The sequence below is a fragment of the Arctopsyche grandis genome, chromosome 8 (assembly GCF_051622035.1).
Source record: "Arctopsyche grandis isolate Sample6627 chromosome 8, ASM5162203v2, whole genome shotgun sequence".
In the NCBI taxonomy this organism is placed as follows: Eukaryota; Metazoa; Arthropoda; class Insecta; order Trichoptera; family Hydropsychidae; genus Arctopsyche; species Arctopsyche grandis.
The window spans coordinates 31,313,311-31,890,026 of record NC_135362.1 but is presented as its reverse complement, the minus strand read 5'-3'; the positions used below and the strand labels follow the sequence as shown (position 1 = coordinate 31,890,026).

Below are 576,716 nucleotides of genomic sequence, written 5' to 3'. Positions count from 1 at the left end.
ACTACAGATAATACTCGGAATTTTTTTTTTCAATCGAGGTAAACCTCTCAGTGGTTAGCATTTACGCCACCACCAAGCTATGCTGCTGGCTTATTTGAATAAAATAATATTTATTTGACATTTCATACTAAGCTATGTATCTGTTTTAAACGTAATAGCGAATTTGATCTGTTATTGCTTATCAATCAAGCCCGAATAAAACTTGAATTTGGTTTGTATTTTGTATAATTTATGTTTATATACACATTTAATAATGCATGCAATCATGTAGTTTTTATGTTTAGGTATAGTTAAAAACATTATTAATTCATCCACAGGTCAGTATGGTGAATGCTAACATTTAATAGAATCTAATAAATTAATGAAGTTTAATTAATTTGTATATATTATACTAATATCTGAAGAATGGCTTTGAAATTAATGTTATACCATTTTCAGTATTGGATGTATTCTAAGACTGGTGAAATAAGACGTGACGAAACTTGTCTTGATTATTCCGGTCAAGATGTGATTTTGTATCCTTGTCACGGATCTCAGGGTAATCAACTTTGGAATTATGATCCTGATGTAAGTCAACGTTCTACTGTTACGGGTGCAATTTGTTTCATTGTCCGTCGTGAAAAACTAATATCGGGGTTGTGACGTTTCAGACGAAGCTTCTCAAGCACGGAAGCAGCGAAAAGTGTCTAGCAATCAACAGTGGCAAAGACAAACTAGCGATGGAAGAGTGCGACGTGTCGGAAAAACGACAATATTGGCAGCTCGAAAATTACGACGCTTCAAAGTTGTAGTATCAAAGATACGACGGTAGAGTTCACTCTAGCGGAGATATCCTGGAGTATTTTTTGTGGTGAACATTTAATGTTAATTTGACATATCCGAGAACTTTATATACGAAAATTGCGAACTGAATACAATTCAGTCGGTTTGAGTACTTTTTATTAAATAATAATGGACTTTTATTCAATTGAATGAGTGTTATGAAAGTTTGAAAAAAAATTCCTATACGCCGTATGGACGCGGTTATATTTAATTTTACATGTAAAAGAATGTTCTTCGTATATCAAGTTATATTATGTAATATATATATGATTGTTTTTTGGAGTATTTTAGAATAATGACTGAATTTTTTGTGAAACATCTGTTATGTCAAATATTTTATATATTGCCAAACTGATTTTGAAACTGTAGGAAAAAAAAAAAAAACTATTACTAAAACTTTGTACATAATAGTGAACGAAAACAACTTAGTTTTTCTAGAATATTTATATAAACTTAACTATATATGGTAGTGCTTCTACGCCTTGAGAGGTTGTCATAAAAATAAATCTTAAATTAGCATTGAAATCTGAAAATTCAACCGTGAACAATTTGTTTCATTTGAAACTGTATTAATTTTTATTTGAAGTTTCTATTTACTGTCCAGTATACATATCTTTAAGATATTTTTTTATATACATACATTGCATAAAATGTGACAATCTGTCTTTTTACATTGAATTTTCTGTTCTCATCATACATATTATATCTACATATAATTCCACATATCGAAAATATTTTAATTAAAATACAAATTGATCCGATTAATTATTTGTATGACTTAAAGAAAATATTTATTCCACCACATATCGACGTTTTAATGAAGATTATAACTGTATATTTTTCGTATAAATTCTCTACTTACATATTATGTATCTATAATTTATATATTCTTCAGGATTTTAATGAAAAATTTATTATTGACAAATTTTATTGTCTTTAAACGTATTAATTATACTCTTCATATCCACTACATGAAACATATTTCCATATATTATAATATATATTGATAATACTGACATAAATGTACATTGTGTAACATATATATATTATATAAAGAGCATTCCTTGTGATGTATTTTTAAGATATCTAAATGTTGTTAGTATTATTAAAAAAAAAAATGATTACTAGTTTAAATTAGATAAATGTGTAGTTATATTGAAAATTTGACAATAATTATTGTTTTGTTAAATTAAATTTAACATGAGAATACTCATGCCAAATTTCGATTTTACTTTCTTTTTTGATTTCTTAAAAATGTTCCTATTATTATCATACTGACATTGGAAATAAACTTTTTTTTTTGTTATTTAAATTAAATCAATAACGTTTGTAATAAATTTTTACTTATTGGTTTGCTTCACTTGTTCGAAAAGATTTGTTGCATTTATTGAATGTATATTTGTGCATTTCCACTGAGGCGACCCAATGACACATTATGTGTTATGTCATCACATTAGAAATGCACTTAATGTAAAATAATATTTGTTTTGTTGAATAGATGTCTACGAAAATTGCATCTAGTCTCTTTTTTTTTTGAATTTATTCGAAATATTCACAAACCCTACATATGTACGAGTGTGTGTGTGTGTGTGTATTTTGAATAATTATTATAACCACTCAACAGTTTAGCCACTACGGCTAATGCTCAAAATTGTACATTCCTTAAATAGTTAGCATAATTATGATAAAAATATTTTTAGATTAAATATATATATATAATTATGATTTGTGCAATACAGCTCCAACTTAGCCAAAACTAATTCATAATACTATTTAATTTAATTTGATTTCGGAAGTCTTGCGTGTTGTATAAATTGTCATTGTTATGTCTATTTTATCTATTTCTTCTAAATGATTCGATGCAACAATTCAAATGACCTTTGTAATAATCAGCGTGTAGGTTGGATTGCGTTTGGATTAAATCCTAAACCTTTCAGCAACGAGAGCAGTAACCGAAAAATTCGCTATATTTGTGAATAGGTCATAGTCGTTTTTCTATGTATGTAATAGTATTCATAAAATTTTAATCATGGCCAGTTACTTAAAAACTCAAAAGAAAAACATTATTTAACATGTATTATTACTCCTATTTTTTTTTTGCGTTTTTGATACATATTTTTAATTCATATGTATGTAATAAATATATTATTTTTATCAACTATAATTTGCCTAATAATTTACTTTATTATTTTCAATACTCATTTGAGGTGCAATTCCATTTAAATGTATTTTTTATCATTCTTGAATTTCATTCCATGATATTGGAATATACATGTATAATATTAATGTGAATTAATTAACACAGAAGAGATGCTGATACACAGAAGAGATGAGACAGACTTGCTAATAATACTTCTTCTTTGATACAAAATTTAATGTTTTTTGATCGTACATTCCGGTCGGTTCTCCGGAGCGCTAGTCATAATGAAATTATTATAGAATTCAAATTGATTACACGTGTAAATTGGTGAAAATAATCATATCTATTCATGATAACTGTCAGTACATACATATATAGAATACGTATCTCTGAATTGTGTCAGTATAATTTGTAGACGTAAGTTTTGAATATGTGCCTTATTATTGAGTATAGTTTTAATTTTTCCTGTACATACAAAAGTGTATCATATCATTATAATAATTATCATTATCGATTATTGTGGAAATAAAGTATTATGTTGAAAATAAAAATGTCCAAATTCATTTTACCAAAGTTTTATTTGTGCTACGTTGTTCAGAAAAAAAAGCTAAGAAAATACCAATATCCTAACTGTACCTCTAGTTCCTGCTCGAAACTATGCATTTTAAAATAATGTATTTTATTCTTATAGGAACGATCAAATTACATGATATAAAAAATGTGAATGGAAAATAATTCCGAAGAGGAAGACATGGCCTTTTTTTTTGGCTTCTTATTTCATCAAAAGTTTTTAATCACAAGCATATTCATGTCAATAAGAAATACATACAAAAATATATATTAAAACATATTTTGTGGACAAAGATGAAAGATGACATTTCACTAGAGTTGCAGAGTCTTGAGTTGTTGATAAAAATTGAACGACTCTGACTCGGCTTAAGCATTCAAATACATTTTTTCTAGATCTTTGATCAAATTTCCCATTGTGTTTGTTCTCGAGAACAAACACTAATGAAAACGTTTTATTTATGGTCCGTACGCACCAAACCAACGACGATTTTGGGCCAACTTTTAAAACCAGTAGCGTACAAAATATTGAAATAAAAATTAAATAAAAAAGTTGAAATTAAATATCAAAATTAAGCTAACGAGCGAGATTGAGCTAAAATTAGATCATCGTTGATGTTTTGAATTTTAACAATGTTTTGAATTACGACGATACGCATTACAACCAGAGAAATATTATAATTACGAGCGAAAAAAACCTTGTTATTGTTTCTTATAAGTCGTCACGATACACTACTGTGTTTCGCCGTCGAATGAAATATTTAACAAAAAAAATGTCGGTGATTTGTCAAAGGGTTTTTTTTTTTCTTTCGTCGAAATAAAATTAATAATCACACATTATCCGATAAATTTTACCTCTGAGATGGATTTAATTATTTGATTTATTTTGATGAGAGAAACAATTGAAGACATTATCCGATAAAATTTACCTCTGAAATGATTTAATTAATTGATTTATTTCGACGAGAGAAACAATTGAAGACAAAAAAATTTCCTTTGATTAAACGGACAACGTCTCGGGTTGAAGACATCGCTCGGTCACCCATACTAACACATGATATATTCTCAGTAACTGCGCACTACGGGGAAGTAAAAATAATAATTCTTTGATTTTTTTTCGATCTTAGTGCGTATCTTCGTAAGTCAAAACATCTTCGACAAACAAAAGTCGAGGATTATAGGTATATTAGCTACAGAAGGCGCGTACACAGTACTCACACAAATGCATTTTTCATATACAGGCTGTTGAAAGAAACATGCTAATATTTATATATTTTATTTCAACCGATCGTGTAATTTTTTAAAGATCTATGATATAATTTGGATGGCATATTTATTTAATATTTGAATACGTGCCACGAATAAAATGATAAATAGCATTTTTTTTAATTATAAGTAAAACAAACGTACGTACGTACGAATGAGATGTGGGCATAGGTTCTGACATGACATTATGGTACGACGCATTATCAATAACAATTACAAATTGGGGTTGTAAATTTGGAACAAGCTTTTCTTTAATCCATTTTTGGTAATTAATCACGTTCATATTATTATGATAATCTCCGGTTTTAATTTTAGATGGATATATAAGTAACGCATTTGGAATAAATCCTTTTTCAGAACAGGCGTGATTAGCATATTACCCTTATATCGGTACTCTGCAACCTTTGCTAGTTTCATCAGACCATGATTTTGGCATCGTATGTGAGCTATTTATATAGGATTCATCCGTGTAAACTATAGGGCGGTATTGCAATCTATACTCTTCTAATTTGGAAAGATATATGGATCTCTTCAGTCGAATTACACTTTTTTCAATAAGTATTTGTTTATTATTTTTCATCTTTCTCCATTTGAAACCTAGCCTACAAACGATAACTCTTAACTAAGAAATTGCACCTTTAAATTTTAAACTATCTTTCAAAACTTCTAATAACTTTTGTAGGGTCGGAAATGTATTATGAACTAGATGAAAATCGTAGATAGTTCGCCTGATGACCTCTTGATCAAAACTATCCACTGTAGTTATTTTTGATAACCTTACACGATTTTTGCCCGGTGTCCTTAAAACAACTCGCACAGTCGATGAAGATGTGGATGCTGCTGGATCTGATGAAGATATAGGTTGTTTGACTCTGAAGATATAGGCTGAAGATATAGGTTGTTTCGTTGATGGCTCCGATATTGAAGGTTGCGATGTTGGCGGTGGCGGTTAGCCACCACAAATTGATTTCGTACTTCACAAACAATTCGCTTAACACATCTTTTGGAAACACCAGTCGCTTCCGCAGTTGAAGCATATAAATTTTTTGAACTAAGAAGAGGTTAGTAGCAATATGGCAAAGTATAAAAACGATCGGATAAGAGCATAGACGAATAATACATATGTAGATCCGCCCTCACGGTTTATACTGGTCTCCCTTTTGGCGCATGCAAAATACATGGCGTATGCACACTTTTCTCTCAGTAGGTTAGTACCTTCTAAGTAGGAAAGGTCGATTTCGTCACTAACTGAGGGGTGCTGAGGGTTTATCCAGCGACCGTAGGGAAAAAAAACCTTTTTTTTCCCCAACTTGCCACCGCTGGTTAAACCTTCCGCACCGCTCAGTTAGTGGCGACAAGATCTCCAACGAAGTATCTAGTAATGCCATATCTAGACTAAATTAAGATCTGATAGGAGCATGTGAAAGTGTAAGGGTCGGGACAGCGCGTACGCAGTCCCGGCTATCAAAAATTACGCGTCCGAGTTGCCCGCATTAGGGGCAATCGCAAGGGTCAGCTCTACCGAAGTGCAATGGAAGAGCCTCGCCCTGGGGGAACCGCCTTATTGATCACGGTGTCTCCTACGCCAGGTAAGTATGCTTAGAAACCCCTACGACCCCTCTTTATACCAATGTACTATGTCACTGCTTGGGGTGACTGCAAACACCTATCGCCATCTATACAACGCCACTCAAAGCTCTACACATTATATTTCAATTCAACTATTCATAGGGTTGTCAGATTTCATGCAAGTCAAACCGGGACACCCCTCCCTCAAAAAAAAAATCAGATCAAACAATTTTTAATTTATATTAAGTAATTAAATTATATTAATTACTTAACCCTTTGGCTGCTACGAGGTTTTTCAATGTCCAAGCGAAAAATGCTAACATTTGTAATTATTTTGAATAAAAATAAATATAATATTTTTTTTTACATACTTACTTCGCCGAACACTCGTAATTTTTATAATACTTTATATACATTTTTAAGAAGCAGTCGTGGACTCGTGCTCTCTCTTTCTGTCTTGCTTTTACATGCGTGCGTGCGAAAGAGATACCTACATATATACACTAAATAAGTTTTGACGATTGTTTTCCGAGGCTTTATTCTTTTCAATAATCTATTTTTAGATATCGATGTATCCTTACAACATGCGATATATTCGAAACAGGTAGCGGTCTCTCTCTCTTTCTTTCTTGGTTTTAATTGTGTACGTATGAGCGAGACACACAAGGATGCGAAGTTTCTAATAATCAAATAATTTTTCAACATGTATCATAAACATTTTGTATGCATTTCAGTTGCATTTGATTGATTGCATGAATTCGTGACGTCTCGTGACCTATATAATTGAAAGCGGATTTCTATTGTTTTTTGCCATTTATTTTAACTCTGCAAAATGATATTGGACAGTGAAAGTGATGAAAGCGAAATAATAGCTCCTCGCCGAGGAACTCGACAAATCAGCAGCTCTACTGATTCTGAAAATGAATTTATCGATAATAATCAATTCCCAAGCAATAACTCCTTATATGACATTGACAACGAACCCGAAATTTACTTTGATGATGAACCCGAAATTGAAGAGCTTTTATTTAAAAAATTGATAAATATTTATAAAGCTTGATTGAAAAATGAATATAAATACGTATATAAAAAAAATGTTTCGTGCCACTGATGCGCTGGTGGCTCAAAGAAAGTATTGAAATACGACAATTAATGACGTCAACAACGATCGTCGTAGCAATCTTCGCCGATTTCAAAACAACGATTTATCGTTGTTGTAGCAGTCAAAGGGTTAAATAGGAACAAAATCAGTCATAAAAATCTAAATTAAAAAAATACAATGTTAAGTCCACATGAACACATTAATACGAATAAAATCTATATTCAGCTATTTTATTAATAGGAACAAAAGCAGTCATAAAAATTGAAATTTAAAAACAATTAACAATATAATATAAACCAACGAATAGGAACAAAATCAACCATAAACATCTAAATTAAAAAAATACAAATAATATACACATAAACATAAATGATTCATCACTAGAGGTAGGACCGGAAGCGTGCCATTTATTGTTCAATTGTTGTAAATCCTTTGTAAAAAAGGTTCGGCAAACCTTTAACAATGCATTTACAACATTTGAACAATATACAGCCCCCTCAGAGTCCGGGCTTTATTCATCACATAGAAGTAGAATGCATAGAATCGCTCTCAACCTCCAAAAATGTTGCTACAAAAACTCTGCGCGGCAGAGTGTGTTCATTGTTTGCTAAACTTCGTCTCTCTCTTCGATGTCTCGCTTTTAGACGATACTTTTGTTAACAATGACCATTCTATGCATTCTACTTCTATGCTGATTAATCATTCTAAGTGTGAGAAAAGTATCGATTCAAGATAAATTGATTGATGGCTAATAAGCATTTTTTGTCTCCCTTCTACACACAGTTCTGCAGACTGACTGGTGTGTGTACCAGACTATCTGGTCCAGACATCGACTTTCTGTTTATAGTTTACTAGTTGTTTTACCCGGCTTCGCTCAGTATTTGTAATATAGACAGCTTAAACATGGCGAATCTAATAGTAAATATTCATTTGTTTTTTAATTAATTTTTTTTTAATTGAATCATCATAGAAACTTTACCAACAGTTCTCATCCAAAAATACTTACATGCAAAGTCTCTTTCGAAATTATACATTTATTAGATGTAACATATTTTTTAATTCCGAGTTAAAAACTTATGTAGAAATATAAAAAGTAGTAAACCGGGACATTTGAGCGTCCCGAGAGGTTTGTTCGGGACACCGGGACACGAGATTTAAAACTGGTGACAATCCCGATTAATCGGGACGCCTGACAACCCTACCTATGCATTTGTTTGTATGTATAATATATAAACTCAGTAGGCAGTGAAATTGTTATTGTCAGTGGAATTAAAATTTCACTAGTGAAATTATAGATTCCCTAACTAGGGTAGTGAGTGTGGATTTAACAATACAATTAAACATTTTGCTTATGTAGAGTAAATATGAAGGTGAACCAAAATTTTAAATAATGAAACATTTTGTCCTATTAAAATACAAAATTTATATTAATTTATAATTGACAGTCATCAAATAGAATCAGAGACCCAAACCGGAACCAAACCGAAAACCGGAATAACCGTTATTTTTGCCGGAATGAAAACCGAAACTGAACCGATATATATTTTTTTACCGAACTGGAACGAAAAAAATAACGGTTCGGGTCCCTAATAAAAATACAAAAAAAAAATTATAACCATATTATAAAACAAAAGAACCAATTAAATATTTGTACACTTAAAAAATATAAAATAAGCAATAAGACTAAAAACCTCTAATAAATAAATTATACTCTAATAAATATATTATGCCTCTAATAAATAAATAACCAAAATTAAAATAAAAAATCCATTGTTTTAATTGGGTCAGTATTAATATATCAAATGCCGGCATTTGATAAATTACTTTCACAACAGAAAAATTATAAAGCAACCTAAAATTAATGAAATTATGATTCTTTGCGTGGTTAACAATAATCAACAATTACGAAAGATCAATTATATTATGTATAGTTAAAAAATAAACAGTATACTCATTTAGAAACATAAATATCAATATCAATTTGTAAATTTAATATTATATTTAAAAATAACTTACTTTTAACGAGAAATGAAGATTTGATGATCACAAAAATGAATGATATGTGTATATTCATGTACATACATACATATGTCTATTTAACAGTCCGTCAACCTAATTATAAAAGTTCACGTATCTTATACATATATTAGCATTCTCATGACAATAATCATAAAATGTGCACACAAATCAAGGAAATCACCAAAACTACCGAAATTGACTCCTCGAAAGTCGAAAACGAAATAAATGGCTGTGAAAAGAAATTTCGGTAATAACTTATTATTTTATTAACTAACTATTACTAATACATAGTTAGTTTCGACTTCAAATGAAACATTTGTGTTCATTTCTTTTTTTCACATTCAAATTTCTCGACGCTAAAAATAAAAATGCATCAAGGAACGGATTAATATATCTCGCATTATCGGATCCTGAATAACTGCATTATCAGATCCTGGGTAATACAGTCTTTGTACCTGTTTTTTTTACACTTTGGTCTCTCCCGAACTTCTATTCACGTTGCCGTACCAAATGGTCATTTTTCGTTTGACAAAAGATACCGATAATTTAATAATCGTAAGTGAAACCATAAAAGAGGTATGCGAATTCGGAAATCCTGTTTTGGGAGCGGTAATTACCTTTGAATTTGGAAGATGCTGAATTAGGTTTATGCTGTAATGTTGTGTTGTGTTGATTCTATATACTTGATCATTAGGATGATTATTTGACATTGAAGATGCTTTAATTGATTATATTTGAGTAATATTTAATGGAGGCACAATTTAGAAATATTATGGTTTTCTAAACAATTATCTAACAATGTCTCCAAAACAATAAGATTATCTTCTTCATCGCTCTAGATTAAATTTAAAAAATATATACAAATATTCTAACTAAAGTACTAAATATAAGCATATTCAATTGTACGCTGATTCGAATATAAACTACAATAAAGAAGTACAAATCAACTCAAGATCTAACATCTAGATATACAATACAATTAAAACATTAGGACATACCTTGAAGACGTAATGGAAGTTATTTATTTGCAAAGTAGCACGAAATCACTAGCCGTGTTGACCAGTCGATAGATCGACACAAAATGGTCGAAAAAGGTTTAGGGATTATTTTTATGACTTAACATCTGGCGAGTAGATGGTTTACAATTGAATGACCATGCATTTAGGTAAAAAAAACCTCTGTCACACAAAGTTATATGCAAAAAAATGTATGAATCACTATGCAAAATTATTTTTTTAATGCACCGCTAAATCTTTTATCGCTATCGTTATAAGTGTAGAGTGTAGATTGGTATCTCCAGTGCAGCATCTTCATTTTAGATAATTCTACAATATCTATTCAATGTTGGACATACCACTGGTGGGTAAGACCGATGCAGATTCTAGGTTAGATGACAATTACATAGCTCAGATTGCGTAGAATCCGGACTTTTCAAAAGCTTCTATTATTATTAAGGTGTGAGATCGGCAACCATTGACTGATTATTATTGTCCGATCGTGAGCAAAATCAGAGGTTTGTACGTGTATGATTTAATTTAAAGGGGGATCACACGTGGTTCTAGGCCAGTGGTTCTCAGGCGAAATTTTACCGGGCCGCACAGGCGATAATTGTGGTCCCATGGAAATGTCTGGTGGCCGCACCAAATGTAATCAAATAAATTAAAGTTACAAAAAAAAGTGTATCTATTTATTTAATAATAATGCAAATAGAAATTGCTCAACGCTCCTTTCTTCCAATGCAAGCCGCATTGCTGCTTCTAAGTTTGCGTCTGTCAGCTGGTTTCTAAATTTGTTTTTAATAAAGTGCATCACACTGAATGATCTTTCGCAATATACGGTAGTGGGAAAAATAGACAATATTAATAAAGCAATTGTTGCCAAATATTTATATTGGTTTGTTTCATTGTCAACGTAGGTTTCCGACCAAAATTTTTGAACCGAAATATTATTAAAATGGTTATTAAGTACTTGATCATGACTAATTTCTAATAATGCATATTTTACGTTAGCCCAGTTAATTAATCTCAATACTGAAAATGATTTTAATCTATTTAGTAGTACTATGAAATTTTCATTTGTCATCATAATAAAAGGGGAAGATACAAAAGAAACAGTTTTTAAAAAATTCAATTCTTCGAACCTTTTATCAAGTTCCAGATTCAGAGATTTAAGACACTCTATTATTTTAAATTTTAATTTTAATTTTGAACTTGTGTCTGTCATCTTATCTATCAAATCACTAACAGAAGATAAAATTGAAAAATTGTCATTTTCAACTTATGTCACAAGGCTTTTCTCTATATTTTTTTGTTTGTCAATGATGAGCATGGTTTCTATTATTGTTAAGTTACGTTTTTGTAGTTTTTAAAATCTATTTAATTTTTTTTAAATATTAGTATTATTTACTATTAAGTCGCTGGTGGCCGCAGTAAAATCCACTAGTGGCCGCACTTGAGAACCACTGTTCTAGGCCCTAGAATCTAGGGGGATCTTTATTATAGTGCAGCTGCTGGGACACCTGCAGTCATACTGCAGGGATTTTTGGAAATAAAGGAACATTTGGTGATTTAGATTGATTTGGTTGTTTCACTATCAAGAAGTAATTTTGGTTATTTTATTTTTAAAATCTATTTTTACGTAGTTAATTTAATAGTGAATACGGGATTAAATTGTCGGTGTACCGATTCACCGGTAAATCTTCAAAATGTCGCCATCGCTAATACGATATATTGCAACGTAATAGTAACTCATTGTAATAAGTAGAGGCCTACCTCTACTTATTACAATAAATTATTAAATTAAATTATTAAATTATTAAATTATTATTAAATTTTTTAACCGGAAGCGTGCTTTTTCAAGGAAACAGTGCGTTTTGGGTCTATTTTCCAGGAAACAGGGCAAACTACAAAGCTAGAGAGCATAAAAAAAGGTTCATCGTAAAAATGAACAAAGCACGGCGAACGATGAACAATGAACAGCGCAAAGTTGGTCCGCTCTTTAGTAATAAGTTGTAGCAAGTAGAGAGGCTTCTGTCAGGTTCTGACTAGCACATACCCACATCGCGTCCGTTTATAAATATTACTAGTGTTGTGCCCGTTGATTTCAATGGGTGGTTTCGGAAAGGAATTGATACACGAATTAAAATAAAGTTATATGGTATACACATGTATGTATATAAATATAATGTAAGATAATTTATAGGCGCATTACACGCTCGTCAATTCAACCCGTTCACCCGTTTGAAATGATGAATGAAGTGTGCGTGTGTGTGTTTGTATGTGTGTATGCTCTCACACAGCGCATCTGACGCTGACGCCACCCGTTCCAACTCACTCAATATCAGGAGCACATGTCAGGCGCTCCACACCCCCTCCACTTCCCGCGTCTTCTCAACATAATCGGTCGTCACGCCACATCCCTATGCATAACGTACACTTCTGGTATTCTAAAATTTGTTTTTTTGAAATCTCCATACTTGTCCACGCGACCGCCAGATACATACATACCAGTGGCGTGCGGTGAAATTTTCTCTCTCTTTTTTCTCACTGATACATACCTACATATATACATCGTGTCCCTTTTTATATATATTATTATTCAACTTACAAAAATTACAATTTCACTAATCAGTAATAGAAAATTGTCATAGTGACAATATATGTAGTGGTGTTACCCCAATTTTGGAACAACGGGTTTCCAATGTTTTTATTCAATAAAATTATTTTGAAAATATATACTATGTACATATATGCATTTTTTTCGTCCAAGGCACTATTACATGAGAGTTAATTAAATTGTCAAGATTTGTATAATTTCTGACAAGAATTATATGAATATTTAGATTAAATAACGGGTTTCCGGAAACTTTTGATTTTTAACAACGGGTTTCCGGAAACCCATGCAAACCATTAGGGTGACACCACTGAATATATGTACATACATAGCTGTACCTTGTGAATTTTTAATCGGTAATTGGATTATTAGTCACATCACGATCGCCCAAAAGACAATTTTTGCCATGTAAATCGCGAATACGGAATTCTTGTTAGTATGATAGTTATCATTAGTATGATGGACTTTTCGGCTGCCAGATGTTCTGTTATAGAGATTTTAGTGACTTTTGGGCGAGCGCTTGGCGACCAATAATCACCGAAAATTTTAATCGAATACGAATTCCCTGAAATATCAGTGTAATTATTATAACATATTTTTTGATTTTTAAATGCTTTTTATTATTACAAAATTATGTTCACAATACATCTTATATATATTTTAATAGCTACTGATCTACTGATCATTTTCTATTTTACGATATAATTTAATTTGGTTAGTAATCATAGTATTATATTATTCTAATGTTAATGTATGTACATCATAATAGGAAAAAGAGCTCAAAAACCTATTTACAATCCTTATAAATGTTCATAATACATCTAATACATAATATTAATTAAAGACTCTCTAAAGTCGATGACCTAAAGCAGATTGTGTTTAGGTAATCTGTGTTTATACCTGAAGGGTATAGACATTTTGTTGTAATCACCGAGACTCACTTCACAAGTGTGTTAGTATGGTTATTATTGATTCTGTCATAGAATCTACTGTTTAGTTTGTTAGTAATGTCACGGAATATTATATATAGCATGCAGTTTTTTCAAGTTAGTATATATGGGTGTATTATAAATTATTTTTAGGGATTTATTTTGTATTACTTGGAGCTTGGAAAGATTAGTATTCGAGGCGTTATTCCATACAGGTGAAGCATAGGTTAATAATGGTAATATGAGCGCGCGATATAATTTTATTTTATTTAGCGTTGATAAAGAACTATGGCGATTAAATATTGGATATATTGAGGATATACCCCGCATCGCCTTGCATTTCGCTGCCTCAATGTGAGGTGCCCATCTCATTCTTTTATCAAACGTTACTCCTAAATATTTTATTACTGACTGCCATTTCAGACATTCTCCAGAGGGGATTTTCAGATCTAAACTTGGCTTATGCTTTCTAACACTAAAGAATATGGCGTCTGTTTTGGTTTGATTAATTTGAATTTTCCACTTAGTGTTCAGTCATCGTTTTAATTGCAAATTCAAGATTTTTAAGAATAGTGTCTGGTTTTTTGCTACTTGTGAAGCAAGCGGTATCATCTGCATATAGGGCTATGTGACAGTTTTTTGGAATAGGTATGTCATTTATATAATTATAACATATGCATAGTATATGTATGTATGTATGTATTTCTCGGAAAATGTCAACAGGTCATGCCTGTAGTGGCGGCCGCTAGAGTGTGCCACTGTCGCTATTTCACAATTTCGCCCGCTTATTGATGGGCATCCCTACGCTTGCGCACAACACGCCCACACTTCTCGACTGCATCTACAACAGACCACGAGACCACCTAGAACAACATCAGAGCCATCGACGGACCAAAGACCAAGCACCGGAAGTGGGCGAGGGGGGAGAGAGAGCCGGCATCCGGAACGGGAGCGACGGCCGCGAAGACTCCGCCCCGCGGAAAACGCGGAAAATTCGGCACGTTGCCGTTGTTTATCGTCCGTTTTGCGTGGGCCGTTTGTTTTGACCGCATTCCTGGAAGGAGACCACCCGTCTCGTCGTCCAGACGAACGAGGAGGGACATGTTGTCGGATCGACGTCGACGCTAGGTGAGGTCACCGTCGTCGTGGTCGTCCTCGTGGCGAAGATCAGCTGCTAACACGCATCTTAACCAGCAACAGGTATGCCGTTTCAACTCGTCTGTGTATATATATTATATACATGTAAACGTACGTGTACGTTGTGCCTGTACGTGTACGTATTTGGATCGTTAATAGCCCCGTCAGGATGCAACGTCTGAAAATGTGTGTACATATGTGTGTTGTTTGTTCGCGCGATATCGATCCATTTGTTCGGTTTTACACATGAATGACCCACTTTTACGTACGCGATGCTTCTCACCCACACACCCTCCCCATTCAACCGTGCTTAAATGAATTGCAGTGTGGTGGACTGGCATTCAAGAAATTTCACCCCAATCCAGTGCAGTGCAGGGTTTCTCAAACTATGTATGTTCCGCAGAACACTGGTGTTGCTATGGTTTTTTAGGCTGCAACACATTTGGGGTGTCACCCCAATTTTGGAAAGACCGATTTCTAATTTTTTTTACAAAAAATTCATTTTGAAAATATATATATATATATCATCATCATCATCATTTACAGCCATTCGCCATCCACTGCTGGATGAAGGCCTCTCCAACACGCTTCCACTCGTCTCTGTTTTGCGCAACACTCATCCATCTCATTCCGCACATTTTCCTAATTTCGTTCACCCATCTTCCTTGCGGTCTTCCTTTTACTCTTTTGCCTTCTCTCGGGTACCATTCAAGCACTTCTTTTGTCCACCTTTCGTCCATCCTCCTAGCTACGTGACCCGCCCATTGCCATTTCAATCTCTTCACTCTATCCACTATGTCCACTACCCTTGTCATATTTCTCACCCACGTGTTCCGCTTCCTGTCTTTCCTCGTTATGCCAAGCATACAGCGTTCCATACTTCTTTGAGTGCATTGGATTTTATTTTGCATCTTGGCGTTCAGTGTCCAAGTTTCACATCCATACGTCATCACTGGCAAAACGCATTGATCAAAGATCCTTTTCTTCAGGCAGAGTGGCATTTTTGATTTAAAAACAGCATTCATCCGTCCAAATGCACTCCACCCCAATTTCATACGTCTCTTTATCTCTTCATTTTTACTACCAGACATGTCAATTATTTGACCTAAATATAAATAATTATTTACTACTTCTACTGGTTTATCATCTAAGGGGATGCTATCAGGCATGCAATAACTATTGAACATTAGTTTAGTCTTATCTACGTTAATTTTTAATCCTACTTTTCTACTTTCCCTGTCCAGCTGTGTTAGTCTGATAAGTAGGTCAGCTGAATCACGAGCTACTAAAACTATATCGTCTGCGAACCGAAGGTGACTCAAAAAGCGACCATTGATGCTTACTCCGGCTGTATCCCAATCCAATTTCCTGAAAACTCCCTCAAGCACCGCATTGAATAACTTGGGCGAGATTGTATCTCCTTGTCTTACTCCTTTTCCTATGCTAAATCTATCTGTACCTGAAAAAATTTTAACTGAAGCTGTGGCATTCTTATATATTGTAGCTAACAGTCCCACATAGGGTTCCGGCACTCCCTGTGTTTTTAGAGCGTTAAGTACTGCATTATGACTAACTGTATCGAAGGCTTTCTCATAATCGACGAAACCTAGGCACAGTGGCCGTTGATATTCGTTGGCGCGCTCGATTAGTTCGCCAACTACTTGGAGGTGGTCCATTGTGCTGAAATTTGCCCTAAACCCTGCCTGCTCTATAGGTTGGTTCTCGTCGAGGATATTCTTCAGCCTTTCTGTAATAACCTTCGTGAAGAGCTTGTAGACCGCTGAAAGTAGACTAATGGGTCGGTAGTTCTTGATATCGCTTTTGTCGCCTTTTTTGTGTATTAAAATGATAGTTGCGTTATTCCATCCTTCTGGTATAGCTTGGTTCTGGATGCATTTGCTGAAAAGCCTAGCTAAGATATTAATTAGGGGGGGGCCGCCACATTTTAGTAAGTCGATGGGAATATTATCTTCCCCTGGGGTTTTACCATTCTTTGCAGTTTTTAGCGCGGCCTCTACTTCGCTAGGCAATACTGCAGGAACCCTTTGGCCGTGTGTCGATTCCAGAGTGGGGAATTGGCCGTTGTCGTTCTCGTATAGTTTTGCATAGAACGTGTAAACTCTGTCTATGATTTCTTCTCTATTCCTAATTATTACTCCGCTCTCTGATCTGATTGCGATCATTTGGTTTTTGCCTAAGAAAAGATCCTGTTTGCACTTTTTCAGGCTACGGTTATTCTTAATGGTATTTTCTATTAGCTTGCTGTTAAAATCCCTGACATCCCTGACTATTCTCTTCTTAATTTCCTTATTTACTAGATTGTATTCTTGCTTATTATTATCCCTATCTAAATTCCTTTTATGCTTAATTAGGTTTTTTGTTTCCGCTGAAATTTTGCTTAATTTAATCTGTTTCCTGAAACCACCTAATTTCTTACCTGTTGAGGTTAGAACCGAACTAATTACAGTGTTCAATTCCTCGATGTCTGCTTCTGGGTTTAATTTCCCGTATCGATTTCCAAGTTCGAGTTCGAATTCCTTTTTCCTAGACCTTAGTTGAGCGAAATCTGGAGAGTTACTGCATCCTTTTATTAATTTCCTACGTTCGCAATTTATATTAATGGCCATCTTGGCACGGACTAATCTGTGATCGCTGCCTATATCTACTTTACTTAAAACACTAACGTCTTTAACGGAGTGCAGGGCATTTGTTAGGATGAAATCGATCTCGTTTCTGTCTCCTTTAGGACTCTCCCAAGTCCACTTATTGTTGGTGTTTTTCCTGAAAAATGAATTAGTGATGAAGAGCCTGTTGTGTTCTGCGAATTCTATGAGGCGATCGCCTCTGTCGTTTCTTTGGCCGGTACCAAAATTGCCTACTGCTCTTTCTGTGTTTGCCTTTTGTCCTATTTTTGCGTTAAAGTCGCCCATGATTATTTTAAAGTGGTGGCGGCTATTATCGTATGCGCCCTGTAGTTTTTCGTAGAAGTCTTCTATTTCCTCGTCTGGGTGGCTAGATGTGGGGGCGTACACTTGGAAGATTTGACAAGTGTACCTGCTCGAGATTCTTAATACTACATAGCAAATACGTTCCGATATGTCGTTTATTTCTATAATATTTCTTTCTATTCTCTTATTGATAAGAAACCCTACTCCTCCTATTCTACCATTTGGTAGCCCTCTCCAGTAGAGACAGTTACCACTTTTTAGGATTATTTGGTTTTCCTGTTTTCGTCTTACTTCGCTAAGTCCTACTAAATCCCATTTGATACTTTCTAGTTCATTCTCTAATGCAAGCACACTTCCTTCACTCGATAACGTTCTTACATTGTACGTGGCTAAATACAGGTTTCTATTAGCTAAGCTATCATCCATCGTCACTCTTACCTTGTTGGAGGTTTGGATATTATTTTTCTCGCATTTATCCAAGATGTGTTGAGAAAAAGGCGGTACTTGAGAGAGATTTCCATTCAAGGAGTGAGTTCTTACCGCCATAAACTCTTCTCTGTGGTCAGCTTTGACATATAGTCATCCTAGGTATCACTTGGATCACTTATGAGTTATTACATGCCATTTAACAGGGTTACTTTGTAAGTGAAAGTAGTTAGTTATGATAATAATAGATTAGCAATTGTTATACTACTTTTTTACAGATCTTTATCGTGAGACGCCTCTTTGGAGACAACGGATTTATATATGTGAGTGCGGTTTGCAATTTAATATTTTAATAATAACTTTAGTAAAGTATATAAAATTACACGAATTACTTTAATATAATTTAAATATGAAAAAGAACTGATAGACAGTTGGGAAACACCGTTTCTGTTTGCTATTATTCTATTAAGTAAAGTTCGTTAAAGATTTTTGGCTGGAAGCAATTATGTGGAAGATTTATTGCTTCTGTGGGACCGACTTGGCTGGCGAAGGACCCTTTTTTTGTATTCAGGTAGGGAGATGTATCTCGTTTGACACCGATTTGACACAAAAATTAGCACAAAATTTTTCGAAATAACTGATATAAAACCGCTTTTTACGACCGATTTGCTGTTTATTTTTACACTTAAATTATACTAGGATGCAATTAGTAAAATAAGTGATTAGATGGTTAAGTTAAATTTCGTGCAATAGCCGGGTTTAAGCGAGTAATAGCGGGAGGAACGCAGAAGCACGTCCTCCTCACATGACACGAAAGACCGAACTGTCATATATATATATATATATATATATATATATATATATATGTATACCCACATCGCGTCCGTTTATATATATATATATATATATATATATATATATATATATATTACTAGTGTTGTGCCCGTTGATTTCAATGGGTGGTTTCGGAAAGGAATTGATACACGAATTAAAATAAAGTTATATGTTGTATGTATGTATATAAATATAATTGGGCATGATTGGGTATAATTCCCTTGAACTTCGGAGAAACTTCTCGTTAATTCGTATCGTTCTCCAGCTATTGCGTGGTAATACGTCATGCCCGTTGTTGCTGGAACAGTTGGGACTTTATGTCCCTTATAATTATGTGCGTGGTAGACATCATCATTTGATGGTTGTACCTGCTGCTCGCACAGTTCTTTTTCGAATGGCTCCAATTCCAAGAGCTATTCGAGTTCTCAATGAAATCGTTGCTGCTGTCCCTGAATGTGATATTTTCCACCTTGGGGAGCGTAGATTATCGGATATTATTTTAACATATTTATCTGGTAACCTGCGCTCATCATTACTTTCTTAATTTGAATGTGATGAATGAGTGGAATCTTAATCTACTCTCTTCCATTTGGGCCTCGCTGTGATTTTATTTTTATGTATATTTTGTTTTATTTTATTTTACTTTTTCTTTCTCCTTTGTATATTTTTATATACTACTAGCTGTATTACCCGGCTTCGCTCAGTGTTTATAATATAAACCGCTTAAACATGACTAAGCTAATTTAATTAAAAAAAAAAAAAAATTAAAAAATTAAAAAAAAAAATTAAAAAAAAAATTAAAAAAAAATCAAAAAAAAAATCTAAAAAAAAATAAAAAAAAAATCTTTTTTTTTTTTTTGCCTTCTAGGGCTTCGCCCTCGGCACCCCCCTGAGCCTTTGCCTTCTAGGGCTTCGCCCCTCCACGCCCCATGAGCAATTGCCGTTTAGGGCTTCGCCCCCATGATCAGTTGCCTTTTAGGGCTTCGCCCCTCCGCGCCCCCATGATTAAAAGCCGTCTAGGGCTTCGCCCCCCTTAGTTAATGCCTTTTAGGGCTTCGCCCCCCGCGCCCCCAAGATTAATTGCCGTTTAGGGCTTCGCCCCCCTTAGTTAATGCCTTTTAGGGCTTCGCCCCTCCGCGCCCCCATGATTAAATGCCGTCTAAGGCTTCGCCCCCATGATCAGTTGCCTTTTAGGGCTTCGCCCCTCCGCGCCCCCATGATTAATTGCCGTCTAGGGCTTCGCCCCCCTTAGTTAATGCCTATTAGGGCTTGCGCCCCATGAGGCTGGGCCCCCCGGGCCCCCTTCGGGGCCCCACGGGGCTGCGCCCCTTGTGGCGCCCCCTTTTGAGCCCCATGGGGCTGCGCCCCATGAGGCTGGGCCCCCCGGGCCCCCATTCGGGGCCCCACGGGGCTGCGCCCCTTGTGGCGCCCCATGAGGCTGGGCCCCCCCGGGGCCCCACGGGGCTGCGCCCCTCGTGGCGCCCCCTTTTGAGCCCCATGGGGCTGCGCCCCATGAGGCTGGGCCCCCCGGGCCCCCTTCGGGGCCCCACGGGGCTGCGCCCCTTGTGGCGCCCCTGGCGGGGCCCCATGAAGCTACTCGCCTTGCGCCCCCGCGGGGGTGAATCCATTGAAACGAAAAAAACAAATCGGCAACCATGGATCGAAAAAAAAAAAATCGAATCACGTGTTCGATGACGTCACCGATCTACGGACGACGACGACGACGAAAACGACGACCAAGGATACATACAAAGTCTCTTTCCAAATTATAGATTAGATTTTAATTTTGTTCAGTGTAAACAAAGAATGGGATTTATGGATTTTATTTTTAATTTTTACACTTTTGTTATTTTTTTTTCTCTCTGAATGATGTATTATTTTCCTTTTGTTACTTTTTTTTTATTATTTTATTTTACCATGTTTTCTGCTTTTGCTTTTTTCCTTTATTTACAGTTTACTTGTTTTTATATCATGTTTTTATATCTTTTTCAAATATAGGCCATTGTGGTGTATTAGGTTCTTCCTGTAATGCCACAATGGTCCAAAACTATTAAATAAATAAATAAATGAATAATGTAACATAATTTATAGGCGCATTACACGCTCGTCAATTCAACCCGTTCACCCGTATCAGGAGCACATGTCAGGCACTCCACACCCCCTCCACTTCCCCGCGTCTTCTCGACACGATCGGTCGTCACGCCACATCCCTATGCATAACGTACACTTCTGATATTCTAAATTTTGTTTTTTTGAAATCTCCATACTTATCCACGCGACCGCCACATACATACATACCAGTGGCATGCGGTGAAATTCTCTCTCTCTCTCTTTTTGTCCTACGGCCTTACTTAATGAACACGGGCAGGATACAAGAGGAACAGCCTGTTCCTCTTGTATCCTGCTCGCGCAAATTCAGTAAGGCTGTACGACAAAAAGAGAGAGAATTTTACCGCACGCCACTGATACATACCCACATATATACATCGTGTCCCTTTTTATATATACGTATATTATTATTCAACTTACAAAATACAGGATACAATACAATACCCTTTTTATATATATGTATGTATGTATGTATATTATTATTCAACTTACAAAAATTACAATTTCACTAATCAGTAATAGAAAATTGTCATAGTGACAATATATGTATGCAGTGGTGTTACCCCAATTTTGGAACAACGGTTTTCCAATTTTTTTTTCAATAAAATTATTTTGAAAATATATATGTACTATGTACATATACATACATATACATTTTTTTTCGTCCAAGGCACTATTATATGAAAATTCATTACATTTTCAAGGTTTGTATTATTTCTGACAGAAATTTTTAAATTAAATAACGGGTTTCGGGAAACTTTTGATTTTTAATAACAGGTTTCCGGAAACCTATGGAAACCGTTAGTATGACATCACTGCTTCTACCTCAAATTGAAAAGCGAGTGATGGTCAATCAACACTGATGTTTATGAAGTCAAGAATCTAAGCACATACAGGCGGAGAGTTTGAATTGAAATTGGATACGGAAATAAAAATTGTGGATAACGTATTACAATATAAGAGATAAAATTCAATTTTGGATTTCATCAGTTGAATCTAATAATTTTGATTGTTTTCCTGCCTTATATGAATGACTTAAATTTTAAAGTAATAAGTTTTCGTGCCTTATATGAATGACTGAGCGAGTTTGTTAGAAGAATACCCCAATATGGCAAAACAAGCAATTTTTTTGTCTTACTTCCGTTTTCTACATCCTATTTATGCGAAGCAGAATTTTCTTATTATGCTGCAACGATCAAAGTGCAGGAACATACTCGACGCTACCCCACATACAAGAATTGAACTCACCTTTATTGTGCCTGATATCAAGAATTTTTGCGATTCAAAGACTAAAAATCATCAAAGTCGTTAAGAGCTTTGTTTACTATATTTAAAAATATTTATGAAATAGATAATAAGTGTTTTAATAATATATTTTATTGTATATCTACCCAACTTTACAAATGAGCTAAGTATTACGTTAAAATTTCCGGAATTGTAAAGTGTTCCATTGCATAAAAAGTTTGGGAAACACTGCTATAGTGGAATGGGTGTATGTGTGTATATATGTATGTAATTTTGAATAAATACGCTACTATTATATCTACCCGCAAGTATTATGTATTCATATGAGTTCAAATGTATTGGTTTTTGCATATTTGAAGAAATTTCGGACGAAATGCTAAAAAATATCGTATTGTCCATGCCGGCACGTGATGAGACCTTCATAAAAGCAAAAGCAGGGTCTACTAAATATTGGATTATTATTTATTATTTTCTTATGTCAATTGCCTTTGTATTTTAATTCATAGAAAAATATATACTATAATATTATTTTAGTTTGACATTTGAAATAAATAAAAAAAACCCTATTGTTATTTTACAATTCTTATCTCGTCTTAATTTAAGAATATAAATAATCTTTTTTAATCGCGATTTCAATGCACGGTACTGTACATACATACATACGTATAATCAGGGCCGGCTCAAAGGTGCAGCAGACTAGAGACGTGTCTAGGGCGCCATAGACAAGTTCTCTTGCAAATCTGAAGTTATTCAGCATCTTGAGGTTTCTATAATAAAATTCTTCAAAAATTTATCCATATATGTCACTGTGGATAATGTTTGTATGAATTCGTACTATATAAAAATGCTTGTATTAATTTTATTATTGTATTGCATCTGTATTAGTACACTCGTTGCTTTGGAGCGATCTGTAAAGGCGAGTGTCTGTAAAGGCGAGTGCACAAATAAATCATATTTTAACGATATTTGAAATATAAAATTAATTCGATATCTCGAACCGCGGATCGAACCCGGGCCGATCTGTCGCTCGACTGCGCTTTAGACCAGTAGACTATTACGGTTGATAAAGGAAGCGTTCTAAATAGCACATAATTTAATTGCGATCTACATATATAAGGTTGATGACCGGAGTTTGTTCATACATAATTGTGGGTATTAGGTTTTGTAAATTAAGCATATATATAGCTCATAAATATTTTTGCTTACGTCACGCGATGTGAAAATACGTACTTTTCATATTATCCGATTCCCGATTCCGATTTCGACTTTGATTTTGACTTCGGGTTTTATAATTTTACTATTATTTTTTGTTGCATAATTTAATTGGTATAACCGATTCCCGATTTCCGTTTCAATTCCGATTCTGATTAATTATTACTATTCATATTGTAACTTTATTTTGAATCATGTATCAATCTGAAAGCACCCGTTGAAATTTCAACGGGCTTAACATTAGTATAAATATAAATATAAATAGCTTTGCAATTAGGCAGTTTTCAATATTATATACATATATATATATATATATATATATATATATATATATATATATATATATATATATATATATATATATATATATATATATATATATATATACATATATGTAGAATCAGTAAATTGGAAGGGATTGGAGGCCTTTGAAAGTTTTATGCTGTAGATTTGTTTTGGAAGGACTTTGGGCTACGTTCAGAATCACTTAAGTAACGCTGGGCTAGATGTTTCTTTTTTTCATTATTTTAGAAAGTATGGAGTCAATTTTCGTGCTGGAGTATTGTTGTCAATTTCATGAAACCATTTCTATGGAATCAGATAGATTGGTAAACACTGGTAGGAAACGATCGACCTGTTTTCAAACTCTGGCCGGCAGCACTAGGTCAGGGATTGAACCCGTGACCAGTATTACACGCTAACCACTGATCTATGCTGTTATATATAAAGATGAATTTGTGCTTATTTATCAGTTTGTACATCAATTGTTTTCATTAAATTTAGATACACAAAATTTTAAATACAATCTTATGATGTTCTCCAAAAGGCTACACAATATTGTAAGAGTATGTAGTTTTTTTTTCTATTCAAAATGACTTCAAAATTCTTTGAAAAACAGAACTTTGGAGTCTGTAAAAATATTAAAAGTCACCATCATATGTATATGAAAACTAATCAATTTCCTGTATCACATTATTTTATTATAAATTAACTGGCTTTTTTTAATTTATTTAATTTTAGTTTATATCAAATTGTAATTTTCATCCAAACTTCTTGCGACAAGCTAATAGGTATATAACAAGTTTTCGTATATCCAAAATGTTATTAAGCAGTTTATCAGACACTTGAGCTTTATTGTAGTCAATTGAAAATATTTTATTTACTAGTCTAGTTTTTTCCTTCAATGATTTCATAATTGCAACAGACATAATTTTATCTGATGAGTGACTTATACCTTCAGTATTTATATAATACCTCTCATAATGTAACAAAACAGGTATTTTAACGTCGTGATTCCAAGACTAAATTTAACCTGAATAAATTTGCAAATCCACACGAAAAATTAGAATTACATATATTATACATATATGCATATGCCTTTCCATTTCAAAGTGTTAGTATATTACAATCGCTTCGTACAAATATTTATTTTGAACCATGTGAAATAAATATACTTCAGTAAAATAACGTAAAATATTTCCGTATGTATAGTTTGTTTGCAGAGAAAACAAAATCTGAACTTAATTAAGATAATAAATGTAAAGGGCTGGATAAGGTCCATGCATATGTACACAGCCGGGGAAAAGTTATGTAATTTAATAGTCAAACACTTCCTACACCGAGTTTGAAAACACGCGTTCAATATTTCCATTGCAAATAGTGAGGCTCGAGGGAAAAGTCTTATTTACATTCATAACGGCAAGAATTCAGAAAATGGCTTTTTGTTAATAGTTGTTTATTTCCAACATTAAAACTTTTATGAAAATTCTATTCTAGGGTGTATTTTTAATCTGAATTTTAAAATGAATGTGACCTAGAATTCGCTGTTAATGTCCACGGAGGGGTATTGTTGGCAAACAAACGAGAGATAAACGATCACCAACAATGAGGGTATTTTCTTCGGAAAAGTCTTCTCTCTTTTGTCAGCTTGCCTTTGAACGCCGAAGCGTTTATATTTTTCACGATGAAAAGAATGCATTTCGAGAAATACATATATATTTGTATTATATATACAATAAAAAAAGACCTTGGTACGTAGAACAAAGGGACGTTTCTCGAGCAGAACATTGATAACAGTACTTCTCGATATCATTTCATCTTCTGTTTATTTATGTAATTTAGCAAGAAAAGAACGTACATGTTCCAACATAGCGTTTCATATAAAAAATCGTTATATAATATAACGGATTGAATAAACATAAGTGTATTTAGCATAAGAAATTTAAGATTGAATATTGTTGTATTGTTATTTAATTTTGATTTTTAAATGCTCTTTTTATTATTACGAAATTATGTTCACAATACATCTTATATCTATTTTAATAGCTACTGATCTACTGATCATTTTCTATTTTACAATTTAATTTAATTTGGTTAGTAATCATAGTATTATATTATTCTAATGTTAATGTACAGCATAATAGGAAAAAGAGCTCAAAAACCTATTTACAATTCTTATAAATCCTCATAGTACATCTAATACATAATACTAATTAAAGACTCTCTAAAATCGATGACCTAAAGCAGATTGTGTTAAGGTAATTGTTATTAAATCCCATTTTATAAAAATAATGTACAATTAAACTTATGTACATAAAACGTACTTACTTGAGCTTTTTGCCGTTGTAGAAATAGCTCTCACCAATTCGCCGGAAAACGATACGAAAGCCCTTAAAGCAGTATCATAAAAGCACTTCACAAATATGTTTTAGATTTAAGGCATCGAATTGTCTTTTTGAGAAATTCTAAATTGCGTACAAATACCTGTTCAATTTTGGAATATAAATATATGAATATTTTATTCACTGTGAGGGTTTCACTTGAAACAGCTATTTATATGATTCTTGAAATCAATTGAGAGATTTCAACAGACTCTTAACAAAACGTAAGAATTCAACCGCAATTAAGTCTAAGTGGTGCTGTGATAAATGTTGTCAGATTGCTGTCAGAGGCTTTATGTATAATATATAACAATTTAGCATAAAATACGCAAATATTTTAAGTACCCGAAGACTTACACATGGATATTCTATCATTTTAAATAGAGAAACCCAATCTGCGACACTCGTTTGCCGCTTTTCAACAAAGCTTTCTCTAGTTAAGGCTTCGAAATGCGCTTTTCCGTCATATCACGTTTCACTACAAACATCTCTGTATCGTCCATGAAGCATGGGGAGGGGAAAGCTTCCTTCAGTTGGAGCTTTTCCAGCTGAAAAGCGTTTCGTCGGTCAGTCGAAGCGAATCCGTCGAATCGTATGGACGCCCTAAAAGCGCCCAAGATTCAAATATAATTTTTATCCAATCAAATATAAGGACACATCAAGATGGACATTTCCATTACGAGGCACTTCAGTTTGGATGATGTAAGATTTAATTTTTTTCCATTCAATTAATTACATTTTATATTATGCACAGCATACTTGACTCCATATTTCATAAAATAATTACATATCAGTATGTTAATAGTGAATTAAATCTTTATAATGTGTCCATACAAATATATATTATAAGTAATTGAACTAGTCGAATGAAACAATGCTTAATAACGGTTTAATGAAAAATGTCTGTTTTATTTTTAAATTTTCGAGAATAAATATTAATTTTTGATAATTACATTTTTTCAAAAATTAATAACGCCGGGTGTTTTTTTTAAACGATTTTAATTAAATTCCTGAAATGCCCTCGAGTGTAAATAAATTAACAGGGCTGGTTTAAATATGCGTGCACTAAAACGGTATTCGGAAATTCCTGTTTTCGACCCTTCAATATTTTATGTCGGTGGTATTTTAACGTGGCGGAAACTCGTCAAGCTTTATATGCTTTCTTAAATTTTAAATGTAAATAATTTGGCACTTTTATGTACTTCAAATTCAAACGAGACGACCCCCCGTACATATTATGTGCATATTTATTTTAAATAGTTGTAATAACTTTTTTATTCCAGACGATAGGGATATATGATTGTGTTACGATAGGGTTTCGAAATATTTTTATGTTGTTGAAATACGGCATAAGGAAAAATATGTTAAAGCAATCTACTCAAACCCTATTTACGAGATTGACCCCGGACGTTGTGCAACATTCTCCGAATTTCCCAGAATCACTGTCAAAAACATCGCACAATATTTAATTTCCTTTGAGTTTCCCTTATTTCGTCACTTCCGTCACTTTGAACGAGTCAAAACAATATGCAAAATAACGATCGACACATTTCTCCAAAGAACTTTTTTTTATTATTCTGGAATGTCAATGAATATTTATTGGAGTCAGTCATCGGAATTTTTTACATAACCAAATTTTATATTTTTTAGCCACAGCGTAACTCATTATAAGAGCTATATTTTACCGTTTAAGTCTCGGCCAAATACACAGATGGACACTGACTAGAATTCCTACTAGAATTTTCCTATTTATCTAGCTCAGGGTTTCCCAAACTTTTTCTACAATGGAACACTTCGCAAATGCGGAAATTTTAAGGGAACACTTAGCTTTACTGTTAGGTTCGGTAATTCCTACTAGTAAAAATTAAAAAAAAATGTTATTAAAACAAATTATTTATTTAGCTATTTTTATTAATTATTTATTAATATAAAACTATAATATAATATAATCATAAAAATATGAAAAATTAAAGCACTTAATGACTTTGATGATTTTGAGTCATTGAATTGCATATCTTTTTGATATTATGCACAATATTGTGTGGCGTCGAGCCGACATATTCCTGCACTTTGACTTCGTTGCAGAATTGTATTTTATTTATCAAAGATGCATTTTTTTCTATTGTATTAAAATTATAATACTTTTTTTCCTTATAATGATAATTAAACTTCATTGCACTTGGTAAAAATATCTGCCAGATATGCAAGTTTTAGCAACCATGAAGGATTTGCTAAAATTTTGTCGTGATTTATGTATTTTGTGCCTTCAAGAAGATTTATAACTAGAGTGCGGACCCAAAGCGCGCCGCTCATTGTTCAATTGTTGTAAATGATTTATAAAAAAGGTTCGGCAAACCTTTAAGAGGGCTGTACACCCGAAACCTTAATTTTGTTACCGTTCCTTTCTTCGATATATATATATTGAGTGTATGTATATATTGAGTGAATGCGACAATATATATCAATATATATATTGAGTGAATGCGACAGTTGCGCTTCGACCAGATAAAACGTGTTTTAAATTGACAAAATCGAGGTTTCGTATTCTACTATTTTCTCCTCCAAAACTGGACCAATTTTTTAAAAAAAAATCATCGTCGGTATGAAAAAGATATTTTCTGTGCATCTATTGGCGTATTTTTTTTTAAATCGACCGTTAAATAAACACGCTAGACTCTTTTCGTGGGTGTAAAAAAGAGGCGATTTTATAGATGTTTGGCGGCTCCTAGCTCCTATAAAAAATAATTAATCAAAAAAATAAAACGATAGATGCACCCCAATGGTGGATATCCATAGCATATTAAAAAATAATTTCTCTAGTGCCATAATTGAGGTAGGGAGAAGTATAGTAAGTTTGTATGAACGAGGCGCTGCTGTCCAGCCCTCTTAACAATGCATTTACAATATTTGAACAATGAACGGCGCGCTCTGGGTCCGGGCTTTACTTATAACTAAGTTCATAAAGTCTTAATAGTGCTTTTCCTCTGGATAACCATCTCACTTCGGTATGTAATAAAAGTGCTTTGTGTCCACTACCCATTTCATTGTACAAAATGTTAAATAATCTGGATTGAAGTGGTCTTGATTTTACAGTTTATCACTTTGCGGCTTCATCCATAACATTTTTAAAATGGAATTTTTTAGTTACCAATGCTTGCCTATGCAAAATACAATGTCAGCCGGTCAGGGAAAAACAATATACCCCATCTCCTTTAGGCGCGCGGTGTGAGAAAAGACCTAGTCATAGATACTTGACGTCATAAACATAAGTTGATGTTGATCATCACTCGCCTTTCAATATAAAGTAGAAGATCTTTAAATGTAGTGTATAAAACTTTTCCAAATTGTCGCGGAACAGCTTTTCAGGTTCAGCGGAACACTGGTGTTCCGCAGAACATAGTTTGGGAAACCCTGATCTAGTTTAATGTTGTGAAGGATCCAATAAATCCTTTTCGCAAATTCGAGCTAATATCATTTCGAATTTGTTGAATATTAAAAATCCTACCTACATTAAGTATTTCTCGCGAATTTTCTGTGTATAAACATTTTGTTGATTCTCCATAGATGTCTCTATTGTATACAACTGTGTACTATTATGTATGTTTGAAAAAATTTTAGTACTCGTATAAAAAAATAATCTAACCACATGTGTCGCCATGGGTCTAATCCTGTCATGGCACATATTATGTAATAAAAATAAGAACTCTTAATAATGTACCACTCTAATCTAACTCACTGTAGTAATGCAAGTTAAATATACGCACTAAAAGTTTTGGCATCCTTAAGAGGGCTGGATACCCGAAACCTTAATTTTGTTGCCGTTCCTTTCTTCGATATATATATTGAGTGAATGTATGTATATATTGAGTGAATGCGACAATATATATATTGAGTGAATGCGACAGTTGCGCTTCGACCAGATAATACGTATTTTAAATCGACAAAATCGAGGTTTCGTATTCTCCAGTTTTCTCCTCTGAAACTGGACCAATTTAAAAGAAAATTTCATCATGGGTATGAGAAAGATATTTTCTATGTTTGTGTGTTCGTATTTTTTTAAAAATTAACTGTTAAATAAGCATGATGGACTCTTTTCGTGGGTGTAAAAAAGAGGCGATTTTATGTAAAGAGTGGGTGTAAAAAAGAGGCTCCTAGCTCCTATAAAAAAAAAATAGAAACATCCACCCATAGCATATTAAAAAATAATTTCTCTAGTGCCATAATTGAGGAAGGGAGAAGTGTAATACGTTTGTATGGACAAGACGCTAGTGTCCAGCCCTCTTAAGAGATGAAGCTGGACTTTCTTGCATCTTGTATTTTTTGATTCATATAAATATGCTACCTAAATAATATTTTTCTATCAAAGTTTTTCAATAGATTGGCTCTATTGTATTTTATATATTAATTTATTGCAATGTTTGAAATTATTGGAATAACATTCATTTCTATCGTAGACACCGATAATAGCAATGTATGTATGTAATAAAATAAAACTCTGTAGCATTGTAGAAAATGTCACATTAAAGAAATTCTAAAATCGTATCAGGTTCTTACTTGACCGTTAATTAATTTAACGACGTAAAATTCACTGTAATTGTTATGTAAATAATATACATTCATACATATGTAGGTCTACGTTTCCCGGTCACATATTAAAAGGAGAAAATATTGAGTTTCATTTAATAGATAAAGGCTAACGATGTTGTGCAAAGGACCTCAAAGCTTTGTAATAATATACATACATATAATATTATCCTCAGCGTATGTACTTAATTGAAATACACAGGAACATCTACTAACCTCTAAATTTATAAATAAATATTTTGAAACGTACTATTTAGAATGCATACTATTTTATGTAATACTAGTTGAAAATTCGGAATGCCACAATAACGCATGCAATTCTCGTTCTCGTTTCAACTGATGGTTGGACCTCAACTAACGTCTATTCAAAGCTGTGTCGTCATAAACCAACTGGTAACGTGGCTACCAACGAACACATTTCCTTGACTACACAATGGCGCTTCAAACTTTCGCGTCGGTAAAATCATAATTACGAATATTATTATTAAGAGCTTTTTTCCCGTTTTTTTTCCACAGTAAGCTTCCCGGACGTACATACAATACATCCTGATAATTCCATCGTCATCGGTTGATTGGTTTTTGGAACCTATACGAGACACACAGACATTCAATTTTATATATATACATATGTATAGATAAAAATACATGTACTGCATAAAGGTGTATGTATACTGTTGCTCAAATTGAGCCGGGAACTTTCGGTTAATATTGCTATAATTCCAGATTTTTTCATATAGCCAAATTTGAAGCACTCTTGAAAGTACTCTGCTCGCAGGAATGAAGTAGAGTTTGAAGTAGAATATTCAATTTAACGGCCAAAACCCATCGAAATGCACTGAAAGCCCGCTAGAAATTTCATAATAATGCTCTACGTGAAAGCTTTCGCTCGGATGGTTATATAGAAGACTTTATAGGTATGGAGCAAGCCGCTTAATTGCCTCGAATATGGAGTCTCTCGCTCTCTCTCTATCTCTCTTTGAGAGAGGGTAGGGTAGTGTTTCCCTTTAAAAATCGCTTTTCAAGTTTCACGACGAGGCACCGAATCCCATCGTTCGGACTCTCTTCCCTTTTTACGTCCGGCAATAAATGCTCTCTGCCTCTAGATGAGAAAAAGGAGCGTTTTTCTCGCCTCGTGCTCTTTTAGTGTCCAATTTTCTAAATAATGGAACGCCGTCTAGTGTGTGCGTGTGTGTGTGGTCATTTTGTTTTCGAGAGATTGTAAAAATTTTATTGCACGCACAAGAGCGTGAACGAAACTAATTGCATTCTTTCACAATTTTACGGCGAAAGTTCCTCAATATATTGGGCAGTTTCGGTCAGAGTGGAAACTTCATAAATATTTGGTTTGCTTTAGTGAAATACAAGTTCCAAGCCGACTCTTCTACGCTTTCAATACCTTATTGTATAATAATTATAGAATAGACTAGTGGTGAGCATCAGTGGTGTAGTGCTAAATAAAAAAGAAACGATACTTAAAAAATATGAATCCTAATATTGGCAGTTCAAATTTATTTTATTTTACATATATACCAGGAAGGCTTTACAGGTAAACCCCAATGCGCCTTCCTGGCCAATTACAAATTACAATTCAGCATTTTTATATAAATCACTGAATTACGAAACACTGTAAAACTCGTAAATCAATACATCTAACAATTTGTACACAAACTTATTTATTGTACATTAATTAACAACAAATTATTGGTGACATATCGTATAGTTTTTAGCCAATTTTTTTCCGGGAACCGTTTCAACAATGAAATCAGAGAAAATTGGCAAACTCTGATAGGAAACGATCAACCTGAAGTCACAAATCCAGGTCTAACCAACAGCATACATTTTTCATTCGAGGCCCGGGCCCAGGGATCGAACCCGGCGCCTCTCGACGCTAAGCAGAAGCTTAACGACCGAGCTATGCTGCTGGCTATATATATAAAATATTTTATATATAAAATATTTACAAAAAAAAATCAAATGCTAATTAACAAATATTCTTGTTGAAATTGTGATGTTTTTTTATATTTCATAAAACATCCAAACTGCATCCTCTTCAACATCTTTGGTTTTGCAAACCCGTGTTTGTGTGTCAACACCAACATTTGTTTTTAGCAATGCTAAAGTCATATATGTATGTACATGTCAATTTAGAGATGACTATCTATTTAAGCTAAGTTCCCTTATTGTATCTATCCTCAAATGCGTATGGTATGGTTTCTTTCGAAGCCAGGGGGGCGACCTGGCTCAAAACGAAGTACCAGGGTGGTTACCTAGCCCGATCAGGCCCGACTACACCACTGGTTAGCATATATAGCCAGCAGTGTGGCTTAATGGTAGCGTGTATGTTTAGCACCAAGTGATCAGTGGGATCGATCCGCTATACTGCTGGTTAGATTTGGGGGTTTTTGTGTCTTCAAATCGATCGTTTCTTATCAATTGGTAATTGATTATTTAACTAGCAAGCTGCTCTGTGAGTCACTGGCTTAGATTTAATTTTTTTGTTTTTTTAATTTGCAAAAATAGGATTTTAATGAAAAACACTCTTGAGACACATTTCAAATATTCATACATATAGCTTATTCGGTTAATTTTCCATTATATTTTTTTCTTATAACGACACGTTTTCAATTTAATTTACTTTTTCGACTTATTACATCCGTATATTGTCCAAATTAAAATTATCATAATATTGCGTTTACCGTAGAATTATGTTTTATGACAATTCGTCGCAATTAAAATTTGCGCTTGAATAAATTCTCATACGTTTTTTTGCGGTTTGGATTTTATTAAAACAATATTACTCGTATAATGTCAAATGGCCCAGTGGCTTTCAACTATTTTACACCCGCAGATCGGTGAAAATAAAAGATTGAAAATTTCTAAGACTTTTGAATATACATACATACATACATACATACATACATTAAGTACTGTAGCACCCCAAACAAACCAGTTTTTGAATGGAGAAACTATGTATATATGTACATACTATAGGTAGGTTTTCCAATTAACCGGAAAATAGTGGGAACCGGGCTCCAACATGTTCTATGAAAGTGGCCGGTTAACCGGTTTTAGGGCGGTAATTGGGTACAAGCCAGGTTTATACCAGGTTTATACCATATATATGTAAGCCAGGTTTATTTATATAAATACCAGTTTTGGTACAAGCCAGCAGTATGGCTTGATGGTTGGGCTTTTGCCTAGCACTGAGAGGCGCCGGGTTCGATTCCGTTTGAGTATATCTGTAATGCTGCTGGTCAGACTTGGATATTTGTGACTCCAAGATCACAAATTGGCCAAAAATGATCCGATAAAGTTGGCAAACTCTGATAAGAAACGATCGACATGGACTCACAAACATTCAAATCTAACCAGCAGTATATTAAAGATTAGCCCGGGATCGAACCCTGTAATAATCTCTTGGTGCTAAATATAAACGCAATCACTGAGCTATATTGCTGGCATATGTATGTACATAATAAAAAAGGAAATAATAAAATGATCAGTAATTTATTAAATAAGTGATCAGTTAAAAAACATAAATGATCAGTAAATATTCATTTTTCGATCAGTAATTAATTAAATAAGTGATCAGATAAATAACATAAATGATAAGTTAAACCAAATAAATTATAATTTTTGACAGTTAGATGATAGCGCGTCGCCTATCTTAGATCTTAGCAGCCAACAAGGGTCAGGTTAGGTTAGGTTAAGTTAAAGTGAAAGAAAGCCAGTTGAAACAAAGACACGCACGCGGGTGGAGAGTACACTGCCGAAAACGATCCGATATGGCAACATTGGCTCTAGACTTCATCTGTCAGAATGCGTAAAACTGATCGTTTCATTTAATAATTGATCATTTATTTTAAAATCTTATCATTTCGTTTTATATACTGATCATTTTAGCTCATTAATTACTGCTCATATTTTTTAAATACTTAGCAACTGATCAATACAAACTGATCATTTATTATATTCAATGATCAATCCATTATTTTTACCTACCAAATGTTTTTTTTACTGATCAAAATGTAATTTTTTTACTGATCGGTTAAATAGAGGCCAATCATAAATAACCGGTGTTAGAAACCCTACTATATATATATATATATATATATATATATATATATATATATATATATATATATATATATATATATATATATATATATATATATATATATATATATATATATATATATATATATATATATATATATATATATATATATATATTCATAAGGATGATGATAGATGGATTTACATAGTTCAGTAGTAAACTTTGTTGACTGGAGATTGAATACCACTGCATACGTCACAGATTTGTCGCGTTACATTTCGTCCTGAATAAGACCGGGTATTACTTAGAATGTTTTGGTATGAGGTCACACATCCTGCGGTTACTCACTCACTCATTATATGTATGTAAGTGTATAATCCAAGTAATTACTTGCATTTGATTGCAGTCGTCAATGCCAGAAGCGCTGGCGTGCAGTATGGCGGATGCGGAGCCCGATTTGAGCACCTTCGAGAACAAGTCGGGCCTGGCCGAGGACATGAAGTTCTTGGCCAGCATGCCGGAGCTCTGTGACGTCACATTCCTCGTCGGAGACACCAGGGAACCCGTCTGTGCGGTCAAAGCTGTCTTGGCCGCCAGAAGCAGGTCAGTTTCAGTACTAATTTTTAATGGGCGCGCGCAGGAAGGATGAAGACTCGAAAAATGAACTCGTACCAAAGCATTAAGATTCTATAAGCTTCTATAAGGCTCTTCCTATAAATCTCACGCATACACGCGTACTTGTCCCGTAAACCGTCTACCCCCACTCCTGATCTTAATACTTTGGCAGAAGTTCATTTTTCGAGTCTTCGACAACTCCGAGTTTTTGATGGCTTTTTATTTAAGTCGGATTTAATTTCATTTAAAAAATTTATGATGTATTGGTAAATAAATTAACCAGTAGCATGGCTCGGTGGTTGCGTCGATTCTAAGCACTGAGAGGTCGCCGGATTCGATCCAGTGAGTTAACCGCGATTGAAAAAAAAACATTCTGAGTATAATCTTTAATGCTGCTGGTCAGACTTGGATATTTGTGACTCTAAGTCAATCTTTTCCTATCCGAGTTTGCCAATTTATCTGATTTCATTGTTGAAGCGGTTTCTCCATCAAATTGACCAAAAACTATACTACCAACTATGTCACCACCATTTGAATATGATTTCAAAAATATATATTTGTATATATATTAGCCAGTAGCATGGCTCGGTGGTTTCGTTGATTCCAAGCACCGAGAGGTCATCGGGTTCGATCCCGTGAGCTGATCGCGATTGAAAAGAATTTATTCCGAGTATAATCTTTAATGGTGCTGGTCAGACTTGGATATTTGTGACTCTAAGTCAATCTTTTCCTATCCGAGTTTGCCAATATATCTGATTTCATTGTTGAAGCGGTTTCTCCATCAATTTGACCAAAAACTATCCTACTCACTATGTCACCACTATTTGAATATGATTTCAAAAATATATATTTGTATATATATTAGCCAGTAGCATGGCTCGGTGGTTGCGTCGATTCTAAGCACTTAGAGGTCACCGGGTTCGATCCCGTGAGCTGACCGCGATTGGAAAAAAAACATTCTGAGTATAATCTTTAATGGTGCTGGTCAGACTTGGATATTTGTGACTCTAAGTCAATCTTTTCTTATCCGAGTTTGCCAATTTATCTGATTTCATTGTTGAAGCGGTTTCTCCATCAAATTGACCAAAAACTATCCTACCCACTATGTCACTAGTATTTGAATATGATTTCAAAAATATATATTTGTATATATATTAGCCAGTAGCATGGCTCGGTGGTTTCGTTGATTCTAAGCACCGAAAGGACACCGGGTTCGATCCCGTGAGCTGATCGCGACTGAAAAGAATTTATTCCGAGTATAATCTTTAATGCTGCTGGTCAGACTCGAATATTTGTGAATCCAGGTCGATTGTTTCCTATCAGAGTTTGCCAATTTATCTGATTTCATTGTTGAAGCGGTTCCTCCATCAAATTGGCCAAAATTATCCTACCCAGTATGTCACCATTATTTGAATATGATTTCAAATTTTTTTTATCTATTACATAGATGTCTCGTTAATTTTCTTACATATAGTATTTATATTATGCTTATATGTCTGGTCACAGTAACGCGTTAGAGTATTCTCTAATGAAACTGTGGTTAATATTGAAATATATCGATGGCTTGGTACACAGATATTGTATGTCCATTTTTGAATTTGTATCGAATTTTAAGTTTGAAGATGCTGTAATAATTGAGATATGTATTTGCAAAATTGCTTAAACTTTTATATGGATGCTTGCTTGGGGTTGTTTGTTTAGTACTTGCAAAGTATTCTAAACAATTCCATCATTTAGGGTGGAGCAACAAAATCAAATGAGTTTTCAAATATAATAAAACTAAGAAAATCTTTGTATATTTTATAAATCAATAACTGGATTGCGGTTTATTTTATTTTATTCGCGTATCAAATATTGTCGATATCGTTTTCCCGTTCTAATTTAATAAATCTTAGGTAGAATTCATTTCAATTTTTCATGTTTGCACAATTTTTCCATAGAATGCGTGGATTATGATTTAAAAAAATCTTTTTTAATCATAATCCTATTTTAAATCATAAAAAAATTTGGATATAAAATATAATTAAACACTTTGGTGGAGATTATAAGCTTTGATATCCAACCATATATAAATACATATATGTAAGATAATATAGTGAGCTCTCGATTTTCCGGACTAAGGGTCACAAATATTTGAAAAGGGCAGATAATCCGAAATATTAATTTTTATTTCGTTTCAATACACGATTGGAATTTTTTTCTTCACGATAGAATGAATGTAGTTAATTGTGATATAAATTTATATAAAGTGATATAAATTGTAATAGTCTTTACTCATTATAAAGTACATACATGCTATCGGATTCAAACAATGCAGCATTTTTATTACAAGTCGTTGAATTACGAGACACTGAAAACTCGCAAATTAACGAGACATCTATGAATTGTACATACATTTTATTGTACTATAATCAAAATCAAATAGTGGTGACATAGTAGGTAGGAATTTTAATTGGGAACCGTTTCAACAATGAAATCAGAGAAATTGGTAAACTCTGATAGGAAACGATCGACCTGGACTCACAAATATCCAAGTCTGACCAGCAGCACTACAGATATACTCAAAAAAATAAGCGTAGCGACCGAGCTATACTACTGGCCATATTTCCCTAGATGAAACATTGGTAGAAAACAGTATACATATATAAAGGCTTTTTGTTGATCTGTTATTATATTCGTACGTTTTGTTGGCAATGTTTTAACCATGACGTACATATTTCGAATTAATTATTTTCAATCGAGGTCAGCTCATGGGATTGAACCCAGCGCCTCTCGGTGATAGGCAGAAGCTTAACGACCGAGCTATGCTGCGGGCTAAATAAGAAATAATGTATAATAAATAGTTATATAAGAAATAATTTATAATAAATAGTTATATAAGAAATAATTTAAAAATATATGGAAATTATTTTACGTCCTTACAACTTTACAACTCATTGCACGAATGCGACAGCATGTCTGGTTCTCGTCTCATAAGCAGTTTCCGGCGCATTGATGTGCCGGCTCGAAATAAATGGGTTCCTTTTGTCAATTTCCACTGTTAACCTTTTTTTTTTGCTCTCCACAGAGGAAAAAATAGGCTAACAATAGAAATTGACAATAGGAACCCGTTTCAACGCACTTCCGCGCCCATCTCTGCTCATAAGTAGAGGTAGGACCGAAAGCGAGCTTTTTTCCAGGAAACAGGGCGTTTTGAGTCTATTTTCCAGGAAACAGGGCAAACTACAAAGCTAGAGAGCATAAAAAAAGGTTCATCATATAAATAAACAAAACACTGCGCAAAGTTGGACCGCTCTTTACTCACAAGTAGGGGCCGGAAACGTGCCGCCTATTGTTCAATTGTTGTAAATGCTTTGTAAAAAAGGTTCGGCAAACCTTTAACAATGCATTCACAATATTTGAACAATAAACAGCCCCTTCAGATTCCGGGCTCTACTCATAAGTAGTCACCGGACCCAGAAGGTGCCGCGTATTGTTCAAAGGTTGTAAATGCATTGTTTAAGGTTTGCCGAACCTTTTTTACAAAGGATTTACAACAATGGAACAATAAACAGCCCCTTCAGATTCCGGGCTCTACTCATAAGTAGTCACCGGCCCCAGAAGGTGCCGCGTATTGTTCAAAGGTTGTAAATGCATTGTTTAAGGTTTGCCGAACCTTTTTTACAAAGGATTTACAACAATGGAACAATAAACAGCCCCTTCAGATTCCGGGCTCTACTCATAAGTAGTCACCGGACCTAGAAGGTGCCGCCTATTGTTCAAAGGTTGTAAATGCATTTTTAAAGGTTTGCCGAACCTTTTTTACAAAGGATTTACAACAATGGAACAATAAACAGCCCCTTCAGATTCCGGGCTCTACTCATAAGTAGTCACCGGACCCAGAAGGTGCCGCGTATTGTTCAAAGGTTGTAAATGAATTGTTAAAGGTTTGCCGAACCTTTTTTACAAAGGATTTACAACAATGGAACAATGGATATCACTGTGACTATCCTACCTCTACTCATACATAAGTCTCACGCTTTAATGTATATGGATTATCGAAAGTATACTATACACACAATGTTAAGAAACAATTTAAATATATTCTCATAAAAACGATCCACCGTCCGTATAAAGTACAAATGTATATACATATGTGCATACATATAAAAGCAAGTAAAATCTTGTCCTATTGACTGATTTATCGTCTGTCGAATTGTGTCTGTGCGTGAGTGTAATCCGCATATCAAAATGATCATCAATCCACTTCTAGAAAAAATTACAATTTATTACTTCAGTAAGCTCATATAAACACACACACACAAGATGGATGGCCACTGTAATTTGTTGTTATTATTATAATTATCCTGTTCATAATTATCGCACCTGTTCCGGCAGCGCCGCTCACTGCCAAATGATGTCATTATGTCCGGTTTTATTTAAAGGCAGACAAACGCAATGTACGTTGTTTTAATTAAACATCACGAACGTTTGATTGACGTTTCAACGGCCAACTAGGAAATTCGCTGACCCGTGAGCGAATAATTTCCGCCGGCGATTCTGATTTTGACGTCGGTCACTGTCAGTCGCCGAAAGGGTTAAATAAAACCAAAAAACTCTTAAATATGAATATACGTACGTATGTATGTGCATATGTTCGTTGATCTGCGTCAATATTTATTAAGAACTTGTCTCATCGAAGTGCGTGAACTAGTAGAGTAAACTTTGCGATAGGATTCCAGAGACTACGACAAATAGTGAAAATGCCAAGGCAAATGTTACACTACGCTCTACGACCTCTACGCCTTCGAAGGAGTGCTACGAATGTCAGAGTGTATGAATATGTGTGCATATTGTAAACGGAGTGAATTATTAATTGAAATTGTGTCATTTTAAATGAGTTTGCAGTCGGGTAACGAGGGTTGTTGATTTTCATGTTGAAACTATGCAGTGTACAAGTACAAATATCAAGAACAAAGAGATTCAAATTAATGTATTTATTTATTTGGATATTTATTTAGTCTTTGATTTATACCAGGAAGGCGGTTCTAGGACACTTACCCCCTGGACATTAACCCCCCAAGTCAAGGATAAAAATATTTTATAAAAATTGACAGTATCTTTAATAAAAAGTCAGTATCAATGCTAATTTATTTCAGCCAGAAAAATACAGATATTAATAATACATACATATATCAGATTGTTTATAAATAAACAATAATCAATAATAAAAAATTTTAATAATCAACAATAATAATTTAAAATATACAAAAATCCAAAATCAATTGTATTTTAATTTCTTTTTCTTTGTCATTTCTCGATTTTACAAATTCCATCATGTATAGTCTAAAAATATTTAAAATATAATAATAATAATATATGTATGTATACTTTTATTAAAATTTACTTTCAATACCACAGAACGCAAACGCTAACAGGTGACTAAAAGTATTTAAAATTGATATTTATTCTATTTACTACAATAAATTGAAATTAAATATTGTATATAAATTGAAATTCAATATGTTCTACCACACTCAATTTATTCTTATTTATTACTTTACTTTATTGTTAACTAGCTGTATTACCCGGCGTCGCTCGGTATTTGTAATATAAACCGCTTAAACATGACTCATCTAATAGTAAACATTTTATTAATTTTTTTTGAATACTCATATGTTTTTTTTATTAAATTGACTGTCACAAACAAACAAACATATATATAGGGTTTCCATAATTGTCAAGCATTGATACGGGACATTTAAGTGCTACATAAATAAAACATGGAAAAGTAGGTAGGTAATAGTTTATTTTAAAAATTAGTCTTTTTTAGCCCAATCGTATTTTAACAATGATTTAACTTTTTTAATTAAATCGTTTTCCTCTTTTGCATGATGATAAAGTTGGGCGCAAGTCATTTAAAATTATACTGGCACACCAAAATTGCCTCAACTGTCTCAACTGCCAGCTTATTTCTTTCATCCGACCATTGTGTTGACATCAGAGAAAATATTCTCTCCACATTAGCATTGTGGGCTGGAATGGCAAATATATACATTTCTCTTCCATATTCAATTTCAGCGTTGTCTTCCAATTTTCGTTGGTATTATTTTTATTTAAATAATCTTTTAAATATACGAACTGGTTGAAAAGAAGCTCATTGTTTCCAACATCGATGTTCCTTACTTGCAAATATTCAACGGTTCGTTATATTTCCCCCCATTCAGGAACTTGCTGGAGAGTCATCCAATCGAAAGCATTACATTTTTTGAATGATTGGGACCACTTATCAATGTATTCCACAGCAGTGTTAAAGATATCGACAGTCTGTTTTTCGAAAGTTTCCACTTTGGCACTGTTTCCAGAATCAAGCTTTAAGAGATTCAAGATTTTTTTTGTCGTCATTCCAATAAAATTGGATTTTTTTCTCTCGATCATATGTCGTTTTGTCTCTTCTAATAAAGACTTTACTTCCAGGACTGTGATGTTTGATTTTTCTATTTTTTTAATTTGAGATTCAAATGTATTGAGCTGTGAATGCAAGAAGCAAAAATAAGCTTCACTCATTGGATCATCAAAAAAATCTTTAAGGGCTTTTGGTGGTACAGATCCTTGCCGCGCCGATTCTTTCACGCAGAGTTTAGGGAGAAAACGGAACAAATACGGGACAAATTGTAATACGGGACTGAGTAGTGAAATACGGGACATGTCCCGTATATACGGGACGTATGGCAACCCTACATATATAGTAAGTTCCTTATAAAAATATATATGTACACGAAATTATATGTATACCAGAATCCGGCGCCTGTGCCCCCGGGGACTTCGAATCATTTGAATCGAAAAAAATCGAATTATTTGTTCGATGACGTCACGGATTTACGACCCAACGAACGAAGGTTACATACAAAGTCTCTTTCCAAATTATATATTAGATTGTTAATTATTTATTACTATTTTTAAACAATTTTTATCCATGGCGGGGGTTATTTTCTCAGGGGGTTAATGTCCAGGGGGTTTTAAGCCGGGGGCATGTGCCAAAAATCTGTAAAAAAAAAAGCGCAATTTTTGAACGCTCGTACCCTAAAACGAGAAGAAACCAACAAAAATTATTGTCATTTTCGAATTTATTGGGCCAAATTTAGTTAAAATTAATTAGTCTTCGCTCAAGTTAGTTAAAACTTGATTATTTTTTGCTCAGTGTGATCATAAGAATGACTCCTTAAATTCTCATTAAAGTTTACGATTTCAAGAGATTGTGATCGTTTTTGAAGAAGTAGTCTCGTGAATCATCGTATGAGTAATCGATTGGTAATCAAAAGGCAATTAGTATTTTAAAATAGACGTTTTCAATAAATATACATATGTATGTATATACATATGTATATACAGGTACTATCGGTTCAATAAATATATGTATTACATGTAGTTCCTTTAACTCTATGCACTTTTAAGTCTATTGAATAAAAGTAAACGAAAAATGCAAGATCCTCTTACTCGGCGTCATTTTGTGTATATTTTCGCATTCTTGAATTATTTTTATGCCTATAAATAAATTAATTCGATTTTTTTTTTAAATATTTGATTATAATTGTATACGTGTTTTTTCATTCAATAATGGGTATAATAAATATTTTTTCAATGTTTATAATTGAACGATCAGCTCGTATTAAACGTATATGAAAAATATAATCGTATTTTCTTCAGTACTCATTTGTTTAGCAGATTTTCATATAAACACTTTTTTAATTAAAAAAACAAATGTTTTTATTGATATTTACATTCCTCAATTTTTTTTAATATCATGCAAAAGGCCTTTCGGCACTTAAATATGTACATCACATGGATATTAATTTAAATTTTCACAACTACTTCTGTCATTTTACTTTTGGAATGATAAGAAAATTCAAATCGTAATTTCCTCCTGCTACCCAACAGCTACGAACATCTTTCCAGACTTTTGTTCCCCGTTTTGTGTTTTGATGTGAATTCATAAATACATGTCCGGTAAAATGGGCCCCAATACCCCCCTGGGGATCGTTCAAACTTGGACCAAAAAGGCTTCAGGAATCCTTCAATAGCCGTTAGAGGCATTGAAAGTTCGACAATGAGACCCAAGAGGTTTGATGCTGAAACTTTTGCTTTCAAAGAAGGCGGAAATAAAACGAGAGGTCGAATCACATTTAATTGTAATGACATCGTACAATTGAATGAGTAGACCAAGTCTCGATATCTTGAACACATTATGTATTCATAAAATTAAATTAAGTACCTGATTATTTTGCATTTGCGGTCTTCGTGAGTAATTCTTATCGCACTATTCTCACGCGTACATTACTCATAAAATTCTGGTATTCGGAATAACTTTTCCTTGAGTCATTTTTATTATTGTATTGTTTAATTGAAAACTTGGTTCAGTTTTGCGGATGTTCCTCCTATACAAGTTGGCGATACAACTTTGGAGAGTGTCGAAGTTAACGAGAAAAATGGAAAAGTATGAAAGTACAACAAAAGTCTTCGCCAAATGAAAACGGAAATTGATAACTTGAGATCAGGTTTTCTTCGATATAAAAATATATATAAATGATGCTCATTTTATGTAATTATTTCGACTGAAAGGCAGCAAACAGCTGAATGAAAAACAAAAAGCTTCAAGTATTGAGAGCTCTGCCGACTCGAGTTTTCAATTACATTTCAAGTTTTTAAGTATTCAAAAACACGCATTCACAATTAGTGAACAGGCGAAACTGTAATCCTCTGTAGAAATTACGATTTATATTGTTTTGCAACAAAATTACCGCGATGACGAACAATTTTTCAAATTAACGGTGAATAATATACTACATTGTTTGAAACATTCTCGATTCTATTTGTGTATGGTATTAATTAATTTTGCAATGAATACCCCCGTAGATATCGTCGTATTATATTTTCGCAATATTATTTCAAAAATCATTTTGTCGCAGATGTGAAATAATTTGATTTCCATACAAAATGGTAACGCGGCTTCTCCTCTGTCAAATTTTATAATACAAAAATATATGCGAGAGAAACAGTTTCCGCCCGATGTCATATTCACCCTCTTATATTTATTTCACTTCAATCAGAAGATTTTTCTTGCGTAACTTAGGATTACTTCAGTGTACCCGTTATATAGGTACATAATACATTGTATACATATATATAGTATATACAGATAAGGGTGTTCCAAACGGCCGAGACAAATGCGAAGGAAAAACCCTTATCGTATATGTGTATGTGTATGTGTTTGCGTAGATATAAAATAAAATACATATTTTACGAGTAGGGTGTCCGAAGAGTGTTGCGTATTGAATAAATGAATCCTGGGAACGTTTTAAGGGATTCCATCCTAATGTATGTAGAATTAAATATGTATGGAACAAATTTATCGCTCTCACATAATTTATTTATATAATTTTAGCTATTACTTAACTCTAAAATTTTATATATAAATCTATATGCACTGTCATTCACAGAGGTGTCTCCTCGCATCTCTCAAGAATACATCCACAGTCTTAAAAGACACACCCCTGTGAAAAACACCACCAGCTGTCTTATTTTTCCTTATTCTACCTACAACTAATTTGTTCTTATTTATATTATAATAACTATGGATATCTCTATTTATTATTGTATAATCCTTAACATACTTAGGTAATAACTTATGATCTAACTTATAAACAAAAGACAATTTTATAAGATTTAAACTATGTCTAATACTCATCCATCCCAATTCATCTAACATACATCTAACATAACATTCAAAATACCTCTCATAGCTATATTTTGTAATTTTTGTATTTTTCCTAAATCTTGGCCATTAAACATTTTAAGCACAGTGGCACAATAAACCACGTGTGGCAAGAAAATCGTATTATAGACTAAAATTTTACTTTTTCTAATATTTCTTAACCTACCAAAGAAACCAATTTTTCTAGCCATTTGGCTAATGTGCATGTATTAAATTCAGCATGTACCTTAAAATACAGTCTCGAATGTATGTGGATTCCTAGATATTTTATATTATCAACTATTTCAATAATTGTATCATCGATTGTAACTTCATTTAATACATTTTTACTATTCAATTGATGGTAAAGATCAATTTACTTGTATCGTTAATATTATTATCAAAATCATTCTAATGAATTCAGTAACGGTATGAACTATCTACATTCTGCGTACAATAAATTGACGCCTGATTTATGCAATTTTCATAACAGAAATGTATAATAAATAATATATACGCAGGCGCTATTCAGTAGTTTATGAATGGTCTTTTTACTTTATTTGTTGTACATTGGGGGTTGAATATAATAATAATATTTCATTTTGTACTTAATTTAAAAACAATTTTGATGGAAATGCCATGAAATTGTCTCCTTTAATATTGTACGTCGCCGTTTTCGTCACATTTCCACTCGTTTGCAACGGAGATTGCGGTCAATGAGATTATTAAACTGGCTGAGGATTCGTCCCCGCCTTTGCATAAGTGGATTAGACCGCAACCGTATCTAGGAAAAATCCGCTTTTCCATTTTTTCATTTTACGTTCGATATTTTTCCATTCGAAAAGCACAATCTGCCGTCCGTACCCGACCAAGAAATTGCGTATCGCACGACGACGGAACGAATTTGTAAAATTCATTTCGTTATCCTTATGAAATGACAGGATACATAATGGAATATTTTGTAAAATTCATATAACATAACTAGAATGAAAAAAATCAATTCGAACTACAAAATTGCGATAACTATTTCATTATCATTCGATTGTGTAATTAAATTGTATTGTAATTAATACAATTTATTTACGCAATCGGTTGATAAATCGTCTTGTCAATATAGATTTCAATATAGACTTGGTATTTCCCTACATCAATTCAGGTCTAACATCAAGAGAATCTTGACCGATTGATTCATTTCTTCTCCTATTCTATTTTATAACCTTTTTCCAATATTTCCAATATTTTTATACTTTAGTTTAGTCATGTAATGTGCTATTTAATCATATTATAGCTTTCATTCTTTACCTTTTTCATTTGTTTTATATTTGTAAATTTCAATTTCTTCTTATATTCTATTTTATAACCTTTTTCCAATATTTTAATACTATAGTTTAATTATGCAATGTTCTACATATTTTTTCATGTTATAGCCTTTATTCTTTTCTTTTTTCATTTCTTTTCCTTATATTTATCTTTTTAATTTTTTTTTATAATTTTTGTAAAAATCTGTAATTGGACTCGGATGTTACATATATTATATATTTATTATTTGTTTTTTATACATATCTATGTACATCCCGTTGTCTGTTGATTTTTCTATAAATAAAAAAAAAATAAAAAAAAAATAGATTTCTATCAAAATGATTAAATTGTTCATCTAGTTTAATATATTAAATATGCATTGTTTATTTTGGAAATAATTATCTGTTTTATTTAATAACGCTTATGTTATTTCCATGTTTGTTATCTAGAATTATTATTCGTTTCAAAATAGCTATGAGTAATTTTGAACGTTTGAAAATTGTACCTATATACATATATATCAACAAGACAGGTCGACTGTTCCCAATTTAATTGAACTCGAAACACAATTTCGCCATTAGCTGACAAAATTATTCATACTGTAATTAGAAACGACATAGAAAATTCGATGTAAATACATCTGCGATATTCCGTATAATTTTTCAGTACAAAATTAACCTCAAACCAATATACACGTCCATACCTATTTTGCTTTTCAATGTCAATTACAAATCAACGATCTGGAAAATAATCTTAATTCGATAGATGAGATGCTGTAATATATCGCACACTCACTATTCGCATCACTTGTGTTATATAATATAAGATCTAAATCACCGTAGGAAATGTCCGCTTTTGTACTGAAGTACCCTCTATTATATTCCACGAACAAGAGCCATACTACATATGTGTAAATATATTGTACAATATTAATTAATGTACATAATGTACGTTCTTATTTGAAACCTTGTGTACTCACTCAGCTCTTTGACTTTGTACTCTCATATGTGATTTTTTTTTATTAATAATATAAAAAGGTCTTTTGTGTTAATGTTGAAAGTTCGTGCTGGAGCATAGAGAGCGTCCACACTCATTTCAAAGATAAAATTGCTTTTATTTCTGGTAATCTCATCCTTTTTTCGTGCTATGAGGGATTCTACGATGACATCAAACGGTCAAATGGGGGTGTAATGCCCCTGCAAAATACCTGTCTCCGAGCCACGCCAGCTCCCCAGGCATCGATCGAATTTTTGCACGGACGACCGTTTACATTGAACGTATATAATATATGTACTTATATATATGACTAATGGTGTTTTGTAGCGCGTGTGAAATGCCAAAAGTCGCGTGTTGCCCGCCGCGGATTTTTATATCCGGCATGCCGTTAATTCCTTTATCTCCGGGCCACACGCCCGGTAATTTTCCGGCTGAGGCGATATCGTTAATTAGCTTTCCCATTTATGTATGTCCCTCTCTCCGTCTCATTTTCTCTTTCTAGGTGCGACATTGCAAATTCGACCTAACTTAATTTTCTTTCCGAGTCCTCGTTTTCATAATTACACACCACGTCTCGTCCCCTTTTCCCCTCGTCCCTCCGTCCGGTTTTAATTTCGTGCTCGAATTCAACTTTTTTAATAATCGTAAGAATTAAGCGAATTTCCATCTTGTCTTTCGATGAAAAGTTCATTTTTTTTCTCTCTCTGTAGGTGCGAATCCATTGAAAACTTTCTCAAGTCATTTTTAACGCGACTCATACATATTGATGTATATTTTATATAGGGCTGGTTTTATCAAAAATTAATTAACACCTGTAAAAGCTTTCGAGCTTCCGCTGAAAGTCAAATTGACTTTAAAGCCCTTTGTCCTTGATCTTTTGCCGTTATATTTTTTCAGCATGTATGGGAGAAAAATTCAAAGCTCTTTGATGGAATTCGGTGCAGACCTCTGCTCTGATGAGGGTCTGAAATTTCGTTAAAATATCTCAATCGGAATGAATATATTTCACTTTTTTATTTATTTACAAAGCATAGGTACTTATATATGTACAAAGCATAGGGAATTTTCATTTATTTCTACGCTTTCATGATTTTAATTTAAAGCGATTCTGATTCTGTCGTTGTCTACATTTAGCACTTATCGTTAACCCGAGTTTATGGCATTTTTACAACTTTGAATATCAAATTTGTGTATTTCTTCGATATAAAAGTTTTCATATAAAGCTTATGGTTGTGATCTAAGATTAGTAAGTAAATGACGTTTTAAAATATATGTATACTAGTGGTTTTACCCGGCTTCGCTCGGTATTTGTAATATAAACCGCTTAAACATAACTAATCTAATAGTAAACATTTTATTAAATTTATTTGAATAGTTTTATTTTATATTTTTATTAAATTGACTGTCATGAACAAACAAACATATATACTGTCTCTTTCGAAATTAAATGTATACCAGAATCCGGCGCCTGCGCCCTCAGCGCCTTCGCCCCCAGGAACTTAATCGAATCGGTGCCTATGAATAAAAAAAATAAATAAATCGAACATGTCGTCTACGAACCAACGAACGAAGGTTATATACTATGTATATACAAAGTCTCTTTCGAAATTATAAATTAGATATATTTTCTAGTAAATGGATTACTCCGCAAAAAGCGATCTCGCGCTAGTCACTAAAATCTCGATCACGGAACATCTGGCACTTGAGTTCTCGTTAGTACAATATTTATCGGGGGTAGCTTTCGATTTATGGAGTTTTTAGGTGGCAGACGTTCCGTGATCGAGATTTTAGTGACTTCCACGAGAATAATCACGGAACCATATTTTTTATATTTGTATGATACAGTCCAAGTGTATATTTCATTCGTTCATAAGCATACTAGTTTGTTCAAACACAAAGCAAACTGGTCAGTTATAGTATACAAAACGGAACAAATTGACAATAGAACTAGTTTATTTATTTTATTATCAATCGTTTGACCCATCCTCTATGTGCATAATATCTGCAACAATTTTAATATTTCGGAAACGGTAATTATATCAACGTTGAAACGTGGTTTCCACAGGATATTCGGTGACATCTCAAAGGTTTTGACAACTAAAATTTTCCTGCACCACCCGATGAGTCTATTTTAAGCTTTTGACTATTAGCATTTAAACTGAAACCAATAGTTCGGGTATGAATAAATTAGTATGTTCACGAACTAACCTGAGTGAACACCGGGACTGCAACATGTATATAATTTAATTTATTGATTATTTGTACCAATTCAATTGATTTAAAATCTAAAATAATATTATTCCTTTGAAAGTATACGCTTTTACTTCCATACGTAAAAGTTTTTGCAAACGTTCTATTGTATGTGCTTGAATATATCGACGCACAAACATATTACTTTTCCGATTGCTATTGTGAAAAACTTTTATTTTTGCTTATGTATTTGAAACACGGAGGTATAATATACATATACGGAATGAAAATATTATTATTAAAAAGACAAAGGCAAAAATTTAATATTTTACCTTTGAAGTCGTACACGACTACAATCTTCTTTTAATATTAAAGAAATTCCAAGAAAATAATTTTTAACTACTCAAGTGAAATCTTCGCATCTTGTATTATATGTTTCCAAATAAAAGTGGATTTTTTCTGGCGTTTTTTCGATCGAACACGAGGAACCCTAATTGGCAAAATCACAGTCGAACGTGAAATGCGAGAAAATACAACGCGATGATAACGAGCAGGCCGGAAAAATGATGAAAATGTATACCATTTTCCGTATATATGTAAATATACGTACGTACGCGTAAACATGCGACAAATGTTATTTGAATTTTCCATATATTTTTTTTTTTCAGAGTCTTCCACAAGATGCTCTATCAGGCTCCGAGTCCACAGAGGAAGAAAGAACCAGCTCCACGTGAAAATAAGTTGAGATTGTTCCTGAAAAGATCATCAGAGCCTCTGCTCAATCTGCAAAATGCTGCCAATCAGGTAATTGCGTCATCGTTACAGTTTATTCAATTTTACGAAAGAAAATTTTATCACATCACAAAGCGTGTGAGGAAAATTTCATACTGTTTGACAGCATTTAGAAATGCGACTGAACAAGTTTACATTATTCATGGAATAATTTCAGTACATTCACGTATTCAGGTTGTTACAGATTCGTAGATGCATACTACAGAATGAATAAAATATTATTATTACTTGTTTTCATTCGATGTTAACTTCAATATGTATTTCTTTTTATTATTATAATAAAGATAAAACGAAACGAAAAAAAATTCGATACGAAATGAACCGGTGTGTATTCTGTTGAATAATAACAATTGAAATCGATCCAAAAGCTTTTAGCCGATTCAAATTCATGTTTTGTATAATTTATACATTTATTTTGTAAATATTTCAATGGAAAATTGCGAATAATTGTTAAACATTGTAAGCAATCCTATGTTGAAAATAAAACAATATAAAAAATACGTACAAGTATGCAAAAACAAAATTAGAACTTTGGCTTTTTTTTAAATCGGTTTTGAGCAAATTTTACTATGTCTGTATTTAATTGTTCAGTAATTTCAAATGCTTTTGATCAGTTGTTTAAGTAAATAATTGTAATGAACGGTCAGGGACTATAATAAATGATCAGTACATATAATAAACGGTAATTATGTACATCCAGATCAATATATAACACGGTTCGACACGAAAAATGGTTCAGTGACGAGATATGACTTTTCTTATTATAGCAATTTTACCTATTTAAAATTCAGCACACTACTAATTAACCCTTTTAAAAGAAAACAAAAAATAGTGTGACCAGAACACTATACTAATAAACAGTGGGAAAAATTCCCAAGTGTAAATACGTACTTTTGACTTTTGATTTGAACTGGACGACTACTTAGATAGATTTTAATGCTGAAAAGTACTAAAAATGAAAGATAAAATACCCGACTATAGATTCCAATATTCATTTTGAACAAGAGATTGACAGATTTTGAGACATCGACCGAACAACACCAAGATATAGAAAAATCACGCGATTTAAATAACACATATATGTATCTCCGAATTTCGAGCCAATCAACATTTTTTATTACCAGATTCGTGTTCACTGGGCATAGATGTATAAGAAATGTTATATATCATCTCTGAACCAAAAAAAAAGTCGTCATTTGTCGAACAGTGTAAACGGTCAATGATGTATATTTTAGCGATTGGTCAGTATTTTATTTTAACGGTAAGTAAATATTGGTAGTTGGTTTGTGATTTGGCACATGTGTGTAATTAATGATTTTCTTAAGCCGAAAAGACATTTTGATGAATGACATAAAATTATTTACTGAGCAAACTATTAAATTGACTGGCCGAATTTATAGAGGTGCTGTCGCTTGTGTCTTAACATTTTATATAATGATATTATGCACCCATATATATTATATTCGTATTATATATTATAGTATCGTAGACGTAAAATGGCATAAGTGTTAATTGTTGCGGAATCCCACCCCCCACCCCCCCTTATTATATGGAGCCTTTGCGTTTGATGTTACCGAGTGATGTTCAGTTTCAGCCCTGTAAAAATACATTTACCGACCCCCAAACTATCCCCAAGCCCATTTTGTCCTCGAAATCCAACCCTCAGAAACATTGTCCGTTTGTAATACGTGTGTTTGTGTGTATCCCGACAGCGGTCCGTGTACGCGCAACAATTGGCCCCGATCCAAGAGGTAAAATCCCTTTAATCCAAGAACGAAAACACATCCAACAAACACATAATATGCACGCAACCCTCATCTGACACCCCTATCAATAATTCATACGCCCTCCTCCCCACCTTCAATCTTTTGCGTTGGCGCACACAAATGAAAATTCCGAGTTTTTTGGTCCAAGTGTTCCAAAAATTGGAGATGCGTGCGAACGCAACAGATTGATGATCAATACTTCTTATATACTCATGTATAAGTTGGATTTAAAATAATAAATAAATAAAAAAAACACTGAATATTTCGTAAATATTCCGAGTTTTGCTTTTGAATGGTGTATTTTGATACATTTTTATATTTATCGAGTATATGTACGTAGACAAACATGGTTTCCTTTGCATGTTTCATGTGTGCATTCGATGTTTTACTTTTATTTGCGAGTCTGGGATGAAAGATCGAATTTTAATAAATAGGAAACGATGGAATTTCAATCTGAAAGGAAAACGAATAACAAAAGTGAACCGGTTCAAAGTGGATTTTTGCCCAGATTAATTTGAATTCCATCCTTTCTATATTTTTTCATCATTTATCTGGATTTCGTTCACGTTTAATATATATGTAATATTTTAGAATTGTTTAAAATGCTCATAAAATTAATACATGAATCATCAATTTTCGTATGTAAATTGAAAATAGAATTCTTTCAAGTGCACTTAACTTGTTTCTCTATATAAATTAGTACACACTGACTATTCATCAAAATATGAATGCCTCATGATTGAGCCTTACGAAAATAAATCAATTTTAAAAAATTACAGTATATTCTTAATTGTATACGAATATTTCTTTAGGACTTCAGATCGCATATTGAATTCGGTGTTGGTTTTTTTTTTATATATATTAACTATTTTATTTTTTGTACAATACTCTTCGATTGAGTGAGTATGTTTGGATATATTCAATGTTTGATGTTTTACTATTATTTTGCACATCGATTTTTGATATAACTATGTATTATATAATATATGAATGCTATTTTTATTGCAGAAATCATATTATAAACAATTCGTGTCTCATTCACTTCTATCATTCTCTCTGTGTCTAATACTATTGATTTTTACATGTAATAGTATTTCTAAGTGTTGCTTATACATTGAATTTTCAGATTGAACATTTTTTTTCCGATGAAACGATAATATAATATATTATAATAATGAGCATGTATTTTTTTTCTTTGTGTGTGGTTCGCACTTTGCTTACGATCTGAGCAAGTGTAAGCTAATTTGTACGCAATTTTCTTTTCTTTTTGGTTTTCAAAGTCAATTTAACGATGATGTTGTTTATTTTTTCAGCCATCTTCACAGCAACATCAGACTTTGATCATTGAAGAGTTCGAACCGGATGTTTTCAGGCAACTGATCGAGTATATACACACCGGATGCGTCACTCTCCAGCCTAGGACACTGTTAGGTAATAATATATATATGTAATATAATCAGAAGAAGACGTCTTCAGAATTTAATTTGACCCGCGTTCGGTAGATAAAAGGTCGTCATCCGGAGAAACTCGATTTGGGTTTATTTAGGATCCCCGGTCGTTTAAGCGGATGAACCACTCGAATATTCAATCATTCCGTCTTAGAGCTGAATAGGGGATGGGGTTGGAATTGGAATACTTGGACGACCAAGAATCTAATTACATCCAGTGAATTCAATCCGAATCCAAGATCCGATGTGTGGGATTATATTTTGAAGATAAATCTCGTTATCGATAGCAATACGCAGAAATTACGGGTGATCTCTTTCGGTGTGAATTACAATATATTGTCCAATAAATTTATGTATGATGAAGTTACTAAGAACGGAAATTCGATGATGATTTCACGCTAGTTCACAATATATATGTAACAATTCAATTTTTTTATTTTTAAATGCTTTTTATTATTACTTAATCATGTTCACAATACATCTTATATCTATTTTAATAGCTACTGATCTTCTGATCATTGTTTATTTTACAATTTTAATTTAATTTTGTTAGTAATCATATTATTATATTATTCTAATGTTAATGTACAGCATAATAGGAAAAAGAGCTCAAAAACCTATTTATAGTTCTTATAAATGCTCTCTTATAATTCTTAATTAAAGACTCTCTAAAGTCGATGAACTAAAACAGAAAACAATTCAATAGTAAAAACCATATGTAGTATAACAACAACAAGAAAATGTCATAACAGAAAAATACTGGCATTATTCCAGCAGCGTGGACTATTAGTTAGCATGTTATGCTTTCGAGCGGAGTGGTCACGGTTCGATTCCCACTAGTAGCTGTTGGCCAGATCTTGGTTTGTCCGACTCCAGGTCAATCGTTTTCTTTCAGAGTTTGCCAATTTTTCTGATTTTCATTGAAACGGTTCCTGTTAATTGGCATTTCCTTTCCAATCTCTCTTGAAACTTTCAAGTTATTCAACATCTTGAGGTTCGCCAATTTCTATAATAAAATGTTATAAAAATGTCTCCATATGTGTCACTGTGGATGATGTTTGTATGAATTCGCATTGTATAAAAATGCTTGTATTAATTGTATTGTATCTGTATTAGTACACTCGTTGCTTTGGAGCGATCTGTAAAGGCAAATGTATGTATGTACATGTTTGATTGAAATAAAATATGTATACATCAGTGCAGTGCAGTGACTTTTAAACTAGGTATGGAAAAATATATATTTTTAATTATTGAATTATAATAGTCTGTATTGAAGTGATGTCTTATACCACTGGTATAAGAAGTATCAATAAATGAAGTGTTTGATTTTGATCAAATTTAGCCTCAAGATTGTGTCGTTAATTACTACAAAACTTTCTATCGGTTTACTGAAATGCTGATTTGTAAATTTGTTGAATTTTTTTTCAAACTCGAGTACGTGTACTTAATGTACATACATATTTAGATCTCCTCTTTTTATTTTTTTAACCTTCCAAACCGTTCGATTTTAATAACTAACTGTTTATAGTCATATACTTAACTATAATTCCAGAAAATTGGTACATATTTACAATATTGGAATATATGTACATATGTACTTCCGATTTTCGATACGTTTTTGATTTTGAGATGCGACACGTTATAATTAATAAATTTGATCGAGTCGCTTTAAATTAATTAATTTGAAATTTCTAATGAAGAATTTGTAATCTAGTGAAGGATAATTTAAAAAAATCGATTCACATCATTAACCCTGAATAATAACAAAGCCGGATAATCTCAAGATGTAATCCCCAATCGTAGAACTCGCCTTCAAAAATTACATTTTCACATCTCTCCGTTTTAGTCTATTGCCATTCGGGAATATAATATAATACGTATTCATAATAATAATTATTTTATGTACTTGTAATACTCTAAGGATTTCCCTTATTGTCTTTTTCTTTGTGTCCTCTTTTTATCCTACCAATTATATTACTTTCTAATGAAAGTAATATAATTGGTAGGATAAAAACTTTTCTGATTAAATAAGGACTTATCTCATTTTCAGTATGATTTTTCTTTTTGCAAGTAGACGTTTTCATAATGTCATACTCAAATGTATTAAATTAAAGTATTCATATATTGAATTTATAGCTACATACATACATATAATCATGTGAATCATAAAATTTTAATTGGGCGTCGCAAATATTCCGTTGACATTGATGATTTATATAATCGAAATAAATCTTTTACACTTTTACAAGTCACACCTACATATACATAATAGATAGATTTTCCATGGGTGGGGGTCTTCACATAATACTGATTGTACACGTAATCCTCCGATAATCTTGATTGATGTTGTTCGTATTTGTTCGTCGATCGTATCCACTAATTATCACACGCTATTTTGTCTTGCTAAATGTCAAACGGTAATATGGGATTAGCGTTCCAAGAATGCCCGAGAATCTGGTTTAATGATGCACGTGAAAACTGGACACGGCCTTCGTGATCATTTCCGCGTGATTTAGCCTGTCCACTCAAAAACCATTCGATCATTTTTTTACATGATTTTAATCTTCGTCTTTTAATCTTCGGGAGATTGACGAGCGATAGAGTTGTTTTGATACAAATGACCATGATCATGTAACTAAAATGCATTTTGTTTTTTTTTTGTTATTTAATCAATTATCTTAATGACTTCAGGTGTGATGAATGCGGCTGATTACTATGGACTCGATGAATTGAGGAGGGCTTGTGCTGGTTTTGTGCAATGTTGCATCAACGTGGACACCGTATGCGCTTTGCTTGCATCCGCCGAAAGATACATCCAGTACAAGTGCACCAAATCTTTGGTGCAAAAGGTTATAAAATGCTGAAACTATGAATTTTTAGAACGATATGAATGTAGAATGGTGTCGTAATAAGGCTTCCAAGCTGGATAAAACTGAATTCGAAAAACCGGCTTTTAACGGTTTTTTATTTTATTTTCTCTTAAAGCTAACAATTATGAATTTCAAATTTCTATGAAAGACCGAAAAAATAAGCATATCCAGACTTTCTCAGGGAATAGTCGTATATTTCTTTAACCCTTTGAATGCTGACCAATGCCGATCGGCGTTTTGCCAACAAGTCTATGGACCTGAAAACCGCCTATGAGTGTTATAATTTGAGCATATACAAAGTCAACTAGAATACAACCCCGCTAAGCCTTTCCAGGTAGCATTGAAAAAAAATGCATTGAACATGGGTTGTGTAATCCATGTCATTCATTTGTCAACGTTTATAAATACTGGTTTACATCTGAATTTATATTCAGAAGAATTTCCCGATGGAAATCCCTAATTGCTGAGTGTTTTAGATTGTGGCTTGGCATTTAGATTGTGAGCATTACATTTTAACTACAATGAAGAAGATGAAACTACATAGTTTTGGGAAAATACTTTCATTTAATAGACTTCTTTTGTTTATTTTATATTGTTGCAAGATATATTAGAGAGCATAAAGACACCTTTATAAAACTAGATCTAGGGTTTGTTTGGATTAGCTACAATTTTTATGCCGACTTTCTATTGGATTTCAAAATAATTCTAGTTGGAAATTTTGGCGAATTTTTCAACAGAAAATAAGTCAGCAATCAAAGGGTTAAACAACAAAAAGAGGGACAGCACTTAGCGGTTGCTTTGAGATTTAAGAACGGGCGAGGAACACGTCATTTGGCAAAGGGGCATTTTGTTAAAGACGTAAAGACTCGAGGGGCGATTCAAACGAGAAGTAAAACTTTCCTACGACGAAAGATTAAATATATACCAGGACTCTTCAACACATGGCCGCCCCAACTCATTTATCCGGCCCGTGACCCTTTAATTTTTTACAAGCCTTTTATTTTATTAACTTTACCCAGATAATAATAAAAAAACTGTTACAAATTCAAGATATGTGTATTATGAATAAAATTCATAAAAAAATATATAAATTATATAATTTCCGATTGCATTATTACAATCGGAAATATATTTATTTATTTTATTATTTTATATGGTTTTCCGTGAGAATTTTAATCTATATCTGGTTATATTACAAAAAAATACTAGTTAAATCTAATTCAATTAAAATCATAAACAATTATTTTTTGCATAATTCATTATATTTCCAATTTTTTTGCAATATAAAAAATTAAAACAGATGAAAACTGGTCAACCGGCTTTTCGGTTTTCGGGTGGTTTTTTGGACCTCTAGTATCATAATAAAAATGAACACTCGAAAACTAAACTGTACCAGCTAAATATAACCAACCTATGTAGATAATGCAGCTTCAGATTGTTAAACAAAATTTTTTCTAAAGATAGTTTCATACATATGCTTTATTGTCTATCGTTTTCTTCAACATACATACATAATATCTGAAATTTTTAATTGAGTTTGTAAATGGAAGCTTTGGAATGGTTTGATTTCATCCAGTAGGATGGAATAGAACAACACGTATGTACATATATTTGGATCATTTTTGTGTCGTCTCCATGTTTGCCTGGTTTATTTGAATGCATTTCATTCTGTAGGGTTATTTGAAGGTGTTTCTGTATGTAAATCGACTTTGGACTACCCAGGAGTTGAAAGATAAGTACATTTTAAAGGAAATCTAACACATTTCAGAGGTAATGTTCAGGAAAGGGATTGGACAATGTTCGACAACATACTGAGCTCATCAGAGAGTACCCTTGCTTGAAAAAATGACTTAGTAGCACGATGCTAAACCTAATGTGTATTCTACTTTCATTTAGCTACAGCTAATTTTTAAGATATGTATTATTTAATTGCATCTTCAGTGTATGAAATATGGTGACTATGATCAACTTTCAGGTGTTGGAGTTTGTCGACGAGCATGGGAATGAGGTGTTGAATTTGGGTTCGTTCACTCTTTTGCCCCAACATGTAGTGAGACTCATTCTTTCCAGGGAAGAGCTTCGCGCAGATGAGTTTACAAAGTTTCAAGTATTGCATTTGACTTTAGAAGAGTTGGGTTTTGTTGGTTGGTTCAGTTTTGTATTGTGTGATGTGTTTTCAGGCGGCTTTGATGTGGGGCAAAAAGTCCTGCGACACAAATCCCAACACTACAATCAAAGATGTGATGGGAAACTTTCTGGAGTACATCCAGTTCCATAAGATTCCGGCCAATGTGCTCATGAGGGAGGTTCATCCCTTGGGTCTGGTGCCGTACAGTATCATCATGAATGCACTCGCATATCAGGTGTGTGTGAAATACAACTTTCAATTATTGAACAATTTAGAAGATAAGTCGACGAATGAAATTTAATAATTATTTTTGTATGCAATGATTTTCTGTTAAATACATATATTAAATATTATATCTACTATTTGTCTATTGAATTTTAGTTGGAAAAGTCGTAATTTTGCAACTGCGCAGTAAAACCTTTTTTTTTTGTATACAATTGGCTTTCTATCTAGGATTTTGCAAATTGAAAAGCCACGTATTTGAATAAGTAAATTTACAAACTATATAGTTATAAATGAAATCAGTGGCGTAACTATTATAATAATTGAGTGATGTTCATTTATTTAAATAAACAGGCATTTTTACAGGAATTTGATAATATTCGTGTATAAACTAATGAACGGTTAGTAAACTGTCTTTTACTTAGTATTCTTTTAGGAAACATGCATTTTTCGATAGATGCTAAAAAATCACAATAGATTTATAGAGTCAGATTTAAAATAGATTGAGTTTGAATATATTTTCTTAAGCTCAATATTTAATACTAGTGATAGGCCTAGGGAAATATCATCGGGTGCATTATTAGAATAAAATTTTTAAATTTATATTTATAAATATTTACAAATTAACATTTTTTTCAAAAGAAAAGAGCATATTATTAATGTACATATGTATGTATATCCGAATTTCAAATTATCTAGTTCAACGGTGACGCGTCCGAGTTAAGGTCTATTCATACTAGCACAGCACGCGTCCGCTACTGCACGTAACCAGCAGTATTATTTTATACATTTTATATGGAAACATTCATGAAACAGCGGTAGCTGACATAATCTATTCATACTATACAGCAGTACATGTAACATAGACGATACTTTGAAAGCAATATTGCGCCGTATCGTCGCGCTCTGTAATGTAATATAACCAGCAGCATTTGTTAATGGTTGGGGTTCGATCTACTGGTCAGACCAGTTCTACTGGCCAGACCTTGGATATGTGACTCCAAGGTCGATTGTTTCCTGTCAGAGTTTGTCAATTTATCTGATTTCATTGAAACATTTCGAGCAAATTGGTAACCCTGTCATATTTCTCGCATAGTTCGAATACGCTGATTTATAAAATGCTTCAAATTTTTCCATAAATGTTTCGAAAATTTCGAGTTTAAAATTCGAAATTTGGCGATTTATATTTAAAAAAATGCTGCGAAAATGTAATTTTATCAAATTTATCCATAGATGTCTCTATGATGCTGTGTTAAAATTATTCTAAAATTGTATATCGATGTTTGTGATTGGTACTCATTACATTTATTCGTTGTTGACGCATTCTAAAGCATTCGTAAATATATCAGAGCTGTCAAAATTCAACTGTTATATTACAACTGGCACGCATTGTTGAAAATTTATATGTGATTGTAGAGATATAATTTACTAGTTGAATATGAATGACACCTAGTGTGTTACAATAACATAAAAATAAAAATAAATAAAATATGTAGGCCAATTTTGTCGAAACTTGCGGAAACCGAGAGCTGCTGAATAATATGAATAGACCTGTGTTAGTAAGAAGCCCAGACCCGAGCCACACCGAGCAACTTTGTCGGCCGACTAGAAACGCGCCACCAGAAAAAATGTATGGAAATGTGTGCGACCAATAAGTTGACGGGTGTGACACTCCCTATCTAACTGCTGGTCTGGTCGCCTTCAACCAAGTCGCTCGGTGTGGCCCGGGTCGAGACCCACTTAAGGTGTGACCGCACTATTCGACAACTGAACGATCTAACACTTCACAACAGTGCGCGACCAAATATTGTTTGTATGAAACATTGTATGAGACAGACGCATGACGTAGAACAACACCGTGCGTCAAAGTGACTTTTCGACCAACTTTGACGCACGGTGTCGTTCGCGATCTGACGCAAGTGTCGTTGAGTGGGGGTTGCCTTGCGACAATTATTCTACTTCTTCATATCGTGACTTTGAAATAGCATGTAGCCATAATCTTTTGGTTTTTCTCGATTGTTCTTCTTCCTCGCATATCAAAGATACAATAATAGCGTCCGTTTCGTCCATCTTGCTCCGAGGTACCGAACGAATGATTGACATAATTTACTGCGTAGTGTCGCATCGCTGTCGTTCAAGTGCGGTTTACCTAATATTGTCGCACACTGTTGTCGGATTGTTCGTTTGACGCATAGTGCGGTCAGACCTTTAGGGCGAAAAATAAGGTTTCCATAATTGAGTCATCTAGTTCCAAAACCCGGTAAAAGCATTTCACTCGTTTTTTGGTAAACGCAGTTTTTCTGCCACAACTTTATTTAGTGGATTTCATTTACAAAGTTTTATTTTAATGGAAAATATACGATTTAAAGGTATTTAGCAAATCAGTTTTTTGGAAAATTTTTGAGATTAGATGAAATATTAAGACTTGAAAACGATTTTGCCGGTGTTTGTTCCCGAGTTGTCCTTTCACGGCGATTCCGTTCCTTTGCTCACGATTTCTTTCGGATTGTTTTCTTTCTTGTATCTCCATCTTTGGTTTTTTCAATACTTCGAGACACATCGTCCATGATCTGTCAGCAATTACGAAGGAAATGCGGAATGACAATTGCACCCAGGTAACCGGCCGAAATGTCCGCCATCTTGCCATATGCAGTGTTCTGATTGGCTGTCGGCAGTTTTGCCGTTAATTCGAATAAACAGAGAGAATTTTTGCCGTTCTTTGGAACAAAACAAGATTTAAAATTTTTTTTTTAGTCATTTAACTTGGTTTTAGAAAGAATTCAAGTATACAGTATTGTGTGAAAATATTCCTAGAATGGAAATACATTTTTATCTCAGTTTTGACCAAATATTCAGATACCGGGTTTTGGAACTAGACGACTCAATATCGTATTTCGTATCTTATACTGGTCTCCCTTTTGGCGCATGCAAAATACACGGCGCATGCACAGTTTCTATCTATAGGTAGGTAGGTACCGCTGCGTCGTAGGGAAAAGAACCATTTTTTTCCCAACTTCCCCGCTAGTTAAACCCCCCGCACCCCTCAGTTAGTGAAGACAAGATCTCCGACCAAAATCACACGTCTATGTGTATAATACATCAATGGTCGCATCGCTGCCGTTCAAGTGCGGTTTACCTAATATTGTCGCACACTGTTGTCGGATCGTTCGTTTGATGCATAGTGCGGTCAGACCTTTCGGGCGAAAAATAAGGTTTCCATATCGTATTTCGTATTATGCGTCTAGTACAAACAAACAAACAAATGAAATTGGGATATTATATACATATATAATTTTAATTAAAGAGTAATCTATAGTAATCGTACATATCTTACAAGGGAGAAGGAATGTACTAGGTATACATATGTATGTAAATAGCATATTTTTATATAAAAATAATATTTTACCGTTAAATTTTTACATATACATATACATACATAGAATATAATAGGTAGAGTGAATTTGGTAAAATTTTCAAATGGGACACTTTCGTTCGTAGTTAACCACCACCCAGTAGTTACGCCACTGAGGTTTCACTGCAGTCAGTCGGTCACACATGTTGCGTGTTCAGATTCATGTATTGGAGAAAAAGTCTTCACACGAGAGCTGGTTGCAGGCAGACCCAGCAAGTGTCGACCCCGGAAAGCTGTCTCCGCACCGAGTGAGGCGCGGCGGCCGCTCCATGTCGGTGCAGAGCTCGCTCGACCCTTACGGATCCAACACCACCCTCTCGTCATCCGGCTCTTCGGAACTGCCCTCTGAAGGCCGCCCTCCCAACTAACCCGCGGGGAGCGTCCCCCGCCCCACCAGACCCCCCCGCCCACCCCGACCCGACATCTGCCTCACCAGAGCTGACTCCGCCCGTCCAAGATCCGACTCCGACCGCTCCAGACGCAGCTCCGACAACGACAAATCTCGCAGGGACTCGGATGCAGAAAGATCCTCACCCAGACAGCTGTCCACCCTCCTCCTCTCCAAGGCGGACAGCTTCGGCAAGAAGACTCCGAGCCCCACCGATCGCTCCAGGCGTGGCTCCGACAACGAGCGCTCAGCCTCACCCAGAGCTCCTATCACCAAAACGGAACTCCTCACGAGAGCCACCCCTAGTCCTTCGGACAGATCCAGGCGCGGTTCCGACAACGAGCGCGTCTCACCTCGCCCTCCATCCAGAGCCGACAAACACTCCCCCACCCAAGATAAACCAGCTCCTGCTCCTCCTAAAGTCGCTCAAGATCCACCGCCCAAGAAGTTAGACCCACCTCCCAAGCCCGCTCCTGAAAAGTTAGGCCTCTTCTCCTCCATCAAGAGGGCTGCTAGCAAAAAGTTCGCCGAGAGTAGAAAGTCACCCACTTTCTTTAGCAAAACGCCAGTAGAATCCTTTCCGTTGCGCAAACAGGCGACTATCCACGACGCTCCACGCTCAAAATCAGACTCTGCCCGCCATGCCGTGTTCACGAGACAGATCTCGGAGACTGTTGCTTCGTCGTCGTCGACCGCCACCAATCCGGTCTTCGACAAGTGTCATCCGAAGAAGCCGGAGGGCTCGTTTCCCGTGAGGAAGTCTACCTCGGAGGTCGAATCGACCTTTCCGTTTGACAGGAGCTTTCCGTTCGTGAAGAAAGCTCTGTCCGAGTTCGAGAATAGCTTTCCTTTCTTTAAACGCAATATCGAGACGAGCTTTCCGTCTTCTTCTGAGATCGAGACGAGCTTTCCGGCGACTTCCACAGAAATCGAGACGAGTTTTCCATACGTGAGACCCACCAGACGTTCAGACGCTAAAAGGCCGGCCTCAGTCTCGCCGAAGCACACTTTCACCTTCAAAATTGTTCTGAAAAAAGTCGAAAGTACACCTAATGCCTCGTTAGACAAACTTTTCGATTAAAAGTTAAGACCCACACACACATGGTAGCGGTTCCCAGCTACATAAGTGTATGCTAGAGGTCATTTAGCCTCTACTAATATATTATATATAAATCTGAGGAATTTTATAATTTACATACTTAATCATCATCACATTCACAAAACCCAAAATGGGTTTTAAAATTTGATATTGAATCGCAAATACTGCGATTTTTTTTTTATAAATTTTCAAATTGAAAAATCGTATCGCATTAAAGTCATACAATGAAAAAATTAGATTTTTTGTATTTTTTTATTATTATGATTGGATTGTATTTTGGCTAGGTTGCGTTCGTGTCAACGAATCAACGCATTGAAGACAAAACTTATGATAATTTTAAGAAATTCATACGTGCTAAAGAGCCTTTCGTTTATTTACATATTAATTTACATATAAGTCATGAAGATTTTAGTTGGCGTACAAAGTTCGTCTCGATCGAGGCCGTCGCTATAACAGTCAGGCCTGATCGCAGAGTTGTCAGAAGAAATCTGAATCAAGTTGATTCAGGTTAATATGAAATGTCTGTCTAATAGCCTGTCTAACTATCATCACGACAGCCTCACCTCCATGCAATGTTGCGAACTACATTGTAATATTTCAGTGGTGTCACCCCAATTTTGGAAGAACGGGTTTCCAATTTTTTTTTTTCAGTTTAATATATACATTTTCTTTTCGTCCAAGGCACTACTATTAATTACAATTCATTTCAAATATTTAGATAATATATAATTTATGAATTATAATTACTATTTGGTGTAAGCCTACATACATCTATTTTCTATCAAGCTTCTCTTTGACTTTTACTAGGAAGGATGATTCCGAGTGCAGACTGCACACAAATTAAACAGCAAATTTTGCTTGTGCATAACCAGTGGTGTAGTGCTAAATTTTTACGCGTCGGTACGCTCGATTTTGCCAATATTTAAATGTATTAAAGACACATCTGGTGCCTCACATAAAGCCTGGTGGTATCCTTGATCATAACAGCATTTTTATGCACGACAGCGCTCCTTGTCATCGAGCTTGGGTGAAAAATATTGCAAAAGTGGTAAAACTTTTCGAAAAAATTAAATTTGTATACTTTTTGATTTTTGAAATTTTTATGGCGGGTCGCGTACCGGTTCCGATAAAAGGTGGCTGGACGCCGTACCGGTGCGTACCGGATATTCTGCAACCCTGTTAAAAATAACGAAAAAAAGGTATTTTCTCTTTACCTGTTATGTAATATACTGCGACCTTTTTAAAGTTGTAACCGTCGAAAATAATTTTCAAGATTTGCATAATTTTTAGATATCTAACAACGGGTTTCCGGAAACCTATGGAAACCATTAGGGTGACACCACTGATTAAATACATATTATAAAATAATATACGTGTGTGTGTGTGTGTGTGTAAAATCAATAAGTAATTTAAAACATATGCACTTTTTCGCACACGTGTAACGAATGCTAAACATACATAAGTACATATACATAACCTTTTATATAAACACATATATTATATCACTATATTATACATGTATCGATGTGTCCTTTCCCAAACGCTTAAACGTACACGAACACGCCCGTTTAATTCAAAAACTTGGCGAATCAAACGGACAATACACCTGTACGAATTTAATATACATATATACACGTGTAAAATAAGCGTAATTGTCGTTGTTTTTATACCTAAGTGAAAGTGTGTTATTCGGTGGGATCAAAGGTATTTTCTACGTATTAGTATTTAATTAAAAATAAATGTATCCAAAGGAGCAAAACTATAAAAAAAGTAAAGCTTTTGAATCACTTTGACAATCCCTTGATTTATCATATGTCGGTGTTGTGACAATTCGATGTCTATCCGTTTGTTTTATAATATACATATAATAATATTATACATTGTAAAAAGAGGCTGGTTCTCTTTTTATCTCCGCAAGTGTATTCAGAAAACATAATAATAATGCCACCTCTATTGCCTGAATATACATACATGTAACCATTCGAATCGGCTTCAAAAGACGATGTAAATTTAGTATTTTATAATAATTATTTTAATGTGAATTTAATAATAATAATAAAAAAAATGTTTTAGCTACGTCTGGTGAACGTCAATGTTTTAAAAAAATATCGTTAAGTATACGTCAATTGTCCGATAAGTGAAGCGTCCTTCTTATGTGAACTCCCCGATGAAATATTCGTGTCGTTTTATCATTGTGATGTGTGAAATGTGTTTTAAAAATAATCGTAATAATAATCATACATTCAATGTTCCGAGCTAATTTTTAAATATTTATTTGCATCGAAATATACTACATATAAATGCAAATATAAAATGATTTTACTCTGATTTAATTCTTGAATAATATAATTTGAATCCAAAAATAATATTTTTGATAATGGTAGGGCAGAGGATGATTTTTGAGTACCCAGTGGAAATATTCTCCGGCGTATTTCAAATAAATATCTGATTATTTACTTGCCAATTTAACTTTCATGACTTGGTAGGTATATTTTTTTTAAATCTATTTGGAATGTTCTATTATAGAATTTTAGCATGATTAAATTAAACAATATCTATATACAAATCGATTGTTTGAGGGTCATTTTAAAGTTGATTAAAAATCTAATCAAAAAAATTGTTTGTTATTTTTATTCCGATATCTCTCGAATGATCAGTTTGTATGTAGGATTTTAGATAAACTGTCAAAACACCGATATACATAATATATTTTTCTCGGATGACCTTTCAAAGGTTCAAAATTTAATAACAGATATCTAGTGAGTAACATTTGACTGAAAAGGCCAAAGTAAAAATTAAAAAAAAAAAAAAAAAACTATTCATATTATGTATGTCTCAAGTATTGATGAAATCGTAATTAAATTATAAAATTGTTGTAAAAATCACATGTGATAAATTTGATATGTTGTTTATGTGTCGTTGAATATAAATGTATTCTTGTAAAATGTAATAATAATTCAAATATGGATGAAAACTAAATCTCTGCATTATCATATCAAATATTAATTGAGCATATCAAAATTTTGCCAGGTTCATTTTCCACTCAATTTTTGTTAATCAGAATTTCTTATCTTTTTTTTTTGTTTTTACATTATTGTATTGTTATTAATTTATTTTTAATACTTAAATGTAGCACTTATCTAAGACTGACTTATCATTCTCTTCCTATCTCTTCTCTCTGAATATATGGAAGATTAGATACCCCAAAAAATTTGAAATCATGATACATACCAATAATAATTAAACAAATTTTAATTTGCAGTCAATTTTCTAGTCCCCTGTGTAATCGTTTCAGTGTATAAACACCTACATATGTCTAATGAAAAGAAAATTTTTGAAATCTTATTGTAATTTATGTGTTTTTACCAATATTATAATGAATATTTTAAACATCTGTAAGTGTTGAATATATAAAAAATAAACTACTCTTATACAAAGAAAAATACAAAAAAATGATATTTCATTGATCAAAAAACAAATCACCTGTTTCTAAGTGACTTCATTTTACTCTACTGATGAATAAAACCATAAATCAAAATTTTCAATAAAAGGCGGTAACTGCTCAGAGACTTGCCGTGTAACTGCGCCGTCTATTAGTCTTAAGGAAACATTGGTAGCAAACAATATATATAGAAGTTTTTTCTTCTGTTATTATATTAGTACGTTTAGGCATTGTTTTAGCTGTGACGTAGATATACATATATGTCGAATCGAAACGACTATTATAGTACGGTGAGCGTTATCTCAGATACACAGACACACAGAATAGCGGCATTATATATATGATATAATAATGATATAAAATACTTCTCAAAATCATCCAAGAGAGAATAAGGCGTAAGTGCGAAAGTATGATAAGCGATTCGCAATTTAGATTCAGAGGAGCATTGGGGACAAGGGAAGCGTTGTTCTGCATGAACGTACTCCTACAAAAGTGTAGGGATTTCAAAAAGAGGATATACGTCTACTTCATCGACTTTGAAAAGGCATTTGATAGAGTGGAACATGACAAATTAATCCATGCACTAAACCAAACTGGGATAAATGCAAAGGATATCGCGCTTTTGAAGAACCTATACTAGAACCAATCTGCTGTCATGAAGGTTGCAGACTTGGAAACCGAAAAAGTAGAAATTAGTCGAGGGGTACGGCAGGGATGTGTATTGTCACCAAGTGCTCTTTAATCTGTATTCGGAAATGGTGTTCAACCAGGCAGTCGATAGTCGAATAGGTGTAAAAATAGGCGGTGAAATTATAAATAATATCCGTTTCGCTGATGATATGGTAATATTGACTGAGAGTGCCGAAGACCTGCGTTATTGATCGCAATTGATCATTCATGTCAAAAATGGGGTCTGTCTATTAATATCAACAAGACAAAATCAATGGTCATATGTAAAGAAAAGACGGATCCATTAAACCTGAGCGTGCGCGGACAAATGATTGAACAGGTCGAACAATACAAATACCTAAGAGCAATGATCAATACGGACGTCAGTTCCGAAGTGGAGATAAGAAGAAGGATCGAAATAGCAAGAAATGCCTTCGGCAGCATGAAAAATGTTTTGTGTTGTCGAAGGTTGTCTATGAAATTACGCTCAAGAGTCCTGCACTCCTATGTTTGGTCGGTGTTGCTGTACGGATGCGAAACGTGGACGCTGTTAGTGGCATCCATGAAAAGGATAGAGTCCTTTGAAAAGTGGTGTTACCGGAGGATGCTAAAGATCTCGTGGAAGGAGCATGTAAGAAACGAAACAATCCTCCAGCTACTTCATAAGAAGAGAGAGCTTCTTGACACGGTGAAGCGCCGTAAGATGGAATACTTTGGCCACATTATTCGCGGCCACAAATATCGCCTTCTACAAATAATCATAGAAGGGAAAATAGAAGGAAAACGGTGGCTTGGGAGAAGGAAGCTCTCTTGGCTCCGGAACATCAGGTCATGGATGAGTCTCGAAAAGTTATTTCGGCTTGCCTATGATAGGGAAGAATTCGCACGGGCTATAAACGATGTCTGTCCATGGTAGTCGCCTTCGTCCGAATACGGATTCGGCATTAGAAGAAGAAGAAGATATATGATGTATATTGATACAGTATTTCTATTTGTGATGTATTTATTATATTGAAAAATTGTGTTTAAAATATCATTCAATAATAAGTATAGCAACTGGGAATGTTTCAAAAAATATATATGCATATTTCTCAATAACACAAACGAATTTATCGATGACAAATCTATATTACAATAATTTTCAAAAAAAAACAATCGTTTCTGTTACCATATTAAAAAATTACAAAATTTTTAATATAAGTTTTAATATAAAAGATTAGATATACTGTTTGAAAATTTAATCAAAATAATAAATAAGATAATATTACAGTATATAAGCTAGAAAATTTGTTTTGAATCTGGAGACAGCCACATCTCATTCGATTTGATTGCTGGATTACAAAATAAAGATGATGCAAAGACTGTATCTTTTAATTGTGGCCATCAGTTGCTTTGGCCATGCCCTTTCATACAAAAACCCACACTTTGTCGGAAATAGAACGACAATAGTGCATTTGTTCGAATGGAAATGGAACGATATTGCATTGGAATGTGAAAATTTCCTCGGTCCAAGAGGCTTTGGCGGAGTTCAGGTAAGTTGAAACTCTGAAATCGCACGATTTGAATTGTTTACATTATAACAAAGTATAATGTTTATGTTCTTTAGGTATCTCCTGTGAATGAAAACTTGAAAATCACCAGCCAAAATCGACCATGGTGGGAAAGGTATCAGCCAGTATCATACAAGATGGAAACTCGGTCAGGCAATGAAAAAGAATTCTCTGAAATGGTGAGCAGATGCAATTTTGCTGGTGTCAGGTAAATTAAATTAATTACAATTGCTTGTATTAACATGTATATAGATATTTAAATGACTGTTTTTTTACTTAATTACAGAATATATGTAGATGCAATCTTGAACCACATGAGCGGAAATTTTACTGAAAACACAGGAACTGGAGGATCTAAAGCAAACTATAGTGGTATGAATTATCCAGATATTTCCTACAGCGCTGAAGACTTTAATCATCCCATATGCACAATCGAAAATTATAATAATGCAGTTGAGGTAAAAAAATATATTAATAAATTTTGTTATTGATAAACATACATATTTATATAAACATAATCATTCCGTTTCTTAACTCGAATTTAAGGCAAGAAACTGTCAACTTTATGGACTACGAGATTTAAACCAGACTTCAGAATATGTAAGAAACAAATTGGTCACTTACTTAAATAATTTGATTTCAATGGGCGTCGCTGGTTTTAGGTAATACATATAATACATATGTACATATATCTCTATAAACATACAATATAGCAAATTATTTTTTTTTTTAATTGTATATAGAATTGATGCTGCGAAACATATGTGGCCTAAAGATTTGCAAGTTATATATGAAAAATTGCATAATTTGAATTCAAACCATGGATTCCCCCAAGCTGCGAGACCATATATTTACCAAGAAGTGGTTGATTTAGGTGGTGATGACATCAGCAGAGATCTGTATACGCCTTTGGGTGCAATTACTGAGTTTAGGGTAAGCTTAAATTACACATAAATATAACATAATGGAAATTAGCAATAATAAATCATTGAATATATTCAAACACTCAGGCTGGAATTAAACTTGGAATTATCTTCCGAGGTTTGTCACCATTAAACCAGTTGAAAGATTGGGCAACTAGCTGGGGACTCGTCAACTCTACAGATAGCTTAGTTTTTATGGAAAATCAAGATAACCAACGAGGACATGGTGTTGGCAGTGGAATCGTTTTGACTTATAAGCAAAGCAAAGCATATAAAGTATTATAATTAGATCCTAAATAACATATTTTCATTAAATTTACCTACATATTGTTGATCTGTATATTAATTATGGAATATTTCAGGCAGCACTTGCTTTCGAATTGGCCCAAAATTATGGAACAACAAGAATTATGAGCTCTTTTGCTTTCACTGACTCTGATGCTGGACCTCCGATGAATGCGAATGAGACTATTGTTTCTCCAATCATCAATAGTGTTAGTATCCCAAAGAGCCAATGTTTGGAGTGTGTATGTACGTACAAGTTTCTAAAGTAATTAAAATTTCAGGATGGAAGCTGTGATGAAAATTGGGTGTGCGAGCATCGTTGGGGTCCAATTTATCAAATGGTTGAATTTAGAAATCAAGTCAATGGTACCATTTTATCTAACTGGTGGGATAATGGAAATAATCAAATAGCTTTCAGCAGAGGAAGTAGTGGCTTTATTGCCATAAATATGGAAGGCATTAATCTCAGCAGATCGTTTGAAGTTAGCTTATTTTCTAATCGTGAATTATACGTATGTTATATATTTACGAGCTATAAATTTATGTATGTATATGTTTGTTATTTAATTCTAGACTGATTTACCACAAGGCACTTATTGTGATGTGATGTCTGGTGGAAGAGTTGGAAGTAGATGTGCTGGGAAATCAGTTGTTCTAGACTTTTATGGAAGAGGTGTCATCACTATACAAGCCAATGATCCCGAATATGCTTTTGCTATACATATTGGAAGTGCTGTATGTATTTGAATTAGCTTTTCATATTATTTATTTATATAAAATAGAAGTAATTAATTATTGATCTTTCTTTTCAGTCAATGCTGTAAAATCGGACTGTACATACATACATTAATTCAATGTTAATGAATAAAAATTATAATAAAAATTTAATAATGTTTTCATAACCATAATTCCTTACATCCACTTATATTATGAATTTTACTTTAATTCAATGTTGATATTAGCGAGATTTACTATATAGGACTAAATTTCAAAATTTTAAATTTTCATACATTTAAACATATGTATTCATACTTCTGTGTAAACATATACATATATGTACATACCTCATTTTTTTTCTTTGGGAATATATAAAGCATAAAACATTTAAACATTTTTTGGTTCCTCTAAGCTGCATCTATTACATACATTCTTCAAAAAACAATACATATTTGAGTCAATTAAAAAATAATATAGATTTTTTTAACTGCACCTTTATTTTTATGTTCATTTCACATCTTCAAAGTAAAATATGAGACCATAAGTTTTGACCTGGAGACTTTTATTTACACTTGGTGGAATACCAACATTACTTTATTATAATTACTAATATTATTAATTTATTACTTTGGCTATGTACATAGTAACAATAGATAAAGTTTTGTGTTCATGCCAAAAATTCAAACTCGAGATTTTTTTTCTTGATGGCCAAAGAATATCGCATGATAAACGACTAGTGCTTCCGTAGAATAAAAAGAGGCAATTTATATAAAGCTATTATATAAATGTCTAAAATATATTTAATTGCACAAAATTCGTTCTAATATAAAGTTCCAAGGATATTATAGTGCTATTATTTTTTTTAACTCAAATCCACCCAATTTTGGAGTTATTAAGTTATTTTTTTTGGGTACTTTCATTCTTTAATACTAAGAAAAATATTCAGACTGGACTACTTTACCTGTAAACATATATGTACATACATAGATATATATTTTACTAATTCACAACATCCAAACTAATATATTTGCTTGTAACAGAAAGAGAATTGATAATCTTTTGACATATCATTAAAAAAAAATTTTGATTTTTAAACGCTTTTTATTATTACTAAATTATGTTCACAATACATCTTATATCCATTTTAATAGCTACTGATCTACTGATCATTTTCTATTTTACAATTTAATTTAATTTGGTTAGTAATCATAGTATTATATTATTCTAATGTTAATCTACAGCATAATAGGAAAAAGAGCTCAAAAACCTATTTACAATCCTTATAAATGTTCATAATACATCTAATACATAATATTAACTAAGACTCTCTAAAGTCGATGACCTAAAGCAGATTGTGTTTAGGTAATCTGTGTGTTATACCTGAAGGGTACAGACCAGTGGTTCTCAGGCGAAATTTTACCGTGGCCGTTTACAGGTGATAATAGTAGTCCCATGAAAATGTCAGGTGGCCGCACCAAATTTAATCAAATAAATTAAAGTTACAAAAAAATGGATCAATTCATAAAATAAAAGAAATTTTAACATTTTGGTATCTATTTATTTAATAATAATGCAATGGAAATTGCTCAATACTTCTTTCTTCCAGTGCAAACCACATTGCTGCTTCTAAGTTTGCGTCTGTCAGCTGGTTTCTAAATTTGTTTTTAATAAAGTGCATTACACTGAATGATCTTTCGCAATATACGGTAGTGGGAAAAATAGACAATATTAATAAAACAATTGTTGCCAAATCTTTATATTGGTTTCATTGTCAACGTATATTTCCGACCAAAATTTTTGAACCGAAATATTATTAAAATGATTATTAAGTACTTGATCGTGACTAATTTCTAATAATGCATATTTTACGTTAGCCCAGTTAATTAATCTCAATACTGAAAATGATTTTAATCTATTTTGTAGTACTAAGAAATTTTCATTTTTCATCATAATAAAAGGGGAATATACAAAAGAAACAGTTCAATTCATTCACAAAAATTCAATTCTTCGAACCTTTTATCATGTTCCAGATTCAGAGATTTAAGACACTCTATTATTTTAAGTTTTAATTTTAATTTTGAAGTTGTTTCTGTCATCTTATCTATGAAATCACTAACAGAAGATAAAATTGAAAAATTGACATTTTCAACTTCTGTCACAAGGCTTTTCGCTATATTTTTTAGTTTGTCAATGATGAGCATGATTTATATTATTGTTAAGTTACTTTTTTGTAGTTTTTTATTAATCGAACTAATGTGCGGCAAAAAATCCTTTAGGAATAAAATCGACCCTTTTATATAATTACTTTGAAGCTTTTCACTTAAATCTTTATGATTTACGGCCAAAGCAGATATAACATAATCATTTAATTCACAAAGACGTTGAAAACTTACCCATCTAATATGATTGAAATTGAGCAATATATTGTGTTTTTCCCCGTTGATTTCTCATATAGAACTAAACATGTTCGACAATTTACTACTGGTATTAATTGCATTTAATACTTTTTTCACAGTTAACTCCACATCTTCCATGCATTTAATAACATATTTACTAACTAGCACTTCTTGATGCACAATGCAATTCATAGGAAATATTTTGTTTTCACAGTCTTCGTTAAATAAATTTAATACAACCCTATTGTGAGTAAGCGATAAACGACTCGAATGACCTCACTCCCATGTGTGCAAGTCAATTTCTTATTGTTCTGCATACTATTGAGAACTCACTACGGATCATATTCGCGTGGAAAGAATTTTGAGGTGTTTGTTTTTTGTTGAATACAAGTCAGATGTATTCAACAAAATTCAAAATATTTTTAATTTTGCAAAAAAAAATTAAAATATATTTAATTTTTTTTAAATATTAGTATTATTTACTATTAAGTCACTGGCAGCCGCAGTAAAATCCTCTAGTGGGCGCATGCGGCCACCGTGGCCGCACTTAAAAACCAAGTGTGTTAGTATGGTTATTAGTGATTCTGTCATAGAATCTACTGGTTAGTTTGTTAGTAATGTCTGTAACAAACGGAATATTATATATGGCATGCAGTTTTTTCAAGTTAGTATATATGGGTGTATTATAAATTATTTTTAGGGATTTATTTTGTATTACTTGGAGCTTGGAAAGATTAGTATTCGAGGCGTTATTCCGCACAGGTGAAGCATAGGTTAATAAAATATTTGAATATAGTTATATATATGACAATTTAATATAACTCTCTTTTAACACGGGGATATCTTAAAATGTATCTATCTGTTAAGTGAGGTATGTATTTTAAACTACTTATAAAAATTCATAATATCCCAGATAACGACATTTTTTCCAACTAAAACTAAAATACTTTTATTTACAACATTAAAAAAAATGTACAACATATATTGGATTACTATAAAAAATATGTACAAAAAATATGTACATATTATACATTGGATAGATCCAATTTTAATAAAGAAAATAGAAGAAAGATAGTAGGTACACATGTACGTATGTATGTAAATTGTAAGCATAATATATTATATCAAGTCAGGTACAATCGCATACTTGATACAGTTTATTCATATGTGAGTCATCTAGTTCCAAAACCCGGTATCTGCATATTTGGTCAAAACGGAGATAAAAATGTATTCCGATTCTAGGAATATTTTCACACAATACTGGATACTTGAATTCTTTCTAAAACCAAGTTAAGAGACTAAAAAAAATATTTAAAATCTTGTTTTGTTCCAAACGGCAAAAATTCTCTCTGTTTATTCGAATTAACGGCAAAACTGCCGACAGCCAATCAGAAAACTGCATATGGCAAGATGGCGGCCATTTCGGCCGGTTACCTGGGTGCAACTGTCATTCCGCATTTCCCTCGTAATTGCTGACTGATCATGGACGATCTGTCTGGAAGTATTGAAAAAACCAAAGATGGAGATACAAGAAAGAAAACAATCAGAAAGAAATCGTGAGCAAAGGAACGGAATCACCGTGAAAGGACAACTCGGGAACAAACACCGGCAAAATCGTTTTCAAGTCTTAATATTTCATTTAATCTCAAAAATTTTCCAAAAAACTGAATTCCAAAATAACTTTAAATCGTATATCTTCCATTAAAATAAAACTTTGTAAATGAAATCCACTAAATAAAGTTGTGGCAGAAAAACTGCGTTAACCAAAAAATGACTGAAATGCTTGTACCGGGTTTTGGAACTAGACGACTCATGTGTAACTTTATTCAAAATATTAGAATATTAAATAATAAAATAAAATAAACATTGAAAGCCAGATTTATTTTGGGCTGCGGTTCAAAATCAAAATCATTTCGTGTCAGTGCTTATTTTTATTTTAAAACAGTCTTATAGTGAATAAGGATAAATTTTATTGAGAAAATATTTACAATAATTTCAACTTACAACATAAAAAGATAAAACGAAATAAAATTATAATTCCAATTATCATAAGAATAAACATAATTGTCAAGTTTTAGTTCAGAAATTTATGAATGTTCTCTTCTGTATCAATAGCTCTCTTAGAAATTTCATCCTGTTCAGTTACACAGGCCACGCGCTGGCCCTGCCTGCATGCTCATATACATAAGTTTGTAACTTAAATATGGTGCGATTTCGATGTAACATGTGCATATCTACTTATATGATGACCGAATAATAACTTACAGGACAAATAATAATTATAAAATAACATATAGAGTGAAAAAAGAGAAAGTTATAGGCGTTTAAACAATTGAAATCTGATATGGCGAAAAGTGAGAAGTCTAAACAAACGGTAGACAAACGTCAACGACTATCTCGCCGGGCAGATTTCATACGCGCAAAATATTTTTGCACCATGGTTATGGTGGAGGATCCATTTACTTATATTGATGACCAAAATGAGCAATATGGCAAAGTATAAAAACGATCGGATAAGAGATAAGAGATATAAAAAAGTCGTCTTAAAGTGAAACGTAAGGGAGGTTTGTAATAATAATAAATAAAGGAGGTTTGTAATAAAAATACTGACCATCTATACATATTACAATACTTTACAAAATTATTTAAGAGTTAACACGTATACAAATCAGTCAGTTTATTTAACAAAAACATGAAGTGATAAATTTAAAATATTCTCGATATTTTCGAGATTCTAATAAACGATTTCTTGAGAAACGAGAATCTTGAATTTTCATAATAAAATATTCTCGAGACATGAGAATCTCGAAATTTCACAATAAAATATTCTTGAGAAACTCTGGTTTATATTAAAGTCATCTAAAGACAAATACAAGCGTCCGAATTTTCACATATTCTTAAATAAAATATTAAAAAAGACTATTTTTTCCTGCTTATAATACGAAAATAACTTTAGCTTCAACTGGTTAGCTCAAGAGGGTCACTTGAAATTGTCAAATGTGTGACTTGGTGTTCCGCGAATCGTATGTTGCCGATGCCTGCATTGTAATATACATACATATGTATAAAATATGTATATAAATCCATTCACACTCTTGCTCTATCAATTGAAATAGATTTTTCATAACTTAAGAGGAGTTAGTACATACATACATACATACATATATGTGTACATTCAACTTTATGAATCGACCATTACTGAGTAGGTATTTAATTTATATTTACAAAATTTTATTTCCAATAGTATTTTCATTATAAATTTAAATTATAAAACAATACAATTTTCCCGTGGAATACCAATTTACTTAATCATTTTATAAATGATACAAATAAAATTAATACAATTGTTTCAAATTATGCAATAATAGCTATTGATGGATTAGTTAATAATATCAATGATTATGCCTATTATTAAATAATTATTTATTGAATAAATCAGATAGTGAGGACATTCAAAATGATAAGATATACATATATATCGATTGTTTCTTATGTGAAACGATTGTTTGATTTTTCAAAAAAATATATATAAAGAGGCCATTCAATTTTCTATGACATTGGAGGAGGCGAGTTTTTCTTACCTTGTCGCCTACAGTGTAAAATTTGATAAACATGTTTATTTTGATTTTAAAATTTTATGTACATATTTATTCTTATTATTTTGTATTCTAGTTGAATTGAGATGGGAAGAATCAGTGTCGCATTTTTGTTGGTCGCCCTATTGGGCAGTGCCTTAACCACTAAGAACCCCAACTTCAGGGAAAACAGGACCACAATGGTCCATCTTTTCGAATGGAAGTGGGAAGATATTGCTCTTGAATGTGAACGTTTCTTGGGACCTAAAGGATTTGGTGGTGTTCAGGTACAAAACTTTAAAATTTTAAGATAAAAATAAATTTTAAGTATTATCAATACGAAACTAGCAATAATTATTTTAAAGGTCTCTCCTGTCAATGAAAATTTGAAAGTCACCAGCAGAAATCGACCATGGTGGGAAAGGTATCAACCAATTTCCTATAAACTCATCACCAGATCTGGTAATGAACAACAATTCGCAGATATGGTCAAGCGATGCAATGCTGTAGGAGTTGGGTTCGTAAAACGTTTCCTAAAACACATTTTGAAGTGCAATTAATAACAACTCTAATTATACGTATTTAAATTCATAGAATTTATGTTGACATCGTCGTCAACCACATGACTGGAACTTGGCCCGAAAATCAAGGTACGGGTGGTTCAACTGCCAATTTCAATGAATGGAGCTATCCCGCTGTTCCATTCGGCAAGAATGACTTCAACTCTCCTATCTGCACCATCAACAACTACAATGATCCCAATCAAGTACGAAACTGTGAACTTGTCGGTCTCAAGGATTTGAACCAAGGATCAGACTATGTAAGAGATAAAATTGTCGATTTCATGAATAACCTTGTCAATTTGGGAGTTGCTGGATTCCGGTATGGATAAATTTCAATGTAAATTCAAATTAAGATATATACATAGGTTGTGTAAATATTATTTTTTGCATTTGAAATTTTAGTATTGATGCTGCTAAACATATGTGGCCGAGAGATCTGAGTGTCATCTATGGCAGACTTAACGACTTGAACACAGCTCAAGGATTCCCGTCTGGTTCCAGGCCTTACATCTTCCAGGAAGTTATTGATCTCGGTGGTGAAGCTATCAGCAGGGACGAATACACTCCACTCGGTGCCGTTACTGAATTTAAGGTAATTTATTTATACAATGGTTTAAAATATATATTGAGATATTTAAAAGGTACAGATTTAATGTATGGGATACTTTTAAAAGGCTGGAGCTGAATTAGGAAGATGCTTCCGAGGACAAAATCCATTGAAGTATTTGGCCACATGGGGTGAAGGATGGGGTCTAATCAAATCAGGAGAAAGTTTGATTTTTGTTGACAACCATGACAATCAAAGAGGACATGGAGCTGGTGGTGGTGCCATCTTAACATACAAAGATGCTAAACAATACAAGGTAAATATGAATCAATTATTTAATAATTTAAATTTTTTATGTACATATATGAAATATACTTACATATTTTGTTTTATAGGCAGCTATTGCTTTCATGTTGGCTCATCCTTATGGAACTACTAGAATCATGAGCTCGTTCGCCTTCTCAGATCCCGAAGTGGGACCTCCAATGGATGGATCTCAAAACATCATCTCTCCATCAATCAATCCGGTACGCAACAGTTAACAGAATAAATACAGTAATTATCATTAAGAGTATTTTAGCTAATTTTATATGATTTAGGATGGAACTTGCGGAAATGGATGGGTTTGTGAGCACAGATGGGGACCGATTTCTGCAATGGCTGGCTTCAGAAACGAAGTTTCCGGAACGGCAATGTCCAACTGGTGGGATAATGGAAATAATCAAATCGCTTTCTGCCGAGGCAACAAAGGTTTTATCGCCATCAATATTGAAGGAGGAGAACTCAGAGAAAGTCTTAATGTGAGTTATAAAACATATTTGTGTATATATTTACATGTATATGTATACATTTAAACTGAATTACAATTAATAAAAACTTGATGAATGCTTTAAATTTTTAGACTTGCTTACCAGCCGGTTCTTACTGCGATATTATAAGCGGAGGAAAGGGTGGAAGTGGTTGCAATGGTAAAACTGTAACCGTTGATGGTAGTGGAAGAGCCAATATTGAAATTTCTGGAGGAGGAGATGATGCAGTCTTGGCCATCCACACTGGAAGCACTGTGAGAAAATATTTTTGATATTAAATTCATTAAATTGTATATGGTAACAAATTTTGATTATAAATTGTTTCTTTACAGTCAAGAATGATGTAAAAGAACAGGATGTGGAACAAAATATGAAATGATCAACATTTAACAACATTTAATAGAAATTTTTGTGGCCTGCAAATGTATACATATTTTATTGATGAATAAATATTAATATATTGAAATGAAATCTATTTTTAATTTTATAATATTCCCTTTTATCTTACTATTATGGAAATAAAATAATACAATGGTGGAAAATTAAAAACAATGGTTTTCAATTATGCAATAGTATACATATCTATTGATGGATTGGTTATTATAGTGATTATGCCTTATTAAATAATTACAAATGTACTAAAAATTATCAGATTGTGAAGACATATGTATGTACTTCAATTTGATTAGATATATTCAGGGCTTTTTTTCCGTGTAATGCGGTGGAACGGCACCTTTTTTCTCGATATTTTTATGTTTCAAACGGGGTTGTAGAATAGCCGGTACGCACCGGTACGGCGCCCCACCACCTTTTATCGGCAACGGTACGCGACCCGGCATAAAAATTTCAAAAATCAAAATAGTATAAAACTTTAATTTTTTCGAAAAGTTTTACCACTTTTGCAATATTTTTCACCCAAGCTATTGATGACAAGGAGCGCTGTCATGCATAAAAATGATGTCAGGATCAAGGATACCACCAGGCTTTGTGTCAGGCGCCAGATGTGTCTTTAGCACATTTAAATATTGGTCCCCATTCATGGACCCATTAACGAAATAAATGGGCCCTGGACCTTTTTTTCGCTTATGACGGCTCAAACCATTGTCTAGGGTGGATATTTAATTGTGCTATCGATACATGAGGGTAGGTAGCGTTCTTGGGGGCTTCAACGAACAAAAAAAACCGCGTTGTGTCATGAACTCAAGGATACATTGATCGCTCGAAGAAAGCTTTGAGAATACACTCGATGCATTTCTTGCATAATGCAAAAAAAGTGCAAAATCGAGCGTACCGGCAACTCATAATTGAGCACTACACCACTGGTTCAAACGAATATTCTATATAATATAATTTGAATGTAATCTTTTCTAATAAAAAACTTGACAATAGGTGAGTTCCAGTATCTTTTTCTTTTAAATAGCCCTGGATATACTTATGACATTTTTTTCTAATGTAAAACGATTGTATGCTGTTTCAAACATATACAAAATCGAGCGTACATACAATATACATATATAAGTCAATTTATTTTCCACGACATTGAAGAAGGAGAAACTTCCTGATCTTTAATGTAAAATTAAATTTATTTTTTTAATTTAAAAATTTTGCGTTTTTTTATTATTATTTATATTAATTTATCATATGTAAGATGGGAGTGTTTATTAATGGCCCTACTGTCCAATGTTCTAACCACAAGAAACCCAACTTAAGGGAAAATAAGACAACAATGGTTCATCTTTTCGAATGGAAGTGAGTAGACATCGCTCTTGTGTGTTACGTTTCTTGGAACCTAAAGAATTTTATGGTATTTAGGTAGAGTATTTTAAAATCAATGTGAATTTGCATGTTTACAAATATGAAACTAGCAATATTTGTTTTACAATCTAGAATTTTATAAAAGGAAAAAATATGGATGGAAATACAATATACAATCGCATTAATGTTCTTCCTGTAATGCCACAATGGTCCAAAACTATTAATAAAATAAATATATAAATAAATAAATATGTTTAACATTTTTAGTATGTAGTTAATTGTTGACTGTATGTACATAGACTGTGCCTTTTTTTCGCATCCCAAATATTTCATAAAAATTACTACAACATATTGATAAATAAATCAGTAGATATTAATATGATCAATAAAAACATATTTTATCATATTATACAACAGCTTATCATCTACGTATTAACAGAAATGGAAATTTCGCAACAAATGGACAAAACCCAAATTAATCATAAATAATAAAAATCCTGTTGATTTAAAAATAGATTTGATAAACAAAAATTTCCAGATTATTATCATTTCCAAAAGCAATACAAATAATGATAAAAATCAATGATAGAAATCATTTAATAATCAATTGATTTAATAATAATGAACTCTAAAATTAAGGCATATAAGGTATTTGCCTTATATGCCAATTATTAAAAATTGACAATCTTCCAATCAATATAGCCGGTTAAGTCATTGTTTTTTTGGCCGCTTCGTCATAGAATAGAAATGATAAATATGACGATGAAAGATAACCCATGTTTACTTAAATAATAATTTCGGACATATTTTCATATTTTATTATGTTATACCATTCATAATAATATATATTAGACGCAGATGATATTCAAAAACTTATTTTATATGATTATGTGATGGCCCTAACATTTGTTAATGCAACAAAATTCAACATACACATATTGATTAAATTAAATTAAATTTACTAGACATAACGTGCATATGTAAATAAATAATAAAATACTTAAACACTAATGCATTGATCAGGTATTCAATACAAAAGTAAATTCCTAGCTTATAAAAATATATTGCATATGCAATAAATGAAATCCAGTATTGATAAGGTTCAGGTTTTCCATCAAAACAAAGTATTTACTTAAAATGAAATTGTTAATCTCCTAGCATAATGCATAATACACAATAAATCTCAAAATAATCATGTTTTTTTATTATCAATGCCATAAATCGTTTGCTCGCCATAACTTTAAAATTTGCGATTAATAAAAAACTGTTAACACGGGAAGTAGTTATAAAAATGTAATCGTACAGTATAATTACATATAAATCTACAAGTGAAAAATTCCTAATTGTATAATTTTGCAAAGGATGTGGTTATTTATAAAATTGGAGCATATCAGATTAGATCTGTTATATATAATAATTACGGAAATTACATTCCTATCTATGTATACATTTAACGGAAAATACGTGTTAAAATACTAAATTACTGTATATATGTATGTACACGAATACTAAAATATTCCATTTGAGAATGACAATAAAAAATTATAGCAAAATTTTGAATAAAGGACAAAAAAAAATACGCCGTTGAATTGAAACGCACATTTTAAAATTTCAGCAACAATTCGAAAACATTAAAAGAATTATTATCACATAGAGATACGAATATGCATTTAATGCGGTTTAAAGTTAAGAAGCTTTAAGGTCAGAATTAATACGATAATATCAATGATAAATAATTGATAAACGTGACAACCTCAATATCCTCCTGTATTAGTGAAAAGGTATTTAAACGATTAGCACACACCTCATTCTGTTATACAGTATACATTATTGCTCTTCGATATATACATACATACATACTTGCACGTGCAAATTTAAGGTAAACAAAAATGTAACACATTGTTTTGTTTTTATTAAATATTTAGTTGAATATAATTGTATTATTTCATAAGACTTTTTCAAGATGAAACTTTTCGTCTTGATGTTCTTGGCGATGGCCGGCAGTACTTTGTCATATAAAAATCCCTACTATTGGGGTGATAGATCTGTAATGGTACATCTTTTTGAATGGAAATGGAACGACATTGCCGATGAATGCGAAAAATTCCTTGCACCGAATGGATTTGCTGGAATTCAGGTACACATACGTATATATAATATGTACATATAATAAAAATTATTAATGTATTCAGCTAAATACTTTTGAGTATTTGTATTCGATTGAGGTTTTTGAATTATATATTGTTTTAATATATTAAGGTATCACCACCGTCTGAAAACATCATCATAGGAAACAGGCCATGGTGGGAACGTTACCAACCAAGCTCATACAAACTTGGCACTAGGTCAGGAAACGAAGCTGCTTTCGCCAATATGGTCAGACGCTGCAATAATGTCGGAGTGAGGTAAAAAGCAATCAAAACAATTAATAGACTATTTATGATTTGCGAATTAGAATATTAATTATATAATATTTTATTAAGAATATACATAGATGCCGTAATCAATCATATGACAGGCGGAGGTGGTAGTATGGGAACTGCAGGAACAGTTTCCCAACCAAGTCAGAGACAATATCCAGGAGTGCCATTTGGTCCACCGGACTTTAATCATCCAATTTGCACGATCACCAATTATAACGATCGCAATCAGGTATCATATTTTTTTATATATAAAAAAGGGGTCTACCTCACGGTACCGAAAGTGAAACGCCCGAAAACGCAAATATCGGAAGGCAAAGATCGAAAATCGAAAGATCTTAAGTCGAAAGATCAAAAAAAAGGGTGCATGGTAAACGGTAGATACTCATGTACATACTCACTTAATTTGCGCGAGCAGGATACAACAGGAACAAGAGGAACAGGCGTTTCCTCCCGTATTAATGTGCGCAGAATACGGGAGAAAAAGCCTGTTCCTCTTGTTCCTGTTGTATCCAGCTCGCGCAAATTAAGTTAGTATGTACCGTTTACCATGCATCCTTTTTTTTTTTGATCTTTCGACTTAAGATCTTTCGATTTTCGATCTTTGCCTTCCGATATTTGCATTTTCGGGCGTTTCACTTTCGGTCCCGTGAGGGAGACCGATAAAAAAAGGTATGTAATTTCGTATCAAAACATTGATATGATTAATATTACAGGTTAGAAACTGTGAATTGGTTGGTCTTCAAGATTTGAACCAAGGCTCTGAATATGTACGAGGAAAAATTGTTGGCTATTTCAACCATTTGGTAGATCTCGGAGTCGCCGGATTTAGGTAAATTAAAAAATACTCATATGTAATCTAATATGAATGCATTAAAATAATCTGTAATGTTTTTATAGGATTGACGCTGCTAAACATATGTGGCCCGGAGATTTGAAAATAATCTATGATAGAGTAAAGAATTTGAATACAAATCATGGATTCCCTTCTGGTGCAAGGCCTTACATTTTCCAAGAAGTGATCGATCTTGGTGGTGAAGCAATATCTAAATTCGAATACTCATCAATGGCCGCTGTAACTGAATTCAAAGTAAGTAATATGCGTATCACTGAATCATTCAAAACTTTTATACATTGGAATAATATTTTGATTGACAATTTTCTCAGTTCAGCGCTGAAATTGGAAAAGCTTTCCGAGGAAAAAATCAATTGAAATGGTTGGTCAATTGGGGTCCTGCATGGGGAATGTTACCCCAAGGTGATGGATTGGTGTTTGTCGACAATCATGACAATCAAAGAGGTCACGGAGCCGGAGGTGCTGACATTCTCACATACAAACAATCGAAGCAATACAAAGTCTGTAAATTTTGAATTCATTTTGAAATATATGTATGTATTGATTTCATTTATTGAGTCGTTTAAATTTAGGGTGCTGTAGCCTTCACACTTGCACATGCTTATGGGGAACCACGTATCATGAGTAGCTTTGCATTCACCAATTCGGAAGCTGGTCCTCCTCAAGACGGAAACGGTAACATTCAATCACCATCTTTTAACGCGGTAATTCATTTTTAAATAACAGTTTATTATTATTTATATTATAATGAATGCAAGACTGACAAGTCTAATATGTTAGGATGGTTCTTGTGGCAACGGATGGGTGTGCGAACACAGATGGAGACAAATCTACCAAATGGTCGGCTTTAGAAATGCAGTCAAAGGAACTAATGTCAACGATTGGTGGGATAATGGAAGCAACCAAATCGCTTTCTGTAGGGGAGGAAAGGGATTCATTGCTTTCAATAATGATGGCTACGATATGAATCAAACTCTTCAGGTTAATATTATATGGTTGTGGCTATTTGCAGGTACTATATCTACGACAGGCGCAAAGCCTTCTGCGCATGCGCGTGAACTTAGAATCCGATTATAATTTCTTACATTTAATGTATGCTAGACTTGTTTCATTATTTTAATCTTATATGTTTAATCAATCGTTCATACTACGTCACTTTACGAGTTCGAACTAAATTTGAAGAGGTTTAAAACAATATTTTAACAGTAAACTCGCTGACAGTGACAGTTCACGCGCATGCGCAGAAGGCTTTGCGCCTGTCGCAGATATAGTACCTACAAATAGCCAATAATTTGCATATATACTACCTGCAAATAGCCACAACCATATTATATACATATACATTTTGTAAAACACTAACAAATGAAATCAAATAAAAATATCTACATATTTTCATAGACTTGTCTTCCGGCTGGACAATATTGTGATATAATCTCTGGATCCAAATCTGGAAGTAGCTGCACCGGTAAAACTATAACAGTTGGAGGCGATGGCAGAGCTCATATCTCAATTTCCACTAGAGATTACGATATGCACCTTGCCATCCATGTTGGTTCTCAGGTATTTTAACTGTAATATTTATATTGAACAACAAATTATCTCGAGTTTTGCAGTTACAATAAAATTTTCGTTTCAGTCGCGGCTTGCTGTGAAGTCAAAATTGTAATTGAATAAAGCTTCTTGGAACATAAATGTATTATAATAAGATGTACATGTTTACTGGATTTTGTTTATTGGTAATCTAGTTGCAATTTTTACATTATACGTATAAGTATTACACAACAAATAATTTGAATGTATTATAATGTAACATATTAAATAAAAGAATACGAATTAAAAAATGATCGCTTTTCTATTCAATTTATTTCATAAAAATACTATCAACATGATTATATAATATAATCGCACATTAAATAATTTAAGCTTATGAGTAATAACTAGTGATGATAATTTTGATATGAAAAAACATATTAGTAATAACTAATATGTTTTGATAAAGATTATCAAATACTGTGTATGTATATGTATCTCAATATCTACACAAATTTAAAAGAATAATTAATAAAAATACACTGCATACACACATACTTATATGGAATAAGATAAATAATTCAACTTATAGAACATTATCACATAATATATCATCTAAGAAAAGTAAAAATATCAATAAAATGATTTATGTATTTCTCCAGCAAATATCGTTTTTTTTTTTTTGAAAAATTAAATAAAATTTAATTTTCATTTTTTTGTTCGAGTTGTATGACTCATTATGATTTATTTATTTTTACATACCTCCTTTACGCTTCACTTACGATTACAATTCAGGAAAAAGTTTGTCTCTTATCCGATCGTTTTCATACTTTGCCATATTGCTCATTTTGGTCATCAATATAATTAAATGGATCCTTCGCCATTACGATGGTGCAAAAATATCGTGTAAGACGCGTTTGAAATTTGAATTTCTGAAAAGTGGATGACGTTTATCCAGTTTTTAGTTTTAAACATAGATGGCGGTAGTAAAATAATTATCTTTACATTTTAGTACGCGGGACAGGTGTGTTGACCGTGTCCCGGTCCAAGAAAACACCGTTTGTGTTTGTAAGAGGATCGTTTATTTTTGTTCAATTGTTACAATGGTTATTGTATGTACGAAGAAGTTGAGCTTCGGAGAAGTGAGCTGGTTGAACTCCAGAGGTTCACTCTGGTATCTGGAGCTGCTGAGTCGGTTTATATACGTTCTGGCTTGAAGCGTGCCGTGTGCAGATGCTTTGTCTTCGTCTCCAGGAAACGTGTTTTATCCGTGTGTTGACCTGTTTTCGAGGCACGTGTTTTCGGGACACGTGTGTTGATCTGTTTTCGGGGCGCGTGTTTTATAGCTATGACGTCGTTCATTTAAGAATGTGGTCGTGTGCCACGTGTAAACGTCTTTCAGGACACGTGTTACAGTTTCCTGATGACATCACTGTTGGGTTTCGTTCGTTTTACGATCGAGCGATGGACTCTTTCTTCTGGAATGGTCAAAGGGGACGTTGCCCTTGAGTTATGCATGTTTGTACAGGAGCGATGATGATTGGTGTGAAATGTATGAGATCACAGGTTTTGATTCGTAATAGCACAAGTTGTGCTATATTCCTACAACATATATTAGATTTTGTTTATTACTTTATTTTTAATGTAGTTAAATAGTAAGTGCAAGTATGTACATCGTACGATCGTACGATGTACTAATATTGTTTATATAATCAAATAAAAATACACTGTAATCACACATTGAATAAGCTCATAAGCAATGAATGGATGATAATTTTAATAGAATATATTCTGATAAAAGTTAATCCTCACTTGTGTTTATGTACCTTATGTAACTCAGAATCTACGTAGATGCGGAGGAATTATTACCATAAATATGTACACTATATGGAATAAAAGAAACATATTAAATAATGGATGTATGCACACAACTTAGCCTGTTATTTATTTTACAATGGATGAATGATCTTTCTGATACAATTTTTTTTATATATTATTGAAAACACAACACAGTGTTTGTCTGATAAAGTAAATCCTCCAACGTATAATAATAAATTCACGAGATTGTTAAAAATTTTACGCATTTATGGGATTTGACAAAAGTATGACCAATGAAGTATACAAATAGTTAATAGTATATGTATTTTCATACATCAACACATTTTTACTTTACTTCATCTATTGTACATAGTAACAATAGATGAAGTTTTATAATACTGATAGTAATTTTAAGTAACAAAAAAAAATGAACAAAATCCGACAACCGGAAGTAGAACTTTTGTCTTGTGCAAGTTTCTATACATTTACGCTCAATTTGTATCGCTGTCATAGTTATTAGTATTTCATAATCTGTCTGTACGGTTCAATATCGAATTTTGTATTGTAACTTTCTTATATTCCTCAAATACATAGATAAAGTCATGGGTTGGTTTGGTCACACCCGAATTTTTACTTTATCTATGTACGTAGTAACAATAGATGAAGTTTTGTGATCATGCGAAAATTCGAACTCGAGATTTTGACTGATTCGAACTCAGAATCGATCACTGATCATGTTTTCATGATCTAGAAAAAATGAGTGTGTGTGTGTGTGTGTCTGTGTGTGTGTCTGTTTGTGTGTCTGTGTGTGTGTGTGTATTTTGGGGATATTTTTAACACCGTTAGTCCTATCGAACTGAAACTTAGTATCGGTTAATGAAATTCTTATCGACACGTCGTTATTTTTTTTCAAGTTTTTAAGTTGACCGGAAATGGTACCTCCCCTTATAGGTGTCCTCTTTTTTTTAAGTTTTTGAATTCAATTATCTCCCAAACCACTAACTGAATCAGACTGAATTTTTTTTAAATATGATAGAAATAATAATTTTTATAACCTTATATTTTTTTTAAATATTTTTATCTGAACCGGAAGTAGTACTTTTACTCTAGATAATCGAGGTTTTTTATGTTTTTCTCAGAAACCTTTTGGTTTATTGAACTGAAATTTCATATCTAAAAGTTTAAGCTTAATACCAAGTTATATATAAAATTTAGTAAGTATCTGTCAACCGGAAGTGGCAGATTACTCTAGTTCGATTTTTCTTCCACTATTTTTTTCGACCCCTTTAACATGTGTGTTCGTCACAAAAAAATTCAAGTATAATTCTTGTAGCAATTTATGTGATGAAAATAAAAAAAAGTTATTAAATTTTATAAAGTGGGATTTTTTTCACTTAGAAAGGTTGAAAATGTTGTGCCCACTACTCTGTCCACACCCCTCAACGTATTAAGCTAAAAATTGATATTTCTATCCTTTATGTACTAACTTAGAGCTGGTAGGGTTTTGGTCAGAATTTGTTAACCGGAAGTAGTATTTTTTTTTAAAACAATATTTCATTATTTTTCATTATTTTATTTTGACCTTTTAAATTGTTTTAAGCTTCTTGATATTTATTGTGTATAATAAAAATAGTAATTTTAAGTAAAAATAAAAAAAAAATTACTTAATTTAATGAACCGGAAGTGGGATTTTTTTCCTCGTAGAAAGGTCAAAAATGTTGTGCCCACTACTCTGTCCGCACCCCCGAACGTATTAAGCTGAAAATTTATATTTATATCCTTTATGTACTAACTTAGAGCTGGTAGGGTTTTGGTCAGAATTCGTAAACCGGAAGTAGTATTTTTTTTAAAAACAATATTTCATTATTTTATTTTGACCTTTTAAATTGTTTTAAGCTTCTTAATATTTATTGTGTATAGTAAAAATAGTGATTTTAAGTAAAAATAAAAAAAAAATACTTAATTTAATGAACCGGAAGTGGGAATTTTTCCCTCGTAGAAAGGTCAAAAATGTTGTGCCCACTACTCTGTCCGCACCCCTGAACGTATTAAGCTGAAAATTTATATTTCAATCCTTTATGTACTAACTTAGAGCTGGTAGGGCTTTGGTCAGAATTCGTAAACCGGAAGTAGTATTTTTTTTTAAAACAATATTTCATTATTTTATTTTGACCTATAAAATTATTTTTATTTTCTTGATATTTAATGTGTATGATACTGATAGCGATTTTTAGTAATAAAAAAAATTTGAACAAAATCAGACAACCGGAAGTAGAACTTTTGTTTTGTGCAAGTTTCCATACATTTGCGCTCAATTTGTATCGCTATCATAGTCATCAGTTCAATATCGAATTTTGTTTTGTAACCTTCTTATATTCCTCAAATACATAGATAAAGTCATGGGTTGGTCACACCCGAATTTTTTTGTAAGTAATGAGAAAAAGTTACATTTTAAGTAAGCTTGATGTCATAAATGCGATGTTCACAATAAAAAACACATTGTTTATTTATAAAATAAGTTAAAATTATATAATTTAAGGGCATTCCAAAGTTGATTCGCAATATTAACAATGTGTATACATTTGAGATACAAAAACAAAAGGAAAAAGATAGTTTCTTCATTTTGTAATACGTATATTCTTTTTGTGTGTATTTTTGAAAATATTATGGACGTTTTTAAAATGAAAAATAAGAACAAGTTTATTTATTTATATTTTTAAATTATAGTTTCTCACATGTGCATACATTATGATATTATTTTATAGGCATAAAGCTATAAGGAGATACATAAACAGGAGACAGAAAATGATACTAAAGATCAATGAAATTTCATTGAATTCTTATTCATGCATTTTCTTAAGCACATTTTATACACATTTTATATATTTTTGGTACAACCATTACCGTATCCAAAGAAGATCGATCTGATTTAAATGTAAATAGGCTTCAAGATCTCAATCAACATGATAATGTCATTGTACAGTTAATAGATACGAGAAACAATCTATAAACGTCACATTATTTGTATCATCCTATACTGATGAAAAGGTATTTAAACGATTCATATACTCCTCACTTTGCAATACAGTATAAATTATTGCTGTCGGAAACATTATATCTATAATAACTAGAACGTACATACATAAGGTAATACCAAATTTCCTCTTGAAAATATAAAATGTGTATTATTTTATTCCAAAGATCTGTTAGTATAATACTAATACATAATTGCATTATTTTAAGACTCTGATAAGATGAAACTTTTCGTCTTGATGTTCTTGGCGATGGCCGGTAGCGCCTTGTCACATAAAAATCCCTACTATTGGGGTGAGAGATCTGTGATGGTACATCTTTTTGAATGGAAATGGAATGATATTGCTAGTGAATGTGAGAATTTCCTTGCTCCAAATGGATTTGCTGGAGTTCAGGTACATTTATGATGAAAATTTTTGAGCATTTATATGGTATTAGTGTATAATATTTCATTTCAAAATTAACTATGTATTATTTTAATTAATATAGGTATCTCCACCATCTGAAAACCTTGTAATAGGAAACAGGCCATGGTGGGAACGGTACCAACCATGCTCGTATAAACTCGGTACAAGATCAGGAGATGAAGCTGCTTTCGCCAACATGGTCAAACGATGCAATGCGGTTGGAGTAAGGTATAACAGAAAGTTTCAATACTCAATATTTTACTTATATCAACTCATTAAAATTGAAATAATATATATTTTTTGTAAAGAATATACATCGACGGTGTCATTAATCATATGACGGGTGGAGGTGGCACAATGGGAACCGCTGGAACCGTCTCTCAAACTAGTCAGAGGCAATATCCAGGAGTACCATTCGGTCCACCAGACTTCAACTCCCCAATTTGCACAATCACCAACTACAACGATCCCAACCAGGTATTATTTAAATATATACAATACAAAAATATCAAATAAAATAGAATAATATCTCAATATTAATGCAATTATATTACAGGTCAGAAATTGTGAATTGGTCGGTCTTCACGATTTGAACCAAGGTTCTGAATACGTAAGAGGAAAAATCGTCGACTATTTCAACCATTTGGTAGATCTCGGAGTCGCTGGATTTAGGTAAATTAAATAATACTTACATATATGAATACATAATCTAGTATGAATGCGTTAAAATAATCTGCAATGTTCTATAGGATTGACGCTGCTAAGCATATGTGGCCTGGAGATTTGAAGGTCATCTATGACAGAGTCAAGAATTTGAACACAAATCATGGATTCCCATCTGGTGCAAGGCCTTACATTTTCCAAGAGGTGATCGATCTTGGTGGTGAAGCAATTTCTAAATTGGAATACTCACCTATGGCCGTTGTAACTGAATTCAAAGTAAGTAATATGCGTATCACTGAATCATTCAAAACATTTATACATTGGAATAGTATTTTGATAGACAATTGTCTCAGTTCAGCGCTGAAATTGGAAAAGCTTTCCGAGGAAGAAATCAATTGAAGTTTTTGGTCAATTGGGGTCCAGCATGGGGAATGTTACCCCAAGGTGACGGATTGGTGTTTGTCGACAATCATGACAATCAAAGAGGTCACGGAGCCGGAGGTGCTGACATTCTCACTTACAAACAATCGAAGCAATACAAAGTATGTAAATTGTGAATTAAATTTGAAACATATGTATGTATGTATTGAATTCATTTATTGAGTCGTTGATTTTAGGGTGCTGTAGCATTCGCGTTGGCTCACACTTACGGGGAACCACGTATCATGAGCAGTTTTGCATTCACCGATACAGACGCAGGTCCACCACAAGACGGAAACGGTAATACTCAATCACCATCTTTCAACGCTGTAAGTATCGTTTACATAATAATTTCGTTATTATCACTTTATTTTGAATGAAAGTTCTTAGACTGGGTGATATTTTAGGATGGTTCTTGCGGCAACGGATGGGTGTGCGAACACAGATGGAGACAAATCTACCAGATGGTTGGTTTTAGGAATGCAGTCAAAGGAACCAATGTCAACGATTGGTGGGACAACGGAAGCAACCAAATCGCTTTCTGCAGGGGAGGAAAAGGATTCATTGCTTTCAATAACGATGGCGGTGATCTCAATCAATCTCTCCAGGTGAATATTACAAGCCTCAATACGTGCCAAAACGCTAGTGTATAGATTACTATAATAAAAATTGAATATCTTCGTAGACTTGCCTTCCGGCCGGACAGTATTGTGACATCATTTCTGGATCCAAATCTGGAAATGGTTGCACTGGTAAAACTATTACCGTTGGAGGTGATGGCAGGGCTCAAATCTCTATTTCTACCAGAGACGACGATATGCACCTTGCCATTCATGTTGGATCTAAGGTATTTATTTGTATTTATCTGAATTAACATAACTATTGATTATTTTCAACTTATAAGTGTAATATAAAATCAATTAAATCTTTGTTACAGTCACGACTTGCTCCACAGTCGAAATTGTAAATGAATGAACACACGAAGATTAAGGACATGGTATATCAATATTAAATACATGTTTGTAAATTATATTTTATAATATAATTAATCAATTAGGCTTCAAATAAAAAATTAATTATTTTCAATCAAACACAGGTGTCTATTTTTTTAAAATAAGTTTTATTTAATAAATGCAAGAAAAGTAAACTAAGAATTTTATAAAAATAGAGATATAATATTTGTAATACTAAAACCGGTAAACAAAAGCATTATACACTAATAAATTTTATCGTACTCATATTGCATTTGATATTATGAAAATTCATTTGAGATTCTCATTATTTATTAGATATCGAGAAAATTCATGTTTAACGGCATAAATACATTGAATTATTCAACAATAATTTCTAAAATTTCAATAGTTTCTACATTCAAACGCTATAATATAATATAATACATTTAAATAAATAATTTGACCGCCAATATCACAGTTGTTTTTGGAAAAAAAATGACTTACTTTAATTTTGGAGTATTTCAAATTATTTGTGTATTTAAGCGACACTAATATCAAGCACCTACCACATCGTTTTGTTCGGCCACAAAACATTTTTTTATAGTAACCGAAGGATATAGTTGCCTCCAGACAACCACCTTTATTTAAAGAAAAAATATTAAAATAAACAAATTGGTATTATATTAAAAAATAGAGATAAAATTACAAAATAAAAACCTGAAATTCCGGTATTTGCTCGCAAAAATTGATATCTATCAGTCTTAATTTTTTACAATTCATCAGCAATCTAAAAATATAGTGATATTATAAGTACTTAATATATACTATTTGTAGAAATTGATAAAAAAAATTACGTATTAATCAAATTTTACATACAGTTCGCACACATCGGCAGTAATGGCAGACCCAAATATATCCAACTGTTCCAAATTGGGGCACAGTTTACTGATGGGTCTTAAATCTCTGTCAGAAATCGTCCTCAACGCACCCATGAATATTTTTTTCAAATTTGGACAAGATTTAGCCAATTCCACTACCCAATCGCCGGAAACAGCTGCCTGAAGACTGCGACAAGAATATTTATTAAATTACAATATTACTGAATAATAATATACATATATATATATTTCAATATTAAATGAACACACACCACCACCCAAAGTCAACTTCTTCTAGTTTGGTGCATTTCGCTAAAGCTTTTATACCAGTAGGAGTTAGTGAATAATTCTTCCATAAATCGATGGAAATTAAATCAGGACAATTTTGACCAATTTCTATCGCAACTTCATCCATTGAGGTTAAATAAACACAAGATCCTATAATATAATGTGTTCAGTTTGAAATTTGATTATATTAATACAAAAGAGTCAAAAAAATAGAATAATGAAAGTCTATTCATACTATATGGCCAAAACAGCCCGGCACAGCAGTGCACGGAGAAGACTACTTCTATTCACACTATACAGCAGCACATTTTCAGACAAGTTTTGGCTGAGTGCAAGGCAAAATCGGCTTACATATACATTACGGTTCCGCGACAAATCGCTCACGGACCTAACACTCAACGACATAACGCTCACGCGACATTAATCTCACGGGACAAAACGCTCACGTAATTCGTACATACAAAAACGTTATTTTTTACACAACAATTATTCCAAAACTTAATTAAACGCATCGTGACGAATTAACACACTATCCTATCACAGATAAATAAATAAAATATATACAAACCAATTTATTCACAAATTACAGAGTTTATTATAAGATTTTTTTAATTAATAAGAATTTTCGTTCAGTTACAATTATTTTTTTAATTGGTTTTAACTGTAAATTCTTTTACATACATATATGTTAAAATAATCAACGGGAACGCTCACGCAACATTACGCTCACGCGACAAAATGCTCACGGAATAATTCATACGTACACAATAATTATTCCAAAACTCAATTAAACGCATTGTGACGACTTAACACACTATCCTATCACAGATAAATAAATAAAATATAAAAATAATCAACGGAACTATATGATATTATCTTTTTGTAGTTAATATATGTTCATTTCATCATTCAAGACTTCGTTTTATTTTTAATCATTTTATCAACATTACTATTATAAAACGATTGTAAGGTTTTTGAAATATGTAAATAGAATACAATAAAATCTATGTTCGGAAAGTTTTTCCAATATAAATTCTCTGCTCTGTTTTTATAATATAAACCGCTTAAACATGGCTAATCTAATAGTAAACATTTGAGTAAATTTATTTGAATACTTTTATTTTATTTAAATGTATTTGAATATTCATTTACTTTTTTATTAAATTGAACGTCGCGGATTCTGCGAACCAAACAAACATACATACAAAGTCTCTTTCGAAATTATATATAATGGTTAATTAAGTATTACGCACTCAAATCCGATATCGAGGCAGGTGTTCTCAACTAAAAAATCGAAGTATAAAAAATGTTTTGGGAACATGAAAAATTGTAATGCTTGAATAAATGCTCCGCAATCGAATCGAATATCGAGGCAGGTGTTGTCAACTTACTTTGAAATATTTAAATTGTTTCGCTATATTAAAAAGATTATAAATCGAACACCTAGCATCTGAATCAAAGAAGTACATAATTTGATATGCAATACTTGATACGAATTCAATGAACATAAAGAGCCTATCCCTATAATTGTTTGGTTTTTGGGATTAAGGATTTCGTACAGTTTCATAATTAACGTTTCCGAAAATATTCATATGCGCATGCGCACTTTTGTCAGTACGCGAGCACTCGCTACTTGCCGGGCTGTGCTGTGTCAGTATGAATAGACCTTAAATCATACCAAGGTTAAGATGGCGTAGGCCTTTGTTTTGTCGAATAATGCACAGAAGTACTTGTGGATCTATTTTCGTCCTATACAACTCTAGTCTAGTTAGTTTTTTCAATGAAATCAAAGGAACAAATCCCGCTACAGAAATATACCGACAGCTATTGAGTGAAAGTTCTGAAATATTACACAAATAATAATATAGTTCGATTTCAATTAAAAAAAAAATAAGCATATATATATAAAGTGACAATTGAATTTCATGAATTAACCTCGCAAGTTGGGACAATTATCTGAAATACAATTTATTATTGGATGGTCAACGAATCTACAAGCGTTCAGTCTCAGATGGGTAAGAGTAGATCCACAGAATTGCATCAGCCTTAAAAATAAATAAAACACATTTTTAAACATATACTTTCGAAATCGTTAAATCAAAATGTGATAATAAAATCGTATTACTGCAAAAAGCAACCATAGCTCGGAACTTTTTCACAACCATACCACGAAAGGTCAATCTTTTGCAATAACGTTGCTTTGTTTGACAGTGTGTATATTACCTTAAAAAAAAAATCATCATTAAACAAATTGAAATCCATTCATTTTGAAATATATTAATAGAAATAAACTTACAGATTCATCAATGCAATGCCAGTATGGTTTCAAATTGACTGACCTAAACAGGAGTGGATCAGATGCGAGTCTATAAAAAGTCTTATTTACTTGAGCACACCTACACAGAGATCGTAAGTCTAAATAGCTAAATATTTTGATGACCGTTTCGTCCTGCAAATTAAATTAATTATTATGTGAAAAAAATTCCAACCCACGACTTTATCTACATATGTATTTGAGGAATATAAAAAGGTTAAAAAAGCAAAATTCGATAATGAAACATACACACACGTTCACACATACCGGCTATGAGAGCGTTTTCGAAACAAATTGAGCGCAACTATAAGGAAACTTACACAAAACAAAAGTTTTACCGGTTGTTCGATTGTTTGGTGCTACTTTAGTATGCGGTCTAGCTTCACATATCTACTTTAGTATGCGATCTACCCTCACGTTTTTACTTTAATATGCGGTCTCACTGTCCCAGTTCTCGCGTGTGACACTGAGACTGAAAAATACCGACCCTAACAACCCAATCTTAAATTAATAGTGCCAGCCTTAACTTAACCTAACCTATCCTGACCCTTAAATAAATAGGTGTTGGCTGCTAAGATATCTTTTCTATAAGTTTTCATCAATATTTTCACAAAAAAAAACATATCCTAGCAGCCAACACCTATTTATTTAAGGGTCAGAATAGGTTAGGTTAAGTTCAGGTTGGCCCTATTCATTTAAGATTTGGTTACGAGATATGTATTTGATATTTTGATAGAAATGCTTCGACAACATTATGGGGCGGCAGGAAAAAACTAAAGTTGTAATAAACATTTCGTTGCTATGATACAAATACAAAAAAAAATAGTCGACTGCGATTCAAGGGTAGATCGCATGCTAAGGTAGACCGCATACTAAAGTAGCACCGATTTTTTTATTACATCACATTATTATAAAGATAAATATCAATTAAAAAGAAATAATATAAAAACTCAAAATAAAATAATTAAATATTGTTTTAAAAAAACATACTACTTCAGGTTTACGAATTCTAGCCAAATAACGGGACTATATGACTCAATGACATAACGCTCACGCAACATTACGCTCACATGACAAAATGCTCACGGAATAATTCACAAACATACTACTTCAGGTTTACGAATTCTAGCCAAATAATCAACGGGACTATATGACTCAATGACATAACGCTCACGCAACATTACGCTCACACGACAAAATGCTCATGGAATAATTCACAAACATACTACTTCGGGTTTATGAATTCTAGCCAAAACTTTATCAACTCTAAGTTAGTACATAAAGAATAAAAATATAAACTTTCAACTTGATAAGTTTAGCAGTGTGGAAAAAATCGTGTTTTCACAACATTTTTGACTTTTCTAAGAGGAAAAAATCCCACTTCCGGTTAATTAAATTTGATGATTTTTTTTTATTTTCATCACATTGATACAAGGATTATACGTGAATTTTCTCGTGTAGAGCACACGTATTTAAAGAGTCGAAAAAAATAGTGAAAGAAAAATTGAACAAGAGTAAACTGCCACTTCCGGTTGACGGATGCTTACCAAATTTAATATATAACTTGGTATTAAGCTTAAACTTCTAGATATGAAATTTCAGTTCAATACACTTTTAGGTTTCTGAGAAAAACATAAAAAGCCTCGATTCTCGAGAGTAAAAGTACTACTTCCGGTTCAGATAAAAATATTAAAAAAATATAAGGTTATAAAGATTATTATTTCTATCACATGTAAAAAAAATTTAGTCCGATTCAGTTAGTGGTTTGGGAGATACTTAAATTCAAACACTTAAAAAAAAGAGAACACCTATAAGGAGAGGTACCATTTCCGGTAGACCTAAAATTTGGAAAAAAATCTACGTCGTATCGATTAGTATTTCAGTAACCGATACTAAGTTTCAGTTTGATAGGACTAATGGTGTTTAAAAAATCCCCAAAATACACACACACACACACACACACATTATTTCTATATCATGAAAACGTGATCAGTGATTCTGTCAAAATCTCGAGTTCGAATTTTGGCATGATCACAAAACTTCATCTATTCTTACTATGTACATAGATAAGCTAAATATACTAATGTATTAACCTACCGGCAATGGATGAAAAAGTCCCATAACTAAAGACTCGGCAGGTAAAGTTTTAGAAAACTCTTTCCATTCTGTAATCAAATCATTATGAAGACCTAAAGACATTATGAATGCCGCAAGATCGTCTATAATGAAAACAAAACAATCAATATAAACAAAACAATCAATAAACACGCTTTATTTTAAGGTTGTGGCTATTTGCAGGTACTATATTTGTGACAGGCGCAAAGCCTTCTGCGCATGCGCGCGAACTTACAATCCGATTATAATTTCTTACATTTAATGTATGCTAGACTTGTTTAATCAATCGTTCATTATACATGAGGCAAATAAATTTCGCACGTCATTATAATATATTTAAATCATTTAGCTAGTTCGCGGCTTGTACTTGTATGTAGGTATTATACGTTGTATATGATAATAATTTTCTAACAATTGATAATATTAACTAATTTTGATTATATTTTTTACTCTACGTCACTTTACGAGTTCGAACTAAATTTTAAGAGGTTTAAAACAGAATTTTAACGGTAAACACGCTGACAGTGACAGTTCACGCGCATGCGCAGAAGGCTTTGCGCCGGTCGCAGATATAGTACCTGCAAATAGCCACAACCTTATTTTAATTTAGACAATAAAAAATTGATATTAATATACCTTTTTTTAAATAATCATCTTCACATTCGTATGTTTTACCTGCTGGTTGATTTTTGAGCTGTTTTAAAGAAGGGTCATTGCTGCCTTTGTATTTTAATGTACCTTCTAATAGTACACCGTCTAATTGTGTATAGTCTTCTAAATGCAATTGACTAAATTCTAATCTCAATATACTGTAAAAAATTTAAATAATTAATAGCAATTAACAATAGAATACTGTTATACGTGTGAATGTTTGCATACCTTGTCGAAAAATTGGCTTTCCGTAGAGTCGGTCTAAATAGTCGGGATGTGTGTCCGACAATCTGCGGTTCACCTTCCCATAATTTCACCCAACCTCTTCGGCTATGTGCCCATATTCTAACAACGGCACCCGGATTATAAGTTTCATATATACGTATCCCAGTAGGATATACTTCCGTTTGAAACAGTATTTCTTAAAATATCAAAAAAAAAAAATCACACATTGACACAAACAGTACAAGCAGACTAGTGATATTATTATTATATATTTACCAACAAAGTCGTTGCTAACAATCGTATCATTATTTTGCGGTTGATAGTCTTTTTGAGCCGACGGAGCTTCATTCCACCATTTTCCATAAGTTCTCTTCAATAAAATCAAAACATTATTAAGAAAAAGATAACAAAAGTAGAAGACAGTATCAAAGACCGATAACTTACAGTGACAAGTGATTGTGGAAAATCACCATAGTCTGGGAAGTTGGAAGGTTTGCCGCAAAGATTCATCGCAGAGTATGATACGCTAATGTCACTGCCATACTGAGAGTTGAAGTGCAGTACGGCACGGACGAATTGCTCGACAACGTCCGTGCCGTTGCCTCGTGCCGTCACATAATCGAAGAAGGCTGTCTTCAAGACTTCCATTATTCAATACAGACTAATGTTTTTGGACGGGGAAGTACTTTATTTTAAGTACATAAGCAATCTATGGAGATTGAGTAAATAAAGAAAATGTTGACTTATTAAAAACAAAGCTTGGATACAATGTAATGAAATAAAATTTGTTTAAAAAGTGACAAATAACGCAAATATAGATATTGTGGCGAAATAAACTCACATAAGAGTTGAAACAATAGATTTATCGAATGATTAGATTTAGACCGGACGCCAATGACATTTTGGTCAATTGACAGTCTTGGCACGCAGCACTTTTCTGACGACCATGTCTAAAATTTTTTATGTTTTATTTTTATGAAAGAAGGCTTTTAATTCTAATAAACTTATAATGCGTACTATAGTTTATTATAAGCAATCTCTATTTTTTATTATTTACAATAAACGATGGTAAATTAGTATGTAGGTATTTAAAAAAAACACATAGGGTAAATAATTAACGCCCAATAGGAATGGCGTTGAATTATTGTGAAATGGTTTGGCAGGAATTGAATTGTAGAGTGAATTTTGATAGGATTCGTCCACAGATTTGAAAAAGCTTTAATATTGTGCGTATCGATTTATTTATGTAGATGTCCCGCTGAGTCAACATGGCAAACCGCTCAGGACCCCCGCGGAAACATTAATTTCGTTTCTGACCCTTAGCGTCGACAATAACTGATAATGGTAATGTCTAGTAAAAGCCGAGATATTTTTACCAATCAATCTTTATTACAAGACCGTAATGTCGATCGTTGTGTACTTCACGAGACTCTTACTTAAGAAAGTTAAGTGAAAGCAAGAGTTAAACAAACCTCTTTCCCCTAGTGACCTTAGTTCGCAATTCAATTATAAAATTTCGGTCTTAAGAAATGTCCATTAAATTGTTTAAATATTAATGAAATACATGTGGATGTATGAAGAGTTAACTTGACTAATGGCTATAGTTTCTATCATATGTAAATCATATATCGGAAACGACAATTTACATTATAATATTGTATATACTCGATATTAAAAACAAATTAGAGATTTGGTTCTAGTGGGTTGAAATCTATAATCACACAGTCCCAGGGCCACGCCTAGGATTTCGGCCTCCTGTGTGCAAACTTAAATCGGCTGCTTTTTAATTTTATCGGCATTTATGTATATAAATCATATTAACAAAAATAAATTTGGATTTGTGACTCCAGGTCGATCGTTTCCCATCAGAGTTTGCCAATTTATCTGATTTTCATTGAAACGGTTCCAACAAATTGGCGATCTTACCAACTTTCTCCCAAAATCTAGAGTTTTCAGCAATCTCGAATTTCGCTGAATTGTATAAAATGCTGCAAATTTACAAATTTGACAATAGATGTCGCTGTGGATAATTGATATGTATTTATGTACTTTGAATAATACTAATCATATTTGTATCAAATGTAAAATGTTTCTGGCCAGGAAGGCGCATTGGGGTTACTTGTTAGGGCTTCTTTCTTAGTGTAAATTAAAAATAGAAAAAAAATAAAAATAAATACATCTGGCAGTCGCAAAGATAAAATACCTACATAGCTCTATGCGGACCGAAGCTATACCTGTCATCCCGTTATTTCCCCAAATTATAGTTTGGGTGTGTTACAAGTTGTAACTTGCAACCGAAATCCACAAGTATACAACAAAGTAACCTAAATGCATTTTAAAAAGTGCAATGTTGTGTTTCGTATTTTTTAAGGAATATTGTAATTTTTTTGATTATCATTTCATTCGACCGCCTGTGTGCGTTGCACACATTTGCACATCACAATATTTGGCGATCAAATAATATTGTGATTTTTCGAAATCTTGTCCAATTGATTTTTTGAGGCCCAATTTCAGTATGTATGTATACTTTTTAAAAGCAAACTGTTAAAATTATATATATACGACTAGTGGTTTTACCCGGCTACGCTCGGTATTTGTAATATAAATCACTTAAACATGAATAATCTAATAGTAAACATTTTATTAAATTTTTTGAATAGTTTTATTTTATATAGATTTATTTGAATACTCATTTGTATTTTTTTTATTAAATTGACTGTTACGAACAAACAAACATATGTACTAAGTCATTTTCGAAATTATATGTATACCAGAATCCTTTGAATCGAAAAAAATCGAATTGGCGCCTATGAATCGAAAAAAATATAAATCGAATGTGTTGTCTACGAACCAACCAACCAAGGTTACATATATGCAAAGTCCCTTTCGAAATTATATATTATATATATTCACATATGTATATGTTATCTTTTTATTAGATAATGAATTTTGATAATTATGTTTCATATAATGAATAAAAAAATAAATAAAGAATTCGTTCATTCCTTGTATTTCAAAGAATCCTTCGAATCAATCACGCGTTAAAATTCCAAATCGTTCCGATTCAGTGTGTTTTTTTTTTTAGTTTCCACGTAAATTCATTTCGACGCTGAATTGATTTTCCACGAGATTTTCAACTTGGAAATTTATTCCGATTGTAAACAATTCAAATTTTATTGTATATTTAAAATGGCTTAATTCTAATCGGATGATTTGTAGTGAAAATATAATCGTATTATATATGTATGTTGTTGCTTAATTTATATAAAAGAGTATCACACTTTCTGTAATTGTGAAGATTATAATGTTTTTATATTACAAGTACATATGTATATATATATATATATATATATATATATATATATATATATATATATATATATATATATATATATATATATATATATATATATATATATATATATATATATATATATATATATATATATATATATATATATATATATATATATATATATATATATATATATATATATATATATATATATATATATATATATATATATATATATATATATATATATATATATAGTGAAATCCATTTTATCTGAAAGTGCGATGTTTTGAAAATGCCCTTTTCTGAGAAACTGTCCACATTTCACCTGATGCTACCTGACATGTAACATAAGAATTCCAATTACGTTGCTTTCAACTATCAAAATGGAAGCTAGAATGTGCGAGTGGGTTTTTTTTGATAGCTTTTAATTAATCACTATTTAACCTTTACAATATTACTGCAGGAGAAAAAACTCGATCGAAATTCATCAATGAGTTACAAATCGACTTACAATACCTTTTTTTATTAAAATATTTTAATAATAATAATAAAAATAAAAATTAATCTCTAGGACCTTCTTGTGCATTGATTATTTATTCCTTGACATATTTTTGGAAAGGTCACATATCATTTACGGTGTCCATCAGGTTAACGAAAAATTTTATGTTACTTTAAAAGTGACATTACACGATGTTGGAATTAAAATATATACTATTTTTAAGTAATAAAAATTACACTTGAAATGCCATTGTTGAAATATTGTACGTATTATATATTTGTATGTGGAATAATTAAAAGAATTTTGAAAAAGTTAGATCAGAAGCATTCAAGTTACATATTTATAAATAATTTATTTTAGGTTGCATAATAAATCGGAAAGGGTAAAATATAGATAAAAATAAGGGAGTGATTTCAGTATGTGAAATATACTTCCGCATGTGAAGGATTAATAGTACACTTTGATAGTGAACTTCGTTTAACGACCGCTCTTTAACGATACAAAGGAATTACCAAACTTTCCATAAAAATATTTTAATTAATTATCTACCGCGAAAATTCCATCGGAAAACAGATCCAAATAGAAAGTCACATCGTTAATATCTTGAAGTGTCATATTATTTAATGTCAACGAAATTATTCAAAATTCAATGCGGTATAAAACATCATATTTATTTATTTATTTCTTACATACATATGTATATACCAGGAAGGCCTTACAGGTAGCCCCAATGCGCCTTCCTGGCCAATTATAAACATTTCAGCATTTTTTTTTATTATACATACAATTCACTGAATTACGAGACACTGAAAAACCCGCAAATTAACGAGACATCTATGAATTGTACATAAATTTTATTGTACATTAATCATACTCAAATAGTGGTGACATAGTAAGTAGGAAGGATTTTAGCCAATTTTTAATCGGGAACCGTTTCAACAATGAAATCAGAGAAAATTGGCAAACTCTGATAGGAAATGATCGACCTGGAGTCACAAATATCCAGGTCTGACCAGCAGCACTACAGATATACTCAGAAAAATTATTTTCAATCGAGGTCAGCTCATGGGATCGAACCCGGCGCCTCTCGATGCTAAGCAGAAGCTTAACGGCCGAGCTATGCTGCTGGCTTGTATATTTATATAATATATGTATATAATAAAACATTTAAATTAACTTTCTTAATCTGAATATATTCGTGAACTTTCAGATCTTATGTATTTCCAAATTTCATGAATTTGGCAAAATTACTGCACAATTCTGCAAGCTCAAAGATTTTCGATCTTCAATTAATGTGTTTTGGCAGTGAAGACGTATGTATGTGAAACTTGGACATTGGACGTCAAGATGATACACAAAGTCCAATGCACTGAAGTATGGAACTCTGTATGCTCGGCATAACGAAAGTCTCGTGCCTTGCTTTGAGGACATTCTCAGGATGAGAGCGGCCTCCTTACGTTGTCGTGTATTTGTATCGTCAAATTGTTTGCTTGCTGCCGCATCTTCTCATTTCCGCTCATCTCTGTATGTTCGGTGGATGGAACTCCTTCACCGTCCGCCATAAATTGACATTATTATTTTTAAAAATAATTTATTATTTTTATCATTATACTTTGCTTGAAGACAAAAGCTTTTCGATGGTTGTGAAACCGTTTCACATCCATTTCGTATGGATGTGAAACTTGGACATTGAACGTTAATATGCTACACAAAGTTCAATGCATTCTGAAGTATGGAACGCTTTATACTCGGCATAACGAGGAAAGATAGGAAGCGGAATACGTGGGTGAGAAGTATGACAAGGGTAGTGGACATCGTAGATAAAGTGAATAGATTGAAATGGAAATAGGCGGGCCACGTGGCTAGAAGAATGGACGAAAAGTGGACAAAAGAGGTGCTAGAATGGTACCCGAGAGAATGCAAAAGGGTAAAAGGAAGACGGCAGGGAAGATGGGTAGACGAATTCGTGAAAATGTGTGGAGAGAGATGAATGAGAGACGAGTGGAAGCGTCTTGGAAAGGCCTTCATCCAGCAATGGATGGCGAATGGCTACAGATGATGATGACATGAATACTTGTTTTACTGATTTTTTTTGCTCATTTTTGATGAAAATCTACTATTTATATTCTGCCGAATTTAATTTTGTTTGAACAACCACACAATTTAATGTTTTTGTTCAACTATATTAAGCATATTAAGTGTGAGCTGAATAATTGTAATATTAAACAGAGCTATTAATAAATATAATGCCATTTATTTATATATATTGGACCAAAGTAAATTATGATTCTAGTATGAGACTAGTTTGAGACATCTATGTAGTATGAGACTAGTCTCAGCACCGGAATTCACGTTACCAGAAAACTCTGGGATCCCGGGATCCCGGTATTGGATGCCTTAGTAAATAGGATGATTACTTAATAAATAAGTTTGTGTGTGTCAGTCATATCTGGTGTCTTTTGATATGTTTCTAAAAGTAATTTCTATAGGGTCTAACGGGTGCTATAATCTTCTGTAAAAATAAGAGGTCTAATTCGTTTTTTACATTACTGGGTGTATAGACAGTACAATAGACATTTGATTCAGTGGTATATTTGAAAAAGTTTTCAAACCCCTGCTTTAGAGCAACGGCCTTGCTATAAAACCACATCGTCACAACGTTTTCGCCTTTAATAGGTATCCTTTGACCGCGAAGCAAAAAGCTCTCTTCCTCTCGTCGATTGTTTTTATATTTCGCTAATAACACAAACGAAAAATATACATATTGAATTTAATAATAAACATTAAACTAAATCATAAAACAGTGCTTCAGAAAATAAAATAAATAAGCGCAAAGTGAAAGTTTTCATAGGAATCGGTGAGTATTTCTTATTTTAAATGTTTTAAACGATGTAAACATAATGATAATATGAAGATTTTAAAATATAATTATATTTATGCATATTTTTCTTTATATTTTCTATTTGATTTCTATTAGATTTTATATACAAATTTAAATCCTTTTAAATAAAATAAAATTGAATTAATAGCAAGTGGTTGATATATTTTGTATAATGATGCTTCATATAAAATATCCAAGTGAATATTTTAAAAGTTTGTTTAAAAAAAATTAAAATTAAAATATATTATACAATCGTATTAGTCATAATTTGAATTATGATGATTTTATTTCATTTAAATAAATTTGAAAAGCTATAAAAGTAGTACTATAGTAAAATTTGCCAAAATAATATTAATTATTGATCGTATTATTTTATTTGTTTATTTATGATTCATCAGTAATTTTGCTAAAAACCCTAATCGATTGTAAAAAGTTCTATTTTCATACTTCAATTTCGGTTTTTTTTTAATCAATTTTAAGCTGAAACAGATTTAAACTTCGATCATTATATCGTAGGCATTTCCCAATTAGTAAGCTTTGTGTAGAAAAACTTCGAAGTCAGCTAAGTATATACATAAAAAAAAATGTATATGAAATTATATGTATATTTTTTTTGTATTTGAATGAAATTTTAAACCTCTTTTTTATTTTATAATAATTTAAGTGCGATTTGAAAATTTTCAAAGCGCATACATATTAGTTGTAAAATTATATTCAATTTAAAACTAAGCGATTTACATTAAATACGATAGTTGTAAATGTAGATGTAATGCTTCTTGTAAATTTAATATATTTGGAATACAATAGTGGGCATTATCTCTTGGGAAACATTCGTATACAGAATTTTAAAGCAGCTGTATGGGAGGCTTTGACTTGCGGTTTTCACCTATAAATTGCTAATAATTGTCAGTGTGTGTTGCGTATTTCAATAAACGACATGATTTCTAATTCGCAATAAATAAATATAAATAAAATTATTTTCATTGAAATAGTATATATATATATTTTAAAATTCATTGATTTCGCTATGTGTACTTATCAACAAAGTAGTTTGGCGATACATTTTTAGCAACGAAATTATAAAATTTTCTTAATTTTTCAGATTGATTAATATCATCCGAAATGTTCAGAGCATTCATCATTTATTTGACGTTTCTTTTGACCATAAAAGAAGTGTTGGCCGAGAATGAGCGAATCGACGATGTCAGCTACAACAATATGGGTCAAAGAAGTGATGGCGTGAAATTCGACGTATATCCAGTAATATCACTTTATTTTATTACCTTCTCCATTGTTACACTTCTAAAAATGAACGATCGTTTATTAATCTATCACACGCATAGTTATCCACAGATATCGAAAGATAGCATTCATATTTATTACTTAATTTATTTTTCTTACCCACACACTGGATCTTTCGATCACATCTTGTCACTCTAGCATACAATCTTTCAAAAGCAATTCATCTTGATGATCTTCACGATATATGTATATTTTAACCAAGGGTTCAAATAAACCAACATTTGACACTACCGGTACTACCGGATAACAATTTTCTACTACCGGTATTGATTTATTTAAGCGATTATAGTCGATCCGATTAAGCATGTTGTCGCATTCGTGCAAGATGTTTTCGTGCATTCGTGCAAGGTATAGGGATCGCCAATTTGTTCCAGATGTTACCTTATTTTGCAAACAGCCGTATTACTGACACCCTCTATTGTCGCGATTTTATGTTTATAAAACATTCCAGTTTTATTAATGCTATAATACTTGCATTTCTTTCTTTAAAAAAAAATTGTTTTCCGACTAATCTAAAAAATAATCTATTTAAGACTCACGAGCAATTTAAAACATAAATGAAAGTAATTTTTTTACAAATTAATCACCAACTTACCCTAAAAATATAATAAAGCTGCAGCAAAAGAAAAAATCACGGTGTTGTTAACGAAACAATAAAAAAATCTTCGCAGAAACGCTCGTATATGCTTTACGTAATTCAGGAGCAAACTTATTTCTATCATTTCACTTTTATTTTTGAAGACATTTTGAAGGATAATGTTGTACTATTTTTTGTTGGTGAATAGAGTAGCAAATAAGGATGAGCTTACAAAAAAAACTATCCCAAAATATCTTATTTTGAATTATTTATAACCGTTACAAATGGGCGCGAACACGGTTCAATCGGGGTGGTGTAATATTATGAGCAGGGACTGTACATATATACTAAGTCTCTTTTGAAATTATATGTATACCAGAATCCGGCGCCTGCGCCCCCTGTGTCTTCGCCCCCGGGAACTTTGAATCCTTTGAATTGAAAAAAACCGAATCAGCGCCTATAAATCGATAAAAAAATATATAAATCAAATGTGTTGTCAACAACCAACATATATGCAAATTCTCTTTCGAAATTATTTATTAGATTATAATATAATTCAATACAAGGTCTTACTAATATTATATTACTGTAAGTTTTGTTGTCCATAATATGACGTTGACAATTATTTTTATCGTCTAAAATATATAAATTTCCATTAATATAAATTATATACGTATTCCATAAATAAATTAATAATATCAACAACTTACGCATTTTATATTAAAATTTTATTAATTAATGTAAATATTTCAAATTACGAAACACGAACTCAAAACTTAACAACGAATAAAAGTTAAATTATACGCACGAACAATGTTGTATTTCTTGACCAAAACGAAATACGAAACTGAAACGAAATGTTATTGGCCATCTCGGGTAACTACCAATTGATTAATAAATGTATTGTATCAACATATTAATTAATTAATATTAATTACAAATAAAATATAAATTAATAAATTGTAGGTTGATTTTTTGTTAATCATTGATTATTTCCATTTATAACACGTGGATTACCGATCAGTGCGTGTCATAAAATAAATAAATTTTTGCGTGCTCCTTGCTTTGAAGAATTTTTGTCAAACAAAATAGTGTTTTTGGGCTGAATTTCAAATATAAAGGCTCACATGTATTCGGAAATAGTCTAAGGTATGAATACGATATTTTCAGCGTCAACGTCAATATGTACAGTTGATGATCGAAAATCTGGCAATCGATACGTTTTCCTCATATCCGGCTTGGATTTTCAATAAATAAATAACTTGAATTTTACACTTGAGAACAACTTGATAATGATCTTTAATATTACAGATAAAATTGAAAGTATGATTAGAAAATTAGATTTTGGAATCTATGTATCGAAAATGATCAAACTGAAGTATTTGAAACATTACATAATTTCTTACCTGAAAACAAGAATAGTATGTCTCGAGATATAAGTGAAATAATAATTATACATTTAATAGGGATGAAATCGTCTTTTATGCAGTCCTTCCCCAAACCTTAAGAAGCAAACAATTGGATTTCAAACCCGTTTGATAATGAACATTTTCAGACAGCTCCAAGGAAAAGGAGAACTTGATGGAACTTTCAAATTATAGCATTTAAAAACTGAATTCGAAATAAATAAGGTTAATAATTTTTGGCTAGGTATTAGTCAAGAATATGAACAGCTTTCTGACATAGAGCTTATAAGCAATAAATGGTTTTTTATTTAAACCATTTATCAATAATAGAAGTATGGCAAAATAGTAGATAAATATATTAAACTTTGAGCATATTATAATTGTGACTTCGCAAATAACTTTTTTCCACAAAATTTCTTACCAAAACAGATCTATGTATTGCGTGTATATTGTTTCCACATTCCTTACCATGCAAATACTATATATAATGATTACACTTGCAAAAATGATATCATTTTTATATGGTGGTACAATTTAGCGCTATGTACTACCAAGTGGTACGTGAGCCAAAAAAAGTTGGGAACTGCACCGTAGATGCAATCAGGGGGTTTTTTCAACGTTTTAATCCAATGAAAATGCTTAAAAGAAATAAAATTAATAATAGAAACAGTAGGCCGATTCACGACCACTGATTTAAATTAACTGTAAAAATCATTGAAAAGTTTGCAAGGTAAATTATAGTAGATGAAAACCAAAGAGATATTCATACGCTACACACAATCCGCATGCATTTGAATGCAAAATGTATATTTATGTATTGTTGTGAAAGTTTCTAAATTAGTTTTTGCAACTGGCATACGATGCTTAGTTGCTATGTAGATTGACACTGAAGTCGATTGTATAATTTAATGACATTTTCCGATTGTATTTATGCATACGTTTTCAGATGGTAGTCCCAAAGAGGGCTGCTCTCCTCCTGGACCGCATCATGGTGGCCCTTCAGAGGGCTCTGGAGGACGAAGATGGCATCCCACCAGGAAAAGTCGTACGTCCACCTCTTCTGATCGACCAAACGTATCCGGAATACGATATTGACCCTTCGGCACCTCTGGATTTGGGATTGATCAAAGAGCACGGTCCTCAACCGAGGCTGGCTCCGGAGTTGATCGACCTGGAGAGCAGACAGGCACAACAGAAAATGGTCAAATAGTTCTAATGAGACGTCCTTGTTATCCCAAATCATAGTTGAAAAGTTGACATTAGGTTAGGGTTGTCAGGCGTTCCGATTAATCGGGATTGTCACCAGTTTAAAGGGGGTATTTTAGTCTAGAGGTATGAATTGTAGGTATTTTTTCAGGTGCAATAAAAAAAAGCAAAAAATATTTTTAGTAGCCATTATTTTACCAAATATTTATTAATGTTTGAAGAATACACAAAAATAAAATCAAAGGGAAAAATTCAAAATTCAAAAAGTTACAGGCTGATGAAGTGAGGGGTCTCAAAAATATGGCACGCCCTGGTTGTCACGATTGCAACCTTCCAAGTAATCTGGTATCGAAAAAAGAAATTAATTCTTATTTCAAACAAATGTTGCAATCGTTGAAACTATGGAAGAGTAAAAAAAAAGTTTTTTCGCAAAATAGCGGCTGTCTGAAGTAAAAAGACATTTTTTACCAGTTTTTTTGACTTTTCCGAATTTTTTAAAAATAGTAAAAATTGAAATTGTATTATAGTTTTAGTTAGTGCAATAGAGTAATGTATAGAGAAGACTCACACCAAATTTCAAGTAAATTGGTTTTGTAGAACTTGAGATATCATGACAACCGTCTCGAAAAAAGTAGTTTTGAGAAACATGCGTTTAAAGTTTCGGGTAAAGTTACCCGCCGGTTAGATATCACGTCACTAAAACAGCTATATCTCCATAAATAATTTTAATTTTGGAAGATCCTCTTAAGGACACATTTTTAAAGGCTTAAGCCTTGAAAATATGAGAAAACAATCGATTTTTTCAAATTTCTAGACTAGAATACCCCCTTAAGTCTCGTGTCCCGGTGTACCGAACAAACCTCTCGGGACGCCCAAATGTCCCGGTTTACTACTTTTTAAATTCGTACAGAAGTTTTTAGCTCACAATTGACATAAACTATAAGAAAATAGAACAATCTGTAACTATAGACAGTCTGGTAAAAACTGCAGCAATATCCAACAATGAACTATTTGTCTCTGGCTTATACTTTCTGGGGAACTATGTATGTGTAGAAGGAAGACAAATAAAGTAAAAATGTGTATCAGGCATCATTTAATCTATCTTGGATCGATCATTTTCTCACACTCCGATTGATTCATCACACGCATACGCGGAATAGACACTGTAAGAATAGAAAAACTAAAATATTCCTGTGATTTTGCTAATATTGAATATAAAAAAATCTACTCTCACATTCAAAAACTAGGTGGCTATCACTATTACCCGCAATAGAACGCACTCTAAAGCTATTTGAAGCTTTAAAAGCTTTCTTTTAGCTGAAGAAAAAGCACCAAAAACCTTATTAGATTTTTTCACTACTCCTCTCAGTAAAGCCTCTTTGGTTTGTTCATTGTAATTGTAGCACTTTTCATTTACATATATTAAAAATAGAAGGGAAAAAAAATAACTATAGATATTCTAAATACACTGTTCGACACGAAAAATAGTTCAGAGACGAGATATGACTTTTCTTATAGATCTATGCCTAGTAAACACGAATCTGGTAATAAAAAACGTTGATGCGTTTTTTAAATCGCGCGATGTTTCTATATCTTGGTGTTGTTCGGTTGATGTATCAAAATCTGTCAATTTCCTGTTCAAAATTAATATTGAAATCTATAGTCCGGTATTTTATCTTTTATTTGTAGTACTTTTCAGCTTTCAACTATCTCTAAGTAGTCGTCCAGTTCAAATCAAAAGCCAAAAGTACGTATTTTCACTTGGGATTTTTTCCCACTGTTAATACTATTTTATATTGAGTATTTTCTATTGAAACATATTTATTGAGTTAGTGATCTGGCCACACTATTTTTTGTTTTCGTTTAAAAGGGTTAATTGGAAGTGTGCTGAATTTTAAATCGTTAAAATTGCGTCGAACGAACAACACGAAGATATAGAAAAATCGCGCGATTGAAAATACACATATCTCCGAATCTCGAGCCGATCAACATTTTTTATTACCAGATTCGTATTTACTGGGTATAGATCTATAAGAAAATTTATATATTGTCTCTGAACCAAAAAAAAGTCGTCATTTGTCGGACAGTGATATTATCACTTCGATTGAAAATATATCTATAGAAAAGTCAAATAACTGATTTTTTTTTTGGGGGAGGGGGGGTGTCCCGGTTTGACTTGCATGAAATCTGACAACCCTACATTAGATACGCCTTACAGACACAAAAGCAATAAGTGTCAACGTTTGTGTTAAACGAAAATCTGTGTACTGTTTCGATGCGTTGAAGCGTTGACACTTGTTGAGAGATTAAATTTTGAAATTTAAAGATAAATTTTCTTTTGATCCAACGCTAATTTTAATATAGGTTTTGTTGAGGTACCTAAGTGAGGTTTTTCATGCGTGTTATATATGTTTTAACGGTTCGTTCATTTTCAGATGGGACTTCAGAGGAGAGGACACGGTACAACGGTACATCCCAAGGGGAGAGTCTGGAGATGCTATTTTAACGCAATTACATGCTTCAAAAAGTAAACAAAGCAAAAACGAAACAGAAATAGTAGTAATTCGTGACGTCAGCAAAATATGTATAATAGATGAATGTTATTACATTGGAAATATGTCAAATTAAATAAGTCCTAATATTATTATATACATACATACATAAATAAAAACGGTACACAAACAGCGTTTTCAATATTGTCGTATTGTTAACCTTGCATATTATATTACATATATATTATACATATTAATGTAAATTATATACATTTTAATTTTACATCTTAGAATTATCCATGTGTCCATTTATGCATAGGCTCCATTTGTTTTGTAAATTTACATATATTATATAATATTATTATTTTTCACTAGTCATAGTTTGATTATGTACCTCTTTAGATTGTAATGTCATTTATAATAACTACTGTTAAATACAATTAAATATATTCAATTGCAGTTTCGTTGTTTTAAAACGTTTATATTTTTCTTACAGTGTAAATTTTTAATAAAGAATGATTTCCAACAGTTGTAAAATTTTATTAGAGGTACATTTTAATTCATATGTAGGTAATTCGAAGAGCGTAAGTATTTCTTATTTATATTATGAACAATTATGTACATATAATTTGATTCCCTCATATTGAAAATTTACATGAGCTTTTCCAGCGAAATATTTCAGTGATTATTTTTTAAAATACCTATATAATTAAATGAAAATGATGTATTTGATGATTGTTGATAATAGTCCTTAAATAATAAAATAATAATAATAGTCCTTCTTAGGTGACGGTTATTAACCAATTGACGTTCATACGTAATCATTTTAGATCTTTAGTATTTGATTTTCAAAACTCAGGTATGGATTAAGTTTAAATATTCTGAAATTGATTGATTCGATTAGACTATAAAAAGGGTGTTTGAAGCGACACCTAAAATATTAGTCCAGAAGTGCGTAAATTTTATTGAAACGACTCATATTTTCTTTGTTGGATTTTCAAAATAAGTTTTCATCATAAAATTAAAAATCTTTTAAATGCCGTAAAATAATTTAAAAAAATAATTAAACCTCCAATAATAATATTTTCAAAAATTGAAATAAAAATGAATAATTATATATCTTGAAATATCACATTATAAATAATGTGGAAATAGAAAAAGTTTGGAAAAGTCTCGATAGATGTGTTTATTCAGAATGTTTTAATTGTAATGTGTACGATTAATCTTTTAATTTTAATTTATTTAATAAAAAAGTAATCTATATTTATCTTATCCGAGTATTAAATTACCAAGAAACAATTTTAATAAACAACGAATAATAAATTTTCCATCGACATCTGTTGAAGATGTTTAAGACTTAATAATTAATAATGTATATTTGCTGAATATTTAAAACATATGTCCAAATATGTATTTCGAAAATTTTATTGATCATTAAATTTAGATGTCATTATATTTCTCGTAGATCTAATAACAATTCAAATTGACGCTCATTTTAATTTAACAAGGAAATTCAGTAGACTTTTTAAGAGTTTCGTTTGGGTATATGTAATTAATTTTACTTAAATATTTTGCGTAATTTTAAGTTTAAACTTTGTTATATTGTATTTCGAGTAGCTCACTTAGTTAAAAACAACGAACTTTCAATGTTCTCCGATTGACAAGAAACACGAAGACAAATTTTCCTCGATTTTCTTTGTAAAAAAATTTCAACAAAATTATAATCATTACATAAACATACCTAAACAACGCTTGTTTTATAAAAATACTGAATAAAAACAACAACGAGTCATCTTGAATGTATTTTAATTCGACAAAGCGAATCCTTTAACTTTTGATGTCTGAGCAAACCGCATGTGGAAAATGCCCAGACCAAAGGAATATTAAATTCAACTACCCGTGAAAATTACTCTTTCCAGACCTATATTCTACGCAACGGCCTAGAATGAATGCTAATTAAATACAATATTATTCACAAAATAAGGCACTTCCCTTGATCTTATTAAAGTTCACTAATTACTAGTATATTACGTTTTATTTTAACTTGACTGAAAATCCTCAATGAAGCGCGATAAAAATATATGCCAATTTATACAAAAAAATAAATAAAATGCTCATACATAATAATTTTTACATGTGATTTAAACATGATTTCAATGAATTATATACAAACGTAAGTATAATTTTTTGCGATATTACATAAATACATATTATCTCTAAATTGTATATGTATTTATGGTAATAAATTTCAACATAAAAATGATATTTCCATTTATCTAAATTATTCAAAATGGTGCAAATATACATTCTCGATCGTAAAATGAAAATTTGCGAAGTACATGTGACATATGTAGTTTATACGACCATAAAAAAATGGATTGAAACACTTAAAAATATGAATTGGAATACATATGGATATATATAAGGGCAGTTTGTAGTATGCAGGTAGGTTTAAGTGAATTATCAACTCATCCCTTCGTTCTTTAGTAGACGTTTTTGAGTGTTATTTTTGTGTAGGATGTTAAAGGACCGCAATGGCAAACTCCATTAGGCTTTAGTCGTTTCGAAATCGTGGTTTTCGCACTTAATCGGGAAACAAACGGTCCTTAATTGCATTTCAGTACCCCTTGTCAAGTTAGCTAGTGTTAATTCAAGGATAGAATCAACTTTTTTTAGCGCTAACTAGATTAGGCACTCAAATCCTCAAAATACGGGATTTATTTTTATTTTCGTCATTAATAATAAAACGAAATCAAATTTATAATTAATTTATTTAGATATATCATCGTCTATAAATAAGAAAAAGCTCTTAATTTGTTGAACCTACGCACAAAATTCTTATCTGATACATCTTGTAATTAATTCATTTGAAAACACTTGAAATAATGAATAGATAATTTTGAGTGTAATACATTTAATTAATTTGAATATAAATATTTTACCGTCACAAATTAAATAGAGTGTTTATCAAGTTACCGTTTATCATTATTTATGATTATTGCTGGAAATTTAATATACATACTTACTTGGATTTTTAAGCTACATATATATGAAAGTCTTATGGCACTATTGAAAAATCATTTATTTTTCCAAATGTTACGCGCGATTGTTCTCTATACTATTCATCTATTATATAATATAATTTGGTAAGAAACTTTGCATATATGTATGTATGTAACCGTCGTTCGTTAGTTCGTTGTTTTTTTTTTCGATTCATTGGCGCCGATTTGATTTTTTTCGATACAAAGGATTCCCAGGGGGCGAAGCCCTAGGGGGCGCAGGCACCGTCAGGGGCGAAGGCTCCGGGGACGCAGGCACCGGATTCTGGTATACATATAATTTCGAAAGAGACAGTATATGTTTGTTTGTTCGTGACAGTCAATTTAATAAAAAAAAACAAATTATTATTCAAGTAAATTTATATAAAATAAAACTATTCAAATAAATTTAATAAAAAGTTAACTATTAGATTAGTTATATTTAATTATGTTACAAATATCGAGTGAAGCCGGGTAAAACCACTAGTCTGATATATAATATCGAAAGAGACTTTGCATGTAACCTTCGTTCGTTGGTTCGTAGTTTTTTTTCGATTCATAGGCGCCGATTCGATTTTTTTCGATTCAAATGATTCGAAGTCCCCGGGGGCTAAGTTGCTGAGGGCGCATGCATCGTCGGGGGCGCAGCCACCGGAGGCGAAGCTCTAGGGCAGTACCGGTTTTAGGGGGGTCTGGGTCGGGCGGCGCCCGAGGGCGCCGAGTAAGTTAGGGTGCCACTTAATGCGCCGAAGGCGATTCAAAATTTAAAATTAGAGCGCCGAAGGCACTGCAAAATTTTAGATCAGAGCGCTAAAGGCGCCTCTACGTTCTAAGTTCAAACATTTGTATTTATTTATTTTTAACTCCACCAGTGGGGTTGGGAAACCTTGTTAACCACTTTTCTACCGCTCCCAAGCCCGGAAAAAGGAGGATAATAACTAATTTTTTAATATTTTTCTAGGGGCGATTAGAAAAAAATTGTCCGAAGGCGCCATAGGTTGTAAGGCCGGCACTGCCCTAGGGGGCAAGGCTCCGAGGGCGCAGGTGCCAGGGACGCAGCCGCCGGGGGCGCAGGTGCCGGATTCTGGTATACATATAATTCGGAAAGAGATAGTATATATGTTTGTTCGTGACAATTCAATTTTATAAAAAAAACAAATGAGTATTCAAATAAATTATATAAAATAATACTATTCAAATAAATTTAATAAAATGTTTACTATTAGATTAGTCCGGTTTAAGCGGTTTACGTTACAAATACCGAGCGAAGCCGGGTAAAACCACTAGTTTATTATATAATAATAAATGCAAATAAAGTTTAAGTAAAGAGCTAATTTAAAAAAAAACTTAACATTCTATAACAATCATTATTAAAAATATAAATTAACAACATATTGTCTTATATGCGTAGATTGACGATATAAATATGCGAGAACTTTCTATGACAATTTTTATTAACATTTTTATTAAAACGGTATTTAAAATTGATGAGCGTTGTTAAATTAAAAAATAAATAAAAATTTAATACTTTGGAAAGCCGATGGACCCAATTTTTTATTTTCACATGATGACACTTTCGGGTTGCCCTAGAGCGACATATATGGTACATTTTTAAATCATATTCAAATAGTGGTGACGTAGTGGGTAGGATGGTTTATGCAAATTTTGAACCTTTTCAACAATGAAATCAGATAAACTTGCAAACGATCAACTTGGAGTCACAAATATCCGGAGTCTGACCAGCAGCAATGCAGAAATACTCTTTCTGATAGTATTATAGTATTATATTTAAAAAAATTGATTAACTCAGGAATCACCGCCAAAAGGCTTGGGAATGTTGTTATTACATACCTCCTTTACGTTTCACATGGCTTTCGTGTCAGTGGTCATTTTTATCTCTTAACCGATCGTTTTCATACTTTGCCATATTGCTCATTTTGGTCATCAATATACGTAAATGTATCGTCTGCCATTACGTTGGAGATAAAATATCGTATACAATGCGTAATTTTACAATTTCATTTAGTAAAACTTTTAAACTAAGAATAATATTTTCATAATTTCAAATAATGATAATAAAAATACAGAAATACCCTTTTTGAATAAATTCTTTTCAAATTTAGGTCAACCCACGGTATTGAACACTTTCATTAGATAGCATTAAGGCAACCACCAAGCTATGCTGCTGCATAAAATAATATGAAAAAATAATAATAATAAGTAAATGCTAATAAACAAAAATTAATGGTTTAATATAAGGTTTAGTCTAAGTTTTAATGTAAGGTTTAATGAAAAGTTTAATTTAAATGCTAATAAACAAAAATTAAAGGTTAAATGTAAGGCTTAATTAATGTAAGGTTAAATGTAAATGCTAATAAACAAAAATTAAAGGTTTAATGTAAGGCTTAATGAAAGGTTAAATGTAAGGTTTAATATAAGGTTTAATGTAAATGCTAATAAAAAAAATTAAGGTTTAATGTAAGGTTTAATGTAAAAAATTCTTCAGCTTTTAATTAATTCCAAAATTGTATTCATTCCGCATTTTGATTCGGAAGATTCTGAAAATCGATCAATATGTTTTTCATCTAATATATAATTTCGAAAGAGACTTTCTATGTAAGGTTTAATGTAAAACATTCTTCAGCTTCTAATCAATTCCAAAATTGTATTCATTCCGCATTTTGATTCGGAAGATTCTGAAAATCGATCAATATGTTATTCATCTAATATATAATTTCGAAAGAGACTTTGTATGTAAGGTTTAATGTAAGGTTTAATATAAGGTTTAATGTAAGGTTAAATGTAAGGTTTAATGTAAGGTTTAATGTAAGGTTTAATGTAAGGTTTAATGTAAGGTTTAATGTAAGGTTTAATGTAAGGTTTAATGTAAGGTTTAATGTAAGGTTTAATGTAAGGTTTAATTGTAAGGTTTAATGTAAGGTTTAATGTAAGGTTTAATGTAAGGTTTAATGTAAGGTTTAATGTAAGGTTTAATATAAGGTTTAATGTAAGGTTTAATGTAAGGTTTAATGTAAGATTTAATGTAAATAATTCGTCAGCTTCTAATTAATTCCAAAATTGTATTCATTCCGCATTTTGATTCGGAAAATTATGAAAATCGATCAATTCATTCTATTATATATATATATATATATATATATATATATATATATATATATATATATATATATATATATATATATATATATATATATATATATGTATATATATATATATATATATATATATATATATATATATATATATATGTATATATATATATATATATATATATATATATATATATATATATATATATATATATATATATATATATATAATTCATCTAATATATAATTTCGAAAGAGACTTTGTATGTAAGGTTTAATGTAAGATTTAAATTTAAATATTGCCTTCAAAAACATTCACACTTTAACAATTGAGTTCACATTCAAATTTACATATTAGATGATTGTATAATTTCGTGCCGAGTAGTTTATAATGAATCAGGTTCTAAAAACAAACTATACTATATTCCTATACTATAGTATTTCATACGGTTATTAATTTTTTTTATATAATTATTTTTCTGATCGTTTCGATAACACCAGCAGTGGACATACAATTGTCCGAGTTATTAACGTTGAAATTGACACGTTTCAGACGATGTATAGAAATACTCCAATGAAGCTGTACCACCACCACCCACCCACCCACCCACCACCCACTCATTTCTCGTCGAGTCCAACTTATCCCACCCCTCGCTCCTTTTCCGTCGGGCATAATCTGTTTTTCCATTACTCACGTCCAACTCATGAGCAGGATATCCTAGTTGCGTGGTGACACCTGCGGACAGGGAAGATGTCGCCCCAGGGCGCCCACCAGCCCCCTCTCTCGACGACATATTATATTTCATGCATTCGACACGTACCCTCCAGTTGGGGGTGGGGGGTGGTTTCGGTATTATTACGCCTAATGTACGCGCAGGTATCCTATGCAAAAATAAGTTTTTAATCTAGCCGTCTCGAATGTTCAATTCGGTTTCTGGAAGAGATTATGTGTGTAGCCAAGTTATTCGCGCTTTTGAATACATTAATGCAGAAGGAGCGGGATTGAGACTTTATTATGCTAATATGTCTGAAATTGCGTCACGCGTATGAAATATTATACATATTTTCATTTTTCCCGTATCAAAATTTTGAAGTATCACCTGAATATATTAAGACGCATATTACGAGATGGTACGTGTGTGTTTAGTTTATTCTCGATCAACAAAAGTTTACTCATTTTATATATGTAAATTTCAAAAAATATTTTCATTGTAGTTTTTAACACTTCAAGCGATTGCAAAAATAATAAATATTTAAAAGTTTTCATCTATGGGAGAAAATTGTCAGTATAAATCTCTTTCATTATAAGTTGTAACAGAACTTTAAAATTATATACTACTATTTGTTTTACCCGGCTTCGATCGGTATTTGTAATATAAACCGCTTAAATATGGCTAATCCAATCAGAAACGAAAGTTTTTTTCATATATGTATGTATAAGGGAATCAGAACTGAAATTGGAACCGGGAATCGGAACTGAAATCGGAATTGAAAAAGGAATCTGGATCCGGAAATGAAGCAAAGAATCCGCATCTGGAACGGAAACAGGAATCCGGATCCGGAACTGAAAAAGAAATCGAAATCGATATCGATATCGTCGTCATAGAAAATTCGTTTTTTTTTTTTTGATAGCGTCACGGATTCTTCGAACCAAAACTTACATACATACAAAGTCTCTTTCAAAATGATATATTAGAGATAAAAATAAATAAATATTGATTGGGATGTTGACTGAGTCGTCATCATCCCAATTAACTGTTTTAAAATACAAAGTACCCCCCTGGAACGTGACAAATAAGTACGTGACTAATGTATAAAGTATAAAGAAATAAAATTTTATATTACAAATTATATTATACGATATCTAGATTATGTACATGTACGTATATATTTTATATAAATCAAGTGGAATAAAAATTCGGATATACTTGTAACTTTGAGAGCTTTTGAGCAACGAAAATTGAGAGCTCTCGAGAAACCATAAATAAATCAATGAAACAATTTCAATTATAGAAAACAAATTGAATAATCTTGACGTACCTGGTATTATTCTACGAAGTATTCAAAAACTTGCGTAACAAATAATATAAATAAATATGTAAAAAATGTTCAGATGGTATTTTCAAACAAAAACTATCGAATCTGTAAGAAATTGAATGCAAATGTCGTTGGCGAAAGTTTAAATAACATTTAAAGAATTAATCTATAGAAAATATATCGAAAATATGTTTATATTGAATTGTGCATATAGATATACATATATATGTATGTTTTGAAATTTAATTTAATTACAAATTTGAAATATTCTACAGTTGGATTATATTACACTTTCAAATTCGAAACTTTCCAACCTAATTAACTAACGTTTCAACCCCCTTTTCGCACCCTTAAGCTATTAATCTTTGCTTATCATACTCAGCATGGCCTTAATGTACGTATATATGTATTTAAACATTACCCGAACGTTTTTCATTACTATGTAATATATTATTGTTGCACAGTGAAATTAATAATACAGAATTCAACTAGTTGTTTCCTTGTTTCCATTTTTAAAGGAGTAAGTGGAACTGTTGGGGATCTAGAAGGCAATTACAGTTGTATAAATGTTGGACCTTTGGATGAAAATTTCGATTTTCCCCATCAGGTTAACCGTCAAAGTAACATCACGAGATACAACAATAATCCAAAATGTGGTTACTTGGACCCGAAAGCGGTTTAATAATTAATTGCACAGACTCTCCTTACATTTTGGCCATCCCGTTTAATTTGAAACATCTGATTGAGGTCACGTTTAACCGAGCGATACCTTAAAATCATCTCGAATTTCATACTCCAACTTATACATAAGTATGTCACTACTTTGAGAATTTGCGTATATCATTTGTATATGTAGATATGTACTTTCTTAATTTCCCACAAAAAATAGTGTGGTCAGAACACTATCCCAATAAACATGTTTCAATAGAAAATACTCAATATAAAATAGTATTAACAGTGGAAAAAATCCCAAGTAAAAATACGTACTTATTTTTTATTTTTTTTTACATACATATTTTTACATTCATATATACAAATATACCAGGAAGGCTTAACAGGTAAGCCCCAAATGCGCCTTCCTGGTCCTCATAATTATTACATAGATACATGTAAATCTAAACAATATCTGACATATATCTTCAGATATTACATATATCGTATTAATACGATAAATAACGATGAATAACTTTCATGTAACAATACGAATTTTATATTCGATAAACAACCGCAGAGACATCTATGGTGAGCAATATGGCGAAACCTAAGATTTATTTATTTTAAACAGACCATTGTGGCATAACAGGAATTCCTAAAGCGCCACAATGGTCAAAAAATATAACACAAAAAAGAAAAAAAACAAAATAACAATTAAACATAAACATAAATACATCCATACATAAACATAAAAAATAGCATTTAATAATAACAGATAAAGTAAAAATATCAAATAAAATAAAGATATAACAATAACTAAAGGTTCGCAACAGAAAATTGGGAAGGAAACGCCAATTTTACAGGAATCGTTTCAATGAAAATCAGAAAAATTGGCAAATTCTGATAAGAAACTATCGACCTTGACAAATCAAGGTCTGGCCAATAGCGAGACTTAGCGGGAATCGAACTCGTAACATCAAGTACGAGATAATTCAACATTAACCACTAGACCACGGTACTGGTTAATTATGACATTTGATTTGAACTGGACGACTTCTTAGAGGGATTTTAAAATTGAAAAGTACTACAAATGAAAGATAAAATACATGAATATAGATTCCAATATTTATTTTGAACGAAAACAGATTCGTGTTTACTGGGTATATATCTATAAGAAAAGTCATATCTCTGAACCATTTTTCGAGTCGAACAGTGTTTTTAGTTTTCAATTACATAAATACAATACAATATCTGTCTTGTTTTTGTAGTGTTGTATTGTTTGTAGGTGAGTGTTGTATTCTTTTTAGCAAGGTATCACGGGTTCGATTCCCACTAGTCTAGTTGTTATCCAGATCTTAGTTTGTCGAAGTCGATCGTTTCTTATCAGAATTTGCCAATTTTTCTGATTTTCATTGAAACGGTTCCCGTAAAATTGGCTTTTCCTATCCAATTTTCTATTGCAAACCTTGAGTTTTTGTTATATCTCAGGTTTCGCCAGATTTCTCTCCATAGATGTCTCTGTGGATGATAATTGAATGTAAAAATTCGTATTGTTACATGAAAAATGTTATTGATCGTATTGTTTACGATGTTTGTAATGTCTGACCATAGATGTCGGGTGTTGTTTCGATTTACATGTGTATGTATGTAATAATTATGTATTTAATATATGTAATATATAATTTCTCGAGTCTTAATCTGCTTAGCACACTTCGCCGCTTTGGAACAATCTGTTAGGCGAGTGTGCATAATTAATTGAAATAAAAAAAAAAATTATGTACACTCGAGGTAAAAATACATGGTACTAAAATTTAAATAGCCAGCAGCATAGCTCGGACGTTAAGCTTCTGCTTACCGTCAAGAAGGTGCCGGGTTCAATCCCTGAATGAAAATGAATTTTTCAGAGTATGCTGTTGGTCAGACCTGGACTTGTGACTCCAGGTTGATCGTTTCCTATCAGAGTTTGCCAATTTTCTCTGATTTCATTGTTGAAACGGTTCCCGGAAAAAAAAAATTGGCTAAAAATCCTTCCTACCTACTATGTCACCATTATTTGAAATTTGATTGATGTACAATAAAAAAAAATTATGTACAATTCATAGATGTCTCGTTAATTTGCGAGTTTTTTCAGTGTCTCGCAATTCAACGACTTATAATAAAAATGCTGCATTTGTATTTGTAATTGGCCAGGAAGGCGCATTGGGATTTACCTGTAAGGCCTTCCTGGTATAAATTTAAAAAAAAAAAAAAAAAAAAAAATAAAAAAATAAATATGTCAATATTGTTTTCATATTCCTTCCATATAGTGCAAGTGATTGGATCGAAATGGAAAAAAAAAATGTTATTTGTCGCCTGTGTTTCGGTCTGTTAAGTGTAAATGACAGGTGCTTAATGCGGTGTCATTTCAGAGCCACACCGAGAAAAAGAACGATCGTAATGATCGTAACAAAAATCCTCGCATCATTGCGAGATAGATATTTCCACATTGTTCCACGGTAAAATAATAACAGATATCGAAATGTGTCGAGCAATTGTCTCAGACCGCGCTCCGCGTTAATTTTCCCGGAAAATTGTGCGCGCGAAAGGAAAATTTCACATCGAGTAGCATTCTCCTCCCCCTGGCAATAATTGAAAAGCCATTTCCGCGAGCTTTACCGTTCTGAATTCACACACTTCGATGTCGTTCGCAATCACGGCCCGCTAATTGGGACACCTTTGATATTTTAGACTGGCTGTGTGACAATAAAAACCCACCGACAAACAAAGGCTTTACTTTCGACGACCATTGGCGGATGCATCTGTGCCGGATGCAAAATTAGAAGGCGAGATAATAATTGATCTGTTATCGCCGTTGGGAATCGTTCGATGCAAACTATTGGAAACCTTTCTCGTACACATACACAATTATACACCTCGAAGAGTGTAGGTATTAGACACAATATATCATATAAAAATAACGACTGATGCGGAAATTCATTTAAAATAAATTGCCTTCTACTTATCTCCTTTTGAGAGGCTAATCCGGATTACGATTTATCTGTGTGCTGTAATTTTGTACCGAATATTAGTCCTTGTCTGAATTTCAGTTGAAGTTGAGTTGAAAAATGAAAATACGCAGTACAAAAAAGTGAGTAATAGAACGGGGTTTTGTTTCAATTTAATTCAAATTTGTGGATTTCCTTTATATACATAATTTATTACACTTGCTTAAATTGGATTACTCTTATATGTGCAAAATATTTAAAAAAAAATATACAGCTTTTGGGGAATCTTTCTTTCAAAGATTATGTGTAGGTATTAAATTTTTATTTAAATTTATTTCAAATATCAAGGCTTTGATTATTCGTAAATTGCAATTAGTAGTGAGTAAAATTGGGGAAAAAAGAAAATGGATCAAAATTTCCGGAAAAATGTTCTGAAGATTAATTGAAAATCAACTACGAATTTAAGTTCAACAGTTTCTTCAGTCGCAAAGTTGACAAAGACAGACAGAAGATTAACGGAATCTAGAAGGACGGAAGATTAAATCTTAAAAAATTAAGTATAATATATAATACAACATATATAGGTATATGTATATATCTATAAATAATACTGAAAGAATATAATCCAATATATAGTGGCACGTATCCACATATGTACATATGTAAGTATGTATACATATATGTACGGAAGGTCTATTTATAGGCCATTTATAATGGAAGGTCTATTTATAGGCCATTTACAAAAAAAGTAATAATCATTGAATAAATGAGAAAAAAACACATATATGTATACACAAATATATACATTTACACATACTCATGAATATACATATATATTTATTTATATATTAGCTAGAGTGACATTAAATAATACTCGCGTTACTGTGAGCAGACATATGTATAAGCATAATACAAATACTACATATATATAAGAAAATTAGGGATAATGTTATAGATAATAAATTTTTGAAATCAAATTAATTGATGGAGGAACCACTTCAAAAATTAAATCAATCAAATTAGCAAACTCTGATAGGAAACGAAGTCTGAGCAGCAGCATCAAAGATTATACTTGGAATTAATTATTTTCAATAGCTGTCAGCTCACGGGATTGAACCTGGCGCCTCTCGGTGCTTAGTATCAACGCAACCACCAAGCCACGCTGCTGGCTAATATATAAATAAATATACGTATACATATGTATATACTAAATAATAAAATCACAAATTGAAAAAAAAAATACAAAAATAATATTATAAAAAGTTGTAAATATGCAGTCAGGAGCCATTCAAAATATTTTGCCTGACAGAACTGTATGGTGCAGTAAAAATATCAAGACCCTCAGACAGTAGGTTAAGCAATCGAATGGCTCTTGAAAGGGGTGAGTCATTCGATTCGCAGAAACAGAGTTCTGGAGCAAGATTTTCTCAGCTTCCCAGGTACCCAAAGTTTGAGGCTAAACAGAACTTCTAGAATGTGACATTCACCCCTTAGAATTTTTAGAATTAGATTACCGAGTTGAACGTTCTACGCGAGGTTAAGGAGATAAATACGTTTGACATATGTAAATAGGTATGTGAATATTCCTATACATATATGTATATATTTCGAGATCAAAATCTTAATATAAGTTATTTACCAAATGTTCATTTATGTATGTATGTATAACAATTCGCACATCCGAATTAAAAATCACAATTCCAAACACTTGATTTTCTTTTACGTTTTGTTCATCAGCTTTGCTCATCAGTTCATGTAGATTTACATTGACTCATTAAGACTTACAGGAAGGGGTAGGAATGTGTGCGCGAATAAATTACAGCTTTTGAATCATAATAAATTACATTTCCACCCTTTTCGTCATTAAGTGCGTGTGATATTCGACTTCAAAGTGGCAAACATTAACCCCGGAGCTTTCTCAAATATCAACAATGAAGTGTGACGCATTCGAACCATTTCTCGTTGGCAAAATTCGCCTTTTCCGTGAGTTTAAATCGGGCCAGTCTTGCACATCAAGAAAGAATCAGGAATTGTCTCACGACTATATTTAATTTTTAGTATGTGCATACTGATATAGAACTATGTACTTTTTTATACATCATCTCGGAAAAGAGGTCCACACGGATCCACTGCTCACTCCAGAATAATCTGATCTACCTTGTGTACCTCATTATAAAGGAAAAGTTGCACAGCATAGCTTTCCCGATCCATTAATGTGTCTATTGTCTAGGCACTTAAAGGTCTATGAGAACTCCGGCGTATACTTTGTTCGGGCATTTATAGAGTCCCGTTAGCCTAATCTGGGGTTTCTATTGTTCACCCACGAATGCATTTAGACAGTGGATACTTTCTCTTATGTTCCCACGTTGCAATATTTTATCAAATTTGATAGTTCTTAATCGAAAACCGTAGATTTGCACAAAGCAAGGTTTCATAATGGGGAGTACGCGCCTATAGGCACAGTTAAGATGAGGAGGGTATTAAAAATATATAAACTGAGGGTTACAATCAGTGGTGTAGTGCTAAAATTTGAGGTGTCGGTACGCTCAATTTTGCTCATTTTTTTGCATTATGCAAGAGATGCATCGAGTGTATCCTCAAATAAATCTTCGAGCGTTGAATGTATCCTTCAGTTCATGATACAAAGCCGCTTGTTTGTTCGTCGTAGCCCCCGAGAACGCTACCTACCCTCATGTATCGATAGCAAGATTAAACATCCACCCTAGACAATGGTTTGACCCGTCATAAGCGAAAAAAAGGTCCAGAGCCCATTTATTTCGTTAATGGGTCCATTAATGGGGACCAATATTTAAATGTGCTAAAGACACATCTGGTGCCTCACATAAAGCCTGGTGGTATACTTGATCCTGACAGCATTTTGATGCATGACTGAACTCCTTGTCATCAAGCTTGGGTGAAAAATATTACAAAAGTGGTAAAACTTTTCAAAAAAATTTTATACTATTTGGATTTTTGAAATTTTTATGCCGGGTCGCGTGCCGGTGCCGATAAAAGGTGGCGGGGCGCCGTACCGGCGCGTACCGGCTATTCTACAACCCTGGTTACAATATTTAGAAATGGGCTGCCAAGGAGATCGCGAAACAAATAAGGTCATAGGCTGCTGGTATATACGACAAATAGACGTCATTCTTTATATTCATAGTAACTAACCAACTTAAATGACTGATGTTATTCAAATTCATGAGAATTGGAATAAAACACAATCAAAAACATTTTAAATGCCGTTTAAAGTGTAAGTTAGAGGTATAATCAGATACATATGTACATATATGTATTTAATTCAAAATTTGGTAGTCCTTTACCAAAGATTTGAACAGCGTACATATGTACATACATACATACATATGTACATATGTATAAATAAAAACAAGAATTTTTGTAGTCGAATTTTCTCACGACCACAATACTTCATCTATTGATACTTCATATACATATTATATATGCTTAAGCCAAATTGTATTTTCAGTTGTAATATATTCCAATTGGTGCTTTTGGTCATGAATATTATATATCTCTACAAGCGCATATACTCTTTCAACAATGTGCGCCAGTTGTAATATAACAGTGGAGTTTTGACAGCTCTGATGCTATTACAAATGCTTTAGAATTCAATAATGCAAAAAAATGTAATGAGTACTGCATTAAATAAAAAATGTGACATTCCAACTCAATTTACTAGTCAAGTGACGTTTTCATGAAAACCTAACCTTTCCATCTAACCTTGGTACCAACTTTATACCTGAAAATACAATTCCACTTTAATATATTTTGACCAGTTGAATCAACATGCGTGGGCTAGACGGAATACATTCCAACTAGTCAAAATATATTACAATTGAAAATACACTTCAATTACACCGGCAGTTAGTACCAGGTTAGATGGAATATATTCCAAATAGTAAAACTATATTACAACTGGATGGGACACTTCAACTATTATATAATATATCATTTACATTTTTACACACATGTGTATATAATATGTATATTACATACATATATAAATCAGAAATATTACAAAGTAATGTAAAAGAGTTTTAGACGTATGTATTTCATATTGAACAAGTCCTCTTTTGGAATATTGAGAGCAACCGTATTATTTGTATATGTAGATTTGTTAAAAACGAATTAAATAAAATATAGTAATTAAGCTAAATATTCATAATTTGAATAAAATTTAATTTAAAATATTAAAATGTATATGGAAATACATATTTATGTATACAAACGTACCTATGTTTGTATTTACATCTACCACAACTCGTGGTCATAACATCCGACCCTCAAAGGAATAACATACATCAGAAGAAGCGTCGAAGATAATTACCAGCATCCTCGGACTTAACACAACATAATCAAAGTGTCGTAATTGGTACATTCCGCCTCAAACGATTGTGTAAATGTTGATTTTCCAAACGGTTGAACTGAAAAATGCTAATGGAACACATTTTAATACTCATGGAATTACCGGAAATTTTAAAACATGTAATACACACTTCTGAAAACCAACCTAATTAGCATTGGAAGGATTTGGCACGAGCTAATGGTTTAGCAATGTCACAACATTCAAATGATGTTTGCTCTACATGTTGACTATTCAATGGCAACAGTTGAGAATATCGCAGAGCTGCAATGTCGTAATTTAATTACAATTATCACACCTACATATATAGTACTGGATCATAGCACTTTTTTGTATATTCAACTGGAAATAAAATACACTATTAAAGAATTTTATATCATCCGTAGTACTCAGTATCGTGGAATATCTCTCTGCGAAGTATGATTATTAAAAGTTGTATGGAATAAATAAACAAGCAATTAATTAACAGTGAATGTTTTGTTTTAAATTCAAGACATGAATTGTATAAAATAAATGTATATACATACATAATATAAGAAAAAGATTCAAAGCATGTATACTATGTAGTACAAGTCCATTCAAATAATCAAAGAGAATTTCCAATTAAAAGAACGTTATCCGGAGTGAGTTTTCATTGTATTTTAACACGAGATAATCTATCTGTGAACGACAAATAGATTACATATTGCTACAGCCATTGTTATTAAATGGAATTTTGCTCAGGAATAACGCGTACTATTTTCATATAATATCAATAATCGAATGCGATATGATATGATACTTTTATCGAAGAAAACAACTTATACAATATCGCCGTAGGCTAGGAAATATAATTGCATATATATGGAGGTATATTTATTCAGTGAAAAATATTGAAATCTCGAAAAAATCTTATACAAGATAATATGTATGTAGATAATATTTATAAGAAATTATTGATTTCAATTCATTTTTAATTAACGATAATGTGATATTTGAAGTATGAATTTCTGGTTTTAAAAAGTAGTATCGGAAGTTCCGAAAATAAATTAGTAATATTTGATATTTTTAACGTGTTTTATGATCTCGTGCCAACTTTATATTTTACATTGAGAGGTTGAAAATAATGAATCTCACTAAACTATAGACGAGAAAAATAAGAGGCGACTTATGTAATTGAAGTCTTTAAAATACTAAATGATCATTATAATTGCCTAATGTCCAAACTCATTACGTTCAAAGAAAACTCACATCTGAGAGGTCACACTCTCAGACTCCAAAAAAAAAAATCGAATATATTGATTAGGGATTCCATGTTTTCAAACAGAGTGTAGAACAATGTAGTATAGTCTGAAAACCTTAATATTTTTAAAAACAAGCTACATACATAAATGTCTTTCTTAAACTTGAAGGATTTTTGTGATTCTTATTTTCAAATATTTTTTCTATATTGTTGTATTCTTTTTGTTATTATGTTTTCCTTCCAGATATTATTATTTTTATATTTATCTTTTGGTATTTTCTCTTATTATTATTTCATGTTTACTTTTTTTTCTTTTATTTTGTTATTATTATGAATATTTTGTATTTTATTATTTATATTAAATCAAACCCCGTGGGTCTATCGGCTTTGCCGAATTCCCCATGTATTTTAAATAAATGAATACATATACATAAATATATATATATATATGTATATACATTTGCAAAGAAAAATTAAACGAAAAAAGTAATCAATAATTCTTAATTAAATAAATAATTAAAAGATTAAGCCACTGTGTTTTTATACGCCATAAATTCTACGTTCATCGATACGATTTCCATTTTAAGCCAATATAACTATGGAAAAGTCCCAATATTGAACGTATATATACGCACACATAAATGGTTGAAGAGGCGAACATTTCAGGGGGATGAGGGTTGCGAAAGATCACCCCGAATGACGTCACATATCACGTTGCTCTTCACGGACGAGCAAACGGTCGTTATCTTGTGGTCGACGTGAGATAACCGTAATAATTCGACTTGCGGTTACTATATCGAAAAGTTAATTGAAATTTGATATTCCTATCGCCGTATTATGAAATAAGGACTGGGAAGGGTCGCTTAAGAATTTCGAACGTAAGTAAGCAATGATTAATCGAGCGTTTTATTGGCTGGCAATAAAATTAATCGGGGTATTAAATGACGACACTCTATAGGTGTTCATTTATACAGGATTAAGATTGTTATTTCTTAGTGTTTTCTCAACTGACACTGGGTCGTTGCAGAGGATAAGAAATATATTTTCCTCATGTCATTTTCTAAATTCCATTGTCTGTAATTAAATTAAAGTAAGCGTGATTAAGATAGATAATAATGGTAGTTAATTAAAGAAATAAATATGTTAAAGATATCTACCGAAATTTGTGACGATCGATAGATTAGGCAGTACTATATATGTACATATATGGGTATGTATAGTAATTCGGTTACAGAAAATATTTATGTTAAATACTTCAAATTCGACTTTCTAATGAAATTTTGAAACAGATTTTCTCATTCAAAACTTTTTGCCCTCGGTGCGTTTCCACACCAAAATTTTATAATTGAATAAATTGCACAAGCCAAATAATTACTAACCAAAGCAAGAAAGAGGGTGGAGGGTCGTTTCATGGTGGCAAAATATTGAAAATCACTTGACTAATTGGAATAAATAATTAATATACATATAATGCGATGAATAAAATTATCATACATATTATATATTGACTTTGAGAAATTTATAAGATACCAAAATCGGATATTTGACTAATATAAACGCTCCACTCCCCATAACCAGCAGCGTGGAATAGTAATTAGTATACATATGTATGTATATGCTTTCGAACATCATTCATCATTATTTACCTCTCTTTCCTTGGCTCGGCAATTCTCCTGGCCTTAATCTCATTAATAAATTCACATTTTAAAAGTATACACACTTAAACTTCATTAAAAGATATTGAGAAATGCAGCATAAAAAATATTTTCATTTCAATCTACATAAGCACTTATTTCTCGGAAGGAAGCGAACGTCTATACTGACCGGATTTCGAAAATTAAAGTGTGCTTCTACACTCAATTGGGTTTTAAAATATTTGTATGAACAAGACTGCACCAAATACTTGGTATATAATTACAATAGGACTGTATATTTTATTATTTTTTATTTTTATTGTTACAATCAATATACACTCATCATTACAGATCGCTCCAATGCGACGGGTGTACGATAACGAAATACAGAATACATAGCATATAACAATTAATCAGAAATAATAATCATAGAGACATCTATGGACTATTTATAGATTTTTGTGTACAATTTTTTATACATATAATAAATACGAAATAATAGAGATGTCTATAGATTTCTGATTATTGTGCATAATTATTACAAATTATACACAGACAGATTTTTGTGAAAACAGGTAAAAATCTAATACCAATTTTTCAGGAACCGTTTCAGCAATGATCAGATAAAATTGGCAAACTCTGATAGAGAAACAATCGATTTGGAGTCACAAAACCCCCAAACCTAACCAGCATATTGACGACTCGAACCTTTGGTCTCAGTGGTGCTAATTATATACGCTACCATTAAGCTAAACTGCAATACATATGTATGTATATATGTACATATATATGTATGTTGTTAGTTTGTATATATACATATACATATACTATATTAATTTTAGATAATGTGTTGGATTAAAAACGAATTGCTTTCAATAACTACATAGATGCTTGGGATAATCCTCAATGTAAATGTATATTCAAATTTTTAGCTCCGAAATTGGATGGATTTACTTGTTTATATTACTAATTAGAATTCTAAGCCCCCAAAAGAATTCTCCCACGGTAAAAATGTATTCGATCAAATTTTCAATGATAAAACCCATTCAAATCATAGGGTTGTTATTTTTTATATAAATGTATAATTTATGTACTATCGAGAAGAAAATCAACTTTACTTTATATCATTTGGCATTCATAAAATATTTTTAGTATCGTAAATGGCTCGCTTGATTTAGATTATTTTCGGAATCGAAGAAAATTCGATAATGGATTATTTTACGGCCACAACAGTCCGGTTTCTATGGAGACTCAATGGAGTGCAATTGAAAGTTATTGACGCGGTCCATATTTAATGTTGTCGTGGACTTTAATGGCCCACAGTGGCTTTTCCCCGACGGGGGGGTAGTTTTGACGGATTGTAATAAAAATCATAGTCACTAGAGAGTTATTTATCCAGCGACTTGTTTATCGAGAGGGTCGCATTACGATTTATAACGACCGCGTTCGCAGCCTCGTAAATCCCGCGAGATACTTCCATTTGTGCTAGTTGTGTTAATTGTGCCCGGTTGGGAAAAACCTATAAAATACAGCAATTTTCCGAGAATTTTCCCATCCCATCCACTTTGCGAAGCGGTCGAAGCTTTAATCGAACCCTGTTTATGATTCTAATATGAACGATATTGAAGATTAAATTCATATTAAACTTAATGTATAATAGTATTCAAAAACTTATGCACTTTACTATCTATGGTTGCTGATGGATCGTCTCGAGTGGCAATTGATATTGTTCACATAGTACATAGTAGATATTATATTACAAAGATAAGAATATCAACATCCACGTATGTATGATATATTAAAGCGTGAAAGTCTATAGAGGAATCGTACAATATTCGAAGAAGAAAAAAACGATTCAAATGGAAGAAATGCATTCAAGTGAAAAATTTGTATGAAGAGTGCTTAAAGTGCGAGCTTCTGAATGATTCAGTTTCCTGCTGCGATAACCGAGATTGAACTTTCAAAGTTCAAAATATATATATCTACATACATATACATACATAGAATATACGAACTAAAACCTTTCCGACGGCATAAAAGATGCTTCTTAATGTCTGTTCCGAAGATTTGTTCGTTATAAGAAGATCAAACGCTAAACAAGGAAGCTTTTAGATTTAAATATAAACTTGAACCCACGTTTCAGTTTGTTTGATATGAAAAAAACTACACATACGTGCGTATAAATTTATAATTCATTAAAAAGCATTAGCCCAATGTATCATATTATCTATTTATATACACATATAAGTACTTCTTATCAATATAAATATACCAACATACAAATTATAAATATAATTTGATGAATTTCAGCCTGCAACTTATGTCTTCATTGATTAAATCGCATTTTTAATTGCCGCCATGAAAACTTTCAGATTTTATAGCCGACATTAACGCAGATCATAATGGAAAAACTATTCATACGTCGCGTTAAAATGTATAAGATTCATGAAAATTAGCGTACAAAATATTATATTTATCGTATTCGCACTTATGTAGTAGTGTCGAAATAAATAATTCGAATACATTTGTATAGCATTCAATTTAAGTACGTCCCGTTTACTTCTGTATTTAAGCTTTCGAACAATCAGCACTCAAGTAAATGCCCTTACGAAGAAGTAAAGTACCTTTGAATTATTAAACGTGCTTCGAAATAATTCTACGTGACCAACACTCTACTTTCTGGCGCAATTTTATTTTTTAAATCATTATAATAATTAGATGGCTTCGTTCGAAAAAAAAAATTCGATTCAACTCGCACTAAAAACCTCGATGTGTCGTCTTAAAAACGTGTGGTACTACTTTTCAAGGATTCTGGTCGACGTTGAAAGGCGACTGTCCCTCAAAGGGCTTCCGGAAAGCTTTCAGTGTTCTAGTATCGAGTCCCAGTTGCCCTAATACGGTTAACGGTGACAGGATCACAAAGGAAACACATTTGGCCCCATGGGAAAACAAGCACTGCCGTTTATTTCGAAAGCATCTTAGGCCTTGTTTGAAATCAAATGACACAAAATTCTAAAAGTCGATCAACACTTAAATTAATGCTCTAATATTATTATTTATATACAGGTTACACTAATTTTATTAACACTATATATTATGTTGTCAACATTATCGTATTATTCAAGGACAATTACAAACATCATAGAGACATACATATATGGACGAATTCTTGCAGCATTTTTTAATATCAACAAATTATGAGATGGTGTCAAATTTTGCGAGAAATAGGACAGGATTATCAATTTGTTGGAAGCATTTCCAATGAAATCAAGTCAATTTAAAAATCTGAAAGGAAACTATTGACCTTGGAGTCAAATATTCAAGGTCTGGCCAGCAACAAAACCAGGGATAGAATCCATGACCATACAATTGGAAGCATTACATATGTATAGGTTTCATGTAAATTTTCTATCCGTCTACAATATGTAGGTACATATATCTCCAATGACTATAAAATTAAATCTATCGGAAAAAGTTACTAATAAGACTAATTGAAAGTGAATAATAAGATCACCAAATAAGTAAACTAATAAGATTAAGTGAAAGTATATTTGTATGTAAGTAGCTGATAAAATCAATAAACTTTTCCATTTATCTGTTTCCAAAATATACTTCCAGGTATTACAAATTTATATATTATAAATAAATAAATGTTATAATAAATACAATATTTTCCAATACGTCATTATAATGAGACATGTGTATTATATTATATTGCGATACATGCTATAATATATGTGCACAAATAAAATTATTTGAAAAACAAAGTCATGTACTAAAATAGAACAAGCAAAAACCGCCTATCAGTAAACGGAAAAATATAAAAATATATTTATCAATCATATAAAATATGTCATTATAAAAATATGTAAGCATTTTGGCCTTATTTATTGAATTTTGGTAAATGTTTCAATTATTTGTTTGTTTATTATTTTGTTTGTTTATTTATAAATAATATTATATTATATATAATCCTTTCGTTAATGTTGTTTAATTTTTTTATTTATTAAATGACGAAAAGCAACATATCAAAAACTATTTTGAAAGTCTCCATTACATAAAAGTATTCCATTACATTTATTTATGTATACATACAAATATTACGTATACCCAAAACACCCAAGGAGTAATTTCGTTCCTTTCATTTCGTTCCTAATTAATTAAAATCCATACGTGCGAAGGTATCATATCTTTGTACGCTATGACCAAAATTCCTTTACCCGTAGAATTTTCCGAATTTTACTTCCGGATCCACAGACTATTGACGTTTGAATAGCAAAATCAACCTCCGGGTATTTTCATTGAAAACGATTCCCGACAGCTTCGAACGCTTTTTCCAAAACAATACGGCAAACTTTTCATTGCTGTTTTGAAATATTAATTTTATACCGGTATGTGGGCGTGCTTTCGCGGAAAAATCGTTGCACGTCACGATATCGCGAACAATTCCCGTTAAAAAGGACAATCGTTTTGAGTGTAGGCAATGATTTATTCGACGGCACCAAAAATGGCAGATTAAAAGCGTCGACGTGTTTTCGCTTTTTTATGCGATATAATTATTTCGTATCGATGATTGATCGCCTGCCAAATGAAAGGTTATTGCGCGCGTCGATCCTTTGCAGCTTACACACTTTTGACCCCCCCCCTCAATCTATGACGAGATAACTCGCATTTAATGAGGTCTATGCATGTATGTAGATAAAACAATAAATAGACAAAACATTTACTGAAAATTTGTTACAAAGCTTCTACTAGATTTCATATTAAAATCTCTCAATCATAAACATTTTTTTTTAATACTCAATACAATGAGATTACATTGTATTAAAAAAAATATAGAGTGAAAAAAGAAAAATCTATAGGCGTTTAAAATTTATGAGCGTCGAGATTGGACGAGTGTCCCGAACCGGGGTCGAGTAAGACCCCAGTATTTTTTAATCAAAATACAGATTTTCTCAATACAAATGGGTTTAATATATATCTTATTTATCATTTTATACATCAACATAAAAAAAGTTTTAGTCGTATAGCATGTTTTTGACAATTTTTGTATTACAAAATAACGACAAGCATCAACATGCAAACGCACATAGGTAAGGCCAACAGGCGACTGCGTGACTCAATACCACGCGCCAAAAGCGACGAAAACAATATCTTACGAAAATATAGCTGTCTCTTTCTCTCGCATTGATTCATCGATCAACAAGAATATGCAAGCGAACAGTAAAAAATACGACTTATCACTACCGCCTTTAAATCATACTTTGGAACGTAGAAATGTATAATTGTATTTTTTCACGATGTACCCCGTTTCTAAATCATACAAAATCTATTAAAATAAATTTTTTGTAGTTCATTCTAGGAATACAAGAAATATAGGGTGTATAGCTTTGAAAACCATATAATTATTAGAAAAAACGTAAAAATTGTGGCACTTGCATCCTCAATTTGGTGAGGGAGGGTTAAAACAATGAAGCGTTGAAGACACGTGTCGTACAATTTTGGTTAGTCAGTGCTTAAGGTATGCTATAAATCGATGGTGTTACTTATGAAATTAGGTGTGCTATAAATCAATGGTGTTACTTATTAAACTAGGTGTGCCACAAATCAATGGTGTGTCCCTATCCTATCTCCCAATCCCTAATATTTAAACACATACCCCACTTCGGTGTAGGAGGGTCAAACAATTAAAATCTGACATGGCGAGAGAGTGGCGAAAAGGGAAAATAAAAACGATGGGAATAGTGTGGATAAATGCGCCAATGTGGACAATAGACGTCACCGAGAAAGATAATGGAGTATTTTCAAACGTTATTTTATTACGATTATTTTTCACCATCGTAATGGCGGACTTTATTTCCACATAAATATTGATGACCAAACCGAGCAAAATGGCAAAGTTTGAAAACGATCGGATAAGAACCCAAATTTCGTCAGACAAAAAAATCGAAAGTGAAGCTAGAAGAGGCTAGTATGTAATAGTAATAATAAAATACTGTGCGTTAAATTTTGACAAAATTACAAAATAAATAACTAAAGCGATTCAATTACATCATAATAAAAATGTAAATTTAGATACGAAGTTCAATATAAGAATCTTAATTAGTTATAAAATATAGCATTAAGGAGGCGCTTTTTATTCATGAATTTTTCATATAAACTACATTTTCGCATGAAATATAATTAAGCAAACGAATTTCCAGTGCGAAAGTATTACGTATACTTCATCCCCTACTCTTTTATAATATATAAAAAAATACATATTTAAATCGAATTGTCGATTTGGGTGCCGTTATATTATACATCATAAAATAACGGTAAATTATAATAATAATCGTAGGTCATAAGGTGAGTCTATTCACCTTAATATAATATGGCAATATAATATACATATATAAAATGTATTTTTATTTTTACATAGATATAGCCAACAGTATGGCTTAATGGTAGCGTGTATGTTTAGCACCGAGTGGTTAGATTTGGGGGTATTTTTGACTCCAAATTGATTGTTTCTTATCAGAATTTGACAATTTTTTCTTATCATTGTTGAAACGGTTCCCCAAAATTGGCAAAAATCATCTTTCCTGTCGTTAAAAATCTTCTGTATTTATTGTGTGTATAATTTGTAAAAATTATGTACAAAATCTAAATCCATAGATGTCTCAATGGATTAATTATGTAATTAATTAATCAATTAATTAATTGTTATTTCATGTTCTTCAACTTCTGGAAATACAGTGATTTATGTAATAATAAAATGCTGCATTGTTTGTAATTAATTGTCCAGGAAGGCGCATTGGGGTCTTCCTGTCAAGCCTTCCTGGTATATTTCTATGTAAAAATAAAATAAAATATAGCAGGAAAGCCTTACAGGTAAACTCCAATTAGTTAAGTCCTTCTTAGACAATTAATTACAAACATTGCAGATTTTTATAACATAAATCGCTGTATTTCGAGAGGCTGAAAAAGACGAAATAAACAATAAATTTGATTAATTAATTAATCCATAGAGACATTTATGGATTTATGTAGACTTGTTCTAGTCTAATTTTAGCATCTATTGAGCATTTATGTCAAAATGCCCAAAATACATGTCTAGTTTTAGATAATAAATTTTTGAAATCATAATCAAATAGTGGTCAGATGATTTTTGCCAATTTGATGAAGGAACAGTTTCAACAATGAATTCAACAGATAAATTGGCAAACTCTGATAGGAAACGATTGACTTGGAGTCACAAATCTAAGCAGCATTGAAGATTAGCACGGGATCGAACGCAAACATCTAGTCATACTTCTGGCATATATAATATGTACATATGCATATCATAACATGACCATCTATCATAGTGAGATGCTAAATCAAGTAGTATACACATATTATAGATTATATTGTATCTTTATGGCTTTAATAAAAAAAACATATTCCTGGAAACTTGGATTTGATGAACATCGTTATAGATTATTATAATCGTACAAATATGCACATTACTGATGCATTGAAAAACGATAAACCTTGTAATATATATTAATATTACGATAAAAGTAGATAAAAGAGCGTGGTCATTTTATGTTTATCAAATGCTTATAATGTAATGCAATAGTTGAATACTACACTATTATTTTATATATTCTTTCTCGTAACGGCAATGTGTATATTAATTAGTATTATATTTCAGAGCAAATTGGATCTATTGATTTTATTAATGAAGAAAATTCTTGAATTAACTTCATTCAGAATAACTTCTAGCGTCTCCTTCGTTAATTAAAAAAATTGATTTTGTAATACTTAAAGAAGATATTTGAGCTATAAATAAACAATTTTCCCATCCCTTGTTAGCGTACTTAAATCATTTTCAATCTAAAATCACACAATATTACTATCCGTCGTTTTAATTTCCAATCGATTAACAACTGAAAACATTAAACAGCAGAATAATCACCATTGTGAATTTCTCAAATTGAGTGCACGCATTTAGAATTCAGTGTAATTATAAACAGAAACGAAAATAGATTGTGTTTTCAATTCCAAGCTTTAAAAGTGTGCAATCAAGTGTTGATTAAGCGAATTATAAAAATATTTACTTAAAAAATCGAAACGACTTTCTAATTATAAACTCGATGCTGAAATAGAAACCTGGGAAAATTTAAGGAAATTCCTCATTTTCATCCGATACAAACTTTTTTCCATCAAGTTACAGCTTCAAAGGTTTTTTTTGTGTTTACCTTTTAATTCATTTCAGGCAAAGTTTACCTCTTTTTCCTTCTGTAATTCGAACGGAAAGAAAACTTTTGTAGACTTGGCGTATCATTTGTGAGTTTTCCGCGATTCTTTCTAAATTTTCACACATCGCCAAATATTTTCGACAAATTCCTAGCTCATATAATATAATCTGAGCGTATAGCATAACCATATTTCGAAACAAAACAGTGAAAAGATATTTTCGGCACAAATTAGGCCATGGTCATTACGTAAATACAGCGTACAACCCTTACAAAAGACTAAGGACAATTACACAATACAACTCAAGGAATAATATTCGATACTAATAATATATGTACGTATGCGTGAAATTTTACAAAAATGTATATATGTTTATACATATACAATAAAGTTTGAATATTTCGTTTAAAGAAAATATAACTTACAAATTTCTTATACATAATTCGAAAACAGAGATATTAAGTAAACATAAATCAAATTTAATTAATGGTACACCATAAAATATATAACGGATCAAATAATGCAATAATTTAATAAAGAAAACGCTAGAAATATAATCCGTTGTACTTACTAAGCAAGCACAAACAAATTCGATGCCTATATAAACATCATTAATAAATTTTCTGACATAGACACACACAGATATTAAATAGTTCTGATAAAAAGTAATAAAGATAATTTGAAACTGAAGCACTTGTTGATGAATATGAATTGAAAAAAAATTTAAACAACTCGGTCGGCTCTTTATTTTTCATTGAATTGTATTATTAAAATAAAAAATAAAAAAAAACGTGAATCAAAATATATATTTATAGAGCAGATAAAAAAGTATTCAAAACATCATCACAACACCGTAATTCGATTCATCAAACGCTGGGTATATAATTAAGCAAGCATCCTGCTAAAACTGAACGCTCTTTCATTAAAATTTAAAATCAAATTACAAGATAATTAATTCTGTATACAATATGTAAGGATAATATAAATGTATTATATGAAAATGCATTATGCATCAAGAATATTACATATATTAAAGTATGCACTATCGACAAATAATATAATAAATATCTGAAAGTCTAAACGTCGCACGGTAAAGAAAGGGGGGGGGGGGCTGAAGCATAAATATGTTTTAATAATTCATCTATTCTTTACTTTACCACCAATTCTATAATAACACATCAGACAGGTGAAACAGTCCAACTTAGGGCTTCCAAGCCGGTTTAAACCGAGATCGAAAAGCCGGCTTTTTGATCATTTTTCAAAAACCCGAAAACCGGTATTTTTTAAGGTTTTATTTAATTAATGTTTTTTTCCTCAAAACTAACAATTATGAATTTCAAATTTCTATGAATGATCAAAATAAATGTGTATATCCAAACTTTCTTCGGGAATAGGCGTATATTTCTTTGAACAACAAAAAATGTACAGCAATTAGCGGTGGCTTTGAGATTTCGGCAAATTGGGTTTTCCATAATTTGTAGTTTTTGCGTGTTCAGGTATAAAAGTATAGAAAACGTTATCGTAAGTAAGAATTCGTTGTTGTTTTAAGCTAAAATAGATGGGTAAAATAACTCTGAAAGTTTGAAATATTTCATAGTTCATTACGTTTTCGAACACAAATTCATCTCAGCATTGTTGTTATTCACGATTCCACAATTACAGTTTTTCTACGAAGTAAGACATTATTTTTTTAATATATTCTTGATAGTAGCTTATTTAAATCATTTAATTATTTGTGCGTATTCAGGATCTACCATTTTACGGATTTGATATATAATACAAATTTTATTATTTGTAATAATAATATATAATAATGATCTTGTGAAAGTTAATAATGTTTATTTAATTTATAAGCAATTATTTTTTTGCATATGTATATATATTTATAGCCGGCCAACCGGCTTTTTATTTGTAAAAAAACGAAAACCGGCTTTTTCTTTCGGGCGGTTTTTTGGAACCCCTAAGTCCAGCTTCATAAATTACTTTTTTCTGAATTGCATATATGGTAAAATATGCAATATTTATGACATATTTTAATTATTTACTTTTGTTTATATACATTTGCCTAGAATATCACCCTGATAGCGGTATGGGGTTGAAGATGATAATTAACTAAGCGTTTTTAAATTCGAGGCCAATTTAAATCACTTGTTTGGACCTGAAAGAGCTAGTTTTATTTAATTTCATCAAAATCCTGAGGTTCAGTTTTAAGATTAAACCGAAAAAAAATACTGACTCACACACCAAATGTATACCTTTTGTCATATCAAGATAGCAAAGTAATACCCGTCGTTGCTGGAACAGTTGGGACTTTATATCCCTATTAATTATGTGTGTGGTAGATATAATCATTTGATGGTTGTATCTCCTGCCCGCTCAGTTCTTCATCGGATGGCTCATATTCCAAGAGCTATCTGACTTCTCAATGAAATCGTTTTTATCGTGCCTGAAAGTGGTGCTTTCCACTTCAGTGGGCGTATATTATCGGACATGTTTTAACCTATTTGTCTGGTAGCCTGCACTCATAATTATTTTCATAATTGATGTATGACTGGAATTTTGATCTTCTCTCTTCTATTTTGGCCTTGCAGGGATGTTTTGTATTTGCGGCTGGTTCTAATATATTGGTGCTGGCTATAGGTGCAAGACATTCCTTATTTTGTATTTTATTATTTGATATTTTGACTTTATCTGCTATTATTGTAATTCTATTGTTTTTATTATGTATAAATATATTTTTGTCTTAGTATGTATGTACATATTTTTATTTTTCTCATCTCAATGTATTTTTTCGATCATTGTGGCGCATTAGAGACTCCTGTTGTGCCACAATGGTTCTAAACTATAAATAAATAAATATAAAGAGAACGTTAAATAAAAAAATTTCATCGATTTTAAATAATGCCTCCGACTAATTTATTTTATCTTGAAAAAATTACGAAAAATTGGATTTTTTTTATATAACAGTTGAGATTTTTTTTACTATTTCAAAAAAATCCGAACAGTAGTCACCTATTGTAGCCTTCACTGATTAATGACGCCAATAAAAAAATCACTGTTTTGTCAGAAACCCTAATGCAAAGCGTTTAATACAAATTTTGTTTATTATATATTGTTGCAAGATATATTAGAGTCGAAACACACCTTTACAAAACTCTAAATCCTCCGCAGTAGTTATCTAGTAGTTATAGGGTTTGTTCGGATTAGCTACAATTTTTATACTTGCTTTCTATTGGATTTCAAAATAATTCTAGTCAGAAATGTTTGCGAAATTTTCAGCGTAGCGGGCTTTCAAAAAAAGAGGCGCCAGCACTCAAAGAGCTAAACTCAAAAAATATGTGAATTGTATGAAATATAAGTTCAAAATTAAGATTCGCTTCGACCCAATATATATATATATATATATATATATATATATATATATATATATATATATATATATATATATATATATATATATATATATATATATATATATATATATATATATATATATATATATATTATATATGTTTTGTTTTTGTTATGTATAATTTATTATTTTGTTTCTTGTCTTTTCTGTTATATTTTTGACCATTGTGGCGCATTAGGAATTCCTGTAATGCTACAACGGTCCAAACTTTAAATAAATAAATAAATATATATATATGTATTTAGTGGATTTTGTCTTGATAAATTGCAGAAAGTGCAGAATAGAGCAATGCATGCAATTTTGAATGTGAGGAAACGTAAGAATGTTAGAAGTATGTTAGATTAATTGAAATGGTTGGATATTAGAACTAGTCTTAAATTAAGCACTTTAAAATTTGTATATAAGCTAGATAAGAATCTATTACCCAAATATTTTAATAATCGTATAGTTAGTAATAGAGATATACATAATTATAACACTAGAAATAGAAATAAATTAATTATAGGTAGAGTTTAAAAAGCAAAAACTGCAGGAGGTGTTTTCCACAGAGGTGTTAAAATATACAATGCCCTTCCTGAGAGCATTAGAGGTGCTTTCTTGAGGGGTGTTAATGAATACCTCTGTAAAAGATGACTTAATTAATGTAATTAATGTAAGTTTAATAAAATGCTATGTTTGGAATTATATTATATTATTTTAGGGTTACTAATTAACTAAGCTTTTGTTAATTTTGCTAACTATGTTATATTATAGTTGTTAGTTTTAGTTTAAAAATGTTAATTGTGAATTTTAATTCATTAGCAATTTGCTATTTAATAATAAATCTAAAATTTACATACATAGACTTTTCAAGTCGACCTTTCAGTATCGGTTTTAAATGGGAACAGTGTTATTATTATTTTTAATTATGAATTATTATAATTTCACAACTATCAGGTATACTTTAATGAGTTCAAAGCTTTGAGAAGGTACGTGATATTAGTATTACATAAGCAATTTGCTATTTAATAATAATAAATAAAATAAAATAAAAATAATATTCCATTTACAGTGCACCACACCACATGGTTATTTAATAAAGCAAACAAAAAAGAAAAATTACAAAAACATATTAAAATTAATAACCAATGAATGACAATGAAGGTGAAGAAGCAAATCGACCACAGATTTGCTTCTTCACCTTAGCCCTAAAAGTACTAAAAGAGTCAGTAAAAGACTTTTCAAGTTGACCTTTCAGTATCGGTTTTAAATGGAAACAGTGTTATTATTATTTTTTATTATCAATTATTATTATTTCACAACTATCAGGTATACTTTCATGAGTTCAAAGGTTTGAGAAGGTGCGTGATATTACATAGTATTACATATGCGGAGAAAATTGTGAAACTGCGCTCGCAGAATTATTAGTGTATTAAGTATTAATTTATATTATAGTTGTTAGTTTTAGTTTAAAATTGTTAAAGGTGAAATTGTGAAATAATTCATTATCAATTTGCTATTTAATAATTATCATAAATAAATGAATACATATGCTGATATTGATTTATCATAATTGCTAGAAAATTAAGTCATCCACTTCTGAGAAAGTTGTCCGTGTACGTAATTACGGTAATGAAATTTATTCAGATGTACAATGGAAAAGAGAGAGGCTTTTCCGGGAAAAGTCTCAGCATCCCTACCTTTGCTACCCCTGCCGGGGATTCGGATCTGCGGGATAGCGTGGGCCTCTCTCATACGTTACGTACGTACCGAAGCCCTATAAAAGCGTGCCGCTTGCCCTGGAGCTGTCACTTGCTCATAGTCTGCCCCACCAGATACTGCACCTGCTGACTTGCTGTTGCATCCATCCAGACAGACACCTGTTGCATCCGTCTTGCATCTCAGACGTGTACCTAGACGAAGCTCGTCACAAAGCTCATCCATCTTCAACCAGGTAATCCACTTTTCACTTACATTGTACGAACGCCTGTAATGGATGAAAATATTAAAGTACATTTAATTCAGATTGAATGCGATCGTTGATTTTTATTTGCATAATATATATATATATATATATATATATATATATGTATAAATATTGTACGTTAAATTCATATGGAAGAATTTTTTTATTTCATCATATACATGTCATCTATGGTCTACAATGCACATAAGTATTTTATTTAATTTAAATTGGCACACATACAGATTAAAATATAAATAAAGAAAGCAGTACAGTGAGACAAAAAAATTACAAATATAAATGAAAATATTATATATTAATCAATTTAGTGGATTGTGTATTGATAAACTGCAGAAAGTGCCGAATAGAGAAATGCGCGTGCAATTTTGAACGTGAGGAAACGTTAGAATGTTAGAAGTATGTTTGATTTTGATTTATAAATGCTTTTTATTATTACGAAATTATGTTCACAACACATCTTATATCTATTTTAATAGCTACTGATCTACTGATCATTTTCTATTTTACAAATTTAATTTAATTTTGTTTGTAAACGTAGTATTATATTATTATAATGTTAATGTACAGCATAATAGGAAAAAGAGCTCAAAAATCTATTTACTATTCTTATATATATGCTCATAATACATAATATTAATTAAAGATGACCTAAAGCAGATTGTTTTTAAGTAATCTGTGTGTTATACCTGAAGGTTATAGATAATTTTTTGTAATCACCAAGACTCTTCACAAGTGTTTATTAGTATGGTTATTAGTGATTCTGTCATAGAATCTACTGGTTAGTTTGTTAGTAATGTCTGTAACAAATGGAATATGGCATGCAGTTTTTTCATGTTAGTATATATGGGTGTATTATAAATTATTTTTAGGGATTTATTTCGTATTATTTGGAGCTTGGAAAGGTTAGTATTCGAGGCGTTATTCCATACAGTTGAAGCATAGGTTTAATAATGGTATATTTTTTTTATAAATAATATAATATTGTCTGAATATTATCTTTTTTTTATTATTTTGATGGATACAACGGTAGCTTAAATGGATTGTTAACAACTCGATCGACATCCGTAATAATAAATGGGGAACGATCGTTTTAAAAGCTTTCTCGTGCTGTCATTACTTTCTAAGAGTAAATTTATTGCTTACACTTTACGTTGAGTTGTTTTTTTTATTCAATGTATGTATGTATGTACATAGATTTATTGTAAAGACTTGACAACTCAGTAATTAATCGTATACTCAAAAAGATAAAATTTTCAACAAAGGTTTACTTTTTTAAACGCTCTTTTGATAAAAATTCAATATATAAAAAGTTTCTATGCCTTTTGAAATTAATTTGATCAAATTCACTATAACGTTATGTAAAATCAGTTTTTCGTCAATTCCTGACAATTTCTGAGAAGGTATAATAATAATAGCTTCTTGGATTTCGGAATTGCGAGGAAACAATATATTCGTATTTAAAACTATTATATTACATAAAACTCTTAAGGATTAATTAAATTCTCCGACCTAAAATACTAATATTTCGAATGTCGTACAAGTACGTAAAAAATAGCTTAAATAAAAAAAAAACACACAATGCTTTTAATCCAACTTAAAATTGAATCGCCAAAGCTATATTTATTTTTGGTTTTAAATAAATTAAAAATTTTCATTCTTTTTCAATTAGGGATTTTTATGAACCATCAATTATTTACTGCTATAAAAATGAAATTTGATTTTTAAATGCCTTTTATTATTACTAAATTATATTCACAATACATCTTATATATATTTCAATAGCTTCTGATCTACTGATCATTTTCTATTTTACAATTTTCATTTAATTTTGTCAGTAATCATAATATTATATTATTCTAATGTTAATGAAAAGCATAATAGGAAAAAGAGCTCAAAAACCTATTTACAATGAATTGAATATCTACCTGAATATACTTACATATTTGTATAATTATTTACATAAATCGAATACCGTTAAACATACTTCATTTGGTATTAAAATTAATGGTAATTAATTAATCAGGTTGATCTGAATATGTTGCATATTTCGAAGCTTCAATTTAGAGACGAATATTTTTTTAAATTGTTATTAATGTTCCAACTGCTTTCCGATTACATTGTTTCAAATTAAACACAAGCTTTAAAATATCATATAAAATACGATATAAAGTATGAGTTTAATGAGAATAGATCTAGACTTTGCTATAACTATTTCATATTACCTCTAAAATAAATCAGTAAATTTCTCTTAGAGGAATCTTTCTCGGGAAAATTCTATCGGGAAACTCTCCTCATATGTGTGACACGTGGCTCGTGAAAATTCCCAAAAAGAAAGCCAATCCAACCCCACTCGTTTTCGAGCAATAATGAAACGTGTGATTCTTTCTGAGCTATACGTATAAATGTATATAAATATTTAATTGAAATTGAAACATTGTATAGGTATTTATGATAAAGCGATTAAAAACAGATACATCTATGATATATTACTTTTATCGTTGCGTCTAACATACTCATATTAAAGTTCACGCAATCAAAATCGATGTGTCTGCGAGAAGTCAACATTAATCAAGGGATTTCTGGGAAGGGTTCATCCCTTAACATGTTCATCAATCATTTGCACGGCATACACGGGTTTTGCAACGTTTCCGTTTATCACAAATTTATCCCGGCCCCAATTTTACCCACTCTATTTCTCATGAACAATATCGGCGCAATCTGATACTTTTCGCAAAGTGGTCACATTTTGAATAGATCATTTTGCCCCCCCCCCCCCACCCACCCCCGACTGTCTTTGTCACAGCATTCGATTGCCCTTTTGAAGGATATATTATGTGCCGTTCGACATAGGAAAATTACTTGCGAATCCTTATTTTTGTAATCCGATACACCCTTTGGCATGGCGGAGCAAATCACAAGCTCAAGATGATGAAAATGTTTCGTATCTCAGAAATTGGATATTTCAGCGCTCGTAACAGATTTTGTATATTTAGCGATACTATTTTCATATTCTAAATTTTGAAATCTACATTTTTAAACAAATGGATATAATAATGGAGCAGATTTCGCAGATGAACTTTATAATTATCAAGAAACTCAAACCGGGCGGAAAACTACCTTCATTAGCTTTTAAAACGTAATATTGAATGTCGGAAACCATTCATTAAAAAATATAAAAGTATAATATATAAATAACTACTGGTTTTACCCGGCTTCGCTCGGTATTTGTAATATAAACCGCTTAAACATGACTAATCTAATAGTGAACATTTTATTAAATTTATTTGAATAGTTTTATTTTATATAAATTTATTTGAATACATGTTATTTGTTTCTTTATTAAATTGACTGTCATGAACAAACAAACACATATCCCAAATCTCTTTCAAAATTATATGTATACCAGAATCCGGCACCGGTGCCCTCGGCGCCTTCACCCCCGGGGACTTCGAATCTTTTGAATCGAAAAAAATCGAATCGGCACCTATGAATCGAAAAATAAATAAATCGAATGTGTTGTCTACAAACCGGTGCCTCTGCCCCCGTCGCCTTCGCCCCCGGGGACTTCCAATCCTTTGAATCGAAAAAAATCGAATCGGCACCTATGAATCGAAAAATAAATAAATCGAATATGTTGTCTACGAACCAACTAACCAAGTTTATGTACATATATGCATAGTCTCTTTCGAAATTATATATAAGATATAATAACATATGTATATGTAATTTATTCTGTATATTTTTTTTAATTAATTTTGATAATTATGTTTCATATAATGAATAAAAAAATAAAGAAAGAATTCGTTCATTCCTTGTATTTCAAACAATACTTAGTATATAATAGATTATTCAATATCTGCCGAAACATTTCGGAAAATTCCACTCGATTCTATAATATTTTATTCAAAATTGACGGCAATGTTAGCGATTTAATATTCATAATCAAATATGAAAATACATCGTTATATCGAATAGAAACAAAAGAAATTTCGAAACATTATGAATTCTCTCAATATTATATTTAGCGTTAAATCAAATCGAACGGAGAGCGATTTTCGCATTTTCCTCGACTTACTTTACTTCGAGTAAATATTTTGTACAAACACGCCTACTGAAACATAATAATTTTGATAAAATGATTTTTTAGGAATATCTAAAGTACCAATTCGAGATGCAGGGACGCATTTGCAACGCAGGTTTGAGTCTTGTGCTCGTCGTTCTTCTTGGCGCGATGGCATGCAGTGCAAGACCGCCCAGGTCGGACGGTGCATACGGAGATGTCCTTCAAGTAAGAAAAATTTATATATCATACATTACCGTAAACAAAATAATCAAAATTACTAAAAAATATATAAGAATTGATTATTTTATTTTTATATTTTTACATACATATGTATATAAACCAGGAAGGCCTAACAGCTAAGCCCCAATGCGCCTTCCTGGCCAATTACAAACACCAATGCACAATTTTTAGATTAATTTTAACAAAGCATCATAGAGACATCTATGGATTAATTTTTGGTATACTTACACTGAGGAGTTTTTTTTATATATATATATATAAATCGTCGAAAATTCAAGATAAAAATTTTATACCAATCGGCGAAATTCGAGATGCTAGAAACGGTTGCCAATTTGTTGAGACAGTTTCAATGAAAATCAGAAAAATACACATGCAGTACAATAATACAATTAATACGAGCATTTTATACAAAGCGAATTTGTACAAACATCATCCACAGTTACATCTATGGATCATTCGCCTCAAGACGCTGAATAACTAGAAATTTGCAAGAGAGATTGGAAAATAGATTAAAGTTTACAGGAACCGTTTCAATGAAAATCTGATAGAAAACCTGCTTCGCCTCTCTCGGTATTTGTAATATAATCCGTTTAAACATGGCTAATCTAATAGTAAGCATTTTATTAAATTTATTTGAATGTTTATTTGTTTTTTTATTAAATTGAACGTCACGGATTTTACGAACCAAACAAACACACATACAAAGTCTCTTTCGAAAATATATATTAGACTAGTGTTTTTACCCGACTTCGCTCGATATTTGTAATATAAATCGTCTAAACATGGCTAATCGAATAGTAAACATTTTATTAAATTTATTTGAATGGTTTTATTTTATTTGAATATTTATTTGTTTTTTAATTAAATTTTACGGATTCTACGAACCAACGACAGTTACATACAAAGCTTCTTTCGAAATTATATATTAGATGATTATATTATATAGATAGGTACTTAATAGGTATTAAATTAAAATAAAATTGAGGTGAAATGATATATATGTACATATTAAAACTATTTTTAAGAAATGAAGGTATTTCTTTAAAAAAAAACGCAATCTTGCGATATGAAATCGAATCTTGATGGAATGCTACATTACTTATGCCTTGGAAAGCCCTCGAGATCAACGCAGTCTTCCTTTTGATTTATTCACCACAAATCGTTATTTGATTTCTGAAACAATTGACTTTCTACTTTTCCTATTTTCATTCGAAATTAAATTACGGACGAAACATTTCAAACAAACTTGCAATATTTTTCAAGCGAACGTAATGTAAAATTTAAATTTGAAATCAATTTATGTTGATGAAATCCATTTATTGCATTCGGTGAGATTTGAAAGAAAAACACTCGCTCGGAAAATTATACTTTCACAAATATATATGTATGTTTGTAGATTTGAAACTTGGTTTGCGACAACAAACACAAAAAGACAACGGAAAATTGGGACTAAACCACCATTCCTCAAATGACTTTCATCATTATTGTAGAGTGCGGGAGTGTTTTTTTTTGTTCTTCGTTCTTTTCTTTCACTTTGAAAATGAAATTATTCCCCATTTTTCATCTCTTTTCTCCTCTGCGAGAAAGTGGAATAATTTTCTCGGACGTGAGTCAAGCGAGGGAAACTCATTTGTTAAAGAGGGGCTTTTTACTCACTTTATAAACATTTCTTTAACGAATGTCACCTTCATTTGAAACCATAAGCGGAACAATGCTCGTCCTTAACTGTCACATTTAGACACAAAATAGGCATGACTTTGCATTTGTGCGCTATGAGTATTCAATTTCCCGAAACAATATACATTTTAGAGTAGCCCTTTAGCCTGCCATCGTTTGCCCTTTCACCACTGACACTACTACGTTCATATGTTCATTTCATTTAAAACTACATATACTCTGAATTAACGCTGACACGTAACTTCACGGTTCATATTTCATAATTTTGAACTACATATATACATATGTATATTACATATGATACAAATGTACATATACAAATACATAACATATATTATTTATATTAATAAAATTAGAATACTGGTAACAGATCGGGAGCAAACATTTTACATACTTGATCATTGTATATGATCTGTGTACCAATTTTATTTCATTTTTAATTTCACATACATAGATAATGTCTATAGATTGGTGTCACGATAAATCACTCACGGACTTTACACTCAATATAAAGCATTGTCAAAAATTTTCAATATAAACCATTTAAAAAAAAACGAATATGGGTAATACACTATGTTGTCGTCACTAGGGATTACAATACCGAAAGTACCGATTCCAGTGGTATCGGTATTTGACCGAAAACAAGTCTTTGGTACTAAAATAAACTAAATAAAAGCTTTTGAAAGTCCGCAGATTTATCAAAATAATTGATTTGACTTTTACAAACGATTGCAGTGATCATAATTTACACGCTAATTCGAACTCTATATGATTTGATACATGTATCATTGCATCAATCAAAAACTATAAACCGTTGAGTGTAAAGTCCGTGAGTGATTTGTCGCGGAACCCTATAGATCACATACATACATAGATATATCTATTAGATATGTGTATACCAGGAATGTTTGACAGGAAGATCCCAATGCGCCTTTCTGGACAATTAATTACAAACAATGCAGCATTTTATTATTACATACATAAAACACTGTATTTCCAGAAGCTGAAGAACACAAAATAACAATTAATTAATTACCGAATTAATCGATAGAGACATCTGTGGATTTAGATTTTTATACATAATTTTTACAAATTATACACACAATAAATACAGAAGATTTGTGACAACAGGAAAGATGATTTTTCGCCAATTTTGAGGAACCGTTTCAACAATGATCATATAAAATTGGCAAACTCTGATAAGAAACGATCGATTTGGAGTCACAAATACGCCCAAATCTAACCAGCAGTTCGGTGGATCGAACCCACTGATCACTTGGTGCTAAACATACACGCTACCATTAAGCCATACTGCTGGCTTATATATGTTCAAATTTAAACGTACAGATGTACATACATATTCAAAGCGTATGGAATATTTTCCATAATCTTCTCCACTCGAATATATAACAAATTGCCATTCGAGACTACAAACTCAAATCTGAGAGGTCATACTCTTAGACTCCAAAAAAATATTCTTTTTTTTACTAGCCTCTTCTTAGTTCGCAATCGATATTGTCGTGTGACGAAGTTTGGGTTCTTATTTCAAATAGAGTGGTTGAAATTAGGAATAGTCTATTCAATGAATGAGTAACTTGATGATTTCATTAAAATAAAAGCCATGTAAGTTTTTCTTTTTATATCTTACCCGTGGTTAATTATTAAACACTTACTAGTGGTTTACAAGATTACACTTACTAGTGGCTTTACTTCGCTAGGTATTTCTTTTTATTTATTCGCCCGAACCAAAAATAGCTTTCTTGGCCGTTTTAACGATGCCGAAAATCGAATTAGATCCTTCGGCTCAAAATCTTCGTTACTAGATCGTCAGGACGACGATATAGCCTCGAGCACGACATGTTCCATCGTTCATTTTGGCTTCGTTAGCATCGCAAATGGGTCCTTTGCTTGCTGCTATGATTGCTACATAGGAAGCTAGAGACGCTTTCATAATGGCAAAAATAGCCGACAACCACACCAACGAACATATACATAATTAGATTGGGCGTGAACATTTTCAATTTAAATTATTATCACAAAACGGCAAACGTTGCAAATTTACGTCTGACGAAGGTCTGAACAATTAATTGAATGGTTGTTCCAGTACTTCTGTGAATTTCGATGCGACCCGTATTTGTTTAACCCAGTCATATACGTATGTATATGTATGTATTGCTATAATGTCTAGGACAGTCGTGCAAAAACTGCAAATTCAAAATAAAATAGTTAACTGGGGCTGACTGTGGAACGAGGTGAAATTTAATGAGACCGTGCAGGAAGCCTTTGCGAAATATCGCATTTCTATTTGAAAATAAATTTTAAAATATCAATTTCAAGAAGAGCGGCATAAATATGCTTATCCAAATACTATCTGCATCAATTAAAAATATTTTTATTATATTAATATGTACATAAATATACGTGTATCGTTTAAAAATATATGTAACAAAAACACTACAGCTACGTACTTTCATTATTTTTTGGTAAGAACGTTACATTTAAAAACTTTAAAATTAAATTATTCATATTATTAAATACTATGGTAACCATATTTCCTATGACTCAAAACGGAACTATTTACATACTGAAAAGTTTCCAAAAAGACAATACATATCAGTTTCTTTTAATTGCAAAAATTATGTTCGACTGAAAATTTTGATTTCTTTAATTTTCATTTCTTATTTTGTTTAGTAATTTAATATTTACAAGAACGTAAATTTCGGTAAAAGAAGAAAATGAAATGCGATAAAAAATTAAACATATATTTTACATTTATATAAAAATAATTATGATGAAAATAAAATGAATCGTGTAATAACACATTTAAATATTACTTTAAAGTTAATATATTGTATTTAAATATATATTTACATAATAATATTTGTTTTTGGCAAAAAAATTGATTTGGAAAAATATGGAAATATATATATTTAATATTTTATAAAAAAAAATATCCTTCAGTACGTCAATAGACGGACAAAACGGGATAAATCGAACAATTTTATGAAAATGACAGGACGAACGCAAAGCATATTAAAAACGGGACTGTCCCGGCTGAAACGGGACGTATGGTCACCCTATTTTAAACAGAAAATATATTTTTTTTAATAAAAACAATATTTGTGCAAAAAATCTATACTACATATGACACATTTATATATAAAAAAATTTAACTTCGTTGGAGGAAAATTTGGTGGAAATGATTTTTCCGTTGAAAAATCTTGAAAGCAATATACTCGGCATAATTCTTAGAAGTCTATCTTCATTTTTCGAGCCTTTTACCATATTTGAACGCGCATATGACACAAACATAATTGTATTGCTATTCCTGTATTTGTCATATATACCGAAATTCTAACTACGTATGTAGATTATTACATATGGCGACATATTCTACGTAGTTTTCCATGACATTTTCACGTATTTGAGTGTCGGCTGTATTTATTCGGCTTACAAATTCATTGAAGAGTTTCAAATGTCAACTCCTCGCAAACATTCCATTATGAGATTGAAACAACATCTCCAAAACCCGTCCTAAAATCTAAAATTATTATATGAATAGCATTTGCCTTTGATAAAACAATACACATTCACATACAATCAAACTTGTCACCATTATGATTATTTGTAGCACACATTCGCACAAATCGAAACGTTGATTGAGGATAATTGCCGACATATTCCTTCGGTTTGATGTTAAATCGGGAAAATCCCCAACGATTTGTGAAAATTACTTTTCTCATTCTCCCACACACTAATAATACACTTGTAACAACTTCACAAGAGCGATGGAAAGCCTCGTTTGTCAAACAATATATATAAATATATACATATAAGTATGTATGGTACAAATATTATTCTTATGATTTCGACGTGAAATATTATAATTGTACCTTATGTTCGAGAAAGTCAAACTTTGTTTTAAGTCGAGTGTTTAAATTCACGTCGGCGCACAATTGAAGTGTACTTTGCTCTTTGGTTCTATTATTTAAATATACGCACACACTTCGTACAAGAAAAGCGAAAGTTTGCCAAAGTTTGCGCGACGTGGCACCCCCTTCTCATCGAGGGGTTGTAATACCCGAAAGTAAGGGTTCGCGTACGCCGAATACGACAATTTGATGGGATATACATAAGTCTGCCGGTGATACATTAAGTGTAATTAACCCTAATGAGGATATTGAATGATGAAAATGCCATCGTTTTTCTTTTGCAGGACAGTGCAGGTTTGGACAACACTTTGGCAATCGCAGGAGGTGGACATTCTGAGCCTCGTCTTCTTCCTTCCAATGACGAAATGATTCCACTCCAATATCAACTTCTTCAGCAGTTAGCCAGTTACAACAAGTAATGAATCATTTCTGTCCTACATAATCTATATAAATATAAATAAAATTGGGTGCTAATTTAGTATGCGGTCTACCTTCACATATCTACTTTAGTATGCGATCTACCTTCACGTTTTTACTTTAATATGCGGTCTCACTGTCTCAGTTCTCGCGTGTGATACTGAGACTGAATAATACCGACCCTAACAACCCAATCATAAATTAATAGGGCCAACCTTAACTTAACCTAACCTATCCTAACCCTTAAATAAATAGGTGTTGACTGCTAAGTATGCGATCTACTTTAGTATGTGATCTACTTTAACGTTTTTACTTTAATATGCGGTCTCACTGTCTCAGTTCTCGCGTGTGACACTGAGACTGAATAATACCGACCCTAACAACCCAATCTTAAATTAATAGGGCCAACCTTAACTTAACCTAACCTATCCTAACCCTTAAATAAATAGGTGTTGACTGCTAAGTATGCGATCTACTTTAGTATGTGATCTACTTTAACGTTTTTACTTTAATATGCGGTCTCACTGTCTCAGTTCTCGCGTGTGACACTGAGACTGAATAATACCGACCCTAACAACCCAATCTTAAATTAATAGGGCCAACCTTAACTTAACCTAACCTATCCTAACCCTTAAATAAATAGGTGTTGACTGCTAAGTATGCGATCTACTTTAGTATGTGATCTACTTTAACGTTTTTACTTTAATATGCGGTCTCACTGTCTCAGTTCTCGCGTGTGACACTGAGACTGAATAATACCGAACCTAACAACCCAATCTTAAATGAATAGGGTCAACCTTAACTTAACCTAACATATCCTAACCCGTAAATAAATAGGTGTTGGCTGCTAATTATGCGATCTACCTTCACGTTTTTACTTTAATATGCGGTCTCACTGTCTCAGTTCTCGCGTGTGACACTGAGACTGAATAATACCGACCCTAACAACCCAATCTTAAATTAATAGGGCCAACCTTAACTTAACCTAACCTATCCTAACCCTTAAATAAATAGATGTTGGCTGTTAATATATCTTTTTTATAAGTATTATTTCATCAATATTTTCACAAGAAAAAACATATCTTAGCAGCCAACACCTATTTATTAAAGGGTAAGGATAGGTTAGGTTAAGTTAAGGTTGGCCCTATTCATTTAAGATTTGGTTAAGAGATATGTATCTGCTGACGATATTTTGATAGAAATGCTTCGACAACATTATGGGGCGGCAGGAAAAAACAAAAATTGTAATAAAAATTCCGTTGCTATGATACAAATAAAAAAAATAGTCGACTGCGATTCAAAGGTAGGCTGCATACTACAGTAGCACCTAAAATTGAATGTCTGTTTGTATTTTTGTCTCGTATAGGCTCTTAAACTACTCAACCGATTACGATGGAACTTTCAGGATTTGTTGTATGTATGTCTAGGAAGCTTACTGTGAAAAAAAAACACGGGAAAAAACCTCTTAATAATAATATTCGTAATTATTATACTATTTTACCGACGCGAAAGTTTGAAGCGCCATTGTATAGTCAAGGAAATGTGTTCGTTGGTAACCACGTTACCAGTTGGTTTATGACGACACGGCGTTGAAGAGACTTTAGTAGAGCTCCAACCATCACCTGAAACGGGAACGGAAACGGGAACGGGAACGGGAACGGGAACGGGAACGGGAACGGGAACGGAAACGGGAACGGGAATTGCATGCCTTATTCTGGCATTGCAACGCATACCGGGTTCAGTTAGGATATTATAAATGTCAAATTCAATACAATATCATTTGTTATTCAGTATTTTTTGTATTTATTTACGAATACATAATGCATTAAACGATTAGGAAAAACCGCTATAAAGTATTCATAAGCCTCAATCAAAACAATAAAAAGTACGCAATGAATATTTTCTCCGCAAATTATTAATTTTTGAAGAAATTCGTCCCCTTTTTTTATGCGCTGCGAGAGCTTTTTATCAATTTAAACTTTTTATCCGGATCTGATCCCTTATCAATATTAATACATATATTAAACTTTTTAAAACCAAAGTTTTTCGAACGCGAGACTATATCGTTCATTTGACATTTCGAGAACAAAAAAATGTAAATAATTTTATAATTCTTGTATAAATTAAAACTTTCACATGACACAAAAAAATTAAGATGAATACAATTACGAAATTACCATTTGAGATTTTTCTTCATTTAAATTGAATCGTTTTATAAATAATTTCAGTTGCTTTCGGCGTGGAAATTTCTTCATAAATACATACATACATATGTATATGTAATGAATTCCAAAGCATTTGGGGTACAAACACCATTCTTTAGGAAAGCATTCCCATAGCTCTAAAGCACTTGTGCATTTTTTATTAATGCAGAGGAATACAATTCCGTACTACTCAAACATTATCTCGTAATAAGTTGATTACTTTTTCCCTTTGTTGCCTTTGCCTTTCTTTTATTTCACTTATCGCCTTAGTTTAGTGTACAAATACATTACGAAATTGAAATAAAGCGAAATAGAACGACATAAAGCTGACTTAGTACTGGATTTTACCCCATAATAATAAAATAAAATAAATTATACCTTCACCGTGCGTAATTAAGAATGATTTAATGCGAATAAATACGAAAGGAAAACAAAATAAAATTAAAATATATGAATACTCATTTATACGAATATTGAATATTTTATTTTTATTTTTATTGTTACAAATCAATACACACTCGTCATTACAGATTTGCTCCAATGCGACGGGTGTACGTTAACGAAATACAGAATACATAAACAATCAGAAATCAGAAATACAGTAATAATAATACAATCATAATATATAGCATATAACAATTAATCAGAAATAATAATCATAGAGACATCTATGGATTATTTTTAGACTTTTTTTGTGTACAATTTTTATACATATAATAAATATGAAATTATAGAGATGTCTATAGAGATATCTATAGATTTCAGATTACTGTGTATAATTATTACAAATTATACACAGGCAGATTTTGTGACAACGGGTATAGATCTAATACCAATTTTCAGGAACCGTTTCAGCAATGATCAGATAAAATTGGCAAACTCTGATAGAGAAACGATCGATTTGGAGTCACAAAACCCCCAAATCTAACCAGCAGATGGCGAGGACTCGAACCTTTGACCTCAGTGGTGCTAAATATATACGCTACCACTAAGCCAAACTGCTGGCTTAGTGGTAGCGTATACTGAATATGAATCATTTTTTAATAAACTTGTTAAATTTTACAACATCTGGAATATATTACATATATAAACATAGTTGTTCATATATATATATATATATATATATATATATATATATATATATATATATATATATATATATATATATATATATATATATATATATATATATATATATATATATATATATATATATATATATATATATATATATATATGCATATATAAACTGCTTGAATCAGTGAAATTATAATTTCACTGACAATAAGTTTCACTGTAACGGATACAACAATATACATAGTTAGAAATTCACTTATCAATGTCAGTGAATTTTTACATAATTCGAATTAAAACGTACGAATTCGAATTACAACGTACTACCAACCCTAAAAACCTAATCTTATATAAATAAATCCGATGCGGTGCAAACGATCGACAAGCGCCAGACAGACTGAACCACAGATTAACTGTACGTGTACCTTATGCGTGCGCACTGCTTGCACTTACACTAAGCGAAATCTACCCGACATACCTACCCTGTATACGTTCTGTGCTTCTGATACTTTAGTTCCGAATTTTGCCTTATTAAATTCACCAGAGAGATCCAACTCAATTTTAATAATTACCATTTGAATAATTGCATCTGTGCACATCGAAAGGTTACTTGTAATTTCTCACGTTGAATTTGCCTCAATTATCTGGTCACCTTTTTATATATCCCATATTAATTGTATTGAAATAGTCCAACTATAATTTATCAAATCCTTATGCTACATTTTCCTATCTACATCCATACTACTGTTCTCGATATTTTAAAACTGCTATCCTTTAACAATCTTTCAGTCAGGAAACGACTCACTGATGCTACATCCCTTTTTAAGTTCCTAAATGGTTTCATTGATTGTCCCGATTTACTGAGTAAGGTTGGTTTCAGGATCCCACTTAGGTATTCTAGACACTTTGCACTCTTTTCACTTAATCCTTTCAAAACCAATCACTTAAAATATTCCCATCTACAGCGTGTTTATCGAATGCTTAACGGGGAGCTGAATGACGTTGATCTATTCGATATTTCCTTGCATCAATTCCAGGACTGCCATCAGGAGAGTCTTGATTGAATGATCCACTTCTATTTCTAATAATATATAATCTTTATCCAATATTATATCACTTTATGTTTAGTGTTTTAGTGTTTATTCCTTTCGGTACCATTTTATGTAATTTGTAAAAATCTATAATCAGATGTTATTTTGTTACATGTATTCTTTATTTTTATGCATTTCTACATCTATTGTCTGTTGATTTTTCAATAAATATGTACATATATAAGTTTACCTATGGCCGGAAGTCCATTATTTATGAGAATATACTTTCATTATGATGGTTTAACTTGGTACAAAGTGATTTTAGATCATGACATTAAGCCCTAAGATAATAATTAATACCTTGTATTACATTGTGTACTTTCATTATAATATATATATTTTATGGTAGTACATATTTAGAATTGTTTTTGATCTTAGAGGAAGGAATGTATTATCTTATTTCTATTTAAATTACCTGGTAAGTGTTCAGTTAGCTTAGCAATGTTATGTAATGAATCATTTGTAATGTTTCAGCATGCGGAATAATTATCCTTTGGATTTCATGCGAGCACCGCAAGACAAGCGTCAAATTCGCTACCGCCAGTGCTACTTCAACCCCATCTCCTGTTTCAGAAAGTAAATACCATGCAGCCGAATATGAAGATGCACCTGAAAAGCGAGCCACGCACTCGACACATTCCATATATCAACTTTCAAAACTAGTGCCCTTAGTTTAAGATCACTCCGTTCACTGTATGTATAATTTTTACAAACGAAACTCTGTTTACATTGGAAAAGTTTCATCAAAAAATAGAATATAAATTAAAATACAACATGTATGTATGTATAGATGTTAATTAATATGTGTAATGTGGCAATTAGTATAATACTTGATGAATCATGTCGAGGCCATTTTGTCAATTCGTTTGTAGACATTTCTAGTCATTTACTATGTATGTATTTATTTATGATTTGTGAACAAATCAATCAAAAGTTCATTTTAAATAAAACTTCATCAAATAAAATATTTATGTAAAGCACATGCTATATTTATTATTATATGAAAAATCAAATCAAACATAATTTATTGTCTAATACTATTGTAGAATAGAGTCCTGTTTTTGGAACACTTATATTGTAAAAAAATAGTTAAATTGATTCATGCGTTATTTTTAATGCATCAATAAAATAAAATGAGCAAATTTTAATTGTACTTTATTCTAAAATGCCCCTTAGTACTACATAATATTATATAAGGATTTTAGTTTGTATATTGATAAATGAGTAATTGAAACACGTATATTTAAATCACATAAAGTTTATTTGGAAATATAAATACCTAAATGTTTTCATCAAAACATTTGTCACATCTTTACGGGGGGGAGAGGGGAAGATTACAAGTTTATTGCATCGTACAATAAAAATATAATTATTTCATTACAAGTAGTAAATTATTTATAATAGTACCTTTGACGATTGTTCGTATTCGGTAAATAATATAATACAATACTATACACACACATTTTAAGTACAAGAATATACATATTTATAAGAATACTGTTTTATGATACTCTAAAATAGTGTACTAAAACTGAAAATAATCGGAGAAAGCATCTTGTGGCTTTGAAGTGTATTAATTTAAATTATTATACACAAAATTTTAATAGAACAAAAGTGTATTTGATAACAAAATATTATTAATACAAAATCGGCATATCATGGGGAAAAGTATCAGTGAATTGCATACTAAAAATCGTTTAATACAAAAATTGTATTCTAAAAATTATTAAATTATTGTCAATTAGTAAATAAACAAAACAAAAAAATGATAAATCGGTTAAATTGAACAAAAACATGTGTCGCATAATTTAATTTGATTGATATTAAACAAATAAACAAATAAAACATATTACATATACATAGTATCAATTCAATATTTATTTAATAAGATTTAAAGCTTCGATTTAAGTACCTAATATATTATGAAAAAACATTATTGACACAATGATAATCGTAGAAAAAAGATCTTAAGGTTATTTTATCCGATTAGGAACCAAACACTATAATTATAAACATCTACACTTTGAAATCTTTTTTATTAGTATTTATTACAATATAAATATCATATATGTATACATCGAAACTCACACATGTGCAAATTATGCATATTTATTCACACACATGCTAAATTATTGTCGAATTTACACAATCACCATCTTAAACGAAAGCCTCTAACCGAAAATTTTGCTAACAGATTGGACGGTTTTTAAATTCCTCAAAATTAAAATACTAATACACAACAACATTCAACATTCACCGCAACACAAACATCATTGAAATATTGATCACATATATTTTTAAAAATTTGGCCGTTTCTAAATAATTTTTATTCAAAATACCTATGCCATTATTATAGTCCTTTTCAAAGTACATAAATACTATTTTGAAAAAAAACATTTGACTGAGATCAAAACTATTATTCATTCATTGTATACAAAATAATCTTGAAGATATTGCATTTGTAATGTCGGAAGAACATATTATGAACTTTACATCTTACTGTAATAGTGTTATTTAGATTCACATATGTATATATAGACAAGTTCATCATATGGTTTTGAGCATTCAACTGCATATACAATATATATATATTTTCAAGATTTCTAAATTTAATCATATCGTTGTGTGTATACTAACTATAATTATACTTGGATTAATAATGATCCAAGATAATGAAAAATGACTCAAAAATATTATATTTCTGTATTGAAAAATATGAAGGCATTAGAAGCATACATATATATAAATATATCAGATTAACATTTTCAGTATGTAAAAAAATAGATCTCATTTCTCCACAGTAATACAATTAATGACAAGACATTTCAAACAACGTGAAATCATTTCAGTAATAAAATGTGACGACTTTTACTATGGAATTAATTCTGAATTTTTTAAATGTACACTTCTAGTGTCTTCACATTCACTTCAATTGCAAAAAGTATTAAACTTATTTGAGCTGTAAACATTTATACATACATCATACGAAAACTAATTGAATACATAGATTCAACTGTGCAATTTACAATTAAAACGTATCGCATAATAAAGGAAGACTTTGTGATTGCATTGTAAGATTAAGTATGCACGTGCAACACAGGTATTAAAAATCAGGTATTTTATCTAATTTACGAGTCACTCAGTGATCAAACTTAACAAAGCATTAATAATCGTTGGTTTTCTTTTTTCATTTTATGCATTGGTCACTAGCTGTTGTCACTCTCGGCACTGGGCGGTCTTTCAACTTTGACGAGGGAGCCGGAAGCTGTGGACGGAGCCTCCGGTGAGGGACTCGTGCGTGATGCTGAAGTCAGTGTGGGTGTACTCCGACAACGGCAATGATGACAACCACCTAATCTTCCAGCTAACGTCGCTTTCATCTTCAGCGCCGGGCCGAGTTTCATCCGCAGTAGACCCGTCAAGTGGTCTTCGGTCAACAACGGCAAACCAGATCCATCTATTCTCTGCTCTCTGAACATCTGGAAGATAAGAAATGAATATGTTAACCCTTTGACTGCTACAACAACGATAAATCGTTGTTTTGAAATCGGCGAAGATTGCTACGACGATCGTTGTTTTCGTCATTAATTGTCGTATTTCAATACTTTCTTTGAGCCACCAGCGCATCAGTGGCACGAAACATTTTTTTTGTATACGTATTTATATTTATTTTACAATCAAGCTTTATAAACATTTATCAATTTTTTAAATAAAAGCTCTTCAATTTCGGGTTCATCATCAAACTAAATTTCGGGTTCGTTGTCAATGTCATATAAGGAGTTATTACTTGGGAATTGATTATTGTCGATAAATTCATTTTCAGAATCAGTAGAGCTGCTGATTGGTCGAGTTCCTCGGCGAGGAGCTATTATTTCGCTTTCATCACTTTCACTGTCCGATATCATTTTGCAGAGTTAAAATAAATGGCAAAAAACAATAGAAATCCGCTTTCAATTATATAGGTCACGAGACGTCACGAATTCATGCAATCAATCGAATGCAACTGAAATGCATACAAAATGTTTATGATACATGTTGAAAAAATATTTGATTATTAGAAACTTCACATCCTTGTGTGTCTCGCTCACACGTACACAATTAAAACCAAGAAAGAAAGAGAGAAAGACCGCTACCTGTTTCGAATATATCGCATTTTGTTAGGATACATCGATGTCTAAAAATAGATTATTGAAAAAAATAAAGCGTCGGAAAATAATCGTCAAAACTTATTTAGTGTATATATGTAGGTATCTCTTTCGCACGCACGCATGTAAAAGCAAGACAGAAAGAGAGAGCACGAGTCCATAACTGCTTCTAAAAATGTATATAAAGTATTATAAAAATTACAAGCGTTCGGCGAAGTAAGTATGTAAAAAAAAATATTATATTTAATTTTTTTCAAAATAATTACAAATGTTAGCATTTTTCGCTTGGACATTGAAAAACCTCGTAGCAGCCAAAGGGTTAATACACATTATGTAAATTTCACATAAAAACAATGTTAGAATACTGTTTGAAACGTCTTAAGAATTCATGTACATATATAACATAATACATCAATATTATATTTGTATTATTCAATATATGTAAGTATATAATTACATATTATATTATAGGAATGTGTAGATGTAGTACACATTTTGTTTGGCTAAACTTAGCCGAGGCTAGAGGGGTTTCGAATTAGATATATTACATATATTAAGGTTAAAGTTATATAATAAGCATCTTGTAATACATCCTGTAATACACATTGCTGTCCACTACTAACTGATATTAATATATTATTTTATCATTGACTTAATCCAAGTGGCGAACAACTGTTGCGTGACCGACGACTGTAATGTTTCCTTTGTGATTGTAATCTGAATACAATATGGAGATTAGAAATGGACCGAGCAAGAATTTCAACTACTGTTAATTTTTAAAATTGTATCATAGAAAGCTTTAGGTTTTGTGTAACATTATTATAACATAACTAGTGTTTTGTCCGATGAAATATCATCGCAAGGGTTATGCCATATTAAGCTATTAATTAGAAATACCTTATAGATATATCTATATTTAATTGTTTAATATGAAAAATAATTGGTAAAAATGATCTACCTACCTACATATAAGCAATATAAAACACCAATAGAACAATTAATTAATTAAATAAATTTTCAATAGATGGCGCTACATGCTCAGACTTTTTTTTACATATATACCAGGAAGGTCTTTCAGGTAAACCTCAATGCGTCTTCCTGGCCAATTACAAACAATGTAGCATTTTTATTACACAAGTCAATGAATTACGAGACACTGGAAACTCGTAATTAAGGAGACATCTATGAATTTTATATACATTTTATTGTACATTAATCATACTCAAATAGTGGTGACATAGTAGATATTTAGGTTTTTAGCCAATTTAATCGGGAACCGTTTCAACAATGAAATCAGAAAAATTGGCAAACTCTGATAGGAAACAATCGACTTGGAGTCATAAATATCCAAGACTGACCAGCAGCACTACAGATATACTCAGAAAAATACTTTTCAATCGAGGTCAGCTCATGGAAGCTTAACGAGCGAGCTATGCAGCTGGCTAAATTGCCCTAGTATATATATATATATAGAAGCATTTTGTTGATCTGTTATTATGTTCGTATTATATCCGTACGTTTTGTTGGCAGTGTTTTAACCGTGACGTACATATGTCGAATTGAAACGACTATTAGGGCGAAAACACCCAGCGATGCACGTGGCACATGGTTTTTATTAGATACTTTTAAACATGCGAAAAAAATGGGCCGTGCCTTGCACATATTCAGCACGTCTCGCCCCAAAATAGCCCTCTGGAGTGTTTTCGGTAAAATTGTATCCTTGTATTTATCCTTGCTTGACAGTGATCGATAAAGGTGTGGTTCGGTGATTATTGGTCACAAAGCGCTCGCCCAAAAAGTCACCAAAATCTCTATAACGGAACATCTGGCAGCCGAAAAGTCCATCATACTAACGAGAACTCGAGTGCCAAATATTTCGTATTCGCTATTTTCATGGCAAAAATTGTCTTTTGGGCGATCCCATTTTGGTGTATCCCGTATTTGAAGAAATGTAGGAGACCACCCACAGCGGGGAGCCATGCACACGACGTACCGTTCTCCTCTGTGTGATTTAGCCCATATAGTACGGCGAACGTCATCGCACACATAAACACAGAATAGCGCTATTATATAACTTCTTATATAAAAATGTCAAGTCGTCAATTGTATGAGGGTTTTTAAACGATTCCATGGAATTGAAGGATCTGTGCTTGTATGTACTGTGCAACCTTCGAGTTTTGTTTTTGGCCAATTTAATCGGAATTTGACCACCTCGGCCACAATAATGGCCTCTAATTATACACGGCCAGTTGACATATGGCCTGAGGAGTAAGAGGCGTTGGAGCGGGATGGTGGTGGCAAAGGCCGCAGCGGTCGCTGGCCCTCAGCTTCCTCGTCAACTTGGTCCGGAGATCGGCGCCTGATCTGGAGCACATCAGCAGAACAGGTTGTCCGACCGAGGACAGGTGGCCAGGCCACGGGGCAACCGGCTGCTGACCCGCCCGCCTGGGCCAACCCAGGTCACCAAAGCTGCTCCACACACATCCACGACAAACAGGCAATTCTTTCCAGTACCTCTTAAACGAGTGAACTAGCTGTCGCATACCATTCCTCACATACTCGTACCCATTACTACTCTACAAAAACCCAGACTTGTTTACATCGCCGATACCAAACGGTCGATCAAAGTTTCAATTAGCACAATTTGTTGTGAACCACGGTATAGCCGATGAGTATTAGAATATGTAGTACATCTGTATGTATAATGAGCTATAACATCTGGATGCAATGAGCTCCTTTAAGTGCCTAATAATTTCAAATTATGGAAGAAGCTCATTTATCTGGCGTGCAAGCTCCACTATTAATGCCCCCATTACTACCAATTGTGATTTTGACTTATTTAATGTTAATACAAACCAAACGAGTGATTGTTGCGAATTTGTTTTTTGGTGTTATTTGATGTTATATGTTATTTTTATTATTTTTGTGTTTTATCTAATTGTGGCTTAATAATGGCTTAATATTTTACACGCAGAGTCTCATTGACTACCTGCAACGCGTATCCCTCCACAAATTAATATATACATATATATCATTAGAGACTATTCAATGTTAACTAAGTTTGACCCACTGGATTCGAATATGACAATGGTTTTTATTGATTTCTTCTCGTTAGTAAGATGAGTTTTTAAAAAAATGCACAATTTTTTCAGATTTGCAGAGGCTTCACAGTCTATAATTCAAAATCTAGTATATCTGTGCCAAGTGAATATTGGAATCAATATTTACACATTTTTTCTATTGATTGTGATTTTTCGTTGCTTTAAAATACTTATAATTGTCTAGCGAATTTTAAAATATATATATTTTGACACGTTTTTTTCTCGAGCTTATCATGCATTTTTATTTTATTTTATTTTATTTTATTTTATTTTATTTTACATATATACCAGGAAGGCCTTACAGGTAAATCCCAATGCGCCTTCCTGGCCAATTACAAATACAAATGCAGCATTTTTTTATTATAAGTCGTTGAATTGCGAGACACTGAAAAAACTCGCAAATTAACGAGACATCTATGAATTGTACATAAATTTTTATTGTACATCCATCAAATTTCAAATAGTGGTGACATAGTAGGTAGGAAGGATTTTTAGCCAATTTTTTTTTTCCGGGAACCGTTTCAACAATGAAATCAGAGAAAATTGGCAAACTCTGATAGGAAACGATCAACCTGGAGTCACAAATCCAGGTCTGACCAACAGCATACTCTGAAAAATTCATTTTCATTCAGGGATAGAACCCGGCACCTTCTTGACGGTAAGCAGAAGCTTAACGTCCGAGCTATGCTGCTGGCTATATGCTTTATTGGAACAATTCTATAATTCACTACGTTTACAAGGGTTGGTTTTCAATTTTAATATTTTTGATCAATCTCCGCCTGGAAAGTAAAAAACATGATTATTTGTTACTCGGTGTGTTGATGACCATTTTCAAAGATAATTATAGGACAATATTTCATAATCAGATTATAACTAGAATAAAACTCTTACATAAATTAAATGCAAAAACTGCTAAAGATGGACGCATTGATAGAATAGGCGAATTTAATCTGCGACATAGGGGGATCGACCGGCAGAGAGTCGGTCAGAGTGCACATGAACATGCAAATATGTCATTTATTAATCACACAGCCTTAAATTGCAAAGGAGAAATGCATCGTTTAACGATTTCAATTTTTAATAGGAAACTAACAATAGGAAATTCATTCAAACGATCAAAATATCTTTTAAATTTACTGCTACTTTATTGAAATACCCTACGTATATAAATTAATAAAAAAATATTATTCTATTGTTATTGTACGCTATAAAATATACCGGTCAATTCATATTTATAGCGCGGAAGGCATATTTATTTTTCGTAATAAATATTTATGATTTTCATTAGAGAATTGCTTCCAGTCTTGTTGCTCCAGTGGCATGAGGTATGAGGTTCAAACTTCCAAGTTTTGAAATGGACCGGTCACGTTTTCGCAGCACCGCAACAGTTAGCCTCCGGAGTATGTGATGGTAATTAATAATTACCAATAACAATATTTCAATGCTAATCATGGCGAATGCGTATCGTGGAAAACGTGTACGGTTCATTTTCATCGAGCCATTTACATTGTAATAAAACAACACACCTATCCAAGTTTGTACAATGCCTACATTAATCTGTATGAAAATGCGTGTTTATTTTTCGTTCAAGGCCCACGACAATTAGCTAACTATAAGTTTGTGCGTTCTTTCGAGAACGAAATGCGAAAGAAGGCGATCGCCCCAGGGTGACACGCAAGAGGGGCGCAAAAACAGGTGAATTTCGTACCGATTAAGTCAGTGCACCGCCAATTTAGTGCGTTTAATTTTAATTCTTTTATTTTGCATTTCGACAAAAGACCGACAATCTTAAAACGCTTTACAAAAGATAGAATACACAATGAGATGGTTTTGATAATGCGTGTAGGTACAAATTACGCTCGAAAGGATTTTCATATGCATATGTATATGTAGGATAATAAATTTTGATGACCTCAACTCGAGGCGATCTTTGGAATGGCTAATGAACGGATGATACAAAGGCTCTGGTTGACCACAATTTTTCGGTTTTTTGACCCAATTCATCGGGTTGCTTTTCGTGTTCTTAAATGTAATTATTGTTAATAACGTGTGGGTAAAACACGCGCATGCGTAGAAGCCGTTTCGTACGACTCGTGTTTTCGACGGGTACTGATTGTAGTAATTGACTGTTTTTTAATTAGAGTACCCGCGTGCCGACACGTGGAGATCGCTGGCCGGGAACGGGACGGATCACGACTACGACTAATTGCTATCTAAGATCCAGAACACTCGATGGATCAATGGATACTAGGTACTAAATGCTTTACAAGTCCATACTCATGATGAACAATACATCAGATATGCATATAAAGATATTACAAATTCGATTAAAAAGAACAAGCTTTCATCATAAGGATATCTACATACTATAGGTAATGACTTATGATAAGATTTGTATGAAAATTATTTTTTAATTTGAAATTATTTCTATTCGTACGCTCCAGTTGTTTAACCACGAGACTTTTTTATAGCTGAACCCGGCATGCGTTGTAATGCCACAATAAAGCATGCAATTCCCGTTTCCGTTTCAAGTGATAGTTGGAGCTCAATTAACGTCTCTTCAAAGACGTGTCGTCATAAACCAACTGGTAACGTGGTTACCAACGGATAAATTTCCTTGACTACACGATGGCGCTTCAAACTTTCACGTTGGTAAAACCGTAATTACGACTATTATTACTAAGATTTTTTTTCACAGTAATCTTCCCGGACATGCATACAACAAATCCTGAAAGAAAGAGTGGTTTAGGAGCCTATACGAGACAGACATCCAGACAAACAGACATTCAATTTTATATACTTATGTATATATGTAGATACAATTATATTCATACAGTATCGTAGAGACATCTATGGAAAAATTAGATATATACAAAATTTTTCGAGAAGTACATATGTACGTTTAACGAGAGTGTGTATATAGCTGGGTAGCATATTTATAATAATCAACAAATTCGAGATGTTATAAACTCAAATTTGGGAGAAACGGAGATAGGTTGCCAATTTGGTGGAACCAAACCAACCAAACTAAGAAACAATCGACCTGGGGTCACAAATCAAGGTATAGCCAGCAGGGGGACACTAGAGGGACTCAACCTGTGACCACTCTGCTCGAAAGCATAATATGCTAACCACTAGTCCACAACGTATATGTATGTATGTATAAAAAATAAAAATAATGTGCTAGATCTGTTTCGCAAACAAATGGTAAAAAAAGTAAGAAGGAAAAGGAAAAATAATGAAATTGAAAGAAAGCGTGATTGGAACGAGTTATACATATGAGGGTACTATCATATGTTTACCAGATTCGTTCTACATAATATATTATACTATACATAAGGCTGTACTCTGGTGCATACACATATGTATGTATGTAGTTCAAAAACAATAGGTGAGGCATAATTAGAGGACACTACAGTCACGATCTTCAGAATGAATCTTTTGTTAGAAGTTATCAATGCTATCTGACTTAAATAAGATGATTTAACTAGCTTATGTGAAAATTCTCCATTCAATGTAATGAATTACATATATTGCTTCAAAATATTAGTTATTGTTTTACACTTAAGTTATACGATGTTATGGTTACTGGGTATTTTACATAGATATATACCAGGAACCCCAATGCGCCTTCCTGGACAATTAATTACAATGTATTTCGAGAAGCTGAAGAACACGAAATAACAATTAATTAATCCATTGAAACATCTATGTATGTATTTAGATTTGTACATATTTTTTACAAATTGTACATACAATAAATACAGAAGATTTGTGACAACAGGAAAGATGATTTTTTGCCATTTTTTAGGAACCGTATCAACAATCATCAGATCAAATTGGAAAACTCTGATATGAAACAATCGATTTGAAGTCACAAATACCCCAAAATCTAACCAGCAGTATAGTTGTAGTGTTTCGAAGCGTCAAATATGTTCGTTTTACAAAACCGTGATATGTTCCTCGTAGTTGGTTTGAAAAGCTCGCTTTTCCAAGCACTTTCCAAAATTGGCATTAGGTAGCACCCCGACGTCGATAGCTCATCGTTCGGAGCAGCAGAAGCAGAGGCGGCGATTAAGCTCCGAGAAATAAACGTAAAAAAATACAAAGATTGCTCCCAGCACCTGATGGCAAAGGTCAATCCGCCGGATAGGAGATTACACGGTGCGGCCATTAAGGCGTCCATTTTTCGAGAGCGAGTAATTATTTCATAGTTGGGCCGGTCTTGACCGGCGGCCAGCCCGCCGGTAATAACAGGTCTTCGAGGCCTCCGTGACCAAGGAGCAGACGTGTTCGATAAAGCTACCACTGGACTACCGACCGATCGATCTGATCTAGTGGAAAACCACCGGTGAAGACCAGTGAAGATCGCCGCTGCGATAAGTCGGAAAATTCGGAAAAAAACTCTCGAAGAACACTGCAAACGCACGCTAGAGTTTGCACGTATTAATAACACGTTGAGTGAACTAAAAATATATATGAGAGATAATGAAAACCTATAAAGCAAATTTTATAAAATATAGAGTGAAAAAAGAAAAAGCTATAGGCGTTTAAGCAATTAAAATGGCGGCGAAAAGAAAGAAGAGGCTAAAACGAACGAACTGGACGAAGAGTCTGAACGATCAATTCGGACGATAGACTACAAGAAGAAACATGACGGAGTATTTTCAAACGTGCTATTACGATTAGTTTTCACCATTGTTTTCACCAGTGGCGGACGTCATTTCCACTTATATTGATGACCAAACTGAGCAAAATGGCAAAGTTTGAAAACGATCGGATAATAACCCAAACTTTGTCACACGACTAGATCATTTCTGAAATAAGAAGAGATTTGTAACAATATGAGTGACCTAAATATATAAGAGAGATAATGAGAACCTATAGAGCAAATTTCATAAAATATAGAGTGAATTATAGGCGTTTAAACAATTAAAATCTTATATCGCCATATCAAGGCGAACAGTTTGGAAGACACGGGACGAACGCTTATTAAACGTCAGGAAGATTTACTTTCCCCGTTTTTAAAACGTGTTGTATACGATATTTTATCTCCAACGTAATGGCAGACGATACATTAACGTGTATTGATGACCAAAATGAGCAATATGGCAAAGTATGAAAACGATCGGATAAGAGATAAAAATGACCACTAACACGAAAGCCATGTGGAACGTAAAGGAGGTATGTAAAAATGAGTAAATTTCATTTATTATCAATTGATTGATCAATAAGTCTATAGATAATTGAAGATGAATATCAGAAAAGCTTGAAGCTATTTTGGTGTGTTCATGAATTCATCAATAATGTTGGCGATATGATTTTCATGAAAACGATGAAAAATTTCGTAGAACATTTCCCAACGAGGGTTTCTGAAAACCCGGCGGATCCGGGTCCAATATTTTGAAATGTCCAAATCAAAATCAAAAAATTATGGAAAAATATTATAGAAGGTGATAAACAAATACAAATATAATACAATAAAAATATAGGCAAAAATACATTTAAATAAAAAAAATTATTTTGTTTTCCTAATTTTAACATAATAATACTTTAGAAACACTAAAGCATTGAGAGACTTATCCCTTATATGGGTGAAATTCTAAATTTAGCCAAATTTCAGTACGCCGTATCGTTTTCGGTATTTATTTTCAGTATGTAAAAGTATAAAGCTAAATTAACATCTGAATGAAATGATAGGAAATGAAAAATATATATTACCATAATTAAATCTACATATTTGTACATATGTACATGTACGTATGTATGTATTTGAACAAGGTTTTGTAAGTTCTATGTTTATCTACCTATACATAAATAATCCTAAAGTTAAATTTCATGAGTATATTTAGAAGAAAACGTGGAAAATGAAGTAGATTTTAAAAATATAGACTAAGATAAGCATATCAATTGTTACATTGTAAAATTGTAAAGTATACATTGGAATGGAAGAAAGTTCAAAATGATTTGAACTTTCTAACTGTGTTTCCGAACATTTCACTGGTTCAATATCTGACTATTTTAGTATAATAAAAATATGAAGGCGTCATAAGGTTGTGAGATATATTGATCTAGTACCGGTCCTGTAAGTTACAACGTGGAATAACTTCCTCAGCAGAGCCTTATTCATCATGACCCGTAAAGCACTCCACGACTGCGGCTGCCGCTAGTCGGATGATTTAAAGATTCGATCGTTCTCGGTTAATTGCGTTGTTTCACGATTCTCAAATGTAACTTATTGCCTACAAAAAGGAGATATATAAAATAAATGTACGATAGCCAGAGAGAGAGGTAGCTTTTGTTCGATCGTCATATTTCACCGTGGCTACCGGAGCGGTTAGCCACGGCTACCTGTCGACTAACTCACTAAAACTCCACTACCGAATACATACATACATATAATTCTTCACATTTAATTTATTGTTAAAATGTAGGAAGCTAATTTGAAACCTCATATTAAAGATCCAACGATTTCATTTAATCAACAGACAAAATCGTTTTTCCGCAGTATTTCACATATATTTTATAATTTATTCAGTATAGTATACCTATATTCATTTATTTATTTCAGTTTAAGTTTGGACCATTGTGGCACTACAGGAGTCCCTAATGCTCAACAATGGTCGAAAAAATACAGAGAGATGAGAAAAATAAAATATATACATATGTATATACCTATACACAGACAAAAAATACACAACAGAATCATAAAAAAACAATAGCATTATAATAATAACAGATAAAGTCAAAATATCTAATAATAAAACACAAAGTAGGGAATGTCTTGCACCTATAGGCAGTACCAATATATAAGAACCACCCGCAAATACAAAACATCCATGCGAAGCCCGAATGGAAAAGAGAAGATCAAAATTCCACTCATACATCACATTCAATTATGAAAATAATGATGAACGCAGGCTACCAGACAAATATGTTCAAATAATCTTCAATAACTTATGCTCAATGAGATGGAAGATATCACATTCAGGCTCAGCAGCAATTGAGAAGTCGGATAGCTCTTGGAATATAAGCCATCCGATGAAGAACTATGTAAGCAGGAGGTATAACATAATTAACAAATATATGCACATAATTATTAGGGACATAAAGTCCCAACTGTTCCAGCAACGATGGACATGGCGTATTACCACGTAGAAGCTGGAGAACAAAACGAATTAATGAAAAGTTTCTCAGAAGTTCAATGGAATTATACCCAAGTACCCAAAAGGAAAGGAGCAGAGTAGAAATATGAGTAATACCCATACTCTTTCTTATGTAGAAAAGGAAGAAATGCTTTTTGCACTTTCTCAATCATTATATAATCCTCAAGTATTATATATTTATGTACGTAATTGCATAGATAGCTTTGCTCAGTTGAGAGGCGATGTACCCAATGTTTTAATTCCAGTTTCATGGTCTTAAGATGCACTACATTGTATTTCAGAAGTAAATTTCTTCTATACATAGATTGAATGAGACAAAAAACTCAATTCCATTCAAATTGTGTTAAAATTCAGAACTAATGGAATTGCTATTCCATAAAATTCGATCGACTTTAGCCACTAAGTGGTAACGTCTATTAACTTTGAAAGTCCGTAAGGGTCGAGTGACTTTGACCGAACTATTTGTACACGGTCGCGCTTTGACGATACCGTTCGCAAAAAGCATCTTTTCAAATCTGAATATAAACCGTCCATTAACGATTCCGATACGATATCGTTGAGTAAACTTCCATTCGTGAATGATACGTGGGAAAAAAATCAATTACGGTTGAAGAGATACGATCGGATTTGAACGGACGAATAACATCGGCATTAACAATTTCCGATATTCCCGCTTCATAAACGTCGGAAGGTAGACGAGACGAGACGTGAAGAGGGGGGGGGGGGTGTAGAAAAATTCAAGAATCATTCTTAAGGAGGAAACTCTCAATGAAAAACAAAGCCGTTTGTTATATTAAGGTGTAATAATCCGACCTACGATCCGCTTCGAGATAGACCCGGTCACAGTTCTCGCGCTTCTAATCTTTGCCTTTTTGCGCTTTTTTACCATTCCGAAGCGGGAAAAAATTGAGAAATAAATAAATAAGATCTTCGTTAATTCCGATCTGTTCGGATGTCCAAATTGACCCGAGAGGAGGGGGAAAAAACGTTGAATGAAGAAACCGCAGAGTGCTGAACCAATAATACTGATTCATTTTTATTTTTCCTCTACGGTTGATGGCTTCTCACGGGTCGCGTTACCAATAATTACGATAAATAACAGTGGTACTTAACTTTAATGTTTTGAAATACTTAAAGTAAATCAACGAGTAAAATTAGTTTAAAAAAAATCCATTAGAAAAATTATATATATTTAAACGTATAATAAATCACACCACAATTTCAGTCTAGATACTTCAAGCAGTCTATTATATTTAAATTTGACCTTTGCTAAGTGAAACATCGTGCAGTGACGCGATCAAAAAGATATTGCAATATGACTTATGAGAGATTGGTACGATTCATTTGGCAACCTCTGCCTTATGAAGATCGTCGATCGTTCCGTGAAGTATCTGATGATTGAAGATCGGAAAAAGTCGTCGAAAAAAGATGGCCTCATTTAAAAAAAGTCGCCTCTAAAACGAATCGCCAACAATGAAGTACTGCTCGCCCGAACCGAGGCTATTTACTTACATTCCTCTCGAATTTTCATTTCTTCAGAGGTTGTCAACTCAAATTATCACCCGTGGTAAAGTTGAGGTGTTGATGCGGCGTGAAATTTTCCGAAATTTATTCGAAGCGATTCAATGTTTTGTTCAATATATACGAGTGTATAGGAAACGTTGACGATCGCTGTACTTTATTATAGAATCATCGGGCCCGCTAAAGACCGGCAAATACGTGACTTCCTGTGTAGCAGAGAGAGATCCACTCGGTCATTTCCAAAAAAGTCAAACACAAATCCTCTCGGTGAACTCTCGGAACAATGATCTCAAACGGCTACTCGCTACACTTACAGATTGAATCGTAATTATTATGTATATATAACGTACATGTATATTTATATATTTAAACCATGACATATATCCCGAGTAGGAAGAATATCTTTTGTGAGGAAACATTTACCTGAACTCATTCATTGTTTAAATTTTGAGCTGAATATCGTTATCAATGATCTTCATGAAACAGACATATCTACCCCTCCAGGTCGTGAAACAGACATATCTACCCTACTCCTTTCCTTTTGGGCATGCTTGGGTATGAACTTTGAACTTGAACTTTTGAGAAAATTGAAACTTGGAATCCGCATAAAGCCCATCACTCTCTACCATACTCCTTTTCTTTTGGACATGCTTGGGTATATATAATTCCTTTGAACTTTGGAGAAACAAAACAAAACGAATTAATGAGAAACTTCTCATTAATTCGTTTTGTTCTCCAGCTTCTACGTGGTAATACGTTATGTCCATCGTTGCTGGAACAGCTGAGACTTTATATCCCTAATAATTATGTGCATGGTAGACATCATCATTTGATGGTTATATGTACTTCCTGCTTACATAGTTCTTTATCGGATGGCTCCTATTACAAGAACTATCCGACTTCTCAATAAAATCGTTGCTGCTGAGACTGAATATGATATTTTCCATTTCATTGAACGTAAGTTATTGGAGGTTATTTGAACATATTTGTCTGGTAGCCTGCGCTCATTATTATTTTCATAATTGAATGTATTGTATGAGTGGAATTTTAATATTCTCTCTTCTATTTGGGCCTCGCAGGTAAGTTTTGTATTTGCGGCTGGTTATTATATACTGATACTGCCTATAGGTGCAAGACATTCCCTACTTTGTATTTTATTATTTGATATTTTTACTTTATCTGCTATTAATTATAATGCTATTGTTTTTTTTAAGATTATTTTTGTCTGTGTATATACATACATACATAATATGTATATATTTTTATTTTTCTCATCACTCTGTATGCTGATGTATTAGGGACTTCTGTAATGCCACAATGGTCCAAACTTAAACTTAAATAAATAAATACATATATAGACATGTATCCAGCTTCATTCAAGTCTGGTTATAACATATTTTAAATTCATCCTTTAAATGCCATGTACGATTATTATTACCTGCATATACGTAAAATTACGTCAGACTAAACCTGCATATATTTGCTTTGTGGAGCGTTCCCAATAAATCACAATTGTAAGGTAAGCCGACGCGCAGGAACGGGGCACACAAGTGGATGGACTATAAACAATCTAATGTCAAACCGAGCGAGCCGTATGTTTACGTCCGCTGGATAAAACAATTTGTCCGCGAAACGCGACTAATAAATCGCGAACGCGTTGCTGAAAGATTTACAACACCGACTTTGGTAAATAAGCGCATACCCAGAGCGACCCTGGATGGGGAACATCTCGAAAAGTGACGCAGAATCGACCTGGACTTTTACACAGGAAGTGTGCCGAGCAATTTAAATGCGTGTGTGTGTTTGTGTACATATAATGAGTACTTGAATTTATCAGAACAAAATTGAGATTAGAGAAGCGGCTGCCGGTGAAGCGTCGAGAACGGCAACACGCAACGGCAATTAGCGTTCAGCTTCATTCATGACACAGGTGGCGGATCGGTGTTGAAGAGCGAGAAGGAGAGAGAAAAAACTCAAAGCAAAGCAAAAGAGGAAATTCATTCATAAAAATGTCGTTGAGATAATTTACTACGGTTTCTCGGACAGGTCTGTGCGCCAGAGCGAAAAATCGCATAAGCGCCAAGTCGGAAAACTCACTAAACAATTTTAATATTGTTGAATTTTAACATACACACAGTGTAAACAAAGATAGCAACTATATAAAAAATTGAAAATAGTCAAAATTCAACGGTCAACTTTGACTAAAAATCTTGCCATTGATCTACATATAGTGCTCAATCTATTTAGTGGATCGTGTATTGATAAACTGCAGAAAGTGCAGAATAGAGCAATGCGTGCAATTTTTAATGTTAAAAGTACATATGTTAGATGAATTGAAATGGTTGGATATTAGAACTAGTCTTAAATTAAGCACTTTAAACTTTGTATACAAGCTAGATAAGAATCTATTACCAAAATATTTTAATAATCATATAGTTAGGAATAGAGATATACGTAATTATTAAACTAGAAATAGGAATAAATTAACTATAGGTAAAGTTAAGAAAGGAAAAACTGCAGGAGGTGTTTTCCACAGAGGTGTTCAAATATATGTACAATGCCCTTCGTGAGAGTATTAGAAGTGCTTTAGAGATAACATTGGTGCTTTCTTGAGGGGTGTTAATGGATACCTCTGTGGAAGATGACGTAATTATATATTTAAGCTTAATAAAATGCTATGCTTGGAATTATCATATTATTTAAGGGTTACTAATGTTAATTGTGAAATAATTCATTAGCAATTTGCTTTTTAATAATAAATAAATGAATTTACATGCATATGTTCATACATAGACTTTTCAAGTCGACCTTTCAGTATCGGTTTTAAATTGAAACAGTGTTATTATTTTTTTTAATTATGAATTATTATAATTTCACAACTATCAGGTATACTTTCATGAGTTCAAAGCTTTGAGAAGGTACGTGATATTAGTATTACATGTGCGGAGAAAACTGTGAAACTGCGCTCGCAGAATCGCGAGCGACGTATGGAGTATACAAGTACAATATATACGCTAAGGTTAAATCTAGATCTGCGGTTTAATTTATGTTATGGCCGTTTACACGGCGGATCCGGTGCATTCAAATTAGTCTTGTGTACAAATTTCGAAATTTATGAACCGCCTTGTCCATTGTGCTCGGGCGAATAGCGTTTAACACGCGCGTTATCGTATGTAAATGCATGTGCACATGTTTGCGCCCGCGACTTTCATATCAACCTAAGCACTTTTCCGGGGAAAATTCTCATTTGAAATCCCGCAGAAGGTATAAAAATAAATACACGACATCGGTATACACGTATATAGTTGGGAGATGTTCAACAGCGGTGGTCCGATTAAAGTTCGCTATACTATTTCCGGTAAACAGTTAATTCGTCTATACTTCAAATTATTACTCATTTTCTGCAGCGTTTATAGCTAATAAGGCGGAATGGTTTAATAAATCGAAATGAAATAATTAAGTAATAAAAATTTATAGACAAATTAGATATTGAATGGCTTAAAGGTTTCTTCATTAGGATATAGTTGTTGTACCTTTCTGATGATGCTATCGAATGTAAACGGAAAATCGTTTAAAATATAATCTGAAAGGATACGTAGTTAATCTGTTATATTGCTTACTAGGCTTTTAGTGTTCGGCACTGAAAAGGTTATAGCTTTTTAAATAAGCAAAAAGAATAATTTGCTATGGTTATACCTACATATATAACATGTCTATGAAATCATGAGAAAAATATCAAAATTTGCTAAAATTACATACACATTTAAGTATTTTGTCATTTAACTGAAATCATACATACATATGTAGGTATTGTGCTAAATTCAATTTCTATTTATATTTAAGTATGTGTATATACATTTCAAAAGAGCCATAAGAGCATATTTAAGAGATCGAAATCAGCAAGTCTTATCTACCGGAAAGTTCAATTCAACTGAGAAAAGCATCGTTTTTATCTAAATGACAATAAATCTAATTTCAAATCAATATTTAATATTTGTTTAGATTATACAATATCAATACGTGAATAGCGATTAAAGAATTGTTGAATTAAATCAAATGAAAAATTGAGATCCATACTCTGTTTGTATTGAAATAAAAGCATTAATTGTGTACCTACATATATTGTAATGTTTATATTTCATACTTTTCGGAAATACAATGCCCTATATGTATTTAATTTCAAAAGTGTAATTAGTAAGAAGAAAAATTCCCTATTCCAATTGATTTGATTTTCAAATTATTACTAAATTATGTTCACAATAAATCTTATATATGTATATTTTAATAGCTACTGATCAACCGATCATTTTCTATTTTACGATTTTAATTTAATTTTGTTAGTAATCATAGTATTATATTATCCAAATGTTAATGTACAGCATAATAGGAAAAAGAGCTCAAAAACCTATTTATTTCCAATTGATTAGTTATGTTCTGATATATAGGAATGTATGTATGTATTATGAAGTTCTTACATAACAAAGCTTTTCAACCGATAAGAATCGAGATTTAAAATTGTTTCTACTGATATGAAATATATGCTTGATTTTCTTTATGAAATGTGTCGATTACGATATATAAACCTTATGCCGATTTATAATGACGATTCTATTGAATCGTTAACGGGGTGCTTTTTCGAAGGCTTCGAGGTCCTCAAGCAGTCTATTTGGGAAGCCATGGTTTGCACCTTGGGCCATCGAGCGTCCTCAGCCATAAATCGACGTTTCGATAAACGCTTTGTGGGTATCGTTCGAGGCGAACACCGCCAATCAAGGGGCCCCATGGTACCCAGATTACCGTCATCGTTCCCGGTTTAGCGGTAACCATTCCAGAGCGCTATAAGTCATCTAAGGTCGTACATCAAAGGGTGAACCAGGGGCGGTCAACTCGAGAAAAAATCACACGTACATACATATATACATAAACCTACCCAAGCCGCCATTAATGAATTCAAGATTGCTGCGAATTCATTCATAATTCCGATAGAAATCTTGCGCAATGGAAAAAAATTGTAATAATTATGTGCGACATAAGGAGGAAGTCCGAGTGCGTAATTACGGTCGGGATGATTTATCGTATTTTTTATTACGTTTCAAAGTTCGCGCTCGTTGTTCTGAAGCGGAAAAAATGGATATACATATGCTAACAATTCATTTTTAGAAAACGTGTTATTAACATTTTTCGGATACGGTAAAGCCTCCAGAAGCTATTATCCATTATAACCGATCGCCTCTCTTAACAATCTCTATTGGATAATCGAATGGTGTTTAAATTTTTTCTGTGCATATTTTTTGCACGGAAACGCTTAATTATAATTTGCCGAAACGTTCAGAAGGCGATGATTTTCCAACATGTATTTTTAATTATATTATATTAATACAGAAGGGGAAAAAATCGCAAGGCAAACAATAAAAGTAATTGCATTATATATCTACTATTATTCCCTGATCAATAACCATTTTCATCTGTTAACTATATGAGTCGTTATATTTGTTATAAAATGGCTGAAGGCCAATTTTCAGATTTATCCCATAAGGCTGGTCTTGTAGCATTGCTGCCAACTTATAATGACAGACTGTCTTTTTTCAAGATTGCTAGTTTGTCTCATCGCAGAACGGTTTCTGGTTTGTTACTTTTATACAGGATTGCTAATGGTATCCCTTAACACATCTGTTTTCAATTAATTTTTTAATTAAGTTTATTAAGTTTTTAATTTTAACGTTAATGCCCGATTCACCAGATGTAGAAATCTGTTCTATCCACCAATTTGTCATAGCAACACTTCATTTAATTGTACAATCGTAAGTACATATATGCCATCTTTACGATGTTATGGATGATTGTCCCGACCTTTTTGCTGACTCTTTTAGTACTTTTAGGGCTAAGGTGAAGAAGCAAATCTGTGGTCGATTTGCTTCTTCACCTTCATTGTCATTCATTGGTTATTAATTTTAATATGTTTTTGTAATCTTTATTTTTTGTTTGCTTTATATTACCATGTGGTGTGGTGCACTGTACATGGAATATATCATTTTTATTTTATTTTATTTATTATTATTAAATAGCAAATTGCTAATGAATTATTTCACAATTTCACAATTAACAATTTTAAACTAAAACAAACAAATATAATATAACATTTATATAAGTTAACAAAATTAACAAAAGTATAATTAGTAACCCTAAAATAATATAATATAATTCCAAACATAGCATTTTATTAAACTTATATATACATAATTACGTCATCTTCCACAGAGGTATCCATTAACACCCCTCAAGAAAGCACCAATGTTACCTCTAAAGCACCTCTAATTCTCTCAGGAAGGGCATTGTATATTTGAACACCTCTGTGGAAAATACACCTCATGCAGTTTTTGCTTTCTTAACTCTACTTATAATTAATTTATTCCTATTTATAATTTTATAATCATTTATATCTCTATTCCTAACTATATGATTATTAAAATATTTGGGTAATTTATTTATTTTACATATATACCAGGCCATATTCCCGGCCAATTAAAAATAATGCAGCTTTTTTTAATTACAAGTCGTTGAATTACGAGACACTGAAAAACTCGCAAATTAACGAGACATCTATGAATTTTATTGTACATTAATCATACTCAAATAGTGGTGACATAGTAGGTAGGAAGGATTTTTAGCCAATTTTAAACGGGAACCGTTTCAACAATGAAATCAGAGAAAATTGGCAAACTCTGATAGGAAACGATCGACCTGAAGTCACAAATATCCAAGTTTGACCAGCAGCACTACAGATTTACTCAGAAAAATATTATAATAAAGATTCTTATGTAGCTTATATACAAATTTTAATGTGCTTAATTTAAGACTATTTCTAATATCCAACCATTTCAATTCATCTAACATACTTCTGTAGTTCTTTATTAACTCAAAATAAAATAAAATTATATCGCGCGCTCATATTACCATTATTAACCTATGCTTCACCTGTATGGAATAACGCCTCGAATACTAATCTTTCCAAGCTCCAAGTAATACAAAATAAATCCCTAAAAATAATTTATAATACACCCATATATACTAACTTGAAAAAACTGCATGCCATATATAATATTCCGTTTGTTACAGACACTACTAACAAACTAACCAGTAGATTCTATGACAGAATCACTAATAACCATACTAACACACTTGTGAAGAGTCCCGGTGATTACAACAAAATGTCTATACCCTTCAGGTATAACACACAGATTACCTAAACACGATCTGCTTTTAGTCATCGACTTTAGAGAGTCTTTAATTAATATTATGTATTAGATGTATTATGAACATTTATAAGGATTGTAAATAGGTTTTTGAGCTCTTTTTCCTATTATGCTGTAGATTAACATTAGAATAATATAATACTATGATTACTAACCAAATTAAATTAAATTGTAAAATAGAAAATGATCAGTAGATCAGTAGCTATTAAAATAGATATAAAAGATGTATTGTGAACATAATTTTGTAATAATAAAAAGCATTTAAAAATCAAAATCAAACATACTTCTAACATTCTAACGTTTCCTCACGTTCAAAATTACACGCGCATTGCTCTATTCTGCACTTTCTGCAGTTTATCAATACACAATCCACTAAATTGATAATTTATAATATTTTCATTTATATTTGTACATTTTTTGTCTTACTGTACTGCTTTCTTTTTTCATATATTTTATTCTGTATGTGTGCCAATTTAATTTAAATAAAATACTTATGTGCATTGTAGACCATAGATGTCATGTTAATAAAATAAAAATGATCTAAATTTGACCTTTCGAGTGGGATTGATTGCCAAGGAAGCCGCATTGAATCGTTCGCATTCTTTACGCACCCGAAGTAGACAAGTTGACGACCCCTGTCGACGCTGGCTAGCCGCATTCCGTCGGTGAGGTTTAATTGGTTGGCCCGGAGCTACCGTCCAGCATCCGCCCACCGCTGAGCATCATTCCTCACTCTCTCCACAATCTGGCAGGAGAGACGAAGGGGACAAGGAGAAAAGAGGAGGATGCCCCCGAGGACCAGAGCCACCCCGTCACTCTCCACAGAGGACCGGTCGCCGCTTTTGAACCCCCCCATACTTCAAGAGCTACCGTAAACGCACGTGTCACTCGTCTCAATTTGCTCAACTAATATTATATTATATTTAAATATTATATACGTCATTCATCATCGGTATCATATGTATCGTGTTGTATTTATGCGCTTGCTATATTATTATTATTATGATCCCTTGCGATTTTCCTTGAGTTGGGTGTTTCGCTTCCGCAGACGAGGATCGAGTTTCTCAAACGCAAAGTTTGTGTGCGCATTTTTTTTTTGTTTTTGTTTTGAACAGGTTTTTGTTCCAACTAGGCCGCAGTTCGATAGGTCAACTTTTCTTCTGTACGTTATTGTGGCGGTGCAATTAGCGATTGTAATTACTGTAGTGATTTCAAATCGAAAACACGTCAACGCATTATATTGCACTAGTACAATTAGCGCTGATGAAAATTGTTACGCGAAAAAAAAAAACATCGCACATATGTATACACTTTAGGAATTTAAATATATATATGTAGAGGTGTAAAATGAACCTCAAATTATATAGTATGTTAATATAGTAGATTTAATTTAAAAGATTTAACGAATCAATCAAATTATAAAAATGGTCAGTATATTGATTAGAACAATACAACTTCTTTAAAAATAAGTTAATATTATACCTATAATGAATTTCAGATGTTTAAAAAAAATAATTTCTAAAAATTGAAATGAAATATGAAATGTTGAACTACGGCTTGCACAACACTAACAAATCATATTAAATATATATAAATCTCAATTGATAAATACATTTTAATACACATATTTGATGCTATAAATATTAGAACGTACATAAGATTAAAACCAGGTTAATATTGTATTACTAAGGGTCTCAAGTCTTCTACATATGTATGTACATACATATATAAATATAATACGTTCCATATACAAACTTAGTGCTTAAATTTGAGTACACATATCTATAACATTGTTTTTTTTTTAATTTAAATTGAATTTGTATTAATTTGAAAATCTATTGTGGTAAATCGAATGTCAAAATTTTAAGGATCATTTTACACTTCATATTCATCAAATCCGATGCTAAAATTTGACACGTATACACATATATAGATATGTACATATATATTTATATTTATTTATTTAAACTTGAAGCCATTGTGAAATTTTTGACCACTGAGCGAAATGGTCAAAATTAAAAAAAGCATGTAACAATCTAATGAATGCTTAATTGAATGAATTACATATGTATGTACATATTAAATATGCATATTAAAAATAAATTGAATTTCGATGTCATAAATATAATATACATATACATATGTATAGATTAGTTCTCACTGTGTAATAAATGTAAAATGATTCCATTGAACTAATGGGATGATCTTGAGCACATATGAAGTATTGAGAAATGAACGGTTAATTATATTGTTATTGTTTTGCTTATCAATCTTTGAAGTCGTTAGATAAGAAGAAAAAAAAGCAAATAAACAGTGAACAATTTTGGAGTAGATTTCAATCATACAGCAATATTAAATAAAAAGGTAGTTTCTTTTTACTGCAGAATCGATTCGCAAATGATCAAATAGATATTCATGCAGATCCGCCATACTGTTGACGTTATTTTTTTAATACGATCTCAATTTATGATCAAAAAAAAAATACGCTCAATTATAAAATCGACCCAAATCAAGCTCTCTTTCATCGCAATGAACCTGCGCTTTGACTTTTAGCAGAGAAAGCACACTAATCTAGTTATTTTTTTTACTGTTCCGCCGTTCGAAGAAAGATCGAAAACTGCCCGTCGCGCAGCAAGCGTAACATCTGCTCGCCGATCTCGAGAATAATCGATCCGATTTGTGTGCTAATAATAACAAACGTCGGAAGATTATCTACCGTTTTACCATCTCTGGTGGTAATTTAAACTGGGGCTGCTGCTGCATAATAACACCATCTACGGTCACTATGACCGAGTGACATCGAGACTCCATTGAACGGACCGTTCCGCGCACTACAAAAACGCGACCCGTTCGCCACATGACTATAACTGTCATAATCGTATCGCACATTTCGCACTATGAAAAGATTTTTTGCAACTGGACATTACGGTCACATCATAAGCTACTTAAATTAATCTCGGCGTAGTGTCAACAGAGACTCGCGTGACCACGAAAAGTGCCTGTGGTTACCTACCATTCCGGCTCTAGTTAAAGTGAGATTACCGGACTGGATTTTTTGACGTTAACAATACACTTCAGAGATATTGGCTGGCGAGATGTATGGTTAAATCGAGGTTCAATTTCATGTGGAAAAGTGTGAAATGGACATCCCTGTGTAGTGCAGAGAGACGCGTGCCACTATATAGCTCGAGATCACTATAATGAAGTCGATCATCATCACGCCACGCTTCCACTGGGCAATAAACGCCTATTGCTGTGCATTCTGAACGCGTGCTGTAGGTTGGTATGTTATATAAAAAAATAATAATCGAGATAAAATAATAATTCCATGGCGTTTAACACGAGACTAACAAATCGCTTGTTGATGTTTATAAGTACATACACACACACATGCGTCGCCGAAGAAAATTCGTAGAAGGCGATCATTTCAAAGATTATACCTTGACTTGTATGCTGGTTATAATATGATATATGGAATCATATTAATACATTCGAAAGTGTGCAGAATGTGTATGTTATTACCCAATGATTCGAACATGTAAAATAAATCAAACCGGCCAGAAATAAAAACTAAAAAGACATTTCAACAAGATTTGTATAATGAATTTAAAATGTTTAAAATAAATCATATCTAAAAATTTAAATGAAATATAAAATGTTGGACTACGGCTTTCATAACACTAAAAAATCATATTAAATATATGTTAAAAATACATTTTAATACTCATATTAGATCCCATAAATGTTCGAACGTACATAAGATTAAAACCTTAAGTTAATATTGTAATATTAAGGGTCTCGAGTATTCTACATATGTATATTTGTATAATCAATTTAAGATGCTTAAAAAAAATCATATCTAAAAATTGAAATGAAATATTTATGAAATGTTGAACTACGGCTTGCACAACACAAAAAAATCGCATTAAATATATGTAAATCTCAATTAATAAATACATTTTCATACTAGTCATATAAGATCCCATAAAAATGTTCGAACATACATAAATATAAGATTAAAACCAGGTTAATATTGTATCAGTAAGGGTCTGAAGTCTTCTACATATAAAGGTATGTTGGTTACACCTGTCACATATTAAAATCGATTAAAAATATTCATAAGCAAATATTGACATGATGTTATCTACCAATTTTTAAAGTTTGATATCATCACATAATATTAAAGCGTGTACATTAATTTATATTGTAATTAAATACAAATATTGCGTCGATATAATCTTAACTGGTTAATAATACATAGTTGAATACATTATTATCACTCGATCAATGAAAGAAAGGCAACTATGAGGCACTTGTACGTAACACATAGAGTGGGTAGTTAGATTCCAGTAGCTCATTATAAAGTGATCTCATAGCGTCGAAGCGAAAGTGCAAACACGTCGAATCATAATGACACGGTGGGGATTTGTCATTTTGAAATATTTATCGATTTTTGTTCGTTGGAACGCGTTTAAAAAAAATTAAATTCTGCGAATTTCGGCCGTCGGTCGACGTAATGATATGTAATGCGGTTGAGGGGCACAACCGCAAATTTTGCAAAAATTGTGCTTTTGCCCCTCCGAGGTCCGAGTTCTTGACATGTTGCATGTGAGGGCGGCAGGCGATGCAAACCAGTTTATCGGCCCAATTGCGAAATTGCTTAATGAAGGCTGAAGATGTATGAAACTGGTAGTACAAAAGTGGCAAGGCCTCGTACACGGCACAGGGCACTGATTACGCGCCAGAATCTCCTCCGCGTCCTGTGTTGCGGTTTAAGGGTTACGAAAAATTATACGTATTTAATTTTCAACGATACCGAGTAATAGTCCCGTTTTAATTAGACATTTAAAACGACGATATCAAAATCTGTGAAACACCGAAAAACTTGTAATATGAGTATCAAAGTTTTCACAAGTATTGATTCAAAATAAATTATTGAATTAATTAATTGCGAAATATCGTATCTAATATATAATTTAGAAAGAGATTTTGTATGTAAGATTTGGGTGGTAGAATCCGTGACATTAAATTCAATAAAAAAATGAATATATTCAAATAAATTTAAATAATTTTTACTATTAGATTAGCCATGTTAAAGTGGTTGATATTACAAATACCGAGCGAAGCCGGGTAAAACCACTAGTATGGAATAAAATTACAAACATAATTCTAAATTTCTAGTTTAAATACTAAAATAATCATAACAAAAGAGTAGTCCGTTTTTCTTGATTTGTTTCAATAGACAACACAATATAAGACAATCGTCAAAACCTACTAATTATTCTGATCTGCAATAATATTAAACTAAAAACGAAGAAGAGGAAGAGATTCTTCAAATTTTCCAGACGATGCTGGAAAATAGTCAGCCAGCAGTTTGGCTTAGTGGTAGCGTATATATTTAGCACCACTGAGGTCAAAGGTTCGAGTCCTCGCCACTGCTGGTTAGATTTGGGGGTTTTGTGACTCCAAATCGATCGTTTCTCTATCAGAGTTTTCCAATTTTATCTGAATTTTATCATTGCTGAAACGGTTCCTGAAAATTGGTATTAGATCTAATCCTGTTGTCACAAAAATCTGTCTGTGAATAATTTGTAATAATTATACACAGTAATCTGAAATCTATAGATATCTCTATAGACATCTCTATAATTTCGTATTTATTATATGTATACAAAAAAAATCTAAAAATAATCCATAGATGTCTCTATGATTATTATTTCTGATTAATTGTTATATGCTAAATATTCTGATTGTATATGTATGTATTACTGTATTTCTGATTGTTTATGTATTCTGTATTTCGTTAACGTACACCCGTCGCATTGGAGCAAATCTGTAATGGCGAGTGTATATTGATTTGTAACAATAAAATAAAATAAAATATGTTTATGTTTTCGGTATTTTTTCATTTATATGTTTGTCACATATCATATTATTAACGGCATGGTATTGTTTTTATTACTTTTATGTATTGATAGACTCTTTCTTTTGTTATTATTTTTTATATTATACGATGTACTAAAATGGGTTTTTACCTTTATAAATAAAATAAAATATGAAGCAAGCTATCGAGCGATAAGTTACATGCTAAATTCTTCGACTTTGTTTCTGAGAATCTTTTATTAAATACAAATTATTTTGTCAAATATAAATTTGAAAAAAGCTATTTCTTAAGAATTAATCATAAAATTGCTCAAACAGTGTGCTGGGAAATAAATTGATAAATTGATTTCTCATTGAATACCTTCTTAAATCTACATACATATACTTACTGATAATAGAAATGCAATAGAAAATATGACAATTTCAATATATTTTAGTTGGCGAACCATTTAACAGCAAGTTTCCTCATGGGAATATAAATACATATTTATTCATTGGGAATATAAATACATATTTATACACATCATTCAAAAGCGCATTCTAAAAAGAGGGAGTTTCAGTCGACACACTAAATGTACATCAAATGAAAAATGAAATATTAGAATTTCTATTGGAAATTATCGATTGTATCGATGATGTCTAATGTCAACTATTGCAAAAAGCATCCGAGATGTAACGATCAAAATTACGGGTTGAAATACTTAATATCCTGGGCGTGTTTGTAGCGGCCCTGCGCGCAGGGCGTGCCGCCCAGAGGCCCGGAGGCGCGGTCGACCTTTATGAACCCGGCGGACTCTTTTGTTGATCGATATTGTTATAATATTCTTTTTACATGTTGCCCCCGCGGAGGAGGAGAGTTATTAGCCAAGATGAAGCACACGACCACCACCACACCGCGACACAAAAGAGAACCCTTTCGAAGTTCCGTAACAAGAGCGAACTTTTTGTTGAGGAGAAACACCCGAAGCAATGGTCAACAATACATAACACGCGATAATAATTTGCAACAATTCAAATAATAAACAAAATAAATATTCTAAAATCTTTATGAAGGACGTAGGTATACATATTGTATTGGAAAATTTTGGGTTTGAGTCTTACACATACGTTGATGTCTCTTTAGTGATAGCTAAAAACATGTGAACACATTTCCTTGACTAAACAATGGCGCTTCAAACTTTCGCATCGGTAAAATCGTAATTACGAATATTATTAAGAGGTTTTTTCCCGTTTTTTATCATAGTAAGCTTCCCAGACATGCATACATCAAATCCTGAAAGTTCTATCGCAATCGGTTCAGTGGTTTAGGAGCCTATTCGAGACAGACAGACAGACAAACATTGATTTTTATATACATATATACATAGATACACTCTACATATGTACCTACTGATTAGAAATAAATGTTATATGCTTATATACATGTCATGCTTTAATGCTCAACGGGCATTCAAGTAACATTTTACGATGCCATAGAAATCAAGATTAAACACATTTTTCTATAATGCAGAGGTCGATGATATGATCGGTCGACTTTCAGGCACTCCTAAAGATGCAAGTTTAATATTATTTCAAAGTATCCGACAACAAATTACCCAGGATATTTCAATGTTTGTATGTATGTACATAGTTTAATTAAATTACAGTTGCATCAGCCGTCTTAGAATTCGAATAAGCTTGAAAACATTCGATCGAGTTCAAATTTGACCGCACTTTCGACCGCTACACTAATGCAAAAACAAAAAAAAAAGAATCGAAAGGCAATCGAGTAGGTATGTAGGTACACACACATTGTATTGAAAAAGTTGTGGTTTCGATTGTGTTGGGTCGCGGTGTACCGGCAGGTTTCAAGCCGAAGAGTCGGAGCGTTCGGAGAGTTGGCGCCCGCGGCTCGCCACCTCTAACATCACTATAATACAATCTGCTGCGAGTTTTAATCATTTCAAAATTGCAGCATCGCTCGCGGCACCGCAGTGCTCGACCACTGACCGAATACTACCGTGCCTTAACCTGTCGCTGTCGCGCTTATAAATCTCTTATCAAGACGAGCACGCACGGCTTTTTCCAACGACGCTCATACATTTTCCCAACAAATTGGCCAATCGAATCATCATCATTATACGTAATCTATTGCTGGATAAGGCCCTCTTCAACACTTCTATTATTTCATGTTTTTTAGACTACATTTATACATTTACCCAGCAGCATAGCTCGGTCGTTAAGCTTCTGCCTAGCACCGAGAGGCGCCGGGTTCGATCCCATGAGCTGACCTCGATTGAAAAGTATTTTTAAACTGTCAAACACACAACTGTCAATTTTACCGAAAACACTCCAGAGGGTCATTTCGGGATGGGGCTAGCGGGGCGTCCCATGAATATGTGCAAGGCACGACCCATGTTTTTCGCACATTTAAAAGTATCTAAGAAAAACCACGTGCCACGTGCATCGCTGTGTGTTTTCGCCCTAATAGTCGTTTCGATTCGATATATGTATGTACGTCATGGTTAAAACATTGCCAACAAAACGTACGAATATAATACGAACATAATAACAAATCAACAAAAAGCTTCTATATATGTATACTGTTTTCTACCAATGTTTCGTCTAGGGCAATATAGCCAGCAGTATAGCTCGGTCGCTACGCTTATTTTTTTGAGTATATCTGTAGTGCTGCTGGTCAGACTTGGATATTTGTGATTCCAGGTCGATCGTTTCCTATCAGAGTTTGCCAATTTTTCTGATTTCATTGTTGAAACGGTTCCCGAATAAAAATTGGCTAAAAACCTTCATACCTACTATGTCACTTCTATTTGAGTATGATTAATGTACAATTCATAGATGTCTCCTTAATTACGAGTTTTCAGTGTATGTAATTCATTGACTTGTGTAATAAAAATGCTGCATTTTTTTGCAATTGGCCAGGAAGGCGCATTGAGGTTTACCTGTAAGGCCTTCCTGGTATATGTATATGTATATGTAGCTAGAAAAATGGATAAAAAAGTGTTCAAATTTAAACTAAGCAGCTGTTAAAGACTGTAAGGAATGTCACAAGGGGGATGAATGATTAAAATTAGAAAAATGTGTGGATTGAGATGGATGAGAGCTGCTAAGAAAAGAGACAAGTGGAAGCTTTTTGAAGAGCAGTGGCTGGTGAATTGCTTTATATGGTGAGATTATCTTGTGATAAAACAGAAGTCTTCATATATTTAAATACTAGACTTGGTTCAGTAAACTTTAGAACAAAAAAAAAAATTACTTTGTTATTATACAAAAACGACTTTCAAAATATTACTTAAATTGTTGGATCCTTTATGCACAATTTCGTTTTACAATGAATTTCAAAGTTTTAGATGACATATGTACGTATAAGATTAAAGCCCAAACCTCATAATTTAATCAATTAAATGAATATTTAAAAAAATTATAAAAGTATTGTCAATTTTAAATAAAAACGACATTGATTAATCCAAAGATGCAAAAAAACACAGCTGTCCTTCTCATTTTCAGTATAATTCATACTAAAATACAAATGCATCATAACTCGTTAAACCGACAGATAGTCTTGAAAATTGTCTAAATTCAACGAAAAAAAAAAAGCTAACAGCTCACAAAACTATTATGAATATATAATAGTATTAATTAACATATAAAAACTTCAATCGATTACAACAATCAATATAACGTCAAAGGATAAGCGAGCCAGTCTAACAATCGAAAACCGCTCACTAATGACGCCCGGTTTTAAATTAACTTATCCAAAATTAGCCATTAATTTCAGCTAAGAATTTTTATACGCCAATAAAACGAATTTTGCCGCTTATAATTAAAAATAACAACCGAAAAAGTATTAAGATGTGTCTAGAAGTATACACGAGAGCGTAAACTTAATATCTGCATTCGCATAAGCAGATAGATGTACGTATATAAAATATTTTCAGGTTACACAAGAGCACCTGTTGGGCGAGCTGCTGCCCACACAGCAGCCATTGTCTATAACAGTGCAGTTTAACAGTTCGATATCTTCTTGTCGTGACCTTTTATTGTGTATACCTAAAGCAGAAGACCGGATAACGGTATCTATTATATGCCTTGGCCAATTCGGACAACCGAATTCGAATGAATCCAATCGATTGCACGTATCACATAATATTAAAACGCTTCGTATGTATATGATTTTGATTTATTTTATCCATCAGACATCCTTCAATGAGTTGTATTTATATACGTAAGAACGAGTGGCAATTAAATACCTCGAGTAATTAATAAATTTTCAATTACAATACATCTGAAGTAACTATCGAAAAATATCGTTCGATACATCAATCAATTGCATTATACTCTCGATTGAAAATTAGTTAGATCAATTAAAAAAAACGGTAGAGTAATATTCGATTTCTAAATATCGAAGCGGAAAAGAAACGTTTCCAATAATACACATAATACATTTCCTACACTTGATTGACAACAATGTGCAACACGTGTCAAACAAAATAAATTTCCCTGTCGATGAGTCGACGTATTTTCACCGATTTAAGATTACAAAAGCGATTTTTCTACCAATTTTAAATAGTAATCGATATTTTTTCAATCTGTGCAAAATCTGCGCAACCTAATGAATGATTGAAAATTATTATTCCGTCCGTTTGAAATTAATTTACAAGTCAAAAACATCGTACAGTTGTTTCGATCACGTTCAAATATTTTAGATATTTAGCATTCACTTTGGTTTGTTTCAAAACGATTGCAATATATTATTATTCGACCGTTAGTAAGGAGAAGAAATAGATGGAAAAAAACTGAATAACCTACAAATACGCATTGGTATTTCGGTATTTTTCAAACAAGTGACTTGATTTCACCCGACGCTTAAATATTATATGTAGAAAAGTACGAACACATATAAGAACCGGAATAAAAAAATAAATAAAAACTAGAACGGTCAAACGTTCAATTAATCCTAACAAAAAGCCTTTTCTCCTCTGCTGCCAAATCCGAAAATAAATAATAAAAAAAACCGTAGATGTGTACGCGGCCATATGTACGTTCGAGTGAATCAATCATAAATTAAACTGTAACCAATCATAAATTACATTGTTTCTATTGGCCGTCTATTATTTTTTACATCGTAGGTACGTTTTGTGCATCACGAATCCGAATCGATGATTTTGGGGATATAGATGTCTTTATTAATTGATTTCATACAGGAGAGTGGAAAATTATCGTAGTTGGCGTGACCGTATTGATGCACGAAAATGGTTTTACCGTAAAATCGTAACCGTATCGCAGTTTTATTTTGTAACAAAACTTAATTGCGCATTAAAAAATGTAGCACGGAAAATATGTAATTTATACGATATTTTGAAGGAATTAACATTTAAGCCTAATAACACATGATAGTTGCTTATTAATTTGACAGCTATTTTTCATCAGATGCATAAGAATGTTATATAATAATAGGAAGTCAAAAAAATATATCTGAAACAATAATACGGAAAAAATAAATTACAATCAAAGTAGGTAATAAAACAAAGCAATCACTTCTAGCTTGTTGTTTAAATGTAAACAAGTTTAATAATTATAAAATCAGCCACTGCTATACATATAATAATACATCACAAATACAGCTCAAACTGAAAGTTCCGGGGTTCGAACCTTGATAAAAGGTCGTCAAATTGATAATATGAACTCACATTATGGACCTGATTAATCCTTATAAGAAATATTTCGACATTCATTTCTGTACAATATAAAAATAAACTCATAAATTTTATTTATACGTGTATTAAGCAGCAGTAGCGATATTATACTGTTATTTACTGTCATTAAATTTTACGAGTTCGCTTTTATATTGCACTAAGAAGATTCACGAATTCAGAGACTTCAAAAAGAACACTAATTAGGGTTAGATCAATTATGCAGAGCCACATGCACATAATCTGTATGTTTTTTTTTTAAACAAAAACATCTCAATGTTTATATGTATATCTTGTTATCGAGTGTCGTAGATAAAATAAAATTAAAGCAAAATCTTAGATTTAATCGATGATTACGAGTCTCGCTTTCGATGATCATGAAATAAAGAACTACCTTATTCTGTCACAAATTCTATCCAACAAAACAAAAAAAAGCAATTCAATTAACAAGGTAATCCAACATTATAAAAATTTAGATGGTTTCATATGAAACTGACACCATCGAAAATCCAACTTACCCAGCAAAATTATCACACTATCCATTCTTTCTGCTCAATTAAGAAATCATTGAAGAAAATAAACGTTTTCCAAGAATATTATAATAAACAGGTAAACCCCAATGCGCCTTCCTGGCCAATTACAAACATCGGTATACAATTTTTAGAATAATTTTAGCAAAGCATCATAGACACACGTATGAAAAACTCGAAATTTGCAAGACATTTATGGACAAATTTGCAGGATTTTTATACGAATCAGCGAAATTCGAAATGCTGAAAATTCAAAAATTGCGAGAAATGGGTAAAGGTTGCCGATTTGTTGGAACCGTTTCAATGAAAATCGGATAAATTGGCAAAATCTGACAGGAAACGATCGACCTGGAATCACAAACTAAGGTCTGGCCAGCAGCAACCAGTGGGACTCGAACCCGTGACCACTATATTCGAAAGCATACATATATGCTAACCATTACTCCACGCTGTTGGTGGTAAGTTAAAGTTAAAGTCGGAGTCGTTAAATATTCGAACGACTTCATTACTCAAGTGCTTATCTATCTACATATATCTAATATATAATTTCGAAAGAGACTTTGTTTGTCAGTATGTAAGAAAATATGTAATGTTGGTTGGGAACTTTTCAGAATAGAACTTTATCTTTATAGAAACAAAGTTTCTATAACGATAATTCAATTGGTTGAATATTATATTTTTTTCGATTCAAATAAATTTAATAAAAAAAATACATGAATATTTACTATTAGATTCGCCATATTTACTCTATTTATACTAGAAACACTGAGCGAAGCCGGGTAAAACAACTAGTATATAATAAAAATCAATTTTTGTCTGTTTGTCACGTATAGTTTAAATCTTAGTACACTGTCTTTTTTGTTAATAAGTTAGATCATAAGTTATTACCTATATATTTTAAGGATTATACAGTAAGAAACAGAGATATTCATAGTTATTATACTAGAAATAAGAACAATTTAGTTGTAGGTAGAGTAAGAAAAAAGAAGACAGTTGGTGGTGTTTTTCACAGGGGTGTGCTCATATACAATGCCCTTCCTGAGTGCGTCAGGTCTTCTAACACCGTGGATGCATTCTTGCGAGGTGCGAGGACACACCTCTGTTAAGGACAGTGCATATAAATTTATACATACAATTTTAGAATTAAGTAATTAATAATGTATTTTTTAAATTAGCTTGATAGCTAAAATTATAAAGAGCCACGTCCACTCTTAGGTCTTACGATAAATATTAAGAATGTATTTTTTAAATTAGCTAGATAGCTAAAATTATATAAATAAAATAAATAAATAAATTAAGTATTAATTTGAAACTGAAACATCCACTTATCGAAACACATCGAGAAACGGGAACGGGAATTGCTTGCGTTATTGTGCCATTACAACGCATGCCGGGTTCAGCTAGTTTTCATATCATCAACATCATTTACAGCCATTCGCCATCCACTGCTGGATGAAGGCCTCTCCAACACGCTTCCACTCGTCTCTGTTTTGCGTAACTCTCATCCATCTCACCCCGCACATTTTTCTAATTTCGTCCACCCATCTTCCCTGCGGCCTTCCTTTTACCCTTTGGCATACTCTCGAGTGCCATTCAAGCACTTCTTTTGTCCACCTTTCGTCCATTCTTCTAGCCACGTAACCCGCCCATTGCCATTTAAATCTCTTTACTCTATCCACTATGTCCACTACCCTTGTCATACTTCTCAACCACGCGTTCCGCTTCCTGTCTTTCCTCGTTATGTCAAGCATACAGAGTTCCATACTTCTTTCAGTGCATTGTATTTTGTGTAGTATCTTGGCATTCAGTATCCAAGTTTCAAATCCATACGCCATCACTGGCAAAACGCATTGATCTAAGATCTTTTTTTTCATGCAGAGTGGTATTTTTGATTTAAAAACAGCATTCATTCGTCCAAATCCTAATTGCAATCGTCTCTTTATCTCTTCATCTTTACTACCAGACATGTCAATTATTTGACCTAAATATAAATAATTATTTACTACTTCTACTGGTTTATCATCTATTTCATATATAAAATATTAATAAAAATATAAAATGATAATTTAATTATAATTTTTATCTGAAGGGAGTGAGGGGGGAGGGGGTAATATATAGTGCACATAATCGAGTGCGAAACTTTTTGATCAGATCGCATGGCACGGGTGACCCGACAAGTGTAGTGTTTATAGCCGCGAGTCAGCACAGGTGGCTGCGCTTGCACGCGGGTGCGACAGAGACGCCGCTAGCGAGCACACAGTGAGTGCGAGCGAGACGAAAGAGGTCAATCAAGCTTCTTGGTACATGTGGTGGGGATATGGGCGGAGCAAGACATGAATGTTGCGCGTGCTGGGCACGAGGCATAACAGTTCGCGGCGGATTGTTCATGAGAGTGGTTGCGTCGGTTGATGTAGTTAATAAAAATCTAATGAAAATGTAAACATGCGAAAAAAATCTGCCGGAAATGAAACACAAATTGAGCATAAACATGCGATAGCCATGTTAATGGAAGCTTTTGTTTGTAAAGAAATGAGCTTTTACACTAAAAGAGTGTAAAATTATCTCCATACATAGAATCAACACCCGTACAGGCAATTGGAAAAGTATGGATTTTCCTGCATTACGAGCTATCTACATACATACATATATTAGGTTTGTCTATAAAAGGGTTTCATAATCTTCCACGAAATACTTCGACGATCATACAATATGTTCATACCTTAAAACCATTTCGGGTGCAAATTGATTTGGATCATTTTTCGCGAAACGCTTGCATACACTCCAAAAAACATGCAAGAAAAATAATCTGTAAAATAGACAATGATCAATAGATCAGTAAGATGTATTCTGGACATCATTTATGAACAGTAAAAAGCATTTAGCGTGTAAAACTAAATAAAAGCTCTTAAAAATGAAATCAAAAACACAAAACAACAGTGTTCGGCGTAACAATGAATATTTTAAATGAACAAGGTCTATAGGATTCTGGGATCGACAAGGAATGAGAAAAAGCTTCAATGTGCTTTTTTAATCTATTTTTTGCCAAAAATCTACATATATTTTTGCTATTTCATGCATTTATGCATTAAAAAATAACATAAGTCAGCAGCATAGTTCGGTCGTTAAGTTTGTGCTTAGCGTAAAGAAGGTGCCGGGTTCAATCCCTAAATGAAAATTAATTTATATATATATATATATATATATATATATATATATATATATATATGTGGGATTTTATGTGTGTGAGCGAATTATGTAATGGGTAATGTTAAGGAGTGATGTACAAACAGTGGTACACATGAGTGTACACTGTTTGTGAGTTGGCAGAAGTGTGATGCCAACTGACGGTGAGTAGTCGAACCGTTGGCCGGGCGGCCGCCGGTGGTGCGTACGCGCACGTGTTTATACTCAATGGTATAATAAACGTACATTGATGGACCAACATCGTCTTTGATTATCTCTCCCGCAATCCTCCCTATATCTTTGGATCCCACAAATGGGGGCTCGGTTCCGGGATAGGGATTAAGATTGCGAGAGAGGAGAAGACGCCGGCAATCTGACAGATGGCGGCCATTCGTGTTCGAGAATATTCCACGGGTGTTCCGGAGAAATTGGAGTCGGCGGCTATCATCATAACATAGTGGCGGACGTGTGCTACGAGGACCCTGATGACTGTGATGACCAACGACTACCAAGATGACAAGGACATCGATGATGACATCAGCCGCGACGGAGTATGACGCGTCAGCGTCGAGGACGGAGCGTGACGTCACAAGCCGCGCGCAATTTGACATCGCCGCGACGATGACAGATGACGAGACGAGCTTACAGACGACCATCAGCTGAGAATCATAGTGTGATTGTGTGTGTGTTTGAATGTGTTGTTCATTGCGAATATAGTGAAGGTAAACGCGTTTTGTTGGCGGTGCAGAGGCGCTTCGAATTCGAAGGCTGACGATCCACGGGGATCTATCACGACGGCTTGTTGGCACGGTCACTCTTCTATAGGTTTCAACAGACGGTTGGACCTGACGGTACCTGAGGGTTTGGAGAGGGGATCGGTGTCAAGGGTCGGTGGTGCCACGTGTGAGGTGAAGCTGTAGAATGAAGAAACGCTAATGTGTAGCTGCGAACCACGAATATTTTTATTGTTTACGACGAAATATGTTATTTTTAATGCTGATAAACTATTTTTATTTTAAATGAATAAATAATGAAAGATGAAACATTACAAAGAATGAAAGATGAAACATTACAAAGAATGAAAGATGAAACACTACAAAGAATGAAAGATGATTTGTGTTTTCTTCAATTATTACATATCACCTGTTCTATTGTTTATGTACTACTGTAAATCCGAGACGTATTTATGTCAGGTATGGCCGAATGTGGGATTTTATGTATGTGAGCGAATTATGTAATGGGTAATGTTAAGGAGTGATGTACAAACAGTGGTACACATGAGTGTACACTGTTTGTGAGTTGGCAGAAGTGTGATGCCAACTGACGGTGAGTAGTCGAACCGTTGGCCGGGCGGCCGCCGGTGGTGCGTACGCGCACGTGTTTATACTCAATGGTACAATAAACGTACATTGATGGACCAACATCGTCTTTGATTATCTCTCCCGCAATCCTCCCTATATCTTTGGATCCTACATATATATATATATATATATATATATATATATATATATATATATATATATATATATATATATATATATATATATATATATATATATATATATATATATATATATATATATATATATATAGTATGCTGTTGGTCAGACCTGGATTTGTGACTCCAAGTTGATCGTTTCCTATCAGAGTTTGCCAATTTTCTCTGATTTCATTGTTAAAACGGTTCCCGGAAAAAAAAATTGGCTAAAAATCCTTCCTACCTACTATGTCACCACTATTTGAAGTTTGATTGATGTACAATAAAATTTATGTACAATTCATAGATGTCTCGTTAATTTGCGAGTTTTTCAGTGTCTCGCAATTCAACGACTTATAATAAAAATGCTGCATTTGTATTTGTAATTGGCCAGGAAGGCGCATTGGCATTTACCTGTAAGGCCTTCCTGGTATATATGTAAATAAATAAATAAGGTATGTGAAGATCTTAATTCACAAATTGTTATCACATATTTTAATTCGATATGTCCAAAATCTCGGAAAAGCGGAATAAACGTATTACAGGCCACCAGTATTTTTAAATATTGTTAAACGCAAAACATTAAATTTCTCGAAATGAAGTAAAGTAGACTTACATACATATGCTACTTTCAAATATAACGGCTCATTATTGTTGATTGATTATTGGAATCATTTCAATATTACTATTTTGTTATATGAAATGTGAACAATTTACGAACATATTAATACATAAATTAATTATTATATTTTTGTATAAGTGTACAGAAATATAATCACAATGACAATCATAGCAGTTCATATTATTTTTATAGTTAATTAACGGCGCCGTAGACTCTTCAACGGTCTCAGACCACCGACCAAGCTTCGTTTGATTTAATTAGTCGACTTCAATGGAGATTTTTCCCGATTGAGCGAACAACCGATACAGTGATGACTCTCATAATGGATCTTCACGCCGGGTCAGTCGTCATCGTACTTAATTGCCGTCAATAAATAAATGACCGGGAGAAACAAAAAAAATCAAAGGAAACTCAAAATACGACAGTGTCGTCGAAAACCTCTCAACTCGGTACACACGAAGGGATGATGATGATGATGATGATGATGTCGGCGGTGGGTGTTTGTGGTAGTAGTGCAGCGGCATACCACCCACCTGGAGAAGGCCGAGAGCAGTGGTCACGCGCGCGCACCTGATCTCATGACCATGTCATCAAACCAACTGTTATATCTCTTTCAGATTAAGATCGAATACCCCAAGGTATCAATCTATGCGACGGAGCAGCAAACGCCCCGACGACAAATCCACAGTTTTACAATCGACAAGGTTGCACCACGGATAAATTATAGTGATGATCAAAGGAAAATTCGTATACTCAATCGCACTCCATTGTTTCTTTGCTATGCAGTACACGTATAAAAGAAAGAAAAGCTCCAATCAAACACCACAATGGACATTTTCAGAGCGACAATGGTAAATTGCGAGCGATTTCTTCCGATGACCGTAAATGTGAAAGTGTGTCCGCAAAAAGAAAATTTACTCATTGCCCATTTTCTACCGAATAATTCGAAAGGTGAGCGAGCGCATATAAATCTAAATATGCACGTATTGCGTCAACAAGAATTAAATAAACAATGATTTATATGGAGCGTCAATGTATCAAGGCGTATAAAGAGAACCAAGTTATAATACGAAAGTCGTACGGATTTTTAAATTTAAAATTTTCAGGTCTGGTAAATAATAATGCATAACCAAATTCTTACAAAATATGATCGAAAACTAACAGTAACTCGAGGCTATAAATAAATCAACATATGTAACTATGTCATACAGGCAAAGTCGAAATGCCAAATCATCAAACAAGTGAAAGAATTTGTTATTTATTTTATTTTATTTATTTATTATTAAATAGCAAATTGCTAATGAATTATTTCACAATCAACAATTTTAAACTAAAACCAACAACTATAATATAACATAGTTATCAAAATTAACAAAAGTATAATTAGTAGAGGTCGGAATCTGAATTGTTCCATTGTTGTAAATCCTTTGTAAAAAAGGTTCGGCAAACCTTTAACAATGCATTTACAATCTTTGAACAATAAACAGCCCCTTCAGATTCCGGGTTCTAATAATTCGTAATATAATATAATTCCAAACATAGCATTTTATTAAACTTACATATATAATTAAGTCATCTTTCGCAGAGGTTAATTAATTCATTAACACCCCTCAAGAAAGCACCTCTTATGCTCTCAGGAAGGGCATTGTATATTTGATCACCTCTGTGTAAAAAACACCTCCTAATGTTTTTGCTTTCTTAACTTTCTTTCCTAAAATTAATTTATTCCTATTTCTAGTTTTATAATTATGTATATCTCTATTCCTAACAATATTAATATCCAACCAACGACTATTTCTAATATCCAACCATTTCAATTCATGTAACGTACTTCTTACGATTCTTCACATTCAAAATTGCACGCATTTCTCTATTCTGCACTTTCTGCAGTTTATCAATACACAATCCACTAAATAGATTGAGCACTGTACCGCAATATATGTACATACATACAGTATGCGGCAATGTAGCGCAATATACAGTTTTATTCTAAAACTTTTTGGGAGTATGTTTATCGACGATCTTCATAATCGAGTTTAATATTTAGAATGAAGATATAATAAAAATCAATACACATACATACATACATACGTACTTGATTCAATCTCGCTTTGAACTTTCCGCTCAGGTCTGCATTATATGGACATTTGTGGTTAGCTCTACAGTATTATTACAACGAAGAAAAAACGAACGGGATATTGTCAAGATTGAACACAACTGATTGAAAAATAAATAACAAAAGTCAAAAAATAAAATAAAAAATAAATAAGCAACACAAACACCTGAACTAGATTCCGAAACTTTAGTTTCACCTTGCTCTGGTCTCTGACCAAAGTCGACATGGTCGAACATAACTTGAATAGAAGCAGGCAATCGCGACCGCTGGACCGTGACAGCCTTCACCGATCCAAATGTGCGACCTCATAAGCACTCGACTCGAGTTCAAAATGTTAAATTTTGCACACACACACACACACGCACGCATTGATCGAAGAATACGCTTTAAAGTAAATATATGACAAAAAGAACGTTGGCTGGCGGCCTCTGCGAGACAAGGTCCGCAATCTAGTGCAGATTCCGGTCGCCGATTGTCGTCGATTTCTGGTGCTGCCGCTGAAGGCGACGTAAGAATGCGAAACAACATAACATAAACAACAACAACAATAATAATGATGGCCGCGGCTCGGTCGCCAAACGGTCCAAATCAAAGGGGACAAAAAGAGGTACGCGACCGAAAGGCACAAAGGCCGACGTGCTGCAGAGGTGGCACTCCGCAACAGTGACCCCCAACCGTTGGCATTGACGTGATCAACAACCCGAGGCACGTGCTACCCCGGATAAATAGCGAAGACATTACAAAAAAAAAAAAATCACTATGTAATTGAGTGTCTTGCACAAATCGATTCAACCCGGAATGAATACGCACGATCATATTATCATATGACGCATCAGCAGGAAGAGATGCAGAGGAAACACTAATTGAACCAATACACGCTGTAAGATAAATAGTGTAGAACCAAAAATATATTAAGAAACAAGGAAATTCCGTTTGAATTTGTTGATCTTGAGCGTTTTATACACAATTTACCCACCATACATATGTTATAACAATAATTAGCACTTGGTACCAAATGGGTTATTTTTTCTATTTCAGAATTGACAAGGGAAAATCCATCGCATTTACAAGGTGTTTTATAGTATTTTATACATTTCACTTCGCTAATCGGTGAGGCAATATTTCCTACATTCTTTCGATCGCTTTATTTATAGTTACACTAGCTGAACCCGGCATGCGTTGCAATGCCACAATAGCGCATGCAATTCCGTTCCCGTTCCCGTTTCAAGTGATAGTTGGAGCTCAACTCGTGTCTCTTCAAAGCCGTGTCGTCATAAACCAATTGGAAAAATGGTTACCAACGAACACATTTCCTTGACTACACAAAGGCGCTTAACTTTCGCGTCGTTCAAATCGTAATTACGAATATTATTATTAAGAGGTTTTTTTTCACAATAAGCTTCCCGGACATGCATACAACAAATCCTGAAAGTTCCATCGTAATCGTTTGAGTGGTTTAGGAGCCTATACGAGACAGATAGACAGACAAAGAGACTCAATTTTATATATATATGTATATATAGATGTATGAATTGTCTCAAATGGTTCCCGGAAGAATGCACTGAATTGCACTGAATAGTGGCGCAGTTTCGAGAAATCTTAATTTAAAAAAAAAATCGGATAACATACAAATACGATAAATCTCGATAGTACATTTATCCGATCACCGTCTCAAAATGTAGATTCCGAACAGAGAAGAAAACATAATGTAAGTGATCTATTATAAATAAAATAGATCACTTTTAATATCAAAATGAGAAAATATAGTTCGATCAAAAATTAAAAAAGAGCGTTTTGAATATATCTGAAAAAGACAAACGGTAAAAAGTTACGCAACGGAAATGATATACATATGTATGTGCATATGTACATATGTTCATTACATAATACTAAACAATCATCTCAAATCTATCTTGATTAAATCTCAGCTTTTGGAAAGTCAAAGAAAAACAGTCAAAGTTAAAATAAATAATAAACACTTTGGCTACAATTATAGAAACTTACGTATAGCACACAGACAAAGAAAAGTAAGTTCTGAATTTCACATCAAAACTGAACCATGTAACGACAAATATTATATAACCTGCTGCACACTATCAGTCAAGGAAGTTCAAGGAAAACGACGGTAAGAGTTCAGGTTTTAGAAGGTATTCACAAAGGCAGTCGACATGTTATGTATGTATGGTATAATTGAAACGAACACAAAGAATGCTAAACGCATTTTGCAATCTAGTAAATTGATACAGAATTGCATTAGCATAATCGACAAACACTTGACACATCTATAAACACAATTAACAAAATCGATCATCGATAACTTTGACACAACTTCACCATACATATTATGTAATAAAAAACACACATAACACACACACACACACACACACACTATTCAAACCGGGAACAATCGATACGAAGACAGACAGGCCTCCAATATACGTAATGGATAATTAAGTGATTCGACATTTCCATTAGAGCGATAGCGTGTCAAAATAGAACCGGACAATCGGAACGTTGCGTTGGCAATAAAAGCATATTCGAAGCCATCAATCATCGGTTAATCTCATTCGCGCTCGCTCCGGACACCAAACCGCACACAATCAAATCGAATAATACCAATAACCATAAGAATCAAATGGAAATGCTTCATTTTGTCTTTGGATTTCGACAGGACAACACATCAACGACACAATATGGGGTACATGGAGTCATATACATAATTCGATAGCTTCGAACGAGATAATAACGCGGTTGTAAATTTTTGCAGTTCACTGAACGGTCTCGTGACGCTCATGAGGATCTACTTCTCGGTGGCTCAATGGATCGGCTGTTTGCCATTCAAAATGGACTTTCAAACATTCAGACCGAGCGCCAGTGGATTGAGATCTGCCTTGTGTTTGATCATACCGAATGCTATGTTGGTTGTTGAAATATACGTGACGGAAATCTTGGGAAACTCCAGTTATGACAACTACGACGTAGCCATCCAGTTCTTCCGGAGGACCAGTTTTATGATCCACTACGGAACGTGCGCCATGATCTTTATAGTAGCTTTCGTCAGGAGGAAGTCTCACATGGACTTAGCGGAAAAGTATTTAAATTTCACAAAAAAATACAGCAAAGATTACAAATTCATACAAGGGTCTACGAATACCATATCTTTGGTTGCAATTCTCATGTTGATCCCGCAAATATTACCCATTTTCAAATTGTTATACGACATTGTAGATGTGCTGTCGGGTAATTACGGAACTGTATTCAACATTATGTTTATAACAGTGTCTTACATCTATACTATTCCGATCATATGCTTTTTGTGTTTGACGTTTTTCTTCGAAAGATTCAACAATGCTTTAGAAAAAATCAAGCACACCGACAAGACGTTTTCTCGCTTCGGCAACATACGACTGGCGTATGCAGAACTGTTTGAAATATTGGAAAAATTAAATGGAAGTATCGATTTGCAACTGTCGCTGCTATACGTCCATCTATTTTCGAGATACATAATCATCTCATTCGATTTAATCTATAGCGTTTTTGTTGAAAAGTCTAGAGCTTTGATATACAGCGATGTGACGCGGCAATCTGCTTTTTTGCTCAAATTTTTCACGCTGTCGCAAGCCGGAGATATGGTAACAAGTGAGGTAAAAAATATACCAGTTTAAAACGAAATTTTTCGCTTAAATAAAAATGATAATTATTTTGATAATTTCAGGCTGGAAACATAGGCACAGCTCTACACAAAGTAGCCTTTGACAATAAAGATGCCGACGATGATTTTAAAGATGATGTACGTGTCATTTATAATAAATAAAAGTACTGAAATGAAAATGAATTCATTTCGTTCAACTTATCGATCGAATCCACGATGTCATTAGAAATTCAATTATTAAAGTACATTTTGGTTAGTGAAAATGACTCGACATTACATATATTCATTTCAGATACAACAGTTTTCATTGTCTTTAATGCACTATAAAAAGGAGCCGAAAATAATGGGATACATGAACATCGATTTTACATTACTGTTTTCGGTAAGTACTCAATTTTATTCAATCTACATAAAATATTACCAACCTAATATTTATAAATAATATAAACTTAATAAAGGTGATTGCTGGAGTTGTGAGCTACTGCGTGATAGTGAGCCAATTTCAAACTCCAGCTGCTACTAACTTTATCGTCAACAATAACTACACTACAGTCATGTATGCGAATTTCACACAAGCTCGTCAATAAGATTGTAATACATGTATGTATTATATAGTGTTGTAAAAAAAAATAAAAACATTTTCAACACATCTAACGCCGCTTTAATACGAAAAACTGAGCTTGCAGCATCACCGTCGATTTATAAGCGCAAAACGTTGGAAAAGCGTGTAGTACAAGCGTGCTCTCTAAGCACTGGTTAGTTGTAAATCCCTCTTGGGTTCATAAACCAGAGCCAGACTCGACTGTTGGTCGCGTGTTATTGGAAATTCTGCATTTCAGGAACGGGCGAACCAGTTCCTTGCAAATTCTTAGAAAAGTAGCGATAGTCGCGGACAACATTTCAACCAGATCTGGTTTCATTTTTTTGCAAAACAAAACAAAAAAAAACTAAAAATGTCATACAGCGGAGAGATGGGTCTATATCGTATTATATTACACAACACGGTGTAGATATATTGAATTATATCAGAGATTATTATTTATAAATACATATACATACATAATATATTCTAGAGTTTATTGGTCAACAAAGTGCAAGTTAATAGTTACATTATCTTTATGCACATCGCAGTTTCCGGTTTTATAAATTGCTTCATAGCGTATGCGCTCGAATTTATAAACATACTGCAAGTTGTGAAAACGCAAAACAACATCAACAAGAGAGATTTTATAAGATGGAATGCACCAATTAGCATACGGATAATAATAATTCAAAACTTCTAAGAAGCTCTGTACAATACATATTTCTACCCAATCAAAGCACAATCCACATTTACACCAATATGATGTTCGTACTACGTCAACATTACAACAATATGATGTTCGTAATACGTCAAAGGTCTGAATTTACATAGATAATAAAATGTTGTATTTGCCATAGATATTGCTTGTGGTAGGAAATAATCAATATTATATACCATCGCGAATCCTTATCTAAGGAACTCATAAATTTAAGTCAATTTATTTCTATTACCTGCATATTGCGATTATGGCAATGAGGAAAATAATTGTGAGTACATTTTCAACCGATTCAATTATCCTTATCACACTAGTGTGTGAACCATCCGCCGGAATCATTATGTCAAATACATACTTTTGATATTACGCACTAGCCGTAATATCAAAAGCTTCAAATTTACAACGAAGAAAGTCTATTAGATATATCTATAATCGGATAATCGAGTCACCGATTAATCCAAATTAAAGTCGATAACGCTAACAATTTAAATCATGAACGAACGGAACAACGAAGTGAACGCTTTGATAAGTTTGAGCGTGAATATGTTAATCGGATTATGTTCGTTGAATATTTTAAAAATAGCGGGTGCAGTTGGCGAGCAGTCGACATTTTTGAATGTTCAATGAGCTTGGAACCAGAAACCTTTGAAAATTGTCAACTTGTTCGACTGTATGTTGTACTAGACTTGCGTTGGTGTTAACACTGAGACAGTTCGCTTGCATAGGAATTATATAGCTTTTGAATAACGTGATTGCGATTGTGAAAATTGCAAAATTGATATTGCATAATAAATTCCTTCATTCGTTTAAAATTTATTACTGATTAATTATGGGGGAGAGAACGAAAATCCTCACAATGGTCTGCTGCTTCGTTTCAGTTCAAGCACTTCGAATTATATTCTGTTTCAACTATTGTTTCAATATGAAATTGCAATCCAATTACTTGTAACGACTTCCATTCAATTGTAATTGATTGAGGTATCGTTTATGTACTCTGTCTTGTTTGGTATGTTAGTATTGTATGAATCTTTAATGTTAAGACCTTGTAGAAATACCAATATATTTTAAAGAAGGTGTTACAAAAGATTGATTGGTGTAGTGCTGAATGCATAGATCAAACCTTGACAATAAGATTTGATAAACGTAATAAAAAGTATGATATTAGTAGAATATTTCTAGAGATTTCAAACAATGCTCAATTTCACAGCTTAATAAAATACGCAGTGATCTCAATCAATTGATAATTTTTTATTGAATCGAATTTTAACAAGCCAACACTAATTCCACTTTCAAATAACAATTGAGTGTCAATGAATCCCGGAAGTGATTTGTCTGCACACAACAGACCGTAATTATATGTATTTTTGTACAACACAACACTTCATGCTAATTCTCTAAACGATCTAAAATAATGGTGCTTCTATTTCGCATTAATAATAAATTGATTTCTATCAGCGATGAACTAATTAGAAAACTCATTCAAATTAGAAAACGCGAATCTCATTAAACGTTCATGAGCGGAAAAAAAAGACATATGTTTGTCGAATACAATAAATAGTTCAATTTTTTTCAATTTCACCATCCATTACGAAACTACGATCTATTTGTTGTCGGAGTTTGCTGCTACAGAAACGCATCTCCCGTGTGCGATGATGATGATGCCGCATTGCGCAAATGCAACCTACATACATACATTCGTCAGCGGCCAAAGCTGACTGCATTTGCACATGACGGAAAGGCGGCGAGGTAAAAAAATAGGTATGCCAATGTTCCGCACGTAATAACAAAACCTGAGGCCGATGCATTGTCGAGTGAAAAACCTTTTCGTCGCTGCTATGTATGTAGGTGACAAATAACGAAAGAACGCAGATACCATACTGGTAGGTGCACAACCTCTTGCGAAACGCGATTCGTGCAAAAGCTTCGCGCTTTGCGCAACACCGAATCCTCTCCTCATTGTGGTTGCGACGCAAATTAGACAGATCGCTGTTTAAAAGTGTGGCACGACATCAAACTGCTATATAAGTGTATATCGAGAGATGAACGACAACAGGGTTTTCATCATCCGATGAAAAACTCTTATTGAGCGTGAGATACTATATTCCAACTACATATTGGACTTTCAATATACAAACATATGTTTTTGGAATTGTGTACCATAATCCGAAGTAGTTTTGGAATTGCGTACCATACCCACATCAAAATAATAAGAAAACTTAGTACAATCGTTCCGGTTCGTTCCGGTTCGTTCCGGTTCGGTAAAAAAAATATATATCGGTTCAGTTGCGGTTTTCGGTTCTCTTGTATTTGAATATTAGCAAGTTAATGTAAATACACCCACACCCTGTAAACCTCTCTTTATACGGTTTTTCGCTATAACTTATTGTAAGCTATTATTACTGTTATCATGTTATTATTACTGAATGACCGGCCAGAGCGACGCGTTGGAGATCTCTGTAATGTCACTGTGGCTAATATGTTAAATAAATAAATAAATATGTACATAATTAAAATATCAAAGGAGAATATTTCCTAGCATGTGCAGCTTGCCGCTGGTGCACTGCGGAGTAGAAGGTGGATTCTGCAGCTAAAATGCAGACAAAACACTTTTTTTTATTTATACTTATTTGACTTTCTCTAGTCTTACCAACTTTTCATCGGGCTCTACTTTTTTCAAGAACAAAACTGCGACAACAGTTTATAAATAATCTAGTAGTTTTTTTATTCTAGAAGTGTGGATGTATCTTTTTTTCAAGCTTTGTATTTTCAATTTTGATTGAATCCAAATCCCGTAAAAATCACTCAACGTCATTTGCTCGCTTTGAAATTTCATCGTGGATTCTGTTAATGGCCGTAATGTCTCAATGATGACATTAATTTCGATCCATTTACATATATTCTAGGAAATAGTACTCCATATTGTTTACTCCAACTATTTTTGAAAAAAAATCCTTACATACACAAATCTTTACAGTTTAATTAACATATCGAATGTACCATTCCATCTAGTAATACAGTCTATTACATTTTCGTTAAATTTCATTAAAAGACAAGGGATTCTAAACTTTTTAACCAAGTCGCGAGCTTCACATTTAAATCGGAATCGTTAATAGAATCTTTGATTGCTAATTGTAAAATATGTGCCACACATTTTATTCCGATGAGATGAGGGAAAGAAACGTTTTCAATGGAAGACATCAGGTCCATTATCTGTTGTAGCAGAGTAGATTTGTTTGATATCGATATTATAACCAACGTCAACCACTGTTAATAAATATTATCATTTTAAAGAACAAATATATTAACCTACACATAGTCTTATGTATAACAGTTCAGAATAAAAATCAGCTGTCATATATGAATCACATAAGTCTACCGTCGCTTATCTATACACATAAGCTAGCTAAATAGTACCTGCATCATAAGCTCATCACGGACGATTGCAAACCTCAAGGCCGCTATAATTTCCGCGACGTAATATACGTATATGCATAGGTACTAATAATAAGACAGACGTCTGCAATCAACACCAGAAGCCCTATCCAGTGAGGATCCGCATGTTGCAGTCGACGCCTTCAAAGAACACGTTCAACAAAGTCGGCGAGCGTGATCGACATAACAGGCCCGAACTAGGTGAATCGTGCCACATGAATAAGTAACCCGGGCTTTGAATTGTGCTCACACACCGACCAACCAACCAACCACCTAGTAAATGTTAAACGATCCGACTTTTTTCATCACGATATTTACATTCACAATAATAATCTGCAAACGTTCGATATACGCAGTGGTGTAGTCGAGCCAGGTCGGGGCAGGTCGCCGTCCTGGTACTTCTTTTTGAGCCAGGTCGCCGCCCTGGCACTTTGATTGATATGTAAATTGTTTTGTGAGTAAAATTAAAAAATATTTTGGCTAATATTAATAACACTTGAGACGAGAAGAATACGAAGCGACTTAATCGAAGTCTTTAAAATATTAAATAATCATCATAATTGTCCAAACTCATTACGTTCAATGAAAACACTCATTTTCATTAGAGGTCACACTCTCAGACTCCAAAAAGAACAATCGAATAAATTGACCAGAGAGATTCATTCTTTTCAAACTTAAAAGACGTTTTGATGAAATTTATGAGCTTTTTATCTAAAAACACCCAAAACTTCGGAAGAAAAAATTATTTAAACTATAAACCACACGCACTTGAGGATGGATAAAATAAGGGAACTCGGCTTAAATAAATAGTCATCTCTAAATTCACAGTTTTTTGACATTAAATATGGTTTTGGCATCGCTAAAAGCAAATGTTGCTGTTAACACACAAACACGGGTTTGAAAAATCAAATATGTTGAAGACGATGTATGGAAGGAAGTTTTTATAAGATATAAAAAAAACATCATAATTTCAACGAGAATATTTGTTAATTAGCATTTGATTTTTTTTATAAATATTTGAACTACCAATATTAGAATACATATTTTTTTAGTAATGAAAAAAGAGGGGGGGGGGTCAAAATTATTAAACACCGCCCTGGTTCTTTTTTATTTAGCACTACAACACTGGCATATACATATGTACATAGATACGTAAGAAATATGTAAGTTGTATCGTACAACGGTGGGGGTTTCGCGCTTATCCGCTCACTCGTGTCTCCAAAGTTTTAACACATTGTCGTTACACAACCCTTCTTTCTCGTAGTAGTACAACAACGAGAACAACATCAGTCGAGATATTCATCAAGCGTTGTTGCAATCTAACACGGATCGTCTTCGTATCTTCGTCGTGTACGACGTGGTGCAAGCGACAAGACAAGAGCAGCCACACTCATCCGTAGCGTTCGACAATTCCGCGGAGAGTTGCCTATCTCATGAATGGATGGGACGGGACGGACGGATGGATGGCTATACCTATAGCCATCTACATACACATACATACATATATATATATATATTCAGTTACGTTCCACAATCCTACGCAAAACGGCAGTTTAGCAATAGCTGTGACTAAACGTGAGCTGCGCTCTTTCTTATTTGGACGTTTTCACTATCGTTCGTCGTGTCGTCACGATACGTACTGTAAGTATAGAAGAGGCGTGCTGAAAGCTTAATGCGGAGGCTGCCTAGGAATCTTTTCGACTTGCAACATTTATATTGCACTTTTTTATTTAAAACAAAAAACAACAACATCAAAACCATGTAGTGCAAAATTTAAATCGGCTCGTAAATATGCAGATACGTGTAACGGAAATTGTACTTGAGTTGTAGGCATCTAAAATGTCGACAGCTACAGATTTATTACCTTTTCTTGTTTACGCAACGGCTGTATAAGCTTTAATAGCTTATATTATTAATTTTGAACACAATTAAAACAAGTTTTAAAGATCTGCAAATTGGACAACAATTGATACAAAATTTCATTGAATATCAGCTAAGAATTGTAAATAGGTTTTTGCTGTACATTAACATTAGAATAATATAATACTATAATTACTAGCGAAATTAAATTAAAATTGCAAAATTGAAAATGATCAGTAGATCAGTAGCTATTAAGATATACATATATAAGGTGTATTGTGAACATAATTTAGTAATAATAAAAAGCATCTAAAAAAAATAAGTAGATATACTCAAATAACAATCAAAATAAACTACTAAAAATGACAACGCTTCCAGTCGTTAAATTGAGTGAAAACGAGCTAAAAATAAATTCAAAGGAAACTTTCACTATTTTATATTACGATATTAAAAAATAATTTTCCATACAGGACAAGTATGTAGGTACCTATTTATGTACATAAATGATGACCAATAAATATTTTACGACAAAAATTATTTATGAACAATCTAATGTAAATACATACATATACATTAGACTAGCATGTATTACATGTACCCACTGTCGATGTATTGTAATAAAAGTATCATTAGACCATCTCAAACTTGCGGCTACGACGAGTGGTAAAATTCGGCGAAAATTCACACCGAATCCACCATTCCTCTGCGTGACATTTCCGTAGCGAAAAGGAACAGAGCCGAATACGAACAGACGGAAAATGTGGGCCAAACGAGGCTGTCGCCGTTACGTCAGCGCACATTGTGCTTCCACGAGGTGTCCATTAATCAGCGCGCGGCCATTTCTGTAACATCTCGCCAGGTGATTTATGGTGCATCAAACGCCGCGTGATTTATACGCAACTTGATTAAATCGATATTTATTGAACCGACAACGAGAGATGCCCTCACAATTATCGGGTCAGAAATCTAACAAAAAGATCGTTTCGTCGACGCGCACCTTTATGTGTGTGTGTACACATAATTTTACATTATTGGGTATTATCATATTGTTATATAGAACCGTGTAATACGTGCGAGCAAATATCGACCTTAAAATAATGTATCGCGTGTTCGTATGTAATACGTCGTGACCGAGTGATTCGTTTAAAGCTGATAATGAGTGCGCAATAAATATTTAATTCGTGAGAATGTCAGAATATTAAAACTGACACAATGTTTACTACGGGAGTGAAACTGGTGAACAATCGATATAAAATAATTAACGAAAATGAGTCAAAATCTATATGTAGTACCTCTCCTCTATTACATCATATTAGTGTGTGCTTTAACATCCTTGTAAATAATAAGGCGATTTCTACCGAATAATCCTTTTATCCTTTTAAGGATGAGCTTGTGAATACCAGATTTCATAACTAATTCGTTCACTACAATTTTTTTCAATGTATGAACGTTACATTACTATGATCAAATTTCAACCGAATAGAAAAATCAAAGAAACCAAGAAAAATACCGAAAGAAATCAATTATTAAGCCAACATTAGATGTTCGAAATAAACGCTAATTTAAAACAAATATAAATTCCAAAAACTACCCTTTGATACATCAACGAACACTAATTATAAAATACTAATTTTTTAAAGACCATAGCGTAGTTATTCTGCAATCAAGTTTTGTAAACGAAAAAACTAAACCTTTACTTAGGTTCAGATAACTTGAATTAATTGAAACCCCAATTATGAAAAAAAAACATAGATAAAGTAAAAAATAGATTGTTTATATGAATATGAATGTCAACAGTTCAAAAAAAATTAAATTAATAGGTAAAATGAGCACCTTATAATACACAACAGTAGAAATGAGCACCTGTTGATTTTAAAAGAGGTATTATTATCATTCAATATATTTATAAAACGAATCTAACGTTATCATAATTCAGTCATATGTGATCTAACGCAATATCAAACATCTCCATTTAAACATAGCGTAGTTCAAATTAGAATACATTACACATTACAGATCAGTATCTTAGAAGAGCAAAGTAATAATAAAAAAAAATACAATTATCTCAACGTTACGCATTGACCTGTCAAAAGCTCACGTCCAATTTCGACACAGGGACATCACATCGTGCGTTGCGAAACTTTTAAAGTGCGACGATCGATTTCGCATTGATATTTAAATCGATTTAACAGCCGGTAGCCAAATCGGCGATAAGCACTCGCATCTCATCCGCAAGGATTTCACAAGTACACATGTAATACACATCTAACGTCGTGTACGCGCGAGAGCGGAAAGCCAATCACGCTAAACCCGGAGGCTGGTTAACGTACGAAATCATGTCAAAATCGAGAGGATGATTGATGGACCGTGTATCCGATCCTAATAAATACAAAATGTATAACAGAAGACGGCTAGATAGATACCCACCTGTACTTATACCCACTAACTAAACGGAGCGCGCGCGCGCAAATCGCTCACCGGTGATTGATTGTGAAAGGTGCAACGTGGGTATGTATCATCATCGAGCGCAAAAAGGTGGAAAATAACACCTCTGAGGCATTTCCACATTCACTATCTCTCACGTCGTGTTATACAGCACTACTCAAACTAGGTCCTTATGATGATGGATAAGGGAACTAACTACCCACAAATTTTTCAACGTATCGAATCCAGCTGATAACACTGACAAAGCTATATTAATGTATATGTCACAGTGAAATTATTTATTTATTTATTTAATATACTTGGGGGAGGCGGCAAAGCCGATAGACTCAAGGGGTTTGATCAAACATATTTTAACAAATTATACATACATACATATATGCAAATAAAATGAGAAAAATTAAAATACATTAAAAAAAACAATATTAAAATAAAAATAAGAGAGCAAAAAAATATATAAACAAAAAAAAAACAGAAATACGATTATGAGAAAGAAGAATTACAGAAATCCTTAGTAAATAAATAAATAGTTTTAAAAAAAGTATCAAATTTATTCTTAAAAATATTAACGTTATCAGAGGTTACTATATCATTGGGAATACTACATATTCCAAACTGAAACCACTCTGTTAGAAAAGAATGAATCTCTGATCAATTTATTAGATTTTCTTTTTGGAGTCTAAGCGAGTGACCTCTGAGGCGAGTGTTTACGTTGAATGTAATACGATGAGACATATGACAATTATGGTGATTATTAAGTATTTTATATACTTCGATTAAGTCACCTCTAGTTTTTCTCGTCTCCAATGTACATATATATTTCAAGTGATCATATATTTTCACTGACATATATGTCAGGGTTGGTTTTATTGATTTAAGATTAGATTGTTAGTTTTGGTATTATTTAAGGGTTAAGTGAGGGTTGGCCCTGTTCATTTAAGATTGGGTTGTTAGGGTTAAATTTATAGAGTTAAGCGTTGTAAATTCATTGTTTGATACATTTTCACTTGCTTGAATTATTATTAAGCTATATTTTCACTTGAAATATGCTGTCACTGTAACATATACATTATTTTTCTTCGTGTCAATGTCAAATAATAAAATGGAATCGATCAGAAACACGCTTAATTCTCATACAAAAAATAAAGCTTATGTTTTTTTTTGCAGTGGCTTAATTTGATGTTTTGATGGTCAATTGAAAGCTGCTTTTAAATTAATTGCAATGTGCTAAAAGTCAATTTTATAGACGGCATTAAATGCTAAAGTAATAAATAATGAAGTGCTGTCATTCAAATATTTCGTACACATTAAGATACTTCTTAAAAAAATAGATAATGTAGTAAGAATGCAATATTTTACAACTTTGAAATTTCCCTGATATGATTCATAGTGTGTACGTACATATTTAATTCAATTTAAATCATGCAATCATTAAATTTAGGCGTGTGTGATTTTATAAACGAGCGAAAACGTATCACACACACACACACACACACACACACACACAATAATTCGTTGCACAATCATAATGGCCACATTTAAAAAACAATTTAACGAGAAGATTGAGTTATATACACGTTGTGAACGCGAGTAGCCGATCAATCAAAACGAGATGCGATATTTATGCAACGTGTTTCGATTGACCAACGACATTAACGATCCTCCACAACATAATCATCACGCACTGTTTAATCCATTAACATGCATGTGCTAACTAATTTTTTTTTTGTTGTTTACGGCCGTGCAATAGCCGCCGGTGTTATCGGAAATCACGTCAGATGATATGAATGTACGTAGGTATTTACATACACACATGCATATATATGTTATATTTTTAATTTTAAGTTATCAAATTAAATACACGATAGATTCGTGCTGATACGAATATACATACATATATGTTGTATACATTATAAGCGGTAAAAGTTTACGTTTACGATGTGCACTTGTGCAATCCGTCCGTAGGTATTGCAATAGGTGAATCCATTATTGCGCGAAAGTGGACCAAGTACGGTCGTACACTTTAATTAAGGTATGTACATACATACATACATACGTATGTTTATATGTTCGCACGGATGGGCGAATTTTAAATTGCCTTTTATGTTTTTTTTTAAACATGTTTTAGCGCGTAATTTAAATTTTAACGTGTGACTGACGTGTCGGTTTTGTGGTGTTAAATTATTCGACACTGTATAGATAGTATGTCGTCGAACTAATTTAAAACACACGTACCAAGTTTCAAGACATGCAAGTACTACTTGACATACGACTAGGTAGAAAAAACTCAAAAATTGCGAAATAAAGAACTCATTCCAATATAAGATAAAATCTACTAACAATCTCACAATTATTAGCTGAATTAACAAGCTCACGATTATTAGCCAGCAGTATGGCTCGGTGGTTGCGTTTATGTTTAGCACCGAGAGGTTACCGGGTTCGATCCTGTGCTAATCTTTAATACTGCTGGTCAGACTTGGATATTTGTGACTCCAAGTCAATTGTTTCTTATCAGAGTTTGCCAATTTATCTGATTTCATTGTTGAAACGGTTCCTCGATCAAATTGGCAAAAACCATCCTACCCGCTATGTCACAAATATCTGAATTTGATTTACGTACAAGTCTAAATCCATAGATATCTCTATGGATTAATTACTTGTTGATTTCGTGCTCTCGAAATACAGCGATTTATGTAATAAAAAATGCTGCAATGTTTGTAATTAATTGTCTAGGGAGGCGCATTGGGTTCTACCTGTTATATATCTATGTACAATAAAATAATATTAATTAAGACTATTGAAGATGATTTAGGATACCGACGCGAAGTCATCGATAAATTTAAATACAAACCAAAATTAAAATTAAATTTTTCTTATTAATATAATGCATAGGTAGAGCTTTGCGTCATCATTAAGTTTTCCAACCTATAACTGCGAACACGTCTGCTTTCAATAACTCGTCTCATCTAAAGGCTTTCCGGTTCCTTAATATGATAGATGAACATTTGGACCTGTTCAATTGTCATGTTGATGATCTGGTCAGTTTCATGAGATTCAACACTAGTCTATTTGAATGAGATTAATGATTGGTAATTTTTATTGTTCTTGTGACACTTCGGGGCAACCTTTTGGGTCACTTTGTTCATATTATTGTTATTATTATAATAAAAATAATAAATAAATATACGTGGATAGAAGTGTTTCCTACCAAATACAAAGATATATTATCAACCCTAAAGGGATGGTTCATATCGAAATGGTTTCGAAACCTGTTGATTACCGAATAACGAGGAATAACCCAACTACACAATATGACATGAAAATTTAGAACGTACATAGGTACTAATTGATAAAAAAAAAATCGACTTACCGGTGAGTATTCAGCGCAGATGTCTATGCTCTCGACGAACTTGCATACGTCATCGACGGTCCATGTGGCGACCTCAAGATCGGGTCCTTGATTGCACTCCCTTCTGCCGTCCCTGCAACAGCTTCCGCAATCCCTATTCGAAGGGCTCTTCCTACCAGAGGACGCGGGACTTTTCCTGCCGAATGAGGCTGGACTGGTCACCTCTGATCTCGCCCTGCCGACACTCAACCTCTGAGACTTTTGCGGTGTCGGCGTACAACTACCATTGGTCCCATCACTCTTCGTCGATCCTGCCAAGTTGGGTTTGCAATCGAGAGTCGGGGATATGTCGCCGGGTTCACCGTACGATACCGATCCTGAGGACGAGCCGGATTCGTTCTGGGAGCTCGTCTCGTGCTTGGGACTCAATCTCGACTTTTTGGCCAGCGATGAGTACATTCCGGCTCCAGCGGCCGAACTCAAGTCCAGTGGGGATGACAGGGGATGAACGTCGTTCGACATTGCACCCGGTGGTCTTTTGGTGGCGCCTTTCATGAAATTGCTAGCTAATTCCACTTCTTTCGCCATGTTGGCCGCCCTCGCTATCGCCAACAGAGCCTGCAACGAGAAATCATTATTAGAATCAAAAGTCTCATACTAATCGATACATTCAATTATCATTGTGATCGAATGCCACACCCTAAAATTAAATATGACTGCACCGCACCGTCAGCAATGTTCTAAATTACAATGGAGGCGCTTCAAAAGATTGTCGGCGGGTACGAGGAATAAATAATCGAGGTGACGCACTTACTTAGTAATACACACGGTCGTAAAGTTGTACCTTCTTATTTCATATGCAAATAAGAGAACATACCATTCAATTTCATTTTACTGCATGTACATTTTCTAAGACAATTAAGGCGTTGAATGTCGATCGACACTAATGCAAAAGATGCAACAGAAAGTAAGAAAAACCAAGCGAACGAACAGAGGAAAATGCATAGAACACATTGAAAAGTGCTTTGGCAAGATTTTCCTCCAACAGTGATTGACAAAGTATAAATTAAATATTGATGACGGCATAGGAAAATCGAACATATCATTCAAAAGAAAAGTACGTTTCCTGGAAAAAATTACTAAATTGGATTAAATAGTGGCGCAAGTCCTAATTTTCAAAGGCGCTTAAAAACAACTTACGCAATAGAATTTCACAAAAAAGATTAGCACCCTCTGATAACATAATAAATCTTTTAAATCTACAATCTAAATCTACATCTTACATCATGACAGAATGAAATGAAAAATATATATTTCAATAATCAAATCTATTTGTACATATACGTATGTATTTTAACAGTTCCCGGAAATATGCACTAAATAGTGGCGCAGTTTCGAGAAGTCCTAATAATCAAAGGCGTTTAAAAATAACTTACGCAATAGAATTTCACAAAAATAGGTTATAGCACCCTCGGATAACATACAAATACCCCTTGACGCTTTTTTGTGGATTTATATTGCGTCCCTTCTACTTGAGCATCTTTGCAAGTTTGGATGTGTCGTGAGTGCAACTAGTATATCAAAAATCGAATGCATTTTTCCGGTTATCGAAATGTACATAGGGGCCGTTCAAGTATTATATAAGCAGATTTATTACAATTATTTACCCCCTCCTCCCCTTTGTCAGCAAAACTAAGCAAAGCTCTTACCCCCCCCCCCCCCCCTCCCATGCTTACGTAAACATTGGAACATATGTATATGCATATTCATTATTTGTGGGAATTCCCGAATATGTGTTTGGTTTTCAAGCATAGACAATGTGTGGGTTGCCAATGTGTAAAAAAAAATAGCTACTGCTGACGTAATCACCATCTCGACCCCCCCCACCCCCCATGTCATCAAAAATAAGCAAAGCAAAGACCCCCCGCCCCCTATAGTGCTTACGTAATACTTGAACGGCCCCATACATACGTACTTTACTTCCGAATGCAAAACTTTTTTGCAGTTTCAGTTCAAGTCATCGTTTTCCGTGGTCAAACACAATTCAGTTGGATCCCCTTTCAACCGCAACGATCATCGTGTATTCGAAGCCATCGAAAGAAAACCATCACCTACATATGTACATATGTATGTATCATCGAACGAAATCACTTTTCCAACGAGACCTCCCCCTCCCGCTCCATCTACATACATACATACATATGCATGTAATTACAAACGCAGCGGACGGACCAGACTGGAATTACACACATATAATATGCACAATACAAGAAGTCGGTCCGCGGGCATGAGCCACAAGAATGCCGAGACAATTATCGAAACGGCGTGGATCCGAATGCGATGTGTGGCTGCTGTTGTTGGTAACCCCCCGTTTAATGGCCGTTGGCCGTGTAGTGGTAATTGGTGTGCGATTTCAATAATAAAGCGCGCAACCCGGTAATTGGTCACGGTCAGTTCGTATCACGGCGGCCCGTGCCGGCAATAAACAAATCGGCTAACTGATGAATATGTAACGATATACGCACCAGTATGAAACGTAATCCGAAACGGTAATTGCCACACGATTAGTGCTGCTCTTTAATACATACATACATACATACATACAACATTCCAAGATTCAAGGAAATAAAACTTTTCACAATCAAAAAATTATAATGTGAACTCGAGTATGAGTACTTGGGCAATTTCAATACGAACGGTACAAAGGGTAGAAGTTGGGTAAAAGTTGAAATTCTCGACAGGGTGGACCCTTTAGGCTCAGTCGTTTAGGTTGCTCTTTGCGAGCACTCTAGTATTGCCGTTCCCTGATGAATTAACTCGACTTTTACCTGATGAAATACTCCGACATATACATACTTCCTGGTTCACATATACATAATTTCGGACGGTTGGGCAGCGTACGGAAATATTCCGAATTCCAGTAAAAGTGGTTATAATTTCGTGGATCCAAATGATTGTGAAATACATACATATGCAAAATATGTGGATGCGTGTGAAAAGAAAGATCAATTTGGCACAACGCGTGCCCGTTTTGATTCATATTTAGATGAATTAGTATTGTATATAACCACAAACGAATGCGTGTATATTCCATTCGCAATATGTGGAATATTTTCGTACGCTGCCCAACCGTCCGAAATTATGTATATGTGAACCAGGAAGTATGTATATGTATATGCGAACCAGGCAGTATATTATGTCGGAGTATTTCATCAGGTAAAAGTCGAGTTAATTCAAAAATATTCTAATATTCGAATAATATTCGTATTTATTTATTTTGGACATTCACCAGTATTGATTTATTTTAAAAAAATAGTGCAAAGAATCAACAAAATTTTTAGTAAAATATTGTTTAATTAAAATTATTATAATTTATTTAATTGATCATTAATTACTTTTCTAATCGTTTAAATTTTGAATTGTATCAAGTATTTAAAAAAACGTTAAACGTTTTTTGCCGTATGTATGCCGTTTAAACGTTTACGCCGTACTAGTTGTTGTAAGTAGAGTAAGAAAAAATAAGACAGCTGGGGGTGTCTTTCACAGGGGTGTGCTCATGTACATATAATGCCCTCCCTGAGTGCGTCAGGTTTGCTAAGACCATGGATGCATTCTTGCGAGGTGCGAAGAGACACGTCTGTGACGGACAGTACATATAAGTTAATTATAAATTTTAGAGTTAAGTAATTAAGATGTATTTTTTTAAATTAGCTTGATAGCTAAGATATATGTATATAAATAAATAAATTTCTGAAAACATCAATAGCAAATTTACAGTGGGTATATGTGCTAATGAATTTTTGGCAAATATTAAGAATACCGCTTTCATTGCTTTCTAATTATACTATTTACGACTGTTTGTCGGTCAACTATTATACGTAGATAAGACAAAATGTTGGAAACAAAATAAAGGCGCGTGGAAAAGGAACATGGATCTTTGGAAATTAAAAGAAAAAATGACTACCTACATATATTGCTCAAGTGTACAATTTTTTTCATTCTTATATATTTTTCAAATTTCATTCTAAATAGTATAAATGAATATTTTACAAATTTTCCATGGATTATTCGAATATAGACAAAAATCGGGAGAATATTCGAATATTGGATTGAGAACACTCGTCGTGATCCAACATATGTAATTGTGAGTCAAGATTACATATAGCAAATTGCAAAAAAAAAATCTAAATATTTTATGATCGTCTTACGAACGAATAATTACCAAACCATAGAAAAAACTAATATTCTTATGAAAATTTGTAAATATGTTGTTGAAGTTTTCACCCAAACGATTTCGATGAATTGCGATCAAACTTTCCGTAGAATTTCATAGCATAGTTTTAAATGTATTGCTACATACTTTAATACATAAACAGATGAATGTTAGGAACTCAATAATGTATGAGGGGTGGATCGTCGTACGAATAGGTGGTCCACCGAATGTACAGAGGACACCATCCTAATCAGACAGAGTGCATGTATGTACATGCAAATATGTCTCACTGGTATCCATCAATCACTGTCAACACGGTCGTAAAATATCATGTGAAAATAGGGGAAAACCCAGAGAAAATCCACGGACAAAAAAAGTAATGCACAACGTTGACCACTATCAGTTTGCGCCCTTATTATTCATCAGATTTTGCTCACCTCTAATTAAAACGAAAATATAATAAACACAAATAAACTAAAATAGGAGCGTCAAAAAAAAAAAAATAACAATATCCGGTTAATCGCGACAACTTCGACGATGAGTTATCTACTCAAATTTGAACGTATCCGATGTTTTAATTTACCATATTCATGTGTGTGGGCGTGTTTTGAAAATTTAATCGCATCCGAAGTAGCGCTCGTCCGATTTTTTATCGCAGATTTATTTCATTTATAATTGCACTTATTGCCGTGCATACTAATTGACACAATTATTACATGTAGACAGAGTTAGTTATGTATTTGTGCGCGCGAAGGAAAGTCAAACGTACAAATCAAATTATAATAACCGCTCGTTGTAGTAATATATTGACTTGATGCGTAAGTAATTGTTATTGAAGATTTAATAACGTTGGATATTTTTACGAGTGTATGAAATTGATTTGATAACCAAGACTATGTTTATTTATAGCATCATTAATAATAAAGCTAGTAGTACATACGACATAATTATAGATACATAAATTAATATGGAAAATTTAATCGCGTACCTTTAATTGTAATTTATATAGGTATACCTATGTACTTATGTACATAATATTAAGTTTAACGTTATTAATTCCCATTCGCCTTTTCTAACCAATAAACGTATGTGTATTAGTACAGTATTCTGATTGTTTACTAGAAATATACACACGTACATTTAATCGATCCAATTGAATCTTCGCAATGCGCCGAGGAAAAGCCTGTTCCTCTTGTATCCTGCTCGCGCAAATTAAGTGAGGATGTACGATGGGGGGGGGAGACAGAGTTTTACCGCACGCCACTGATATATGGGTCTACGTGACGAGACAGAATGTTAAATTACAGAAAACATAAATATCGCAAGGCAAAGATCGAAAATCGAAAGATCTTAAGTCGAAAGATCAAAAAAAAAAATGGTGCATGGTAAACGGTACATACTCACTTAATTTGCGCGAGCAGGATACAAATAAATTAAGTGAGTATGTACCGTTTACAATGAACCCTTTTTTTTTTTTGATCTTTTGACTTAAGATCTTTCGATTTTCGATCTTTGCCTTCCGATATTTGCGTTTTCTGTAATTTAACATTCTGGCTCGTCACGGAGACCGAAAAAAAGCCTATGAGTTTCATCAAAACGTTTTTAAGTTGTCTTTTAAGCTTTGAATATGTACAGATTACTATTCGGTTGTGGTCACCAAATGTTATAACGAGATTCTGCTCACAATATTTGGTATACAAAATTTTATGACATATTATAGCCAGCAGCATAGCTCGGACGTTAAGCTTCTGCTTACCGTCAAGAAGGTGCCGGGTTCTATCCCTGAATGAAAATGAATTTTTCAGAGTATGCTGTTGGTCAGACCTGGATTTGTGACTCCAGGTTGATCGTTTCCTATCAGAGTTTGCCAATTTTCTCTTTGATTTCATTGTTGAAACGGTTCCCGGAAAAAAAAATTGGCTAAAAATCCTTCCTACCTACTGTGTCACCACTATTTGAAAAATTTGATTGATGTACAATAAAAAATTATGTACAATTCATAGATGTCTCGTTAATTTGCGAGTTTTTTCAGTGTCTCGCAATTCAACGACTTATAATAAAAATGCTGTATTTGTATTTGTAATTGGCCAGGAAGGCGCATTGGGATTTACCTGTAAGGCCTTCCTGGTATATATGTAAAAATAAAAAATAATAAAAAATTTATGACATTCTGTCTCGTCACGGAGACCGCTGATTTTCGATTTTTTTAAAATTCGGTGCGGTGACGGTCACCCATTTATTTTCCAATGCTACCTGGAAAGGCTTATTAAAGGGTATTTCAGGCTCATGGACTTGCTGGAAAAACGTCAGCATTCAAAGGGTTAAGCAGCGAATCGGCAACGCTTACTATCCAGATTGGATTGAATGGTACGATCGTCACCGAAGGGGTTAAAGACACGCGCGCAGGTGAGGCGTTAGAACCGAACCAGATGGGCGTGCGTCCGATGGTTTACGTTGTCCGGTGGCACGAGTTAACCGCACCGGTCAATAAATTAACCGACAAACACACCGAGAAGAGCGTTTCTGGGCGGGGTGGGCATAGCCACAGCAGCAACAGCAACAACAGCAGCAACAAGCAGCAAGCACGCCAAGAAGCAGCAGCAGCCTCTGGGGCCGCAATTAACCATCGTCGGTAATAATAATTGGCCGCTTTCGCAACGGAAGACGCTGCTATGTGGCAACGCGGCCACCTCTTCCGGCCCACCGACCAATCTGCGCGTATCTTCACGCTTCGGATAGGCAACAACTTGCGAAAAAATGTACATGTGTATGTATGTGGGTACCTTAGTCGAGCTCATGTCCATGATCGAAGGGAAGGCAGGCACGTTCCTAGGTCCACCTTGAGCGTAGGAGTATCCGGCGAATATTCCTCCGACGGGTCTGTCGCGGATTTCCGGTGCTGGGGGTGGTGGTGAGGTGCGAATCGTGGGTGGGGCTCCGGCTGCTGGGGGCGCCAACAAGCCGACATAAGGCGCCTTCAACGCAAATCTGGGGTCCATGTTTGGTGGGAAACCGTTGGCGGCCATCGGACGAACCCCTGCGTAAAATCTGCAATTAAAAAAATCATCAATGAGGACAAAGACGAGACAACGATTTCAGAATGTATACAAAATTTTTCACACTGTAGAGTCTACATAATATATAATATTATAAAGGTCCTGCCAGTGATATATGTGTACCGATGAATAGTCATATTTGCATATATGTATATGTATGTATGTAAGCTAGATAAAAATCTATTACCCAAATATTTTAATAATCATATAGACAATTTGTATCAAGCAAAGCTATTTTGAAACAACTTAAAAGCTAGGAAAAAAACTTTTATGATTACATAATTTTTTGCATTTAAACCAAAATATAATTCCTGTAATTGTATCCGTTATATTTTAATAACTATGATTTCTGTGGATTATTAAGTGACTATTTTGTGTATGCTCTCCTCTACATATGTACATTGAATGTTAGTAGTATGTTAGATGAAATGGTTGGATATTAGAAATATTCTTAAATTAAGCACTTTATTTTTATAAGCTATGTAGATAAGAATATATTACCCACATATTTTAATATTCACATAGTTAAGAAAAGAGATATACATAATTATAAAACTAGAAATAGGAATAAATTAATTATAGGTAGAGTTAAGAGAACGAAAACTGCAAGAGGTGTTCAAATATATATGTACAATGCCCTTCCTGAGAGCATTAGGGGTGCTTTAGAGGTAACATTGGTGCTTTCTTGAGGAGTGTTAATGGATACCTCTGTGGAAGATGACGTAATTATATATGTAAGTTTAATAAAATGCTGTTTGAAATATATTTTTTTTATTTTATTTCATAGAACATGAACCCTGCCTTTACAAATCGCTACAAAGCGACGAGTGCGTTTTATACAATGCGAATTAATACAAAACTCCACGGTGACGTCAATGGAGAAATTTTTTGCAGCATTAAATAATCAAATTGGCACATCTCAAGATGATGAATAACTTGAAATTAGTAAGATATATAGGAAATGGGATGCCAATTTTATAGGAATGGTTTCAATGAAAATCAGAAAAATTGGCAAACCCTGATAAGAAAAGATCGACCTGGAGTTAAAAACCAAGGTCTGGCCAGCAGCGGGACTCTAGTGAGAATCGAACCCGTGACCAATCTGCTCGAAAGCATAATATTCTAACTATTTTTTTATATTTGTTCTTTACTTTACATTATTTCCATGCTATCTTTTGTTTACATCTTATTACATTTTAATATATAATTTTTATTTTTGTATCTTGAAAGTACATACAAGCATATATACAATATACCTAGATATGGGGACGCCCTGGAGTATATCTGTAATGTCTAAAGCCCAGACCCAGAGCGTGCCGCGTATTGTTCAATTGTTGTAAATGCATTGTTAAAGGTTTGCCGAACCTTTTTTACAAAGGATTTACAACAGTGGAACAATGAGCGTCCCCTTGGTTATCCTACCTCTAGTAATGTCACTATAGAATAACTGTAATAAATAAATAGCCCACGCCACTGGTTAAATATTCAGATGCATTAAAAAGTAACAATTTTTTGCGAGATCAAAATTTAATTTCCAATTTCCTGATTAAAATGATTGATTTTTTTAATGGAATATTGCAATACGTGTTATTTAAAATAAAAAAAATGGATTTAGTGCATATATAATACGATATTATACGTTTGTGATCAAATAATATGTATTTATTTATACCAATTATCTTAAACATGTGGGTCACAAAAAAAAACAGGAAATATTCGCGATTAAAAATAGCTTAGTGATGTATATAGTAGCTGATGTTTGAAACACAATGTCTAAAGATATACCGTTTAAAGACCAATTCCAGTGCTGTAAATTGAAACTGAATTGTGTGAGCTTTCTTTGAAACAGCACATAATCACGAAATCAAATTGATAAGTAACAATAAACATTTAATTATATGTATACCTGGCTATACTAACGAATGACACACTAAAACTTCAGAATATGTTAACACTGGAGGTAACTCAGCATCCCTCAGAAGACGTATCTTCAAAAGCATCACCAAAAATGCTTGATTTTCCTACTAACTCACTTTCTCTTCAAACAAATATCAAAAATAAAATGTTCGGCCATTTAACAAACGCAACCAAGCAAAACCACAATAACGAAATAATAATGTTTTATTTTTTCAAATAAAAGAACAAATGAATATCGCGATTCAAAAACAAATAAATCAAATAATTTCGTATCGTATATTATTATAAGCATATTTTCAGCATTAAAATCGTAAGTTCTAAAATTTATGCAGCCATTTTGAACTATCGCGGTTTTACATCATGGATAATTTTTGTAAATTCATTTCGTTTGATCGACCAATGAGCTAATAGTATACACATATATAATAAAATAGGTTCCCGGAAAGATGCACTAAATTGCACTGAATAGAATTCCACAAACAAAGGTTAGCACCCTCAGAAAACATACAAATACCCACTTGATGCTTTTTTTTTAGGAATTCTATTGCCTTAGTCCTGCTTGATCATCTTTGAAAGTTTGGATGTGCATTTTTCCGGTCACCAATAAAATATTATGCATAGATAAAGACACACTTACTCATTTGAATTGGGATTGTTGTATTTGGCAGCGAGACTTCGCATGAAATCCGAATAATTTCTGGCTAAGGCTTGATGTTGAGGAGGTGGTGGTGCATGGGGTCCCAAAAGTGCAGTATGGGGATGTGCAGGACTCGAGCCCCTGTCACCGGATCCAGTTCCGGTTCCGGTTTGCGGTGGCGTTCCGGGAAACGAACCGGTCGAAGGGGTCACGCTGCGAGACCTGCGAAATCAAATAAAACACGTAAGTCAGTGAGCAGACACATACATAATGCAATAAATGGAAATAAATATATGTTTATGACTCGGAATCGTAACGAAGTGTGCTGCTACTTTCTAGCTAGCTAGCGGTGATCCAGGAACAACCGGTCGTTTTATTGCACGGCCATAACAAAATATAATTATAATTAAACAATCACCCGATGCGTATATTGTTTAATAAGCGTAATATATAAAGTGGCATAAATCGTTGGTTAATTATTGTATGTATAACGCGATTTGTGGATTGTATTCGCGTAATGGGGATTAATGTCTCGTATTTAAATTTTATTGCTATTTGAATAGGTATCGTTGAAACGAGTGCAATTTGGATTTTATTGCGTTATTTACCTATTTGTATATAAAAAGAAAATGGTTGCAGCTAATAGTAGTAGCATAGCTATTATAATCTATAAAAATTAAATAAGATTAAGTGCGTTGTCATGTAGAAGGTAATAAGAATTGTAAATGGGTTTTTGAGCTCTTTTTCCTATTATGCTGTACATTAACATTAGAATAATATAATACTACGATTACTAACAAAAGTAAATTAAAATTGTAAAATAGATAATGATCTGTAGATCAGTAGCTATTAAAATAGATATAAGATGTATTGTGAACATAATTAAGTAATAATAATTTTCAATTTAAAATAATTTAAAAACGCTTTAAAAGGAAGTGACGGTGAAAGGTTATTCACCAGATTGAATACATTCTTTAGTGTTTCGCAATTGTTAATTCGCGTCAATAATCTCGACATTTTTGCAAAAAGGGCTGCAGAGTGCAGTTTGGCTGTCTTTGCAAAACTGGACGATGTAATGTCGGAACAGACCTTCAACCCTTCTGGTTGAATTGAGTAAAACAGCAGAAATATTTAGAGCGCACTGCAATCAGTTATTTAGTTTTGCTCAATGAATTGGGAAGAGGAACATCTACATATAACGGAGATGCTATAGTGGCTTCTGCAGTGGAAGATTAGAGTGGCAGGGGATGTCGCACAGTGTTTTCAATTCATATTTTGCGTATAATCATTTTTTGTAATGATGGTATTTGAAAGTACTTTTGTGCAAAAGTTTGATTATAGGTGTCGCTCATAGGGCAACCTGTAGTGGCACCAATGGTAGAAGTTAATATATAATGGATGGAAACTTTCTTTGAGTCAATGTTTTGAAAATATACTGCAATAGTGTACGTTTCTGTTTTAAATAAATAAATAATATTACATAAATTAATCATTTTTATACTTCTACTACTTTTTCATCTATCTTTCGACATATTCAATATCTTCACTATATGTATAAACCTTGTCATACTTATCACACATTCCATTTCTTATCTCTTTTCGTTATGCTGAGCATACGGGTTTGCTTTGCATCTTTGAATCATATAATTTAATTTTTTGTTTTGAATCAAATATATACATTTACACATAATCATAAAAAATAGCATTATAATAATAACAGATATATTAAAAATATCAAATAATAAAATACAAAGTAGGGAATGTCTTGCACCTTATAGCCAGCACCTATATATAAGAACCAGCTGCAAATACGAAACATCTCTGCGAGGCCCAAATGGAAGAGAGATCAAAATTCCACTCATACATCTCATTCAATTAAGAAAAACAATGATGAGCGCCGGTTACCAGACAACACATTAAAATAATCTCCGATAACTTACGCTCACTGAGATGGAAAATATCACATTCAAGCTAAGCAGCAACGATTTCATTGAGAAGTCGGATAGCTCTTGGAATATGAGCCATCTGATAAAGCAATGTGCGAGCAGGAGGCAAAAACATCAAATGATGATGTCTACCCATAGATATATAATACACATAGATGGGCCCTGACTTGTGATTTTGGTCGGAGATCTTGTCGTCACTAACTGAGGGGTGCGGGGGATTAAACTAGCGGGGAAGTTGGGGGAAAAAAGGGTTTTTTTCCCTACGACGCAGCGGTCGGCGTTTTTTTTTTCACTTCCCCGCTAGTTAAACCCCCCGCACCCCTCAGTTAGTGACGACAAGATCTCCGCATATCTATCGACAAGATCTCCGCAATCGACCTTTCCTACTTAGAACCTAACTACCTACTGAGAGATAGTGTGCATGCGTCATGTATTTTGCATGCGCCAAAAGGGAGACCAGTATAAAGCGTGAGGGCGGATCTATGTATTATACATCTGTGTCTACCACACACATAATTATTAGGGACAAAAAGTGCCAACTGTTCCAGCAATGACGGGCATACCACGTAGAAGCTGGAGAACAAAACGAATCAATGAGAAGGAATTAAGTTCAAGGGAATTATACCCAAGCATGCCCAAAAGGAAAGGAGGGTAGAGATATGGGTAATACCCATACTCTTTCCGAAGAACTGTTTTTCGCACATAAAAATATGTCTTATCTTTATATAAAACGAATGAAACATTTCAAAACACCACTATACATTTTTATGTATTATATTTTGAGCATCACACATTATTAACAAGCAGCTAACGCAGTACGCAAACAAGCATCCGTCATATTTTTTTTTTCAGTTCCATTCCAAACTCCACTCAGTAGGTACTACATACATACATACAAACAATACAAATGGAACTCAAACATGCAACAGTTTCATTCACAAATCGAACAACGAACACATTGTAATAAATTAATTATATATACGCTTCGAATTTAACAGTTAAATTTATAATACCTGCTGGACGATCTGTCAGTGGCAGCGTGCGGGCTGAGCCTTTCATTCTTGATGGTGGGGTGGAGTGTGTTGTTATTGTTGTTGTTGTTGTTGTTGTTCTGGTGGGGCTCGTGGGCTCCGTTGTGCGGGGGCGGAGGCCCGGTGCGCCTTCGCCCCGCACGCGCCCTCGCCACCCCCCCTCCCACACCCGCCAGCCCCGACTGATCGCCCCCCGCAGATCCTAAAACACGAAAAAACAAACAAAATTAACAACAGTTTCTTTATTACGCTCGTTTATGGCATGTCTGAATGAAATGCACTGAGCCAACTTAGCATCACTGTCACTGCAATAGATGTATTATATGTATGTACATAGTTCTACGTCAATAAATAACATTATAATCTATATATGTATATATCACAGAGTTGTAGGCCGAAAAGAGATGTATTTGCAGTTGCAGCAGAGTCGTGTTGCAGTTTGTTTACCGCGTTGTCATGCTAATTGGGTTCAAGTGTGAATGCGTGCTCGACACGATGTGTTTTGTCAAACCGGTCAGGTTTGAGTCTCACAAATCAACAAATACCCTGCGAGAGACCAACGCACGACTTTCTCAATTCGTGATTTGATTTGTCTTTGGTTTAGCATAAAGATTCTACATATAAGCCAGCAGTATAGCTCATTGCGTTTATATTTAGCACCATGAGATTATTGGGTTCGATGCCGGACTAATCTTTAATATACTGCTGGTTAGATTTGGATGTTTGTGAGTCCAAATCGATCGTTTCTTATCAGAGTTTGCCAATTTTATCTGATCAGTGATGAAACGGTTCCTTAAAATTGGTAAAAAATTATCCTACCCGTTGTCACAAATCTTCTGTGTTATTGTATGTATGTAAAAGTCGAAAATTCCATAGATGCCTCAATGAATGAATGAATTAATTAGTTAATTGTTAGGTTTGTGTTCTTAAGAGGGCTGTACGCCCGAAACCTTAATTTTTTTGACATATATATTGAGTGAATGTATATATTGAGTGAATGCGACAGTTGCGCTTCGACTAGATAATACGTATTTTAAATTGACAAAATCGAGGTTTCGTATTCTCCAATTTTCTCCTCCGAAACTGGACCAATTTAAAAAAAAATCATCATCGGTATTTGATTTTTGATTTTTAAATGCTTTTTATTATTACGAAATTATGTTCACAATACATCTTATATCTATTTTAATAGCTACTGATCTACTGATCATTTTCTATTTTACAATTTAATTTAATTTGGTTAGTAATCACAGTATTATATTATTCTAATGTTAGTCTAAAGCATAATAGGAAAAAGAGCTCAAAAACCTATTTACAATCCTTATAAATGTTCATAATACATCTAATACATAATATTAATCGGTATGAAAAAGATATTGTCTATGCAACTTTGTGCGTATTTTTTTTTTAAATCGACCGTTAAATAAGCACGCTGGACTCTTTTCGTGGGTGTAAAAAAGAAGCGATTTTATAAATGTTTGGTGGCTCCTAGCTCCTATAAAAAATAACTAATCAAAAAAATAAAAGAACAGATGCATGCCAATGGTGGATATCCATAGCATATTAAAAAATAATTTCTCTAGTGCATAATTGAGGAAGGGAGAAGTGTAATACGTTTGTATGGCGCTGGTGTCCAGCCCTCTTAAGCGTCTCGAAATACAGTGATTTATATAATAAAAATGCTGCAATGTTTATAATTAATTCTCCAGGAATGCGCATTGAGGTCTTCTTGTCAAGTCTTCCTGGTATATACATATCTATGTAATATGCTTATAATAATAATATTTATTGACAGTGGTGTTGGGGTAGGTTATGTCAGTTTTGTTACTGCTTGAATTGTCAAGGGATGCTCTTTTCGTGATATATGTATGTATTTTAAGCGATTGAGCTAAGTTTTCTTATTATTTTGACGTGGGTATGGTACTTGTTCGTGGGTATGGTATCGGTATGCTACTTTGGATATGGTACACCCATCCAAATATAGTATATATACATATACATAGTATAGTCCTAAATTTATGAATATATCTCACGCTCAATAAGAGTTTTTTTCATCGGATTGTCGTTCATCTCTCGATATACACTTACATATATAGCAGTTTGATATCTACATACATACATATGTAAAAATTAAAGTTTCATCGTAAACATACTGCAGTTAATCTCCTTATAAATTATAACTTTTAACTCAAAAGAACAAGCAAGCGATTTCATATTATGACTGATCATTTTGTATGAGATTTGATACCCAACTTTTGATATATCAACGGGGAAAACACAAAAATTCAAAGTTTCAATTAAATTTTAGTGCTCTCGAATCTAATGAGAAACTCGTACGATACAGGTTCGATTGTACTGGAGACGTCATCGAGTGTTCCTCTTCTGCGATGATTAATTAAAATAACTTTCGCACACATATCTCTATACGTGCAATGTTACGGTATCGTACGGATTTAATTGCTCGAAATATCCCCGTTAACGTTCGCGTAATGAGGTATACCGTTTCGTTATTGAAAGTCATCGATGAAGACGAATTAAAAACATAGCCGTTATCGGGTTCGTCAATCAAAGCATCTGCAAAATGTACGCGAGTCGAAAAAAATCATGAAAATTATTCGTCAGAGTTATTACCAGTATATTTTATGTGCATTTTGATACGTTACAATTCAGGGATTTTCATTTATAAAAAAGCATTTTTTTATTATAAATTAACCTCCTTCACCTAAATAACTATAACGACGCGATACACTTAGAAATCAGTCGATCGGAACAATTCCGTTTTACATCAAAACCGAGGTCGCAAATTGCGAAATAAAAAATAGCAAAAACCAAAGCAATATCATATTGTAGTTATCGGACGTGCCAAGAAAGTACGTGTTATTTTTTTTTTTAAGAAATGCACTTAAGCACTAAAATTAAATGCTAGATAGGTAGCTAAGTAAAAGACAAAAAAAAATAAACTAAAAACGGTTTACCTAAGGAAGGTAGACTTCTGAGAAACGCCGATTGTAAACAAAAATAACGGTTGTAGACGCACAGAAGGGACGAGAACCTTTGTATTGCACATATTGTGGACTTCTGGGCTTTTAAAATTATACCAAAACGTATTTTTAAGTGCCTAAGCAGCGGGTAATTACACCAATTATTAGAATAAATCAGTTTACAAGTCAAAAATGATCAATGACCAATCAAAATTTATCATATTTTAGTCTTATCAAAATGATGCAGTCAGACTTTCTTCAGATGAAAGTTTATAATCAAAAAGAGCCTATGATCATGAACGATTCATGATATTAAAAAAATAATATAATCAATGTGATCTTTGACCTGAAGTGAATGCTCAAAAGCTAACATTATTCGCAATAACATTTTAGTACGTAGAAATTAATTTAAAGCATTTTTTCACCGACGCAAAAAAACTTCTTCAGATTCTCATGTACCACATAAAAATAGCCTATACCCGAAATACTATGTATACTCGATACCGGTATTGTGATAATTGATCTGATCTCATCTTTGACCCGAAGCGTCGGCGAGACGTGATTCATTCCACGACAGCGTACCCAAAGTATGTATGTCGAAAAATCTTGTACACATAATAAATATTACGTGTATGCACGTATATTTAGCGTAGAATTAAATTTGGGCCGTCGCTAAAGGTCATGGGGAATTGAGTGGACACGTTTCGTGGGCAAAATGTCGATGTGTGTCCGTCAGTCCGTGGCCACAGGTATGTAGTTAGTTTCACATACCACCGAGTATCGGAGAGACGTTTTCCAGGAATCCGACGGGCAGGAGGTCTTTTAATCTCTTTCGTACCTTTTCGGGCTTGGGTCAACAAGGTTACCTGTGGGTCTCCGCCAGGTAACCGGCTAACCTCTTGAGACCCCATTAGTGCGGGGGCGGTTGCTCTTCCCCACTTCGGAGAGCTACCAACGTTGACCGTCACGTTCGCGTCTCGTCATGTCTTTTGTCCGCTGCAGATTGTTGCACCGATGCATACCTATGTATATAATATTCGTGAAATCCATTTTCAAAGCTTTTACAACCACCCTAGGACCTCTCTCTATAAACGAATGGCATTTTTATGACCCATTTCCGAAGATGGTCGAATATAAACTGCATCGACAATGCGTATTTTCTACCTACCTATGTACGTACATAGTGGGATGCATAGTATGGTAGGGCTCACAGGTTATTAAAAGTTTTTCGAGAACAAAAAGGGAAGGTTTCTTATCTCTAAAAGTATGAGAGATTCTATTTGCCGACAAAATAGTAAATGCGAAGATACTACTATTGAAATATGACCCCATCATAAACAATTTCAATGCTCAATTGAGAAAAGCCGTCTATTCTTGAAAGTATCACGAAAATCAATATTGGCACTTTTTCGTTTAAATTTATTTTCAATTTGTATTTAAAATTATCTCAAATATCAAACTCCAGGGCTTCTTATCTAAACTAATTAGTAATTAGTTTAGATAATTTAGATAGTTTATGTAGATAAAGTATGTAATTAGTAATTACTAGTCACCGGACCCAGAAGGTGCCGCGTATTGTTCAAAGGTTGTTAATCCATTGTTAAAGGTTTGCCAAACCTTTTTACAAAGGATGGAACAATGGATAGCACTGTGACTATCCTACCTCTAGTAATTACATACGTCGCAATAAGTACACTGCTTTCACCCCAATTTCGGAACAAAGGCTTTCCAAAAATATAATATTATTTTTGTGCAAATATATTGAAATACATACTAAAATAAAAATTTTAAAAGCGCCACTTGAAAATTTTTTCATTAAGACAAGGCAATATTAATAGAATTAAGTTAATAAGAAATACCCAGCAATAAGGATTTCCTAGTCAAAATAGAACAATTGGACAGTTTATTTCTTATGGAATATGATTATAAACGCCCCCAGGGGATTTTTTTTCCAAAATACACCAACATTGGTGTAATTAGTAATTACATACGAAAAAGTGATGTGTTTGAGAATATTTCGTTTATTATTACTGAAATTTGCTGCAAAATGCTGCGTAAGACATACTGCATTCAAGTTATAAAATCATTTAATTTTAATAAATTGTTTGTAATAAATACTAGGCCGTAGGCGAAATTTTTTTTGAAAATAATAGAATTTAATTTTAATTTTTGGATATTCCTCAATATTTAATTTATGAATATTCAAATAATAATAATAATAATAATAATAATAATAGCTTTTATTCCAGACGATGAGGAGAATAGTGCAATCCCCAACGCCCATATAAATAATATATAGATAATAAAAAAAAAAAAAAAGTATTGAAAAATAGTAAACAAAAAATAAATAAATAAATACATAAGTAAATATATAAATATTACTGATAATAAATAATATTAATAATAAATAATAATAATAATAAATAATAATAATAATAATTATAATAAATAAATAATAATAAATAAGTCTAATAATAATAAATAATAATAATTTTATGTCTATTCAAGGCGGTCGGTGTAGCAGTTCCATCCATCGAACATACAATGAAGAATGCAAATGAGAAGATGCAGCAGCAAGAAGACAATTAGGCGATAAAAATATACGAAGACGTAGAGAGGCCGCTCTCATCCTGAGAATGGCTTCAAAATGAGGCACATGCCCTTCTACAAACATTTGCGACGCGCTACAGCTCCTAGGTAACCCGAAAAGAGCACGGTAACAGTTGTTGTATTGTACCTTTATCTTCCTCATCGTCTCCCGCTTGTATCTGGTCCATAATTCACCAGTATAGAGGCTAGTACAAAAGGACATAAATAATTGTCTCTTAACCTCTACACTGGAGTGGAAAAATCGTCTAGCCAGCATATTTGCCCTTACACAAATGGCTCTTCTTTGTCTTTCGATGTCACGGTCATCAGATAGATCCTCCGTCAGCAAGTGTCCCAGATACTTGACTTCCCTAACAGTTTCAAGATTACGCCCATCTAAAATAATGTTGGGGACGAAATGAGGACCTCGACCGTATCGGAAAATCAGTACCATGGATTTACTCGTATTATACCGCATATTATGTTCTGCAGCATAACTCGAGCAAACTTCCAGGAGGCGATTCAGAGCTGACGGAGAAGGCGCCAAGATCACCATGTCATCCGCATAGCTGATGTGGTTACTGCATATTCCTCCTATGTGGCAACCAACTCCAGTCTGTCGAAGGCGATGTGAAAGTTCATCCATGTAAAGGTTGAATAAGTGTTGGCAGCCTTCCAAGGAGCTCGTTGTTTTAAACATCGGAACTAAAGTAAAAATAACTACATACTTACATACATATACATATCAAGCAACTATATTTCTGTAAATACTCGTATATTAGTATTTCAAATAAATCAGTACATTAATTATTTGATGTAAATCTACATTATTTTTTTTTATTCTATTTTTTTTTCAAATGAAAAATGCTTCTTTTTGTGAGTAACGTTAAGAAATGATTTTTATTTTCTGGGAAACCCGAGTTGATTAATGTATATTTCATTTGTTACCTGCTACGCTATCAATTGTAAATCTAACTAATCTCAACTATAGATTTTTGGAACGCTGTAATGCATTTTTTCAATTGGAACAACGGGTTTCCGGAAACTTCGTATTTTTATCAATGGATTGCTGGAAACCCGCTGGGTGAAAGCACTTACAAGTTAAAAGTATATAATAGTTAGTAAGAATAATCGGTATTTAAGGCGTCAAAATTTTCGAAAGCATGATCTGAAAATGGTACAGATTTCAGCTACGTACTTATTATACTTATTATACAATTTTGGGGTCATTTAAGTTCAACGTGTATATTTCAGCTGTCACGCAGATGACGGAGACCCGTACAACAACCTGACCAACACTTTGGCCAAGAGGTGACGGGGATAAGGACATTCTTACACGTTTTGAGTCAAATATGAAGTCAAATTAAAAAAAACTTAAAATTGAGTTACAACAAAATAAATCATACAATATGTTTTCGTAAACAGATTGTTCGATAATTTTCCGAATTAAGAATAGTTGATGTTCTCCGGCGAATTTTTCCTTAATATAATATAATGGACACTGGAACAGTTAACTTATACATACATAGAAGTACTTGACAGCAGTTTCAATATATATCGCCATGATAGATCTGCCAGAGGTGGTGGTGTTCTTCTAGCAGTTAAAAATACAAATATTATTTCGGTTGAAAGACTTTGTCATCTTGAGGACATTCATGAATGTGTATGGCTAAAACTAAGATTTGTTAACATTCCTTTTTTTATATACATATGTACTATTTATTTTCCACCAAGATCTCCACCAAATATTTATAAGCGATTTTTCGATTTAATTATATCTAATTATTCACATTTAAGTAATGGTCGCATTTTTATATCTGGAGATTTTAATCTGAATTCTTCTAACTGTTTTCCTGATGACCTTAATTTTTTTATATCTTTATTCAACTTAAAACAAATTAATACTATTCGAAACTATTTTAATAATTCCATGTTGGATTTTCTATTAACAAATTTAGATTGTCAGAATATTATTATTTCAAATTCAGTTGATTCCTTGGTTCCTGAAGACAGCTATCATCCTGCTCTTGATATTCATTTAAAATTAACTATAACTTATTCCTCACTTCGTTTAATAAATAACTGTCTTAATACCTCTGTCCTAAATGGATGGTTATTTACAAATGTTGATTTCAAATATTTAAATGATATTCTTTGTAATTGTCAATGGGAGCGAGTTTATGGGTGCAAAGATGTTAATTTGGCCCTCTCTAATTTCTATGACATTATATATTCTATTTTTAATGATTGTTTTCGGTTGAAAGGATTAGTGACGAGTAAAAGGATTTATCCGCCTTGGTTTACTAAAGAAATTATTAATCTCTTAAAAAGTAAATATCAAACACATAAACTCTGGAAGAAATCGAGCAATCCTCTTATCTTAAATAATTTCCGTATTTTACGTACGGAAATTAAGAAATTAATTAATAATGCATATAATGTTTATGTAGCTGATTGTGAAAGTTCCATAGTTAAAAACCCTAAGAAATTCTGGAACTTCATCAATTCTAAACGTGTAAATCGTGTAAAGTCGACCATTATGTACAATGATTCTGGATTGTTAGAGGGTGATCAAAACATTGCTAATGGATTTGCCGACTTTTTTAAATCAGTTTTCAATAATCCTACTGATTCCATGGAACCTACCAATGACTCGGAATTTACTTTCCCCACTTTAGCGATTAATCATCTTGACTCTTCCGATCTGAAATATGGCTTTCTAAAGTTAAAAAATATTTATTCTTCCGGTCCTGACTCCATCCCTAATTACATCCTAAAAGGATGTGAGGTTAGTCTCTTAGAACCTTTAAAATTCATTTTTAATTTAATTCTAAGGAACTCTTCATTCCCCAATTTATGGAAATGCTCTAAAGTAACTCCTATTCATAAGAAGGACGATAAATCTTGTGTAAGGAACTACAGACCAATAACTATCTTGTCAGCGCCAGCCAAAATGTTTGAGGTAATATTACACAGATACATTTTTAATCACTTTCAAAGTATGCTCATTGATCAGCAGCATGGCTTTCGACCGGCCAGATCAGCTATTACAAACTTGTTATGTTTCTCTAATGACATAACCAGCACTTTGGATTGTAATAATCAAATGGATGTAATATATACTGATTTTGAGAAGGCGTTTGATAAAGTTGATCATAAAATTTTGGTTAGTAAATTAAGTTTTATTGGATTTACTTATAATCTTGTTGGTCTTTTTATTTCTTATTTACAGGATCGACGTCAATTCGTTAAGTTTGGGAGTTGCTTTTCTTATGAGTATGTTGCCACTTCTGGGATTCCCCAAGGATCAAATCTTGGCCCTTTATTATTCCTAATATTTATTAACGATATTCAATCTTCTATTCACCATTCTAAATTTTTATTATATGCGGATGACTTAAAAATCTATAAGAGAATAATTGATTTACCTGACGCTCTTTATTTGCAAGAGGATTTGAATTCTATTTATGAATGGGCTAATGTTAATAAACTTCCCTTCAATATCCTAAAGTGTCGGGTCATTTCTTACTCTCGTTCTCGTTCTCCTATTAAATATCCGTATAAATTTCATGATTCTCTTCTTCAGAGAGAATTATTTATATCTGATCTGGGAATAGTCTTCGAAAATAGTTGGAGTTTCAACATTCACATTGAGAATATCTGTGATAGGGCAACAAAAATCCTTGGATTCGTAATCCGTAATTCGTCCGAACTAGGGCTCACTGCCATTCGTCTCTTATATTGTACATTAGTTCGCAGTGTGCTCGAGTTTGGCTCCATTATATGGTCTCCCTATCAACTTCGTTACTCTCTAATGTTGGAACGAGTCCAAAGGAAATTCCTTAGATTTTTATATCTGAAGACATTTGGATTTTATCCATATCTGTTCCCTAGTGCCTTTGTCTTGGGATCTTTGGGTTTCAACTCCCTGGCAAAGAGAAGAGATTTATTTCTTGGGAAACATTTCGTAAAATTACTTAGAGGAGAGATTCACAATCCCACTATCCTGGAGAAACTAAAATTCTGGGCCCCGGAAAATCGTAGAGTTTTAAGAAAACATGATATATTTTTACCAATTAGGGCTAAATCAAACGTGCTCATGAACTCCCCCCTCTCGAGAGCTGTTCGACTCCTTAACTTACTGGCACATTACTTGGACCTATTCGATGCCAGTTATGTTGAGTTGGTGGAACACATCCTAAATAGCACGATATAAATTTTTCAATCTTATTTCTTTGTTTTTATTTTGTGTACATATTTTTTACTTGATTTTTATTATTTTTTTATGATGTTTTTTTTTTATTTATGATTTTTATTATTTTCTTATGTTTTTTTTTTTATTTATGATTTTTATTTTTTTTTTTATGATGTTTTTTTTGTAATTTTTATGATTTTTATTATTTGTATTAAAATCACATTGACGCTTTGGGGCAACCTGTCAAGTCTCTGTGGTATTGATTTTTTAAAATAAAATAAAATAAAATAAAATATAGGCATTTTTAGTATAAATATTACACATTATAAAGTGACAGTCTAATAGTTATACATATATCAAAATGTTTTATGATTGATATTTCTTACAAAACAACTTCATACTGGGAAAAATCATATATAATCTTTACGCATACATTATTTTAAAGTAACTGTTTCAACCACAATATACTTCTTGATACATATGTAAGTAGAAAAACAGGCCTAAAAATTAGCGTTATAAAAACATTGCATATGGCATAAAACCAGACAGGTATGTTATCATCAATACGGTAGAGCATATCAAAAAACGAATAAAATGTAGATGGAGTGTTTACAAATGAATTAATGCTATATTTTAACGGGACTTGCGGCTAGAAGATTGAATGATAGCTGAAAGAATGCAGATTTGATTGCAGTCAGTGATTGTATCTATGTATTTAAAGGCTGAAGAATGTAAAAGGCAATTTGAAGTAAAGGCAAAGGTAAATTTTATATTGCATTATGGCATGGCTGTAAATGATAATATAATATTTATATAAAAGCTTTAAAATTTTATTATTTCAAATAAAATGAAGGAAGAGTTTATTTTTAAAAAGAAATTGATTCTTTTTTAAGCTTATTCACGACGTAATGTCGCTTAATATCGCAACTACACTAAAAATCATCCACATGTGTTCGAAATGAATAAACGAGAAACGTTCCCCGGTGCGATTGTAACATTACCTGTAAGGTCGACCCAACTAACCAAAATACTGTCCAGGTACAATTTTCGTTCCATTTTGCAGGTCGCAAGGGACCGTTTAGCCCGCGGGTCGTACAAAGCGATTTTTGGGACGAATCGGGTAAACCCGTCGAGGTCACAAGCTGTAAACCTCGATGGCATACCTGTATCCTGGCCACCTTTTATTTATTTTTTGCGCTCCCTTTCCACGAACTGGCTCAGCCTCTTCAACAATCGCCAAGACAAATCCTTCAAAACACAAAACACGCACAGGTATTTGAGATCCCTTCCGAGTGCACTTGTGCACACCCCGCCAAACTATCCGACAAAAGCTCGCAGTCAAATCTTTACAATTTACACTGTCTTCTCGTACAAAACATTCGATCGAAGGCACATACATAGTACGTACAATATTGTATACGCAAAAGCTCGACGCGAGAGAGCGGCGACTTGAAACTTTTACGATAAACGTAATAAAGTGGTCAAACAAGGGGTCGAGCTTTGGGACTCTGCAGATGGAGACATAAAAAAGCTCAATCGGTCAGATTAAGCCGGTAAGTTATGGGCCATAACGCGGCTTCCCGCATCCCTATCAAAACTTAACAGTCACACTCAGCTTTTCATACGATCACCTCTTCAGCGCGCACATCACAAAGAAATTTTGATCGAAAAATTAATTAACGAACATAACATAGTCGGCGAACCGAAAAACATGACAATATAAAGCGTGGATAAAGCCGAGAGAATTTTAACATCTCAATACCTAATGAATATATATTTTTCAGAAAATTATCATCTCTAATTAAAATACTAAACTATACACTTTATTGTAATGCATTTTAAAATTTTATAAAATGACGCGTATAAAAAGTTTTCGCCTTTTTATAATAGCCCATTTATGTGCCGCATTCTGTGTACGTACGCGCGATCAAACCACCTGAGCGTCGATGAACACATGAAAAAGAATGAGGACATTCTTGTCATCATTAGAGGTCAAATTCAAGATTTTATCGCAAACCGATAAAATGATATTATATTAGCTTCCAAGCGGCGCATTTACGATCTCTAAAATATATAAATCTCGATAAAGCATCGAAAGCGTACAAATCGCCCGTTTATTCGCCGCGTACGCTCAGATTGATTTTTTTTTTGCAATCATATCAATTTAACAAGTAGCCGTACACAATAATTGGCCTATTGCAATTACGCTCTCGACAAAACAAACAACGCTTTACAATGATAATAATTGAGCTATAGTCGCTGATATTATAACGTCTGACATAATTAATTTTTTGCAAAGATTGAAGCGTGCGTGCCGTTAACGAGCGCTCATGTATCGCGTTATAATACAATAATTCGGTAATGCAACGACTACGCAGTTTAAAGCGGGAAATTTGCGGATTGGATTCGAAAACGGCATTAAATTACGACGAAAAAAATGGACAGGTGAAATCAGATTTACATGACGAAACCATATCTTCGGCATCATCGCGTATCATGATGAAGAAATAATAATAAAATCGAAGTAGGGTTTTTGTCAACGGTCGAACCGGTCTCAATGCATGTATGCTCTCTTATTAACAATATATAAATAATCGTGTGCGGAGATAAGTGTTACATTAATTTGATACTTGAGCTAGCCAAATCACTCTAATTAATTCGAATGGCCATCAATTCCGACGTGGCACACCCACGAAGATACACACACACACACAGCGTGTCAGAATTGTTTAGAGAAAACTACGCCCACGTAAATTAAATTGATTTTTATTAGAAACAGTCAAATCGATGATGCCTTTTTTTTAAACAAATATCTTAAAGGTCTAGAGGTCGAATACTGATGCAAAAACATCTCAATACGTTTCTAAACGTTACAGTAGTAGCTTCTGTAATCATTTTGGCTATTGATGCAACTTTTGACAGAATACATATGTATATATAGCGGAATGAAAAATTAGCTGTGTCGAAAATTTGTAAATTTTCTAAGATATGTTGACGTTAAATTTGCATGTTGAAATTGAAAATTTTACAAAAGAGATTTTGATTTTCAATTGAAATCTTGAAGATCTAAAATTGTTGAATTATTTATAGGTAATATGTAGATTTTGCAATTGACGTTGTTGCAATTGATGCTTTGATTGTAGATAATATCAGTTTAACATTGCCTGTCAATATCATCAAGCTGACTTATGACAAAATCGCCACCACATTCATCAACACCAAATCAAATAAATTATTATCAAACACAGCGTTTCCCAACCGTGAATACGACAAATCTTTTCTCTATCTATGGCTCGTATTTAGAATTAAAGTCTGTTGGAAAATTGAATATTTATTTATTTATATAATTTTAACTAGTTAGCTCATTTTAATCTATTTTAATTTAACTATAAAATTACATATTTACTAAACATATACATATGCACTGTCCCTCACCTTGCACCTCGCAAATATGCATCCACGGTCTTAGAAGACCTGACACACGCAGGAAGGGCATTCTACATGATAACACCCCTGTGAAAGACACCACCAGCTGTCTTATTTTTCCTTACTCTACCTACAACTAAATTGTTCTTATTTCTATGGATATTATTATTCCTTATTATGTAATCCTTAAAATAACGTATGATCTAACTTATAAATAAAAGCCAATGTACTAAGACTTAATAACTTAATCGCCACGCGTTTGTAAAAACCGTTTCGATTATTTTATTGTATGTGTTTAGTGGCAACCCTTGACATTACCTATTGAATATATGTAAGTATCACAAACTAACGAAAAATATTGACTTTTTTCAATTTTATTAGTATCACAGTATTGGTACTTCTTTTTGAGCCAGGTCGCCACCCCGGTACTTTGATATTAAAATTGTTATTCGAGTACAATTAAAAAATATTTTTGCTTATATTTCATATAAAATTTTGTATACCAAATATTATGAGCAGACTGTCGTTTTAACATTTGATGACTACAACCGTATCCTCACTCAAATGCCCATTTGAATGCAGAAAAAAAATTAAAAACAGCCCAACAACAACCCATTGAAAAATTTAGACACTTTGAATGATGCCGAAATCCTTAATAATACGCCTTACTCAGACCATTTTGATTGACTTTTCAAATTAATTAGTATTTGATTTTTTTGTAAATATTTGTACTACCGATATGAGGATACATATTTTTTAAGTAACGAAAATAGCGAGAGAGGAGGGGGGGTCGTAAAAATTAAACACCGAACTGGTGCTTTTTTATTTAGCATTATACCACTGCCTACATACCTATATATTTTTCATGAAATCCCCGAATTGGATTTGACTCATGAAGTCAGACTTAGTAACCAAACTGAAGAATCTTTTTATGGACATTGAACAATTTCAGTTCATTCATTATAGAATGATCTGAGGTGGTAAATTTTGGGTTGGGTTCGAATCGAACGACCCGTCGCACATATATGGAAGGTCTTCGACGGCAGCCAATCAAAAGGTTCACGAAACTCGCAACCTTTAAATGGGCAGCCGGGTTTTGACCATGCCAGACGTGCAACGACGCCGACCGCATACCAAAACACCGACAATGGACTGGTGGAAGATGACCAAAACGTCGTCGTCGTTGTCTTCGTCGGTCAGAGGACGCGACGCGAATACCGAATTCTCGCTACCGTGTCTCTGCCATTGTTTATGTTCGCATCGACTGTATGTATGTACGTATATCGAAAAAGGGGCGACTAAGTACGCGACGAAGTTTGACAATCTCGATGAACTTCCAAGTTTCTATTGTTCCAGCGAGGAAGTCGACGTTTCGATACCTAGCCAAGATATTGAGAAATCGTCCGTGCGTGAAGACGGGACGAGAAATCGATCCACGTAGGTGGTGAATGCTTACATTTTTTTAAATTTATATAAGAAAATCGTTCAACGATTGAAATTATAAATAACCTGCATAGAAAAAATGTTTACTTCCTTTCCCTAGGCATGTTACAGCTTATAGGTAGTGCAAGACGACATTGCAACCTTTTCTAAGGTATTTTTGATTTTTAAATGGTTTTTATTATTACTAAATTATGTTCACAATGCATCTAATTTCATAGCTTCTGATCTACTGATCATTTTCTATTTATTTTACAATTAATTATATTATTATATTATTCTATATAAGGCTCGGATCCTGACGAATTCGCGACATTATTTCGGGGAGTCGCATTCTGGCGGCTCGATCTTGATGATGATCAAAGACCTACCATTTGGTGTTAAGTCAAAAGGTTTTGATCAGTTGATGAAGGCTTTCCCTATCGACCATATTGACAGTAATTGGTACGGGTGACATTATAGCGAAATTCATTAAATGGTTTTTATTATTACTAACTTATGTTCACAATGCATCTAATTTCATAGCTACTGATCTACTGATCATTTTCTATTTTACATTTTTAATTTAATTTTGCTATTAATCATATTATTATATTATTCTATATAAGGCTCGGATCCTTACGAATTCGCGACATTATTATTTCGGGGAGTCGCATTCTGGCGGCTCGATCTTGATGATGATCAAAGACCTACCATTTAGTGTAAAGTCAAAAGGTTTTGATCAGTTGATGAAGGCTTTCCCTATCGATCATATTGACAGTAATTGGTACGGGTGACTTTATAGCGAAATTCATTAAATGCTTTTTATTATTACTAAATTATGTTCATAATTTCATAGCTACTGATCTACTGATCATTTTCTATTTTACAATTTTAATTTCATTTTGTTAGTAATCATATTATTGTATTATTCTAATGTTGATGTACAGCATAATAGGAAAAGAAGCTCAAAAACCTATTTACAATTCTTATAAATGCTCATAATACATAATATTAATTAAAGAATCTCTAAAGTCGACGATCTAAAGCCGATTGTGTTTAGGTAAACTGTTTCGAAGGTATAATAAAATATCAGTGAACATATGTACATACATATGTATGTACTTTACGAACGGGAAAGTTAGTATACCTACATAAGTCTAGGAATTCTGTTTACAAATTGTGCTTAAGTATGTAAAGTTAGTATGAATGTCAGAAGATTTCCAAGTTGTTGTCAAAACAGCGACTTCCAAACTATATAATTATCGTTTCGTAGGAAAGTAATAAAATTTTCATACAATTTAAAAAGGGCACCATTTATCAGCCCGGCAAATAAAAAGAATGCCCCTTTCTAAAATAGCTCACGCCACAGATTTTTAAATGGGATAGTATTTGTGGCACGGCTGTAAAACAAATTACACGGCAAATGTCAAATTAACATATCTACATAAAATAGTTCGAACGACAGAATCGGCGTTCGCCCGGCAAATCAAGCGTCAAATGGGTTGCCAGTAACAAAAATAAAAATTTTCTCGTAAACTTTTTACTAGTTAATAACATAATATGTTAAGGTAAACAAAAAAGTTGGTAAATTTTGATACTTCCGAATTCAAAGGATTAAACACGTATCAAATACATACTATGCATATGCGGCTTCTGTACTCGAGGGGGGTGTGAGGGGAAGTAAATGAGAACTTTATAGTAATTTTGTGAAAAATATAAAGCATTTCCTCAGTTCAAGCCTTGTCTGACGATCCTGCTAAAATCCAAATCCAATCTGTAGTTATAATATAAATAATAAGTACCAATTAATTTAGCTTTGCCAAAGTGATATTTCATTATTAGTCATAAACTTATGCATTGTATTAGAACTAAGCAATGAGTGTATATTCTACGGCAATTTATTTATTTAATATACTTGGGGGAGGCGGTAAACCGATAGACCCAAGGAGTTTGATTTTTTTATATATGTAAATTAAACGAGAAAAAAAATACATTCAAAATGACAATGTTAAAATAAAAATAAGAGAGAAAAAAAGTAAACAAGAAACAGAAATAAGAAATTGGAAGAATTACAGAAATCCTGTAAGTTTAAGAAATGCATCAAGCTTTTTCTTAAAAATATTAAGGTTAACAGAAATTACAATTTCATTGGAAATACTATTCCAAACTGAAACCACTCTGTTTGAAAAGAAGGAATCTCTGATCAATTTATTAGATTTTTCTTTTTGTAGTCTAAGCGAGTGACCTCTGAGGTGAGTGTTTTCGTTGAATGTAAAAAGATTGGACATATGACATTTATAATGATTTTTTTGTATTTTATTTTATCATTAATTTACACGGCTAATTAGTAGATGTGCAAATTAAAGCCGCTTAAAGTCAATTGCTATTTTATATATGAATATATTCATTTCATATGGAATATTTTATAAAACATCCGCGCGTTCCAATTTAAATGAAATAAAAATGTGCAACAATTCCTCACATATCATATTGATGTAACATGAAAATAATTTTCAATAAGCAACCATCCAGAAGTAAATTCCAAGCATGTCTACGGACAATATTAATAGCAGAAACCGTCTAACGCACATTTGCATGTTCCGCATGCATATTATTCGATCGCACTAATAGATATTGAATTTTACGACCGGCGCCAAAGGTCGACGCGAAAATTAATCTCACCGAAGACACTTCGGCTGGAAATCATCGCCAGACGATCGCTCATTGAAATGTGACGACAGGTGATACTAAATTATGAGTAATGAGCCGAGGACGTGTCGTTATGGCCGCACCGTTGCATTTGTATGCATACGCGGACAATCGGAAACACACTGCACCAACAGATGACACTCAACACACCAGACAGACGTACCCGACAAAGGTCACATTTCAACGGCGGAAACACATTCTTCGTACACAAAGGTGTGACCCGTCCAAAGCCAGGGGTCACGAACCCCGCTACAAGAAAAAAATCGACAAAATTCGAATGACGCAATCCAAGTCTATAAATCGATCGAATGTTAAACAGTTCCGTCTTTACTACGTAGTTATTATATGTATGTGTATAAATAAGAACGGTAGAAATTTATCACGTATCGCCTTTCAAATTATATGCGCGTTTTCGAAAACTATAAAACAGTCAAAACATCGGTGCAATGCCGATTCGGTTAATAGATCATCAACCGGTTGCTTTTCATTTCGCGCACAACAGATGCGGTCTGTGTTTTCCGATCGCGCACGTTTTCTCGCCGAATGATTCTCCGTTCAAACTAAAACGTCGATCGGTTCATATATTGTGGGTCGTTGATTATGGAAATTAATTCTGGTAAATGTTTAACATTCGATTTGTAACACGTGTTTTGTCGTGTCGTCGTTATCGCGATTCTCAAGCCATTATTATTACTTTTTTAAAGACTTTTGTGTGTATTTATTAATATACGATGCGAATTCACGATTCTGTTTTGTATTCTTATCGCTACGTGTATTTACAAAACATTTTGTAACATCTTTGTTTTGTTCTTTTTGAAGAATATTATAATGAAAATAATGGTAAAAAGACATTAATATGATAATTCATTATTTTCATATATATTCATCATTATTTTTGATGAATGTTTTTTGCAAGTAATGATGATTTGATACTTCCGGATTCAAAGGATTAAACACGTATCAAATATGTATATACTATGTACATATTTGATACGTGCATATGCAGCTTCTGTACTCGAGAGGGGTGTCAAGTATGTAAATGAAAAACTTTATACTAATTTTGTGAAAAATATAAAAGATTTGCTCAGTTCGAGCCTTGTTTGAAGATCCTGCTAAAATCCAAATCCTACATATATGTTCATTATTATTTTTGATGAATGTTTTTTGCAAGTCATGATGACGTTAAAATTCCAATGCACTCAAAAAAGTATGGAATAATGTATGTATGCCCCATATAACTTGGAAAGATATGACTACATTATTTAAATATGTACATAATGAAATGGAAATAGACGAAATATACGGACAAGAGAAGAGCTCGAATAGTACCCAAGAAGGCTACTAAATTCAGAAAAGAACATAAGCATGTTATAATATTAAACGGCTGCAAATGATGATGATGAATACAGTATACACCATCATATATTAGAATTTGTGATGATTCATGTATGAATACAAAATCTTTTTATTTTGCCAACGTAATTCTGCAAACAAGATCCAAACCCAAACAATTCACAATTTGACCACAACATAAATATATTGTAAAAGCAACTCATATATGTACATATCGTTGGCTTTTATCTTACATATGATTTTATCAGGCTATATTTACATACTACATAATGCTAATTTAACTAAAATTAGTACATATTTGTAAAACTATAAACATTCACATTTATAAAAATAATAAAATATACGCATTTGATTTATATACCAATTGGTAATGACTATCTTAGTAATCAATAATATATCATTTACTTTAAATTAGTCTCCTCATAACTTATATGTATAAGATTAAAATGTCTATACCCTTCAGGTATAAACACAGATTACCTAAGCATCTGATTTAGATCATCGACTTTATAGAGAGTATTTAATTAATATTATGTATTAGATGTATTATGAGCATTTATACGAATTGTAAATAGGTTTTTGAGCTCTTTTTCCTATTATGCTGTACATTAACATTATAATAATATAATATTATGAATACTAACAAAATTAAATAGAAATTGTAAAATAGAAAATGATCAGTAGATTAGAAGCTATTAAAATAGATGTAAGATGTATTGTGAACATAATTTAGTAATAATAAAAAGCATTTAAAAATCAAAAGATTTAAAATTACATACAATACGTAAAGTAATCAACCAATCCACTGATCACATAACATCGGGTTAAATTTACGGTTTACATGCATATTTACATGAATTATGTATTATTAAACACCTGCACAAGCGTACAAAACACAAACGTACATACATAAATTCACCGAAAAACATCATCATTACAATAAAATTAAACGACACGAATGCAATTCGTTACATCATCGACATATTGCAACGCGTCGTATATCACGACGGAACGAATGAGACGTCCATATTTTAAAATTAAATTGAATTACGTACGATTTTACCGTTGATTAAAAACGACCACCACAAGAGAATGCACTTACTACGGCTTCTGCGTTCGAGTGATTTAACACGGAACGAGATATCTCAACCCATACGGATAAATAAATCTCCAATGAGGTGAGTGTCTCGAGCACCTGTATGCAATTTACGGTACGGCACACACACCTGACGATTGACGAACGTACGGTGTTAACGACTCGCCGTTAGCCAGTTGTGGCCAAACGATGCGACAGTCAAAGGTCGGACCCAGAACGGGGCCTTTGACCCGGGCCCCAGAGGTCACCAGAACGAGGCGCGGTTCAAAAAAAATAAAATAAAAAAATACCCCACCGATTGTAGACCGCGCATTTCCCAACGAGTCATTAACATACAATTTTGGAAACCCACATACGCGCGGAACGCTCGCTTAACAATCGACTCCGAGTCCTGGATGTTGAATTTCACCATTTGGTCGAGATGGATTTGCCAATTAGTGCAAAGTATAAAAATGCGCCGCAGGAGAAAATGTTGAAATGCGATGCAAGTGAAATTGCAAGTGAAGCAAGTGATGCAAGTGAAAAAAAATACGTAATACTACGCACGTTTGAACTTACATTTTTTTTGCAGAAAGTTTTTATTATACTTTCGACTTGTGATTCTGATTTCTCGATGATTTTCATTTCTCGAGAAATAAGAATTCTCAATTTAACTTCTTAAATTTCTCGAGAATTCTCAAGAAATTTTGATAAATGAAAAAATGTATATAACACAGTAAAGTATCGTTTATTCGACATTATTGGATTCAAGAATACAAATACATATACGTATATGCTTTCGCATTATTGTAATTTTTTATTGCATTCTGCTGATTCCCACGCCTTATTTCTTCTTATCCGAGAGGTTTCTATAATCACTAAAGCCCGGACCCAGAGGGTGCCGCGTATTGTTCAAATGTTGTAAATGCATTGTTAAAGGTTTGCCGAACCTTTTTTACAAAGGATTTACAACAATGGAACAATGAGCGGCCCCATGGCTATCCTACCTCTATTAATCACCAAAGTAAAGATGACACCACCAGCCGGGTAGAGTAAAAAAAAGTTAGGTAAAAGATTACGGTAAATCCATTCAGAGGATAATTGAGGGATTGACGCGTTTGCAATCTCCAGGTCAAAATTAGATAAATATCGATTCAGAGAGTAGTCATAATATGATAAGAAAAGAACATAAGATAAGGCACGTTCGAAAGTTAGAAATTTGTACAAAAACTTATGATCTTAAAATGAGACAGTCTGACTTTATAAGTTGGCAACAATCTAACAAAACAAGCCTTTTGGAATAAAATACGCAGAAAACGCTTCTGAATAGTCTTTACGCGATCTACATATGTATATGACTTTGGTAATAACTTATTACTAATAAGGAGACTATAAGACCGAAGCATACTCCATATTGCTACGAACTACATACATAGACTGTTATAGAGCAATATTAGAGTATGCGTATTCTTAAAGGGTTTCGCAACTGGACAGATAAATCCAGTGTCAGTGAGAAGCAATTTGAGATATTAAAATACATAAGGTTTACACTATACCATTTCGATATCGTATCAATGTCAGATGGTAATTTTAAGCAATCTGATACACTATTAATACAATGGAAAACCTTAAGATCATCAGACTTTGATATATTCAACGTGTTATGATTCAAAGCGATTACAAAGAAAACTCTCACAAATACATAGATTATGTACCATGTCAAAATGCGCAGATTCAAGTCTTTAAATGCGATTTTGACAAATTTGATCGATACATCAGATTAACCCTTTGAATGCCAATCTTTGAACTTTGTAAAGGTTAAAATTTGCCGACCATATTAATTACCTCATTTAAAATACATACATGACTGTGTGTGTGTTTTCAAGGATAGCATCTGCATAACGTACGATTTCCTTTCATTATTTGTGCATGAGAACGATTTTTTATGCAAGTTTCCGTTCTTCCAAAATATTATTTTATATATAATGTGTGTGCACTTTCATATGCTATAAATTAAGTTTTTATTTTATTGTTGTTTTCAATGTGAACATCCCATCCCGTATATGTAATGAGCATTTGAATAATTTAAGTGAAAAATAATTGGTTTCGCGTATTATTTTTTAATTACACCACACACACACACATACAATAATTTGGATTGAGTTAGCATAGAATTATAGGAAGGACTCAATTTGATTGAAAGTACTTGTGAAACAAGTGCAACAGTGGGAGAACAGGTGATATCGAAACGATCTGCACAATTAGCTCAACAATGATATGACTAATGCGGGTTCGAATAAAGTCACGACTTTTTGTGATGACAAATTTGAGGCACACCGCATACTGAACCATTGAATACTTTCTAGCAGTCTCTATGTAGAGTAATCGATTCAAATCACCTTTGGTGAATTATTTCTCGGTAAGTAATGATCTTAATCTGTATTGTGTGGACCTTGCGGCTATTCCATTACCGTCTACCGCTTCTTTAGTACGCAATTTTAAACGTACATAAGTATGTGCTTGTATATACACACACATGCACTTTCCAAATTTGTCTTTCTTGGCCTCTAAGATCAAAACTGAAATAAATTATAAATTACAGTGCGAAATCTATTTGCGTCCCGTCACCCATAATTTGCAGATAAATAATGTAAAATATCTACTGTCGGTGCAAAATCAGACGCGATTTGGCACCACAAGTATATAATTTCGGGTCACTTTCGAAAAAGGTCAAGTTTTCGAACATCTAAGCATCCAGTTTAATAATAAATTGTATAAATTTAAATTTAAAACGAGCTAAGTGAAAAAAAAAATACATTTATCATTATAAAAAGCTGATTTTTATGTATATATGAAAATCAAGCACTTGCATGCATACATTTACTGCAAAATTTGCAATTTTATTGGAGATTAAAAAATTTAATAATTTAATTTTACGTTTTTCGCTCAACGACCTTTATAATGATATTTTTATGTGAAATAATTTGAAAAATAAAATCAGATTATTACTTCAATTGAGTGCTAACCAGCAGCGTGGAACAAAGTGGTCACGGGTTCGAGTCCCACTGGTTGCTGCTGGCCAGACCTTATTACTAAAGCCCGGACCCAGAGGGTGCTGCGTATTGTTCAAATGTTGTAAATGCATTGTTAAAGGTTTGCCGAACCTTTTTTACAAAGCATTTTCAACAAAGGAACAATAAGCGGCACCTTGGCTATCCTACCTCTACTTATTACAGACCTTATTACTTAATACAGATTATTATTTTCATATATATACCTAAGTACCTTAGTCACCTTACGGCCTTGTTTATAGTCTCGACAATGTCGCTGCGACAAAGTCGCAGAAGTGTCGCTGTTCATACTAATGTCTATTAGTGTTCATAGTAAGCGTGACAGTGTATATAGATAAGATGTATTATGAGCATTTATAAGAATTGTAAATAGGTTTTTGAGCTATTTTTCCTATTATGCTGTACATTAACATTTGAATAATATAATACTATGATTACTAAGAAAAATAAAATAAAATTGTAAAATAGAAAATGATCAGTAGCTTTGAAATTACATATTTATTTATTTATTTATTTTACATATATACCAGGAAGGCCTTACAGGTAAATCTCAATGCGCCTTCCTGGCCAATTACAAATGCAGCATTTTTATTACAAGTCGTTGAATTACGAGACACTGAAAAACTCGCAAATTAACGAGGCATCTATGAATTGTATGTACATCAATCATACATCAAATAGTGGTGAGATAGTAGGTAGGAAGGATTTTTAGGCAATTTTTTTTTCCGGGAACCGTTTCAACAATGAAATCAGAGAAAATTGGCAAACTCTGATAGGAAACGATCAACCTGGAGTCACAAATCCAGGTCTGACCAACGCATACTCTGAAAAATACATTTTCATTCGAGGCCCGGGTCAAGTATCGAACCCCGGCGCCTCTCGACGCTAAGCAGAAGCTTAACGATCGAGCTATGCCTAATATACATACATAGATGCATTGTGAACATAATTTAGTAATAATAAAAAGCATTTAAAAATCAATTAATTTCGCTATAAAGTCACCCGGGTCGATTACGGTCGATAGGGAAAGCCATCATCAACGGATCAAAACCTTTTGACTTTACACCAAATGGTAGGTCTGTGATTGAGCCGCCAGTATGCGACTCCCCGAAATAATAATGTCGCGAATGCGTAAGGACCCGAGCCGCGAAATGCCACATCAGGTTGCCATATCGAGAGAGTTTGGCGAGAGCGAGAGAGGGAGAGAGAGAGAGGCCATGGCGAGGGTCTGATGCTGCAGCCAGAGAGGGACAGAGGGTGAGGGACCTTGCGCGACCTGACCTTTGGACCAGTTGTTCGCCACACGCGATATTTCGAATCTGTGCGTGGGTCGAGTCTCGGCCCGAGAATCTGCGCCTTTATCAATATTTATGTGCACCGAGCACAAACCCGACCATTCAGCATTGGACTGGTTTCGTAATCGACGCGCGGCTGATCTAAAAGTGTCAAGACTCGTGACCTGTTCGCGCTCTCTCCCTCTCCCCACTCTATCTGGCTCTATCGCGCGGGCGGGTTGTGGCTTTTCATTTGTGTGAAAATTTTCCTGCAACATTTTATGTATTTAACAGATTTGAACGCCTCGAGGTATGTTGTCGGCGAATTTCAGGAATATATTGCAAGTCACGGAATCCTATTATGAGCCTTGTGATTAATTGAGTCAATTTTCGATACTTGTTATGTGCAGACTAAGTTGTCTTTTCGGACAAGAAAATTTCCCGACAAACATCAATTCTACCTTCAAAATATACGTATCCATACTTTGCTCTCATTTTTCAATTTTCTTTGTTACCAAATCAATTTGTCAATCTAAATCTCCGAATTTGTTATACTCTATGTATATATGTATGTATATAAAATTGAATGTCTGTTTGTCTATGCGTCTGTCTCGTATAGGCTCCTAAACCACTCAACCAATTACGATGGAACTTTCAGGATTTGTTGTATGCATGTCCGGGAAGCTTCCTATGAAAAAAAAAACGGGAAAAACCTCTTAATACCAATATTCGTAATTACGATTTTACTGACGCGAAAGTTTGAAGCGCCATTGAAATGTGTTCATTGGTAACCACGTTACCAGTTGGTTTATGACGACACAGCTTTGAAGAGACGTCAGTAGAGCTCAAACCATCACTTGAAATGGGAACGGGAACGGGAATTGCATCCCTTATTCTGGTATTGCAACACATGCCGGGTTCAACTAGTCTAATATAAAATTTCGAAAGAGACTTTTTAACTATGTAAGGTTTGTTGGGAACATCGAACACAAATCAAAGTTTCTATGACGACAATATCGACATCGTTAAATGTTACATTATTTCGAAAAAACAAACCAATGTTTACTATTAGAGTGTTTTGCCATCTTTAAGCTGTTTATATTACAAATACCGAGTAAAAACACAAGTTTAACTACATAATATTATTACAATATAATTAATTACAATATAAAGCCTTAATTACATTACTGTATGTTTTATTGTCCATAACATAACATTGACAATTACTTTTACCATCTAAAAAATATAAATTTCCATTTATATAAAATATATACGTATTGCATAAATAAATTAATAATATCAACTACTTACGTATTTTATATTAAAATTTTATTAATATAAATATTTCAAAATACAAAACACGAACTCAAAACTAACAAAAAATAAAAGTCAAATTCTATCTATTATACGCACGAAAAATGTTTCATTTAATGACCAAAATGCAATACGGAACTGAAACGAAATATAATTGGGTGAATACGATAGCATTTACATTTTACATAAATTTAATGCTACATAAATTGGTTCGATTAAAGTATGTATATCGAAATAAATTTTTTGAAAAATGAAGCAGAAGAAAACCGTACAAAAAATGATAATATTATATTTGCGTATAAAATTTCCACCACAGGTCTCACGGTGACTATAAATTCGACCTCACTCTATTCACCAGTCAATGAATTCGAGCAGATTCTCAATAAAATCAACAGAAAACGACATTGAGATATTTCGAAGCTTAAGCATTTAATTTCAGAACCAAAAAGCTGACACGATTAAATGTCGTGACCCGCGATAATTTTCCGCACGCCGCGTTCGCCTATTGAGAAATACTAATATATACATTTATGTATATATAGACCAAAAACGAATATGATGACATCCGAGATTTGTGCATGCTACATACAATGTATTTAGCCTATGTACATATGTATATGTAGATAGGTATGTACGTAGGTTCATAGTTTATATGTACATACATATGAATGTAGAATAACCGTTCTGAATCACGAGAGCAATCGTCCGAACAGATAAAGCAGCGTTACTGTCACGTTTCTTTCTGCAAACAAGCCGCGTTAAATGTTGAAACATGTTCGTGTATGTACGTTTAGGAGAACGAAATAATATAATAGGCTGTTTCGTGATTCACATACACACAAATATCGACGTTTCAATTATTATTCCAAAACAAAACAATAACAGAAGATACCACCTGATCGATATCCGTTCAGGTTGCCGTCTATACATATAGATATTAATAAAACGAAAGAAACAGGTTGCCTACTTTAGACACGATTTTTAAAATAGTACATGTATAAGTAAGAATACTGAATACTTACAGCTTTTTATAAATGCTCTGGTTTCTATATAATCTGTATATTTCGGCATATATTTATAAGTTGTTCACCAAAATTAAGGAATTCAATATTTGTGTACGTACTTTGGCGGATTGTTTTTATATGAAACAGATCTAAGTTAGGCGTCTATGAGATATTATACCAAATCTGGTGGACTTTGATTGAAAACTGATACAGCTAGCAGTATGGGTCGGTGGTTGCGTTTATGTTTAGCATCGAGAGGTTACCGGGTCAGACTAGAATATTTGCGACTCCAAGTCGATCGTTTCCAATCAGATTTCATCGTTGAAATGGTTCCTCGATCAAATTGGTGAAAACTATCCTACCCGTTGTCACAAATATCTGAATTTGATTTATGTACAGTATGTAAAAATTTATGTACAAATCTAAATCTATAGATTTCTCTATGGATTAATTAATTGCTAATTTTGTGTTCTTCAGCCTCTCGAAATACCTGTTAGGCCTTCCTGGTACAAATCTATGTAAAATAAAATAAAATAAATTACGACTATTGAATCTGTTTTAGAATACCGACGCTCGAGTCATCGAAAAATTTGAATACAAACCTAAGTTTGCATTGGGGTTTACCTGTTAGACTTTTCTGGTATATATATATCTATGTAAAAATAAATAAATAAATATGCAAACATTCACATAGATACAATAGATATATATTTAAATATGTACATATTTTCCACTTGCTATCGTTCGTAAGATCGCAAGCCATGTATTCATGTAAAAAAGTATTACATAGTTTAAAGTGAATGTTAAATTTTAAATGGAAAATTCTATTTTTAATTATTTGATATAACAACTACATATAACGTTATTTATAAATGGTTTATATAATTGAAAGTTTTAGTAAATTTAAATAACGTTTACTGGTGATTGTTCACAATGAGATTGTAAGTGAGTGTATAAGCAAGTTTTCCTAAGTAATCAAAAGGCTTCAAGTGAATCGAGATACGGTTAAAATTAGCGGTAACAACTGGTTCATATCTTGATCCGCCATTAAAAGTAATAACTTTGAAAGAAAATTCACATCTGCATCAGAGTTTAAGGTCATCGTTCCAAACCTCTCACAGTCCACATCGTTATTTCTGTGTGTGTCTCCGCGGAGGAAATTTATCATTTCGACCGAGCAATAATATCTTGAGCTGTTTCGTTCGAATGCGTCTTTCTCCGACTGGCAATTATCCCTTATCTGTCCACTAGATCTCGCTACTTCCGGTACCGTGAGCGCTTTATAACCTTTCGTGGCCGTCGAGCTAAATCTGTCCAACGGAGACGTACGAGCGATGTCAAACACGGGCTAGATAACGATGTTCGTTTATTATAATTCAACATGTCGATCATCGTAAAAAATCGCGAATTACGATACTAAAAAAAAATGTTGCCAGCGTCGATGGGGTTAATTTATGAGCGTGCTTCAAATTTCCATATGTAATACATATCATTTATGTAGAATTGATTTTTAAACGAGCCGAGATAGAGTGTGTGTGGTATGCCTGGGAAAGACCGGATGCGTGTTGTTATGGTCACTTGTTGGAGGACAAGCCCGAAGAGCGTGTACAATAAATAGTTCTGACTTAATCTGCGCGTTTCACTTGGAATCCTTCACATCCGGATCCTATATTTGGGGGCTTTGTCCGGGATGCCCGAAGACATTTCGAGTGACAGCCAGAAGCGGTCAGACGACGACGCGGAGTTTTGACAGTTGAGGTTAGGACGCGCGCGCGATGACGAGAATGCGGAAGCCCGTGACGTCGGTGACGTCACGTCAGCGAACACGCCACACGACGATGATGATATCCAAGACGATAGCGCCAATGTCAGCGTCAGTTTTACGTCGGCTAACTGTCGTGGAGATGCAGAGGTTCGCGGACTTAGACGAAGATGATGACGACGACGATGAAGAGGAAGAAGAAGACGAAGTGCCATATTTTGACAGAGACAAATTCGAGACTTACGCGCCACGGTTTAAGGGGATTGGCGGTGTGCCAATCAGCCGGTGGATTGAGCACATGGAAGAATTTGCGAAGTTCTTCCACTGGACGCCCCTGGAGCAACTGGTCTACGGGAGAATATATTGCGTAGGAACAGCGAGAATGTTCCTGGATTCAGAAGGGATAATTACATCATGGACTATCCTTAAGCAGAAACTGATAGAAGAGTTCCAGTGGGATGACGAAGAGCTCGTCTTTGAAGAACGAGAAATGCTTGCACAAGCAGGGCCCATTGACTCCGATTCAAGTGGGGCCGGTGAAACACCAGACGACGAACCCAGGGTGACGGGGCCCGTGAGAAACCGTGAAAACCGAGAAAGACTGAGTTCACGATGCTACAATTGTGGTGGACGTGGTCATTTAGCAGCCGACTGTAGGTTTAAGACGAGAGGAACTCGTTGTTTCAATTGTAACGAGTTTGGGCACATATCAGCTCAATGTAACAGCACCAAAACAAAGACTGTCTTGACAATACAAGAAGAAATAAGAGAACCAGTCAGTATTCCAATACAAGAAGAAATAAGAGAACCAGTCAGTATTCCAATACAAGAAGAAATAAGAGAACCAGTCAGTATTCCAACACAAGAGGACGAGGCGAACATGGCCGATGGAGATGTAAACATGGCCGATGTAAGTGTGAACAGTGATGGTTTGCACAGAAAAAGACCTTTGCAGCAACGGGCTTCACGAGAGATGTCTGCTCAAAGAGAACTCATTGTTTCCAATGATGAAGAGGACGATGCGAACATGGCTGATGGAGGTGTGAACCTGGCTGATGGAAGTATGGACGGTGATGGATTGCAAAGAAGAAGACTTTGGGACTACGGAGACATACCGTTTTCAAATACAGATGAACCACCCGATGATCAATTTGGAAAAGGATCTAAGGATTATAGTCATTTGAAGAATTCTGAAGATGAGAATAAAGAAAAGGAAAAACATAAAGACAAAGAGAAAGATATGGCTAAATCACAAGAAGGATTAAGGGACCCAGTCAAAATTTCAACACCAAAAGACACTGTATTCACTTTCAAGCTTGGTCGTAGTCGGATTGATGTTAATTCAATGGAAAAGAAAATGGAACCATGGATTGAGAAAAGACTTACTGGATGTATCAGTGAGCCAGAACCAATATGTGTTGACTTCATTTATGGTAAATTACTAGCAGAAAATCTGTGGGGTGACGGCAGATTCATCGGATGCTCAAGGAGAATCGCCACGGGCATTGGATAGTATTTAAGTTGTACCGATGGAAGTTAAGTGTGCGTTTGTGAATTAGAGAATAAGTGAAAGACCTGGAGGGTTTTTAGTTAAGCCTTACTTGTAATTTGATGATTGAAAAGTGTAATGTTTTATTGCTTATTCTAGTATTTTTTGGGAAGTGCTTGGTACATTGAATCATGTTTTAAAATGTGATTGTTTCCGATGTAAAGATTTAACCTGTCATTGTAAAGGTATTGATTTTAATGTTTTATTGCTAATTCTAGTAATGTTTTGAAATGTGATTGTTTCCGATGTAAAGATTTAACCTGTCATTGTAAAGGTATTGATTTTAATGTTTTATTGCTAATTCTAGTAATGTTTTGAAATGTGATTGTTTCCGATGTAAAGATTTAACCTGTCATAGTAAAGGTATTGATTTTAATGTTTATTGCTAATTCTAGTAATGTTTTAAAATGTGATTGTTTCCGGTGTAAAGATTTAACCTGTCATTGTAAAGGTATTGATTTTAATGTTTTATTGCTAATTCTAGTAATGTTATAAAATGTGATTGTTTCCGATGTAAAGATTTAACTTGTCATTATAAAGGTATTGATTTTAATGTTTTGTATTGCTTGTAATAACTTTAAATTGTAATTGTGATTCCTTTCTGTTTTGTATTGCTTGAAATAATTTAAAATTGTAATTGTGATGATTTATGTGTAACTTTAATTGTGATGATTTATGTGTAACTTTATTGAAGATTGAATTTTGTTGAAATGAAAAATTGATTTGTAGTGAAATGTGTAACGATTAATTTGTTATAATTGTAATTGTTATGTAAATTGTAAAATGATTGATGTATAAGTGTATTGAAATGTAGTTGTGATGATGATTGTAATTGTGATTTAAATTGTAATTGTGACAATTGAAAGCATGTTTAGAAGAATATAAGATGATTTTATGGAATGGAAGATTAAACATTGTTGAGGATGATAGAGGAAATGTTTTAAAAGAATGTAAGATGATACATTGTATAGAGTGGAAAATGAAATGTAAAAGAATGTGAGATGAAACATTGTTGAGGATGATAGAGGAAATGTTTTAAAAGAATGTAAGATGATACATTGTATAGAGTAGAAGATGAAATGTAAAAGAATGTGAGATGAAATGCTGTAAAAATATAAAAGACGAAGAATGTCATCCGAGGGCGAATGACAGTCAGGAATGACCGAATGTAGAATTGATTTTTAAACGAGCCGAGATAGAGTGTGTGTGGTATGCCTGGGAAAGACCGGATGCGTGTTGTTATGGTCACTTGTTGGAGAACGAGCCCGAAGAGCGTGTACAATAAATACTTCTGACTTAATCTGCGCGTTTCACTTGGAATCCTTCACATCCAGATCCTATATTTATTTCGAAAATATACGATAATTTCGTCGGAAAATGAAATTATTAAAGCTCACACGCGTAACGACGTTTTACATATATACTGTTATAATTTTATTTAAAATAAATTTAAATCGACGATTCGCATGTCGAATATTTCAATTCAACGTTGAATAATAAACACGAGTTGAAATATGCGCGTATTATAATATTCAAACAAAAAATTGAATTTAATTATGTATAATGAAAAAATATTTGAAGATAATTTAAATAATGATACTAATTGACAATAATGGATACTTCTAATTCGAAGAATAAATGTTGTATATTTGTTTAAATAATTTTATTCATACGTCGAAATATTGTTGTCGTTGTTAAAAAAGCGATTTTAAAGACATCAAATAATAGCATTATTATTCTAGTACGTATATTGAGTATATTGAGATATTGATACGAGTATATTAATATACGAGTATATTAATATACGAGTATATTGAGTATATTGAGATGTAAAAATTGTGTAAATAAACATTTTTTTAAATATTAAATTATATTCTATAATACTAATAATCTACATACATATGTACGTACATAAAAATAAGTGTTTTTTTTATAATAAGCGATAGATAAAGATACAACTTTGTATGTTGAAGGGTGTCAACTGAACAGAACATTATTCAAGTCGATCAGAGTACACGTGAACATACATACATACAAATATGGGACTAATGTTTCATCCATCGCTGAAATAACGTAAAAATAAGCGATGTATACGCCCATCTCTGTACGCATAATTCATTTGCCGGTATTTAATAATGTACCGGCTAATTAATAATTTATTTATTTAATAATGTACCGCCTAATGTATTATTTGTTACATTTGCGCTCACAATTTGTATCGAAATTGCTGTCATAGATATTAGTATTTCATAATGCTGCCGGTATGTGTGAATGTGTCTACATCATTCAAACGTGGAAAAATAAAATATCATATAATAATAATAAATCATCTAATGTGCTACATCATTCATGGGTGGAAAAATAAAATATAAATATAGAAAGGCGTATAAACTTAATTAAATTTTTAATAAACCCAATTGAAATTGATGATAAACGTACGTGTTAAATAGTAGTAGTGAATTACCCGTTGAAACTAAAATAATTGAGCAGATCCATTTTCGGAAAAGTCGGTCAATGATTATTAGAATGAAAAGAAAAAAAAATCACAATCTATTAGTGTGAATCATACAGAGGGCAGATTAAGGTGGGTTACCGGCGTAGCCCAGGTGCTGAAGAGATGTGTTTGTGTGTGTTGTTTGAGGTCACCGGTTCAGTGCGTGGGCGGACAACGGGGGCCAGACCCTCTACAAGAGACTCCGTGACCTTTAAATGCCTTTGCATTAAAGTGACGGACACGCCAAATAATGCGAAAAAAGTTGTCGTGACAACAACAAGAAAATCGGGTGGGACGACCAATCAGAAATGATCCGGAGAATCATTTTCGCGCGACACAGATATCATCGATATCTAAGTATCCAAGGTAAAAAAAAAAATTCAGATCACACAGTCGTACAATAATGAGTATTAAACAATACACTGCTTAATTTGAACCGGTGCAAACTCCCCTCAAGATAAATCCTACGTCGATAGCATCGTTCCCAAATTGATACATCCTTCGAAATTCCGTTTCCCACGAACTATATACGTTTATTTATGAACGTATAAAATCTATAGAATATAAAAAAAAACTCGTTTTTTTTTCACCTATTCCAGCACATAAATATTCATCTAGTATGCTAATGATTTTGACCTCAGATCTCACATTACATTTAACTTATTGCAATGATAATAAAACAAACTCTAAAACGCTTTTGTATGCATATATACATATGTACATATCTGATAATCAATTTGAAAAGAAAATTAAACAAAAAACACAAAACAGCAATGAGAAAATTTTTTACCTCGAAATAAACTATTGATACTTAAGTATGTCTTCAATGAAATTTACCTGTAACAAAACAAAAAAAAAACACGTTATTATTTGTTGCAAAATTAATCATAGTCTAATTAAGCATTTAAATTAAAACAAATGATCGAATTTGTCCATAAAAAATATAATTTAATTAGAACGAATGTAAAACAAGCTCTAATTGAACCTTGTAATGCATTTAAAACAAACATGTATACATTACAAATATGATGGTGAATGTCAGTGACTCACGGGAGTTGACAGTAGTGACCTTTTGACTGCGGGTCCACGGAAGATGTTTCCCACACTCCAGCGCCGAATTATAACCGGTCATATGGGCTACCGTCTTTTTTTTTACAAACACAAAACGATATAAATTCTTTAGCCATGACCCGCGAGTAAATCAAACTAATTGGTTTGATCCCATAGTAGCCGAGCCGGCGAGCTCACTCGATATCGATTAGAAAATGCACAATGAAATTTCGATTAACAAATCGCCATTTTCAAAAACGAAACGTTACAATAAATACACATCGGATTCTTTATACTTTTTTACCCGTAGGTACCGATGGAAGGAACATACCTATGAATTTTTAGTCGATTTATATTACGTACATTCACATACAGACGAGGAGGTCTTCCGCCACTTGGAAACGGAAGATGAATGTTTTCGCGGAGGCCCCGTTCAAACTAGTTTCGATTCTCTTTTCGGATTTTGACCACCACGCATCGCACAATTTGTCCCGAAGGCAGTAAACCAGTTCTGATTATTATTTAAAATCTAGATTATAATTAGCCGGTCACAAAAGTCGATGATGCATTGCCGTTTTGCTTTTTCCTTCCTTCGAACGCCGCCTTCTCGGATCTGGTTTAGACAAACATCGATCATACTAGATGATTCTAATTATCATAATAAAAAGAAAACGTCGATTCTTATATAAAATATATAGAACAAAATAACGCAGACTTGAAAACTACACGAGAAAACTTTGGAGACATCAACGAGCGGTGCCATTCAAAACCCACTGCACTAGTATTTTCACTATTAAAATATTTTCAATTTAATACAATTTTATATTATATATTAATTAAAATTAAGATTATATAGACAATTAAGATAATGATATTTAAAAAATAAAATAAAAATATCAAATAACTAAAAAAAACGAAAAAGAAGTCATTAGAATATGCTGGTAATATAAAATCATAGATTTTATATAAAATCTATGATAGAAGTTTTAAACTTTGATAGATAATTCTACTCAATATTATTATTTATGCAGAAAAACCGACGTTTAGACTTCAGATGATTCAAATGTCATAAATAATAATGGATAATATGTATTTACGTAGTTACATAAATCCTAAAACAAATGTATAAAGCAGCCTCACGAGTCTAAAGAATTTAGACAACAATTGTATATACACTTAAGAGGTCATTTAATTAAAATCAAGCACAAAACGTGATCAAATGCACAATAATATAATACATCCAAGAGGAAAACGGTCCGGGCTGTGTTCGATCCAATTTCCCTCCGACTGTAAATTCACTTCTGTGGCCAAAACGTTCACATAAACAACGGCAATAACTCTTTCGCAAATTCCACTGCAAATTAATTTATAACAACCGCAATACCAAGTGTTGAATTTTAGCGATTTATAGAATTCAACGGTACGCCCCGGCTCGGTGCGAGCGGTACCCACACATCACACATACACTACACGGGCCAAAAGTGCTCGACGATTCGGCCACTGTCTGTTAACTGCTTCGGGTCATCAGGCATGATGGGAATGACGAAGGGAAAAACTTTAATTATAATGCGGATACGTCGGACGGGCCCGTCCTTATAGAGAGCTCGGCGGACGAATGTGAGCCGACTGGCAATCGAGTTCACAAGTGACTGACATTCCTATACGGACTGACCATTGTCCTCAACGGCACTCTATTAACTAAGAAATTTATTGACTTTCGAGAAATTTTCCAACCGAAGTATTATCCACTCGCTTAGAGGTAGATATATGTACACAAGTATACATATCGACGAAAAAATGTTGAATAAAAAACATTCCTGGAATGGGAATTCCAACTTTTGTCTATCGACTGTCGAGTTAATGGATATACAGTGCACGTTAAAAACAAACTACGCTTAAACTGCGAGTCCATACGATTCAATTAGCTCATTATGATACCGAAACGTGCAATCTACGATCTAGTAACACTGTCAATTAGTTCCAACAAAACAGCACAAAATAAACACATCATTTTCATTCAAATCGTTGTAATTCACATGGATGTATGTATAACTGAAAACAACTGATAACATCTCATTTTATTTAAATAAGTATGAATGTGTTCCTTTAATAGAAGACACTTATCATCAAATACACGTAAATTCAATGTGAGAGAATTCTTGAGGGCGTGTTTTCATTTATGTATATCTAATTTAAAACATAAACTATGTACCTTGAGGTGTGAGCTATAAATTGAAGAACCTCTCATTACTAAGTACAAATATGATAAACTAGTGGGTTTACCCGGCTTCACTCGGTATTTGTAATATAAACCGCTTAAACATTTTATCAAATTTAGCACCACGGATTCTACCACCCAAGCCTTACAAAGTCTCTTTCGAAATTATATATTGGATATACCTATTTACGGGTATAACATACTTGAATAATCACTTAGAAGTTAATTAAACTCTCACGATTTAATAAACCTTCTAAAACAGTTCTAATAGTTGAACATTTTCAATGGAAGATGTACAATCAAATAAATTTACATTGAATGTACCTGTATTAATTTGATTATACAGTATTAAAATTGTTAAAGACCTTTTGTATCGTATTCTTCGACTCGCACCCTCCTCCCATATTTTCTGATAGTTATAAAATCGGTAAAAGTTTGAAGATCTCTGTCTTGGAAGAGTTGACGGCGGTGGCCGAAGCGACCGCGCCACTCTTTGGAATGTTAAACGGTGGCATGTTTGCTAAGACCAAACATGGAGATTTAGTGTATTTACAAATTGAAAATTAATCAAACACAACATTTACAATAATACCTATGTAATGATATAAAAGAAGAATCGATTCTTCAAATTGTAATATACGATGGCATTACGTACGTCCCTGGTGCATAACCTTTACCGGTAGCCTTTATACTCTGGTTTTTTTCTTATTATTCTTTTCTTGTTTTTTGTTGACGTCGCTCGGGCCAAGACCAAGTTTGGTGGTAGCGGGAGCAAGTCGAGAAGAAAGACAGGCCGGTCAGCCGCAACAGCCTCTGGTGTTTCTCGAACCAGAGGGAATAAATCAGTTGGCTGTCGAACGCCAACACCATCCGTCTGCCCACCGCGCCACACTCATTTACCCCCATCTAAAACATTTGCTTTTCCCTTTTGCTTTAGATGCATTTGTAACACGGCAATGCACTCTTAAAATTTATCGCAATCGATGCTGCTAAATAGATCTGCGATCGGCTAATCTCGGATGCGACGTGACCAGTGTTTTAATAACCGTTGACGGTCAAACAACTATTTTTATAACAAAACTGCTAAGGTCGTAGTTATTTTCCAATTTATAAATTAAGCTTTTGATATGTTATCCCATAAAAAAGATTATAAGAATGTGTGATTTTTTAATAACTTATTATATACCTACATAGATATATAGACATATGATGTTGATTCACTTTTTCATTGTACAAAATAAGCAATTTGATTTATCAACAAACTCATTTGTGGACTTGATCATACAAAAGCTTTCAACGACGCCACTTTTATATACGCAAATAAAAGAGAAAAAAAAATCATATAAATAACACGACACAATACAATTTTTTTATAAACGAGATATGCAATACAATACGAGACAATTATTTTTTTATGATCAAAAAATAAATCGTAAGGCGTTGCGTTATCTGAGTTCTTGATTAACCTTTAACTCTTAAAATATACAAACGAATGAGAGAGAAAGGGAGAGATAAAAAGTCGTAAAAGTCAAAACGACAAAATTAAAAGCTCACCGGAAACGGAAATCGCCAATAACGGTTAATCGATCGACACTTTTCTTCCGAGAAACCGGTTATCAATTTGAAACGCGCACATATTAATTTAATTTAAGGCGACAAGGAAGTTCGCCCAATATTTACATATATATGTATGTAGATATCTCGGACAGGATGAGATCTTATGATCTCGAACCGTGGGATTTTCATTTTTTATCTTTACGATACTCTATCGAGAGGAGGGATAACGTCGACACACGGCAAAAGGTCGACAACTTTTCCAACAACGTCTACATATTACACACTTGACGAATGGTGATGTCCAATGTCACGGTTTGTCACAGTTCTTCGTCGGCGACAACTTAATGGTATTCAGACCATCGGCAAATTCGAGTGAATGACTCGCACATACATACAATGTACGTCGACAATGATGATTCTTTCGATTTCGATACACGCAATGCGATTCTAATAGGTTGTTTACAGCGGCGAACGCGAGCAGTGAAAGTTTTCCTCCTCTAGAGTTAATTTATTATCATCATTAAACAAATTAAATTATTAAAAAATGTACACACGTATAAAAAAAATGAAGAAGTTCCATGATCAGCTCCTCTAATTCCAATCTCAAATATTAATCTAATGCTTCCCCAAAAATTATATATACATTGCAACTGGAAAGAATATAATTTCGGGGGAAATTCATCGATAAATCTGAAATTCCTCCATTTATATCTTATCCAAAGCATAATGTCATATACTAGTCTTATTGGTCTCTTTTCAAATGAACTTGGCCATATATACATATATATATACACATTTATGTACGTACATACATATGTATGTATACATTAATTAAACGAAAAGCTTAAATAAATTAACTAATCAATAATATTTAGTAAAACTGAAAATAACTAATAATGAATAAAATAATTAAGATGGATAGTCTGCATACCAATTACTATTTAAAATACCTATCTCGTGTAAACAGTTTAATGTGTTGAATTCCAAACTAGATCAGCTAATATGTATTGTCCTTATATTAAAAAAATATCGATGAATAAAATATGTATAAGATTCTATTGATTATTAATACATAAATCCTAAATATGGAAACTTATTAAGTTAATTAAATCAAAGAGTATTCTGAATGGCAGGCCAGAAGGTCGCAGGTTAAAAAAATCATAAACTATTCTATCTACATATATCTATAATAAGTCCTATGAACTTAAAATCTATCTTGAGTATAGAGTAAAATAAATAGCTACCTTAAGTTGTTGGTTCAGAAATGAAAATGATCAATAAATATGAAAAGTGTATCAAATCAGATAAACTTTGCAATGAGCTAAATACACACGTATAACTTATAAATCTGGAATAGTTAACCGTTGTTCAAGTTTGATGTCAAACGGGAAATTGTTAATGAATAAAAATAAGAGGAAACTGCCACTTCAATATCAAGTACAACAGATTAGTGTTTTTTCATCGTGTCGGTACATAAAAGGATTTGAGAGACAAGTCGGATATGAGTAATGGAAATGAGCGCTGTTGATTCTAATGTAAACAAAACGGCGAAAGTGTTGAAAATGTAAATAATCGAGAATGTCATATGTAAAAATCATACGTACGATTCGGTATAATAAAAAGGCTTAGACTAATATTTTATTTGTTTTTTGCTCGAGTCTATTTGACGTTGATTAAATCGGGCCGAATAAATTATTCGGCAGATATTTCGATCTCAATATGACGACGGGCCACCGTTAAAAACTGGTCCGGCGTCGTCGTCGAATCACAAAAGAAGGGCATCTTGTGGCATTTATGTACCGGTTTCGGATTTTCATTACGCCTTTTTTCGCGTCTCGACATTGTCGTTTTTCGTCCGCTGTGTCCGTTGATTCGCGTCGCGAAAACAACTACCGCCGACCGCGGAAAATGAGAATGGGAGATTCGCGTCTTCCAGTTACCGTTTATGTATTCTAGTGTTTTCTTTTTATGATTTTATGTTTGTCTTGTTCTGAGACGACTCTATTACTTCATGTCTTTAATAATAATAGCAACAAAAAACTTCAAAGAAAATTGAAAAAGTGACCGTCGATTTTAATGTTAGTTTATTGCGTAAAAACCAATGTTATTTCGTCGAATTTATATACATGGACTACTATTAATAAATAATCAATCATATAGTCATTAAGTAGTAAATATTGCAAAAAGCTATAGATAGATGTTTGAATTAAATTCATAAGGAAATTTCGATGAAAGCTGTCACATTTCTTTTTTTAAGTCGTCATTAAAGTAAACATTTGCCGATTTAAATCAAAATCTTCATTTCGAAATGATAATTTAAAAAAAGTGTGTGATTTAGATAAAAAAATTATCATTATCGATTTGATTGAGCGATGAATCATCATAAGCTACCTGATAATTGACCAAATATACACACATAATAACAGTATTATAGTAAGTGCTGCGTTAGTCACGTTTGCCTAATTTTTACAATTAAGATAAGAAAATCAAGTGGATAAAACGACATTCAACTGTTACCTTTCAATAAAAACATTGATATCAAACATGGCCTTTTGTATATTTATTTAAATTTGGACCATTGTGACATTATGGATATACCTAATGCGCCACAATGGTCGAACATATAATAGACAAGAGAAAACAAAATTAGACAGACAAAAATACATTGATAAATAATCATTAATAATAGCAGATAAAGTAAAAATTTCAAATAATAAAATACAAAGTAGGGAATGTCTTACATCTATGTATATAAAGCCAGCACCAATATACATATAAGAACCAGTCGCAAATACAAAACATCCCAGCGAGGCCCAAATGGAAGAGAGAAGATCAAAATTCCACTAATACATCCATCACATTCAATTATGAGAGTAATGATGAGAGCAGGCTACCAGACAAATGGGTTAAAATAATCTCGGATAACCTACGCTCACTGAGGTGGAAAATATCACGTTCAGGCTCAGCAGCAATTTCATTGAAAAGTCGGAAAACTCTTGAAATATGAGCCATTCGATAAAGAACTGTGTGAACAGGAGGTACAACCATCAAATGATGATGTCTACCATGCACGTACATATGTAATTATTAAGGACATGAAGTCCTAACTGTTCCAGTAACAACAGGCACCACGTAGAAGCTGGAGAACAAAACGAATTGATGAGAAGTTTCAAGAGAGAAAGAAGAATTATACCCAAACATGCCCAAAAGGAAATGAGTAAAAAAACTCTAAAATTAATTATTAAAAACCTGAAATGGAATCGTTTAGAAGAATTTACGGACAAAACCTAGTATTTACCAAATTTCAGAGTTTAGCATTAAAATAGACAATATGCAGAAAACTCACAAATGAACTCTGATTGTATAGACGTTTCATAATTAAATTATACGTACTGTGTGTATTCGTCCACACAGCGTACAACCAACTATGTACTTCTCGATAGCTTTGTAACATATGTATGTATATCTCAAGCGGACGCTAACTTTTTTTTTTATCAAAGCAACAATCTACAAGTTCAAAAGGTCAATCGATATACCTAAACGACGACAGCTCGAACGAGGTAGGTCCTTCATTTGCCGTCTTTTTATTTTCTCGCCAAAGATGCGGGTCCATAGTTCAAGATGAGCAGAGTATAATTTTGAGTACGTTTCGAATGTGTGAACGCAGAAACACAACTAGTATACAGCACAGTAAGAAATAGAAGCCATTTACTATACATAGATACCAGTATACACGTCTACACTGAACCGAATGACCGCAGCAGCAGCATCATCGGCAGCAGCATCAGCAGCAGCCATCGGAGGCAGGCCACCTGTAGAGCGCCGGGGTTAAGGTATGATCATGACATGACAAAAACTCGATTGCCACTCTCGTAAGAGGAACTTTGGTGAATCGGACCATTATATCTGACCTCATCGTTCGTCCGTTCGTTCGATCGCATTCCGTACACGTTTAAAACTATACGTACCCATACAATTTTTTTTTTTTATATTGTATGTATATAAATTGTACAATTTTATAAATATTCTCCAGTCCGTGGCATTGTCCGCGAAATCGTTGCACACCCATTGTTTTACCATGGTAATTGAGCATTTAAGCTTTCAAGGCGCCTTCCCATACGGAGACGACGCCAAAAAAATGACACGAAAATAGGCGAACTGAATTTGAGGTTTTCGAACTTCGGAAAAAGAGAAAATTTCGATACTCGTATATAAGTATGTATGTATTACTTCTTTTTTTGCCGTAAGTTAAGCAGCATATGCACGAGCTCGACTAACTGGTTTTGAAGAGTCACATATGATTAGACATGAAACATGATGAGTATATTCCAATTAAACGCTTAAGAACCAAATGTACCGTGATAACGGCCTCGCAAAGGTCGCAAGCCAACACCTGTTGTTAAATTACGAATTTAAATACAAGCAGATGCATCTGGATACATCAAAATCAAATATTAGACGGTTGAAGTGTAAGAGAAAAAATAATAACAATTTTTCAATTTTCATAAGAAAATATACATACAAAAATACACACATAGGTATAGTTGGTCCGCTGTAGGAATAGATTTAGAAAAACATACATGCTGTCTCTTCCACCACCTCTCGACCAAATAACATTTCGCGCATACAATGTTCTACTGTCTGCACGAAATGCTATGAGTCTATGACATGGGATGTAGAGGACAGCATGTACGTTTTAGCTAAGTGTCATCCTTCAGCGGATGGACTATAATCTGTTTTGTAGGCGATAAATTAAAAAAAAAATACCCAATTTACTTTTTATCTACTTTTTAATTTAAATCTGCATACTTTATAATTATCTTTATGTATACGAAATATAAATACATAGATGAAATTTTACGATATTGAGAAAGTTCGACTGTGAAAGTGTGACTGATTCGTACTCAATAAACTCATAGATCCCTGGTCACATTTTAAAGGTTCATAGAAAATGTGCGTGTTTTAAATTGACCTTCTGGTCCTTCTCTTACTCGTACATATACATATGTACTTATGCGTACAAAAATTAAAAAAAAATCTTTTATATTGTTTATATCCTACATAAGTATATTTATTGATTGGGCCGAATCTTTTTCATATTTTAAAAGGCATGACAAAAATTTATAATAAATCATAATAATATTTTAATAAATAAGATGTACCTAATATCTTTATAGATGTACATTGGGAAGGAATTTATATATTTAAATATAGGAAGACACTTGAAATGCACAGAATGCACTTGCTGTCTCTTACACCCCATCTTGACCAATAGCATTTCGCACGTACACAGTTATATTATTTGTACGAAATGCTATTGATCAAGAGGCGGTGTAAGAGACAGCATATATGTACGTACATATGTATATCTATGAAGTATGAAATTTCAATATTTTTAAAGAGGGATTTTTATATAATATTATATTTTTTCAATTTCGTGGATTTGTATGTATGGTACATATATAAAAGATAAGCCATAAAATTCAACAGTTGATAACGATATTATTATTATTGCTATTATTGCTTACTTGACCACATCGAATGTGTTGAAATTGAAGTATGTACGTTACGAAGAAGTACATATGTATGTACATATATAGTAAAACATTAAAAAAGGATATGAAATAAGATATCTACACATGTAAATGAAATTTGTTGCGATTTAATCTGAACTTAATTTAACCTTATATGGAAGACACAAACGCAGTTTAACGATTGCATTAAAAATGAAATGGTTATTTCAACAGCACGTGAGGAAGTTTCATTACTGAACCTTCATTGCACGTAGTAATTATGTAATCGTCCTCGACAATAACTATTCTAATAATAATAGATATCCTATACGACCGATTAAACCGAAAACAAAAGCAGCGTCCAATATCGCATCAGATAAGTTTAAACATCCTCAGCATCGATTATACATGTATGTATGTACATACATACATATGGAGTCTACTCGCACAGGACGCGTTGGGAGGGCTTTGTCGATGGATGTTAAATCATCGATTATCCACATACACACACATATGTATGTACTCGTTCATGGATAAAAGAAGTCAATAAACAGATGCTCACGTGTTAATTTAACATAATGATATTTTCACGCGATAATACGCACAATAATGAGCGGTTATTCGTTACACGGAGCTTCGCATTATGCTCCTATAACGGCCGATCGTTACATGCGTAAATTACACGCCGAACGAAAAGGAAATAAAAAACACACATACATACATACGTACGTACACGAAAAAAATGGAAATAAAACATTCGAGATAGTAATATATCGACGACGACCTCTCGAAAATAATTCATATACATACTTCTCAACGTTGTGAACGATGAATTATTACGCGCTCGCAAGTACATACATACAAGTGTTTATAATATGATACGAAATTTTTAAATCACTCTCTTTATTGTGCTTTCAATGCGGCGGCGTTCAACGCAATTTATTAATTTGTATAGGAAAAAAATCATTCACAGTTCATAATAGTATTGTATGTTTTGAATGAAACCGATATTCACACTGTGACAGTTAATTACTGGGTAGTACATATGTTTAAATACATATGTAATATGCGCACATCCATTCTTATTTTGAAAATAAGGTTCGATATCGAGGTAAAAGATAAGCTGACAGATAGTACATATATACCAAATTAATTTACACGTACACTTGGATTGGTGTGTAAATATCTACATACATACATATTGTATAATAAGACGGGGTTGAGAAATCTGACGATCTTTAAATTAAAATAATACAGTGAAATCAAATCCATTTTATCGACATCAGAGGTATAATCATCAATATATAAAGTAACTGTACGTATCTCCGTTAGTGACCCAGTACCCGACACTTTTGTGTTTTAAACTTTTTATATGTAACTCCTTGACTTTATTTATAAATTAACTAAATTTCAATAAGAAGTCGACAATGACAGTAGTCGGAATTTGAAGAGGTCCAAATTTCAGTATTTTGATATCATTCCTACGCTATTTGACAAAAATCAATATAGAATACATTGATAAAAAAAAAAGATCATAATATGATTCCGTAAATTAATTTATAGAAAATGTTCCAAATTAAAAATTAAAAATAATTATTGGTTTACAGCGAAATTTGCTATAAGCTAACGGGGAATGGAACCACTTGAAACTTTGATGGATATTTTTCACATCGATGGCTATATTAAATTTTACCCGACCATGCTTTCAATTGTACTATTAACCCTTTGAATGGTTTTTGCCAACAAGTCCATGGGCCTGAATTACCCTGATATACGTTGTATTTTGAGCATGTAAAAAGTAAACAACAATAATACCCCCTAAGCCTTTCCAGGTAGCATTGAAAAGAAATGCATTGAACATGGGTCGTGTAATCCATGTCATTTATTTGTCAACGTTTATACAGATTGGTTTACACCGGAATTTCAGAATTTATAACCATAACAGAATTGCTGAGTATTTTAGATTGTGGCTTGGCATTTTGATTGTGAGCATTACATTTTTAACAACAATGAAGAAGATGGAACTAGTTTTGGAAAAATACATTCATTAATAGACTTCTTTTGTTTACTTTATGTTCTCGCAAGATATATTAGAGAGTGTAAACACACCATCACAAAACTCAAAATCCTAGGCGCCAGTTATTTGGGGTTTGTTTGGATGAGCTACAATTTGTATTATATTTGCTTTCTATTGATTTTCTAAATAATTCTAGTTGGAAATTTTCAGCGTGGCGGGCTTTCAACAGAAAATACGTCAGCATTCAAATATAGACAAAAAGCATTGATATTTTAAAAAATTATATCCCACATATTTTGTCTAATAACCATTTTCACAAAACTGAAAATAAGCATTTCTTTCATGTAAAAAAATGACGTTTAATAATCGTTGAATGTATGAAGTAGAAAAACATTAGGAATATGTTGAAATTTTTGTTTGAATTCAGCGAAATTAGACAACTTCTGAGCCGATTCCTGAATTCATAATTAAATGACACGTTAATTATGTATAAGCAAAGTAATTGACACTGATTAAAAACTGACCAAATATTTCGACAGTGATATTTAATTTGAAAAACCTTCAAGTATTTCCGCCTCGCACATACAGCAGGTGCAGTAACACGATATAATTTCGATAAGGTTGAATAATGAAAAAAATTCACATATAAAAATGTCCGAACATTAAAAAGAACAACAATTAAATGTAATCCTTTTAAAATTTTATCACAGCAATAATGTTAAAAGCGCGATTGCATCTTAACGGCAAGTGCTTTAGCATCTCTCTCTCTCTCTCTCTCTCTCTTTCATCTCGACAAAAAATAACAATAATGCGAATTTATCACATGACATCTGCGACACCATTTTTATTATATTTTGGATGAGTTTTCAAACCTGAATAGCACCAGGCCGGCCAGACGAAAGGGGCTTCAGCATCGACTTCCCTCATGGCCGGGGACCGCTGTAGCCCCACCAGTTTTGCAGCCACCGTAGCTATCTTCAGGCCTTTTCAGAACTGAATGTCTTCGAAAATTTGAAGCAACAAAGCAACGAAACGAAACGGAAAACTCACTGAACACGGTTCGTATTATAATCGAGCACTACAACAACCCTTGCGTATTCCATGCGTTCGAATGAGTACCGAAGAAGCACACTGATGTCGACTTTCATAACAAACACTGAACGGCGCACACAGTACTAATCATTTAATCACTCGAATATCACTTGCAATCTGAAACGAAAAACGTTGACGGTTATGACAGGAACAAAAGAATAAAAGGTGTGTGTGATTATAGCAAAAAGAAATATGCAACATTGTCGGGGCGATGTGTCGGGTCGCCTAGAAGAAAGATCGTCGACAATATATGTATTGTGCAAAAAATTTTGGCGATGTTGTCACATTGCTCTGAATTTATTTATTTGAAAAATGATGACATCACTGCGTTCGGTTTTACACGATAAAAGGTCAGGTTCAAGTTCGCTCGTTTACGAGCGCCGTGATATTTGTCTCCTGATGACAAAATTTCCTTACTGAAAGTGCAGCGTGGGATGACGTGTTTACAAAATACACTTGTACCCACCAAATTTCGATTATTTTTCTCCCACACTATGAGTGAGAGATGCGCTAGATTGTTAAGAGTCGTTTACACTTGTAAAGTCAGAATTATGTACATACATAGGTACATACATTAACAAACTGATCGGTGACACATTATATATTTACATATTATATGTATGATAAATATACCAATATGTAGTTCGATTCATTGTAGTTAGTTTCACATTACACAAATTCTGCACTTATATTATGCAAATAATGTAATCAAAGATTTTGTATATTTATCTGCAACTGGACAGCAAGTATACTGTCCCGAAGTTCTGTTCGAGTATGTGCCGGGCGACGCCGCTTACTTTTAATAATAAGTAGTCACCGGAGCCTGAGGGGGCCGTGTATTGTTCAAAGGTTGTAAATGCATTGTTAAAGGTTTGCCGAACAATGGATAGCACTGTGACTATCCTACCTCTAATAATAAGTAACTCCAAACTCACTTTTCCACAATTATATATCTAAAAAGTAAATGGAAAAATGATGGAAATTACCGATATGAATTGAAACTTTTGAGATCAACTACAAATAGATATAGCTACATAGTAAATGAAAAATACGTAGGTAACTACATATACATATGTAGAATGCAAGAAATGCAAATGATTCTATATCACTACAAAAACGGTTCATATGATTCTTCGGCGATAAAATTGCACCTAAATAAATATATGTATACACATTCAACGAAATTTCAGCACAAAATTAATTTTTAAAAGTATATTATGAAGAAATTGATAAGGAAAAATGTTATAAGATCAACAGATCTTCCTATATGAGAAAGATGAATTGAAACTTTTGAGATCAACTACAAATAAATATAACTACATAGTAAATGAAAAATACGTAGGTAACTATAGAATGCAAGAATTGCAAATGATTTTATATCACTACAAAAACAGTTCATATGATTCTTCGGCGATAAAATTGCACCTAAATATACACATTCAACGAAATTTCAACACAAAATTAATTTTTAAAATTTAAAAAGTATATTATGAAGAAATTGATAAAGAAAAATGCGAATCTTTAAGTTGCTACATAAAAAATGATTTACTTTTACATTGTTGAACGAACTTCGACAGAGCCATCGATTCATTGAATGCCCTACTAATTAAACCATAGCTTATACGTAATAAATAAAAAAAAATCGAATACTAAATCTAGGATAGCATTTCGTCGTGGATCGTCAGACCGGCGCCCGGTTGGACACAGAAATAATTCAACACCGTAGAACCGTTCATAGTTTATCTATTGTCGTCGATCTAAATCTCTCAAAAGTCGCCCCGGCCGATAGAGATAGGACAGCCAGATAAACTTACAAAGAAACAGAAGAAGCGGCCAGAAAAAAGTAGCGAAAGGCCGGTCTCGAAGTGGACCGCGTCGAAAAGAGAGCCTTTTGACCAGAGCAAATGAGAGACGTGGCACTTGGTCTTTTAACGACCGCCGACCGTCTGCGTAATGGATGTAAAACAACTTGATTTATCGACGAGATTAATTCGTGTGTGCTCCTAGGGGTTATGATAGCCATCAATCTAGCTCGATTAGTGCGCGAAAAGCGGTAGGTAGTATGTATGTAAGTAGCAGGCCCAAGTGCAACCGTGCATAACGGACGATGTCGTTAGTTTCATCAATTCTGTGGTAACAAGAGCGTAGAAGACGAGCCGAGCCTTCACTAGAAAGTGAGGCTAATGCGAAATAAGATGCAAGCTAAATTAACCAAAAAAGAAATAAAACTGCACACGTGCTGAATAATATAGATACGTACATATGTTAGGTTCTAACAAGAGCTTGTCGCCTTGTAATTAAATCAAATCGGTCATAATTAAATGTTTATCTCGCGCGTCGTTTAACGACACGTGACGCTAGCTCAAAAAGACAATTGATTAACCCATTTTTACGATTGTTAATTCGACTGCTTTTGTAAGACAGATAAATGGGCAGTTAACGAATAAGAAAAAAAATCGTTTCGGAAAATTCAGCACAACTATATGTATGTATATGTAAATCTTCTATAATTCATCAATAGCCAGCAGCATGGCTGGCTATTGATGAAAATAATTTATTCCGAGTATAATATTTAATGCTGCTGGTCAGACTTGGATATTTGCGACTCCAAGTCTATCAGAGTTTGCCAAATCTGATTTCATTATTAAAGCGGTTCCACCATCAAATTGGCAAAAACAATCATACCCACTACGTGTCACCACTATTTTAATATGACTTCAAAAATGTATTATCTATAAAATAGACGTCTCACTAATTTTCTTATATGTATATAGTATTTTTATTATGCTAATATGTACGGCTGGTCACAGTGACGTGTTATTCTGTAATGTCACTGTGGCTAATATGTAAATAAATAAATCTGATCAGTAGGTACTGCAGTACTATCGAAAAGGGTTATGAAAGATCAGAACTGGGCTCATCAAATAAATACATAAATTTTAAAGTATATATATATATATATATATATATATATATATATATATATATATATATATATATATATATATATATATATATATATATATATATATATACATATATACATATGTATTGTGCAATTTTGTCGCAAAACCCCAAACTACATACATATGTACGTGCAATATATCGGGAGATAGTAAACAGTTATTTAAGAATCAAATAATTTTAGTATATAAAGTAATTGCCCAACTAGGTATATTATCCCATTTGAATTCTAGTCAGTTCAATGCGATACTATTTTTTGTATGTACATATAAACGAGAGTCAATTTTGATATCAAATACTTAAATCGACTTGAATAAAATAAAAAAAATGAACTTTCCATAAACCAAAAGCGATAAATATAATCGAACGATCCATAGAAATAAAATGTTGAGTAAAACTAGTAAATAAAATAATTTCACCTGGTGTCACTTAATGACTGCTTACTTTCACTGGACTTCCTCAATTACGCTTACAAACACAACGAACACGAACGACAATTTTTATGGCCATTTATAGACATATATTTTCGGAATGCGTCCGAATTTCATCGAATGAAATATTACACATAATTAAATTAACCGAAGTTTTCTTTGACAGTTAGTTGAATCCGATCCATTGTACGCATTCTTACGCAACAACATTGTCATCGAATAAATCGCCAGCATGAACTTTGAACCGAAATCGAAAACGGTTTCACGAAAATTACGCCTATCGATGCACTTGTGCAACGGAGCAGATTTGCTGAAATATCAAAACAATAGAGGCGGCTATTGAACTTTATCGACAAAACGGCAACTGCACGTAATCGTTCGCCTATGCAATTTAACGATGCAACCAATTAGCACTGTGCATCGTCGACATTTTGCGCGTGCGATTCTAGGGATTTGCGATTGCGATTTTTCCATCAAAAATGTCCGACAAAACAATTGGCGGTGTATATCTATGTACATATAAATGGAATTTCCCGTGGAAAATTGGAACGGTTCAAGGTGAAGTCGCAGGTGATCATGTTTGCTAGGTCGTTTCGGGCAGGTCTCCTTGTACACCTTGCACAGGCACGACCCGGTGGCTTCTGATGATGATAGCCGTGGGTATGTGTGTGTGTAAAACCCGTGGGAAAAGTGGCATAAACTGTGATCGTCCTTGAACTATGGCACCGCAAGCCCAGAGTCTTGACACAACCGCAAAAAGTATCTACCACAGACCGACAGAAGTCATCCACTTTCGTACAAGCAGTTGTCAACTCGTTTATAACAAACTTGCCATTCGCAATCTTAATACAGTTTGGTAACTGCTATTAGTTGTTCTACAACGGGGAATCCCAGCCAGAGTCAATTGGTATACGGAAAATATTAATAATTGCAATTCATCACTTTTGATCTAATAATTTTATCTATTTTTTCAAACGCTGCGAGGGACCCGTATCCTACATACATACATATATCGATAAGTTTATAATATACTAGTGATTTTACCCGGCTTCGCTCGGTATATGTAATATAAACAGCTTAAACATGGCAAAACAATCTAATAGTAAAAATTCATTTGTTTTTTATTAAATTTATTTGAATCGAAAAAAAATAATATTCAACGATATCGATTTCATCGTCATAGAAATTTTGTTTTGTTTTCAATGCTCTCAACAAATCTTACAAAGTCTCTTTCGAAATTATATGTATGTATATAAGATAATACTAGCGGTACTACCCGGCTTCGCTCGGTTCCTCTTTTGACGATCTCTTCCGTTTATGCACGGATATAATAAAAGTAACTTGAAATGGAAATGTCATTCTAGTAGTGAGAAAAATCTTAATTTGTTTTTTTTATTAAATTTATTCGAATCGAAAAAAATATATATTATTTAACGACCGACCAATCACAAACGTCTTTGATCAATCCAAATCAGAAACGAATTACAGACGCCGTTTCGGTTTTATATATAAGATGTCATATATGAAACTAGATAAAAAAAGGAAGTAAGAAAATGGAAAGAGATATAAAACTGGATGAATAAAGTCCCATGTCAATCAAAGAATTATTTAAAATGCAAATGAACAGCATTTTGACAAAACATTCACTCAAATATTGATTGGTGGTATGAAGATATGAGATTTATTTTTCTTTATATGCGTTTCGTTTTCAGAATAAATGAAATACATAGATAGAATTTTTGGCTGGCAAAGCTTGTTTGTGAACCGCTCAATAAATTCAAATCACAACTAACCGTAAAAATCTAACCAATTCGATTCATCGACAATTCAAAATCTATTATTAATTTAGTATGTGTTTTAAACGGGAAGATCCTAATTAATTAATACGATTTTCACATTTGGGCTTGTCCTTAATCCGATGAAAAATAGTTCACGTCTTCCAATAGATATTGTTTCGTATGTACATATAATACAATATGCATGTAAAACTGATGTCTTTGACTTTTCGATATAGCTTTCATCTATTACTGAGGCGTACATATGTACATACATACATATATGTATATGCAGTTTTAATAGTTCAGAATTGCACCTTAATAGCCCACCAGCCATCACAATTGACGTCGCTATAGTGAAGTAAATTATTCTGGATTTTTCACAAGCTCGTATAATAATGATTCGTTTCGTGTTTATTACTCTGAATGCGTTTCGCGCAAAAGGTAGCCAAAGTAAAATCCATCATAATCTGACAGCGTTTCAGAGTTTCTTCAACTTACAAAATTGACCTCACAACCCATAGTTGGGATATTGGAACGTAGTTTTGCTCAGAAAAACTATCCCAGATGATTAATAGTGGACAAGATATCAAATGATAGTACATACATATAAATTGCAGGTAGTTAAATTAATTGTAATTTGATTTTATATGCGTACATTATGCAGACAGAAGTATTTTATTTTATATCAATTGACTAAACAGATAAATAGATTTTACAATAAATAAAAATATAACAACCAAGTCAACATTTAACAATTGAAATGATCAACTATTAACTGTTCTAGTTGGTCGCGACCCCCGCAACTGAGGAAGCGGTGCAGCGAATGAAGAGATATGATAAATGTCAATTCCACCATCTAGTGAATTTAAGAAACGGAACGGGAGAATTAAAGGCCTCGAGGAATGGGAGAATTGAAATATGCCACAGTTCTTACCAGAGGAATACATTGGAATACAGAGGATTGGACCTCGTTTAAAAATAATCATACACTGTATGATTTAAAGTATTTCTGCCGTAGATACTACTGATTAGATTTGGATATTTGTGACACCAAGTCAATCGTTTCCCATCAGAGTTTGCAAATTGATCTGATTTAATTGTTGAAACGGTTCCATACAAATTGGCTACCTACCCTTTATTTTTCACCACTGTTTCATTAAACATAATATGTATGTAAGTTTAGTCATAAGTGTCGATTTTAGGCAACCAATCATGACACTACGGTAAAAAATGAAATTAAAAAAAAAATACACAATCAAATTGTGATTACAAAATTTAAACATTTTTTACCGAGATCACGATGAAATATTAATTTCAAAGGTATTAAAAATGCATATATATTTATAACGTGAGTAGAAGCATAATCAATTTGCGGAAGGTCATAAAGGCCAAGAAGCGCTGGTTACATTGTGTACGATGTGTGAACGTTTAAATGCGTTTGCGGTACGCCATGTGCCCTCTCCGGGATGCCAATTCCAAGCAATATCTCGAGATCGGACGTTAATGTGTTAAAATTATAGCGTTTAACGCGTTCGCATTAATCTAATTAACATGAGACGCGCCACGAAACCCGCGCTTCTTTACGATCTCAATTACGCGATAAACGACCGAATAGCACACTATAGATTTTTGCGAAATAACGGACTAAGAATCACCAGCGGCCAACACGCAACTTTCGGCGTGGACAAATGAAAACCCAAAAAAGATTAACATGATAATTTTTTTTTAAACTAGGCTTTTCTATGTTTTGTATATAAACATATAAATCTTGTAAAATATCGCAGATCGGTATCTTCGAAGAACAGCCAAAACCAAAGAGTTGCAAACAAACTCCGACTGTCATAAATTTCAACAGTGAAGGCTCGGCGTTTGGGCACAAGACGAATATCGAATTATAATATAAACATTTTAACACTCATTATATAATAACCTATTAGTGAAGTAAAAATATATATGAGAGATAATGAGAGCCTATAATGCAAATTGTATAAGATAGTGTGAAAAAGATGAAGTCATAGGCGCTTAAAGAATTAAAATCTGACAAAACTAGAGGGGGGCGGAAAGACAAACATATAAGCTAGCAGTACGGCTCAGTGGTAGCGTGTATGTTTAGCACCAAGTGATTATTGGGTTCAATCCCGCTATACTATTTGTGACTCCAAGTCGATCGTTTCTTATCAGAGTAAGCCAATTTATCTGATTTTCACTGTTGAAACGGTTCCTCAAAATTGGCAAAATCACCCTACTTGCTGTCACAAATATCTGAATTTGATTTATGTACAATGTGTAAAAATTTATCTACAGGTCTAAATCCATAGAAGTCTCAATGGATTAATTAATTAATTGTTAGTGTCGTCGTGTTCTTCAGCTTCTCAAAATACAGTGATTTATGTAATAAAGATGCGTGTATTTTATGAATTTTTCCCGAGCCCACTTTTTTCCAGTGGGAAATAATCCATTCAACGTTTTACAAATACACACACAACAGAAGAAAATTTTCTTTGGGCAAAATCCATTCCGTATAGGTAAGGGCCGGGCCGCACCGTGCAACTTTGTCGGCCGACTAGTTGCGCGACACGAAAAAATGTATGAAAATGTGTATGACAAACAAGTTGACGGGTGTGGCATGTCCCATCTACCTGCATGCATTGGTCTGTTCGCCCTCAACCAAGTCACTCACAAGTCACACACTTGGTTGAGGGCGACCAGACCAATGCATGCGGTTAGATGGGACATGTCACACCCGTCAACTTCTTTGTCGCTCACATTTCCATACATTTTTTCGTGTCGCGCAACTAGTCGGCTGAGAAAGTTGCACAGTGTGCCCCCGGGCTCTACGTGTGATGCGACTCTCAAGGGTGTCAACACCGCAAAGTTTCACGAAGCGCACCGTTTATAAAGAAGTTTCGACTCGGAGATTTCGATCGACATAAGTTTTGCACACGATTTTCGCCCGCGCTGTCAATAATAAAGTCATAGTTCAATTTGTGTGTCGAGTTTTGAAACACTTTCAGGTGGGTGAGGAAATCGGAGTGGGAGCTGTGGGCGGTTCAATGAGAGCAAAAGGTCGCAGCAATCGGCCGGCGAACGAACGAATGTGTCACGGGTGGCAGTCGAAGGTCACGCGTTCTCAACATGGGGGGCGCGTGACGAGAATGGCCGATTCGACCGCCTCTCAAAACAGGTGAACAATCGCAGGTGAAACCGGCGGACGTGACGTCTAAACGCGACCGATGTCAAAATCGATCGAAGAAAACGCACATACATACATACATACATGCATAGCAAATAATAAAAAAGACCATTTCGAACATACCTATCTATCCACTTTCTGGAAGAACGTGGGTGAATGTCCGAAAGTGTATCGATGAAATAAAATTGAAAAAAAAATTAAAATACATGAAGTGTGGTAAAGAAACGTTTCACTTAGCGTTGGGTCGATAATTGCGACTCTGTTGAGTGTGCAGCTGACGAGAGCCCAACAATAACATAATCGATCGATTTAATGTTGTGTCGAGTGATGTATATATGTATGTATATATGAAATTGGGGTAAATCTAGTGCAAGTCAATGACGCAGATCACCAACGTCATTCGATTCAATTTGTAAATGTGATAAGTTCATAGAAGGAAAAAAAATCGGTGAGTCGGTGATGTAACGATATCGAAAATTTTAAACAATTCCGTAAAAGGATACATGTGTAAGTATACTGATAATATATATATATATATATATATATATATATATATATATATATATATATATATATATATATATATATATATATATATATATCTAAAAAAATTATAATAAAGGTATCAATAAATGTATTTATAATTCAAATTCAATTCCTTCTACATAATACTGGAATTGCTGTGCATGGTATTGCAGATCATACTAGTATGACCATTTACAGCTCTAAAAGGTTAGTAACTTTATCATCACTTAAGACGACTAATCAAGTTAGAAATCTCCGTGATAGGCACGGATTTTTTTTTAGATTCTTTTAACGACAAATGGATCTAGTTCTGCAGGAAGTATCCAAACCAATCACCATAAGTTGAGATGGTGACGATTCATCACCATCTCAACTGCAAAAGAATATGTTCATATAAAGTAAATGAAAATTAATTTGGTACATCATACGTCAGAGATGGTTCACTATTGTCAACCTTTTTTTTTGGCTCTCTTACTTTGTAGGACAATAGTGAACCATATTTTGTGCATAAAAGCATCTTCGATGCTGATCTCTGATCATTACTACTGTTGTCTATAGTTGGTCCGCTGTAGGAAGGTACTTGGGAAAAACGTATTTCATGCAGACAGTAGAACATTGTATGCGCGAAATTTTATTGGTCAAAATGGGGTGTCAAAGACAGCATGTGCGTTTACACCCAAGTGTCATCCTAGCGGATAGATTACAATACTATAATCTGTTTTGTGGGCGATAAATTAAAAAAAAAACCCAATTGGTAACTACTAGGTAATTTTTGTCATTGTTATACACTCGTATTAGAATATAAAAGGCCTAAAAGTGAGTGATTAAAAAAAATGAAAATCAATTCTTAATCATATTAAGCTGTCTAGTCAAAAAAATCTACGACTCCATACATATTTACATATATATCTATATGCTAAAATAATAATAGAAAAATATGATTAATTTCACACGTTATTAAACCAAAGGTAATCTAAAACGAACCAAAAGATTTACAATTTTAAATTCACGTACACATTCAATTGAAATAATTCTAATAAAAAACTTAAACTAGAAACAAAACGCTTCTGCATATACATACATACATATAAAACCTTTACATCGCACATATCACATACCCATCACGAATAGTTTATGAACATTGGTACAAGCCTTTGATCTGAACAGGATTAGCCCTCGATGGGAAACGGCGATCGTTTCGATATCTATTATACACAGCCCTATAGACCCATAACTTTCTGCATGTGATGTACATACATACATGCAATAGTGATAACTTTTAATGACGTTAGGCAGTGTAATGGCGATGACAAATGCCAAGAACGAAATCGACAAATGCTGACGGAGCAGTGCGCGTGAGCAGGTTGTGCAAACTGATAAGCGTGTCAACGGCAAACAAACGACAACACAACTACTACATATGTATTATACTACACCGGTAGGTAGACAAGGCACAAAGGTCGTTATGAAACGAAATATAAAGCCTCAGCAGTAACGGCCAACGTCAATAGTGAAGGCACTATACCACTCACAGCGCAACGTTATAAACTAACTCCACCTTGGATATAGACAACTGAGAGGGATGTTATCTCACGCTACAGAAGCAAATCGTAGACTTTCGCCTGCGATAACGTAATACAAATACAAACAATTTTGCCTTGATCGGATAAAACAGAGGCTTGCAAGTATTGCGTATAGTATAGTAAAACTATAAGAAAATGCAGATTACCTAAATACATTCTGCTTTAGTAGATCATCGACTTCAGAGAGTCTTTAATTAATATTATGTAACTTGAAAAAAATGCATGCCATAAATAATATTCCGTTTGTTACAGACATTACTAACAGACTAACCAGTAGATTCTATGACAGAATCACTAATAACCATACTAACACACTTGTGAAGAGTCTCGGTGATTACAATAAAATGACTATATCCTTCAGGTAGATTACCTAAACACAATCAGCTTTAGGTCATCGACTTCAGAGAGTCTTTAATTAATATTATGTATTATGAGCATTTATATAATAATTGTAAATAGGTTTTTGAGCTCTTTTTCCTATTATGCTGTACATATTAACACTATAATAATATAAAACTATGATTACTAACAAAATTAATTTAAAATTGTAAAATAGAAAATGATCAGTAGATCAGTAGCTATTAAAATATATATAAGATGTAATTTTGAACATAATTTAGTAATAATAAAAAGCATTTAAAAATCAAAGAAAAAAATAAGAAAATGCGCGAAAGATTACATATTTATCGACGAGTACACATTGCTACGGGCGAAGTTTTTCAAAGGTGATCGTAACAAATTTGACATTTCTATTTGAGATTCGACCTTCAATTTCATATGATAAAAGCATAGATACATTTCAAATAAATAAATAAGAGAGTCAAGACTTATTATTTGGAATGAAAGTTCATATATGTACATAAATATTAATTAAAATAAAAAGTATTCTAAAGACTTTCCAAAATCTATCGATGGATCCATTGAACACCATTCAAATATACAATTTCAACATTACTTTATATTTAACTAGTGGTTTCACCCGGCTATATAAACCACGTAAACATGGCTAATCTAATAGTAAACATTTGATTAAATTTATTTGAATATTCATTTTTTTTTATCAATTAATTGAACGTCACGGATTCTACGAACCAAACAAACAAACATACACACCTACAAAGGATCTTTCGAAATTATATATTAGATGTTTAAAAAAATATAAAAGCAAATATAACATGAGATTGAATCAAAATTTTCTTACACAATATGAGCCACAACTAAATAAAAACGAATTCGTTTGTAAAACGTGCATTGTATTTTTTAACCAATGATAAATCATTATAGTTTGTATCATTTAAAATGAATGATGTGACACTTTCATATCGGAAATTTGCCACAATATATTTATAAAAGACTATTTTCGTTATTTAGATTAAAATTGATAAGGCGTATTGAGACATTTGTGTACGTATATATATAATATTTTATTTATAAAAAATACTATAATGCACTTTCATTCGCGCTGAGTCACACAGAGCTTCTTCGCGGCAGAATTGACGTTATAATACAAATTAAGATACAGACTGATAGTGCGGTATCTTATCTCGAAAACGTTGCAGAATGTTACGAGACCATTTACAATTACATAGAGTACACATACGAGGAGATCAATTACAGTAGTTTCGATTTCGTTTTAGCACCGAATAACCGCGACCAATTTGATTTAATCTATACAACAAACATGCATAATATGTATTATAGTATTCACATAATGCATGTTACAGAACAAAACGAAAATGTTAAATTTAAAATAAATAATAAGCCAGAGCAGATTCACAGCGTTCAAAGATTAACATAATAGATTCGACGCATACGACACCGCCATTATTGTTACACGTCTGAAAGATGACATCGATTCATTTACATACGAATCGCTAACTCCAAATCTAGATGTATTATTAAAAACATCCGACATCTGAATATAAATATGTAGATGCGCGGATTAATAACAATCGAATCGGGGTCAAAATCGCAGATAAGATATATTCGTCTGGCGTGTTCGTCTTATCTATGCACTCTAAGAGGACGTTTATCGCGTCGAAACATGACATTTTTGCACACGCAAAGGCGTGTTTACTATAAAATAGTAATTTTGATGAAAAGAGCCTTTTCGAGCACAGGTGTAAACATCGCCGAAAAGTCTTCAATTATTATTGGCTTCTTATTATCAACGAGTCGTTCGAGGGCGAATGCGCCGATAGCGTTCGTTTGACCCACTTCCTCTTATCGCACGGCATTTTCCACATTTTCCGAGCATTAGCGAGGCATTGCCGAGTTTTCATACGGACCGATGCTCAAACATCATATAAACGAACATTAATATAGTTATAATTATTGAAAATTCTATTTCATTAAATGAGCTAGCGTTTGGAATATATGTAAGTTATCATATACCTACATATGTATGTATAATAAAAACTAAATTTCAACGGTTATCAACATAAAGTGATACGAGTTAATTTCAAATTTAATTAATCATAATATAAAACTAATTGGAATGACATATCTAAAGTATAAAGTATTGTCATATGTAAAGTATAAAGTTTTTAACTTTAGACTACGAAATGAGACCAAAGATGGATTTAAAAAAAATTCGGAACCCATTGAGTTTTTTTTTCAAAATTAACCATCCCGAAAACCAGTAACTAATAAAAGGTAAAATACACATCTAAAGATATTATGTAATAAATTTATCTACTAAAAATGATAGAGACTCTTCTTTCCACAATCCTTAAAAGATACGGAAAAAACATCGATTCTTCGTGATAAAAACTGCATATCTACATCAAAAAAAGCATTATTTTATGACAGATGATTAAAATAAAAAACGTTTATTTGACAATTAAATCAAGATAGACAAGTCAATCGAGTACACGAATGATTGCGTATTTGCACCTGCATTTTCTGCACTTTAAATTATTTAACTTTTCACATTCGTAAACTATACTTTAATTTTCTATGCAAAAATACTGTAAGCGGTTTTCTTTCGATGACGTATGTATTTTAGCATAAAATTTTCCACACTTCTCATACGATATGACTCGCCAAAATGAAAACCACTGCCTTAGAATCAATCTAATTATATGCGATGACCAAAAACAAAAAAAAAGAGTAATTAGTAGGAAAACAAAATACACACAAACCATATCTTTTGAATTAATTTCTATCAACATAATGGAGAAAGTCGTTTGTTGTCTGTTTTAGATTTTTTCCACACAAATGCGTAATCGGTATAAGCAACGCACAAAGGTCACAATCCATAAAAACGACACTTTACACAATTTTCATCAACACCTTAAAGACTCCAATGAGTTGCAAATTGTCAATCGCTCGACCGTTGCGCACATTTTAACCCTTTGACTTCGACCCGCTCTTATAAAAGCGAATATATTATCAATGGATCGCAAAAAGCAAAGCGTAAAGAATGGTATGTGCGCGACATTAGAAATACATAATACGATTTCTTCCATCATGGAATGGATTTATGCGACCCGTTGACATTAACGACCAGAACCGCCATTTTTTTTTCACCGATCAGAAAAAAAAAACACGGGGTATAATGACGCTATCAGGACATATAAAACACACTGACTATGGTCACAAGCGTGATCCCAACCGCATAGTAAACAGCTAAACGCAACCCGGGTGAAGGAAAGGTCGACTGTTAGTTTGCGACAGTGATAGACAACCATTTTTTTACGCCGTTGACCATATACGAAGTGTTAATGGACCAACCTTGATAAATTTTGACATATTGCATCAACGATGTTTTGGCCGATTAGGTAGAAGAACGATGTCGGCGCGAGCGAATCATATCGAGTAAATCAAGTTTAATATTTAAATGCTAAATATATTATAATAGATCGAACTTTGGCTATTTTAATGCGTTTATATTATAGCCCATATAAAAAATATCGTAACAAGCAAACCATCGATACATATACAGAGGTGTGACACAATGGATGGACCAATTTATTGATGTAAATATACTTTGGTTTCAATAATCTTAGCGATTGAAAATTTAACACCGTCCAATCATTTTATTTTTAGGTGGTCTTTGAAAACAACTAAAAATCACTTAATATACAAAAAAAATATATTAAAAACACGCGAACAATTGTAATATAAACTAGTAACAAACAAAAAAAGGTTTATTAATGAAATAAATATTTAAATCTTATGTGAAATAAAATATGAATTTATTTCCCGAAACGTATTAACACCGCTTAAGGCGAAAAACTGCTAATTGACCGATTTTGCATCACCCTTTGACCTATGTATTTATTTTTCTATTCAACTTGAGTCACTACCTGAACCCTAACAAGCATATTCATTCTTAAATTTCACAAATTTTTGTTCATATTTGCATTCAGTAGCTTGTTTTACCATTTAACCTTAGTGGTCCATCCATTGTGTCACACCTCTGTATGTGTTTTATATGTAATTAATTTAATTTATTTATATTAATAATACGCCTAAAAAGAAACAATTAAAAATCTGATATTCAAATTCAAGATAAGTACATATGTACATATTGAACCGTATTTGAAAAATATAATTATAACTAAAACTGTTGACTGGGAATTTATATTTTTTCCCTTACATATTGTATTTTAAATAAATATCGTTCACAAAAAATATACGCATAAACTTATTGTTTCGGTCGATTACAATATTCGAAATCTTTAAACTTTAACCCGTGTCCTCTCTCACACCGAAGCCGAGCACAAAGGTTATATGTATGTATGTACGTGTCGAATGGGTCAAAACAATATTTTACTCAATAAAATAATAATACAAAAAAAAAAACATTAAGCATCTGCGCATAAACGCTAGAAATATATTATAATAATTTTACGACGAATAGAAAATTTTCATGACGAATTTATCGCAAATGACCTTAACGGTGTGAAAAACCTATTTATTTTTAATCGCAAGTGTAAAGTGCCAATCATATTGAATAAAAAAATACATATTTTATTTATAAATAATATTCCACGCGCTCAAGAAGAGCCGATACAGTTTTTATTACTTGGTTGTTGTTTTTTTTCGGCAGTGTACAAATGTCACTGGTTAAGAGCATCTGAACTTAAACACACGTACACGCCTTTAGATACATATACAAACATTAAAATGATAAAAAAATATATACATACATACACATAAAGATTTATTAAGCCGTATCCATTAGCTGTCAACTGTTGAATCGATTGCCGTGAGAGAACGACCACAACCTCCGCAGTTTTGCATACATTATTTTTAAAACTACCAGATCAGAAATTGGATCACTTTTAAAATCGACCACATGAATATTTATCATTAATTTGGTACATACGGATTGCCATTAACCTTTTCCGAACGAGTTAAATCACACACACAAACGGTTACCGTGTGCGGTCATTCAACAGTCAACCGGCAAACTGTTTAAACGTCCGCTTGATTGATGATCGCAAACAACATAATATAACATTTTAAAACGGGAGCCTTAAAATAATTTAAAGCATTTAGCGCGGATAAGTGTAGAAATTTACGATTTCGAATTGATTTATGCCAACGGTGGGGAAAATGTGTTAAATATTTAATGTTATATAATTTTCGCGCACATTTTCATTCACTCAAAATAAATAATAAAAATATTCCATTTATATTTTCGTCGATATTATGCTGAATGTATTGTATTAAAATGTCAAACGATATATGGAGGTATAAATATTAAGATTGAATATTGACAACGCCTACATGATGTCCGTATTTCTATTTCAAATTTCCAAATAAGATTATAACTGTTACGTGACATGGCATTATATGTATGTACATATGTATGCGAAACGACATATCGACAAAATAAAGATGGGACAAAATTAATTCCATATAATTGCAAATATTATTAGGCAATCAAAATTAACACTAAAATTCCTTCAATAACGGTTTTAATTCGACAATAATTCAAGATTCAAACCTTATTTACAATATATGTATGTATTAGTATGATTTTGATTTCAACAGATTATATAATTATTAAGTATATTTTTGCGGATCTTTTCAAGTAAAAATCAAACGGTGAATTTCTCAAGTTTTTTTGACCCGTTTGCAGCTTATCAATGTAACAAAACACATGATGATATAAATATACCCAAAGATTTGCAAAAAGATCCCGTATCTACTTTTTTATTCAATCTTAGCATTTTCGTGTTTCATTTTAGCGAATAGAATGTTCAGTTTTAGCACCGATTTTTTAGCCAAAACTTTCAAAATATATATCAATTTCAATACCTTGTCACACAATTTATGAAATACATACATTTCAATATGAAAAAAATCATACAAATCATCATCTTTTGCAAAATATTAAAAAAAAATCTGGAAGGTCTCTACTATGAAGACTTCAACTTCGCAAATCTCTCGTATCTAAAATGTAAAACCAAACGTATTAATTAGTTTTACCAATAGCAATCGGTGGATTCGAGTTCACTTCGCAATTTGGACTCGAATCTCACTACGTCATATTTTCTTTTTAGAATTAATGATAGGGCACGTCAGCGTAACACTATTCCACGAATCCAAGAAGACGATTCAAATGCCTACATAAGCTAATGAGTGTAAAGTAAGCAAGTGTCGGAGACAAGTGTCGTCGACAAAACCGACAATGCGATAAGCCGACAACCGACCTGGCTGGCGATAACAATAGGATAGTGATAATAGTCGGTGACCCGAATTAAATTGAGTGCTATTAGCAATAGAACAAGGATAAAATTTTGATACATTGTAAATTTTTACGACGATTACACAACCGAATCGATTTCGTGCACTTGAGCCAGAAATCTCCTTTTCATCGAATGAGGCAATGCGATTGAGAATAAACATTTTAAACACACGTATTTATTGTCTTGTCTAGAATTTATACGGCGATGGCGATAATGAAGCAACATACTTAAACCGTGTATACTGTCGTGTTAAAATTTTGATATTTGGCATCATCCTACTGACAAAATTGCTGCGGTCTTGCGATATCGAAAAGGTCAAATGCATCACACAAAAGTTCACAGCGAAAACAAAAATGTCAAATTTTCACCAACAGCGACGTAATTATGCGAAAGATCACATTCAACTGTAGCGAATCTTATTTCTGTGTCGCATAATAAAGAAATTTAATACTTTTTTTTGCACATTTCATATGTAGAGATATCTTCATTGTGATGGAAAAATCAAAACGACGTTATTGTTATGCGAAAATAAGCATGAAATATTATAGCACGTGAAATCTCCGTAATTTGCATGTGCGAAAAATTATTTAAACCTCTACGCAATTTATACATACACGTTGAAAATCAGGGCTAAGTATGATAATATTTTTAAATGATTTATTCGACTCGCGTACCCGATAACATTTTGTATTCGACTCGAGATCGTTTGATTCGAACGAGGCTGTTAAGTGTAAAAACAGAATAAAAATCATTAAGTGATTACTTAAGAGTAGAGGAAAAACCGAGGCGTGACCAACACATGATATACTCAATTTTATGAAATAATATACATAAGCAAATAATTTACTTTTTTTTTACGACTGGCCAATTACGGTTGACCGATTTTGACGAAATTTCCTCGCGTCAACTACGTATTGCAAATATCAAAAATGAAAGCAAAAAAAAGCAAGAAAAGTCGGCAGAATGGCCGATCTAAAAAAGTTCACCGTGCAAAAAGAAGCGTTAGCGCCCTGAGGTATTAAACGACACGGAAAAAAATTAATAAGACTATTTTTTGCCACGAAGCACCTGAGTTAAACCAAATCGACCGCTACGAGCGTGAAAGTTGTTACAATAAGATTAATAACGCCGTATTATGATGTTATACATTTATACACATACACACACCGAATCTTTGTGCATCGTTTATTGTATAATTGAACCACATTTGGAAGGGGAAAATGTGTATATATGTATGTATGTAGGCACATAATTTTTCAAATAAACTCACAATTGGAATATTATTCCAAACACGACATGTGACCATTCAATATCCGCAGCAATACATTCAAAAACCTATTTATAAGTGTACACGCACAACCCAATAGAATAAATAAAATACCTGTTAACTTGAAGAGACACCCAAGAGGAGAAAAAAAAAAAACATACCTGAACTTACATACAATTGCAAAGAAATAACTTTCGGTCGAATGCTCAAAAGGTTGAGAGTGGTTACTAACTGAGGCATCGGTAGATTTTTTTCACAAACTTGATTAAACTTTTTTGTATAAATTATAAGAAGGATTAAATTCGTCACATCAACTGATAGAATATAAAGTGCATCTTAACAAAAAAAATATATGCATCAGTTCATCAAAAAGAAAATGAATAATACAATTTCATTGTTTTTCCTTTTTGCGGAACAGTTCTACATATGTAGCACGTTATAGTTGACTATGTATGTATATACCTATACATACATACATTCAGCTGTCAAACGCAACATCCATTAGAATTAAACAACAACAACAACAACAATTAAAATCCAACATCCAACGAGTGCGTGTCGAAAAGTCAAACAAATCCGTATCAAGTACCTATCAAACGTCAACGTGACCGAAAAATTTTCACTAGTGGTTATTGCGATTATTTTTCGCCATCAAACTATAATAGAAATCGATCGTCGACAGAAACCGCGCAAAATGGCATAGTTTCAAGTCTAAAATTTTAGATCAATTTTTTACCAAGTGGACCATATACATAGTAAAAAATCAAAACATTCAGAGCAACGTGACAACAACTTTATCGAAAAGGTACACAAAACAACAGCAATGCAAAGTTTTCATAGACGAACGATAGTAAACACACCGTGTATCATAATGGATACGATCACACGAAAGTTTTTTTTTTTTTGACAATTTGACACGTGTACCTACACACTAGTGTGTATGTATGTAGGTAGAGTATATAACAATATTTTTTACCGTGTGTATGTACGAAGGAAGAAGACAACGACAACGCTGATGATGAAGATGAAACGTAAACGTCCAACGTATCGTGGGGGTGGTGGGTGGTGGTGTTGAGTGGTGGTGAGGTGAGGTGAGGTGAGGTGAGGTGAGGTGTCACTCGAGTTCACAGAAACGGTTCACGGCGGGTCACAGGTCGCTCCGGAAGCGAACGAACCGGTCGTCGGAGCGTATTGTTGTGAGTGTCGAGTGAGTGTAGAGATGCGCGGCAGAGATGCACGCACGTGAGTCGAGATGCGCACGCGCCGACCGCCGGGCGACGACTGGCGCGCGCAGGTAGCCGGAAAAGCGACGCGCGGGGGCGGACAGGGCGGGGGGCGGCGCGAGGGGCCAAACGGGGAGGAGGCGGGCCGCGGCGGGGAGGGGGCACGTGACGATCGCAGGTGCGCGCGCGCATGCGCACACCCGTCGCCTTGCAAGGACGCGCCGCGCCGCGCCGCGCACCTGAAAACGGGCCACTTTGCGGCCGCACTCTGACCTGACGCACAGGGCCGTACGTCGACAGCGAACCACCACCCCACTCCCGGACAAAATAAAATTGGATGGTGGCTTATTTTGGACTTTTGCAAACAAAACACACTCCTAATTATTATTAAATTTAAAAAGACCCGTAAATGGCCGCCAAATTAAAATAAAATGTTTATATATTCAATGGCGAGGCGAATCTTTGTATATATATATATTTAAAATAAACCTTTTAGTTTTTTTTTTTTTTTTTGTAAAGCTTAAATTAAATAGGGAATTTACAAAGTTGCTTTAAAGAATATATCCTTTCAGTAGCAGCATTTTTAGAATTTTTAACATATTTAACATACAGAGATGCGATTCAGAACGAGACCGTTTCAGAATTGGTAGCTGAAAATGCCATTGGAGTTTGGACCATTGTGGCATTACAGGAGTTCCTAATGCGCCGCAATGGTCAAAAATATAACAGAAAAGAAACAAAATAATAACTATACATGAAATTAATACATATTATACGTACAATTCATATAAAAACAAAAGTTCAAGCAATAGAACACACTTGTGAAGAGTCTCGGTGATTACAACAAAATGTCTATACCCTTCAGGTATAACACACAGATTACCTAAACACAATCTGCTTTAGGTCATCCACTCTCTAAAGAGTCTTTAATTAATATTATGTGTTAGATGTATTATGAACATTTATAAGGATTGTAAATAGGTTTTTGAGCTCTTTTTCCTATTATGCTGTAGACTAACATTAGAATAATATAATACTGTGATTACTAACCAAATTAAATTACATTGTAAAATAAAAAATGATCAGTAGATCAGTAGCTATTAAAATAGATATAAGATGTATTGTGAACATAATTTCGTAATAATAAAAAGCATTTAAAAATCAAAAAAAATCAAACACTCCTAATTCGATATTCATCATCGTCATTGATATTCGCGGCACACGTTGTTTACGACCCGTAGAGTTCGTCAGCTACGTACATACTAGGGTTTCTGATTTCCCGAACTTTTTCAATTCCCGGGACACGGGACGGAACCTAGGATCGTTCCCGGGATTCCCGGGATCCTTGAAAAAAACTTTTTTTTTTCAATTTTATATATTTTTTATTAATAAAAACATATTTTTTTACAAAACAATACATTATATATGTAATATATGTATCTATTAACTCGAAAAAATTTAATTATAAAAGTAAACTTATTTAAAGTAGCTTATTAAAAATACTAAAATATTTAAATGAGAATCCGAAAGTCTATTTCAAGATTTGGTACAAAAATTTCCAGCAATGGAAAAAACTCTTTCAGTTGAAGAGTTGAAGTCGAAGTTGGTTTTATTGTTAAAAGGGACGAAAACATTTTTTTTAAATTATCTATTATTTCTCCTGTCAGTATGTACATATATTTTGATTTCTTTTTTAAAGTCGAGGTTATTTTTATTTACGTTATTTTGTATATTCGTCTTTGCTAACTCCTTATTTAATTCTTCATTCATCGTCAAACACACAATTGTTTCATCTTCATCCGAAACCAAAAGAGTTTCTTCCATTGTGGAATCGTCAATACAAAAAGGATTAGGAAAATTAGGAAAAACTCGCCTCATAATAGTTTCACCGTAAGATATACATACATTCGCTTTTATTACAACATTATAAGAATGTTTTGTTCGGTATAAAATCAGAATTATTTAAAATTTGTGTTAAAAAAAATCAGTTTTAGGTTTCTTCTTTCTTTGATTTTAATTTTAGAGAATATTTTACGATTCTTTGTGTATTTGATTTATTGTTTCCCTTCGTGTAGTCGTGAAAATGTTGTATGTTTTCAAGATTTTTTTAAATCTAATTCCCGGGATTCGAGATAAAAATTCACGGGACACGGGACAACAAAAATTCCGTGAATTCCCGAGAATATCTGTCCCGGCTCGACCTGGGTCAGAAACCCTAATACATACATTATTTTTTTTTCTTTATTGTATTTTAAAAATCAATACCACAGAGACTTGACAGGTAGCCCCAAAGCGACACTTGGGTTATAATTAGAGGTAGGACCGGAAGCGTGCCGTTCTTTGTTTATTATTCGCGGTGCATTGTTCATTTGTATGATGAACCTTTTTTTGGCACTCAAGCTTTGCAAATAGACCCAAAACTCCCTGATTCCTGGAAAAAGCACGCTTCCGGTCCTACCTCTAGTTAGAACTAAAGGGCGGATAGGGAGCGTGATTTTTCCAGGCATCAGGGCGTTTTGGGTCTATTCACAAAGCTAGAGTGCAAAAAAATGATTCGGCGAACCTTTAACAAAGGTTCATCATAAAAATGAACAATGCACGGCGAGAAATAAACAAAGAACGGTACGCTTCCAGTCCTACCTCTAGTTATAATCAGTGGTGTAGTGCTTAGTAAAAAAGTACCAGGTCGGTCAATTAAATTAAAAAGTCAACCAAAGTGGTCTGAATAAGTCTTATTATTTTTTGCAATATAATATACAGTTCTGAAAATTTTGTTAGATGATTCGATTTCGGCATCATTCAAAGTGTCTATAATTTTTTCAGTGGGTTGTTGTTGGGCTGTTTTTTCTGTACTAAAATGAGCATTTGGGCGAGGATACGGTTGTTATTGTAGTCACCGAATGTTGAAACGAGAGTCTGCTCACAATATTTGGTACACAAAATTTGATATGAAATATATGTAAGTAAAAATACTCGAAAAACAATTTTTATATCAAAGTACCAGGGCGGCGACCTGGCCCGACTACACCACTGGTTTATAATACAAATATAAGTTAAAACAAATCAAGAATAATAAAAATCATAAAAAAAGTAAGAAATATGTACATATAATAAAAAACAAATAAATAAGATTGAAAAATAATATCGTGCTATTTAGGATGTGTTCCACCAACTCAACATATGTACATAATTGGCATTTAAGACGTACAAGTAATGTGCCAGCAAGTTAGGAGTCGAACAACTCTCGAGAGGGGGGAGTTCATGACCACGTTTGATTTAGCCCTAATTGGCAAAAATATGTCATGCTTACGCAAAACCCTATATTTTCCCGGGACCCAGAATTTTAGTCTCTCCAAGATAGCGGGATTGTGGGATTGAGCGGAATCGAGAGATTAATATAGTTTTTTTTTTCTTTTATGGTAATGCCCAAAATTGTTTCATCGTTTATTTTAAATAAGTAAGATTTCTTATATTATATGTATAATATGTATTTCTTGATCGTGATCTCTAGGCGAGGGTGCGTAAGGCGCCCCTTGGATCCAGCGCCCTTGGCAACCGCCCCGTTGCCAATGCGTTGTTACGGCACTATAAGTTCATGAAATGAAAATATAGTGTTTTTATGCCTAATCCCATATATAGGACATTGTTTTTTCGATGACCAACCAATATTCAACATCCTTGAAGTATGCATTTGGCAGTATCAATAGAACATAAAAGACCTAGCTCTGCGCGAATCGAAGCTATACCTGTTATCCCGGTATTTCCCCGAATTATCGGGTGTGTTTCAAGTTGTAATTTGCAACAGCAATTCACAAGTATACAAGATGACCTAAATGCATTTTAAAAAGTACAATGACTTGTTTCGTATTTTTTAAGAGTATAATTTATTTTTTAAGAGTATCGTTTCTTTTGGCCGCCTTCGAATTCGAAGGCGAAATTTTATTTTGTTTTGTATATTACCTTCTTATATTCTTTAGATAAAATCGTGGGTTGGTCACATCCAATTTTTTTCTATAGACGCAGTTGACAGGGGTTTTTAATATAAAATATAATATGTCTTTTAATAAAATAAATAAATAATAAATTAAATATCTCAAATAAGATCTGTCGTTTCCTTTTTATCTCTGCCGGGGAGGTTTATACCTACTTTTGCATTTAGGCTTGCAATTACATTTAACATCGGTCTGTACGTACCAGGGCCGCGCCTAGGAGTTCGACCGTCTGTGTGCAAACTTAAATCAGCCGCTCTTTAATTCTATCAGCCTTTATATAAACCATACTAATTCGGGACATAGTGTTGAAAGTTTGAATCACAATAAAAACTAATCAGAAAACCAAAACGTTTAGTTCTGAACAGGACCAGACGACAAGAGAGACTGAACGTTTTCAAGTTCATTCATGAAAGTATTGTGTTTTTACCCCTAATCCCGATTATTTCGATGACCAACCAATACTCAGCATCCTTGAAGAAATACATCTGGCAGTCGCAAAGAAAATAGTAAAGACTGCTTGTATATACATACATACATACTAGCATATGTACACATTAGCATAGGCCCTTGATAAACAATTAAATGATCACTTACCCCGATCTAATGCCTCTTCTTATTTCACCTCTGAAGAGACATAAACGCGTACGCGAACACGAACAAGGAACTGCCCAATATGGCGGCGTTGAAGAAAATTTCAAAAACAAAAGAACAAATAAAATAGAATAAAACAATATTATATTATATATGAGCGCATGCGCATTGGGTGTCAGTTCGATTTATAGCGAACAGTGTCACGAAATAATCCTGTCATATATAAATATGTTTATTATATGTAAATAGTCCAATTCCGTCTGCTTGGATGCATACAAGGACCTACGATATAAACATCACAGGAAATTTTACTCACCGTATTCACAGCAAGGATAAACACTACTCTAGAATTACAACGAAACAGCTCGAATGTTTTGTTTTGAAAAGACGGTACCATGTACACCACATTTTTTCTATATGTTTAAAACTATCTTAAAAAAACCACGTCCCACATCCCACGCTGTGTGATTTCGCCCTTAAGCTTTACGTAAGTCCCATACTACATATAAAGACCGGTTTGCCTATAGTTATGATTAATGTGCCATTTATTTTTGTCCTCAAAACGGGACATCTAACAATTTTTACGTAATAGTATGTGTATTCAAGAAACCGCGTATTTTTTTTATAGTTTTTATTTATTAATAAAAAGAACAGGACTGTTGATGAAGAAAAGAAAAGAACAGGAATGAATAATATAAATATAAAAAATTTATCTTGTTTTAAATTTTTCTGACGAACAAATTTTCTTATTAGTATTACTGGGTTTGCTTTTAAATAAGAATGAAATTCTTGGCAGGATTTCTTAATTTTCTCGGTTCCGTGGTTTGAAGCATCAGTTAATATACATATAGTAACACAAGTGCATTCGTTGAGACGATCTTTTAATTCACCCATTACTATTGGCGCTAAAATATTTACAACAATAGCTTCTGTTTTCGTACGAGCACATCTAAATTTTTGTTCAAACCATGTTTGAATTAACTTGAAGCACAATCGTTTGAGCGAAAACTATGGTTTTCTTGCACCATATGATAAACCCAGGCGCCATCCGTCGCAGCAACTTCCAGATCTTTCGAAGATGTTACCCTCTTTTTGAAAACGGGACATTTCGACGTCCCGAAGCTGGGCTCAGGGACAACGGGACAGGCTACCTAAAAACGGGACGGTCCCGTTCAAAACGGGACGTATGGTCACATTAGGTATGATGCATATAAAATAATTTAGATCAAGATTTCAAAGAATGCAACTGTAGTATGATTCAAAACAATGCATTCCAATTTGGCTTATCGATTCTTAAGACGTTTTAATCTAATTAAACATCGACCAGACAGACAAAACGCCTCCGGTGCAGAATTGCACACTACTACTTACTTAACCCGTCAACTGCAATCGCAGACCAACAAACCGAACGAAATATTTTGAAAGGATCCCATTATCGAAACGATGCAATTCTTCGGCCATGCATTGCAACACACACAAACGCGAACGATCTTCGAACACACGAATTTTAATTAACACACTCGATTTTTAAACAAATCGAAACGGACAAAAGGCCACCAAAGTCGATCCGCTAATTATACGTTCCACATCCACGAAATCTATTGTGTGCGCGCGTTTGAAATTATTACACGTGATAATAACGGCCTACCACACTACTCTTGCACGCATATGCTCACTACTTAAATATCATATTTATTATATGTATGTACGTACAGTTTATATGTCGGACGCGCTCGCTAGGTGCACTAAAAACGTCGATCGAGAAAAAACAATGCATCGTAAAGTGCAGCGTGCGATTAATAATACATATAGTGGGTCGAGGACGTTTTGTCCGACGAGTTCAACGACGCACTGTGGGATTGATCGACTCACTCTACGATTAATATTCAAAATTATTTAAATTTACTACACCGTTATGTATGTTGAACATACATATGTATTATATATGTCACAGTGGAATTAAAACAGCAGCGAATTACACTGACGTTTCACTGAAATCATCACTGAAATCAACTTTGCGCCGTTATTTGTTCATTGTTCGCCGTGCTTTGTTCATTTTTATGATGAACCTTTTTATGCTCTCTAGCTTTGTAGTTTGCCCTGTTTCCTGGAAAAAACATGCTTCCGGTCCTACCTCAACTAATTACATTTTCACTGGGTACAGTTATATTTTCATTTTTGAAGTTTGGGTACACTTCAAAAATGAGAGAGCAGTTAGTTAAATATATAATTGATTATAATAAAGCTTAAACCATTAGCTTAATGTGTGATATATCTATAAATATATGTAGTTAGCCAGCAGCATTGCTCGGTCGTTAAGCTTCTTCTTAACACCGAGAGGCGCCGGGTTCGATCCCATGAGCTGACCTCGATTGAAAAGAACTTTTCTGAGTACATCTGTAGTGCTGCTGGTCAGACTTGGATATTTGTGACTCCAGGTCGATCGTTTCCTATCAGAGTTTGCCAATTTTCTCTGATCTCATTGTTGAAACGGTTCCCGATTAAAATTGGCTAAAAATCCTCCCTACCTACTATCTCACCACTATTTAAGTATGATTAATGTACAATAAAATTTATGAACAATTCATGAATGTCTCGTTAATTTGCGAGTTTTTCAGTATCTCGTAATTCAACGACTTGTACATAATTAAAATGCTGCATTGTTTGTAATTGGCCAGGAAGGCGCATTGGGGTTTACCTGTAAAGCCTTCCTGGTATATTTGTAAAAAATAAATAAAATAAAGAACCACCACCTACTACTTCTTCGGTTTGTAATTATGATAAGTTGTCTAACTGATGAAAACGAAAAAAACGCTGAATATGGGACTTATTTTATATAATATAATACTTATGATATCAATATTTTTTTTGTAAATATTGAAAGGGCAACAGACACGTAGCTAAAATAACCGACGATATATGGATGAAAGAAGTGCTCGAATGATAAAAAGGTAAAAGTGACGAATAGAAGCATGCTGGGAAGGTCTTCATCCAGCAGTGGGTAGCGAATGGCTGTGAATGATAATGATGATGATATTATATGTATGTCTGTCACTTTAGGAAAATCGACAAAAATAAAATCGAAATCGAATGTAATAAACATGCTACAAATTGAAAAAAAATTCCATAGAACACATGAATCGGCAATCCGACCCATAGTGCGTTGCATTCTTGCAGCTGACGAATGCACCACACACCATCGAGAGCTATTCGTATGATTCCCTGCATAGTCATCACCGCTCTTCATTCATACGTTCCAACGAATGCTAGTCCAGGTACGTCCGAAGTCCATTCTTCGTGTCGGAAAATTTAGTTTAATAAAAACGCCGAAGCCTAAGAGCTCTGCACCGCTGGGAAAACAATGGCTAATTGTGGTTGTGTGTGTGTATGTGTGTCGACATTGGAGCCGACACGGTTAAAATTATGATAAATCTGTGTATTATGTAAAAGGTTGATGAGGTTAGCGACGACAACGATGGAAAACGAAGTTGCGACCTCGACCCAATGAGCTAATGGCTGCTTGACTCCAGAGTACACCAGCGCCATTACTTGCTTCTGGAAAATCATTGTTTATCTCGAGACCTCGACTTCGGCGAGTTTCTTCAGCATGTCGAAAATTGATTTGTCGAAGTCAATGCGTGACCGGAATTGACAATAAAATTACCAAATGCCTGATGCAAATCACATTTTATAGATCTATATCTACATATATATATAAAATTTAATATGTGTTTGTCTGTAATATACATATAATATCATTTCCGTTGCGTAACTTTTCACTGTTTGCCTTTTTGAGATATATTCAAAACGCTCTCTCCAATTTTTGATCGAACTATATTTTCTCATTTTGATATTAAAGTGATCTATTTTATTTATAATAGATCACTTGCAATATATTTTCTTCTCTGTTTAGAATCTACATAGATATTTGAAACGATGATCGGATAAATGCACTTTCGAGACATCCAAAAGTTCAAAGATGCTCAAGAAGAACTAACGTACATAATATAATTGAACAAAAAAAGTATCAAGCATTTTGGGGATTTTTTGAACACCGTTCGTCCTATCGAACTGAAACTTAGTATCGGAGACTGAAATTATTATCGATACGACGTAAATTTTTTTCAAATTTTCAAGTTCACCGGAAATGGTATCTTCCATTATAGGTGTTCTCTTTTTTACTTGCCTCTTTTCAGCTTGCTTTCGATTTTTTCGTCTGACAATATTTGGGTTCTTATCCACACTCTTTTGTTTCGATGAATAATTACTAAACGGTACAAACTATTTGTAAAAAACGAATCAATGAAGGATGTCTTTTATTTGATCTTAAAAATCTAGAAATGGATGCGAACCGAAAATTTAAAGAATATAGCCAAACTCTCAAAACAAGAACGCCAATATGAGGAGTATTTTTTGCGTGAAACATCAGGAGAGTTTGAAAAATGGAATTGGACGTTTTTGAAATATGAAAACATGCAATTGAACTTTTTTTCTTATACATTTGAAATCCCGGGATTGGAAATTCCTAGCACCGCAATCCCGGTGCTGAAGTAATCATCCGCGATTGGAAGCACTATGCGTCACTATTCAGTGCATTCTTCCGGGAACCATTTGAGAAAATTGGCCAGACATATATATAAGCATAATACAAATACTATATACACATCTATAAGAAAATAAGTGAGACATCTATGTTATCTATATACATATATAAAATTGAATGTCTGTTTGTCTGTCTCGTATAGGCTCCTAAACTACTCAACCGATTACGATGGAACTTTCAGGATTTGTTGTGTGCATATCCGGGAAGCTTACTGTGAAAAAAAAACGGGAAAAAACCTCTTAATAATAATATTCGTAATTACTATTTTACTGACGCGAAAGTTTGAATCGCCATTGTGTAGTCAAGAAAATGTGTTCATTGGTAACCACGTTGACAGTTGTTTTATGACGACATGGCGTTGAAGAGACGTTAGTAGAATTCCAACCATCACTTGAAACGGAAACGGGAATCAGCTAGTATTATAAAAAAATTGGGAACAAAATTAAGTGAAAATTCCGGAAAAGTGTCTGCTAACGTGAGTGCATTTCATGTTTATTCGAAATACACATATATGTATATCGATTTATCTATAATATTATATGTATTAATTAAAATTTCATAATAATTCATATACTACATATAAAGCGGAAATTTGAAATTAAGTATATATTTAGTGAGCTCTCTTGTAGAACTAATTATAAGGTGAGTGCAATTATATGATTTACGCTTTTTACAAATGAATGAATTGAAAACTAAAGAGAACGAAATAATATGTATAAAAAGTGCTTATTAAAAAGTAAGTTCCTACGAAGGTTTTGCAAAAGTATGATTTATTTAAATATTTTTTTATATCCTGGGAAAAGCATTTCATTGACTCGTAAATTCCATTGCCAATTTTTTACAAAGCCCATTTCAGTAACTGAATCAAATAAAATCGAGAATTTCAACAAGCTTCTGGATACAATGGTCATTTTAAGTATCATATGTGCTTTTAAATACAAATCTAATAGAATAAATAAAAGAAAAATTAATCGTTTTCCATACACTTAATCAAAGTCAATGTTTTAAAAGACTGAAAGGTTTACACAAATGAAGGGCAAATAGGAGAACCATATATGTACATATGTACATATACATATGTCGCAGATCAAAGGTTGAGGTCCACCATGCACAAACGGCGATTCTCAAATAAAAAATAGTACCTGATTGATTTCGAAAATGCAAATTCCGAGCATAAAATAAAATCAGTCATTAATTTCAATACAAATGATTCGGACTGTATTTAGATACGATTGGTTAACAAAGCTCACAGTGAAAGGCGCACGGGCAATAACTTTAAACAGGCGGCATAATTAAATCACAACTTCGCATAATCGTTATGCGAAAGTCGTAAATATTTAACGGTGCAAACTCTCTCTGTACTTGTATACATACATTTAACAAGAAGAACCTGCCTACATAAATATATCTGTACGATTTCGTTGCACTCGCAAACATCGAAAACTGTAACTAAACTAGAAGACACTCATACATACACGTTGGTAAACTGTATTTTTGCAGATGTGCATATTACTATGCAATTCAAAATTAGCATTTCATAAGCCAGAACATATCTTAGTGAATATACATACGTATATAAAATGTTAGTAAATATACATACGACATATGACATATGTTAGTAAATATACATACGTATATAAAATACATCCTTTAAATCAATAAACATCAGCCTTTATATCTACATACATTGACACAAAATTGAATTTTAATAAATCAAATGGTAGCACGTGCACATATGTACATACATACGTATGAAAGATTGCAGAAATATGTAAATGATTTTATACATAAAAGCTATTTTACATTTCTTATTAACTATATATATTACGACATTCTTTCATTCATAAACTTCCAATAGATGATTATATTTTCATACAGGTATACCCCATTTACAAACGATTACACAGTATCATCAAGTCTGAAGAAGAAGATCTTCAATCAATACATTTTGCAAGTGTTGACGTATGGGTGTGAAATTTGAACATTGAAAACCAAGATGCTACACAAAGTCTAATGCACTCAAAGAAATGTGGAACGCTGCATGCTTGGCATAACGAGGAAAGACAGGAAGCGAAACACGTGGGTGAGAAGTATGACAAGGGTAGCGGACATAGTGGATAGAGTAAAGAGATTGATATGGCAATGGGTGGGCCACTTGGCTAGAAGAATGGATGAAAGGTGGACAAAAGAAGTGCTTGAATGGTACCCGAGAGAATGCAAAAGGGTAAAAGGAAGACCGCAGGGAAGATGGGTAGACGAAATTAGGAAAATGTGTGGGGTAGGATGGATGAGAGTTGCGCAAAACAAAGACGACTGGAAGCGTGTCGGAGAAGCCTTCATCCAGCAATGGATGGTGATAATGATACAATATCATAGATACTGAATGAGAAGCATTTTATAATATCAGTAAATTCAAGATGCTCATAAACTCAAATTTGCGAGATACATAAGATACGTAAATATTCTATATTTACATATATTATTATTTTTTATTACCAGGAAGGCCTTACAGGTAAACCCCAATGCACCTTCCAAACAATACAGCGTATTTTATTATACAAGTCGCTGAATTACGAGACATTGAAAACTTGCAAATTAACAATACATCTCTGAATTGTACATTAATCATACTCAAATAGTGGTGACATAGTAGGTAGGAAGGTTTTTAGCCAATTTATAATCGGGAACCGCTACAATGAAATCAGAGAAAATTGGCAAACTCTGATAGGAAACGATCGTCCGAGTCACAAATATCCAAGTCTGACCAGCAGCACTACAGATATACTCAGAAAAATTATTTTCAATCAAGGTCAGCTCATGGGATCGAACCCGTTGCCTCTCGATGCTAGGCAGAAGCACAACGACCGACCGATATATGTATATATGTATACAATAATACAGAAAAGAAACAAAAAAATGTATATAACTACACATACATTTATTTTTTATTTATTTTTATTTTTACATACATATTTTCACATACATATATACAAATATACCAGGAAGGCTTAACAGGTAAACCCCAAATGCGCCTTCCTGGTCCACATAATTATTACATAGATACATGTAAATCTAAATATCTGACATCTATGGTCAGTATACATATATTACAAACATCGTATTAATACGATAAATAACGATGAATAACTTTCATGTAACAATACGAATTTTATATTCGATAAACAACCACAGAGACATCTATGGTGAGCAATATGGCGAAACCTAAGATATAACAATAACTAAAGGTTCGCAACAGAAAATTGGGAAGGAAATGCCAATTTTACAGGAATCGTTTCAATGAAAATCATAAAAATTGGCAAATTCTGATAAGAAACGATCGACCTAGACAAATCAAGGTCTGGCCAACAACGAGACTTAGCGGGGAATCGAACTCGTAACATCAAGTACGAAATAATTCAACATTCACCACTAGACCACGCTGCTGCTTCATACAATATTCATATATTCTATTTATTTATTTATATAGAACCATTTGATCAGTTACGGAAGTCAGATAAAATAATATGATCAAGGAAGGATATGAATTTCAATATTACACAAAACATCGAATATTTGAATAATTTTCTAACTTACAGAGCTTGTACTCTATTTTTCCGAACTGTGCTGAAAAATTAATTTAGCCAGATAAATTATACAGAATCAAACAAGAGGCAACCCACCTTAATTTCAACAAAATTAAGATTGCTCAAAAAAAAAAAACCAATACGAAAATTGCATCCAACAAATTACAGGAACAGAAAAATGTGATATTTTTTTTATACACAGGTCCAATCTTTTCCACCTATGATTTTTTCATAGAACCAATTAGGATATGTCCATGAATAAAATGTTGAATCGGCATCTTGAATGTGTCATGTCCTTTAACCCCTTTTCAGGTGCTGCCTCATCAGGCGCTGCCTCGCCTAGCCACATCTCCACCACACTGGATGCACTTTGGTGCATTATTTCAGTGCGGACAGTGTGGCACATATCCGTTCGTAATTGACGACAGCCTATTGCGGAATATGCGCGGCCAACAATGGCGTTTATTGTTCGACCGGGTGCATCATTATGTCGTACCATTACGTAGTTAGGCGATCCCACGTGGCCGTTCGTTCGGTCGGCAGGTGATCTCCGGCCTTCTTAGCTTAACCTTTTGTCTTCGGCTTCGACAATCGGTGGCGACGTCGCACAACAATGAGGCGTTGTTGCGGTGCGCCCTCCCACCCACACCCGCATTGTCCACGTGGCCCACATACACCATTGTATTATGATGTATGAGCCTGCTGCAATTATTAATGGCCCCCGCACTCGTATTGAGATGTTACGTCGATATTGTAGACAAGGTGTTCGACTTGTTAAAGTTCAGCGGCTATTTTTTTTCTTTCTAGGTGTTTAGCGTGTGTTTTAGAAACACTGAATACGAGTGTGTGTGTGTTTGCGAAGGCGCGTGCTCGTTTGGTTGGTCAGGTTGCTTCTTGTAAGTTATCGACGTTTGCTGCTAAAGTGTTATACTTCCGCGAGCAGATCGCTCATGCAGATTGTCTGTGCTCTCGAGCCAATGTCGCGGCAAAAACTGGTGCACGCCACTGGACTGTCAGGTGTGCTCAAATGGGAGGAAACGCATGGGAAATTATTTAAAACATTTTTATATGGGTGAAAAATCTGAACTTATCGATATCACTTGAGTATTTGAAAAGTAATCAAATATATATATATATATATATATATATATATATATATATATATATATATATATATATATATATATATATATATATATATATATATATATATATATATATATATATATATATATATATATATATATATATATATATATATATATATATATATATATATATATATATATATATATATATATTATTATATATTATTATATATATATATATATTATTTTATTTTATTGTCACAAATCAATATACACTCGCCATTACAGATTTGCTCCAATGCGACGGGTGTACGTTAACGAAATACAGAATACATAAATAATCAGAAATACAGTAATACATACATATACAAGCATATATATATAGCATATAAAAATTATAGAGATGTCAATAGAGATATCTATAGATTTCAGATTACTGTGTATAATTATTACAAATTATACACAGACAGATTTTGTGACAACAGGATTAGATCTAATACCAATTTTCAGGAACCGTTTCAGCAATGATCAGATAAAATTGGCAAACTCTGATAGAGAAACGATCGATTTGGAGTCACAAAACCCCCAAATCTAACCAGCATTGTCGAGGACTCGAACCTTTGACCTCAGTGGTGCTAAATATATACGCTACCACTAAGCCAAACTGCTGGCAACTATATTATATATATATATATATATATATATATATATATATATATATATATATATATATATATATATATATATATATATATATATATATATATATATATATATATATATATATATATATATATATATATATATATATATATAATACAGCAATATGACTAAAGAGCGGACCCAGAGCGCGCCGTTCATTGTTCACATGTTGTAAATGCATTGTTAAAGGTTTGCCGAACCTTTTTTTACAAAGCATTTACAATGATGGAACAATAGACGGCGCGCTTCCGGTCCTACCTCTAAATATGACTTAATGGTAGCGTGTATGTTTATCACCAAGTGATCATTGGGTTCGATCCCCCATACTGCTGGTTAGATTTGGGGGTATTTGTGACTCCAAATCGATCTTGTCTTATTACAGTTTGTCAATTTTATCTGATCATTGTTGAAACCAGTGGCGTGCGCTGAAATTCTCTCTCTTTTCGCCGTACAGCCTTACTTAATGTGCACGAACAGGATACAAGAGGAACAGCCTGTTCCTCTTGTATCCTGTTCGTGCACATTAAGTAAGGCTGTACGACAAAAAGAGAGAGAATTTCAGCGCACGCCACTGGTTGAAACGGTTCCTCAAAATTGGCAAAAATCATCTTTCCTGTCGTTAAAAATCTTCTGTATTTATTGTGTGTATAATTTGTTAAAATTATGTACAAAATCTAAATCCATAGATGTCTCAATGGATTAATTCTGTGATTAATTCATTAATTTTTATTTCGTGTTTTTTAGCTTCTGGAAATACAGTGATTTATGTAATAATAAAAATGCTGCATTGTTTATAATTAATTGTCCAGGAAGGCGCATTGGGGAGTTCTTGTCAAGCCTTCCTGGTATATATCTATGTAAAAATAAATTAAAATACGTGGCATTGAAACCAAGAATCTTATATCAAAATACTGTACGTAGAGTTAAGGAAGTGAGAACTACAGGAGGTGTTTTCCACGGTGACCGGAAAAATACACTCGAGATAGTTGCACTCTTGAGACATCAAATTTTTCATGATGCTCATAGAGAATCAACGCAATAGAAATCCACAAAAAAGCGTCGAAAGGTATTAGAATGCTATCCGAGGGATTTTTTGTGGAATTCTATTGCGTAAGTTATTTTTGATTATATTATGGTTATTAATTTGGTTTTTTTTTTGTTGTTATAATAAGCAATTTGCTATTAAATAAATAACACTAGCTGATTGGTTATTTTTACAACGTAATTATTAAATCGTAATCTAAGATCTTTTTAAATTATATGTGAGTCAATTTATTGATTTAATTATTCTCAAAGTAACACATGTTACGAAAGACCCGAATTTTCAGCATTTTTATTTTAGAAAATAGGAATTATTACGCAATTCTAAATGAACACTTTGGATACAAATTTGAAATTTGAGTATTAAGAATAATCGACTACATATGCGACAAATCTAGATAAAATATTTTATAAAGTAAGTCATATCTCATAAAACGATAAATGTTTATCTTTTCTGAGGCAAAAACGCCACCGCTAAATGCGATTAGGTTTACGACCAATTTGCCTAACGTTGAACTTTTCAAATACAGAATTATCTCCAGAATATTATAAAAATCACACATTTCCGCTGTAAAATACCTATATAATAGAATAGAGGCATTATCCTACTGCAACTATCCGGGGCGGGAAAGTGACACCTAAATTAAATTCAAATTACGCAAATCCTGGATAACAGTTAATAATAATTGGCGCAATAAAAAGCCCACAGCGAATTGAATCCGACCCATCGACAGCAAAACTTCGACTAAGCGAATCGTTGAAAAATAAAGGAAACATTGCGTGATGATACAGTTGCACGCGAGTAGTACCCAACATATTTATACCAGAAGGAAATTGTCGATGAACATTAGGAACAACACGCTTCGGGCACTCGCCAACTACCATTGCAATTCAAAAGCAAAACCCTTCTTATTTTCGCGGCTGTACATATTGTATATACAGACGGCGCAAAAGTGACGACCGAAATAAAATTTCGTCGCCAAGATGATCAATCATGTTTTTTTTCTGCTAAATTAATGCATGTGAATTACGATAAATAATTTTGCGCTATTTTATTATATGTGTATTGTTTTAAAAATAAAACACCATATATTTGTACCTACTATAGTGTTGTGTTTACGATATACATGAACATATGTACATGGAGACAATAATATCAATGTCATTATGCATTCAACTTACAAATGTAGTTTATTAACGATCGTTAAATTATACTGAATCATCATCATTTACAGCTCTTCACCATCCACTGTTTGTTCTTTCTAAAACGCTTCCATTCGGGTCTGTTTTTTTTTTAATCCAATTAATCATGCACACTCGCCTAACAGATTGCTCCAAAGCGGCGGGTGTGCTAAACAGATTAAGACTCAAGAAATTACATATATATAAATTAAATACATAATTATTACATAAATCGATATCAATATATGGCATCAACATATGTCAGACATTACAAACATCCTATACAATACGATCAATAACATTTTTCATGTAACAATACGATTTTTCATATTCAATAAATACCCACAGAGACATATGTATATGGAGAGAAATCTGGCGAAACTTAAGATATAACAATAACTTAATGTTTACAATAGAAACTTGTAGAAAGAAAGCCAATTTTACAGGAACCTTTTCAATGAAAATCAGAAAAATTGGCAAATTCTGGTGAGAAACGATCGACTTCGACAAACCAAGGTCTGGCCAACAACGAGGCTCTAGTGAGAATCGAACCCGTGACACCCTGCATGAAATAATACAACACTCACCACTAGACCACGCTGCTGGTTGCGCAACTCTCAGCTGGTACCACGACAAGATCCAAATGGACCTTTTCGGACCTTTTGTGGCTGGACCTTAAACCGGCCTGACGATTTATCGGTCGGACGTTTTATCGTCTGGGTCTTTTATCGGGTGGACATTCTATCGGCCAGATCTTCTTTCGTGGAACTTTTGTCTATGGATCTTATGTCGTAATACGCTCTCATCCATCTTACCCCTAATTTCATCCCATCTTCCTTGCAACCTTCTTTTTACCCCTTTACATTCTCTTGAATACTATTCCAACACTTATTTTATCCACCTTTCATCTATTCCTTTAACTACATGACCCATAGGCATTTTTTATTTAAAACGATTTAAAAACGGCGTTCATTTTCCCAAATGCACTCCATCCTAATTTCATACGTCTCTTTATTTCATCTCAATTAATTAGAAAATAGACATAAATGTAAATAGTCTAGGACGTTTAGGCAGTTGCACCATATAGCACTAAATATTCAAATAAAGATACATGTGTATCTGGAACACATCTCGACGCTTTTATTAATTCAAAATATAAAACAAGCGAAAGTCTGTAGGCAATAATATTGGAGATATATAAAATATAATCTCAGAAAGTGCACAGTAGAGGAGCGATCGGTGTAAACAGTGAGAAGCGTAATTGGCTCAAAACCCACCAATAATGATCGATAGTTCTGACCAATACTATTTCCACAGTAATGATAGTGTTGCGGGCAAAAAACCAACAATCGGGATCCGTAGCAACATGCAAGGAACATCATAATGGATAAATTTCTCTGGGGGCATTTAATGGCGCAGAACGCCCATCATCATTCATCCGTGCGCCGATTCAACTAGAAATATGTACATAGTAGTAGGTAAATAGTAAAAGGCAACGAAACCACGTACCCACACTTTAAAATTACCACTTTAATTACGATAAACCGTATTCCGCTTACACATAAAACACACGTAACTTGCAATGTCACTGCTATCATTTAACACGAATCATTCAATGCTACAAGTTTTTGAAAGCTTCTCCATCATATGGGCTACATACTGTTATGTACCTCGCTTATCAATGTAGTCGACTAACCAGTAGGGATAAGACACTCCATTGATTTGTGGCACACCTTATTTAATAAGTAGCACCATTGATTTATAGCACACCTAAAACACTGACTATCCAAAACTGTACGACACGTGTCTTCAACACTTTATTGTTTTAAAGAAGAGTATATAAACTCATTAGTGTTAGAATTTAAGTTAGTTATCACCATCTAGACTCCGAGAGTGGTAGTCATTAATATCGACCCCGCAAGTGACGGTCAACACATCAGCAGCAGAAAAAAGTTAACGTGAAACATTTCTACGTATCTCATTTAAATTCTCCGTTCCATAATTAAATAGATAAATGTATCGTAATAATAATTATAAAGAAATCTTGGTTAGTTAACCAAGTTAATTAAAAAAAAATAAATAATTTAATCTTTCATTAGAACATGACAATACATATGTACATATGTACCTGATTTTACATTTTTGATTGGTTATATTATATATGTAGACTATATTATAGAGTACCATTATAGTCATTCTCATATCCAATTGCTTAGCTACGAGTCCTACCGAGGCTGTCAGGATGATTCAATATGTGAGAAGAAAACATGAAATGGCCTGTCAAAATGTTTACTCTAGTATGTTACGTTGAAAGTACTATATGCATACGATTTATTATACCTACTTTCTAATATTTTTTCGCAGCCAATTATGTTCTCAAGTAAACTGATACGATCTATTAAAAACTTATCTAAGGTTCAACATTTTTTAAGCCTTATATTTCAAAGTGGCCGAAGATGGGATGGCGAGACGTTGCTGCCTCCGTTTAACGCATGACGGTCGATGCATACAAATAGTTCGATTATCCGACTATTACGGACGTACGGACGAAGATCTGAATGCGCGATAAGATGCATGTATATCTGTTGTGCTATCGATTTAGCAGCCATGTTGGAAGCTGTGTTGGGCCCGGAAAACACGCGTCGATGTATCGATAGATCGTCGCGTTATCTTCATCTATAACATTACAATATCGCATTGTCTATGGAGATAAGCGAGTGGCGCGAATGGTACCGCGGCTCTGGAATACATCCTACTGAACTATTGTCGTACTACGTGATGACGAAAGAGACAATTTAATCGTGGAAGTGTAAGTGCACGTTATCATGGAGATATATATTTTTTTGCTATATACATATATATTCAACTGCATAGTATATTGTACATATATTTATATGTATGTATACCAATACATAAGCTCCAGATTACTCTAGAATAAACGTATCCACAATACTAGGGCTGCACCAGAATTATATATTTAAACAACAAAAATATATTCATAAACAAAATATGTGTGAATATACTCATTTAAATAATTTATATCAATTTCTCACAAATGAAACAAAAATTCCTCACAAAATTGGGTTTGTCTATTCGCCGTTCGTTGAAGTCTCCAAAATTTTTCTTACTATTAGTATTGAAATTGATTTCATTTTAAATCTTAAATTAAATTAATATTACATGTATTCCATTTACAATTACTATATGTACTTCTATGTACATACATACATATTATACAAATGTATCCATTAATGTAGATAAAAAAAAAAAAAAATATATATATATATATATATATATATATATATATATATATATATATATATATATATATATATATATATATATATGTATATTAGTAAAGCAATAAAACCAAATAGCATTCGTAATATTCGTAATATAACAACAAAGCAAACACATGAAAAGCTTAAAACGATAATAAAATAGCATAAGTTTTTTTATGACTTCCCTATATACCAGGAAAGCCTAAGAGGTTAACCCCAATGCGTATTCCTGGCCAATCATAAACAATTATAGACTATCATAGAGACAGAGTGGGTAGCATTTTATTAGATGAGAAAATTCCAGATACTTATAAAATCTTATTTGCGAGAAATAATCTCTTATGTATAATACATTTAATATATACATATATATTATGTACATGTACATATACAATAATAAACAAAAGAAACAAAAAAATGGTATATGCATACATGTACATATATTCATACTCTATTTATTTATTTTATATTAATGAATTTATTTAGATATATGTATATTAATGGTCAAACTCAATAATGCTACTGCTTCACTCAAATCAACCAGGAAGGTCAACTGTCTCGACATTATGTACATCGACATGTCGCCTAATCCTAGTTAAATGTTGGTTCTATTCTGCAAAACCACACTATTTTCATACATACAATAAAATATCTTCAGTCAACATCAAACAATCAAAGCCCTCGACAAATATGCATGCACATTTCATCGTCAACATTAGCCGCTATCATTGAAATCGCCGACCCGCACTTTACATCAACGACAACAACAACACGACCGTATAAAACTAAACATCTGTTCAACGACATACAACGATATTATTACATATTACAATCGGCCGGAGAAACTTAAAACAAACACGAAAGATCGCCGAGATAAGCATCATCTAGTAGTAGTAGTTGTTATCAACCAATCGCTAACAACGCAACATTACAACACACAATTTCAATTCGGACAAAAGCCACCGAAAAACCCCTCTCAAATTCCGCAGATTTAACGCGTAGCGGTCGGCGGCGGGTAAAAGGTTAACCGATCGATCGGTCGGCTGTGATAAAGTCGTACCGGACGTCCCGTACACGGCCGTAAAGCGATTCAAATTTACCGATATAAAACGTTATCTTAGCGGGTGCTTTTGCTTCTTTTACGATCGCATCGGGTTTCGCTGACGACGCCAATGAGTCGAGATGTCGAGGAATCGCCGGCGACCTCACCTTCCGAAAGCGATTAACCGGCGGCCAGTGAGATAGCGGTCTCGTTTCCGTTCACACGTGGCAAAAAGTCACGTAACTAATGTCAACGTCGGAATATTGTCACGTAAATAATAAATGCCGAATTCGAACTACGTATTATAATGAGTTTTTTCGTCTGCGTCAGTGTGCTTGCGTACGTGCGTAGACGTTTTCGAATCGATTGACCGGAGATGGCCATACTATCGAATTGACCAAAATTAAATTACGTTTATTCAAATTTCGAAAAATTTTCATATTACAATTTATTTCAATCCAATGTTAGACATGCCTCCAAAATCGTTGTTGCTTTATAGACACACAAAGTTTTAAGCTTCGCTCAGTATTTGTAATATAAACAGCTTAAACATGGCGAATCGAAATATTCAATTGTTTTTTTATAAAATTTATTTGAATCGAAAAAAAATATCGAATCGTCATTGAAACTTCGATTTGTTTTCGATGTTACCAACCAACAATACATGTTTATATATTATAATTACATACAAAGTCTCTTTCGAAATTATATATTGGACTAGTTGTTTTTCCCGGCTTCGCTCAGAATTTCTAATACAAACATTCGAACGAAGCTTAAACATCGCGAAGTCTCTTTCGAAATTATATATTAGATTACAAAACATTCAAGCCTGAGAAGAATAATTTAGTAATAAAGTCAGTGGATCTCTATAATGGCGAAGATATTTCATATGTATATAAAATATTAGTGGTTTCAAACTTTTTTGTATATCATAATCTAAATTATTACTATGCTTTCAAATATAGTGAACCACTTTTATATCAACAACCTTGATTAAGTACTACTATTTCTATTTTAATTACACATAATTTTCCATTTAATCATAAAAAAACATTTTGCATTATTATCTATAGTATTTTTTGATTTTTAAATGCTTTTTATTATTACGAAATTATGTTCACAATACATCTTATATCTATTTTAATAGCTACTGATCTACTGATCATTTTCTATTTTAAAATTTTAATTTAATTTGGTTAGTAATCATAGTATTATATTATTCTAATGTTAATGTATAGCATAATAGGAAAAATAGCTCAAAAACCTATTAAATCTTATTTACTATATAGTAGAGAATATACATATAGATAATAATGCAAAGTGTTTGAAATCGTATAGATCCTATACGATTCATCGTCTAGAAATGCCTTCTTGAATCTACCTTCAAAATCTACAATTAAGAGTAGTAAAAGATACACCAATAAATGGTTTTCAACACCACTTAAACACTTCAGTTTTAGATTTAGACTACTATTATATTATTGCAAAAAAATATTACATACATTTTTGTAAATACCTACATAGGCTACATAGTATAACATGATCAAGTAATGCATTAATCAGCATTCCATCAGCGAAAACTATTTGCAACGAGAAATAGTTCTATTACAAAAGCATTTAGAAGACATATGTGTGTATATATTATTGACGATATATAATCTGCAGGATGACAAGATACTCAACTGCTAATTGGTACTCGAAGGATTACAAGAACAATGTGTGAAGGTACACGAATTCGACTCGGTCATGACAAGAAACGAGCAGATAACTATAGAAGACGTGCCTATGGCGAAGTATATACAATATATAATTTGTAGTACGACAAGGCAGGTAGGTTTTCAACTATTAATTGGTGCCTACCTCAAAGACAAGAGCAAAAGGCCAAGCGCGATATGGATCGACCAGATAAGGACCAAGCGCAGATAAACACTGACGTAACTTGACCGTAGCAAAACTGCAGACACTTTCAATCTAACGATAACAGCTTTCCGTATTTGAATATAGACTTTCATCAATAAACAGTAATATTCCTTATACGCGGTAAAGTCATATAATCCAATACTGCAATTAGTCACTCAAACCTATTATAGAATCTAACGATACGTTTAAATTAGTTTATTGCGGTATAATTAATAAGCTTCAATACATATCGACGAAATATTATAACGAGATCTATTCAAACGGTACAAATTTAATTCCGGTTAATTAACACGCGATTTAAATCCGTACACTTTTGTAGATTAAAAAATCGTAATTAGAATTTTAAATATAGCTATTAATAAGTCACAAACCGAGAGAGCTGAACGCGTGAGTAAACCAAACTGCTTATCAATTTCATTGGTATTCATCATAGTCGTGGAAACGATAAAATGAATTCCAGCGTAATAATCATTTGGGCCTCGCTGTGATTTTATTTTTTATTCATATTTTGTTTTATTTTATTTTATTTTTTCTTTCTCTTTTGTACATTTTTATATACTATTTTAATTTTGATCAGTGTAAACAAAGAATGGGATTTATGGATTTTATTTTTAATTTTTACACTTTTGTTATTTTTTTTTTTCTCTCTGAATGATGTATTATTTTCCTTTTGTTACTTTTTTTGTAATTTTATTTTACCATGTTTTCTGCTTTTGCTTTTTTCCTTTATTTACAGTTTACTTGTTTTTATATCATGTTTTTATATATTTTTCAAATGTAGGCCATTGTGGCGCATTAGGTTCTTCCTGTAATGCCACAATGGTCCAAAACTATTAAATAAATAAATAAATAAATAAATAAATAATACTGAAGTTCAGCAAGTTTATTATCCCTGCCTACAGCATAGTTGCAAATCTTCGCCGAAACAGACCGCGTTGATTAATCACCTGGTGAAAATGTGACGTTTGCGTACAAGTGAACGTGAAAAGGATTGAACCTAACGAAATCACCAACCAGATGATTGATGGCGGCCAATTCATAGACCTGACTAAACGGCATTTGACTGTCGAATTAACACTCACAAACACGCAAGACGCTCGCTAATCGAATTCGACGAAAGCTCCGGCGATGGCAGCTTTTCGACGCAGAACACGAGAAAATATCGCTTAGAAAATCGCTACAACAGCTAAGATTATCTCTCGCATTGTATACAAATGTAGCTTTTCTTTTAAGTAGTATTGCCAATGCATAAAAAAACTTTTCATCGACGGCTTTCCCCTGCATTTCTCTCTAACTTTACGTAATATTTTACTAACGTATTTGACAAGGATGGAAAACTGTGGAATGTTTTTCCCAAATTTGCAAATAGACGTGCAATCTGACTGAAGTCAACCCTTATGTCACCTTTACAGCAGAATTTGTCGATGCCTTCAGCTTTAACATATCAATAAATGGAATAAAAATTATTTCAAACCATAAATACACTACACACTTCTTTTTTTTGTTTCGCTTGCTCAATGCTGAGAGTCGTGGTCATTGGTGTCATCTTAGATCCGATTGATAATCAGCCTCCACTCCTTCCGGTTCTGTGCCAAGTTAAAGGCAGCGTTAAGGGAAGATCCCTCCAGTTTCTTGATTTGGTCAGACCATCTCTTGGGAGACCGTCCTCTCGCTCGCCTTCTCTTCAACGTTCCGGATACTATCAGCCTCTCCAGACTTTTCACATTCTTCCTGGCCATATGGCCAAAGTATGAAAGAACTCTTTTTTAACATAGTGTGGCGAGTCTTTCTGAGACTACTAGCTCTTTGAGGATGTTGATAGTATGTGCAGCATCTGTCTCCAGCAGCACATTTCGAATGAGTCTAGAATGTCTCTTTCTGTCTTTTTCAGGGTCCATGTCTCGACTCCATATAATGCAATGGGATATCGTCCTTCCCTACAGCGTTCCGGTGACTACCAGCCTCCCCAGACTCTCCAGACATTTTTCATGGTCATATGGCCAAAGTATGACAGAACTATTTTTCTATATATTGTGGAAGTCTCTCTGGGACTGCCAGGTTTTTTGAAGATGGAGATGTTTGTGCATTTTGCGGTCCATAGTATACACAGCATCCTACTCCAGCACCACATTTCGAATGAATCTAGAATGTCCCTTTCTATATTTTTCAGGTTACATGTCTCGATACGGGAAACACCAGAGATCGCACCAGACGGATTCTCGTTTTTTTTCATAATAGAGCGGTTCTTCCATATTTTTGCCAGACTAATCATCGCCGTTTTCGCCATTCTTACCCTTCTGCGGATTTTCCCTTGGCATCCTCGTTCCCTTGAGATCAAGGTACTTGAGTAGATAAAGTCATCGACTTCCTTATAGTCTTTTAGAGCGTTGGACTTTATTAAGAGTCACAAATCTGTCAACGAATAGGATTTTTGTTTATTTTCTACACACTACAGAAGTAAAACTTCCTTTCACAAAATCTACATGCACACCAGGTAAGAAATACATAGCTTTGGTTTGTATGTTAATGATCAAAGAGAGGAAGAAGAAAGGGTTTGTAAAAGAGGAGTATAGAGTGGGATGGGAGGACGAATGATGAGGTTCTTTCCCCGTGATTTCACTTTATTTTTGTTCAGGGTTTCAGTGTTGCGAATTTTCAATCACGTAACAGGTACACGTAATTTAAGTAAAAATTACATATTGTTATATTGTTACATAAGCAAACATTTTGCTTATTCTAATGATGTTCACAAAGCAAATGTACAAGACAAACATGGTTACAACTTTGATAGTTTGATTTTCACAAGAGTATGTACTTTATTATTACTTAGTTCTATGTACATATGTTCTATAAAAACATCGGTCCCGGTTTGATTTTTCTTAAACCCCTAAGTGTCGGACTTGCGTATCGTCGATAATGAAGAATGCTGTGGCCCAGATCGAGGGCGTGGGTGTTGGTCTGGTCTCTCGGACCCGATTGGCCATCCTATGGCGGAAGCGATTGTATGAAAGTTGACCTTAAGCAGCTTAAGCCAGCAAGGTCGTCGCTCGCAACTGGACGAACCAACGTCCACTTCAACCAGATCACATCGACCGCACATTCTCAAATGCGACGATTCCGATCTCTATTTGTCTATTACATACACATATGCATATGCATATAGTTCAATAGTTATTGCATGCCTGATAGCATCTCATTGGATGACAAACCAGTAGAAGTAGTAAATAATTATTTATATTTAGGTCAAATATGTAATTGACATGTCCCGTAGTAAAGATGAAGAGATAACGAGACTATAGAGAAAAATAGATAATTTGGACGAATGAATGTTTTTTTTAAATCAAAAATGCCCCTCTGTCTGAAGAAAAAGATCTTCGATCAATGCGTTTTGCCAGTGATGATGTATGGATGTGAAACTTGAACATTGATAGCCAAGATGCTACACAAAGATCAATGCATTCAAAGAAGTATGAAACGCTGTATGCTTGGCATAATGAGGAAAGACAGGAAGCGAAACACGTGGGTGAGAAGTATGACAAGGGTAGTGGACATAGTGAATAAAGTAAAGAGATTGAAATGGTAATGGGCGGGCCACGTGGCTAGAAGAATGGACCAAAGGTGGATAAAAGAAGTGCTCGAATGGTAGCCGAAAGAATGCAAAAAGGGTAAAAGGAAGACCGCAGGGAAGATGGGTAGACGAAATTAGGAAAATGTGTGGGGTGAGATGGATAAGAATTGCGCAAAATAGAGATGAGTGGAAGCGTGTTGGAGAGGCCTTCATCCAGCAGTGGATGGTGAATGGCTGTAGTTGATGATGATGACGATAGCAAAGAAGAGGAAATAAATAGACGTCTGAAATTAGAATGGAATTGGGCAAATGAACTTCGTTCGTTAATCAAAAATGTTGCGGCGTTGAACTAAAATGTTATACAAAGTCAATTGCACTCAAAGTAGGAGATATTAGAAACAGAATAAGTGGGCGAGGAGTATGACAGTATGAAGTATGAAAATAGTAGTTGATATACATAGTGGAGAGAGTGAAGGGATTGAAATGACAATGGACTGATCACGTAACTAAAATAAAATAACACAAACAGCGATTAAAAAAATATTACATAGTACCTATACAACAAAATGCTCAGTTTTTCGCAGTAAAATTAATCTATATATTTTCTAATTACATAACTCGATTGAAACTTTCCCTTTAATTTGCTTTCAATAGTTCAATCAATAGGAATGTTTTAAATTTCCAATATAATTTAGCAAAACTGTAAATATAACATTTTGCGTTCAACAATATTTAAAAATACTAGTGACCTGTAATACGTTTATTCTGCTTTTCAGAGATTTTGGACATTTCGAATTAAAAGAAGTGATAACAATTTGCGAATTAAGTCTAGTGTTTAAATAGTGTTTCTGGAACTGAAAATTGGACCGCCATTGTTAAATATAACGGCTCATATTATACATAATCTCTAATCCATTAATTTAGTTCTTCAACTATCACAAAATTCAATTCGAACTACAATACAGAAGTTAGGTACGACTGCAATAAATATGTACATAAATAATTACAATGTAGTCGTCGTTACGATGTAGCTTTGTCTCGCATCAGATTCAGCCCACATCGACAAGGCAAATTCACTCAAAAGCCTGAATAAGTCAAAATAGAGCATAGCAGATTGTCAAGAACAGTAATAAATAATCGATGAGTCGAAGGAAGACGGTTTTTTTTGCGTGCCGTACGTTTGCTCCGTTTCATGTCACCGACACGTTCATACTCGCCAAAGAGATGCCTTCACGCTCTGCTTCACCACCTCCAGAGCGATACTTGTATTATATGTATATGTATATATGTAATAGGTACACCCACAGACAGATAGATAGCATCTATCGGAGACGATGAGATGTCTAAGTGACAGCGTTAGATGGCCGACCCCATAGCCGTACGTGCGACAATTCGAATCGCCAATGGTGTTTTCTCGCCCAGCAGTGCAAAGAAAGAAAGAAAGAATACTCATTGCCTTATAAGAAGGTAATTTCCTTCTCGGTAATCCATCCGAGTATTGTCGAATAAATTCTTCGTTGACACCTTCTACGCGTTCCTTGCGCATTACCTTAATCGTTTGAAATACATACAAACATACATATATACGGGTGTCCCAAAAGTCATCTTGGGATTTGAAAATCTCGTGATTTTCCTCGGGCATTTTGGATAAAATCCACAACTGAACAAAAATCGTCATAATTGATTCTTAATTTAATTTAACATGGAATGTCGATTCGCCAATGCTCTAACTACCTATACGAATACAATTGGTTCAGTTTCTGAAGCAAACTTTCGTCTATTAATCAATAAAATTTTGCAATCACAAGCTTGGAGTATCTAAAGGACTAGTAAGATTCAGACAATTCAGCAGCCAAATGATAACATCAGGGCAGAGATATGAATTATTCAACCAGAGCTATTGACCAATGTCAAAGAGAATGCTGTATATATGTAAGTATATTATGTAGAAAGAGTGGATTTTGTTAGAAGCCAAACTGGAGGACATGTATGTACGTACGTAATAAGACTTTATTTTCAACGTTTTAAAGACATATTTCTATTTATATTGCTTAATTCTATATTTTTAATTTATACCAGAAATCCCTAACAGTTAATCTCAATGCTCCTTCCTGACCAGAAACATTTGATACAAATATTATTAGTTTTATACAAAGTACATAAATACATATCAAATATATCCACAGAGACATCCATGGTCAAATTTGTAAATTTGCAGCATTTTAAACAATTCAGAGAAATTCAGTATATACATATCAATTAACATCCACATTTTATGGTAAATCTGCAGCATTTTATACAATTCAGCGAAATTCGAGATTGCTGAAAACTCGAGATTTTGCGAGAAAATGGGTAAGGTTGCCAAATTGTTGGAACCGTTTCAATGAAAATCAGATAAATTGGAAACGATCGACTTGGAGTCACAAATTCAAGGTCTTGCCAGCAGAAACCAGAGCGATTTGAACTCGTAACCACTCTGTTCAAAGCATAATATGTAAGGATCCTAAATATTTGAATATATTCAAATATCGAATATCGAATAGTAGCTTTAAATTATTTATTTGTAGTTTCATATGTTCAAGATATGTATTATTAAAATTTTAAGAGAATCGCTATTATCAATCATTAATCAGAACCCCTTGGGTTTATCGGTTTTGCCGCTTCTCCCAAGTATGTTAAATAAATAATAAATAAATTATCCGGAACATCAAATAGAAATAAATGTGCTGTAGATTGAAAATAAAAAAACTAATTAATATAAAAAGTATTCGAATATTCGGATTTGGGATCCCTAATTATATGCTATCTAACACTGGTCAATTTTGCTGGTTTTAACTTTCACAAATAATAAAAATATTGTATGTATTGTAGTTATAAGATTTTCAAATCCCTACGTGATTTTTAGGAATTGATGCGGCGAGTTTTGTCGCCATTCTATTATTTTGACATTTATGTCAATTTGGTGTGCATAAAAACGACGTGTAAAACACATCGAGATTTAAATATTTCATTTGCAAAAAAACGGTTTTTTTGTTTAATAACTAGACTACTAAAGTCAAAACGAGCGTCAACGTTTATTATCAGCTTAGGATAAAATTCGTTAATTTCAATCTTAATAATTTACTTTATTTACTGGTGATTTACACAATCGCCAAAACTTAACTGACATTAAAAAAATAAAATGGCGTACAGTAGCGTGACACTAGACGCACCCTATATATGTATATATATAAAAAGAAGATAATAATAAAAAAAACGAGAAGCTCGAAGACAGATTAGAAGCAAATACCTGACGAAGAGAAGATTGGCGTCTCCCATCCGGCCGCAACCGTACGCGCACACCACGGATCATTGCTCACAAAGGTCAACGTAACCGGTGAACCGAGGAAATTTTCTCGACACCATCACAAAATGCCCCATCATATAACCACCGTAAAATCGATATTTTCAATACGTGTAAAATTGCCGGCGAAAGACACGCAGTGGAAGGGAAAAAATACATTACGGAGTAATAAGTCGTGGCGCGATCATCGCTAGTTACGATTGCAATGAAATTTTAACGCAACGGAAATTGAATTTCGGAAAAATTGATTCAATGCTAATGTTGTGTCAATTTCAAGGTACCTGAATCCACTCATACTTTCTAAAAAAGGGATTTCGGAAATTTTCAATTCCACTTAAAAAATCAGTCCTAAAAAAATCTATGGTTTTTCAAACAAAATACAATAGAACAAATTTTATTTAATGGAAACAATTCATATCTAACAATATAACTGATTGATTAACACCCTAACATGAAAATAAAATTCAAAGATTGTTAATGATAACAATGCCAGCTGTTCTCTAGAGTAAGTATCAAATGAAACACTATGTTTCCACAAATCTTCGTCTTCTTCTCGTGTTTGGGTAAAAAGTTTTTTAATAAGCCTATTGTAAAAAACTAAATGTATGTAAGCTTATTGTAAATCATATTAACAATTAGATACAACATAACTTCTTATTGAATACAATTAGATACAACATAACTTCTTATTGAATACAATTAGATACAACATAACTTCTTATTGAATACAATTAGATACAACATAACTTCTTATTGAAGTTCAAGGGAATTATACCCGAGCATTCCCTAAAGGTAAAGAGAAGGGTAAAGGTATGGATAATACCCATACTACATATTTCCTATATCAAAGAAATGCTTTTTGTACTTTCTCAATCATTAGAGAGTAATTTTCTTTATGCAGATTCCACACAATCGCATTAAACTCTAGCTTGCTTCTCACAAACGAGTTGAAAAACTAATATTTTGACAACCCCAAATTAATTTTATGCGCAATTTTCCAATACAATTTTATGTGTATATTATTACGTTGTATTAAATTCCCATAAATTCACTAGACATTTTAGCTGCAATAAAGTTGTATTATGTGCATAAAAGCTTTGCAAATATACGACTATGTATGAAAATACTCATAGGTATTATTGGAATTACATATAAATTTTACATAATTACATAATGTTAAGAAAAAACATATATTATTTCTACAAATTTTACTATTTTTAGACAGATTACAATGAACATACATATATGTATGTATGTACATATGTATGCACATTCCAACATTTAACACTAGCCATATTTTATATATATATAAATAAATAATATAAGTACGCAATTACATAAATATCTAAATCACATAATAGCATTTACGGTCCAACATTAAATGTTGTTGAAATGTATCTATATAATAATATGGCTAACCATTGCAGAGTAACAATTAACACGGGGAAAATACCTAACTTATAATCATACATATATCTATTATTATATTTTATAGTATATAATCATACATAGCCCATAAAACGGGTATTTGAATCTGAAAACGCTAAGGTTTCAGAACACGTAATAAAATTTTAATTGCCATTTGTACCTACATACATACCTATTAAAGTTTGCGATTTTTAAATGCTTTTTATAATTACTAAATTGTGTTCACAATACATCTTATATATATTTTAATAACTACTGATCTACTGGTCATTTTCTATTTTACAATTTTAATTTAATTTTGTTTGTAATCATAGTATTATGTTATTCTAATGTTAATATGTACAGCGTAATAGGAAAAAGAGCTCAAAAACCTATTTACAATTCTTATAAATGCTCATAATACATCTAACACATAATATTAATTAAAGACTCTTTAGAGAGTGGATGACCTAAAGCAGATTGTTTTTAGGTAATCTGTGTGTTATACCTGAAGGGTATAGACATTTTGTTGTAATCACCGAGACTCTTCAAAAGTGTGTTAATATGGTTATTAGTGATTCTGTCATAGAATCTACTGGTTAGTTTGTTAGTAATGTCTGTAACAAACGGAATATTATTTATGGCATTCAGTTTTTTCAAGTTAGTATATATGGGTGTATTATAAATTATTTTTAAGGAGCTATTAAAGTTAAAGTAATCTTTACACAGGATAATCGCTCGGCAAACTTGAATAAAATTACATTTTTGAGAAATTTATTTTTCGAGAGCTTTCGAATAAGCCGATAGCCTGTTATTACACTGAAAACTAATAAAATTGCACAGGAGCTGTCACGCGCACGTTAAATGTCAGACTTTATCCGATGCGAAATACCAAGGTGACGATGCGAAAGTTCAAGAGCGGCACCGTTTGACTACCACGAAGCTTTTTAATACAATAATAAAAGCCTCAACGGAAAGCCTCGCCGTAAAAAGCGACGACAATTTTATTGCAAAGAACAAAACAAAAACGGTCACGAGAAAATTCCATACGAAAATGAACCATCTTGTTCGAATCGGGGTGAAAGATACATACATGTATCAAAGCTCCCGAATATTATACCTGTATATGTGTAATAAAATAATTGATATATCCGTGTCGTCATACGATGCGATGATGATGATGATGACGACGACGACGACACGATGATGAGCCACACTACGGGTTTTGTAAGCTGAGAGAAGAAGAAGAAGAAGAGGGAGCATGAATTGCAACTATTACAACCGGCTCCGTGTTTTATGTCTTAATTAAGTCAAATCGTCGATAATATAATATATACTAAACTCGTCGTAATCACGTATAAGACTATTAATCGAAACGTTTATTTTTTAAATGGAATGAGTCGTTTCGCATAAAACTGTGTTTTATCAGATAATAAATAATGTCCATAGTCAAATTATTTGAAATGCCGTAAAAAATTCCAATAAGTAAGATCAAGTTGTAAAAAAATAAGATACACAACGACATCTTTTTTTGCAGATTAATATTTTTGTGATCGTCTTTACTTACTATTTAAAGCTATGTATTATATGAGAAATTATTTAAGGAGAGATGACAACTAACGCACATTGTTAAGTGTTAAATTACGAGTACGAGTAGGATCTGGATGATTACTAAATCCAGATCAACCGTTTCTTGTCATAGTTTGCTAGTTTATTTAACTTAATTGTTAAGATAAGATTATTCTTTCACTATTTGCTTCTTATCTTCAAGGTAGAAGTCTGTATGTAGATTTTGAGGGGCATGAATCCCCATATTTCATAATAAACTCTGGCGAACCCCAGAGCTCCAACCTCGGACCTTTATTATTTAATATTTTTATTAATGATATATCATCTGTTGTCAAACACTCCCAAATGCTTCTTTTTGCAAACGACATAAAAATATATAAGGAAATGAAAGCTTATGACGGTCATTTTTCCTTGCAAAAATTTTTGGATGCGCTTTTGCAATGGTCACAAAATAATCGTATGTCCTTTTCCTCAAACAAATAAAAAACGATCACCTTCATTAGATTCAAAACTTTTCTTATTTTCAATATTCAATAAATATGACTTTTATAAATCGAGCTTATACGATTCGTGATCTGGGTGAACTTTCTGACGTTTAAAAACCAAATTTTAAATGTTATCAATAAGTCTAACTAATCCTTGGCATTCGTGATATCCAGGCATATTTATTTGGGGAATGACAGGTTTAGTTAGTCTTGAAACTCGTCGTCGTATTTTATTATTACGACACATGTAGGGTTGCCAGATGGTATCCAAAAGGAGGACATGTCCTCCTTTTCCATGTTTTGTCCTCCCGTCCTCCCTTACCTACTGTAAGTCCTCCTTTTTGCTAAACATCGGGCGGGACTGGCGGAACATAATTCCGTTCTGGAAATTTCAAAGATACTTCAATCCGTACTTCATATGTTTGAGAAGAAACAACAATTTTTTTCCACTAAGCGTAAGAGAACAGCTTCGTGATAATGACGAAGCCGAGTCCATTTCCAACGAATTTTTCAGTGTTTACAGAGCTTGTGAAGATTACTTGATGGAATGGATGATACCCTTGGAAAATTTCAAATGTTTTGAGTGGATGACATTGCTGAAAGAGAACGAAAACCTAAAATATGATGATTTAGTTTCATGCATTGAGTTCTTGAGCATCAGAGGTGTGGAGATTGACGATGTTAAGCTACACGATCAATTTTGTAACTTGATTTCATTTCTTAAATCAAAATCAAATGAAGATGAAGCATGGTATGATTTGAAGTTGCACGAGCAGCGGACAATCTACTTCAAAAGTGTTAAAAACATTGAATGTTTCTCAGTACTGCTCAAGATCTGCGAGTTTTATTTTTATATAAGCGCATATAACGCAAATGTGGAAAGAGTTTTTTCACTGATTAATATTCGTTTAATTCTATGTCCTCTGAATGTCCTCCTATTTTTACAGAAAATCCTCCTTTTTAGACCCATCTGCCCTCCTTTATCAAATTATCATCTGGCAACCTTGTTCCTTGTTCATGTTCCTTGTTCTTCGTGGAATTATTATATTTATAATCCAATGAATTCACTTTTTACGCACCTAAAAGTTATTTTAGGTGCGTAAAAAGACTATAGTCCCGATCGAGAAAATGCTTTAAATAACACAATTTAATTGCGATCTACATACATATATGTAATTTATAATATTCAAGGTTGCGAGGTCAATGACCGGGATTTGTTTATACATCATTGTGGGTATTGAGTTTTGTAAATTAAACATACATTTTTGCTTACATCACGCGATGTAAAAATACGTACATTTCATATTATCCGATTCCAATTTCGACTTCGATGTTGATTTCGGGTTTTATAATTTTATTACTATGTTTTTATTGCATAATTTAATTGGCATAACCGATTCCCGATTTCTGTTTCACTCCCGATTCCGATTAATTATTACTATTCATATTGTAACTTTATTTTTTAAATCATGTATCAATCCGAAAGTACCCGTTGAAATTACAAAGGGCATAAAACTAGTATGTACATACATACATAAATAGGTGCACAGTTAGCCATAGTGTATATTTAAAGTGAACCTATCATGAATACATGTACATATTTCTAGTGTAGATTGAAATCAAAATAATGATTCTGTGCATGTTGAATTTTAGTCGGCTTAGATTTATTTGTATGGGCGTGTATTTGAGTGACGAGTTGGTGAAAATAGTGTCGGTTGGCACACGTTCGCGAAAAACTGGCACATTTATCATCATCATCAGGTGCGATCCGTTCTTGCACGGCACTCTTCCATAAATCTGTAAATTACTGTTCATTTCTCTAATGATGATAACGTGAACGGGACCACGCGTGGACAGCACGCTACCAGCTGTTAACCGTGACGCTACCATAACTTATTAATTGCGCATATTCTGATATGTTGTAAGCAAAAATTGTCGAACTTTCCAAAAGCTACCGAGATATATTGTTTTATCCATCCCTTTAAAAGGTACAAAATATCTCAACAACGACCAAAATACTAAAAATCAATAAAAATTATTTAAAAAACCGATTCCATCAAACTTCACAAAACGAACAATTACAACATAAAACATAATATTTCAATGGAAACAGTTACATAGATCGTATACCGGCGATACTAAAAATCACATTTTACACAAGAACAGCAAAACAATAAAAAGCAATAAACGACATCGGTCAAAGTTCACACCACATACATACTTACATGTACATTACTCATAAAACATCCTACATTCACCGTTTATATTGCACACCGTACGTAGCAAATAGACACTTGATCATTCTCGGAACTTTAAAACGACCATTCGTTTTATCGATTATATGTATCTTCACATATACATACATATGTATATTTATTTATTTATTTTAATTTAATGGAGGAACCGTTTCAACAATTAAATCAGATAAATTGGCAAACTTTGATAGGACACGATCGACTCGGAGTCACAAGTATAACATAAACGCAACCGCCGAGTCATACTGCTGGCTAATTCGTTTGTAATATATTATACTATTGGTTTTACCCGACTTCGCTCGGTGTTTGTAAATATTTTATTAAATTTAATTGAATGGTTTTATTTTATTTAAATTTTTTTAATATATATGTTTTTTTATTCGTATGTAATATACATATACTAGTGGTTTTTTTATTTGATTAGATTTAACGTCACAGATTCTACCACTCAAACCTACATACATAGTAACATACATTGAACTTAACAAAGTCTCTTTTGAAATTATATTATATATTAGGTTACACTAGTAGCTTGTATGCATATAATTGTGCAATCAGTAAAATATCGCAATTCGGATCAACGGAATTAATAATTTATTAATAACTAGCTAAACCCGGCATGCGTTGCAATGCCAGACTAAGGTATACAATTCCCGTTCCCGTTCCCGTTCCCATTCTATTCTCGTTCCCGTTCCCGTTTCAAGTGATGGTTGGAGCTCAACTAACGTCTCTTCAAAGCCGTGTCGTCATAAACTAACCTGTCAACGTGATTTCCAACAAACACATTTCCTTGACTACACAATGGCGCTTCATACTTTCGCGCCGGTAAAATCGTAATCACGAATATTATTATTAAGAGGTTTTTTCCCGTTTTTTTTCACAGTAATCTTCCCGGACATGCATACAACAAATTCTGAAATTTCCATCGTAATTGGTTGAGTGGTTTATGAGCCTATACGAGACAGACAGACAGGCAGACAAATAGATATTCAATTTTATATATTAATAATTTTGAAAAAAATCTTTTGTTTTTGTTGGCCGATCATAATATGAGCGAAGCTATGCCGCGTCACTTTCCACGATATACGATTCCAAGGGGAGAAAGAGAGACAGAGTATGATGAGTGAGTACTTCGTAAACACTCACCAAGCTCCGTATCTTTCCACGATATACGATTCCAAGGGGGAAAAGAAAGACGGAGCATGGTGTTAACAGCGAGTACTTCGTACACACGCACGTACGCACGCACGCAGGCATTAGACAATTATTATATAAGAAGATACGAAGTGGACATTTTGGACCCCGTTCGGTCGCCGTATCGCGGTCGATCCGATCCGTTTCTTCGAACGGCGATCGTAACGATTCGACACTGGTCAGCGCCGTAACGGCATAACGAAATCATACATGTCTCCCGTTACACATCACCGTTAACATCTGCCACAATAAATTTTAATTAAAAACCGTCAGCCGTATACTATACGCAGTGAAAGAGAAAGAGTTCATCATAAATTTTGCGTTATTTTCATTGTTATTGCACCGCATAGATGTAGGTAAGCAATTTGTAGACACACCACGGACACACACACACACTATACCAAAGAAAAACTTGAGATTGATACATACATTTCGGGAATAGGTAATTTTTAATGTAAACAGTTTGTTTCACATGGAATGTTCTCACAATGGAATTTTCATTCAAAATCCAAATTTCAACAATACATATGTATCTACGTACATATTTACGGTGGGTCAGCGATCAGATTCCGCCGACCCCTTTTATGGACTTGGAAATTTTCCTTTCAACTCCTTATAGCAATAAAAATTCGTCTCTATGATAATTCATGATTTCTTTGGCCACATTAAAATTGCTATGCAGCTTGACATGGACATTTTTACCGTTAATCTATGATTTGCAATATTAAAAAAAAATCGTTATAAAGGACCGTTTTATTAAGCTAAAAAATTAGAACGACAAAAAACTAGCCAAGAATTGGAGTATTCCATATTTATATTATATATTTTTTCACTAAATATCAAACTACAAAATAATATATATTTTCACCGTTAGACTATTTTCTAAAATTAAAAGCTCACATTAAATCAAAAACCAACAGTTTAAATTTCAATGATGATAATTGCACACAATCCATTAAATGTGTGTTTACATTGTTATAAGTTCTAACAATATACATATCGAGAAATATTTCGCAAAATCAAATGTCATAATATAGTGTTTTGCATTTAGAATTTTTAAAAATACTGGTGAAATTCTGGACATATCGAATTAAAAGTAGTGATAACAATTTGTTAATTAAGTCAAACTTAAATAACGCCACTTCCAAATATTACAGACCATACCTTGTATTGTTATAATCCAATCTTTCGGAGTAGTAACATTTTTTACATGATTCACTTCAAGTTAACTGTGTTTAATTCAATTTTAAATTTCATTTAACTTATATAATTTTATAGGGTGATTTGGAAAATAATTGAGATGTGATTTGAAATTAATGGCAAAAATTGTAACGTTTGCACAAAACCAAAAATTGGAACTACATATGTTCTGAAAAGTTAATAGTTATGACCGAACAGACTATGAAAACACAAACAAAACTGCATTAATAAGTCAATTTAGTAAAATTACATAATTATTAAATTTCCGTTCAAGACGAGAGAAATATGTGAGGAAAACACAATACGTCTAGAAATATAGAAAAACATCTGAAAAATTCCTAATAATTAGTACAGCCATTAAAATACATTCGGAATCTGCATATGTATATTTTGGAAACTACCCAAAAGAAAAATATCGAATTACATACATATGTACATACATAATACATAAATATCCAAATAATTATATGTAATACACTTGTGAAGAGTTTCGTTGACTACAACATGATTTCTATACACATATTACCTAAGCACAATTTGCACAATTAGATCGTCGACTTTAAACACCTTTTATTTATTTATTATTAAATAGCAAATTGCTAATGAATTATTTCTATATGAACTATAATATAAAATAGTTAACAAAATTAACAAAACTATTGTATAATTAGTAATCCTAAAATAATATAATATAATTACAAACACAGCATTTTATTAAACTTACATATATAATTACGTCATCTTCCACAGAGGTATCCATTAACACCCATCAAGAAAGCACCTATGTATAATGCTCTCAGGAAGGGCTTTGTATTATATATTTGAACACCTCTGTGGAAAACACCTCCTGCATTTTTTGCTTTCTTAACTATACCTATAATTAATTTATTCCGATTTCTTGTTTTATAATTATGTATATCTCTATTCCTAACTATATGATTATTAAAATATTTGATTAATAGATTCTTATGTAGCTTATATACAAATTTTAAAGTGCTTAATTTAAGATTATTTCTAATATCCAACCATTTCAATTCATCTAACATATGTACTTCTAACATTCTTACGTTTCCTTGCATTCAAAATTGCACATATTGCTCTATTCTGCACTTTCTGCAGTTTATCAATACACAATCCACTAAATAGATTGAGCACTGTAGCGCGATATACAGTATGAGGCCGTACAATACAATTATGTATATAGGTATATTAATATTTTACTTTTTATACTTAATAAATTTCTTAACATACAAAGTACACCAACTTTTTTTTAATAATATAATTTGCGTGCACATTATTAGCAAAATATAATATACATATATTTTATATATGTATATATAAAATATATAATGAGAATGTATAAGAATTTTAAATAGGCTGTTCAGCATTTTTCATATTATGCTGTATAACTACGCTAACATTAACATCAGATAATACTACATATATGTAAATACAAACAAGAAAAATATAATGTAAAACTGACCAATGTGAATATCTGTAATATATAAAACATAAAAGCATTTAAAAATGAAAATAAGATCTGTTAAATGCAATCAAAGGAAAATTTTGGTCAACAAGCAATTCGTGCATTAATCTTGCAGTCTACCTGTCGATCCAAAAAGCACTTAAAGCAACCCCCACACTATGCAAGACCACTAGTTATCATACATATGTACATAATATACAGATGTTTAATCGTGTTTTTGTGCGTGCAGACGGATGCACTCCGACCTCGGGCCGACCGGATCGCATCGAACCGGTTCATTAGCGTAATTTTTAACGTATATAGTGCGCGGTCTCGGTAAAGCCGACATCACAATGGATCATTTCGCCTTTTTGCTTGTTAACCCTTGTAGCCGGTGGACAGCAGATACGCGCTTATCAGTTATCTCCTGCTCGAGGCCCACCGCACTGTGGGAATAAACACATACAAACCCACAATATATGAAAACACGTGTGCGCAGGTAGGTCGGGTAATGTGTGTAAAGGACTACGCATGTGTACGAAAATCTGGCGTTGACAACACGCAACTTCTCGAACTAAATTATCAATTAATACTCGACACTTAAAACTAATCTGCTGACTGGAAAGGAAAAGAATAGCCATTACGGAAATGGCAGAATCAAAAGCTTATTATAGCGAGATAGTTGCACTCTCTAGACATCCAAACTTTCGAAGGTGCTGAACTAGAACTAACGCAATAGAATTTCACAAAAAAAGCGTCAAGGGGTAGTTGTATGTTATCCGAGTGTGCAAACCTTTTTTTGTGAAAATATATTGCGTAAGTTCTTTTTGAGCGCCTTTGAGAATTAGGACTTCTCGAAACTGCGCTACTATTCAGTGCAATTTAGTGCATCTTTCCGGGAACCATATACATATTGTATAAAAATAATGAATATGTATGTACTCAACTGTTGATCTTGGCATACTGTTTAGGAGTGACTTCAAATTTTCGACTCATATTTCAGATATGTACATATGCTAGGTGCTGTAGGGCTACCAAAATGCTTGGATTTGTTTGCGCAATTCTTACTACTTCCAAGACCCAAGTAAAATGGGTGTTGCTTTATTGTTCGCTTGTCCGGAGCATATTAGAGTTTGGGTCTGTAATTTGGAGTCCCACTGAAATTAAATTCTCTCTCTTGATAGAAAGAGTTCAAAAAAAAGTTTCTTAGATGGCTTTATATGAGGAAATATAAATATTACCCCTATTTATTTCCCACTGCCTTTTTACAAGGTATGCTAGGCGTTGACTCGCTTTCTTCGAGAAGATTTCCAAATATTTCTTTGGAGTATTAAAGGGAAGAATTGACAATCCTTCGATTTTATTGGAATTTAAATTTTCGGCGTCTGAATGTGGTAGAGCTTTGCGTCACCATTTACTTTCAATAACTCGTCTCTTGTAAAGGCTTTCCGGTTCCTTAATGTGATAGATGAGCATTTGCACCTGTTCAATTGTCATGTTGATGAGCTGGTCAGTTTCATGAGACTCAACACGATTATATTTGAATTAGATGAATGATTGGTATTTTTTATTGTTCTATTCTTTGTTATTTTCTTTTTTTGCAAGACTGATGTGACACTTTGGGGCAACCTGTCAGGTCACATTGGTCATTATAAAATCATTATAAAAATAATAAAGAAATATGTACATAGATAAATCTGTAGATCATAAAAGATCTTGAGAAAAGGAAATGGAAAACCATTCAAAACTACATCGACAGAATTACATAAGAGCTCTAATATAAAGATAAATACATACATAGATCATAAAACATCGGGAAGCGGAAAGTCAAACATATAAAGCTAAAGGCTAGTGGCAAAAGGTTGGCTGTCAACGTCTCCAATTTTTTTGGAATCTTAAACGTGTTTATTTGGACCCAACTAAAATCTCTATAAAAGTTTCAAAGCGATCCGAAGAGTGTACCAAGTTTGTCAGACCAATTGATGAAGTGAAACTAAAAAGAACTTAAATAATAAATTTTAAATATGAATAAAAAGCTCCTACAGATAAAAATCATTTTACAACTTAATTAATATTGAAACTAAATCAATAATTATTTTTACTGACTTTATTTCAAACTAAAATAGTATATTATTAAGAGTTTCAACTCGTGGGATTCATTACTAATTAAATATTATAAGTGAGCAATTCTAAAACCTACCATTTTTTTTCATCTTATACGTTCGAATAATTCATAATAACACGATTAAAATATAATAAACGACAATTTTGCCCTATTTAGAAACGACACATTTATTATAATGTCGTTAATATCTTTTATTATTCCAATTGAAACACTTGCACATAGAACTTTCGATTTAAATACCTTTAACATATTCACATAACAATTTTATACTGCCCTATTAAGCAATTTGAATGCATAAAACGAAATGCGATGTTATTTTCATATCAGTAAAACTAATCCGCATAATTTGACCAATCAAAGATTAATAAAACTTTTCACAGCATTGTTCACCGTGAAATAATTTCCATATTAAGTCAAACGAATAGCCTCAATCGTTGCACACAGGATTCTCGCTAGTCGACAGAAAGATATATTTCAATTAAGAAGTGGATTTAATGTTTTTGAAATTCAAAAATATAAATACTGAAATTGAAAATGTTTGATGCGACTATTCCGAGTAATTCGCCCCGCGATAATGTCGTATTAATCGATATAATGGACAAGCGGCGATTCGAGTTTGCAACATTGTATTTGCCAAGTGGATCGATTCTCGATATAAATGAAACAATACGAGAGCGGCGACCGGTCATCGTGATCATTGGAAGTTTGAGAGGCTGTGGCACTACAGCAACATCGACGACAACACCAGCAGCAAAAGTAGCAACAGCAGCAGCAACAGAGGCGGCATCGGCCAGGTGCAAAGCAGCAAAAGAAGGTCGGGTTCGCGACTCCGACTGCCGCATTTGGTCCAGAGTTGATCTTTCCAAAAGGCTCCTTCTCCCCGCGGCTCGTGGATTCTTTGATTTTACACAGATTGTTTTTGCCCGGTGACCACTATTGTTCATACGCAAACGAGATCCCCTCTCGCCTTTGCTTACATATATGCTTATACATATATCATTTTGTTTGATTTCCATGCCGCGATTGTATCAACGCCATCGTTATTATCATCAACATTACGTGTACATACACTAAATAATTAAAAATAAACCCCCCCTTCGACGTACCAGGACTGGTTTGCCAGATTTCCAAAATTACACATCGGGTCATTCACTACATATTTCGAACGATCAAAAAAATAGAAGCTTAAGAATTAACCCTCCCTCACCGAAGTGCCCCAATTTTTACGTTTTTCGTAATAAATATGTAGTTTTCAAAAAGCTATACACCCTATATTGATTGTATTCCTAGAATGAACTACAAGAAATTTATTTTAATAGATTTTGTATGATGTAGAAAAAGGCTACATCGTAAAAAAATACATTTATACATTTCTACGTTCCAAAGTATAGTTTTAAAGGCGGTAGCGATAAGTCATGTTTTTGACTGTTCGCTTGCATATTCTTGTTGATCGATGAATCAATGCGAGAGAAAGAGACAACTATATTTTCGTAAGCTATTGTTTTCGTCGCTTTTGGCGCGTGGCTATTGAGTCATGCAGTCGCCTGTTGGCCTTACCTATGTGCGTTTGCGTGTCGATAGTTGTCGTTATTTTTTAATACAAAAATAGTGAAAAACATGCTATAAGACTAAACATTTTTTATGTTGATTCATTTGTATTGAGAAAAGCTGAATTTTGATTATAAAATTATATACAAATTTTAAAAGTGCTTAATTTAAGAATATTTCTAATATCCAACCAATTTAATTCATCTAAAATACTACTAACATTCGTATGTATATAGAAGAGGGCATATAATCATAGTTATTAAAATATAACGGATACAATTACAGGAATTATATTTTGGTTTAAATGTAAAAAATTATGCAATCATGACAGTTTTATTAAAAGTTTTTTTTCATAGCTTTTAACTTGCTTTAAAATATATTCGCCAGCTTTGCTCGATAAAAAAGTCATTACAATTGCATGTATCAGGACTACTTTTATCCACTAACTATCGCTTTATAAGAATATTTGTCTGTTTCCTGTTTCCATTAACTTTAGACACATTATTCAACTAGAGCGTACATAGTTTTATTATTGAATAACTGATTCATTAATGCGAGTGAGAGGAAAATCATATCGAATCGTAACACCCGTCCGACTATTAGCATGACATCGTTATATATATGTACATATGTATGCATAACATACATACATCAAATAGATAACGACCGTTACAGATCGAGATAGAAAGGGCAATATAGAGCCTTATATGCATATTTATGCTGATCGATCAAGGCTAAAAAGTAATTTTTAAAAACGGTTATTTTTCGTAGATGAATGACAGTGACCCAGTCCCGTCACTTTTTCTTTTAAAAACGAATAAAAGTCGAATGTATTTTGTTTTTAATTATTTCAATTATGTATATATCAAGTCCTGGGCTTCATTTTCAAACATTTCAAATTACATTACAATAAGTAATGACTAGCGGGAGTAATTAACATTTAGAGCATAACAATTATGCATCAATAATGATGCATCTAAATTTCTGAAAAAAATTTGAAGAAAAGATTACCTAAAAGTGCTACAAATTCCAGCTTTGAATATTTTAGGATAATTTAAGTTCGACGTTTATATACATACATATGTATGTACAAATATTTTAGCAATCAATCTGGTGACTAAGACCTACATACATACATATACAACAACGGGACAACCTCTTTGCCCAAAAATCAGAATAAAATACAACAAATTGAATTATAATAAAAAAAGTTATATAATATGATAAGATATTTTCCTCAAGTGTATTCATGGAAATTTTCCAAATTAAGAATAGTTCATGCTTTTTGGCAAAATTTGCTAAGGAAGACTAGGATAGTTCCCTTATATGCATGTATTATACTAGAATATGTAAATGTAGGTAAAAATTTATGTAAATTTAAAATAAAATTTGAACTAAACATACAGAATTTTCCACTCCAATTGATTTTACACCCAATGGCGCCCTCGGACAGTTTTTTCTAAACACCCTTAGAAAAAAAAATATAAAAACTGGATTACCATCCTCCTTTTTCCCGGCTTTTCAGTTTCAGGCAGTGTCAGCAAAAGCATAGAAACCCAAATGTTTGGATATAATTATTGTAAATTGTGCCGTTTTATAAAATTTAATATAATGAATGGATTAATTTTACCTTGAACTTTATTTGAAAGAAAGGCTTTTAAATTGATAAGTCCATTGCTAATATAATCAGATTTTGAATTCGCGTTGAGCTTAATTTGAAGACAGGTTTTTGCCAGTAGATTATTTGAATAGAATTTTCCGAGTACAAATGTATTTGTATAACCTTTGGCGTTCTAATGTTAATGTTAATTTTAAAGCGCTTTTGGTGCATCGAGCGGCGCCCTAACTTATCTGGCGCCCAGCCAGCCCCCCCCCCCCCCTCCCTAAAACCGGCACTGTCTATACTGGCATAGCGTTTTGATATATTTACTTAGCTTCTTACAAATTAACAGTCACATTAACATACTTTTGTTTCTGGCTGAAAGTCATTCCTAATACGATCGATAAAAAAACAACAACAAACAACTAACCTTTTCCTTGGATAGCTCCAGTCAATAATACATGTATTTACATCTTCCTCAATCAACAGAAAACCTTTCACATCTAAACCAGTTCAACTTCCTGTCCACTGGCATAATACTACACGTAGATAATAAACATATTCACTTAAGCATCGTCTTCAAATTCAAGCACCGTTCAAACGAAAGCTCCTTAAAAGTATGCACATAAAGTCCAAGAATTCCACATTAATATCCCAGAGCCAGTTGGACAAATACAAAACGGTCCACATCCATATTGGTAGCCGGTTGCGGTGAACGCTGATTGCATCTGGCCATTGTGCCCTCCTCATAACAAACGCCCAGGTTATAACAATCTCGTTCACAAAGGCCGGTTCACTGTTGAGGACCTCACCAACAACCCGACGAAGTGATAACGAAACGTAGCACCTCACATTCGTACGTACATACATACATGTACATACATACGTATATTGTCATCATAGCGGTGTGTATAATTTAGGTGACAGACGAAAAAAACAGATCGTATGGATATAACTGGTATGAAATACGTAAGACGTACGACCGGACCAAATAATGGCCGCTTAAAGGTTAAATAAACTAAAGCAAAGGTCGCCAATCGAAAAAGTCAAGAATGCGGTCCACCTTGTGGGTGATTGATTAGGATCGGTAACTCTATAAAAATATACATACGTAAAAAAAAGTAGACGATTTAACGCTATCAATTTTTTTCATCAACGTATGGACGATCTGCGTATCGACGACCGAAATGCCAAGAGGCGTCAGCGTATCTTACGCTGTCAAAGCGTAACTATGGCACTATTTTTTTGTTCACTGTCCTCTCTATGCCTTTTATAACACCTACACGCAGAATACCTATCGTGTAATGCTCAATTTCGCTTTGTAGTTAATTAGAAACGCGGTTCGGATTCGACGAGCGAGGCGATACACAGAATCTAAATAATCCGACAGGTAGCAAGCATTTCGATAGATTGAATTCGAACCCGTTGATAAATAGGCATAATGATGATTGTAAAAATATCGTAACGTACGATTGAAGCATATAAAAAGCGTATGATGATCGTGATATATGTATATTATAATACATGATCACAAAGGAAATTGCGCCATAAATCAATAAGCTTCTTCAGATGGTCTCTCGTTGGTAAAACTTACACTAATAGACATACATACATATATACATATTATCATTATTATATGTAGATATAAATTACTTAATAGGCAAATCAGATTAGAATTTATTCAGAGCAAATAAAATCATTAATTTAATTTAATATTTCAGTCATCGGTACTAAAATACTAAATCACACGTTTTATATGCTATCTGTATATATTATATCATTTATGAGCAATGAAGCTGATGATAAATGTAACTATTTAAATTTAATTTGTGCTGGCTATATATTTGGTATATAAGTGGAAAATCGTAAAATTATTAAACTTCGATATTGTCAATATATAATATATCTATGTATGTATATAAAAATGAATGTCTGTTTGTCTGTCCGTCTCGTATAGACTCCTAAACCAATCAACCGATTACGATGGAGCTTTCCGGATTTGTTGTATGCATGTCTGGGAAGCTTACTGTAGAAAAAAATCGGCCAAAACGGGAACGGAAACGGGAAAAATCGTTTGCAAGCTAAGAAGAGGAATGTAAAAACGGGAATGAGGGGCATTTCAACGCAATAATTTCAAATGTTTTCGCGTCGCGACCTGCGTTGTTAAACAAACAATTGAATAATTTCAAATGTGTTCGCTGTCTGCATTTTCCCCACAAATGGGAACGGGAACGAGAACGAGAACAGGAACAGGAACGGGAATTGCATGCGTTATTGTGGCATTGCAAAGCACGCCGGGTTCAGCTAGTTTGTTATAAAATTATTAAACTGTGATATTTAGTCAAGTCTTGATAATAAATATAAGGCATAATAACTATAATTAATTACACTAATGTGTCAATTTAATAACACACTTTCTAAGCAATTTAATGGAAAATCATAAGTCGAATCTGGACTATTTATATATGTATATAATTTTCACGACTAATTTCTATTGTCAGAACTTTCACATCTAGATCAGTTAAATTAGTAAAATTTCCAATTTAAAAAAGTCGAGAGATAAATCAGAGATGTACACCAATATATAATTTCTATTTTTTTTTTGTTTTGGTCAAATTTGAAGATGGCACAGCTACATTTTCGCGGTTCATGGTCGCACGCACATAGTACATATGACGAACAACAACAACAACAACAACAACAACTTTGAGAACGACGATGACGCCGACGACGACAACGACGTACTCGTACACCTACCATCGTACGTACGCCTTGATAGATTAATTCTATCACGTATTTGGCTTCAATAATAATTGCTTTCTCCCGGGCGAAGAGATACGGTGATAATGGCCGGCTCTCGGACGTTGCAGGCCTAACGAACCGCGGCCCGCGGTCAACTCTCTCTGCACGCCCCCGCTACCTCACCGACCACTAAATACCTCACCAACACGAAAGCTCTGCAAAGCTCCAATTATTCCATTCACACAAATCCATTGCGCAACTGGAAACAACCATTCAAACACGATAAATTAAACGGGGGCTCAGCTGCCGCGAGCGTAGGCACCGGGGGCGAAGCCCTAAGAGGCGAAGGCGCTGGTGGGACCGCCGGATTCTGGTATACATATAATTTCGAAAGAGACTTAGTATATATGTTTGTTTGTTCGTGACAGACAATTTAATAAAAAAAAAAACAAATTAATATTCAAATAAATTTATATAAAACTAGCTGAACCCGGCATGCAATGCCACAATAACATAGCAATTCCCGTTTCCGTTCTCGTTCCCGTTCCCGTTTCCGTTTCCGTTTTCGTTCCCGTACTAGTTACCGTTCTCATTTGTCGGAAAAACGCAGACAGCGAACACATTTGAAATAATTCAATTGCTTGTTTATTTCACCTAACAACGCAGGTCGCGATATGAAAACAATTGAAATTATTGCGTTGCAATGACACTTATTTCCATTTTTCCCGTTTTTGTGCGATTTTTTTCACAGTTATCTTCCTGGACATGCATACAACAAATTCTGAAAGTTGTGCTACACTAATGTTCCCGTTACCGTTCCCCTTCCCATTCCCGTTCCAACTTGTCGGAAAAACGTAGAAAACAAAGACGTTGGTCGCAACGTGAAAAAAATTCAAATTATAGCGTTGCAAAGACACTCATTCCCGTTTTTCCCGTTTCCGTTCTCATTTTTGGGCGATTTTTTTTCATAGTAATCTTCCCGGACATATGTATGTACATACAACAAATCCTGAAAGTTCCATCTTAATCGGTTTAGTAGTTTAGGAGCCTATTCGACACACACACACAGACATTGATTTTTATATACATATATAGATAAAACTATTCAAATAAATTTAATAAAATTTTTACTATTAAATTAGTCATGTTTAAGCGGTATATATTTATATAAAAATACCGAGCGGAGCCGTGTAAAACCACTAGTATGCTATATATTCACAAACGTAAAATAAGTCATCGTTGTCCCCTACAAACAGTGGCGTAGCTACCAAACAGCAGGCTCAATATGAAAATATAATTTTTATCAATCTAAAAATATCGAAAGTTAAAACAGAACATACACAATTTAAATTTAATGAACAGTTGTTTAAAACATGAATTTTATTTTTTACTCAACCAATAACAGTGGCGAGTGTTGAAAGATCTTTCAGTAAGTTAAAAATGATTAAAGACTACAAAAGAAACTTTATCAGACAATCAATAATATAAATAAATAAATAAATACATACATAGATCAAATTTTCCGATATATGTATGTACATATGTGTATATATTTTACTTGAATTTCATGAATATTAAAACCCGTTACTATTATCTAAAACCAACATCATGATAATAATAATAATGTTTTTAATCAACGTAAAAATATCGATTTAATTTGAATTTAAATCTAGACGTATTTTTGTACTTATTTACTTGCCTAGTTGCTCAGCGACGAGTATCCATCTTGACGAGGATTTAATGAAAATAAAATTTAAAAAAAAGAAACACCTCATAAATAATTTTGACATAATATTATCAAATCGGAGCAATGTGTATGAATATTTAAATCCCGTCGATAAAAAATCTCCCGCTTAAAATTCAAGGTGAAGACAGGTGTTGAGCCAAACTTCTACTACTTCCCTAATAGGCTAATAAGCGCGCACACACACACACACATACACATAATTTACATTTACGAAAATAAATAAATACGAAAATATAAAGATGGTCGCTTTCTAGTGCGACGTTAGTATATCATCCTACTCTCCGTTCAAGTATGTGGAATCTGGATCACTTTTATGTAACAAGAGTTGAAACTGTCTATAGCTACTGCTTCGGTGCATACACATCGATTCCATTAGTCACACCAGCGTGATGTAACATTTATTATTTAACATTTCTTTATACTCAATGACCTTTCATAAAAACAAAAAAAATATTCCGAATAACCATCCCGTTGATGTTTTAATTGATTTCATTTTAATACGAAATAAATAATTAAATTATGTAAGTGATCGGTTGTGTGAAAATAAATTAAAGCTGAACGTAAATAAAACAAAAATGATGTGGTTGGATAGTAAAAATGTATTTAATTAAGTTAGAATTGATGATAAAATTATTGAAATAGTCCATAATATAAAATATGTAGGAAACCACATAGACTCGAGACTGAATTTTAAGGTGCACGTTGAATACATCATTAAAAAAATGGCTAGAAAAGTTGGTGTCTTATGTAGGTTAAGAAATATTTTAAGTAGAAAAAGTAAAATTCTAATCTATAATTCAATTGTCTTTCCAAACGTGGTTTATTGTGCCACTGTTGTTTAACATGTTTAACGGCCAAGATTTAGGAAAAATACAAAATAAAGCTACCAGAGGTATTTTGAATGTAGGTAGATTAAAAAGTATTAGAGGTATGCTAGATGAATTGGGATGGATGAGTATTAGAATCAGTTTAAATCTTAGTACATTGTCTTTTGTTTATAAGTTAGATCAAAAGTATTTTAAGGATTATACAATAAGAAATAGAGATATTCATAGTTATTATACTAGAAATAAGAATAATTTAGCTGTAGGTAGAGTAATGAAAAAAATAAGTCAGCTGGTTGTGTTTTTCACAGGGGTGTGCTCATGTACAATACCCTCCCTGAGTGCGTCAGGTCTTCTAAAACCGTGGATGTATTCTTGCGAGGTGCGAGGACACACTTCTGTGAAGGACAATGCATATAAATTTATATATAAAATTTTAGAGTTAAGTAATTAAGAATGTATTTTTAGCCTTTGAAGGACGGAGCGTCGAGATCGAACGAGTGTCCCGAATCGGAGTCGAGTAAGACCCCAGTATTTTTTAATCAAAATACAGCTTTTCTCAATACAAATGGGCTCAATATATATCTTATTAATCATTTTATACAAACGCACATAGGTAAGGCCAACAGGCGACTGCATGACTCAATAGCCACGAGCCAATAGCGACGAAAACAATAGCTTACGAAAATATGGCTGTCTCTTTCTCTCGCATTGATTCATCGAGCAACAAGAATATGCAAGCGAACAATCAAAAACATGACTTATCGCTACCGCCTTTAAATAATACTTTGGAACGTAGAAATGTATAAATGTATTTTTTTACGATGTATCCCTTTTCTAAATCATACAAAATCTATTAAAATGAATATCTTGTAGTTCATTCTAGGAATACAATCAATATTAGGGTGTATGCTTTGAAAACCACATAGTTATCACGAAACACGTAAAAATTAGGGCACTTGCATAGCTAAAATTATATAAATAAATAAAACAAATGTAATCATACTTTCCCAATTGTGTATTCCAATCTAATGATCACAACACAACAAATTAAATTAAATCAACCTTTTTTCCACGTCTCTAAGATGAATATATCTTATATGATTTCAATTTAATACCTATTTTCATCAAAATATTCATCGTCAAGCCGAAAAATTCAATCACTTATCTCGAATTTCAATACAGTTTTCGTTATGAAAATGGAAAATAAAAATCAGCACGCCTGATGCTGACGATTGTTGGATCAGAGGCCGCCGCAAGTATCCAAAGACCTGATCTGACCGGAGTTAAAGGTACAAAAGTCGATCGGTCAGTTGAACGTCGCCTGGATCTGATACTGCGACCTGTAACCATAAACGACGAAAAAGAATCGGAAAAATCCAGGGAAAGTCCCGTGAAAATTCTCACCCGACGATTTTTCCAATGATGTTACCAGATGAAACTATTTTGAATTTTCATTTGCATAAAAACAATTAATACAAACACTTGGTACCCACACAAACATACATATGTGTATACGATTTATGAATGGAAATTAAATGAAAAAGTTGCCAAATAAGTTGCGTACACTTTCGCCGATAAGCTTTACACAGTTCGTACGCAATTTGCGCACGTAGTTTTACAACAAAGTACATAATTCGCCACTTTAGTACGAGTACATGCATATAACGCATTTTCTCTACAGCGCAATGAGCTATGGGCTCACAGTTTCAATCGAAACGATCATAATAAATAAATTACCCTATAAGTGGACTATTGTTTATTATTATCGAACTAAAACAAACTTTCAAACGAATCAATATATGTGTGAACCGTTATATTTGAAAGTGGCGAAAGTCAAATTTTCAGTTGCAAAAACATTATTTATGTTTGACTTAATTAGCAATTTGCTATCACTTATTTTAATTTAATATGTCCAGAATCTTAGAAAAGCAGAATAAACGAATTACAAGCCACCACTGTTTTTTATATATTGTTAAATGCAAAACATTATATTTAATGGTTTTCTCGAAATGAAAAAAAGTAGATTTAGTATGCCACTTTCAAATACATAAACTTAATTTTAAATAGTATTAAAAAATTATAATGTTTATCGTGAATTCTTGACGTGTTATGTAATGGAGGAAAATTAACTGAAAACTTATTATTCATGTAATCCAGCGATTCCCAACCGAGGATACTGGAGAGGGCGTTAAGAGGTGTGCAAAAAAAAATGTCGCATGGGACGGTTTCTTATATTATTAATATATTATTTATATATTTATTTAACATACTTGGGGGAGGTGGCAAAGCCGATAAACCCAAGGAGTTTGATCTATACATATTTTAACAATTATGTAAATTAAATGAGAAAAAATAAAATACATTCAAAATGACAATATTAAAATTAAAATTAAAATAAGAGAGAAAAAAAAGTAAACAAGAAACAGAAAAAAGATATTGGGAAAGAAGAATTACAGAAATCCTTTAACCCTTTGACTGCTACAACAACGATAAATCGTTGTTTTGAAATCGGCGAAGATTGCTACGACGATCGTTGTTGACGTCATTAATTGTCGTATTTCAATACTTTCTTTGAGCCACCAGCGCATCAGTGGCACGAAACATTTTTTTTATATACGTATTTATATTTATTTTTCAATCAAGCTTTATAAATATTTATCAATTTTTTAAATAAAAGCTCTTCAATTTCGGGTTCATCATCAAAGTAAATTTCGGGTTCGTTGTCAATGTCATATAAGGAGTTATTACTTGGGAATTGATTATTGTCGATAAATTCATTTTCAGAATCAGTAGAGCTGCTAATTTGTCGAGTTCCTCGGCGAGGAGCTATTATTTCGCTTTCATCACTTTCACTGTCCGATATCATTTTGCAGAGTTAAAATAAATGGCAATAAACAATAGAAATCCGCTTTCAATTATATAGGTCACGAGACGTCACGAATTCATGCAATCAATCAAATGCAACTGAAATGCATACAAAATGTTTATGATACATGTTGAAAAATTATTTGATTATTAGAAACTTCGCATCCTTGTGTGTCTCGCTCACACGTACACAATTAAAACCAAGAAAGAAAGAGAGAGAGACCGCTACCTGTTTCGAATATATCGCATGTTGTAAGGATACATCGATATCTAAAAATAGATTATTGAAAAGAATAAAGCGTCGGAAAAAAATCGTCAAAACTTATTTAGTGTATATATGTAGGTATCTCTTTCGCACGCACGCATGTAAAAGCAAGACAGAAAGAGAGAGCACGAGTCCACGACTGCTTCTTAAAAATGTATATAAAGTATTATAAAAATTACGAGTGTTCGGCGAAGTAAGTATGTAAAAAAAAATATTATATTTTTTTTTTTTCAAAATAATTACAAATGTTAGCATTTTTCGCTTGGACATTGAAAAACCTCGTAGCAGCCAAAGGGTTAAGCTTAAGAAATACATCAAGCGAATTCTTAAAAATATTAAGGTTGTCAGAAATCATTGAGAAGAATATTCAAAACTGAAACCACTGTGTGAAAAGAAGGAATGTCTGATCAATTTATTAGATTTTTCTTTTAGGGGTCTAAGCGGGTGACCTCTGAGGTGAGTGTTTTCGTTGAATGTAATAAGATTGGGCATATGACATTTATAATGATTATTTAGTATTGTAAAAGCTTCGATTAAGTCGCCTCTTATTCTTCTCGTTTCCAGTGTAGTGAGATTCATTATTTTCAATCTTTCCTCATAAGAAAGTGAATTAAGTTCAGAAGGAATCTTTGTAATTCTCCTTTGTACCCTTATTATATATCGAATATAATACTAAATGAAAAAAATATATATATATAAAAGGAATATATGTATTATAATATATTTATTAAGCAAACACAGCAAAGATTTAAATACGTACGAGTTATATAAGTATAAATGTATAGCTAGGGGGAGGGAGGGGCATTTGTACATAGAGGGGTACAATTTTGCAAAAATATGGGCTGCCAAGGGGTACGTGAGTCAAAAACTGCTGTCATCTACTCAAGACTTGATATTTAGCGTATCGAGCACATGAAAATCACAATAAATCAGCGACTTGTCCATAGAATGGCCACAACGCCCTACAATTAATTAACCGTCAACACCGTACGTAGGCACAGATCTCAATAATACACTGGCAAGTGTTTGCGTACCGCAGCTCGGTGTCAGCCACGTAATGGGTTAACGTTTGGGCGTCAAATACGGCAACCGGAACGTCTCACTTTCTAGTTACCGGTAATTGTACACGATCGTGAACCGATACTTTCGTACATCGTCAAATAATGACGAATATTACCCGTAATAACGTCCGTCGTACTCGCCTTGCGGCACGATCATCTCGCCGAAATCGAATTAAATTAGAATTCAACACACACTCGAGCGCCGAAGATATGAAAAAAAAGCAAAAATACCCTTGCGAGAGCCTACATACATGTACCTAAAAACAAACCGAAAGGAGGAGGAAATAAAAAAAAAAAAACAAGACCAAAATCTTTAAGCCCGCACTCACCGAGTACGCAGTCAAAACAAACGTGTAGTGTAGTAGAATAATGCATACATCTGCAGGAAATTATAATTATCGAACGTTTTTTTTTGTTGCTTTTGATTTTTATTCTTCGAATTTTACCGCTCGTAATAACAGACGTAAGATTCGATCGAGACGGACTGGAGTCGACGATCGAAACTTGTGTACTTTCGTATCAAGGCAATGTGAACATCAATACAATCAATAGGTACACAAGTGCATATTTATTGGATGAACTCATTCCGCTGATAAAAATCCGCCCGAGCAGGTCAATAATACGCTATATAGCGTTTTTATATTTTAATATGGTAAATTTCAATTTGATAATAAATAATGTATGTAATGATATCTGAAATCGCGCATCGACATCATTACGTACGTCGTGAATGGCTTTCGGGTCGCATTTTATTACGGAATGATTACAAGCTATGTTACGACGGAGAAAGATATGGGAATTGAATTAAGACATTCTGTGCGTGTATGTCTATACATACATATGTAAGTAGTTTGAAATTTAAACTGAAACTGCTTCTTATATATGTAGGTGGAAGTTTAATGTTTCCTCAATAACTGTAAATTCAACAGTAAAAAATAATTGCTTTACTTTTCCACGGTGTACTTTCCTCGGCAAGTCTTATCTATAAAATATATGTCAATTCGTTGAATTATGTACATTTATTTATTTAAGTTTAAATTTGGACCACTGTGGAATTACAGGAGTCCCTATTGTCCTATTGTAGAATTACAGGAGATGAGAAAAATAAAAATATATAAATACATACATTGATAATCATAAAAAAACAATAACATTATAATAATAGCAGATATAGAAAAAATATCAAATAATAAAATACTAAGTAGGGAATGTGTTGCACCTATAGATAGTACCAATATATGTACATATAAGAACCAGCCTCAAATACAAAAAATCCCTGCGAGGCCCAAATAGAAGAGAGAAGATCAAAATTCCACTCATACATCATATTCAATAATGAAAATAATGAGCGCAGGCCAACAGACAAATAGGTTAAAATAATCTCCGACAATCTGCACTCACCGAGGTGGAAAATATCACATTCGGACTCAGCAGCAAAGATTTCATCGAGAAGTCGAATAGCTCTTCGAATATGAACCATCGACAAAGAACTGTGCAAGCAGGAGGTACAACCATCAAATGATGATGTCTACCACGCACCTAATTATTAGGGACATAGAGTCCCAACTGTTCCAGCAACGACCGGAATACCACATAGAAGCTGGAGAACAAAACAAATCAATGAGAAGTTTCTCTGAAATTCAAGGGAATTATACCCGAACATGCCCAAAAGGAAAGGAGTAGGGTAGAGATATGAGTAATACCCATACTGTTTCCTATATCGGAAACGAAGAAATGCTTTTTTAACTTTCTCAATCAATATAGAGTAATTTGCTTCATGCGAATTACTCTATAATGCAATCTAGCTTGCTTCTCACAAGCGAGCAGACAATAATATATATGTATATATATTTACATATATAATACTTTATAGGGGATTTACTAAATAAAATAAAAACATAGATAAAGTAAAAATCGAATATGACCAACTCATGACTATAATATATGTATGTATTTGAGGAATATAAGAATGTCACAAAACAAAATTCTATATTGGACCGTACACACACATTCACACATACCGGCAGCATTATGAAATACTAATGCATATGTAGCTATGACAGAATTTTCGATACAAATTGAGCGCAAATGTATGGAAACTTGCACAAGATAAAAGTTCTACTTCCGGTTATAGGATTTTGTTAAAAAAAAATTATTAGTTAAAATCACTCTCAGTATTATACACAATAAATATCAAGAAGATAAAAATACTTTAAAATAATGAAATATTATTTAAAAAAAAAATACTACTTCCAGTTTAGGAATTCTAACCAAAACCTTATCAGCCCTAAGTTAGTACACATATAAATTTTCAGCTTGATACGTTCAGGGGTGTGGACAGAATCCTGGTCACAAAATTTTTGACCTTTCTCAGAGGAAAAAATCCGACTTCCGGTTTATATAATTTAAAAATTTACATCGTGTCGATAATACTTTCAGTTAATTTAGTTAATTTCAGTTCGATAGGACTAACGGTATTCAAAAAATCCCCAAAATACACAAACACACACACACACATTTTTTCTAGATCATGAAAACGTGATCAGTGATCGATTCTGAGTTCGAATCAGTAAATACCTCGAGTTCGAATTTTCGCATGATCACAAAACTTCATCTATTGTTAGTATGTACATACATAGATGAAGTAAAAATTAAGAGGCCAATTCGTAGGCGTGCTACAGTGAATGTACGGAAATTTTCCAATGGAAAATTTTACACATAGCTAACAGCCAGGTGTAAATCACTCTTTAAGCGAGTCCAAAGATATACAGGATCACGATCGAACATTGACGCGATACATTGATGCTAATCCGATATCGAAGGGGTTGTTTGCTCATATACTACATGCATATAGATACATGTACATACATAGGTGCCGTGTTAAGTGATTGGAGGGCTCTAAGGCACGCGATGCTCGCCATTAACCTTTAGCGGTCAGCGCGCGCGCGCGAACGCGTAGCAAATTAGCAGCTCGGGGCGGCGACGCAGCATCGCCGAGCTCCATTTCGCCATTTATTTCACCTAGATGAGAGATGCGGTCCGTTTCGCCTATCGTCGCGGGTCGGATAAGGGTTTTTTCGCGAGAACCGGTCGGGGTGGTCGACCAGAGCGAACCAGAACAAAAAAGGTCGCGAAGAACGACCGGTCGAACCAACGACAGCCGCAACCGGCCGCCGCTCCACATGAATCACATTTTATCGACGTTTCGTTTTTCAAGTGGCCGACTCGTCCTCTCACCAACCCTCCCCCTCTGTGTACTCTTCGCTGAGTACCAATATCTATGTATGTATGTGTCCACCTTCGTGCCAGAAGTGCCTTCGGATGGCTGCTCGCGCACCGGTCAGAGTGCAACGCGACACAGGTTCGGTTTGCAAAAACCGACGCACATACTCGTATTTTGCCTCAAAAGTTGGCCAAAAATCAAAAATTCAAATTTATGTAGGGGTCCCAAACCAGGTAGATAAATCTGACATTACACTGTGGAGTCCTGACCTGGGTGGAGCTCACTAGCCATTGTGTGATACACTTGTATTTGTTTGCGGTATTTTGTTGTTAAACAACTTTCCTTGTGATTATTTTTATGCTAATAGTGTTTTTGATGGAAAAACTTATATAATTATAAACGTTGAAGAACAATATACATACATATATACATATACTAGAACAAACTAAATTTCATTCCTTTTAAAATTTTATTTTACATGTTTCAACATGTCAACAAAACCTACTATTTTCACTTTCCTTTACTTTTTTATAAAAATTGATGTTTTTGAACGTATTGTGCTTATTTTAGCCGAATCAAATTTATGTCATATGAAACTTTAGGATCTCTAATTTTATTCTAGTAAAACAAAGTTTGCACGAATTTGCACTTTAAAAAAATGATCAATAATAATTAAGCGTATTTTGAACTCCAATTTTATACTTATTTTCATTCTTTATTTATATTCCAGTATCTGAGGACTATTTTATTTCTATGAACCGGAAGCATCTACACGATATAATAAGTGAGAGCATCGAAAGGCTTTTTATTCAAAAATTCAAAGATTTAGAAGAAAAAAACTAGTAATTGTTACAAAGTGCTCTCCTACGAAACTTGATGAATTTTGAAAAATTATCAACAATTTGAAGATTGTTTATAATCGTCAATAACTCGCATGTGTAGTACAGAAAGCTATATTCTGGGAAAAACGTAAAAAAAAATTTTTGGCCAGGTTTTCAGGCCAAATATCACTCTGTGCGACGATAGTAATGACAAATCAATCTTTTTGCCAATAATTTATTTGAATTGTACAAATACAGAATATTCGAATTTAGAATAAGAAGGTGTCAAAAGAAAAAGAACCAAAAACATCCAATATATTCACTGACTGATCTACCTCATATTACGTTTTAATACATACGTACATATGTAGGTGAACACTGAAATTTCTATATTTTGATTATTTTAAATAGAATATACTGCATCTTTACTAAAATATAAAAATATTGATATTCTTTTTTTTGATTGCCTATCCTATTACGTTTCAAAAGCAAACGTTGAATAAAATGTATGTTTTTATCAATTGCAATACCAACGATATATATTTAATCAATAACATGAAATCCGTATACAAATCTATTCCGACTTCAATCTCCACTCAACAATAATATCCAATATATATGTACATTAATCTAGCATAACTCACTTACGTTTTTAAATAATGGTCCGTTTTTTTGTACCAAAGTATGTATAAAAAATCATCCATTTTCCCATTTTTCAATGACAACACTTATAAATCCCACTTTATCAATTGACACATCGACTTCCTACCAATAGTTACTTTTATTCCAAATTCACTTCTTAAAGAAATAGATCATAACATTTAACACGTAAAAATTATCAAGATATAATCCACACAACAAAAATATCATGTTATACATCAAAATGGGTCATTCTGGTCTTCTTAAATTTCATAAAAATCTTAATTTTTTGTATTCTTAATGGTATTATACTCATGTAAGCTCTCAATGACTTTTATTTTAAAAATAATCACAGAAACATGAAAAATGATGATTTTCTGAAAACAATGTTTCCACCATAGTATACAAAATTGCCAATGCGAGCAGGGCGGGGGGAAAGACGAATTTTAATTCTCGCCAACCAATCAAAACTCATCATAATTGATCCAAATAAACTTCAATAGGTAAATATTAAGCAAATTAATTCTCGAAAAAGAGATAAATTAAAAAAAACTAACTTTTTTCTCTAACCACTTACGTCTAAACCACTACCAAAACGAATACGAAGATATAATAATAAAAGAAAAAAACTACTACATGTGCTGTTCAATACCAATGTTTCCTCTATAGACTAAATCTCTGAGAATTCACCGCCATCTATTGAAAATGTATGTATATAATTAATTAATTAAATAATTAATTTTTCTATCGGTATTTTCATTGTTTATATGTAGGTAGGTAGGTAATTTTTTTTTCATATATACATACATGTATATAAAAATCAATGCTTGTCTGTTTGTGTCACGGGAACGGAAACGGGAAAAACGGGAATGAGAGGCATGGCAACGCAATAAATTCAATGTTTTCGCTGCCTGCGTTTTCCGCTGTTAAACGCTGGATAAGTCAGATTACAAGGTCTTTAATTCGGGAACGGAAACGGGAATTGTATGCATTATTGTGGCATTGCAACGCATGCCGGGTTCAAATAGTTAAATATAAATGTATTTAAAAGGTACTTGAAATAAAAAATACGACCGCATGCGGATCGAACACTGCACCGACATATTTATTTTTTATTTACTCGGCATGCGTTGCAATGCCAGAATAAGGCATGCAATTCCCGTTTCTGTTCCCGTTCCCGTTTCCGTTGCGTTCTCGTTTCAAGTGATGATTGGAGCTCAACACCGCGGAGTAACGTCTCTTCAGCGTCGTGTCGTCATAAACCAACCTGTTAATGTGGTTACCAACAAACACATATCCTTGTCAAACACAATGGCGCTTCACACTTTCGCGTACATGCATACAACAAATCCAGAAAATTCCATCGTAATCGGTTGAGTGGCTTAGGATAGGGTTGCCATAATTGTCGGACCATAGACGGGGACACCCCCCCCCCCCCAATAAAAATAATTTATTATAATTTTTGATAGTTTAATTATAAGAAATTGAATCATGTTTAATTATAATATCAACAAATTGTAATATTAAATGATTTCATGTACATTAATTATGTACTTCTTCGTGAATTGAATCCGTGAAAAATATATTGATGTTACTTAAATATGCAATAGTTTCTTCAACTCGTTCCCATTTGAGTACACCATTGAGAAGCATCCATGAAAAAACATTATATTTCACGATTGGAACAGACCGCTGTTCCAAATATTTAATTCCAACTTTGAAGAAATTATCCACTTCTTCATCAAACACTTTTAATTGTGTTATCGTAATTTCTTTGCATTTCTTCAGTTTGTTTTGCTTGTAAACCTATGTACATATTTACTAGTTAATCTTTCCATTAATTGTTTTTTTGTATCTTCTAAAATATGTTTTACTTCTATTGTAGTTATAATAGCATTTTCAGGCTTTTTAATTTGCTTTTCAAATAAAAACATTTGACTGTGTACAAACATGGTATAAAGTTCTGACAAAGGATTTTTAAAGAAATCAATTATCGCTTTTGGAGCATTTTCTTCTATTAAGAAAAAATCTTTCAACGCCTCCCACATACTTAGTATCCTTGTAATTGATGGAAGGAGTGATAACCATCTGCTTCTAGTGCAAACCAACTTAATTATATATTATCGGAAAGATATAGTTTTAAATAATATCTATGGAAAACTGGGACAAATATCCTTCTGAAGGGGACACTGGGACGCAAGCCTCAAAACGGGGACATGTCCCCGTAAACTGGGACGTATGGCAACCCTAGCTTAGGAGCCTATACGAGACAGACAGACAATCAATTTTAAATTATTATTTAATTTAACTTAATATGCCATAACCCGTGCGATAATATTTCATCGGGTACAACGCTAGTTTAGACATACATACATACATACATAATCACAAACAACACGTTAAAAGCATCCCCTTCGAACGCACAACACGCCAATACAAAAACACCAAACAATCACCGCCGCAACTTTTGACAAGGTTATACATCTCAGGTGCGGCTATACACGTGCATGTACATAGATACATATAAAATTGGATCGTGTGTGTGTGTCGTTTTGGTCCTTTTGTCGAGGCGTCTGTGGGGTCAACCGCGAAGAGTCTCGCTAGAACCGGACCCCACGGTAGCCTTAAGGCAGGCAGGTGCGGGCGGGCGAGCGGCTACTTGAATGGGTCGACCTCAGAAGCGGCCGCAGAAATGGGAGCACCGGCAAAACACGACCCAAGGAGACCGACAACGGCTCACCTGCGACCGATCCACCGACCCTACCAATTCTGACGACGTCATCGACGATGATTACGAAATCAACGATGATTACGAAATCAACGACGGGTCGCCAAAAATTATCGAAAATATTGCGCTCGGGGTCCGTCTGTATCCGACAAGTACTGCCAGCTAGGTTAGGGCTGCCATACGTCGTCGTACACCGAAACATGTCCCAGGTGGTGTCCCGGTATCCCGGTACGAGACTCATTTATTTATTTCTTTATTTATTAAATAGCAAATTGCTAATGAATTATTTCACGCGATAGATACAGGGATGCGTATCTGAAAGATGCAACCAGAGAAACGAGCCTACATACCTTGCTACACCTAAAAATAAAAAAAGCTCAACATAATAAAAAAAAGCTGAAGTTCAATGAGTAGTGGCCGGATTCACAGTTTTAATTGTTGTAAATGCTATTATTCAATTGTTGTAAAAGGTTCGCCCAACCTCTTTTTTTTTGTACTCTAGCTTTGTAAATAGAGCCAAACCGCCCCGATTCCTGGAAAAAAACACTGTCTCTATCCGCAGTCAACTAATGAGTAGAGGTCGGAATCTGAAGGGGCCGGAAACGTGCCGCCTATTGTTCAATTGTTGTAAATGCTTTGTAAAAAAGGATCGGCAAACCTTTAACAATGCATTGACAATCTTTGAACAATAAACAGCCCCTTCAGATTCCGGGCTCTACTAATGAGTTCTCTAAAATGTTGTCAAATTGAATGTATACAGATATCTATACAATTTCAATAACACGAAAAATTAAAATACCAAACATGCCATTAAATACCCTTAATGTAGATTTATTTATTTATAATTAAATAGCAAATTGCTAATGAATTATTTAACAATTAACAATTTTAAACAAAAACCAACAACGTTAATATAACATTATAAGTTAACAAAATTAACAAAACTATAATTAGTAAACATAAAATAATATAATATAATTCCAAACATAGCATTTTATTAAACTTACATATATAATTATAATTATTTGCTTGTCGTGATTGGTTTCGGTCAGTCCGGATGACAAATTTTGAAACTATATCTGGTGAGGACTTATGGAATTCATAACTTGAAAATCATAATCGAGAAAGAATATTATGAAATACAAAAACCTTGTAAACATAGAATGAATTCAAGACGATAAACGATATATAATAATAATAATTATTATTTTTAGTTGTTTGTGTATATATATGTTTTGTTTTTGTTATGTCTAATTTATTATTTTGTTTCTTGTCTTTTCTGTGATATTTTTGACCATTGTGGCGCATTAGGAATTCCTGTAATGCTACAACGGTCCAAACTTAAATAAATAAATTATGTATAACTATAATTACGTCATCTTCCACAGATGTTATTGCTTTCTTAACTCTACCTATAGTTAATTTATTCCTATTTATAGTTTTATAATTATGTATATCTCTATTCCTAACTATATGATTATCAAAATATATGGGTAATAGATTCTTATCTAGCTTATATACAAATTTTAAAGTGCTTAATTTAAGATTATTTCTAATTTCCAACCATTTCAATTCATCTAACATACATACTTCTAACATTCTTACGTTTCCTCACATTCAAAATTGCACGCATCGCTCTATTCTGCACAATCAATACACAATCCACTAAATAAATTGAGCACTGTAGCGCAATATACATACAGTATGAGGCCGTACAATACAATTATACTTTTTAAACCTCCACTATGCTACCCACCCCAGACCCCTCCCCCTCAAATGACCCTGCCCCTGATCGAAGGCAAAGAAAAGCGATGATAATGAAGTCACCGAAGTCTGGGAAAAGTGAAGGCGAATGAAGAATGGTTGAAATAAAATCTTTAGGTAAGGTTCTATTTGATTTTATTAAATTGAATCGCCCTATCTATATTATTTTATTTTAGATTTGGTACTATTATTAATATTGAAAAGTTTCAACAATGGTTTAATTTCAAATATCTCTATACCAATATTAAATGCTGAATATGTACATATTATATGTATTTAGTAAATCATTAACTTTTAATTAGACTTTTCCGTATTTCAATACTTTGTATTTTTTATTTATAAATAAATACCTATCCGAGACTACTAATAGCGTAACGAATTTATCAAATAGCGTAACGAATTTATCAATCCCTATTTGACCTAAACATAAAAAAAGAAAAAGATTGAACCTTATGTAGTTAGTAATTCAATTTCATATAGGTACTATAGTATAAGTAAAAATAAATCGGCGTCCGTGAATAAGACTCCGATTGAAATGAATTGATTTTGGAATAAACTTCTAAATTCTCAAATTATTTAATTTCCTAATCCAATAATATATATATATATATATATATATATATATATATATATATATATATATATATATATATATATATATATATATATATATATATATATATATATATATATATATATATACATTACATACATAGATCATGTTTTATACATTAGATTGTATTCACTCATTTTCCGATAAATGATTTTTATCGTAGTTAACGCGAACCAAATGAATATACATTTTACGACTTTATAACAGCTTTCTCTCTAGTTGAAATATAAATCAACGGTAAAATTATATCCACAATAAATAAATGCATACATCCTTCTTTCTTGATTGGAGAGGGCAACCATTCGACCTGGACAATGCACATACGTATGTACATACATACAAACACACGTATTAAGTTCATCGTGTCGTATCGTAACGTTTAGTGTGGATGAAAACATCATAGCAATTATCCGAGAATAGTGTTGATGTTATAATCATAATAGTAATAACAGGTGAAAGGTGGTTTAATTGTTGGCAAACTATGATATGTACCCAGTCGAAACAACAATGATTCGTTTTAATCGCGGCGTTGCACTATTGTTCGAGATAATCGACTTTTTTATACAATGCTCGCAAATTTTTTTTCCGACACCGTATACGGATCAAAATTCTTCCTTATAAGCTAATAATATCCGACCAGTGCGGCACAAAGACTTATTCAACTACGAGCACAACTCGAGGAATTCAGTGCAAAAACGAAAGTCCTAGTAAACAAGAACAAAAACAAAACCATGCCTGTTAACTCGTAAGATCTTATTTTTTTTTCATTTACAAAATTCATGTTTTGATATGATGAAAGAGTTGCAATTAGTGATACGGCATCAAAATATAAAACAAATGGAAAAGAGCAGCTCAAAACCACACACACACACATCAACACCGTAGAAGAATTGGAGAGCATCAATTAAAATAAAAAAAAGTGACAGCTGCAGCCGCCTAAAAATGACAGTAAATAACCAACGGTGCTTCAAAGAAGAACACATGCATGAGAATCACTCATAACAGGATTGAGAGAAGACAAGATGATGAGGTATTTATCTAAAGATGAACATTGAGCCGATAATGATTCACCATAAATTTACATACGAGCGCACACACCAAATAAAAAACCAAAATGATTTGTACCAATTCGAAATGAAATTTATGACGCTCTTGAAATATTCGCGCGTGAATTATATTATATAGGTTCACACATACATACATACAATATGCATATAATATAATGTAATATATTATGCGATTGTGAGCGAATTTCGAACCGAAAAATACGAGTTTAGCCGCATTACGAATACATACGTGTGTATTTATATAGATCGTGATGTGTATAAGACAACCATTGAAATGCATAATATAATTCATACATACTACATATAAGTAGTAGAAAAACTCAAAAATGAAAGTTGTTTTTTGAGACCAGTGGTCGGCGTAATTGATGTCGCCGGAAAAGATGGCCAAATAAATATCGCATCGGCGAAAGACGTACATATATCGTGCAAAGGCCAAGACTTTATAACCTCACGTCGAGAAAAAGTTGTCCGAGAGTGAGTATTATGTAAATAAGAAAGTCGTACGTGTGAAAGGACTCCTCACACACACACATACACACACATTATGATAAGAAGGATCGTGGTAAAAAAAATATCAAATAAAAAATGGTACATTTTATGACCCAGACGCGCCTATCCACACTCGAGTCACGTTCAATTTAACTTTCTTCTGCGCATCAAATAAAGTGAGATCTAAACGTTTTGATTTATTGTGTTACCATTTTGGGTAACGACAAGATGTTACATCTACGTGCTGTGTATGTATGAGAATTGCGATAGATACAGGGATGCGTATCTGAAAGATGCAACCAGAGAAACGAGCCTACATAACTTGCTACACCTAAAAAGGAGAAGCTCAACATACATATAATAAAAAAAAGCTGACGTTCAATAATAAAGAAGTTAAAAATCTCTAACAAGTTAGCGAAATGTTGTCAAATTGAATGTTGACAGATATCTATACAATTTCAATAACACGAAAAATTAAAATACTAAGTTTGCCATTAAATGTAGATTTATTTATTTATTATTAAATAGAAAATTGCTAATGAATTATTTAACAATTAACAATTTTAAACTAAAACTAACAACTATAATATAACATTATGAGTTAACCTTTGTGGAACACCTCCTGCAGTTTTTGCTTTCTTACTAACTCTACCTATAATTAATTTATTCCTATTTATAGTTTTATAATCATGTACAGTATATATCTATTCCTAAGTATGTGATTATTAAAATATTTGGCTAATTGATTCCTATGTATAGGTAGCTTATGTATATACAAATTTTAAAGTGCTTAATTTAAGACTATTTCTAATATGCAACCATTTCAATTCGTCTAACATATGTATGAATGTATGTACTTCTAACATTCTTACGTTTATTACGTTCATTCTTACGTTTACGATATTATTATACTTAACATTTTTAAATGTATTATTTTATTGAATTATTGCAGGCTATATTGTCTCTAAAATTATGCATACATTTTGATTTAAATGTGGAATACACAGCGAGAGTGTACATGGATTCGTTATTTGCAGTTGGTTTTTAGTTTAAAATTATGCCAGCAGCATAGCTCGGTCGTTAAGCTTCTGCTTAGCGTCAAGAAGGTGCCGGATTCGATTCCTGGGCCCGGGTCTCGAATGAAAATGAACTTTTCAGAGTATGCTGTTGGTCAGAGCTGGATTTGTGACTCCAGGTTGATCGTTTCCTATCAGAGTTTGCCAATTTTCTCTGATTTAATTGTTGAAACGGTTCCCGGGGGAAAAAATTGGCTAAAAATCCTTCCTACCTACTATGTCACCACTATTTAAAGTTTGATTGATGTACAATAAAATGTATGTACAATTCATAGACGTCTCGTTAATTTGCGAGTTTTTCAGTGTCTCGCAATTCAACGACTTGTAATAAAAATGCTGCATTTGTGTTTGTAATTGGCCAGGAAGGCGCATTGGGATTTACCTGTAAGGCCTTCCTGGTATATATGTAAATAAATAAATAAATATATGTATGTACATACATATATCATCTTGGTAAGCTTTTTCTTCATCATCTTGAAACAATCATCTAAAAATTCTAAGGGGTGAATGTCATCTTCCTGAAGTTCTGTGTAATCTTAAACTTAGGGTACCTGAGAAACTGAGAGAATCTCGCTCCAGAACTCTATTCCTGCCTATTCGGGCCAGAACTAATGTGCTTGATAACTCACCCCTTTCAAGAGCCATTCGACTATTTAACCTGCTTTCTCGGAGCCTTAATGTTTTTACTGCATCATACAGTTCTGTCAGGCAGCATATTTTAAATGACTTCTAGCTACATACATATTTACACATGTTGTTTTCATTTTGTAATTTTATTATTTAGCATAATGTGTATGTATGTTGGTTTTATCTTTATTTATATATGTATGCTATTTTTTATTTTTATATATATGAGTAATTTATCTTTATTTATGTGTATTTATGTGTTTATGTGTATATGCATGTATAATGTTTGTATGTATATGGATGTACATATGTATTGTATGTGTATGTGTATATGTATATATATGTGAATATATATATATATATATATATATATATATATATATATATATATATATATATATATATATATATATATATGTAGGTGTGTATGTATGTATATGTATATATGTGTATTTTTATAATTATGTATATTTGTGTATACGTGTAAGTATTTGTGTATATATGGATGGTGTACATATATGTGTATATAATTGTCTTTGGCCAGGAAGGCGCATTGGGTTTACCTGTTAGGCCTTCTTGGTGTAAATTAAATAAAAAATAAAATATAGTTATACATATTTTTGCTATGATTTTCTCCAAAACCGAAGCCCCCTTCAAATAGCAAAATGATTGAGAATTTGTCTTCTTGAAAGACAGTTATTTCTAAAGAGCGGACCCAGAGCGCGCCGTTCATTGTTCAATTGTTGTAAATGCATCGTTAAAGTTTCGCCGAACCTTTTTTTTCGTACTCTAGCTTTGTAAATAGAGCCAAACTGCCCCGATTCCTGGAAAAAGCACGGTCTCTATCCGCGCTCTAGTTATTTCTGTTAATATTTCTTTCCGATCGCGCCTCCGTATATATACGTATTGAATTATGAAAAATCTTACCAATTGTCAAATGATACCTACATATGTACAACAAACATGAATTGTCACCTACATATGTACAACAAACAAACAAATGAATCACACTACAATACATCCCCGCCTTCAGTGGGCTACATCTTTCTTGCACCCTTACTACGATCGGACGCAGTTCCACGTCAAAATACATTCCATTCAACCCTTTTGCGGAGGAATCTCCTCCGATTGATACAATACATAATACACATGTTGGATAATATTAGCCGGGGATTAATTGCGAGTCGTCGATGATGGTATTGGTCTTCCTAAAATGGCGGTTCGAGATACATTTTTTGTTGTGCGGTCACAAGAGTAGAGAGAGAGAAACAGGGCCGCGAACACGCCTCACAAATCACCTGTCGCTGGCCGGTTACCTGCGGTAGCCGCGTGACCCGACCGGACCGCGGACAGGGCAGCCCAAGCGACTCTATATTAATTATATACACCTATACATATTTACTGTAAATATAGATATCCTACGCAGAAAATTATTCCGCGTATCCTGTTGCCGAGGTATAAGTGTCCGCGTCGATTATATCGAGCGGTTTCTTATTATACTTTGACTGTGATGCATGTGAGGCGGTCGGCTAAACTGGATCGGATGTTGATCTACGTATATAAATTGTATACATTTTTATAATTAGATTGCCAGTTTGCAAATGACAAATTATACATACAAACATATATACGAGCCATATTTGTTGGAGGTCGAAAAAAAAACTTTTCGTAGAAATACTGTTTCTCAACCTTTTTTGGACCGTGGCCCTCTTTTGCGTTTAATATTTTTCTGTGCCTCCCCCCCAATATTTTCTCGAAAAAAAAGTACATATCAAATATATTATATGTATAATATAATAGTTGTTTTACCCGGCTTCGCTCAGTGTTTGTAATATAAACAGCTTAAACATGGCGAATCTGTGTAATAGTAAATATTCATCTGTTTTTTTATTAAATTTATTTGAATCGAAAACTAAAATAATATTGAACCATATCGAATCGTCGTCGTAGAAAATTTTATTTGTTTTACATACATACATACAACAAACCTTACGTATATACATACATACATACAATGTCTCTTTCGAAATTATATATTAGATGTACTAACATATATACATACATACATATATACAAATATATCAGGAAGGCTTAACAGGTAAACCCCAAATGCGCCTTCCTGGTCCACATAATTATTACATAGAAACATGTAAATCTAAACAATATCTGACATCTATCGTCAGATATTACAAATATCGTAGTAATACGATAAATAACGATGAATAAATTTCATGTAACAATACGAATTTTATATTCGATAAACAACCACAGAGACATCTATGGTGAGCAATATGGCGAAACCTAAGATATATCAATAACTAAAGGTTCGCAACAGAAAATTGGGAAGGAAACGCCAATTTTACAGGAATCGTTTCAATGAAAATCAGAAAAATTGGCAAATTATGATAAGAAATGATCGACCTTGACAAATCAAGGTCTGGCCAATAGCGAGACAGCGGGAATCGAACTCGTAACATCAAGTACGAGATAATTCAACATTCACCACTAGACCACGCTACTGGTTGACTATGCTATGTCAAAAAGTTCCGGAATTTTATCTGTTTTTCTTTTATTTCATAAAATATTTATCTTAAATTTATTTGTATCGATCAAAATAGATTTCATATATTAATTTTTATAGTGAACTAGCTGAACCAGGCATGCGTTGCAATACCACAATAACGCATGCAATGCCCGTTCCCGTTCCCGTTCCCATTTGTTGGAAAAACGCAGGCAGCGAATACATTTTAAATTATTGCGTTGCAATGACACTCATTGCCGTTTTTCCCGTTTCCGTTCCCGTTTTTAGGTGATTTTTTTGACAGTAATCTTCTCAGATAAGCATACAACAAATCCTGAAAGTTTCATCGTAATCGGTTCAGTGGTTTAGGAGCCTATACGAGACACACAGACAGACATTCAATTTTATATATGTATATGTACATATGAATAGATTTTTTTTTTGTATGTCCATTATGTTAACAAATATAGAAAGTTAAATCTCGATGTTGATCATTATCGACAGTGAAATTTAATAAGTTTCAATCATCTCCTTATATTACATATATTCATCGTCATCATTTACAGCCATTCTCCATCCACCGCTGGATGAAGACCTCTCCAACACGCTTCCACTCGTCTCTGTTTTGCGCAACCCTCATTCGTTTTACTTTACACATTTTCTTAATTTCGTCTACAGATCTTCCTTGCGGTCTTCATTTTGCCCTTTTGCATTCTATCGGGTACTATTCTAGCTTTTCTTTTGTTCACCTTTCGTCATTTCCATGCAGCCACGGCCATTGCCATTTCAATCTCTTCATTCTATCCACTATATCCACAACCCTTGTCATACTTCTCACTCACGTATTCCTTTTCCTGTCTTTCGTCGTTATGCCAAGCATACAACGCTCCATACTTATTAATTGAATGCATTGGACTTTGTGTAGCAACTTGGGGTTCAATGTCCAAGTTTTACATCCATACGTCATCACTGAGAAAACACATTGATCGAAGATCTTTTTCTACATATATACATAATATTAAGGCTTCAATATGATAATATTAAAAAATAGATAAATATATATGTATACGTAATATAGGCAGGTCAATTAATGTACATATGTATATGTATATGTATATATCAAAATTTAAAACAAAATAAAAAATACCTCATCCTCCTGCATTAATAACAAACACCTCGTTGACATTTTACCTACAAACATAATATAATACATTTTTTTTCATAACTATCATTTCCACACTCGATTATAACGGAGATAAAATCTTAATACGAAAAAAATATTGCTATTTATAGACATTGACGCTTTTAATTAATTAAACATACAAATTAGTAAATTTTTACATTTTAATCTCACCAGACACGCATTAAAATAATTTATTCGCTCGTTAAAAATCATTCAAATTATAATATTCAAACACATAGAGCACGATTCCGATAGATTTCCGATAGCCGATCAAGATATCACATTTCACTAGCACAAATAAATAATAAATCTAAACGAAAAAAATAATAAATGAACAAAAACGAAAATAACCTTGAATCGTAAATCACTGGATGCTAACGAAGAAGACGACATCGCCGACGTCCAACCGGACACGTATAAATTAAATGCAATATAATTAATCTCAATACGATTGCAAACACCTGTACACACACCTACCTAGGTGAGTGTGCTGCGTATACCACGCACATTTAAAGAGATATAATATGTGTATTCACGTTTCAATCTCGATTCTACTATCGAGGCAATGATTGAAAGGTCGATACTACAATCAGATTCATTACAAAAACGAATCGATTCAAAAAAATAATAAATAATATATTAATATAATAATAATAAAAACGAGCAAAGGCAGTTTGGCCTTTCGACATTTTGATTCGGAAAGAGATGCTGGGAACAGATCCGATCCCTGACGAACGACCGAGCACTTGCATACGTGAAAAACGACGTCTTCACAAAAAGCCCAATCCGAGCTTTCCTTTGTATATTTTATTCGATCCACAATTTTCGGTCCCAGACATGCCGATTCGTAAAACCTTCAGTCCTATCGCAAACAAGCTCAATCAAATTCCGACGAAAGGTAGATATTTCGTCACTTCCTACTTCAATTATCATTTTCTTAATTAAAAACGCGCGCATTAACACGTTACCAGATGATCTACGAACGAAGTCGAAATTCAATTATGACCTTACGCACCTCTCTCTCTCTCTCTCTCTCTCTCTCTCTCTCTCTCTCTCTCTCTCTCTCTCTACATCAGTGGTTCTCAAGTACGGCCGTTAGACGATTTTGCTGCAGACAGCCCATAAAAAGTATAACAAGAATCGACCATACATACATACCTACATATGTATGTACTTCTGGATGAAATTTTAAAGGAAGCTGAGAAAAATATAGGTTTACTTTTATTCATAATTCATCTGCAAAATACTTCTAAATATATTTTTTATATTTAAAGAATATCCCACATTGAAATTTACATATGTTACATCAAATTTAAACTAATCTCTTTGGCTAGCGACGCACTTATCCCAACGTTGATTTCGTTATTGGAAGCATTTCTGGGAGGCTTCTTTCGGAAGGGCATTCAGCTGCTCTCAATTTTGGGTATCTCAATGTCGAAAACAGTGTCAAGACGTTTTCCTTTTAGCACGGTTTTTATTTTCGAGAAGAGCCAGAAGTGGCATGGTGCTAAATCCGGAGAGTAAGGGCGAAAACACAATGAGTGGGACGTGGTACGTGTTTTTTTACTATATCTACATATGTATGTACATACGAAGTAACAATAGATGATGTTTGGTGATCATGTGAAAATTCGAACTCGAGATATTTACTGAATCGAATTCAAAATCGATCACTAATCACGTTTTCATGATTTAGTTTGTTTGTATATCTGTGTGTCAGTGTATTGTGGCTATTTTTTGAACACCGTTAGTCCTATCTAACTGAAACTTAGTATCGGTTAATGAAATTCTTATCTATACGATGTAATTTTTTATTTTCAAATTTTTAAGTTGACCGGAATGGTACCTCCCCTTATATGTAGGTGTCCTCTTTTTTTAGATACTTTTAAACATGTGAAAAAACGCAGCAACCCCAGCCCATATACATGGTACACAATCCCAAAAATCATCCTGGAGTGTTTTCGGTGATAAAGAATGTAGGAGAAACTTGTAGGTTGCATGTGGATATGCATAAACGTGTGACCTCCCAAACATATTCATTATGCACGTGCAAGTACACCCGAATTCGGTTTGGGGAACACCCACTGCTTACAAGCCAGGGACGTGACGTCCCATACTACTCAGTGTGTTTTCACCGTAAGGCGTATATGGACAGATAAGGAACTTTTTTCGGCCAAAAACTTGCGGATCAGAAGCTCTTTTGATAATTATTCTTTCATAATTAATAAATATATCAAATAAGGAAAATATTAATGTTTTTTTTTCGAACTTCTCAAATGGGATAGGATAGGATTTGGTGCAGTCACAGGTCATTTATATTGGATCGCCGATAAAATTTGACGTGAGAACCACTGCTCTACATGCAGAATGAGTCGATTTTGAACCGCGGAACGGAAGCTGTCCGTCAAGTGGTCACTTCGACTCCATTAAAACTATATAATGGAGGGGTAGGTAGGTGGGTAGGAGTTTAACACTTTTACTTTGATTCGAGTCACGACCGGTCACAGTTTAAAACTCACGCGGTTCGAATTTATCGCGGCCATTACGTCTCGGAAGCGAACGGGCCGACAATTAATTAATTTCAGCGTATTCGTGTACAAATACATACGCACATATGTATATACACGTGTACGTGTGTATAATGTAATGTAATAAATAAACATATTCAATAGCGAAATCTCGTTTACATATATACAAAATTAAAAATCAATTAATTATAAGCGCACGGCAAGATAAAAACGCACGTTGAATTATTCGTTCGACTTGGGGAGTGTACGCTTATAGGAATGATGCGCGTGCATCGCGTGAGAAACTCAAAATAGCGGTAATAAATTTGTTTTTGTGAAAAAAATCAGGTGTGGCCAACACGCTACTTTCTAAAAAACATCAGTTTCGTAGGAAAAAAAAAGGATGATTCCATCTTTATACTGCATTAAAGTAGATACAACCTTGACAACATTGAGCAAAAAAATTATTACACAAAGAGTGGTTTTAAATTAAAGAATACCAATTAATATCCATTTGATACATAATTGTACCTCACGAATATCAATTTACATACATTGGACGCGTCTCCCCATCAAAACCGATATTGTAAGAAAAACTAGCCACCAAAGATTATGATATAAAATAATAATATCAAAAGTAAGCCATTTGTATCTCTTTTATAAAAAAAAAGGTTCTTAAAAATTCTCCAATTTGTAGATCAATTTTTGAGAAATCAATCGTACATTTTAAACTGTTACGATCCAACAGTCTGTGTATGTAGAAAAGTATAGATCATATATTCATCAAACATACATATATACATATACATACATACATATTATTATATATTATTTTATTTCAGTCGAACATGTACACTTGCCTTTACAGATCGCTCCAAAGCGACGAGTGTACTAATACAGATACAATATAACCAATACAAGCATTTATACAATGCGAATTCATACAAACATCATCCACAGCGACATCTATGGAGAAATTTTTGCAGCATATATATAAATAATATATACAAATTTGCAGCATATATACAAATCGGCGAACCTCAGGACGATGAATAACTTGAGATTTGCAAGAGAGAAAGGAAAGGAGATGCCAATTTACAGAAATTGTTTCAATGAAATCAGAAAAATTGGCAAACTCTGATAGGAAACGATCGATCTGGAGTCACAAACCAAGGTGTGACCAGCAGCTACTAGTAAGAATCAAACCGTGACCACTCTGCTCGAAAGCATAATATGCTAACCACTAGACTACGCTGCTGGTATAATGCCAGTATTTTTCTATTATGAAATTTTCTTGTTATTGTTATTCTGCATATGGCTTTTACTATTGAATTGTTACATACATATGTATGTATATTGTGAACCAACGTAAACTCAACATCGAATTTCTGTTCTTAGTAACTTAATTATAAATCTATTGTAGACTTTTGGACAATATATTAAAGGTCTACATCCATCTATATCCATCCATCTATATCCACTCTGCTCGAATGAAAACAAATAGTCCACGCTGCTGGTATCTTATGTTATATGTGTGTGCGATTATAACAAAACAGTCGCGTAGTAACATATTGTAGCGTCTGGTTAGTAGTGATAAGTAGAGGTCGGAATCTGAAGGGCTCGGAAACGTGCCGCCTATTGTTCAATTATTGTAAATGCTTTGTAAAAAAGGTTCGGCAAACCTTTAACAATGCATTTACAATCTTTGAACAATAAACAGCCCCTTCAGATTCCGGGCTCTAGTGATAAGTTCGGATGTGTCGTAAGCTGCCCGGACGAGTCGAGACAATAGCCCACTGCTACCAAAAATTGTGACAAATAAATCGTCCTCTCTTTAATCGCCTATTTACCCAGTAAAATTTTTACTTTAAACGAAGTGTTCAATTTGAGAAGCCACTTTGATTAAAAGTCTTAAATTGTAAGGCGAGCCAAGACAATTGACGCCTACTATGAACACAAACAACGTCTACGTCTTACCACTAGTCTACACTGTTGGTTATGTACATACATATGTACACAATGAGAGTTTTCCAAAATAAGGAAAGACTCGGCGGACGTTTTCGTGAAAAACATGACTGGAAAATTTAACAGTAGCCAGAAATTCGCTTGTTTAATTCACAGCCGCGCCTACATAGCAGCAGGCATACCAATTACAGCAATCAAAAATTGATTATCAAAAATGCGAATCGATTAAATGATAAAAACAAAAAATAATTTAATCAAACAGATCGTATCTTTTAATAATGCAATTGCTCGATGCGAATGAGTGTGCGTGTTTGTTTTAAAATGGTACGAAGTGACCCAGTTTCGCACACTGTTCAATTAGAATTGGTTCATACGTACGAACTCGTAAACGAAGTTTATCCAACCGTTTTTACACACAAACTGTATAAACAGATGGTTTTTTTGTTTTCTTTTTTCTTAAACACATCTTCGAAACGTTGACCTAAACGCAAAATACATACCCGAATGAATACACACACAATACGAGACACATGCATACATAAGAAAAAAATACAATCACTCACCGTTTTCGTCGTCTCGATTCAGCTTTTCATCCTTCGATTTTCCGACACCTGCAAAAGAAAAATTGAATTAATCACACACACACATACACAATCGAAACATTGAAATCAAATACAAATTTTACAAAAATCTTACTACTATTGCACGTCATCATTGCACCGAATCAAAAGTTCAATGCATTTTCAACGACGCCACAACTTTGTTAAAACAATTATCGCATTAATTAAAAACAAAAAAAAAAAATGAAAATAGAACGTCTTTATCGCTCGAACAATAGTAAAGGTCAAACGGCGGGGTTATATTCAGGAATTCGCAGGTCACAGGTCACGAATCGTTGCACTCACACACACACACACACACACACACCGATACCAACGCACACAATTTAACGATAATAATAACGAATTTGCATACTGCGCAATTTAATTTAATTAAAAATACACGAACAATTCAATACACAATGCATTGAATTAAATTCTGATGATTTCTGTTAACACTTTCAACTCGCGATCGAGATGTATGGACTCGTCATCGATTCTGTCCAATCGATTGACGCTTTTTTGATAAACAATTTGTCTGTCGCAAGAGCCGATCAAAATATATATAAACCGAGGAAGACACGGTCGGTGACTGGCTGTGCTGACAAAAGGAGAACCGCACAAGTGGGCGGTGGGGTGACGAGGTTAACGCAGGGCCGAACTGCTAAACTTGTGCATATTTATCGCGATCGAGTGATTAAATTTGCAAATAGAGTATAATTCGAATCTAAATGTAGACCACCTACGTATTCGAAATGGCGTAACGTGGCGATGGTCAAGTGATTATTTATACCGAATCACTTTTAACTTCCGGGCACTGATAGTTCTATATATGTATGTACATATATTGAAAATTCTACGTTGACAAATTGAAGCAGTTTTTTGATTCGAAAACTAAAATGTGCCACAATTCCACTATTTGTACTCGTTACTCCTACACCAAATGACACCGGATGGGTCTCCCTATACCAACAATACAATGTATGTATATGTATATCAGTAATGGGAACAATAATTCTTCATTGATATAAACGTCATTGTCAAACAACTTAGAGTAAACCGCACTTTGACATTTGTTTCGCTCTGTATTATTGAACTAGGAAAAGAAAGCTTTCAATATCAAAAATTTTTGAGACAGATCAAAATCGAACAGACTCTAGAAACGAACAACTTAAAAATATGTATAGTAAATCAGACTCAAGCCACCAATTGATTGAAAAACTAAAAGGCCTAGGACTAGTCCCCTAAAACCTTTTACTTTCTTTTTATATTTTATTCTGTATGTGTGCCAATTTAAATAAAATTCAATTGAATAAATTCAAATAGTTGTCTATATTGATATTTTTCACTCGGATTATTGAATTTCGGAAACCGGAATTGGCCCTACCTGTGGTATCGGTAGTGGTAGTGAATTATTATGGTATGGTCCGCCGCGTCGTTTGATTGCACGGACTCGCCGTCTCAATCTGTTCCCTTCGCGGTACTGGCAAATTATTATGTGCCATCGAAGACAAAACATTTTCAAATTTATTAGTATCTTTAAGCGTTTATGGAATTATCACTAAAAATATTTTGATTTGTGTCTATCAAACATCATTCTGATTTTTTTTTTGGTAAAATTGTACATATTTCAAGCGTACTTGGCTCACGAAATGATTCCCTGAGAACGAATCAGCGCGGAGCGCGCGGAAATAAATAACAATGGAAATGGAATGATGCATTCTTGATTGATTATTCGACAAATCATTCAGAAGATTAAGTTTTTAAGACAAAAAAGGTGTTATCAAGAAATGTCAGCCCCTTATAATATTTCTATAATAAATAAAAAATCATACTCAATACTTTAAGACAGATTATTATAATTTATCAAAATGGCTAACTGCATTGTAAATTAAAAATCGAGCTTTATATATACACTTTGTATTTTGTTCGAAACAGATCAAGTGTGTGGAATAGCATTGGTTTTTCGATATCAGCAATTTTCATGAAGTCAAAACACGCCACGAAAATGACTCAATCATATTATATCTGTCTTCAATGACCAAATGTACAATCGACGTACAAAAAAAAATGATCAGTTGAAAATGGATATTATAAAACAGAACGTCAAAGTTGACTCCAGTAGAGAAATCATGAAAAGGCTGATTGAAATGTGTATACATAGTCTCCTGTTTCAAAAGTCACGGCACACCACTAGTCCTAAGGAATATTTTAATGTCACACATCCATAGATTGACATTATATAATTCTGTTTTTGTTCATACACATTTACATATATAACAATTTCGATTTAACCCATCAAATGTTCCACTCATCTTATATATATGTATGTAATTTCAAAAGACACTTTATATAGGTTTATGTATATATATATATTTATATGTAACTGTTGTTAGGAACTTTGTAAACAGGTAAGTTTCTATGACGATATATTTTATTTTCGATTCAAATAAATTCGCCCCCGGCCCCGGGGGGCACCGAAGACTCCGGGGGCGCAGGCGCCGGATTCTGGTATACATATAATTTCGAAAGAGACTTAGTATATATGTATGTTTTTTTGTTCGTGACAGTCAATTTAATAAAAAAAAAAACAAATAAAGCTATTCAAATAAATTTAATAAAAGGTTTACTATAAGATTAGACATACTTAAGCGGTTTATATTACAAATACCGAGCGAAGCCGGGTAAAACTACTAGTACATTATATTGTTTGTTTTGGTTTTATATTCAGTTATCATGCTATAAGTTCTCAAGTGTCACTCGACGCTCCGTGAGAACGGACGTGCCGAAGACGTACTCTCTGTGCGAGCGCTCATAATACAGCGATACGCCATACCGTCAAAAAACCCACACCTTTTAACATACAAAACAAACACCCCCCACAAAACGAACACCAAACGAACACATGTTGGCACCATGCGAGGATCCAACCTGAAAAAGCGAATTAAGAAGACACTGATAACTACAACCGAAGCTCCTCAACCAGGCTGCTCTCAGACCGCTCAGATGGAGACCGAGTGGCAGTTTCCAAAACATACGGCAAAGAACGTGAAAGATGTTGCTCCTGAATTTAAAATTCAGGAGAAAAACAAATTTGAAGGGCTCTTGGAAGTTTCCGATGTCCCCAGAAGCGGTGGAAGAATCCCGCCCATCATCATGACAGCTACTGGCACTCACGGCAGCATGATCGAGTCGATCAAGAAGTTTATAAAAGACTTCACAATGACTTACATTGGTCAAAATAATGTCAAGATACAATGTAAAAGTCTTGAAGACTTTAAAAAACTTCGGGATGGATTGACACCAGACCGACAATTCCATACCTTTTCCAGGAAGGAGGAAAAGGAAATAAAAAGTGTCGTACGTGGCTTGCCGAAATTGCCGGAAGCTGATATTAAAGATGACATCATCAGACAGGGATTCCCTGTAACCAAAGTCATACAGATGAAGACGAAGGAGCCTAGGAGCAACGCCACCGAGCTATACTTGGTGTTCTTCGAGCCATCGGTATCGGCAAAGAAGATTAAAGAAATCCGGTACATCTGTTACACAAAGGTCAGTGTCGTTAAATATACTAGTAAATCACAAAATATTACTCAATGTTTCAGATGCCAAGAATATGGACACGCTGCGAAAAACTGCAATCGGCAGGCCAAGTGCGTCAAATGTGCCGGCACTCACCTCACCGCACAATGCAATAAAGGAATAGTTACCCCTGCTGTCTGCTCAGGCTGTTCAGGATCTCACCCCGCTAACTTCAAAGACTGTCCAAAAAGACAGAGCTATCTGAAAATGCTGGAATCGAGGAAGAATCGAGCATCGATTGTCAAAGCCAACCCTTGGAAACTCCCAGTGGCGCAGCCACAAAATATCCCGGTCGTTAACGATCATAACTTCCCAAAGCTACCGACCATTAAAACTCCTTCACCAAATATCCCAAATATCCCTAAAAAACCCCACCAACCAACCAATCCCAACATTCAACCAACAACAGACCTAACTTCCATGGCGTCTATGACGAAGATGTTGAAGATCCTCCAGGAGATTCGTGCCAAGGCCAGCGGTTGCACCGACAAACTAGAGCTGGCACTCATGCTTGTCGAATATCTCGATGTCTTTGATTAACGGGAGGCGCCTGAACATTCTAGCTTGGAATGCTCGTGGACTTAAGAATAAGATTGACGAGCTAGAGTCGGCGATCGGTGAGTACTGTGTTGACATAGTTTTAATCTCCGAGACCTTCTTAAAACCTCATATCCGTATTAACCTACCTAACTTTAACTGCTATCGCGAAGACCGAGAACAGCATGGAGGGGGAGTTGCCATTTTTATAAAATCGTCAATTAAACATTGTCGCGTAATAACCCCGCCACTAAAAAATTTAGAACTAACCGCCATCGAACTAACAATTAACAACACCCATCACATAGTAGCATCCGCTTACAATCCTCCCCAAAAACGATTATTGGCATCCGATCTTAACAAAATATTTAACATTGGTAGTTCGGTAGTGGTAGCTGGTGACTTTAATGCCAAACATCCGTTATGGAGTTGCGTAAACACTGACCTACAAGGCACAACTCTTTATAAATACATTCAACTAACAGATACAATCTTACTTCATCCGGATACATACACACACTATCCCACAAATAACTCACAACCATCCACACTAGATCTTGTCCTCGTCAAGAACTGCCCAAAAATATCGACACCAAATGCCCTTCAAACCCTGTCGTCTGATCATCTCCCGATAATCTTCTCAATCGACGGGAAACCCGAGGAAATCATCAAGCATAGTTGGGATTACGGGAGAGCTAACTGGCGAGAGTTCAAGTCATACATAAATGACCAAACCATTCTAACTTCAACCACACTCACAAACAAAACCGAAATCGACAGCTCCATAATACACCTAACGGAATCAATAACTCGATCCAAACACCTTCACATACCTAAGACACAATACATTGAACACAAATTAGAGATAACTGACTTTGTTGCAAATCTAATTAAAAGTAAAAATAAACTCCGTAAAATTTGGCAAACATCAAAAAATCCAGCATTGAAAACATTAATTAATAAGCTCACATATCAAATTAAAATTAGAATCAAAGAAATCAAAAATGAAGCTTGGTCTAAAAAATTAGAAAAATTGAGCTCAGTTGATGGCTCTCTATGGAAATTAGCTAAAGCGATTCGCAGGACAAAAAACTCGATTCCTCCATTAGATGATGCAGGAATCTCAGTGACGCGTGATTGCGACAAAGCAGAACTATTATCAAAATCCTTCCAAAAACATCACACACTCACACAACATTACAATCACATACCAACGCATAATAAAGTCAACCGGTCCATTAAAATCATCACAAAAACTCCCACTAACAGTACTAAAAATATAAAATTGGTGCATCCGTGTGAAATCCAAAATATAATACGTAATTTAAAAAATAAAAAGGCACCTGGGCGAGATTCAATAGATAACATCACAATCAAACAACTTCCATTTAAAGCTTTAGTCTCACTATCTAAAATATTCAACGCATGTTTACTCACCGGGTATTTCCCAGAATACTGGAAAACAGCCAACGTGATTCCCATACTTAAGCCCGATAAAAGCTCAAAAAACCCGGCCAATTATCGACCCATTAGCTTACTTTGCACGCTTTCAAAAATTCTAGAAAAAATAATCTACACACGTTTACTTAAAGTCGTAAATAAGAAATTAATAAATGAACAATTTGGATTTCGCACTGGACATTCCACGACCCAACAACTAACAAGACTAACTGAACACGTGACGAAGAACTTTAATATGAAGAGAAGTACCGGAATGGTATGTCTCGACATAGAAAAGGCCTTCGACACGGTTTGGCACGATGGACTCATTCATAAGCTCCTTATTAACAAAATACCAAACTATCTAATTCTCATCATCAAATCGTACTTAACTCGTAGAAAGCTAGTGGTTAGCGTAAATAATGAATTATCGTCTCCAAAAACAATCGCAGCTGGCGTTCCGCAGGGGAGCTTGCTTGGCCCACTCTTGTTCTCCATATATATAAATGACATACCTATTCCAAAAAACTGTCACATAGCCCTATATGCAGATGATACAGCTTGCTTCACAAGTAGCAAAAAACCAGACACTATTCTTAAAAATCTTGAATTTGCAATTAAAACAATGACTGAACACTTCACTAAGTGGAAAATTCAAATTAATCAAACCAAAACAGACGCCATATTCTTTAGTGTTAGAAAACATAAGCCAAGTTCAGATCTGAAAATCCCCTCTGGAGAAAGTCTGAAATGGCAGTCAGTAATAAAATATTTAGGAGTAACGTTTGATAAAAGAATGAGATGGGCACCTCACATTGAGGCAGCGAAATGCAAGGCGATGCGGGGTATATCCTCAATATATCCAATATTTAATCGCCATAGTTCTTTATCAACGCTAAATAAAATAAAATTATATCGCGCGCTCATATTACCATTATTAACCTATGCTTCACCTGTATGGAATAACGCCTCGAATACTAACCTTTCCAAGCTCCAAGTAATACAAAATAAATCCCTTAAAATAATTTATAATACACCCATATATACTAACCTGAAAAAACTGCATGCTATATATAATATTCCGTTTGTTACAGACATTACTAACAAACTAACCAGTAGATTCTATGAAAGAATCACTAATAACCATACTAACACACTTGTGAAGAGTCTCGGTGATTACAACAAAATGTCTATACCCTTCAGGTATAAACACAGATTACCTAAACACAATCTGCTTTAGGTCATCGACTTTAGATAGTCTTTAATTAATATTATGTATTAGATGTATTATGAACATTTATAAGGATTGTAAATAGGTTTTTGAGCTCTTTTTCCTATTATGCTTTAGATTAACATTAGAATAATATAATACTGTAATTACTAACCAAATTAAATTAAAATTGTAAAATAGAAAATGATCAGTAGATCAGTAGCTATTAAAATAGATATAAGATGTATTGTGAACATAATTTCGTAATAATAAAAAGCATTTAAAAATCAAAAAAATCAATGCTATAAGTTAAATTTATCGGACATACAAGTAATTTTTTTTCGGTATCTAAAAGAATATAAAATTACACACATCAGCTTTAAAAGTGACAATTTGAAGATATTGCATCTGCATCAGATACCACAAAGACAGAGTATACTTGTACATAATGCCGAAAAAGATCCAATTCAAGTAAACCTATGCACTATTCAAGGACACAAAAAAGTGTCGTTGCTGCAAAACTGTTCAAAACAAAACATCGCCATCGTTTTTAGTGGGATTTGCACTTTTTTTACGACCTTCTAAATGCATAACGACATCGACATTAAATTGTTGTTATTTGGCGTGAACATTTTAAGGCAAATTCACCAGATGCGGTCCTGTAGTCATGTGTCACGAGGTCATGGCCGACGACCGCGACACATGACCTGTGACCTCAAAATAACCATGAGCGAGAAGTCGAACTTCGATAGTCTGTCTCGCTCCGTTCGCTGGTCTCATCGCGAGTCTGAGCGAAACAAAAAATAATACACTAATGACTCTCCGATTACGACGCGCTCAACTCGAAAGCTATCGGGTGTGCATGACGAAATTATCACGTAGTATTTTTTTTTATATTTAATTAATAAAACTCACTTGCAGAAACTCTCGCCAATTAAAGACAGATTTTAAGCCGAGCTGTCGGTGTGTTTAAATTTTTTAGATTTCTTGCAATCGATCAAATAAAAAAAAAAACAAAAGAAATTTGTTCGATATTTCAAAAAAAAAATTAAATATTGGAACAATTGCATGTCGAACAATTCGGTTGGTTTGATTTTTATTTATTTTTCGAATGAACTTTAAAAACGATCCAGTTCGGCCACATACATACATATAATATCCCAAGGCGCATTGATAATATTTGCTCTAGAACTATAAAAATGTTGGATTTCGTACTGCATGCAAGTAACGTTTCCAGAGTGCATTAGAACTCCGTATCCTATATGATTCGCTAGTTTGAAGCATTCTTGAATTTTCTTCAATTATTTATTTATTTAAAGTTTGGACCATTGTAACATTACAGGAATTCATAATGCGCCGCAATGGTCAAAAATATAACAGAAAAGAAACAAAATAATAACTAAATAAATTAGACATGACAAAAACAAAACATATACATATATACACAACAACACAATCATAAAAATAATAAGCTATATAATAGCGGATAATAATAATAATTACAAATTAAAAAAAAACAACAAAAAAGGGGACGTCTTATAAAAGAAAAAAATATATAAACATATGCATGTATATACACAGACAAAAATAGATTTTTACATAATTATAAAAAAACAATAGCAGATATAGTAAAAATATCAAATATAATATAAGGAATGTCTTGCACCTACAGCCAGTTCCAATAAATTAGAACCAACTGCAAATACAAAACATCTCTGTGAGGCCCAAATGGAAGAGAGTAATCAAAATTCCACTCACAAATCACAATCAATCATGAAAGCAATGATGAGCGCAGACTACCAGACAAATAGTTTAGAATAATATCCGACAATTTACGCTCACTAAAGTGGAAAATATCACATTCAGACTCAGCAGCAATGATTTTATTTAAAAGTCGAATAGCTCTTGGAATAGGAGCCATTCGAAAAAGAACTGTACGAGCAGGGGGTACAACCATCAAATAGTGATGTCTACCACGCACATAATTATTAGGGACATAATTATTAATCATAATTATATGGAGCCATAGGGATAGGGTCCATTGTTTGATAATCGAAAGAGTACAGAGTAAGTTTCTCAAATATACATTATGGCCAATTTGATGGTTTCGTCACCTGTTGCCATGGGCATCAAGCTCCTCAACAGGATTTATATTAGTTTGGATTTGTTTAATCTAAAATATACTGATCTAGTTGAAAGTTTGTTTAATTTGGGATCTTTTTAGTTATGTTTTATTTTATTTTCATCTTATTATACAGTTTTTTTTTAAATTAAGAAAAGTGAACTTATGCCACTTGCAAATAGGACGGCTCATTTGATATAGATTTTTTTAATTGCAAATAATGATCGATATAAACAATATGAATTCATATATTATACGAACAAAGTATCGATAGGTAAAGTGTAATGTGTTTGTAATTTTTTGTCATTATTTATTAATAAAATGAGATATTATATAATATTTTTTTCAAGGCTTTTTGTTAGTAGCAAATTGTATTGCTGCAAATAAGTGGTTGGTTGAAGTTGATTTGTCAACTTTCGGTACGATTGATAAGGCAAATAAAATTGAATTTGAACATTGGGTACTAATATTCTAAAAAAAAATTATTAATCTTCGTGACCACCTTACTATCGAAGAGTTCAAAGGTCAACTAACCAACATGTCGGCGTTTCGCATATGTACAATGTACGTACAATAGAAGTCTGAAAATTCATGTCCAATGCCAAAACTTTTCATACAATTCAATAAAGTCGCAACTTTCGAGATATTATTATCATTTCATAAGTCATTCAACTTAATTTATTTATTTGAGATAAATTCAAATTAATGGAATTTTACGATCATGTGCTGCTTGTTGTTGCATCTTGCATGTACGCATGCGCGACATGAATCTTCAAAGAAATCCCACGATGACTCCTGACCTGACCCCGACCTTACAAAGTTCAAATTCCTGTTTTTTACTTCGCCCTCTAGCATCAAAAGTAATACACACGATTACCGTACTGTTCAATATGAATTCACATACCCAAAATGCATACATACAATCGCAAATACACAGCAAAAGTGAACCAAATCCAAAAAAAATCATTAGCATATCAAATTTGCTTCATTAAATCGCCTACAGTTAAGATAAACATTATATAATATATGCTTGACCAGCAAATTATTTTATACAATATTCGAAACACTTGACGGTAAAACAGGATTTTTTTTACATAAATAATTATTATCGACATATTATATTTTTTTTTTATAAATTCTTACACGTTTCTTTGTGACACCGAAATCGTTAAATTCGATAACGACATGCGTAAATAATTTAAAAAAATAACGCATCAAAATTTTTAGCGAGGATTTTAAAAGTAAAAATATTTCAATGATATCGCAAGGTAAATCTGCCGATGCAGTTTAACCACCAAAAATACTTCATATTAGAAATGAACTTTACATACAATATTATCAACGGTCAATTTACTTTGTATCTATGAATAAATAGCGACAATCGAATGAGTCGCAGTTTATTCATACATATGAATATCCAAACAACCAAAATTTTAATTACATAAAAATCCTACTGAATACATTCACATAATTTATTTATTTAAAGTTTGTACCATTGTAGCATTAAAGGAATTCTTAATGCGCCACAATGGTCAAAATAATAATTTAACCATTAAAAATAGTAAATATTCAAAAACAAATGAGTAATCTGTTAGCAAGCCGCCGTCTTATGACCAGCATCACTATTTATCTCTTGTTATAGATTATTGTTTTATAAATGTTAAAAAATATGTGCAATTATGAGTAACATATTCACTCTATTGTCACGGATATTCCATTGGATTCGTCTTGTTGAAACGTGTTGAATTTGGATATCACTTTTGATCCTCAATTCACCTTTCACAATCACATCAAGACATGCGCTAACGTTTCCTTTCATCAACTCGAATTTGTCTTAAGATATGCAAGGCTATTCTCCAAACCTACATATGTCTTCTCGCTTACTCTTCAAATCGCTTGTGCAAAGGAAACTAGAGTATAATTCTATTGTATAGAATCTGCATAAAGCTAATTACTCTCTAATAATTGAAAAAGTGCAAAAGCATTTCTTAATTTCCTATATTGGAAGGAGAATAGATATTACCCCTATCTCTACCCTACTCCTTTTATTTTGGACATGCTTGGGTATAATACATATATACCCTTGAACTTTGTTATTCAGCTTCTACGTTGTAATACGTCATGCCCTCGTTTCTAGAATAATTCGGGCTTTATATCCTTTATAAGTATGTGCGTGGTAGACATCATCATTTGATGGTTGTACCTCCTGCCCACACATTTCTTTATCGAATGACTCATATTCCAAGAGTTTTCCGACTTTTCAATTAAATCGTTGCTGCTGAGCCTGAACGTGATATTTTCCACTTCAGTGAGCGTAGTTTATTAAGGATTATTTTAACCTATTCGTCATACATTCATCACTATTCTCATAATTTAATGTGATTAATGTATGAGTGGAATTTTGATCTTCTCTCTTCCATTTGGGCCTGGCAGGTATGTTTTGAATTTGTGGCTGGTACGTATATATTATTTTCCTATATATATATACAAAATTTTCCTCATCAAAAGTCTCGTGTTATCGACACAGAGGACACAATTAAAACGATACACGTTCCGAATGCAAAAACATGGAACAAAGAGCTCGCCCGATAGCCGGATTCGTACTCACACACACACACATATACACCTACATACCCACACACGTATCCACTTTTAAACGTACGTTCGGGTAGAATTTGATATACGGCTGGTTCTTTATTCGCTTCGGCTAACCTTTTTGACCCGGTGGGGTCACAAAAGGTCCCCGTCGGGGTTACGGGTCAATGTAAACCGACGTCAGACCCGCAACACTTGCACACGCGACTCGCTCGAAAACAACGCACGCGTAATTATATTTATGTATTATACATACACACGAGTTTTTAACACGCTTATTGTTCGCCGTTTACCATTCCGCAGGATCGGAAGAATCCATAAACACCACCGCCGAGACGGAAAGCGATCGGAAAAGTCGGAAAATTCGCTGGAAAATGCGGCTGACAATCGATGACGCGCCCGTAACGGAGCGTCCGATTCGTCGATCTCATTCGACGTGATAAAAAGGTAATTAGATCGGTAAGAAGATGATACTCCCGTCGATCGTATTACAAAATCATCTGTGTACATATATGTACATATGTACACAGATGATTTTGTTACTGATCCTCGTCTCGAAGACGAGACCCGAGCTCAGGCCAATGCAAACTGCAAAGTCACCACTGATAATGAACGTTCCCACAAAAGTCCCTAACAGAGTCCACTTCACTGCTCGAATACACGTGTGTTATTATAATATGCACAACATATCAAGGTCACAATGTAAATATTTTGTAATCATTTGCTCGATTTCGATTACTGCTGCTACATCGTGAGAAACATCTGAAGGTAATACTAATTGGGAAAAATGCTTTCTTCAAACGGTTGTTCCGTCTCTCAGATTCGATTGAATGAAAAGACAAATCACGTAGACAAGATTAATCACTATCCATTTTTAAATAGTCTCTATTCAAGTCAAATTTTTGATTGAATATTATATGGGAACTAATTATTTGGTAGGTTAAAAATAACTAAAATGATCAGCTAAAAATTAAGATAAATGATCAGTAATTTATTAAATAAGTGATCAGTTAAATATTATAAGTGATATGTAAATATTCATTTTTCGATCGGTAAATAACAATTTTTCGATTAGTAACTAATTAAATAAGTGATTAGATTAATAATATAAATGATGAGTAAAACTAAATAAATTATAGTTTTTGACAATTGAATGATAGTGTGTCGCCTATCTTAGATCTTAGCAGCCAAAACTTATTTATTTAAAGGTCAGGTTATGCTAGGTTAAGTTAGGGTTGGCCCTATTAATTTAAAATTAGGTTGTTAGGGTCGGTATTTATTAATTTAACAGACACGCGAGAACTGAGACAGTGAGACTGAAATGAACCTGGAGCGAGGGGCGAGGACCGAGGGGATTGAAAACAGAGAGGGGGTCAATATTTGTTTATGAACGATGTTCAAGTTGTTAAAGCCGGGTCAAACACATATCCGAGAAAAAGTCAGTCCACGGGAAAAAACAAAAATCAGGAAGCCAGTAATGTCAAAGTCATTTGTTTTTCAAAGTGAAAGAAAGCCACTTGAAAAACAAATTCGAAGTCCAGGAGAGAAGCGAGAAATCAAAACACCAGTGAATGTCAGATTTTATCAACCCATGGTCCGAAAACGATCCGATATGGCAAAATTGGCTCTACTTCATCTGTCAGAATGCGTAAACTTGATCGTTTCATTTAATAATTGATCATTTATTTAAAAATCTTATCATTTCGTTTTATATACGGATCATTTTGGTTTAATTACTGCTCATATTATTTGAACAATTATCATTCTATTTAATAACTGATCGCATAGCAACTGATCATTTTATTATATTCACTGATCAATCCATTATTTTTACCTACCAAATGTTTTTTTTTACTGATCAAAATGTGAATTTTCTACTGATCGGTTAAATAGAGACCGAATTAAAATAGATCTTTCTCTCGACTAGCAAAAATCTCGTGTGCAACGATTGAGACTATTCTTTTCACTTAATATGGAAATTATTTTTGATATGGATATGGAAATTATTTTTATTTTTGAATGCATTGTGCAATTTTTAACGATTCACTTTCCCATCTTGCGAGTCATATAAACAAACAGAGAAGTTTTTATCGGACATATGTACGTCGAGCACTAAGCATCAAATACGACTGACGCCAAAATTATTTGAAAAACCATATGAAACGTATAAGAGGTTAGTAAAAAGTCTGTGGACATTCCTCACTTGACAACAATATGACGCCTAAAGCCACTTAACCACTAAACGCCTATTACACTGTTTGACACGAAAAATTCAAATAAAATTCAGCACACTTCCGATTAGCCCTTTTAAACGAAAACAAAAAACACTATCTCAATAAACATTTTTCAATAGAAAATACTCAATATAAAATAGTTTTAACAGTGGGAAAAAATCCCAAATGAAAATACGTACTTTTGACTTTTGATTTAAACTGGACGACTACTTAGAGAGATTTAAAAGCTGAGAAGTACTACAAATAAAAGATAAAATACCCGACTACAGATTCCAATATTCATTTTGAACAGAAAACGACAGATTTTGAGACATCGACTGAACAGCACCAAGATATAGAAAAATCGCGCGATTTAAAAAACACATATGTATATCTCCGAATCACGAGCCAATCAACATTTTTTATTACCAGATTCGTGCTTACTGGGCATAGATCTATAATAAAAGTGATATCTCGTCTCTGAACCAAAAAAAAAGTCGTCATTTGTTGAACAGTGTTATTATAACATTTCTCTGGAACTCTAGCTCTATTCAATATTATCGTATTAAAATTGCGCTGGATTGATCCATGTGAAAATACTTTACAAAATCGAGATGTATACGTACATATGTATGCTAAAAACGGCATAAATTTATTCTATGACTTGCACTTATACATGTACGACGATGAACCCTTATCAGATGATTATAACGCGTGAGCAATGATGCTTCGAACGGTAACCGTTTCGGTTAAATCCCGGAATTGACCGGATTGAAGATGGTCGATTTTGATAGAAACGTACATATCAAACACTAGACGTGTGAGAGATTTGAACTTCGCTGCCGTGTGTTATCGGTCAGTTATCTCGAGCAGCGAAACACGGTTAAGAAGACTACCTACCGGTTACTAAAAACCATAAATTATACGAGGATAGTTAAAGAGAGAGATTTATCGCTATTCGTGCTATAATTTTAATGATCCAACTAGAAATTTCTATATACATATTTGAAGTGCAATTGAAACTGGGTGTAATACATATACATACATACATATATTTCGTGATATTAATTGGAATAATAATAACAATTTTAATTAAAATTAATTTCACACTAAGCAAAAACAATGCATTATTCTCCAGTACATTTGGATAAAATAAATATAATCATACATATGTAGGGTGACCGTTCTACCACATCATTAAATCGTCGTGTCTACAAAGCGTAAAAGGTTACCTCTGCAATATATGTATATGTAGACAATTGATGTTGGATCTGACAAGCAAAAGATTGACAATAACTGAAAATGTGATTAAATCTACATAAATATTTTAATTTTTCTCATCTCTCTGGATTTTTTTTTTGATCATTGTGGTGCATTAGTGACTCCTGTAATGCCAAAATAGTTCAAATTAAACATTGAAAAAAATATGATTTGTTGTTTCAAATTATATTATATTTATATAAAATAAAGTATGAAATTATATATCGAAAAATCTTCAATTAAAAAAAGGTAATGTATCTATATGTGTATGTATGCGAATGAAATAATTCCTAAAATCATGTGATCAATTAGGAAGACGATTTAATTGTCGTTATAAAGGATTTATAATCAAACAAACGAGCAATTTGTTGAGCGATAAATTGACAAATTGCCTTGTGTGAGCGATGGTGATAATTATTTATTGATAATTGTAATATAATAATATATGTATATTTGGTTAATAGATGAGACATTTCCGACGACAGAAAATATGTACTTCTCTTTTACAAGTGCAAATCGTGAGATATATGTAAAAAAAATTTACAGTATATTTATGTATTATATTATATCTTTTTGAACTTATTAAATTTGATAACATGTAGATCATTTATTTGTACATTTATAATGGAAAATCGATGTTGGATCTGACAAGAAGAAGATTGACAATAACCGAAAATGTGATTACATAAATGCGTATACAATGTGTATTATCAACTGTATAAAACAACACATTCGGTACAACGTCGAAAGATTATCGGATATTCTAAACGCATTTAAAGTGAACGGATAATTGAATAGGAAAATGTGCATAAATTTAAATAGCTGTTAAACTTTGAACTATTATAGAATCTTTTGCAATTTAAAGGAGCAACAGGCAATAGGTCAGAATTAGTCATTGTAATACCAACGAAACGAATACGACATGACACTCGAAATTGAACAAACAATCGATTTACTGTACGCCAAAAAATTATATATGAATTATGGATTCTGTTTTCACATAATACATAGCATGTACTTTGCAAAACTGCAACACATATCTAGTTATAAATAAGACAATAAAAATGGCATTGAAACTAAAGTTGAAACGTGGGCAAAAAGGTGATAATAATAAATTTTTCATACGTATGTACAACATTTTTATGTAGGAAGGATTCCAAGGTATGGTCAAAAAATTCACTGAATGATTACACACATTATAAATGTACAAATAAATGATTTCAAATTGATCTACATTTGATCAAATTTAATAAGTCCAAAAAGCTAAAATATAATACATACATATACAGTAAAAAATGTTTATATCTCACGATTCGCACTAGTAAAAAAGAAGTACATATTTTCTCTCGTCGGAAATGTCTCCATCAATTAACCAAATATATATGATTATATTACAATTATCAATCAATAATTATCACCATCGCTCACACGAGGCAATTTGTCAATTTATCGCTCAACAAATTGCTCGTTTGCTTTTTCCTTTTAACGACTAAGTAACTCGTCTTCTTAATCGATCACATGATTTTAGAAAATATTTCATTCTCATACATACACATGTACAGATACACTACTTTTTTTAATTGAAGATTTTTCAATATTTACATACTTTATTTTATATAAATATAATATAATTTGAAACAACAAATCATATTTTTTATCGATGTTTAATTTTGAACCATTGAGGCATTACAGGAGTCCCAAATGCACCACAATGGTCAAAAAAAATACAGAGAGATGAGAAAAATAAAAATATTTATGTACATATATGTATATATATGTGTTCAGTTCAAGCATTCGGCAAAGAATTTACGGAATCCGTGAACTGGGCAACACGCTTGCATTTTTTACGCATTCGGCAATTCTCTTGCCGAATGCGTGTAATAGACAATTTCACGGATTCGGTGTAACATATATACAAAAAATATATAGCATTATAATAATAGCAGATAAAGTAAAAATATCAAATAATAAAATAAAAAGCAGGGAATGTCTTGCACCTATACCCACCACCAATATACATATATAATAACCCGCCGCAATTACAAAACATCCCTGCAAGGCCCAAATGGAAGAGAGAAGATCAAAATTCCACTCATACATCACATTCAACTATGAAAATAACTATGAGCGCAGGCTATCAGACAAATAGATTAAAATAATCTCGGATAACATACGCTCACTGATGTGGAAAATATCACGTTCAGGCTCAGCAGCAACAATTTCATTGAGAAGTTCTTGGAATATGAACAGACCTTTATGATTGAACACAAGAGCTTTAGTGCGACAAAACATTCTGAAGAACGAAGACAAGCAACTTCGAATCATTAATGGCATTGACTGCCACGATTCACGCCATAGCAAGCAATTTATCGATAAACGACTCCATGAGTAATACATCTTCAATACACACGTACGCATCGGTTTTTCACCACTACAAATTATAATTAGTATTATACTGTTTGCACATAAATGCTATAAATACTCTACTATACATCATTATCAATGTAGCAAACCAATTTGTAATCAATTTAAATTTTCAAACGAAAACCGGCAGATATAAATAAAATTCAACATATTTTTTTATCACACCTCATATAAGATTTTCAAGCGAGACCAGACCGGACCGTAAACTTGTCAAACTTTATCATCCCGTTGTACTTGAGTGAAACCTTTTGCTTTGTATTCCACACCGGTCGCCGAGTTGACTTTGAACGCTTTTTGCGAAGAAACAACGCGACCTATGACCCGAGATCATGCCGTACAGCTTTTTTCTGGCGCTTTTTTTTCCTTCAATTTTTATTTCGCTACGAGACGCCTTCAACCGAGACAAGATAAAGTACACGTGTACATTATAACCACGTTGGTAAGCAAAATGTTAAGCGAGAGGTCGTGTGTGCAGTATGGCGTGTCACATTTGTGTACACGTATTAATTTGGTCCTCGCATTTGTCGCACTCGACGGGTTTCGAGGATGTGGATTGCTTCCCTCCCCGTTTTCCCTACCTTGTCGTTAAAGGGGACGAGACCCCATGATAATTCACTTTCTTGTATGTGAGGTACCTATGTACATACCTAATCACCATATATACCCATGTGAACAATATGACTTTATGACCGTTTTCCGTAAAATCACCACACCGCGGAGACAAAAGCTGTCATTTATTACGTCCGATTCTCCACTTAACTGAAGCTGGACAACTTGATAAAATTGAACGAGTGAGGACAACACGATACTTTTCTTGAATTTGTTTTAATTTTGAGCATATGTATGCGATTGTAGGAAAAGTGTCAATTGGAGTACCACTACCTGCTCCTTTCTAATTAATTTTTACTTTGATACGATTAATATAAGGAAAATGCAATTATTCAAGGCCAATATATTAAATAATTAATCTAATATATAATTTCGAAAGAGACTTTGTATGTAAGTACATATGTATCTTTGGTTGGGAATTTCGTAAACATGTCAAAATTTCTATGACGACGATTTGAGTTTTTTTTTTATTCAAATAAATTTAATAAAAAAAAAAAAATGAATATTTACTATTAGATTCGCCATATTTACGCTGTTCATATTAAAAAATACTGAGCGAAGCCGGGTAAAAGAACTAGTCATTAATAAACGACCTCTTAAACCAGTATCATTTTACAAATGGTTTTGAATAACTTAAAAGTTTCCAAATGCACGCAGTTGTTTTCCAACAGGAAATCATTCTAAATAGCATTTGAAGCAACAATTCAATTTTAATAAATAAAAAAATTTCCATTACACATAAAAAAAAATTAGCTAAACAATTAATTTTCTTACTTTTGCAATTAATGTACATTCAGTCACTATTAAGAAAAAAATTCACCTAAAATAGGGTTTTTAATATGATTTAAAATCAATCATACGTATACTCGTAAATCATTATTTAAGCTATCAGAATACATATTATGTACAAATAATACATGTTTCTTATAAGAAGACCAGAAAAAAATTTGGATGTATTTTTTACGTGATGAATCTTCTATAGGTACATACATATATATATATTTTTTATTTTACATATATGTATACCAGGAAGACCTAACAAGTAAGCCCCAATTCCAAATACAAACATCAATATACAATTTTTTGAATAATTTTTAACAAAACATCATAGAGACATCTGTGGGTAAATTTTTTTGACAAATTTTTGATAAACATTACATTTTCGGAGGATTTTTTATATACATCATCAAATTTCAAGATGCCGAAAAAATTGGAAATTTGCAAGACATTTATGGACAAATTTGCAGAATTTTTTATACGAATCAGCGAAATTCGAAATGCTGAAACCACGAAAATTGCGAGAAATGGGTAAAGGTTGCCAATTTGTTGGAACCGTTTCAATGAAAATCAGGTCACAAATCAAGCACGGACCAGCAGCAACCTAAGCATATATGCTAACCATTAGTCCACGCTGCTGGTTAATATTAAATGTCATACTGAAAATCCTGCCCGTTGATGAGTTTGATATTGTTTTATTTAGCACTAGCTTTATTACCCGGCTTCGCTCGGTATTTGTAATATAAACCGCTTAAACATGACTAATCTAATAGTAAACATTTTATTAAATATATTTGAATAGTTTTATTTTATATAAATTTATTTGAATACTATTTTGTTTTTTTAATTGAATTGACTGTCACGAACAAACAAAGATATAAAGTAAGTCTTTTATAAAAAAAACTATGTACACCTCCCGGGGTCTGCGCCCCCTAGGGGTGAAGCCCTAGGGCTTCACCCCGGGAACTTTGAATCCTTTGAATCGGAAAAAAGTTAATTATTTGTTCGATGACGTCAGAAGAATAGACTGTTGACGAAAAATACGTAGGTACAAGATACCGGTCTCCGTGACGAGCCATAATGTTAAATTACAGAAAACACAAATATCGGAAGGCAAAGATCGAAAATCGAAAGATCAAAAAAAAAAGGGTGCATGGTAAACGGTACATACTCACTTAATTTGCGCGAGCAGGATACAACAGGAACAAGAGGAACACGCTTTTTCTCCCGTATTAATGTGCGCGCGCAGAATACGGGAGGAAAAGCCTGTTCCTCTTGTTCCTGTTGTACCCTGCTCGCTCAAATTAAGTGAGTATGTACCGTTTACCATGCACCCTTTTTTTTTTGATCTTTCGATTTTCGATCTTTGCCTTCCGATATTTGTGTTTTCTGTAATTTAACATTCTGGCTCGTCACGTAGACCCACAAGATACATATGTAAATACACGAACAAACTTTAGTTTAATGTATTATATTATAGAAGGTCAAAGTTTATAAACTATGACTTTCTAAGTTGAATAAAATATGTTGAATTTGTATATCAATGTGTAATAGACATACATACGTAGGTACATTCCCATACGTAGGTATTGCACACGACACGTCCTAGAATTTTCATCTTATTTATTGAAAACATTGGAAACCACGGTTTCGAAAGAGCACGTTACGATGGCGCCATTTATTACATGGTAAAAGTCTGTGAACAATATGGCAAATGGGCAGTTATCAAAGTCACTATACCATGTAGTCGTCATGGGAAACTGGACTCGTTCCACAATCCACAGTTTAATACTGCGTGGTGGTCACCGACGATACGACACGGACAAATAGTAATTTAGAAGTACGTACGTACATATAAGAAGAAAGCTTGCTAATTTAAAATTCGACGACCATTTCGGCTAATAAGCTACGTACATACATATGTACCTTCACTCGTCAGATAAAAGATTAATTTATACAATATTTCAAAATGTCAGTCTTTTACGCTCGCCTGAGTTTATAACACATCTCAGATGATCTCCATTGCCGGTACCGTTCACGTTCGAAACTCATCCCAATTTTGCGTTATTCATGAGCTTTTACACTCCAACGATCAATAAATTGAAATTCTAAATACTTCATTGTATTTTAAATGACTCATCACAATCATGAAAGGTTTGAACATTCATCCAATTGGAGAACAGATATGTATATTTATTTATTTTATTTACTTAAGCAGTAGCTCAATAGCTAATTTTTACAAATAACAATAATATACACACACGATTTATTCATATGGAGCTGTTGTTTTAGGGCTACCAGGAATCTGTTAATATTGTTTATTTTTTTATTGTAATTAACAATACCTTCATATTCCTATTTTTATTAAACTTTTAATTCTGCACTACTAACTAATAACTTCCCCTAGTACCATAATTATTTACATATGTATCTTATCCTCTTATATAAATATATATGTAGGTAACATTTTCTTATCTAGCTTATAAATAAAGACCAACATATGTATGCACATACATAAATACTTTCAGAGTATTCCTAACCCAATTCAATTCATTCAACATGGATTTTATTCTAGTATATGAATTAAAATATAAAATACCACAATGCTTTCCTTAATTTTATAATTAACTAAATTTAAAATAGATCCACACATGTGATCGGACAATTGCACTATTTACATACATATACATATAATAACTATAAAATAGCTTAGCAGTACCTTTCTCAATCTACACAGTACACCATGTATTCATCATGTGACTTAAAATCTAACTTTTCATCAAGTATTATAACACAATATTTAAATCTATTAACTATTTCTATTCTTTTATCACATACATACATGAACCTTATCAATATTTCTATAATTAATAATAATTGCCTTAGTTTTTGTGACTTTCAACAAATTCATACATATGTACGTACGTTTAATATCTAGCAAGCTCGTTACATTTTTCATAAAGTTATCAAAAATATCTTCCAATTTCATAAAATATGCCCAAATTGTTTTGCTTCTTACATAAAATTAACATTGTAATTTTTTTAACTAACCCCAACGACATTTCACCATATGAAAAAGATGTTCCGTTCAACTTGAATAATAGATCATACGATACAATTTTTACGATTTTTAATATATGTATGTACATAGATAGATACAAACCAAATTTGACTAGCACCGTTCATGAACATTTTTTGACAATTTCATGAAACGATCAACTTCACTAATTCAATTTTAAAATAAAATAAAATATATACACAAGAACGATAAAACTATGAAAGATCGAAATTTTGGCATTTCTGAATATCTTTCATAACACTTTCAGTGCTTAGATCGACTATTAAGAGGGTTGGATACCCGAAACCTTAATTTTGTTGCCGTTCCTTTCTTCGATATATATATATATATATATATATATATATTGAGTGAATGCGACAGTTATGCTTCGACCAGATAATACCTATTTTAAATCGACAAAACCGAGGTTTTGTATTCTCCAGTTTTCTCCTCCAAAACTGGACCAATTTTAAAAGAAATTTCATCGTCGCTATGAGAAAGGTATTTTCTATGTTTGTGTCTTCGTATTTTTCTAAAAATCAACCGTTAAATTAGCACGCTGGACTCTTTTCGTGGATGTACAAACGAGGCGATTTTATAGATATTTGGTGGCTCCTAGCTCCTATAAAAAATAACTAATCAAAAAAATAAAAACATGCCTATGGTTGATATCCATAGCATATTAAAAAAATAATTTCTCTAGTGCCATAATTGAGGAAGGGAGAAGTGTAATACGTTTGTATGGACAAGGCGCTGGTGTCCAGCCCTCGTAAGTCCTTTTTTTTATTGTACTCCCCAACGAAAAGATTTTATTGTACTCCCCAAGTACAATAAAATCAAATTTTATTCAATAAAGCAACTAAAAATAAACCCAAATTCTTTGAATAGAATTTACATATATATGAAAACTAGTAGCGAAAAAGCAAGCATGCGAGAAGAAGAATGGGCTGATTAACTCCATCTAAGCAAGAACAATTACAACCTATCTGTTCAGATTATGAATTGAACTTATTCCAAACCAATAATAACACACTTAAAGAAGTTGAAGCGTGAACTCGGTCAAAAGTAAGTTACGCTTAAATAATTACCGAGCGTCCAAATTGGGTTTTTTTTTTTTTAATATTCGCCATGTTGCACAGTTTGCCACGTTATAATTAGCGTTATAGGAAGGAGATGACGTTGAAGATGGCCCCGTGTTGAATAAATCGTAGTTAGCTGACCACGATAATCGGTCTCACATGGCATTATGTATGAGGACGTGAACTGTATGGAAGTTAGTGAACGCGCGCATAAATCATACACGGGCACGCGCGCTCGCCTCTCCCTTACAAATGGGGGGAAACGCGGACCAAAATGGCGTAACGATACCAAAAATTATTTATTACATAGTAGAAGATATGGTCTTTAATACGCCATTTAAATCAATCGGAAAAATTGAGAAGATCTGCTATAAAATAAACGCTGAACTTTATATGTCCTCATGCAATGAATACCGACTATCACTTTATGCAGTACCAAAGAAGTCTCAGAGAAAAGATTTAAAGTTAATAAATCTAAACATATGTATATTCTAAAGGTATACTTTCATATTTAGAGTCGGCCATTGAAACCGCATCATTTGTTTCAATTTTACAGTAACACATAAAAGGGAAATATAATGTGTATGCACTTAACGTTTCATTACTTGAACATTCACTGGCTATAAAATGAAAGAAAATAGTTAATTAGAATGTTGCTTAAAAACGTTCAAGAATAGAAATAAATCTGTTGATGAAATCACCGGGTTGATTTAATGATCCAATAATAATATTTTACTGTTTGTTCTTTTCAAAAAGTAAATACACGGATATTGTGTGTATTTTATTCTTCACAATTAAATCGATTTACATACATACATATAATCAACATCAATAGTAGATTATATACAAAGTAATGGCATAGTTACATTACATGATCTACGTAGCAAATACTTACAACACAATTTCTAAAATCTCAAATAGTCAAAGTTACAGTTTCTTATATGTATGTAAATTTATGTAAATTTCAGAATAAGATTTTTGCATTTTTTTTTTTTGAGAAAGTCATCGGTCAGGATTGTCTAAACAATTTCATTTACTAAATATGTACTTGATTTTTCTAAACGACCGATTTTTCTTAAATTTCAATTTTGGGTTTTTATTATTTGTTTTACCTGTTATTTACATAATGTTAATAAATACAAACCAAACAAGAGTGATTGTTGCGAATTTGTTTTTGATGTTTAACATTGTTAGTAATTGATAACTTTGATTGTGAATTTTTATTATTTGTGTTTTTTTTTGTGTGTTTTTTCTAATGATCTTACTTAATTTATTACTTATTTGCTTTATTTGAATATATGTATGTATTTATTGTAATTTGTTTATTGTTATTACAACTATAACCTAGTTTAATATTTGTATTATTATTAATATTATTATCTTACCACTATAATCGGTACTATTTTATTGTTATTTTTTATTTTCAATGCTTAAATTTTTCTTTTTCTCTCACCTACATACATATGTATATGCAAAAATTTTTAAAATGGTTTATCTTCTAATAATTTTTTTTGATATCAATTTTGTAATTAATAAAACTGTAAATTCCCCTAATAAAATAAATAAATAAATCATGTTGGTACGTGCAACAGGAGAAAAGATCTGCACTTCATATATTATACATAATGCTGTAGCATATGCTAAAAGGAGCCACCATTATAATTATTTTTCAATAATTAATTCCAGCCTTAAGTGCTGTCGGCTAACAATGGAGACCCCCCCCCCCCCCCGAATGGACTTAGCAGTCGGTAACGGCACCCAGCCACTTCCCGCTAGAATTCTCAGAACTGACAGCGCGAGACCGTGGGACTGCATATCTGGTACGTGACTATAACAATAGGTAAACAAACGCGTCGTCGAAGATGCAGTGAGCGACCTGCCCTTTATAAACAGGTACTTAGGCTATATGAAGGCATTCTGGACGGAGCACTGGCAGTGTGCGGATCTCCTTAATCACCCAAAATAAATGCTGTGAAGCGACTTTGGCCTTTTATTTGGATCCTCCACCCACTCCTAAGCAAAAATGCTCTACAAAGCTTAGAGCAAATAGTAAAAATTACAGTTACACGAATACACACGACCATTACAAGTATACAAATAAAATATTTAGTATATGTACATTAAAATTATACTGACCATCCCTCTCACTAGCAGATCCGTTCACATGGATGTACGAACGACTCGTCGTCCTACATACATATGTAGTACATATGTATAATATGTACATTCACACCGATACTTCTCGGGAACGTATCATTACGGGAAATGCACTTCTAAACGCGTTCGATTTATTGCGCGATCGATCGATATTACGTATGCTAAACTGCCCCATAGTGCGGCGAAAATGCCAAACGTTAATTATACACACCGGCAATGGGGGATTTATCGTGTCGGACACATATTATTATACTTAAATAAATGTATGTATATGTGCACTTATATACCGGCGGGTGTACACACACAATGTGGCAATAAAGTATTTTGTCCCGGGACAAGAGCCAATCGTAAAACATGATTTTCCGCCAGGTTTCGAGGCGAAATCCCTCACCTGTCAATCGAACGACAATAAATACGACACGACGTCGTCTATAGCGGGAAATCGTTCATCACCGTGAGTTGCGTTCATAAACAGACACTCTTGTATTATATGTATGTATATATATATATATATATATATATATATATATATATATATATATATATGTATATATAAACAGAAATAAAAACTATACACGACTTCCTCCATATTTCTAACATTCTACGCATTCTATGTTTTTGTGCGTACTCGATTTCGACCTTGCTGCATCGTCGTGCCGTTCATCAAACTTGCATATGTATGTACATATGTACATAAATGGGAAATTATTGCAATAGCAACGTCGGTTTTGTTAAATTTTATTGCAAGTCAATCTGTAATAGGCCGCCGTGTAAAATGAAAAGCGCTCGTGTTTAAGGGGTCGAAAAAAGTAATGAAAGAAAAATCTGACAAGAGTAAACTGCCACTTCCGGTTTACGGGTGCTCACCAAATTTCATACATAGCTTGGTATTAAGCTTAAGCTTCTAGATATGAAATCGCAGTTCGACACGCCAAAAGGTTTCCGAGAAAAGCCTTGATCCTCTAGAGTAAAAGTAATACTTTATTTTATTTTTCAATTAATCATGCACACTCGCCTAACAGTGTGCTGAACAGAACAGAAGACTCGAGAAATTATTTATTGCATATATTAAATACATAATTATTACATACATACACATGTAAATCGAAAGAATACCTGACATATGTATATGGTAAGACATTACCAGCCAGCAGCGTGGCTCGGTCGTTAAGCTTCTGCTTAAAACTGAGAGGCGCCGAGTTCGATCCCTTGAGCTGACCTCGATTGAAAAGAATTTTTGTGAGTATATCTGTAATGCTGCTGGTCAGACCAGGATTTGTGACTCCTGGTTGATCGTTTCCTATCAGAGTTTGCCAATTTTCTCTGATTTCATTGTTGAAACGATTCCCGATTAAAAATTGGCTAAAAATCCTTCCTACCCACTATGTCACCACTATTTGAGTATGATTAATGTAAATATTACAATAAAAATGTATGTACAATTCATAGATGTCTCGTTAATTGTCGAGTTTAAGTCAGTGTCTCGTAATTTAGCGACTTATATAATAAAAAAATGCTGTATTGTTTGTAATTTGGCCAGGAAGGCGCATTGGGGTTTACCTGTAATGCCTTCTGGTATGAAATAAAAAAAATAAAAAAAAAATAAAAATAAAAATTACAAACATCGTATACAATACGATCAATAACATTTTTCATGTAACAATACGATTTTTACATTCAATAAATATCCAGAGACATCTATGGAGAGAAATCTGGCGAAACATGAGGTATAACAATAACTCGAGATTTGCAATAGCAAATTGGAAAAGAAAAGCCAATTTTACATGAACCGTTTCAATGAAAATCAAAAAAATTGGCAAATTCGGATAAGAAAGTCGGTATTAAAAATAAAGGGCAAAATGGCAATTTTAGAATATAAATAAACCTAAAGCACAGAGCAGTGAAATAAAGGAATGTGCTCTTAAATTTATTTATTATTATTAAATAGCAAATTTCTAATGAATTATTTCACAATTAACAGTTTTAAACTAAAACTAACAACTATGTACATACATATATATATAATATAACATAGTTGACAATATTAACAAAACTATAATTAGTAACCCTAAAATAATTTAATATAAATCCAAACATAACATTGTATTAAACTTATATACATACATATATAGTTACGTCATCTTCCACAGAGGTATCCATTAACACCCCTCAAGAAAGCACTACTAAGGAAGGGCATTGTATATTTGAACACCTCTTTGAAAATACCTCCTGCAGTTTTTGCTTTCTTAAATCTACCTATAATTAATTCATTCCTATTTCTTGTTTTATAATTAAGTATTAAGTATTCCTAACTATATGATTATTAAAATATTTGGGTAATAGATTCTTATCTAGCTTATATACACATTTAAAATGACTATTTCTAATATCCAACCATTTCAATTCATCTAACATTTTTAAGTTTCCTCACATTTAAAATTGCACGCATTGCTCTACTCTGCACTTTCTGCACTTTATCAATACACAATCCACTAAATAGAAATAAAGAACGAATTATCAGGAAATATAATATAAGGAAGTATAAATATAAGTTTTTAGTATAGGATATATCACAACAGTCCAAATCTACCGCACTTCCCCTTATTATAGTGTTAATTATGAAAATAATTCATTTCATAAGGCAATCGCCAAAGTGTGTTTGTGTGTGTGTGTGTGCACAGTGGATGAGCGCAACAAGACGCGCTTATCTGTCCATCGTACGTGTGGTCATTTCGTATTGCGCCAGTGAGAAAGACCAACTCTTACAGAACGGAAAATAATACGGCACAACACACAATTAAAACAACAAAAAATGAAAATATATGATATCGCACAGGTAGGCAGGCAGGTGGATATACGAAGAAGCTCACACAAGAGACGATTACCTACACAAAAAAAGAACAAGAAGAAAACGAAAAAATTGAATGAACGCTCGGTTAAGCGCGTAACATGAAAACAACATCATAATCAACGTTTATAAATGCCCCGCCGCCGTTTCGGTGAAGGTGTGCCCCATCGTCGTCTGAAACGACCCATAACATTTTTCGGATGTATCCGAGATACATATGTACGTTTCAGGTACGTGTGGTAATTGGAGACCGATCAAACTACACGAAAAAACCGAAAATAATCAAAATGAAAACCACCTTAGTAGGTACTAAAACTTAGCTTAGCAATAAATTCTGAAATCTCAAGATTGGTTATACGAGACAGATGAGTTAACGAGACAGACAGACAGACATGCAGACAAACAGACAAACAGACAAACAGACATAAAATTTTATATACATATGTGTTACAGTGAAAGCATATTTCAAGTGAAAATATATTTGCACCAATTCATTTAACCAGTGAAAAAGTATCAAACAATGAATTTACATCGTTTAACTCTACAAATTTAACCCTAGCAACCCAATCTTAAATGAATAGGGCCACTCCTTACTTAACCTAACCTATCCTAGCGCTTAAATAATACCAACCCTAACAATCTTATCTTAAATGAATAAAATCAACCCTAAAAATTTAACTGGTTATGATTTCACTGAAACGTTACTGACATAATTTCACTGTGACATATACATATATGTAGATACTTCCTACTATGCATATTTACGCTTAGTTGAATGGGCGGTCTTAAAGCCTACCAAAAACAATATGATAATTTCTATGCACATTGAAAACTATGTAACTGTACGAGTTTGTTTCATTTTAACGGGCATACATTTTTAGTAAATTAATTGAATTAAACCTTTTTTTTTGTATGGAAGTGCATAAAAAATGCTCATATGAATTTTTAATTATCTCTATTTTCTTCTGTGGATTATGCGAATGAAACTGTAAGTAATACAGATGATATTATAATTATATATAATTAATTGCATTAATGTTAATTTTTTATTACATATAATTTTGTTATTTATTTATGACTAATTTGTACGCATACGCTATTTTCTCAAACGGAAATTATTCAAATTAATTAATAAGACGTAATTTCAATCTTATTCTTGTGTTAATTCAAGTATAATATTTGGCGCCATCACAAAACGGCGCGGGACAAAATCGCGCAAACCAAAATAGCGTGGCGACAAAATCGCGCAACGCATAGGTATACATTTGAACAAGAAAATAAATATAAAAACAAGTAATATAAATATTAGAAACAGATCTAATGTATAAGAAAAAACCGATAGAACACAGTTATGATAAAATAACAATCGTTTATTAATTTTGAAAGTGCACTTGTGAATTTATTCACACTTTATTGAAACTTGAATAACAAGAATAGACATACATATCTAATATATAATTTCGAAAGAGACTTTGTAAGTATGTATGTAAGTATTGTTGGTTCGTAAATCGGTGACGTCATCGAAAAAATGAATATTAAAATTAATTTAAATTAAATAAAACTATTCAAATAAATTTAATAAAATGTTTGCTATTAGATTGGCCATGTTTAATCGGTTTATATTACAATACCGAGCGAAGCCGGGTAAAAACACTAGTATTAAATATAATTAAATGTCCTAAATTAAAAATAATATCGAAGGAACAGCACAAATTAAAGTACACTTTCAAAATAAAAAAAATGATTTTTATTTTATCATTATTGTGTTCTATCGGATGCTTCTTATATGTACATACATTAAACCTGTTTTTAATATTTATAATCTTGTTTTTTTTTTTTATTTACTTGCTTATATTTGTAGATATGTACATATATTTGTTGCGCGATTTTGTCGCGCGCTATTTTCGATTTGCGCGGTTTCATCCAAGTAATTTTGTTCCGCGCGGCTTTGTCGCAACACCAAATAATTTGTATTATATTAGACAGTTATTGCAGATCTGTTATTATTTATTTTAAATAGTAATAAATTTTCTCATTCTTTCAAAAGCACCGAATTTTGACTTCAAGTGGAGTTTCTTCTCTCTTTTACTAAAATTTACTTAAAAATACATATACATCATTTGTCATTCGAAATAGCCTGGAAAAAATTTCAATGACTTATCGTTTCACTTTGAACATGAAAGATGGTTTAAATAGATTGAATTTATTTTGTTAATTAGTACGAAGCATTACAGTTCGTATCTCGAGTGATATAAATTGAAAACGTATCCCTCATCCGAGCGAGATTCATCATAGATACAAGTTCACAAGAGCGTTAAGTCAAAAAAATCATCAGACTGTTAATATTGAGTAATTTTTTAATTCGACCGACGATAATTTCTCACTGAAAACACGTTTTTTTTTTGTTTTAATAATCTAACTCGCACGATGATTTTAATCTCCGACAATTACTTCTGTTGAACAATCGCCCGTTTTCCACTAACGAAATGCGAAAAATATCGCACCGACACTCTACCACCATTTATAAACGTCATTTTACTAATGCATTAGCTAACCGACGACAACATACACACACACACACACACACCAATTTCAAAATTAATTTATAACGGAAACACACCTAAAAAAGTGTTAACAAATTGTACATGTGTTCCGAAGCGAACAGCGTCTTTCATCAGATGATCGATTCCGGCCGACTAGAAAGTCGTTCAACCGAACGTTATTAATTAACTACATACTATAACCGATTCGATCACATCGCATTAAGGAAGGTGTACCGCACCGAAATAGCACCAAAACGAATTAATAATATTAAAAATTATATGAAAAAAATCCGGTGAAACAACACAGATCGAACCGTTTCGATGAACGGTCCATGCAATTGAAGCGCTCTCAATAAGAGCGTGGCGAACTCGCTTCTGACGATTTATTTATATATTATTTATTTATCTTCGATTTAACATACCCAATTTAATTCACATTTCAACACTGCATAGGTCGAGATTGTGTTTCCACGATAGTATCAAGTTACAGCGTGGTTGAATCGGCAAAACATTGGATATTCGAATTCCCAATTCTGTGCACATAATTAAAATACCTATTTATATTCCATTTATTCTTTCAAGAAGTTTTACTGTTTATAAGATCTATCATTAAAATCCAAATTGAACTTAATCATGTTTTCCATATACATATGTACATACATACATACATACCTATGTACGTGATATAATAATATTCTCTTTATATTTACCTATATAATATATAATTTTACTGCACAAAATTTATAATTACGTACTGTGGAAAATCCTCATAAAGCTATATAAATATTTTACTATATAATATTCGTTTTATAACATAGAGCTTATTCTTTTTTTCTGAAATCTTCACTTATTAAATCAATACAAAAAGTAATATTAACCACCAACAGAATACTTCTTGAACTTCTAGTCTCTAGAAATTGAATAGACAAGATAAATTATTACACAATATAATTTTTAATTGTCAAATCTCTTAACAAACAAACAATCAACAACTCCATTTTAAAAATAATCCTTTAGTGACATCTTCATTATCTTCACCAGTGGCAACAGGCTAGGCACATGCCTAGGGGCGCCATAGCTAAGGGGCGCTGTGATTTTTTTGGTGATAAAATTGAAAAAAAAAATGGTTTTCATTGAACTTATGAAACATTTTATATTCTAATTAATTTTTCTACCCAAAGTTACAAAATACTGACTATGAAATATTATAATTTACGAGGAACGCAGGAGGTCGATTGTCAAATATCAACGACTCACGAATAAAACTTGTCAAACAATAAACTATCATCGGTACAAATGGTTACATGGAATTGTATTTTAATAAAAACTGCTGAAACGTGACCTTAAACGAAATATATACATATATATATCAGGGATGGATTTGCATCACGAAATTAAATATCTTAACCAATCATATTCGAATGAAGAAATGTCAGTCGATAAAATTCTATATATTCTAAAATTCTAAATATTAATATCATATATTGATAAATATATTTAATTAATAAAACTATGCTATTGATATACCTGCCTATTTTGGATAAAAATTTGTAAATTTAATTTTATGTTTTTTTTCTTAATATATTTATCTTCAACCTTTTATAGAATGTATTGTTTAAAAAAAATTAAGGGGCAAATCGTTAAAAACCAATCTGCCTAGGGGCGCCATACACCCTTGAGCCAGGCCTGATCTTCACCTTATTTATTTTTTAACCTATCAATCGAAAATTGTCAAATATATTTCCGATAACTTCCACTACTTTCTGAGTGAATTTTAAATCATCTTAGCCTTTTAATTGAAGTCAATCTTATCCCTAACCGAAATTTGAACTTTTTCATACATACATATGTACATGTGTACTACATACAATATCCTTGTACACATGTCAAGAATTTTGAGACTAATTTTGAAAACATAATAATTAATATCGCATCATCGAATACGTACCTTCAATAAAAAAAACTGATGGAAATGCAAACGGTAATAACTATCACGCTTAGATCTACATACATATACTAGAAATATTAAACGATCAATGAACTTCAATAGAGCTATTTATGCAATACGCTGATTGAACGCATAATTTTGATGTACAAATAAAAATAATAATTTCCGGTCACTACATCGCATTATATCTCATTTCATCTTTACTTTCGCATTTATGTGCTAATTCACTGCACTGAAACGAACCATTTCCCTAAACCAGTATTTCCAAAATTTACTACTACCTTCAAACATAATTTTTTCCGACATGACCCTTTCGACAAAATTAATTAAAAGATAGGGGGGGGGCTGCTATCGTATAATTGTTACATAGTATGCATAATTCTATATATAATATACATAATTCTATATATGTAGAAGAAAGTCATTTGAAGCCAAAAGATTTTTAAGATCTTCAAGAATATTTGCAATGAATTCTAAACCAAAAAGAACTCATCTTATTCAAATCTTGTTTTCAAAACACTTAAAATTTTTAAATGCAATGATTAATAAATAACATACATACATATATTCGCAATACATCTTATATGTATTTTAAAAGTTAATGATATACTGATCATTTTCTATGCTACAATTTTATTAAAAATGATCAGTAGATATAGTAGCTGTTAAAATATATGTAAGAATACTTAAAATAACATTGAGGAGTTGTTCAGTATTTTAAAAATTGTTTTTATTGTCCATTTATTATGTTCACAATACTACACAAAGCTTAGATCTATTCATTACTACAGATCCAGTCATCAGAATCGGTTTTAGGCAGTATTTTTTTGTTAGTATGTATAGTATTTTATTATTTTAATGTTATTTTATACAACATAATAGAAAAAAAAGCTCAAAAATCTATCAATAATTCTTATAAATGCTCATAATACATTTTAAACATACATATATACAAATTTTAACCTTTTCCACAACACATTATGCTCAAGAAGTTGTTTGACAATATTCAAAGAATACTGAAAAAAGATTTCTGGTCCATTCAAAAGTATAATTTCATTCAGAAAATTTTCCAAATGTTTTATCGTAGTTTAAAACACAATCATACTAAACGAGTTTGTTTCTAAGACATTTTCCTTTTGATTACAATTTGTCAAGCTTTTTCTACATATGTATTGAATATGGCGGTCGCGTATCCAACTTGGGAAACACTCACCTTGGCTTAGTTTTAAATCAAGAACGTCCAGTTGGATAGTTACGTCATAAAAATGAATTAATACATAAGATTGGCGGTTCGGGGGGTTGAAGTTGACAGTGATTTGCCGGTCGTTGGATATGTACTGTCGTCGGCGTGCAATTTGCCGCACGTCTCGGTTCGATGCGACCGGTGACATCAAACCGCCACTTATAGTCACATTTAGGTGGCTGTCTTATCTGAAACGTATATAAAGGCACAAGTGGGTATAGCCACCTTGTCTATACGTGTAAAATACACATATACATGTACGAGTGTGTCCGTGACCGCTTCTCGTTGAACCGTGCAGACGGATGGATGGTCGCGTGTCTCATCTGTCACAGGTCCGTACACACGACTCCGTCATTTGAACCGGCTTATTTAGAAAGTTTACCTCGTATGTGGGTCTGTGTGTGCCCCTGTATTCGTATGCGTGTGTGGGTGTTTTTAAATTCCCGGAAAATTGCCGGGAAAGCGTCCTCGCCCCGGCATTGTGACGCGCCGCGTGAAAATCTCATATGCGCGTTGGAAAATCAATTTCGTCGGATTGAAAGATAATACAACCTCTTCTTATGCGTGATGTTAATTAAGACGAAATTCTAGGAACGATTTTCTACGCTCACTAAGGTGGAAAATATCACATTCAGGCTCAGCATCGACGATTTTATTGAGAAGTCGGATAACTCTTGGAATTATAGCCGTGCGATAAAGAACTGTGCGAACAGGAGGTACAACCATCAAATGATGATTTCTACCACTTTACATAATTATAAGGGACGTAAAGTCCGAATCGTTCTAGCAACAACGGGCATGACGTATTACCACGTAGAAGTTGGAGAATAAAACGAATTAATGAGAAGTTTCTCCAAAGTTCAAGGGAATTACATATACCCAAGCATCTTCAAAAGAAAAGGAGTAGGGTAGATATATGGGTAATATCTATACTACTTCCAATATAGGAAATTAAAAAATGCTTTTGCACTTTTTCAATCATTAGAGAGTTATTAGCTTTGTGCGGATTCCATACAATAGCATTATACTCTAGTTTGCTTTTCACAAGCGAATTGAAGAGTAGGCAAGAAGACATATGTAGGTTTGGAGAATAACCTTGCACATTTCAAGACAAATTCGAGTTGACGAAAGGAAACGTTAGCGAATGTCTTGATGTGACTGTGAAAGGTGAATTGAGGATACCCAAATCAACCGTAGATTCCACATGCTTAACATAAAAGGGATATAAAGTCCCAACTGTTTCAGCAACGACGGGCATGACGTATTACCACGTATGTAGATGTTGGAAAACAAAACGAATTAATGAGTAATTTCTCCGAATTTCAGAGAAATTACACCCAAGCATGTTCAAAAGTAAAGGAGTAGAGTAGAGATATAGGTAATATCCATACTACGTCCTATATAGGAAACGAATAGTGCACATTAGTATGGCATTTAATTATTTGGCCGGTGCAAAAATTTACGTCACTAAAAATATCAATGCTGGGAAAAAAATCAAATTGAAGTTTATTTATTCAATTTATTGTAATTTTTTCATAAGTGGCAGTCCCGACGGTCTTATAGAGCGACAAAATACATATCTTGGTCTTTAAAAGGCTCAAAATAAATATTATAAAATAGTGAGCCAAATACCACATATATGTATGTATATTTATTTTTTTCAAACGATAAACATTTGTTTGTTAATTGCATATTTTTTTCAATTTCATATAAAAAAAATTTGTCCTTTAAAAAATTTATTGAAAATTGGGTCAAATAAATCAAAATACAAATATAATAATTGATCTCTACGACAGACAAATTGCTTCGTTTGTGGGAACTATTAACTACAAATTATAATTAATAAAGAATTATATACATGCATACATACGTACATATATACAGTTTTTATAAATTAAATTCTTTCATATATAATATATTTGACATAATAAGATTTCTTACTTGATTTATAAATCTTAAAAATGACTTTGTCATTGATGATAAGTAATAATACGAATAAGGTAATGCATATACATACATACGTATATTTTTTTATTTAAATCATTAATCAAGGAAAAATGCTAATTAGTATGGATATTCCATTAGATGTAATCTGATCATATTAACGTCGACAATATCATATTATACTAACGGCAAATTCATAAATAAGCTTCAATATCCTTCCTGACACGAATTAAAATATAAAATTACGTCAAATTTATAACATCTTATATTACAAAACTATCATAACTCGCAACAATCCAAAATACATAAAAAAAAAAACACGAATCGATAAACGAATGTGATAAATTCGCACACACAGAGAGAGGGAGAGAGACGCCGATAAAACATCATAAAAATATCCGTCGACAATTTGCGAAATGTCACACGTCATTCTATGTACATATGTAGTGAGCGCGTTTATAATACAAATATTCGAGAGCCATAAAGGTGACCGTTAAAGAAATAAAATAGTATGCATGTGAAGAATATAATCTGTGAGTAATCACGTTCACTGTTAACACGCTGCGGCCCGGCGACGCGCCAATTATTGCATACATTCGAAATTGAATTATTCATAAACGAGACGAGTCATAAATACGATCCGTATTTATAGGAGCGATGTCGATTTTTAAACAACGTTTGCGATATAATTAACGTCGGTTCCGTGTCTTGAGCTATGTATAATATACGTATACTATATGCGGAGAGGGTCAGTTACGCTCGGGTGACCATCAGGTCATCCGTGCTGCTCGGGTCAATGCGCACACACGCGCCAACCCATCGCAATTACCCAATTCCTGCTCGGTACGAAGATAAGAAAGAATGAGCGGACGTTAGGGTGCAGTACGACTAGGGTGACGCTACGAAGCAATCTCGTCGGTTTGAATAAAAAGTAATAATTTTTGTTAATATATTCAATATACAAGAGCTGATTACAGACTAACTTAAATTCTAACAGTAATGAGTTTACATATGTATATACTCTTCGTTAACCCTCCCTCACCGAAGTGGGGTATGCAAGTGCCCCAATTTTTACGTTTTTCGTAATAACTATGTGATTTTCAAAGCTATACGCCCTATATTTTTTGTATTCCTAGAATGAACTACAAGAAATTTAATTTAATAGATGTTGTACGATTTATAAAAGGGGTACATCGTAAAAAAATACATTTATACATTTCTACGTTCCAAAGTATAGCTTTAAAGGCGGTAGCGATAAGTCATGATTTGACTGTTCGCTTGCATATTATTGTTGATCGATGAATCAATACGAGAGAAAGAGACAGCTATATTTTCGTAAGCTATTGTTTTCGTCGCTTTTGGCTCGTGGCTATTGAGTCATGCAGTCGCCTGTTGGCCTTACCTATGTGCGTTTGCATGTCGATGTTTGTCGTTATTTTTTAATACAAAAATAGTCAAAAACATGCTATAGGTCTAAAACTTTTTATGTTGATATATAAAATGTTTAATAAGATATATATTGAACCCATTTGTATTAAGAAAATCTGTATTTTGATTAAAAAATACTGGGGTCTTACTCGACCCCGGTTCGGGACACTCATTCGATCTCGACGCTCCGTCCTTCAAAGATTAAAACAATGAAGTGTGCTATAAATCAATGGTGTTACTTATTAAATTAGGTGTGCCACAAATCAATGGTGTGTCTTATCCCTACTGGTTAGTCGTTTTAATTGTTAACATCGATTACACATCATGCGACAATGAATGAGTCATACATGATGGTGTCATAGTAGTTAACTAGTGTCATACTGTTTTACGATTTTACCAACGCGAAAGTTTGAAGCGCCAATGTGTAGTCAAGGAAATGTGGTCGTTGGTCACCACGTTACCAGTTGGTTTATGACGACATGACGTTGAAGAGACGTTAGTTGAGCTCCAACCATCACTTGAAACGGGAACGGGAATTGCATGCCCTATTCTGGCATTGCAACGCATGCCAGGTTCAGCTAGTCTAATATATAATTTCGAAAGACACTTTGTTAATTTGTATTATTAAGTACTTTTAGTTGGGAACGTCGAAAACAAATCAAAGTTTCTATGACGACGATTCGATTGATAACGCTGTTTGGATGCGGTGCATCCGCTCTAAAATCGCCAGACAAATTGAACGACAGATTAACGGACGGCTGCTTTAAATGCAATTCTCGTCTTCTCGAATGATAGATTGCACATCAGAGGACGTGTAACCTTTCGATGTGCACAGATGCAATTATTAAAATGGTTATTATTAAAATTGAGTTGATTAAAATAAGGCATAAGTTCCGAATCTTGCCTTATTATAAACTCGCCAGAAAGATCCAACTCAATTTTAATAATTGCATCTGTGCACATCGAAAGGTTACTCGTCATCTGATGTGCAATCTATCATTCGAGAAAACGAGAATTACGTTTAAAGCCGCCGTTCTGTTAATCTGGCGATTTTAGAGCGGATGCACCAAACCCCGCTGTTTATATTACAAATACGAATATAGCGAAATCGAGTAAAACAACCATGAAGTATATCGATACAATAAGCGCACACGGAAATTTTCCGAAAATCGACCTCAAACCGTCCACCACACGACAACAATCGGCCAAAATCCGCATCGGATATACACCGAGTGACTTGTCGAGTTGGCATTTAGCAAAATTTTGCCGAGACGCGTGCTCATTTCGGTTGAGTTTTCCCGAGTTTTCCGCGCGGAGAGCTCGACAGCGCGCGCGGGTCGAGCGTGACGAGAGCTTCGTGAACCTGAAACGGTAGCGAGTGGCACGGACTATGATTAATATATTGGTATGGCAGGTAGAATAAGAGGTAGATAGGTAGAGGTAGATGTAGATGTAGATGTGAAGGTGTGTAGTGGGCACGCGCTCTTCCTCTTCGTCGGTACACGCTTTCTTCGCGGCACATCCGGTGAACAAACACACCTAATTACCGGCGCGCGCCGCTCAACGGACCGACAATCCGACCAACGCTAATTGTGCACACACACACACATTTTTGCGGTCATTATTTGACGATATGGTGGCTGATTAGCCCTTTCACCGACGAATTTGTGTGTCAGTGGCGGTGACCAATTGGAAAAACGTGTCCAATTCGAAGATTTTCCGTTTGGTTTTGAAATGTGCAAAAATAATAAAAAAAAAAATACACAGTGTTAATATCACCACACACGTGCATATTTTATACGGGTCTACCTCACGGCACCGAAAGTGAAAAGGTCGAAAAAGCAAATATCGAAAATCAAAAGATCAAAAAAAAGGGTGCATATTAAACGGTACTATGTATATAATATATATATATATATATATATATATATATATATATATATATATATATATATATATATATATATATATATATATATATATATATATATATATATATATATATATATATATATATATATATATATATATATATATATATATATATATATATATATATATTGGTTAATATATGTATACTAGTCTCGCAGATTGGGGGAAGCCCTGGTTTGAATTAAAATTATACAATTTTTCATATATAACTGGTAAATCTCTAAGCCACATATTCTTTGCGGCATCAATTCGATATAAGTATACATGATTTAAAGAAACAAAATATTTCATTGTTAAATTTTATGTATAAATATAATTTAATAAATTTACGAGATTAACGATACAACGAGACTAATATTAAATAGAAAAATTCATCGATTTTAAACAATGTCTTGTACCTCCAACCAATCGATGTATTTTCATAAAGTGCATTTTACATGTATGTATGAGGCACAAGTATGATTAAAAAGAACTTATTAAGAAGTCAAAAACGCTATTTTTAGATTGGATTAAATAGTTTATGGCAAGCGAAAGTGAAGCTGATACATTAAGATGTCAGTGGTTATAGTTTAATATTTTCAACTTAGTGGTCACGCGTTCAATCCTTGACCCAGTGCCGTTAACCTAGGACGTGATACTCCAGTTCGACGTTTCCTATCAAAATTTTCTGATTTATCTGGTTTCATTGAAACGGTTCCAACAAATTGACAACCTCGTCCTATTTCTCCGAGTTTTTAGCATCTCGAATGTGCTGATTTATAAAATGCTACAAAAACGTTTGTCGAATTTGTCCATAGAAGTCTCAATCAAAGTTCGGTGATTATTGGTCACAAGACGCTCCCCTAAAAGTCACTAAAACCTCTATAACGAAAAATCTGGCAACCGAAAAATCCATCATACTAACTATAACTATCATACTAACGATAACTATCATACTAACGAGAACTCGAGTGCCAAATATTCCGTATTCACGATTTTAATGGCAAAATTTGTCTTTTGGGCGATCGCAATGTCACTAATAATCCAATTACCGTCTCAATGATACCCTGTAAAATTGCTCTATAAATTGTTTATATTTGGCCGGGAAGGCACTTTGGAATTTACCTGTCAGGCCTACCTGTTATATATCTATGTATATGTATTAAAATAAAAATTAAATACATATAAGTATATATCTCTATTACTTAAAATCTTATTAGTAGTAAACATGATTCATAGAAAAATGAAGTATAGAAAAGGCTTGTAAAAAGTATACTATTTACAGTATAGCCGAAGAGATGTTCAAAACTAGAGCTGAGAATACTGAATTTTCTGTCTATTTATTTATATATGTAATTGATAAACATATGTAAGCGTATATTAAAGTTTAAAGATATGTACATATGTATAATGAGTAGACACGTATTTTGGGCATTTTGCTATCAATGCTAAATTGATGCTAAAATTTGGAACAGATGCTCATAGACGCTAAATTCGTAAAATATGCGAATAGATGCTAAAATAACAAACATCAAAGTGAAATTTGCATAAAATTAATAGACAATTTAGAGGGGTCTTCATATCCCTTTGCCCATTTATTATGTGAAGAAATTGAGGGGATAAAACAGAGCTTGCAGTTTACCATAGACGGTGTTTTTCCTGTCGAAAGCAAGCAACTGATTTTGTCTACTACTGCAAACAACAGAATACAGTTGGAGCTGTGTATCCAAAAGGCTGCTCAAAAAAGCATCTTAAAACTATACTCGCACTCAAGACTAAATGAGACAAATCTATTCCTCCAAACATTGAGAAAACTATTCAATCCATCTGTGGCAGGTTCAAAATCTAATATTAATGTTAAAGAAACAGTTTTGTTTTTTAGAAACCTGCCATTATTTAATGTATTAACAGAGGCTCAATATTTGGAAGGATATCAGAACTTTTTTAGACAATTAATATAGAGAATATAAAAAATGAATCCACGCCGGATATATTGCTATTATTGATGGCAACAAAAATTAAATATGAAGAGTTTGATTGTGCAGCTCTAAAATCTATTTGGTGTCCCGTCAATAGTGTGGATGCTGAAAGGTATTTTAGTAAATACAATATAATTGTGACCGATCGTCGCACGAATCTGTAGAAATATGATCCATGTTGAGTTTTAATAAATTTTAATTGGTATTATATTTTTATATTCATATTTTTTTGTCTTTGTATTTTTACATGTTTGTTTCTTTGTAATTTTAATTCCAAAACGTTTTTGAATTTTTCTATTATTTTATGATTGTTGTGTTGTCTTTAAATTGTATATATGTATGTATATAAATTTTATTAAAATTCATCGAAATGTTTTATTATTTAAAATTAAACTCTTCATAAAAATAAATGCTAAAATTGAACATTTTTAATGCCCTAAAACGCTAAAATGCAAAATGAAAATGCTAAAATTGACAAAAATAGATGCCCAAAATACGGGTCTCTAATAATGAGATAGGTGATTGATAATATCCACACGCAATTTAAAATTAGACCATAGAAGTTGACTTATTAAGATCATTTGCAATTAAATTATAATATATTATAATCTCGTGTCGGCATGTGGGATTAATTTTTAGTAATTATAAATGCCGTAGATAGGAATGGCATAAATTGAAAATCGACTTTATTGCGTTTCCGTTCTGTGCGAACAATTAAAATTTTCATCGGTAGTTTTATGTTATTACTTTTTCTTTGAAGATTTACTGTTTTAATTATAATCATTGCACCGGTGTGCAATTAAAGCTATGAAACGCAACAGGTATTAATTCAATCGAGCGGCGACTGACACGCGTCCGATATATTATTTTTCTAGCACCGTGTACTTTGAATTACATGCAATTAGGCGTATAAACTGCAATGACAAATTGACTGGTTTGATCGTTTCAAAATATTTTAATTTGACTGCGGTCAATTCATATGCATAATGCACAGTTTTAAAGAGGAAAATTATTACGTGCAATAACAATAAATCATTCACATTTGCAGCTAAATTGACGATTTATAACGGTTTAAATTTTTTTCGTATATTTATTTTAACGCGTTTTAGTACCGCTTCGTAATGTGAAAAAAATCTATATATAAAAATACATACGAAAATTTTCAAATTTGAATTGACGTTCAATTATTCTAATGAAAATGTTGCACTGCCATCTATGGACATTTTTATAAATTCATTTATGTATAGCTTAATATAACTATCAATAGATGGCTATTAACTACTAGAATAACGATTAAATCAAAGTTGGCAATATCAATTAATTAAATCAAAGATTTACGTGATGACGTGTGACCACCACACAACTTTTCTAATACAGAAATTAAATAATGCAAAATAAAACTGACCTTTCAAGTGGCTGTTGATTCTTAACTGGTCGATGATGCTGGTGAGTCGAATCTCCCGTAAATTTCCGCAGGTCGTTGAGCGCCCTTCGAATAAATTATCATCCAACGAACGCGTAGCACTTTTTTGAAAATCAAAATCACCATTTGAGTCCGAAGAATATGCGTTGTTTTCTACGTCCATTTCCGTTTCGGACTTCCGGTCGGAAACGGTGCAATTTTCCCCGCTAAAGTCATCATCCACTTCCATCGTATTTGCATACGGTTGAATACACGATAGTATTGACAAAATTTACACTTTTTTGATGCAACACGATTGTTTTAAACACTATTCACAGGCTGATTGTTGTTTGTTTGGAATTTATTTCGTTGCAAAACGATCGCCGGCTGGAGAAACTGTTGATGCGGCAGGTAACCCGAACACCTGACGGTGCAATTGAAATTTCCTAAGCAATCAGGTCGAGACGATAAGCGACAAATTATCAGTCAAACCTAGCTGATAACGAATGTGACACAGGCACAGAGTTCAAGCAATGTCACCTGTGTCAGGTGACTGATCTCGCCAAAATTTCCACGACGTTTATAATTCTATTACGTTCTTCGCAAATCGAAAATACACAATTTTATCAAAATAAAACGTAACCAGAAACGATACAAGTCAATATTATACAAAATTTTCATATACATATGTACATAAGTATTGCCTTTTCACACGAAACAAAATCCATTTTTAAATAGCTTTTGTTTTGTATTCAAAATAATCCTTTAAGCTGAATTTTTATCCACTTTATTATCTTTGGCATCTGACATGGTGCATCTTTTTATAGACAATCTAAAATTAAAGCAACATTACTTCCGATTCATTAACACCAGGGGCGGCTCGTGACTTTAAAAACAGGTGGGGCACGAGAAGACTACCCCCCCCCCCCTCTCACTTCCTCCCACATATTTAATTTGTTTCCAAAAAATGAAATTTATATATTTTTAATGACATTGTATGCAAAGACAATGACTTTTATTAACAAATTATCGAATTCGTTCATTATGTGTTCCGAAAAAGCAAAAATGTAATAAATAAAAAATATTTTAAAATAAAATTGTCATATTGTGATGTCACTATGGCGGCATTCGAGTACAAAGATTTAAAACTAATATGAAATTACTTATTATAATCTACGACTGAAATCATTGAGTCACACTTAGAGTTTCCAATCCGAATATTCGATAGTCGATATTCGAATATATTCGGCCTATTTTGAACGATTTGTTATTCGAATATTTGAGCAATTATTCGAATAAAATATTTTACAAATTTAGAATTTTTTTAATATAATACAATTTTATTTTTAACTCGAAATGTGTAACGAAAATGTGTGAAAGACGTATTAGTCGTCGACTCGGAGTCATTTTATCGCCTCAGTGCAATGGATTCGTGGAACTTGACATTGGAATTCCTCGCTTTAGAAATTAAACTTATGTATTTTACAAAAGAGAACTTATTGCAGCGTTCATTTGAAACGGAAACGAAAATAAAGTCCGAAGCGGGAACGCAATTTTTATGGATAAGCAGAAATATTTCGTTTCATTTATGTTGTTTTGAACTTCGGTTGTGTGTCGGAGCTCGTAGTGACACGTTATCGATCCGGGTATTTTTGCTCAAATTAAATAAATTGATTGCACGTTATAAAAATACGTTTTTCAAATTCCAATAAAATTCCAAAAGGTTAAAAAAAGATTTCAGGTACTTGAATAACTTTAAAAAATGAACCGAAGCTTTAGAAATCCTTCTAAAAACTTTATTAACAATTAAACCAACGTCAACTGCTACTGAAAGAGGGTTCTCCACAGCAGGAATAATAAAAAAAATTAAGGGCGAGATTTAATTTTGAAACATTTAACGCATTATTATTTTTAAAATATGTATTTTTAAAATTAAATTAAGTTTATATATAACGATAAATTAACTTTTTCTTTTTAATGAATGTATGTGGACCACCCCACTCACTTTAATTATTTAACACAGATTACCTAAACACAGGTAATCAAAAAGATTACCTAAACACTGCTTTAGGTCATCGACTTTAGAGTCTTTAATTAATTTTATGTACTAGATGTATTATGAGCATTTATAAGAATTGTAAATAGGTTTTTGAGCTCTTTTTCCTATTATGCTGTACATTAACATTAGAATAATATAATACTATGATTACTAACCAAATTAAATTAAATTGTAAAATAGAAAATGATCAGTAGATCAGTAGCTATTAAAATAGATATAAGATATATTGTGAACATAATTTCTTAATAATAAAAAGCATTTAAAAACAAAATCAATTTCAATTATTTTGAATTAATATTTCACACTGTTTTCTATTGTTTAAAACTATTCGAATATTTCGAATTTTGAAGTCAAATAATAATTGGAAACTCACACTCAAATATGATTCCAAAACTTTCAAATCGTAATATGTATATACACAGTAGGATTTACAAGTCAAGGTCAAACATATACAAATAAATTCGAGTATTTCGAAGATTTCCCCCGAGAAGAAAAGCGTCCAGGAAAAATACAAACATTCAAACGCGGAACGTTGACAGATACGATAATCACTAACGATTATGACACAAAAGCTTGCACAATTTATCGGCCGAGCATGACAATGAATTGTGGCAGTTTTAGAAACAGCGCGTAGGCGAGAATGTCGAGTGCATATATAGGTACAATAAATTTACGAAATAGCACAACGATCGCGAGATAAAGTAACCTATTCTAGCTACGAATCACGAGATACGATCGACGAATCGGTCGTTTGCCGGATGAAACGTTTATGTCAAACTGTGTGGTTGGGGCTTGCGCCAAGTCCAACCTTTTCAGCGAGCTGAACCGGAAGTGCCGTAAAGTGCTGAGGTCCCTGCCGACATGGTCGACAGGTCTTCGCCAGGTCTGCTGGGCCACTGCCGGTGAGGGGTGACCTGCTCTACCCAAAGCCGACATTTATTTTTAGAGTTGAAAGTTCAAAATACAAGAGTTGACGCACGGAGCCAAATGCGACGGTAGCCAGTCTAACCGATGGACGTTCACCTCGACTACTCGACCTATTACCCCTTAACATCCCCAAAAATAGCTTTTATTGTTCCAGTGGTGATGCTGAACTACCACAGCTTACACTTAAGTTTCCCCTTCACGAGTTTCTTCAAACAATTTCAACAAGTTGTCATTCTTACCTACGCTACGTGTCATTCTAATAAGTACTCAACATCGATTTTTTCGGATGCGGTGCATCCGCTCTAAAATCGCCAGACAAATTGAACGACAGATTAACGGACGGCTGCTTTAAATGCAATTCTCGTCTTCTCGAATGATAGATTGCACATCAGATGACGGGTAACCTTTCGATGTGCACAGATGCAATTATTAAAATGGTAATTATTAAAATTGAGTTGGATCTTTCAGGCGAGTTAAATAAGGATAAGTTCCGAATCTTGCCTTATTAAACTCGCCAGAAAGATCCAACTCAATTTTAATAATTGCATCTGTGCACATCGAAAGTTACTCGTCATCTGATGTGCAATCTATCATGCGAGAAAACGAGAATTATGTTTAAAGCTGCCATTCTGTTAATCTGACGATTTTAGAGCGAATGCACCAAACCCTTTTTTTATTTTTAAATGCTTTTTATTATTACAAAATTATGTTCACAATACATCTTATATATATTTTAATAGCTACTGATCTACTGATAATTTTCTATTTTACAATTTAATTTTATTTGGTGAGTAATCATAGTATTATATTATTATAATGTTAATGTACAGCATAATAAGAAAAAGAGCTCAAAAACCTATTTACAATTCTTATAAATGCTCATAATACATCTCATACATAATATTAATTAAAGACTCTAAAGTCGATGATCTAAAGCAGATTGTGTTTAGGTAATCTGTGTGTTATACCTGAAGGGTATAGACATTTTGTTGTAATCACCGAGACTCTTCACAAGTGTGTTAGTATGGTTATTAGTGATTCTGTCATAGAATCTACTGGTTAGTTTGTTAGTAATGTCTGTAACAAACGGAATATTATACTCAACATCGATAAAATTGTAGATGTGTTTGCATTTGATAAACTTCCTGGTATAAAATCATGCTCTACTTTATTAAGACGCAAATGCTCCAAGAATACATGCACACTTTGAGAGTATATTGATGCAATTTCGATGCAAAGTTTGTAATAGACGTATTTTAACCCTTTGATGTTGACCAACGTCGATCGGCGTTTTACCAACAATTCCACGGAAGTGAAAAACGCCGATGGGCGTTGTTTTTTGAGTGTGTGAAAAATAAACACGAATACTACCCGCTAAGCCTTTCCAGGTAGCATTGAACATGGATCGTGTAATACGTGTCAATGTTTATAAAGACTGGTATACACTGGAATTTCTGAATTTTTAACCATTGCAGAATGTATCGATGGAAATCCCTAACTGCTGGGTATTTTAGATTGTGACTTGGCATTTAGATTGTGAGCATTACATTTTAACAACAATGAAGAAGATGGAACTAGTTTTCGAAGAATACATTCATTAATAGACTTCTTTTGTTTATTTTATATTGTTGCAAGATATATTAAAGAGTCTAAACACACCTTTAATAAACTCGAAATCCTCAGCGGTAGTTATCTAAGGTTTGTTTAGATTAGTCAATTTTATACCTGCTTTCTATTGGATTTATAAATAATTCTAGTTGAAAATGTTGGCGAAATTTTCAGCGTGGCAAGTTTTCAACAGAAAAAACGTCAGAACACAAAGGATTAAACCGAAATTAGGTCATTTAAAAGATTAGTCTCTATATTTCAGCCAAAAGAAATTTAAGTAAACAATTAAAAAATATTCGGAAAGCACCAGAAGCGTAGACTAGTGGTCGAATATAGTGGTCACGGGTTCAAGTCCCACTGGTTGCTGCTGGCCAGACCTTGGTTTGTGACTCCAGGTCGATTGTTTCCTATCAGAGTGTGCCAATTTATCTGATTTTCATTGAAACGGTTCCAACAAATTATCAGCATTCTCGAATTTCACTGAATTGTATAAAATGCTGCAAATTTAAAAATTTGACCATAGATGTCTCTGTGGGTGTTAATTGATATGTAATTACTTTGTAAAATACAAATAGTACTTATATCGTATCAAATATACAATGTTTCTGGCCAGGAAGGCGCATTGGTGTTACCTGTTTGGCCTTCCTGGTATAAATAAGAAAAATAGCAACATCATTTGACTTCCTGTATGTAAATAGATGTTGAACGCTTCAAAGAATATCTAAAATAAGGATTCATTACAATATTTGTTTAAATTGTAAATGTTAAGCTTAAGAAACGTTATCCACATAACATTACATACATACAAATCTTTCATATAAGGATTATCAAACTTAAGAAAGTCTTAGTTTTTCTTAGCTCTTCTCAAAAGTATAGAAATTATCTCTTTCTATAACAGCATAGCTGTTGTAAATTAATAAAAAAAATTCCAATGAATGTGTTTCATATTCCAAAACAGATGTATACAGAAGACGGCCACCTCATCGGGTAGTATTGATAGATACACAGTTCAAAGGTGATCAGGACGGCTCTAGAAATTCAATAAGTCGCCAGTTGAAGAAGTGTTCCTGTTCCGAAAGATCCCACGTCTAGACGAGACATCACCACGAGGTTATTTTGGTTGGGGACGGCGAGGTCGCGAGGTCACATGTCCCGGCGGGCGCGCGTGTCACACCGGGACAGAAATAGACCTCAGCCACCAGCAACAGTGACATCGCACACTGATCCATTCTGATGTATGTTTGTTCACTAAGAAGACTGCTTATAATAATTGAAAAGTCATTTTCTCGAAAGTCAAGTCAGACTATTAAGCAATCTAAGGTATTTGATTCTATATGTCGGCACATCCGTGTAAAGTCTACTAATTTTTTAAAAACCTTCATATTTTAAATGAACAATGATTAGTTTCATTGATAGAAGATTATTATTTCATTGAAGAATGATTAATTTCATTGTAGATTATGTCACAATTAAGAATTCTTTAAAATAATTCCAAAACTTTACATATTGACGGAAGACTTTCTGCATTTAAATTTGGTTACAAATAGTTTCAACCGTTAAAATGAGACCATACATTAATCATATGAAACTATATATAAAATTGTATCAAGAACTTTCATAATTTAAGAAATTCTGTTGAAATTTAACTTTGACACTTATACTAGTATACATTTTGTATGAATTTTTTGATGCCAGCATACATACATATATGGAAAATTTGGGTTAATGTATTTGGGAAAAATGTTAAATGAAAATCACATGTTGAAATCGAATGATTTTTAATTACAAAAATAAAATTAGATTTAAATTTTACTTAAAGCTCGTCTTTTAAAAAATAAATAAAACTTTTACATTATACGAATGTTCACTAAATTTAGTTACATATTCTAAATACAACTTTTTAATCATACCCTATTATACAAAAATGTCCTCTTATAATAAAAATAACCAATCACAATAAAAAATAAGACAATACTTCACACATACTACGAAGGTAATATGAATAATAAAGTAAAAATACAATCAATCATACTTCGAAAATAAATAATGTTAAAACATCGCTCCAACAATAGAGCTAGTAACTATCACATGCCCTTCATAGAAAGCAATCAGTAAAAAAATTAAACTACACATTATAAATTAAAATACCATCAAAGAAACTATAATCTAAAATAATGGTTGATCAAATCACTTTGATTGAATGGCTAATGAGTCGACGAGCTCTTGAAGATCGGTGACATACCACTGTGACTTCTTTTTAACTTCTTCGCGGAGAACATTACCACCGAAACCTAAAATAAAAAAAAATAACAATTTAGTTGCATAGTCGAGATAATATCAAACCAATATTGAAACTCGTTGATGAAAAAATAAAATATTAACCGATGAAAGCATCAGCGGGTGGGCTAGCCTCTAAGTCGGTGGCTCCGTCACCAATCATGACGATTCTGTGATAATTATGAAGATCCTTCAATTTTTTGATTACTACTCCTTTGCCTCCGGTACGTGAGGTTGGTTCGTTCTCATCAAAGCCAGCATAGTCACCTAAAATAAAAATAATATAAATTATAAACACATGTAAACAAATGATCTCACATGTAAAAAAGTCTTTTTGTGCCATTAGGTAGGTATACATTCCAAAAGATTTATTTATTTTTTGTTGCTATGACGTCAATTCAAAAAGAAATGTATTCAGTTTAGCATAATCAATAAGTAATCGAATTCAGTATCAAATAAACGGATAAAAAAGATTCAAGCCATCACAGAATAAACATTTATTTTGACTGTTTGATACCAGTTGTTTCCAGTTTGGCGCAGAGCGCGCAAATATTAAGCGTCCAAAGTTTATTGGACCTGAGATAATACAAACAGAAAACAGCGAAAAAAAAACAAATAAAAATAATAGTTGATCTCAAAAGTAATAATAATAATCTTTAAAATACTGGTATAAACCGGTTTTGTCATTTACTAAACCGGTTCGGAGCGAAAATGAGAACATTGCATGATTGATACGAAACCGCAGGCCAAAAAAGTTATCGCAAAGCTTATTGTAATTAGCAGAATAAAAAAACAGACTGGTAACGATTGATTGAACTGTTTACTCAACATGTATGGACATTACACCAGACAAATAAGCGAAATCATTTGATGTGCCACGGAAAAAGGTCAAGGCTCGCATAAAAGTGAAATTTCCGAGTATTCTGCCTAATTCTGTAAGAATAATGGCGATCTAATACATATTGCATAACAAAAACGTGTTGCTAATAAGTAGAGACTGGAATGAACCGGTCGGTTTGTTATCAGTCGCTCTGCAAACAATTGCCATGCGCGATCAGCTGGTCTTTGTGCTCGCAATAAGGTCGTTGTTGATTTATCTGCTTGACGATAAAGGAACACGCGGTTACACATCTCCGATTGAAGACCTTCAAGTGGCATTTTTACATCATGGTACTTTATATACATGGAATGAGTACATTTAAGAACAAAGAAACTTAGAAACTATACTATATGGAGTTATAAATATATATTTATAGCAGCAAAGTCTATAAGTAATAGGTATTTTACTTAGTATCTCAAGTTTATTACAAAAAGTACTAAGGCAAATAGGGAACGTACATGGAATGAGTACATTTTAGAACAAAGAAACGTAGAAACTTTACTATATGGAGCTATAAAGATGAAGAGTATATATTTACAACAGCAAACTCTTTAAGTAATAGGTATTTTACTTAGCATCTGAAGTTTCTAACAAAAAGAACTAAGGCGAATAGAGATGACAAACTTTTATCTTAACTTTGGTAGACATCTTAGATAAACATCTTTCAAAACAAATACATTAAATGGACTTTACTCTGTATATATGTAGATTATTGTGATATGATGTGATATGATATAAAGCAGTTTACTAATTTTTGGGGAAAGCTATGAGATTGTACTTGCAGTGTGAATAGCTCTACTCACCATTAAAGAAGAACTTCAATCTGTTGGCAAAGATATTTTCTAGGGGGATTCCCAATTGTTCGGCTACTGGTCCGATGAGGCATCTGAAACCTCCTGAAACCAAATATACTGGAACACCTCTGTTTTGCAAAACTTCAATAAGATTTCTGAAATAAAAAAATAGAAAAATCATAATCAGCATATGGCATGAAACCTTAGTCCTACAGACTCTTGTTACAAGAATCTGTAGTCAAGGCCTCGAAACTCGCAGTTACGGTAACGCGAGTCAAACGTAAACAACGGAAAATTACAACCAGACATAGTAAACAATCAGTAATGGAGCACGAAATTACATAATACAAAGTCATCGTCGAGAATTTGAATCTTGAAATTTGTCGAGGTTGACTAGCATAGAAAGATTTAGATCAGAAAATCAAGTACAAAATATTCATTAGCAAAATACAGTTGCGTGACGACAAAGTGCGTGCGTCACCAAACCGGTTTAATTAAAATACGATACGTACTTGATTCCAGGTGTGAGACTGGAAGGATGCTGTTTGATGAACTCTTTGATCTGCTGCAAGCTGGGATTGATGATGTTCAATCTGAGTTTCAAAGCTTCTTGGAAAGTCATGGCACCTTTCATCGCTTCCTTGGTCCTGTTTCAACAAAACAATCTGATTAGTAAACAAACATTAAAAATAACTGATGAAACTTGGATCTATTATTGTACTTACAATCTGGTTACTTCTTCGCCTTTTCCGCAGAATTTGGCCAATTCATCAATTCCTTCTTCTTTGATTACAGTGGAATCTACATCGAAACATACAGCGTCAGCCTGTCTCCAAACTTCCCTGATATTGGACTCTGACGACATGACGCTGATAGATAGGAGACCCAAAGTCTTCAACGTGTTCATATGGAGATTTTGCGTAATGCTGCAAAAAATCAAATTGCCATCATTATATATTTTTTGTAATTTGCTGATAATGGGTTTTATGACACACACATACACATAAATTAGCATATAAAACAAAATTGTATAGTAAAAATATACATAAATTGCCAAAAGCCTTCGTATTAGTTTTCGACCTTTCTGCTTCGAAGTAAATTTTATACTGATGAAGGTTTTTTTAAAATTCTGATAGGGCCGATTTGGATCTTTTTTTAAATATTTTTAAAAGATAACATTCTAATACATACATATATTTATTAAATCATATCATTAAGAATTTGAAACGTCTCCATAAACTTGCGTAAGTTTTTTTATTATCAAATTTTAGAACTATTATTCAAGGTGAGACTATTGATATCGTTGCTAAGTAATTATATTGGAGGTTGCGTATAGTATAATATGATATGATATAAGAAAATATGTATGTCAAAGTATACAATATCAAAATTTGATATGAAACGGCTATAATATTATTGATGACCTTAAAATTATTTATTTGTATAAACTAAATACTTTTTTTTTTAATGGATGTGATCTTTATTATATTTAAAAAAAGTAAGCTAATTATTATAAAAAAAAAAGTTTCGCGCCGCTAGTGTGTATAGTAATCGTAAGGTAAACGATGGCTGCATCTCAAAGGGCGCTCTCATAATGTGAATTAAATTTCATTGAGAATAACCAATGTGAATCATTGATCAATGATAAAGAGTGCAACATACCAATTCATCTTGAGGATTTGGGTCCGATCAAAATATGCAATGAAAAGAGTAGAGTTTGCGCAACGAGAGTAGAAAGTTTGCGGCTGATGTCCGGTTTGTGGGTGATGTGGATGTCTGATTTGGAATGGTATGTAGTCTGTCTCAGAGCACACGTGGAGAACGAGTCGAAGTCTGGTAGAGACTGTGCCGGGGAAGCCGCCGACCCCCGTTTTTATCCGCGACGGACAGACATCGTCCTCGACGTCATCAGTAAACAACGATCAACGTCAATCATCTCCACTAATCGTCACTCAATCAAAATGCCCTGGGTTCCCTCAAATTGACAACAACTTAGAAGTTTCAAAAATCTATCAAGATCACCTCATATTCCTATCCAAAATGACTGACTACGCGGATGTTTTCCACAAGAGTATTATTTTTTAACCGAACTTCGTCAATGATTAACATGATATACAGGAAATATGGGAATATGGAATATGAAATATATCCCTGCGCTACAAACGATTGCAAACCAAGCGGGCGGATGCTCATTTCATACTTTTGTCTCGGCTTTTTCCATTTTAAACTTGCCAGAAAGATCCAACTCAATTTTAAGAATTGCCAATCATCAATGTACATTGAAATGTCATCTAAATACGCAACCCCATGAATATCTCGTCTTTCGTACATGCTGAAATTCAATCGAAATGAGCATGCAGCTGGGTGGTTTGCAATCATTTGTAGCAAACCCGAAATTTTCTGTGCTGTCATCAATTACAATGACGTTTCATAACGGTAAACGGATTATTCCGCAAAAAGCGATCTCGCGCAAGTCTCTAAAATCTCGATCACGGAACATCCGGCACTCGAGTTCTCGTTAGTACAATATTTCACGTGGACTGATGGAGTTTTTGGGTGCTACATGTTTCGTGATCGAGATTTTAGTGACTTGCACGAAATCGCTTTTTGCGGAATAATCACTGGACCTTTCATAACATGCATAAAAAGTAAAATTATCGATTTTCTAAACCAAAATCATCCAAACCGACAAGATGATTGGAAAAACGCCTTACTAAATAATAAAAAAATAAAACAAACAAATTAACTTAATGAAATAAATGGTTGTCATAAATAAATAAGCACAGTTATTATTAAAATACTGTGTTTTATTTCTCACGGACACATATTTTACAAATTCTATTAGGAAAGTTTTAAATTTGTAATTTATTTATATTTTTGAACATCAAAAATGTATTAGTAATCCAAAATTGTAATAATCTCAAATGTTGGGTATATTTAAAGAAACTTTTTAGAAGGTACGTTATTTTATTACTACTGCAAATTATGAAATAAAATACAACGCCATGATGACGATGGGTCCACCTCACAAAATACTGTACAGATCAACTGTCAAATAGGTCAGAATATAATATAATATATTTTGAATAAAATTCTAGGTTGCATTTAAAATTTTGAACGGTTTAGATGTCTATACTTTCACTTCAATCGAAATCGGACAGGTCAAAAATACGAGATTATTTTGGGCGAATGAGAAATAATTTGAAAGATTGTGGAATTAGCTGACGTGGGTAAAATGTTCCTGAAAATAAATTTACTTCAACTAGAGATATGTATGTATACAGCCTAGGATAATATTTAAAGTGTTATTATATTCAAAAATAAAATTTGGTTTATTGTTTGTTATGGAACTTCAATTAATGGTGCATAACTAAGCTATTTAATGTTTATATGATTCAATTCAATTTAATTATATGACGTAATATTCGAATATTGAAAGTAAGTTTTTGCTATCTGAAATGATGCTATTGAACAAATTTTAATTTTAAATATGGTCGTAATGTAAATTAGAAAATTTCTCAAATCAAACGACGAAAGAATCATACTTAATATAATTAGATAATTACATCTAGATCACAGTGATAGTCGTACATTATGTATGTATGATTAAGTGGTCACCACTAATTATCACATTCATATATAATAATCTGTTAATTGTAACAAAAAAAATGCAAAGTAAGTTACAAATAGATAAAAGTAAGTAAAAATTAAATAATGAAACTCCATTTAATCTGTCTAGCGCAATATTGAGATTGCAATAACTGGTCTAAATGAGATACTATGTAGATCACAACAATATCATGTGCGATTATGTTATTAGCATTTCTTGATAGATGTAGATGTAATAAACAGAAATTGCATCATTTGAGGGGGTTAATAAATTGACCTTTTTATCATGTCTGAAAAATGATGAAAAACTACGTATATATAACAACGTAAAATCTACCTTTTGCAACAAAAGCACATAATATTGTTTTGAAACTTTTAGTGATAATGTAAGAAAGAAAAACAATTTTGACATATAAATTGTTTGTTGAGGGCTGAAAAGATATGGTTATTATTATGTAAACAAGTAACTTGAATGAAAAACAACCGAAAGTCTATCGGCGACTAATCATAAGAAAAATAATATGCTCCAAGTATTTATTATCTATCAAACATAGCCGTGTAGTTTTGATATCACAGCATTACAAAATTTTACAGATAAATGTTGACTTCATTAAATAGATAGTCGAGTAAAGTCGGCGTTGTGGAATAATATAGAAACATATGTATATACATACATGTGTTCAATGTATGAATGTAAAAATTATTTTTTCCGAATCCAGAATGTCGTACGTACATATTTATGATTAAATGTTTGCCTGCACAAGGGAAGAAAAAAATCTCGTAGCAAATATGCGTCATATAGTACAAGAAGTCTGATCGAAATATTTATGATTTTCAATAATAATTGACGTTGAAGAAAAACAAGATAATATTAATAGGCATGTCGGTCACACAAAACAAACACATTGCGCGTGCACATTCTTTACAAACAAGAACACTGCTATGGTCTGATGATATATGTATTTAAAAACAAAATGATGATGCAAATACAGGAAGCCGTTCCAAATTTCATTCAATTTGCAATTTCAGATTTAATAAGACGCTAATAATCTGCCTAGGGCGAAAATTTTATTGAATCAAAACACAAATCAATGATTGATTACTAGGAATTGAAAATGAAAATATCATCGAGCTGAATAAATTCTATTTTGCGCTTTGTTACTGATAAATTTAATTTCAATTAAATTTATCAGCAAACACTCTTACATATTAGCACTTTGGAATATTACGCTCTTTAAACAGAAATTGCCTTATAATAATAATATACAATATAGAAATTGCCTTATAATGTGGGTTTTTATCGGTAATTGGATTATTAGTCACATTGCGATCGCCCAAAAGACAATTTTTGCCATGAAAACTCAAGTTCTCGTTAGTATGCACTCAAGTTCTCGTTAGTATGATGGACTTTTCAGCTGCTAGATGTTCCGTTATAGAGATTTTAGTTTCTTTTGGGCGAGCGCTTTGTGACCAATAATCACCGAACCGTTTTTATCAACGCTCGGAAATATAGGTCTTTCATTCCATATTGACCATTTTTCATTTAAAATTGACCCTTTTAAATTTCAAATTCAACCTTTTCATTTCAAATTGACCGTTTTTCATTGATATTGAAAAGGGGTCAATTTGAAATGAAAAAGGTTTAATTTGAAATGAAACAAAAGGGTCAATTTGAAATAAAAAAGGATCAATTATGAATGAAAAACCTGTAGAATACAATTAGATACATAACAATTTCAATAGGCTAAAAATAATGAATGTAAATTTACACAGTTATGTACACTCACCACTTCCATTGCAAAAATTCGCAAATCCTTATCACTTGAACTTTCAATATCGAAAAACGATACAAAATCACTTAAATTTTTCACATGATTAAAACTCACGAAACAACTAAGGAAATAATCTTGGGGAAAGGTCAAACTCCGCAAAGTTGGAGAATATATGGACGAATACATGATAGTGTGTGAGAGTGTGTGTGTGTTGCGTAGCACACGTATAGCGAGCTCGCGCGACGAGAGCGTAAGCGTGTCTGAGAGCTACGTACTCGATCCGCGGCGAACCGAACCCCATACAAGCGAATGCACGTTTCGCTTGAAGCGAATGCGAATCTATAGCTATCCCGCTCGCACTCACAGGACCCATAGTCGGCCGCCACACTGCGCTCTCGCCGTCGCCGACTCACGCGGCTTGAGATGTCCTACAAGTTTTACGACGAGAATGCGCGCGTCACGTGCTCCATACGATTACGAATACGAAAACGAAAACGAACGAACGATGCACGAACGCAACAGGTGCACCAATGCACCTCACTATTTTTTACCATTTGTAACCCCATTTACAAGTATATTCCGAAAATTCAGGAAGAAAATGAAAAGACGTAACAGATATAAATGAATTTCAATCCAGCTGGCGACAAGTCCCCTCGGGTGTACCTCAAGGCTCACTTCTTGGTCTTTTACTTTTTGTATTCTTTATAAATGATATTGGTGATGCCTCTTATTTTCCGATGATATGAAGATTATGAAAACTATTGAGTCGATAACGGATATCTCATTTTTACAAGAAGATTTAGAAATACTTACTGACTATTACCTGGGTCTACCTCACGGCACCGAAAGTGAAAAGGTCGAAAAAGCAAATATCGGAAGGCAAAGATCGAAAATCGAAAGATCTTAAGTCGAAAGATCAAAAAAAAAGGGTGCATGGTAAACGGTACATACTCACGTAAATCCTCACTTAATTTTCGCGAGCAGGATACAACAGGAACAAGAGGAACAGGCTTTTCCTCCCGTATTAATGTGTTTTCGGTAATTTCACATTCCGGCTCGTGAGGTAGACCCCGTCAGAGTGTGTGGAGTTTTTACAATGGCTTAGAAGAGAATATTGACCTATTTCATGACAGTTATTATTAGGAACTTATATTACTATTAGGAACTTATTTGCAAGATTGTTTTTTTTTTAACCCGTTCTTTTTTTGTTTTGTTTTTTACTTTAATCCTTTTCGCTTAATTTTCTACTGTTACTCATCATAATCTACTATTACTTTCTATTATTTACAAATTTTTCATTATTTTTCTTTTTGTATTGTTATTTTTTTTTTATTGATTGGCTAATCCTTCATAGCAAGTTCCATCTCAAGAAACTTTTAATTGGCTTATGTTTAACTATTTATTTTATTATCTTTATTTTAGCTGTAAGTTTATCTCTATATATTAAATAAAATAAAAATATCCAAGAAACCAAAAACGGCAAACGGATTATTACGCAAAAAGCGATCTCGCTAAAATCTCAATCATGGAACATCTGGCACTTGAGTTCTCGCTATATTCCTACAGTACAATATTTCATGTGGGTGACTTTCGATTGATGTAATTTTTGGGTGCCAGATGTTCCGCGAGATCGCTTTTTGCGGAATAATCACCGAACCTCCAAAAATGGATACAAAATTTGTTACTTGAGGTTCTCAAGTAACAAGTTTTGTATCGGTTTTTTATGATTTTTTCTAAGGGTGCTTAGAAAAACTTGGGTGAAAGGCCATTGGGTGTAAATCCGGTACTGGAAGGTTTTCAGAATTGAACTCCTCAAATTGAGAATTTATCTGATTCCATTGTTGAAACAGTTCCTCCACCAAATTGGCAAAAACTATCCTACCTACTATGTCGCCAATATCTGAATTTGATGTACATATGTATGTACAATATGTAAAAACTTATGTACAAGTCTAAATCAACAGATGTATCTATGGATTAATTAATTAATTAATTAATAGTTACTTTCGTGTTCTTCAGCATCTCGAAATTCAGCGATTTATGTTATAAAAAATGCTGCAATGTTTGTAATTGGCTAGCAAGGCACATTGGGGCTTATCTATTAGGCCTTTCAGGTATATATGTATATATCTATGTATAAAAAGCCTTGTATATGTATTTCTAAATGGTGCATATACCTGCTCTTTAAGATATCCTTAAAGAAACAAATCGTAAACTGAAAGGACAAAGGTCGAGTACAGGTGGAGGCCAATAAATTTGGGAATTTTTGAAAATTTTCCACTCGCCGAATATTCGTTCTCACAAATTCGAACGTTTTGCAATTATACAATTTGAAATATAAACGTATAATATTAAATATAAACGTATTTTGATTCACATATATTTATAGGTGATAGGTGAACCTACGACAAGTCGGTAATTTTTATGCAAAAAATATCTCAAACTTTTGATAAATGATTAAATTTTATAAGACTTGCAGTTGCTACTTACTTGTCATAAGATTCATGAATGTTAAATATAACAAAAATTAAATTCAAATATGTTCTGTAATATTTAGAATGTGCACGATATTACGTTTGTGATTTTAAATCCGGGTATAATTTTCCCTGGTGACCCCGTTTCGATGAATTGCTATAATTCACCTTATTGTACGAATCGATGCAACGTTCGATCTTTAATCGACCGTGTAAGAATTCCAGTTCTTGTATCTGGTGTTTAATACAACACGAAAAAATAAAAAAAATGATGAAATATTGTAATTAAAAAAAATAAAATGCAAGGTTATGGCCAAATTTGCACTCAAAAAGTACAAACGTTCAACGTTTATTGTATTAATTTAGTGCAGTGGTTAATAACAGTGATAAAAATGACAATTTTGGATTTTTCGTTTTTTGTTTTGTACGTTACATATTTGGCCGATCCTTAATTCAGTAGTTCTAAAAGTTTTTTGTGCAATTAAAGTTACCAACTGTACATTTCTCGTTACGTATATAATCGTATTAAAAAAAAACAAGAAACTTTTTCTTTTTCTTTTTATTAAATATTCATATAACTTGGCAGTACATTTAAATCGACATGTATTGACCTCGTGATCACGTCTATAACATCACAACACACATAAATATGTACGTATAAAAAAAATTCAGCATGTATTATGTCATTTCGTTTTATTATTTCTACGAAATTTTATCTTAATAATAAAGAATTTGAAACAATCTGCACTGTATCATTATATAATATATTTTTGTCAATAAGTGTTATATGAAAATCATTTTAAAATACAAAAATTCTATTGATAACTGGCTTACCTCGTAAAAAAACGAATTTTTGTTATTAATCCACAAGAATAGTCGAAATATGATTATCATATAAAGATAATTTAATATATTATCCCTATTAATTCAATTCAGATTCGTGTAAATACGAGTAAATACTAGTACGAGCTTTTTGCTCGCAATTTTACCGATTTAAAGTTCAGCACACTTCCAATTAACCCTTTTAAACGAAAACAAAAAATAGTGTGGTCAGAACACTATCCCAATAAACGTGTTTCAATAGAAAAAACTCAATATAAAATAGTATTAACAGTAAGAAAAAATCCCAAGTGAAAATACGTACTTTTGACTTTTGATTTGAACTGGACGACTACTTAGAGAGATTTAAAAGCTGAAAATGATTACAAATGAAAGATAAAATACCTAACTATAGATTCCAATATTCATTTTGAATAGAAAATTGACAGATTTTGATACATCAACCGAACAACACAAAAATATAGAAAAATCACGCGATTTAAAAAACACATACATACATATATCTCCGAATCTCGAGCCAATCAACATTTTTTATTACCAAATTCGTGGTCACTGGGCATATATCTATAAGAAAAGTCATATCTTGTCTCTGAACCAAAAAAAAAGTCGTCATTTGTCGAACAGTGTAATTAATAATAAATTGAACAAAAATTTAAAAAGTATTTTATTGAACCCAAAAGAAATTTCAATTTGAATAAACAGCGATACATAATATTTCATTTCAAATTTTGTATGTGTATTTTAAATATTTTTTCACTTTGGTAAATGAACTTTAGACTTTAGAAGATAACCTTTTTCATCAGAATTTCAGCCTTCATCTAATTAATTAAATAGCTTTGTTTTGGAATACAAAGAACATAAACAAAAATAAAAATGAAGCAATACTTTTGTTTTGAGTTATATACTTCTCTTACATCAATAATTAAATTAAATATTTTTCAATGATTAAAAAGAATCTTTGCCTATTTAACAATTACACTTCATATGTAGATTTAATTAAAACACACCATAGACTTAGAGCACTCCGTATAAAAATATAATAATAATTGAAGGGAATGCAAAATAAACCTATTAATATTGTATTGTCATAAATTTAAAGTACTGTACAAATGTATACATAATACATCAGGCTGCAGAATCGTGATCCACCATTTAAACAGATGTCCAATGTTTAAACTATGGTCTTCTGATGCAAGCCAAGAGAATATTGTCTCATGGATACTGTTCTTAAATAAATTAGAAATGATTTACGCTTTCACATTAATCATATTTTTGTTTCATATCAACTAACTACCAAGCCGTATTGACACCGTGTCACGTTATCGCTTTTAGTTCATAAACCAGAAAAAACCAGAATACAACACATTTATGTGTTGGAATTATATTAAAAAAGCAATAAAGAAAAACATGCAACATCAACATGAAATCGCTTCTACAATACGACCTATGTCTTATAAATAATTAAAACTTTTGTAGACTACGAAATATCACTCATTCAATCAAAACAATTTTGAATATTTAAAATATCCGGCTCACACACAATACTATCGTGGCTGGTTTTCAATATTTTATGGTTTAAAGTGGAAGAAGCTGTACTAGAAACAGAATTAAAATTTCTGGACGTGTTGATGTTATTAGATAGCCTTGAATCCAAATGTTTTTTCAAGTTCAAATGATCAATAACAGTCTTTACATGTTTAAAATCACCCATTTGTCTTTTGGCAACACATAGAACATCCATTTTGTGTACCGGACATTCAGTTTCGGGATTTTCATTAGTGTATATGTTGTTAGTTACATGATCATAGGTCAAGTAGTCTTCATTGCAGGTGCATACAGTTTCGTCATTATCGTGTGCTTTGGAAGAAGTTGAATTTAATCCATTGTCTGGAGAGTAATTTAAATTTAAAATATCCAGAGCTGAAAGATTTTGTCCAGTCGATTTTAAATTATTGTTGGTCGATGCATTCTTAGTGGTGCAATTTGGAGTTTTTGACATATCAAATTTTGGACTACTTTGTACACCAGAAAAGTCTCTAGCGGCAGATGATGACAAATTTTTCTCACCAGACTCAACATTTGCCTTTGACTGTATATTGTTATTACCAATTTTATACAGATTTATAAAATTTCCCCGTGAATATTGTTCACAATTTTCTTGTCTTATTTTTTCAAATATGTATGGATTTTCAATTTTAAATTTGTCTAGAATATTTTTCAAATCATCATTGGTGGTATTCATTTTCCTCGATTCTTGTATCAAATTAGCTGCCAACGCATAAAGTGCATACTCATCTAGGTTTATATCCTCTGAAATTGGTGAAGCCTGGAAATAATGAAATATTTATGTCAATATGAATGTAATTTTACCAAAAGATTCAGCCTACTAGAATACAATTTTCTTTTTTTCATTTATATATTGTATGTATGTATGTATCTATATGTATATAAGACTGGTGTTGTGCCTGATGAAATATCATCGTATGGGTTATGGCATATTAACCTATTAATTAAAAAAAATTAAAAGAAATGTGTCGGTCCTGTGTTAGATCCGCACGCAGTCGAATTTTTTTCAAATACATACCTTTCAAGTATATTTAATTTAATATTTATATTTAATTGTATAATATGAAAAAAAAGCGGTAAAAACTGCCTACCTACCTACATATAAACAATATGAAACACCAATAGAAAAATAAAAAATTAAACCAACAGAAAAATTAGTAGCAAACAGTATATATAGAAGTTTTTTGACGATCTGTTATTACATAGTATAGATTTGTTGTTGCATTAGTTTCATAGTTTCAAGTATATTGTTATTATTTCATAGTTATTAAGTACATACATATATTGTATTATTTCATAGTTAGTAAGTATATTGTTATTATTTCATAGTTATTGGGTAAATTGTTATTATTTCATTGTTATTAAGTATATTGGTTAATCACGACTGCCATTTATTCATAAGATTGTTAAAATTTATGGTAATTTAGGTATGTTTGTTTATATGTGTTTATTAAATAATTGTATGTGACTGTTTTTACCTAAATAAATAAATAAAATACATATATTTTCGAAACGACTATTATAGTATGGCGAGCGTTATCTCACACAAACACAGAATAGCGCTATTATATATGTAAGATTTACAATCTTCTAGCCGTATTTTAATACTTATTTACCTTTTTATACTTGGAAATTACTTTTATCAGATCTTCAGCTAAACCAGTCACACTTTCAGGCAAATTTGTATTCTTCGCCAAAGTTAATCCATAATTTTCAATATTGGTAACACCTGGTACTACTTTATAATTGTAAATCAATTCACCAGTAGCATCAGATTTAGTAGTTTCTGTATGAAGACTATAAATAAATTTTAATTAAAATTAAAAAAAAAAATCTAATATAATCCTGCAAAAAAAAAACCATACTTGATCACATTAAGGTAGACGTTTTGAAGTTTGGTCAGATATAGAAAGTGAGTAGTGAAAAATGTAAACGCTTGTGTATCAAATAAGCGTTCACAAATGGCCCATGCCATACTAGTACCTTCTTCACTCGACGTTCCTCTAAATATTAATTTAAATGTATTCACAATATATATATAATAAAAAAAGTATATATATAATCATAATATATAATAACACCTGCATAATTCATCAATAATGATGAGACTTCTAGGCGTCATAGTTTGTAAGATATACTGAATTTCTTTCATCTACAATCAACAACAACAAAACAATATTAAACATACGCAAATAAAATGCATTATTCATTTATTTATTACCTCTAGCACATATGAAGAGGCATTGCACTCAATATTATCATTGAAACCGATTCGTGAAAATATATGATCCGACAATCTAAAAACTGCACTACTTGCCGGCACAAAGCACCCAATCTGCAAAACAAAAATTAAATAAACCATCCATACAATACAAATTAATAGATTTATACCTGCGAAAAAGACTAACCTGAGCCATTATTTGAAGAATTGCTATTTGTTTGATGTAAATACTTTTACCGCCCATATTCGGGCCGGTGATAATGTGAAAATTATACTCCGGACTCGAGAACTGAAACGATTACTTCATTGCAATATTACTTTGAATCGTATTTTTTATTATAAAAATGCACTAAAGTTTACCACATCGTTGGGTACTGGCGATGTTTGGATGACGCAATCGAGAATCGGGTGAATGCAATCTTTGAGTTCAAGATATTCGTTGAAAGCCGGACGTGCATAATTTCCACCGCTGCTAACCTATAGACATTGTTGTATTCATGAAGAGATATTATGCCGTGAATGTATATTTATTGTTATTAAATGCTAACTTGTGCCAATGATAGTATCACATCCAATTCAGCAATATGATCACATAGTTTGTACAAGATGGTCATATAAGATCTTAAATCTTCCAGTAAATTACAAATTACTCTGAAAAAAAATTAAATTCTTAGATTATTTTTGCTTGTTTGCATAAATGGACACACAGTTTTGCCTAATGGAACCGTGAGAAATTTTTTTGGTTTGCAATATTAATCAAATACCTTTTAAATATATTTAATTTAATATTATTTTTTTTATATGAAAAAAAATGGTAAAACCTACCTACATATAAACAATATAAAACACTAATAGAAAAATGAATTAATTAAATAAATTTTCAATAGATGACGCTAAATACCAGAGGAAACATTCGTAGCAAACAGTATATATAGAAGTTTTTTTTATTTTGTTATTATATTCATACATTTTGTTGGCAGTGTTTTTAGCTGTGACGTACATATGTATGTCGAATCGAAATAACTATTGTAGTACTGCGAGTACTTTCGCAGATAAACACACAGACACACAGAATAGCAATATTATATATATAGTATGACTAGTGTTGTACCCGATGAAATATCATCGCATGGGTGTTGGCATATTAAGTTATTAATAAATAAAATAAATGTGTTGGTCCTGTGTTCGATCCGCACGTGGGCGAATTTTTTTCAAATATATTTAATTAAATGTTTATATTTAACTGTTTAATATGAAAAAAAATGGTAAAAATTACCTACATATAAATATTTTCAATATATGGCAGTAAAAGCTCCGAGACTTAGCGCCGTCTATAAGCCTAGAGGAAACATTGGTAGCAAACAGTATATATGTATATAAGTTTTTTCTTTTGTTATTATATTCGTACGTTTTGTTGGCATTGTTTTAGCTGTGACGTACTATGTATGGCGAATCGAAACGACTATTATAGTACGGCGAGCGTTATCTTTCACAAACACACACACACACACAGAGACAGACAAACACACAGAATAGCGATATTATATACATATGTACATATACAGTGGCGGACTGGGACTGAAATTAGTACATGCCATGAGTCAAAGGGGACCCCCACCCAGGGTTAAAAGAAATTGTCCCCCCCCCATATAAAAAAAATTTCTTCTTTCCATCACGCTAAATATCAAGGGTAAAAAAAAATTTTCAAAAATGGGAATAAACATTTAAGTACAAGAAAAATGGCAAAAACAATATAGATCCATAAATTACATTGTATATTTCTTTTTAACCCTTGTCCTAGGTAAATAGAATGCATCATAAAAGAATGCGGTATAAAAGCGGCTTTTACTTTCGGTAGAAAACAATCAGGGACGTTCATCAGGGGGGGGGGGGGGCAGGCAAAGATTGGTCAAATTGAATTTTTTTTCAAAAAATCTGTTTTATATCGGAATAAAAATGGAAAATATTCTTTGCATACACCTTATTGAGTTATAAAATATAATAAGATAAGCTTATTTTTGATAAAATAATTATAAAAAAATATTATGTAAAAAACGAAAAAAGCGCCGCAGGCGAAAATTTTTTTTCAAAAATCTTCACATAGTCAACAAAAATCGACCATCAAACTGAGTCACTAAAAAAAAAAAGTCAATTAACTTAATTTCTACCGACTGTCTTTTCACTTTATAAAGATAAAGATAAAGTTTTGTGATCATTCGAAAATTCGAACTCGGAATCGATCACTGATCACGTTTACATAATATAGAAAAATGTGTGCGGCTCTGTGTGTCTGAGTGTGTGTTTCTGTGTGTCTTTTTATTATTTTATATATGTACATATATGTATATAAAATTATTTTTATCTCAACCAGAAGTAGTACTTTTACCCTATAAGATCGAGGTATTTTTATTTTTTTCTCGGAAACTTTTCGACGTATTGAACTGACATTTCATATCTATAATTATAAACCTAATGCCAAGTTATATACATATATAAAATTTCGTGAACACCGGCTAACCGAAAGTGACAGTTTACTCCTGTTGGCAGTTTACCGGATTTTTCTTCCACTATTTTGATCGACACTTTAAATATGTCTGCTCTTCACGATTTTATGTATAATTCCTTGTATCAATATGATGAAAATATAATAACAAAAAAATCATCAAATTTAATTAACCAGAAGGGGGGTTTTTTCCTCTTAAAAAATTAAAAAAAAAATTAACCACACCCCTGAACGTATCAAGCTGAAAAATTATATTTGTCTTCTTTATGTACTAAATTTGATAAGGTTTTGGTCAGAAAGCAATTTTATTAAATAACTAAAACTTTTTTTGAACCGAATTCGTTACACATGAAGTTTAAATCCATCTCATTCGTTGTTTTGTGAGAGAATGGACGTCTGCAAATACAAAAAATAAAAAAAAATACGAGAAATAAAATCATTTGTGATTGAACCGATTCAGTAAAATATTTATATAAAATTTTTCTTGAAAACAAAAAATATACGAACTTTCGGAATAATAAACGTTAACAATTTCTAAGAATTTTACCCAAGGCTTACCACTTAAAAACCAAAATATACTAGCTTTGAAATAATCATTTTTTTTTTCATAGCACATAGCAGCGATTATTTTATTAGTTACCCAAAAGTAACATACATAAGAAATAAATGTAGCATTCATAGATCCGTAGTATCTCATTAATCATTAAATTCATAATATTTTCTAAATCACGCTATTCCTTAATTTAGGGGGGCGAGTACTTCCCCTATCCCCCCCCCCCAATTACGTCCCTGAAAACAATGCATAATATTTTCAATTAATGTTAATCGGGATTTTGGGGAGGGGGCCCCTATCCTATATTTCTATATACATGGATGTGTCTAGATTACGAATAGATTTTATATTCGGAAACTGTTTAAAATTGTGTATTTAAATCTTACTATATCGTCGAAGTATAATCAAATGTTATTTTGAAAGTATGAAGTAAATTTAAATCGCTGGTTGATGATGAATCGTCCTATCAAAATTATTTTAAGCAATTCAGTTTATATTATTCACGGAAATTTGTTTACTCCCATTTTTATTTCAGTAGGTAGTTACATAGGTATTGATATATACATAATATTGAGGTTAGAAATGGGCCCAGCAAAAGGGCCCACGCAAATGTTGAAACTTACATTTCGAGCCTAATAAAAAAAGTTAACCGATCCTTGGGCTGTTAAAGCAAGGATCGGTTCATTAGTTGTTTGTGTATATCGTAAGAAATTTGTTTTGTTGAAATACCCAAACTTTAGGTCCCAAAGTGCAATATCCTATAAATGTTTACACACGTGAAATAGTTAAAAAGTTATTTAATTTTACTGAGGGCCCATATTTTCTAACAGATAGTGGGGCCCACATGCCATCGGGCATGTTCGCTTGTATGGCCAGTCCGCCACTGCATATATGATATGATTGGTTAATTATATGTAGGTTTCATGAAATTGTAAATGTTGAAAAATTTGCTCATGTTGGTTAGTTTCATTTGACAAAACTAAGTCCTTACAATGTACATACATATTACTCATAGTTTGTATCTCGCCTAGTGATTCTTTAGCTTGTATATTTAAAAGCATCATTTCCTCCGTTGTCATAGTGACAGAACCTGCATGCCTTTGAACCTGCAGCAAGTGATAGAATAATTTTATTTAAATTATCAACATTTTGAATTAAATAAATAATAAAAAAAACATTCTGAACCTCCATAAAGATTGACGGCAAATTATTAATATTGATATTTGTATTATTTTTATTTCTTCCACCGGCCGAGAGTGCAATGTGGAAACCTCTTGCAGAGTTGTTATTCAATTTGAGGGGCAAATTGTAAGTTTCTCCTAGATGGGTCACTTTATCTTGTATATCAGTGATCAATTCAGAGTAAGATTTCCTCGCTACGTCAAGCAATCCATTGATGTTGGGTCGAACAGCAAAACATCTTTGAAAATGGGATCCGGCTCCGCGCGTCAAATGTGCATCATCTTGTAACACTTTCTTGATCTGTTCCCGGATCTCGTCGAACTTTGGATCTTGTAAGTCCTGATGAATTAAAAATATTATTAATGGAATTTCTAAACAGTCAAAATTTCAATGTAAACCACTCACTCTTTTTACTTGAAGAAACCAACTTCCTTTTGCTAGTTCTAATGCAGCAACAAGGCTCGGTAGTACCTCCATTGTAGTTTTCAACAGTAGTGTATGATTTAATTGAGCCTCACCAGCTTTATTGCCGTCTTGAACTGGAAGCATCATACATAGCCATAAAATCTTATCAGCGTCCAAAAGTTGCCTAATAATTCTCTAAAAATACATAAAACAATTACTGCTTTTATTAATCAAATCATATTCGACACATGGGAAGTGTTAAAAATTAAAGAAACCTTCAAGGATGGCATTAGGCCTTCATCATTTTCGAGGAGCTCTTCAACGCAATCGAGACGAGTATTGATGATATTCAGATCACACGGAGGTTGAAGAATATTGGCCCTCAAATGTCTCAATCCTCCTGATGTGCTTGTGTAGTTTAAAATTGATAGCAGACAAGAACGCCGATCTGATACTCCGGATAGAGATTCAACAAGTTCCAAACGTATTGCCGTATCAACGTCTTAATATAAAAAAGAATGAAAATGTCAAAAAAAAAAAACATCATAATAAATCTAAATTATAGTGAAGTTTAAAAATTACCAATCAATGTAGTATTTTGAGATGCAAAATATTCTATTTTTAATGATTTTGAAGCAAAGGTAATGCATTGAATCTGTTCCACATATTTTAAAAGTGCTGCTGCTGCTGTTACGGCATAGAATCTGAAGAAATAAGAAAAAAAAATAGTTTAAGGTATGTCAAAAAATACTGAAAACATTGAAATATATGTACTTATGCATCAGTTGAAGTTGAACATTGATGTATTCCGGTGCACATAGCTCTTTGATTTGTTGAAAGCCTTCAGTATCTGAGAAGTAGTTTCTTCTTATGGGTGTAATTTGAGTGTTTTTAAATTGGTCAGAAATTAATTTATATAATTCATTGACAACAGCATTGGCATTAAATGTATTTGGTACAATAATCTAAAATAAAAATATTGCCACTGTTAATATTGCCACATTCCTGCAAATTGTACAGGTTTTTCATTCCAAATTGACCTTTTTTCATTTCAAACTAAACATTTTTCAATTCAAATTGACCCATTTTCAATGTCAATTTGAAATGGGGTCAATGAAAATGAAAAAGGGCCAATTTTAAATGAAAAAGAGTCAATTTGGAATAACCTATGTATATAACAATTCTAAAAGATTTTAATTCCACCTCTTTTGGGTTAAAATAATGAAGTTTCGTCATTGTATGGATATAAGAATGAGTGTCGCTGATCTGACAAAGGATCAATTGTGGCCGTCGAAGATCTATGGAAGCTATTCCGACTTCTCCTTTGGCAGCTCCCCGTCCTTCAGATATAGCTAAATATTATAGTAATGAATCCGTTCATATGATTTGCTGTATTTAATAACATTAGTTATAAAATAAGTATTTATCGTACCAACTATAATGCAAGTATCAGACATTGTAGCATTGTTTGTTCCGGAACCTGGAGTAGTATGTGGTTGAGCTCTCTTACTTCCTCCTGAAACGATTTATCAGCAAAATATATCAATTACATGAAACTGTTGTGATTTACTGTTATTTTTAAATGCTTTTGATTATTACTAAATTAGGTTCACAATACATCTTATATCTATTTTAATAGCTCCTGATCAACTGATTATTTTCTATTTTACAATTATAATTTAATTTTGTTAGTAATCATAGTATTATATTACTCTAATGTTAATGTACAGCATAATAGGAAAAAGAGTTCAAAAACCTATTTACAATTCTTATAAATGCTCATAATATTAACTAGATTTACTGTTATAATATGGATTAATAGAAGGAAAAAATCAATAGTTACGACTAATGGAACTGGTTACTTCATTAAACATGGATTTTAATTGGGGTGTAAAGTTCCTGATTGAAGAACTATTTAGTAAGTGTGACGAGGCGCTATTTAAGTTTCGAACTCCAATAGGCAAAGAATTATTCTGATTGTTTTGACATGTTGTAGATAGCAGTGTTCTGAAATATTATAATGCATATACAATTACAGATATATGATTTTTTTAGTTTTGTTATGTGTGATGTCTATTTTACCCTCTACTAGTTGAACCTTTCTGAGAAGTTGTAGTATTTTTAGCAGTATTTGTAGATATGTTATTCTTATTAGACATTGTGTTCAAATCAAATGAATATCGAGGGAGTTTTGATCCCGATCTTTGTTCTGAAATGCAATAAATATTTCTTATTAAGTATATTGTATGTTAAATATTTTGGTTGGAACTAATCTCAAGATAAGTAGATCTATATTTACCAAAAGGTAAAATTCTACCCCGAGTTCTGGGGCGCATTGTACCTCGTGCCACGTTCATTTTCTTTTTCTAAAATGATTATCATAAAGAATTACGTTGAAATATATATAAGAATTAAAATGAATATTAGACAAAATGATGATTCTAACTCTTTACTTAAAAAAATTAATTACTTTATCAGGAGACAAATGATCATAGAACAGTTTAAATTGTTCTCTACATAAAGGATATAAAACCACAAAATATGACCAGGTGTCTATCTATCTATATTCAATAAATAATTTAATTTTTCAAAAAACATGTAGTTAGGTACCTAGGTATATTTAATAGTATCTACATATGTATCTATCTAATTCACTTATGTAGAGTTGTAAAATATAAAATTTAGATGTCATTTTAAATTTAGAGATGGGCACATTTAAAATAAATTTTAGCAAAAAGCGAAAGATGTCACTATAAACGCGAAATTTTATAAATTAACTTCTCTTCAAAACGATTCCTACTGTTTTATTTACTATAACAATAAATATATAGAAAATTCGATTTGATTTTATTATTGTTTTTAATATAAAAAAAATCACAATATCAGTTTAAAGAGCCCACTTAACACACTATTTGCGTGAATGAAATGAATTGAATGAACTCCCTTTGTATGTATGTATGTATGTACATATTTCAATTCATCAAGTTTTCCGTAACGTAGGTGTAAAATCGGTGGCCCTTACGGCATAAACTCTGAGTTGATGGAGACTCGAAAAATGAACTCGCACCAAAGAATTAAGACTAGGAGTGGGGGGGTAGACGATTTCGTTGGCTCCTTTCTTATACATTTGAATGTATACAAAAATGAAAACCAACAACGTAAAGCGTCAATCATTCCGTATTCGATTACTAAATAAATATACCTACCTACTGATTTTTTGGTAATTGGATTATAAGTCATATTGCGATCGCCCAAAAGACAATTTTTGCAAGGAAATTCCGGTGACCGGAAAAACGCGCTCGAGATAGTTGCACTCTCGAGACATCCAAACTTTCAAAGATAACCACAAAGATGAAGAATTCCACAAAAAAACGTCAAGGGGATATTCGTATGTTATCCGAAGGTGCTAACCTTTTTTATGGAATTCTATTGCGTTAATTATTTTTAAGGCGCTTTTGAAAATTACGACTTCTCGAAACTGCGCTACTGTGCATTGCAATGTAGTGCATGTTTCCGGGGGTAATTGGACTATTCGTCACATTGCGGTGGTCACAAGGACAATTTTTTCCATGAATACACAATATTTGGCACTCAAGTTTTCGTTAGTATGATGGATTTTTCGGCTGCCAGATGTTCCGTTATAAAGATTTTAGTGACTTTGTGACCAGTAATCACCGAACCTTTTCCTGAAACCGAAAATCACAAATACGGAATATTTGGCACTCGAGTTCTCGTTAGTACGATAGTTACCGGTAGTATGATGGAATTATCGACCGCCAGATGTTTCGTTATAAAGATTTTAGTGACTTTCGGGCGAGCGCTTTGTGACCAATAATCACCGAACCGATTTTTTTTATCACAAACTATACTATAGTTACAAAAGAGAAAAAAAAAGACAACTATTCATAAATTCATTTTATTTCGGTTTGGTGATTACTGGTCACAAAGTACTCGTCACAAAGTCACTAAAATCTCTATGACGGAACATCTGGAAGCCGAAAAGTCCATCATACTAACGATAACTATTATACTAACGAGAACTTGAGTGCCAAATATTGTGTATTCGCGATTTTCATGGCCAAAATTGTCTTTGTGACCACACAAATGTGACGAATACACAATATTTGGCATAATTTGGCAATTACCTTTTATTTCACTGAATCACTCTCCCTTATGTGCAAATTGATTTTATACGAAACTTTTTCAAATAAATAACACGATAAATTGCATAAAACAATGGAATCAATCGAAGGAGAGATTAATTTAATTATTCGATTGTTTTGTATGGGTAAAAATAAATTGGTGGAGATGGCTGCGCAGGCGCGCGTCACCGGACACACACGAGCGTTTGGCGGGAACATCGTGTAGGCCAAATCGTCGTTGACGTTTGAACGGTGCGGTCGCGCGACTCTCGCACACCAATTCGCATTCGCATTCGCATTCGCACTCGAACTCGCACTCGCCGTTCACTCCTCGTCTCGAAATGTCATTCACTTGACACGCGATCATCATCCTCGTCGCGAGACACTACCGTCCATTACAAATCCTGGCCATGCGAGCCTCTCACGTCCTTTGAAATGCACCGCTAAAATTTGGCGCCAAATTTTTGAAACCACTTAAAAATGTCGCTCTCCATCCTCTCGCTTTTGGCGATCGTCGCGGCTGTAACGGGCGAGGACTCCAAAGCCCCGTGTCACTACCACATGAGTGTGAACATATCGCATGGGTCTACCGTGGGGAACGGCTCCATGAAAGCTGACGGTATCGTTTATTCCCGTGACCAGCAATTCATCCATGACGAATTCGGAGAACCTCATCTGAGAGGTTGTCTATGTATGGTCAAGACTTGCGTGAGGAAGTGTTGTGCTTTCAACGAGGCGTATGTAGACGGGGGTTGCACCCCGACTAAGGACCCCATGGTGAACCCTTTCAACCCCCCTGTCTACAATGATACTCAGCTGTTGAAAGGCGTAATGGCTTATGATACTTTCGGGTTTGTGTTCCGAAATGCTTGCGGTAATGCTGGTGGATATGTTATGAATCCATACGAAGATATAGAAGATGAGTTTTTACTGCAGTGGGTGAGTGTTCATCAGATTTGGAGTTTAATTACGGTGATAAAGTTAAGAACTTAATGTACAGCAGCGTTTCTCAACCCTTTTTGGACCGTGGTCCCCTTTTGCGTTTAATATTTTTCTGTGCCTCCCCCCTATATTTTTGCAAAAAAAAAGTATACATATATCTACGTATCTTCAAAAATCTTCCATGAACTCAAAATTAAGAATCTTCCAGAACCAATCTTCAAAAATCTCCCTGTCCATCCATGCTCCTTTCTGACTATAATAACACTCGACAAATGACGACTTTTTTTTGGTTCAGAGACGAGATATGACTTTTATTATAGATCTATGCCCAGTGAATACGAATCTGGTAATAAAAAATGTTGATTGGCTCTAGATTCGGAGATATATGTGTTTCTTAAATCGCGCGATTTTTCTATATCTTGGTGTTCTTCGGCCGATGTCTCAAAATCTGTCAATTTCCTGTTCACAATGAATATTGGAATCTATAGTCGGGTATTTTATCTTTCATTTGTAGTACTTTTCAGCTTTCAAATCTCTCTTAGTAGTCGTCCAGTTCAAATCAAAAGTCAAAAGTACGTATTTTCACTTGGGATTTTTTCCCACTGTTAATACCATTTTATATTGAAACATTTTTATTGGGATAGTGTTCTGGCCACACTATTTTTTGTTTTCGTTTAAAAGGGTTAATTGGAAGTGTGCTGAATTTTAAATCGGTTAAATTGCGAGCAAAAAACTCGTATTTATACGAATCTGAATGGAATGAATAGGGATAATATATTAAATTGTCTTTATATGAGAATTAAATTAAATTCCACTTTCAGTTAAATTTCATTTCAGTTCCCTTAAAAGATCGAGGTTTCTTTGCTTTCCAATGACAGTTATCCTTTTTTTGGACAATTTATGTCCAGGAGCGGACTTTCTCTCATTACATTTTACATTAATTACATTTTACACGTTATGAGATTACAATATTTTCCTTGTAATTGTTTGTTTAAAAAATTAAATTTCTCAATTTTGCACCAAACGCCTGTTTCCCAAATTGGTTGTCACTCAATGACACAATACTGTTCCAAATTATAACAAAATGATTAAGACAATTACCCTTCGATAACTAACGAACTTTGTCTAATAGAAGGCGCTCAAAATCTTCCTCGTTTTCCTCACATATGTACATATTTATCGAAAAAGGCGATCTCAAAGTGGACTTGATTTAATGAAATTTATTGTTTTTATTATAACATTAAGAGACCCATGTAAACCCCCCTCAAACCTCATTAACAAATTATTTGGCACATATTTTTTCAGATATTTGCCAACCATCGGTTGCACAAGCTTTTTTCTAAACTATTTTCCGAAATGCAAACGCATATTCAGTTCGATGACAAATAAAAAATTAAGCTCTTCTTTCGATATTATTTAAATATTAAAAAAATGTTTTATTTGTGCCTACCCTAGAGCTCGTTAGCCTCCCAAAAGTAAAATTCTGGTTTGCGCCTCCCTTAAGAGGGTCTGGGCCTCCCAAGGGGGCCATGTGGACCCAGATTGAGAAACGCTGATATACAGAATACCAATATTTCGAAAAATAAAATGTAGAATATCAATATTTCGAATTGTACAAATGTAGAATAATCGAATTTTGAATATCAAAATGTTGGAAATTCAGCTCTCACCTTAGGGAATAAGATCGTAAAAAAAGATGTAAGATTAGTCAGTGGTTAGATTGGGTATTCTTAGTACCTCATCCTTATTCTAAATTTGAATATTCTGAATTTGTGCAATTCGAAATTTTGATATCTACATACATATACATATAATAAAGCGTTCTAACTGTATCTATCCTAACTGTTATGTAGTTTAGAATCTTTTCAAAGTAAGGTAACGATATTTTTTATATGTAAATTGACATGTGGTAGATTTGCTATTGGTCTGCAGAAAATTGTTTCAAGAGAAAATACTCGAAAAGGCTTGAAGCTTAAGAGTAAAAGTACTACTTCCGGTTGGAAAAATAAAATACTATTATCTTAAGCCCTCTATTTGCATGTGCATATTACATATATGTAGAAAGTTTTAGCTAAATCTATTCAGCGGTTGAGAAGTTAAAAAATCGATGAAAATTTAAAAAAGAATATAAGAAACCGTGGAGTCGTTAAAAATTCGATCACTTCTGACTCCGATTTCGAAATTGAATCGCATTTGTTTTGTTTACTTAATGATGTATGTACGTATATAAATTACTAAGAATGACTCACCAATACCTAATGTATGCATATCTGAGACACAATCTTTGTGTTTTTTTTAGTCTAATTGAGGAGAGGTCTGATATTTGAGAAATCTGTTTCGCTAAATGCAATCATTTTATTAGTTTTGTGTATGTATGAATGAATATGTAGATTAAAAATATGAAATATTGAAAGAAACAAATAGTTTAATCAAAAGTTAATGATCTACATCAGCTCATTATTGGTACTCCAGATATATAAAAAAAATTACCCAATGGAAAAAAAATTGTTAATTTTTATTAAATTCATTTATTTATGAAATTGGGGTAAGATTCATGCGAAAAAAATGATGGGTGCCATTCAGTACCGTGCCGGGCATTCATGGAACACCCGGTACCCCCCGCCCCACAATGACCTTCTGGACCCCTTTCGGTCAAATTGTATGCTTGTATTCATCCTTACTTGACAGTGATCGATAACCGTGTATCCCATATTTGAAGAAATGTAGGAGACCACCTACGGCGAGGAGCCATGCACACGATGTGCCGTTCATCGCTGTGTGTTTTCGCCCTTAAACTTCTCTGTTAAAAAATCTTTAGTTTTTCAAATTTATTTGTATTCTTTTTACTTCCCCCCCACCCCCACCCCTCCCTTCAAACGACTTCACTGACTTAGTAACCCACGGGCTAGTTCTAAAAATAAGAATTAATGAAATTTGACCCACTTCTCAAAAAGGTTCGCCATCACTGCTCTAGAGTAAAAATACTACTTCCGGTTGGGGTAAAATATTTTTAATTTCTATTACATGTTTAAAAAATTCAGTCTGATTCGGTTAGCGGTTTGGGAGATAATTGAATCCAAAAACTTAAAAAAAGAGGACACCTATAAGGGAAGGTTAGATCGTATAAATGTATTAGCATTTCAGAAATCGATATTAAGTTTCAGGTCGATAGGAGTAACGGTGTTCAAAAATCCCCAAAATACACATTGTTTCTAGATTATGAATCAGTGATCGATTCCGAGTTCGAATCAGTCAAAATCTCGATTTTGACTGATTTTTCCATGATCACAATACTACGTACATAGATAAAGTAAAGATGTTGGGAGCCGCTGTTCTATAACGTTTCATAATTGAACTTAATCAATTAATTAAAAATGTGTATTTATCTTTCCGCTTGAATGGACCACTATTCGGATGGAGGAAGAATATCAAATCCTCGTATGGGTTTTGTTCAAAGCTGTAATTAAATGTACGTGGCTTACATTACGAAGGCATTAAAAGAGGCCCCTCTCCTTATCCTGTACGCTATGCTGATTTATGTGTCTTCCTATTTCAGACTTCATAGTATTGAATTAACGTGTTAGTCAAGCGCTGAAACACGTATTATATTATATGTATGATATACCCACCTGAAATTAATTTAACTCGCAGTATCACGCTCGCTAATGGCCCTTTCATGGGGATGAATATGGGCTAATTTCACGTTCGATTTTATTCAGATTTTCATACCCGTTTCCATTTCAGGACGGCAGCATCCTCCTGCCCGCAGATAAAACCACCCACTCTGTGATGCACTACTGCATCGACGCGTGGATTACCAGTCCGGGTTCATTTGACGATGAAGGAGAACAAAATTGGACTACGAAATATTTGGCCTATGCGTGTTTCCCAGATGGTGACGAGAACGAGGACATGTCTGACGACAATAAGCTTGCCTATTCCCTGTTTCCGATCGGTAAGTTTTACTTAATTGAACCGTTTGAAAATTTCATGTCTTGACACTTTGAGTCACACTCTTCGTTTAAAAGTGGCAGTCGATGTTGAAATGTGTATTGGGTCATCTTTTTAATGACAATCATTGCCACTACAATACGGAATACCAAGTCTAGTTAGTATGATGGTCCCTCTTGACGGATGGAATTTTCGGGTGCCAGATGTTCCGTGTGCGAGATTGCTTTGTGCGGAATAATCACCGAACCGTTCAATGAGTCGATGGTTATTTATTTATTTACATATTAGCTACAGTGACATTACAGAATACTGTAACGCGTCACTGTGACCAGACATATAAGCATAATAAAAATACTATATGTATATAATAATATATGTATATGTAGCCAGCAGCATAGCTCGGTCGTTAGCTTCTGCTTAGCGTCAAGAGGCGCCGGGTTCGATCCCATGAGCTGACCTCGATTGAAAATAATTTTTCTGAGTATATCTGTAGTGCTGCTGGTCAGACCTGGATATTTGTGACTCCAGGTCGATCGTTTCCTATCAGAGTTTGGCAATTTTATCTGATTTCATTGTTGAAACGGTTCCCGGTAAAATTGGCTAAATATCCTTCCTACCTACTATGTCACCACTATTTGAGATTGATTAATGTATTAATGTAATGTAAAATTTATATACAATTCATAGATGTCTTGTTAATTTGTTTTTCATTGGTTCGTAATTCACCGACTGGTATAATAAAAAAAAAATTGCTGCAATGTTTGTAATTTGCTAGGAAGGCGCATTGGGGTTACCTGTAAGGCCTTCCTGGTATATGTACATATACGTAAAAAATAAATAAAAATAAAATAAGAAAATTAGCGATAAATTTATGTTATAGATAATAAGGTTTTGAAATCATATTCAAATAGTGGTGACATAGTGAGTAGGACGGTTTTTACCATTTTGATGGAGGAACCGCTTCAACAATAAAATCAGATAAATTAGCAAATCCGATAGGAAACGATCGACTTGGAGTTACAAATATTCAAGACTGACTAGCATCATTAAAGATTATACTCGGAATAAATTATTTTCAATCGCGACCAGCTCACGGGATCGAACCCGGTGACAACGCAACCACCGAGCCATGCTGCTGGCTTATTTACACCGGGATGTTAAGATTTAAAATGTTATATTTAATAATGATTGATTATCTGAAGATATGTTAGCTTTGATTTGTCTGTTGTCGTAAAACGACAATATTATGATTTGTTCATTATTTGACTCCCGGAAAAAGAAAGATAATCACTAATCTTAATTGAAATGTAAGAAATAGTACATTATAACCAGCAACATACATATGTAGCTCAGTGGTCAGCGTATAATGCTTTCAACTGATAATGGGTTCATCCCTGGCTCGATGCTGCTGGTCACATCTTGGATATGTGACTCCAGATCGTTTCCTATCAGAGTTTGCCAATTTATCTGATTTCATTGAAACGGTTCCACCAAATTGGCAACCTATCCTGTCTCTTGCAAAAATTCGAGCTGATACCATCTCAAATTTGCTGATATATACTAAATATGCTACCCACTCTGTAAAATGTATGTATGCTTTTCTTGAAATACATTATATTATATTATAGTATTATCGAATTTGTCCATATATGTCTCCATGATACTGCATAAATATCGTTGTTTATTGATATTTGTAATTGGCCAGGAAGGCGCATTGGGGTTTAATAAATTATATATGTAAAACAGAAAGCTGGTTTGTTTGTTTCGTATATTTACAATTAATTCTAATCTGTAGAGTTACTCTTTAAGGCTTTGGTACAATTATAATTGAACTTAAATTATATCAGATAGAGTAGCCGTGGGGAGTCGACTGCGTGTGCAGAGAAGGACACTATCCGAATCGATCGGAGTGCACGTATGAATTTTTATTTTATTTTACATATGTAAATACATATATACCAGGAAGGCCTAACAGGTTAACCCATTGCGCTTTCATGACAAATTACAAACATCGATAAACAACTATATTTATACAGTACATATGTATGTACATATATGAACAATTTCGATCATACTAATATTTCGAGAAATACATACATATTTTTTATTTCTGCTGTATTTATCCTACATATTTTCAGTGGTGCGTAGGTATAAAAAGGTACATACATATATGTATAGGACCAAAACAAAGCTCGCTTAAAGCATACAAAAATATAAAAAAAATCAATGTTTGTAACTTGAATACAAAAATTAAATACCATAAATCGCGCTCGAACGAAACCGGGTGTTTCAGATAGTAAAAATAATAAAATAGAATAGTGTTGTTTTCACCATAGTTAAGTCTGTGTTTTTTAATCAGTTTTTGAAACCAGACGCTTTCATTACCAAAATATATGATACTATTGTCTGGTTATTTTTTTAAAACATGTTTTATAGGCAATTAAAAAACTTGCGCAGGGTAATAAAAATAAATGTAAAAGGCAACTTGTCCACTAAAGAATATATAATATTTTTATAATAATGATTGAGAAAGTGCAAAAAGCATTTCTTCTTTTTCTATATAGGAAAGAGTATGGGTATCACCCATTTATATATATTTTTTTTCTTTACTATTTTCAATAATGTTTTAATATCTATATAAATTATTTATATATTTATCTATTTATTTATTTATTTTTCTTTACTATTTTTAAATATTGTTTTTATTATCTATATAAATTATTTATATGGGCGTTGGGGATTGCACTATCCTCCCTATCTCCTGGAATAAAAAGTTATTGTCTAATATATAATTTCGAAAGAGACTTTGTATATTTATATGTAACTGTCGTTGGGAACTTTGTAAACAGGTAAGTTTCTATGACGATATATTCTCTTTTCGATTCAAATAAATTCGCCCCCGGCTCCGGGGGGTACCGAAAGCTCCAAGGGCGCAGGCGCTGGATTCTGGTATACATATAATTTCGAATGAGACATATATAATGAGATATGTTTGTTTGTTCGTGCCAGTCAATTTTATAAAAAAAAACAAATGGGTATTCAAATAAACTTAATAAAATGTTTACTATTAGATTAGTCATGTTTAAGCGGTTTATATTACAAATACCGAGCGAAGCCGGGTAAAGCCACTAGTTATTATTAGAATATAAAATAAAACAATGAAATATTTGCGTATTATAAAATCGTTAAATTTTGACAGAAGACGTTGTGTTCAATATGAATGTCAATATGAATGGAGAAGGAATAAATAGCCTTGAAATACATACGTACCTATGTATATAAAAGAAAAATCGTAGATAAAATCCACATCTCGACAGTTTTGACGAGCGATCGTTATAAAAGTGGAATTTTTCAGCACAATTGTACGAAATTTCATACGAGCGCAAATAAAAGGATTTTATTTTTTTTTCGAGAGACTTCCAAACATTCGTGACTGAGTAGAATTTCATGTCAGACTAACGTTAAAGCATTATGTCAATTACAAACGTACCGTTGTGTCCATTCTACATTGTTATTACGTTCCAAATGAACGAGTATTAAAAATTTATACGTGTTTAATTTCCCGACAGATATGTATGTACATACATTGTGTACTGACAGTTTATGTTTGTTCCAGGTATGATCATCTCGATTCCGTTCCTGCTCATCACGTTTATGGTGTACGCCATCATTCCCGAGTTGCGAAACCTGCATGGGAAATCTATGATGTGCTACGTTGCCGGGCTCATATCGGGCTACACCTGCCTTTCCATAGTCCAAATTAAGGGTGGAAACCCGATAGCGATCAACATATGTATATCTCTAGGTAATTTTATTTATTTTATTTTATTTGCTAGTCGATTTTAATATGTTTTTTCATCGACACACTTTCGGCACACCTTGTTGTAAATATTGATAAACACACCAAACGTGAAGTTTGTTACTGAAATCAATTAACGACGTGCGAAACGTTATTCATTTTTCCATATTTATGTATGTTTTTCAGTGGAGTGTGGCGCTTTTATTAGCTGATATATTGTATTCCCCAAGCGCACAATATATAGTACAAAATAAATAAAAAAAAGTAAAGGGCAAATTTTCCTCTGGGAGCGCGACGGTAAAGCGAAAAACTTTTCATTCAATGCTCGCAAGTAAAAGTAAACTATCATTTAACTTGGTATGCTTAGTCACAAAACTTATCTGTAGGTATCATCATATGTATATATGTACGAGTATAATATCGCTATTCTGTCTGTCTGTCTGTCTGATATAATAGTCGTTTCGATTCGACATATGTACATATGTACATACGTCACAGCTAAACCACTGCCGAAACGTATACGAATACAATAAGGGCCGGGCCGCACCGTGCAACTTTGTCGGCCGACTAGTCGCGTGACACGAAAAAATGTATGGAAATGTGTACGACAAACAAGTTGACGGGTGTGGCATGTCCCATCTACCTGCATGCATTGTTCTGGTCGCGCTCAATCAAGTTGTTCGCGAGTTGAGCGGTGCGGCCCGGCCCTAAGAAAAGAAAAAACTTCTATATATATACTATTTCCTACCAATGTTTCATCTTGGCAGAACATTTACCGCTATCTATTGAAAATTTATTTTTCTATTGGTGTTTTATATTGTTTACATGTAGGTAGGTAGGTAGTTTTTACAGTTTTTTTCATATTAAACAATTAAATATAAATATTAAATTAAATATATTTAAAATATCATTGAAAAAAATTCGACCGCGTGCGGATCGAATCGACACATTTTTTTCAATTTTATTTATCATTTAATAACTTAATGTGCTAACATCCATGCGATGATATGTATAATATATCATACGGTACAACACTAGTCATCATATATAATATATGTATACTATCGCTATTCTGTGTGCCTGTGTGGGTGTATCTGTGTATCTGCGATAACGTTCGTCACACTATAATAGTCTTTTCGATTCGACATACACATGTACGTCACAGCTAAACCACTGCCAACAGAATGTACGAATATGAAGACGAAAGAAAAAACAATTTCAATATAAATAAACGATTCTTATTTTATCATTACTGTGTCCTATCAGATTTTTCTTATACAATACTTCGTTTAGCATTTATTCAAGCATTACAATTTTTCATGTTGACAAAAAAAGTTTATAACTTTTTTTTAGTTGAGAACATCTGTCTCGATATCGGATTTAAGTGCGTAATATTTAATTAACCTTTATTAATTGTATATGTATACATATGTATATTGGAAAAAAATTTATTGTGTTCTATTTACATATTTCGAAAACCTTATAGTCGTTTTATAATAATACTTGTAATTGGAATAATTCTTGTGTAAAAAATAATGTTTTTGTTCGTACGAATAATTTCGCGAGCGATTTGTCGCGTGAGCGATATGTCGTGCGCGTTATGTCGTTGAGTGTTAGGTCCGTGAGCGATTTGTCGCGGAACCGTTAAATTGACAGAAAGCTCCCTACAACTTATAACAACGAATAACTATACTATGTTACCACTGTATAAAACTTCAAGACCAAGACCAAAAGAAAATATGAGTTATATGAGAAAGTGGCGGAAGTCCAATTTTCAGTTACTATTTCTAAATACATACTACTTCTGTATGTCTTAATTAATAAATTGTTATCACTTCCCTTAATTCGATATTTTATTTATTTATTTTTTATTTTTTTATTTAATTTACACAAAGAACGCCTAACAGGTAAACCCAATGCGCCTTCCTGGTCAAAGACAATTATATAAACATATATGTACACCATTCATATATACACAAATACTTCCACATATACACAAATACACATTCATACATACATAAATATAAAAATACACATATATACATATACATACATACACACCTACACATATATATATATATATATATATATATATATATATATATATATATATATATATATATATATATTCACATATACATACATAGAGTTCAATTGACTCATATTAAATAGTTCTGACATAAAAATTAATTCATTAGGAACAAAATTCAAACTCCTAGGATTAAAATCACCCAAGATCATGACTTTCCTGCCAGCCAAAACATTAAAATTATTTTGCAAATTTGAAAAAAATGAATTTATAATTCGGAGGAGATTCATTCTGAGGAAAATACAGTACACATATTAAAATAGAAAAATTCTTTAAGCGAAGTTCAACCCAAATATGTCCAGAATCTCGGAAAAGCAGAATCAACGTATAGTATTACAGGCCACCAGTATTTTTCAATATTGTAAAATGCAAAACATTATAATTTAAGTAAAAATTTTCCCGAAATGAACACATGTATTTATGTATAATCTTGTTTTGTACTAACAAACACACATCTTCCAAATGCCATCACCTTGAATGATTACTGTTTCCTACCGTAGTTTTTTTTCGATAAATTATAGCTGCATTATATATTCATTTTATAAACGTAAAATTGACTATCCATTACTCACCCTTTAGGTGACAGAACGTTTTTTAATGTGAGTAAGAAGGGTATGCCACCCTTTAAACTGTAAATAAGAACGTATACGAGTGTACTATTGTACACACGTGCACGAAAAGCATTACGTAAACGAAATGTATACGAACGAAATAAACTTTGAGGCTTTAAGAGATGAAGCACAGATGGTATAATTCTTACCGAGTACATGTTTCATCGCTGTATCTCTTATGTGGGATTCAAATTTCAGAATAATTGCACGTGAGCGATATGCTAAAAGGTTATCACACACGTACATATGTATATAACATACGCAATCAGCCAATGTTTTTATGTGTTATATATTTGTTGTTCAGTGTGCCGAAAGGAATTTATATTGTATTGTTGTAATCTGTTGTGTCGGAACTAATGCATTACTTTTTCGTTTTTGTTGTAGCTTTCATCATTTATCTGTCGTTCATGGTGAGTTTTTTCTGGTTGAACGTCATGTGCTTTGACATATGGTGGACATTTAGGTGAGCGATTACGTTAATGTTTCTTTATCTATTACCTTGTGAATTGTCTTTTGTAAAATATATGTGTATGTGTAGAATGAGCTGAAGATGTTGTACGACACGTTTCGACCGTCAATGGAAATTTCGAAATATTCGTCACTTTCTTTAGTACTTACATATACATATCACTTAAAATATTCGTCATATATACATATGTATATAGGTATATATTCACTTCAAATATTTTGAAATATTCGTCACTTTCTTTATAACCCATGTCTTTACACAACTAAAAAGGTTGAATGTTATATCAACAACATAATAACACTGAGCAACAAAAAAAAAAATACCAGAGCGGAGACTAGCCAAGTATTTTAAAGCAATGAAATATAACAATTAATAGGAAAAATATCTGACTATTGATTCCAATACTCACTTTGAGCGTAACAATCCTAAATTTTGAGTTAAAGACCGCAAAAGCCAAAAAACTGTAAAAATCGCGGATTTTTTTAAACGCTCATATCTGGTAAACGATCACCCACCAACAAAAATCAATATCATATTCGAATTCAGTGGGTCAAACTTAGTAAAGATTGGTTAGTCTCCGCTCTGGTAACTCAAAAACGTGATTTTTTGTTGCTCAGTGTAATTAACGGGAACTAATTATTTGGTTAAAATGATTAGTTAAAAATTAAGATTAATGATCAGTAATTTATTAAGTGATCAGTTAAATAATCAGTACATATTCATTTTTCGATCAGTAATTAATTATATAAGTGATCAGATAAATCATATAACTGATAATTAAAATAAAATAAATTATAATTTTTGACAGTTGGATGATAGCGCGCCGCCCTGCTACTGTCCATTCCCACTCTCCTCATGGTCCACATACCGTAATATACATACATCCAAACACATCGTAATATATTTTTAGCATATCTTAGCAGCCAACACTTATTTATTTAAGGTTAGGTTAAGTTGGTGTTGGCCCAATTCATTTAAGATTAGGTTAGGAGAGGGGGTCAAAATTTGTTTATGAACGATGTTCAAGTTGTTAAAGCCGGGTCAAACACATATCCGAGAAAAAGTCAGTCCAAGGGAAAAAACAAAAATCAGGAAGCCAATAGCGTGAGCAAGTGAAAGAAAGCCAGTTGAAAGTCCAGGAGAAAAGCGAGAAATCAAAACACCAGTGAATGTTAGATTTTATCACCGCTTGGTTCGGCGTAAACAAAGAAACGCTCCGAAAACGATCCGATGTGGCAGCATTGGCTCTACTTCATCTGTCAGAATGCGTAAAACTGATCGTTTCATTTAATAACTGACCATTTATTTTAAAATCTTATCATTTCGTTTTATATACAGATAATTTTGGTTTAATTACTGCTCATATTATTTAAATACTTATCATTCTATTTAATAACTGATCGCATAGCAACTGATCATTTATTATATTCACTGATCAATTATTTTTAACTACCAAATGTTTTTTTTTACTGATCGGTTAAATGGAGGGCATAATTGACAATTTAAATGAGATTTACTTTATGTACGTGATTGGTATATTTTTTGATGACGCATTTAATTGTATAATATTACATTAAAAGTTGATGCAAATGGCGTATTGTGGATTAGGTTGTCTGGAGTTTATTTTCAGTGTTAAATGTGGCAATAAAATTATAAGTTGATAAATTCACAGGCAACACAAACCAACCAAATCGTAATAAATGCGACCAAACGGCTGTTTCAATTATGTATGCTCGAAACTTTCAAATGGTCCGAACTTTAAGCAAACAAATATGATTGGTTAAAAATAAAAATAAAATAAATTTATTTATTGTTACGAATTTACTTTAATGACATTATTTACCTGAGATTTATTTTTAATTATTTTTGGTTCAATCTATGTACATATGTAAGTTAAAGTTTTTAGGAAAAGTAACCACATTCAGTTATCTAATCCACGAATTTTTTTTTATCATTTACCGGTATATACCGGTATACCGGTAGAAGGAAAAATCATTTACCCATTAGCGGTTTATGAAATTTGACGGTATTTTGCAATCCCTAGTACATTATATGTATTTTCTTAAAGAAACAGGCAATAAATTTGCGTGCATGTGGATCTTATCTTTATGTTTTTGTCCAATTTTCCAAATTTCAGTCCAATTTTCAATTTCAAAAACACTTCCTGTTTGACCTTATTCACTGTTTGTTATCACTTTTTTCAATTCGTTATGTCCAGAATCTAGGAAAAGTAGAATTAACGTATTACAGTCCATTAGTATTTTTTAAATATTGTTAAACGGAAAACATTATATTTAATGTTTTGCGAGATATTTCTCGAAATGTAGAAAAATGGACTTAAGCCATTTTCAAATATAACTTTTCATATATTAACTGACCTCAATTGGAATTTTGAACACTTGCTCCCAAGCATTTTCCCATTTGGCGGACCACATTCGAAATAAAATATTCAGATCTTCTGGATCATTTTCTCTATGCTACCATATATGTATGTACATACATGGATATTCATGTATCGTATGATTTATATGTGAAATGAACGTAGGTTGAGGTAAAATATACCTTCGTATTTACCGTCACCTGTGCTACCACTTCGGAATCGAAATCAACAAACGTAAAAAGAGCTTATCTCTTTTTAAATCTACTCCAATTTATCTCTTAACCTTTTTTTTTTGCGGTGCCTCTCGGAAAAATAATCCCAAATGAAATCTCTTTTGTGTAGCCGCAAGTTTTGCGTCGAAGATTTTCCGTTGAATAAATTATTGCTTTTAAACAACACCTATTTCTCTTGGCCCAGCTTTGCGAGACATTTCTGGAGCTCAGTGCTATGTCGGCTAAATTGGTGTTTACGCGATTGTTCCCCGGCGAGAAATTCGCTTTTAATCCCGCAATTAATCCGACATGCTCGTTCGCGGATTTAACAATTAAAAATATTAAAAAGTTGTAATTAACCGATTCGGTTTAAAAGTGGCGAGTGCGAAATACGCTCTATCGCGAAACACATTTTTCAGTCACGCATTAGTAGTCTGTTTTTTTGCACTTTGGAACAAATTGAGGGCGCAAATTTTCAGTCGTAAAATAAATTGGGGTTTCGCTCGAGGTCATTTTGAATATTTCCTTTCATAAATTCGCACGCACATATTAAATTAAAGTTAAATCGACCTTAAATCCGATGGTTGAATTTAAATATTTTAATGATAAGTCCGTTCTGTGTATGTACATATGTATATGTTACCAGTCGCTTAGTTGAGTAACATTATATAATATTTTAGAACTCAATCCTACTCACAACATACATACTATATGGGTTTGAATTCCAGTTCTGCTTTTGGTATATTTCAATCGTCGGATTTACTTGCTGCCAATTATCTTGCTAGAATTCAAATGAGTTAAAACCGATCAACATATACATACGTACATACATACATGTGTATGTAGCTAGTCGTTTAGTCGAGTAATACTTAGTTGAGCTTAGTCTTTTGCGAGTATTTTAGAATAAAAAAGTCAATACAAATCAATCGATATATACTCTAGCTTGCTTCTCACAAGCGAATTGAAAAGCAAGCGAGAAGATAAAGGGTTGGAGAATGGCCTAGCATATGTCAAGACAAATCCGAGTCGACGAAAGGAAACTTCAGCGAATGTCTTGATGTGGTTGTGAAAGGTGAGTTGAGAATCAAAAGTAATACCCAAATCGACCATAGATTCCATACGTTTCAAAAATAACGGATCCACTGGAACTCATATATGTACTTATGTATATATTTACATATGTATATAAGACTATATAAGACTAAGTTTGAGCATAGAAAAATTATATGATTACCTTTTTTAATCGAAAGTTTTAGTCGAATGTTTGAATTGGTCGTGTCCTGTGCTATTATTATAGCTGTTTATCATTTCGAAAATAATTTATAATGGCAGTTAGATGGTCAGAAGTTGTGATAAAGATAATCGTCTCCGAGTGGGTGAACTATGATTGTTATTATACAATAGTATGACGAATGAACTACATACATACATACATATGTACGTTGGTATGACTCGTACAATGTGACTATGTACACAATCTCTGACTAAATCACTGAATGTGTGCATCTTAACACTAAAAGAGGGAATGTTATATGTCAATAAAGTTACAGTTTGGAATAATCTTCCCAACAATGTAGTAAATTCTGAAAACCTTAATATTTCTAAAAACAAGCTAGAATTCTTTCTTAAGCTTGAAGATTTTTGTAATTCTTCTTTTCCAATATCTTTTCTATATTTTTGCCTTCTTTTAGTTATTATGTTCCCGTCTCAGATATTTTTATTCTGTTTTATATTTTGGTATTTTCTCTTATTTCGTTTTTTTTTTTCATGTTTAATTTTTTTTCTTTCATCTTATTATTGTTATGATTATTTTTGTTTTTATTTTATTATTTATATTAAGTTAAACCCCATGGGTCTATCGGCTTTACCGCTTTCCTCGTGTATTATTAATTAAATAAGCAATATTTCATTTTTGTATACCAAATATTGTGAGCAGTCTCTCGTTCTAACATTTGGTGACCACAACCGAAAAGTAATCTGAGTATATTCATAACTTAAAAGACGTTTTGATGAAATTTGTGGGCTTTTTTTTTATCTAAAAACATTATATGAACTATTAACCATGCGCATTTGAGCATTAGATAAAATAAGGGAACTCAGCTTAAATAAATAGTCATCTCTAAATTCACATGCTAAAACTTCATAATCTATTGACATACATATGGCTTTGGCATTGCTAAAAGCAAATATTGCTGTTGACACACAAACACGGGTTTGAAAAATTAAAGATGTTGAAGAAGATGTATGGAAGGAAGTTTTTATAAAATATAAAAAAAAAATCATTATTTCAACAAGAATATTTGTTAATTAGCATTTGATTTTTTTCTATAAATATTTGAACTACCAATATTAGGATGGATATTTTTTAAGTAATGAAAAAATCGGAGGGGTCGTAAAAATTAAACACCACCCCCTGGTTCTTTTTTATTTAGCACTACACCACTGGACATATGTACATATATGTATATGTACTACATAGTTTCTGGAATTGTTTGCTCAGTGAAGTATGACTTAGTTTGACACTATCTATTGCCTAATATGAAACACGACCGAAATTTCAGTCTCGGGAGTAATGTTTGACGTTCATGCATACATTGAGGTTTCCAAATTGTTAATTGGACGTATGATTGATTAATTAATCTTACATAGAGTTGCGTAGGCTATAGATATTAATCGACGTTCAATGTCTTCAGAGTATTTTAAAATTGGCGTGAAAGCTTTTTTTCTTTTCATCATTTTTTTCAATCTGATTAGTGAAGTGCCATAATGGAATTTTTCCAATAATGGTCCGATAAGAACGATCGCTTGTCGAAGTCACACCTATAAGTATGATTTTAGAGTGGAGTAAAACTGCATGTTGACACGTACATTTAGTTGTAGTTTTAGATATACTTCGTATAGTATTTTCAAGATAAGATAGGAATATTATGTATACTTGGATTTGAGGCTAAACGTTGTTAGATGTTTCTAAATATATATTTTTTTATGCTTTGTTTTCGCGTTGTCTTTGTTGTCTTCTGGGATGATGTTTGTTTTTATTGATCGTTATTCTACTTTACGGTCACTTCGTTAATGGGAAAAAGTGGGTTTTTAGGAGTCAACTTTAGGAGATGGTGACGAACTTGTTGAGTTAACGACCTCTCCGAACGTCTCTGGAGACAGTGATAATTCTCTTATTCTTTTGTCTTTTCGCAATTTTTATTTTTCGTCCATTCCAAAGCACCCTTCTGTATGTAAATGTGCATGGAAATTTATTTTCAAACGTATTGTAAATGTACACATTTACAATACGGTTGCTTTCACAATTTATACTTCAAATTGACGTTTTGGAATTCACGTTCTGTTTAATGTCGTCTTATCTATCTATTGAGCACTAATGCTTTAGTTATCTCTCTCGTGTTACTGACAGTGACTAAGCTGAAGTAAATCACATTTCATTTCTTATGGTTTATGTCTGAAAATCATTCAAATAATAAATAATATAATTCTACCTTTTCATAACAATGTTTTCCTTAGTAACTTTAACAAATTGAAAGACTTGATAGTGCCTAATTTAAGTGTATCATTTAATGACGAATTATTCCTGATGAATATTTGCACTTATCTAAAAAGGAAACCGCAATAACACAATATCCTACCGCAATAGCTGTATACAAGGAATGATTTAAGACATCGTGCTTTTAAAAGGAACTCTTTTATTTTATTGTAATGTTGAAAAAGAAAATGTTTTACAATAAAATGGTAATTTTTACACGTCCTCTTCGATTGTGAAAAATTAGAGTTTTCCACTTAAAAGTTATTTCGGGCTGAAACTTTTCCTCAGATGAAATCGTGTCAAATCGAAAACATTCAAGCATTTGATAGTGTGTACTTATATATAGTATATATGTATGTACATACTGTCTAGAATGTAGATGTAGTTTCGGTTAGTTTATATTGTGTATTCTGTAAATTGTTGGCTTGTGGCTTTCCTTGGATTTACGATTTATTACGGTACTTGTGAGTATTTCAGTATTGTTAGTGGGATTTTATGTTTCGACCATAAAAATCTAAGTCAAGTATGTTAAATTTTCACTTCATACATTTCTTTAACGGATCGTTTGTACGTATATTTTGATTTATTTTCGTCTTTCACTATCTACTACATATTACCACAAGCCAGACACGGATGACGAAACGGCATTAAAAGATAAAAGTCAATTTTTATGTTTCAATATCTATTACATTAAAACTTTACACTCGTAATTTACTTTCAAGTAAATGTTTTGATCTGTTTTTTCATGCTCGTATTGAAAAACCGAGCTGTGGAGCTACACGGTCGTGAAAAACCTAATGACTCCTATCTAAGAATTTAAAATACATACAAGTGATTTAGATATTTCTTTTTATTATTATTCATATTTTATTTCCATGTAAAAGCTTATCTAAAGACATAGCTATTCTTTGCCTTTCTTACGTAAGCCTGAATTATTTAGTATTACCAAGCAGCGTTTCCAAACCGAAGGTGGGTTTTCCCTTAGGGGTACGCGAAAAAATAATTATTATTGTGGAAAAACATTGCGGTTATTATTTCTGACCTTCCCACGTACCGATTATTCGTTATTTTCGTTTATTTTACCAAACGTTGTATGGGTCGGTTATGTATTTATTTTTATTGAATAGTAGTGTTGTGCCCGTTGGTTTCAACAGGTGGCTTCGGAATGGAATTGATACACGAATTAAAACAAAGTTATATATAAATATACTGTAAGGTAATTTATAGGCGTGCGCACTTATTATTACTAAAAATTTGAGTGCGCGCCTTACACGCTCGCCGATCTAACCCGTTCACCCGTTCGAAATGATGAATGAATGTGTGTGTGTGTGTGTGTCTTCGAGGATGTGTGTATATGTGTACACCCCCGCGCAGCACATCTGACGCTGACGTCACCCGTTTCAATAAAGGGGCTCAATATCAGGAGCACATGTCAGACGCTTCACACACCCCATCTTCCCCGCGTCTCCTCGACACAACTGTTCGTTACGCCACATCCCTATGCATGACGTATGTATACTTCTGGTATTCTAAAATTTGTTTTTTTGAAATCTCCATACTTTTCGACGCATCTGCCACATACATACATACCCACATACAAACATACGTCGTATCTGTTTTTTATATATGCATATAAAAATGGTAAACAAAATGAAAATGGATGAAATACTGGATTACTTTACCATTTCACATGAAGATTGATTTAAAATGAATATTAACAGTGTTTTATTTATTACCTTATAAACTTATTGAAATAGTTAGGCGGTATAAATATATAATACTAGTGTTTTTACCCGGCTTCACTCGGTATTTGTAATAAAAACAGCTTAAACATGGCAAAAAAATCTAATAGTAAACATTCGTTTGTTTTGTCATTAAATTTATTTGAATCGAAAAAATATAATATTTAACGATGTCGATATCGTCGTCATATGTTTTCGATGTTCCCAACAAACCTTATATACTTACATATTTAGAAAGTATCTTTCGAAATTATATATTATACGAGAACTTTATATGACTGATTCGCTAAAATTGACAGCAAGTGACTTCAGATTTGTCTATTTTATTTTATTTTACATAGATATATACCAGGAGGGCTTAACAGGAAGACCCCAATGCGCCTTCCTGGATAATTAATTAAAAAAAAGGAAGAATTTTTATTACATAAATCACTGTACATATTTCGAGAAGCTGAAGAACACGAAACTAACAATTAATTAAATTAATTAAATAATTAATCCATTGATACATCTATGGATTTCAGACTTGTACATAGATTTTTACAAATTGTACATACATAATACAGAAGATTTGTGACAACAGGTAGGAAGATTTTTCTTGTCAATTTTAAGGAACCGTTTCAACAATGATCAGATAAAATTGGCAAACTCTGATAAGAAACGATCGACTTAGACTCACAAACATCCAAGTCTAACCAGGAGTATAGCGGGATCTAACCCAATAATCACTTGGTGCTAAACATTCACGCTACCACTGAGCCATACTGCTGTCTAATGACTGATTATATGACTGACGATGTATAGCAAAATTTTTTTTTTTTTTTGAGCTCTACATATAAGTCAATTTTTAGGGGAGGGGGTGAATTTGGAAGGTATTGTTGCGTAGGGGTGGGTGGAGGATCCAAGTAAAAGGCCAACAGTCGTATCACAGCATTTATTGATGATTAAGGAGAACACGCATTGCCAGTGCTCCGTCCAGAATGATCTGATATCGCCTTATAAGGGGTAGATCTCTCAGGACGTCTAATCTGTTTACCTACTGTATAGTCACGTATTCGGATATGTATTCCCACGGTATGAGAAGTGCAATCATTGTTTATCTTTCATGCACTTAGCTTGTCGCTAATCCTTAAAACCACTTACCCCGGTCACACGGTCTCTCAGGACGCTACCCGGTCTAATCCGATCGCAATTACTCGGCGGCTCTGTTTAGTATACGTTACAGTATTTATATAAATAACAAAAAAAATAATATATGAGAAGTAAAATTTTTCTAAATGTACTGATAATTGGTGCTCGAGTCGAATGCGAATTTTTCTTCGTTTAATATATATGTATATATTTGGTTCGAAATTGCTACCGTGTTCATCTCCAGCAGATAGATATCAAAAGTTTATCGAGTATTTTCATACATATCGTTCGCCGGAGTAAATTCTACAGTTTCCGAACTCAATTTCCCAAGTCGAAGTCGACTTTTTCCTCGCCAGCTTCTAAACACCGAAGTGTGCGGTCTCACGTCCTTTCCTGGTAATTCAGGCGACTGGGAAAACTTTCTTCCACAGTGGTTCTCGAATGCTCGTATGACTTGTTTACGCACGGAACGAGAAAGCTGCCCAATTCTCGAGAATTTCCCGAGTAATCCGAGTACGGTTGTTGATGTTCGTAAATAAATGCCTTTTGTACACTCACGGTGCGCGAAAATTTCGCGAGATGTACATTTGTAATTCGATTTTCAACGACTCCCACGGCTTATTCGTGTTATGTCTTATTCATGCATACGTATATTCATTCTCTACATACATATGTACATATTATAGTATATAATTTAAATCTACATATATATAATAATATTAATAATAATAATAATAGCTTTTATTCCAGACGATGAGGAGAATAGTGCAATCCCCAACGCCCATATAAATAATATATAGATAATAAAAAAAGTATTGAAAAATAGTAAACAAAAAATAAATAAATAAATACATAAGTAAATATATAAATATTACTGATAGTAAATAATAATAATAATAAATAATAATAATAATAATAATAATTATAATAAATAAATAATAATAAATAATATATATATATATATATATATATATATATATATATATATATATATATATATATATATATATATATTTATATATATATGAGTTCGGTCTTTCGTGTCATGCGGGGAAGACGTGCTTCTGCGTTCTTCCCGCTATTACTCGCTTAAACCCGGCTATTACTGATAGTAAATAATAATAATAAATAATAATAATAATAATAATTATAATAAATAAATAATAATAAATAATATATATATATATATATATATATATATATATATATATATATATATATATATATATATATATTTATATATATGAGTTCGGTCTTTCGTGTCATGCGGGGAAGATGTGCTTCTGCGTTCTTCCCGCTATTACTCGCTTAAACCCGGCTATTGCACGAAATTTAATCTAAAAACTTAACCATCTAATCACTTATTTTACTAATTGCATCCTAGTATAATTTAAGTGTAAAAATAAACAGCAAATCGGTCGTAAAAAGCGGTTTTATATCAGTTATTTCGAAAAATTTTGTGCTAATTTTTGTGTCAAATCTGAGCAAAAGCATATACGAACGAGATACATCTCCTTACCTGAATACAAAAAAAGGGTCCTTCGTCAGTCAAGTCGGTCCCACAGAAGCAATAAATCTTCCACATAATTGCTTCCAGCCAAAAATCTTTAACGAACTTTACTTAATAGAATAATAGCAAACAGAAACGGTGTTTCCCAACTGTCTATCAGTTCTTTTTCATATTTAAATTATATTAAAGTAATTCGTGTAATTTTATATTCTTTACTAAAGTTATTATTAAAATATTAAATTGCAAACCGCACTCACATATATAAATCCGTTGTCTCCAAAGAGGCGTCTCACGATAAAGATCTGTAAAAAAGTAGTATAACAATTGCTAATCTATTATTATCATAACTAACTACTTTCACTTACAAAGTAACCCTGTTAAATGGCATGTAATAACTCATAAGTGATCCAAGTGATACCTAGGATGACTATCTGTCAAAGCTGACCACAGAGAAGAGTCTATGGCGGTAAGAACTCACTCCTTGAATGAAATCTCTCTCAAGTACCGCCTTTTTCTCAACACATCTTGGATAAATGCGAGAAAAATAATATCCAAACCTCCAACAAGGTAAGAGTGACGATGGATGATAGCTTAGCTAATAGAAACCTGTATTTAGCCACGTACAATGTAAGAACGTTATCGAGTGAAGGAAGTGTGCTTGCATTAGAGAATGAATTAGAAAATATCAAATGGGATATAGTAGGACTTAGTGAAGTAAGACGAAAACAGCAAAACCAAATAATCCTAAAAAGTGGTAACTGTCTCTACTGGAGAGGGCTACCAAATGGTAGAATAGGAGGAGTAGGGTTTCTTATCAATAAGAGAATAGAAAGAAATATTATAGAAATAAGCGACATATCGGAACGTATATGCTATATAGTATTAAGAATCTCGAGCAGGTACACTTGTCAAATCTTCCAAGTGTACGCTCCCACATCTAGCCACCCAGACGTGGAAATAGAAGACTTCTACGAAAAAATACAGGACGCATACGATAATAGCCGTCACCACTTTAAAATAATCATGGGCGACTTTAACGCAAAAATAGGACAAAAGGCAAATACAGAAAGAGCAGTAGGCAATTTTGGTACCGGCCAAAGAAACGACAGAGGCGATCGCCTCATAGAATTCGCAGAACACAACAGGCTCTTTATCACTAATTCATTTTTCAGGAAAAACACCAACAATAAGTGGACTTGGGAGAGTCCTAAAGGAGACAGAAACGAGATCGATTTCATCCTAACAAATGCCCTGCACTCCGTTAAAGACGTTAGTGTTTTAAGTAAAGTAGATATAGGTAGCGATCACAGATTAGTCCGTGCCAAGATGGCCATTAATATAAATTGCGAACGTAGGAAATTAATAAAAGGATGCAGTAACTCTCCAGATTTCGCTCAACTAAGGTCTAGGAAAAAGGAATTCGAACTCGAACTTGGAAATCGATACGGGAAATTAAACCCAGAAGCAGACATCGAGGAATTGAACACTGTAATTAGTTCGGTTCTAACCTCAACAGGTAAGAAATTAGGTGGATTCAGGAAACAGATTAAATTAAGCAAAATTTCAGCGGAAACAAAAAACCTAATTAAGCATAAAAGGAATTTAGATAGGGATAATAATAAGCAAGAATACAATCTAGTAAATAAGGAAATTAAAAAGAGAATAGTCAGGGATGTCAGGGATTTTAACAGCAAGCTAATAGAAAATACCATTAAGAATAACCGTAGCCTGAAAAAGTGCAAACAAGATCTTTTCTTAGGCAAAAACCAAATGATCGCAATCAGATCAGAGAGCGGAGTAATAATTAGGAATAGAGAAGAAATCATAGACAGAGTTTACACGTTCTATGCAAAACTATACGAGAACGACAACGGCCAATTCCTCGCTCTGGAATCGACACACGGCCAAAGGGTTCCTGCAGTATTGCCTAGCGAAGTAGAGGCCGCGCTAAAAACTGCAAAGAACGGTAAAACCCCAGGGGAAGATAATATTCCCATTGACTTACTAAAATGTGGCGGCCCCCCCCTAATTAATATCTTAGCTAGGCTTTTCAGCAAATGCATCCAGAACCAAGCTATACCAGAAGGATGGAATAACGCAACTATCATTTTAATACACAAAAAAGGCGACAAAAGCGATATCAAGAACTACCGACCCATTAGTCTACTTTCAGCGGTCTACAAGCTCTTCACGAAGGTTATTACAGAAAGGCTGAAGAATATCCTCGACGAGAACCAACCTATAGAGCAGGCAGGGTTTAGGGCAAATTTCAGCACAATGGACCACCTCCAAGTAGTTGGCGAACTAATCGAGCGCGCCAACGAATATCAACGGCCATTGTGCCTAGGTTTCGTCGATTATGAGAAAGCCTTCGATACAGTTAGTCATAATGCAGTACTTAACGCTCTAAAAACACAGGGAGTGCCGGAACCCTATGTGGGACTGTTAGCTGCAATATATAAGAATGCCACAGCTTCGGTTAAAATTTTTTCAGGTACAGATAGATTTAGCATAGGAAAAGGAGTAAGACAAGGAGATACAATCTCGCCCAAGTTATTCAATGCGGTGCTTGAGGGAGTTTTCAGGAAATTGGATTGGGATACAGCCGGAGTAAGCATCAATGGTCGCTTTTTGAGTCACCTTCGGTTCGCAGACGATATAGTTTTAGTAGCTCGTGATTCAGCTGACCTACTTATCAGACTAACACAGCTGGACAGGGAAAGTAGAAAAGTAGGATTAAAAATTAACGTAGATAAGACTAAACTAATGTTCAATAGTTATTGCATGCCTGATAGCATCCCCTTAGATGATAAACCAGTAGAAGTAGTAAATAATTATTTATATTTAGGTCAAATAATTGACATGTCTGGTAGTAAAAATGAAGAGATAAAGAGACGTATGAAATTAAGGTGGAGTGCATTTGGACGGATGAATGCTGTTTTTAAATCAAAAATGCCACTCTGCCTGAAGAAAAGGATCTTTGATCAATGCGTTTTGCCAGTGATGACGTATGGATGTGAAACTTGGACACTGAACGCCAAGATGCAAAATAAAATCCAATGCACTCAAAGAAGTATGGAACGCTGTATGCTTGGCATAACGAGGAAAGACAGGAAGCGGAACACGTGGGTGAGAAATATGACAAGGGTAGTGGACATAGTGGATAGAGTGAAGAGATTGAAATGGCAATGGGCGGGTCACGTAGCTAGGAGGATGGACGAAAGGTGGACAAAAGAAGTGCTTGAATGGTACCCGAGAGAAGGCAAAAGAGTAAAAGGAAGACCGCAAGGAAGATGGGTGAACGAAATTAGGAAAATGTGCGGAATGAGATGGATGAGTGTTGCGCAAAACAGAGACGAGTGGAAGCGTGTTGGAGAGGCCTTCATCCAGCAGTGGATGGCGAATGGCTGTAAATGATGATGATGATGATGATGATTTATATATATATATTTTTGGTTTAGGAGCCTATACGAGACAGAGAGACAAACAGACATTCATTTATATATATATATATATATATATATATATATATATATATATATATATATATATATATATATATACATATATATATATATATATATATATATATATATATATAAATGAATGTCAGTTTGTCTGTCTGTCTCGTATAGGCTCCTAAACCACTTAATCGATTACGATGGAACTTTCAGGATTTGTTGTATACATGTCCGGGAAGTTTACTGTAAAGAAAATCGACCAAAAACGGGAACAGAAACGGGAAAAACGGGAATGAGTGGCATTGCAACGCAATAATTTCAAATGTTTTCGCGTTGCGACCTGCGATGTTAGGGTAAAATAAACAAACAATTGAATAATTTCAAATGTTTTCGCTGCCTGCATTTTTCAGACAAATGGGAACGGGAACGGGAATTGCAACACATGCCGGGTTCAGCTACTAATGTATAAATACATCGTGCTAATGATTTGTGTACAGTATATTTTCAATATTGATATTTATAAATATTTTATGTTGATATTAATGGTTTATTATTTTAATGAGATTCTGTGTACATCGTCTGTTGCCATTAGTCATTTCATTCGACCCGATTAGAACGATGGACACGTTTAAATTGCATTTATAATGAGCGGTTGAATAATGCGATATCGTAAATGAACTGTGACACATTATTAGTAATGTAATTGTTTATAATAATATGAAAAGTTTGCTTATATCACAAACGTAGAGGAAACGAATTGGTTTTTATTGAAAAAAAGATAATTTTTCCATAGGAAAACCTGTTTGATTAAATTCAATGTAGGTTTGGAATTCATATTTATTTATTTATTTATACAGGTTAAACCCATTTAATTAAATTACATAATAAAAACATATAATGAAATCTTATAATATAAAATTAACAATAAAAGAAAAAAGAAAATCAGAAATGATAGTAAAAATTAAGGAAACACAATCTTCTGAATGGATCCAATAAACCGACCAAAAGTAACACTAAATATGTCAATGTCCGTATGATCGGCTAAATGGTTAAAAAGCCCTATGTCTGTGCATATAGGAGTATTTAAAAGACAGTTAGTTTTCGCTGTAATTGGCGACAACAGAACAAGTTTGCGAATTCTAAAATAATTTTCTGGTGCATAGAAAGTGAATTCGCTAAGAATTGGTGGATTATAAATATTTCCACGAAGAACAAGGAACATGTGTCGTAATAGTAAAATACGACGACGAGATTCAAGACTGACCAAGTCCGTCATTCCCAAAATAAATTTGCTTGTATATAAATAACCAAGGGTAGTTATTATCCATACATTTTATAATAGAGAAACCGACAGAATTTTTGGTGAACTAAATATTTTGTGAATATACATATGCCTCAAATTGTTTCAGCATTTCTCGTGTTACAAAACATTTATGTATTTACTTGACTTTATACATTATTAACACCTGTGTTGATTAATTTACTATCTGTGTATTCTTTTAATAACCACATATTTATTTTTGTAGGTCTCGTGCAGGTTTCATTTCGTTATTAATTGTACGTTTATGTTACGTTATGTATGTATGTATGTACGTATAACGTAACCTTTTGTTGATAGTTAACCTTTTGTGGACGTTTATGACGTCATTCGACAAATTTAGTGGGACAATAATTGTAATCGTTATGTCTAGCAGTTGGTATGACCAGTAGTACATATGTACTAGGAATGTATGTATGTTGGTAGCCCTTTTTTTCGAGTTGAAGTCCTTCGTGGAATTTCATTAAGTTGACGTTAAAAATAATAATTTTCAACGAACAGAGTGTGGCTTAAAATTAATTGTCGTAATAGATGTCACTTATATAATTTTGCATATGAAAGATCGTCTGTCAAAAATATGTTTGCGACGAGTTATTTGGCTTTTATTTCGTTAATGCACTTCTAAATGCCGTTTATAGAGAAGATCACGATAGAGAAGGTCACGATACTCGGATACTTGAGGGACTGACTATAAATAAAGATATATTTTCTTGTTTCATACAATTATGATAGGTTAGGTTAAGTTATTTTTTATTTCAATCGAACATGTACACTCGCCTTTACAGATCGCTCCAAAGCGACGAAACCTATCATAATACAGATACAATTAATACAAGCATTTTTATACAATGCGAATTCATACAAGCATCATCCAGAGTGACATCTATGGACAAATCTATACAGCATTTTTTTTATAGAATTTGGCGAACCTCAAGACGCTGAATAACTTGAAATTTACAAGAGAGATGTCAATTTATAGGAACTGTTTCAATGAAAATCAGATAAATTGTCGAAACGATCGACTTGCAGTCACAAACCAAGCTCTGGCCAACAGCTATTAGTGGGAATCCAACCGTGACCACTCCGCTCGAAAGCATGATATGCTGACAACTGTTAGTGTTAGTAAAACGAATTAAATATTTAATATTTTTATAAGATAAGTGACTGTCTTAGTGTTCGTCAAGTTAAGACAAATGTCGTCGAAGAATCTCAACTATTCTCAATTCGGAAAGTTTCCTAGCAATCTGTTAATGGAATCTTCTGAAGAAAATATCTTATATAATTTATTTTTTGTAGCTCAAATTGACGTATTTCATTTTGATTTTTTGTCAAAAAGTGTAGGAATTTGTGTATTCTCGTTGTAGTAGTTAGTTTAGAAATGAATTACAGGGATTAAGTAATAATGTTACATTAAAATTGAAAAAGTGACAGAGATCGGAAATATATAATAGAAATTTATATTGGTTTCAAATTTATAACATAGCGATTTATAACAAATTTATAACCTAATATTATCTATACATACATAGGTATAAATGCAACAATTTAAGATCGTTTGAAATACGACTTAACCTGACTAAACCCAATTCAATTTCAACTATGTATGTTAGTAAACTACAATTAACATAGCTCACCTCAGTTTACTTTTATCATTCAAAATTAATTCAATTATTAAATGAGATATTTTTACTGACTAAATTTTAACTACATATGTATGTAAGTTTATTTTATTTTATTTTACATAGTTATATACCAGGAATGCCTAACAGGTAAACCCCAATGCAGCATTTTTTGTTACATAAATCGCTGTATTCCGAGAGGCTAAGGAACAGAAAATTAACAATTAATTAATGAATCCAGATTTAATTAATGAATTTGGACTTGTATATAATTTTTTACATATTGTACATAAATCAAATTCAGATATTTGTGACATAGTTTTTACCAATTTGATGGAGGAAACGTTTCAACAATGAAATCAGATAAATTGGCACGCTCTGATAGGAAGTGATCGACTTGGAGTCACACATATCCAAGACTGACCATCAGCATTAAAGATTAGCACGGGATCCAACCCGGTAAACTCTCGGTGTTAAACATAAACGCAACCACCAAGCCATATTGCTGGCTATATATTTATGTACTTACTAGGTATTTCAATACCGGTATATATTTTCGGTATCAATTGTGGCTATCTCAAATTGACAAATTCATTGGCAACACAGACCAACCAAATCTTAATAAATGCGATCAGACGGTTTTTTTAAGTCACTATCCAATCTTTCAAATGGTCCAAATCTTAATTTAATAAATATAATTGCTTAAAAATAAAATATCAAAATTTATTTACTATTACGAATTTACTTGAATGTATTTAAACCAGAAGCGTGGGCTAGTTCTTAGTATGATGCTTTCGAGCAGATTAGTCACGGTTCGATTCCCACTAGTAGCTGTTGACTAGTCCTTGGTTTATGACTCCAGGTCGATCGTTTCCTATCAGAGTTTGCCATTTTTTCTGATTTTCATTGAAACAGTTCCTGTGAAATTGGAATTTCCTTTCTAATCTCTCTTGCAAATCTCAAGTTATTCAGCAATTTATATAATTTAATGTAGCAAAAATATCTCTAAAGATGTCACTGTGGATGATGGTTGTAAGAATTCGGATTGTATAAAATACTTGGTAAACAGGTTACTTGTCAAATTTGAATCGCTAATAGGATAACCGCCGCTACGAAAATCGCTCGCGCGGATCTCCCGTCTCACGAAAAATGGTCACACAGGAAAGTTGGTCGCAAGAAACCTGCTCGCAAAATTGGTCGCAATTACTTTTTTTAACGAGATTTTTATCGGTCTAGTCGATAATAATAAAAAATTATTATCCTGTTAGCGGATCACATTTTACAAGTAATCCCCGCATCAAAATGCTTGTAGTGATCGTTTTGTATTTGTATTAGTACACTAAATATAGAATGCAAACAGACACCGATGATCTAACGTTGGATGGAGAGGTTTCAACCAGTTTTCTCGTGACCAGTTTTAGGGTGTGACCAGTTTTCTCATGACCAGTTTTAGTGTGACGGGTGATCACGTGTGACCGATCTAGAGCGACCGGTTGTCCTGTGACCGGTTCACATTTGACTAGTAATCACCGAATCTTTAGAAGAAGAAGAAGATAAGTATACTGGTCTCTTTTGACTTTATGTCACAATCTTGAATATACTGCTTTCTGGCACCTGAAAAAACAACCTGTTTCCTGTGATTCTTATCAAAAATTTTATACAGAATGAAGAAAGTCTAGATCGTATTTTTTGTACCTTATGTGCCTAAATTTCTTAGAGCACGACCAAACTTTAGCAGTGACTTGGTCGTTATTTCATTTTTTTTTGCCAGTGCTTTGATCGATGCTGGAGCTAATGAAGTCTCAGCATTTCGTCGAATTCTCTCCGACATTCGGTCGTCGTTTTCGAAAACAAAAAGCTTTTGTCTTGGCACGGTAGAATGTGCTTGGTTCGTGTCTCTCACAGGCGATTATTGATCCAACCGGTTTCAGGGGCTGTTTCAGGTTTGCTCTGCCCAGCAGTATGCGCCAGAAGACATTTTCATCACAGTTGTGCGTGGGTGTGAAAAATATGGCATATGGTTAAACCCAACAGACGACCGCTGCTGCATGGACCGTAAATCATCCACAAGCGACGGATACGATCGGGACCAATATTCATACCCGAAATATACATCTGTATGTACATATGTGTGCGATACAACTAATGGATTTGTAACCGAAAAAGTCTCGTACCTCCATTTAAATAATAGATTTTATTGTATTGGACTGCGGCTGGTCTCGTTTCGATTAATCATGCGGCGACGATGATCGAATTTGTTGTGAAATTTGATTGATTGCTATCTGAGTAATAATGAACAATAGGATATTTCGCGGTTTTACAATTACGTACGTGTATTACATATATACAGTTGTCGTTGAATTTGCGTCATCATGGCGATCAATGGACGAATGTTTTGAAAAGGGATTTTTTTTAAATTGTTTTAATCGTATTATTTTAATACCACAATTCTTGAATAAATCACGGAATCGTTCGTGATCTGATTTTTGATTGTGTCAAATATTTAATTGGTTTTTGGGACGGACTTTTGAGTATCGTTGCAGCTGATGGAAAGTTTTGTTTTAATTCAGGCCGGTCAAATCTTTTTATTATTTTATAATTTACTCATAAAAAAAATGTAGCTACTTATTATTCCGTTGCCCTTTTTCAGTAAAGGAAATGCTAAAAATTTTCCTCGAACATTCATTATTACAAAGTTGTATAAAAGTTTCAACTGAGTGAATTGGGGGATGAAAAAAAATAAGGAAGAAAAATCAAAAATAGAATATCGATAAGGGATGATACCATTTCCAGTTGATTTAAAAATAATAGCGTTTCATTAGCTAAAAATCATAAAACGTAATCATGAATAGATTAGTATCCAAATCTCGACGTCAAATTTTTTCATGATCACAAAATTTCATCTATTCATACATAAGATAAAAATATCAACTCCAGGCTTGATTTTAATTAATCAAATAGAAAAAAAAGTAGATAGTAGAATAGCTCAGAATTGCTAACCACCGAGAGGTCCCGGGCTCGAGCCTTCGATTTTGGTTCCGCGACAAAACGTTCACAGATCAAACGCTCAACGACACAACGTGCACGACATAACGCTCACGGACATCATAAACGCTAACACGGCAGAACTCTCATACGACATAAGACTCACGGACATGATTTCACAGATAAAACGCTAGCAAATCGCGTGAGCGTTATGTCCCGTGAGCGTTTTATGTGTCTGTGAGTATAATGTCTCGATTTTAGCTTTCGTCTCGATTGAAAAGAATTTATTTCGAGTATTTCTGCATTGCTGCTGGTCAGACTTGGATATCTGTGACTCTAAGTTGATCAATCCTATTAGAGTTTGCCAATTTGTCTGATTTCATTGTTGAAACGGTTCCTTGCCAAAAGTTGACTATCGACTTTCCGACTATTTGTTACCCTATTTGAATATAATTTCAAATTTATAATCTATATTTTCTTATATATGAGTCGTTATAATTGAAAGTCCACTTTTCTTAATTTCAAGAAATGTTCTTTATGAGAAATGTTTTGCGTTTAACAATATTTAAAAATACTGATGACCTGTAATACGTTTATTTTGCTTTTCGAGATTCTATCGAACATATCGAATTAAAAGAAGTGATAGCAATTTGTGAATTAAGTCAAACATATGTAAATAGTGTTTTTGGAACTGAAAATAAGACTTCCGCCACTTTAAAATATAACGGCTCATATGTATGTATGTATATACATACATACACATGTATGTGTAAGTTTAAAACCATATGTGTCGCTTTGGGGCAACCTGTATGGCATCATGGGAAAAATATGAATGTATTATTTGAAACAAGGTGAAACTAATCAAAACCTTCTCAGAAAAAATAAGGTCTGAATGTCGTTGTTGTGAACTTCAATACCTGGGATACTTTTACGTCAAATACATGCTACGTATGAATAAATAAGCTTTTATGGAAAAGTGGCGCTTGGGAAAAAATACAATAGTAAAATCATCGAATTCTTACCCCGAAAGGTGATTGATTAGGTATAAATTCATGCAAATAATCACTTCCCAAGTGGATGCTTCGAAGAAGTTCCCATCAAACTTACGCAAATAATGTGGTCAAAGTACAATGTCTTTATACCGGAAGTGGTAAAGCTGAAATTCATATTGATGTACATATGTATGTAGTTCAAAGTTCTGGAAAAATAGTACGTTTGGAAAAGTTTAGAATTATAATTATTATTTAAATATTTCATTTATACAATGCTCTTTTATACATACATGTTCAGGCCAGCAGTATGGCTTAATGGTAGCGTATATGTTTAGCACTAAGTGATCAGTGGGTTCGATATGCCAAACTGCTGGTTAGATTTGGCGGTATTTGTGACTCCAAATCGATCAATTCTTATCAGAGTTTGCTAATTTTATCTGATCATTGTTGAAACGGTTCCTCAAAATTGGCAAAAATCATCTTTCCTCTTGTCACAAATCTTCTGTATTTATTGTGTGTATAATTTGTAAAAATTATATACAAAATCTAAAACCATAGATGTCTCAATAGATTAATTATGTAATTAATTAATTAATTGTTATTTCGTGTTCTTCGGCTTCTGGAAATACAGTGATTTATGTAATAATAAAATTCTGCATTTTTTGTAATTAATTGTCCAGGAAGGTGCATTGGGGTCTTCCTGTCAAGCCTTCCTGGTATATACATATCTATCTAAAAATAAAATATATTTTCTAAAGCATTTTCCGGGACTTTTTCATTACAATTTTCACTCTCGACGCTTTCATTCATAGTTGAATGTATTGACCTCGAATTGTTTGTTATGCTTGTGAAAAAAATCAATCATAACATACCGACGAGTGAACTTTTCGTAAATAATATATGTAATACATATATACAATTTGTGATTAAAATAACACGTTTTGGGAAAATCTCAAGGATGACTCTTGGCACGTACATATGTATACCGTTTTTGTTTAAAATTTCTATTATTATTTTATAATAACGAAAATTTTAGTACTAATAATATTCTACGATGTAAACTGCAATGTTTTCCAAAACTATTTCAGATTTATATCCTCGTGTTTCAAATTTTGTTTTCAAGTCGTAAAATCGAAACGTTTTCTACGTACATATATAAACTTGGAAAGATATTTGTTGTAGTTGGGAATAAACAGTGTTGATAAGACATTGGCTAACTATGAACCATCGGTATGTATACTTACTTAGTATAAACTGCGGTTAAAATTGAACTTCATCTTTCCGGCGGATGTGTTCGCTTCAGTTTTGCACAAAAATTGCGTGTTCTTTCTGTTATCTTGTTTGCGTGTTCTGATTTCCTTTGTATTTGTTATATGTAGTAACATTTGACATTTTGCGTTTAACTTGTCATCGTAATTTTTTATACCATTCAAAACACACGAATACACCGTAGTTTACGAATCTTGTACGCGTTTACGTATGATTTATAGATTTTAGCGGGAAATTTCAAATCTAAAATGGTGACGAGCATTGTTATAGTACCAATTTATGCATTATTCAAAATGAAAACGTCAATGTTTCATCCCGCACGATGCACCACACGCAAAACGTCAGTTAGGTCGGTTTAGCGTATATGAAGCAGCTGCCATTTTGCAACATTGACACTTTGAATCTGTTCCGAAGATTATGATCAGCTTGTGTTATTATTCCACGAAATATCTATTTTATATGTAAAATTATTGTCATAATATTTAATAATCGATATATTATTTCGGGCTACATATATATCGCGATTGCTTATTTAAGCGCATTACTTAATAAAATATGCGAATAAAGAAGATTGTTCAACCTGTATCTCATTATCATATTCTCATGACGTTTTCTTATGAAAAATTTCGATGCAATATGTGTAATGTGGATTCACAAATAAGTTGACGGTCTGGTGGCAGCTAAACGTGCCCTTTTTACTTTATCTATGTACGTAGTAACAATAGATGAAGTTTTGTGATCATGCGAAAATTCGAACTCGAGATTTTGACTGATTCGAACTCAGAATCGATTACTGATCACGTTTTCATGATCTAGAAAAAATGTGTGTGTGTTATATTTAAAAAAAAAAGGCTATCTGGTTCCTTAATGTGATTGATGAGCATTTAAACCTGTTCATTTTACCATTAAGCCAGCAGTTTGGCTTAATGGTAGCGTATGTATTTAGCACCACTGAGGTCGAAGGTTCGAGTACTCGTCAAACTGCTGGTTAGGTTTGGGGGTTTTGTGACTCCAAATCGATCGTTTCTCTATCAGAGTTTGCCAATTTCATCTGATCATTGTTGAAACGGTTCCTGAAAATTGGTATTAGTTCATTTCCTGTTGTCACAAAATCTGTGTGTATAATTTGTAAAAGTTATGCACAGTAATCTGAAATCTATAGACATCTCTATAATTTCGTGTTTATTATATGTATAAAAATTGTAATAATAATTGTAGACAAAAATCTAAAAATAAATAATCCATAGATGTATCTATGATTATTATTTCTGTACTGATTAATTGTTATATGCTATGTATTCTGATTGTATATGTATTATTTTATTTCTGACCGTTATCGTACACTCGTCGCATTGGAGCGATCTGTAATGACGAGTGTATATTGATTGTAACAATAAAATAAAATAAAAATAAAAATTTGTCATGTTGATGAGCTGGTTAGGTTCTTGAGATTCAACACGAGACTATTTGAATGAGATGAATGATTGGAATTTTTATTGTTTTTATTTTGTTATTTTCTTTCTTTTGTTTTGTCAAACTAGTGTGACGCTTTGGGGCAAACTGTTATTATTATAAACAATAAATTAAATAAATAAATATTTGTTATATAAATAAAGTTGTTAATATTTGTTTATTGCTTAGGCAGCAACTTTCAAGTTCAAGCTGAGTTTAATTAATTCGAGACCCATTTTATTAGAATTTCTAGGATAGAAATGATATATCGGATTCTTTTTATAGCTCGAGTTAATATTTTGTAGTTTTGCAGTTAAACTGAAATGTCAAATTAGCTCAGTGTGTCGGTGTATCATAAGTTTTAAGTTTTTGATTTCAAATTCAGAGCTTTTTTATGGCCAGTCGTACGATACGCTCGTTGAAAACTGCTCTGAGGAGCTTTCCCCTTTTGCCGAATTGCTATTTCGTGTTTTAAATCGCCATTTATCGCTTTTCGTATATTGCGGCGATCGCTCGACCGCAAAATTTCATTCGAAAATACTCACCGGGTATGAATAATATTCATACGAACGAATAACAAAGGATCGCTGCAGATTTTGCGAACATTAAGTGCACGTCAAATTGCACCGAAATGTTCAAACTGCAGCATATGTGGATCGCAGCATAAATAAAATTGAATTTCACGAGGAAACCCAATGCAAATATATTACATAAATACATAGATTCCAATTGTACGATATTGTGAACGGGCCGATAAGATTGTGTGTACACGTCTCGTATTCAATTTCTCGAAGATAATCATGTTACGAGTTGTGATATCTGTATAAATACGATATGCTCAACATTTGTTGCCGAATCCATGTTTTTCTGATGTTTGATTTTTTTATGAATAAAAAAATTGTGATGTTGAACGTTGAAAAGCTATGAGATTTTCCCACAACGCGTCATTGATCAGACCGTTTTGTATGCGATGGCCGGCGACCTGTTCGGGGCATTTCATATGATAAATCGCGTCCAATAAATACGCCACACTCACCCCTAAATCCAGTGTTATTAAGAAAAACACAGGGGTGGTCAATACACGACATTTTCGATCAAATTGAATACACGCGTACGCACTGCGATTGTATTATAATGTAAATTCGTATAAAATATGCGCACTAGCAATCTGGTGACGTAAGGGATGTATAATTGTTTATATGTATGTAATATAAATAATTAGATTGTCTTATATATTTTTTTATTTTATTTCAATCGAACATGTACATACACTCGCCTTTAAAGATCGATCCAATGCGACGAGTGTACTAATACAGATACAATACATACAATAATACAAGCATTTTAATACAATGCGAATTCACACAAACATCGTCCACAGTGACATCTATGGAGAATTTTTTGCAGCATTTTATTATATAAATTTGCGAATCTCAAGACGTCGAATAGCTTGAGTTTTTCAAAAGAAATTGAAAGGGAAATGCTAATTTACAGGAACCGTTTCAATGAAAATGATCTACTTGGAGTCACAAATCAAAGTCTGGCCAACAGCTACTAGTGGGAATCGAACTGATCACTCCTCTTGAAAGCATTATATGCTAACTATGTATTAGTCCACGCTGCCGGGTTTATATGTATTATCACGCTGGTATATGTATATATGTATGTACATATTATCAATCGCCAATTCAACTTGTTTTTGTTCCACTTAAGTTGGATTTCACGAATTGCATATGTTGAATTGATTTACAGGATGTTTACAATTGATCGAGTATAACTTATCTACAAATATACAAGTCATGGAATCATCTAAGGGTCATATTAATGCTAAATTAGATCTCTATATACATATGTACATATAAATAGATTTAATTTATATTTTTATGATTAATTCTACATTATATTTCATTTCGAGCATGGCAAGTTTACCATGCTATACATTTTCATTATTTTTAACTTAGTGAAATTCTCTAGAGAAAGTTTTTTTTCGGTGATTTTCTTTTGACTACTTGAAAGGACGGAATTGAAATTATTTTTTTCTCTAAACTTATGTTATTAATTTCTTTATTTTTGATTTTTAAATGCTTTTTATTATTACTAAATTATGTACACAATACATCTTATATCTATAATAATAATTACTGATGTACTGATCATTTTCTATTTTACAATTTTAATTTAATTTTTTTAGTAATCATAGTATTATATTATTCGAATGTTAATATATAGCATAATAGGAAAAATAGCTCAAAAACCTATTTACAATTCTTATAAATGCTCATAATACATCTAATATATAATATGAATTAAAGACTCTCTAAAGTCGACGATCTAAAGCAGATTGTGTTTAGGTAATCTGTGTTTATACCTTTATTAATTTATAAATTATACATTACAAATATAAAAAGCAGTTTTTACTTATATACATATATATGTAGTTATGTCATTTATGAATGTTTAATGACTACAATTTATTTTACTAGATGTTGTAACACCGCCAGACATTAACCTAAAGGTCAAATATGACCGCTCATTTTATATGTCTATAAAATATTGATTATTTAGTGAGAAAATTGTTCCATAAAGTTCACGTTCCGTGTTTTATTTCCAGTAAAATAATTTTGAGGTAAATGCTAAAATTATTTATTGCGTATATACATATATGGATGTAACTATGATTCTAAAAACTATATTAAAAACCACATGCTATACGATAGTTAACTGACTGCGGTTTTTGGATTTTTTAGCCATAATCTTATCAGTCGTCAAAATCTTCATGTATGCATATTTATGTTCATGCTTGAAATGCGATAATAACGACAGTTATTAATTAAAATTTTTACCTTGTTTAAGTTTAGGACACAGAACTTTATTAGAATGGGATAGCACGGATGTGACTTGCATATTATGTACATGGGTAGAATATATCGTGCAAAAAGAAGATTCACGAGGGTGACTTTGGTCAAAATTTCTACTCACTTTAGACTACCCCCATGTACAATAGGGACTGAATTGCCGATTTACCGGTAAATTGCCTAAATTTCGCCATCGGTAATTATTAAGTTCATACTATTACTATTACATTAAAAATCGATGAAAATGGCGTATTGTGGATTGGGTAGGCTGGAATCAGTATTAAATTTATAAAATGACTAAAATTTTGAGTGGAATGATAGGCAGTAAATATCAGCTGCTTATATTACTAAAACGATGTGTAAAAAAAGTATATCTTTGACTTTTAAATTTCGCTAAACAATTAATTATAAATATTCCAGAGCAATAAAATCACATTCAATAGAAAAAAAACATCTGACTATTGATACCAATACTCACTTTTGTCATATTCGAATTTAATACGTCAGACTTAGTAAAGATTGATTAGTTTCCACTCCAGTGGAAGTTAGTTTAGTTTCCACTCCAGTTTTTTTGTTGCTCAAGTGTTATTTACGTCTCAATCTACATATGTAGGTTAACGTTTTTAAGAAAAATAACCACATACAGCTGTCTAATCCACGTTATTTTCTCCATTTACCGGTGAAAAACGGTAATAGGAGAAGTTATTTAGCGTTTATCGGTGAATGAAATTTGATGGTAAATTGCAATCCCTAATGTGTAATATATGTACATACATATTGGTTCGAGTTGTCCAGTTTACATACCATTTATCGGCCCGGCAAATAAAAAAATGCCCCTCTAATAAATAACTCACACAACAGATTCGGTTTTCGCCCGGTAAATCAAACGTCAAATGGGTTGCCAATAACAAAAATAAAATTAAAAAATAAATACCGACCTAACAACCTAATCTTAAAAGAATAGGGGGCCAACCCTAACTTAACCTAACCTAACCTAACCCTTAAATAAATAAATGTTGGCTGCTGAGATATTAAGATTACCCAGTGAAAATGTAACTGGTTATGATTTTACTGAAACGTCAAATTTTATTTTTGACCCCGTTTGACGTTTGATTTGCCGGGCGAACGCCGATTATGTCGTGTGAGCTATTTAGAGATGTTAATTTGACATTAAATGTCGTTTTGACATATGTCATGTAATTTATTTTACAGCTGTGCCAAAATATTATCCCATTTAAAAACCATCATATAAAATTCTATATCTTTGAAAGTTTGGATGTCTCGATATATGTATATATTTACATATTTTAAAATTTGACAAAAATAAATACCGACCCTAACAACCTAATCTCAAAAGAATAGGGCCAACCCTAACTTAACCTAACCTACCCTAACCCTTAAATAGATACATGTTGGCTGCTGGGATATTACGATTACCCAGTGAAAATGAACATAACTGGTTATGATTTAAAGTTTTATTTTTGTTACTGACAACCTGTTTGACGTTTGATTTGCCCGGCGAACGCCGATTCTGTCCTGCAAGCTATTTTAGAGATGTTAATTTGACATTAAATGTTGTTTTGACATATGTCATGTAATCTATTTTACAGCCATGCCAAATATATATTATCCCGTTTTTATTTACGTGTCAATAGTTTTAATTGAGCTTAACGAGTCCCATAAAAAGCCACGCCAATGGAATGAAGATATATACATTCACATTTGGAAGTGGACGATTGAAATGTTATCATTTGCTTTATCGTCCATCGTTAGCACTTCTAACTAATTGAACGGTAATCGAACCCGATTAAATGCAAAACGAATACTCGATATCGTGTCGCAATGCGTCACAATTCGGAACTGTGTAAATAATTGAAAATGGCGGCCTTCAATTTGATTAAAGAAAGATAAATTGCTCTCGCCTTCAACAATTGAGAGATGCGGCAGTTAACTGGCCGGTTAAATTTAACCGCTCGACGATCGATAGTGCAAAAACGTTTTAAAAAAAATCGACCGTGTATTTTACACTGCGCTATACAAAAGTTCAACTGGCTTACGTAAAATCTACACCTGATAAGAAAACCAGGTGTGGATTTAACCAGCATAATAGACTAGTGTTTAACATATATCGTTTTGAATAAAATGGTCACGGGCTCAAATCCCACTGGCTTCTGCCGGCCAGACCTTGGATTTGTGACTTCAGGTCGATCGTTTCCTATCAGAGTTTGCCAATTTATCTGATTTTCATTGAAACGGTTCCAACAAATTAACAACCTTACCCATTTTCTTGCAAAATTTCGAGTTTTCAGCAATTCCGAATTTCGCTGAATTGTATAAAATGCTGCAAATTTACAAATTTGACCATAAATTAATTGATATATATATTTATATATATATATATATATATATATATATATATATATATATATATATATATATATATATATATATATATATATATATATATATATATATATATATATATATATATATATATATATTTACTTTGTATAATACTTACTAGCTGAACCCGCATATAACGTATGCAATTCTCGTTCCCGTTTCAAGTGATGGTTGGAGCTCAACTCATGTCTCTTCAAAACCGTGTCGTCATAAACCAACCTGTTAACGTGATTGCCAATAAACACATTTCCTTGACTACACAATGGCGCTTCATACTTTCGCATCGGTAATATCATAATTACGAATATTATTATTAAGAGGTTTTTTCCCGTTTTTTTTTCACCGTAATATTCCCGGACATGCATACAACAAATCCTGAAAGTTTCATCGTAATCGGTTGAGTTATTTAGGAGCCTATACGAGACAGACAGACAGAACGACAAACTAGGTCGAGTGGTGCCCGAGGGTGCCAAATAAGTAGGGCGCCGCTCGATCCGCCAAAAGCGCTTTAAAATAAAAAATAGAGCGTCAAAGGTTCTACATTTGTACTCAGCAAATTCTATTCAAACAATCTACTGGAAAAAGCCAATCTTCAAATTAAGCTCACCGCGAATTCAAAATCTGATATTATTAGCAATGAACTTATCAATTTAAAAGCCTTTGTTTAAAATAAAGTTCAAGGTAAAATTAATCCACTCATTGTATTAAATTTTATAAAACAGCACAATTTACAAGAGTTACATATATCCAAACATTTGGGTTTCTATGCTTTTGTTGACACTACCTGAAACTGTAGCAAAGTCTCAAGGCCGGGAAATAGAAGGATGGTAATCCACTTTTTATAATTTTTTTCTAAGGGTGTTTAGAAAAATTGCCCGAGGGCGCCATAGGTGTAAGGCCGGCACTGTACATACATATATAGATAATACTTCTCTAATAATCAAATGTACAATATTTCTGGCCAGGAAGGCGCATTGGGGTTACCTGTTAGGCCTACCTGGTATAAATTAAAAATAAAATATATACATATGTAGGTTAGTTTAGTAAGGAATCTTCTCAACGTTTCAATTTTCGTCATTGCAATAAGAAGGGAGAACGGGAGGACATATTAAAGTCTGATAACACTGTTCGACATATGACGACTTTTAAAATTTTTCAGAGACGAGATATGACTTTTCTTATAGATCAATGCCCAGTGAACACGAATCTGGTAATAAAAAGTGTTGATTGGCTCGAGATTCGGAGATTGATAACTGGCTTAACACGATAAAATAAACGAATTTTTGTTATTAATGTTAAGAATAGTCGAAATATGATTTGAAGTGGAATTTTATTTAATTGTCATATAAAGATAATTTAATATATTATCCCTATAAATTCGATTCGGATTCGTGTAAATACGAGTAAACACTAGTAAGAGCTTTTTGTTCGAAATTTTACCGATTTAAAGTTCACCACACATCCAATTAATCCTTTTAAACGAAATCAAAAAATAGTGTGGCCAGAACACTATCTTAATAAACATGTTTCAATAGAAAATACTCAATATAATATAGTATTAACAGTGGGAAAAAATCCCAAGTGAAAATACGTAATTTTGACTTTTGATTTGTACTGGACGACTACTTAGAGAGATTTGAAATCTGAAAAGTACTACAAATGAAAGATAAAATACCCGACTGTAGATTCCAATATTCATTTTGAACAGGAAATTAACAGATTTTGAGAAATCGACCGAACAACACCAAGATATATAAAAATCGCGCGATTTAAAAAACACATATCTCCGAATCTCGAGCTAATCAACACTTTTTATTACAAGATTCGTGTTCAATGGGAATAGATCTATAATAAAAGTCATATCTGGTCTCTGAAACATTTTTCGTGTCGAACAGTGTAATCTTATTTTCCTTTCGTGCAAAGTTTTAGCCTTGCAAATTTTCGTCAAAGCAATTCACCATACCGTTCGTAAATAAATTTTAATTAAAAAAATCAAATCCAGTCACACAATAGGTGTTTGTTTACACTGTATGTATGTATGTATGTATGTGTGATTAGTTTTTGCAGTTCGATCGGCATTCTTGGCACGTTTCCTTAAAAATTAATTGGATTCGTACCGACACGATTTACGTGCATACATAAATAAACAAATTCGTGCAAATAAATTTGACACGTAAAACACCTATCCAACAACGTAAATGAAATAAAAATATCCAATTTACTGCTCGAATATATATGTACATATGTATTTATGTATGTATGTATACCTTCGGTCCGTTATCCGTCATTGCTAAAATGTGGAAACGTGGGAATGCAACGCCAATCCTATTTTACGACCTGGAAAAGCGTTGCTTACCCTTCGATACTAAACATTGATTACATACCTTTTACGTTCCGATATGAAAGAATTCAAATTGAGGAAATTCCGTGTGTGATTCTGTTTATTTGTAGATATCTGATACAGTGTGAGTTTTGCAGGCGGTAATCGTAATTGCAGTCGATAATCAGAATAAACGTATTACAGGCCACCAGTAGTTTTAAATATTGTTAAACGTAAAACATTATATATTCTATGCTTTGCGAATATAACGGTTTTCATTTTCAAATATAACGGTTCATATACCTACATTTGTATGTATGTATGTAAATAGAAAAATACATATGTATTTCATATCGGGTCTAAAAAGTCTGTAATATTATAGTCTATAACTTTTTGAATGTGAGAAAAATCTGAAATTTTATAATGAAATAAACAGGGGGAAGATTTTTTTCACGAAAATAACTTGAAATGAATGGATTAATCTGAAATATGACGGCTAGTATGATATATTTATGCTAACTGTCATGGTTCATTTTGTTTGTATACATTAAGAATTTAAACTGTTATATATAAACATCACAAAATACATTCTGAAATATATTGATTGAAATTTGCCTACCGGAAATTTCTGCCTCTACTCCCGAAAGTTATCAAATTTTCAATACCGATTGAATTTTCCTCTTATACCGTATTTACCTACATATTCACAAATTATATTAGTTTCCTGAATGTAACATAAAGCAGTTCATTGCAACACAAGTAAACAAAAGTAACGAAACGGCTTCAATTACCTACGTAGAGCCTTGGAGCCCTGAATCGAAGGGCTCTCATACAAAATCACTTGGAGTCCAACAATTTCAGTAAACTATCTAACTGTACCTCCACTTACAAATATAAAAGGCCTCCAACATTTTTCAATATACATAATGTATACTTAGAAACGCTAAATTTGGTATTCTATCGCCAACTCTCGTCAGCCTGAGCGACGCTGGGCAACTCCACTAATGTTTAATATATGAAAGTATTTTTTTATTCGTCCATAATTATATTTAGACTGCAATAAATCGGAAGTCTACTTACGTCAGCATAATTAATTATTTAAATAGGTCAAACGAGAAAGCTTTCAATGTATGTATAAAAACTTTTAGTTAATTATGCTTCGCGAAATACTTTTCAATTAATTAAATGTGTGCTTATTTGTCATTAGTATACATATATTAAACCAACATACATATGTATGTATGTATGTACATAAAAAACGACATACAAGTGTTTTTTCAATGACAATTATACATACATATATATCCCCTGGGAGTATGATCGAACACAATTTGAAACCTAATCAACAAATTAACTCGTATATTTTTCCCACATTGTTCCATTTGCGACATTGAAAGTCTACATGGAGAAGATTAAACCTCCAGATTGGGAAAAGCCTCTCTGGGGTTTTTCACCACTTAATTAATTCATCTCATGTGTCAACTCGAGGCAACAATCTACGTTGAAATGTTCATTTAGGTGTATAGTATAAACGTAAACGTATGTACATAGGTATGTATGTATATAATATACTAGTGTTTTTACCCGGCTTCGCTCGGTATTTGTAATATAAACCGCTTAAACCTGGCCAATCTAATAGTAAAAATTTATTTGAATAGTTTTACTTACAAAGTCTCTTTCGAAATTATGTATTAGAATCACTACATAATATACATTTCCATACGTTTGTGTTGTGTAGTTTTGAACTACATGCAAAGTCAAATTCTCACGTTTGCATTTATTTATCGACACATTGATTATGCTTAACCCAGTTCGTTGATGTGGAATCAGTTGCGGTTTTCTAGTTTTCCGGTCCGTTTTGGCAATAACATTATTTCGTTTTGCATTTCGTGTTAGATTTATTTGATTATCGTTGATTGATAAAGCTACATAAATAATTCACTCGGTATTACTGCTCGGACTGAATAGCTTACAATAGCTTACTGAATAGTTTACAATAGCTTTAGCTGACAACAGCTAACAAAAATAGAGCTGTCTCTTTCTCTCGCATTGATTCATCGATTACTTATCGCTACTGCCTTTAAATCTTGTTTGCCTTACGGGACCAAATGTGAAAAGGTCGAAAAAGCAAATATCGGAAGGCAAAGATCGAAAATCGAAAGATCTTAAGTCGAAAGATCAAAAAAAAGGGTGCATAGTAAACGGTACTATGTACATATATATATAATATATATATCAGTGGCATGCGGTGAAATTATCTCTCTTTTTGTCATACAGCCTTGTTTAATGTGCGCGCGCAGAAACGGGAAAAGCCTGTTCCTCTTGTTCCTGTTGTATCCTGATCGCGCAAATTAAGTGAGGATGTACGACGGGGGGAGAGAGACTTTTACCGCACGCCACTGATATACATACATATATACTAACCGTTTTTCATATGTATGCATGATAAACGAATGTTTTCGACTTTTTCACGGTCACCCATAGATGTATAATACATAGATCCGCCCTCATCGTTTATACTGGTCTCCCTTTTGGCGCATGCACACTTTTCTCTCAGTAGGTTAGTAGCTTCTAAGTAGGAAAGGTCGATTGCGGAGATCTTGTCGATAGATATGCGGAGATCTTTTCATCTTTTCGTCACTAACTGAGGGGTGCGGGGGCTTTAACTAGCGGGGGAAGTGAAAAAAACGCCGACCACTGTGTCGTATTTTTTTTCCCCAACTTCCCCCCGCTATTTAAACCCCCCGCACCCCTCAGTTAGTGGCGACAAGATCTCCAACGAAATTTGTATGAATGCCATATCTAGTCTATTCTAGATCTATGCGGTAACCCCTTTAAATCATACTTTGGAACTTAGAAATGTATTTTTATACGATGTACCCCTTTTCTAAATCATACAAAATGTATTAAAAAAAATTTCTTGTAGTTCATTCTAGCAATGCAAGAAATATAGGGTGTATAGCTTTGAAAACCACATATTTATTACGAAAAACGTAAAAATTGGGGCACTTGCATACCCCACTTCGGTGAGGGAGGGTTAACAAAACAGCCACCTAGTAACATATTGTTACGTACGCCGCGGATTGAGCGAATTGCACTTAGACCAACGGATATCTGTTATCGGATTAACTAAATGCATGCACTTACTTCCAAAGATTATATCTGGACTCTAAGTGCATTAGTTATTTCTCAGAATCGGTACGGGAAGACCCAATGTCTTGGAAATACATATCCGAATACGTGACTATACAACAGGTAAACAGATTAGGCGTCCTGAGAGATCTACCCTTTATAAGGCGGTACGTAGGCGATATAATTCATTCTGGACTTGTATCTCCTGAATCATCAATAAATGCTGTGAAACGACTGTTGGCCTTTTACTTGGATCCTCCACCCACCCCTACGCAACAATATTGTAGCGTCTGGTTAGTAGTGGTAAGTTTGGATGTGTCGAAAGCTGTTCGGACGTGTCGAGACAATAGCCCACTGCCACCAAAAATCGTTTCAAATAAATCGTCCTCTCTTTAATCGCCTCTTTACCAAGTAAAATTTTTACTTTAAACGAAGTGTTCAATTTGAGATGGCACTTTGATTAAAAGTCTTAAATTGTAAGGCGAGCCAAGACAATCGCGGCCTACTCTGAATACAGACAACGTCAATTCCACAACGTAGTCATCGATAATTTACGAGCACTTGTAACGCCTATCAACACGCACTAGGACGTGCCCCCTAAATATTATATTATATAAGCCACAAATATATAATGTAAGCCACGGCTGTATAAGCCACAAATTTAATTACACTTTGTGGCATGCATTGATTGAAATCGTCACGTAAACTGCTACGCTCATCTTTTATGTATTTGCCAACTACGAGTACAGCCTAGTTATCGGTGCATTTTCCAATTTTGCCGTTGTGCTGGATTTTCATCGAGTTTCCCGGAACTGCACTACATAGAGCCGCTGCGCAGATAAACCACAGAAGGTTTTCTTTTTTCTCCGCAGACCGCTTTCGGCTCATCCATTTTCTGAATAGACTTTATTTTACCTAAGGGGTATCGTTTGATTGATGACGATCTACTGCGACCTAGTCGAGATCAGTGGTATTTTAAAAGTTGAATTTGTCAGATTTCAGATCCGATAATCGGGTGAAAAATTATCGGTTCAATTTTACTATATAATGGATATTTCATTTTTTAAGATAGGAGTTCGTGGAGAAAATTTTCACTGTGCAATCGTTTCAGTTGAATACTCAAAGCTTTGATAACATTTATCGAACGACTTGAGTAGGTATATTGCTCTTCTTGAAAGTTCATGTTTCGACAAATATAAACGAGAAGCTGCTAATAGGTTTTAAAGTTGTTATAAGAGTTAAGGCTAAAGTTCGTAGAGAGAACGTATTTTGTTTTACGACTCACGTTTTATTATTTTTCCCCGGCGAAATGTTCTCTTATGTAATAATATCAAAAATTTACGTAAACTGGTATTAATGTAAATGCATTGAATTCAAACCCTCGAATTTTCGAAAAATAAAATCATAATAATAGCTACATACAAAATACTTCAAAATTATATACAAATATTTATGCAAAAGGTTACTGTTTGTATTTTATTATAAAAATAAAGTATTATAGTCATTTAGAATACATAAAATATCAATCTAAAATTAGTCGATACATAATTCTATCAGTTCAAAAAATATATAAATTTTAAATATATTCAAAAAGTAAACCTAGATATGTTTGATTAGATTATTTTCACTGTATAATATTTTTTTTGATTTTTAAATGCTTTTTATTATTACGAAATTATGTTCATAATACATCTTATATCTATTTTAATAGCTACTGATCAACTGATCATTTTCTATTTTACAATTTAATTTAATTTGGTTAGTAATCATAGTATTATATTATTCGAATGTAATATATAGCATAATAGGAAAAATAGCTCAAAAACCTATTTACAATTCTTATAAATGCTCATAATACATCTAATATATAATATGAATTAAAGACTCTCTAAAGTCGACGATCTAAAGCAGATTGTGTTTAGGTAATCTGTGTTTATACCTTTAAGATTAATTTATAAATTATACATTACAAGTATAAAAAGCAGTTTTTACTTATATACATATATATGTAGTTATGTCATTTATGAATGTTTAATGACTACAATTTATTTTACTAGATGTTGTAACACCGCCAGACATTAACCTAAAGGTCAAATATGACCGCTCATTTTATATGTCTATAAAATATTGATTATTTAGTGAGAAAATTGTTCCATAAAGTTCACGTTCCGTGTTTTATTTCCAGTAAAATAATTTTGAGGTAAATGCTAAAATTATTTATTGCGTATATACATATATGGATGTAACTATGATTCTAAAAACTATATTAAAAACCACATGCTATACGATAGTTAACTGACTGCGGTTTTTGGATTATTTAGCCATAATCTTATCAGTCGTCAAAATCTTCATGTATGCATATTTATGTTCATGCTTGAAATGCGATAATAACGACAGTTATTAATTAAAATTTTTACCTTGTTTAAGTTTAGGACACAGAACTTTATTAGAATGGGATAGCACGGATGTGACTTGCATATTATGTACATGGGTAGAATATATCGTGCAAAAAGAAGATTCACGAGGGTGACTTTGGTCAAAATTTCTACTCACTTTAGACTACCCCCATGTACAATAGGGACTGAATTGCCGATTTACCGGTAAATTGCCTAAATTTCGCCATCGGTAATTATTAAGTTCATACTATTACTATTACATTAAAAATCGATGAAAATGGCGTATTGTGGATTGGGTAGGCTGGAATCAGTATTAAATTTATAAAATGACTAAAATTTTGAGTGGAATGATAGGCAGTAAATATCAGCTGCTTATATTACTAAAACGATGTGTAAAAAAAGTATATCTTTGACTTTTAAATTTCGCTAAACAATTAATTATAAATATTCCAGAGCAATAAAATCACATTCAATAGAAAAAAAACATCTGACTATTGATACCAATACTCACTTTTGTCATATTCGAATTTAATACGTCAGACTTAGTAAAGATTGATTAGTTTCCACTCCAGTGGAAGTTAGTTTAGTTTCCACTCCAGTTTTTTTGTTGCTCAAGTGTTATTTACGTCTCAATCTACATATGTAGGTTAACGTTTTTAAGAAAAATAACCACATACAGCTGTCTAATCCACGTTATTTTCTCCATTTACCGGTGAAAAACGGTAATAGGAGAAGTTATTTAGCGTTTATCGGTGAATGAAATTTGATGGTAAATTGCAATCCCTAATGTGTAATATATGTACATACATATTGGTTCGAGTTGTCCAGTTTACATACCATTTATCGGCCCGGCAAATAAAAAAATGCCCCTCTAATAAATAACTCACACAACAGATTCGGTTTTCGCCCGGTAAATCAAACGTCAAATGGGTTGCCAATAACAAAAATAAAATTAAAAAATAAATACCGACCCTAACAACCTAATCTTAAAAGAATAGGGGGCCAACCCTAACTTAACCTAACCTAACCTAACCCTTAAATAAATAAATGTTGGCTGCTGAGATATTAAGATTACCCAGTGAAAATGTAACTGGTTATGATTTTACTGAAACGTCAAATTTTATTTTTGACCCCGTTTGACGTTTGATTTGCCGGGCGAACGCCGATTATGTCGTGTGAGCTATTTAGAGATGTTAATTTGACATTAAATGTCGTTTTGACATATGTCATGTAATTTATTTTACAGCTGTGCCAAAATATTATCCCATTTAAAAACCATCATATAAAATTCTATATCTTTGAAAGTTTGGATGTCTCGATATATGTATATATTTACATATTTTAAAATTTGACAAAAATAAATACCGACCCTAACAACCTAATCTCAAAAGAATAGGGCCAACCCTAACTTAACCTAACCGAACCTAACCCTTAAATAGATACATGTTGGCTGCTGGGATATTACGATTACCCAGTGAAAATGAACATAACTGGTTATGATTTAAAATTTTATTTTTGTTACTGACAACCTGTTTGACGTTTGATTTGCCCGGCGAACGCCGATTCTGTCCTGCAAGCTATTTTAGAGATGTTAATTTGACATTAAATGTTGTTTTGACATATGTCATGTAATCTATTTTACAGCCATGCCAAATATATATTATCCCGTTTTTATTTACGTGTCAAAAGTTTTAATTGAGCTTAACGAGTCCCATAAAAAGCCACGCCAATGGAATGAAGATATATACATTCACATTTGGAAGTGGACGATTGAAATGTTATCATTTGCTTTATCGTCCATCGTTAGCACTTCTAACTAATTGAACGGTAATCGAACCCGATTAAATGCAAAACGAATACTCGATATCGTGTCGCAATGCGTCACAATTCGGAACTGTGTAAATAATTGAAAATGGCGGCCTTCAATTTGATTAAAGAAAGATAAATTGCTCTCGCCTTCAACAATTGAGAGATGCGGCAGTTAACTGGCCGGTTAAATTTAACCGCTCGACGATCGATAGTGCAAAAACGTTTTAAAAAAAATCGACCGTGTATTTTACACTGCGCTATACAAAAGTTCAACTGGCTTACGTAAAATCTACACCTGATAAGAAAACCAGGTGTGGATTTAACCAGCATAATAGACTAGTGTTTAACATATATCGTTTTGAATAAAATGGTCACGGGCTCAAATCCCACTGGCTTCTGCCGGCCAGACCTTGGATTTGTGACTTCAGGTCGATCGTTTCCTATCAGAGTTTGCCAATTTATCTGATTTTCATTGAAACGGTTCCAACAAATTAACAACCTTACCCATTTTCTTGCAAAATTTCGAGTTTTCAGCAATTCCGAATTTCGCTGAATTGTATAAAATGCTGCAAATTTACAAATTTGACCATAAATTAATTGATATATATATTTATATATATATATATATATATATATATATATATATATATATATATATATATATATATATATATATATATATATATATATATATATATATATATATATATATATATATATATATATATATATTTACTTTGTATAATACTTACTAGCTGAACCCGCATATAACGTATGCAATTCTCGTTCCCGTTTCAAGTGATGGTTGGAGCTCAACTCATGTCTCTTCAAAACCGTGTCGTCATAAACCAACCTGTTAACGTGATTGCCAATAAACACATTTCCTTGACTACACAATGGCGCTTCATACTTTCGCATCGGTAATATCATAATTACGAATATTATTATTAAGAGGTTTTTTCCCGTTTTTTTTTCACCGTAATATTCCCGGACATGCATACAACAAATCCTGAAAGTTTCATCGTAATCGGTTGAGTTATTTAGGAGCCTATACGAGACAGACAGACAGAACGACAAACTAGGTCGAGTGGTGCCCGAGGGTGCCAAATAAGTAGGGCGCCGCTCGATCCGCCAAAAGCGCTTTAAAATAAAAAATAGAGCGTCAAAGGTTCTACATTTGTACTCAGCAAATTCTATTCAAACAATCTACTGGAAAAAGCCAATCTTCAAATTAAGCTCACCGCGAATTCAAAATCTGATATTATTAGCAATGAACTTATCAATTTAAAAGCCTTTGTTTAAAATAAAGTTCAAGGTAAAATTAATCCACTCATTGTATTAAATTTTATAAAACAGCACAATTTACAAGAGTTACATATATCCAAACATTTGGGTTTCTATGCTTTTGTTGACACTACCTGAAACTGTAGCAAAGTCTCAAGGCCGGGAAATAGAAGGATGGTAATCCACTTTTTATAATTTTTTTCTAAGGGTGTTTAGAAAAATTGCCCGAGGGCGCCATAGGTGTAAGGCCGGCACTGTACATACATATATAGATAATACTTCTCTAATAATCAAATGTACAATATTTCTGGCCAGGAAGGCGCATTGGGGTTACCTGTTAGGCCTACCTGGTATAAATTAAAAATAAAATATATACATATGTAGGTTAGTTTAGTAAGGAATCTTCTCAACGTTTCAATTTTCGTCATTGCAATAAGAAGGGAGAACGGGAGGACATATTAAAGTCTGATAACACTGTTCGACATATGACGACTTTTAAAATTTTTCAGAGACGAGATATGACTTTTCTTATAGATCAATGCCCAGTGAACACGAATCTGGTAATAAAAAGTGTTGATTGGCTCGAGATTCGGAGATTGATAACTGGCTTAACACGATAAAATAAACGAATTTTTGTTATTAATGTTAAGAATAGTCGAAATATGATTTGAAGTGGAATTTTATTTAATTGTCATATAAAGATAATTTAATATATTATCCCTATAAATTCGATTCGGATTCGTGTAAATACGAGTAAACACTAGTAAGAGCTTTTTGTTCGAAATTTTACCGATTTAAAGTTCACCACACATCCAATTAATCCTTTTAAACGAAATCAAAAAATAGTGTGGCCAGAACACTATCTTAATAAACATGTTTCAATAGAAAATACTCAATATAATATAGTATTAACAGTGGGAAAAAATCCCAAGTGAAAATACGTAATTTTGACTTTTGATTTGTACTGGACGACTACTTAGAGAGATTTGAAATCTGAAAAGTACTACAAATGAAAGATAAAATACCCGACTGTAGATTCCAATATTCATTTTGAACAGGAAATTAACAGATTTTGAGAAATCGACCGAACAACACCAAGATATATAAAAATCGCGCGATTTAAAAAACACATATCTCCGAATCTCGAGCTAATCAACACTTTTTATTACAAGATTCGTGTTCAATGGGAATAGATCTATAATAAAAGTCATATCTGGTCTCTGAAACATTTTTCGTGTCGAACAGTGTAATCTTATTTTCCTTTCGTGCAAAGTTTTAGCCTTGCAAATTTTCGTCAAAGCAATTCACCATACCGTTCGTAAATAAATTTTAATTAAAAAAATCAAATCCAGTCACACAATAGGTGTTTGTTTACACTGTATGTATGTATGTATGTATGTGTGATTAGTTTTTGCAGTTCGATCGGCATTCTTGGCACGTTTCCTTAAAAATTAATTGGATTCGTACCGACACGATTTACGTGCATACATAAATAAACAAATTCGTGCAAATAAATTTGACACGTAAAACACCTATCCAACAACGTAAATGAAATAAAAATATCCAATTTACTGCTCGAATATATATGTACATATGTATTTATGTATGTATGTATACCTTCGGTCCGTTATCCGTCATTGCTAAAATGTGGAAACGTGGGAATGCAACGCCAATCCTATTTTACGACCTGGAAAAGCGTTGCTTACCCTTCGATACTAAACATTGATTACATACCTTTTACGTTCCGATATGAAAGAATTCAAATTGAGGAAATTCCGTGTGTGATTCTGTTTATTTGTAGATATCTGATACAGTGTGAGTTTTGCAGGCGGTAATCGTAATTGCAGTCGATAATCAGAATAAACGTATTACAGGCCACCAGTAGTTTTAAATATTGTTAAACGTAAAACATTATATATTCTATGCTTTGCGAATATAACGGTTTTCATTTTCAAATATAACGGTTCATATACCTACATTTGTATGTATGTATGTAAATAGAAAAATACATATGTATTTCATATCGGGTCTAAAAAGTCTGTAATATTATAGTCTATAACTTTTTGAATGTGAGAAAAATCTGAAATTTTATAATGAAATAAACAGGGGGAAGATTTTTTTCACGAAAATAACTTGAAATGAATGGATTAATCTGAAATATGACGGCTAGTATGATATATTTATGCTAACTGTCATGGTTCATTTTGTTTGTATACATTAAGAATTTAAACTGTTATATATAAACATCACAAAATACATTCTGAAATATATTGATTGAAATTTGCCTACCGGAAATTTCTGCCTCTACTCCCGAAAGTTATCAAATTTTCAATACCGATTGAATTTTCCTCTTATACCGTATTTACCTACATATTCACAAATTATATTAGTTTCCTGAATGTAACATAAAGCAGTTCATTGCAACACAAGTAAACAAAAGTAACGAAACGGCTTCAATTACCTACGTAGAGCCTTGGAGCCCTGAATCGAAGGGCTCTCATACAAAATCACTTGGAGTCCAACAATTTCAGTAAACTATCTAACTGTACCTCCACTTACAAATATAAAAGGCCTCCAACATTTTTCAATATACATAATGTATACTTAGAAACGCTAAATTTGGTATTCTATCGCCAACTCTCGTCAGCCTGAGCGACGCTGGGCAACTCCACTAATGTTTAATATATGAAAGTATTTTTTTATTCGTCCATAATTATATTTAGACTGCAATAAATCGGAAGTCTACTTACGTCAGCATAATTAATTATTTAAATAGGTCAAACGAGAAAGCTTTCAATGTATGTATAAAAACTTTTAGTTAATTATGCTTCGCGAAATACTTTTCAATTAATTAAATGTGTGCTTATTTGTCATTAGTATACATATATTAAACCAACATACATATGTATGTATGTATGTACATAAAAAACGACATACAAGTGTTTTTTCAATGACAATTATACATACATATATATCCCCTGGGAGTATGATCGAACACAATTTGAAACCTAATCAACAAATTAACTCGTATATTTTTCCCACATTGTTCCATTTGCGACATTGAAAGTCTACATGGAGAAGATTAAACCTCCAGATTGGGAAAAGCCTCTCTGGGGTTTTTCACCACTTAATTAATTCATCTCATGTGTCAACTCGAGGCAACAATCTACGTTGAAATGTTCATTTAGGTGTATAGTATAAACGTAAACGTATGTACATAGGTATGTATGTATATAATATACTAGTGTTTTTACCCGGCTTCGCTCGGTATTTGTAATATAAACCGCTTAAACCTGGCCAATCTAATAGTAAAAATTTATTTGAATAGTTTTACTTACAAAGTCTCTTTCGAAATTATGTATTAGAATCACTACATAATATACATTTCCATACGTTTGTGTTGTGTAGTTTTGAACTACATGCAAAGTCAAATTCTCACGTTTGCATTTATTTATCGACACATTGATTATGCTTAACCCAGTTCGTTGATGTGGAATCAGTTGCGGTTTTCTAGTTTTCCGGTCCGTTTTGGCAATAACATTATTTCGTTTTGCATTTCGTGTTAGATTTATTTGATTATCGTTGATTGATAAAGCTACATAAATAATTCACTCGGTATTACTGCTCGGACTGAATAGCTTACAATAGCTTACTGAATAGTTTACAATAGCTTTAGCTGACAACAGCTAACAAAAATAGAGCTGTCTCTTTCTCTCGCATTGATTCATCGATTACTTATCGCTACTGCCTTTAAATCTTGTTTGCCTTACGGGACCAAATGTGAAAAGGTCGAAAAAGCAAATATCGGAAGGCAAAGATCGAAAATCGAAAGATCTTAAGTCGAAAGATCAAAAAAAAGGGTGCATAGTAAACGGTACTATGTACATATATATATAATATATATATCAGTGGCATGCGGTGAAATTATCTCTCTTTTTGTCATACAGCCTTGTTTAATGTGCGCGCGCAGAAACGGGAAAAGCCTGTTCCTCTTGTTCCTGTTGTATCCTGATCGCGCAAATTAAGTGAGGATGTACGACGGGGGGAGAGAGACTTTTACCGCACGCCACTGATATACATACATATATACTAACCGTTTTTCATATGTATGCATGATAAACGAATGTTTTCGACTTTTTCACGGTCACCCATAGATGTATAATACATAGATCCGCCCTCATCGTTTATACTGGTCTCCCTTTTGGCGCATGCACACTTTTCTCTCAGTAGGTTAGTAGCTTCTAAGTAGGAAAGGTCGATTGCGGAGATCTTGTCGATAGATATGCGGAGATCTTTTCATCTTTTCGTCACTAACTGAGGGGTGCGGGGGCTTTAACTAGCGGGGGAAGTGAAAAAAACGCCGACCACTGTGTCGTATTTTTTTTCCCCAACTTCCCCCCGCTATTTAAACCCCCCGCACCCCTCAGTTAGTGGCGACAAGATCTCCAACGAAATTTGTATGAATGCCATATCTAGTCTATTCTAGATCTATGCGGTAACCCCTTTAAATCATACTTTGGAACTTAGAAATGTATTTTTATACGATGTACCCCTTTTCTAAATCATACAAAATGTATTAAAAAAAATTTCTTGTAGTTCATTCTAGCAATGCAAGAAATATAGGGTGTATAGCTTTGAAAACCACATATTTATTACGAAAAACGTAAAAATTGGGGCACTTGCATACCCCACTTCGGTGAGGGAGGGTTAACAAAACAGCCACCTAGTAACATATTGTTACGTACGCCGCGGATTGAGCGAATTGCACTTAGACCAACGGATATCTGTTATCGGATTAACTAAATGCATGCACTTACTTCCAAAGATTATATCTGGACTCTAAGTGCATTTAGGCTTAACAATGACCGTTATTAGTTATTTCTCAGAATCGGTACGGGAAGACCCAATGTCTTGGAAATACATATCCGAATACGTGACTATACAACAGGTAAACAGATTAGGCGTCCTGAGAGATCTACCCTTTATAAGGCGGTACGTAGGCGATATAATTCATTCTGGACTTAGCAGTGACACTGCGTGTATCTCCTGAATCATCAATAAATGCTGTGAAACGACTGTTGGCCTTTTACTTGGATCCTCCACCCACCCCTACGCAACAATATTGTAGCGTCTGGTTAGTAGTGGTAAGTTTGGATGTGTCGAAAGCTGTTCGGACGTGTCGAGACAATAGCCCACTGCCACCAAAAATCGTTTCAAATAAATCGTCCTCTCTTTAATCGCCTCTTTACCAAGTAAAATTTTTACTTTAAACGAAGTGTTCAATTTGAGATGGCACTTTGATTAAAAGTCTTAAATTGTAAGGCGAGCCAAGACAATCGCGGCCTACTCTGAATACAGACAACGTCAATTCCACAACGTAGTCATCGATAATTTACGAGCACTTGTAACGCCTATCAACACGCACTAGGACGTGCCCCCTAAATATTATATTACTAGCTGTATTACCCGGCTTCGCTCAGTGTTTATAATATAAACCGCTTAAACATGACTAAGCTAATTTAATTAAAAAAAAAAAAAAATTTAAAAAAAAATTTAAAAATTAAAAAAAAAAAAAATAAAATAAAAAAAAATCAAAAAAAAAAATTAAAAAAAAATTAAAAAAAAATTAAAAAAAAAATTTTTAAAAAATCAAAAAAAAAAATCAAAATTTTTTTTTGCCTTCTAGGGCTTCGCCCTCGGCGCCCCCCTGAGCCTTTGCCTTCTAGGGCTTCGCCCCTCCACGCCCCATGAGCAATTGCCGTTTAGGGCTTCGCCCCCCTTAGTTAATGCCTTTTAGGGCTTCGCCCCTCCGCACCCCCATGATTAAATGCCGTCTAGGGCTTCGCCCCCCTTAGTTAATGCCTTTTAGGGCTTCGCCCCCCGCGCCCCCAAGATTAATTGCCGTTTAGGGCTTCGCCCCCCTTAGTTAATGCCTTTTAGGGCTTCGCCCCTCCGCGCCCCCATGATTAAATGCCGTCTAAGGCTTCGCTCCCATGATCAGTTGCCTTTTAGGGCTTCGCCCCCCACGCCCCCAAGATTAATTGCCGTTTAGGGCTTCGCCCCCCTTAGTTAATGCCTTTTAGGGCTTCGCCCCTCCGCGCCCCCATGATTAAATGCCGTCTAAGGCTTCGCCCCCATGATCAGTTGCCTTTTAGGGCTTCGCCCCCCGCGCCCCCAAGATTAATTGCCGTTTAGGGCTTCGCCCCCCTTAGTTAATGCCTTTTAGGGCTTCGCCCCTCCGCGCCCCCATGATTAAATGCCGTCTAAGGCTTCGCCCCCATGATCAGTTGCCTTTTAGGGCTTCGCCCCCCGCGCCCCCAAGATTAATTGCCGTTTAGGGCTTCGCCCCCCTTAGTTAATGCCTTTTAGGGCTTCGCCCCTCCGCGCCCCCATGATTAAATGCCGTCTAAGGCTTCGCCCCCATGATCAGTTGCCTTTTAGGGCTTCGCCCCTCCGCGCCCCCATGATTAATTGCCGTCTAGGGCTTCGCCCCCCTTAGTTAATGCCTATTAGGGCTTGCGCCCCATGAGGCTGGGCCCCCCGGGCCCCCTTCGGGGCCCCACGGGGCTGCGCCCCTTGTGGCGCCCCCTTTTGAGCCCCATGGGGCTGCGCCCCATGAGGCTGGGCCCCCCGCGCCCCCTTCGGGGCTTCACGGGGCTGCGCCCCTTGTGGCACCCCCTTTTGAGCCCCATGGGGCTGCGCCCCATGAGGCTAGGCCCCCCGGGCCCCCACGGGGCTGCGCCCCTTGTGGCGCCCCCTTTTGAGCCCCATGGGGCTGCGCCCCATGAGGCTGGGCCCCCCGGGCCCCCACGGGGCTGCGCCCCTTGTGGCGCCCCCTTTTGAGCCCCATGGGGCTGCGCCCCATGAGGCTGGGCCCCCCGGGCCCCCTTCGGGGCCCCACGGGGCTGCGCCCCTTGTGGCGCCCCCTTTTGAGCCTCATGGGGCTGCGCCCCATGAGGCTGGGCCCCCCGGGCCCCCTTCGGGGCCCCACGGGGCTGCGCCCCTTGTGGCGCCCCCTTTTGAGCCCCATGGGGCTGCGCCCCTTGTGGCACCCCCTTTTGAGCCCCATGGGGCTGCGCCCCATGAGGCTGGGCCCCCCGGGCCCCCTTTTGAGCCCCATGGGGCTGCGCCCCATGAGGCTGGGGCCCCACGGGGCTGCGCCCCATGTGGCGCCCCCTTTTGAGCCCCATGGGGCTGCGCCCCATGAGGCTGGGCCCCACGGGGCTGCGCCCCTTGTGGCGCCCCCTTTTGAGCCCCATGGGGCTGCGCCCCATGAGGCTGGGCCCCCCGGGCCCCCTTCGGGGCCCCACGGGGCCCCACGGGGCTGCGCCCCTTGTGGCGCCCCCTTTTGAGCCCCATGGGGCTGCGCCCCATGAGGCTGGGCCCCCCCGGGTTCCCACGGGGCTGCGCCCCTCGTGGCGCCCCCTTTTGAGCCCCATGGGGCTGCGCCCCATGAGGCTGGGCCCCACGGGGCTGCGCCCTTCGTGGCGCCCCCTTTTGAGCCCCATGGGGCTGCGCCCCATGAGGCTGGGGCCCCACGGGGCTGCGCCCCTTGTGGCGCCCCTGGCGGGGCCCCATGAAACTACTCGCTTTGCGCCCCCGCGGGGGTGAATCCATTGAATCGAAAAAAACAAATCGGCGCCCATGGATCGAAAAAAAAAAAAATCGAATCACGTGTTCGATGACGTCACCGATCTACGGACGACGACGACGACGACGACGAAGACGACGAAGACGACGACGACGACGACCAAGGATATTTACATACAAAGTCTCTTTCCAAATTATAGATTAGATATAAGCCACAAATATATAATGTAAGCCACGGCTGTATAAGCCACAAATTTAATTACACTTTGTGGCATGCATTGATTGAAATCGTCACGTAAACTGCTACGCTCATCTTTTATGTATTTGCCAACTACGAGTACAGCCTAGTTATCGGTGCATTTTCCAATTTTGCCGTTGTGCTGGATTTTCATCGAGTTTCCCGGAACTGTACTACATAGAGCCGCTGCGCAGATAAACCACAGAAGGTTTTCTTTTTTCTCCGCAGACCGCTTTCGGCTCATCCATTTTCTGAATAGACGTTATTTTACCTAAGGGGTATCGTTTGATTGATGACGATCTACTGCGACCTAGTCGAGATCAGTGGTATTTTAAAAGTTAAATTTGTCAGATTTCAGATCCGATAATCGGGTGAAAAATTATCGGTTCAATTTTACTATATAATGGATATTTCATTTTTTAAGATAGGAGTTCGTGGAGAAAATTTTCACTGTGCAATCGTTTCAGTTGAATACTCAAAGCTTTGATAACATTTATTGAACGACTTGAGTAGGTATATTGCTCTTCTTGAAAGTTCATGTTTCGACAAATATAAACGAGAAGCTGCTAATAGGTTTTAAAGTTGTTATAAGAGTTAAGGCTAAAGTTCGTAGAGAGAACGTATTTTGTTTTACGACTCACGTTTTATTATTTTTCCCCGGCGAAATGTTCTCTTATGTAATAATATCAAAAATTTACGTAAACTGGTATTAATGTAAATGCATTGAATTCAAACCCTCGAATTTTCGAAAAATAAAATCATAATAATAGCTACATACAAAATACTTCAAAATTATATACAAATATTTATGCAAAAGGTTACTGTTTGTATTTTATTATAAAAATAAAGTATTATAGTCATTTAGAATACATAAAATATCAATCTAAAATTAGTCGATACATAATTCTATCAGTTCAAAAAATATATAAATTTTAAATATATTCAAAAAGTAAACCTAGATATGTTTGATTAGATTATTTTCACTGTATAATATTTTTTTTGATTTTTAAATGCTTTTTATTATTACGAAATTATGTTCATAATACATCTTATATCTATTTTAATAGCTACTGATCAACTGATCATTTTCTATTTTACAATTTAATTTAATTTGGTTAGTAATCATAGTATTATATTATTCTAATGTTAATCTACAGCATAATAGGAAAAAGAGCTGAAAAACCAATTGACAATCCTACTGTATAATTAATATGTATGTATTTATGTATACGTGTTATGTGTATATATAGTTTTTAAAATGCCTTCGTTATCTGTATAGTTTAATCCGGAATATATAATAGAATGTATTATATTATTAAACTGAGATAAGATTCTTCTTAGGCAATAGATTTTGCTTAATTAAATACAAATATTACATTTTGTGGGAAAATTGTTGGTGTGGCTAAACAAGGCTTATTATTAAATCGACGAACAGAGCTAAGATTCTTACTAGCCTATAGATTTTCCTTAATATAATACAATATATTACATTATGTGGGAAAATTGTTTGTCTACCAAACAAGACTTCTTCCAAGGTTTGTCATAATTTATTGAAGCGTTCTACCGTGAAATCGAATATAAAAGCGAAGTACCTACGTATTTTGTATGTAAAACACATTTTCAACGATTGTAATGTATGTATGTACATATGTATATTTTTCCATATTCAATATTATATCAAACAATGCCTCAAATACGTGTTCGATAGAATGAAACTCAAAATTATACAATTGAAATCCCTAAATTTAATCACGTAAGAGCGTCGTATCCATTTAGATCGAGTATAGGCTATTTATACGAGACTTTTCCGAAAGAGTTTTTCCCAGTGATAAGATAAACAGAGGACTCACCCTTCTTCTCCATAATTGAACCTTCGTTCGAGGCCGTGAAAATGAAACATTCCCTAAATGGGAAAACTCTCCCTTGTTGTGCCGGCTCGCGGTCATTTTTCACGAAGCTCTTACGAGAAAATTCAAATATGAAATATATTCCCAAGCAACATTCTTGCAAACTTTTATTACGAAGATGCGTACTTCGCTTTTATACAATCAGTGATATTAATTTTGAATTCTTCCCCAAACGATTTCTTTTTAATATTATTTTGTCACGTAAGATTGTCCGAGGTTCTGGGAAAATTCGTTCTAATCGCACGCGTATCGGAATTTTTCTCGGTTTCTGAGAATATTAATTTTTCCATTCGAGGCTGTATTACGCGGCGTGTAATATTTGCTATATATAAATATACATTTTTAAGTCGCTATTTTTAATAAAAAAAAATGAAATTAATGAATTTTCCTTGACATTTTTATTTCGACCCTTAATTTTAACGCTTAAATAATTGTCCATCGTGACACTTAACTTTTGATAAGTGAGATTTATTGCGGAATACATTCGACATGGCAGAGATAGTCCGAAACCTTTTTCCTGTGTGTACTATAAAAAGAAAAAGAGCAGACGCATGAAAAACCATAAAAGATATCTCAGATGTAATCTCAACCTATGCCGTAAAAACACTCATTTATATGCTAATGCTAAAATTAGAGGGAAAAATTTCAAATTTATAGCCACACTTTCGACGTTTGCACTTTGCAATGACGCAATAATATATCTCGAGATTTTTTTACAACACTCGCTGAAATCGAAAGTATGCGATTTTCCCACAATTTTCCGACTTTGCGTGTTCTCAACGACTTTCGCGTGCATTGTGTAGCTTTTCACCGGCGACACGTCGTCTCCTATACGAAGCTTTTTATTTATAACGTTAACCCCTTAAGAGTGACATTGATTTCCTTCGACCTTCACCTAGGTCGGTTTTTCTCATTACCACACACACCATTAACGATTTTCAAGTCGGAAAATCCGCGTCAAATGACTCGAAAAAATGACCCGTTGCTCAGGTGAAGTTTTCCATTGTATTCTTTGCTACTTTTAATATGTACAATGTGTTCACATTTTTAACGGGATAGTATGGCGTGGGAAAAAGTTGTGCTCGGCCGCTAAATTAATTATTTTATAGTGCAATTTCGCCGTTGGCTGCTTTCTCGGATTATGGCGATGCAGTTTTTACTATCGCAATAAATATCCGATGTATGTAAAAGTACGTATTTATGGAGGAAATGCTCGGTAATTGTGCCAACCCGTCTGTACGCTGGGTCAAGGCTAATGATAAATTTTTATTTGCCCTTTGTTAGATACGTTTTTCTTATCTAATTAATTCGTTCGTTATAAAAATAATCTTATACATAATGCAACGAAAGTAATTAACGATTTTCGTGCGGTGCGACTTCGTTATAACGACATTTAAATTAAATTCAAATTTTCACATTGAAATTTTAAACGATGCGGATCATATATTTAATTTATTTTCTCATTTTGTGGGTTTTTATTTTTTTACACTGTACACGCGGTATGCGAGAAAGTATCGTGCTAATTTTCGTATTTTTACTTTGGAACGTTTTGCTCATTTATTAAAAAGCATCGTAGATATGTATTCAAAGCAGAATAAATCTAGGCGTTTTAATGAGTCATGTTACGTTTGACTTCTTTATTAGTTTTCAGTATAATAGAAACACCTTCACTAATTATATTTGACAAATATATTTACATACTAATGATCATTTTGTTTTACGCTTTCGTATAGTAATAAGAGGGCTGTACACCTGAAATCTTAATTTTGTTCCTTTCTTCGATATATGTATGTATATATTGAGTGAATGCGACAATATATATCAATATATATATTGAGTGAATGCGACAGTTTCGCTTCAACCAGATAATACGTATTTTAAATCGACAAAATCGAGGTTTCATATTCTACTATTTTCTCCTCCAAAACTGGACCGATTTTTAAAAAAATTTCATCATCGATATGAAAAAGATATTTTCTGTGCATCTATCAGCTTATTTTTTTTAAAATCGACCGTTAAATAAGCACGCTAGACTCTTTTCGTGGGTGTAAAAAGAGGCGATTTTATATATGTTTGGCGGCTCCTAGCTCCTAGCTAAAAAATAACTAATCAAAAAAAATAAAACGATAGATGCATCCCAATGGTGGATATCCATAGCATATTAAAAAATAATGTCTCTAGTGCCATAATTGAGGAAGGGAGAAGTCTAATACGTTTGTATGGACAAGGCGCTGGTGTCCAGCCCTCTTAACAATATTGTTTAAATTAAAACATTTGTGGTCTTAGTTTTATAAGTCGAGAAAATTTGCTATAGTTTCAATACGGGTTCGTCCATTATTTTGGCAATTTAGGTTTCATGTATATATTTATAATCACGGTATGAATTTTATGATGATTAAAAATTTTGGAATTAACAGCGTGAGCTATGATTAAAGGTGAAAACACACAGAGAAGTTCGATAAACTTTCGACCTATTCCAATATGCCAAATCTGTATCTTTGCGTTCTTCGCAAACCTCGCTCCCTGGAGTGTTTTCGGTGTTATTTTATCCTTGTATTGACAGTGATCGATAACGGTGATTCCTATACTTGGGAATATTAGGGGACGGTGACATAGCCATTTGAGCCAAATGATTTTTTAATATAAAAAAGTTATAACATAAACAATACAAATATCAAATCAGATTTAAAAAAAAAAACATACAAACCAAAAAGAAGCAAAAATATCAGAAAAACTCAAAGTAGAAGAAAATAAAATAAACAATTAAAAAAAGGAAAAATATAACCTAAAAAAGAAGAACCACAAAAACCCATTAATTTTAAGGGAATCATCATGTTTATGTTTATGTTAGGTAACTGAAAGTTACTTATTCATTTCATAGAATAAGTATTACAAATTTTAACCACTTTATTTTCTTATCATTTTGAAGTATTATTTTCTTATTGTTTAACAATATACTCAAGTGAGTGGTATTGTTAAACCTAAGAAGATAAATAGAACAGTTCTAATGGTTATTTATAATTTTATAGACTTAAATTAGACCACCTCTCAACTTCTCGTCTCCAAAGTTGAAAGATTCATTATTTTCAATTGCATGTTGTTAGAAAGTGATTTATGTTCGGAAGACATTTTTGTAATTCTTCGTTGGACCTTTTCTAAACATAAAATGTCCTTTTTAAAACGAGGGTTCTAAATGGTGTATGCAAATTTCAGTTTTTGTCTATTATAGGTTTTATAAAGCTTGGCATTGAGTGTACGAGAAACTTTATTGTCTTTATAAATATTGACATGAAAATACGTCTCTCACAGCTGGAGTCCACGTACACGTCCCGTGCCACACTTTTGAGTGTATTCTTACCATTAAGCTAACCCTTTCCACTCGTATTTTTTTTGGTAGCCCCAGCTCGCAATTAATTTCGTGCGTTTTCAGGATTCATACTCAAAATTTAAAATGAAAATAAACTAATAATATAATAATATTTATTATATTATGCATATTGTGTAAATATGCATAGTATAATAAATAGCAAAAGTAATTAATCGAACACAATACTTGGTATATAAACGAGTTTTAAGTTTTGGTGACTCAGTGGCGACATACGAGTGGAAAGGGCCAAGACTCGACAGTTAGAAAGGTGTTATAAATACATACATACATATATGCATACACAATGTACACTGATATATGTATTTATATAATTTAAAATGGGTTTTACATTTGTTTGTTGTTAATTTAATTTAATTTTTATTTCAATCGAACATATACACTTGCCTTTACAGATTGCTCCAAAGCGACGAGTGCAATAATTAGACACAATACTATAATAAATGCGAATGAATAAAATGCGAATTCATACAAACATCATCCACAGTGACTTCTGTGGAGAAATTTTTGCAGTATTTTATTACAGAAATTAGCAAATTGCAAAACGCTGAATAACTAGAGATTTACATGAGAGAAAATCGAAAAAATTGGCAAACTCTGAAAGGAAACGATCGACCTAGAGTCACAAACCAAGGTCTGGCCAACAGCTACTAGTGAGAATCGAACCGTGACCCCTCTGCTCAAAAGCATAATATGCTAACCACTAATTCACGCTGCTGGTTATTAACACCTATTCTAAAATGTATTCGTGAACACTTGATATAAAATAGTACATCTAATAAATAAAAACGTAAACATTTTAGCTAGTATTCAACTTGATTCTTGAGAATCGCATAAAATATATGTCTAAAGTAGACATGGTACTTCGATATTTCAATGTCACAACGATTGGAATAGGAAATGAAATACTATTAAAGGAAATCAAACGTTCGATATGATGGAACGATAACGCAATCTATTAGCAACCAATCCACACGTGAATCGTAATCACAAAGCGTACACATTATCAAGTACTGGATATTAGAAATAATCTAATTTTCTAATGTGTAAAACTTGTTTATCGCCAATCAACATTTCTCTTAAAAAAGAGGCGATTTTATAGATGTTTGGCGGCTCCTAGCTCCTAGCTAAAAAATAACTAATCAAAAAAAATAAAACGATAGATGCATCCCAATGGTGGATATCCATAGCATATTAAAAAATAATTTCTCTAGTGCCATAATTGAGGAAGGGAGAAGTCTAATACGTTTGTATGGACAAGGCGCTGGTGTCCAGCCCTCTTAACAATATTGTTTAAATTAAAACATTTGTGGTCTTAGTTTTATAAGTCGAGAAAATTTGCTATAGTTTCAATACGGGTTCGTCCATTATTTTGGCAATTTAGGTTTCATGTATATATTTATAATCACGGTATGAATTTTATGATGATTAAAAATTTTGTTTAACCGGTTTATATTATAAATACCGAAGCAGATTCCTGTTTCAGTTCCGGATCCCGATCCCTTTTTAAATTCCTTTTTAGTTCTGGTTCCAGATTCCTGTTTCAGTTCGGATCCGAATTCCTGTTTCAGTTCCGATTCTAGATTTCTGTTTCAGTTCTGGATCCGGATTCCTGTTTCAGGTCCGGTTCCAAATTCCTGTTTTAGTTCAGGATCCCGATCATTTTTACGTTTCACTTACGATTACAATTCAGGAAAAAGTTTGCCTCTCATCCGATTGTTTTCATACATCAATACAAGTAAATGGATCCTCCGCCATTACGATAGAGATAAAATATCGTTTAAGAAGCGAAACAAGTCCGAACATTTTTAATCTCGGTGACAGTTGGTAGTCATTAATTTTATACATAGATGGCGGTAGTAAAATAAAATTATTGGTATTTTTATTCAGAATAATAATTTTATATACAAATTATGTATAGAAGAGGTATGTTTTTAAAAAGCTTTTTTTAATATTTTTATTTAAATTCCTTTTTAGTTCCGGTTTTAGATTCCTGTTTCAGTTCTGGATCCGGATTTCTGTTCCGTTCTCTTATATTATATATAAAAAAAAACCATTTGTTGTCTGTATGTTATTTCTGATTGGTTGTCATTATTTTTTTTCGATTCAAATAAATTTAATAAAAAAATAAATGAATGTTAATACTATTAGATAAGCCATGTTTAAGCGGTTTATATAACAAACACTGAATGAAGCCAGGTAAAACCACTAACTAGTATATTATAAAGTACATGTATAATACAAAGGATGTATGTAAATACATATGTATAATATAATACAAAGGATTTGGTCTACTTGGTAGCAGACGTCTGCTTAAGCCTGAACATTTTTACACGTCCTTCGAGGATTACATATCACTCTTGACCCTCGAGTGTCCTTTTTTCCCGGGATTACATCCTCGGGGCGTCCTTATAAAGATATCCATATAAAAATGTCGTCAAGCGAAATAAACGATTTTTTCCAGCGACCCATCTTATAAATTAGTCTTCGGCTACGATGCTGTCCACCGATAGTGTGCGTGTCCTTAATCCTTAATGATTTTTCTTCTAAAATGAGAGGTGAGGACTATTGTAGCGCAACATTATTACGCATCAGCCATATTTTAAATTGATTCACTCTACCGCAATTCCGCGTCGGACTAATGAGGCGATCTTTGTCCGGCGAATTGTCTGCTCGTTAAGCGAGAGACCGGTGTCTGTGTGTACGTGATCGTTATAACGACTTCGTTAGATTAGCCATTCTTACGCAAATGTAGCGGATGATTCGATTATTGCATTGGAGTCGCTTGAATATAACATTGATTAATTGTAAATCTTTTCACGAACGTAAAACAATCGATTAGTTGGCTCGTTATATGTATAATATGATGACTCTTTTGTATAAATTATATGAAATACGTATATGTATACCTTTAATACTTATCCTTGATTTTAAATAAAAATACGGTATGTATGTATTTCGTATGCTAATATATACTTGTCTTAAACATGAAAGGTTGATAAATGATCGATAAAAAGTACGTTAAGAAAGAAAGGGTTCGTAAAAAAATACTTCAACCTGTCAGTATTAGTCTGTAAACCTGTCAGTAATGTCTGGTTTATATTTCATTGCTTTTTCTATAAACGAAACGAAACGTAGTTGGGTGATCAAGAGAAAATAAATTTGAACTGATAAATTAGCATCGATCCCGGATCACGTCTAAAAAATGTCTGTATATTTTTACTTTATCTACATATGTATGTACGTAGTAACAATAGATGAAGTTTTGTGATCATGCGAAAATTCGAACTCGAGATTTTGACTGATTCGAACTCAGAATCTATTACTGATCACGTTTTCATGATCTAAAAAAAAAATGTGTGTGTCTGTGTGTCCGTGTATTTTGGGGATTTTTTGAACACCGTTAGTCCTATCGAACCGAAACTTAGTATCGGTTACTGAAATTTTTATCGACACGACGTAAATTTTTTTCAAATTTTTAAGTTGACCGGAAATACCTCCCCTTATACATAGCTGTCCTCTTTTTTTTAAGTTTTTGAATTCGATTATCTCCCAAACCGCTAACTTAATCGGATTAAATTTTTTTTACATGTAATAGAAATAATAATTTTTATAATCTTGTATTTTTTAAATATTTTTATCTGAACCGGAAGTAGTACTTTTACTCTAGAGAATCAAGGTTTTTTATGTTTTTCTCAGAAACCTTTTGGTTTATTGAACTTAAATTTCATATCTAAAAGTTTAAGCATAATACCAAGTTATGTATAAAATTTAGTAAGCATCCCTCAAACGGAAGTGGCAGTTTACTCTTGTTCGATTTTTCTTCCACTATTTTTTTCGACCCCTTAAACGTGTGTGATCTTCACGAAAAAATTCAAGTATAATTTTTGTATTAATGTGATGAAAATAAAAAAAAATCACAAAATTTAATAAATCGGAAGTAGGATTTTCTCCTCTTAGAAAGGTCAAAAATGTTGTCGCCTGGATCCTGGATTTGGTAACGTTTTAGTCAGAATTCGTAAACCGAAAGTAGTATTTTTTTATAAAACAATATTTCATTACTTTATTTTGACCTTTTAAATTATTTTTATCCTTTTGATATTTAATGTGTATAATAATTATACTGATTTTAAATAATAAAAAAAATTTCAACAAAATCCGACAACCGGAAGTAGAACTTTTGTCTTGTGCAAGTTTCCATATATTTGCGCTCAATTTGTATCGCTATCATAGTTATTAGTTCAATATCGAATTTTGTTTTGTAACCTTCTTATATTCCTCAAATACATAGATAAAGTCATGGGTTGGTCACACCCGAATTTTTTTTATTTATTTATTTAAATTCTATATACAAATTAAAAATGATTAAATTTGAGTAGTCACTCTTTGGCGATTTTTTATTAGTGTAATGTTAAGTATAAAAGTTTTCCGTATGCGGAAAAGTGTGAAAATATACATGGAAAAATAAGATGCTAGGGAAAAAGGAACTCAACCAAGATACAATTCCAGAAATAGCTTATGTTTATTCTGTGGAAAATTTTGCTAGACGGATAAATAGATGGACATATTATATGTAGTAAAGAGAATTTTTATGAAAGTTGCGCAAAGATAAGCATAAATGGAAAAATATTGTAGATTCCAGCATCCACCAGTGGATGAAAATCATATATTATTTATTTATTTTATAAACAGAAACAAACTGCACTACAACGTATATACCTATACATACGTATGTAAAATTGATATCAAAAAAATTAATGACAACAATTAAAAATAATCTCGAATTCAACAATCATAGATAAAGTTAAAAACAAAGAATAATTGTAGATATCGGATATACATGTGTAAGAAAAAGACAAACAAAAAGGATCAATATGAGGGGGGACTATTGTTAAAAGAAAAGCAAGATCTATATAAAAAGGAATTACAGAAATAGTTAGTAGAACAGGGATTAATGTGAAATAATGAATGATATCAGAGGGATCTGATTGAACATTGGAATAGGATCTAACTTAATAAATAAGGATTTGTTCAAAAGCTTCAACAAAAAACATAAATCATAAATTTTCCTCCTAGATTGTAAAGAATCAATCATTATGAAGAAATCTGGAATTACAGTAGGGATGGATTTTTATATTTATGCATTCGAAATTATTAATACATACTCGATAGAAAGGATTACAAACAGTACTACCAAATTTCAGATGACTAATCTTACAAATTAATTGAAAAGCATGTTAACACTACAATGGAATTTAACAGTACTAAATGAGAACCTTGGGCTACTCCTGAGGGTAATTTTTTAGACGAGATATGCCCTTTAATAGTTACGACATGGGATCAATTAGAAATATATATGAATTCTAAGATGTTTTAGTTTTTGGAATAAAGCGCTATGAGAGATTTTATCGAAAGCCTTTGAAAAGTCAGCATAAATGGCCCCAATTTGACATTTATCTTCCATAGAACATATTATGAAATCAGTACATTCAAGAAGGTTAGATTCTACTGATTTTTAAGGAGAAAACCTTGTTTTTTTTTGCCATTATTGTACAGTTTTACATGTGAAGCAGTGGGGTACGGTGGGTGCTGATGTTGGGTGTGCTGTGAATGAAAAACTGATTTTACGAAAGCGTAATTGAAAAATTCATGTCTAAAGAGCGAAGAATCAAATTAATTTATAAATAATAATAAAGTTCGGTTTAAAAAATAACCCTTTTTTATTTTTGTTATACACAGCAGACCCAACAACAACACCACCTTACGCCACTGATGTGAAGTGTCCTAAAATGGGTACTTCTCCAAAAGTTCCCTGTTACTCTGAAAACATTCTAAATATACTCGTATATTTGGTAATGCAAACTTCATCGAGAATCATTAACAATTTCAATAACGTATTCATTGAAATTACACAAATGATTCATAACTGTAAAAGTGTCTAAATTACTGATAGTACTAATAATGAAGTTAATAATAATAATATAATTATTCTAAAAAAAAAGTGCTCAGACGATACATATATTTGTGTATACGTGGAAGTATTTGTGTATATATGGATGGTGTACATATATGTTTATATAATTGTCTTTGGTCAGGAAGGCGCATTGGGTTTACCTGTTAGGCCTTCTTGGTGTAAATTAAATAAAAAATAAAATATACTTATATAAGTCCTACATTCAAATATACACCTGTAGTATTATGCATTAGTTAATCGACCTTTTATTTCTGTATATATCGCACTCCTTGATAAAATACAGTACATCCTCTTGCGGTGACAATATACTCAACACGATTTGTGTGCATATCGAAGTGCACTCAGAACAATGGTACTAATGCGATAGCTCATCTAATTCATCGTTTCAAGTAGACGAAGCTTTTGTATTACATACAGACATGTACCTACCTGTATATTATTTTATTTTTATTTTAAATGCTTTTTATTATTACGAAATTATGTTCACAATACATCTTATATCTATTTTAATAGCTACTGATCTACTGATCATTTTCTATTTTACAATTTAATTTAATTTGGTTAGTAATCACAGTATTATATTATTCTAATGTTAGTCTACAGCATAATAGGAAAAAGAGCTCAAAAACCTATTTACAATCCTTATAAATGTTCATAATACATCTAATATATAATATGAATTAAAGACTCTCTAAAGTCGATGACCTAAAGAAGATTGTGTTTAGGAAATCTGTGTTTATACCTGAAGGGTATAGACATTTTGTTGTAATCACCGAGACTCTTCACAAGTGTGTTAGTATGGTTATTCGTGATTCTGTCATAGAATCTACTGGTTAGTTTGTTAGTAATGTCTGTAACAAACGGAATATTATATATGGCATGCAGTTTTTTCAGGTTAGTATACATATATGGGTGTATTATAAATTATTTTTAGGGATTTATTTTGTATTACTTGGAGCTTGGAAAGGTTAGTATTCGAGGCGTTATTCCATACAGGTGAAGCATAGGTTAATAATGGTAATATGAGCGCGCGATATAATTTTATTTTATTTAGCGTTGATAAAGAACTATGGCGATTAAATATTGGATATATTGAGGATATACCCCGCATCGCCTTGCATTTCGCTGCCTCAATGTGAGGTGCCCATCTCATTCTTTTATCAAACGTTACTCCTAAATATTTTATTACTGGCTGCCATTTCAGACTTTCTCCAGAGGGGATTTTCAAATCTGAACTTGGCTTATGCTTTCTAACACTAAAGAATATGGCGTCTGTTTTGGTTTGATTAATTTGAATTTTCCACTTAGTGAAGTGTTCAGTCATTGTTTTAATTGCAAATTCAAGATTTTTAAGAATAGTGTCTGGTTTTTTGCTACTTGTGAAGCAAGCTGTATCATCTGCATATAGGGCTATGTGACAGTTTTTTGGAATAGGTATGTCATTTATATATATGGAGAACAATAGTGGGCCAAGCAAGCTCCCCTGCGGAACGCCAGCTGTGATTATTTTTGGAGACGATAATTCATTATTTACGCTAACCACTAGCTTTCTACGAGTTAAGTACGATTTGATGATGAGAATTAGGTAGTTTGGTATTTTGTTAATAAGGAGCTTATGAATGAGTCCATACCTACCTGTATATCCTTGCTGCATCACTGGTACAAATATTACGTGATGTGGAAAGCTCGAAACGAAAGCTCCAATATCTTGAAGTGGTTTGCTTTTGTTTCTACGGTTGAAGGAGACATTCCTGGAATACGGTTCGAACTCGCCCCCATTAAATTTTACGATATGCATTTAGTATTATTCGCACAATATCTGCGGTCTCGTTTGAATTGGATACGGAATATAGCACTTTTGCGCTCGTATAGGTACCCTTAAATTTAATATCGCCGTAAACGCGAATGGATTTATTCAACAAAAAGTGGATGTGAATGTATGTAGTAGATACATACATATGTGTTGGTTAACGGTTAACATATTAACGTCTGATTTATGAACGGCGGCGTTAGAGCGACCCTCGTTAAAATAACCGATGGAAATCGTTCGGTCATATTCCGCAAAATGACCGATGAAATCGATTTTGTATTTTATATTTTGACAGCCTGTCTGTTCGAATTGATGCCGAGCGGTCGTTTCAGGGTTGATTTTGTATCACAATATGCCGATCGATATATGGCACTTGAATTTTCAAACGATTTCTATATATACATAAGTATGTAGATGTCCGTTTTATCAAAAGGATACGTACATATGTACATATCGGAAATATCCCGGTTTATCGTCTTATTATTATCTTATGCATACACATTCAAATTTATTTATTTATTTATTTACATATATACCAGGAAGGCCTTACAGGTAAATCCCAATGCGCCTTCCTGGCCAATTACAAATTACAATTACAAATACAAATGCAGCATTTTTATTACAAGTCGTTGAATTGCGAGACACTGAAAAACTCGCAAATTAACGAGACATATATGAATTGTACATAAATTTTATTGTACATCAATCAAACTTCAAATAGTGGTGACATAGTAGGTAGGAAAGATTTTAGCCAATTTTTTTTCCCGGGAACCGTTTCAACAATGAAATCAGAGAAAATTGGCAAACTCTGACAGGAAATGATCAACCTGGAGTCACAAATCCAGGTCTGACAAACGGCATTCATTTTCATTCAGGGATAGAACCCGGCACCTTCTTGACGCTAAGCAGAAGCTTAACGACCGAGCTATGCTGCTGGCGAAGCATAAAAAGAGGAAATTTTGTAATCGTGAAAAAAATCGACTTTTGACTGATTTATATTATCATATTTTTATTTTATTACATACTTCATATATAGGGATTGCAATTTACCGTCAAATTTCATAAACCGGTAAACGGTAAATGATTTTTCCTACTACCGGTATACCGGTATTTTTCGTTGATTAGGTAATGTTGCGTAGGGGTGGGTGGAGGATCCAAGTAAAAGGCCAACAGTCGTTTCACAGCATTTATTGAAGATTAAGGAGATACACGCACTGGCAGTGCTCAGTCCAGAATGACCTGATATCTCCTAAGTATCGCCTTATAAGGGATAGATCTCTCAGGACATCTTCGACGTCTAATTTGTTTACCTATTGTTATGGTCACGTACGGATATGTCTTCCCACGACATTCCCACGACACGGTACAGGTCAATTCTGCGAAAGGACCAATACCAGCCAACTCGGTCGCCATTGTTTAGCCTACATGCACTTAGCTTGTCGCTAATCCTTAAAACCACTTACACCGGTCACACGGTCTCTCAGGACGCTACCCGGCCTAATCCGATCGCAATTACTCGGCGGCTCTTTTTAGTATACGTAACAGTAACTATATGTATGTGGTTACTTTTCCTAAAAACGTTAACCATAACCCGCCAGCTGCTTATTTGATCGGGACTTGAACCCACGACCAGTGCCGGCCTTGCACCCAATGGCGCTGTCGGGCAATTTGTTTTTAACACCCATAGAAAGAAATATAAAATCTGGATTACCATCCTCCTGTTTCCCGGCCTTGGGACCTTGCTACAGTTTCAGGCAGTGTCAGCAAAAGCATATAATATATATGCTGTTTTATAAAACTTAATACAATGAGTGAAAAGCTTTTAAATTGATAAGTTCATTGCTAATAATATCACATTTTGAATTCGCGATGAGCTTAATTTGAAGATTGGCTTTTTCCAGTAGAGTGCTTGAATATAATTTACCGAGTACAAATGTAGGGCCTTTGGCGCTCTAATTTTAATTTTAAAGCGCTTTTGACGAATCGAGCGGCGCCCTAACTTATTTGGCGCCCTGGGGCACCGCCCGACCCAGCTCCCCTAAAACCGGCACTGCCCACGACCTATGGTATACTGGTATGCAATAGCTCTACCAGTGCTATTGATATCTAGTACTCAACATATGACTGGATGTATGTTGTATATGGTATCGTTTTGTATGTGGTGCTACTTTAGTATGCGGTCTACCTTAGCATGCGATCTACCTTTGAATATCAGTTATTATAGACTTTTTTTTATTTGTATCGTAGCAACGACCTGTTTATTATAATTTTTGTTTTCACCTACCGCCTCATAATGTTTTCGAAGCATTTCTATCAAAATATCGTCAGCAGCGAAGAAAATACCGACCCTAACAACCTAATCTTAAATGAATAGGGCCAACCCTAACTTAACCTAACCTAGCCCGACCCTTAAATAAATAGGTATTAAAGAAAAACATATCTTCGCAGCAAACACCTATTTATATAAGGGTCAGGTTAGGTTAGGTTAAGTTAGGGTTCATTTAAGATTAAGTTGTTAGGGTCGGTATTATTCAGTCTCACTGTCACACGCGAAAACTGAGACAGTGACACCGCATATTAAAGTAAAAACGTGAAGATTGATCGCATACTAAAGTAGATATGTGGAGGTAGACCGCATACTAAAGTGGCACCTATTAATTTTAATGCCAATGTTTCGTTTTTACAATGTTTTTTTACTAGCATAAGTCGTCTTTATATGTAAATGATATATTTTGATTCATTTGCGTTAAGATTTTCAGTTTAGTGAATTCAACTTAATTAATCAATGTTGCCTTTTGTTTTCAGCAACATGAGAGCTCCGCGGGGTAGTCGAAGAGCTGTTGAAAGACGCCGCTTCATAATGTATTCGTTGTACGCTTGGGGTGTTCCATTGTTGCTGACAGCTTTCTGTGCCCTTATGCAGTTTCTTCCTGACATACCAAAACACCATGTTCTTCCTCATTTCGGAGAAAAGAAATGCTGGTTCCACGGTATTAAAAAAAAAATTACATCATCCTATAAAATTTGTCACATTCGATTCAAATTATTATTATATACAATGTTGAAGATGAATCATTAAACTTGATGTGTTCAATTATTCATTTAATTCATTTGAATAATTGATTTCCAATTGAGTAGTTTGTTAATTTAATCATACTTGTTGGAAAATCTTAACTTGAGACATCTATTGTTCTATTGAAAAAACTTTTTTCGTGTATTGCTTTCAGATCGTTCTGCAGAGATGAGATACTTTTTCATACCAGTTATGATAATCATTGTATGCAATGCTGTATTGTTTGGAATAACTGCTTTTAAAATATTGTCCATCAAGAGGGAAACTGCAATGTTGAGGACCGGTGATAGTGGAAGACATTCTCAATATGAGAAAAACAAGCAAAGGTTAATTATTTTCCCATTCAACTTATGGTTCCCGGAAAGATGCACTAAATTGTACTGAATATTAGCGCAGTTTCGAGAAGTCATAATTTCCAAAGCCGCTCAAAAAGAACTTACGCAATAGAGTTCCACAAAAAAAGGCTTACCCTTGACGCTTTTTTGCGGAATTCTATTGCGTTGAATTCTTGAGCATCTTTGAATCTTTTAATTATCTCGAGCGCATTTTTCCGGTTACCTCAACTTATGTATACTATATATTGGAGAATATAGTGTCAAGCTACATACCTCATTTTCACTTCCTGAAGAGTTACAAGACATCGGAATATAATCTGGATCAAGTACAGAATCATTAGAATCCTCAGCAATATTGATGTTATCACAACCAAGTCTTTTTTCGGCACCGTCAAAAATTTCGTCACTATATTTATTGAGGTTGACACTATTTTGCCGCAAGTTATTCATAAAACTTTCTTTCCGTAAAAAAATGCATAGAGGCTATAAAGTCATCTATTGATGAAATATTCTGAGATAAAACTATGTATAGCTTATGATTAATTTACATGTATGGCATATTCAGTTCAATTTTGACCAAAATGAGGGTTGACACTATCTTGCCCCGAGGTCTTCATATGTACTTATGAAGAGTGGTCTTGTATTAAAATTCAGCAACTATTTACTTATATGTATGTTAAAATACATCATATTTCAGGTTCAACCTCTACTGGAAGCTGTTCTTAGTGATGGGCATCAACTGGGTTGCCGAATGGGTGAGCTTCATGGTCGAGGGAGAAAATTACTTATGGATAATCACCGACTTTTGCAACTCAATCCAAGGCATATTCATATTTATATTATTCATCTGCAAGAAGAAAATCAAGAATTTGCTAATCAAGAGGTGGGCATTTTTTAATTATTCCAGGATTGATACAATTTGAAATAAATATTATTATATTATATTATATTTATTTATGTGTGTGTATTTCGTATGAAGTTGATTATTAAGCGATGATTATATATTATTATTATTATTGTTGATGGAACGTAAAAGCTTGTTATGATGCCGCCGCTCCATCGTTGATGTTTCTTCTTTTGCGCTACATATTTTAGTTTGATATAGAATGCAATTAAGAGTCGAGTGTAAAAATTAATTCGTTGAAAATGTGGGAAACTTCATAATCACCATTGTCGATGGTTTCACCGCAGTTTAACTGTTTGGCAGAATTTAACTCGCATTTGAACTTTACTAGTTTAATAATATCCTTATTTAACAGTTTCGTCGTTTGATGTGGTGTCTGTTACAGAAAAAGTACGTGTCGAAGTACAAAGTCACAGAAAGTCAACGATCCAATCATGTTGAATAATGTAAACAAACACAATATGTTTTACATTTTTTTCTCCTTTGTTATATTTTTTTCACGATATTTTCGCATATTATTACTGTATCGCTTTCAGACCTACATACGCTTATTTACTAGCGATTAGTTTAACTCTAGGTTTCGAAGGTGGTGCATGTGTCTCTGTAGTTCGCAAAATACACATCCAGGGGCGGATAAGACTAACAGAACACTGGACTTAACCCAGTGGACCAGCCAATTGGATTATTCATTTCATTTTGTATTAAATGTAGATATAATCCTCGCTGTCTGGAAATCATCCAGCTAATGTCTGGAAACATTTCGTCCAAAATTTGAAATCTCTGTAGTGGCTTATACAGGTGGTTGGTAGCTAAGTGTCCTTAAAAGCCTTAAAGCCTTATAAGCTCATATCATTTAGAACATTTTCAGCCACACATACCTCAATCCAAAGTCTTACGGTTTTTTATTTTATTTCATTTTTAAAGATTTTTAGTAAAAACACCAAAATCTCATAGTTAATTGCTAATACTAAGTTAAAAGTGGTATCGACATAATTGAATTCTTCGTGCGGGGTCTTCATCTTCCAAATACTGCACCCGTGTGCTGTGATAAAGATAGTTCCCTTTTTACATCTGGGGAAGAGCCAAGGAACCTCTTGAGCTCTTTTACATTAAAAAAAATAATTATAAAATAACAGCTAATAAAAAAAATATAAAAATCTTTTCAAACCATGAAGAAGAGATGAAACTCAAAATTACCTCCAGGGAAGTAAAACAAAGGCCTCTATCATGCATTAGAGATTGGCATTTGAACATAAACTATAAATAATTTTAACAATTTTAACATTAGAAGTTAAAATTAAAGTCGCTTGTGAATGGCGGTGTTTGTTCAGCGCGCTCCTTCAATTTGGTTTTTACACCCTAATTCCAATAGTTGGCAAGACATCTGCATGATTAATTTATTAATATAAAGAACAATAATCAGGCATGTTTTTACTTCTTAAAGAAGATTTAGTTATTGTTCAAGTACAAAAAAAAAATCAGATTTTTCCAACTTGACAAATGTTTGAAAACTTATTGTGCCTCTCATATTTTTTTCTGTTGACACAGATAGCTGTGCTTGTTTTTATTTGATTGAATTAACATTAGGAAAACAAAAAAATAGTAATTGACTAACATACCACTTTTTAATTGATCAGTATTAGCAATTAACTGTGAGATTTTGATTTTTTTACTAAATATCTTTAAAAATAAAATTAAAAAAAAAACCGTAAGACTTTGGACTGAGGTATGTGTGGGTGAAAATGTTCTAAATTATATTATTATTCAACCCTTTAAGGCTTTAAGGCCACAGCCACCAAACACTATATAATCAAAATTGAAAATCTCATTTGCAGGTCCACGTGTATGTAAAATCATTATTTTTTTTGGAATTCTATTATTTTGGAAATTAAATAACACCGTTAAATAGGATGTTCATGTATTATTATGCTATTTTTAATTTGAAATGTAAATTGAAAGAATTTTATTTATTTATTTCAAAGAAGATGAAAATTGTCACGTTTTCTTAGTAACATATTTTGTATTTGTAAATCATTTACATTGATTGTTGTTTCACAAATCAATTTTCTCTGTTAAATTGATCCTTCAAATCCGTCCCTGCACATATCTATTATTATATAATAGAAACTATTTGACGTAGTATTAGCTGCACGATTTCTTTGAATAGTATTTTCTGTTGCCAGAATGATGATGGGTCTAAGCGTGAAGCGTTTAGAAAAATCAATAGCGTTGCTGACGACGAGCCGGCTGAAAAATTATCTCCAAAATTGCCCTCTTCGATCCCGTCTAGTGTCACGTCCACATCTTTACTGCATTAAATGATAAATAATGACTTGTAGCGTGGTAAAAATTATACATTTGATCGTCAATGAACGTGTGGTGTGGAGTGTGTCCGATTTGTAATGTGAATTTGCAATGAAACTGATTGGTTTTGAATAAACAATAATAATAATATTAATGCTTGTTCGTTGCATTTCAATATCTGTATAACAGTAATGCATTTTTTTAAAGTTCTATCATACTTTTGTATCAATCTCTATTATATACAATACGTATGTATGTATTATACAAAACTATACTTGAGCTTTTTATTAATAACATTATTCAAGAATAATTTTCAGCTAATGAATACTGATTGATTATAGTATTTTATATTTTAATAGTATATCAATGAAAAAAAAAATATATATATATATATATATATTTACCATTTAATTCAAGCATGTAGACATAAAATTAGATTTGTTTGTAATTGAAAATGATTTGCTTATAGTTTGAAATTGGTTAATGCACGCTTTTTTCTTTTTTTAAAAGGTTGTGGCTATTTGCAGGTACTATATCTGCAAATTATTGGCCATTTTTAGGTACTATATCTGCGAATTATTGGCTATTTGCAGGTACTAAATCTGCGACAGGTGCAAAGCCTTATGCGCATGCGCGTGAACTATCACTGTCAGCGTGTTTACTGTTAACATTTTGTTTTAAACCACTTAAAATTTAGTTCGAACTCGTAAAGTGACATAGAGTAAAAAATATAATCCAAATTAGTTAATATTATTAATTGTTGGAAAATTATTATCATATACAACGTACAATACCTAAATACAAGTACAAGCCGCGAACTAGCTAAATGATATAAATATATTATAATAACGTGCGAAATTTATTTGCCTCATGTATAATGAACGATTGATTAAACAAGTCTAGCATACATTAAATGTAAGAAATTATAATCGGATCACGCGCATGCGCAGAAGGCTTTGCGCCTGTCACAGATGTAGTACCTGCAAATAGCCACAACCTTTTTAAAATTAATCCATGAATCTTGATTCTGTTTTCTATCTAAACATATTTTTAACAATTTAATTATGAATTATATAGGATGTTGAATTTAAAACATGACATAATTTACATTGAAAATTTTGCTTTGACCTGAATTAAACAAATACTTCAGCATGTTAGACTTTAAAATAGTGCTTTATATCTGAATATTTTCTTGATTTTATATATGATTTTAATGTTATTTAAACCTGACATATTCCAGATACCGCTTGCTACGATACGGATCAGTGGTTTCGAAGGCCAGGGATTCGTCACGATACCGCTCGGGTAACACGATGTCAACCACCGACCCGATGACGGAGAAGTCCTTCATGTCAATCGGCGAAAATGCTATTAGACTATCAGAGATCAAATGAATTGTATGCATCGAATCAACCCAATACACGCTTTTGATGACCTCTCGACATGTAAAGTGAATTGTGCTCTTCGCTAATCAATGTAATTCCTATTCCTGAAATTTTCAACTCGATTCCTATGTAATAACGATGTGAAGGATTCTCAATGTATCATTAGATATACAATGTTTGTCGCTTTTGTATTGAGTTTCTTTATAGATGTTTGTTTTACAATACTGTACTTGTATTTATGTATTTACATATGTGTGTGGTGTATTTAAATCGAATCGCACTCGTCGAGTGGGTATATTTGAGACAACCTACCAAAAATTCTCATTGTTTTAAGTAGAATTTTAAGACATTGTATTATATATAATAAGACGTAAATTCGTATAATAATCGCAAAAGTTTAATAAATATTTTCTTATACATATTGGACAGGACAGGGTGCTGGCAAAAATATTTATTATATTTTATTATTTTAATATAGAATTTATCCTGAAGACGTTATCAAAATATCTTTTCACCTTTATGTTCTCATTTATTATAATGCATTTCCTAGTGAATCCTTAAACTTTTGCAATTATTATACAATCAAGTGAAAGTGTGCCTGTAATGTTGAAATGTCTACCTGAATGTTTTCACGCTTGATTAGCAGTTTATTAAGCTTAAATAATGAATAAATATATACATATACACACATATTTTGTGATAAGATTGTATTGTCGATTATGCATTTATTTTTATGTGATATTTTTAAGCTGTTTAGAGCGCAATAACAAAATAAATACATTTTATCTTGTGTTATATACTGTTTTAAGTAAAAATTTTAGCATATTGTTTGAACTAATGTTTGAAAAGTTACCCTCTCTTACAATACTTGAAATGCTATTCTAATTATGATGTGTATTAATGATATCAAAATGCCTTATTTGATAATGCTTATTTGGTGTAATAAAAATAATATTTTATCATAAACATGCTTAGTATTTGGATAAAGCTTAATAAATGTATTGCACTTTTAGATGTGTCGATAAGTGCTCTTTGAACTTTTGGATTTTAAAAATTCTATGATATATAGTTTTTGACTGTAAGTGTATAGCTTTAGTGTGTTTCGCTCTCTTTTATAGACTTTTACCAAAAATGGAATTTTATTGCTTCGTGCCATAATTTTAACTAGAATATAAGCCTAATAAATAATATTTTATATGAATATTTTACCATGTACTAATTATGTAGATATACCAAAGGTCTATTTGACTCTATGCAAAGTGCGAAACAATTGAAGATTTTGGTTTTTTTCCTTATTCTAAAAAATAAATAAGAAGTGCCCTTATAAATAATGAATGCTATTTGTGAAAATATTTTATATTAAACTATACTCGTCGGAACAATGGCATAATGAAGAATCTGGAATCTCCTAATACTTACATACATATGTATAAGCAGTTGTTGAGCATATTTCAAATATTTTCTAGTCTCTGCAAATCTTATTGTACTTATAGCTTACCAAAAATCGTTGTAAGGCAGTATCAAAGTATACGTTTTATTAATGTTGTATGGATGTCTATCAATTGTGACTTAAAAATAAAATTATGAAAGACAAAAAGTATTTAATTTGACACCTCATATTAAGTACATAGATACAATGAAGAACACAGTCGCCAAATTTTTAAGGTTCATATATTTATCCGAACATTCATACATTTGAATGTACATATTCAAATCAATGTAAGTTGGAAAAGGTGAGGAATTCAATGAAAGTCGGTTAAAAATAATTTAAAACAAACGTATTTCCAGTAAGTATGTACTACAGTAGCAGTACTACCAGTTTTAGTAATTTTATTACATACTTATAAAGTTTTTCATTTCAAATTTACATTGAAAAGGGGTCAATTTTAAATGAAAAAGGGTCAATTTTAAATGAAAACGGGTCTATGAATTGAAAAAGGGTCAATTTTAAATGAAAATGGGTCAATTTTAAATTAAAAAGGATCAATTTTAAATGAAAAAGGGTAAGTTTGCAATGAAAAACCTATATCTATCTAATCATATTTTGGGATTAATATTAATATTAAAAATAATGCTGACTCGTCTACAGTTATTCATGAATTTTATATTTTTATCGTCATTTTGAACACCAACAACACAACATGAATTAATTAAAAACAAAGAGATGAATCATTCAAAATTTTAACACTAATTAAAATAATATCATTTAAAATTTCCAACTTATACAATAGGTTTTGACGAGTCAAATGATGCGGCTAAATTATGATGCAAAAAATATATAAATAAGTGCAATCATTGTTATAAAAATATTATTAATGTAGTACATATGTATATCATCATATAAGATGTCTATCCTAATATATGAATATAACAGATTTTTAGCAGAACAGTCTTGCTCACACTTTTCAACTACCGTTTTTTATTTGGTGATATATAAACCTATGTTTGAGACATGGAACATGAAATAGAAAAAAGGGACATTCTGGATTCATTCGAGATGTGCTGCTGGAGACTGATGCTGCATATACCATGGACCGCAAGACATGCGAACATCTCCATTCTCAAAGAGCTAGCAGTCTCAGAGAGACTCAGAGATACAGAATATGTAGAAAAAGAGTTATTTCATACTTTGGTCATATGGCCCGGAAGAATTTGGAGAGTCTGAGAGGCTGGTAGTCACCGGAACGTTGGATAGAAGGCGAGCAAGAGGACGGTCTCCCAAGAGATGGTCTGACCAAATCAATGAACTGTCAGGATCGTCCCTTAACACTGCCTTTAATTTGGCACAGAACCGGGAGGAGTGGAGACGGATCGTCAATCAAAACCAAGATGACACCAATGACCACGAAGCTCAGCATTGAGTAAGCGAGAGAAAAAGAAAAAAGAAAAAACTCATATTTACCTATATTTATTATATAATATTATATTTATTATACCACGCAATAAGACCATATTATATTTAACTGCGTAGTTGAATCATAAATCGACTTGTACTGGGTGAAAAGTACTTACTTATGTTGCACAAATGCGACACAAAAATACAAGTCTTTAATTGATTAGTATTTATTAACATAACATCATTCATTTTGTTTGTAAATAATACAATTTCAATTCGTTTATACTTTCATTTGTTTGCAGCTACAACTTTCAAAATATTACATTCCGAGATAGTTCTACTTTGATTTGATTTTTAAATGCTTTTTATTATTACGAAATTATGTTCACAATACATATTATATCTATTTCAATAGCTACTGATCTACTGATCATTTTCTATTTTACAATTTAATTTAATTTGGTTAGTAATCATAGTATTATATTATTCTAATGTTAATGTACAGCATAATAGGAAAAAGAGCTCAAAAACCTATTTACAATACTTATAAATGCTCATAATACGTATAATACATAATATTAATTAAAGACTCTCTAAAGTCGATGACCTAAAGCAGATTGTGTTTAGATAATCTGTGTGTTATATCTGAAAGGTATAGACATTTTGTTGTAATCACCGAGACTCTTCACAAGTGTGTTAGTATGGTTATTAGTGATTATGTCATAGAATCTACTGGTTAGTTTGTTAGTAATTTATTTATTTATTTATTTATTTAATAGTTTTGGACCATTGTGGCATTACAGGAAGAACCTAATGCGCCACAATGGCCTACATTTGAAAAAGATATAAAAACATGATATAAAAACAAGTAAACTGTAAATAAAGGATAAAAGCAAAAGCAGAAAACATGTTAAAATAAAATAATAAAAAAAAAAGTAACAAAAGGAAAATAATACATCATTCAGAGAGAAAAAAAAAATAACAAAAGTGTAAAAATTAAAAATAAAATCCATAAATCCCATTCTTTGTTTACACTGAACAAAATTAAAATAGTATATAAAAATGTACAAAGGAAAAAGAAAAAGTAAAATAAAATAAAACAAAATATGAATAAAAAAATAAAATCACAGCGAGGCCCAAATGGAAGAGAGTAGATTAAGATTCCACTCATTCATCACATTCAAATTAAGAAAGTAATGATGAGCGCAGGTTACCAGATAAATATGTTAAGATAATATCCGATAATCTACGCTCCCCAAGGTGGAAAATATCACATTCAGGGACAGCAGCAACGATTTCATTGAGAAGTCGAATAGCTCTTGGAATAGGAGCCATTCGAAAAAGAACTGTGCGAGCAGCAGGTACAACCATCAAATGATGATGTCTACCACGCACATAATTATTAGGGACATAAAGTCCCAACTGTTCCAGCAACAACGGGCATGACGTATTACCAGTAATGTCTGTAACAAACGGAATATTATATATGGCATGCAGTTTTTTCAAGTTAGTATATATGGGTGTATTATAAATTATTTTTAGGGATTTATTTTGTATTACTTGGAGCTTGGAAAGGTTAGTATTCGAGGCGTTATTCCATACAGGTGAAGCATCATATATATAAAGACGGTAATCTGTGTGTGTGTGTGGGTGTGTCCTAACTCTCGCCGAACATAATGAATCAACCAGTATGGGAACAAATTTTTTTTTTTTCATATTTTTCGTTTTTTCATTTTTTTCATTTTTTCAGTTTTTTCATTTTTTTCATTTTTTCATTTTTTTCATTTCAGTTTCCCAGTTTTTTCAGGCCCCGGGGTGCCGGAGGCATCGGGAGCGCTGGGGGTGAAGCCCCCGGGGTGCCGAAAGCATTGGGGGCGCTGGGGGCGCAGGCCCCGGAGCGACGGAAGCGCCGGGGGCGAAGGCCCCGGGGTGCCGGAGGCGTCGGCGATGCACAAAACGTAATTCGTAATTCGTAATCACTTCGTAATTTGTCATTCGTAATTCGTGCATCAATTTCTTTCCGAAACCAGTCGATTCAATATCTTTAACTTTATTTTTATTCGAGTTTCAGTTCCTTTTCGAAACCACCCGTTGAAATCAACGGGTCCAACACTAGTAGGTTAATAATGGTAATATGAGCGCGCGATATAATTTTATTTTATTTTGAGTTGATAAAGAACTATGGCGATTAAATATTGGATATATTGAGGATATACCCCGCATCGCCTTGCATTTCGCTCCCTCAGTTCAACTTTTGGAAATACATAAATGCCTAAACTTTTTGACTTTATGACACACTACGAACCGCAATTAAATATATTTAAAGCTTCTTTTAAAAACTGAAAGGAGAGCGTTTTCCAAAATTTGTAGACTTAGAATTTACAAAAAAGCTGTATTTTCCTAGAAAATATTTCCTAGAAAAATTTTCAACAAAATGGCAAATTAAGTCATCTTTGCCAAATCAGACTATATTTAGTTTCAAATAATGCATTTTTATTATGATGCAAATAATATATGTACTTATATTATTGCAGTCACTGTTCATAATATCTTTTGGATTGATTACATCATATTTATCATCAAGTACTGGACAGCTTGCGGTTCGTTGACATATTGATATCATAAACTGGAAAATTTCCATTTGATTTTCCGCTATTGGATTTTATACGGAACGGTCGTGCTCACCATTTTAAATCTGATCTACTGGAATCAATTTTGAAAATGTTTCGAACAGAGTGAAATTTGCACAACTTTGCTCCCAGAAGATTTCAACTCATTATATTTCATCACTAAAATGCTGTGTTATTTTCTTTCGTTTATCACGATCGCTGCAGCAGTAACGGTCTCTTCTTCTGAAAATCCATGCAACTACCATACAAGTGTAAACATATCACATGGGTTAACCATGGCGAATGGATCCACAGTGGCTGATGGTGTCATTTATTCCCCTGACCAACAGTTTGTCCACGAAGATAATGATGGCAAATCTCACTTGAGGGGGTGTTTGTGCATGGTGAAGCCTTGTATACGAAAGTGTTGTGGTTTAGGTGAAGCATTTGAGGAAGGAAGCTGCAACAAAACGGAAGACCCCATGGCGAATTATTTCAACCCTCCCATATACAATAACACTGATTTGTTGATGGCAAATGATAGTTTTGGATTAGTATTCTCCAGTACTTGTGATTCTGGTCAGACAATCATTCTGAATCCATTTCTTAACAGAGAAGACGAGTTTTTTCTTCAATTGGATAGTGTAAATATATTAAAATAAAATTTACCAGTAATTTTCCATATGGAAACGGCATTTTAAAAATATTTTCGGTGCTTTTCAGAATGCTAGTATTATACTCTCTCATGAAATGTCAAACTTTTCTGTGATGGACTATTGCATTGAGGCATGGACTACTGAACCTTCACAGTCCAATTCATCCAATTGGACCACACAATATTTACCAATGGTGTGTCTTCCCCCTGAAGAGGAGGAAGAAAATATCGAAGAACCATTTTATTTCCTTCTCTCCGTTGGTAAGTTAAATTGCGATATTTAATTACTCCTCAAAACTTCCATAACTATTTTGATCATTGCTCGTTATATGAGATTAGTGGGTTTTTGTCGACTACTTAACAAGGTTGACTAATTAACTCTAATGCGTTTACATAATCGTATATATGTATTAAAAACAAAATAGTTTAACCCTTTGAATGCTGACCAACGCCGATCGGCGTTTTGCCAACAAGTCCATGAGCCTGAAATACACCGATAAGCGTTGTTTTTTGAGTATGTAAAAATTAAACAAGTATCCGTGTCAATATTTATAAAGAATGGTTTACAGCAGAATTTCTGAATTTATAACCATAGCAGAGGTTCCCGATGGAAATCCCTAATTGCTGATTATTTTAGACTATGGCTTGGCATTTGGATTGTGAGCATTACATTTTAACAACAATGAAGAGATGGAACTAGTTTTAAAAAAATACATTAATTTATGGACTTCTTTTTAATTTTATGTTGTTGCAAGATATATTAGAGAGTCTAAACACACCTTTACAACCCTCGAAATCCTAGGGTAGTGATCTAGGGTTTGTTTGGATTAGCTACAATTTGTATACCTGCTTTCAATTGGATTTCTAAATAATTCTAGTTGGAAATGTTGGCGAAATTTTCAGCGTGGCGGGCTTTCAAGAGAAAAGACGTCAACACTCAAAGGGTTAAACAGTTTCAGTTTTTTCTCAAAAATAAAATAAATTAATATCAACAATTGGCTATTTTTACAATTTAAAAGCAACGATGAACTATTAATTACTAATAACTAGGATAAATTGAATTTTTAAACGTTTGACCATTTTATTAAACATATAAAATTCGGAAAACGGATTATTCCGCACTTTGTGATCGCGCAAACGATAATCATAGTCACGTAAATCGCAAATACGGAATATCTGGCACTCAAGTTCTCGTTATAATTGTTGCGTAAGGGCAAGTTCAGGATCTAAATGAAAGGCCGAAGTCGCGTCACAACATTTATTGAATGATCACACGTAGCCAGCACTCTCTCCAGAATAAAGTTGATATAGCATATGTACCTCTTTATAAAGGACAAGTTGCTCACCACAGCTTCCCCGATCCATTTATTTATTTATTATCTAGGCACGTACAGTAAGTCTCACGCTCTCGCCCGGGTTCTGAGAATTCTAGCGGGTACTTACTGAGTGCCATTAGGCTAATTCGGGGGTCTCCATTGTTAAGTCCCGAATGCGCTTAGATAGCGGATACTCTCTCTCTCGTGTTCCTACGTTACATAATGATAGTTAGCGTATGTAGCTCGTGTTGGATGGAATTTTCGGGTGCCAGATGATCCGTAATCGACATTTTAGTGACGTGTGCGAGATCGCTTTGCGCGGAATAATCACCAAACCATCAAATTCAGACTTCATTATTTTTTAATATGAAAGTTTTTACTATATTTTTAATGTAATGTGAATTTTTTATGTCTCCATAATACTTTTTTATTTACTTTTTTAGGAATGATCATCTCGATTCCGTTCTTAATCGCCACACTTTCAGTGTACGCGATGATTCCAAAGCTGCAAAATCTGCATGGAAAATCTCTTATGGGTTATGTATCCGGATTGTTAGTTGGATATACTTTTATGTCGATAATACGAATTCACGGTAGTAATATGGAATCTACGATCGCACTGTGTATATCTATGGGTAATTAGCATTGTAGTATATGATTCATATCCATATCAAAATATTGAATTATTATAAAAATGAAGTCAAACATCACTTTTGGAGTCGGTCCGCCACTGTTTGTAAATGTTTTCATCGATTTTGGAAATGTGTTGGTGGATAATCAATGAATAGATGATTTTAAATTTTCCTTTTTATTTCAGCTTTCATCGTCTACATGTCATTAATGGCCAGCTTTTTCTGGTTAAACGTCATGTGTTTTGATATTTGGTGGACATTCAGGTGAGTGATAATTGGAAATTGTATGTGTTTAAAGGCTTTTTACTGTTATATATACTTGTATTAAATATTTATTAAAATAGATTCATTTCATAAATTGAATTTGATGAAATACTTAATAAAAAACTTGGGTATTTTGTGGGGTAAATTGATTGAAATATACCCAATAATATATAAATAAACAACTAGAAACTCAGAATTTAATCCATACAACGTGGTAAATTCATAAAGTTTTTAAAAATATTCATGTATGTACATAATAATAAATTTTTAAATTATAACGCCTTATTATATGTAGTATACATATGTATGCATATGAATGTAGACAATTATTTGATTTTTAAAACTAATAAAATTTATTTAAACTATGTTTTTACATGTTGTATAATATATTTAAAATGCGGTCCCACTTATCTGAGATACTTTAAGGAAATTATTTTATAATTTTGTATGCAAATGTATATATGTATGTATATATAAAACCGTAGTGATTAGATACGCATATCCTTAATAAAACCGCAATAATAAAATGTCAAGAAATTTAATCTGAAAAATTTGATATAGTTTTATTTTATTTGCTTGGTGATAAAATTAGACATTTTATCGTATAAATGGATATTTAAAGAATCCTAAAAATATACATATTGTATCAACAGCTAAATTGGAAATTACGATACAAATTCTTTATGAGCATCAGTTAATATCACCAGACTTTGTATTTAGATAACACTCAAAGGGTTATATAGGAATATAGGAAATTGTTGCCGAAAATCAAATTAATTTTTTGCCTCGTTGTGTTTTTGAGTAAACCTCTTGTTGTTTTGAGTAAACTTTTCTCAATCGGTGTTTATTTGGATTTAAGGAACTTGGGAGCTCGACAAGGTACTCGCCATATTACTGAAAGACGCCGTTTCTTAATATATTCTCTATACGCATGGGGCAGTCCATTAATATTGACGACCATATGTGCTATCATGCAGTTTCATCCAGATATACCTCAGCATCATGTTCTACCTCAAATCGGAAACTCCAATTGCTGGTTCCATGGTATTTGATTATGACATTGTACAGATACTGACGCAAGCGCGGATCCAGCAATTTTTCTAGGGGGGGGGCGAAACTTTAAATTTATAAATAAAACTTTAATTTATTTCATAACGACTCTAAAAATCTAATTTTCTTTTTGCACTATATGCAAATTTGTTGATGTAATGTTTTACATTAACATCAATATTTCAATGAATATTTAATAATGTTCATAAACGATCTTATGACATACTGTTTCTAAAATAAGTCTTTTCAAAGTTGAAAAGCTTCTTTCGGCTGAAGCTACGCTAACTGGCAATGTAAATACTGTTGCGTAGGGGTGGGTGGAGGATCCAAGTAAAAGGCCAAAGTCGTTTCACAGCATTTATTGGTGATTAAGGAGATACACACACTGGCAGTGCTCCGTCCAGAATGTCTTGATATCGCCTAAGTACCGCCTTATAACGGATAGGTCGCTCAGGGCATCTTCGACGTCCGGTTACTTCCCTATTGTTTTGGCATGTACCCGGATATGTATTACCACGACACTCAGTCCCACGCTATCGGTCACTTCTGAGAAGGGACCAATAGCGGCCAATTCGTTAGCGGCCATTATTTAGCCTACTTGCACTTAGTCTGGAGATAATCCTCGAAACCAATTATAACGGTCACAGTCTCTGGGATGCTACTCGGCCTAATCCGATTGTACTTACTCGGCGGTGCACGTAACAATACTATGGATAATCATAAATGAATTGTTGGATAAATATCCTCGTCAAGATTTTGAAGCGTTTCCTCCATAGTCGTGTATTCTTGACTCGGATGATCAATTCAAGGTGTAATATTGTTTAAAATATTTTCTTCAGGTTTTGTTTCTGATTTAATTGAAAAGGTTCCATTTTTGCTTTTACGCTTCACTTAGATGTACATAGGTTCCTTCATGTAGGTTCCTTTTTTTATCGCTTTTACAAAATGATCAAATTTAAAAAAAAAAATCTTGACTTAGACCACTTCCATAATTATGGACACAAATATTATAATTGAAATTGCCAGCAAATAAATAAAAAAGTGAAATTTAAATACCCCTGTAATATTTTTAGCCTTTTTTTAGTATTGAAAATCCGTTTTCGTCTACCTAGAATCGGCGAATCATCTGGGATGCACCTGACAAATAATATGGTTACCTGACAACTCGTTCACAGAATTTCCGTTAACAGAGGACGCGCTCCAGGCATTACGTATACGGACATCTCTTTCACAGACCGCCCGTTCACCGATATCTCGTTTACTGACGCGTCGCTCCCGGCATTTCGTATACGGCCATCTCTTTCATTGGCCGTTCGTTCACCGATATCTTCGTTCACAAATGAGAACATTCGTTCATTCAGGGATGCACCTGACTGTCCAGCGACAAAAGGACAACCATTTTGTACGTCGCTACAAAAATATTTTAAATCAATATATAATTTTCAAACGGTAATAAAATTTAGGGGGGGGGGCGATTGCTGAACCCTCTGGATCCGCCATAGAATTAACGCACCATAGCATTCCAATTACGTTAAAATATTTTACATATCTTATAAATTTGAACTTGGATAAATGTACATATGTATTTGTATTCAGATGATCGTGCAGAGTTGCGGTACTTTCACATACCTAGTATGATAATAATTGGATCCAATTTGATAATGTTTGTGATGACTGCTTTTAAAATACTATCAATCAAAAGAGAAACGGCAATGTTGAGGAGCGGTGATAATTCAAGAAATTGTCGATTTGACAAAAATAAGCAAAGGTTGTTGTTTTACTACTATTGTTGTGAAGTTAATAATATATGTAAACTAGCTGTATCACCCGGCTTCGCTCAGTGTTTATAATATAAACCGCTTAAACATGACTAAGCTAATTTAATTAAAAAAAAAAAAAATTTAAAAAAAATTAAAAAATTAAAAAAAAAAATAAAAAAAAATAAAAAAAAAATCAAAAAAAAAAAATAAAAAAAAAATAAAAAAAAAATTAAAAAAAAAATTTTAAAAAATCAAAAAAAAAAATCAAAATTTTTTTTTGCCTTCTAGGGCTTCGCCCTCGGCGCCCCCCTGAGCCTTTGCCTTCTAGGGCTTCGCCCCTCCACGCCCCATGAGCAATTGCCGTTTAGGGCTTCGCCCCCCTTAGTTAATGCCTTTTAGGGCTTCGCCCCTCCGCACCCCCATGATTAAATGCCGTCTAGGGCTTCGCCCCCCTTAGTTAATGCCTTTTAGGGCTTCGCCCCCCGCGCCCCCAAGATTAATTGCCGTTTAGGGCTTCGCCCCCCTTAGTTAATGCCTTTTAGGGCTTCGCCCCTCCGCGCCCCCATGATTAAATGCCGTCTAAGGCTTCGCTCCCATGATCAGTTGCCTTTTAGGGCTTCGCCCCCCACGCCCCCAAGATTAATTGCCGTTTAGGGCTTCGCCCCCCTTAATTAATGCCTTTTAGGGCTTCGCCCCTCCGCGCCCCCATGATTAAATGCCGTCTAAGGCTTCGCCCCCATGATCAGTTGCCTTTTAGGGCTTCGCCCCCCGCGCCCCCAAGATTAATTGCCGTTTAGGGCTTCGCCCCCCTTAGTTAATGCCTTTTAGGGCTTCGCCCCTCCGCACCCCCATGATTAAATGCCGTCTAGGGCTTCGCCCCCCTTAGTTAATGCCTTTTAGGGCTTCGCCCCCCGCGCCCCCAAGATTAATTGCCGTTTAGGGCTTCGCCCCCCTTAGTTAATGCCTTTTAGGGCTTCGCCCCTCCGCGCCCCCATGATTAAATGCCGTCTAAGGCTTCGCCCCCATGATCAGTTGCCTTTTAGGGCTTCGCCCCTCCGCGCCCCCATGATTAATTGCCGTCTAGGGCTTCGCCCCCCTTAGTTAATGCCTATTAGGGCTTGCGCCCCATGAGGCTGGGCCCCCCGGGCCCCCTTCGGGGCCCCACGGGGCTGCGCCACTTGTGGCGCCCCCTTTTGAGCCCCATGGGGCTGCGCCCCATGAGGCTGCGCCCCTTGTGGCGCCCCCTTTTGAGCCCCATGGGGCTACGCCCCATGAGGCTGGGCCCCCCGCGCCCCCTTCGGGGCTTCACGGGGCTGCGCCCCTTGTGGCACCCCCTTTTGAGCCCCATGGGGCTGCGCCCCATGAGGCTAGGCCCCCCGGGCCCCCACGGGGCTGCGCCCCTTGTGGCGCCCCCTTTTGAGCCCCATGGGGCTGCGCCCCATGAGGCTGGGCCCCCCGGGCCCCCTTCGGGGCCCCACGGGGCTGCGCCCCTTGTGGCGCCCCCTTTTGAGGCCCATGGGGCTGCGCCCCATGAGGCTGGGCCCCCCGGGCCCCCTTCGGGGCCCCACGGGGCTGCGCCCCTTGTGGCGCCCCCTTTTGAGCCTCATGGGGCTGCGCCCCATGAGGCTGGGCCCCCCGGGCCCCCTTCGGGGCCCCACGGGGCTGCGCCCCTTGTGGCGCCCCCTTTTGAGCCCCATGGGGCTGCGCCCCTTGTGGCACCCCCTTTTGAGCCCCATGGGGCTGCGCCCCATGAGGCTGGGCCCCACGGGGCTGCGCCCCTTGTGGCGCCCCCTTTTGATCCCCATGGGGCTGCGCCCCATGAGGCTGGGGCCCCACGGGGCTGCGCCCCTTGTGGCGCCCCTGGCGGGGCCCCATTAAACTACTCGCCTTGCGCCCCCGCGGGGGTGAATCCATTGAATCGAAAAAAACAAATCGGCGCCCATGGATCGAAAAAAAAAAATCGAATCACGTGTTCGATGACGTCACCGATCTACGGACGACGACGACGAAAACGAAGGATACATACATATATACAAAGTCTCTTTCCAAATTATAGATTAGATAAACGATCATTTGTTTGTATTTCAGGTTTATTCTCTATTTCAAGCTTTTTTTGATAACACGAACAGTGTTATCAAATCTACTAATACGAAATTTTTGCTCGAAAATTAACCGGTTTAAAATTCACCACACATCCAATTACCCCTTTTAAACGAAATCAAAAAATAGTGTGGCCAGAACACTATCCTAATAAACATGTTTCAATAGAAAATACTCAATATAATATAGTATAAACAGTGGGAAAAAATCCCAAGTGAAAATACGTAATTTTGACTTTTGATTTGAACTGGACGACTACTTAGAGAGATTTGAAAGCTAAAAAGTACTGCAAATGAAAGATAAAATACCCGACTGTAGATTCCAATATTCATTTTTAACAGGAAATTAACAGATTTTGAGAAATAGACCGAACAACACCAAGATATAGAAAAATCGCGCGATTTAAAAAACACATATATCTCCGAATCTCGAGCCAATCAACACTTTTTATTACCAGATTCGTGTTCACTGGGCATAGATCTATAAGAAAAGTCATATCTCGTCTCCGTAACATTTTTCGTGTCGAACAGTGTAATGAGTATAAATTGGGTAACGGAATGGTTGAGCTTTTTAGCAGGCGACGACAGTTACTTGTGGATATTTACTGACTTTTGTAACTCAATTCAGGGGATCTTCATATTCATACTATTCGTTTGGAAAAATAAAGTCAAACTTTTGATTCTGAATAGGTGAAAAAAAAAAGTTTTACACTTGTAATATTTTCTTTGACAATTAATTAATTAATTAATTTAAATGAACAAAAATATTTTATAGATATGAATCCAAGTCGAAGGGCAATTCATCACAATTCCGCTCCAGCGCATATTCACAGTCAAAAAGGGCAGTAAACACAAATAGCAGATTATCGGAGCTTTAATGCCCAATTTTTGTGTATTAAATCTACAAATGTCTACAATGACTAAAAATGGCAAAAAAAACTTCATTACATTTTCTAAATCGTCCGAAAAAATGTAAAATCTGATCATCATAATATTGAAAATATTTCTACTTACACTTACACAAATTATAATTTGTTTTAATATAGTAAAATAGTTTATTTAATCATATTTTAATATTAAACAATTTAACATAAAATATACATAAATCCCCAATCACATATTACGTAGTATACTTTTCGTATTTATATTTATACTAGTATTTTACCCGATGAAATATCATCGCATGGGTTTTGGCATATTAAGTTATTAATTAAAAAAATAATTAAAATTAATGTTTCGGTTCTGTGTTCAATCCACGCGTGTTCGAATTTTTTTGAAATACCTTTTAAATATATTTAATTTAATATTTATATTTAATTGTTTAATATGAAAAAAATGGTAAAAGCTACCTACATATAAACAATATAAAACACCAATAGAAAAAATGAATAAATTAATTGATTAATTAAATAAATTCTCAATAGATGGCGCTAAATGCTCCGAGCGCTGTCTATTAACCTAGATGAAACATTGGTAGCAAATAGTATATATATATTGCCAGCAGTTTGGCTTAATGGTAGCGTATATATTTAGCACCACTGAGGTCGAAGGTTCGTGTCCTCGTCAAACTGCTGGTTATGTTTGGGGGTTTTGTGACTCAAAATCGATCCAAACCAATCATTGTTGAAACGGTTCCTGAAAATCGGTATTAGATCATTTCCTGTTGTCACAAAATCTGTGTGTATAATTTGTGAAAAATTATGCACAGTAATCTGAAATCTATAGATATCTGTATAGACATCTCTATAATTTCGTGTTTATTATATGTATAAAAATTGGAATAATAATAGTACACAAAAATCTAAAAATAATCCATAGATGTCTTTATGATTATTATTTCTGCACTGATTAATTGTTATATGCTGTGTATTCTGATTGTATATGTATTATTGTATTTCTGACCGTTATCGTACACTCATCGCATTGGAGCGATCTGTAATGACGAGTGTATATTGATTGTAACAATAAAATAAAATAAAATATATGGAAGTTTTTCTTTCGTAATTATATTCGTATATTATATTTGTACATTTTTTTGGCAGTGGTTTAGATGTGACGTATGTATGTCGAATCGAAACGACTATTATAGTACGGCGAGCGTTATCTCAGATACACACAGGCAAACGCACAGAATAGCGCTATTTTATATTTATATATTTTCTGAAGTATAAATATACATTATTACATACATACATACATATGTATGAGTAAATTATTGCGAGTCTATTTTACTATTCTGCATTTATTTTGGTTTATTTGGAAATACAAACGTTGATGGAAATTAATGACATCTTTATAAATGATTTTTTTTTTAACACATGTTTATAATTTATTTACGATTTATATTTATATGTGTAGCTTAACTGAATTTTGTTGTCAGATATTTTAACAGCATAGTATAAACCGTCATACATACGTACAAAAAAATAAATTTTCAATCAATTCATGTGCATTTTCCGTTCCCGTTTCAATTGATGGTTGGACTAATGTCACTTCAACGCCGTGTCGTCATAAACCAACCTGTTAACTTGGTTACCAATAAACACATTTCCTTGACTACACAATGGCGCTTCATACTTTCGCGTCGGTTAAATTGTAATTACGAATATTATTATCAAGAGGTTTTTTCCCGTTTTTTTTTTCACAGTAATCTTCCCGGATATGCATACAACAAAACCTAAAAGTTCCATCGTAATCAGGTTGAGTGGTTTAGGAGCCTATACGAGACAGACAAACAGACATTCAATTTTATATACATATATGTATATCATAGATTATTTTAAGAAAATTATGTATTGTAGTTACATATTATTAGTAACTTTAATACACAACAATGTAATTTTTGTAGTAACGTAGAAACGAATGAACTAAAATGGGTATCTATTGAGGGGAAGATACATATGTACATATATATCCATGTGTATGTACATATGTATAATCGGTGTTTGCATTACTAGTAGAAACGCTTCTAGGCCAAGTCAGTGCTAGATTTGAAACGGAACGGTCGTGCGTCCCGCACTCAGTGTCCCATTTTTATTCCGAAATATTACCTATAGTACAATATTAATCCGAAATTGACTGATAAAACTCAAAAATACTTTGAACCTAGTAAAAACCACACAGTCAATGATTAAAAATTTTGAATTAAATACTGAAAATGTCGTATAACTTTCTTCCCTTCCTCCTAATCATGGCGGCGGTGAAGGATTCGAATTCTGAAAATCCATGCAACTTTTATACGAGTGTAAACATATCACATGGGATAACCTTGGCGAACGGATCCACGGTGGCTGATGGTGTTGTTTATTCCACTGACCAGCAGTTCATCCACGAAGAAAGTGGTGAATCTCACTTGAGGGGTTGTTTGTGCTTGGTCAAGACTTGTATGAGAAAGTGTTGTGATTTGGGTGAGGCTTATGTGGACGGAAACTGCAATAAAACTGAAGACCCCCTGGTGAATCCTTTCAACCCTCCCGTCTACAATAACACTGATTTATTGACTGGAATGATGGCGAATGACAGTTTTGGATTCGTATTCCAAAGTGTATGCGGCCCTGCCGATGGATACGTTTTGAATCCTCTCAATTCTGAAGAAGACGAGTTCTTGCTTCAATCGGTAAATGTTTATTTAAATAATAATCCATAGTTTTCCATATGAAAAAGCATTTTTAGGGTCTAATCTTCGTTTCCTTTTCAGGACGGGAGCATTCTCCTACCTTTTGATATGTCCAACTATACGATGATGCAGTATTGCATTGACGCATGGATTACTAAACCTTTAACTTACGATTCTTCTAATTGGATGACAGAGTATTTAGCGGTCGTGTGTTATCCTGATAATGAGCCTGATGAAACATATAATCTGATATATTCCTTGTTTCCTATCGGTAAGCTGAAAGTTTGTGACTTAATTGATTTCAATACACTGTTATATGGATTCAACGATCAGTTCAGTGAAAAATCGAAATTGAACCCGATCTCAGATTTATATGCACATCACCACAAAAAAAAAATCGGATGTGACCAACCCATGACTTTATCTATGTATTTGAGGAATATAAGAAGGTCACAAAACAAAATTCGATAATTAAACATACATACACGTTCACACATGCCGGTTATGAGAGCATTTTCGATACAAATTGAGTGCAAATGTAGGGTAACTTAAACAAGACAAAAGTTCTACTTCCGACTGTCGGATTTTGTTCGAAATTTTTATTATTATTTGAAATCACTATATTTACTATACACATTAAATATCAAGAAAATAAAAATAATTTAAAAGGTGAAAATAAAATAATGAAATATTGTATTAAAAAAAAATACTACTTCCGGTTTACAAATTATGACCAAAACCTTATCAGCTCTAAGTTAGTACATAAAGAATACTAAATATCAATTTTAAGCTTGATTCGTTCAGGGGTCTGGAAAGAATCGTGGTCACAACATTTTTGACTTTTATAAAGGAAAAAATCCCACTTCCAGTTTATTAAATTTAGTAATTTATTTTTATTTTCATCACATTGATACTAGAATTATACTTGAATTTTTTCGTGAAGAGCACACATGTTTAAGGGGTCGAAAAAAATAGTGGAAGAAAAATCGAACAAGAGTAAACTACCACTTCCGGTTGACGGATGCTTACCAAATTTTATACATAACTTGGTATTAAGCTTAAACTTCTAAATATGAAATTTCAGTTCAATACACCGAAAGTTTTCTGAGAAAAACATAAAAAACCTCGATTCTCTAGAGTAAAAGTACTACTTCCGGTTCAGGTAAAAATATTCAAAAAATATTAGGGTATAAAATTTATAATTTATATTACATGTAAAAAAATTCAGTCTGATTGGTTTAGCGGTTTGGGAGATAATTGAATTCAAAAACTTAAGGGTAGGTACCATTTCCGGTCAATTTAAAAATTTAAAAAATATTTAAGACTTATCGATAAGAATTTCAGTAACCGATACTAAGTTTCAGTTCGATAGAACCAACGGTGTTCAAAAAATCCCCAAAATATACAAACACAGACACACATTTTTTATAGATAATGAAAACGTGATCAGTGATCAATTCTGAGTTCGAATCAGTCAAAATCTCGAGTTCGAATTTTCGAATGATCACAAAACTTCATCTATTGTAACTAATTACATAGATAAAGTAATAAAAGCAAAATCCGTTCGGATCAGGTCACATCATTTAAATGGTACATCATTTGAAACGTATGTTTATTGTTTTAGGTATGATGATCTCGATCCCGTTCCTAATCGTCACATTTTTAGTGTATGCAATAATTCCAGAATTGCGAAATTTACATGGAAAATCCTTGTTGGGTTACGTTTCCGGTCTGATATCCGGTTATATTTTCCTGTCTGTTGTACAAATTCAAGGTCGCTATCTACAATCCATGACCGGACTTTGTATATCTATAGGTAAATTATATCATTGCATATGGTTTATATTTAATATTAGTATTGCTAATGTTTATATAATGTCATTTTATCCATACACTTTTGCCAAAGAGATAGATTAAATATTTATAAACACATCTATCTATATACTTGTATGAACCTGAAATGTGTGGGTGAAATCAATGAATGATTTTCAACTTAAATATTTCGGTAAACTGTATTTCTATGTTTTCATCTTTGCTTGTAGCTTTCATCATTTATCTATCTTTCATGGTGAGCTTTTTCTGGTTGAACGTTATGTGCTTTGATATGTGGTGGACATTTAGGTAAGCAATTACATACATATGAATATGACACATTAGTTTATTTAATTACACTGTTCGACAAATGACGACTTATTTTTTGGTTCAGAGACAAGATATGACTTTTCTTATAGATCTATGTATATGCCCAGTGAACACGAATCTGGTAATAAAAAATATTGATTGGATCGAGAGATTTGGATATATATGTGTTTTTTAAATTGCGTGATTTTTCTATATCTTGGTGTTGTTCGGTCGATGTCTCAAAATCTGTCAATTTCCTGTTCAAAATGAATATTGGAATCTATAGTCGGGTATTTTATCTTTCATTTGTAGTACTTTTCAGCTTTCAAATCTCTCCAAGTAGTCGTCCAGTTCAAATCAAAAGTCAAAAGTACGTATTTTCACTTGGGATTTTTTCCCACTGTTAATACTATTTTATATTGAGTATTTTCAATTGAAACATGTTTATTGGAATAGTGCTCTGACCACACTATTTTTGTTGTCGTTTAAAAGGGTTAATTGGAAGTGTGCTGAATTTTAAATCGGTAAAATTTCGAGCTAAAAACTCGTACTAGTATTTACACGAATCTGAATTGAATTAATAGGGATAATATATTAAATTGTCTTTAAATAAAATTCCACTTACAAAAATCATATTTCGACTATTCTTATGGATTAATAAGAATAGTAAGAATAAAAAATAGGATTGCTTTCGTTTAAAAGGGTTAATTGGAAGTGTGTGATTTAAAAAACACATATATCTCCAAATGTCGAGCCAATCGACATTTTTTATTACCAGATTCGTGTTTACTGGGCATATATCTATAAGAAAAGTCATATATCGTCTCCGTCTTCGAATCATTTTTCGTGTCGAACAGTGTTATTACTAAAGAGCGGACCCAGAGCGCGCCATTCATTGTTCAATTGTTGTAAGGGCATTGTTAAAGATTCGCCGAGCCTTTTTTTCTTGCACTCTAGCTTTGTAAATAGAGCCAAACCACCCCGATTCCAGGAAAAAGCACGCTCTCTATCCGCGCTCTAGTTATTACTTATGGTCTAACTATATTATATAAAATCAGTTGGATATTGAATGTATTCAAAAACTTTTTCCTATGAAAAATAATTTGATACCATTTCGAATCCTATATGTAGAAACATCAATATACGGATACACCTTTATTCGTAATATCTAGCAAATATTAACGCACTATTGAATTCTAAAGTATTCTTAAAAACATTATAACTGTCAACATTCAACTGTTATATTTTCAACTGGCGCACATTGTTGAAAGTGTATTTGCGCTTGTTGGGATATAATTTAATAGTTGAATTGTATTCGAATATGAATGACCTAAAACACCAGTTGGAATATATTTCAACTGAAAATAAACTTTGACTTTAACATATAGTATGTACATAAATGATCCTTTATATACGTATATAAGTCACTTATATACGTATATACACCATTTATATACGTATATAAGTGATAACATATTTAAAAAGCACTTGATAAAATGCGATAAGAAGACAAGTGAAGTACCTTTTGCAATTTATTCCTCAAGTGAATTCTTAGCAAAATTCTGTCATTGGAAGACAGGAAAATATTTTTGTAGTACAAAATAATTGCAAGTATAAAAATATGACACCACAATATTTAAAACAAAAACTCTATAGTAATTTTCATTACTGTTAATTATTTGTATTAAATTTGCACGTCAACTATTATATACATATATAAAAATGCGGTTTAATTTTTTAGCGGTATGTATGTACATATATATGTATACATATATTTTACGTGGATTGTTTTGATACGCATTTAATATGTATATCTATAAAGGAAACCATAAGAACCTAATCTTACCGCAATAATGTAAACCTTGAAGACATTAAAACCGACACTATTTATTGCAATTGCATTTATCAAAGAAAAATATAATTAATTGCAGTAAAATATATCAAGAATGTAAAAAAAATATACTGGTTTTTCAAGCTATTGTATAAGAAATGAGACTTCAGTTAAAACTTTGCCTTTGGTAACTTTTCTATTTGTAGATGTTTCCTAAAATTTGTTTACTAATACTTTCATAGATTTTTTTCATTTTACTGTTTTCTATTACCTTTGTATATGTGGAATATATACAGTTTTAATTGAGCACAATATCATCGATAAACACAGCACACATTCTTGAGAACTATAAACATGGACGTCATGAAAGAGATTTGGCAGACCGTCAACTGGTTTAAAAAATAAACGCAAATGTTAATAAAGAACATGCTTACATGTTTTTTATACTTCCAAGACCTATTATTTGAAAACATTATAATGTAAATAACCTATATTAAACTACATATTATAGATGGTTTAATATAGTAAACTACATATTATAGATCGATGGTATAAGTATTCGGATATAAATAAGAAATGTGTCCGAAAATCAGTGAAAAATCATATATTTCCATCATTAATCAATGTCGAATTTCAACTTCAGGAACATGAGAGCTTTAAGTGGAGGTCGCCGTGCTTCTGAAAGACGGCGTTTCTTGATATATTCCTGGTACGCTTGGGGAACTCCATTGATATTAACGAGCATGTGTGCCCTCATGCAGTTTCATCCCGACATACCTGAGCATCATGTTCGTCCTCAAATCGGAAGGAGCAATTGCTGGTTCCACGGTATTTACACATAAGTGGTTTTCACATGAAATTATTAGCATCAGCGAAGATATACATATATAATATATTGCTTTCAGATCGTCCTGCACAAATGGTATATTACTTCATACCGATTATGATCATCATTATCAGCAATTTAGTGATGTTTGCTATGACTACTTTTAAAATAATATCGATTAAAAGAGAAACTGCAATGTTGAGGACCGGCGACAGTGCAAGACATCAACAATTTGACAAAAACAAGCAAAGGTTATCTATTTATCTCTTTATATGCTATAATATGTCGAGCACGGTTTTTAAACTTCAAATTCGTCATTTTACAAATCAAATTTGTTGTTTTACAAATCAAATTCGTCATTTTAGTAATAAAATTTGTCGTTTTACAAATCGAATTCGTTTTACAAAACAAATTCGTAATTTTACAAATCAAATTTGTCGTTTTACAAATCAAATTCGTCATTTTATTAATCAAATTTACCGTTTTACAAATCGAATTCGTCGTTTACAAATCAAATTCGTCGTCTTACAAATCAAATTCGTAATTTTACAAATCAAATTTGTCGTTTTACAAATCAAATTCGTCATTTTAGTAATCAAATTTATCGTTTTACAAATTGAATTCGTCGTTTACAAATCAAATTCGTCGTCTTACAAATCAAATTCGTCATTTTACAAATCAAATTCGTCATTTTAGTAATCAAATTTGACGTTTCACAAATCAAATTCGTCATGTTGCAAATCAAATTAAACAATTAATTCGTCGTTTTGCAAATCAAATTAAACAATTTGTAAAACGACGAATTCGATTTGTAAAACGACAAATTTGTTTTGTAAAATGGCGAATTTGATTTTTAAAACGACGAATTCGATTTGTAAAACGACAAATTTGATTTGTAAAATGACAAATTTGATGTGTAAAACGAAGAATTCAATTTGTAAAAAACGACAAATTTGATTTGTAAAATGACGAATTCGATTTGTAAAACGACGAATTTGAAGTTTAAAAACTGTATTATTGTGAAATTCAATACTTGATTGTTTTTACATTGTATGTATTTTTCAGATTCAATCTATATTTAAAGCTGTTTTTGATAATGGGTTTGAATTGGGTGGCCGAATGGGTGAGCTTTTTCGCAGACGGAGACAGTTACTTGTGGATGTTCACCGACTTCTGTAACTCGATCCAGGGCATCTTCATATTCATACTGTTCGTTTGGAAAAAGAAAACCAAGAATTTGGTTATCGCAAGGTGACCACTTTTTATATTTAAAAAAATAAACAAATGAATAATCATATAAATGAAAAATTCTTAACCACAAATGGAATCTTTTCTAGATACCGCATGCTACGATACGGATCGGTGGTTTCGAGAAACACTTTATCGTCACAATTCCACTCGAGCAAAACGCAATCGGGCTCCAAGAAGTCGGTCAACGCAGACATCATCAGATTATCAGAGCTCAGATGAATTAAAAGCAAGTTTTGTGCAGAGCGGACGAATTAAATGAGCATTGCTTTGAACAAATTTTAATATCAAAAATGTAATTGACATTTCGTGTCATTATCTAATATGTACTAGTATTGTACCTGATGAAATATCATTGCATGGCTGTTGGCATATTAAGTTATTAAATAAAAAAAATTATTAAAAGAAATGTGTCAGTCCGCAAGCGGTTGAACTTTATCCTAATACCTTTGAAATGTATTTTAATTTAATATTTATTTGTTTAATATGAAACAAATGGTAAAAACTACCTACATATAAACAATATAAAATTGTTTTTACTGTGTATTTATATTTTTTATTTTATTAATTACATACCAGGAAGGCATTACAGGCAACCCCAATGCGCCTTCCTGGCCAATTACAAATATTGCAGGATTTTTTTAATCATTATATAAGTCACTGAATTACGAGACACTGAAAAACTCGCAAATCAATGAGACATTTATCAAATTGTACACAAACTTATTTATTGCACATTAATCACAAATTATAGATGACATATTGTATATAGGAAGGATTTTTAGCCAATTTTTACCGGGAACCGTTTCAACAATGAAATCAGAGAAAATTGGCAAACTCTGATAGGAAACGATCAACCTGGAGTCACAAATCCAGGTCTGACCAACAGCATACTCTGAAAAATTCATTTTCACTCGAGGCCCGGCCCTGGGATCCAACCCGGTACCTCACAACGCTAAGCAGAAGCTTAACGACCGAGCTATGCTGCTGGCTATATGTATTTACTGTGTATAATAATACAAATGTACCATGTTTCTGGCCAGGGAGGCGCAGTGGGCTAACTTTTTGGGGCTTCTTGGTATAAATTAAAAAAAAAGTGGCATAAAAATATGTATTTTAAAAACGAATTTAATTTATTAGGATTTATTTACAACTAAACAGTTTTCATCTTATGTATAAAAAATAAATTTTCACTGGCTTAAAGACCAAAATCAGAGGGCACGACACAAACATCGGCCGAACCAGAAACAAGTATCCGAAAATGTGAGACAACGGATGCCATTGTGCCACATCTACGTTATAAAAAAAATTTATATAAATCAATATATATTTACATGATCACTTTACAACAACTGAAAGTCATATAAATTAAGTAATCTGAACGTGCACTTAAGCAAACATGTCTTCTCTGTCTGCCGGCTGAGTGATACCCTCTTCCATAGACGCGAAGTTCATGAAATGCGCCGGTCGGTGCACTTCATGATAGAACTCCCTCGGATTGCCCAATTGGACCGAGTACTTCATATTCGGATCGTGACGCACACCTGCAACAAAATACAAACTTAATAACATCTCATACTTTTATTAATAATAAAGCATCGATTGATTTCTCAACATACCCATAAAGTTATAATTCCAGCTTCCTTGCGACGGTACCATAAAATATCCTAAAAATCTATCGGACAACAGCATTTGAACTTTCTCGTAGTGACTCGGGAGATATCCTTTGGGATTATTGCCTTTGTCCGTATTGCGACTACCCCATTCGAAACCAGACGGAGTCAATTTGTAAGCAGTCAGAGAGCACGAACCCGGAGTAAAGGAGCAAGTGATTATGATAGTCTTCTCTCCATCCCACGAAGGATTGTCGGCCATTATTTTAGCATGCGTGGTAATGTCCTGTGTAAAAATAAGATATCAAATACCAAACATACAAAATACATCATACAAACATCTAACAAAAACTTACCTGAGGCGACAATTGAGGTAATTCGTTGGGTTGAGTGTGCATCCAACCGAGAGGTTCCAAATCAGCAAGATGAGGATGCCCTGGCGGAGAACGGGGCAAATGGACGGCTTGATGCGTTCCCCATTGTGGTGGTAGAACGGCCGCTCTTACTTCCCACACTTGAGGATTGTCCGCTGGACTTTTGCCATACAAATAGCAAGCAATCTACAAAAACAACACACTCGTATAACCCAATATTCAATATACAATAAAATATCATATTGAAAAATTTCTCACTTGCGCCCGCAAATCTGATATAGTCACGAATTTCCTCAACAAATTCTTCGGCAATATATAAGTATAACCGGTCTCTTTGATATCATCCGAACTGACGTATATGTGATTCGTACGCAAATGAAGATTCGTCGCAGATATAGCTCGAACACGCCACTCGGTTTTAGAACTGCAATAAACAAAGAAAATTCAAATCAACAATTCTAACGGGTACAATTTAATTGTACATTGAGAAAAATACTTTGTATCTTAAAAAAAATGTTTGTGCATTAAACAATCTCGTATTGTGCATCGAATAAAATAATTTGGCATTATAAAGTGACCGTTAAAAATATGAAACGATCATTCGAAAAAACAGATTTTAGCATTAGTAGATAGATACAAAAAAAGTGGCAATGTTGCAGTCTTCCACTATTGACAACTGTCAACTGTCAAAAGTGTTTACTTTTGTTTACGTATTACGAATGAATGATGATGTAAGATCGTAGAGTCGAAGCCAAGGTCGTAAGTGTCGAAGGTCGCAAGTCGAAGAATATAAAAAAGAAGGAATCCAGTAGAGAGAAGCGTTGGTCGCTTCAATGATACACATTTAAGCAGTAAGCATCCGCTTTTTAAGTAGCAAATATTTTTTTCAATGATCAAAGCAAAGTTTCTAATGCAATCTGTATCCATCATTTAGAAATGCACACAAACTTTTTTCAATGTACAGAATTTTTTTTAAATGCACATTTATTTTATAAAATGGACCATTAAATTGTTCCTAATTCTAACACAACACAAATACACATATTTTATATATACAAGTATATACCTGAAGGTTTGCGATTCGTAGTTACTAGTCGTACTGGTGATGATCTCATCACCATGTTTGTTCACCGTTCTTGTGGTGGTCGCAGTCAGTTGACTCTGTTCTTTGCTCTGCTTTTCAATTTCAGCTATTTGTTGACGTTGGGCCGAAGGTGCCGATATTTCCATACCGAGAATAATATCTCGAATTTCAGATTGAGTGAGTGACGCCACATTGACACTGAAATAACATCAAATTTTTATTTTATTATCATATACATATATAATATATACCAGGAAGGCCTAACAGGTAAACCCCAATGCGCCTTCCTGGCCAATAACAAACAATGCAAACAAAATTGGCAAACTATGATAGGAAACGATCAACCTGGAGTCACAAATATTCAAGTCTGACCAGCAGCATTACAGATATACTCAGAATAAGTTCTTTTCAATCGAGGTCAAGTCACGGAATCGAACTCGGTGCCTCTCGGTGCATAGCAAAAGCCCAACCACCGAGCTATGCTGCTGGCTATTAACATCCAAAGAAAAAATATATACATATAGGTTTATGACAAAACTACGCACTTGTTCTTTTTGCCATAATCGGCCAAGATCAAATCCTTCAATTGGACTTCTACTTTAATCCATTCCTCGTCAGTCAGCGTAGGCCAAATGTGATGCGGCTCCGTGATGGTAGTTTTGTCAGGTTTCAACAAAACCTTGGTCCTTTCAGTGTTGACGTGTAAAGCTCGAAGAATGAGAATCAAACGGGAGAAAGCCTAAATACAATAAACACAATAAATCAAGTACATAAATATAAATATACAAACTTCACATATGAGCATTTTATACACACAGTATACGATGAGATCGTTTTCAACCAATCGTCGTACAAATTGAACAACACCATCTGAGGTTCGGTAGCCTTGAGAATCAAATCTCCGAACTTTTCCACTTTCAGACACGCCTGGAACGGCAGTTGCAATTCCGACCCTTTGATTACAATATTAGGGAAATCCAACAGATGCACCTAAAACATCAAATAGCATATTGTAAACCCTCAATTTTAATTATTAGAAAATATGGATGACATTTTGAAAGACACGCACTTCGAGAGGATCCAACATTCCTTTTCTGGTAACGATGATTTGTTTTGGTTGCTCTTCAACTGGCAACGATCTAATCAAAGCGGCAACTTCTTCAGCAGTCTTCCACTTGGCCAACTGTACGACGGAAATTAATCATTAAAAATAAAATTTAAATAGGTGCCACTTTAGTATGCGGTCTCTACCTTCACATATCTACTTAAGTATGCGGTCTACCTTCACATATCTACTTCAGTATGCGATCTACCTTCACATTTTTACTTTAATATTTGCGGTCTCATTGTCTCAGTTCTCGCGTGTGACAGTGAGACTGAATAATACTGTTACGTACGCCGCGGATTAAGCGAATAGAATCCCAGTGACTGTGTGACCATTCAAGGATTATCTGTTAACGGATTAACTAAGTGCATACCGTGCGACTGGTATAAGTGGTTTCAAGGATTAGCGACAGGCTAAGTGGAGATAAGCTAAACAATGATTGCACTTCCCATACCGTGGGAATACATATCCGAATACGTGACTATACAGTAGGTAAACAGATTATAAGTCCTGAGAGATCTACCCCTTATAAGGCGGTACGTAGGCGATATCATGTCATTCTGGACTGAGCACTGCCAGTGCGTGTATCTCCTTAATCATCAATAAATACTGTGAGACGACTGTTGGCCTTTTACTTGGATCCTTCACCCACCCCTACGCAACAATACCAACCCTAACAACCTAATTTTAAATGAATAGGGCCAACCCTAACTTAACCTAACCTACCCTGAACCTTAAATAAATAGGTGTTGGCTGCTAAGATATGTTTTTTTGTGAAAATATTGATGAAATAAAACTTTAAAAGAGTCAGGTTAGGTTAAGTTAAGTTAGGGTTGGCCCTATTCATTTAAGATGAGGTTGTTAAGGTCGGTATTTTCTTTGCTGCTGACGATATTTTGATAGAAATGCTTCAACATTAAATTAAATAAAATAAACAGGTCATTGCTACGATACAAATAAAAAAAAATAGTCGACTGCGATTCAAAGGTAGATCGCATGCTAAGGTAGACCAATAAAAATATAAAAAAATCGTATCAACCTGTCCTAAACGCTTCTGGCCGGCCCACACAGACGTGTGGATAATTTTAAGGAAAAGTTGACCAGTTCTCGGATTGAAAATGAAAATAGCACCGTTGATCGGTTTTGTCGTAAGATTGCCTTCAAACGTTTTGTGAATAGTTACACGATAAACATTAGTGTCGTCAACGAACCTGTAAAAAAAAAATCAATCATGTTAAAAAAAAAACAAACAAAAAACAAAGCATGCTAAAATACATAGGAGTAAAATTTACCATATAATTTGGTTTGAGAAAAGTTCACCATAATTCTGACTAGACAAATAAGGTTCAGTCGGTTCACTGCTGTACAACTGGAGAGCTTTCCTGATACGCTCTCGCAACACGTACAAAGCAGGATTAGCCTTCAAGATTTTAGCCATGGCCTGTTGGATCAACGGTTTGCAACCGGGGAACCAATTTCCATAAGCGCTGCAAATATAGTGACAAAATTAACAAAACAAACGAACACCACAAACAAAACGATCAAACCGGCGATCAAGTACCTGTGCAAATTATATGCTAAATCTATCGCTATGAGTAGCCCGGTGGGCGACGGATAAATGGACATGTTATCGGTGGTGTAATCCAAAAATTTGGCACGAGCGTATCTTTCAATGTCGTGAGAATCATAGTCTCCCCATCTCAATTGAATGTCCATCCAATATTTTTGAGTAGTCGTATTATCCATCGTATCCCTACGAAGAAACGAAGTATTATTATCATCCATACATAATACAATAGAGCAAAGTGAATTAAATAAACAATAAAAAAGAGGACAGTTTAAATACCCATTCATCATAAGCATTTCATAAAATTTTTGTGAATCAAAAAAAAATTATATAATTTAAATTTAGATTATAAACAAAAGAAAACGAAAATATAAAGCAACCTAAAATGACTGAAATGCGCATTAAGGCGGAGCATTAGAGATCTCGCATATAGGATCGGCAACCGTCCCAGTTGACCCATTCTTGTATATAATAGGTGTTTAGTCATGAATTAAACAGCAAATTTGTTGTAGTTGAAATCATTAAATTTTTTTATACACAGCGCATTTTTTAATCGTTAAATGATCGAAACATCTTTTTTATTTCATACTATACAATATTGCTCAATGTAACATTTTTAATTTAACAGAAATATATTTATTAATGCACAAATGATTCATTCTAAGTAGCAAAGTTATTTTTTTAAAATAAACTGTTAAATCGTACCAAAAAAAAAAACAAAAAAAAAACACTCACTTGGTATCGGCTAATAGAGACGGCCTAGAAACATTCCATTTGTAAGCGGAGAAGAGTAAAATATCAGCACAAGACGAGTTCATTTTGTACGATTTCCTAGGATGAATCGTTTCCTTTTGAACCGTTTCAATTTCAAGGGCGTCCAACTCTTGATCGAATACCTAATATTAATAAGATGATTAATAATAAATAAAAAAAAAACAATAATTAGATAATAAGGGCTAAAACACACTGAGTGGTACGTGTTTTCGGTAATATTTTATCCTTGCTTGACAGTCATCGATAATGATGAATCCCATATTTGTAAAAATATAGGAGAAATTTGTTGGTTGCATTTGCATATGCATACAAGTGCGACCTCCCAAATATATGCATTCTGCACGTGCAACTACACCCGAATTCGAATTCGGTTTGGGGAACACTCATTGTTTACGGTCACAGCAGGAAGCCAAGGACACGTGACTTCCCATACCACTCAGTGTGTTTTCGCCCTAAAAGTACATTATTGAAAGCTTACCTGACACAAATCCATGACGATAGACTCGTGCACCTTTTGCCACAAATGAGCTCTGAATATTTGAATGAGTGAAATTTTCAACGTAGGTATTTTTCCGTGCATGAATATTCCAGTCAAGTCCAATTGTACCTATAAAAAAATCGAATTACACTGATCAATAATTCAATTCAATCAAATATAATATCGTCTTTTTTAATAGCACAAAGCAAAATAAATTACCTGGAAACCGACGTAAACATTAGCCCTATTGATCGTAGGCGACCACCAAAGAGTAAATCTTCTGTTGGGAATTTGATTCAAACCAGATCTTTGCGCATTGGTCAATTTCTTATATTTCATCGACTCTTCGAAACCTGACGCTTTCTCCCTAAAATTTCATAATAAATATGAATACGATAGTATAGGTATATATAATACATAAAATATATCGAAATGTGAAACAAAAAACTCACCAGAACAAACCCTCCCAAGTGGGGAAGTAAGTTCCTTTGAACAGAGTATGTTCCAAGATACCTTCAACACCGCCGAGAGCCTGAATCATATCTGTACGGTAATTATTCAAATTCCAAAGTTTACCGTCGTGACGTTGGTGAGTCCACCAGAACGGATTTTGCTTCAAAACCTTAACAAAACAATTAAAACAATCAAAAATACATCAACTCAACAATTCAAATAAATTAAAATATAATATAAAGGGCACAATTTAACTGTGCAATGAGAAAAATACTTTGTATCTTAAAAAAAATGTTTGTGCATTAAAAATTTGCATTATTTTCTGTGCATTGAACAATCTCGTATTGTGCATCGAATAAAATATTTCAGCATTATAAAGTGACCAATAAATAAAAATATGAAACGATCATTCGAAAAAATTGATTTTAGCATTAGAATAGATACAATAAAAGTGGCAACGTTGCAGTCTTCTGCTATTGAAAAGTGTCTACTGTCAGGTCAACTGAACCATGATGTCAGGTCGTAGAGTCGAAGCCAATGTCGCAAGCCGAAGAGTTAAAAAAAAAAAGGAATCCAGTAGAGGGAAGCGTTGATTGTTGTCGGTTCGTATTTTGATATTTGCGACGTTGCTGTTACAGTTCATCTGTCATTTTAATACACATTTCATCCGCTTTTTAAGTAGCAAATATTTTTTTCAATGATTCTAATGCAACCTGTATCCATCATTTAGAAATGCACACAATTTTTTTTTAATTTACATGTTTTAAATGAACATTTATTTTATAAAATGGACGTTTAAATTGGTTTCTAATATAATTACTTGATATTGTTTAAATTCAGTACGAATTCTCCATCCTTTATCGTAAGCGAGCGTATGTCTGTCCTTTTGGAAGAGCGTATTAATTCTAGGTATTCCTCTATCCCAAGAGTCTTCCAAATCTTCCAAAGTCAACCGTCTGAAAAATAAAAATCACTCATTTAAAACACCTTAAAACAATACATTAAATAAATAAATGGATTACAAAATTAAATTACCGATTTTGAGCATTGGCTTCTTGTCTCTTAAGCGCATACTCGGCCCACACTCTTTGCGAATCGATGAACTCCGACTCCCACGGTTGAACGTAGCGATACAAATTAGGTATAAGTTGATCCTCGTCGTGAGACATACCAGATCGGAAATGTGTGATTCCGACATCGGTTTGTTTGGACCAACGTAAATCAGACTATAACACGAATATAATGATTTTTACATCAATTACACACATATATATATATATTAACAATAATGATAGAATCCATACTTGAGGGATGAGAACGTGACCCATCGAGAGCATTCCGAGTCCACCGAGTTCTTTAGGCGTGTAAAACACGACCGGTGGGAAACGCGAAGGCATTTTCGAATTGAGACCAATCTTGATACGAGTCTGAATTTTGTTCTCGCATTTAACCAACAAGTCCAACAGTTCTTGTGTGTTAACCACAGCCTCTCGGAAATAAGTCATGAGGCCTAAAATTAAGATAATAAAAAAAAAGTGAGAATACAATCATAATAAATCGTATTAAGAAAAGGGTACAATTTAACTGTACATTGAGAAAAATACTTCGTATCTTAATAAAAATGTTTGTGCATTAAACAATCTCGTATTGTGCATCGAATAAAATATTTTGGCATTATAAAGTGACCATTAAAAAATATGAAACCATCATTCGAAAAAATGGATACAAAAAGTGGCAACGTTGTAGTCTTCCGCTATTGACAACTGTGATTTACTTTTGTTTCTCACTATTGAAATGTAATCTTAAATAAATAAAACAAACCCTAATTTAACCTAACCTAACCTAACTAAACCATAAAAAAATAATACCTAACCAAACGTTGGTTCGTATTTTGGTATTCGAGACGTTGACGATCCAGTTAATCTGTCATTTTAATGCACATTTCATCCATTTTCTAAGTAGCAAATATTTTTTTCAATGATCAAAGCAAATTCTCTAATGCAAACTATCCATGTATATTCATAAATATACAGAAACATTTTTTTAAATGCACATAAATTTTATAAAATGGACGTTTAAATTGTTCCCTTAAGAAAATAACGTTTTTTAATATTAACCGATTAAAGCCGTATTCCACTTGTTCACGATTTTTGTGAACGTCGTGGAGCCGGAAGCCATCAAAATTTGACGGACCCGATTGTGGAATCTGTTCAAACTTTCGTCATCGACACGTAAGAAACATTGAGCCGTACGTTCTTTTGTGACTTCGTTTTGTAAATTCCACACACCATCTCTATGTGTGAACTCCTCGTGCGTAGTTCGGCACTAAAACCAATCAAACGATTTTAAGTTTTCACATATACATATAAACACACAACTTCATTAAACATGTGATGAGGAAATCATTTACCTTGGGAAGAATTCTGCATTCAAATCCTCCCATGTTAAACAACAAGTTAGGATTGTCTTTGGAATACACGGAGACGAAACTTCCTTCCCATTGGACGGTGGTGGTAGATCTGGGCAGTCTGTTCTTAATATCCCAAAAAACAGCACGTCCCCTGAAACGACACAATATCTCTATACACAAAAAGTAGTAAAACAGCTGAAAGATAATTTACTTGTGACATGATCAGAATGTGGTATACTCTGGAAGCAAGAGCTCGTAGAATTGTTCCATGAACTAAAACTACAAGTCTCAGGCCTCCACTAGCACACATAAATTGCTAGTTTCAGGACCCCTACGCGATTCATCATAAAAATAATCTCAAATAAATCAAATCCGATTAAAAATCGTACTAACAGATTGACATCGTGCTTCATGAGCCTCATGCGAGCGTCGCGCGGCCAGCATTTTTTATTGTTATATCCGACAATATTTTCATTGTTTGGATCCGGATGTTCGGTGAGATAGCGTTGGATCAAATCCCTAGCTTCTTCGGCAGTGAACCTGAAACAAAATCCAACGTATAACAGTTTATACGAGAGAGAGAGATACTTCAAACCGTCACAAAAAATAAAAGCTCCGAATCGAACGAACCTGAAGAAGATGTGAATCTTATCAACATATCGGCAGAACAATCTGATCGGATGAACGATCTCAGTCGGAGCATCTTGGAATGTCAAAAAGTCGTTCGGTAGTTGAGGCGGTCCAGCCATTTCACTTGCTCTTTGCAGACCCAGAACCAACAGATCCAAAACCAAACCGTAATATTGCACGATGAACGAGGCAAATTGTAAACCGCGTATAATACCGTAACTGTTAGTGTGATTCATGTCCTAAAAACGAAAAAAAAAAAAACAAAGTATTAATACAAACAATGATTCCGTTAAACTACCACCATATAAAAAAAACAAACAGTAAACCTACTTTATAATTAATTACTACGTTGTTTTTAGCCGTCATATAATCGGCAATATTGTGATCGACGATCAATCTAAGCAACCTATTCAACAGAGTCAAATCAATCTTTTCGTACAACTTCTCGAACCGAGATTCGAGCAACACGTTGCATTCACCATCGCCGACTTCCCACACATCTTGCAAATTATTTATACCTGAAATAAAAATATAAACATTGATATAAAAAATATAACCAAATACAATAGACAATTGATTCATCGAGGTACAATATGAGCCGCTCGCGTGAGGTTTGTAACAAGGGGATAGTTTTAGACACATCTCCTTTGCCACAACGCACACACGAGAAGCTCACCCATCATGTCTTATATTAATAGATTCAAGACATGGTACAAACCTTGGCACCATTTATAAACGAGTAATGGCGGAGGTTCGGTATCGGCAGGCTTGACCCACGGCGGGAAGAGCCGTCTCTTGTCAGCTTCGTACCAAAGATACTGATCCAGATACGCGTCGGTTATTTTTTCCAATGGCTCGACATCGTACACCGGCACCAAGTGCGAATACAAATCCATAAATTCAATTCCAGTCTAAAAAAAACAAACAATTATCGATTATTTTTTTTATTTATTTTAATAGTTTTGGACCATTGTAGCATTACAGGAAGAAAACAAGAGGGGAAAAAATAAGATAAAAAATTACAAAAAAATATATATTAAAATAGTAGGGAATAAATGAAAATTTCAAGTAATAAAATACAAAGAAAGGAATGTCTTTGCACCTACAGCCTGTTCCAATTAATAATAACCAGCTAAAAATACAAAACATCCCTGCGAGGCCCAAATGGAAGAGAGTCGATGAAAATTCCACTCATATATCACATTCAATTATGAAAATAATGATGAGCGCAGACTACCAGACAAATAGGTTAAAATAACATCCGTAATCTATATAATTTTGAAAGAGACTTTGTATGTAAGTATCTTCGGTTAGGAACTTCGTAAACAAATCGAAGTTTATATGACGACAATTCAATTGCTTGAATATTTTACTTTTTTCGATTCAAATAAATTGAATAAATAAAAAAAACAGATTATTTACTATTAGATTCGCTATGTTTAAGCTGTTTATATTACAAATACTGAGCGAAGCCGGGTGAAACAACTAGTATCCGATAATCTACGCTCACCAAGGTGGAAAATATCACATTCAGGCTCAGCAGCAACGATTTCATTACTTGGCAGCAACGAATAGCTCTTGGAATAGGAGCCATTCGATAAAGAACTGTGCGAGCATTAGGTACAACCATGAAATGATGATGTGTACCACGCACATAAAAAGTCCCAATTATTCCAGCAACGACGAGCATGATGTATTACCACGTAGAAGCTGGAGAATAAAACCAATTACTGCGAAGTTTCTCCAAAGTTCAAGGGAATTATACTCAAGCACGCCCAAAAGTAAAGGATTAGAGTAGATATATGGGTATTATTCATACTCTTTCCTATATAGGAAACGAAGAAATGCTTTTTGCACTTTCTCAATCATCAGATTCCACACAATCGCATTATATAAAATCGATACTAAAAGTATTACGGAATAAAAACAAAAAAAGCACCTCTTTGAAAGCCCTCTGTGTCAGCAAGTGTCTTTTGATTCTGGAGAGCGCTTCGTGAGGATTGTCGTACGCCTGCTCGATGAGACCGAGCTCTTCTCTTTGACTTTGATTCAGTCGGGACTTGACGCTGTACGCTTCTTTGAGCCTCTCCAAAGCGAGGATCAGCAGTTTGGTGTCGTGCTTGTACGAGAGGGGCGGGAAAGGTATCGGAGCGAATCTACGCGACTCCAACCAATGCACCGTCGTGGTGTAAATTGCGACGGCTTCTTCGGGAGATATATAAGGACCGTCCTGAAATCAATAACGTCACATTTGAGAATACAACCACTATAAACAACGACAAATAAATGAACAACAAAAAAAATACTTTTAGATAATTGTGCTGTCGTTCTTGTTCAGCCTTCAAATACAAACGAGTGAGTCTTCCGAGATTCTTCTTGCACACGGTTTTATCTACAGTGGCGCCTCTCCTGATCCTCTCCCTGTTATAATGCGCAGTGTTGGTCCACCAATCGGCTTTCATTTTGACGTATCTTAGAATCATGTTTTCAATGGGTGTCGGCAATCCCGGTACCTGTCCATACAGCATTCAGATTAGTACTTTTAAATTTAAATTGAACTTTCAGACAAAGTCGAACAATTAATTACCTTCCAAGGGATGTTAGCCTTCCAGCATCGCCAAGCTTCGGAGAGATGTTGCAGTATTGTACGAGCTTTGTTTTGTTTGATACCTTCCGGCATCATATCAACGATATCGTGCATAACAGACGCCCTAAGCTCAAGATCGAAATGTGACTCGACACGCTGCTTCGTAACAGTTTTAGCGACACCTGCACAAGTAACATAATAATTTATTTTTTATTTCTAGATACATATATACAATGTACCAAGAAGGCCTAACAGGTAACCCCAATACGCCTTCCTAGCCAGAAACATTGTACATTTGATACAAATAATATCAGTATTATGCAGTAAGTACATAAATACATATCAATTAATATCCACAGAGACAGCTATGGTCAAATTTGTAAATTTGCAGCATTTTATACAATTGAGCGAAATTCAAGATTGCTGAAAACTCGAGATTTTACAAGAAAATGAGGTTGCCAATTCGTTGGAACCGTTTCAATGAAAATCATATAAATTGGCAAACTCTGATAGGAAACGAGCGACCTGGAGTCAAATCCAAGCTCTGGCCAGCAGAAACCAATGGGATTTGAACCCATGATCACTCTGGTCAATGCATTACATATATGTTAACCACTTGTCTATTCTGCTGGGTATGTACTTTGCAATGTTTAACCATATATGTCGTCTATAATGTAACAGTATATAATTAATTATATATGTAATTTGGTGTGTTTCTTGATTTGTATAGTATTTGTAACGTCGCTTTGTAGCAATCTGTTAAGACGAGTGTACATAATTAATTGAATAACTAAAATATATACTTTGAATTACCTTTGGAATGTCTTCCCTCGAACTGCCTGGAAAGCAAATTTCCGAGCCAACGTTCGAGCAGCGGCGTGATGCCTCTCATGAAAAACAGCCACACTCGCCATCCCGGTGCCCAGATTCCACACCCGGGGCCTTTAGAAACAGGACCCTAAATACAAAAACAAATCTATTGAATAGAATAACAGAGACATAGTATTATCAATGTTCGAATGTGAAATACCAGACGACTTACAGTATTGAACCTGTAGTATATGAGATGCTTCAAATCTTTGCACATTCGGATCTGTCTCATCAGTTTGTACTTGTAGCGGTACATTCCGGTGAGTTGACCGACGTGGGCGAATATGTACTGTAATCCGTCGGACAGTTGGAACGAGTCGACATTGTTCAGACGATATTGAACGTGCGAGTCGATGATCAGCTTGGTCAATCTCAATATCTCGCGACACAGATGGAAAGCTGCAATAATTAATCCACACCACATAAATATACATGCTTACATACATACATACATATGGATCGGTCAAGATTGAAAATATTTACCGTTTCCGAATCGAGACTTCTTTCTCTCCTTTGTTGTGAGAGTCTTGACAGGCTTCAAATTGAAGTTATAATCTAAATGCAAATAGTTCAAATTTTTACGGTGAATCAACAGATTGAGCATGTTGTAACCCTGTCGGCAAACTTGCAGACCAGCCTCGACCCAATCGAGCGTCGTCGTTTGGAAGAATTTGGTAGATTTGAACGAACGGAATAAATACCTATAGTAAAAAGAAGAAAATAAATTGAAAATATCATACATAAGAAATATAATTTTTTACTTTATCTATGTACGTAGTAATAATAAGATGAAGTTTTGTAATCATGCGAAAATTCGAACTCGAGATTTTGACTGTTTCAAACTCAAAATCAATCATTGGTCACCTTTTCATGATCTAAAAATCGTGTGTCTGTGTGTCAGTGTATTTTTCGTCCTATCGAACTGAAACTTAGAATCGGGTAATGAAATTCCTATCAATACAACGTAAATTTTTAAGTTGACCGGAAATAGTACCTCTCCTTATAGGTATCCTCTATTTGTTTTAAGTTTTTGAACAGCTAATAGAATCAGACGGAAATTTTTAACATGTAATAGAAATTATAAATTTTATACCCGAATATTTTTTCCTAAGCCGGAAGTAGTACGTTTACTCTAAAGAATCAAGGTTTTTTATGTTCTCAGAAACCTTTTGGTTTATTGAACTGAAATTGCATATCTAGAAGTTTAAGCTTAATAACAAAAAAAATTTGGTAAGCATTCGTCAACCGGAAGTAGCAGTTTACACTTGTTCGATTTTTCTTCCATTTTTTTCGACCCTTTAAACATGTGTGCTCTTCACGAAAAAATTCAAGTATAATTATTGTATCAATGTGATGAAAATAAAAAACTAACCACTAAATTTAATAAACCGAAGTAGGATTTTTTCCCTTTAGAAGTCAAAAATATCGTGACCACGATTTTTTCCACATCCTTGAACATATCAAGCTGAAAATTTATATTTGTATGCTTTATGTACTAACTTAGAGCTGAAAAAGTTTTGGTCAGAATCCGACAACCGGAAGTAGAACTTCTGTCTTGTGTAAGTTTCTCTACATTTACGCTGAATTTGTATCGTGTATATGTGTTTAATTATCGAATTTCATCTTGTGACCTTCTTATATTCCTCAAATACATAGATAAAGTCGTGGGTTGGTCACACCCGAATTTTTTTCCATAATACAATCGTTTCATACCTCTTTTTCTGCGGCTTGGGTGCTCGATGTTTCAATGCATTCAATACAAAATACTTGAGTAGCTTTTGGTATGACACTCTGACTTTCACAGGTTGACCCGGAGGGCAATGTTCTTTATACCATGTTTTAACTAGCGGAATGTCGATAGCTCTACGACACCGTCCTACAGAGCGAAATTAAAAAACACAACACTCATTTCATTGCTTTTCAAGAAAAACAACTTGATATTTATATACAAAACATACCAGATCTCATATTAAACGGTCTCGGCGCCCACAATAACGAAATTCCATTAGCAGTATTGTCAGTATACAGAGCTGTCTCTTGCAAGAAAGGAACGACATGCTCGGGCAGTACAAAATCAGCGTCTTCTTCGAGAGTCGGCTCCAAAGACTTGACGGCGTGTCGATGCGAGATCGGATTGATGAGAGGATCAAAATAGAAAGCGGGCAAATCAGGATCTTCAGTTTTGATGAAGACAACATTCGGCGTGTGATACCTACAAACAGATCATTCTATATATTATAAATACGAGAAAACTTCAAAAGCTTTAAATCTAAATTGGTATACATATATTTATTTATAGTAGTTTTGGACCATTGTGGCTTTACAGGAAGAACCTAATGCGCCAAAATGGCCTACATATATATTTTTATAAATATATATATATATATATATATATATATATATATATATATATATATATATATATATATATATATACATATATATACATATATATACATACAGTCCCTGACCAGAATATTACGCCACCCCTCTCGAGATGCGTTTGGGTAAATTTGTCACGGTCGTAAATAACTCATTATGGGAACTTTTGGCCTCATTTTTTTTGTGATCTTATCCTTAAATGCAACTCTATTCACTAGCAAAAAATATCGGTGGATTATCCCTCAAAAGGTCTTCAAAAACAAAAGAAAGATGTTTGAAATCGGTTTGCGTCTGAATTTTGTTCAATATTGACGTGCGTTTCCGTTAAAATCATTCATTATTTTGTGAAAAGCACTGTGTTTTTTTCTCTTTTACTGCAACTTTATCATATTTCTAAGGTAAGTTGGTATATAATATCTCGAAATTTTACTTTGTTTTATGATTTAAATTGCGTGTAAAACTTTTATTGGATTTTTTTAGATGGGTAGAAAATCAATTTTTTGCAATTTTAGATGGGTAGAATGCAATTTTTTCTTTAGAAAGATCTGATTTTCTACCCATCTAAAAAAATCCAATAAAAGTTTTACACGCAATTTAAATCATAAAACAAAGTAAAATTTCGAGATATTATATACCAACTTACCTTAGAAATATGATAAAGTTGCAGTAAAAGAGAAAAAAACACAGTGCTTTTCACAAAATAATGAATGATTTTAACGGAAACGCACGTCAATATTGAACAAAATTCAGACGCAAACCGATTTCAAACATCTTTCTTTTGTTTTTGAAGACCTTTTGAGGGATAATCCACCGATATTTTTTGCTAGTGAATAGAGTTGCATTTAAGGATAAGATCACAAAAAAAATGAGGCCAAAAGTTCCCATAATGAGTTATTTACGACCGTGACAAATTTACCCAAACGCATCTCGAGAGGGGTGGCGTAATATTCTGGTCAGGGACTGTATATATACATATATATATATATATATATATATATATATATATATATATATATATATATATATATATATATATACATATATATATATATATATATATATATATATATATATATATATATATATATATATATATATATATATATACATATATATATATACATATATATATATACATATATATATATACATATATATATATACATATATATATATACATATATATATATATATATACATATATATACATATATATACATATATATACATATATATATATACATATATGTACATATATATACATATATGTACATATATATACATATATGTACATATATATACATATATGTACATATATATACATATATATACATATATGTACATATATGTACATATATATACATATATATACATATATATACATATAATTTATATGCATTATAAGCGTCCACCGTTAACACTCAAATAAGGCGGATAATATAAATGCACCGTATAAAGGATGTACTGTCCTGAACCTGAATAGTATCCCACATGTGTGTACACATCCGTATTAAATTAATTTACAGGACGTGTTGTGTTCTGTGGTAGGGGATAAAATAATGACAATTGGGTGCCACTTTAGTATGCGATCTACCTCCACGTTTTTACTTTAATATGCGGTCTCAATTCTCGCGTGTGACAGTGAGACTGAATAAGGCCGACCCTAAAAAATTAATCTTACATGAATAGAGCCAACCCTAACTTAACCTGACCCTTAAATAAATAGGTATTGGCTGCTAAGATATGTTTTTCTTGTGAAAATATAGATGAAATAAAACTGAAAAATAAAAAAACATATCTAGACAACCAACACCTATTTATTTAAGGGTCAGGTTAGGTTAGGTTAGGTTAGGTTAAGTTAGGGTTGGCCCCATTCATTTAACCCTTTGCTTGCGGCAATAAATATAGCGAACAAGCCCTGTACCTTTTTCGCGAATTTGGCAATCGAGTTTTCGACCTTAAATACAGATTTTAATATTTACTCAAGTAACCAAATATGTTAATTAACACAAAGTATTATTTATAATAATAAAATACATAATATATCTCGTACTTTTGGCGTAATTGTCAAATAATCATTCTTCATACAATTAAGACGTATGGTCGCCATTGTTCAACAGACGTGAAGTCACATAAACGAGGTTTCAGTATGGTTCCACAAAAAACTAATTTTGACTGGTATACATTCATTTTAAGCAAATTGAATAGATGGCATTCAACTCTCAGTAATATATTCAACCAATTTTGAACCTTAAAACAGTTGAAATAGGCGCATATAAGGCTCAAAATCCCGTACAAAGTTCAGAAATTCTATGGAAGACAGCCACGCTACAGACTTGTCGCGCAAAGCTTCCATAGAAGACGGCTGTGGGCAAACGGTTAAGATAAGGTTGTTAGGGTCGGTATTTTCTTCGCTGCGGACGATATTTTGATAGAAATGCTTTGACAACATTATGGGGCGGCAGGAAAAAACAATAATTATAATTAAACAGGTCGTTGTAAAATAGTCGACTGCGATTCAAAGGTAGATCGCATGCTAAGGTAGACCGCATACTAAAGTAGCACCCACAATTATATTTATTTATTCAACGTTTTTTTTTCACCATTATGGCATTATACGTATATATACTAACCATGAAAGCTGCACGTAATGCGGCAGATTATTGTATAAATACGGAAAGGCGATCCTATATTCAGTTCTGATCGGTTGCCTTATGATGATTTTGTTGATATCGTTGAACTCGTTCCAATCTTCGTCACCGGCACTGTTATCCTTGACTAGAGGTTCAAATTTAGGTCCGCCCGGTATGGCCATGTTGAGAGCTTTGGCAGTGAAGAAACTCTTCGAGTCGAACAGATAGAAGTAATTATCGTCGACGAGATCGGTCAACAGTTGATTGGCGAGACGGTACAGTGTGGCCATCTGCGGCAGAGACAGATACCACCGTCTGTAGGTGGATCCGTTGACGAATTTGGTGCCGATCAAGGGTTTGTGGTCGTAAAACCAAGAAGCCACGCTGATGTCCTCGTCCGAATCGAGCTCAATCTGGATCGCTTCCAAAGGCTCGACGTCCAGCACGTTGTCGGCGTAGTCGAGCGGAGGTTCTTCGTCGTCGAACGGCGGGAATCGCATCCGTTTGAAGTGACGACGATCGCGCTTTTCGCGCCTCATCATAATCCACATGGTGCCCCATTGAGCGATGTAAACGGGTTCGATGACCCAGGGGATTTCGTTCACGAACGTGATGGCGCCCGTAATGTGGTACAAGACTTTTACGTCTCGGATCTGTTCCCAAGGCATGGGCATGTTCTCTAAGAGTTTCAATACAGCGTGCGGCATATATTTGAGAGCTCCGAGATAGACTCGCTTGTCGTGTCTGTATTTACGACTGGTCATGTCTCCGTGATCGCGGATGATTTTTCTTATATGTTCCGGCGGCATGTCTTCTTTTTGAGCGTCGACAAATCCGAATTTTCGCTTTTCTGCGAACCTCTTCGTTTGCAGTTGTTGCCATTTTTGAGCTGAAATTGAAATGTTTACATAAATTTTTTTTTTATTAAAAATGAGATAAAATATATGATACAGTTTAAATGTATCTTCCAGTTGTTATATATTCCATCTAACCTGGTACCAACTACCGTCACAGTTGGAGAGTGTTTTTAGTTGTAATATATTTTGACTAATTGGAATATATTCTTTGCTGAACCCCAATCCTAAACAACGCCAATCAGCGTTATGCCGACAAGTCCATACGCCTGAAGAACGCCGATGTGCGTTGTGCATACATCGTGCATGTATAAAATAAACAAGAGTACTACCAGCTAAGCCTTTCCAGGTGAAAAAAATGCATTGAACATGAGTCGTGTAATCAGTGGAATTGCTTTGTCTACGTTTATAAAGACTCGTTCACACCGGAATTTCTGAATTTACAACAATAGCAGAATTACCCGATGAAAATTCCTAACTGCTGAGTATTTTTTTAGATTGTAGCTTGGACACTCGTTTGCACATGGGAACGATAAGATTGAACCGAATAGGTTATTATTGGAAAAAGCATCACTTATTTATTAATATACATATATTATCCCAATACATGTCACGGGATCAATTTTTTTATTAATTTTAAGAGAATTATATTTTAACAATGAAGATGGAACCAGCTTTGAATGCTGACCAACGCCAATCAATTGTTTTTTGAGTATGTAAAAAATAAACAAGAACACTACCCACAATATCTTCCCGGGAACCATTGAAAAACAAACTGCATTGAACATGGGTCGTGTAATCCGTGTCAATGTTTATAAAGACTGGTTTACACCGGAATTTCTGAATTTATAACCATAGCAGAATTTTTCGTTGGAAATCCCTAACTGCCGTGTATTTTAGATTGTGGCTTGGCATTCAGATTGTGAGCATTACATTTTAACAACAATGAAGAAGATGGAAATAATTTTGGAAAAATACATTCATTAATAGACTTCTTTTGTTTATTTTCTATAGTTGCAAGATATATTAGAGTAACACACCTTTAAAAAAAATCGAAATCCTAGGGTAGTAATCTAGGATTTGTTTGGATTCGCTACAATTTTTTTATACCCGTTTTCTATTGGATTTATAAATAATTCTAATTGGAAGTGTGAGCTAAATTTTCAGCGTGGCAGACTTTTAACATAAATGACTTCAGCACTCAAAGGGCCGGGCCGCACCGTGCAACTTTGTCGGCCGACTAGTTGCGCGACACGAAAAAATGTATGGAAATGTGTGCGACAAATAAGTTGACGGGTGTAGCATGTCCCATCTACCTGCATGCATTGGTTTGGTCGCTCTCAACCAAGTCGCAAGTCGCACGGTGCGGCCCGGCCAAAAGGGATAAGCCATATAGGTTGATTCATATGGCGGAATATATTCCACCTTGGGGAGCGTAGATTATCGGATATTATTTTAACATATTTATCTGGTAACCTGCGCTCATCATTACTTTCTTAATTTGAATGTGATGAATGAGTGGAATCTTAATCTACTCTCTTCCATTTGGGCTTCGCTGTGATTTTATTTTATTTATATTTTGTTTTATTTTATTTTACTTTTTCTTTCTCCTTTGTATATTTTTATATACTATTTTAATTTTGTTCAGTGTAAACAAAGAATGGGATTTATGGATTTTATTTTTGATTTTTACACTTTTGTTATTTTTTTTCTCTCTGAATGATGTATTATTTTCCTTTTGTTACTTTTTTTTATTATTATTTTGTTTTACCATGTTTTCTGCTTTTGCTTTTTTCCTTTATTTACAGTTTACTTGTTTTTATATATTTTTCAAATGTAGGCCATTGTGGCGCATTAGGTTCTTCCTGTAATGCCACAATGGTCCAAAACTATTAAATAAAGTAAAATAAATGGTCCAAACTTTAAATAAATATGATTGGTCAAATAAAAATATTAAAATTGAAAATACAATTCAACTATAAGTTGGTAAGATAGAGTTTAGGTTTTCGTGAAAGCGTCACTCGACTAGTGCATTGAGTTTGGAAAGTCACATTTTTGTTTTGAATACATTCTTAGACTTATCGTAATACAGTACTCATTGCCTTTATTCGTAATATCTAGCAAATATTAACGCATTATTTAATTCTAAAGACTGTTATACGACAACTGGCGCACATTGTTGAAAGTGTATATGTGCACTTGTAGAGATATAACTTACCAGTTGAATTTTATTCGAATATGAATGACCTAAAACGCCAGTTGGAATATATTACAACTGAAAATACATATATGAATTGGCATTTTGATACCTTTCTCTTGCAATTTCTCTTCTGTGATAATGTCAGGTTTAGGCAGTGGTGGAGGAATGTGCAAAGCTTGTTGGTGTGCGGCATGAGCTGCCGCAGCCTGCTGTTGAGCAGCACGTTGTTGCTGCTGCTGCTGCTGAGCGGCCACCACCAGCTGCTGTTGGGTAATCATCGCCGCCCAGGCAGCGTTGCCACCCAAAATATAGGGCGGCAACGACATTTTTATCTAATTGAAGAAAAATAAAAAAAATTAAATCAGCGAGAATGTACCATACATAGTTTTGCATACAGAAATGACCCCCAAGAGAAATATTTTAATATTTTCATATTATGACGTGGAAATTGGATAACCATTGTTTGACCAGTACCGACCGTCCGATAAGCGATCGGAACTCAACAGCCAAGATGTGAACTAATTTATCTTTGATCTGGAAACCCACGCATAGTTATATAGGAATCGAAGCATTCCTCGTACGAGACTATCGCATTAGCTACAACTCGTATTCAATTACAGATCAGATCTTATATGAAAACATATTTTGTTGGCAAGTCACAATTCTCGACAGGGCAGACCCTCTAGGCTCGGAAGCGAGGCTCAGTCGACCAGCTCCTTCCTGTGATTGATATCTCTTTACGATGCCAATAGTATTGTCGTGCCCTGGATTAACTCGACTTTTACCTGATGAAATACTCCCGACATATACTGCCTGGTTCGCATATAATTTCGGACGGTTGGGCAGCGTACATTGTAAAAGTGCAGTGGGAAATAAATGTTAAATTGGCTCCACATGCAATGATGCGTCCTGGTTTGGCGCATCATTAATATGGATCAAGTTGAAATATGAACAATTGTCGATTTATTGAAATGGCGGGAAAAAGGGGGTGTGCCCACAACATATTGCTATGTTGACAACAAATGCGAAGCGGGTAGCTAGACATAACCTCAAAGCGTGCCGGCCGCGCATCGAACACGAAATGATCGTTTTGATGGCGACTCTCGAACTGTCGCGATGGGATATGAAGTCGGGGGTGCTCCGCCCTTAGTTTGGTTTAAGATCGGATAGACGGGGGCGCGGCGGAGCCGGGGGAGGCCGCGGCCGGTCGAACGTTTATGTACGTCGCGATATACGGTTAGTAAAATGGGGCAAACACCGACCTGGTGTGGCTCTGCCAGACGAATGAAGAGTCGAAGAGCAGACGCGTCAGCAGATGAGGGTCGCCTGGTCACCAGGAGTGGCCCCTGAGAGCGGGGGCGTCGAGCGTCAGTCGCGGCAAACGGGGCTCCGGCGGGCGCGCACGCCACCACCGGCCATTTTGCACTCTCGATGTCGCCATGCTTGACGTTTGGCGACATCGAGACCAAAACTTTTCGCCACACCGATCTATTTTTTTTTATTACTAGCCTCTTCGGTAAACGGACAACTAGTCATATGTGAACCAGTCACAGGACAACCGGTCGCTCTATATCGGTCTCCGTGACGAGCCGGAATGTGAAATTACCGAAAACGAAAATATCGGAAGGCAAAGATCGAAAATCGAAAGATCTTAAGTCGAAAGATCAAAAAAAAGGGTGCATGGTAAACGGTACATACTCACTTAATTTGCGCGAGCAGGATACAAAAGGAACAAGAGGAACAGGCTTTTCCTCCCGTATTAATGTGCGCGCGCAGATAGTTCACCTATGACTAGTTATCCGTTTACCGAAGAGGCTAGTAATAAAAAAAAAAAATAGATCGGGGTCTACCTCACGGGCCGGAATGTGAAATTACCGAAAACGCAAATATCGGAAGGCAAAGATCAAAAATCGAAAGAGTCGAAAGATAAAAAAAAGGTGCATGGTAAACGGTACATACTCACTTAATTTGTGCGAGCAGGATACAACAGGAACAAGAGGAACAGGCTTTTCCTCCCGTATTAATGTGCGCGCGCAGAATACGGGAGGAAAAGCCTGTTCCTCTTGTTCCTGTTGTATCCTGCTCGCACAAATTAAGTGAGTATGTACCGTTTACCATGCACCTTTTTTTTATCTTTCGACTCTTTCGATTTTTGATCTTTGCCTTCCGATATTTGCGTTTTCGGTAATTTCACATTCCGGCCCGTGAGGTAGACCCCGATCTATTTTTTTTTTTTATTACTAGCCTCTTCGGTAAACGGATAACTAGTCATAGGTGAACTAGTCACAGGACAACCGGTCGCTCTATATTGGTCACACGTGATCACCCGTCACACTAAAACTGGTCACACCCTAAAATCGGTCACGAGAAAACTGGTTGACCAATTTTAGGATGTGACCAGTTTTCTCGTGACCAGTTTTAGTGTGACGGGTGATCACGTGTGACCGATGTAGAGCGACCGGTTGTCCTGTGACCGGTTCACATTTGACTAGTAATCACCGAACCGCCTATTTTTTTTTCACTTACAATTTTATTATAAACTAGTTGTTTTACCCGGCTTCGCTCAGTATTTGTAATGTAAACAGCGTAAACATGGCGAATCTAATAGTAAATATTAATTTGTTTTTTTATTAAATTTATTTGAATAAAAAAAAATATAATATTCAAGCAATCTGATTGTCGTCATAGAAACTTTGTTTTGTAAACGAAGTTCCCAACCAAAGATAATTACATACATACATACAAAGTCACAAGGTCACAAAGCGCTCGCCTAAAAGTCATCAAAAACCCTATAACGGAACATCTAGCATCTGAAAATTCTATCATACTAGTGAGCGGACCGGAAGCGTGCCATTCATTGTAAATTGTTCGCCATGCTTTGTAAAAGGTTCGCCGAATCTTTGTAAATAGAACCAAAACGCCCTGATTCTTGGAAAAAGCATGCTTCCTATCTGCCCTTTACATGCTGTTCCGACCAAGTCTTCATGGTCAGCTTTCGTGGCGTTACGACCAAAGGAGCCGTTTTGGAGGGAGATCGGCGCCGAGCGCGCGTCCCCGCCTTCTATTCGTTTTCCGCGTCGGTCGAGTGAACATCTCTGTTCGCTACCGAGTTGGTTCCCACCACCGAGTCCCGATCAGCTCAGCCTTGATCGGCAGACGATACTGGAAGTACAGCTTCAGTATACGTCCGGTGAGAAGTGAGGAATTCCTGGTCTCTCTTCGTCGAAGTCAGATCACGTAGCCACGTGGTTGAGTGAGGTTATCATAACCTCTTGAACACGTGCGCGCTAATTTCAAGTCGGACTCCCCCCCCCCCCTTTTTCTGTCCCCCCTGCTTGATCTCTGTATATACATATATATATAAAATACAGTCACCATACAAACAGAATTATAACCTGTTTTCATTACTATTCAATTTCCCGCCTTTGTCCCGTATCACCCTCACTTACGCACACTGTACGAGAGAGAGAGAGATATACATCGAGCCGAGCCGACAGCAGCAGAGACCAGACCGCAGACGACGACCTGTAGATCCCTTGGAGGAAACCAGCCCCGCCCACGCTTACCACTAGCTATCTCAGAAAACCGACTTCGGGGGTGCTCTCGAGTTGAACATCCCTGGAGTCTGTACACATGCATCATACTAACGATAACTATCATACTGTTACGTACGCCGCGGATTGAGCGAATTGCACTTATACCAACGGATATCTGTTATCGGTTAACTAAATGCATGCACTTACTTTCAAAGATTATATCTGGACTCTAAGTGCATTTAGGCTAAACAATGACCGTTATTAGTTATTTCTCAGAATCGGTACGGGAAGACCCAATGTCGTGGAAACACATATCCGAATACGTGACTATACAACAGGTAAACAGATTAGGCGTCCTGAGAGATCTACCCTTTATAAGGTGGTAAGTAGGCGATATCAGGGCATTCTGGACTGAACACTGGCAATACGTGTATCTCCTGAATCATCAATAAATGCTGTGAAACGACTGTTGGCCTTTTACTTGGATCCTCCACCCACCCCTACGCAACAATACTAACGAGAACTCGAGTGCCAATTATTCCATATTCGCGATTCGAACAACTGAAATCCAATATGTTTGCACTAGAGATGGGAAAACTATTTGAAATGAAACTACATAATACTTATTGCAAGAGTACATACATACATATATACATATGTATGTTTGTAGTTTATAAATAAAAACTGGGAGCTAACGATTTAGCATTAGAATTCATTATCTTGATGAATAAAATCATCATAATCGAGATATTTAATGCAAGTCATAAAAATAAACAAAATAACAATTACGCTCATTGTGACTCGAAGCACATTTATCATGACTCGAGGATTTTTTAAATCGCATTTTAGAACAGATAACGAAACGATAATCTTACATTAAGTTATCAAGAACTCTGTCTTTTTTACGTTTTACCAATACTTAATTTAATATAATTGATTAAAATTTAATTATATTTCAGACAGAAAAATTCTGATATTATACTATTATAAAACATGCGTATGCATGTTAACAATTCCATTACAATTTACATGCATATTATGTGATATAACGTCTTTAGGCTAAGGTGCTCACTTAATTGTGCTTAATTTTTTTCAGACTTTAGTATTACGGATTAAGTGGTAATTGGACTATTCGTCACATTGGGGTGGTCACAAAGACAATTTTTGCCATGAAAATCGCAAATACACAATATTTGGCACTCAAGTTCTCGTTAATATGATAGTTATCGTTAGTATGATGGACTTTTCGGCTGCCAGATGTTCCGTTATAGAGATTTTAGTGACTTTGTGACGAATAATTTGTGACCAGTAATCACCGAACCGGATTAAATATAGTAAAAATTAAATAGTATTTTTTCAGTCTACGTAATCAAATATTTTATTTACGAATATTTGGGCGAGGCAGCAAAACTGATGAAGCCAATATATTTTTATTCTCAGTTTATATTTTTACTAGTGTTGTGCCCGATAAAATATCATCGCATATTTAATTATTAAATAAATAAAAAATTAAAAGAAATGTGTCGGTCCTGTGTTCGATACGCACGGGGTCATACTTTTTTGAAATACCTATAAAATGTAATTAATTTAATATTTATATTTAATTGTTTAATTTGAAAAAAA

General features: G+C 33.3%; 15 protein-coding genes and 1 non-coding gene across 29 annotated transcripts in view; 10 read left to right on the top strand and 6 right to left on the bottom strand.

Annotated features, from left to right (window-relative positions):
• The window catches only part of Pgant9 (polypeptide N-acetylgalactosaminyltransferase 9), a 394,016-nt gene extending 392,824 nt beyond the window's left edge, over positions 1–1,192 (top strand). For all 6 annotated transcript variants that reach the window (XM_077436907.1, XM_077436908.1, XM_077436909.1 and 3 more), the window contains 2 exons: positions 439–567; positions 651–1,192. In XM_077436907.1, coding sequence (XP_077293033.1) covers positions 439–567; positions 651–791 — 270 coding nt within the window. In that variant the 3' untranslated portion in view covers positions 792–1,192. The remainder of the gene's footprint in view (positions 1–438; positions 568–650) is intronic.
• Positions 1,193–6,230: 5,038 nt separating this feature from the next.
• On the bottom strand, positions 6,231–6,392 carry LOC143916275 (U1 spliceosomal RNA). Its single transcript, XR_013260965.1, has one exon. It is a non-coding gene; the product is annotated as a U1 spliceosomal RNA (small nuclear RNA).
• Positions 6,393–35,626: 29,234 nt separating this feature from the next.
• Positions 35,627–64,112, top strand: gprs (speckle type BTB/POZ protein). Of its 3 annotated transcripts, none has more exons than XM_077436188.1 (7): positions 35,627–35,841; positions 50,737–50,872; positions 53,940–54,057; positions 56,766–56,923; positions 58,920–59,051; positions 59,125–59,307; positions 59,454–59,661. In XM_077436188.1, the coding sequence occupies exons 1-7, from the start codon at positions 35,651–35,653 to the stop codon at positions 59,466–59,468; spliced, it is 933 nt and encodes a 310-aa protein (XP_077292314.1). In that variant the 5' UTR covers positions 35,627–35,650; the 3' UTR covers positions 59,469–59,661. The 3 variants fall into 3 exon arrangements, with proteins under 3 accessions (XP_077292314.1, XP_077292313.1, XP_077292312.1); XM_077436187.1 differs by lacking the exon at positions 59,454–59,661 and adding an exon at positions 62,910–64,112 and having other exon boundaries at positions 35,631–35,841; XM_077436186.1 differs by lacking the exon at positions 59,454–59,661 and adding an exon at positions 62,865–63,486 and having other exon boundaries at positions 35,643–35,841.
• A 5,472-nt stretch (positions 64,113–69,584) lies between these two features.
• Positions 69,585–72,329, top strand: LOC143915078 (alpha-amylase A-like). Its single transcript, XM_077435506.1, has 10 exons — positions 69,585–69,836; positions 69,911–70,062; positions 70,141–70,312; positions 70,401–70,516; positions 70,598–70,787; positions 70,865–71,053; positions 71,140–71,271; positions 71,344–71,544; positions 71,636–71,797; positions 71,875–72,329. Exons 1-10 carry the CDS (start codon positions 69,654–69,656, stop codon positions 71,884–71,886), a joined length of 1,509 nt encoding a protein of 502 aa, XP_077291632.1. The 5' UTR covers positions 69,585–69,653; the 3' UTR covers positions 71,887–72,329.
• A 5,346-nt stretch (positions 72,330–77,675) lies between these two features.
• LOC143916207 (alpha-amylase 2-like) lies at positions 77,676–80,143 on the top strand. The gene is made up of 10 exons (XM_077437190.1): positions 77,676–77,771; positions 77,848–78,037; positions 78,116–78,267; positions 78,345–78,632; positions 78,716–78,905; positions 78,988–79,176; positions 79,256–79,387; positions 79,460–79,660; positions 79,762–79,923; positions 80,002–80,143. The coding sequence occupies exons 2-10, from the start codon at positions 77,858–77,860 to the stop codon at positions 80,014–80,016; spliced, it is 1,509 nt and encodes a 502-aa protein (XP_077293316.1). The 5' UTR covers positions 77,676–77,771; positions 77,848–77,857; the 3' UTR covers positions 80,017–80,143.
• Positions 80,144–83,195: 3,052 nt separating this feature from the next.
• Positions 83,196–86,553, top strand: LOC143916183 (alpha-amylase 1-like). Of its 2 annotated transcripts, none has more exons than XM_077437151.1 (11): positions 83,196–83,303; positions 83,388–83,561; positions 83,684–83,829; positions 83,908–84,076; positions 84,561–84,676; positions 84,745–84,934; positions 85,012–85,200; positions 85,273–85,404; positions 85,481–85,681; positions 86,099–86,260; positions 86,337–86,553. In XM_077437151.1, the coding sequence occupies exons 2-11, from the start codon at positions 83,388–83,390 to the stop codon at positions 86,364–86,366; spliced, it is 1,509 nt and encodes a 502-aa protein (XP_077293277.1). In that variant the 5' UTR covers positions 83,196–83,303; the 3' UTR covers positions 86,367–86,553. The 2 variants fall into 2 exon arrangements, with proteins under 2 accessions (XP_077293277.1, XP_077293276.1); XM_077437150.1 differs by having other exon boundaries at positions 83,377–83,561.
• A 4,510-nt stretch (positions 86,554–91,063) lies between these two features.
• On the top strand, positions 91,064–93,992 carry LOC143916182 (alpha-amylase 1-like). The gene is made up of 11 exons (XM_077437148.1): positions 91,064–91,195; positions 91,292–91,476; positions 91,571–91,716; positions 91,797–91,965; positions 92,045–92,160; positions 92,238–92,427; positions 92,505–92,693; positions 92,769–92,900; positions 92,979–93,179; positions 93,257–93,418; positions 93,509–93,992. The coding sequence occupies exons 2-11, from the start codon at positions 91,303–91,305 to the stop codon at positions 93,536–93,538; spliced, it is 1,509 nt and encodes a 502-aa protein (XP_077293274.1). The 5' UTR covers positions 91,064–91,195; positions 91,292–91,302; the 3' UTR covers positions 93,539–93,992.
• Positions 93,681–100,937, bottom strand: Fbxl4 (F box and leucine-rich-repeat gene 4). Of its 2 annotated transcripts, none has more exons than XM_077437146.1 (14): positions 100,837–100,937; positions 100,440–100,704; positions 100,272–100,365; positions 99,999–100,191; positions 99,756–99,928; positions 99,102–99,223; positions 96,987–97,139; positions 96,816–96,913; positions 96,626–96,735; positions 96,369–96,530; positions 94,675–94,840; positions 94,401–94,589; positions 94,242–94,311; positions 93,681–94,162 (listed from the first exon to the last, which is right to left on the bottom strand). In XM_077437146.1, exons 2-14 carry the CDS (start codon positions 100,641–100,643, stop codon positions 94,079–94,081), a joined length of 1,818 nt encoding a protein of 605 aa, XP_077293272.1. In that variant the 5' UTR covers positions 100,644–100,704; positions 100,837–100,937; the 3' UTR covers positions 93,681–94,078. The 2 variants fall into 2 exon arrangements, with proteins under 2 accessions (XP_077293272.1, XP_077293273.1); XM_077437147.1 differs by having other exon boundaries at positions 99,795–99,928; positions 100,837–100,934.
• A 45,202-nt stretch (positions 100,938–146,139) lies between these two features.
• On the top strand, positions 146,140–162,399 carry AstC (Allatostatin C). The gene is made up of 4 exons (XM_077437026.1): positions 146,140–146,287; positions 150,465–150,605; positions 156,514–156,644; positions 161,490–162,399. Exons 2-4 carry the CDS (start codon positions 150,489–150,491, stop codon positions 161,593–161,595), a joined length of 354 nt encoding a protein of 117 aa, XP_077293152.1. The 5' UTR covers positions 146,140–146,287; positions 150,465–150,488; the 3' UTR covers positions 161,596–162,399.
• An 802-nt stretch (positions 162,400–163,201) lies between these two features.
• LOC143916081 (uncharacterized) lies at positions 163,202–416,538 on the bottom strand. Of its 4 annotated transcripts, none has more exons than XM_077436972.1 (7): positions 416,301–416,538; positions 373,950–373,997; positions 232,521–232,740; positions 229,562–229,783; positions 226,735–226,999; positions 219,760–220,356; positions 163,202–164,494 (listed from the first exon to the last, which is right to left on the bottom strand). In XM_077436972.1, the coding sequence occupies exons 1-7, from the start codon at positions 416,479–416,481 to the stop codon at positions 164,222–164,224; spliced, it is 1,806 nt and encodes a 601-aa protein (XP_077293098.1). In that variant the 5' UTR covers positions 416,482–416,538; the 3' UTR covers positions 163,202–164,221. The 4 variants fall into 4 exon arrangements, with proteins under 4 accessions (XP_077293098.1, XP_077293099.1, XP_077293100.1 ...); XM_077436973.1 differs by lacking the exon at positions 416,301–416,538 and adding an exon at positions 374,083–374,579; XM_077436974.1 differs by lacking the exons at positions 373,950–373,997; positions 416,301–416,538 and adding exons at positions 277,984–278,320; positions 297,625–297,932.
• Positions 416,539–422,623: 6,085 nt separating this feature from the next.
• Positions 422,624–430,643, bottom strand: aay (phosphoserine phosphatase). Of its 2 annotated transcripts, none has more exons than XM_077435508.1 (6): positions 430,239–430,643; positions 425,568–425,768; positions 425,355–425,489; positions 424,852–424,997; positions 423,274–423,435; positions 422,624–423,182 (listed from the first exon to the last, which is right to left on the bottom strand). In XM_077435508.1, the coding sequence occupies exons 2-6, from the start codon at positions 425,747–425,749 to the stop codon at positions 423,079–423,081; spliced, it is 729 nt and encodes a 242-aa protein (XP_077291634.1). In that variant the 5' UTR covers positions 425,750–425,768; positions 430,239–430,643; the 3' UTR covers positions 422,624–423,078. The 2 variants fall into 2 exon arrangements, with proteins under 2 accessions (XP_077291634.1, XP_077291633.1); XM_077435507.1 differs by lacking the exon at positions 430,239–430,643 and adding an exon at positions 426,505–428,298.
• A 2,618-nt stretch (positions 430,644–433,261) lies between these two features.
• LOC143915952 (mutS protein homolog 4-like) lies at positions 433,262–446,479 on the bottom strand. The gene is made up of 21 exons (XM_077436773.1): positions 446,310–446,479; positions 444,438–444,480; positions 444,267–444,333; positions 444,050–444,176; positions 443,811–443,974; positions 443,400–443,483; positions 443,171–443,319; positions 442,742–442,932; positions 442,550–442,671; positions 442,243–442,469; positions 441,968–442,162; positions 441,566–441,901; positions 441,383–441,486; positions 437,873–437,975; positions 437,685–437,801; positions 437,512–437,613; positions 437,325–437,438; positions 437,185–437,255; positions 436,969–437,106; positions 436,720–436,900; positions 433,262–435,863 (listed from the first exon to the last, which is right to left on the bottom strand). Exons 1-21 carry the CDS (start codon positions 446,477–446,479, stop codon positions 435,033–435,035), a joined length of 3,636 nt encoding a protein of 1,211 aa, XP_077292899.1. The 3' UTR covers positions 433,262–435,032.
• LOC143916085 (G-protein coupled receptor Mth2-like) lies at positions 446,338–528,251 on the top strand. The gene is made up of 8 exons (XM_077436983.1): positions 446,338–447,048; positions 450,796–451,006; positions 454,619–454,807; positions 457,886–457,964; positions 521,485–521,669; positions 521,907–522,078; positions 522,785–522,970; positions 526,536–528,251. Exons 1-8 carry the CDS (start codon positions 446,590–446,592, stop codon positions 526,687–526,689), a joined length of 1,635 nt encoding a protein of 544 aa, XP_077293109.1. The 5' UTR covers positions 446,338–446,589; the 3' UTR covers positions 526,690–528,251.
• A 774-nt stretch (positions 528,252–529,025) lies between these two features.
• Positions 529,026–540,595, top strand: LOC143915951 (G-protein coupled receptor Mth2-like). The gene is made up of 12 exons (XM_077436772.1): positions 529,026–529,069; positions 529,149–529,255; positions 529,330–529,529; positions 532,051–532,116; positions 532,251–532,769; positions 532,849–533,041; positions 534,540–534,731; positions 534,914–534,992; positions 535,852–536,036; positions 537,639–537,810; positions 539,891–539,977; positions 540,592–540,595. The coding sequence occupies exons 1-12, from the start codon at positions 529,026–529,028 to the stop codon at positions 540,593–540,595; spliced, it is 1,848 nt and encodes a 615-aa protein (XP_077292898.1).
• A 2,253-nt stretch (positions 540,596–542,848) lies between these two features.
• LOC143916087 (G-protein coupled receptor Mth2-like) lies at positions 542,849–550,166 on the top strand. The gene is made up of 8 exons (XM_077436985.1): positions 542,849–543,517; positions 543,599–543,788; positions 545,142–545,333; positions 545,560–545,638; positions 548,113–548,297; positions 548,375–548,546; positions 549,361–549,546; positions 549,633–550,166. The coding sequence occupies exons 1-8, from the start codon at positions 543,059–543,061 to the stop codon at positions 549,763–549,765; spliced, it is 1,596 nt and encodes a 531-aa protein (XP_077293111.1). The 5' UTR covers positions 542,849–543,058; the 3' UTR covers positions 549,766–550,166.
• Prp8 (pre-mRNA processing factor 8) lies at positions 550,110–573,012 on the bottom strand. Its single transcript, XM_077436957.1, has 35 exons — positions 572,820–573,012; positions 571,667–571,889; positions 568,504–569,392; positions 565,447–565,700; positions 565,202–565,364; positions 563,972–564,189; positions 563,661–563,887; positions 563,432–563,576; positions 562,619–562,800; positions 562,338–562,544; positions 561,971–562,261; positions 560,750–560,942; positions 560,362–560,549; positions 560,032–560,270; positions 559,795–559,941; positions 559,402–559,552; positions 559,109–559,316; positions 558,296–558,501; positions 558,027–558,217; positions 557,812–557,947; positions 556,991–557,160; positions 556,758–556,905; positions 556,539–556,667; positions 556,022–556,182; positions 555,281–555,472; positions 555,012–555,206; positions 554,759–554,930; positions 553,684–553,797; positions 553,431–553,604; positions 553,160–553,353; positions 552,597–552,812; positions 551,789–551,954; positions 551,513–551,716; positions 551,163–551,442; positions 550,110–551,087 (listed from the first exon to the last, which is right to left on the bottom strand). The coding sequence occupies exons 2-35, from the start codon at positions 571,881–571,883 to the stop codon at positions 550,933–550,935; spliced, it is 7,122 nt and encodes a 2,373-aa protein (XP_077293083.1). The 5' UTR covers positions 571,884–571,889; positions 572,820–573,012; the 3' UTR covers positions 550,110–550,932.
• Positions 573,013–576,716: the final 3,704 nt, after the last annotated feature.

What these genes read in the sequence shown, in the direction of transcription:
- gprs (XM_077436186.1), top strand. Translation starts at nt 35,651, where the DNA reads ATGCCAGAAGCGCTGGCGTGCAGTATGGCGGATGCGGAGCCCGATTTG. An exon ending in GTCTTGGCCGCCAGAAGCAG is followed by an intron (nt 35,842 to 50,736) that starts GTCAGTTTCAGT and finishes TTTTTTTTTCAG; the next exon opens with AGTCTTCCACAAGATGCTCT. An exon ending in CCAGCCTAGGACACTGTTAG is followed by an intron (nt 54,058 to 56,765) that starts GTAATAATATAT and finishes TAATGACTTCAG; the next exon opens with GTGTGATGAATGCGGCTGAT.
- LOC143915078 (XM_077435506.1), top strand. Translation starts at nt 69,654, where the DNA reads ATGATGCAAAGACTGTATCTTTTAATTGTGGCCATCAGTTGCTTTGGC. An exon ending in AGCAAAGCAAAGCATATAAA is followed by an intron (nt 71,054 to 71,139) that starts GTATTATAATTA and finishes GGAATATTTCAG; the next exon opens with GCAGCACTTGCTTTCGAATT. An exon ending in ATCTCAGCAGATCGTTTGAA is followed by an intron (nt 71,545 to 71,635) that starts GTTAGCTTATTT and finishes ATTTAATTCTAG; the next exon opens with ACTGATTTACCACAAGGCAC.
- LOC143916207 (XM_077437190.1), top strand. Translation starts at nt 77,858, where the DNA reads ATGGGAAGAATCAGTGTCGCATTTTTGTTGGTCGCCCTATTGGGCAGT. An exon ending in AAGATGCTAAACAATACAAG is followed by an intron (nt 79,177 to 79,255) that starts GTAAATATGAAT and finishes TTTGTTTTATAG; the next exon opens with GCAGCTATTGCTTTCATGTT. An exon ending in TCTCTCCATCAATCAATCCG is followed by an intron (nt 79,388 to 79,459) that starts GTACGCAACAGT and finishes TATATGATTTAG; the next exon opens with GATGGAACTTGCGGAAATGG.
- LOC143916183 (XM_077437151.1), top strand. Translation starts at nt 83,388, where the DNA reads ATGAAACTTTTCGTCTTGATGTTCTTGGCGATGGCCGGCAGTACTTTG. An exon ending in CTCGGAGTCGCCGGATTTAG is followed by an intron (nt 84,677 to 84,744) that starts GTAAATTAAAAA and finishes ATGTTTTTATAG; the next exon opens with GATTGACGCTGCTAAACATA. An exon ending in ATATGAATCAAACTCTTCAG is followed by an intron (nt 85,682 to 86,098) that starts GTTAATATTATA and finishes ATATTTTCATAG; the next exon opens with ACTTGTCTTCCGGCTGGACA.
- LOC143916182 (XM_077437148.1), top strand. Translation starts at nt 91,303, where the DNA reads ATGAAACTTTTCGTCTTGATGTTCTTGGCGATGGCCGGTAGCGCCTTG. An exon ending in ACTACAACGATCCCAACCAG is followed by an intron (nt 91,966 to 92,044) that starts GTATTATTTAAA and finishes ATTATATTACAG; the next exon opens with GTCAGAAATTGTGAATTGGT. An exon ending in AACAATCGAAGCAATACAAA is followed by an intron (nt 92,694 to 92,768) that starts GTATGTAAATTG and finishes CGTTGATTTTAG; the next exon opens with GGTGCTGTAGCATTCGCGTT.
- Fbxl4 (XM_077437146.1), bottom strand. Translation starts at nt 100,643, where the DNA reads ATGGAAGTCTTGAAGACAGCCTTCTTCGATTATGTGACGGCACGAGGC. An exon ending in GACTTTTTCATCCATTGCCG is followed by an intron (nt 97,140 to 99,101) that starts GTAGGTTAATAC and finishes TTTAATTTGCAG; the next exon opens with GACGAAACGGTCATCAAAAT. An exon ending in AGCAAATACCGGAATTTCAG is followed by an intron (nt 94,163 to 94,241) that starts GTTTTTATTTTG and finishes CTTTAAATAAAG; the next exon opens with GTGGTTGTCTGGAGGCAACT.
- AstC (XM_077437026.1), top strand. Translation starts at nt 150,489, where the DNA reads ATGCAGGGACGCATTTGCAACGCAGGTTTGAGTCTTGTGCTCGTCGTT. An exon ending in CATACGGAGATGTCCTTCAA is followed by an intron (nt 150,606 to 156,513) that starts GTAAGAAAAATT and finishes TTTCTTTTGCAG; the next exon opens with GACAGTGCAGGTTTGGACAA. An exon ending in CAGTTAGCCAGTTACAACAA is followed by an intron (nt 156,645 to 161,489) that starts GTAATGAATCAT and finishes GTAATGTTTCAG; the next exon opens with CATGCGGAATAATTATCCTT.
- LOC143916081 (XM_077436972.1), bottom strand. Translation starts at nt 416,481, where the DNA reads ATGGACGTAGAAAACAACGCATATTCTTCGGACTCAAATGGTGATTTT. An exon ending in AATCAACAGCCACTTGAAAG is followed by an intron (nt 373,998 to 416,300) that starts GTCAGTTTTATT and finishes TTTCTTTTGCAG; the next exon opens with GTGTCGGAAAATCGAAGGAT. An exon ending in TGGACATGAGCTCGACTAAG is followed by an intron (nt 220,357 to 226,734) that starts GTACCCACATAC and finishes TTCTCGTTGCAG; the next exon opens with GCTCTGTTGGCGATAGCGAG.
- aay (XM_077435507.1), bottom strand. An exon ending in AGTCTCACACCTGGAATCAA is followed by an intron (nt 424,998 to 425,354) that starts GTACGTATCGTA and finishes TTTTTATTTCAG; the next exon opens with AAATCTTATTGAAGTTTTGC. An exon ending in ATTGAAGTTCTTCTTTAATG is followed by an intron (nt 423,436 to 424,851) that starts GTGAGTAGAGCT and finishes TTTTTATTTTAG; the next exon opens with GTGACTATGCTGGCTTTGAT.
- LOC143915952 (XM_077436773.1), bottom strand. Translation starts at nt 446,479, where the DNA reads ATGATGATCGCGTGTCAAGTGAATGACATTTCGAGACGAGGAGTGAAC. An exon ending in AAAGGTTCAACTAGTAGAGG is followed by an intron (nt 443,975 to 444,049) that starts GTAAAATAGACA and finishes ATAATATTTCAG; the next exon opens with AACACTGCTATCTACAACAT. An exon ending in GGTTTCTTCAAGTAAAAAGA is followed by an intron (nt 441,902 to 441,967) that starts GTGAGTGGTTTA and finishes TTAATTCATCAG; the next exon opens with GACTTACAAGATCCAAAGTT.
- LOC143916085 (XM_077436983.1), top strand. Translation starts at nt 446,590, where the DNA reads ATGTCGCTCTCCATCCTCTCGCTTTTGGCGATCGTCGCGGCTGTAACG. An exon ending in AAAGAAATGCTGGTTCCACG is followed by an intron (nt 521,670 to 521,906) that starts GTATTAAAAAAA and finishes TATTGCTTTCAG; the next exon opens with ATCGTTCTGCAGAGATGAGA. An exon ending in TATGAGAAAAACAAGCAAAG is followed by an intron (nt 522,079 to 522,784) that starts GTTAATTATTTT and finishes ATCATATTTCAG; the next exon opens with GTTCAACCTCTACTGGAAGC.
- LOC143915951 (XM_077436772.1), top strand. Translation starts at nt 529,026, where the DNA reads ATGTCTATCCTAATATATGAATATAACAGATTTTTAGCAGAACA. An exon ending in CGCACTGTGTATATCTATGG is followed by an intron (nt 534,732 to 534,913) that starts GTAATTAGCATT and finishes TTTTTATTTCAG; the next exon opens with CTTTCATCGTCTACATGTCA. An exon ending in TTTGACAAAAATAAGCAAAG is followed by an intron (nt 537,811 to 539,890) that starts GTTGTTGTTTTA and finishes TTTGTATTTCAG; the next exon opens with GTTTATTCTCTATTTCAAGC.
- LOC143916087 (XM_077436985.1), top strand. Translation starts at nt 543,059, where the DNA reads ATGTCGTATAACTTTCTTCCCTTCCTCCTAATCATGGCGGCGGTGAAG. An exon ending in ATATTCCTTGTTTCCTATCG is followed by an intron (nt 543,789 to 545,141) that starts GTAAGCTGAAAG and finishes TTATTGTTTTAG; the next exon opens with GTATGATGATCTCGATCCCG. An exon ending in GAGCAATTGCTGGTTCCACG is followed by an intron (nt 548,298 to 548,374) that starts GTATTTACACAT and finishes TATTGCTTTCAG; the next exon opens with ATCGTCCTGCACAAATGGTA.
- Prp8 (XM_077436957.1), bottom strand. Translation starts at nt 571,883, where the DNA reads ATGTCGTTGCCGCCCTATATTTTGGGTGGCAACGCTGCCTGGGCGGCG. An exon ending in CGTTTATAAATGGTGCCAAG is followed by an intron (nt 560,550 to 560,749) that starts GTTTGTACCATG and finishes TTTTTATTTCAG; the next exon opens with GTATAAATAATTTGCAAGAT. An exon ending in TTAGCATATAATTTGCACAG is followed by an intron (nt 555,207 to 555,280) that starts GTACTTGATCGC and finishes CTATATTTGCAG; the next exon opens with CGCTTATGGAAATTGGTTCC.